Source organism: Mirounga angustirostris, unplaced genomic scaffold (assembly GCF_029215605.1).
Source record: "Mirounga angustirostris isolate CCGP_5_RB_7025 unplaced genomic scaffold, mMirAng1.0.hap1 SCAF_12, whole genome shotgun sequence".
NCBI classification, from domain to species: domain Eukaryota; kingdom Metazoa; phylum Chordata; class Mammalia; order Carnivora; family Phocidae; genus Mirounga; species Mirounga angustirostris.
The window spans coordinates 91,642,886-92,219,601 of NW_026991720.1; the positions used below are offsets into that span (position 1 = coordinate 91,642,886).

At 42.2% G+C, this 576,716-nt stretch overlaps 1 protein-coding gene and 1 pseudogene across 1 annotated transcript; one reads left to right on the forward strand and one right to left on the reverse strand.

Annotated features, from left to right (window-relative positions):
• Window positions 1-8,015: 8,015 nt before the first annotated feature.
• On the forward strand, window positions 8,016-486,909 carry POU6F2 (POU class 6 homeobox 2). The gene is made up of 10 exons (XM_064575615.1): window positions 8,016-8,120; window positions 115,593-115,764; window positions 228,855-228,946; window positions 232,559-232,787; window positions 367,958-368,313; window positions 433,735-433,872; window positions 460,962-461,168; window positions 473,801-473,969; window positions 482,734-482,902; window positions 486,304-486,909. The coding sequence occupies exons 1-10, from the start codon at window positions 8,016-8,018 to the stop codon at window positions 486,806-486,808; spliced, it is 2,142 nt and encodes a 713-aa protein (XP_064431685.1). The 3' UTR covers window positions 486,809-486,909.
• LOC123835845 (small ribosomal subunit protein eS8-like) lies at window positions 382,913-383,555 on the reverse strand (annotated as a pseudogene).
• Window positions 486,910-576,716: the final 89,807 nt, after the last annotated feature.

Below are 576,716 nucleotides of genomic sequence, written 5' to 3' on the forward strand. Positions count from 1 at the left end.
GGCAGATACAAAATGTTGTAACTGGAAAGGGTATTAAAAGCCCAACACCTTTGTTCAGGAACAATGCAGTAAAGGCGCGAGTGGTAGAGATGGTAGAGGAACCAGACAGTTCTGTTCCTTTGGGCTCGACTTTGAGGCATGTGACAGTCACTAGGGACACTCCTGAATTACTGAACAAACGGTTGATACTGATCACACATTTGATTCAGCATAAAACTTTTAAAGACTCTACTTTAATGATTTTTACAACACTCCCGTCCAGGAGGTATTGCATATCTCAGTTCACCCATATATAAAATTATTGTTTTGGGTGGGTTCATCTCTAAGAAACTTTGCATCCATAAAAGTCAAAATACTGCAATCAGTGTCCTCATTTGTAAAATCAAGATAAAAAAAAAATCTGCCTTCTAGGGCCGATGTAAGGATGAAATGTGTTTATATGTATATGTATATGTGTGTGTGTGTGTGTGTGTGTGTGTGTGTGTACGGAGTGCTTAGGAGAGTATGTGGCATATAGTCAATACTCTAGTATGTCTGTAGTTCTCAAACGTTTTGGTCTTAGGATCTCTTTACACTATAATGAAATTATTTAGCACCCGAAAATGCTTCTGTGTTGTGGGTTAAATTTATCAATATTTACTACATTAGAAATCAAAACCAAGAAGCCTTTAATAATATTTATGAAGTCATTTAAAGTAATTATATAATAACATAATTTTTACATGAAAAATAACCATATTTTTCCCCAAACAAAATAATTAGTTAGAAAGTGACACTGTTCTATATTTTTGCAAATCTTGGTAATGTCTGACTTACTAGAAGATACTTGGAACCATACCTGCTTCTGCATTCAATCTGCTCTGAGATCACGCGTCAGGAACTTTGGGAAAGTCCGTTACACTCTCCTCAGAAACCGACAGTGGAAAGAAAAATCTCATTTTGACATTATTTTGAACAAGTTCTGACCTCATGGACCCCCTAAAGGGGTCTCAGGAACCCTCAGGAGTCCTCAAATTAAACTGTACCTTGAGAACCACTCCTGTATTTCCTGTTATTATTGTTACGATTACTGGTGCTAATGATGATGACAGAAAAAAAAAAAAAACAGGCTAGAAATTAATGTTCCAAAGTTAGAGCTGTGAATTGTGAAGTTCTCTTCATTAAGAACACTTGGTTCCATGTAGACACTCATTTAGAAACGCTTGTCTTTAAAAGACAGGAACGCGTTTAGGTCGAAGTGCTGTCAACCTATTGATATGAGGAATAAAAAGACAGTGGTGTTTAGCTTTTTCAGGCATGTGGAGCTATAGCCGTGAAATAAAGAGGAAAAAGTCTCCCCGGCAAACTGTAAGGAGACAGAGCTGTGTCTGTACCGCCGTGGAGAATTTTCAGGAGAAGTTATGTGTTAGCGTTTGGGCTCAGGCTCCAACAGCACGGATGGTACAGTGAGACCCAGGAGCCTTCCAAAGCCTTTTTCCGAGGATGTGCAGGCCGAAGAAATATATTCTGGAAGAACAAAATGCCGTACCGTAACCACAGCACTTCATGAAAGGGGCAAATGGAAATTAAGGGACAATTGGCTACTTGTGCCGGCTTTTTCTGTTTGCGGTCAGGATAGGGTCTCCTGGTAGAAAAGATGACGAAGTCTGAGGTGTGATCGTGCATTAGTATGTTCACAGGCCCAGAGTCAACAGGCTCTTGGACTCTCAGCTAGTCATGTGAAAGGTAAAATCTTGTCACTGTCTCTCGGGGGAAAAGCAGTACTCCCAGTTCACGTGGTAGATGAAAACTACATAACAGGTCCTCAAGGTCAATAGCACCTGGCTCAGCATTGCCAAGCCACTCCCAAATCTGCAGTCCTGGGTCATGGTGTGCTAGCGTGTCCCTCCTCCCACTCTTCTCTTTTAAAAATAATCATTCTGCTTTGGGTCCTTTTCTTGTGCTCCATTTCCCTAGAAATGTGAAAGTGACAACAAACGATCCCAGGGTGCAGATTAGTTATAACTGTTCAGGGGACTGTGGAAGTAAAATCTGGCTCATGTTGCTTAAGGAAACTAACTGATGGCAATTGAAAAGACCATTCCAGAGAAACGATCTACAAAACTTGGAAGCATAGGCAAAAATGTGGTATTGAGGGGGTATTGCGAAGGGAGACAGCAATGGATCATTCCAGAAACTAATGGTGCCCAGTGAAATCCCAGAAAAAAACAGACCACGAAGAAAGAGGGCAGGAGACATGTCCAACAGTTGCGAAGTGAAGACTGTAAGGAGCTTTGACTATATTCTATGCCCCCTGTCAAGCCGAGAAGCCTTGACTATATTCTATGCCCCCCATACTGTCTCCTGTCCACGTGTTATCTAGTTCCAACATCAGCCTTGAAGTCATGTGACCACAGCATGGTGGGCATACTCTAGGGAATGCTCTGCCATGATTCATATTTTAGGTAGAAGGCCGAAGTCATGAGGACACATAAAAAGAATGGGGGGGGTGAGAGATCTGGGGGAAAATATAAACAAATGAGCTGGAGGGAGGGTGAGATTCATCTTTTCGAGACCAGCAAGCAGAAGAATGAAAAGCAAAGAGTAGTAAAGAAATGAGAAAATGAAACTGGAACAAAGGAATGAACAATACACATGAGAAAGAACAGATTTTAACAGAGAAAAAGAACAGGAATATAGAATTGAAGTAACCCCACGTGTTGTGATAGCATGAGTGGAAATGTACTAAGTCCAATCGGAGTTGATTCCTCTTGGTGACTTTTGTTGAAACTTTTGTTCTTTTGGATCTTGGTGCCATGATGTGGTGCTCAGTGACATCATCTCTTCTCACCTTAAACATTGCCAAGGATTTCTTCAATGACAGAGATGACCAACACCTCCACTGTCTCTTGGTCCCCTGTGTAGCATTGGTCTCTCAGTATCCTTTGTGGTTTGAGAATTAAGAAATTAAGGGCATCCTATGCTGAGAAGCTGGGGACTTGGTCTGATTTGTGGTGATCAGTTGCTTCTTATATTCAAGATCATCAGCTGTTGAGAAAGGGCACGTATGTCTAAGCTGTGAGGCAAGGAGAGAGCCTTGAAGGGTTGGGAAAAGCACCATATTTGGTGATGGGAAGGACGAATATTTCACTTAATCAATTTTCCTTGCTAAATTCTATTATGGAAGTAGGAGTGAAAATTAGTAGAGATACTTCTTGCCCTTCTCCATTGGTTTTTCATTGCTCTAACCTTCAAAGTGGCGGCCACCCACACTGATGGAGGAACAGGAGCTTTTGTGATGCTTTTCCCTTTGCCCTAAATAGAAGATTCCTTCTGTTTATATCACAGTCAAAATCCTTCCACCCATCTTCCTCCGTTCCCCAGCAGAATTCATCTTTCCTGCCCCTCTAGAGTCCTCCCATATGGGAAAACAATTAACATTTCCCGGGTACCTTACAAAGTATAACTCAATAGTTCTTACAAAATATATCTCCCCAAATTCTGACAGTACCATTGAGGGGTTAGAAGATGAGAAACTTGGGGTGCCTGGGTGGCTCAGTTGGTTAAATGTCTGACTTTCAGCTCAGGTCATGATCTCAGGGTCCTGGGATCGAGCCCCACATTGGGCTCCCTGCTCTGGGGACTCTGCTTCTCCCTCTCCCTGCTCTTGTGCTCTCGCTTGCTCTCTCTCTCTTCCTCTCAAATAAATAAAATCTTAAAAAAAAGAAAAAAAGAAGATGAGAAATTCAGGACACAGAGAAGTTGCCAGTTTCCTGAGGCCATGTCTAGTCAGAGGTATGGGAAAGAGCAGATCCTAACCCAAGTCTGTATATCATGGTACCTAAAAATATAAGCATCTTTCACCAGAGAAAATAGAACAATCCTCTCAGATAAATCTTTTATGCATTCAGTTTATTTTTTTTTAAAAGCAATCTATGCTGAATTTAAGTCATTTTTATGTGTCTGTGTTTCCCACTAGATTATAAACCTTTAAATGTCAGGAAGTAGGTCTTAATCAAGTCTCTGTTGTACCCAGAAAACCTATCAGGAGATCCTAACTCACAATAAATATGTAAGTTGTTAGTTGGATAATTCAAAACTACCTCTGTGTTGGGTGCCTGGGTGGCTCAGTTGGTTAAGCGACTGCCTTCAGCTCAGGTCATGATCCTGGAGTCCCTGGATCGAGTCCCACATCGGGCTCCCTGCTCAGCAAGGAGTCTGCTTCTCCCTCTGACCCTCCTCCCTCTCATGCTCTCTGTCTCTCATTGTCTCTCTCACAAATAAATAAAATCTTAAAAAAAAAAAAAAATAAAAACAAAACAAAACAAAAAACTACCTCTGTGTTTTTACCGGTACATCCTTCTTGCCATTGCCATGCTAGACGTAGAAACCAGTCCCTCCCATTTTATTTGGGCAGGGGCTTAGGGTCCCAACCAAACTTTCATGCCAAAGGAGATGCCTTAATTCATGCCATCTAAAGACTCTTCATTATGAGGACTGGTTCTTAAGAGAATGGTTCTGATCATCAATTTTACCTTGGTTTCCTGGTAGGAAGATTTTAGTCAACTGAATAATCCCAGAACCACAAACTCATTTCAAATCAGTCTAATGCAAGGGTCAAGAACATTGATTTTCTTTCAGAGGACCCTTCCCTGCTACTCTCTGGTCATGGGCAAGTTGTTGTCTTATCTCTTAGACTCCTAGATTTTTCATCCAAAAAAGGGGGGAGGTCATCATTCTTACCCTGAGGATTGTAGTGAAAATAAGTCTCAAACCAAAATGATGATCCCTACTGCCCTTCCTCAACCTGGTCTTCCTCTTGCTCCCCTTGCTTGGCCCCTTGCTTGGTGAGTGACCTCACTAGCTGCATGTTTGTGCAAACCAGAAAGACACCTCCCTCTCCTTCAAGTTCCCCTGTCAACCAGCCACCAGGTTCTATGAATGGTATGTCTTGTCTTGAAATCATCCCCTGCACCACCAGCACCAGCCCCCCCCATAGCTAAATGGGCTCACCAAATCCACTTTTTTACCCACCTCTTCAACACACACTCCTAACTTTTCACCATATAACCAGAGACATCGTTCAAAAATTTAAGTGTGAGGGGCGCCTGAGTGGCTCAGTGGGTTAAGCATTTGCCTTTGGCTCAGGTCATGATCCCAGAGTCCTGGGATGGAGCCCCCATCACCCGCCCCCAAAAGGCTCCCCGCTCTGCCCCTCCCCCTGCTCATACTCTCTCCCTCTCTCACTCTCTTTCAAAGAAATAAATAAAATCTTCTAAAAAATTTTAAGTGTGAGACTACATGCTTATTCTGAGAGCTCCTAGCTAAGGTAAAGAATCTTTGATACAATCTAAGAGACCAGGTGCGCTCTGGTTTTTGCCTCCAGCCTTGAGGTCTGTGCTTTCTTTGAGCTCCTCCAATTAGCCATACACCTCCCCACCTTTTGCACATTTCTGTTGTGGAGAATGTTTATCCCCATAACCCCTTTCCCCTTTTCTCCTACCATTTTCCAATTCTAGTTGATTTCAAGTCAATTGCTCGGGGAAGTTTTGCTAATTTACCTTTGCTCACGTACACGTGTACCCAAGACTAGGTCAATTCCTTTGATATAGGTTCTCATATTACTCTTTTCCTTTCCTCTATAGCTTTAAGAATGGTTTAACATTTTACATTTCTATGATTATTCCACAAATATCTGGCCAAACTACTCCAATATAAGACCCCTGAGGAACTATGTCAGTATTGCTGTACCTCCAGTGCTTAATACAGTACCTAGCACGTAGTACAGTCTCCATAAATACTTGTTGAATGAGTCTGTACTTTGTATATGGTAGCCATTACTCTGAATGTTACCAGACTCCCGAGTTTCTGACGAAGAGCTCCATCTTCAGATCCAGAGCAAGTTCAAACCATGGCCCTGTTCATCTCGAGCAGCTATCCTTTTCGTGTGTCTCGTCTGTACATGGGAATACGTGTACCTGCCTTACCGAGTTGTCAGGAGGATTTAGTGAGCTAATGTAGTGTCAAGTGCCTCACACCGTGCTTGGCAGGGGGCTCCAGCCGTATGGACTAGTAATGACTGTCATTAATACAGGCCAGATGGTCATGTAAATAACCCGAGCGCAGGCCTACAGTTGTCCCTTTGCCGACCCTGACCACTCCAATTCGCAGGGTGGGGCTTCCCGGGGGTCTGCGGCCTCACCCGGCAACCTGCCCCCTCCACGCCCCTCCGGGGGATCTCTGCGGGAGGCGGCGCCTGCGGCCCACACCCGACCGGCGCTCCGAGGCAGCCGGGCGGCGGCGCAACCCCAAGCTGGGCTCCCGCGGGGGCGCGGGGGCGCGGGCGGCAGGTGCCGGCCGCTCGGCGCGCCCCTCCTCCCAACTTTCCCTGGTCGCGCCACTCTCCGCGGCTCTCCGGGGCGCGCCCGCGCGGGGTCCGGGAGGCCACACCGCCAGCGATCGCGTCGTCCCCCCTCCCACCTTACCGCCCCCCCCCGCGAGCCCGCAGGCCTCGTGCAAGGTTGGCCCGGCCCTTGCCGCTGCCCACCGCTTCCAGGGGCACGGACCGCCCCGGTTTCCGCGGGAGTAGGGAGCTGTGCATTTTAATCATGTTAGGAGGACCTTTCCAGTCGTCAGTTCCCAGGAGGGCTCTCCCGTTGGCGCACGGTTTCATTCTGTTTGGGGATCCGACTTGAGAGAGAGAGAGAGAGAGAGAGAGAGAGAGTGTGTTTATCTTTACTTTGTGGGGCAACTCTTAATGAGAAGTCTATGAGACCTTAACCCTGCACTCTTTTCCTGCTAAAGCTGTCTTTAGAAATGTTGGGAAAAAACGTTTTTTCTTACTTGAAGTCCCTTTTAATTAATTTGTGAGCGATGATATAATACAATGCTACAGTATACGTAATGGTATATAGTCTGTATTAAACATTCCTCAAAACCTTTCTACCTCTCAAGCTTGATGCTCGTTTTGAACCTTGAAAATACCACGAAGTTTTCCTGCCCAATTTTTTTTTGACAAGTCAGAGTATGCCAACCGACGAACTTGAGTTTCAATAGCGGACACATGTAAACGTTAACGACTTCACAAAGGCACCAAACTAATAGTTACTCTGTGTGGCTTTGGATTCCAAAGGGCAACTGGGCAATGTCTGTCAGGTTGTGTAGGAAATCAGGTTGTGATCTCAATCCTGAAAGGGTTAAAAAAGCTCATAGTTATGAGCACCCTTACAATAGCTGACCCATAATCCATTAACAATCTATCCTCAAGTGTGTGGGATCAAATAGCTTAAATTAAATGAAAAAAAGTTGAAGTCTTTGTCAGCACCTTACATCAGTTTAGATGAGCTGCAAGTAAATAATTTCCTAACCTTTTAGAAATGAAAAGTTTAGTGACTACTATTTACACGCTTTGAATATTTTATATTTGAGTGGTCATCACAGTTTACACAAATGATTGTATATATCCACTTCCAATCAACAAATATCAGGGTATCTGTGTTCTGCGACGGTTAGCATTTCAAGCTTTTCTGTAAAGGTGATGTTATATAAAACTGCAAAGATGACTGCGTCTTGTCCAAAGGTCATTTAGAGAATCTGAAAATAAAATTATTAGGGACAGCTTCGCAGAAGTAGGGTGATGACTTATAATTGAAAAGAATTTATGCGGTGGTGTAGAAATCAAAGCCTCAATGATCACATGAAATAGTTAATTTTGTTTTGGTTTTTGTTTTAAACACTGGTTTCTAGAGCATTAAAAAAAAAATCCTCAGAGGTTTGTTAAACCTTTAGCGGAAGATTACAGCCAATGTTTTGTCTTTGGTGAAGAGCTGTTTGTCTCACTTTATTTACTTGGTATTGGATATTTGTCAATGTCATTTCATATCTACAGAAAATTCTTACGCTCTATGGAGGTAGTGAATGTGTGTGTGCGTGTCTGCCGGAGGTCACATGACAGTTTCATCCTATTTGGTGGAGCAGCTTGACTTTTTTTCCCCTTGCTTTTGGTGATGGTTGTGAGTGCAGAAGTTGATTGACAGATGCATGCCAGAAACCCCCATTCTCCTTTTCAAAGACAACATAGGATGGATTGCGATCTCTCAGCTCAGCAGGATACGGGGACCATGCAAGCTGTAATTGGTCAGGTATGGAGTCAGCCATTTCTCAACTCCCCCCTTTTTTTTTTCCACAAGGGTCTCACCATATGATTCACATAATTCATATTTACAGTACCATCTTTCTGTCTGTATCTCCAGCGACCTGCCAGGGTAGTGCTGAAAGTGCGGGAGGCAAAAGGCACCCAGTAAATCTAGCCAGGGAACCTCAGCCTCAAACTTCCACGCGAGGCTTCACAACAAAAATTAAAACAACAACAGAGGAAAAAAAAAAAAAAAATCCAAGGGCAGATCTAATTTAGAATTTGGCCTGGATGTTTAAAAAAAAAAAAAATCTATGTCTCAGGATTTATTTTCTGTCGAGATGGTGAGCTCTGGAAGAAAGTGTGAGGAGAGAATAAAGTGCTATGTTTCCTAGGTAGTAGTTAAAATTGTTCTGTTCCATATTTTCATTTGGGCTGTATTCTCTCTGCCTGTCTCCCTCTCTGTGTGGAAAATGGAAATAGAGCAATACACGTGCCTTTACTTCTAACCCAGATAATGTGTGATTGAGCCTGGTAAATGTAGTAGTGGTCTTGGACGCTGCAGAGGGGCAGGCAGCAAATTAAACACCGCCACACTCTGAAGGGTCCAGGTGGTCTGCTCGGCTTCCTAATGCAATCCAGCACCAGAGCCATAATAAACAGCTCTATTTAGTGCCTCCTCCCTGGATTCAGGGAGGTGAACTGGTCTGGGGTTGCTGTGATGAAATGCCAGAAGAATCTCTCTCTGAGGCCTCACAAGCTGATTTTTAGAGCTTCGCTGTTCTGTCGTCTTTGTCTTCCAAATGGGTCAGTGAGTCTTGATCTTTCCCGTTCGGGCGCTTTCTGTGAAATCGGGACTTCATGTTTGTGTGTAAATGTTTTGCGTCGGAAGCTCAATCAGGAGAGGAAGGGGATCGTTGTATTTTCATTTGCCTTCCATAACTGAATGGTAGTGCCCTGCTGCAAGGGAAGGGTGATTTTTCTATGCTGGGGGTGGGGTGAGGAAAATGAGAACATATGTGGCTTCTTTCTTTTCTCCTTCTGGTAATGTATTTTTGATCCAGTTTTTTTCTAAGTTATCCAGCCTTACTTATGAACTGTTACCTCATCAGTCTGAATGTGGTTACGAATATTGATGAACTCCTGAAAGTTTTTTTTTGTTTTTTTTTTGCACACTTTCCAATCAAGACAAGCTGTCAAGGGGATGATGTGAAATTTGTTTGCTGTATGTTAATAGCATGGTGGAAAATATACCAATTTACTCTGTTTTCAACCAAATTATAGCAAAGCACTTTTGGGTTCTGAAGGCACATGGTTTATTAATACCAGCATGCTTCATAATGTATTTTTAGATGGGAAATGTCAGATACATAATACCATGTGTCCACAGGCTCACACTATTTTAAAAGCAGTAGATACCTGCTTCGGTGGAACAATATTTTTTAAAAACTTCCAAGTTGGTTTTTGTTATACAGACAGATAAAAAGTGAAGTCTCTGGGCATACATTTGGCAGGAGAAAATATGTAAAGACTGATTTTATATACTGTTAATACCCACTTAAGTGTAGGTGTTCACTGATGAGCAAGTAAGTATATCAAATTTAACTAAAATAATCGTGGCATATAGGATTAAATAAATAACCTGTTAAAGATGACCTTTTCGTAGATAAATAAAACTTGATCGCCCGCCTGATAACAGTTTTGTCCTGTTTAATAAAACTTTTCTCAGGTTGCAAACACGTTCTGTCACCCATATGTCATGGTATGGTCATAATCCTGTGCAAAATTACTGTATTTCAGTCCCAGAAAAGAAATAAGATTTCCTTTCATGTATATTTCCCTTAGTTGGGAAAAGAAACTTGGTTTAAAAAAGACAAGAGAGATATTTCTAATTCATTAATCAATACTGCTTATTGGAAATAATTGCAAAGGTATATACTTTTAAAAGGTTCAACTATGTTCTTTAAAAAAGGAAACTGGGATACATTTTACAGATATCAGATTTAAGCTGCTAGTTTTTCAGGAGTTAAAATTGGTTGTTATTATTACATAACCTGGTATTTGGTACGTACTCTAATTTTTAGAGACTCAGTATGTCCAGCAATTATACATGTTAATGACTTGTCACAAATACTTTCTAAATCGTTGCATCAAAGTAGCCACATGTTTTCTGAAGATTTCATTTCTCATACATTATTTGCTTAAAAAAACCTCAGATACTTTTGTCAAGCTGGGAAATTATAAAAATAGTTGTTCTGAAGGTTACACAAATTGTCTGTATTAAAAATGTACAAGCTACAATGCTTACTTCTTCTGAAACTGAAACACTAGTATGCAAAAGGAAAGAAAAATGGCATACTGCCCCATCTGCCTATCATAAAAGTCAGAAAACCTAAATTGAGCCCCTATCTGTAGATAAAAAAGGAAGATGGCATAAGTATTTGAAATGATTTCCTTTTAATTGTTATAGCACAGGTAAAAATATTTACCCAAATGACTACTTCTAACGATGAGCATGTGACAATAATCTTTGCTGCTTTTCAGTCAATCAGAATAAAAAATGTTTTTGTTTTTTCAGCTGTTGATTTCAGTATCGTGTTATACCTACTCAGCAGGTGTGAACAGTCCCATCTGATCATGCAAATGTTAGTTTGCGTTCCTCCTCAAATACATATTGGAATAATAATTATTTCCGTCCTTTTTTTTTTTTTTCCCCTGTTCTTAGTTCTGTTCCTAAGTGGATTTGGGTTAGAGGAGCAGATAACCCATTTTCAATGATATTTTCCATTCAGAATACTGAAGGATTCCCATGAAATACGATCTTTTAGGTTTTTCATTCATCTCTAGGATCAAATATCCAGTTGCTTCCACTGGAGGGGAAGAGTGGACTTCTCTGTGTTGCTGGCCATGATCCAGCTCGGGAGAGTATCCTGGTTCCATGGAGCAGATATTGCTCATAAATGTCTTTCCCCCAGGATTTTCTCTCCCCCGAGCAAGCAATCAAGCAGTCTAGTACTTAAGAACAAACTCCCTCCCTAAGATATCGAGATCAAGAAACTTGGTTCATTCATATAGTTCTTGGAAATCAACTGGGTTTTTGATAGTTAACTGTAGCATGCTTCCTAACCCTTTGAACTCTAGGGTGGATTGTTGCCTTCTGATGATTTTTCAAATCGACCCCAACTATAAACAGTTAAGCAGTTCTGAGCCATGGGTTTGAATACCCTTTAAAAATGAAGACTCTCGCATTTCCACCTCTCATGGTCATTAAATGTTTACTGCATTTTTTCTTTTTTGCAGACCTGAGCTTGTGAGTGACAGATTAGTTCATCAGTATTACAGACCTCCTGGTTGCTTTTTTTTTTTTTTTTCCCCTCATCTCATGCAGACGGGTCACCGTGTCCAATCCTCCTTCTGGCACTGCTGTCCCCAGAGGACCCTTGGCCAGCCTGCCATCTTGATGTGCAGGCCTGAGGGTCTGGGCTGGCTGCACGCTTCCTTCTACTGGCTTCTGCAGATATTACAGAGTAGAGGATATTAAATTAGTTGTTAATAAAAACAACAGATGAGGTAAATTAGATAAAAATATTTATCAAGCATATCTAAGAGTTTGCTAGGAATGGGAGAGACACAGCTGGGTAAAAGTGCTCATGGGTCCACGTCCAGTGGACATGGCTAAGTGATCGTGGAAGAGTGGAGAAACCAGGCTTAGTAGGATAGGACGTGCATTCAAAAGCTTTTGCAATTTTCCTTATCAGTAAAATGGGTCTTCGTTTTTTTGTTTTTTTTTTTTTCCAAGGTAAATGTAGACAACTGAGAGTGTTTGAAAGTGGAATGTTATTTGAGACAGGGCTCGAGTGTGTGTGCTGATGGCTTGGAGGCCAAGTGCCATTAACTTGGTGCGTTTGGCTCAATAGGATCTCAGTGCGTGTTTTCTCGTATGAAGATTGTAAAACACAAAAATACTTCATTGTTCTGGTAGTAAAACAATTGTGTATGTGGGTTTATGTATACCCTTACTGTTCCCAAAAGTATTTAGCATGGCTCTAAGGACAGTGTGTTTAACCAGTACATACCCAGGCTGACGTGAAATGGAGGTGGTCCAGGGAAAGGGGACCCCGCTGGTGTGTAGGAAACACAGTTGCCTATTGTCCTCAGTCCATTTTGACTGATTTTCATGCCCTTTATATAAAAATTAAACTTGAGGGCTAACCTAACCCTGTTTTACCCATGCCAAGCATAATTCGCATGTGTTCTGAAAACTCATTTTTGGAAGTGTGAATGCCCTTTCCTTACGAAACCAACATATCACTTCAATGAATTTATATACTTGAGGGCTGTGAAATTGTTGTTTGGATTTAATAGAGAATACTTCTTTTCAGTGTATTATAAGTGAAGAGTATACTAGAAAAATACAAATTAATTAAGGATTATTCTTTCTGAATACAAAATGGTGCTAGTATCCCTTTTGTAAGGAATCGAATCGGTACCGTGTATTTCCAATTGAGTCAATACTCCACTTAGAGGAGAGTTGGCGTTAGCTTTTTATAGTCTTTGGACGGACTCAATTTTTATTACCTTTAAAATACTTGAAAATTGAAGTTCAGGGTGTCACCTCAGTCGTATTTAAATTGTAAAGCCAATTTTGTCCATTAAACGAACAATGTCTCAATATAGTAATGATACTATACAATAATGTCGATAATAATACTCACCCCGCACAGGAAAGCTGGTCTTGAAATCACGCTTTCTTTTCTATTTCTAAGATCACTGAATGAGACTCTCTCTATCCAAGTATAGATTTCTGTGGTTAAGAATCTAAAGCTTTTGGATTCATGTCTCTAGAATATGGAGAGAGGTTGCTGGAACACAGAAATAGAATACTTATGAAAGAAAGTTTGAATGTAATATGTTTCCTGTGTATCAAATCTTTAGTACTTGCTGGGGAGGTGAGTGAAAGAAGGCATCCTTCCGTTCACAGTCACTTTGCCATGTAAACTGCATTTTCCCCACCAGGTGAAAGCATCTTTCTGTTTTCATCTTCATGGTTTGCCAAAATTAGAACTTAATGATACGTCTGCAAATATTGAGAAGCTCCACCTTCCTTTGCATTGTGATATCATGTAAGCTGTTCCTTTTTTCTACCACTTGATTGAGTAAAAAGTAAGGTTGTGAAATACAGTGCAAATACCAAAGGATCAGACCTGAAGACAAAGAGGCAACAAGGTAAATACAAGGCCATCATTTTGAGCACTAACAGAAAATTTAAATGATATGACGTTGAAAATCATTTGTATTTTGGGGCCAGACTTTTACCTGGGACATAGTTAGTAGCTGTGCTCATTATGATGTCACACCTTCATTTATGTTCTTCCTTTTCTTCCCCCCTTCCTTTTTTGGGAGGACTGGGGGTGCTGAAACATATGCCCAAGAAAGTAAACTACCAGGTCAAACCTCGTTCTGGGATTACATGTCAGTACTCAGTTGAGCCTTGTTGTCTTGAGCTGGTCCAAAATTATAATCAAAATTTGTACCAGTGGTGCTTTTTTACACATTCTTCTGAAACTTAGGATGAAGAAGGAGCTCTGAGAAGCTGTCATTCCATTTCACCATAATTCATTTTTTCTTTTCTAATATTTTCTTGCTCTTCCCAATTCTTCAGTGGGAGCCAGTGATGGTGAAAACTGCCTAATTTTTATCTGATGAATTCCTTCCTGGTTTGCCCTCTGTTTGTGTTATTTTCTTTACTCTACCTATAAAGCTATAAATGACCATATTATTATTTCAGGCCTACCACTTCTAAATATAAAACCATTGCATGTAAAGAGGAGCAAAATAATTGAAAACATTTCTGATTATACTAAAGGCAAGTCTCGAGGGTTTAAAACAGGTGTTTTTCAAGTTGGTTGGTTTCAGAAAATAGCTTTTTGTTTTATCACTAGCCTTAAAACCCCCATGATAGGAAGGACTCTTTCTTTAAAAGACGGAGATTAGCTGTTGATACTAGGTACTGATTCCGGGTGAACTGCAACTGTATTCCCTTCAGCCACATTTTTTCTAACCAGAAGCACAAGGAAAAAAAAATTGAAGATCCACAGAATATTCTAAATTTCACCTATTTTTGGTGTCCCCCACCCCCACCCCCGCCCAGGGGCTGGATTATTTCAGTGGGAAGAGACACCCATACAATTTCCAGCTCTCACATCCTAAGGTCAGAGATGCAAATAAATGTGTCCATGCCTCGAGTGAAGGAAAAGGAAATAGTAACTCAAACGCATTGCTCTGGTATTTTGCTCTCTTCTTCACTGTCATTTCTGCCCTCAGCCTTTTCTCTCTTCCCCACTGTAATCCAGAGTCAGTGTGATGAGTAATAAGTGAAAAGTGAATCCTTGTGGGCTGCCCAGGCAGCAAAGGGCATGAGAGAGAGAGAGAGAGAGAGAGAGGCAAGACCCAAAGCAAAACAAAGCAGGAGCGTAGCAGGAAACTCACCAACACGCCTGATTCCATAGTTAGTATTTGTGTGAAGTTACTTTGTAAGCTGATTTCATCTCACCTAGCGATTTCAGATCACAGAACTAAGCAGCGAGATAATTACTTTAGGACAAGACAAATACAATTTTAAAACAAAGCCAAGGGGGCGAGGGGAGAAAAAGAAAGAAGAGCTTCCCAGTCCTTATGCCATGGAACAGGAATTTTGAAATTAAGGAACACTCGATCTTGGGAGCTTTCTGTGAGAGTTGAACCGGTGTTTGGGTGCGGGGGGAATAGCAGCCTTATGCAAATAGGTGTTTTGTGTGGTTAATAAGATGTTGACTCTGCATAGTTGACAACTTGGATTTTTCAGGACTAATGAGGAAATAGTTGAAGAAGAAAACATCTGTGTCTAACACCTAAACCCTTACAGAAACAGATCTACTTTACAAAGATTAAATACTTGTTAAATGGTGTTTTTTCACATTGATCAGAACTCAGACAAACTCCTCTTACAAAGAACAAAGTGCACCATTTATAGAGAGGTTGGCTTTCTGTGCAGAATTCATGCACGGTTTTTTTTTTTTTTTCTTAAGTAGAGGCAAATCACCAACAGAGAAGCATGGATATCAGAAACCCTAATTGGTATGGAAGGTATGTGGGGGGGGAAAAAGTAGATATTTCTTAGATTGTCAGTTGTATTCTTTCAAAATTGGATGCCAGCGTGGGCGAGAACGGGGCCAGGTACACAGTCCTGGGCTCCGGCAATCCAAACCTGCTTCAGATAGAGCCAGTTAATTTGGTAAGCCTTAAATAATACTAGAAAACAAGGCTCTCTCAACCTTTTGGAGAAAGGTTGAGAGTTGGGACAAATGTAAAACCCTGCTTAACGTGCGCGAATAAAGCCAAGAACATCAAGCTCATTTCACTTAGTGTCAGCCCTGATGATTCATCATTATGGTCAGAGCAAACTGTGGTCTCTGGGCTGAAACAATTTTATCCATTTTTTTTTTAAACAGAATGTTCCAGCTTGGATCTTATATCCTTAGGGTTACAATATTGAATTCTGAATCGGGAAACTTAATCTTGCAGCCAGATTTGACAAGATGCTGGTTGAATGGGAGGCAGAAGCGATTGTAGGATGAAATGCCCCAGGTCAGAATTTGGGAAAAGAGGAGATTTTGTGGAAATTTGGCTGTGTTGTAAGAACCCCAAATTTGAAAATTTCTCACTGCTCATATCAGCAGATGGTGTTCAAGGGTCTGAAAAGCACATCACTGGCTGTATTCATTTTCTCTGTTTCAAAGCTCTCTTTAACAGAGTTAATTTTTACACATTCTGAGGTGTATTTCTCAGTGTGTTACTAATGTTGCTAATGTAAAGACATTTGTAAGACTATTCAAAAGGTTTCTGGAAGCAAAGATGAACATTATTGCTCAAATCCAAGGCAGTTACACTGTGTTTCTTGGCGAAATGCTAATACCCGATTCAGGAACTAAAGTTTTTCTTTTTTGAAAACTTTTTCCATTTGTAAACAAACTTATGTGTAGATTTCCAGGGACTAAAGAATTTGGAGTAAAAATGAAAATGAGGCAGCCTGATTAGTGAAAACACACACACACACACACACACCCTGTAGACATTTTAGGAATACTTGCTTATTTAACCTCCAATAATATAAAAATATTTTAACTGTTTTCAATTTTAATACATGAAAAAATTATGGTAGGTGTTTATTTAAAATATTCTTCCTTTCACCTAAGTTGTTCAAGAGAATGGAAAAATACTTTGCAACTTCTAGAAATCAGGATTATTGTTGAGTACATAGTTGATCACTATACTGTAAAAGGATGATTATTATGGTACTGGAATTACTATTACATGGGATGGTAATTGCCTTCCAAAAACAGGGGTGCTTTGTTTTACAATGTACTTCCATTTTATAGCTACTTTCTATAAATGCTGAAACATACCAACCGGATTGTTTTCTCTCTTTCTGCAATTATCTGTCAAATAGAAGTTAAATAGTTCAGGCAAGGAGTGGACCATCTGAGTGAAACCTACAGAACATGAACACAATGTTATATGCAGATGATTGAGGCAAGTTACATAGTAGAATCCTAAGAGTCTTTTTAAATTTTTTATTAAACAAATTATAAGAGCAATGTGTGCTTATGACAATTTCAACAACACAGGAGACTATAAAGTGAAAAGTAAAGTACCCCATCATTCCACCCCACAAATAACCATCATCAATAATTCATTATATCTTTCCAGAAATTGTCTATGCATGTGTAGGCACAGAAAATCTTCAGACAACTCAAGTAGATTCATACTATATACAGAGTTCTACAACTTCCACAGTTTAAAAACATACGTTGAGCATCTCATATTACTACGAATAGATTTCCACCTTTCTCCATCATATTCCCTCATTGGATAGACACTGACCTGTTTAACCAGTTCCTTTCTTTATTGAGATGTAACTGATACAACAGCATTATGTTAGTTTCAGGTGTATAATACAGTGATTCAATATCTGCGTGTATTGCAAAATGATCATCCCAATACATGACCACTTCTCTCCTGATGAGCATCTACTTTTCAGAAGTAAGTTAGTCTGCAATAAGACTAACACATAGAGATGTTTCATTTCTCTTAGCATAAACAAATCCCAGAATCTTCTAACTGGGGTTTGCTTTACCAAAGGAATTCCTAAGTAGTGTCTCCTAAGAGAAGATGATGAGTAATGTTAGAGGTGAAGGTTAGCTTTATGCCACAAGAACACGTATTTATCATTTCTGTATTGAATCCTCAAGCCAATGAAAATCCCAGTAAAGATCACAACATTGTGTTTAGTGATAAAGAAGAAAGACTAAGGATAATGACATAATGACATAAGGAGCCAGTTCTCAATCAGATGCACTATGACTCAAAAACTCTGTTTGTTTCAAGCCACCAGTTAAGCTGAACAAAATGCATAACTTATTTTCTCACATGGGTCTCAGGGCTATTTATTAAGGTAATTGACAGAGATCTATGTTTCCAATGCATGATTCAGTTAGTATACCTAGATTAGTGAAAAAGAGACCAGAAGAAATTCATGGTAATGAATGTCAGTTAAATTCCTGTTTTCTATATTTCCTCTTGTCAGACTAATCCTTCAACCATGATTCATAGGTTAAATAATGCAGTCAGGAGAAGGGCCGGATCAAAACTAATCAAACATAGCCCTTGGATTCAGTTAATTTAGAGTTTTGGGGAAGGTGGACAAAACATAGGCTCCTTAAATATTTAAGAGAATGTGAAGAGTTATGTTTTACATTTCTTTTAGGATAGGTCTCTGTTCATTCATCTTAACCACATCACTTCCCATATACTAAGAAAATGAAGTGGGTAGTAATGATATCTTTATTTGTATAAGAGATGGGAGTGTGAGCTAACTGTGACCTCTTTCACTGTCCAGATTCCCAGCACTGAGTTCATGGAGCTGCTGGTTGGGTGGGTCCATGCGTCCTCCTTCTCTCTTCTTCCCCACAGAGGGTGAGACAAGTAACCTGGATAGGAATCGATCATGCTTCATTTATGAGTTTAAAAGTAGCTGGCTCCCTCACGTGGAGCTCAAAACTGGCTCCCAAGAACAAATTGCAGAGCAAAGCTTGGGTCTTATTTCTCTCATCTAAAACCCACAGCTCTGAGAAGTTAGGTGCAAATCATCATTCCCATTTTATGGACATGGAAACTGGCTCAGAGAGGTTAGAGGTCTTCTTCGCAGCCTATTGCCAGTGAAGAAAAGAAGTGAGCTTCAAACCTAGAAATCCTTTCTAAGGGTTCGCTGTTTTCCTCTATGTCACTTCTTAACCCTGGTTGCCTTTTAGAACCACCTGGAGCAACCTTTGGAAAATCTATTGGTATGCAGGATCCATCCCCAGAAATCATTTTTTTTTAAGATTTATTTTATTTCTTTTTTGGGGGGAGGGGCAGAGGGAAGGGGAGAGAGAGAGAGAATCTCAAGCAGACTCCTGGCTGAGTGTGGAACCCGATGTGGGGCTTGATCCCAGGACACTGAGATCATGACCTGAGACAAAATCAAGAGTTGGATGCTTATCCAACTGAGCTGCCCAGGTGCCCCATCCCCAGAAATTCTGATTCAATTTATCTGGGTAGGGCCTGGATATTGGTATTTTGAAGAAGCTTTACAGGTAATTTTAATGCACTCTATCACAGTGCCTCTTAAATTGAATGAATGCTATTTTAAATAATAAAATGAGATAATGAAGATTAAACCCTGTTACCCCCTCCTCCCATGCATGCACACACACAATCATAAATCCATAGCAAAAGAATGGAGGGAGTTTAGTCTGGTATTCATTGTGTGTGTGTGTGTGTGTGTGTGTGTTTCAGTGGGAATCTTGAATCTTGTAAGCTGTGTTGAATATCTATCTAAGTTAATGTTTAATAACATTTTTTATCCAGAAAAGAGCTAGATATTTAGTCATCTTAAAAATAACAATACTGATAATAATCTACCAATTAGTAAGCACTTACCAGGTGTTGGGAACATTATAAGCATACTTTATCCCTCACGATATCTTTGTGAGGTAATTACTGTTATTATTTCTAGTTTACCAACTAGGTGACTGAGGAAGTGACACAAGGTCCCATGGACAGCAAGTGGCCAAACTGGAATTTGAACTAAGGGTGTTGGAAGCCTTTCATCATACACAAAATCACAGAAATGAAACATGGCCCTACGCATTACCTGTGGGAAGTATGATTCTTAGAATCATCTCTGGATGAAGGCAGATTTTATGACAGAAATGTCTCGTGTTTCTCCCCTCTCTCCACTGTCTCCCCTGCTCCTTCCTTTCTCCCTCCCTTTCTGTTTTCTCTTCCTCCTCCTCCTTTTCCTAAGAATCCATGTCTTAGTTGTTTTCTATACGTGAGTTTTACTGTTGTTATCATTACCTGTTGTAATTGGGCTGTACCTGGTGGTCTTTTATAATATAGACAACAACAGAATAAATGGAAGGGTGGAAGGGTAAGTCGGTGCTCTCTGGACGGCTTCCATTGAAACAGTTGCTGCTACTAAACAAGGGGTCACCCTGGCCTCCATTTTTTCTTGCTCTGGGAGATGTGCCTTCAGACACAACAGACCTTAAACCGAGTGACCAGTGGGTGCTGTTCTGTGTGTATGAGGAACAAAATTCCCATAGACGGTTTCAGGGAGGACTTGAAGGTTTTCAAAACAAATTGATATGATGACACTATATTATATTATGTCATAAGTAAAATGTTATAATATATAAATATGTAAATAGAAAACAAGTTCACATTTTTTAATAGTCCTCACTATTTGAGATTGTCTGAGAAACTCTTGTTTTTATCTTTCAGCTGATTAATATTCTATCTGTCTATCATCTATCTATCTATCTCTTTTTTAACTGATTAACATTCTTGCTTGCATTTGAAAGCGAGTTAAATTTATAAGATGACCTTGCTTTCTCTATTCATTCTTCATAAAAACTCAATTCTAGGGTGGCTCAGTTGGTTAAGCGTCTAACTTCTTTTTTTTTAATAAAGATTTTATTCATTTATTTGAGAGAGAGAAAGTGAGAGAGAGCACAAGATGGGGAGAGGTCAGAGGGAGAAGCAGACTCCCTGCTGAGCAGGGAGCCCGATGCGGGACTCGATCCTGGGACTCCAGGATCATAACCTGAGCCGAAGGCAGCCGCTTAACCGACTGAGCCACCCAGGCACCCCAAGCGTCTAACTTCTGATTTCTGCTCAGGTCATGATCTCAGGGTCGTGAGATGAGGCCCGAGTTGGGCTCTGTGCTAAGGGTGGAGTCGGCTTAAGATTCTTTCCTTCCCTCTCCCTCTGCCCTTCCCCCTGCTTGCTCTCTCTCTCTCTCTCACAAAAAACAAGAACAAAAACAAAAACAAAAAAACAAAACCAAGAAAAACCCAACTCAACTAAATTCTAGCCAAATGTGCATTGGCACTTCTGAACTAATTTTTATAAACTAATTATAGTGCTGTAATTAAGATTATGGTGGTGGGAGATCAGTGATTCTCCCAAGGAGATGTTTCTTAACTCAAATTTTGGAAAACTTTTAATAATATTGTGGCATTTCTCCTATATCAATTACTTTTTTTTTTTTTTGAAATTGAGGTAAATAAAGGGTATCTTCTAACCTGCTTAACTATTTTCAATTAAATTTCTTCCTGTCAAGTGGCATTTTCGACATTTGTTGCCCTGGAGGCAGTCATGGGGCTGGAAAGGAGAAATCTTTCCCTACCCAATAAAACATTAATTTTGTTTGCATTTGTGTGTTACGGATGCAGGACCAAGTAGAGTTTACTTTAAAATATCTCTTTAACCTTTACACGTAATGCAGTCAGGTTAGAACTCACGGATATATGGTTAGTAGACAATAGGATGGTTTGGTGAAATGAATCACCATGATCTTCAACAAAGTACTCACTGCTTTGGAACACCAGAAGTGAACGGAACACTTGGTAAAGACAGCGCTTTTGCCTGGAGCTTGTAATCCCCTGTGGTATAATCCATCTTATATCCTGGCCTACCACCTCTTCCAGACCTACACCCCTTCTCTCCCATGACCACTCTGCATCATGGGAAGGAGATATGGTCGTCGTTCTGACAGATAAGCTGAGTCTTGAGGCACCTCCGGCAGGGGCCCAGCCCTGGGAGACACTGGTAGTAGAAGTGAGGTGTATGCCCAGCAGCAGAGTCTGTAAGGTGCTCTTGGCTCACTTTCTATCCAAGCCTCATTTTAATGCCACATAGAGGGGAGCATCATGTTTAATAAAAACTTCACTTCTTTGTCCAGTTCTTACACTGTAGATCACCCTTGGCTCTGTTAGTTAAATACAGGGACTTGTAGTGCTGCCTGAAAAGCAGCAACAAGAAGTTGGTCCAGGGTGATGTTTCCTCTTCTGTGCCAAATTCAGAGCACACCAGCCTGGTGGTTTGGCAGTCACCATGATATTGGTGACAAATGACCTTTTCTGCCTACCTAAGTTAGGCTAACCAAATCTGTCAGAGTTCTGAATGTCAAGATGGTGACGCTGCCAGGACATTTCCCTTCCTTGGACAGTGTCAGATAGAAGCCCTATTAATAATTCTCTTTTTTTAACCCACAGATGCTGCTTCTCTTTGGCTCTCACTTTCTCTCCTATTTTTACCCCAGTGAACCTAGTTGCACATTCATCTGGCTTGGTAGGTTGATGGCCATGATTACAAATAAATACAAGGCAAATCAAATCTGACAGTGGGACACACACAAAAAAGTGAAGGGTATGCTAGAATTCAAGAAGGTAGACGAGGATATGAGCTGAAAAGTTTGGATGGTTTCTCACCTATTCACACCTCTTGTCCTTCAATGTTTCTTGAAAGGTTTTTTTTTCCCTCTTTTCAGTTGGACCAAATTTTTATTAGAGAGTTCTAAAGGAAACCTCAAAGGCAAGGGACCATGCTACCTCCTGGTTATTTGGTTAAAATCAGCTGGAAAAGTTGATACCACATCACAGCACAGGGGCTCAACTTACGTTTCTGAGCAAATGAATAGAAGACTATATCTGTGACCCACTAGCCATTATTTAAGGTTGGGAAAAATTATGATTATATATTAATATAAAATAAATAGGTGCCTCATGTGCTCATTTCTTTTATTGGGGTTTTATTTTATTTTATTTATTTATTTATTAAAGATTATTTATTTGAGAGAGCGAGAATGAGAGAGAAAGAGAGAGAGTACATGAGAGGGGAGAGGGTTAGAGGGAGAAGCAGGCTCCTCGCCGAGCAGGGAGCCCGATGCGGGACTCGATCCAGGGACTCCAGGATCATGACCTGAGCCGAGGGCAATTGCTCAACCAACTGAGCCACCCAGGCATCCCTTTTATTGGGGTTTTAATGGGCAGTAAATAAGATCCTTTCTTTAATTCTCAAGTTTATTTTCCCTTTATTACTTACAGAGCTCATTGAAAAATGTGGCTTTGTATCGGCAGCTAGATGGGCCTGCTAATTACTTACAACCCTATATTTTGATCTTGGGACAGCCCCTCAAAAGAGAGTTTGGGTCTGACGAAAAGACCCATTTCCGCAGGATTTCTGCCTCCTAAGGGGAGTGGTGTCAAGAGGGAAACAATCAAATTCTTCATGGATGTGGAGGACCATGAGTATCACACTCTTGTCACCCACCAACGTGATACAGAATTTCTCCTCTGCAGGGGTGAGAAGTCCATTCACGTGAAAACACGAGGCCAAGGGATCAGCGTCCCCCCACCGCAACCTTTTTCTGGGCAATTCTATGTGGTCTGTTTTTGCAGGAAGTGGGTGATACTGGTATTTTATTGGAGTCCTTGTCAGACTGAGAATCCAAACAGAGGGGTTTAGATTAAATAAGGTCCTGGGATTTCTGTATTCTCACTTTAGATGGGTGCAGAAATGCCTCCTTATCTTTCCTCTGCTGCCCCTCCATCCCTATCACTTTCTCTTTCTCCTTTTCTCCCTCTCTCCATTCCTCCCTCCCCCCTCCTTTCCTCCCTTCCTTCCATCTTTCTTTCTGTGAAATTGGCCCACAGTCACATTAGATGAATTGAAGGAGTTGCTAGAGATGCTGTAGGTTCGTCCTCTTTATAGTCACCATCTTACCCTCCCCTGCCTTCCACTTCCACAACTCTTAACTCTTTCTGGAGGCAGCTGCTGGTATGTCTGGGCACTCGGTACCTGCTGTGGGACGCTTCCTACGCCACGGCTGTCTCTCTTCTTTCTAGAAGTAGAATGCGCTTCTCAAGCGGTTTTGAAGTCTTGAAGTCTTGAGTTGCCTTTGCTGTTTAGTTCCTTCCCAAAATTCCTTGCCTGGGAATTTGTGTGTGTGTGTTGCGCTACTAGTTTCATTTTAGAATATGGAAATGGACTTGAAAATTATTATTTTCCATTTTCATATTGTTGTCTCAAGGGAAAGTGGCTTCTTCACCCGCGATTTCTTTCTTTTTTTTCTTAAAATTTTTTTTAATTTTTTTTTTAAGATTTTATTTATTTATTTGACAGAGAGAGACAACGAGAGAGGGAACACAGCAGGGGGAATGGGAGAGGGAGAAGCAGGCTTTCCGCTGAGCAGGGAGCCCGATGTGGGGCTCGATCACAGGACGCTGGGATCATGACCTGAGCTGAAGGCAGACGCTTAATGACTGAGCCACCCAGGTGCCCCTTTTATTAAAAATTTAAAATAGATTTATTTATTTGACAGAGGTAGAGAGATAGTGATAGTGGGAGCACAAGCAGGGGGAGGGGCAGAGGGAGAGAGACAAGCAGGCTCCCTTCTGAGCAAGGAACCCAATGTGGGACTTCATCCCAGGACCCCAGGATCATGACCTGAGCCGAAGGCAGGCGCTTAACGAACTGAGCGACCCAGGCGCCCCATAACCCACAATTTCTTATTCTTATTTCATATTGCGTTTAACTTAATCCCCATGAAATCCAGTGGATGCTTATTTTTGGCACATCTTAATGTTGAATCTTAAAAAATGAAGGAGGGATACAAGGTTTTACTTAGCAGACTTAAAAGACAAAGAGAGGGAGACAAACCATAAGAGATTCTTTTTTATTTTTTATTATTTTTTTTATTCTTATGTTAATCCCCATACATTACATCATTAGTTTTAGATGTAGTGTTCCATGATTCATTGTTTGTGCATAACACCCAGTGCTCCATGCAGAATGTGCCCTCCTCAATACCCACCATCGGGCTAACCCATCTTCCTACCCCCCTCCCCTCTAGAACCCTCAGTTTGTTTTTCAGAGTCCATCGTCTCTCATGGTTCGTCTACCCCTCCGATTTCCCCCACTTCATTCTTCCCCTCCTGCTACCTTCTTCTTCTTCTTTTTCTTTTTTTTTTTCTTAACATATATTGCATTATTTGTTTCAGAGGTACAGATCTGAGAGTCAACAGTCTTGCACAATTCACACCGCTCACCAGAGCACATACCCTCCCCAGTGTCTATCACCAGTCACCCCATCCCTCCCACCCCACCCCCCACTCCAGCAACCCTCAGTTTATTTCCTGAGATTAAGAATTCCTCATATCAGTGAGATCATATGATACATGTCTTTCTCTATTTGACTTATTTCGCTCAACATAATACCCTCCAGTTCCATCAACGTCATTGCAAATGGCAAGATCTCATTCCTTTTGATGGCTGCATAATATTCCATTGTATATAAATACCACTTCTTCTTTATCCAGTCATCTGTCGATGGACATCTTGGCTCTTTCCACAGTTTGGCTATTGTGGACATTGCTGCTATAAACATCGGGGTGCACGTACCCTTTCGGATCCCTACTTTTGTATGTTTGGGGTAAATACCCAGTAGTGCAATTGCTGGATCATATGGTAGCTCTATTTTCAACTTTTTGAGCAACCTCCATACTGTTTTCCAGAGTGGCTGCACCAGCTTGCATTCCCACCAACAGTGTAGGAGGGTTCCCCTTTCTCCACATCCCCGCCAACATCTGCCGTTTCCTGACTTGTTAATTTTAGCCATTCTGACTGGTGTGAGGTGGTATCTCATAGAGGTTTTGATTTGGATTTCCCTGAAGCCGAGCGATATTGAGCTCTTTCTCATGTGTTTGTTGGCCATTTGGATGTCTTCTTTGGGAAAATGTCTGTTCATGTCTTCTGCCCATTTCTTGATTAGATTCTTTGTTCTTTGGGTGCTGAGTTTGATGAGTTCTTTATAGATTTTGGATACTAGCCCTTTATCTGATATGTCATTTGCAAATATCGTCTCCCATTCTGTGGGTTGTCTTTTGGATTTGTTGACTGTTTCCTTTGCTTTGCAAAAGCTTTTTATCTTGATGAAGTCCCAATAGTTCATTTTTCCCTTGCTTCCCTTGCCTTTGGCGATGTTTCTAGGAAGAAGTTGCTTCGGCTGAGGTCAAAGAGGTTGCTGCCTGTGTTCTCCTTTAGGATTTGGATGGACTCCTGTCTCACATTGAGGTCTTTCAACCATTTGGAGTCTATTTTCGTGTGTGGTGTAAGGAAATGGTCCAGTTTCATTCTTCTGCACGTGGCTATCCAATTTGCCCAACAGCATTTGTTGAAGAGACTGTCTTTGTTCCATTGGACATTCTTTCCTGCTTTGTCAAAGATGAGTTGACCATAGAGTTGAGGGTCCATTTCTGGGCTCTCTATTCTGTTCCATTGATCTATGTGTCTGTTTTTGTGCCAGTACCATGCTGTCTTGATGATGACAGCTTTGTAATAGAGCTGGAAGTCCGGAATTGTGATGCCGCCAGCTTTGCTTTTCTTTTTCAACATTCCTCTGGCTATGCGGGGTCTTTTCTGGTTCCATACAAATTTTAGGATTATTTGTTCCATTTCTTTGAAAAAAGTGGATGGTATTTTGATGGGGATTGCATTGAATGTGTAGATTGCTCTAGGTAGCATTGACATCTTCACAATATTTGTTCTTCCAATCCATGAGCATGGAACGTTTTTCCATTTCTTTATGTCGTCCTCAATTTCTTTCATGAGTATTTTATAGTTTTCTGAGTACAGATCCTTTGTCTCTTTGGTTAGATTTATTCCTAGGTATTTTATGGTTTTGGGTGCAATTGTAAATGGGATCGACTCCTTAATTTCTCTTTGTTCTGTCTTGTTGTTGGTGTATAGGAATGCCACTGATTTCTGTGCATTGATTTTATATCCTGCCACTTGACTGAATTCCTGTATGAGTTCTAGCAGTTTTGGGGTGGAGTCTTTGGGGTTTTCCACATAAAGTATCATATCATCTGCAAAGAGTGAGAGTTTGACTTCTTCTTTGCCAATTTGGATGCCTTTGATTTCTTTTTGTTGTCTGATTGCTGTGGCTAGGACTTCCAATACTATGTTGAATAGCAGTGGTGAGAGTGGACATCCCTGCCGCGTTCCTGACCTTAGGGGGAAAGCTCTCAGTTTTTCCCCATTGAGAATGATATTCGCTGTAGGTTTTTCATAGATGGCTTTTATGATATTGAGGTATGTACCCTCGATCCCTATACTCTGAAGAGTTTTGATCAAGAAAGGATGCTGTACTTTGTCAAAAGCTTTTTCTGCATCTATTGAGAGGATCATATGATTCTTGTTCTTTCTTTTGTTAATGTATTGTATCACATTGATTGATTTGCGGATGTTGAACCAACCTTGCAGCCCAGGGATAAATCCCACTTGGTCGTGGTGAATAATCCTTTGAATGGACTGTTGGATCCTATTGGCCAGTATTGTGGTGTGAATTTTTGCATCCATGTTCATCAAGGATATTGGTCTGTCATTCTCCTTTTTGGGGTCTTTGGTTTGGGGATCAAGGTAATGCTGGCCGCATAAAATGAGTTTGGAAGTTTTCCTTCCATTTCTATTTTTTGGAACAGTTTCAGAAGAATAGGTATTAATTCTTCTTGAAATGTTTGGTAGAATTCCCCTGGGAAGCCATCTGGCCCTGGGCTTTTGTTTTTTGGGAGATTTTTGATGACTGCTTCAATTTCCTTAGTGGTGATAGGTCTGTTCAGGTTTTCTATTTCATCCTGGTTCAGTTTTGGTAGTTGATACATCTCTAGGAATGCCTCCATTTCTTCCAGGTTATCTAATTTGCTGGCATAGAGTTGCTCATCATATGTTCTTATAATTGTTTGTATTTCTTTGGTGTTGGTTGTGATGTCTCCTCTTTCATTCATGATTTTGTTGATTTGGGTCCTTTCTCTTCTCTTTTTGATAAGTCTGGCCAGGGGTTTATCAATCTTGTTCATTCTTTCAAAGAACCAGTTCCTAGTTTCGTTGATCTGTTCTACTGTTCTTTTAGTTTCTATTTCATTGATTTCTGCTCTGATCTTTATGATTTCTCTTCTCCTGCTGGGTTTAGGCTTTATTTGCTGTTCTTTCTCCAGCTCCTTTAGGTGTAGGCTTAGGTTGTGTACTTGAGACCTTTCTTGTTTCTTGAGAAAGGCTTGTATTGCTATATACTTTCCTCTTAGGACTGCCTTTGCTGCATCCCAAAGATTTTGAAAAGCTGTGTTTTCATTTTCATTGGTTTCCATGTATTTTTTAAATTCTTCTTTAATTTCCTGGTTGACCCATTCATTCTTCAGTAGGATGCTCTTTAGCCTCCATGTATTTGAGTTCTTTCCGACTTTCCTCTTGTGATTGAGTTCTAGTTTCAAAGCATTGTGGTCTGAAAATAGGCAGGGAATGATCCCAGTCTTTTGGTACCGGTTGAGACCTGATTTATGACCTAGGATGTGATCTATTCTGGAGAATGTTCCATGGGCACTAGAGAAGAATGTGTATTCCATTGCTTTGGGGTGGAATGTTCTGAATAGGTCTGTGAAGTCCATTTGGTCCAGTGTGTCATTTAAAGTCTTTATTTCCTTGTTGATCTTTTGCTTAGGCGATCTGTCCATTTCAGTGAGGGGTTGTTAAAGTCCCCCACTATTATTGTATTGTTGTCGATGTGTTTCTTTGCTTTTGTTATTAATTGCCTTATATAATTGGCTGCTCCCATGTTAGGGGCATAGATATTTACAATTGTTAGATCTTCTTGTTGGATAGATCCTTTAAGTAGGATATAATGTCCTTCCTCATCTCTTATTATAGTCTTTGGTTTAAAATCTAATTTGTCTGATATAAGGATTGCCACCCCAGCTTTCTTTTGGTGTCCATTAGCATGGTAAATGGTTTTCCACCCCCTCACTTTCAATCTGGGGGTGTCTTTGGTTCTAAAATGAGTCTCTTGCAGACAGCATATCGATGGGTCTTGTTTTTTAATCCAGTCTGATAGCCTGTGTCTTTTGATTGGGGCATTGAGCCCATTTACATTCAGGGTAACTATTGAAAGATAGGAATTTAGTGCCATTGTATTGCCTGTAAGGTGACTGTTACCGTATATTGTCTGTGTTCCTTTCTGGTCTATGTTGCTTTTAGGCTCTCTCTTTGCTTAGAGGACCCCTTTCAAGATTTCCTGTAGGGCTGGTTTTGTGTTTGCAAATTCCTTTAGTTTTTGTTTGTCCTGGAAGCTTTTTAATCTCTCCTTCAATTTTCAATGAAGCCTAGCTGGATATAGTATTCTTGGCTGCATATTTTTCTCATTTAGTGCTCTGAATTTATCCTGCCAGTCCTTTCTGGCCTGCCAGGTCTCTGTGGATAGGTCTGTTGCCAATCTAATGTTTCTATCCTTGTAGGTTACATATCTCTTCTCCCGAGCTGCTTTCAGGATTTTCTCTTTGTCTATGAGACTCGTAAGTTTTACTATTAGATGTCGGGGTGTTGACCTATTTTTATTGATTTTGAGAGGGGTTTTCTGTGTTTCCTGGATTTTCATGCCTGTTTCCTTCCCCAAATTAGGGAAGTTCTCTGCTATAATTTGCTCCATTATACCTTCTGCCCCTCTCTCTCTTTCTTCTTCTTCTGGGATCCCAATTATTCTAATGTTGTTTCGTCTTATGGTATCGCTTATCTCTCGAATTCTGCCCTTGTGATCCAGTAGTTGTTTATCTCTCTTTTTCTCAGCTTCTTTATTTTCCATCATTTCATCTTCTATATTACTGATTCTCTCTTCTGCCTCATTTATTCTAGCAGTTAGCGCCCCCATTTTTGATTGCACCTCATTAATAGCCTTTTTGATTTCTACTTGGTTAGATTTTAGTTCTTTTACTTCTTCAGGAAGTGTTTCTCTAATAACTTCCATATTTTTTTCAAGCCTAGCTAGTATCTTTAAAGTGATGATTCTGAACTCTAGATCTGACATCGTACTAATGTCCGTATTGAGTAGGTCCCTGGCCGTCGGTACTACCTCTTGTTCTTTTTGTTGAGGTGATTTTTTCCGTCTTGTCATTTTGTGCAGAGGAGAATAGATTAATGAGAGAACAAAATGCTAGCAGAGTAACAACGTCCCCAGAAAATATACTCTAAACAAATCGGAAAAGACCTGAAGCAGTGGAAAAAGAAATGGAAAGAGAGAAAAAAGAAAAACAAAAAGATAAAAACAAAAACAAAACAAAACAAAACAACAACAAAAACCAGGATGTGATCAAATATGATCAGGCTGGTATATAGATCAGTGCCACACACTAGATTTGGGGTGTATTTTGGTCTTTTAGAAGAAAGTGCCTCCTGAAATTTTAAAGTAAGAAAAACTTATATATGTACAAAAATAAGGGTTGATATGATGAAGGGATGGAATATGACTATAAAGATGGAAAGTATAAAAAAATTTTATAAAAGGAATTGATAAGAAGTTGTTTGAAAAAAGAAAGAAGAGGATTTAAAAAAAGAAAAAAGAAAAAGAAAGGGAGAGAATGTGATCAGGCAGGGGAGTAGAGAACACCATATACTAGAGATTTAGGGTATGTTTTAATCTGTTAGAAGAAACTATCTCAAAATTTTAAAAAGAGAACAACTTATATATATATGCCAAAAATATGGGTAATTTGACTCTAAAAATGAAAAATAAAAATGTTTTTTTTAAAAAAAGGGATTGATAAGATGTTGGTTGTAAAAGGGAAAAAGAAAAATTCAAAAAGAAAAAAAAAGAAAAAAAGACAGTTAAAAAAAATTAACTTTGAAAGACTCAGGAATCATGGTAAAAAAGCCATGAATTCTATGTGCAGTAGTCCCCTAGCGCTGGAGCTCTGCCGTTCTCATTGATCGGTAAACTTGGTCTTGGCTGGCTGTTCTCGCTGATCTTCTGGGGAGGGGCCTGTTGCCGTGGTTTCCAAATGTCTCTGCCGGAGGCGGAAGTGCCCCGCCCTTGCCCCCTCCCGGCTAAGTCATCTGCTCGGGTTTGCTCTCGGGAGCTTTTGTTCCCTGCAAGCTTTCCATGCAGCTTTGGAGGTGGAGAGTGAAAATGGCGGCCTCCCAATCTCCGCTCCGGAGGAGCCGAGAACTCGGGGCCCCGCTCCTCAGTGAGCCCCCAGAGAAAAGCCATCAGTTACTCCCGTCTCCCCGGTCTCCGGCCGCACTCCGTGCTCATCCGGCCTGTGACCGCGCGTTTCTATCTCTGGCACCCGACCCCGGGTGGGGTCTCCAAACCCAGCAGATCCCTGCGGTGCGCTCCCGTGCTGTTCCTCCTGGGAGGGAAGGTGAGTCTCCCCGGATCTGCCGCTTGTTGGGTCCCTGCTGGAGGAGCAGGGGCCCGACGGTGCCGCGGATAACGGTTTATGGCCACCCCGAGCTGAGAGCCCGCGCCTGGGCTCCGCCTCTGCAGCCGGCTTCCCTGCTCCGTTACCTGGGAGCTCTGCCACACTCAGGCACCCCCGGTCTTTCTGTGACCCCGAGGGTCCTGAGACCACACTGTCCCGGAGGGTTCCACCCCCCGTTTAGCCACCAGAGTGACCTCCCTCGGCGGAGCGGACTTTTAAAAGTTCCGATTTTGTGCTCCGCAGCTCTATCACTTGCCAGAAGCAGCGGACAGAGGCCCCTCCCCCGCCGTCTATCCTCCCGAATATCGCCTCGGATTCACTTCTCCGCACGTCCTACCTTCCAGAAAGTGGTCGCTTTTCTGTTCAGAGAGTTGTTGCTATTCTTTTCTTCGCTCTCCTGTTGAGTTCGTAGGTGTTCAGAATGGTTTGATCCCTATCCAGCTGAATTCCTGAGAGGAGACGAAATCCAGGTCTCCTACTCCTCCGCCATCTTGCTCCGCCCCCCACCATAAGAGATTCTTTTTTTTTTTTTTTAAAGATTTTATTTATTTATTTGAGAGAGCGAATGAGAGAGAGAGAGCATGAGAGGGAGGAGGGTCAGAGGGAGAAGCAGACTCCCTGCTGAGCCGGGAGCCCGATGTGGGACTCGATCCTGGGACTCCAGGATCATGACCTGAGCCGAAGGCAGTCGCCTAACCGACTGAGCCACCCAGGCGCCCAAGAGATTCCTAATCATAGGAAACAAACTGAGGGTTTCTGGGGGTGGGGTGGATGGGGGGATGGGGTAACTGGGTGATGGACATTAAGGAAGGCACGTGATGTGATGAGCACTGGGTGTTCTATGCAACTGATGAATCACGGAACTCTACCTCTGAAATTAATAATACACTGTTATGTTAATTAAAAAAAAGACAAAGAGGAATGAGGAAATGAGGGCATAGAATTTGTGTTTCAGAAGTTTATATTGACTGGCTGTTAAGTTGTATGTGGACCAAATAAATAAGACATGACCAGAACAACACAACTAAGGGACAGCTCATAAATCTGATATCATTTTCAGAGGTTCCGTGAAAATACTCTTCTATTTGTTTAGTGGTAAAAACAAATTTGTCCTAACACTTTGCCATCTTTAAACATGTTCCTTTGAATATTACTCCGGGTGGAAAGCTTATATTACTCCTCACTTTAGCAGTGTTTTATGCAACACAAATCAATTGACTGTGAATAATTTCCATCTTTCCACAGTCTAGGATATGGATTATTCAAATCATGTTTTAAAACTTTTAGTACAAAAAACCACAGATGGTCCTGTTAAGTTGGCAACTACATGTGTACTTAGAAATTGAAAAAGTTAATGTATAAGGAATGTAATGAATGAAGAGATTATTTTGGTACTTAGAAAACAAAAGCATGAATTTAGACTACTCTAGTTGATTCTTGAATAAAATTTTCTCAACATAATACACGTACAGTTATGTTGATGAACTATTTTATAAATTATATTTCTGTGGGATGAGCAAATAGCAATATCTGAACATTTGACATTTAATTTTTTCTTGGTTTTCTGCTGAATTTTAAACCTAATAATGAAGAGAATATATATATGTATATATGTGTGTCTATGTATTCTTATTTTAATGAAAAAAGTATTGCTATTCTGCATATAAATTGAGGGAAAAGAAATATAGGCCTACTTAGGGGGAAAAAAAGGAGTTTTGCTGATCATTAAAATAGTGTTGTTTGGATGAGTATCCTGCAGAAACAGTTACGAGTTTCGAGCTTCAAATTAGAATTCTGTAATGTTATAAAATATGAATGGTATCTAAAAAGAAAAACCATGAAAATGTCAGGAATAATGTCTAAGGGCAAAATGGGGACTTTTCAGGGGTTGCGGGTTTAGGCTTATAGTTCCGAAAACAAGCGAAAGGAAAGTCCGTCTAGCATCTCAAGTGAGACTGAAAAACACGGATATCTGAATTTCAGGATTTTACACACACACACACACACACACACACGTATTCACATATAAATCCATGGTCTTTCCATATAGAAAACTTACTTTGTTTTTCTCACAAGAGGTCAAAGCTTGTGAAACCTTCAGGTTTGATCTGTCAACGTGGAATTACATGGAACAGGTTGAATCGGGTGCTTGAGTTCATGTTTCAGAGCATCTGGCCTCATAATACACAAGAGAAGCTAAATGCCCTCAGGGGCTTGAGCACCCCCTCCCCACCTTGGGTTGGGGGGCGCAAAATTTAACTCCATTCATTCCTTGGTACCGTTTACTGCCCTTGGTAATATGCATCTTTTTTGTCTCTGCTAAAATAATGTGTCAGTATACTGGGCTGAACAAACGTTTTGTTTACCTGGAATTCAAAGTATCTGAGGCTAATAAAAGGGCAAACCCATCGATTATGTTAGTGCCAACTCTTCTTTGTTAGTCTCAGTTTTCCTTTCTTAGTTGAGATGTGGATAAATATGTCATCTCTGCCAAAAAGAATGGGAGCCCCGAGTTGCAGGAGCGCCCCCTGGAGGAGGGCAGGGAAGCAACAACCCAGAAACGGGAAAGGCCCGCTGGGAGAAACGGAGGGTCTGCCAGGAGGTGTGTGCTGGCCTGGGGGCGGAAGGACCGGCAGCTGGCGGGTTCCAGGGGAGGGGAGGGGGCAATGCAGAGGAGAATGAATTCTACACGACCCAGAGGACAAAGGGAAGGGAGTTTAAGCCAGGAGATGCAGTCCCCGGGACCAGGGTGCAAAGGGAGCATTTGGGCACAGAAAGGAGATGGCGGTCTGATTATGAAGCTCAGGCTCGGGGACAGAGCAGGACTAGAAGGCTGACCTACAGGAGAGCTCTCTAGTGCCCATGACAGGGGTGGTTAAAGCCTCGGGGCAGGCCTGAGCGCAAGGCGCTGGTCAGTGGCTCTCTGGATAAGGAAGTGTGGTGAGGTCAGAGAAGCAGGCTGGCCTTGTCTTGTTTTCCCCTTTGCGCCATTTCCTCCCCTCTTTCTGTTTCCCATGCTGGCTCAGCCCCTCCTCAGTTCAGGCCTCCACTCTGCTCCCTGTTCCTTCAGTTCCTGGCCCAGTTCAACCCCCGGATAAGTGCTCACAACGTGCCATTTTGATCTCACCACTCCTCTGGTCAGGCTCCCCTCCCCACCACAGCCTCTGGCTACTGTGGCCAGATTTATACCTTCCGCCTCGGACCCCAGCGTATTTTCCTGACTTCCAGCAGCCCCTGCCCCAGGCCAGTCTCCTCAGATCTCCTTATGGAACCTTCCAAAGGGATTCCCCACAGGAAATACTTGGAAAGGAGCAAACTAGCACATATGTTACTCATAGAATCCAAAGCCTAATGTTTGAATTACCTTCCCTATAGCTCATTGGGTAGCATCTTGATACCTTTGTGCCTCAATTATTTCTATTTAAAAGGCATAGAAATTATGGAGTTGCTTCCCAGAGATTCCTTGGCATTTCACGACTGTGAATTTGTTCTGTGTCTTGAGGTATTACTAGAATTATACAGACCAGGACAATTTCATTAGAAAATTGAAACATTGGGCCCCAAGCGATTTTTTTTCATACTCAAAAATACTAAAATATTATGGAAGAAGCTGACTTCCAAGAATGTCTCCTCTGGAACTCGTCTCTTTCAGTGGGGTATCTGTGTAGGATTTGTTTCTCCCACATCCTCAAGACCATGTTGACAAGTGGTTAGGAGAGAGGGTTGGGATATGGGAATGCAAGCCTTGGAATACCAGCCCCATTAGCCTTTACACCTTGGACAACTTACTAGGCCTCTCTGGGCTTCAATTTCTCAAACAGTGAGGTGGGGGTGATGAAAAGGCCACCCCAGAGAGTCACTTGGAGGATTTAACAGGATTATTCATATGAATGAAGCGCAGTGCCTGGTGCGCAGGAAAAACTACTGTGCCTTCCACGTTTTAACGATTGTCATCCATTGACTTCTTCCTGTCCGTTCCCTCTCTACTGGAACTTTACTTGTAGGAGAAATGGAAGTGGCCCTCCGCCTTTGCCTTTTGTGTGTGATATCGCTGACACACTTCCTGAAGCTCTTTAGCGACTTCACTTCCTTGACCCTAACGTAATACTCCTAGTTTTCTTACTCCTCTTCTATTTAACTTGCTGCTCACTTTGTCTCCTCTCCAAAAACAGGCATCCCTCAAGGTTGAATCCTGGGTTCTCTTCTGTTTTCTTCTATAGTCCCATCGCCTTCAGTAACTTCGACTAGCATTTCTCTGCATATCTATTCTTGAATCCACTTCCAGCCCTGACCACCTTTGTGACTGTATTGACCTGGATACTGGGTTTCCCCCTAACCAGCATCATGTTGGAACCTAAACCCATCTTTCCAACAAAACCATTCCACCTACAAGAATTAATGATGAGCACTTACTAAACTCCTACTGTGTGCCAGACAATGTTCTTAACTTTACATTTATATCCGGCTCAGCAGAAGCAAATGGCAGAGTTGGGATTCAAACTCCAGTGGTCTGACTATGTTTGTACCTCTTGACCTGCTCATTTCTGCAGAGGACATCACAGCCTTCTCTTCACCTCGGTTCCTCCCTCTCCCTTACCTCCCACATTTAATGAATGGACAGAGCTCACAGGATCTACCTGGGTTGGAAATCTCTGCCTATTCTTGCTTCCACCCTCTCTTTCAGACTTTTGTTCTTCTCACCTGGACTACTGAACTAACAACCGCCTTCCAGTCTCTCTATTCCACATCAGTGGCCTTCAAACATTTCTGCTTTCAAATAAATTTTACACGAAAGCCCTAAATGTAGAGCAAAGGTAGTGGAGCTCTGGCAGAAGTTGGGGGAGGAATCCCCACCTGCTCTGTGTTGACTTTGTCCCCCACGGTGGCTCCTGGTGCCTCAGTGGAAACTTCGGGGTATAAAATCCACTATTGAGCCAGCGATTGGATCATTTTTTGATGACACAGCTCTGAGTATACTCTTCCCCATCTGGAACATTCGATGTGCCAAAGACACTGTGATGGGATCATGGTAGCCCCACCCTGTTTTCCAGTTGTTTTTGTTCATTCACTGCTCCCACCCGGGCTCTAAACTCTAGTCTAGAGGAACTAGACTATTCCCTTTCCTCAAACATCTTTCTTCCATATTTTCACTTTCCAACACAATTTCTGTTTATTGAAATGCTGACCATTTTTCTGAAACAACAGCTCCTTCGGGAAGCCTTTACCCATTGGCCTAACCATCCGAACCCTGAGAGCATGCTGTGCCTCCTTTTGGCCTCCACTTTCTGTTTTATACTGGGATTACTGTAAATATGTGTTTGATTTCCCCTTTGATGATAACCTCACAGGGTTTGTCCACTCTGTATCCCTTCGGTGCCAGAACTAAATATACAGCCTTAAACCTAGACCCACTGACCACAAATGTATTGCGTATAGTGAAAACAATTTAGCCATCCAATAAGTGTTTTGGGATATTAGTTAGGCAAGTTTTTAGGCCCTGGGGATACAAGTTTCCAGTTATCATGGCACTGACAACAGGTATGGATGCATGTGAGCAGAAATGATAAGGTCTTCCTCTACAGAAGTATACATTTCATTTGGTTATAGAAGTTGTAGAGGAAAGAGGTCATCGAGCCCAACTGACCCAAGCCCCTTGTTTTGCTCAAAGACATGAAATGATTGGACCAACGCCAGTGGTCAGACCTGGGTGAGAAAGACCCCATTCTCTAGGCATCATGTCACAGCTTTTAGGCCACCTCTGATTGCTCCCTAAGTTTAATATCTTCTTGGTTTAGAAAAATGTGCAAAACAAAGATTGTTCTTTGCAAAATTACCTTTATAACCTATTTTCTCTGTCCATTTTTTTTGAAGATTTTATTTATTTATTTATTTATTTATTTTTTTAAGATTTTATTTATTTATTTGAGAGACAGAATGAGATAGAGAGAGCATGAGAGGGGGGAGGGTCAGAGGGAGAAGCAGACTCCCTGCCGAGCAGGGAGCCCGATGCGGGACTCGATCCCGGGACTCCAGGATCATGACCTGAGCCGAAGGCAGTCGCTTAACCAACTGAGCCACCCAGGCGCCTCGAAGATTTTATTTATTTATTTCACAGAGAGAGACACAGCGAGAGAGGGAACACAAGCAGGTGGGGTGGGAGAGGGAGAAGCAGGCTTCCCGCTGAGCAGGGAGCCCAATGTGGGGCTCGATCCCAGACCCTGGGATCATGACCTGAGCCGAAGGCAGAGGCTTGACGACTGAGCAACCCAGGTGCCCCCTCTGCCCATTTTTATAATGATGACGTCTTTTCTCTTTCCCTCCTCCCTCTCCCTCTTCACCCCTGCCAGCTCCCCGCCCCCACCCCCAAACAATCACGTGAACAATGTATGTAGTTATGTATTGCTCTACCCCTCATCCCAGTTAATAAATTACCTGTGACATTGCCTAGACCCTGAAACTTCCTGAGGTTAGGAGTCAGGGAAGGAATCTTCTCCCATATTCTTCATCAGGTACATTCTAGCCTGAGCTGTCATAAGTGATTAAGGTGTGCTAGAGTGAATTTTAACAACTCAGGAAGATGGGGTTGCAGCCAACTCCCAAAGACAGAGGGAGCTTACATGATATATAATATGTCTCATCCTTAAAAAGCATACCTATATCTAGACATAGGTACATTTTGATATTTATTGAGCTTTCCTGGAATACATAGACATACATTAGAAGATTTGAACATGTATAATAAACATTGACATGCTCTGTAGAGTACTTTTAATGCAAGGGGGATGCGAGAAAAATTTGGGCAGCAGACGTGTTTTGATGTTAATTGTGTTAGTTGCTTAAGGGTGAGTTAGAAGGGAGCAAGGGAAGACGGGTAGACCATTAAGCTTAAAGACCCAACAGTGGAAAGCCCAGTAATGGGCATTAGAGGGTTAGCTATAGGAGACTTAGCTAGAGTTGAAGTAGTGGGCATTTAGCGGTTGATTCTAATAACATTTCCACTTTACAGAGTTCTCCACATGACATTTGAAGAATATTGTGGCACGTTTCTGCTGTCTAACCAGAGGAAGGAATTCCCCGTTCTTTGTAGAACTGTATGGTCCCAGTGGATATATTTCCTTATAAGCTATTTGAGGCAGGGGCCATATTTTCCCACAGCCTCTAACACAATGCTTTACACATAGTAGGCACTCAATAAAGCTGTGTCAAGCGTATGAATGCATAGGGTTTCCATAAAAGGCATGATCCAAGGCTGTTCAAGTGGTTCTTACTCCTTTTTTATTGCCATTCTGAACTTACAGCTCCCCTAGCAACTATAACTTGTACCCCTGGAGCTTATGTAGTATTTAGTATTTCTGTATGTGGTGTCAACTTTCATGTCATAATATACTATATATGGAACTGGTTAAGTTACAGTTGTTTTGGGAACCACAGGCTTTTTCCCACCTAAAATAAGCCCTTGCTAGCCATCCTGGTCTATGAAGAGGTAACATTCACTGGATGACCTTTTCATGCCTACCTCCCTCCCCCTGACCTTGACCACCGATTTGGTAGACACATCCAGTTACAAGCATAGGTGCTGAATATAATGACAATTCGGTGCTTAATAGCTTTCGCGTTAGCCGCACTATGCCATTACTATTTCTCACGGCCACATTGATACTGTTGTTTTATCAGGGGGCGCTTTTATATTATACCTACCTTTTGAAAAGAGGGATCGATTCAAGAGTGGGTCTGGTTATGTGAGATGTTCCGATGGACAGTGACATAGAACAAATATGTTTCCTTCTCCTGCCTCGTGCAACCAGAACTGAAAAGCAATGGCTGTGTTTTCCTGAAGTAGATATTCTAACTTTTCCTCTTACGTTCAACATCACAACATTTTAAAAGGGTGTTTCTCGAAGCCTAGAGAAATAACTGAGCCTCATCTTAGTTCTTCTTGTAATTCAGCTTTGCGAACAGAAAGCCAAGGGAAGGGGGCAGCGTGCCGGTGAGGGGGCACTTGAGGGAAGTCTAGTGGGGTCGAACATTCTCTTTTCTATGTGCTGGTGGACATGGGAGCATGCTGTCAAAGTGGATTGGCCTTGAACCAGCAGATATTTCCGTTTGTGTTCCTTGAAGCTCAGTGAGCGATCTTTTGTACTCTCAAGGGAAAACGTCAATGTATCTATGTTTTTCTAAATTGAGAGTACCTTATTGTTTTTTTTTTTTAAAGATTTATTTATTTATTTATTTGAGAGAGCGAGAATGAGAGAGTACATGTGGGGGGAGGGGCAGAGGGAGAAGCAGACTCCCCGCCAAGCAGGGAGCCCGACGCGGGACTCGATCCCGGGACTCCAGGATCATGACCTGAGCCGAAGGCAGTCGCTTAACCAACTGAGCCACCCAGGTGCCCCGAGAGTACCTTATTGTTTAAGACTGATTTACTTATAAGGCTTTTACCCTCCTGGTGATGACTTAAACAGTTAGTAAAAACAAGTATGATTCTTTACCAATGCGTATTACACATCAGCAACTAGCGTCAGACTCCTCTTCACTGTGATTCTTCTGCTAAATGTTCTCTTAGGCCCTTCCATGTCTCCCGCCCTCTCTGTCTCTCAACAAGCACGCGCGCACACAGGCAGGCCCACCGCCCTCCCCAAATGACAGTTAGATATTAATCTCTCTCTGTTACATTTGAGCCCTGGCCTCGAGACTGAGTGCTTACGACCTTTGTTTCTCTTTCATAAGTCATAAGTGGGTACACTCAAACATATTTGTTGAAATGGAATAAAAATGCTCTGAAATTTTACTTATAGAAAAGGCTGGGCTTAAAGGAGGCATCTTGTGCCCACTCTTGTCCATTGGTGGCCCCTTCTTTGTGGCCCCCATGCACAAGGTCTGGTGCAGTGTCTGTCCATCCTTCTCAACAACATGACCTTTCCTTTTCCTTGTATCTTCTGATACCTCACCTCCTCGCAAGTTAAAAATGACCCATCCTGTGTTCTTTGTTCAAATAGACTGATAAATGAATTTATACCTAAGTGTTCATATGTGAACTACCACATGTTATTTATAGTTTAAAAGGAGCTTCATGGCATTACAGTATATTGACTTTCAATATTAATGTAATGATGGAGATTTCACATTGGGCAGGTGAGACAGATGTTTCTGGGTGAATAGTTCACTCACCCTCTCAACCCATACCTCTTACAAGGCCACCTCCTCTGCCCTTAGGCAATGCTGACACTTGATTGTGCCTATAGAGTTTGCAGACAGTTTAAAAATGACCACTTACGGGTCTGGTATCACTCATCTCCCATGCTGAGACAAAATATGCTAGAAAGATCATTTTGTATCACAGCCCATTTTGATTTTTTTTCTTTTCCTTTTCCTTGTGTCTTTCTTTCTTTCTTTCTTTCTTTCTTTTTTTTTTTTTTTTGCATTAGGTTAGAGTTCACAATCAGAGTTGAGGACAAGTCAATGATGATTGATTAATTAATTCATGTGATTTTTATTGAGTACTGGCTCTGGGCCAGGCACTACATAATGCAGGGGGGATAGAATGATAACCAAGATAATTGTGGTCATTGTCCTTACCTAGATTGCAGTGTAGAAGGGAAGAAATGAAAAACCAGTAAAAAAATACAGAAAAAAAAATAAACTGTGATAAGTACCAGGAAGGAGATAAAAAATTTTGCTAAGATGGTGCATTATGATTGAAGGTGTAAAACCTACTTTAGATGGGGATATAGGGGAAGGCCATGTTTAAGCTAAATCCTTAAGGTTGAATGGTAAGCTTGTGGAGAATGGGGCTGGTGATGGGGTGGGAGGGATGGGGATGATGATGATGGTAGAAATGATGATGGAGTTGGTGGTGGTGATGTGATGATGATGATGGTGATAGAGGTGGTGGTGGTGATTGTAATTATGAGCCATAATGAGGATTAAAACTACTCTATGATAAAAACAGCAGAGTTACATCAAATGTTACTCTTTGACATTTTATCCAAGAAGACCCAGGAATACTAACAATTAGAATGATATTGAATAACTTATTTATTCTTACTTTGCCTGGGAACAATTTACCCTTGAAACTATTCTTAGTAGCAAAAGAGCAAGAAATACTTCCATAACTTTTGTATTTTCTTTTGTCGATAATGAATCCTAGAAAAATACAAGGTGACTGCTATGATTCTGTTCTTCTTTAAGCAAAATCCAGGAGTTTTGAAAGCAGTTTCTTAATATAGTACTAGTTTTGCCTAGAGGTCAATGATTTACAAGTATTAGGGAGAAAAATAACATTTTGCGGCAGTAAGCTGATTACCAACGTGCTGTTTTGGTAATTTATTGATTTGATCAGTTTCTTCAAAGGACTAAGTTTATTTTTCTCTTCAGGGAGAATTTCTGACTATTTCCTGATAGTTATCTCCTCCTTCCCTGCCATGCTCTTCCCTCTTTTCCTTTTTCTCCCATTCCTGCCAAAACATCCTTAGCATAGAAATGTGAGGATTTCATTAAGGACCAGGTATTAATGTTAAGTGACAATACAGAGATAATGTTTTAAAATTTGCTGAGTTGCTATTAATTATATTCAGTCTTTCCCATTATTTATGGCCAGGCACTGGTGGAAAACCAGCGCATTTTATTTATCTTTTGTTTTTGAATTTGAGATTTAAGGACATGGAAAGAATTTGCTAATTGAAAAAGCAAGTTATAAAACATTATGTACTAAATGCTTCAATTTTATAAATAATATGAAAACATAAAACATCAAGATTATAATAAGATGTTAATCTCTTACTAGTGGGATATTTTGAAAAAAAGTTCTGTTTTTTCTTTTTCTAAATTCTAAAATTTCAGCGATAAAAGGGATACTTCCGAAATAAACTACAAACAAAACATTGGCTTGTTTGGGCCTTTGACCTGGTTATTCTGGTCACTTAGAAAATAATCAGAGATTTGGGTGAACAAGCTCTGTCCCTTTTGTCACTTACATTAGCACTCACACACAAAAAGGAACCATCTGGTGTCTTAAAAGAGGGGAGCGGTTAAATATATGAAGGTAAATCCATAGATCATGTGACATTAAAATTATGGCTTCCAAGAAGTTGAATGACCATTATAATATGTAATGTTAAGTAAAAAAAAGTTAGTTTATGTAGTAAGATACTAATTACGTAAAAATGAAAATATATGGGTGTAGGAGAAAAGACCATAAATAAACAAGTACACTTTTTTGGCTATGGTAATTTCTAGGTATGGGGAATCCTGTTTATTCATTTTTCAATGAATAAGCATCACCTTTAAAACGAGATATCTATCTATCGATACATAGATATAGATATACCTATATAGATAGATAAAAATCTTTTTTAAAGAGCAGAACAAGATGACCCAGACAGGAATCATTCAGATGTCTTGGTGAAAATAATTAACCCTGGAACATCTTACTTTTCTCTGTGTTCATCCAGTGGCTCAAGTAAACAATAGCAAATAATAGCCTTGAATTTCTCAGACACTGTCGAAACTCTAGAGAAATTCAAAGAAATCCCAAGCTTCAGGGCTGGACTATTGGATTGTCTAACCACTTACAGCTTGGACATATTGTTGTTCATATGATTATTAGACACGTTACCAACTCTGTGCAATTGATAGGAGAGTTCAGGCACATCGGGAAGCCACAGGAGATTTTCCTAAAGGCTGTCTTGCATACAGGACATAGGGAATAAGAACTGGCTGTATTAACCTCAGTGCCCCTGTTAAGCTACAGGACAAACCCATTGTATGAACTGACCAATTGCTTAGGCATCCTTGGACCTCTGGCTTAGGGGACAAAGACTGTGGACTAGCAGCGCCCCGTACAGAGGAGGTCCTCAATAATTAGGTGACTGGTCAGGGGCGCCTAAAGCACATTTGATCCTGACCATCTCCCATCCCACGGTTTTGACTGGAGAGTAGGCACTTTATGTATGCTATTTACATGAATGGTCCCTGTCTGGGCTATAGGAGGAGTAATTGTATTAACACTAATAAAAAGATACTGAAAATTCCGGCTGCCAATTACTGTGCACCTGCAGCATGCCAGGCCCTGCAAGAGAGGCTGGCTTTTGTCTTCCCGTCTACCAGTGCCGCCCACCCCGGAGCTGCTGTAGGACTCGCCTTTTCCTGATGGTTATAACCTGTAAAGAAACACAATGGCCAGGCTCTCGGCATCCATGATGCCTAATGCCCTTCACCCCCAACCCCTGCCCACCGTTCCTTCTTGGTCTGCACCCTGATGGTGTTCCATCTCTGTCCGAGGCAGATGAGATTCAAGGTGAGAGAAAGAACAAATCCTGTAAGGTAATTCTGCCACTCACCTCATCTTCATAATCTTCCCTGAGCTTCCTCTGCGGCTCACCCTGGTATTGATCGAGTCCCAGGCTATAGCCGACCAAGGCAGGGGGCTGAAAACCTTTCCGCGCCCCCCGCGCCACTGTGCCTGTTTCAGCTCCAAGAAGAAAAGCCTGCTGTGAAAACAATCAGTGCATTTGCTTTAGATCTAAGTGATTCCAACTAGGTCGATGCTTCATGCTGATGTGTTGAAAACATTTAAAAAATTTCTCAGAGTTTGATTTCCACTGGAACATTGTGGCATGTGTCTGAGTGTCTGCGGTTGTTTTTTTCCCTAACGCCACAGCACACAAAAGCAGTAGGCAAACGGAGGCTTTTGTCTGCGTGGAGATTTCCTGCAAATGCTTTTTGGGGAAAGGGAGGAACGTGCGCACAGGTCTGGTTGATAGTCGCATATGATCTTGACCGACGGTGGTAGGGGTTTCTGTTTTTGTTTGTTTTGCCCCCGAAATGAAAATGATCCAATGTTGACTGAGTATAAATGGGAGCAAATGGACAACTCTCTGGTTTGGTTTTGAGTTTTGAGATGTTCTCAGTTTTGGCACAGACTTGTAGAAGGCCAGTCATTTATAATAACGCCAAGAGTGGCTTTCTCTTCCAAATGGTCCATCAGATCTCTGCAAGTTTATGTTTACATTCAGAAATAATTGGAGCTCTTCATCACATCTTGGCATCGTGTGGTAAAAGAAGCATTACAGAAAGGAGCGATCCTCACCCAAATTAGTATTTATTCAATCCCCGGGGGGCGGGGATTGGGACTCAGGACAATATTTAATGATAGAGGCACAGTAGCACATTTTCCAACTGAAGAATAATCCCCGGAGGATGGGAACCCTGTACCAGCATTTCTGTGGTGTCAGGGGACACGATAAGGGGTGAGAAGTACACTTTACAAGTGTGGGGGTCAGGGGCATTCATACACTGGTTAAACCTGGTCACATTTCCAAATTCCTCATTCCGGTTATTAATAGCAGAGCCCAGATTTGTTAAGAGCAAACCCAAACCCAAAACTAATCTACCGGCCACACCTTCCAAATTACTTTTCCTTCATTTGGAGATGAGGTCGGAGGACTGACATGTGGGCTTTAGGGTTTTTGTTGTTGTTGTTGTTGTCGTTTTCCATAGAGTTCCCTGGGAGATCTGTGGCCACGTCGGAGTTAGAACTCAGTGGCTCAGTGTGCAGTCTGCCAAGTCCTGTAAAAACTGTGTCACTTCAGCTGAGTTTTCTTTGCAGTGCCATCATTTGAATCAAATGTTGGGGTTTTCTTCTAGGCATGAACTCTCTGGGGTTGTGTTACCCTGTTTGTTGTTTACTGTCAAGACACTGAGAGAATGTTCTTATAATGATCCAAGAGGAAGTGGCAAATGAATGCTCTTCTTTAGGTATTTTGTTGATTTTTCAGACTGCCTACCAATAGGAACATTTCCACAAAACCATAACCTGTGAGTTTACCTGGGAGAAAGCATTGTCATGTTCCCTTTAGTGAAATGAATGCAATCCCCTTTCTGCCCTGATCTGCTGTTTCTCTCAAAGGTTAGAATTCTTTTTTTTTGGCCAGAGTTATTCCTTAATTCATTGCCTGGTCTCACCTCTGGTTAGTTCTGTATCCATGAGTGATATTGTGGTTTATTTTGCTGAACACCTACATCGAGAACATGTTGTTTATACACTCGACTATTAGAGCTTAGATTCTGAATACAAACTGCATATAGATGGGCCCCTGTGGAATTTTTATTTGCTACTTTTATATCTCATTTAAAAGGATAAGATAAAGGGGGTGTGGCTTTCATGGGGAAAGATGCTATAGATCTTTGTGTATTACTTTACACTTGTATTTTGATAGATCTTTCTATCTGGAAAGCCCAAAATGTGTTCAGGGCATTAGGTCAGTGAAACTCATAGCTTCCTTATGAAGAAGGTGTGACAAAAATTTCAGTTGAATGTACTCTTTGAGGGCACAAAAGACTCGTGTTTAAGGGGGACCTAGGTCAGTGCTCATGGGTCTGGGAACAGGACTTGTCTGCAGCTTTCCAGTTTTCTTTATATTAGATGTTTGCGTCTCTAAAATGGGACAACTCTTCAGAATGTCTTGGTCTATAGAGTTCTAGACCCTGGAGATAATATAATCAACAGAGTTAGCCGTGATAATGCTATTTCTCAGTGCTCCCTCGTTTGAAGAAGGCAGCATTTATGTAAAACAGTGTCCTTTCTTTCCAATAACAGTGTTTGGCTAAAAACAGTAGAAACATTTAGCTGCTGCAAGTCAGCAAGTGGGGGCAGTAATTCTGAAATGTCATCTCTCCAGCACCGTTTCATTCATTTAAAAAACAAACTCCTTGGGTGTGCTGCAGAACTAGTATTTGTACTTTAAATGTACTATCAAGAGCCCTATTTGTAAAGAATTTATGCGCTTAATTTATGTACTCAGCTCATCAAGTTACTTTGTTCCTGGATTTTTCCCCCCTGAGCAATGGGGAGAGTCCACATTGAGCTGCAAAGAGAAAAACTATAGGCTTATAATAAGCTTATACTGGCTCATGCGTGAAGCTTAGGCTACTATAGATTTTCCAGAAAATCAAATATGGATGTTGTGGAAATATCTTTTCTTGCCAGAAGAAGCGACTCATTATGAGACTGTTAACTGTAAATCTGTTGGGAGTGTCTTTAAGAGGTTATTTAAAAGCCAGTGTTTCCCGGCAGAACTTTCAGAGAAGCAGAACCCAATGCTGGCAGTTCTGCAAAGCTGCTTTAGATGAACATTTCCCCACAGGAGATTATTTCAGATGAGCCTGTGGAAATGGCAGGTGGCATGGAGTTGTCTTTCAGCTAATTTTGGAAAAGTATGTTTTCACGACAGTAGACGCTTTGCGTATAAAAATGAAGGTACTGTAAAATAAATGGATAAAATTCGTTTTCCAGAAATAGTAAGATTTTAGGTGTTGTCCTAATACTAAGACAACTTTTAATGTTAAAAAAAAATCCTTCTGCACCTTGATATGAAGGGTAATATGAAGACAACGTTATTGAGTACTTGCATAGGGCAAGTCTTAATCCATCTAATGAATCCCATTAAATATTGTGTGTGGAATCTCATGGATTCGGAGGAAGCTGAACTGTAGACTTTTCATACCGTGTCATTTTATTTTTTATTCTTTTGCAACCCTCTAATTGTCAGTATGGCTCAGTCCTGGAAAGAAAACTGCAAACTTCTGTTTTTGTGTTTTGTTTGCTGGGCTTCCTCTGAACTTTGAGGATCATGTGGAATGCCATCTCACACAGGCTGGAGAGCTCTTTTTCACAGAAGGCAATAAAAATATATCCCTGGTTTAATAAATGGTGGGTCCTCCCTCATTCTTAGTTTCCTTTTGGCAGAAGCTGAATTATTTCCATAAACCTATTGCTTCCTTCTTTCTAGTGCTATTGACCCTTTTTTGTTTCTATTAGTGGGGTTCAAGAGCCTTTTGGCAGAAGTATGACATATGGGGATAAATTATTGTCTTCCTCCTTGTGGTTCCCATTCAGGTGACCACTGAGAATATTTAGCTTTTTTTTTTTTAATTTTTTAAAAATTTTATTTTATTATGTTAGTCACCATACACTACATCATTAGTTTTTGATGTAGTGTTCCATGATTCATTGTTTGCATATAACACCCAGTGCTCCATGCAGAACGTGCCCTCTTTAATATCCATCACCAGGCTAACCCATCCCCCCACCCTAGCTTTTTTTTTTACTTACGGATATTAAAAAAAACCCACTGAATTTAAACAATTGTATTAGTAACGTTGTCAGAATGTTCTATTTCGTTGACAAGCAGAATTTTTTGTTGTTGTTAAAGATTTTATTTATTTATTTGAGAGAGAGAATGAGAGAGAGAGAGAGCATGGGAGGGGGGAGGGTCAGAGGGAGAAGCAGACTCCCCGCTGAGCAGGGAGCCCGATGCGGGACTCGATCCCGGGACTCCAGGATCATGACCTGAGCCGAAGGCAGTTGCTTAACCAACTGAGCCACCCAGGCGCCCGACAAGCAGAATTTTAAAAATATTTGGATGCTTACTAATTTCTTGTTCTTCAAATCTGTTTTCTCCTTTTGTTAAAAAAAAAAATCATGAAGACTATTAATCATACCTATAGCTCTAATTATATCTCTTTTCTCATGACATAAAGTAGAAAGATATTTAATTTGGGGGTTGAAGTTGGTTTTAGGAAACAGATTAATTTGCTTATTCATTTGTTTATTCATTCATTCATTTGCTTCATTCATTTATTCACTCACTAATTAATCAACAGTTATTTGTTCAGCTTTGTCACATGGTAGGCATTTTGTTGAATGCTGAAGACAAAAGTAAAAACACATGTTTTTTGCCTTCCAGGAGCTTATGGTTTATTGAAAAAAAAAATCTACACATAATTAAAATGTAATGATATTTGCCTTAATTCATCCAATGAACAAATATTTATTGAGTCCCTACTATGAGCTGAGCACAGTCTTAGGAATTGGGGTTTGAGGAGTAAGGTCTCTGTCTTCTTATAGTCCAGGGACCTCATCTGCCACATACCCCCGGTCCACTCTGGTGTGGTTACATTGGGCATAGATCTGACCTCTTTCAGTTGCAAATGGCAGAAACCCAAATCAAGCTGTTACACAAGAGAGGGTAATTCCTGGGCTCACCTAATTGATGAATCCAGGGATAGGATTGTCTTCAGACAGAGGTGCACTCTGAGGTTCAAATAATGCTATCGGAGCTATGTCTCTGTCTCCATGGCTCACCAGTATTTTCCTTTCTTTCTCCCATTACTTTCTCCTGCAGTAGGAAATATGCAATGGTTCTGATTGCTCGTTCAATTTCTGTCTCATTTGGCAGGAGTAACCATGCTTGAGGCAATGACCTGAACTTCTGTGGTCACAAAACCTCACCTGAAGTGGTATGTTCAGATCATTCAGATCATTTACATATTTTTTTTTCTGTAGAAATGTTAATTAGTGCGATGTTCCTGAATGTGCTGGACTGTGACTTAATATATATTCCAAGCATAGTATTATGCTTGTAAAATCTCTCAAATTCTGAGTTCTGATTCATATCTTGCTCCAGTGGAATCATATAGGGGATTGTGAGCTGTATAATTAAATTTTTTTATATTTATTCATAAATTGAATCTAAAAATGGGAAAAAAATTCCTGTATTTGAAATATTCACTATAAAACAAAATAAAGTGTTTTTTGTTCTAAAACAACAAAAAAGGGGCACCTGGGTGGCTCAGTCAGTTAAGCATCTGCCTTCTGCTCAGGTTATGATGCCAGGGTCCTGGGATCCAGCCCCACATCGGGCTCCCTGCTCAGCAGGGAGTCTGCTTCTCCCTCTCCCTCTGCCACTCCCCCTGCTTGTGCGCACGCACTCTCTCTAATAAATAAATAAAATCTTTAAAAAATAAATAAAACACCAAAAAAATGTATATGTTAAGACATACAATCTTATGTCTTCAAAGCAGTGTCACTGAAAGTAGAAATAGAAAGTTGGAAGTGGGGAGGGAAATGGAGCAGGATATTTTTACTCTTGAATATTTTAATACGCTTGTGCCTTTTAATGAAGAAGATTCACTTCCTCCACCAAGAAATTCATTACTTAGAATTCATTTGTTTTTGGAAACACGTCTTTCAGAGTTCCGTGGCTCCAGGGTCTGTTGCAGCCAGGCTTTCTAGATCCACTACATGGCTAGCTTCTAGAATTTCCTTTCATTTTGCTGCCTCATTTGGTCCAGGGTTTCTTAAATCTCATATTTTTCTCACTCTTGAATTCCATTGTTTGTTGTTTTTATTCTTGGAGTACATTTTCAAGTAATTCTTTTTTTTTTGAAAGATTTTATTTATTTATTTGACAGAGATAGAGAGAGAGGGAGAAACACTCCCTGCTGAGCAGGGAGCCTGATGTGGGACTAGATCCCAGGACCCTGGGATTATGACGTGAGCTGAAGGCAGACACTTAACCGACTGAGCCACCCAGGCATCCCTTTTCAAGTAATTCTTTAAGAACAAATCTGTAGACGGTAAATTTTGGGAGTCCCTGCATGTCTGAAAATGACTTTATTTTGTCATTACTCTTGATGGATAGTTAGAATTTAGACTCAAAATAATTTTCACTCAGAACTTATGAAGGCATTGCTCTACTGTTTTGGACATACAGCACTGCTTAAGAAATGTCCAAAACCAATTTGGTCTTTCTTTGTTTGAAGGTAAATGTAATCTCTTTGGGAGTTTTTAGAATTTTCTTTAGAATCCTAATGTTCTTGAAATTTTATAATGTGTTCAGATTTTCTCCCCCATTCTTTCTGCTCAACACCAGATAGAATCTTCCGAAATGAAGACATATTCTTTTTGTTGGTTTGTTTAATCTTTGGGCAATTTCATTCTTTTATAACTTTGATAAATTGCTCACATCCCTTTGCTTCGCTACCTCTTTCTGGAACCACTAGTAGACAGATGTGAGTCTTCCTGGATTGAGTGTGCTGAACTCCTTCACATTTTCTGCTTATTTGTCATTTTTTTCTAGATTCTGGAAAGTTTCCTTGACTTTTCCATTTAGTATTCTATCAGGCTTTCAAATGTCAAGAATTACAGTATGCATTTTCATAAACCCTCCTCCTTTTATCACTGCAAACTGTTCTTGTTTTATGAATGAAATAATTTGTCAAGTCTCCTTCATAAAACCAATTAAAAGTATTTTAAGATTCCCTGCTCTTCCTTGAATTATTTCCGTTTCCTCCAGCAATAATGGATATTGCTCTTCATTTGGATTTTTTTGGTTTATTTTTTGCTATGGTTTTCCTCAAGTATCTGACAATAGTTAATTGTCCATTTGTATTTATGAATGAAGAACAGAATAAGTATTACATGTTGCTTTCAAGGCTTTCCTTTGCTGCTTACCTATGTCAGACCTCACCTCATGTTGTGTGGAACTACGAGTTGAACAGGTTGGGTGTGTCCTCTCAGACCCCAAAAGAAAGTTGGCCCCCACTCTGGGGTCCCATCCTTCACTCTGGAAGCCAGTGCCTCCATTTTGAAAAATGTTGACAAGGATCAGAGGGGACTGCCTCATTCAGGCCCTGATTTTATAATGAAGTCTTTTTATCAGGCTGCGAGATGAAATATTCAGAATGGTAAGAGATGATTTATATAAGAATAGCATTCCAGGAAAGTAGTTCATTTTGCTAAATATTTCTAGAAATCTTACTGCATTCCTTAGTGTTAGTTTGGAGATCTTTGTGAGAAAATATTTTAACTTACCTGTAAAGAATTGAGGAGATAAAGACAATGTATATATTCGTGTGAATATATGTATATACTGTCATTTTTGAAGAATGGCCTGCCTGTAACTTTGGCATATTCTTCCTGTTTTTTTTTTCATGATATTAGGTGATAGTGACTGTAGAGGATGATATTTTAAGTATTTTACTTGTGCAATAAAATTTGGCAACCATTTAAAGATTTTTTTATATTGGTTTCTAAAATCCAATTCTGGCAACCCATAGTTCTAGCATTTTTTTCTATACATATTCATGATTTTATCTTTATCCTTGGAATTCAGAAATTTGTCAGGATATGTCAGGAGATGGGCCCTTAAGAAATAATCCTGCCTTGCTCCTAGAAGACCTTTGTATATAAAGACTTGTGACTTTCTTCAACTCAGGAAAAATGTCTTTATTATATCTCTGAGTAATGCTTTTCTTTCATTTTCTCTGTTCTTTTATGATATCTTGTATTTGCTATTTTCTGCATTCTTTTCTCTGGCCTTCCAGTTTATTTGTTTTTTCCCCCCATTTGCCAATTGCTTGTTTTTCATGCCTGGAGGCTCCCTGTCCTTTATTTTTTGGATAAAATGTTTTCTCAAAATCCACTGAAATGGCTTGAATATATGTCTACTTAATGTTGTCCAGGTTCCTGCATTGATATTTCTATAGGAGTTATTAATTCTGATTGTATAGCCTGATTACCTTCTCACCCCTCATTTTTTATAAGAAAACACACAGATGTGCATTTCAATCAGTTCTGACACATGTGTGTGCCTGTGTTACCACCCTTCGACCCCCCATGACATAGAACATGCCCAGGGACCTGAAAGCTCCTTAGTGCCTCAGAGGCATTTGTTATTTTAATTTTGTCATTATAGTTTATGTTTTTCTTGTTCTAGAGCTTCATATAGATAGAATCACACTGTGTGTTCTCTTTTATGACTTGCTTCTTTCCCTCAGCATAATGTCTACGAGATGAATATTTTTCGTTCTTTCCTTTCCTCTCCTCTCCTCTCCTCCGCGTTCCCCCATCCTTTTTCCCTTGAGGAGTATTCCATTGGGAGATAAACTTTGAGGAGTATACCATTGGCAGATAAGCCTTGTTCATCCATTCATCTCTTAAATACTTGGGTAGTTTGAAGTTCTGAGCTTCTGTGAATAAACTGCTATGAACATTCTTGTACAAGTCTTTGTAGAGACATATGCTTTCATTTCTTTTGGGTAAATACCGAGGAGCAGAATTGCTAAGTCATAGGGTAGGTGTATGTCTCACTTGGTAAGAAACTGACAGCTTTCCAAATGGTTGACCCATTTTACATATTGGACAGCAGTGTATGAGCATCTAGCTGCTCTATATCCTAACCAGCACTTGGTCTGGTTGGGTCTACCTTCAGCCATTCTAATAGGTGTGGAGTGGTGTTTCATTGTGGTTATTTTTTTAAAGATTTATTTATTTATTTATTTATTTATTTATTTATTTATTTATTTATTTGAGAGAGAGAGAGAGTGCGTATGTGCATGAGTGGGGGGAAGGGCAGAGGGAGAGAGGGAGAATCTCAAGCCAACTCCCTGCTGAGCGCTGAGCCTCAAGGCTTGATGCCACAACCCTGAGATCATGACCTGAGCTGAAATCAAGAGTCTGGTGCTTAACTGACTGAGCCACCCAGGCGCCCCTCATTGTGGTTTAATGTTGCATTTCCCTGAAGAATAATTATGTTGGGCATCTTTTCATATACTTATTGACCATTTTTTTAAAAGATTTTATTTATTTATTTGAGAGAGAGAGAGAGAGATAGAGAACATGAGAGGAGAGAGGGTCAGAGGGAGAAGCAGACTCCCCGCTGAGCGGGAAGCCAGATGTGGGACTTCATCCAGGGACTCCAGGATTATGACCTGAGCCAAAGGCAGTCGCTTAACCAACTGAACCACCCAGGTGCCCCCTTATTGACCATTTGTAATATTTGCCTTTTTAATTAATTAATTAATTAATTAATTAATTTATTTATTTAAAAAATTTTTTAAAGATTTTATTTATTTGCAGAGAGAGACACAGTGAGAGAGGGAACACGAGCAAGGGGAGTGGGAGAGGGAGAAGCAGGCTTCCTGCGGAGCAGGGAGCCTGATGCAGGGCTCGATCCCAGGACCCTGGGATCATGACCTGAGCCGAAGGCAAACGCCTAACGATGAGCCACCCAGGCGCCCCAGTATATCTGCCTTTTTAAAGTATTTGTTCAAGTCTTTTGCCTGGCTTTTAAAATTCATTTTTAAAATTTATTTATTTATTTATTTTTAAGACTTACTCATTTATATTAGAGAGAGGGAGGGAAGGGTGAGGGAGAGAGAAACTTAAGCAAACTCCACACTAAGTGCAGAGCCCTGTGTGGGGCTCCATCCCACAACTCTGAGATCTCGACCTGAGCCAAAACCAAGAGTTGGATGCTTAACTGACTGCACCACCCAGGTGCCCCAAAATTCATTTTTTAAAAAATAATTGTTTTGCTGGAGTTTTAAAGCTAGCCCTTAATGGATATCTATATCTATATCTCTATATATGTACATATATATATATATATATATATATATATACACACACACATACATAGAGAGAGAGGATTTTTTAATCAATTTCTAGCTTGCATTTTTATTTCTTTTTCTTAAAGATTTTATTTATTTATTTGAGAGAGAGATACAGAGACAGAGAGTGGAGCGCACAAGTGGGGAGGGGAAGAGGGAGAAGCAGACTCCCCCCTGTGCTGGGAGCCTGATGTGGGGCTCGATCCCAGGACCCTTGGGACCATGACCTGAGCCGAAGGCAGGGGCGCCTGGGTGGCTCAGTTGGTTAAAGTCTGCCTTATTTTTTATTTTTATTTCTAAACAAAAGTTTTTCAGAGCAAAAATTTTAGATTTTGATAAAGCCCAGTTTGCTATGTTTTCCTTTTGCGGTTGGTGCTTTTCCTATCTTATCTAGGATGCCTTGTCCCCCAGTGGCCACTTGGCAATATCTGCAATGTCTAGAGACATTTTTGTTTGTCACAACTCAGGTATGTGGGGAGCTCTAGCACCTACTGGGTAGAGGTCAGGGATACTGCTGAGCATCCTGCAGTGGACAGGACAGTTTCCTCACAACCTAGAATCATCCAGCCCCAAATGTCAATAGTGTCAAAAAGTTGAGAAATCTGGTTTAAAGGGACACACACGTCCGACTTTCCACTTTTCTTTTTGGAGGTGTCTTATTAGGAAGGGTTTTCCATTTAATTTATTCATTTATAAGGTCTTAAAGTCTGTATTATACCATAGCTACCATTTATTGAGCACTTACTATGATGCAGGCTCCATCCTATATACTCAACGTCTGACAAGTAGGTGTTCTCCCCACTTTACAGATAGAGAAACTGAAGCCAGGAAAGAAAAATCCCTAGAGGTCAAAATGCCAAGATGTCTCTTTAGATCAGTATGATAGTTTCCTATAAGGCTCAAAGTGTTCTTTGTTTTTATTTTCATATGAAATTTAAATTATCACTTAAATTACTGATTGTACTTTAATATTATAATAATACTGATACTCAAAAAGAGGTGTGCTATGTTTGCATTATGATGATAGAACACTTCAGGTTGAAACATAGGGCAGGAAGGAGATAGATATTTTCATTTCCACTTTAGAGATTGCCCAGCTATGAAACAGAGTTCAAGTTCCTCATCTGATACCCAGGAATAAATTTAGGCAATTGACTGTTCTTCCCTCTATTTTTGTTTTTGTTTTCCGTTTGACTGTCCAACTTTCTGATGATTGAAAGTAGTATAGAGTAGGTTTTGCTTAGGATTAATAAAAGACATAAGCAATTTTTCCTGACAGCCCAGAAAACAATGTAAATAAACTACTTATGAAAATTGTAGTTTACTTCCAGAGTACTTTGAGCAATTTGAATAATAGGAAATATATTTGTGTGCGGAGACCTTTGAGGCTTCTTTCAAAAATATTGTGTACCTCTGATATTACAACCGGAGATCTTTCCAGAAATCCTACCCATTACCGCACATTGAGCAGGTGTTCTCCAAATCACTCATTAGGCTTTCTGCCATCATCCGATCCCATTGACGTTCTATGCCTCTGTGATGTAAATGAAGATTGTGGTCCCGCAGAATTCAAAACCCCATTGCCCACAAGACTGTTTTCAACCTGTGCCCAAGCTGAGGAGTACAATGCTGTGTCCTCACGGACCCCCAAGGAGAGCAAAGGTGGGGGACTGTGCCTGCCAGGACCAAGATCCTCCAAATTCATTTAGAGCAGCTCTGCTATTGTGATTTTTTTCATTTCCAAAGTTTGATTTCAAGGAGTTTTATGACTAAAACTGCTTGAAAATTTTTGATAGGCGGGACAAAGCACAAACATTTAACACTGAAAAAATGGCGGGCCGTGAGTTGCCTCTTTGCCAATGTTGCTTATTACTTCTCCTCTCCTGCATAAACATGCAACTTGAGCTCCATCCATAGAAAGTTCATGCAGTTCTTTGGAATTATCTGAAGGTGTCTTATTATTTCATACTTCCATCTATTAGTGCATACTGGATTTTGTTTTGTTTTGTTTTGTTTTATATTCTTTAACATTCCGTTCTACTTGGGGTATGAGAATGTTTAAATTTAAAAGATAACGCCAATTTGTCATTCAAATGGATATACCAATTTATATTCTTCCAAAGCATATTTAAGATTATCCATCGACCATGTGCTCTCCAATACTTGGTGTAATCAAATTTATTAATTATTTCCAATCTAAGGAGAGTAAAATTGTATCTCATTGTTTTCTAATTGCATTTCCCTGAGTATAAATGAGGTTAAGCATCTTTTGATACATTTATTTGCCCTTTCTTTTTTATCTTCTGTGAAAAGTCTATTTTTTTGTTTTGCTCACACTTTCTATTGTTTTTCCCATATTACATATTCAATATGTATTCAGAATACCAATATTTTGTCTGTAATGTTCATTCTAAAAATAGTGTCCTTATTTTTGCCTTATTTTCTTTATGGTGCATTTTGATGGGCAGAAGTTTTGAATTTTGATACAGATAAAATGAATGTTAAAACTATTTTATGTTTGTTGCTTTTAGTGTTGTGCTTCAGAAATCTTGACCCACCTCCATGTTTTAAAGATATTCTTTTATATTTTTTAAACATTTAAGACTTCTGCTGTTCACATTTAAGTCTTCAGTCCACCTGGAATTATTATTTCTTTTTTTTTAAAGATTTTATTTATTTATTTATTTGAGAGAGAGAGAGAGAGAGCACAAGCAGGGGGGAGGGCAGAGGGAGAGGGAGAAGCAGGCTCCCCACTGAGCAGGGAGCCTGATGTGGGGCTCGATCCCAGGATCCTGGGATCATGACCTGAACAGAAGGCAGACATTTAACCAACTGAGCCACCCAGGTGCCCCTTATTATTTCTTTTTGTTTGCTGTGTACAGGGATCACATTTCATCTCTTCTTTTCTATATGGATAAGCCAATGTCTCTGGCATTATTTAATACTCAATCTTTTACCCAGATATCTGCTGTGTTACCTCTGTCATAGATTAAAATTTTATTTATGTGAGTGTCTGTTTCTTGGCTTTTAATTCTGTCATTAACATTCTGTCTTAATTAACTCTGCTTCATAAAGGTCTTGATATCTGTTAGAGCAAGTGCCTAAAACCTTGTTCTGATTTTGACGTGAATGTCTTTTTTAAAGAATTGGGGAGAATTAACATCTTGATGCCACTGAGGTTTCCAATCAATGATCATGGTATACCTCCTTAAATAATAGGGTATCATTAATATCTTTCTGTAATAATTTATACATATTCATAAAAGAATTGTACAGTTCTTTTGGTAAGATTGTGAATATCCTTTTAGACTTATTCCTAGGTATCTTGTGATTTTGCTGCTTTTCTTTTTAACAGAACTTTTTCAATTATTTGTACCCATTTAAGTTAGCTTTTCTAATTATTGTTGTTGATGTATAGATCATAAAATCTTGTCTCTATTCCTAATATTTTGTCTTACTGTTTTTGGGTTTTCTATGTGGACAATTATATGATCTTAAACTTACTTTTTGGTTTCTTTCCTTCCTATCTTTTATGCCTTTGATTTTGTATCCTGTGACAGCAGTTAAGATCTTGACTCCAATGTTTAATAAAAATAGTGATAGAATGTTTGACTTATTCCTCATCTTAAAGATACCTGCCATTTTTCATGATCAAGAATGATGTTTCCCATCAGTTTGTTATAGAAGTCCTTTAGAATGGTAAGGACATCCTTTTATTTCTAGTTTGCCAAAATTTTTATCATATTTTATATTTATAGTGGAATTTTAATCAAATGCTTTTTCTGAATATGTTAAAATGATCATATATTGGGGCGCCTGAGTGGCTCAGTCATTAAGCGTCTGCCTTTGGCTCAGGTCATGATCTCAGGGTCCTGGGATCGAGCCCCGCATCGGGCTCCCTGCTTGGCGGGAAGCCTGCTTCTCCCTTTCACACTCCCCCTGCTTGTGTTCCCTCTCTCGCTGTGTCTCTCTCTGTCAAATAAAGAAAATCTTTAAAAAAAAAAGTCATATAATCATTTAATATATTGAGTGTCTTACAATTTATAGTTTTAAAAATATTAAATCATCCTTGCATTCTGTGATGTGACTTGATCATGATCTGTTCTTTTTATACACCACTAGCTTCTGCTTGCTAATATTTTATAGATTTTTGTATCTTTGTTCATGAATGGGATTAGTCTGTAAATATATTTTGTCCTATATCCCAGTCTAGTTTTGGTATTAAAATTTTACTGACTTCACAGATTGAGAAGTATTCCCCTCTTTTTATTCTTTGAAGGAATATTTACAGACCAGAATGACTTTTTAAAAGTTTTATCTGTAGAATCATCTGATCCAACTTGTGTGTATGTGTATATATATATACACAATATATATATTTGAAATTAAGGATTCAGTTTTATAATAATGATGGGAGATGTTCATGCTTTCCATCTATTCCCGAGTCTCTTGCGAGATTTTGTTTCCTGAAAAATTGTCCATTTGACCAGGAACTGATATTTACTGGCAAACATTTTTCATTGAATTCTCATTATCTTTTCATATATATTTTAACTATCTTTTTATATTTAAGTTTGATAATATGATTTAACTTAGAAGCTGCTTACAATATGTTTTATTTGTAGTTATATTTCCATTGTTACTGGTTCACTTGCACATTCTCTCTCTTTTTTTGTCTAGATCATTCTTACTTGAGATGAGTGTTTTGGTTTTTTTTAAGATTTTATTTATTTACTGGACAGAGAGAGAGCCAGAGAGAGAGCACAAGCAGGGGGAGCGGCAGAGGGAGAGGGAGAAGCAGGCCCCCCACTGAGCAGGAAGCCCCTTGTAGGGCTCAATCCCAGGACCCTGGGATCATAACCTGAGCCGAAGGCAGATGCTTAAGTGACTGAGCCACCCAGGTGCCTTGTGATCTGAGTGTTTATTAGCTTTTCCAAAGGAGTATTTTTTGCTGATCTCTATTGAATCATTTTTTTAAAGTTAACTGAACTTTCTCATCTGTATTGGTTATTTGCTTCTACAGTCTTTGAGTTCATTCCATTGTTTCTTCATTAACTATTGAGATGAATGTTTAGGTCTTTAATTTGCTCTTTCTTGTTTTCCAATGTGTGACACATTTAGGTCTGTAACTTTCCCTAGAAAAACTACTTTCTCTGTACCCAACAAGTATTATTATATGGTATATTCATCATTATTCAGGTCTAAGTATTTTAAATTTCTGTTATGATTTCTTCTTTGACCCATGAGTTACTTACTAGATTTTCTAATCACTACCAAATATATGGAGATTCTGAAAATCTATATTTTGATATTGACTTTTTTTAGTATTTATTTATTTGAGAGAGAGGCCGTGGGCATAAGCAGTGGGGAGGAGAGGGAGAGGGAGAGAGAGAAGCAGACTCTCCACTGAGCAGGGAGCCCGATGCCAGACTCGATCCCAGGACCCCGGGATCATGACCTGAGTCGAAGGCAGACGCTTAACGACTGAGCCACCCAGACACATCTTGATATTGACTTCCAAATTAGTCATATTTCGGTCAGACAATGTGGTATACTTGATTTTTTGAAATTTGAGATTTGCTTTATGACCTAGTTTACATAACTATTCCATGTTTTTGAGAATATTAATTTTATTATTACTAGATACAGAATTCTGTACAGATCCTTTATCTCAAGTTTGTTACTTGTCTTATTCACGTTGTCTGTATTTTATCAACTTTTATATGTTTGTCCTGGCGAAATAGAGATACATGAAAATCTCCCACTCTGGTGGTAAATTTAAAAAACATCTCTACAGGTCTATTATTTCTTTATAGATTTTTAGGTTGTTTTGGTTAGATGCATAAAAGTTTACTATTGTTTTAGCTTCCAGATGAACAAATATTTTATCCCTAGCTAGAGATTATCTCTAACAGTAAGTTTTGTCTTAAAGATTATTTGTCTGAATTAATGTAGTTTGCCTTCAGTTCTTTTGATTAGTACATGTCTGGTATATGTTTCTCCTAACTTTCATATCAACCTTCCTACATTTTATGTTCTTATGTTTTATATATGTCTCTTGTAAACAACATAGAACTGATTTTAATAATGTTTGGCAATGTCTTTATAAAATAGTGATTTAAAACTGTTTACATTTATGATGCTGTGTATAAAATTGGGCTTATTTCATTCAGTTTCCTTTTTTTTTTTTAAAGATTTTATTTTTAAGTAATCTCTATACCTAACATAGGGCTCGAACTCACAACCCTGAGATCAAGAGTCTCACGTTCCACCAACAGAGTCAGCAAGGCGCCCCCCAGGTTCCTTTTAATTTACAATCTGCAACTGTTTCTCACTCAAGCTTGCTTTTTTTTTTTATCCTTGTTGAGACGTTTGAGTTTTTGAAGTGTCTCCTTTATTTCTCATATCAGCTTCTTGTCTCTCTACTGTTTTTGCACTCTTAACACTGTTTCGATTAAGTGGTTACATTTGGTATTTCTATCAGGCATATTTAACTTTTACAAAGGCCTGAAGCTAAACACTTTTAACTTCCTTTAGAAATAATAAAGGGATATTTTTAAAAATCAAATTCCATGTAATTCCTTCTCTAGTTATATGTTATATGGCGCCTGGGTGTTCCATAATTTAGTTCTTTATGAATACTCTACATGTTAGTCATCATTGTTTTACATAGATGTGTTTGCTTGGATTTATCTGTGTGTTAGCATTTTTTTTTTTTTTAAGAGAGGGAGAGAAAGAAAGGGCCTGAGGGGGACAGAGACAGAATCTTAAAACAGGCTCACGCCTGACATGGGGCTCGATGTCACAACCCTGAGATCATGACCTGAGCCGAAAATCAAGAATTGGACACTTTACTGACTGAGCCACCGAGGTGCCCTGTGTTTAGTGTTTTAAATGATTGCTGTAGTATCTGTCATTTCATTTCATTCTTCTCTCTAAACTACACTTTTTTTCTCAAAGTCCCAATAGTGAAAATCTGTTGATGGTAAATTTTCTGTTTTTACTTAACTAAAATGTCTCTTTTTCACCCTTGTTTTGAAAGGTAATCTCTGTAGATACATAACTCTGTTTGTCTTTGGTGTTCTGCAGTTTCACTACAATAACCTCCGGGTTCACACTTCTTTTTATTTATTTGTTTTGGGAAACGTTACATTTCCTAAGTTTGTGGATTTACACTTTCATCGTTACTGGAAAATTTTGATTAGTCATCTCTTCAAATATTGCCTTCCCTGAATTCTCTTTATTTTCTCCTTCTGAGACTCTATTAAAGATATGTTGGACTTTATGGTATCCACTATGTTTCTTAACTTCACTTTCTTATTTTCCTTCTGCTACTTTCTCTCTACCGCATTCCAGAACATTTCTTTGGCTATATCTTTCAGTATTTCAATTCTGACTTCGGTTATGCTTAATTTGCTTTTAAATTAACCTAACCAAGGGGCGCCTGGGTGGCTCTGTTGATTAAGTGTCTGCCTTAGGCTGAGGTCATGATCTCAGGGTCCTGGGAGTAAGACCCATGTTGGGCTCCCTGCTCAGCGGGAAGCCTGCCTCTCCCTCTGCCCCTGCCCCCGCTCGTGCACTCTCTCTAATAAATAAATAAATAAATAAATAAATAAATAAATAAATAAATAAAATCTTAGAAAAAATAAAGTAATTAACCTATCTCACAAAGTGCTATTGAAGCAGAGATAGGAAGGCAGTTTGGCTCTTTAAAGGAGAAGCATCTAGGCAGAGAGGCAGCAGGTGCCGAGACTCGGAGATGAGAGTATGCTGGGGGGGTTAGAAGAATTATAGAGAGGCCCGGGCAGCCAGCAGCAGAGGGAACAGGGAAGGGAGGGGGCGCTGGGGTGCAGGGCTGGCGGGCCACATCCTGCATGGCTTGTAGGCCATTATAAGGACTCTGGTTTTTCCTCTGAGTGTGCTGAGAGGCCATCAGAGGATTTTATTCAGCGTGACATGACACGAACAAGGGATCCTTGTTGACGGCCGACTGGCAAGGGTTGACTGGCAGGGAGATCAGTGAGGAAGCCATTGAAATAATCCCAGGGGTGTTGTGGCGTTGGCCAGGGCGGAGGTGCCAGAGTCAGTCACAAGTGTTTGGATCCTGGGCATATTTTGATGTCTTGTTGGATTGGTTGCGGGATGTGAGAAAAAAGAGACACATGACCCAAAGGCTTTGACCTGAACTGCTGGAGGGATGAAATTGCCATTTGCTGAGCTGGGGAAGCCTGTAGGAGGAGCGGGTTTTGCAGGGTGAAAAGTGGTCATTCAGTTTTTGACAAGTAAAGCTTAAGATGTTATTAGATACTCAAGTGGAAATATATTGAGCGAGTAGTTGAATTTTTGAGACCAGCACTTAGAAACCAGCTCTAGGCTGGAATTAAGTATTTGGGGATGTCAGCACATGGGTGGGCTTTCAAGCCAGGAGGCTGGAGAGTGTCTCCAAAGGGGAGAGGGTGGATAGAGCAGTCAGGGGACTGGAGTCAAGGGCACTCTAGTGCTCAGAGGATGGGCCATGAGGAGGAACCGGAAGGGGACAGCGGAGGGCTGGGAGGACAGGGGACACCTGACAATGCAGCATCCTGGAAGCCAAGAGGGTTTTCAGGAAAAGGGAGTGATTGATTGTGTCAAAGGTTGTGAAAAGGTCGCGTCATATGAGAGCCGAGAATTGACTATTGGATTTAGAAATGTGGCCCATCTGGTGACCTTTAACAGAGCAATCTGCAGGCAACAGTACCTCCCTCCTTGCGTTGTTGCCAGAGAGCCGTGTCCAGCCCCGGGCACCGGGCAAGCAAGCGCCCACTCACTGGTGGCATCCCCATTAATCCCCCTGCTGGAGCTCAGCTTCCACCTGGCTTTGGAGGAAACAGCTGCTACAGAGGACGTGCGGTGTGTCCACCCAGCCACGTGCTGCCACCTCAGAGACGCGTGGGCAGACGGAGGCCGCCGCCCCTGCTCTCCCAGCCAGGGAATGCCCTGGAACTATGGGCCACTAGGACAGCGGCCACTCGCTTCCCTCCGCATCGGCACAGCAGTGCCACGCCAGGCAGACGACAGCCAGACCCTGGTATTCAGTCGGGGGTTGTCTACTTCAGCTCAGGTCGTGATCCTGGGATCGAGCCCCACATTGGGCTCCCTGCTTGTCAGGAAGCCTGCTTCGCCCTCTCCCACTCCCCCTGCTTGTGTTCTCTAATAAATAAATAAAACCTTAATTTTTTTTAAAAGCTCTCGCAGCAGTATTAAAATCTTGATTAGATGAAAAATAGTATTAACCCTGCCCCCTTCCAATAACTGGTGTGGACAGAGGATGGAGTGAGTTCTCCAAGTGCAGAAAAGATGATGCCAGGATAGAAGCTAAGGGAACAGATGATACAAGCTCATGACTGATAGTCCTCAAGAAAACCCTAGAATGCTTAAGAATAGCAAAGGTGATTGAGAAGGAGAGGCCAGGGGAGTAGGAGGAGAGCGTGGCCAGGGCAGCACTCAAGTGCAGAGAATCTCCTTCCTGTGCTGAAGAGAAGTCCGAGTTAGTAGACCATTCGGCTCTCCAAGAGCCATTATTTGATAGATTATCTCTTAAAAAAACGTTAGCACTTCAGCTCACATTGTACACCCAAATTCCAGATGAATTTAATAACTAAATAGAAAAGGAAATTATATTAAAAAGGTTGAATGAAAACAAAATAGAATTATTTACGTGCTCCTGGTTCAGAAAGAAATTTCCCCAGGTATAAAGAAGCCCAGAAAAAGAGGCAGAAGTGAAAAGCTAAGAGATTTGGCTAAATAAAAACGTGAAATGTCTATAGGCCAAACATGCTATAAACAAAATTTAAAAGAAACTGGAAACTCAAAACTATATGCATGAATATGACAAAGGTTGGCATCATTCTTGTAAACAAGTCCTACAATTGATTACTGAAATAATACTCCAGGGTAGAAAATGTGCAAAGAAACGATAAACACATAAAATAAAAAATACGTGAAACGTCTAGACACACCCACAAATTAAAGGAAGAAAGTTAAATGTATGAGATGCTATTCTACATCTGAGAAGGTTCCAAAAATGAGGACAATTGATAATATGTAAAATGTTCAAGGAAGAGCGTGTTGAAATGCTCTTCTTAGGGGTCTAGCAGGCGCCTTTCCTAAAAAGGTCTAGGTACTTAGACCTTTTTTGGAAAACAATTTGACATTACTCGTTTTAGTCAAAACAATCTGACTAAAATCCTTAAGATTATTTATAACTTTGGGTGAGGAAATTTTTCATATTAGGAACCATTATGTGATTATAGTGATTCAGGCAAAATATGTTGAACAAAATAGACCTCATATTCTCTTTAAATATTAAAGGGTGGCTCAGTTGGTTGAGTGTCTGACTCTCCATTCAGCTCAGGTCATGATTTCAGGGTCGTGAGATGGGGCCCCGAGTCGGACTCTGCGCACAGTAAGCAGCCTGCTTGGGATTATCTCTCCCTGTCCCTCTGCCCCTCCCCCCAATCTCTCTGCCTCTCTCTCTCTCTCCCACTCTCTCTCTCAATAAATTTTTAAAAATCTTAAAATATATATATATAAATAAATAAATATTAAAATATTGTAAATAGCTTTAAGTATCCAACCATACACAGTGGTTACCTTAAATATTACACAGCCATGATGGTGAGATTGTTGAGGAATACTGAGTTGGAAAAATGGTAACAATATACTCTTAAGTGAATGAAATAGGATAATAAATAAGCTATATGATACCAAATTTGCATATGTATGAATGTATTAAAGAAAATGTATCAAGTAGTGTGACTGTGGGTGATACACCTTTTATATTTCATGTATATATAAAAATAATATAAATATATATTTTTCCTGGGCGCCTGGGTGGCTCAGTGGTTAAGCGACTGCCTTCGGCCCAGGTCATGATCCCGGAGTCCTGGGATCGAGTCCCACATCGGGCTCCCGGCTCAGCAGGGAGCCTGCTTCTCCCTCTGACCCTATCCCCTCTCATGCTGTTTCTCTCTCTCTCTGTCAAATAAATAAATAAATCTTAAAAAATATATATATATATTTTTTTCCAAATTATCTTCAAAAAACTTGTGCTTCTTTAAATATTATTATTTAGTAATATTATATGAATTCTTATATTATTATTAATACTTATAATAGTAAGTATTATTTTAATAGAAAGAGGCCAAGAGAAAGAAGAGAAAAAATAAAACCAAGGAGTGAATCTACCAAGGACTGTAGAGTTGATCCAGGGCCCTTTAGGCGGTAAAGGGGCATTTTCTAAAGCTAATACTTTTTCCATTTTTCACAACTGTCTCCAGAGAGCTGACAGAGTTGATTCTTCCCAAGTCTTGAGGAAGTTGGTCCAGAGACACAAATGGGATGATTTACATTTTGCCTAAGATAATCAGTTGGACCACTGAAATCATTTTCTTGCACAAAGCAAATGTTTCAAAGCATAAACAAAAGGGGACAAGAAGAACTGTTCCACTTACCAAAACCTTGATGCGGCAGCTCTGGGCCAGAGCATGGGCGAAATGGGCCCATTTGTGTGGTTGGCACCCTGTGCATCAGGGTCACCTCATGATGTTGCCCAAGAGGTGATGCCTTTGGCCAGAACCTACTGTAATACTGATTTTTAGAAAAATTATCTGTAAGCCATCATATTAGAAACTTAGTAAAGGACAATTACTAGAATTGGCAAAATAAATTTGTGATACTAAGAATACTTTTCTGGTGTATAATACAGATTGAAACAATATCAAAGAAAACATGTCATTTGAGGGTTCCCATGTGAATATGAGCATGCAACAAAACACTGACTCCAGACCTCTATCTACTAGTGTTTTATTTATTAAATGGCCCTGATTTCTCCTTTGATAATAAATAGGAGCTGAATTTCCTCCCTCTTATCATTAAGCTTTCTTTTTTTAAAAAATATTTTATTTATTTATTTGAGAGAGAGAGCGCAAAAGAGAGTGCACAAGCAGGGGGAGGGGCAGAGGGAGAGGGAGAATCAGACTCCCCACTGAGCAGGGAGCCCAATGTGGGGCTCAATCTCGTGACCCTGAGATCCCGACCTGGGCCGAAGGCAGACACTTAACCAACTGAGCCCCCCAGGTGCCCCTCATCTAGCTTTCTTAGAACTCTTCTCATCTGATAGATAGGACTCAGGACTCCATGCTTTCACAAACTCTGACTTGAGGATTTGTGTTTTCATATTTCAGTAGTGTGGATCTGACTTGCGAATCAAAAAGGATGCTACTCATTTTTTTTTAGATCAATGTTGTGTTTGGGATGCTTGAAAGAAGACACATTTCCCTAAAATGTTTAGAGATACCATGAGCTGGTTCTTTTGCCACCACCACAGACCTTCCTGTGGGCATGGATGTTGGACTCGATGTAGAAACTTTAACTCTTAGAATTCTTCCACCCTCCTGTCAGAACATATCACAAAGGCCGGATTGTGGGAGAGTTTATAATTGTAGTGAGTCCTTCTACCTGCTAAAAAAAATGGTAGTCCCTCTCTATTGTACCTGAATGAGCATCAATATAGCATTATTCAATTAAAAAAAATGGGAAAAGGCATTTAATTAAAACTTGGGCACAGCCCCACCCCTGGAAACATACCAGTGGGTGGAATTCCTCTAATGTGCTGGAACTTCAGTAGGCTAGTCGGTTGAATGAGATTTTCATACACTCATCATACCCGTGTGCTAGGGTTTGACATGCCAATCCTCGTGAGCCAGGATGCTGTACATGCAACGTGGTACATTGCACGGCAGACGCCGTATTCCCCGAGGAGCTCTCCTGATGTGAATTCTGGCATAAACTTGCACAGAGGACAGGGAAATTCACAGGATCCTGCCGTGCTGAAAGTTTGCTTTGTTTTCCCCGGGTAGTCCAGGACACAGGCTATTCAGCATGCTCTGAAGCCCCCGAAACATTTCATTACCACACAGGCCATATTTTTTAATAACCACTTGAACACAGTGCAGGGGACGTGTCCACTCAGAAAGCTAAAACCAGGGAGCCTCCTGGGAGCAGTCGGTCCACTCCTAGGCTTGTTTTCTCATGACACACATCTTCTGTCTAAATTCTTTAGCAAGGCTTCTTGGGCCTCCGCGTGGTAAAGAGCAAGGACACCCCGATCGTGAACGAGATGGCCAAGGTGTTAGTAGAGCAGGGCCGGGGGCTACACCAGTTCATGTCATCAGGTGTGTGTGTGACAAAACCCAGGCATGAGGCTTCCTTGGTCTTTGCCTAGGGAGAGAAAAATATTCCTGGAAGGACTAGTAACATCCGGTGATTCTGAGCATATCACACCTCGGGTATTTTTAGGCACTGAGGGAACATACGCCACAGGCTGATGAACAGGTACCTAAAAACAACACAGGCATATTTGGCTGAGAAGCATACCATGCGGCTACCCGGGAGGACTGATGTAGTTAGAAACATATATGTGTGTAGGGCTATAACCACATTTCCCTGTATCATATCTATCAGGTTACAAGCAGCTTATAATTTTCTTTTTCTAGGCACAGCCAAACATTATAATGGCACACACCATAAATCAACATCCACATGGAACATTGCTGAGCAGATATAAATGTATGTGCATTGCAGAATGATCTGAGATTACAAAAATATATCAGAAGTCAAAAGTAGCTGGTGGAGAAACGCTATGTCTTTAGTTTATTGAGATTGTTTGGAGGATCCTAATGTACTGTCACTGAAAGAATAATTTTTCCTTTACAATCTACTTAGCAAAGATTTATTGATCCGTTCCCCCTTCATAGAGAATTACTGATCCATTTTAGAAAATCAGATTTTCACACCTTTCAGGAGAATGTGCCCAGCGCTGTTCTCAGGGGACTGCCCGGGAAGTTGACTTTGACACGCAGTCCCTTGGAACGCACACACGGCAGCCCAGAGTCCCATCACTGATTTGTTGCACCAGGCAGTAAAATACTTTCATACATTTATAGAGAAATGATTGTACTGCAAGGACTTATTTTTCCATGCTAGTGGATGTGTTCAGGGTCCTGTTATTTGTGTAAACAGCATTTTTCAGATGTGGTGCTTTTTCTTTTTCTTTTTTTCCCCCTGTCTTCTCGGCTGTGATGTTATGAACAGTGAGGTAAGATAAAAGTTGTTGAGATTCATGCTGTAAAGCCGTGGGACACTGTGGAATTTCTCCGTGTGTGTGTAAATAACTTTCTTGGAGTGTACATTTCTGCTCTCCCCTCATTACTGGAGTATCCGAGGTAGCAAAACAGCCTGCATGTTATATTGAAGAATGCATCATAATGAAGGTGATTTATTATAATTAAAACAGTATGGAGGGGAGCTTTGTATTAGATGTATTGTTTCACAGACGAGCTTAATAAAGAGCGTTATTATTAGTTATGGATTTGGGTGAAGGATGTTGTGTCCTGGGAGTTACACGAGTATTAGTCAAAGTCTGAAGTTGCTCTTTTGAGTCGCTCTGTATCAGGAGGGAAAGAAACATTCAGTAAATGAAGAATTTTAATAGCAGCAGGAGGCTAGTGTGTATGTGTTTGCGTGCAAATAGGAGGTGTGGAGGGGAGAAAGAGAAGAAGATGACGTGCACCTGAATTGTTGTCGGCAGGAGCAGTTCTAGAATACTTTATTACATATCTATGGAGACAATGGCATGGACTGTAAGTAGCTCCTGTCTCTTGATATAATAATGCACATAAAGTTGGGGTCAGAGCGGGTTCGCTCTGGGCTTTGATGCTGCGGAAGGTCACTAGGGGAATCGATGGACCAAAATGAGCCCTGAGTTTCATGCAATCAATGTGATTTTTCTATTTAAAGTGGACACTGCTGGGTGGGAGTCTCAAGCTTCAAATGTGGTTTGGCTCAGCTTTTCAGATCAAGAGTAGATTGCAATGCAAAAGGGTTGTTGATTATCATAATTGAGGTGGGATGTTACAGTGCATGCAGAACAGGAGAGGTAGTCTGCAAACGCTTCTTTCAAGTTTGGCGCCCTGTTATTTGAGCAACCAAATTAGCAGCCACTTGACTGGTGGGGGATACCTGTTTCTCTGCTTACGTTGCTAATTTTAATGAATTGAAAAAATAAGTGAACACTTCAAAATGAAAAATAAATTGTTACCAAAACCAAGATATTTCTGCATCTTTTCTAGATTCTGTCGTTCCACCTATCTATCCAGCCATCTACCTATCCATCATCAGGGTTTGCTGATTAGAAGAAAGGTTCTTTAATATAAATTTTGTCCATGACTATCACTTATCAATATCATAGCAATATTGTGTCAATAACATTTGTTTATTAGTATCGTTCCTCTACAATTAAAATTTTTAAAGTTTGGTCTGGTCAGAATGCGGAAGGAAGATTTTTGGTTGTCCCCGAAGCTAGAAGAGTTCTGATTTTGCACGGATTCTTCGGGCTCCCTCCCAGCTTCCTATTTAAAAGAACAAATTATAAATGCAGTTTTCCCAGCAGAATGAAAGTTCTGGAGCTGCTGAAGGATCTTTCATGCGTTTCTCTCCATCATGTCACATCACCACTGAGAGAGGCTGCGTGTCATTTAGGGAAACAGATTGCAGAAGGAAGGCACTGTCGCTTTCTGTTGGGGGGAGAAGGCAAGTGAGGAAGGACCAGGATATAAAAATGTTCTATGTAAGTCTCTGAAGGACACCGATGCTCTCTCCCCCAGGAGGACTGGCAGGAACACAGACGAGAGTAACTGGCAGATTCTTCATTTTACTTTGGGTAATACTTTACCTCTGCCTGCAAATCAGGGTTCTTCTAATCCACTGAGAAAAATAAGCAGAAGACTCTCAGTTATTAAAAGGGCCAAAAGCTGGAGAAATTAAGGAACATTAATCTTCCATTAAATTGAAAGACATTTACCACTGAATTGCTACTTGATGTTTTCTCTTCCACTCTAAAAGATAATACAGCTACCTAGCTTTTAATTTAAACTTAATTTGATTTGAACTTTCAGGGTTTTAATTTAGTAAAAGAAGGTGAGATCACTGTTGACCCAGGGCAGAAAGCCAAGTTCATGCTCCCTCACACGGGCCTACAGCCTTGCTCATTTATTTATTTTTTTATTTTCTTATTTATTTATTTATTTATTATTATTTTTTAAAGATTTTATTTATTTATTTGAGAGAGAGAGAGAGAGAAACAACATGAGAGGGGATAGGGTCAGAGGGAGAAGCAGGCTCCCCGCTGAGCCAGGAGCCCGACGTGGGACTCGATCCCAGGACTCCGGAATCATGACCTGAGCTGAAGGCAGTCGCTTAACCAACTGAGCCACCCAGGTGCCCCGAGCCTTGCTCATTTAAATAAACTTTTTTTTTTTTTTTTTTTTTTTTACCAAGAACTAATTGAATATAGTATATGTAATAGTACAGGTCAAGTACAAAGAGGTCTAAATTTATTTGCTGAAGCTGGAAAGATGCCCCCAGAGAATAGGAGGTGACAAGATTGTGGGATGGAGAAGTGTTGGAGAGCAGGTGAAGAATTTCGCCTATGGGATGTTGGTTACCTGGGCATCTGTAACCTGGACAGGAGTCTTTATGCCCGCAATTATGGGTCTTCTGATTCTAAGGTCCAGTTGCAGTATTTGGGTTTATCCCTCAAAAGTCTTCTTTTAATGATCTCTAGAGATTTTTTGCAGTAGGAATGATTAGAATTTTTGATCCAACCATTTTGAGTTCATGTATTGAATTATTACAATCTCCAAACAACTCAGAAATAAGCTACAGAAAATGGCATTTTAGAGTGTGTTTCCATGGGGTAGAACCTTAAGTCTAAGGAACTTGAAATACTATATAAAGATCTGGTGTGGAAAGCATGATTTAATTATAATTAATTGTCATCAGTGATGCACTATTGTTTGATTCTAGTCACTAAGCGACTTTCTTAAGTGAGTCCTCAACGTTTATTCTACATAATACTAAATACAAAATTCACTTATGGGCAGAATGATTTTTTTTTCTTTGTTTTGCCAGTGGTTTTATAAGACATGTGCCCTTTAAAAATGAGAGGAAGGGGAAACATTGAAATTTGCAGTTGTGATTCTTAATTTCCAGATTAACTTTGTGAAAATAATAGGATGCTTAAGTTTTCCCCAACATAGATTTCTTTTGAACCATATGTTTTATTTTTTTAAAGGTTTTATTTATTTATTTGACAGAGAGAGAGAGAGAGCATGCAAAAGCAGGGGGAGAGACCGAGGGAGAGGGAGAAATAGGTTCCCTGTTGAGCAAGGAGCCTGATGCGGGGCTTGATCTCAGGACCCTGAGATCATGACCTGAGCCAAAGGCAGACACTTAGCCGAGTGAGCCACTCAGGTGCCCCTGAACCATATGTTTTATATTCCAAGAAGGAATACCTGGTAAATAGAAAAGAGGAAATGTACTTTGCATGTGTATTTACAACATATGCCATTTTGTATTTTGCAATATATTATATGATATTTATTTGCATTTTTATGCTGTAGTTATCATTCCATTTATACTTACTATTCCTCATATTTATTATCTTACTTTTATACTTATTATTATATTTATTGTTCCATTTAACTCTTAGTGTCCTAGTATTTTAACTTGGGAAAGTGAAAAGGTACCCTCTCACTAATTATGATTTTGAAATCTTTCTTACATAGCCTTCATTTGAAAAATGGATTTCAGAGACTCAGTCCGTTTAGAGGCCCAGAGGCCTTTTGGAGAGGGTGAATGGGTGAATTAAGTCTGCTCCTGAGATGCTTCTTCCTACAAAATCACCTCCCTTCAGATGAGGATACTGGGGTAATGGGAAAACTCTTAATCTCAAAAGCATCCCTTGAATGTGTCACCCTGAAAATTAACCTCATTCATCCCCTTCCCCCACCTTCATTTTTTTTTTCTTTTTTGAGATCTCAGGAAAGTTGAGGGTATAAATTAAAGTGTCCCTTTAGCTGCCCTACCTTATGCGACCAGCACTTACTGAACAGAACTCCAGGCTCAGTGACCTTGAAATCGCACAGAGGTCATATTTTTACCCAGATGAACTGCTCATGAGCAATCTATTCAATGTCTTAGACCCAAAGAGGCCTTTTCTTGATTTCAGAGATGAAGGCTGCCTTCTTTTTTGTCTTCATTTTTTTTTTGAAAAGATGTTTACTGGGGCTCTTTCTGGGAAACTCCCAGCTTCCTGTCATGTTTTCTTTCTGTGGTGCTTCTCCAGCAATATAGCAGGTGAATAAAGGAGTACAGAACCTTATTCTACACTTTTATGCTTTTGTTTTCATTTGGACGCAACCCTTCCATGTTGCCAGTACCACAGACCAACAAGTCATGTTTATTGATTTTTCTCAAAAATTGGTCTAGTCCTAAGGAAAGGGTTGGATCGATTATGCTCTCTGGAGAGATCCTTTTTGGTCCTGGTTGGTCAGAAATACCGTCAGTAGAGGTTAGGATATCTTGCCAGTGTTCTGGAATAAATAAAATATCTCCTCACCACTTATCACCCCAGATTAGATTAGGCAAAGAGGAAATGTGTAATTAGCAGTTTCCCATAAATCTCCCCTTAATTCAAATCTGTTGATGGTCTAGAGCAAGAGGCCCTCGCTGGAAACTTTTACTCTCTTGGGTAGTCTACTGAAGGGACCGGTTGAATGGAAGTGTGTCACCCACAGATCTGTGCTGATCGAAGCTGCAGCTAACTGAGCATTCAAAGATTAAGGAAGAAAGTGGCTTCTCTCCCTTGAGTCCCCCTCGTTTGCAGCATAGGATTGTTCTTTTCCACTGAGAGAAACCATCTGTGGGACACCCTATCCCACCAGGATGTAGGTGCAGCTCACTCATTTCTGCCATGTTTCTTTCATTCTTGTGTCATACTTTCCCACTGTTTAGGTTATCCAGTCCCTCTGGACCTTAAAATCTGGGCGGACATTAAGCTACTTCTAAGGAACTTGAATACTCCTATAAATATTTGCAGGCCTTTATTTATCACAGAAAATGGTAGCTTCGTTTTGCCAAGAGGAAATGTATGTGAACCCCAGAAGGTTTACGTGTAAAAGAAGATAACCAGTAGCAAGGATCCCCACAAAAAGTTTCTATCCCTAAAACTTAGCCTTAGGGTGATTTGCATCTTGGAGAAAAGTCTTCTCACTTCTCAAGATGGCTCGACTTTATTATAACCTTGGAATTCAGTGCAGTGTTTATTCTTTCTTGTAGATCCCTTTAAAAAACCTCTTTAGTAATGCTGCTAAATTCCTGAACACTTTGCCTCCTTACCTATACTCACTTGAGTTTTTCCTGTTCCTTTGATTAAATCGTTCAGTCCCTCTAGTTAAATCCTAACTCATGTAGAGTGTGCCCCAGGATTCCTGGGCTGATGTTAGTTGTACCTTCTTGATTTCTCTTGGGCAAATGAGAGAGCTTCCTCTTACCCCAGCTTCCTCTTCTCTTCTGCTGATGGAGAATCTTACGTCACCACAGAGACACCAGGGGGAAGATGAAGGTGCTTAATAAGGGCTGAAGACCAAACTGCTTACAAAATGCTTTTAGTTCCTTGGGAAGAGGTGATATATAAATACATGGATTAAGGGCCTACATTCAAGACAGTCTGAATTCACATAACTTTTGTTGGACAATTGTATCACAATATTGACTCAAGTCCAGATTAGGGCCTCTGGGGTGTCCCTTTCTCTACTGATTTGCAGTTTATTGGTTCTGCGATTCCATTACTCTCTATCTGATTTTCTCAACATTTCCCTTGCTATTTTACTGTGGTCAAAATTTCTGTTTGGGAATGACAGATACAAGAGGGTACTTGTGTTCCGAATGCCGGTATCACATTTAATTTCCTTGATTCTGGGACTCTCACTTTGTTTTCTACAGTTTATTAAAAGAAGAAGAAGAATCAATAGTTGAGAAGCCATATTAGTTAATTTCCATTGAAATCTGACTTTTTTTGGTCATCTATATCTTCTGATGGCGACATTTTAATTTTGCAAAGTATCGATGAGCCCCTTTATGGAAGCATCAGCTAATTGCATTGGCTTAAAGAAAAAAGGAAGAGACTATTTTTTTTTTCTTCACTCACTCACTATAGGCATTCACCCTAATTGCAAAAAGAAAAGTACAATAGCATGGAGCACCTGGGTGGCTCAGTCGTTGAGCGTCTGCCTTCGGCTCAGGTCATGGTCCCAGGGTCCTGGGATCGAGCCCCGCATCGGGCTCCCTGCTCAGCGGGAAGCCTGCTTCTCCCTCTGACCCTCCCCCTGCTTGTGTCCCCTCTCTCGCTGTATCTCTCTCTGTCAAATAAATAAAATCTTTAAAAAAAAAAAAGAAAAGAAAAGTACAATAGCTCTCCCAAGTAATCTTAATTAGTTCAATGGATATTTGAGCTCTATCAATTACTTAAACAACTTAGGGAGTGGGGGTATGTGGGGTGAAGAACCATCAGCATGTGGGTTGGTTGTCCCAAGTAAAACAATTGGCTTGCAACGTAGGTAATGTCCTGCACTCTGGTCTCGAGATACCTCGAGATACCTCTGAGTGTAGTACCCGATGAAAGACATGGTTGAAAAATTTGCATTTCCAGTTTTTGAGCCATGGGTAAAAGCAGGGTGAGGAATGCATTTGGAAATTAGACTGTGGAGAAAAAAAAAAAAAAGTTTGACTGGGGCACGACTTGGTGAGCTCTTGGCTTCGGCACAGAGCTCCATGGGATGACTTCAAATCCCTAGTGACTGCAGGTGTCTGGAATCCGGGGCTTTAGCGCTTGTACTGAATTCCCTCACCTGCCTTTTATCAGCAGCTGTATTGACAAGATTTTCATTACTTCCTAAATGTCTGCGCTGGCTTGTTTTATTTTTCTTGTTAAAGTTTGATATTTATATATATATATATAAAAGCCATTGGTAGCTCTACTATTTTAGTCACCACCAATTTCATCATCCTTCCCATTTATTAATGGCCCTGCTTCCTCTCTAATACCTCTTTTCTTCCTGACATATCTGTGAACCCATCTTCTTCCCCTTAAACTCCTTTATCTGGAATTAACCCAGTCAACTCCGCTGTCTTTTGTTTCTGCTGCGAGCATCACAGAGCCAACAGTTTTCTTCATGTAAGATGATGTGTGTGTAGTAAAATATATAACAAATCTCTTAGTAGCCTTTCTTCTTCTCTACTGCCATCAACACCTACCTATACCTTTTTAGTAAATTGAAGAAACACAATTTGGTGACATAGTATTAGCCTGAATTGCATTGAATAAAATGTAGCATCCTCTCTTTGAGATCTATTTTGTAATCTCACCTTTCATCAAGAACTAATACCACTCCTAAGGTAATAAACAACATTATTTCCTAAGGAAATAATCAGAAATGGAGGCAGAATTTATGTACGGGTAACAAATTACTCATAAAATGTAAACCTGTTTGAAAAAACCCAAAGCTGGGTGTGCCTGGGAAATACTCCAAATATTAACAGTGAAGTAGAAATAGAAGAATTATGGATAATTTATATTTTCCTTTTATCATTTTTAATATTTTGTAATTTTTCTATAGTCATATTACTTTTGTAATAAAATTCTTAAATTCTAATTTAACTACTGAAGCAATACATGTTCAGTGGAACAAATTCAAACAATACCAAAGTATGAAAAGTACAAAATGCTACTTTGCCTTTTGTCCCACTATGGTTCTGCTCCTCTTTCTGTTCACCCTTTTTGATATTTTTTTCTGCACCTTTATGCTCACATGCAAATACATGTGCACATATTTACATACTCACGTGAACTTTTCTTTTTAAAAAAAAAGAGATTTTATTTATTGGGGCGCCTGGGTGGCTCAATCAGTTAAGCATCTGCCTTCGGCTCAGATCATGGTCCCAGGGTCCTGGGATTGAGCCCCGCATCGGGTTCTGTGCTCAGTGGGAAGCCTGCTTCTCCCTCTCCCGCTCCCCCTGCTTGTGCTCTCTCACTCTCTCTGTCAAATAAATAAATAAAATCTTAAAAAAAAAAGATCTTGTTTATTTATTCCAGAGAGAGGGGGTGGAAAGGAGCAGAGGGAGAGAGAGAAGCAGACTCCCCGCTGATCACAGAGTCTGACACAGGGCTTAATCCCAGGACCCTGAGATCATGACCTGAGCTGAAACCAGGAGTCCGATGCTTAACCAACTGAGCCAACCAGGCACCGCCCCCCACATAAAAATAAAAATAGTCCCATATAATGGCCTGCAGAATTTTGCGAGCCAGTTATTAAACTGTTAGTGGCTTGAATGCAGCCATGGTGAGAGGCTTTACCTCATGAATATTGGCAATTGTAATCAAAGCTTCCTCTTTAAATGAGAACTGGTTTCTCAGCATCCCACTGACCCAAGTATATATTTTATTCTATAATTTGCTTTTTGCTTAGCAATGCAAACTATGTTCCATGTCAGTACTTACAGCTCTTATCTGAGTCTTTTTCTCGTTGCATGATCTTTTTTTAAAAAAATTTTTTATTGTAATGTTAATCACCATACATTACATCATTAGTTTTTGATGTAGTGTTCCATGATTCATTGTTTGTGCATAACACCCAGTGCTCCATGCAGTACATGCCCTCTTTAATACCCATCACCAGGCCAACCCATCCTCCCACCCCCCTCCCCTCTAGAACCCTCAGTTTGGTTTTCAGAGTCCATCGTCTCTCATGGTTCATCTCCCCCTCCGATTTCCCCCCCTTCATTCTTCCCCTCCTGCTATCTTCTTTTTTTTTTTTTCTTAACATATATTGCATTATTTGTTTCAGAGGTACAGATCTGTGATTCAACAGTCTTGCACAATTGACAGCACTCACCATAGCACATACCCTCCCCAGGGTCTATCACCCAGCCACCCCATCCCTCCCACCCCCACCACTCCAGCAACCCTCAGTTTGTTTTCTGAGATTAAGAATTCCTCATATCAGTGAGGTCATATGATACATGTCTTTCTCTGATTGACTTATTTCGCTCAGCATAACACCCTCCAGTTCCATCTACATCATTGCAAATGGCAAGATCTCATTCCTTTTGATGGCTGCATAATATTCCATTGTATATATATACCACATCTTCTTTATCCATTCATCTGTTGATGGACATCTTGGCTCTTTCCATAGTTTGACTATTGTGGATATTGCTGCTGTAGACACTGGGGTGCACATACCCCTTTGGATCCCTACATTTGTATGTTTGGGGTAAATACCCAGTAGTGCAATTGCTGGATCATATCGTTGCATGATCTTCTATTGCATGGATGTAATGATCTATTGATAAACTTTTGTGCTTTTTCCAATTCTTGATATCACAAAAAATACTGTAAGAAGTATCATGCTTATATCCTTTGATGTATTTGTGCAAGTCATTCCGTAGGACACATTCTTGGAAGTGGATGTTCTTTGGTCGTAAAACATACAAATTTCAAGTTTGACTACTACTGGCAAATTGCTCTCTAAAATCAGTGTTCTAGTTTGTACATCAACCAATTTTCTATCCTCTAATCACTACTGGATATTATCCATCTTTTAAAATTTTCTAATTTATAGGCAAAATAATTGGTACTTTGTTTAATTATCATAAGCTAATCATATTTTATAAGTTTATTGTTCATATACATTTCTTCTTAGTCTTTTGTTATTGATTTGTAGGCGCTCTTTATATATTATGGATACTATATTTCTGTTACATGTGTAGTAAATATTTTTTTCCATTATATTATTGTTCTTTTATTTAAAGCTTCTTTTGCCTTATGAGAGTTAAAATTTTGTTTTATGACATCAAGTTTTCATGTCAGAATTATAAAACTTTCTCTAATTAAGGCTATAAAATTGTTAGGTGATGTCCTTAGACTTCTTCCGTATGTTTTCGTGGAAAAGGGTCCTTCAATTCCTACCCAAAAACCCAAACAGTGCTGGAATGATCTCCTCTCTGCTTATTTACTTGCCCCCATGAGAGGAGAAACTGCTAATTTGATTGGTGAGAATTATGAGTGTTTTGAGGCCAGATTTACAAATGTGTGGCCTGTGTATTAAAAGTCATAGTTTGCTATGGCACAGACTCTTGGCTCCTGGGACATATACGCTAAAGCATGGAGAGAGGGTGGGCAGAAGAGGATGTGGCGAGAACTGTTGGTCTTCTATCATACAGTCTTATAGAAGGGCAATGCTTGTTAAAACTATGAAAATAAGACATTTGAAGAAGCAAAAACAAAACAAAACGAAACAAAACAAACCCAGGCAATTAAAATGTGAGTGGTCAAGATGTGAGATACATAGAAAGTAAAATGAGGGGCGCCTGGGTGGCTCAGTCGGTTGAGTGGCTGCCTTCGGCTCAGGTCATGATCCCAGGGTCCTGGGATCGAGCCCCGTGTTGGGCTCCCTGCTTAGTGGAGAGTCTGCTTCTCCTTCTCTCTCTGCTTACTTGTGCTCTCTCTCCATCTCTCTGCCAAATAAATAAATAAAATCTTAAAAAAAAAAAAGAAAGTAAAATGAATGGCGATTTTATTTATTTATTTATTTATTTATTTACTTACTTACTTACTTACTTACTTACTTACTTACTTACTTATTTAAATAGGTTCCACACCCAGTGTGGAACCCAACTCGGGGCTTGAACTCATGACCCTGAGATCAAGACCTGAGCTGAGATCTAGAGTCAGACGCTTAACCATCTGAGCCACCCAGACAGCCCATAAATGGTGATTTTAAAATGCTACCCCCAATATAGCCCAAATCCCTAGCGTTAATTTGCTGGTTCATGGAAGGATTGCGCTCATTTGTGCCTTCAAAGTTAGGGAGAACCATTTGACAGCTCTGACCAGTGGATTGTGGGGAGAAGTGATGTGTGTTACTGCACGGCCTGAACGTTCAACTTGAGGCCGTGAGACCTTCAGCGGCAGTGGTCATGGAAGCACATGTTGAGAAGGAGCCTCTGTGAGCATGGTCTCCGAGTGACTGTGATGAGCAGAGACTCCTGCCAACCCAAAGCATGTATCATGAGCAAGAAAACAGCTCTGTTTTAAAGTCCACTGAGATTTTGAAGTCGTTTATTACTGCAACCTAACGCAGCCTCTGTTGGCTGTCCCATTTGCCTGCAAATGGTGTCAGCCCCACCCTCAGCTCATGCCTTTTAATGTCAGCCTCCTGAGTGGGGCTTGCCTTGTGCCACCTGTCTCCAAGTGGTAAATGGATCTTATCTGAGCCTGCTGGAGACCCAGGGAGATGCCTGCTCCTCTCCTGTTTCAGCTTTTCATTTCCATGTGGATGGGTGAAGTCATGCACACTTGACCTGTTTTTAATTGGGGCAGAGTGAATAGAAATCTTTTTATCTCGGGCTCTCTCCTCTGCTACCTCCAATCAGAAGGCCTGGCTTTGCCGGGGGGTGGGGGGTAGGGGGGGTGGGGTCGGGAACACCTGCCAGGACATGAATAAAACTGACACTTTGATCCCATTGGGCGGGTGATTCTTGAATGTGTATATGTTCTCAGTAGGTTGGAACCCAGAGGGAATAATGGAGCGTACTGGACTTTTTAATATCCAACAGAAGATATTCTCCTTCATTTTATTCTTGTAGGAATTTTATATTTGGATCATAGGAGTGAAGTTTTAACAAGTTATATTTTGCACATTATTGTGTTTAACGTGACACATTTAATTCAGGAATCCAGTCCTCAACTCCACAACCTTTCTGTATAAAAATGGCAAGGAACTCCATTAGAGAAAAAATATGTAACTCTTGGCAATTTTACTCTCTCGCTGAGGAATGGACACCAGCCTTGCAAAGTAGCAAGGACTGTTTGTGAGAGCCATTTGTGTGACATTATTCTGCTGTCCATAAATATGTCCTAGATGCAAGAAGACCACGGAGGGGGAACTCCCCTGTAATGCTCACTTAGTGAAGAGAAGGACTGCTTTCCAAACCAAGGACTGCTTTCCAAACCCTGCAGTAATGGGGCATCAAACAGGCAAAATTGTATGTGTTGTCAATGGCTACAATGTAATTTCATTGATTTACAATGTTGAAAGTGAAGACATGATTTCTAGCTTCTATAAGGTGTCACATTGGAGTAATTGCATCCCAACTGGATTTTATGACCAGAAAAGAACATGGTAATACCCTACCCACACAGAGTCCTCAGGCTGCCTTGCCTTTATGGCTGATCCATAATCAGGGAGTTATTATTAGCAATTGTCGTGCTTGAATACTCATCTAAGGCACAGATGTTATGCGGCTTGGATTTGGTTTTAGTTTCCATATTTGAATCATCCAAAGAAAATCATCTTCCTGTTGCTTTCTTGGTTTAGTTTAGACTCCTTCTGTCCTTTTGGTCTCCAATGGTCCAGATTTTCACCAACATTCTGTGTTATACACTTTAACATACCTCACGCTCTCCAGTACAAAAACTTTGGGAAATACTGGGGCACCTGGGTGGCTTAGTCATTAAGCGTCTGCCTTTGGCTCAGGTCATGATCCCAGGGTTCTGGGATCGAGCCCCACATCGGGCTCCCTGCTCTGCGGGAGGCCTGCTTCTCCCTCTTCCATTCCCCTTGTTTGTGTTCCCTCTCTCGCTGTCTCTCTCTCTCTCTGTCAAATCAATCAATCAATCAATCAATCAATCAATCTTAAAAAAAAAAACAACAACTTTGGGAAATACTGCTCTCTTTATTAAGCAGAGCACCTAAGTCTGCAGCAACAGCCAAGTTGTGATTCTCATGTCACTTGCGTTGGAGGTACTGAAGGAGAATCTCAAGGGAGTGGGGTCTTGAAAAGTGCATTTTGAACAAACACCCTAGTGGATTCTTAGGCCCAGCGGAGTCTGGGTACTTGGAAGTGAGGAAAGACGAACGTAAACAATGACTCAAATGAAAATGTTAAAGAATGTATAAGTTTTACTTTCATTATCGTCTTGTTTTACATTTGTGTTGTGCCTTTGTTCAGAGAAACTAGGAAATCCAAGTTTATATCAGCTTTCCAAATAATTTTTATACTGCTTTAAGACACATCACCTTCAAAGATTTGTTGTGCATAAGAATATATGCATAAGAATAGATCTTATGGGGTGCCTGGGTGGCTCAGTCATTAAGCGTCTGCCTTCGGCTCAGATCATGATCCCAGGGTCCTGGGATCGAGCCCCGCATCGGGCTCCCTGCTCGGCGGGAAGCCTGCTTCTCCCTCTCCCCTCCCGCTGCTTGTGTTCCCTCTCTCGCTGTGTCTCTCTCTGTCAAATAAATAAAAATCTTAAAAAAAAAAAAAGAATAGATCTTATATATGTATATTTTATGTAAAGACCTGATTTGGAGTTCACCTGTGCCATTTTCGACACTGAAATGCTTCAAGATATTTTGAGAGAATTGTATCTAATGAAGGAGCAGACTGTAGCATTTATATTTGAAATTAAAACATGTTAGTTTTTCTGAGACCGATCCAAGTTTATAAAGTGATCTTAAAAATATTGCCACTTCTGTCGTGAAATAATAAATATTTTCTGAGACTGACCACTACTGTGATATGATTAAATTAGAAATCCATTTTCTGTTCTTAGAAGTTGTTGTGGTCAACACGAGATGTTATTTCTCACAGGCTAAAAATTGCTGACCAAGCCATGAATAAGTTGATAAATATGAGCATTTTTTCTGCAGGAAAAAAAATGTGCTCAAGTTAGCATTCAAAATAAGAAAAGATGTCTTTTCATATGATGCTTTATAAGAAGGGTGTGATTTATTTATTTTTATTTTTTTGCAATTGTGATTGGTTTAGCTGGGATACATATGAAGCAGTAATTATCACCAGCTCTCCTTGAAGGTGCAAAGGGTGGGTTCCTATCTGTGATCAATTCCGGGGATGTGGGTTCACCCATTTCTGAGCCCTTACCAAATGCGAATCTTACCTAATTTACTTTGGAGCATGTGTGTGAAGTCAGGCTGGTGCAAGGGTTATATGGCCTTCTAGTTAGTGACTTCTCTATGTATGCATGCACCACCCACACGCCTTGTAATGCCTTTCCTTGGAACTCTTTAAGATTGATAACCCTATGGTTATGACTCTAGTACACCCCCTCTATCAGTTTCAATTCCTCACAGCTCTGAGATCATGAATTCATACCCTATACCCACATCTTGAGTTGAAAATTTGTCAGCACCTTGGTCAGCTACAGGTCCCGCAGGTGGAGGCCAGAGGAGGGGGCCTGGAATTCCCACCTCCGAATGCTCCAGAGCACTGGGGCTTCCTAAACACAAACTGGTGGCAACCCCAGCCCTTATGTATCCCAGGAGGTGGAAGGAGGAGTTTCCAGGCTAGGCTATAGCTCTTTTTACTCTCCTTGCCAAGATTCTCGGCACACTGCAATTAGACTTGATGGTATTTTGCAATATTTATTTGCCTTAAACTTTGCTCTCTTCTGACTTCTCTTCCATCATTACCTGCATTCTCACACTGAGACTAGATTCTTTGGAGTGATGGCCAACTTTGATTTAAAAAAAAGAATCTTCATTGAGGTATAATTTACATACCATTCATTTGCTCATTGTAAATGTACACTTTGATGATTTCTAGTAAATTTGCAGAGTTGCACAACCATCCCCACAGACCAGTTTTAGAACATTTCCATCATTCCAGTGTTTCCTCATGCCCACTGGCAACCAGTCTCCACTCCCATCTCCAGCCATTCCCTCCCAACCCCTGACCTGCTTTCTGTCACTACAAATTTGCCCTTTTCAAATGTTTTATTTATCTAGTTTTATTTTAATTTCCACCACATTTTCTTTATCCATTCACAGTTGATGGACACTTGGATTGTTTCCAGTCTTTTGCTATTATAAGTCATGTAGCTCTGACCATTCACATACAAGTCTTTGGATGGACATGTGTTTTCATTTCTCTTAGGTAGATTCCTTAGGGTGGAATTTCTGGGTCATATTGATATAGTTAATGTTTCACTTTTTAGGATTGGGTCTGGAGTTTTGTCAAATGTCTTTTCTTTTCTCTATCTATTGAAGTGGTCACGTAAGATGATTTTCAGATGTTAAATCAAACTTGTATTCCTAGGATAAATCTCACTTGGTAATGCTATAAAATATTTTTTATCTGCGGATTAGGGTTGTTTGCGAATTTTTAAAAAGATTTTCACTTCTATAGTCATGAAGAATCTTGTCGTACAATTGAATTTTATTATGTTTTTGGCTGGCTTTGTTAAAAGAGTAATACTGGCCTTGTAGCCTGATTTGGAGATTCATTCCTCTCTGCCTGTTTTCTGAAAGATTGGTTTGAATGGATGATAGAATTCATTAGTGAGGTGATCTAGAATTGGGGTTTTCTTTGTGGGAAGAGTTTTAAATTATTAATTCAATTTCTTCACTAGTTAAAGATCCATACAGATTTCATATTCCTTCTTGAGTCAGTTTTGAAAATTTCTCTTTCTAGAAATGTGTCCATATCATCTAATTTGTCAAATTTGTTGTTAATATCTACTTATAATCTTTTCAATTTCTGTATGGTGTTCTCTCTTTTGTTCTTCATCTTGGCAGTTTGTGCCTTTTTTCTTTTTTTCTTAATTTAGTTAAAGATAGGTGCATTTTGTTGATCTTTTCAAAGATTCACCCTTTGGTTTCTTTATTTTCTCTAATTTTTTATATTTCTTTGATTTCCATGTGAACCTTGTTATTTCTTTCTCTGTTTAGGTTTCAGTTTGCTCTTATTTACCTAGTTTTTTAAATAGAAGTTTAGGTTACTGATTTGAGAACTTTTTTCTTTTGTGATACAGCTATCAATTTCCCTATATGCTTTATCAATATATCAATTTCCCTATATGCTTTAGCTGCATGCCATACATTTTGATATTTCATGGTTTTGTTTTGATTCAGTTCCCAATATTTTGTAATTCTCTTTGACCATAACCTTTAAGAAGTGTGTTCTTTAATTTCCAAATATTTGGGGATTTATCAGATTTCTTTCTTTTGTTGATTTATTTAATTCTGTTGTAGTCGTAGAACATATTATATGATTTCAATCCTTTGAACTTACTGAGATTTGTTGTATAGTCAAGTACAGAGATCAGGAAACAATGGCTTGTGGTTATACCTCTTAACTTACTACACTTTGCTTCACCATAATACTAACTGAATTCTGCTGTGTCATATCTGCCACTGAGCCCCTGCAGTGAAATTTTTAGTTCAGTTCCTGTATTTTTTACTTCCAGAATTTCCATTTGGTTTTTAAAATAGTTTCTATATTTTTATTGAGGTCCTTTATTTTTGGTCATTGTTGTGGTACTTTAATTCCTTTTTTTTTTTTAGATTTTATTTATTTATTTGAGAGAGAGAGCATGCACGCAAGCAGGGGAGGGGAGGGGCAGAGGGAGAAGCAGACCCTCAGCTGAGCAAGGAGCCCAATGGGGGGCTAGATCTCAGGACCCCAGTACCCCAGAATCCTGACCTGAGCCGAACGCAGACACTTAACTGACTGATCCACTCAGGTGCCCGTTCTTTAATTCTTAAATGTAATTTCCTTTAATTCTTTGAACATACTTTTGTACGGAGTTTATGTATTTATCAGCTCCATCTGACATCTGAGGACATTGAGCAATTTCTATTAACTGCCCTTTCCCCCTCCTCAGCTCTGGGTACCACTTTCCTGGTTCCTTACATGGCTTTTTGTTGAATATGGAACATTTTTGGAAATCATATGATAGCAACTCTGGATTCTGATTTTTCCCTCCCAGAAGGTTATTATCATTGCTGCTTTTTAAAAAAAAAATTTTTTTTTAAAGATTTTATTTATTGAGAGAGAGAATGAGATAGAGAGAGCATGAAGGGGGGAGGGTCAGAGGGAGAAGGAGACTCCCTGCCGAGCAGGGAGTCCGATGCGGGACTCGATCCTGGGACTCCAGGATCATGACCTGAGCCGAAGGCAGCTGCCCAACCAACTGAGCCACCCAGGCGCCCTCATTGCTGCTTTAAAAAAATTGCTTATATCTTTATTTAATAAGTTCTTTAGACTAAATTTTTGAAATTCATATCCTCTACAGGATGTGGCCACTGATCTCTCTGCTCACTTCTCCCCTCCAACCTTGCTCCTGTTTTTAAGCCCGACTTTTAGGAGTTCTTCTCTTTCTACATGGCCTAGTGGTGAGCCAATGATTGGTCAGAGATTGGGCATAAGTATCCTAACGCCGGTAAATCTCCTCCTCTTGGTTGGTGGGTCTGTATGTGGGTTCTGGAACACATTCGAAGTGTAAGCAGTTTTCAGATCTTTTCCTTCTCTTCCTTCCCTCCAGACACTCTAATGTCTTCTGTGTCAATGCAGGGAGGCTCCTGGTACAGCACAGGTATGTGAATGGAGGTGGGCCTCCATTCTTCCCCATGTGTGCACTTCCATCTGCTTCCATCAGTCAAGAATATGGTGTCTCTCTGACTGTCTCATTTCCCTGATCTGTTCAATTTCTGGCTGGCCCATCAGGGTCCCTACTGGGTTTGCAACCTCAGGCTATCGGATCTGCTGGCTGCCCCAATTCATTTGTCATAGAGATTGTCACCACCGATGAATCTGGTAGGCATGGAATTTTTCAATACTACTCCAAATCAAGTCCCTTTCCTCCTACAGTTAAGCTGATGGAATCCCACTGTTTTGACCCCCAATTTAGTAGTTTTTCATTAATCTGTGCTTATTAGTTTGTCTGAGCATTTGGTCTGTTTCTAGGGTAACAAAATTCTTGTTTTAGAAACATTTGTCCAGCTTTATAATGACTGTTTGGTGACCTCCTCACTCCACCAGTCCACTCACCATGCTTTTTGTGTCCCCACAAACTGCAGCTTTTCGGATTATTTCCTGAGAACCTGCACATCCCAAGCTTAGCCCAGGTTATAGGACACATCCTTTAGCCCAGTCTAGTACTCTAATGATGGGGTTCAGGCCTCCTGGAGAAGACAGAATTTAATATGTTTTTAGTCTTGTATTTTCATGGTGGTGAGCCTCAGGTCATTACTTAGAGTGAGTTTCTGACAGGCAAGAGTTCTACAAGCAAAGGAAGACACCAAGGAGAGAAAGAGCACCAGTCACGTTGTACTGAACACAGACAACTCACTTTCTGTTTTTGCTAAACCTCAAACTGTAGAGCTGGTGAGTTTTCATGTTGTTCTGTATCCTAGAGTATATGTTTGAAAGGGTTTGGTTAGAAAATGCCCATGAAGCCTGTGCGCAATAGTCTACTTGTTAATTTATATGCACATAATATTCAGAGTGCTGAGGTGTCTGCTGGAAACCATCAGAACATTTGAGGAATTTTCACATTTTTGTACCCATGCTTTTCAGAGATACTCTGCAGAAATATCGATCTTGAAAAAGCATGTCAAACCTCATGGTGTATGAATTGAACAATGTTTGAGTAAGGCATTAAGTAATGATCTTTGAGACTTTTATGGAGAGAAATTTTTTTTTCACCAGGGTTTAGCTATTCCTTTCATGTTGATTGCCATCCTGTCTGGGAAAAGGAAGTATGTTCCATTGAAACACATGTTATTAAGGCATATTCTCAGAAGCAACATGGATCTAGTGGGTGGGCAAGGGGCCAGGAAGCTCCTGACAAAGGGTTTGAATCTATCTCTTCCCTCGAATTCAGTGTATCCATGCGTGTTTTACTTCTCTCTAGTTCATTTAGTCTCTGATTGATGAAGCTAAAGGTGTTCTTGTGATGCACAATAGTGTGTTGAGAGTCGCATAAATCAACTATATATATAAATACATATATAGTATATTTGCCATTTGAGTGGCTATTCACCTCTCACATACTCATGGCCAGGCTCTTTCCTTCCAGCAACTGTGGCAGGTGATGGGAGGGTGACCACTGATCATTTAAGCGTCAGAGGATCCAGCCCTGAAGCACAGGTGGGCCTACCAAGTAGCACACGCAACTTTCAGGAGTCTTGGGATAACAGCAGAAGGCAAGCAGATAGCGTCTTTGCAATGTTTCAGGTGCTGTACGAGACTGGTTTAATGTTCATTATTCTGAATCTTCAGAACTCCATAAAATAGATATTATGACTCCAGTGTAAACTTGAGAAAAATTTAAGCCTGGAGAAATTAAATAATAATCGAATGTGACAAAGCCAGTCAGTGGGAAAGCAAGATTTGAAATTTCATGTATCTGCCAAGTCTGTGCTCTTAGTCATTTTAATATACTGCTTCCTTGGGCCATTCATAGAAGCTTAGCAAAAAAACAAATGTCACTCATTTGTTTAGCCATTCATTTATTTGTATATTGAGTATTTATAGGGTGCCCAAAGGGTGCCAGAACCTGCTAGTTTTTGGCTTTGTCCATTCTCTTGGCTCTTTTGAATGACTACTTCTAAGTTCTTCTGTCCTTGCCTCTGGGCTTTTGGGGCTCCTGATCCTGGAGATCAGGATGCCCAGACCAGCAGCATGAGCATCATCTGGTAACTTATTAAAAGGACAAATTCTTGGGTCTGCCCCCGACCTACGGATTCCAAAACTCTAGGAATATATTGAAGAGGCAGGATCTCTCACCCTCTTTGAAAGGCCACGGCAGGGCTAATCTATGATGGAACAGTCCCTTCAGGACAATGGGAGAAGAAAGGCTTGGTTCTTTCTCAGATGTAACTCCCAAAGTAAAGAAGGAAAATTCAAGAGACCACATCACAAGTCTATCATATGGGCCTTTTATGTTTATTCCAGAAAGTAGTTGTTCACGGGGGGGTAGTTTACAGTGTATTAACCATATCAAACTTTCTTTCCTACCTTTAATTCCTGGTAACTTTCTGTTCATTACAGTACTCTGTGGTAGAGAATGCTAATCATTAGCATGATTCTTTTTTCTTTTCCTCCTTTTTCCTTTCTTCCCTGTCCCTCTGTCCCTTTCTCCCTATTTCTCTCCTTCTACCTCAGATATATTAAATATATATACACATCTGACAATACTACTACCATCCTTTTTCCTCTCAGAAGTTCCCTGGGGTGAGGATGGAATACTTAATATATAAAATGTTCTTTTTCTAAACACATGAAATGGTCACATGTGCATTGGATGATATGTAAGCATATGTTATAGGTATTTGCCAGTTTTTTCTGCCCCTTACCATTAGTTTTACCATTCTTTGGAGGATATTAGAAACTGTCCTCAGGCTGAAATGCTGTATAAATAATTTTGAACCATTCCATGTCTCCGACCTAAAAGAAATCAGCACTCGCAAATGAAACAACAAAATGAAATTTGAAAAAATACGCCCTTAGGGGCACCTGGGTGGCTCAGTCAGTTGAGCATCCTACTCTTGATCTCAGCTCAGGTCTTGGTCTCAGGATTGTGAGTTCAAGCCCCATGTTGGACTCCATTAGAATAAAAAGTTCTTAAACATTTTTAAAGTTTGTATTTCTTCCTCTTATAATCAAAACTACTACAAGGCAATTTTCTACATCTTATATTCAGATGTATAGTCAAATAATGCCTTTTGTGAACAATAATGATTATTTTCTTAATTATTATTACACAATCCTTTATAAGAAGTTACAAAAGTCATTATCTGCTCTTGCCATCATAGCAGTCAGCGAAGGTATAATTGTTCCTATTTTATAGATAAGACTAATAAGCCACAGGAAGCTTAAGCAACCTACTCAAACCTACAATATGGTAATGACATTGAATAATGGAGTGAATGGAAATCTAAAAGGGGTGGGTTCATTTTGGATCTCTGATACCTTCAAAATAACCATGTTTTATTTAGTTTTCTGGGATTGAGAGGTAGAGCATAATTATGAATTAATATATGTGATGGTTCTCCAAAATATGGGTATAGAGTTAGAGGAGACAAATTATTGAGAGGAGAAGGGGAACAATGGCTCAGGAAAGGCTGCCCTGAGGAAGGATGTTGATACTGAGACAAAAGTTGAGTGGGAGACAGCTGTGAGCTCTGGTGGGGGTTGAGGAAGAGGAGGATGGAGAGAAATGCTCCTCGCAGAGCATAGGAAAAGATTAGAGCTTTTGAAGGAATTGAAAGAACAGCTGTGTAAGCACATGGAAAAAAAAAATTGTAGAAGTTGAGGATGAGAGGTGGGTGAGGGCACATCGTGTAAGGATTATTCGTTATCCTCCAGATCATAGAAAGTCCTGAAGACGGGGCGCCTGGGTGGCTCAGTTGGTTGAGCGACTGCCTTCAGCTCAGGTCATGGTCCCAGGGTCCTGGGATTGAGCCCCACATCGGGCTCCCTGCTCCGCAGGAAGCCTGCTTCTCCCTCTCCCACTCCCCCTGCTTGTGTTCCCTCTCTCGCTGTGTCTCTCTCTGTCAAATAAATAAATAAAATCTTTAAAAAAAAAAAAAAAAAAAAAAGAAAGTCCTGAAGAATCTTAAAGGGGGTTAGAGTCTGTTGGTGGGGTAAGATGACATGGTCACATTTGCCACTTAAAATGATCACTGGGTACAGAGAGGAGAGTAAGTTGAATGGGGGCAAGATTACTGGAAAGTGACTTGGGCTAGAAATGGTGGCCCGTGGGGACAAAGTAGAAGACACAGTGAAAAGACATCAGGAGAATAAACTGATTGGATTTGGGGATTAAGTGTGGGTGGTGAGCAAGGGGAAATGGTATTTGAATGTGTGGCTCTTAGAATGTTTTTGATTGTTTCTTTAAGCCATTAATAAATTTCTAAGAGAGCTGTGTGGTGCTATGATTTATATGTTGTTTGCAGCTTTCTCTTTGGATATGAGAAAAGATGTAATGGCAGGCTTTCTTCCTCTAAAACAAGAGATGATTCATCATTGTATTCCAGAAGTCACCAAGCTCAGAACACTGCCAGACTTGAATCTTATTTTTGACAGCAAATCCTGCTTTTCTGAACACTAATAGACATATTCATAATTTTAAAAAATTCAGGCCTCATGAGTGAGAATATTAAATAAATAATGTTATTGAGGTTGCTCTGCCTGTTAAAGATGTTTATTCTTAAGCCCTTCAATTAGAAGCAAATGGAAATTTTTTTCTTCCTTCAAACCATGACTTCTTTCTACCTCTTTCCTTTCTTTGGTAAGTCCTGTTTCTTTCATTTCGTGGTTAGATTCTATATGTTTGGCCAAAAACAAACATATAAAACAGACAAATAATATTCTAGGCAATGATAGAAAAAAATACTCCTAAAACTGAAAATAGTAGATCGCTTCTAGATCCACACAAACACAACACACAGTTTTCTTTTTTGTATCTAATGATATTACCATATCTTGGTGTTGACTGTTCTGTCAATTTTTCCTGAGGCATGGTGGACCTTTCAAACTTTAGAGTCAAGTCTTCTTTTATTTCTAAAATGTTATTAAAGTATGCTTTATTTTTTCCCCAGTATTTTGGTTCTCTTCTTCTGGTATTCAGTTTGAATATTTTTTGTCTGGATTCCTCACCTACCAATAGCTCTCTAACCTTAAAAAATACAACTTTTGTTCTGTTGAATTTAATTTTGCTTGGTTTTCAGTCCATTCTGCTATATTTTTAGCAATAACTATTCTCCCAGGTGTGGCTTCAGTTTTGTCTTTATTTTTGTGATTTTGTTTTTCTACTTTTCTCCTGAGCTCTGCCAACTCATGTTTTATCTCTGTGGTCTTCTCATGTCTTCCCTGAGTTATTGAATCCCTGCTTTGTATTCTTGTTTTATATAGGTTATTGTTCCATAAGGTTTAAAAATGTATAACAACATATTTTGACATGTTCTTTAAACTGTCTCATGACAGAAGCTTTCTGGTGTCTCTTCCTTGCCTAGTGTTTTTGTTTTTTTTTTTTTATTGCTGGTATCCCATCATTTTTATAGTTTTATTTTTATATGGATAAAGTTTTGGTTCCTCTTTTGTTATTACTGTAGGAACTCAGGACTTTCTAGAACTCCGGACTAGAGCGAAATTGAAGCTATGTGTGTGTGTTGGAGGAGGGGGGTGGTGATGGCAGAGGTTGACAATGTTGTGTTCTGTGCCAGCAGAAATTTTTTTAGTGACAGGATTGTGCATGGGGGCAGGGGGGAGCTGTTTTAGACCTTACTTCTCCCCAGTCAACTGAGAACTGAAACAAGCACTGCAGGGTTGCTCACAAGCTGACAACACAAAATTTTTCCTTACTCTGTCTTACCAGTAGAATGCTTTTTGAAAATATGACTTGTCTGTGTGATTTTTTTTTTCTCTTCCTTTTGAAATCAAACAAGATTCAGAAAAGCTTTATTTCTCTGTCAGCTCCTGTTTCCCAGTTCCATTGTTAAAAAGTAATGATTGTTGGTTTTGACCTCAGAATGTGCCCTTCATCTTGGAGAAGTGTGCTTGGCAGCATTTTCTGAGCTCTGCAGGTGTGGCTGTCCTCGCAAAGTATTTCCTTACCCCACTGTACTTTCACTTCTTTATGGTTAAAGGATTTAGTCTCCTTATTTTGTTGAAGGTGGAGTTTGTGCTTCTATTTCTCATTATCCTTATTACTTTACATGCCTTTAAAAAGGTAATTGGGGAAGCTTCACATTGACACCACCATTTTAAAACCAAAAATATAATTAATTTTTTTTAATTGGAAAAAATAGTAGATTGTGGTTTTAGTTTATTCAATTTGAAGTTATCAGTCCCAGGTTGCCATTTGCTTCTTAATTGTTTTATAGGTTTTTTGGCACAAAGAAGTTCAGTAGTTCTGTGTAAATTGATATTGTGATTTTTAATTTATTTTTTCACTGCTCTATGATTAGAAAATTGTTCCCTATTCTAAGACCTGTTAATTTTCACATTTTTATTCTATTTTATTGCAGTTTTCTCTTTTGTGTTTAGCCTTTTATTCTCTTTGAATTTATTTTAGGCTTAATGTGAGATGAGACTTCCAGTTGAGAGTTCCCCAAGTAGTCATTTTTCCAAAATCGTTCACTGAAACTCTTTTCCTTTCCCAATGATTTGTGATGTTTTTTATGGTGTTTTCTCACATAGTCTATTCCTCACATAGCGAGGCTCACACTAGATGTTGGTTTATTACTCTGGATGGTGATCGGTATTGTCTCCAGCAGTCTTCCTGTCCACCCAGCTCCTGGCTGACCAGCAAGGTTAATGAATTGAATCTGTCCGCCTCTGATGCCCAGCAGATCCTCAGACTATAAAGTCTGGAAGACTCAATTTAATGTCTCTCCTCTTCCAACTTTTGGACTTTCTCATCATTCTGTAAAGCCAGTAGTGGTATCTATTTGCTCTTTGTTTAAATGTACATAAAACACAGCATTCTCCAGCATGTATGCTCTTCTCCAAACCACCTGCACTTCCTTTATGTGACTTGGTCTTCCAGAGGGCAATACCCCAGCATCTTAGTGAACTCTGTGCTAGGAGTCAACCAAAGTCTCTGGATGAATTGGGAGAGTGAGAGGAGCTATTGATGGGGCGGGAGGTGGGATTAGAAGAGAAAAAGGGTAAGATTCTCAGTGGTGAGTCCTTATGTATCCAGAGTAGGTCAGACACAGGCATAAGCCCCCCAGTCTTCTGCACACCTCAGAGTGCCTACATTGGGGGAGTGTATTTCTGCAGTGATATCAGTTCATCACCAATCACAGGCACTGCAGTTGCTGTGCATCTATCCCTGGAACTTGGGAAATCATCTTTTTTCATCAATCTGCCTTCTTGTTTCTGGAATTTAGTCTTTTTCAGGCTGTCAAGGACTAGAATTTGGAGATGAGTGAATCTATCACCATGGAAACCTGAAATTACAAGGAACAGATTTAGATGATCCTAATATTTGCAAAGTCTTAGGGAAATTAAATATTTTTATATAATTAGATACGTATAGGGGTTAACTTACTTATCTGTTTGGCATTGCAAATAGTCATTAACATTTTCATGTAATTTGAATGATGAAGGGAACATCTATGAAAATTCAAATTGTGGGTAATTTATACTTGGGGAAGGAGTTTTGTTATTTTGGGTATTCGTGGGTCCTGACTCCAAACCAACACTCAGAATCTTCATTTTATTTTTTATATTTATTTTTATGAAAGTCAAGTGTTTAATTTCCTGAGAGGGTAAAAAATAGTCTCAAAGACGTGGGAAAATAAAAATGTAAACATACACACCATTCAGAAAGATGCTGTCACAGCAAACAAAGGTTTTTGGAATGTTTTTGTGTGGTATGTTTTTGGTGAGCTGACAAAACAGTATGGAAATAATTAAACAGCATAATCATTTTCATGACTTCGCAGAGAATGAGCCATATCATCCTCAAGTATTCACATAGGAACTCAAATTGTAAGTGCCAAGAAGAATTTTGGAAAGTTTTTAATTTAAGGCAATGTTTTTAATTAAGAAAGAAGGCAATGCTGAGATCTTTGAGACTAAGTTCTCAGACAAATGCTCATGTAGTTCTAGGAGACTCAGGAGAACAAAGAAAAGAAGCATGGGGAATAGATTGGAAAACTTCACAGACCTGCATGTAAAAGTTTAAACGGGTGGCCAGATCTCATTCATAGCTGTAATGATGAAAACATGCTCAATTTCTCAGAACTACGATGAGATACCACTAGGATGTCTATGGTTAAAAAAACGAAGTGGAAAATCACAAGTGTTAGAAAAGATGTGGAGAAATTGGAACCCGTATACATTGTTGAAAAGATGTGGAGAAATTGGAACCCATATACATTGTTGGTGGGAGAATAAAATGGTGTAGATACTATGGAAAACAGTAGCAGCTCCTCCAAAGTGAAACGTATAATTACCATATGATCCTATAATTATACTCCTAAGTATATTTCCAAGAGATTTAACAACATACGTATATAAAAACTTGTACACAAATGTCTATAGCAACATTATACATGATAGCCAAAAAAGTGGAAACAACCCAGATACCCATCAGTTGATAATCCATACAATGGAATAGTATTCAGCCTTAAGAAGAAATGAAATACTAACACATGCTATAAGTTGGATAAACTTTGCCAATACTGGGCTAAGTTAAGGAAGCCAGGCACAAAAAGTCTCAGGGGGAATGACTCCATCTATAGAAGATGACTATAACAGTTAATCCATAGAGGCAGAAAGACTATTGGTGGATTTTTAGGGCTGAGGGAATGAGAAGACAAGGGAGTATAGCTCAAGAATGTCTTATTTTGAGGTATTGAAATGTTCTAAAATTTACTGTGGTGATGGTTGTAAAACTCTGTGAATATACTAAAACCCACTGAATTTGACACTTGAAAATGGTGAGTTTTATGGCATGTAAATTACATCTCAAGTTAAAAAAAAAAAGGAAGAAGTTATCAACTTTCCACTAAAATATATAAGGGAATGGAAAATATGAAAATGTATGGAATCCCAACCAGAACTAATAGCCACCTATTTATTACCCAAATCTAAGGGTCATTTTTACTAACTTCAAGGTAGGTGAAATTTGAATGAAAATGCAGTTGCTGGTCCAAAAACGCTCTAGAGCCAAAAACAGAAAGTTGTCCCATTCTAGCTGCACAAAATAGAGTGGAGGTTCTCAAACTTTTTGATTTTAGGACTTCATTACACTCTTACAAATTAATGAGAGCTGCAAAGAGCTTTCATTTATTATGAGGGTAACACCTATTGATATTTATCAAATTAGAAATAGAAGTTGAGGAAATTTTGAAAAATACATATGAACGCATTATTTTTTATATAAATGCATTTTAAATAATAAAGTTAGGTGTCAGCATAAATGTTTTTATTAAAAACTGTATTTTTCAAATACAATAATTTAGAAGAGTGATAGTTTTACATTTTGATAATTTTCTTTAATAAAAATTTCATAGAAGACACTTACTTCTAGGGCACCTGGGTGGCTCAGTCATTAAGCGTCTGCCTTCGGCTCAGGTCATGATCCCAGAGTCCTGGGATCGAGTCCCGCATCGGGCTCCCTGCTCCAAGGGAAGCCTGCTTCTCCCTCTCCCACTCCCCCTGCTTGTGTTCCTGCTCTCGCTGTCTCTGTCTGTTAAATAAATAAATAAATAAAATCTTTAAAAAAAAAAAAAGACACTTACTTCTATATTTATTCTCTTGTGCTATGTTCCTTTGGTGGAGCTTTATGAAGAAATTGAGTGTCACACATATGTGATAGGAAAGGAAAGGAGTGTTTTAATTGCCTTTTAGGAGAATTGTGGTTATTCTTTGATACACCAGAATCTGACAAGTAGCAGTTTCATAAACCTTCATTGCAATGTAGCACTGAAAGCCATTTTTGTACTCATTAATGCTAAAATCCATTAATCTGTCTTGTACTTGGAAAGGATCTTTTACCAATGCATAACATTGCAGCATCATGCATTGGTCATTTGGAAAATACTGATTCAGTGTGTTAGGCAGCTTTTCCAAACGTTGGCACATTTCATCGCACAATATAAAAAAAACCCCATGTTTAATATCACTACTTATTTTACCAGAAACTTTAAGTATTGGGCAGTTCTCAAACTTTTGGTGGCAGATGTAAGTTTTCTTAAATTCTAATTCTCTCTTTAGTGCTTGAATTTTCTCATTGGAAACACATACCTTCAGTGGTTTTCTTTGAAGTGACAGGCTCATTGCACTCATTTCCCCCCAAAATGTCTCCTTGCTGAATACCTGAGGCTGAAAAACCATAGTTTTTGTTTATTGCCGCAAGTGCTTTTCTTTGAAGCAATCATTATATTTTGGTATGCAGCCAACATGCTTCATGTGTACTTAAAAAAAAATGTGTTCAAGGGTTGCAGTTTAATGATATTAATATTTTTTGCTACTCCATCAAGGACATTTTTAAGTAAAACTAGCTTCTTTTTTTAAAGATTTTATTTATTTATTTGATAGAGAGAGAGAGGGAGAGAGGGAGCACAGGCAGCGGGAGAGGCAGGACCTTCCCAGCAGGGGGCCTGATGCGGGGCTCGATCCCAAGACCCTGGGATCATGACCTTAGCTGAAGGCTGACGTTTAACCGACTGAGCCACCCAGGCGTCCCCCCTTTTTTCTTAATTTTAGTGTGAGTTCATGGAGACTACAAGTGTAGTTTCGTGCCATTGTTATGATTTATGCCAAGACACCAGCAATTTTGTCCACCGTGGCTCTTGCGTCATGAATATAAATGTCAACGCAGTGAAAAGGCAAGTGTCTAACGTTATCACGAAATATTTAGCGTTGCAACATTACAGCATTACTCTGAAGATAATTTTGACCCTGCAGCTACCCTGAAAGATACTCAGGGACCCTAGGGATATGCCGACCCCACTTTGAGAACTGCTCAACGAAAGGCCTTCCTTTTCTCATGGAGGATCGCATTTTGAGGCAGTTTGAACACGAATCAAACTGTGAAGCTTCCTCCACTCTTTCCCCCCTTTTATATACAGTCAGAATGTATTATTGCTGAAAGTAACTGCATAGAAAGTAGAGGGGAGGAGGCGACCGCGCGTTCTATCCCGAGGTAGGAAGTTTGCCCACGAAGGCAGCGAGCACGGCAGGCAGAAGCAGAAGCCCACGAATACTGCACTTTCTCCCGCGTGGTATCAGAGGGGCAGGCAATCGGAAGATCCAGTATCAGTCGGACTCCAGAAAGCTGGAATAGGTAGAGAGCCTTTAGTGTGAGAATGGTCATGGGAGGGAAACAACCAGAGTAGTGGCCAGGAAGAAAAATTGTAAGACACTGCAAATGAGCCAGGAGTTCTATGTAAGCAAGCTCCTGGTTACTGTAATCTCGAGAAAGAGATTCGGTGATCCACTTACGTGGGCTTTGAAAATGGGGCCAAAGTCACCTTTTGGCTTAGCAAATAATAGTCTGGAGAGCTTTCTTTTGAGGTACAGATAAATAGGGGGGAAAAAAAGAATAATACTGGATTTATATAAAGATGCTAGAGAACAAGGACATTATTATGAGCACTCAAAGAAGCAAGCTTCTAAATATGATTTACGGTAAGAATCAGAAGAAGGCTTTAGAAAATCCATTAGCATTAATTTGTTATCAAAATTAACAAAATTAGAGGATCAACATGTAGGCTTTCCATTGGCAAATTGAGTGTATAGGGAGAGACTCACAAAACTCTTGCAAAACAGAACTAGAGTCAGAGGAGCTTAAAATGGTGAGAGACAATAGTTTATAAAGGACAGAAAATGGACAACAATCTAAGACTTCCTGAAGACTAGATGAAAAGAATTTAAAATAAAACAATGGCTGTTGCCATAATGAAGGAAAACTTGAAACTGAATGGTGGAGTAATCCCTAGGAAATGAAGATTGAGAGGATTCTTTCAGTTCTAAGAAAATCAATAAAGAGACTCACCCCAGAGATGTCTTGGACTTTTTTTTTTAAATAACAAAGAGAAACAATAATTTTAAAGCATGTGGCAACAAACAAAAATAAAGTTATTTGCAAAGGAACCAAAACTGGGTTGGTCTCAAACATTCCCAGTTAGAAGCAAATTTCAGTGGACATTTGAATAATCTCCGTAGAGTTTTGAGTAGCAGTATAAAAAATTTACTCAGTCAAGATATCTTCAGTGTGGGGAGGCCATGGGAAAGCATTACCAGATAAAGAAGGACTTGGACAATATACCACACGCATAATCTTCTTTTAGAAATTAGTAAAAGGCAAATGAAAGATGAATCAAAAGGGGAGTCAGTGGGCTGCTATTGAACTTGAAACCCAATTAATATAGAGTGGACTAAATATTATATATTTAATAGTTAAGAAATTGAATACAAAGACAAAATAATATTGAAAGAAAAAATTGCAGAATATAAAACACTTTTATAATAATAGTAAATTTGGTGTAAAATGCTAAAGACTTGAGGAGTGGTTGTATACAGCTCTATGAAGCCATTCTTTTAAAAAAAAAATCTTAGAGGTGGTGCTTTTTTGGTATCATTATATTCTCAATTACGATAGTTAAAAGCTAAAACCTAATATATATATTTTTTAAATAGTAGTAACCACTTAAAGAACTAAAGGCAGGATAGAAAACTTTTAAATTTCTAGCAAAGATCAGTACAAACACACACAAATGAAACAAAAACCGGAAAGACAAAAAAGGAGGCAGAGTAACTGAAAAAAATTAAAATGGAAAATAATAATAATTAAATATAATAAAAATAAAAATAATAAAATATAATAAAACTATAAATAACTGAAAACAAATGGTGAGGTAACTAAAATAAGACCAAATGTACTGATTATGACAATGAACATAAATGTTTTAAATTTCTCCATAAGAGGACGCCTGGGTGGCTCAGTTGGTTAAGCGACTGCCTTCAGCTCAGGTCATGATCCTGGAGTCCTGGGATCAAGTCCCGCATCGGGCTCCCTACTCAGCGGGGAGTCTGCTTCTCCTTCTCACCCTCCCCCCTCTCACGCTCTCTTTCTCTATCTCATTCTCTCTCAAATAAATAAATAAAATCTTAAAAAAAAATTTCTCCATAAGATACAAACTGTTAAGTTTACATTAAAAAAATCCAGACATAGGGGTGCCTGGGTGGTTCAGTTCAGGGTCTGCCTTCGGCTCAGGGCATGATTCCAGAGTCCTGGGATTGAGTGGTGCATTGGGCTCCCTGCTCAGCGGGAAGTCTGTTTCTACTCTCCTTCTCTGTCAAATAAATAAATAAAATATTTTAAAAAAATAAAATAAAAAAATAAAAAATCCAGACTTCTTAGTAACAGAAAGCACAACTAAAATAAAATGTTATAAAAATGGTAATAGCAAAGAAAAAGCAAATGTTTATTAGTAAAATTTAAACAAACAAAACGTAGAATTCAAGACAAGAAATACTAAGGGATAAAAATAAGATAGAATCAACTGCAGACTCCTTAGGTTTTCTATATAACTCCTATAACTTCTATATAACTCCTTAGGTTTTCTCTATCTCTATAGGAAATTCAATGAGGAAAATACTTAGACCCCCAACAGAAAGACATGCAAAGGATGTGAGTAATTTATGAAAGAAGAAACTTAATTAGCTAATAAACTTGAAAAATTTAACCTTGCTAATGAGATGCAAATTAAAACATTAATAAAATGCCAGTTTCCATCTAATAAATTAGAAAAAAATTAAAAAATATATATAATATGAAAGAGAAGCTTCCTCATACACTGGGAACATAAATTTTCCACCAACTGACCTTGAAAGCAATTTGGCAATGGGCCATACTCTTTTACCTGTAATTTCACTCCTGAGAATATATTTAAAACTGTCAAAATTTTATTTTTGTGTGAATAATTGGACACATCTTAAATCAAGGGACTCCAAGGTTTTGTGATAACTCAGCTTTATAGATGAAAATAATTTTTACCATATACTCTGAATGTATGTAAGTTTATTTATTTATTGGTTTTTGTGCCATTCATTTTTACCACTAAAAAAATACCCCAAATAGAATTGAAAAAATTGAAATAAAAATAGAAATTTTAATACTTTCTTCTTGCACCTTACTGCATTGTCTTGCATGTCTCCTAGTGTGCACAGACCCTATTTCAAAGACCACAGCCCAGAATGTTCTGCAGTTAGAAAAGAATTAAATAAATCAGGGCACATCCATCAGAGTAAATTTTTTTTTTCCTAATTTTTCTTTTTCCTTTTTTTTATTGTTATGTTAATCACCATACATTGCATCATTAGTTTTGATGTAGTGTTCCATGATTCATTGTTTGTGCATAACACCCAGTGCCCCATGCAGAATGGGCCCTCTTTAATACCCATCACCAGGCTAACCCATCCTCCCACCCCCTCCCCTCTAGAACCCTCAGTTTGGTTTTCAGAGTCCATCGTCTCTCATGGTTCATCTCCCCCTCTGATATCCCCCCCTTCATTCTTCCCCTCCTACTGTCTTCTTCTTTTTTTTTTTCTTAACATATATTGCATTATTTGTTTCAGAGGTATAGATCTGTGATTCAACAGTCTTGCACAATTCACAGTGCTCACCATAGCAACATACCCTCCTTGATGTCTATCACCCAGCCACCCCATCCCTCCCACCCCACCCCCCACTCCAGCAACCCTCAGTTTGTTTCCTGAGATTAAGAATTCCTCATATCAGTGAGGTCATATGATACATGTCTTTCTCTGATTGACTTATTTCGCTCAGCATAACACCCTCCAGTTCCATCCACGTCGTTGCAAATGGCAAGATCTCATTCCTTTTGATGGCTGCATAATATTCCATTGTGTATATATACCACATCTTCTTTATCCATTCATCTGTCGATGGACATCTTGGCTCTTTCCACAGTTTGGCTATTGTGGACATTGCTGCTCTAAACATCAGGGTGCACATACACCTTCGGATCCCTACTTTTGTATCTTTGGGGTAAATACCCAGTAGTGCAATTGCTGGGTCATATGGTAGCTCTATCTTCAACTTTTTGAGGAACCTCCATACTGTTTTCCAGAGTGGCTGCACCAGCTTGCATTCCCACCAACAGTGTAGGACGGTTCCCCTTTCTCCGCATCCCCGCCAACATCTGTTGTTTCCTGACTTGTCAATTTTAGCCATTCTGACTGGTGTGAGGTGGTATCTCATTGAGGTTTTGATTTGGATTTCTCTATCAAAGTAAATATTATTTAGCTATTAGAGATCACAATTTTGGATAATGTTGAATTGTGAGAACATGGTTACTATATAATAATAATGTCTATGAGGGCGAATATAGTGCCCAGCTGACTCACTGTTTGTTAGCTAGTAGCACATGTTAGGTCTTCAATAACTATTTATTGAATGAAAAAGTGAATTATAAAAGCAGGACACTAACTTATATATGCAATATGGATCTAAAAGCATGAACAAAGAGGACGAAAATTGTGTACAGACATACTATATATGTGTGTGCATATATACACATATATGCATGCGTAAGTATATATATAATTTTCAAAAACTTATACAATGTGTTACATAATTGCAAACTAAAATTCAAGGTAGATATGAATGAAAAAATAGAGCTCAAAACTGTCGAAACGAAAGACAATTTTCAAAGGATAAAAGATAAAATCTGAAATATCGAGAATATGAAATAAATAGTTGAAGACCTCAAATTGTATGACTCAGAGGACAGAATAAGAGGCATTTATAGAGGGGTTTCTCTTATGTCAGAGTTATTATGAATCTGGGTAGTGCTATGGCATGCTCCTTCTGAAATGTTGGGGAAACTTGGTGACGCTTTCCATCTGGGTCCTTAGGATATCTCCTTAAGGTGGGAGTTCTCACATATCAACGTGGGCAAGAGTTTCCTGAGGAACTTGTTAAAAGTGTAGATTCCTGAGCCCCTCCCTCTGCAATTCTGATTGGTCGGGTGTGAGGATGGGTCCAGGAATCTAACCCTTTGGCCCGCCGCCAGGTGGGACCCATCCCGAGGACCTGACACTCACAGTTGGGGGTTGTGGAGAGCAGGACCAAGCCCTTACCCTGAATCACACAGAACCTCAGTGACACGTCCCATCCCAGAGTGAATGGCAACAGACAGATGGTGTAGACTGCAGAGGAGACTAGAAAGGCACTAGCTTCTTGCAAGTGCCACCACGGAACCCAAAGCTGTCTTAAGAAGAGGACTTAAGGAGCAGAAATCTCCAAACTGAAGTCCGTGCAAGCTATTAACAGTGGAAAAGGGTGCTTTTTATCATGTAGGAGTAGATCAGAGAATGCAAATGACCAGTGTGTTAGAGGAACTTGCTTCAAGAGGTAGAACTTGCTTCCAAAATCATGCCCAGGCTTGGGAGGGGCATTAATGCCGGCAGAGTCCTGTAGGTGATGGTCTTTTTCCATGTATCCTCCTTAAGCCCCATTGGGAAGTGACCAATACTATTTTGGCTGAAAGAGCTACTCAGAGAGGTTAAAGTGACTTTTCTAAGACTGCATTGGGCTCTATCTAGTCAAGTGTTCACAAGGACGGACTCAGTGATGTTGGGGACCCCTGCCTTCCTCCCCTGCCCGCACCTGCCCAGGGGCACTTTGGTAATAATCCCGTCAGGCCTGACAGGTGAGCAAGCAGACAGCTAGTGCAGGTTCTAAAAGCAGGTAAAGCAGAGAGACGGTTCATTTGATTAATTTTTCAAAAGAAATTAAGTTGAGCTAGGTCGCAGAGAGTTTGGGCGGCGGCGTACCAGACTGAGCAGCCACTTCTCGGTGATGATCACACAGTTTGGAAAGAAGAGCATGAACATTTTGTGGCCAGCCAGCTACTTTGGACACAAGAGATTAAGTTTTAAACTGTTTTTTAGTATATGTGTATTTTGCAAGATGGCAAATCCAGTTTAGAAGCAACTTCTTGAAACTATAGGATCGAAAGATCCTGAAAATTTCTTATCAAATATGAACCAAGTAACAGAAATATTAAAGTTCCCAGTTTACTAATTTTAGTGTAGGAAATGTTTAAAATGAATAAAATGTTTCTCATTAAAAAAAAGAAATTAAGTTGATAGAAAGGCTATGCGATAGGGTAGTGAGAAAAAAAATGTGGCTTAAATTTGGGTTTTCGTAAGATTTGAGTGTATGCCTTCCGCAATCCTTTATTTTTAGTTAAAACTTTGTCAGGAAAAGGGGCCACAAGGAAACTTTTGGAGGTGATGGATGGGTTTATTACCTATATTGTGGTAGTGGGTTTTTACGTGTATGCATATGGTCAAACTCACAAATTATATACACTGAATATGTGCAGTTTTAAAAATATCAATTATAGCTCAATGAAGCTGTTAGAATTTTTTTTTAATCTGGTACCCAAACCACAAGGTCTTTCCCTCCATGCTTCCCTCCTGTCTCCCCCACAAAGCAGTCTTTTGAAAGATGAGCCAGATCCTGTCACCTCTTGCTCAAAACCCTCAAATGGTTTCCCCTCATGCTTGGAATTAAACCCCAGGTCCCCACGTAGCCCAGAAGACCCCACCCGATCTAGCCCTTGGCTCCTTCTCTGGCACCTGCTTCTCTGGTCTGACCTCCAACCACGCCCAGCCACCTGCCCTCAGCCACCTTGAACTCCTGGTCTGTGGAGGCCACTGAGTAGGCTCCCAGGCCACGGCCGTTTCCTCACCATCCGCTTATGATGTTTCATGGCCTCCCCTTGCTCCCTAGTTGTGCAACCGCTCTCCTCTTACGTGAGTTACACACCCACACTCCTCTGCACACTTGACCCTGCTTTATCTCCGCTCATAGCACTAGCCACTCCCCAGCATCATGGTATCTCCTCAACTGTGTGTTTGTCCATCTCCCAGGCTCATTTCAGCTGCACGAGGGCCTGCATTGACCTGCCTTGTTCCGTGATGTGTTCCTATCACCTTGGAGAGTGAATGGCATGACAGGCAATACTCACTCGATACATATTTGTCGAATAAATGAATAACTGGCATTGAAACACATTCCCACATCAAAGTTAAGTGGGGAGGGAAAAAATCTCCCATAATCCTCATGCAACAACAAAGCAAACTGTTTTCCACTGGATTCAAAAAACGTATTCAATTTTTAAAAACTGGTTGTAATTGACTCTGTTTTTGTACCGAAAAAACTTGGGAATTGGTTTCCTGGTTTATTTCAGTGCTAATTTGAATTTACTTCTCTGCTTGTTTTTAACCAATAAGATGATTTCCTACTGGTTTTTTTAAGGGAGTACTCTGCAGGTTTGATTAGAGTTTTGTTTGACATACTAAGGAAATGGGCACCCACAAGCGGCCCCCTCACGATCGGAAAGGCAAGGGCGAGCCTTGCATTCAGAGCCCAGAACTTACAGGGCTGCCCAGCGGGAAAGTAGAGACATGGGTCCCTAGTTGGAGTTAATGAGGAAGTAAGAGACCCCAGCAACAATCCATTTCTCATTTATTTTGTGCAGAAAACAGAAAACTTTTCAGGCCAAAGGTGTGGGCATATGGAGAAAGAATACAGAAGCTCAGTGGAGCAGAAGGAAAAAGGATTGTGTAAGGACGTTACCTTCCAGCCATGGATGAATGAGCCTTCTTGGGGCCCTGGTACATGGATGTCACTGGAGTAGACCCACTTACCAATCCGATTTGGGATGAGTCAGCCAGCACTGAGTTGAAATTGTCTATTTTCAATCTGTCGAGGATTTGTCTAAGCAAATTAATGGTAGTGGGTTAAGAATAGGGAAAATGAAGGCTTCCAAAGCCACTGAAAGGAGCCAATTGCTTATAAAGACCGTAGCCCATCTATATTATATTATCTATATTATATATATAACATCTATCTATCTATCTATCTATCTATCTATCTATCTATCTATCTGTCTATCTATCATCTATCTATTTTGTGAGTGTGCCTTACTGATTTGTTAAAATGGGTCTGTTTTCCTCTGACAACATACTACCTATTCTTGTTACTGTAGGTGCTTGAGGATACTAGGGAAGCGATTCTTTAAAAAATAGTGACAAACAGTAGTAACTCCGATGCTTATCTGCACCATCCGGGCAGGCCCTCATTGTCAGTGATCCTGTGGTTGGCTGTGTTGATACCCTATTCATTTGTGTGGGAGTCATCAGTTGCAGATTAGCTCTCTAAAATAAGGAATGAAGTCCAGAAAAGGCCAGTTGAAACTCCCTGGGTGGAGCAGCATGTTTATTCATTAGCATCCTTAATGATGGGAAAGCAGGGCCTCAAAGAAAGGATGTTGTGTTCAGGCGAGGTCCACATGCTGAGTATACACTGGCATTTTACAGAAAGGGAACATAAGGATTCCAAGAAAATGTCATGTCTGTGAAAAAAAGTATACTAGGCTCATAGAAGATGCTGAATACCGTTACTCTCCTTTACTGGTGTCTACTAGATGGTGGAATTTTCGATGGTAGCAAATGTTTCTTGATCCTTACATTCCCCATAGTCCCGGCCCAACACTTTGTACATGATGAACTGTCAATAAAATATTTCTTGAGCTGCATCAGTTTTGTCTTAGTAGACCCTGATTCAGAACCATCCCCCAATCACACAAACTGAAGAGGACATAAATAAATATTAATAAAAGCCAGCCTTCTTTTAAAGTCGCCCTCGATTTCGAAGACTGGAGATTTAAAGAAATACTTAGCTAAGTCTCTTTTTATAGTTTGGGTTGGAAACAAAATATTTTTAATAGTGGTTAATAAGATAACTGATGGGTGTGAGAGCCCAAATCCCCAGGAACGAGAACATTTAGCTAATCTTTCCAATCACATTCTCCTCCCTCCCCATCCCCCTCTCCTTGGAATTATGTTATCTCTGCTCCTTTTAAAAGCTCAGAAGCCTTTTGAATTGGAGCGGCATTCAAAGGACAGTCAAGGGTCACCCTTGGAATATTAAAGGCGAGTGGGTTATAGGAGAGGGGAGGGGAAGGGAGCAGCTGGGCTAGGCGGAGCCCTGTGCAGACCCAGGGCAGAAAATGGGAGGAAAACTCCAGAGGAGCTGGTGTTGGCTGAGAGAGCTGCCCGGATTGCTCCAAAGGACCCAAGGTAGCAGCAAACCTCACAACCCCCATTATTAGTGTCTGGCTGCTGGTGGCTGTAGTCTGGGAGGAAAGAAAAGCAAAACACGTATTAGTGAGATCAATTAGGCAATGGCCTTTTGAACAGAAATAGAAGGGTTCCTTTAGAGACCGCGGCTACAGGAACCTTGAACCTTGAAAAATTAAAAGCCGGGGACTGTTTTAATTCAAGGATCCAATTCTATAGGATTTACAGCCGGCTGACCGATACTTCTTTCTTAAAATAACAAGCGCTTAGGATTTATAAATTCCTTCTCAAAAGATGTCAAAGTAATTTAGTTTTCAAAAATCTGTGTTTTGACCTTTCTTTCATCATTTATAGGTATTGATTCTTGTTTTTGTTTTTTTTTTAAATAAAATCAATGAATATTTAGTGGGGGCTTATTATGTGCCAAGCACTGCCCTAAAATTTGGAGTGGGAGGATGCAGAGAGCAGGCCCCTACTCCTTAGCTGTGGTTCCCCACTGATTTTTTGGGGGGAAGGTGGGGAGGATGGGGAGACAGATCACGAATCCCTTTGAAAATGTGGTGAAGGCTAGGAGCTTCTCCATAATAAAATGCACACGCACTCATCCTTTGTCAGGACAGTTGCTAGACAGAGAATAGTATATACATCTTTTATTATAACTATGCAGTGGGGTCTACGATAAGCACTGTTTGTGGATTATTTATTTAGACGCAAACCTATCTCACAAGGCATGTATTTTTGCTCCCATTTCCTCTCAGGGAAACTGAGGTGCAGAGAAATGCGCTAAGATCCTTGCCCCAGGTTCCTTGGTGAGTAGGAATTGACCCCAGGCCCCAGCACAGGCTCTTTGCCCCACCCGGCAGTGCTGGCCTGGGGACTTGGAAGGTTCCGGTGAGGCTGATCTCCACTGCCCATTGTGGGCCAAAGGGAGGGCATCTGTGCAGAGTAGACCAGAAGTCACCGGATATTTTATCATCACCTGCCGGAAAATCATCCTGGTATGTTTACTATCATTAGAAAAATGTGACTGGCGCATTCTCTGGCTGTGTACTGCCTATCCACAAGCCACCACCAGAGAAAAGCTGTACCCGGGCTGAGCGTGGAGGCTCTGGGACATTAAGCAGGACTTTGGACCCAACTCTGAAGGTACTGTGCCACGGTCAGGTTTCAGAGCTGGATTTTTAGGAATGTTAGTCTGTCAGCAGGGGGCAGAATGGATTTTTCTATTTATTTATGGAAATTTGAAACTATAGGGAACTGGAATATTTTTTGAATCAAAAGTTTTTCGCCCTAACTGTATGTCCTTTGCCATTCAGGATGGAAGAATAGTATTTATTAATGTAGTACTCATTTAAATGAGTATTTACCTCTGAGAAAAATGATAGAGTTAAAGCACTTGTAACAAAATCCTATTTCTAATATGCTGTGAGGGTTTGATGAGACTAGCCCTGAGTGACATGAGAGCCAATTGTGTAGGAGCAGTGTTAGGCTCCCCTTGGTGAGCTGGGGATTCTTGCGGGATTCTTGCAGGATTCTTGCGGGGTGAACCAAGGGCATGACAGAGCTAGGAGGCCCAGGCTTTGGGCGGGAGGAGCCTGGGCTCATCTGGGGCCACCCCAAGATCCAGCACTGATGCCTTGCTTGGGAGAGCTTACCCTCCTCCCCCAGTGCCCCCCCCCACCCCCTGCCACCATTGGTAGCTTTTCTCCTGTTCAAACTCAGTCCTAGGGGGGTGAAAAACTTTTCTTTTTCCTTTTCAGTGTCCGTATTAAATTTTTCCATTTTGTCCTGTGGTAAAACAAAGTAACACAAGCACACGAAACCAAACTCACATTTCTGGAAGCAGGATACAGGTCAGTGTGTATGTGTGTGCAATGCCAGACGGGTCCGATAGCCAGGTGAGGCCTTAGTTTCCACATTGTGCAATGTCAGACATGACTACCTGTATTTTGAAATATTAAAAATATCAACCAAAGACAATCCTTGCCTTCCCCTTCCCTTCCTTCCTGTCTGCCTTCCTCACAATTATTAATCAGTCATCAATCAATCAATCAATCAATCCAAACACATTTATTAAGAGCCTGTTTTATATCCGACACAATAGCGAGAACTCTGAGACCTGTTACCTACAAAAAACTCAAGCATCTCAGCTTGAGGCAAAGGCTTAACTATTTTAGAAAAGGAAGTGATTAACCAATGGGAAAACTGTCATGATTTTATTGCATCTGTAATGCATCACAAATAGGTAGGATGAGCAGAACTATGAGACCCTTTCTCCAAGTATATTGAAAACTCCACCTAAAATGGTTGAGAGGAGCCAATATGGTGGTTATAGGCTTGGAGTGGACACTTTGGTCCTTCCTTGTCTCCTTTGGAGGTCCTCGAGGTTCCCCCCTGAAAACCTTAGGGCTTCTCAGTTCAGTGCTCAGTCTGAAAACTCCGAAACTAGAGGCAAGGTTTTTTCATTCTGTGAACTTACCATGTCATCCACTTCTGCAAAAGGTTGCAAATATTGAGATTATATGTAGTAAGTACCTCCAGAAAGAAAGCATTTTTAGGACAGAGATTGGTTGTTCTCTCTTTGTACATTCAAACCACTAAATGCAAGTTCACTTTGATCTGAGTTGTATTCTGATTCAATGTTGAGACCTACGTGGAGCCATCAGATTATGAAGAATGTATGGATGGAGGGTATGTGTATGCAGTGTCAATACCACTCTGTAACCCCATTACCAGAAGACCGGATCTCGATGAGCCTGAATTGAACTTTTATTGATGCTTTTTCACAAAGGCAGCAGAAATTGAATTGATGGTGCTCTTATGTTATCAATAACAGGGTCTCCCTTTTTTCCCAGATAAGTATACATGAAGCATCATCCACACAGTGATTTTAACCTCTTGGGGCCAAAAGAGCTAAGAGCTATAGAGGTTCAAGGTGACGATCTAGATTTGTGTCTGAGTGCACACTTGAAGTCCAGAACTCGCTGACTCCCATTTGATTGATTGCTATGTTGTTATTCCAACTTCTAGATTGGTACTGATGAGCTGTTTTGTTTATTTGCTTGTTTCTGTTTAGATGCAGCTGTGTCTAATGCTGTCATCTTTAATTGGAGTCATCAATAAATGTGTTGATAATTAACGCTGGTCAACAAAGGTATAAGTATAGTGAAGAGGAGGTGGGGCTAGGAGAGAAACAGCATCCCTAGGTAGTGATTGACAGGGGAGGAGGAGGTTGCTTATCTGAGGTTCAACAAAAAGACAAGAGACTCTTTGACTATGCCCACATGTATATTTAAAGGAAATACCATCTTCTGACAGCCAGGCAAATCAGATGTTTTGAGTCTTATTTTTCCTTTCAACATGATTGTGGCCATTCACCTTGACTAAATAGCCCCCAGAGAGAATGTTGGGGATTGGTGGGGCAGCAAAGAGTGTAATTTGCCCAGACGGTCTTCTGAAGAGGGAACCGTATTTCACTCTGTAATGACTTGCCTACCCCTACGACAACATTCATCTAATTGTGGGTCAACATCCACTATGGTGGCTTGTGTTGTACATTTCTTACACACAGCTATTCTGGTGGGTTCTTTCTGGTGGATAACGGTAGTCAGTCATGGTTAGAGATGGGTGAGGGCTTGCTATGTTCCCAAAGCCTTGCCACCTGCTTAGAATGAAAACAAGCTCTGAGGCCGGACGTTGCCATACATGCAGACATTTATTGAGCACACTTTTATTAGTAGCTAATCCCCAAATTGTTCGTTCAACCTCTCTGAAAGCTTGATGAAGTCATAATTCTCTGTCATGTTAGGTGAACCTAGCACAGCGTGCATCTGTTCAGGCAGATAAGGCAAGATTTTAGAAGCAAGGTGTTTCTCTCATACCATCAGGCAGCTAGAACTCTCCAAACCGAAGACTGGATGTGGGACAGTTTAGGCTTCTAGCCTGAAACCCAGAGGCAACAGGACTTGCTAGATTCTTAATATCCTCTGATTCCACTCAAGGGAGGGGAATGTCTCTAAAATATTTTAGCCAGTGCATGTATCTTGAATGCGACCTAACTGAATGAAAACCCATTTCCAGCCTCTGCTAAGGCTGGTCAGTAAGTTCCTAAACCCACTCAAACTAATACAAATTATACGAATCAGCAAAACACAGGGTGAAGGAGTGGTGGACGGTGAATGGAGGTAGCTGACTTTGGGTGGTACCCGAGCCTGAGGTAGGGCCTTTCTGAGGAGATGGTAGCGCCCCCCCCCGCCCCCCCCCCAGCAGGAATGTTGATTAGGCAACTGACTGAACCTAGGGCCGGGCTCAGGGGTCGAAAACCTTTTCTGTCAGGAGACAGAGAATAAGTATTTTCAGCTTTGCAGGCCACGCAGCAAAATGGAGGCTGCCTCCTGAGGAAGGGATATGACCTTGGAGAGTCAGCTGCCTTCAGGCATCTCGGCCAACACTCGTGGCAGCTGGGAAATGAGTGGTTGGTGGTGAAGGGGGTTCTGGGAGGCACACCACAACATCCACCGCGGTGTAGACTTCTTTTCCAGCTGGACCCACGGTCAGTTGGATGCCTCACTGGGGGAAGTGGTGTGGTGGAAGGTGGTCTTTCTGTGCAATCCGTCTATCCTTCTAACCATATTCATGTATGTTTTCTGTGCATCACCTCACTCAAGTCTCACAGCGTGAGAAATAGAAAGCCGTGTTGGTATTGATGTAGACATAGTGACTCACTCATGGTCATGCAGGTGCTTGATGCTAAAACAGGGAGCGTCCACGAGTTCTTGGGAAGCCTCCTTAGTGCTTCTCTCTCGAAACCCAGCCTTCCTTTTGAAGTTTGAATGCCTGCTTGATATGCACAGAATACTCAGCTTGTTTATTTTGGGGCAGGGTCCAATAAGATCTCAGCCACACTAACTGGGAAGTGGAGAGATGGGGTAGATAGATAACAGTTGGGAATCTTGGGTTGAGGAAGGAAACTCAGGTTGGTATCAACATTTCGCTGTGAAAATCTATTGTGAGATGAACGAGGGTGCATTTGTGTAAGCTGTGTAATTAAGTTCATTATAATGTAAATTTCCATCTATTGAGTATTTGCCAAAAATGTGGGTTTTTCTGCTTTTCTCAAAACAATTTTTATTTGCAGTTTAGGAAGTGGCATTTAAAATGAAATAAGCGGCAGTGGGGGCGGTGGGTGAATTTATGGTATTTTTAGTGTTTGATCTTCATTAATTTTCAGGATTTTCAACAATAAATATATACTTACAACAATAGAAAACATTATAAAAATAAATTATGGTCTTATTTCTAAAAGTCAAATAGAATGTCTTTACAAATTATTGGCAGAAAGAGGAAATATTGCATGGTAAAAAAGTAGAAATGCCTTGTAACTTTCGAGGGAACTGGTTCTCATTAAGTATTATAATGAGAACCAACTGACTTAATAATATTTGGTAATTGGCAAAAGAAAGATAAAGATTGTTTTACTTCATGACCAAGGTAACAAAATTCACACTTGAAGTTTTCTTTCCCCAGGCCCATGAAAGTCTGGTTTTATCCTCTTAATTATCTGTGAATTATCTCCCTCTTCTCAGTGGGAGAAATTAAATACAAAATACGGTGCTGTCTTTGCATCTTAAATGGGCTGTAGGTAATTTGCCTACAGGTAATTTTCCTAAACTGAAATGTGGCCTACTAAGGGGGCGTGTGGGGAGCAGCCCAATACATTTTTTTTTCTTTATAATGGATATAATTTTTCTATTGAATTCTAGAAATAGATCTGTTGAGCCATACTTTGGCACTTCGCAAACAAATTAATTGTTTCCTTGGAGTTGTGAAGCCTGCCAGTCTTATTTACATTTCCCTCAAAGCCTTCTGATTGCCTGCTTCATAGTTGGTTTGTATGTACATAAAAATATGCTGGCCCCAGTTCAAGCTCGGTTTAGACGGGGGTGGCTATTTCCATCATGTGGCTGCCACTGGACACCGATGCTTTGCTGAGTTAATCATCTCGCTATCTTTAGTTTCTCTGACTATCAAATGAGAATGATTCTGCTTACAAAAACTCTGTTGGTTAAATCATCACAGGCCTTTAGCTGAATTATCTCTTTGTTTATCGAGGATTATTGTTGACAGCTGAGTGAAAGCCCAAGCTGAATTCTCTTCCTTCATACAGTGCCCTATATCTGCTCTTCAGATAAAGGGGGGTTACAGCAGAAATACACAGAGATACCTTTTTTTTAAATTAAAAGATTGTTTATATTATGGGAGAGAGAGAGAGAACAAGCGGTGGGAGGGGCAGAGGGAGAAGGAGAATCTCAAGCAGACCCCATGCTAAGCACAGAGCTGGATGTGGGGCTCGGTCTCAGGACCCCGAATCACGACCTGAGCTGCACGGGGACATCTGTATTTAAAAATTATATTAAAAGACATCAGGAACTAGTATACAGTGAGAATATACACAGTTAGTATATGCTAAGTTGTATGTAACCATATAGAAATAAACTGTAAGGAATATTAGTTAGGAAAAAGTTACTGAAGTGTGGGAAGCACTGGGCAGATGTGTACTTGCTGAAGCTTCCGGGTAATTTTTGCAGCATCATTGATAGTTAGAGCTGTAATTTACATTAGCAGTAATGTAAATGTAAATTTAGAATAAATTGTAAAGTGAGTTTCAAGAGGCACCAGATCCATTGGATAATGCAACAGAGATTACAAGGAGAAGTCCTTCCGCGGTCAGATGATTTGGGGAAATGCGGGGTTGAGCAGAGCTGACTCGGTTTCTTTCCTGGTAGACTCTTCTGTTGCATTTTCCATGTGGGTATGATTGCAAAACTCTTTTAAGTAGAGTATCTTTGGGGACAAGTGTTCTGTGGAATGCACTTTGGGAATGCTGTTTTATTCCAACCTTTTCATTTTCTAGATGAGAGAATTGAGGGTATCGGTGGTCAAATGATTTGCTAAGTTTCTGTAGACCATGAACCTGAATGCAAGCCTGGATGTTTGACACTGTCTGATGTCTTGTCTCTTACACTGTATTGTCCCATAGATTTCACACGAGCAGTGTTGGACAGACAAGGTTTTTGTTCCTAGAGTCTGCAAGGAGGAAGATACTACACACATGCTTTGGGAATCAGTTATCCAGAGTTTAACACCCTTCAGGGCCTGTAATTCAAGTTCTGGGACACCCCATGAGTTACTAAATTTATGAGACTTGGTTTTTTATCCAGTGCCTACTGGGCGGTATAAAAGGGTGAATCTACTGAAGCTCAAAATACAGCATCACCACACACGAGCTGTGTGGCTCTGGGATGAGTCACTTGGCTTCTCTGAGTCTCAGACTTGTGTCCCTCCAAGAGGGATTAATGCCTTGCATAGTTTGGGTGACATTACATATATCTGAAGCGCCTCTCTTCATTCCCTAGATGGGCCTGATTTCTGTTCCTTGACAATGCTCGAATGAGATTTCAGTCATCGTTGGGTAGTTCTGTCGCCATTGATCATAGTCCTTTCATTGGAGGACATGGCAAAATTCCTTGTTCAGATTTTGCTCATGGAAACCACCTCTCCTGCTTCTTCTTTTCTTGGCGTCTGGCTCTTGGGTCTCTGATGAGCCATGTGAGTCGTCATGGACTGACCTCTGCTGGCACCCGCCATGTCCTATTCCTGCACCTGCTCGCCACTCCTCCGTATTGAATCAGTCATTTTTCCTCTATCAGGGCTGATACAAGAATTGCAGAGAGGTCCCAGCTTCTTTGCCTGCAGTTGTGACAGTTTCCGATTTTTAAGTAAGAAGTCTTTGCTGCTTCTGTGTTTTGCCTCTCCTAGCTATTTCTGTTCCCATGTGCTGCTGCAGAGATCCTTGTGCAGGGTGCAATTGCCACTTTCTTGCATTCCCGCAAGCGCCTAGGTTGGTGCCTGTCGGAAAATCCTTTCTTCGCTCTGGCAGAAAGGATTTTTACAGACTGCCATCCCTTTTGGCAGGGGGAGAATGACTTCTGAACCGAGTGCTGCTTGAAAGGGGCACTCCCTCATCACTTATGACTGTACTCAGTGGTTACAGCTTGTGACACATTTTCAAATGGACCCCCCAGTGGTTGCAGCTGTGATTAAAAGCTGTCTGCTCTCTGCCTCACTGGGGGTTTGCTGTTTAACCATGTCATGCACATATAGATGTGGGCTACAGCTGCATCACGGAAAACGTAAAGTGTTTTGTAAGATGAAAAATCAAATGAGTACCTGGATGACAAACTCCTGAATTTCCTAAGCTCGAGTCACTGGGAGGCACTACTTGGGAACCTAGCCATGTATGAGGTACATAAAAGTAATTGAAGGAAGAAGAGCTAATGATCAGTGAATATATACCATCTGCCCATACATGCTTTGCACACATCAGCCAGACTGAGCATCTTGAAGATTTAAGTGCACTTGAACTTAGCAGCTACATTTCGGCCCCTCTGCGTGCTTCAGGATTCAGTTCGACCATTCACAGATAAAACAAGAAGAAAATAGTCTTTGTTTTGGGGAAGACTACCCAGATATTCTCCGATACCATGTTTGGTTGATCCTGGGTTTTGAATGCCATTCTAAACATGAGTTTGCCATGAACGCTGTCTTAAAAAAATGCTCAAATGAGCCGTGCAGCCTCAGAGATAGGGTGTGTCAAAGGCACGGGCCACAACCCTTCCTCTAGATTAGGGAGACTGAGTAGTCAACCTTTGGTAAGGTAAAAATGTACTAGAATTTAAACCTGGGCTCTTTACTTCACGTGAGGGGTACACTTACCAAAAGCGTGAGGCAAAACAGGGTTCCCTTCCCTCCCCACCCTGCTCCACTAACTGACTCAGAAGAATCCAAACGCGCATTTTCTTAGACGCCTAGGAAAGAAATTGGGGGAAAATCTGAGAATTTCATGTCTCCTTTCCCCTGGGCCTGCTTCCCCCACCCCCAAAAGTCAAGCGCTCCCAACCTCAGTGACCAAACACAGTCAATGAAATGCTAATCTATCACCAGCAAATTTAGGCTGACAATACCATGAATCGACCACATTGATGACATTGATTATATTTCAAATATTTACAATATGGTGAGACAAGCCTAATTTATTTTCTAAAGAGTTCAAGGTAGGTATCATGGATCCAGAGGGGGGAAACAATGGAGAAATGTTTGTGGTTGCTATCTGCGATAATCTGATGCTGACAGAGAGTAGTATTTTATTTAGTAATTAACAGTGTGAAGGGGAAAGGAGCTGTCATGTTGGTTCTTAAGCTGGGGAATGTGATGAAAGATGATATCTACGATCTCATCCTTTCCACTTGTTTAGGATTGTCAGGATGAGAAATGTCAGCATTATGAAAGCCCGGCTCTGCTCTTGATATGATAAAACCCTTCAAAAGCCAGTCTTTCTCTCCCTCATCCCCCTCCTTTCCCACTCTCTCTCTCTCTCTGCACTTGCTTTTTTATTTATCCTGTTTTGTTAGATGGCAGAAATATAATTCTTTTCTTTCTTCCTATTATAAGCCACCATTTTTGTTTTATTATATGTTTCACAACCTCTAATGCCCCACTGAAAATTACCTTGTTACATGACAGTGTTTCGAAGCCATGAATCCTTTCCACCATTCCCTCAGAGGTTTGAAACAGTCAACAGACTGTAAAGAATAAATAATAAAAAAGTATTGATTATTTTGATGACTGTGAGATTCAATTAAGTATTAATTTTGCCCTCCAGTGGACCTATCAAGGTATTCAAAAGGGAGGATTCGGCTCAGCTAAATGCGTGCTGAGTGCTTCAGCCTTAAATAGGGAGAAAATGTGTTTACCTACAGTATTTGAAGAAGAAGTGCACTGATGCACAGAGTCCAATATTTAAGTGCTGTGCACATTAAGCCCTGGTGACAGTGACATTGTTTTCAGTGGTATGAGTATTGACTAAAGAAGTGCATTTGATGACAGCTTAAACTATTTGTATTGATTAACATTTTCATAGATTATCATGTGTCATATCAAATTCACTTTTCAGGCATGAATACATTAAAAAAAAAAATAACCACAGGCATACCGCAACCAATGTAACGATGGGACAAGAGAGCATGCCGCCCCACCTGCTCTTGTGCTGGTCACCTGTTTCCTGCTCAGAAACCACTTAGGCATGAACTTGGCAATAAATAGCTCCCAGATAACGCAAAAGGGGCGCTTCTTGCTTTCCTTCTCCTTCTGCAGCCGGTGTTTGTGCCAAAACAATATCATGCATCTGAGTTTGCAAATGGAATAGCAGGCTCTCCTTGGGAAATATTTCTGATCCTAAGACGCCCTCCTAATGAGCTGAAGATAAAGCAGATTCAAATTATTGGGAAGGGGGGGAAGTTTGCCCTTTTTGGAGGTGATTTTTTGCTTTCTTTTTCTCTCATGCTCTGGGCGTATGATGCTCTGGTTATCGGAATTATTGAACACAGTTTGTAAGTATTTTTCCAATTCCTTAAAAAAATTTTTTTTGAACCAATTTTCATCTATTTTGCTGTGTATTGTTTGCTTTAACACATTCATTGGCTTTGGGGTCAGGCGCAGTCCCAAATCTGAGAGCACCGAAGTCAACTTCTAAGGGTGCTGATGGAATTTACATGAGAAATCTCTTTTATTCCATTGAAAGCCTTTCGAGGACTCTTTTCTCCCTATCTCTTTTCTCTGCTCTGGGGATAGGGTTTAATTGCTTCTCCCCCAGGGAGAGTGCTTCTTAAAATAGCCCGTGGTTCCTCCATAGGGTGCTCCTTCCTTTTTAGTGTGTTGCCGAAGTACAAACCCAGCACTTTCTTTTTTCTTACTGCATTAAAGACCGAACAAGGTGTAAAAACATTCGCACAAAAAAGCACATCCCACAATTAAAGCTGTGTTGGTTAGGTGGCTTTCAAAGAAGTTTTTTCGCCCCCCCCCCTTCTTCCCTCCGAAGCTTCCTGAATCTCTCACATGCTAGTTGAGCTTTAATAGGGTGGGGAGTAATGGAGAACTCCTCGGATCTGTAATAGCTCTTCACTTGACTGCAGCCAGCAATAACAGCGGGAGCAGATAAGAGAGAGAGGAGAGAGGGAGAGTGTGTGTGTGGAAGAGAGAGAGAGAGAGGAGAGAGGGAGAGGGAGAGAGGACACGCACACTAAAGCTGCCACTTTTTTTTTCCTCCCCTTCACTCTTTTCCCCCATCCCAGGATCCAATGATAGCTGGACAAGTCAGTAAGCCCTTGCTGTCAGCGCGGAGTGAAATGAATGCGGAGTTGAGAGGTGAGGACAAGGCTGCTACTTCAGACAGCGAGCTGAATGAGCCCCTGCTTGAGCCTGTGGAATCAAATGACAGCGAGGACACTCCCAGCAAGCTCTTCGGTAAGTCTGTCTAGGTATTTCATTTCAGCCCTACCATGTTGTCCGGAAGAGCAATCCACAACCCCCCCCGCCACCCTTTCCCTGTCGTTCATTCAATTTTCTTGTAAGTGCTAAAGAGGAGCTTCGCATCTTGGAGGGGCCCCACCGGAGCCCATTCCAGCTGGCTAGCAGGATGTCCTCCAAACTTTTCCCAGCAAGGAACTTCCTCGCTGCTCCTTGGGGCTTGTCTGATATTGTCAGAGTCCCCAGGGCTAGAAATTATTAAAAAAAAAAAAAAAAAAAAAAAGGAAGAAGAAGAAAAAGAAGAAGAAGATGGTAATAATAATCAGGAAATCATTTCCATTGTGAGAATTGGTTAACATTTATTGAATAAATATCGACTTGGTTTCGGGTTGCTTTGCAGCCTTTTGTTAAGGGGAAGGAGAGTAAAGAGTTATTATCTGTAGTCAAAAGACGGAAGAGGGAACTGAGAAATATCAATACGAGTCTCTCTGTGCCAGGTAAACAAAGGTGGCTACGGGGATTGCTCAGAGAAATGACATTTTTGTAATCACAATTAGAGTGGGCATCTCTCCTTCTAACAGGGGGACGGGGAAAGAAAAGAGGTCCTTTGCGTCCCTCCCCTACCCCTCTTCCCTTGACCAGATGTTTATAGGCTCTTCCTAAATGTGGAGGCAGCCCAGGACCTTTCAGGAATCTTTGTTCCATAAACAAAACAAGAGCGAGCAGAGTGCCACTCCAGCAGAGACATCTGTCATTCAAGCAGATGACACTCTGTAAGCCAACTCAAGCAACTGTGATCTCTAATCAGAAAGGGGAGCGGGTTGTTGAGGCGCGTGACTGACTGATGGATGGTGATAGATGTCTGTGCTGGAGAAGCACTTTATGGGATAGAGTGACATTAGGTTTTCAGAACACTTGCTCCCGAAACACTTGCTTTTAATTATTTTCCAGTGTTTATATACTTACAACACTGAATATATGTATGTACATACTAACCTGTTTATACCTATATATACTAACCTGATATATACACGTGATTTTATATGCATATATCAGGCAGAACACTGCTGGGTCGCAGGTTAAAAACACAGCCGTGTGCCTGAATGTCAAAGAAACACCACACCACCGCATAGACTGCTTTGTCAAGAAAGTCATTAATTCAGCTAAAAAAAAAATAAGCTTAATTTTTTTTTTAGCCTCCAGGAAGAAAGCAGCTTCGATAGTTTGGCAACTCTAGGTCAGCTTCAACAGAGGAAGCTTTCCTCTGATTTGAAATGTTCACTCAGTCAAACACTGAGGGGTGTTGCTGAGAAACTTTCTGTTTCAGATCTTCTGTTGGTAAAATACACCTTTACAGTTAAGAGTATAATAGATCCCAGTTTCAAGAAATTCTGTCATATTATGCTTTTTTCAAAAAGCAGCAATTCTACCTGGCACATAGATTTTTCTTTTCTTTTCTTTTCTTTTTTATACCTAGGCATTAAGGTTTTAGCATTTGGACTCTAAAGGAATATTTTGTTGCAGTTTCAGTTTTTATGTGTGTAGGGAGAGTCATGTCCTAGAACACTCATTTCCTTTCAGGGGGTTAGTGAGAGAAGTCAGATAAAATTATAAATTACAGAAAGGCAAAACCATGCTCCAGTCTCTCTGATGTTGGGGATGCATTAATACAAAGCATTTTGACTTTTAAAAAGTAATCAACTGTGAATTCAACAGAATCGCGGATAATGGATTACTTGCTCCTAAACTTTGCATGCAATTTAAAAAAGTAAATGCATTTTGTAGACTTTCACTTATAACCCCAACTTGGTTTTTTTTTCCTTTCTTCAAGTAAACCAATAGAGGGGTGATTAGTTTGGCTTCTCAACATTTGTTTAGATTTCCCACTGTTGAAAATTGTTATAGAATCTATTATGTCACTCTTACTGATTTGCATGCACAGAGACATAAGCTTTAAAAAAACAAAACCCAAGAGGGTCAGAGAGGTTTGAATTACAAGTTCATTGAAAATATATCTGAAGTGGAATATTTATGGGGTAAACTAAGGAATCAGAGTTTAGTGTAGAAATCGCAGTGGGTGTTAGAAGGTGCTCATCTTCACTTGAAAATTCTCAACTTCTGAATTTGTGAGAGGACACTGGGCAAAATCTCCATCTTACATCTGATATTCCTTATGTATTCGCTTAATTTTATTTGGCCTCTAGAGTGCTTTTTGAACACAGTGTGAATATTTTCCAGTTTCTGATTAGGTGAAGAAGCAACCAGGAGATGAGCAGTTTCGAAAACTTGAGGCAAAAGGGGGAGACAATAGGAGGCAGAGGGACTGGAATGTCCATCAAAAGAAGCACCCAATGTTCTTTGAGGCTTCTTTAGCTATTGGGTCTATTGTGCTCTATCCTGTTAATATCACCGGGACTTAGCCTTAGAAATCCCAGTTTGCATAACTGACTAAAACTTTTTAGAATAATTCCCTCCCGGGATTTTTAGCAACTTTGGCCACACCTAATGGGTGACAGTTTAATGGACCATCATTTTATTTGACATGAATACGCTCAAGTGTTTTTGTTCTTATACGTGGTTTTCATTACACTCTTTGCCTGACAATGAAGAATTACCTTTTTCCAGAATAACTGAGAGCATCCAGGTTTATCTGTCAACCATGATTTCCTAACACACTCTCTCTGACCATCATCCTCATGACATGCGCATTGCATTCTTGAAAACTGCTTTCCTAATGAAAGGAGCAGATTAAGACAATTGTGTGCATCTTGATGTGTTTACTTTTGTGGAGAGACATTTAGCAACAACAGGAGGCAAGAAGAGCTCAGTTTGTTTTTATTTTTTTGCTGCACCTGAGATTTCAGTACTGATGGATTTCTTTGGAGATTATTCCCCCTTCTGTATCTTGTTGAAATTAGCAGTCCAGAGCACAGGTCTGTTTCTGTCACAGTGTGGGCACCTTCAGCCCAAAACTGCAGGAGAAAGGCTAATACTGATGCCCTCTATGGATAAACAAAGGAAATTCCAGGAACCGTTGGGTCTTTTATGCCTCTCCTGAAATTGCACCTCTGCTCTTTTTTTTTTTTTTTTTTTAAAGATTTTATTTATTTGAAGAGAGAGACACAGCAAGAGAGGGAACACAAGCAGGGGGAGTGGCAGAGGGAGAAGCAGGCTCCCTGCCAAGCAGGGAGCCCGACATGGGGCTCGATCCCAGGACACTGGGATCATGACCTGAGCCGAAGGCAGACGCTTAACAACTGAGCCACCCAGGCGCCTCTGCTCTTAACAGCATCCAAAGGGAAACATACTGTCCAGAATGTTTCAGTGCTCCGTGCAGCTCAGAGTATCAGAAGGAGCAAACCAGGAGCCATATACCAGCCTCAGTAGAAAGTTCAGGAAAGGGCCCTTGTGTTTTATAAAGTAATTACATCTGAGGTAACATTTTGCTTAACTTGAACAGCTAGGGAAACTCAAGTACACTCAGGAAAGATGAATCCACATTTCATTGAGAAACGTGTGGTGAGGTAGTTCTCTGTGATATCATTAAGTGGTGCATTATTTATTCTTGGAAAGCCTGTAGAATGACTGTCTCTTTTCGGTCTGTGACTGTATTTTGCTAAGCTCTGAGCTGTGGGAAACAGTATGGAGGAGAACAGACTTGCGTGTCGGGAGGTATTATCAGAGAATTTGGCTCTGCGTCTCCCTGGGTTTTGGGTGCAGGATTAAATGAGCGATGCCACACGGGGCCAGCCATTTAATATGTGACTAGTGATGTACATATCCGAAACCATTCTCAAAACTGGCCTTTGGCAAACAATCTCAAAAGGAAGAGGTTGCTGTGTTTCTCGGGTGACATTTATTACACCCATGTCAATGTGGTGCTTCATTTTTAGTTATGCTCGTCAAGAATTCAGTGGTCCCCATTCCGTCAAGTTGGATGCTAAAATTCAAATGGTAGAGCATCAACAACTTGGTTGGGAAGATGGCCACAGGAAGGATAAAAGTAATATATATCCCCAGAAAAATATCTGTACTAAAGTTTTCCCATGCAGTCTCGGCTGAAGAAGTGAGAGCGCATAAAACGGGCCCTAAATATTTTCTCCCAGATATATTTGAAATTTGAAAGATGATTTATTAACCGTGTTCCTCCTGGGAGTATTTTTATTGTTTCAAGATAAACCTCATGATTGCTTTTCTTAAAGTCCCAACGACCTCGGGTGGCTGGGCTCCTCTGTGGCTCAGCTGCTCGATTGTACCCCACTGTATGTGAGTTGGGCACACAGCCTCAGAGCCCTGAGCTGGGATGTAAACAAAAAACCATTTATACACATGGGACCCGACGTAAAGAGTGCTGGCTGGTTTTCTGTCATGCTACTGTGTTTTTCTGGGTTAAAAGAAATTGCATATCATGATACTTGTAAGCGTGGGTGTTTTCAATATCATTTATCTGTGAACTTTCGGAAAAGGGTTGAAAGTTGGGTCAGTGATTCTTCCTTGCTGGAAAAGGTACCATCTGTAGGGTGTTTTCTTTTTCCTTCCCTTCCTGTTATCTTTCTCACAGAAACATGCATTCTAAGATTTTTTTTTTTTTTTTAAATCGCCATCCAGTTTGACTTGATGAGAATTTATGGCGGTGGAGTCGTTTTCAATGACAAAAGGATAAAGGATTAAATTGTCACCCCTTGAGACAGTGGTCTCTGTAGGTAGGGCATGGAGGTCATTGGTAGGGCATTATGGGGCCTGCACCTTGTGGTCAGGCTGCCTGTAAACGAGCGGAGGCCTTCATTATGGCATCACTGTATGACTTTATTGAAACCTCTTTCTCAAGGTTCCAATGCCTCAGATATTTATAATATTCTGATGAAATATGCTGGGGCCAGTAATCAGGATGTTGGGCTTAAGCCCAAGAAGGATTTAACTGGCAGGTGATGAGGAATATTCCCTAGAGAAATATATTTATTTACAATATCCATCATGCTTCTATATTTTTATGAGTTTTGATAGTCTATTAATGGAAAATGTAGACTATTTTCCACTGAAGAAAGAGTGTTTTGCTGGGGAACTATCAAAGGAGTATATTTCTAACTAAATAATTTGGATAACAGATTCTATGCCAAAGTAGTTATTTAAAAGAAACCAATAGAAACCTGTATTTGTGTAAGTCAATGAGATGCATGATAAGGTATTTGTCAAGCATCAGTTATGGTTTAATCGGCAAACAAATGCTTGTGGTGTTCTTCTCTGACTCCTGAGGGAGAAATGCACATTTAGATACATTTCTGAACATTTAGGACAACCTAATGCACCTAGGTATTTCTTTAAAAAAAAATCCAGTGTGTGTGTGTCTAGACAGATTCAGTTTTAGTGTTTCTCCCCCGCCACCCCCAGAAGACCATTGTGATACTGCCTAGATTAAGTAAATCCACTTTATTTTTATTTTTTTAAAGATTTTATTTATTTATTTGAGAGAGAGAATGAGAGAGAGAGAGAGAGCATTTGAAGGGGGAGGGTCAGAGGGAGAAACAGACTCCCTGCCGAGCAGGGAGCCCGATGCGGGACTCAATCCCGGGACTCCAGGATCATGACCTGAGCCGAAGGCAGTGGCTTAACCAACTGAGCCACCCAGGCGCCCAAGTAAATCCACTTTAAATAGCGTTAATGTGTAAGTTTTGAAATACAGATAAATCCATAGGCAATACACGGATGTTCAAACTTTTCACCATATTCGTTGGTTGAGTTACGCTCATTTCTAAGTGACACTTTAATGGAGGACAGTGCACAGTATGTGACATGAGATGCAGTGGGGACTCTCTTAGTGGCTCCCTTTTCTGTTTCTGCCGAGCCTGGGGTGCTCAGGTCAGACATCTGTTTAAAGAAGAAAGTTCAATATTGCAGTGTCTGAAGATGCTGTCCATGCTAACACATGAGCAAACCAAAATGCTGGTATGGTTTCACATTTTTCTTCTACCTTGATGGCTACGATTCTTATATTTTGTTGTCAATGTTGTTAAATGGTCCTATATAGGATTGGCCATAAGATAAAGTATTAGGAATTACATTAATCTGCACCATCACCCTTTTAAATGCTCTCCTTTTTGTCTTTTTCGCATCTTGGATGTTTCTGACTTAAAGGTTACAGGGCAATAGACTGGGTTTTGTAGTTCACCCAGCCCAGTTTGTGTCATAATTAATAAATAGAGGTGCATTCTCGATTCAAGCTCCCAAGGCTCGGCCCTTAAGTAGATTGCCTTCTTTCTCAATTACCCGATTTAATTATAGAGTTAGCATTCTTCTTGTAAGAATTGACCAAATAAAAATTTCCCCCACTTGAGAAATGAGGCTTAAGTGACTATTTCAAGTGGACCTTGCTTGCTATTAGACAGTAAACAAATGATTTGTGAGAGAACTGGTGCTTCCCTTTGATTGGCGATCTTGCTGGCTTATGTTTGGGGATTAATAATACATCAGACATCCACACATTAAAAAGAAAGTCGACGTGAAGGAGGAAGGGTGAAGGGTGCCGCTCTGCTATTGGGCTCCTGATTATTCTCAGGCCTTCCCTGGGTGCCGAGACGGGCCGAGGAGCAGGCACGTTTGCCCAAATATGCACCTGTCTCCACTTAACATGTTTCTTGATTTTCTTATGCTAAAGAAAAAGATAGCAAAGTGTTTATACCAGACTGGCACCCTGTTAGGGGGGCAATCTGTGTAAAGTTTCCTGCTGTCAGGTTAATAAATTTTTAAAAAATATCCAAAGGCAGAGGTAGCTAGAGAGAGTTCCTAGTAACAGTTGCCATTCTCCAGCGGATGGGTTTCTCTTTAATATCCAGCGTGGCTCTGGAATTTTCTTGTTTGTTGTCTTCCGAGGGACTATACTTTGCTGGTGTTTTTGTTCAGCTTTCCTTTTATTAATGACATTTCGGTCTTACTTTTAAAATGTTTATCCTTTAAAATTTCAAACGTCTTTTTTTTTTTTTTTTTAGAGGGAAGTAAGTGAGCGTAATTTGTTGCAATCTGGTATTTACAGTGGGGCATGTCCTTTCATGCTATGAGCCTGGACGAGGTTCTGAGTCTGTTAACATTGGACTTCTCTTTGGGAAGATCTTGGTAATAGTTTAAATTTCGTTATATATATAATACTATATATAAACTATTATATATATAATAGTTAAAATTCGTTCAGAAGGAGTATTTGGGCTTTGGCATTATGGGGGCTTCTGAGGATGCCTGTTTATTACGCATGTAGACCTGACTCAGCCTTTTCCATGTGAACTCCCACCTTCTGATTCTCAAAGTCAGATTTTATAAAAATATGAAACAAGTGCAGACTAGTTGGGTAACATCTCTTCCTCTGCATTGTGACACTACTTTGAGCTATCAAAAATGGACTCGGACATTTCAATGCAAACACAGAGGTCAGCGTGAATAACACTGACTCTCTTTGGGTTGAAGAAAGTCTTTCATTCTCAGAGAAATGGAAAAAAAAAGTTAAGTATTCAAAGACCATTATTAAAAACCACCTAATAAAGACGCATAGCTCTTGACATCTCTTTGTAACAGTTAGCTGCTACTTTTTGAACATCCTGGTATGTTATAGGAATGTCTTTATTTTATTTGAGATTTAAAATAAAATCCAGGCCTAAATTTCTCTTACAGTCTTTCCTTCGAAAGTGCTACATGTGGCGAGAATATACTGGTTTTTATTTTCATTAAAAAATTGGCCACCTGGAACAACATAACAGTCTAAGTCACTTTTATTAGAGGACTGCACTGCCCTTAAAACTAATTGAAAATATAGGGGAAAATGATCACCTTACAATGAGAGAAACTAAGTGATAGCATTACACAGAAACTAAATGCTTAAGACGTCTGTTATCCTGAAGACCATTTGAAAGTGGGATTCTATAATGAAGCGTGCATTCATTAAGATGGTTAAAAAATGTTCTTGGTAAAGAACTAAAGCAAAACCTGTTCATTTAGCCTGAGGACGAGGTAGACTATTAAGACATTTTTAGGACACTCAGAATGTACCAACGGTAGCCACCATGAAAAGATTTAACAATCTCGCAAATGTGTTCGTCCTGCTCTATGCTATTTGGCATGGGCAGTTTTCTCAGTGTTACTTCTTTTTTTGAACTAATCAATGTTTTGCACTTTCCAAATCTCTTGTGTTACTTTGATTTCTTCCTATTAATGAGGAGAAATGGTGACAAAAGTTTGTGAAAGCCAAGACACTCTTATTTAAAGACTAATATTAGCCTAGTGTTTTAAAATAACAATTGCACATTTTCCGTTTTCTTATCACTTCCATACTTTGTTTCCCTGTGTTTTCTGTCTTTAGCACTGTGAATGCACAGTGAATAAATGCAGTGCTATCCATGTAAAACGTGTGTGTGTCAAACACGTGTTGTGTCTATGGTGTGTTCTCCATATTTTCTCCTGTGTTCATATGATACTTCGGATTTGTCTTACTCACTTTGTCGTTTGTATGTCTTTTCTTTATCATAAAATTAATAAAGCCTAATTTATAATAATAAGCTTTTTTTTTTTTTAGTTCATGCTATCTGTATGTCACTTAAATGTCCTTCTGTACCTATGAATACTTAAAGACATAGTTTCCAGGTAAAATTATCAAAATGAATAGTTTACCAATAAAGGACAACTAATCATATTATATAGTATTGCTTCAGGCATAGTTGGGCTATTATCCAAGTTCCAGTGTCTTGTTTGAAGCTGCTCTTTACTGAGCAGAGGAGACAACAGGATTTCTCAGGATTTGTGCAGTTAATGCATAAAGAGATTTGGGGCTTTCTGTACAGTTTGATTTATAGGGAATATATACATTTAAAGCATACAAAGCTTGCTCAGATGTGGGAAGATGCTTGGAATCTAAATATTAGGAACCTAAATATTATCTACTTGTGGGCATACATTTCAAACATTTATCTTTTTCTCTTTTAAGTAAAAAGCATTTGTTCTCTAGCTTGAAAGCACAATTTTTGCCTGGAAGGATTTCATGGACCTAAATATACATTTACCTGTACACACATCAAGATAGAACGGGTGTTTGATGCACAATAAAGAAATCACATTTTAAACATTTGCTATTAAAATAGCATAGTGTACTTAATCTCCTTTGCAGTTCTTGATGGCCACATATGTGGTCATTTGTCTTTGAATAGCAATATGGCAAGATTTACTTTTATGAATGAATGGTTTGGGGTGACTTTTTGCATGAGAGAATCACCACCGTCAAAGTAGAAAGGCTGAGGGATTAATTTGATTTAAAAATGCAAACATTTGAAGCTGTTTATAAAGCATGAAAAATTATTACTGCAGAGTGAATTTTTGCCAACATCAACCAAGGGTAGAAGAGAATAAAAAATCAAATGGAAAAACACATTTTCCCGTATTTAGAAATATGTAGTGGTATGGGGGGGGGTGAAATGCCCTTTTCTAAACCTGCATTTTCTCTTTGATAGATCTGCTTTCATGTAGCAAAATATTGCAAAATAGAAATGTGTCAAAAAGGAAGCCCACTGTTTTCAAAAGGAGAAGCAGGAAAGAAACGTGAAGAAAGTGAACATGCTATCCATTAATCCCACTGTAATCTCTGCATGAATAGTCAGAAAAGGGATCATCTGGATTATGTGGGAAAACTTTCCTAAACTTTTAGAAAGAATCCTACGTCACTATTTTAGATGTTGACTGGCTCATCTCTTTCTGATGCCTAAGATTAAGGCAGGTTTTACTCTCAAGAGTCACTAAGAAATTAGTCAGATTCTCAGGGGTGCTGGTCTATTTCTTTGCTGTAGTTTAGAATCTTTCCTTCTGCCGTTGGATTCCATGTTTATCGTAATTTGTGAACAATCAGAATCTGCAGGCAATCAGAAAAGTGTCAAAAATTAGGCACCATGCTTTAAAGGGGATTAATGTCTATAGCTGCTTGCTTAAAACGATCAAACACGCACACACACACGAAAAAACCAAACAAACCCAGAACTGGCCGGATTGGACATCACTGATGGCATGGGGATGGTTGTAGGAGCTTAGGATGGTGGCCGCCTGTCTTGTCATCTGCAGTGTATCAATATGTTTTTATAATGATACAATAACCTGAACCCTGTAACAGTTTATGGTCCTTCTGAGAATTCTTATGGATTCTTAAAGTGAGGGAGGTCTGAGAAAAGATCTTGAAAGCTTTCACAAAATCTGGCTGGGTGACAGAAAAGTAGCATGCCTGTGATTTAGCTTCTATGGAATCCTATTGACTGGAAACATCATTAAACTTTTAAGTTAAAACAAACCCCACAAAACAAATAGTAGACGCGAAGGGTGCGGGGCGCCCAGAAGGACAGCTGAGATTAGGAAGCACTAAAGGCTCTGAGGGGAGTGGACAAATTCATTCAGCATGGTGTTGAACTTGAGATCCTTCCAAGGAATGGGCTTCTGTTTATGCACTGTTGCGAATATTGCCCTGGCATCCGCGTTAGGTAGGGCCTTTCCTTCATGGACTCTTTCAGGCTTGGAGGTTGCGTGTGCATTTTCCCCGGGCTATTTTGAGCCCATGATAAATAAAGAGCTGGAAGTTTGAATCCCGCACCAGTGAGGAAACAAGCCCAGAACCAGCAGGAAATAACCACGATGCCTGCCGCATCGGTATATGCACGGAGACCTCCGTCCTCTGAAGGTTTGTAACACTGCTAATTTCTCCGGACTTTTAAAAAATCCACTTCCACATGAGCTCTCAAAACCCATAAAAGTGTGGCATGTAAAGTAAATTGTTTGTCACTTGCTGATGACCTGCCATATTTATTGTCAGGAGAAATGGACATTAGTTGGAGAAGCAGTTGTTAAAGGCCAAACAATTTTTAAAGATGGCAAAGATGCGCCGCGGCTTTTCCTTTTTCTAACAATGAGCCGCCCCTTCAGACATCAAAAGACAAGATAATAAGACACTTCAAGCACAATTCAAGATTATACTCAACATCTAAAGGCTCATCTCTTGTCAGTTTGCATTTACTCTCCCAAGGATGTGATGCTTCTATCATCTTTCTGTCAAGGGGAGTCTCGCAGAAGAGACCAGGGCTCTTATTTCACACACTTAGGGTTTTTTATCAAATAGCCCACACTCGTTCTGATTCTACCAAAATGGGGGGATAATTTGAAGAAGGTCAGGCACAGGCACAAAAATCTCATATTGATTTGTGTGATTAGAAGGCATTAAAATTGCACGTTTATGTTAGTTGCTGAGATGTTGTGTCAGTTTATTTGGTAATACACTTTTGTAGCCTGGGAAGACAAAAAAAATAAAGATGACTTAAAATTTAAAACAGACAGCTGAAAGCCGAAATTGGTTCCTTTAATGTGGCCGTATTTGACCATTTAACAAGTGAACATAAAAATAAGGGAATGGCTTAGTTTAACAATATTTGAAATTAGCTTATCTAACGAAATGCTTCGTTCAGCACCAAAGCCAAACAGCACAGTTGTGCCTATCGGAGGAAAGAAATATATAGGTGAGATTATTTTTTAAATACTTGAAACATTGATTTCATATATTTAATATATAGGTAAAAGGGGATGACATTTTCAATATAAATGTAATTATGAGGCTGTTTTATACTGGTCATCAAATTTTTAACATTTGGCGCTCTTTGAAATTACAACATCATTATATGTGTCATTTTATGCCATTCTTAGTATATGTGCCCTTTTCCAGAGAGGATACTAAAGAATGAATAAAGGAGTTTTAAAATTATTATTATTATTATTCTCTGTCAAAATTTATCACATTTCTTCCTTTGCTCTCTGACAGTCACGAAGCTGTACCAGATAACATTCTTTTTTTTTTTTTTTGGTGGAAAGAGCACATCTATAGAAGTTAGAAGAACCCGCTTTTCCTCTCAAAATAAAGCAATTGATGAAAATAAGACCATGATATCCTGGGATCATTTCTATATTGAATCTTTGAAATTACTTTTCCTAGGAATTTTCATCAATCCTCTGTGTCTGCGTTTCTTATATTTCTCTTTTATGCTGCGAAGTGTTTTGAAACTGACTTTCATACTTTTGTGCTACGTTTCACGTATCAAGACAAAGGAGATGTGCATATGCACAGTGTAGGGACAGCATGGTGTCATAGAAACCCATAATTGGTTCTGTTTCTTATATCAGCCTTTTCCATGCTGTGCAGTTTGTGTATTCCACATTCAACAGTTAATTCATCCACTCAACAAGTTGAGTGCCTGTTCTTTAGTAGGAGCGGTGATGCGCTCTGTGGGCTCAGCAGAGAATACACTGGAAGGAATCAACCGCCCAGTCCTGCTCACCCGCTACACTGGATGCTGAGGATGCAAGCATGAAGCAGACAGGGTCGCTCCACCCTCAAATAGCCCACAACCAATATGGTATTTTGACATTCTGCATTTCCTGTGACTCTTCAGGAAATCTTCACCTTCAAAACCATGCATGTCAGAAGTAGTTCATTGGTCAAAAGCCTAAACAGTTGAGAAAAACGATTATCCCCAAAGAAGTGAGGAAGAAGAAAGGCTTCTTAAGTGACTCAGGACACACTGCATTCATGATGTTTTCATCACAGGGTTTGATGCTTATGCTCTAAAACACAATTGCAATTCTTCGGCCATTGTTTCTCAGTCTTGTCCGAAGGTAGAATGAACTGGATTTATCTTTTCCTCCCCGTCTCTCCTGCCTCCTTTCTCCTCCCAAAATTCTTGTTTGTTTATCGTGTAACATGATGTAGGGGGTCCAGGCTCTGGAGTCAGGCTGTTTTTGTTGGCTGGGTGGGCGAGGTACAGAACGTGTGTAGGCCTCGACTTCCCCATCCCTGCATGGAACCATTGATGGTACTTACCTTATGGGGCAGCTTGACATTGAAATGAGGTGACGCGGGCTGAGCCCAGCATTCAACGATACCAGCCATCCCACACTTTGTTAAGAGCTGAAACTTCACTTGCCGTTGTTAGAAGGAATTTGATTCAATCCTAGCAGCAGATATCAGAAAAACCCAACAGGAAATTTCTGAGGCCTTCAGAATGAGCCACACTCCTCCCTGAGGAAGTGTCAGCCCCCAGGGCTCTCTTGGTCAAAGTAAAGTTCTGGGGATCTTTTTCTCCTGATGACAACACCCCTTCCTTCTTCAGTACATTGGGCACCGCTTTCCTCCAGAGTCCGTTTAGAAAAGGATTCAGGCTTGTAAATAGATGACAAGCAGAGGAGGCAATAATTCACTATTTTCATCTTGAGGAGTATGTGGGCAGAGTGATGGGCAAGGATGGAAGTGGGCAGTTACATATCTTACTCTTCTCTAAATTTAAAATATTGGAGTGTGTGTGATTCTTTCAAATCATAGAAATTTTAAAAATAATTTTGGCACTGAGAAGTGATATGAAACCAGATGTCCGTGGGCGACAGCAAATGCTTCTCTAACATGTGGTTATGTCGCTACCCTGATGGCCGCCTGCCTCTCGGTGCTTTCCCTCCAAGGCGTGTTCCTTGTCTCTCCAAGGGCGTTTGCCAGCTCTCAGGCCAAGCCCTTATTTCTTTCCTCCTGGACCACATTGTTGCCAAAATTGGGAGCATAACATTTGCCTCCAATTCAATGCTCAGAGATCTTGCTGAAGATGTTCACCACAGCAAGGTGAACTCCACAACATTTCAGAGAGAGAAACATTCCACTGAACTCCCAGGAAGATGGGGGGAGAATGGCTAGGCAGAAGGATTGTAACCATGGTTCAAATCACTGCTCTTGACCTACGCAGAGGGGTATGATTTCTTGTACCCCCATTTCCTCTTTATAGCATGAGAAGTCGGATCACATCTGACAAGGTGTTGAAGATTATGTACAGGAAGGCAATTGAGGTGCCTGCACGTGGGGAGGGGGTGTTTCAGAAATGTGAGGTTCTTTCCCCCTCCTCTTAGACCAATAGGTGTTCTCTTTCTCAGGTCTGAGAAATGACCCCATAGGGAGCGTGGATCAGACATTAATGGTCAGATGAGGTAGGTGTTTTGAACACTAAGGTCGGCTTTCCTAATCTAACTTTCTCCGTAAAAGCCAGGACTGGAGCTAGGTATACAGAGAATCATCTCTGCTCCAGAAGTAAAGAGGATTGAATTAGCTTGTGGGTCTTCTGTGTCCCAGTGGGGAGCTCTCTTCTGCCTCCACAGTAATGCTCTCCTCTAAGAGCGTTACTTATGTGTTAAGTATTGGAATTGAGCTGCAAGTAGAAATCCATGGTGTCTTCATTCCTTTGGGGATTTTTATAGCCAGTGTTTAATTAGGACTTTCTTATCTTCCAGAATGAACCCTTTATACATTTTTTTAAATGAATAAACCAAAAATAAAATGACAGCCTCAAAAAAGTCTTTCAAAAAGCCACATTTCTAAGAACTGAACATGCTGTGAAATTTAAGTAGGTTAAATTGACATTTGAGGCCATATTTAGGGGGAAATGTGTTATGACATTTATTAAGGATATTTAGAGATTTTGGTTGATGTTGCTAAAACCTACTTCCTTTTATAGACACCACCAAAGAAGTCAGGATCACTAGGGGAGCATCTTTCCATTGTGGTTACCATGACAACCCCACACATTTTTAATTAATATTTATCCATGCCGCCTGTGCATTTGTCAGAAATTATTGGCACTTCTGAGGTGCCTGGGTGGCTCAGTCGGTTGAGCGTCTGCCTTAGGCTCAGGTCAAGATCCCAGGGTCCTAGGATCAAGCCCTGCTTCGGGCTCCCTGTTCAGTGGGGAGCCTGCTTCTCCCCTCCCCCTTGTACTCTCTCTCGCTCTCTCTCTCTCTCAAATAAATAAATAAACTCTTTAAAAAATACTAAGTGGAAGAGACAAACTTTCCTTGAAGCCAGTGATAGTGACCATCTCCTTCATATAATGTGTCTCTTTGACAGTTTTGACTTTCTTCATTGAGTGTATGTACAGGATGTTTTGTCTCTTACTGGTCCCAGCTTTTATTGCCCTCTGTGATCTTGTCGTTGGGTAGCCACACAGATCGGTCTCCACTTGGCTGTGCCACTGGGTAGTATCAGCCTGGAAAGGATGATGTTGGGAAATCTAACACAAAGTTGGGGTCTATGAAGGGTTTATATTGTAGAGAGAGAAGAAAACTCACCTCTTCAGACTGTGCTGTAGATTGGGTACAGATTTTTTTTAATATATATAATTTTTAGAAGATTTTATTTATTTATTTGACAGAGAGAGACATAGTGAGAGAGGGAACACAAGTAGGAGGAGAGGGAGAAGCAGGCTTCCCGCGGAGCAGGGAGCCCGATGCGGGGCTCCACCCCAGGACCCTGGGATCATGACCTGAGCTGAAGGCAGACGCCTAACAACTGAGCCATCTAGGTGCCCCTGGGTACAGATTTTATTTACTGAGCCTCTCCTCCAGCTCTGATGTGCCTTTCCCATACCCGTGCCTTCTAGCCACCACCTAGAAGATACTTTCTTCGAACACTGCATTCAACAGCTGAATTGTCCAATTTTTCATATTTTTATAAAAGTTAAGTTGCTGGGCACCTGGGTGGCTCAGTGGGTTAGGCATCTGCCTTCGGCTCAGGTCATGATCCCAGGGTCCTGGGATGGAGCCCCCCCTCCCCCGCCCCCAACAGGCTCCCTGCTCGGGGGAGCCTACTTCTCCCTCTCCCTCTGTTGCTCCCCCTGCTTGTGCTCTCTCTTTCTCTCTCTGACAAATAAATAAATAAAATCTTAAAAAAAAAAAAAAAAAGGAGTTAAGTTGCTTTTTTAATCAGTCCTAAAAGTCAGCACTTAGGAGAATTGCTTCTTCCAGGTTAAGATTTTTTTTTTTACTGATTTCTCTACTTTTATGTCTCATGGTGGCTCAAAAATCTTCCTTCCTCAAAATCTTCAAGACTATAACAGTCTTAGACACCCCTAGGAATTTGTAACTGACCTTCTTCATTTAAATATTAAAGTGGGCTTGTATTAGAGCCTTTTAAAAGTCATTTGCCTCATGAAAATGGCAATACTTTTACACTACCTTTTGGAAGGACCCTTTGGTTCTTGGTCTTCTGATTCCTCAGAGAGGCATTTTTCCTATTAGGTATCAGTCTGTTAGAGAAAAATCTATAGAATCTATATAGCCATATACCATTGGCTACTATCACTTCATTTCAATTAGGTGAAAGGGGCCAGGTGCAAATAACCTTTTAATATCTTGATGTGTTCTCCAAGCTGCTTATAATGAACTTATTGAGAGGTTAATTTATTTAGATCCACTCACGAAATGCATCACAGTCTGCTGCCCCTTCCCCTTTCTGTGGTCAAAATATTTGGGCCAAGCTTCTTGATTTCATACATTCTGATGAATCTTGCCTTCCCTTGCTTTCCAGCTATTCCCTCATTTTTTTAAACCTCTTTTGCAGCCATTTCCAGTGTTTGCCTAGTATTATAATGACTTGTGCATTTGTCTGTCTCCCTTGCTGAGTAGCAAGCCCCTAGAGGACAGATAATAGATCTTGCATATATTAAGTGCCAGATAAATGTTTTTTGAATTGAACTGCTTCTGAATTGGATGTTTCTGGACATCATCCACTCTTGGTAAATACTTACTGAATATTAAGGGGAAATAGACTCTACCCACAGGAATCTACTCTTCAACTAAAGGAAGATTGTGTGTGTGTGTGTGTGTGTGTGCAAAAATGAATTACAAAACAAAGGTAAAGAAGTGTTTTTTCACATATCCAACAAATATTTATTGAGCACCTTTGCACTAAGCATTGTACTGGGGCCTGAGAATGTAATAATGAATTCGACTTTGTCCCTGTTTTCATGGAGTTTACAGATGGTAACGGTAAGAAGTGCTTTCCAAGAGAAGTACTGGATGATAGAGAAATGAATAACCGAGGGGCAGGACTTAGTTTGAAGGATCAGATGTTGTGGTGGACATTGAGTGAACAATGTGTGGATATGACTTTGGCAAAGTACTCCTTTCCAATTAAAGATAGTAATGGTGGAACTCTCAAACAAGATGTTCCATCTTCTCCTGGACAAAGAGATTGAATGTGCCCCAAAATAGATAATTAGTTTGCTCCCTCCTGGGAAGATAACTCTTGAACTGAGTGATCCAAGGACTGAAAAATAGCTGGCATGTGTCCACATGGTGGTGATCCTAGAAACTGCCCATAGTTTTTTTTTTTTTTTCTTAAAGATTTATTTATTTCAGAGAGCGAGAATGAGAGAGAGAGAGAGTACATGAGAGGGGGGAGGGTTAGAGGGAGAAGCAGGCTCCTCGCCGAGCAGGGAGCCCGATGCGGGACTCGATCCAGGGACTCCAGGATTGTGACCTGAGCCGAAGGCAGTCGCTCAACCAACTGAGCCACCCAGGCGCCCCGAAACTGCCCATAGTTTTTACCACCTTGATTTCCTGGAAGAGTCTTGAGTAATATCTTTTCAGAGATCTAGATGTTTAGCTTTTTCGTTTGATTCCATGGGTTACCCCATACCCTTACAACAAAGTCTTCTCCCCTCCCCTTTCTCGCTTTTTTCTTAAGTAGGCCAGACTAGGGTCATGTTACTTGCAACTGAATAACCCTTGTATTGGTATGTTTGTGATCTCCAGAGCTACATTTAGATAAGCTATTTTTCTAAAATTGATTATCTCTAAGTTAGAACAGAGAAGCCATTCCATGAGCAAAGGAATGGAGTGAGAAAGTTGTGTTCAGCTATAACTTTCTCTGATAGGAGGTAAGAAATGAGAAGAATTCTAATTCATCCTGGTAGAAAGAGGGGGAGGGCCAGGTGAAGTGTTAATTACAAATACTGAAATCGGCCTTCTGAATTAGCTAAGCTGGAAAGCTTAGGAGAAGAAAGGATATAGGCGAAAAATCTAAAGGTTCCTCCCATCCATCCTGCCTAGCCTCAGACCCATCCAGAGCACCTACCACCAGCACTAAGTGCCTTCTACTAAGTGCTTCTTAATGTACAAATACTGTCATTACAGTTATATGGTTGATCACCTTATCTATGGCTGCATCATTACCCAGCCCAGAACTGAGTGGCTTAAACAATGACAACATTTATTTTGCTCAAAGATCTTCCATTTGGGGATCGGTTGATAGAGTCCATGTATTTCTCTTACACTCGATTTCAACGGAGGCTGTTCAAAGACTGGGGGTTGCAATCGTCTGAAGGCTTGTTTTTTCACATGTCTGGTGGTTGATGCCGACTGTTGGCTAGGACCTTTTCTGGGGTTGTTGACTGGAATACCTACATATTCTCCATGTGACCTGGGCTTCCTCTCAATATGGTGGCTGGGTTCTAAGGGCAAGGGGAGACAAGAGAGAAGAGAATCTGGCTTTTATAAACTAGACCTCTCTACCTTGTCCTTGGAAGTCAACAGCATCGCTTCCACCACTTTCTGTTCAGTAGAATCATGAGTCTTTAAGCCTCCCTCATATTCAAAAAGACGGGAAGTAACCTTTCCTTTTTTGATGAGGAGACTGGCAACAAATTCGTGGAAAGTTACAAAACCACCACAAAGGCACTATTATTTCTACGCATCTACTCCTTTTCTCTCTGATAAAGTAAGTAAATGCCTTTTTTTGGCGGGGGGTAGTATCCTCTTATTAGTGAATAGGTATTCCTAAGGAAATCAGAAGACCTTGTTTGAGGCAAGGTTAAGCGGAGGATAGCTTCTACACCATTTAATGAGCATACGTCAATATCTTCTAGATATTTGTGTGTCTAGTTCTCCTGAAAGTTACCTTCTTTATCACTTTCATTTTTCTTAGAGATGAAGAGGTTTAGTTTAGGTTTTGGAAACTGGTTTTTTATAAACACAAGAAAAATAAAGGAAGTCTCATCTTAGGGTGTCAGGGGCAGATGGAGGATAGAATCTGAAAGCCCACTATGTCCACGCTTATGACAGACCATTGGTTATAGCAAATGAAAACAGATTTCCCAAACCTAACATATTAAGTTCAATACATTTCTCTTTGGTAATAACAGACAGAAATTTCAGTTATAATAAACCATTTCTGAGCCTTTATGTCTACCACTAGACATTCTAAAGAAGGATGAGCTGGTAAAAGAAAGTTGGTACGTTTGAAGGCATTTCATGTAATTATTGTTGTTTGTAAGAAAATCATCTGCACCACAGTTTTCTAAAAATCTTTTTAAATTAAATGAATTCTACATTTTTTTTTCTGGCTATATCTAAAATATTCTCTCTTTAAACATCTTGAATTCTTAATTGAGTCCACATTTTCTAATGTATGAGATTTCTATAAAGAAGGATCATCAGAAGCAAGAATGTATATTCTTGGTGTTTTACACAGACAGATAAGTGAAATATAGGGTTCTTTCTGGTTCTGTTGAGAAAAGTGAAATGTAGGGTTCTTTCTGGTTCTGTTGAGAAAAGATCCCACGAAAACTCAGAGTTATCTGTGGTTATTTTAAGTATGGACTCAGCAAATTAAAATTTGCTGCTATGGGTTGTTCAAGTAGTGGCCCGACTAAGCAGTTTTTATTAACTGAAAAAGTCATGAACTGAATTCTGAGGTTTTTTTCACAATGATAAAAATTCTAGCTCAGAATCTTACTTTCCTTGGACCAATACCCTCCAGCCCTCCTTTTCCCCAGGAGACACATGAGAAGATGGGATAGAACTTCCTTCAGTTCCAGCCTTCACACACAGTGAGGTCAGCAAATGAGCCCACATGGGAAGAGGAGCCCCTGGGAACAATGTCCAGTTTGTTGCTTGTAACCATTCTCTGTAGGTCAGGGCATATGCCACAAATATACAGTACGAAATGCCAGTCTACAGAACCCTTCACAAAAGGATTTCCTTTAAACCCAATGAGAAGAACTTCATAATAAAGTAGATTTCCAAGGGTGTCTACAAGCTAAACTTTTTTTTTTTAAGATTTTATTTATTTATTTGACAGTGAGAGAGAGAGAGAGAGAGAGCACAAGCCAGGGAGAGAGGCAGGGGGAGAGGGAGAAGCAGACTCCCTGCTGAGCAGGGAGCCCGACGTGGGGCTCGATCCCAGGACCCCGGGATCATGACCTGAGCCGAAGTCAGATGCTTAATCAACTGAGCCACCCAGCCTCCCCCAAGCTAAATTTCTATTACTTCTAGACTTTTGTTAATGATGATAATGACGATGATTGCATAGATTAGCATTTTCAAAGTATTTTTACTCGAAGAAACTCCATGAGGTAGATGTTTGGCTGTTGGATTTGGATGTTAAATTTCAGGTAACAGAATTTATAGACTTGTGAGCATTATTTTTCTCCACTACTTAAAGCCTTACAGTGGCTTCCTATTGATCTCAGAATAAATTTCAAACTCCATAAAGTGGTTCCTGTGGTCCAGATGATGTGCCCCTTGCTTACCTATAGGTAATCTATAACTCTACTATAATAAAATGCTTTTGTAGCTTATCTTTTCCTTATTTATCTTGTTTGTATGGAAACTATATATGATAAACATTTTTCTAAACAAACATTTTTATAGCAACAGCTTAAATGACTATGAAGTATTTTATCATATGGATGTGTCTATTTATCCATTGGCTTTGTAGCAAGATCGTTTTCTTCAATTTAAATTTCTTATTAAAGAATAACTAATATAGGGGCACCTGAGTGGCTCAATTGATTATGGGTCTGCCTTTGGCTCAGGTTGTGATCTCAGGGTCCTGGGATCGAGCGCATCAGGCTCCCTGCTCAGCAGGGAGTCTGCTTGTCCCTCTCCCTCTGCCTCTCCCTCCGCTCGTGCTCTCTCTCTCTCTCAAATAAATAAAATCTTAAAGATAAGAATAGCTGAGATACAATATTGTATTAGTTTCAGGTGTACAATATAGTGATTCAGTATTTATATACATTACAAAATGGTCACCACATTAATCTAGTTACCATCTGTCACAGTACAAAGTTGTTACAATATTATTAACTATATTCCCTATACTGTACATTATATCCTTGTGTCTTATTTATTTTATAACTGGAAGATTGTGCTTCTTAGTCTTCTTCACCTGTTTCACCTAAATCCTGTACCCTTTTCCCTCTGGTAACAACTAGTTTGTTTTCTGTATCTATGAGTCTCTGTTTGTTTTGTTTGTTCAGTTGTTTTGTTTTTTAGATTCCATATGTCAGTGAAATCACACTGTATTTGTCCTTGTCTGATTTGTTTCACTTAGCATAATACCCTCTATGTCCGTCCATGTTGTTGCAAATGGCAAGATTTTATTCTTTGCCATGGCTGAGTAGTATTCCACTGTGTATATATACCACGTATTCTTTATCCATTCCTCTATAAATGGGCATTTAGGTTGTTCCATATCATGGCTATTGTAAATAATGCTGTGAAGAACATAGGGTGCATATCATCATTTATTTAATTAATCCCCTGTAGTTGGACAGTTAGATTGCTTCTAATTTTAAATTTTAATTTAAACTTTGTTTATGTCCTTAATCATTCTCTTAGGATTAATTAACTAATTAATTAATTAAGCAGAATTACTAGAGTAACAGGTATGCACATTTTGAAGCCCTCCAGAAAAGATAAGCAAATTTATATATTTGAGACTAAGCATTTTCTGACTCTTTCACTAAACCTGATTTTTTAAAAATTATTTTTGGTCTTAGAAATTTGTTAGGTAAGAAGTGGGATTTCTTTTACTTTGCATTTCTTCAGTTACTAATCAGGCTTAGTTTTTTTGTGATTTTTGGCTATTGGTAATTCTTCTGTGAATTGCCTGTTCTTGACTTCTTCTATTGGGGAAATCCATCTTTTTTTCTTGTGCTTTATGTAAGCTTTTTTTTTTTTTTAATTTTATTTATTTATTCATGAGAGACAGAGAGAGAGAGAGAGGCAGAGGGAGAAGCAGGCTCCCAAGGAGCAGGGAGCCCGATGCGGGACTCGATCCCAGGACCCTGAGACCATGACCTGAGCCGAAGGCAGACGCTTAACCATCTGAGCCACCCAGGCGCCCTGTGTAAGCTTTTTATATAAAAAGACACCAGTATTAATTTTCCCATACTTATAAACTTCCCTAGACTTTGCTATATAGGAACAAATGAAACATAAACAAAAATATGATAGGAAAACATTTTCTTCTGAATTAGTATCTAAAGACCAACAACTTTTATACATGGCAGAATATTACAGTAGTTGTTTTAGTCAGGATCCTGGCAAGAAAGAGAAGGCACACTCAAATTAGTTAGATTGAGTCTACTAATGGTACTATTCACAAAAGTTTAGGTAGAATGTAGGGAAATACAAGGAAGAGCGGAAACCTCCTCCCCACAGACTAGTAACACAGTGTCCTTATCAGCCGTGGACCCTTAGACCCCATCATCCTTGGACCCGTGCTTTCTCCCTTTACCTGAAGGGTAACGTTATCTGGAAAGGGTGAAAGAGTGGGCAGGTACCAAAACCCAGAAGGAGTGTCATTTGGATAAGACCACCACTGTTGGACGATACAGCCATTCCTAGACCCCATAGGAGGAGAAGCAAGGGAATAAATGTCCCAATTTTGTTTTCTTCCTTCCATTGACAAAACTCAGCTGGAAACCAGAGAGGAAAAAAAAGGTTTTGATGTAACCTGTATAGGTCAAGCTCCTGGGACACTGAACAAGAAGGAAAAGAGGAGTAGTAATCTGGAGGGACACATGGTTTCCATGCAGTAGAATATAACTGTGATTCTGGAATTGGTCTCAAGAAGGTTCAAGTCCCCAGCCTTGCCACTTCACTGTTATATAACATCTATGACCTTCACCTGTCATGTGAGGATGACCATAGTACCCTTGTCATGCGGTTATTGTGATAGTTGGAGTTAAAACACTTGATATCTTGACATACAGTGTATATAGTATATACACAGTTGTGGGTCTAAGGGAGCTGGGATGTTTTCTTTCTCTTTCTCTTTTCCACTCTCCTTTAATAATCCCTGTTTCTGTCCTAGCCTGGTTGCTGGTTGAGATTTTGTTGGGCACCCAGAGTGTAAATCACCAGAGGCCAACCTGTTCCTTTCCTCAGAACTCAGCTAGAGAGTTTGTGGCAGTGGCTCCCACCCAGCATCCAGACAGACCTATGCATCTCCCTGTGGACCCTCTGACCACTGACCCAAGGGAGGCTCTGGGCTGCCCTGTGTCATGTCCCCAGATATATTTTTTAAAGATTTTATTTATTTATTTGAGAGAGAGACAGAGAGAGCACAAGCAGGGCGAGTGGGAGAGGGAGAAGCTGACTCCCCGCTGAGCAGGGAGCCCAATGCGGGACTCGATCCCAGGACCCTGGGATCATGACCTGAGACGAAGGCAGACGCTTAACAACTGAGCCACCCAGGCGCCCCTGTCCCCAGATATTTTATCATAATCCTCCAGCCTAGGTACTCTCCAGCTGTGGCACACACAGTCGGGTACTCTTTCCCAGAGATGCTTTCAACTTGCTCAGAGAAACTATGAAATAAAATAAATGTACTCCTTACAAGTTAGTTTTTTCTTGTTCTCACAATAACCATATGAGTTGGGTCTCTAAAAGCTATCTACAGATTTTTGTTTCAATGTTAGTTTTCTGGATAAAAAAAATAAAATCATCAGACCAACAAAATAAGTATGTGGAGAGGTGTATTGAGTATGCATTAATGCATATATAGTTACATGTACTCTAGATTTTCTAGGTAATAATTTGCAACAAAAAGTATATCTCCTTTGTAGCATTAGTAGATGAATTTCCTGATCAAAACCAGAAGACAATTTCAAGCATTACAGTTATGACCAAAAATTACTTTGGTTGTGTGTTGGGTTACCTAACTTTACTGTTGATTATTAATTTCTGAATGAAGTAAGGATAATTCTATATACAATTATTGTTTTAATACTCACTAATAGGTATGAAATTGCCACATTGTGTTTGTTGGTATGAATTCAAGGTACTGATATCCAACCTGAGTTGGTATTTGGGAAGCAGTAAATTCTGCCTGATAAGTATGAGCAAAAGGTGAGATATTCCCTCCACTAGTTTGATGGGGAGTTTAGATTATTCTAAGAAGCAACTTTAGTTCTTGTGTATGAGCTTACAATGTTTTTATAGCATTGGTGAAAAGAATTGTTTGGTTTCATAGAGTAATTTATGTCATATCTAAATGACTTAGAATAAATATTAGAGATGGTGTTCTGGTACATTTATTTACAGAGTAGGGAGTGTAAGTCATATGAGTGACATAGCTGATGAAGTTATTTTGGATTTAAATTTTGAGGAATAGTTCCAGTACGAATCAATGATTCCAAAGCTCAGGGAGGAGTCTAGTCGACCTAGATAGATTTTGAAAAATTGAATCTCTCTCCAAGTCTGTCACCAGTGATATGCTGGAGCCAGCTCATGCTGGCCTGTGAGAGATGATTGTAACATTCAGGAATTTTGTGAGCCAGTTGTTAAAGTCACTACTAAGAATTAAATTATATAATCCTATAATTATATAAATTACATTTTAAACAAAGATAAAAATACTCAAAACTCATCATTTCCTAAATATTTTTCTATACTTTATTATTTATGGTCTTATGTATTTATTGTATTTGCGTGGTGGGAATCCTACATAATGATATTCTGTATCTTTCCCAACCCTACATTCAGTGAGGTCACATTGGTACCTTGAAATCAGCCGTGGAGAGAGTGTTATACCGTGGAAATTTGCAAATGCTAAAAATCAGGACTTCAATTGATTATCTTCTTGATTATCTGGACTTGAGAAAGTGACAGAAAAAATCCTAATAATGGAAATTAAACTTTAAAGGCTGCTGTCTCAATAGGTATTAGATTGTGAAAAGCATAAGGAAATGAATAAATATTCTTCTAGTATTCAAAAAATACAATATGATTCTACAAGGAGATCACTTACGTCATTGATGAGTGAGTGAAGTTCCAACATGAGTCTTCAGTATTTCACTTTCCTCTTGCTAACATAAATGAAAATATCAACCAGTATTCAGTCAGGATGTTTGTCAATGGCGTGAGTAGCTTTTTGCTGAATCAGATAGTAATCAAACATTTATTTGTAGTCTTAATTCTGTAACGCTGTTGTTGACGATAGAAACTTTCAGTAGATTTTGTAGGAAACAGTAAAAGAGCAGAATTATAGGTATATAGATTTTAAATAAATAGTTTTGTATATTTTGTTATTATTTATAAACTGTGTTACCGTTCTTTATATCAGTTTATAATAAGTGCATGTACACATCTCTATGCATACTTTTTCTCCCCCCAGAATGCTGGCTGTTAAGCACATAGCCGACTGGATGTTATTAGTTCTATAACAAGTCTGGGAAACTCTGCATCTTAGTCTCAACATACCAGCTTTAGGTTTACTAAGAAATGTTTGACCCCAGAAACATCATGAAGACTTTCGGAAGAATTTTTATAGTAGCATTTTGCCTTTAATATTAATGCATTTTTTGTTTTCCTAAAAGATGAAACTGTTTATGAATGATTCTTAATATTTAGATTTCTGTGGATAGTAAAATTAAAGTGAAAATCTAGAAAATTTAGATGAATATAGCCTTTCTGCCCCTTAGTTTTTGTGGTTCATGTTTCTCTGCATAAGAAATTGAAGGAAGGGGCGCCTGGGAGGCTCAGTCGTTAAGCGTCTGCCTTCAGCTCAGGTCATGATCCCAGGGTCCTGGGATCGAGCCCCACATCGGGCTCCCTGTTCGGCAGGAAGGAAGCCTGCTTCTCTGTCTCCCACTCCCCCTGCTTGTGTTCCCTCTCTCACTGTGTCTCTCTCTGTCAAATAAATAAAATCTTAAAAAAAAAAAAAAAGAAATTGAAGGAAAAAAAGGGACTTGAAGGAACATTAAAATCATGGATGTTAGCGATTTTATTCCATAGCTGTATTATAAGCATATATACTTACATAGATTAGACAGAGGCACAGATATAAATATAGATGGATGTACCTAAGCTAAAATGACACAATTGCTCTAAAAAGTGGAGAACAGTTAGCTCTAGACACTGCTCTGTTTAGAAAGAAATGCTGCATATTCAAATGAGAGCGCCCTGGAAAAACCAAAGGATTCACAGCCATGGCACAGAAGGACTGAACAGTGAAACAAAACATTCGATCTGCAGTCATGAGAACCTAGAAGGACAAGAGAGAGGGCTGCAAATATTCGAAAGTTTCATTAAAATGTTGGAGAAAGACTAGGTTTATTCTAGGTGGTTTCAGAGGGCCTAACAAAGCCCAATGGATGGAATTGTGTGTGTGTGGCGGGGGGGGGGCGAAGGGGGGGAGGCGTAGATTTGGTACAATATAGGAAGAATTATCTAGTAACTAGAACTGTCCAAATTAAAATGTGCCTCCTAAATAGGCAGTGATTTCTTCATCATTTGAAGTCCTCAGGAGGAGCTGAGAGTTGTTATAGATGGGATTCAGATGACCTTTGTCGTCACCTTTCCAATTCTGTAATTCTGAATCACTTGATTTCTCACTTGTATATTAACCCAGAGCAGGAGCTAGCCCTTGTAAATGTGTCTGCTTATCTGAAATTTGCTGAACACGGTGGTTTAGAAAGTTAAGAGTTGAAATTAGTCTTTCAGATGCGGTAACTGAAATATAGACATGATCATATAGTACTTCTAATGAATGAACTCAAGTAAAATCCCATTGGAATAAATCCCTCTACAAAGAAGTGTTCTCTGTAACAGAAATATTTCTGAATATTGAAGGTAGCACATAGAACATATTGTGATCTATTAGCAGTAGATGATAGACGATGCTTATACTATTGGTACTCTGCTTGATTACAAACTCCCTCTTTGCCCACTCATTTTTTGGGGGGTACAGTTATTTTATAACTAATGAAAAGAATAAAGGGCAGGGCAGAGATGAAACATTCAAAAATGCTTTTTAAAATGAGCTGCCACTGGCAAACTATTTCAATAAGTATTCCTATAGAATTGCTTAAAGCATAAGAATTGGGTGGGTTTTTTTCTTCTACTTTTAAAATACAGTATACTCTCTAGGGGCCAATTATAGCCCACAAATCAGTGTTTTACTTGAAAAAGTTCATAGATCAAATGAACAAAAATGAATCTTGACTGGCATTCTGGAATATTAATTAGCCTTGGCATGTAGCTATATAATAACTGTGTACTGAAAGGATCTGTGTTGATTAGCAATGCTAATCAGATTTCTAAAGTTTCTGTTCCCCAGAGAAAAGATACTGCCATCTTAAGCTATTATGGATTAGATGTTTATATTTTTAACCTTCTAATTAACTATTCTTGAATTTTACAAGGCAGTTGAAATTTTTAAATTGTAATTTTACTCTTAAAGGAAAAAAAAAATTATTTCCAGAGATCAGAAAACTCATATGAATATCCTGGTCTTATTCTTGAGCCAGTTTGGAATATAAATTACAAAGAAACACAAGATATAAAAAGAAACATGGGAAAGACTTTTGAAGTATATCATTGTCTTGACTTTAAAATCAGAAAAATGCCTCTTGGTGCCCACTTGATGAAAATACATCGCCATTGCTTGTAAAACAATGAAAGGAGGGAGAAGAAAGTGCTCTTAGTTTAGTTTTACCTTAATCTGACTTCATTTAATTTAATTTTTTTAAAGATCTTATTTATTTATTTGAGAGAGAGAGTGAGTGAGAGAGAGCAGAGCACAAGCCGGGGGAGGGGCCGAGGGAGAGGGAGAAGCTGACTCCCCGCTAAGCAGGGAGCCCGATGGGGGGCTCGATCCCAGGACCCCGGGATCATGACCTGAGCTGAAGGCAGACGCTTACCCGACTGAGCCACCCAGGGGCCCTGTTTAATTTAATTTTTTAAGCATCAGAAAGAGAAGAGAAACACTCTAAGTCCAATGGGTAGCATTTGCTAGATTTTTAATACCACAGGACCAAACCATCTTTTCCTGGGGCAAGTGGTGAGGTCTCAGAGGTTCACCGCTGCTGTAGTCTGGGCTATTGCTTGGGGTAGCTCACTAAGGGAAAAACGTACCTCCGCTTTCTCCTCAAGTCAGAATACAAAGGGAAGAAAACATACAAGGAAAGAAAACAGCTAACGGAACAGAACATCTTCCCTAAAGTTATATAGAGGAAACAAGGGCTGAAGTGAGCCAGCGTGAAATCAGGGGTCCTGAAGACCTGGCAACCAACCCAGTCAACTCACAAATGAGGCAGAAATTTGAAGGAGAACTGGGTGCGATATCACTGTACCTCCCATCCTAGATGTGTTTCTTTTCATTGCAAATTGGCTGTTGAGAACCTGGGCCTCCAAAATAGCTCATCTCTTGTTTCTGGGAGCTCGGAGAGTGCCTCATTTCAATGAAATCCATCCTAGATCAATGTCCTCTGAGAACCATCCTTACAAGGGAGATTCACCGGAACACGTTTGCTTCCCACATGGTGTATCGCTGAGTCATGCCACAGGCTGCCTGAAGGTGAGAGAGCGTGGAGAATGGAGCAGCCAGTATGAGGAAGGAAATTCGAGGAAAACGCCAGGTCCAGAGCACACTTTAAATATGCAGGGGTCAGCAGGTTGTATCTTTTCAGAAATACTTAATTGAATGCTCATTCAGGGCCCACCAGGAAGCTAGACGACAGGGTTCACAAAGGATGTGCGAATGCGTCAGTATATAGGTAAACATAGATTGAATATGGACATCGGAGTCCATAGAGAAGTGCGGAGATCACACACACACAAATAAACATTACAAAGGAAGTCATTGGGGGAAGCCAAATTTCTTTGTCATTCTTGTCATTGTTAACAACCAAGTGATAGTGATGGCCCTGGTCATGATTATCACCTTTCATCTGACAGTAAAAATCTTATCCATCGTAGGGTAATTTAAATAAGAGGCAAGCTCATTCATCTATTCTGAAGGGTTAGAATGAATATTTGACTGTAGGAATGTAGCATTTACCCTTCATGGGTCAATGGTTAGGTGAGTCTTAAAACCTCTTTAGGTGGAGATTATTCTAATAGAAACTTCCTCCAGCCCCTGCCTTTCAAAGGCCCAAAGCAATATTCCATATTTCTTAGAAGAAATAAGGTCAAATGTGGGGAAAGTGCAGATAAACAATATCATTCACATGGAAATCATCACCTCAAGTTAATGAAAAGGTGATTTTTCTGGAAAAAAAAAAAGAGATGGAACTGATTTTTGATAGTATTAAACGCAAGGAATTTTATTTAAAAAATTGTTGCTGGCAAGGTGCCGAATTACGGTTTTTCTACCATAAAAATAAAGTTGTTAACTCTTACACCAAAGGAAAATTGTCTTTTAATGCTTAATTGTAATAATAAATATTTCTGTTGTAAACACCACACTTGCTGCCAACTGGAGAGATTACAAATGTAGCTTTGCTAAAGAGGAATTTTAAATTTTATAAAAGATGCATAACAAAGTAATTGTGCACATACTTATGTGAGTACATAAGCAGATAGGTAGGAAGGTAGATATGTGTGTAGCCGTGTATTTGTGTTACCTACTTGTATTCCTTTGATTTATACGGGTATATGTTATAGTGATTTTAAGTAGCTAAAATACATACTAGCTGTTAAAATATATATAATTAGAAGTTTATGTTCCCAGTTGTGGAAGAGAAGAGAGACACCCCAAATACCAGGCAGGCATGGAAAACAAACCTTTATGATGACTGGCTTACTCTTCATGCCACAGACAAGGAGTGTGAGATCTAGATTGGAGCCTCTGACCCCCGAGGCACCCAGTAAGATCTCTTTTTAATAAAAACACCTTCGGGGCGCCTGGGGGGCTCGGTCATTAAGCATCTGCCTTCGGCTCAGGTCATGATCCCTGGGTCGTGGGATCGAGCCCCGCATCGGGCTCCCTGCTCAGCGAGGAGCCTACTTCTCCCTCTCCTCCTGGCTCATGCTCTCTTTCTCTCTCTCAAATAAATACATAAAATCTTAAAAAAAAAGACACCTTCTCTTTGTATAATGTAGGTACCTAACTCTGGCAGTGGCTCCTCTTAACCTGGATTATGGAAGAATTTATTTGATATTGCACCAAATTCCACTTTGAGTGCTTGTTCTCGTTTGCAGAAAGTAAGAGATCCTTCTGAGACTAAGTAACCCGTTCACTGCCTTGCAGTAAATTTGGGCAAATCGACCCAGCAGACCTGCACCTCCATGTGGGCATCTTTGGGCAGCTCTGGTGAAAACTGTGAAGCTAGTTATCACCGTCATTATCACTACCATTCGTAGTTACTGGTTATCAAGCATTTACAGGTGCCGGGCACTTGGCTAAGCATTTGACATATACAACCCCATTTATCTTCATGACTCTTTGAAATAGGTATTATCTCTGTTTTGCAGATGAGAAAACACAGAGAGGGGCTGTTTAACCTTATATAGTCAATAATGATGGAAGTGGGATTTGAACTCAGGTCTCTCTGGCCCCCAGAGGCCTCCTCTTAGCCACTACTCTGCTGATCTGCATAACGTGGACGTGTGGTGCCTTCCCCTCACCATCCACCCTATGCCCTTCTTTTTTCTAGAACATCTTTCTCATTTCCTTCCAACATCAGGTCCTTGATAATCTCCCTCCCTCTGAGTAAAAATCTTCATATTTTTTATTTATACCAAGATTTCTGTGTGTTAACACCTCCCAAGAGTACTTGTGCATCAAGGAGGGAAAATCTTGGGGACAAAAAAAAGTTTAAACTAAAAATAGAATTTTAGGCAGTAAGTCAGACAGCAATTGTGGGGGTTGGGAGTGGATTAGAATCCTATCCTGATTTCTCTAAAATGCTGTTCCATAGTGGGTACCTTCTTATTTGTATATTGAGCCTGAGAAAGCTCCTTTTTCGAGGTGAATTCCAGCCCAGAGGCCATGTATTCAGGTGCATATCAATGTTGTGTATTTTGAAAGAAAGGCATGTTTCAAGAGAATTCAGTAGTGTGTACCCAGAAAATTACTTAAAAAATATTTTATTTATTTATTTGACAGAGAGACAGAGAGCAAGCACAAACAGGGGGAGTGGTGGAGGGACCCGGGGATCATGACCTGAGCTGAAGGCAGACGCCTAACCGACCCAGCCACCCAGGCGCCCCCAGAAGATTACTTAATAGCAAGTGAATTATTGCTTCACTTGTTGTATAATTAATCATTATGATGATAAGTCTGTGTGGTTGCTGACAGCTTGGGTGTAGGGGTATAACAGCAGCAGAGAGGTAAACGCAAATGCTCACAAACACAGACACACTTGAATTACCAAATTACCTCCCCTGGGAAACCAAGTCCCACTTTGGTCCCAGCAGGGGATAGACCAAACAAACAAGCAAACAAAACCAAAAACACTACAATGGACTTTTAGTTAAACATGGGAGACTGAACCCAGGCATTTCTCTCCACTCGTACTGAAACACAATAAACATACCCAAAAAGGAATTTTAAAAGTTGTACAACTATTAAGGATGAAGAGGAGCAGGGAGGAGATGAGCATGAAGGGGACATGTCAACGAGCTGTCAGATGAGGGGAAATGGATGAGTAAAAACTAATGTAACTGAGGAGAGAAAGGTGAGCCCTTCCGGCCTGTAGGAGGAAAAGCCAGCAAGAGGGGAGCCAATCCACACGCCGGAGCTCATGTCCTCTTTGGACCTGGGGATGCCTAGGACCTCTGCACAGGTCATGTCGGGGTATAGCTGCAAGCAGGACAATGCGTCTGAAGTCTCATAAAGAGCAGTTAGAGCTTCAAGACCTTTCCTGCTTCCCCCTTAGAAGGTGAGAGATTCTTTGCCACCCAGCAGAGATGGGAGTCTTACTCTTTGGGGAAAATGAAACAGAGAGATTCCAGTCCCAGGAACAACCACACCAGCAAGGAGGAAACACACACAAGACTGAAAGCAAAGGCGATGAGGAAGAGTTGGATATACGGAAGTCGGACCCTCAATTCCTTTCCCCTGCTCACCTTCTAGAATGCCAGTAGTTGGTCTTACATCTTTATGCCACCACCATGCCCCCTCTTAGCAGAAGATTAGAGGAATCTTCTTAGGAGAAATGGTATGGTCCAGTAGAAAATCTCCACAAGCTTGATGTTGGGTGTTCGCCAAAAAATGACCGGATCTCACGCTAACAAGTCTTAAGTCGATAAAACTCATCTATGCATAGAGGGACCAATCAGCCTTTTATTATCCTACTTTTAAATAACTACTAATGGCCAAGGATGAACTGATATTTGAGGAAAACTTTCAATAGGAAGGACAGATAATAAAGAAATAGGATTTGAAGAAGGAACTCTGAAAAAAAATAAAACAATGGATACAGCAAAATAAAACTTGGAGAAAAGAATAATCCCCTCAGCAACTTAAGACACTACTGTAATGAAATAAGAAAAGGATGCTATAGAAAGGGACATTCAGAGATCGAGAAAGAGCTCTTGGAATAAAAAGATGATTGCAGAAATAAAAAATTCAACCAAAGGTTTAAAATGCCTAATTGAAATCTACCAGTTGTTTTCATAACATAAATAGGATAGAAAAGATTGAAGAGAAAATTAGACAATAGAACCCGGAAATTCACTGTTTGGTTAACAGGAGGAGCAGAAGAATGAGAGGAACTTACCAAAGAAATGACACAAAACATTCCTCATAAATGAAGGACAGGTGCTTCCAGATCAAGAGGGTCCACCAAGTACCCTGCATACAATGAATGACAGAAGATCACACATTGTGACATTTTAGAAGGTTCTACACATTTTCAGAAACAACAGGGCACATGTCTGGAATTGAGATGGTGGCTGATTCCTCAATAGTAACTCCACAAGTGAGAGGACAGCGGAACAATGCTTAGGATTCGAAGTGCAGCCAGTGTATGGCAGCAAGCAATAATGTCCACGCACTCGTGCAGGGTCCTGGGATTGAGCCCCACATCGGGCTCTCTGCTCATCTGGGAGCCTGCTTCTCCGTCTCCCTCTGCCCCTCCCTGTGCTTGTGCTCTTTCTCTCTCTCTTTCTGTCAAATGAATAAATAAAATCTTTTTTAAAAAAAGAATATATGTCATAAATGGTTCAGATGCAGGGCAATGTGTTGAAACCAAGGGCTTGTGATTCACGAAAGAGGGAGGTGTCTATGACAAATTGAGGTTCTCCGAGTAGGGAAGTGCCAGGCCCCTATTTGATGCCCTGATTTGACATGGCATGAAATAAAATAGAGGCCATGTGAAGGTGCTGCGTGGTAGGAAGAAATTGTAAACTGGCTCTTCTCTAGGAGAGCTTGGCAAACTTCACACCAGACATTTACTTACCAGAAGCCCCTTCATTTCATGGATAGGACAATATTTATCAAACAAATTCAGTACTATATTAAACTTCATATATCTGATTATATGCCCTGTATACTTAAACAATTACTTATAACATAGGAATAAGATACCAATGAAGGCAATGGACTATTACCGCTGTCTTTCATGAAAATTCATACTTTGAATAAAAAACAACATAATATCATATGTAATATATTTCTGAGGATTATGTCAACCTGTTGAGCAATGGAATATGTTGCTTACTCATAGCTATTCCATGATAGAAATAGCTGAAGGGAAAACCCGAATTTTCTAATTTATTGACTCAACAGGTGATTTTTTTTTAAGATTTTATTTATTTATTTAAGAGAGAGAGAGAGCGAGCGAGCAAGAGAGAACACTAGTGGGGTGAGGGGCAGAGGGAGAAGCAGACTCCCTGCTGAGCAGGGAGCCCAATGCGGGGCTCAATCCCGGGACTCTGGGATCATGACCTGAGCTGAAGGCAGATGCTTAACTGACTGAGCCACCCCCAAAATGATCTTTATGTTGGGGAAAAAAAAAAAAACCATATATATATGTTTTATGGTCCAGTAGAAAATCTCCACAAGCTTGATGTTGGGTGTTTGCCAAAAAATGACCGGATCTCACACTAACAAGTCTTAAGTCGATAAAACTCATCTATGCATAGAGGGACCAATCAGCCTTTTATTATCCTACTTTTAAATAACTACTAATAGCCAAGGATGAACTGATATTTGAGGAAAACTTTCAATAGGAAGGACAGATAATAAAGAAATAGGATTTGAAGATGTATATATTATGTATAGATTATGTATATATAAGCATATATATATATATATCCATCCCAGAGTCCTGGGTTCAAACCCCACGTCAGGCTCCTGGCTTGTGCGCACTCTCTCTCTCTCTCCCAAATAGATAAATAAAAAATCTTAAAAAAAAAAATCACATAAACCAGAGAAATCTGGGGCACCTGACAGACTTTCCAGTCAACTTGCAAGATTCTGCTGCTAGGCCACTTAACTATCTTTTCAATCCCTTAAAAATGTTTTAAGTGACATGGGTGAAATAGGTGAAGGTGGTCAAAAAGTACAAACCTTCAGCTTTAATATGAGTAAGTCCTGGGGATGGTATTGTAGAGCATGGTGACTTTAATTTTTTTTTTTTTTTGACCATGACCCATAATGAAAAAATGGAAGTTACTGTTCTATAAAACTTTGTTTCAGTGAGATCTTGTCTATTATTATTATATAAATAACTCGGGCAAGTTACTTACCCTTTTTGAACCTCCCTTTCCTCATCTGGCAAGTGGGAATGTTAGTATAGTCCTCACATGATTCTTCCTGGGATTAAATGTAATAATCCCTGTTACAACTCTTTTCCCAGTTCAGGGCAGTAGACGCCGGTTTTCATTATCGGATGTTTCCTCCCACCCAGACTTGTGTCTTACCAGAATTCTTTGTGAAGGAGCATAGTTAAGACTGGAAATTTATGAATGATTTTTTCCCAATTAGGTAGAAAAGACTGGTCAGTATTTCTCTGTCAAAACATGGGCTTCTCATTATTCTCCTTCATCCATTACCCTACAATAGGCACATAATCTGTTTGCTGTTTTCTTATTTAATTTATGCATTTGAAAAAAATAATTTATTCATTTGGCCAGCATATCGTTGTTAGTAAGTTTGTATGTCCATCCAGGAGGAAAAGGTTCATGTGCATTAACTTAGTTTAGATGGTGCCATATGCAGACAAATACTTGATCATCAGGTTTAGGTAAGGGTGATGATCACTGATAATATACCAAGGGTAAGAGATCTGATTCCATCCCCATTTTCATACCGAATTTGTAAGGCAATCTTAAGCCTATCATTTGAATCTTTGGACGAGTATCTGTTTTATGAAATGTGTATATGGGTATATTTTTTGCAGAAGGATTCTACGCTTCCTGAAAGTTGTATTGCAACAAACCTTGAAGTCATGAACTTCCCTTGTGCATTCAAAACATGACTAGTTTATAAAATTCAAATGATTCACATGGGCTGGAATTTGGGTGCAGCCAAAGAACAGCATGACCTAGTGGAAAGAGCATAGGCTATGATTACAGCCAGACTACCACTCAAAAGCTCCTCCACTGCCTCCCATGGGACCTTCTGCATGTTAACTGCTAAAGAGACTCAGTTTCCCCTTCAGTTGAATGGGCAGGTTCAGAGACCACTGTGTGAAATAAAGATTGTAAAGTATTTAGCTCGGGGCCTCATGCAGTATAAGCAGTCCAAATGTCTTTTTAAAAAGAGCATGAAGAAAAAAAAAAAGAGAGCATGAAGGATGCAAATAAAAATAGTAGGTCCTTAACAAGTGCTAAAATTATGCAAATGAGATATCTCGGCGATAAAAGCCATTGTTTTGTTGTGTCCTATGTAGTGTGACTTTTGCTCTTTCTCAGCATGCCTTCCTATGGCACAGATACACACATTGCTCATCCCCCGGAGACAACAGGAAGATCGGTTCCTTTGTCAGAGAAAATATGAAAATTCCAAACACAAATCTAAGTTAATAATCATGAAATCAAGTGTTCAGAAAGTTGGTAGGAAATAGAGCCCTTGTTTGATTAGATACTTGTGAAAAAAAATCTTGTATTTTCTTTCCCTGATTGAACAGACCCACTCCTAACATGTAGTTCCTTACAGTTAAAACACGATTTTCTCAAATAGTAGAGATTGTGAATTTGGGGGCGTTTGTGAATTTGGGGGCGTTTTCAACATTTGTGTGGAGCTTTCTCTTGCTGTCCCTTTTGGCCTGGCCAGGATTTAAAAGACAATAACATTTCTATTATCTCTTGCTCATTTTCAAGATGTCTTGGGCATTTTTAAGGCATCTATTTGATTGTGTTGGCTTATAGCAATGACTCCTCAATTTCCGAGAGGAAGTATTAGCTTCCCTTGATCTGGCCTTTATTCTATTTTTTATTCTTTTTTAAATTACAGGATATATACTGACGTTTTGACCAGTTCACATATGTCAGGAAGAAAAAAATCATCAAGTAACTAGTTTTGAAATCTGTAAATTACTAAGAAGTGTGTGTATACATATGTAGGATGTAGAGTAAATTGCATCCATGCGTACCCACATGACGGTACACGACTAAGAAACCAAAAATGTTCGTCAAGTCCCTGCGTGACCTTGTGCTACCTTCATTTTCCCATCTGTAGAGTGGGCTTTTCCTGACTTAGGTGCGCGCAGATTCGCACAGATGAAAGTGTTCACATCTATGGAATGTTTCATCTGAACACTTTGGGAAACAGGTCGGTAGAAAAGAACACTTCAATTCTTGGTTAGTTTGCTACAAAATTCAGTTTGCTACTACATTTCCACTGATGTGGAAATACTGTTTCTCTTTGACCTAGTGGAAAGAGCACTATGATACAGCCAGACTACCATTCAAAAGCTAGATCTGCTGCCTCCCGTGGGACCTTGTGCACGCTAATTGCTAAAGAGACTCAGTTTCCCTTTATCATTTTCAGAAATGAAATCGCACATGCAAGTGTAGCATTTGGTGGATCTCCAACTATACTTCTCATGAAATGGCCCGCTGTATTTTGAAATAAATAAGAAAAGCTTTCCCAGACAGCGTGAAGGGTCCTGCTGTTGTCATCATAGCTATCGTCATTCTGGTGACAACAAGAGTGGCTTCTGAGACATCCTGGAGAATGTAATTCCTTAGTGTCCTCTTGTACCCCAGTAAGGGGTTAGTTTCATAGAAGCGGGTTAAAATGACTTGTGCAAGACTGTTGAATCACAGATCTGTACCTCTGAAACAAATAATGCAATATATGTTAAGAAAAAAAAAAAGAAGATAGTAGGAGGGGAAGAATGAAGCGGGGGAGATCGGAGGGGGAGACGAACCATGAGAGACGATGGACTCTGAAAAACAAACTGAGGGTTCTAGAGGGGAGGGGGGTGGGAGGATGGGTTAGCCTGGTGATGGGTATTAAAGAGGGCACGTTCTGCATGGAGCACTGGGTGTTATGCACAAACAATGAATCATGGAACACTACATCAAAAACTAATGATGTAATGTATGGTGATTAACATAACAATAAAAAGTGGGGAAAAAAAAAAAGTAAATTGTAGCAGCAAGTACAACCACCGGAAGCCCATTGGTGAAGACTGAGTCTTGTAGCAAAACCAACACAAACATTCCGTGGATACAAATCATATGGCTCAGAGTAACTTAATAGTGGCAGAGGTTCATCTAATAGGTTTTCCTATCCCTGTAAAGCCATATAGTTTCAGAAGTTGAAGTTACCTACATTTTCGTTGGAATGATGGACTTTATGTTTTCTTTGCATGGATGTTTGTATATAGAGGAAGGCAAAATCCATATTGCCCATAGATACACTGATACATTTGCCAAGACAATCCAAGTGTGTGTCAGGTCCCTAATGTTAAACATCTATTAAAATGTCTATGTATTATATAATTTACATAATGTATAAAACTATAGATCCGGAGTGCTTGCTTGAAAATACTTGCTACAGTGCTCTTTGTTTTTCCTTTGTTTCTTTTTATTTGCACTTAAACTTCCATGGAAAATACTATTACTCACTTGACAAATGAAAAAAAGACCATGCAGTTAGACTTGAAATCATATATTAGTCCAGTACTTACCTTGAAACTTGGGGACCATGTATAGAGGAGGCAGGCACTTATGTATCCGTGGCAGAACTCTAGCAGAAAGATTCCCATACAGTTGGAGTTCAATGTTAGATGGTATTTTTAAAGCTGAAATTAGATTCTCCACTTTGATTATTTCATTGTGGGTCCCCAGTTCTATTTGAGTGTCCTTCACCCTTTCCTCCTTTATTATTTATAACCCGTACTCTTTGAGCAATGACCAGTACTAATCTGTAACCTTCTGTCCTTCTGCCTGATTCGCTGCCTTTTTTGAAACTCCAAGATTGAAGCATATATTCTGAGACTTTCTGTTAAAAAATATATTACATTTTTTTTCATATTTCTGAGCCTGAAATAAGAGTCAGTCGTGGGTTTGCTTGTCTCATTCATTTTCAGCAGGTCAGCTTCAAAAAAACCCACCAAACAACCCATGGGAGAGAGAGAAGGGGAGGGAGGGTGGGAGAGAGAGAAAAAGTATAAAGAAGTCACATTTTTATATTCATTATAATATCTGTCACATAAACACACAAATACACTTTTGCATATCCATTTGTAAAAAAAAAAAATTGTTTTGTTACCTTGATTGCTAGATTAAAGAATTGGGTCTTTCTTGCTTTCCTTGTATTTTTCCCCCCTCCATCTACAGTAGCTGGACCAAAATAATAAAAACAAAGAATAGCAATTCATTTGTACTTGGTGTGCATTAAAAAGAAGTGGAGCATAAAGCAACATTAGTGGCAAATTCCCTTGAGGACCAAAGACTCCCACTGGGTCGGGTCTCCTGAATGGTGCCCATGCCTCCCACGCAGCTAATGACTGAAATGGGATCCATTGCCACTGGGAGCTTTTAATTTCTTTACATTGTTCAGGTTGCTTGGATGCAATGCAAAGTGACAGCTTCCATTTCAGTCTGGCTCATTATCAGCTCTTACACCAGACGGCAAGGTCACACAGCTTTATCTGCAACCCTGGCTGCCATGAGAACCGAATTTGGCCATGGCTAAGGTTTAAGGTATAAAATAATGTAGGCATGCGGGCAAAACAGGTCGCATTCAGAGAGGTCGAGAACAAGGAGAGGAATGTGGAGGCAATGCCTGGGTGCCCTCAGGATTCATAAGCTGAAAAACTTCTGTTTGGCTGAAATCCCTCTTCTGAGGAAGGTCCAGCCATGAGAAGGGGAAGGCAGATTTAAGGTGTGGATCTGGAAATGGGTCCAGGGCTCTTTGGTTCTCTGTGATGGCTTCCGGTGACCATCAGTCAGCCAGGAGCGCTCAGTCGTTGAGCAAAGATTGAGTCAGTCCATGCCCGTTAAGTATGTGGGATCCATTTCTTTTTCTTCTAGCAATGGCCTCATGAACTGTGCTGTGGTTCATGGATTTCTGCCATGCTCAGTCTTCATTTAGAAATGGAAGTTATCAAATCTGGCCTGAGCTTTTCCTAAGCAGGCCTCAGCCAACCATTGAGATTCTCAGTATTTTGGTGATCGAGTTCCTGGAAGCTAACGCTCTCTAACCCTGCATGAGAGAAAGCTGAAACCAATTGTGTGTTTCATTTTTTAAACATACACAGACATACACAGATATCACAGTCTATGCCAGGATCTCCTTATCTGCAAGGGGCTTATTGGTCCTGAGTATTGAGTATAGATTGGATAAGTTAGATCTGTGGGCTAAAAAAATAGATGAAGGACCTAACAAGTGGGTAAAATATGCGTTAGATATGCTTTACCCGCCCTGCCCAGTAGAAATTAAATGTGAGCCTCCTATGTCAGCTTAGATTTTCTAGTAACCACACTTAAAAAGTAAAAAGGAACAGGTGAAGTCAGTTTTAGTAACTTTTCTTTAAGATAATGTATACGAATGCTGTCATTCCGATATGCAAACTAAATGTATTTATGAGCTAAAAATTATTGAGATACTTTACACTATTCTTTTTTGTATTTAGTCTTTGAAATACATTACAGTATGTTGTGTGCGCTTATAGCACATTTCACTTGTTCGTGGCACATTTTAAGTAGCCACGTGTGGCTCGTGGCTGCTGTAACAGCTTTATACATAGTGACTCAGAAGGAGCTCTGTCTGATGCCTTACCGAAGTGTGGCCATTTAAAAAATAATGAAGAGGGATTGTCTCAGTCGGTTCAGGCTGCTGTAACAAAATACCACAGATTGGGAGCCTTAAGAAAAATAGAAATTTGTTTCTCCCAGTTCTCAGTGGTCCAAGATCAGGGTGCCAGTGTGGTTGGGTTCTCATAAAAGCCTTCTAAATCCGGAAGTCTCACTCTGTCCTCACATGGTGGAAGGCGCACGGGATCTCTGTGGAGTCTCTGTTATAAGAACATTGATCTCATTAAGGAGCACTCCACCTGCACGACCTAAGCACCTCCCAGATTTCTTACCTCCTAATACCATCACATTGGCCATTAGGATTCCAAAACTAGAATTCTGCGTGTGGGGTGGGGGGAGGGTTGGAGGGTGGAAGGGGCAGGGAGACTAACATTCAGACCATAGCAGCGATCTTGATTGTATCTCAGCTTAGGCAAGAAACATTCGATCAGTTATTTATTTGTTCAGCCAGGATCCAGGGCCCATCATGTACCAGCCATGTACTTCCATGATACATGCAAGACACGTATCATGGATGGAATGGGGACAGTGTGTAGAAGTGAAAGAGACAAACAAGGTCTCTTCTGCCAGGGAGCTGACATTCCAGTGGGGGATAGAGGGACAGATGAATATGGAACCCATCAGGTGGAGACAAGGGCTATAAAAAAGAATAAAACAGGGAGAGAATTAGAGAGTGACAGGGTACCATGCTAGATTGCAGGGGGCTACAAAGGTGGGGGGACATTTGAGCAGAAGCCTAAAGGAAGGCAGACATTGAGTCCTGAGGATATCCAGAGAAAGATTGTTGCAGGGAGCAGCTGCAAAGGCCCTGAAGCTGGAAGGCCCTGCCTCATATGGTCCCGTAGGCCACTTTCAGGACTCTGACTTTAAAGTTCTGGGTCAAGAAATGATAAGATCTATCTGGATTCTCCATGAAAATAGACAGTTTGGGGATTCTGTGTAGAGAGTCCAGTATCATTTTGATGTACATGCATGTATATGTTTATTTCTTTGTATTAGTCCATTTCCCTTTGAAACATATCATCTCTCCAAGATTAAATTCAATATGAGGCAAAATGACATTCCTGCATTCTACTCAAACAATGCCATTATCAACTAAGCAACTAATGGTGAGATTTCCCTCTCAAATAGAGAGGAGCTGAGTCCCAGACAGACCTTGCATGTTCGGGCTGGTGCGGAGATTAGGCAGCTCATCTGAACATTAGCAAAAATTGGCATGTGCAGATTATTACCAAAAAAATGGGTTACGTTAGATGTGTCTCTTAATTTGCCAGTTATTAGTGGGAAATATTCGTGCACAGAGACTCCGTGTACGGACTTTTTGGTGTATAAATGTAGAATTTTAGTCTACTGTCAGTCTTCACACAAAATTCCGATTATCATCAGTAATGAATGCGCACAGGGTGAAATTGGCAGTATTTTATTCTCATTCAACATGTGGATTGCTAAGAAACAAGAAAGAAAACCAAAGGTTTCCAGTTACTTGGATCTCTGATTGCAGCCCAGTCTTATCTCCTATTAGAATCACACGTTATTCCTGCTCTCTGATTTAAGTTTTCTGCAGAGTGAGGAAAGTACATTTCCCTCCGAAAAGGAATTCAACTGAAATTCTGTGGGAGTATATTGGACTCTAAGAACAAATCTCTTGCCGGCATCCTTATTTAGTAAAAGACTCTCTAAATACGGTTAGGATGAAATCCAAGATTAGGATAAGAGTGGATATTGCTTCTGGAATATCATGGTGAAAATAAACATATCTGAAAAGACATGGAGCCTCTCAGGAGTTCAGACTGAATAAAAGGCCGCCGAAGGATTCAAAGGGGACCCTCTTTATCTCGGTAATTGGCCATTTCTTAGCGAGAGGAAATTTGACCTGAATTGACTTAAATATAAAATATCCTTTAGAAAGCCTTCAAAATTACATCTGCTTCCCCAATCCCCATCCTCACTTTAATTGACTGTGGACTCATATATGTAATTTGACTATGAAGTAAGGGACAGTTCTTGGCATTTAACCTTCAAGTGGGTTTCACAATTGTAGTATCATAATATCATCCTCAACCCAGTAACATGGCCATGATAGATGATAGATGATAGATAGATAGATAGATAGATAGATAGATAGATAGATAGATAGATAGATGATGGATAGATGATGGATAGATAGTCAAACTTCTAGCTCCTTACTCATTATTTTTCACACAATTTGAAGGCTTTATTTTTCCATCAGGTAACAGCTCAAACTTGAGCATAATTACAATTATTCAAAAATTTTTTCATAGCATAGACTCAAGCAAAATATCATTAAAAGAACTAAAGAAAGGCCTGTATGTGTATCTTCTTTATTAACTGGGAAAAATGGTATTTCTTATGAGACAGAACAAAACCAACGGAGGTAATTAAAGTAACTTCCCACTATCTGAAAGGTAGAGAAACACCACCTACCTATAGATTAGGAGACTCACATTTTTTCTTAAGAATTTTACTCTTTAGGGCACCTGGGTGGCTCAGTCGTTAAGCATCTGCCTTCGGCTCAGGTCATGATCCCAGGGTCCTGGGATCGAGCCCCGCATCGGGCTCCCTGCTCAGCGGGAAGCCTGCTTCTCCCTCTCCCACTCCCCCTGCTTGTGTTCCTGCTCCCGCTGTGTCTCTCTCTCTGTCAAATAAATAAATACAATCTTTAAAAAAAAACAAAAACGAATTTTACTCTTTAAAAATAGGATTCCCGATTTAGACACACGGAGGCCGTCCTATTTGGCTTTGTTGACAGAGTATACAACTGCATCATAGCTTTCAAAAATTCACTGGAGAGAAGTTACATAGGTACAACCAGCTTGCCGAGCTCGGCGACTGTGGCTCGGAATTTCCTGATTTAGAGCGTTCCCTTATGTCCCCACACAAAAGTAAAATGAAATTACACACAGCAAATTAGGGAATCTTTCAGGTTTTTAGAAAGAAGTTTTATAATTGTATGTGGGTAAAGCACTGGATCCCCATGAACTTTATTACTCAGAAGAATAACCAAAAAAAGTCCCACATTTTTTTCCTAAGAGGAAGAAAGTAATTTGCTTAAGAACAATCTTTTCTGGATCATGTCCTAAAACAGTTCTGAGTTTTTAGATGCTCAGCAGGGCTTGGGTGGGACCGTCAGTCACCCAGAATGAGCGAGTGCTGCCTTACGAGAGACGGTCTGATTCAAGAGGGCTCACGTGGGCTTTGGGGTTTGGTTTCCGGGCATCTGCGAGGAACCGGGACCTTCCGCGCTCGCACCTGCTGCCCGCGCGCTGGGAGGCTTGTCGCCGTGGCGCCCGGATGCAGGTGAACCCAGCAGCGAACCACTTTCACAGTCCAGAAAGCATGGCATTCCCTGTTACCAGTGGGAGGAAAGGCTAATTGAGAAGTGTGTATAAAGGCTGTAATGAGTAGCATTTACATGTATTGATTAGAAGTAGGGCCACCGTTTCTCATTTATCACCACCAGCAGCTGTGAAATTTTCCCCACGTCGATTGGCACGGCTCACATTCCCGCTCCTCTAGTTCTTTATTGCCTTCTCCCCCCTTCCCCTCCGGAACCGGAGTGCTGATCCACCGGCTGGAATGGCCTGGTAATTACTCCTGCTCCTCCACCAGCTGCCGCAATCGCCAAACCGCTGGAGTGAAAAATTCCATCCCGCATTTCCGACTTTTTACATTACCATTGCATAATCATATTTGACGAATAATTAACCTGGGTTAATACTTCAGGGAGCCATCTGCAAGTAAATTGATAAGCTGAGGGCTGTAATGGCGCGCGAGGGCTGAGGACCCTGGCGGTGGCACGGGGAGGGGGTCCGGAGGCGCTCGGGGCGCTCAGCATGCCCCGCCCACCCATGACCTTGGCGGCCACTTTGAAAAAGAGCCCTGGACGTGGCTCAGTTGGGTCAGAAGACCAAACACTCGAAACCTCAGGTCTCCTTGAATGACTGGGCTCTCCTCTTTCTCATTTCATTTCATTTCATTTATTTTTTTATTATTATCTTCAATTAGCCAACATACAGTACATCATTAGTTTTTGATGTAGTGTTCAAGTATTCATAAGTTGCATGTAACACCCAGTGCTCATCGGATGCCCATCGTTTTAATCACTGCCCTTGTTGGTCTTCCCTCCTGGATGAGCAAAGAGTGACCTCTTTCCTCTCCTGGCCACGGAGACACCACACCACAGAGGGATGGGGGGAAGCTTCTGGTGCCCACAGTTTGGAAACTCTGTTCCTGCCCCCAGGCACTGGGTGCCTCTGGGAGCCCGGAGCCTCTTCCAGGAAGTCGAGCCCTGCATCACCCAGAGCCTCCCTTGGCTGGGATGTCACCACCTCCCTGAGGCTGGCTGTAATCTGCTTGTACCCCGCCTCCATGTGTATCAGAGCCCCCTCCCGAGTTCCTTCTAGTCCGTCTTTGGATCTCTTCTTTCTTCAAGGACAATCCTCATTGCCCACATCCTGCATGTGGAATGGGTAGTTTAAGTGCCATACTGAGCCCATTTTGAGAAGTGGGTGGGTGTTGAGGAAATTACTAACTTCATTTTGCCTTATCTTCTGATCTCTTACCTAAACGGAAAGGCTCCTTTGAGCCCCCACCCCTCCCCCAGAGCCATACACTCACCTTCCTATGAGTGGCAACCCATTTTGAAAGTAAAGGAGAGATGGACTGATAACGTCCAGGACCATGTGTGAATGTGTGACGGAGAGAACTGGTGGGAGTCGGGAACAACAACCATATTTCCAAATCAAAAATCACTTGGCTGGCCATATTGGAAAACTGTTGATAAGGGTGAAGTAATAGAAGAGCTTCAAAATCTACCCATCTGAATTCAAAGTTGCTCACGACCCTATTTTTTGTGACCAACTGGGATATTGAATTTTTTCTTTCAGTTGCTTAATTCTGATACCTCTTGATTTCTTTTCTTTTGCACTTGTTCATCTTGGGCCATGCTCTCTTTCAAGGCTAATCAAGGGGGCAAGTGATGACCCTGTGATTTCAGAAATAATATTTGTATCATGTGGTCAGGCTTTGATATGTGAGCTGACTATTCTTTAGGTGGCCTCGGTATGTACAAGCCCGACAGAAAGTCAGCCCTGAGCATTTGTCACTGTGTGAGTCATTGCAAGGAAAAGCAGTTCCTTTCAGACTCAACTGTAGCACCAAGTAAAATCAATGGCCAAACAATCAAACACAATTGGTCACATATTGATAGAATTAAACACTGCTGTTAACGTGACTTGTCATCGATCTGACAAAAATGGAGTTCAGGGTAAAAGTAGCCTGAAGCCTTTAAACTCTGTGTTTATGGGGAAGGGGAGAGAGGATTGAGAATTGTTTTGCTCTGTCTACTTACATGGTTTTTGTTTTCTCTAGTCACTGTCCATCACCGTGGAATGCACTTTCAGGATCTTGACTCTTTTTCCGTTGGTGGCATAGAGGAAGGAACTAGAGGTAGCTCACTCTAAGAGTTTAGAGATGGTATTACACTCAAGGAACATCTTCTTGCTGGTGAGCGAGATTACCTCCTTGACAGAAGTCCTACTGATTCCTGTGGACAATGAAACAAGTCAACCCAATTCATAAAACATCACATTCTACTATATACCTATGAGCAGGGATCCTGCTTGTCCTATATAATTTCTGGAAGTATTTCCGTCATATGCATGCAGTCAAAGAATATTGTAAACTCCTGTGGCCGGGAGAGACAAGCCATATCATTCCTCATGGTGCTTCTGAACATTGTACTCAGCTGTTCCTGGGGTTTCCTCTGCCTCAAGTATCCTTAAGCATACGGCTAGTAAGAGAATGTCCCCATCAGAGAGACAGCTGCTGTGTGGAGCCTGAGTGTGTGTTTTGAGTCGAGAGTACCCACATCAATTGATTGCTATGATTTCTCAAGTGCTACAGAAGAGGGAGCAGGGCTGTGTCAGTGTCTCATCTCTGCAGTGAATGAGGTCAAGAGAAGCAACATGGTGGAAAGGGGGGGTTTCTTTCCTTACTTTGTTTCAAAATGACTGTAGGTTCATTGGTGAATATACTCGGGGATTTGAATATGAAATAGTTGTCTCTATTCGGTAGTCTGTGTAGTTTCTTCAAAGCCCTCTCAGAATTTATATTTATCTTAGGCATTTGATTGCTCACCAGGTTCATGTGTGTCTCCCCCAGGAGACAGTAACATTGTCTGTCTTATTCTCCGTAGCAGCACCCTAACGCAATAGCCTGTGGTTTGGTAGATTGTCCTGTGCACTGCACTACTTCAGGGGGTGCCATTCATATAGATTATAACATGCCATCTGCATAAGTTCTACATGGCAGTCCCTTGGAGCTAGAGCAGAGTAGATACAAATATCTTGGAAATGAATGCATGCGTTTTTTCTTAGGTTACTGTGGACAGATAAAATACCCTTCTTTTATTGCTGAACAAAGAGTAACTCTAAGGCAGTGGTTCTTCGGCATGCATGAGAATCATCTAGAAGGCCTTTAAAAACAAATTGCTGAGCCTCCCCTTCAGGGTCTCTAAGAGAGTAGATCTGGAGCGGGACTCAAGAGTTTACATTTTAACCCTTTCCCCAATGATGCTAATGCTGTTGGTCCAGAACCACAGTTCAAGAAGCACTGCTGTAAGGCCCACAGGTAATGATGATGATTACGATGATGAGAGCAGATGACAATGACAGTTCGTCTTTCTCCTCTTCATTCTTTCACATTGGAACTCTAGTGTTCATATCCCAAAGTACTGATCTAATTGAAACTTGAACCCTGCTACAAACTTTTGATCACCCCTTGTATCTGTAGCACAAGGTCCAAAGCCTTTCACCTAGTGCTCAGAGCCAATAACCATCATTGAGGGACACCAGCCATCCTCTTTATTCCAGCTCGGACCCTGTGTGTGAACTCCAGGCACAATAGAACCACTTATCTCCTCTCTGGCTCTGTGTCAGAATCACCCATACAGCTCTCAAAAGATACGGATGCCTGGACCCTCTTCCAATGGGTCTGGTTCCAAAGGTCCCAGGTGAGCCCTGCCTTTTAAAAAAGCTTCCCAAAGAGTTCTGATGTACCACTGCCCTAAACTACCAATTTACAAGATGTGGGCAAGGTCATAGTCAAAAGCAAGTTCATAACTTCATAATCTTCCATAATAAAAAAATGAATAAAAATAAAAAAAGAGGCAACGATCTTACGCAGTTAGGAAGAGAATAAAAGAAAATGTGTAGATTGACGTGAAAAGGAAGACAAGAGAAATCAGTAAATTAGAAAACAAACAACAAACAGGGGTGCCTGGGTGGCTCAGTCGGTTAAGCGTCTGACTCTTGGTTTTGGCTCAGGTCATGATCTCAGGGTCCTGGGAGGGAGCCGGGCATCGGGCTCCAAAGTCAGCAGGGAGTCTGCTTGAGGATTCTCTACCCCCCCGCCCTGTGTACTCTCTCTCTCTCAAATAAATAAATCTTTAAAGAAAAAGAAAAAGAAAACAACAAATAGAAAGAAAAAAGAAATCTAGGCCATGGATCTTGAAGAAACTGGTAAGGCACAAGCCTCTGATAAATACATGAACAAATATATACCAAGAAATTTGAAAAAGATGAAATAAAAAATGTTACGAGAAAGCAATTATGAACATGGGCTCAAGAACTTGAAAAAAATACCAATTACAGTCTATTAATTCAACAAATAATTATCATTACTGTGCACCAGGCACTGTCCTAAGCAGAGGAATGTGAACAAAACAAAACAAAACAAAACAAAATCCCAGCCTTTGTGGAGTTTACTTTTTATGAATTCAAGTGTCAAACTCTAATAACCCACACACAGAGGGCAATAGAGCAATCATATATAAAGAGGGGAAAATGTAAGTAAAAGACCAGGAAGTTACCTACATTCAACAGTACATTAAAAGGACACTCATCCATACTCAGTCCAGGGTTATGATAGTTTAATATTAGGAAATGCATTAATATAGTGCTTCAAATCAATAAGTCCACTAATTTTAAGAATGTTGATCTCCGTAGATGCAGAAAAGGTATTCAATAAAATTAAATATTTATTATATCTTGAAACAGTAAGAAGAGGAGGAGAGTTCCTTAACCTAAGGGATATCTGAAACCAAGAACCAATGTCATACTTCATGGTGAGACAGTGGAGGAATTTCCATTTAAACCAGAAACCAGAGATGAATTCTTAGTGTCACTGTTGTTATTTAGCATTGTCTGAAAGTTCAGGCAAATACAATAAGCCAGGAAAATAAGAAGAATAACTATAGAAAGCAGAGATAAAATTATGGTTATATGATGACAGTATGATTAGACAAATCTAGGAAATCCAGGGCAACAGCTAAATAATGTTTGGAATTAATAAGCAAGTTCATCAAAAGTGAATGGCTGCAGGATAAATAGGCAAGAACCAGTGACATTTCTATATAACAGCAATAAACACATTAGAAGATATAATGGCAACTCAAACCATGAATTATCAAGGAATGTGTGACACCTAGGTGAAGCAAACCACACAATTTTACTGAGCAATAGAAAAGGAGATTTGAATAAGTGGAAGTGCATATTGTGTTCTTAGATGGAAATACTGTAAAATCAAATGATCTTACTTTCCCCCTAACTAACAGTTCTGATATAATTCCCATCGAAATCTATATGGGATTATCTGGTTGGCTGGACAAAGCCTAAATGTAAAAGAATAAAAAATATAAAAATGCCAAGGAAATTTTGAAAAGTAAGTGATGGAGTAAGAGGAATAGGATTTGCCTAGATATGAAATATTAAAATGTGTTATAATGGTAGAAACACTGAAACAGCAAGTTGGTGTACTGAGATTTAAAGGTCAAATCAAAGAACAGTCACAGGTACTTCTGAGACAGATCCTAGGATATGTGAATGTTCCAGGAAATGTGAATGGAAGAGCATGTGCCAAAGTCCTGGGGGAGAAAGGGATCAACATGTTGCAGAACTGAAGCCTAATGTCCCTGGGGTGTAAATAAGTTTAGTACACATCGAAACCAACTTTTTTTTTTTTTGAAGTATAGTTGACACACAATATTACATTAATTTCAAGTGTGCAACATAGTGATTCCACAAGTCTAGGTTATGCCCTGCTCACCCCAAGTGTAGCTGCCATCTGTCACTATCCAAAGCTATTACAGTACCACTGACTATATTCCCTGCACTGTACCTTTTATCCCCATGATGTAGTCATTTCATAACTGGAAGCCCGTGTTTCCCACCCCCCTTCACCCATTTTGCCCATCCCTAAGCCTTTCCCTCTGGCAACCATCAGTTTATTCTCTGTGTTTACAGGTCTGAATCTGCTATTTGTTTGTTTATTTGTGTTTTGTTTTTTAGATTCCACATATAAGTGAAATCATATGGTATTTGTCTTTCTCTGTCTGACTTATTTCACTTAGTATAATACCCTCTAAGTCCACCCACAGCAAAATCTCACTTTTTTATAGCTAAGTAATATTCCAGTGTGTGTGTGTGTGTGTGTACATGTGTCTGTACCACAGCTTCTTTATCCACTTGCCTATTGATGGACACTTGGGTTACTTCTGTATCTTGGCTATTGTAAATAATGCTATAATGAAGATAGGGTGCATATATCTTTTCAAACTAGTGTTTTTGTTTTCTTTGGGTAAATACCCAATAGTGGAATTGCTGGATTATATGGTATTTCTATTTTTGCTTTTTTGTGGAACCGTCATACTGTTTTCCACAGTGGTTGCACCAATTGATATTCCTACCAGCAGTGTCCAAGTGTTCCTTTTTTTCCATATCCTTGCTAACACTTGCAAAACAAACTTTAAAAAATTTTTTTTGAGCGAGAGAGAGTGTGAATGGGGGTTGGGGGGGGCAGAAGGAGAGAGAGAGGATCTTAAGCAGGCTCCACAGTTAGCATGGAGCCTGACACAGGGTTTGATCTCAGGACCGTGAGATTACAACCTGAGCCAAAATCAAGAGTTGGACACTTTATCCACTGAGCCAACCAGGTGCCTCATAGAACACACTTTTTTTTTTTAAGATTTTAGAGAGAGAGAAAGAGAAAAAGAGAGAGAGAGCATGAGCAGGGGGAGGGGTAGAGGGAGAGGGAGAAACAGGCTCCCCAATAAGCAGGGAGCCCGATGTGGGGCTGCATCCCAGGACTCTGGGATCATGACCTGAACCGAAGGCAGACACTTAACCAGCTGAGCCCCCCAGGTGCCCCGGAAGAAACTTTTTAAGAAAGCAATTTTCATATGCTTCTAAAATATGCAATTTTAAATATAAGGATAAAGAGTCTTTGACCCAATGATTCTTCCTCAAAGAATCCTAGAAAGGAGTAGTTAGAGGTACAGATCAGTTGAGACTAGAGGTTTTCCTTGAAACACTGTCAGTAGTCACTTTGAAACTCAAAACAACATAAATGACCTGCCAAATGTCAATAAATTATGGCCCTTCCATAAAACGAATTCTTTGAAACTATTAAAAAATGTGATTTGACCGAGCCAAATATGTTAAGTGAAAAACCAGGATTCAAAACCAAAATCACTGTACAATCCCACCTTCAATCAATGTGCACACATGCAAAATATCATAGAGAGAAATGTAGCTAATTGTTAATAGTGATTACTTCTTAGATGATGGGCTTATAGATTTTTATAGGTGTAAAAGCTTTTAATTTTTCAACTTTTCTAATTAATTACCACAAAAATAGACATTAATAAACATAACATAAACATTAATAACTCATGTCCTTTCATGCCCTGCTCAACTATCACCTCTTCCATGAATTATTCAGATTTCCCAATCAGAATTAGTCTCCCCTCTTCCAAGCCCCCATAAACTGCCCATGTCTCTTTGGAACTCTCTATATAACACTCTTGGCTGAGGTGCAGTTAAATGTATGCATGTTATCTTAATTTAATTAAACCATTTGATTCTAGGCTTCTCAGGATTGCATGCCCTAACTAAGGACTTACCGTGATGTACATTATGAGATTCCAGAGAGATGTCCGCAAGTACAGGGTCCTGTAAAGAAATACTTCAGCTTGGAGATTGAATGGCATGAGTGCAAGGCAAAGTCTGTCTTAGCAAGTGGGTGTTTTCTTGTGTATTACAGAGGGTGGGGCTCTGTAATATTTTGCTATTAATGTAGGTGGTGGTGTTTCTCGAGACACTCATTGAATGTAAGGCAACAGTATAAAGTAGTCATTAGGAATGAGACATTTAGGCACTAGACCCAGGAAAATTAGCAGTTTCCTTATGTATAAAATGGGGAGAGCACTATTACCCACCCGTGGATAGTGGTGAGATTTAAAAAAGATGATACAAGTTTGCAGGGAAAATGCCTGGCCAACAACGAGCCTATTATATAAGAAATATGCCACCAGAAGAACTCTATTAGTTACAACAGTCTGACTGGAACATCCCCGTCTTATCTTTGACATCATGAAGTCATAGCTAGAGAAACTCCCTCTACCACCTCCTCTTGCTTCGACACAGTAAACCATCGTTTATCACCCGTCTGGAGAGGGAGTGGTCGTGTTTTTGCAGGGTCAGCTGCATGAGCTTGAGACCCGTGCATCACACAGGGCCGAGGCAGAGAAGGGTTCACGCTTTGTTTCCTGCTCTACTGTCACCATCATGACGTTTTTACTAATTTCGAACCAGGGGCTCTGCATTTTCATTTTACCCTGGGCGATGCCAGTGACGTAGCCCGCCCAGTAAGCTCTCCAGTGGGCAGGTTATGCTCACCGGTGGACTGGTAGTTCCTAGATTCCCAACGCATTAGGGGCATATGACTTGTCTACCTTCCCTCATATGTAATAACAGCCTTTGCCCTAAAGGGGCAGCATCTGGGAGGTGGCCGATAAGTTGGTGTTTTGTTGCTCATCTTATGAGTCTGGGTTTAGATCTCCTCTCTTCTGCTTGTGCTGTGTGCTACCTGATTTCTTCCTAAGAGTGGCCGCGATTCTTTTGCCATGGACACTAACTGTTGTTTGTTTTGCTTATTTTTTTTATACATTACGAAAAGCCATGTTGCTCCTGCCGCTGGTCGCATTTGTGCTTTCTAATCCTGATGCTCTGGACAACGTTCCACTGTCATTGCACTTAGATCTTGCTTCTCCTGCGAGGACTGTTTCAGAAGCTAGGCTGGGAAGGGCTTTCGAGGGAGTGCCCTCATGTGCAAACACAAGAGGGTCTCTTTGCATCGGGGCAGCTTGCTGAGTTGTTTTTCATTGCTTCTGAACACGGGGAGAGTGGACAGGAGGATGCGGCTGGCCCATATTCCTGGCTTGCTCTGTGACTTGTCAGTTCTTGATTTACAGATTGATCTGGGCTGTCCCTCCTGGAAAGAAATCTGACTCCGCCTGGTGCTTAATGGCTGTCCTACATCTAGGAAAGTCTCAAGAGCAACTAGTAGCTAGACGACTTGAACTTGGGTTGGAAATCAGATGCTGGTGCTCTTTTTATTGGACACTGAACATTCTTAGTAGATTTGGACCAGAAAAAGCACTGCAGACAGAGTCAAGAGCCTAATGTTGTCATTGACCAGCTGCTGGGAGATTATCTCTGGAACCTCAATTTTCTTACGTGGAAAGGATGGTATTATTTTCTTCCCTTTCCCGATGTCGTAGGGCCATTGTGAGGATCAAATGGGATGGGGACAAGCCCTCCATAACCTGCAGAGCACTGCGAATGTGTAAGATCTGCACCCCATAACTCCTATTTTACGAATCGAGGCAGAGAATCAAAGTTTATTTCTATTTTCCATTCAGCATCCCTCCACCTCCTGATTTCGAGTGGACAGGAGTCTCTCGGCAGAGGGAATAGACTATGCTAAGGGCTAGAGGTGAAATGGAACTGTTTGTCGGGGCAACTACAAATCCTTTCGGAAGGCTAGGGTAGAGAAGAAGTGGAAGCGGAGAGTCTGTATTCGTTTCCTGAGGCTGCTCTAACAAACTACCACCAGCCAGGTGGCTGAAAACAACAGAAGGTTATTCTCTCACGGTCCTAGAGGCCGGAAGTCCGAAACCACAGTGTTGGCTGGCCGGGCTCCCTTTGCGGGCTCCAGGGGAGAATCTGTTCCTGCCTCTTCCCAGCTTCTGGGGGTTGCTGGCATTCCTTGGCTTGGGGCCACATCCCTCCAGTCTCTGCCTCTGTGAACATCTTTCCTCCTCCTCTGTGTGGTCGAATCGCCTTCTGCCCCTCTTCTTTTAAGGACACTTGTGATTGCATTTAGGGGTCCCCTAGATAATCTGGGTCTCCCCATCTCAAGATCCTTGACTCTATCACACCTGCAAAGACCCCTTTTTACTATATAAGGTAGCATCCACAGGTTCCAGAGATTGGGAAGCGGATACCTTTGAGGGGCCACCATGGTGCTTACCATCGGAGGTGGAGATGGAAGGATCTTGATCTGAGCCTTGCTCTGGAGTTTGGACTTTATCCTGAGTGCAATGGGGAGGCACTGGAGGCTTGTAAGGGCCTGAGGAGATGGGCTGAAGGATCCAGAATAGAGGTAGGAAGCCTTGTTGGAGAACTGCTCCAGTCCGTGTGTGCATGCCTGGGCATTGGTGGGGGGAGGGGGGCTCCCCCTCCTCGGACTACTCTGGAGAGTGTGTTTCTGTTGGCCAATCTTAAAGTCACACGTTATTCGAGGGCCTCCTTGGCCTCTGGGTCCTCTGACCTCATCCACACCAGAGCCTTTGAACCTGAGGTCAAACATCCAAGGGACTGTGTTCTTCCATGGGGCACACCTGTTCTCATGTTCTCTTTCTTTCACTTGGAGAGAGATGAGAGCCCATGCAAGCTGGACCGACCAATGCTGCAACATCTCACCCTGTCTCTGGAATATTTTTAATTTAATGAGCAACAATGTCTTAATAAAGCAACTTTGTTGGGATTTCAGTTATCAGGAAGCAACTGGGAGAGGGTTGGGGAAAATGGACTTTCCTTCCCACAGTGGGCAAAGTTCCAGATCCCAATTTACACCCAGACATCTGGGGCTCCCTTATGGTTGGGATGTAGGGTGAGGAAAGGCAGGGAGGCCCAAGCCTGAAGTTCTCTGATTTATTTAGTCTTCAAGTTTACCAGTAGCCTCATTTAATAGAGTCTTATCATATTCTTTATATGTATTAAACATAATTCCGGAGATCTTTGGTATTATGTGGTTTTATCTTTAGGGTTTATCCCACCGTCCCAAAGCATATATCCTAATACTGCAAGTAAAAATGAAATATTGTGCTCTTAAATTTCTGGTCTCAGCCACACAATGTATTATCAGTAATAATCGTAGTGAATATTTGTATCATTGAAAAATATGTTTACACATGGAACTTTGCGAATGCCGTGAAAAAAGTATTACACATATTGTCACACAGAATAACAAAATATGAAGGTGTCCTGTAATGTAGGGCTCAGCTCTTTACCCAGTTCTGTGAAGGCATAAGGTACGAGGGCTGCCCTTGTGGCCGGCAGCTTGAACTCTGCCTTTGCAGAGAGCTGGCGGTCTGCTTGTGCCCTCAGAACATTATACCGATGAGCCAGGAGAAGAGAGTGTTCTTATTATTGTCTTGCTACCGTCGTTGTACCTTCCATCGGGCAGATAGTTGCGTAATGAGCGGCTGAAAATTGTTCACATGCTTGTAGACGTCCTTTTGCATTTGGCTGCAAGTCGGTTTCAGAGGAAGAGAGGGAGTCACTCTGGTAACTAATGAAAAAAAGAAAAGACAAGGACTGCTTTTTAGACCCAGATAAAAATATGACTTAATAAAGTTCACAGGATGAAATTAGATTTTCGCAAAACTTCATCTACCCTTGATTTTGTTTCTTTATTGATGTTTGGCTGTTGAATCGTAAAACTCTTGGCTATCAGAAATACATGGAGTCACCTAGTCCTAGCCCTGGAAGAACTCTGCATTTTTAGCTAAAGTCCTCTACTTGGTTGTCTTGTTCTCCTTGTATCAGAGAAAGAAAAAATATAGCCACCCCACCTCCTTCCCTTTAAATCAGCCCCTGAGCTAACGGATGTGATCAGTTGTGCATGCAATTTTCCATATGTCATATGCCTTCCTAACCATTTAAAAACATATATAAATATATTTAGATTTACAAAAGCACATATTTATTTATTTAACATATATTTACTTAATAATTAGTTAAACAGATTTTCATTGAATTGTTATGTGTATCCGGCACTGTTCTAGGTGCTGGGGATATAACATTGAACAAAACAAATAAAAACCCCTGTCCTCACTTACATTCTAGTGGAATTGTTATTGGAGTTTTTTTTGAAGAAAGTCTCAAGATCTGGAATAACTTTGGTTTAGGGGAATACATGAGATGAAGGTGTGATCTATCCACTTTGGGGGGCTCACCTACCTTGGGTGGTCTTCGAGTTGGTCTTCCCTATGACAGTTTTGAGTCGGGAGGAAGCTGCCAGAAGGAACATAGGGCCAAAGGGAAGGAAGAGCTCAGTGCCTTGAACACTATCCTCTTTGCGAGGAGTGGGAAGATAAGGATATGAACTCCCCAGCAAAGGATTTGGTCTAATTGAGGCAATGAAATGTTTATGCACAGCTTCCAGAGGACTGCTGACAGGGCATGCAGAGAGGATGGGTTGAAGTTAGATTGGGTTCATCAATGAAGGATTCTGCAAGGCTCTGTTTGTTACAAACTTTGAAGAAGTTGAAGAAATTTAAAAGTAGCAAAAAGAAAGAACGTTGTGTGCAAAAGAAATAGCAGTATTTACCCAAGTGTGTTTGCTTTATAAGCAAGGTGCCTTGACTAGCAGAGGTGAGCGTTTGGGGAGTAAGAGCAAATGAAGGGGTGGGGCATCTGCTGGACAGAGGGTTTTGTGTTGGCCCCTGAATCCCCCAGCTCTAACTTGGGTTTTGGCACATCATAGGTACTCAGATCATTGTTAAAAGAAAGAAAAGTGGGCTGGGAGTGGGGGTGAAGGGAGGAGCCTTACCGAGGGTCTGGACTATTGGATTCAAGAGTTTGAACTTGAATTAACCCATTCTAGGTGGCAGGATTATTGAACTATGACATCTATGGTGGCCTTCTTTTTTTTTTTTTTAAGATTTTATTTATTTATTTGACAGAGAGAGAGATAGCAAGAGCAGGAACACAAGCAGGGGGAGTGGGAGAGAGAGAAGTATGCTTCCCGCCGAGCAGGGAGCCTTGCCCAGGACCCTGGGATCATGACCTGCGCCGAAGGCAGATGCTTAATGACTGAGCCACCCAGGCGCCCTGTGTGGCCTGCTGAACTCCTGAGAAATCTTCAAAAGTTTTCAAAAGTTGAATTGAGGACTTTGGACAAGCAGGCAAAAGGAGTGGACGTATTTAGGAAGTCTAAAATACCAGGGTTACCACCACAAGCCAAACAGCTCGGTAACATCAAAACAGTCCTTCCTTCCTATTCTTCCTTCTTCAAATATTTATTAAGTAGTTACCACCAGGTGCCAAGCATGGGGAAAACAAAATGAAACACATCTTGGCCTCTGCCTTTGAAGAATTTGGCTTCTTAAGAAAACTGCTATACTCTCCTTGCTTCTGAATGACGTTGTAGGGTAAATACATGAAAAAGCTAATTTTTAATAAGGAGTATCTACATCTGACCATCATATATCAGAAATAAGTGTTGATCTGAAAGAAAAAGCTTCTTCTACTGCATAATTGATTATTTCTGAAAAACTGTGGTCAAATGCATAATCTTGAAATGAGTCATGTTTCCCTTGACATGCATTAGAACTTTGTCAGAGCTCTATTAATTAATCAGTTAAGGGACACCTGGCTGGCTCAGTTGGTTGAGCATCCGGTTCTTGATTTTGGCTAAGGTCATGATCTCAGGGTCCTAGGACTGAGCCTCCTGTCGGGCTCTGTATTCACCGAGGAGTCTGCTTGGGATTCTCTTTCTCCCTCTCCCCCTCTCCCTGCTCACACGCTCTCTCTCTCTAATAAATAAATCTTTAAAAAAATTAATCAGTTGATTGCCCATGGCCTTTGAGTCCGTTTCTTCCAGCTTTATTCTATCATCTTGTTCACCCTCTCTCTAGCCCTAATTGACACTCCAAGTAAATAACTAGATTATTTGGGAAGTTGCTATTTAAAGAAATATCTATAAGGTGAAGTGGCATTTGGAGTGTGAGTAGTTACCCCATAATTTATCTGTGGTCAGGCAGCCCCTTTGTGTTTCTCTAGTGGTTTCGATGGTCTCTCTTGCTCTCGTATACCTCGTGGAAATGACCAACTCTATTTCTCAAAATGCCTACTTTTTACATGGAAGATCTCAGGCAAAACTTTCATTTAGAGCAATTGTTAGAACAAAGCTCCTTAGAGTTGCCTGAGGCTATAATTCTTCTTCTAAGGTGCTAGACACATTGCAGGTGCACAATTCTGAAGATTCGGAGGGTTCTTCTTGCTTCTCCTGGCGGCATCCTTGGCCTATCATTGCCTTCTTTCTCCAGTGGAGGCTGGGGGTCTAAGCCATTATTCACTCGAAGACATGGATGGCTTTATCTAAAGAAGGCCTTGCTTCTCTTAACATTGCAACATGCTCAGTCCCTTACAGTGACTTTCCAGGCCAGTTTCCCAGCTGCACCTTCTTCAGACTTCTCTCTCCACTTAAATCTGATAATTCAGGGGAAAAGAAAAAGTAAGCCAAATTTTATGACTCTCTAATGTCCTTAAACATTTACTAAATATCAAAACAAACAAATTATTCCCTCCATAAATTGACGATCAACGTGCTCGTTAAGAAATCTGCAGCCAGGGCGCCTGGGTGGCTCAGTCGTTAAGCGTCTGCCTTCGGCTCAGGTCATGATCCCAGGGTCCTGGGATCGAGCCCCACATCGGGCTCCCTGCTCTGTGGGAAGCCTGCTTCTCCCTCTCCCACTCCCCCTGCTTGTGTTCCTACTCTCTCTATGTCTCTCTCTGTCAAATAAATAAATAAAATCCTTAAAAAAAAAAAAAGAAATCTGCAGCAAGACCAGGTAGTATATAAAAATAGACTCTGAAAACAGTTGTATTGCCATTTTAGAACATACTTGGAATTGGTGGGCGTATGCATTGGTGGGCAGAGAAGGAGCCACATTACACCATTTTGACCAGCCTATGTCATTTATTGGAAGCATCCAAATACAACCCGCCCAAGCAGAGATAAATAACTTTGGTGCATGTGTTGGGCCTGTTTGCCAATGTGTAGAGTGGACATACCTGAATCCTGACTTTCCTGGTTCTATCTGGCAATGGGCCTCTCCGCCCCTTCTTCGGGAGCTGCTGTGTATATTTTTAAGAAGGTAGGATTGTGGATGATTCTTACTTTATTTTTTATGTCTTCTTCAAGAAAGAGAAAGAATAACATAATCCACCCCACATTTGTTTTTATTTATTTCCTTTTCTCTGCCTGGATACGAAAAGGTCGTGAGAAAGCTTACCTTAACAGAATTTAAGGGGAAATGAAATTTAAAATACAGTTAGCTCTTGAACAATGCAAGAGTTAGAGGTACTGACCCCCCAGCCTAAAATCCACGTATAACTTTTGACCCCCCAAAACTTAATAGCCTACTGTGGACCAATAACATGAGCAGTTGATTAACACATATTTTGTATGTTATATGTAATATATACTGTATTCTTACAATAAAATGAGCTAGAGAAAAGAAAATGGTATTTAAAAAATCATAAGAGGGATGCCTGGGTGGCTCAGTCGTTAAGCGTCTGCCTTCGGCTCAGGTCATGATCTCAGGGTCCTGGGATCGAGCCCTCCATCGGGCTCCCTGCTTGGTGGGGAGCCTGCTTCTCCCTCTCCTTCAACTGCCCCCCCTGCTTGTGCTCTCTCACTCTTTCTGTAAAATAAATAAATAAATAAAATCTTTTTTAAAAAAAGAAAATCATAAGAGAAAATATATCTACAGTACTGTACTGTACTTATCGAAAAAAATTCACTTATCAGTGGACCCATGTAGTTCAAATCTGTATTGTTCAAGGGTCAACTTCATTTGAAGAAAGAAACAGGCAAAGATAAAATTCATTCATATTTTTCACAAATATTTATTGAGTGTCTACTGTGTGCCAGAATTGGGCTAGGCAGCAGGAATGTGGTAATGAAGCACACAGTTCTGCTTGCATGGGACTTAGAGTCTAAAGAGGAAGACAGGTATCTATCAAATGACCACACACACACACACGCATTCGCACACTAAGATAAATGTTATGGGAGCAGAAGCACAAGAAATTGTGATCTAATTAACTCAAGGGAAGGAGGATGGATAGTATTAGATTTCCCTGAAGCCTAAATAAAGACGAGCTGCTTCTGCTGAATATGGCGGCCACAAGCGGGGGAACAGTGGATGCCGAGGCCCCTAGGCCTCAGGACTTGATGCCTTTCAGGAGCTAGAAAGTACTGGAGGATAGGAAGGCAAATGAGCACAGAGGCTGGTTGGTGGTGGGGGGTGCGGGCGGCACATCAGGCAGGAGCTTTGGAAGACCAATTATGCAATTATTGAGGGGTATCATCCGGAGAGTGATGTCTTAGATTTGTTTTTTGTTTTTCTTTTTTTTAGATTTTATTTATTTATTTGAGAGAGAGAGAGATCACAAACAGGGGGAGTGGCAGAAGGAGAGGGAGAAACAGGCTCCCACCTGAGCAGGGAACCCAAGGTGGGGCTCGATCCCAGGACCCTGGGATCATGATGTGAGCTGAAGGCAGACGCTTAACCGACTGAGCCACCCAGGCGTCCTAGATTTGTTTTTACAATGACAGCAGAAGAGAGGTAAAATGAGGTTGGGCTACAGTGAGTAAGGTTTCATATGTTTGATAACATGGTCACAACTTAGAGAGAGAAGAGAAGAAATGAGCCCAGCATTGTGCAGGGAGATTACAGCAGAGCCTGGGGAAGGAAGCTTCCCCCAGTGCTCCTGAGAGGCCAGGGATGGCTGGGAATTCAAGTCAGGAATTTCCTCAATGGAGGTGACGGTGGTGGGTCGGTGACATTATTTTCTCAATCAAAGCACAGGAAACCAGGATTCACACAGCATGTTAGTGGCCAAGCAGACCACCCCCAGGCAAGAGATATTTTCACCAGGCTGCTTTTTATGCTTAAAATGATCAGTTCACATCATTTAAAATAGTCTTATAAAGGATTTAATAGCATGAATATTTTTCAAATATGTAACATCGTATGAAAAATTAAGTTACATAGCACTAGATACAAATAAGAGGTTGTGTTCCCTCTCTCGCTGTCTCTCTCTCTCTGTGTCAAATAAATAAATAAATAAATAAAATCTTTAAAAAAAACCAAACAAATAAGAGGTTATGTAACTACATCTCCATATACTTCTGTGTGTGTTTGCATAATACACACAGAAAAACACATGGAGGAGTATATATTAGAATATTCTTTTATCTGACTAGTGGGATTATGGATAGATTTTATTAACTTCTTTACAGTCATTGATATTTTCCAAATTTTCTACAAAAAGTATATTATTTTTTACATTATTAAAAATGATTTTAGGTTTTAAGTATTTTCCTGTCGGAAAAATTTTTCAGGAAATCTAAATATAGCCTAATCAAGTAAATCCTACAGCAAGGGCAGCACACACGTATATGCATTTTATTGTAGGAAACGCTGTTGAAACCTGAGCGTAGAGGACACAAACATCCTGGCAAAATACAATTTTAACCTGTAATTGAGCTGAAGTTGCTTATACACGAAGAAAGGACAAAGAAGCAAGTTTTCATTGGTAAAGATGGATTTCGGAACTGTGCCTTGACGGGAGTGGGAAAGAACCCCAGACCAGGGTAGATGTGTCTGCAGCCATTCAGTTCTCTCCCCTGCCCTCCCCCCTGCCCTCCCCCCACGGAAAAAATGCTCCGGTGCTTGTACATTTCTGTTTTCCTTCCCATCCTACACATAGCAACTGAGACAGAAGGGAAGGGCTGGGTTACTGGGAGAACCTAGGATGCCCTGGAAATTATAGGGGGAAATCATTTTGAAACTAGAGAACAAACAGGTAACCTTGGGCTACAGCTTGTCTATAATCACCTAATTTCTACCCCGTACTTCATTTCAGAAGACATCCTTATTACACGAGGCCCATGTACCTAGAAGAGATGAAAATCTGCACCCACTTTCACGTTATGCAGTAAATCACTCACACACACATACACACACACACACACCCCAAATCCTCAAAAAACCGTTTTTAAATATTTCAGATGTTTTCCACAGGAGGCAACGCTCCTTCCCAGCCCCAGGCACTGCTCCCAACCATATCCTTTTTAATCACTTTCACCACACCATGAACTTGGCAGGAGCTCTCCTGGGGACTTAAAAAAGGCTTTCACAACTGGGATGGGTCCCTCTGCCCATTGACAGAAGGGTTGACGCAGAACAGAGGAGTTTCCATCTTGACTAGGGTATGATAGGCCTCTTGCCAAGGGGCACTCCCCTCTAGACAGGTGGCTCAAAGGTCGGGTTGGATCTCCTTGAGAGCTGACAGGATGAGGCCCGGGGCCAGGCCTGGGCATTTAGATTCAGAAGCTAGTTTACCTCCTGACTATGTTCTGATCTCTGGCTGCCCCTTACTTCCCACTCACTGGGTTTGGGGTTCTACATTTCTACTCTCAATTTTGTTACCTCTGGCACAATCATTTCCTTGTCTTAGTTTCAATTCCTTTTGTTAACACTGGTCTTGAATACCCTCCCCACTTAAGTGTTAAGTTTGATAATGATGATGATGATGATCACTTTTTATTTTTAATTTATTTATTTGAGAGAGAGCAAGCTAGAGAGAGAGAGAGAGAGCATGAGTGGGAAAGAACCCCAGACCAGGGTAGATGGCACTTCTTGAGTGCTTTCTATGGACACATCATTAACCCTATTAGGGAATACAATTGTTATCCCATTCGTGTACAGAAGAGAAACAGATAAAGAGGTTAAGTAACTTGCTTACTTTAACACAGCTAGCACAATGCAGACCTAGTGTTCCAGCCAAGCATCTGACCCCAAGGATGTTGCTTTGTCAAAATGGTTCTTGGTAGCCCTGAATGGGGTGGGCAGGGTGTGCATGAGCAGGGATGGGAGTTAATGTGGAGACTGAGAAGTTAACAGCTAAGAATTTTGTCAGTGAGAGTAGAAAGAGTAGGAGGAATTACGTGGGAAGGATGGAGGGCTTGCTTTTTGATAGTAGAACCTCGAGCCTGTCTATTTGCAGAGGGGAGAGCCCTAGTAGAGAAGAAGGTGAGGATCCGGACAGGGGTATTGATGAAGGGAGCCATGAGCAAGCAGGGGAGAAGGAATTTAGGAGGAATCCGACTCTTGCTGAAGCTTCTTGAGTTGGTGTTCTGTAGCTTGTGATGCATTTGCTTTGTTCCATCCGGGAATGTTTCCCTTGGTCCCTCAGGCAGAGAAGCCCGTCACATCTCTGGCCAAGATGTGGGCTTGCCATCTCTTAATGATTATGGAGCATCCATTAATGAGCCCATATAAAAGTGCAGTCTATATCCAGCCATATACTTGCAGGAAATTTTCTGGTAAAATCTCATCGGAATGCCTTTTGAAAAAATATATGAGGTAATTTATTGAATTGAGGGAAGATTCCTCATTCAGGAAAATAAAAGCTTTTCCTGGTAATACAACTTATTCCTGGGGCATTATGTGGGATTGGTTCTTCCCAGCCCTTATTCCCATGGAAATCTCTCGTCGTATGGGAAGTGGGGAGCTCTGCCCTCTGAGGTCCCATGATCTCAAATACAATGCTGAAGTGGCATGGCTGTCTTTGCTGTTAACCATGGGTTTTTTGCCCCTTCTGGAAGGTTCTTTTCCTGCTGGAGGTCAGCAAGCTGCAAAGTCTAGCAATGATTGATCCCAGCCCTGTGTGGCATTTTACAAAGCTGAGTAACAACAGTCTGAGCCCCTGCACAGTAAAAGTGGTTTTATGTTTCCGATGCTTGTCCTAAAGTAGCTTTAGAGGTCAGCATTAATCAATAAATCATTCTGATCATATGTATCCTCTCCGGGGTCCCATTAGCCAGTGGTGATGACTTAGTTGTCTCACCATCAGCTTCCTTAGACCAGAAGTCCTTGGGACCGCGAGTTCAAATCCCTGTTGAGCTGGGGTAGCTCTTGGCTCTTCTGAGGTAGATAAATTGAGCTTTGCAGAGTTTGCTGTACAGAGATTTCTACAAAGCTCATCTGCTAGCCAGTGGCAGAATGGTATCTATGGCCCTTTTCTTTAAAAGGGAGACAATGCCTGATCCTCTCCTTGTACCTTTTCTTTTCATCCCACTGTCAAATAAGGCAGATCTACGGCTTCTGGGATGGCTGGCCTCATTTGATTCTTTAAAAAAGAATGTCATGCCAATGAGGGCTTTTGTCAATAATCCCACGCCCTTCACTGTGTGCAGACGCTGTGAAGGCTCAGGACGACGGTGGTTACAAATCCAGTGATCCCCAAACTGCAGAAGATGATCGCACTCAGGACTTAATAAAGAATGGGCCTGTTGTAAGCCCCCTTGAAAGACAGGAACAGGCTTTCTACCACATTCTGCCATGTGTCGTCCCAGGGCAGGGCTGTAAATGAAGGTGTCAAGGTCCTGCCACCCAGACGCTTCCTATCAGGTGCTAACAGAGATTCCCGCTATTTTTTTTTCTCCGTGTGGCTTGTGACGGGTGAGATTATCAGGATGAGAGTAACATTTGTGCCTTATTGTCCTTCTGTCGCCTGGAAGGCACACGATAGAGAAAGAGAGACCTGCAGGCCCAGGGACCTTGCTCACACTGCGTATTTATACACACACACATTCGTGCAATGTTAGAAAATGCAGCTGACTATGAGTTTTAGTTGGGTACGGTTACAACTAAAATTGGAGTCCAAAAGTATCAGAAATACTCCCCTAATTGAGACTCTCAGCATCCTTTAAAAAAAAGCCCTAAACAGTACGTGATTAATCCTCTTCTGAGAATCCCTGGGAAGTCAACCAAGGGTCAATATTATCTTCTGGGCTTGTGCATGGAGAAGGAGCCCCCGGATGGTCGTTAGGAACTGACCATGGTAATCGTTTATGTCACTGGGCTGGAAATGGCATGAGAACTATTTGATCCCCGAAGCCCTTGCCTGTCATCCTGGCTGCTGGAGAGGGACGTGAGCAAAGTGTGGGGCCGCAGTTCTGTTCGGGAGCCCAAGCCTCTCTCCCCTTGTCCTTGTACTGAGGAGTCTCTCGATCCTGTTGTCAGAGCCCCCCGGGGAGGTGGTGGGTGAGCGGGCAGTGAGAGATCCAAGCTCGGGAGATCTAGCTTCTCCGTGGCTGGGCTGCCTGAGGTTCCCAAGGTCACTCGGTGAGATGCTGCCCATGTGGCAGTCGGTTCCTAGGTCCCCTGACTCCGCGTCCTCTCTATCCATTAGACCATGCAGCCTCTCCCCGCCAAGGAGACATACTCAGGACACTTTAATTTCAGAGTTTGATTCGATGTCCATTTTTTAGCTATTTGCTACAACATTCTAGGAAAGTAAGGCTTGAATTTCCTACAATCCAAATCATTTTCTAGTTTACTTCTAAGTGATTCTGAAACAGTTGGCCCTGGAAAGCTGACAACTTGATAAAATGTATCTTTCAAATCAACCCAGTGCTGCCTTTATATATAGTTAAATCATCCAAATCCAGGGTGCCGAGTTAAGAAACGGAGATCTTCTGTTCTCAGGCTGCCTGTCACTTTGGGTAAGGAAACACACAGAGTTATGCTCACTTATGCTTACTCAAGTGTGGTCTCGTGGGAAAGAAATAAGCACTGGCTTTTGGCAGGTTTATCTGCTTTTAGCCAATAAGAAATGGTTTCTGCAGTGATGTGCATTGGACAAAGGTGGTTTGGGGAGATTTAGTGTCAAAAGCAGCAGCTGATATAATGTTGATGGAGAAAAAGGTTTTACTTATTTATTTATTTATTTATTTATTTATTTATTTATTTATTTATTTATTTATTTATTTATTTATTATTAAGGTTACAGGTGGAAGAACAATCCTGAGCTTTCAACACCAATGATGGCAGTTTCTATTGCTTTTAAAAAATAAATTGATCTATACTTGAACTGATATGACATCTATTCATGACACCAAGCGGAGACTGATGTGAGATACCTCGCACTATCCCAGCACCAACCAAGGTGCCCAGACACGGCGGCTTCTCTCATTTTGCTACAACATGATTGCATCCCATCATTTGGGACAAAGGGGGCCAAGAGCGTGAAAAAATGAAGAGTCATTTCAAAACATTCCAGATTTCAACAGAAGGGTTGTGATGCATTTCTATTTCAAGGTGAATCAGGGAAATGAAATCAGTCTTCATACCACCCCCGTACTTGAGAATTAATTTAAACATTAATTTAAAAAGGGTACAGGTAGGGCGCCTGGGTGGCTCAGTTGGTTAAGCGACAGCCTTCGGCTCAGGTCATGATCCTGGAGTCCCGGGATCGAGTCCCGCATCGGGCTCCCTGCTCAGCGGGGGGTCTGCTTCTCCCTCTGACCCTCCCCCCTCTCATGCTCTCTCTCTCTCATTCTCTCTGTCTCAAATAAATAAATAAAATCTTAAAAAAAAATAATAATAGGGGCGCCTGGGTGGCTCAGTCGGTTAAGCAACTGCCTTCAGCTCAGGTCATGATCCTGGAGTCCCGGGATCGAGTCCCGCATCGGGCTCCCTGCTCGGCAGGGAGTCTGCTTCTCCCTCTGACCCTCCCCCCTCTCATGTGCTCTCTCTCATTCTCTCTCTCTCAAATAAATAAATAAATCTTTAAAAAAAAAAACATTTAAAAACGGTACAGGTAAAGTGTAGTGATTCAGCTGATGGTCTTTAGATTTCAATAGCCCGAGTAAAAGCGTGGTGCTACTTGCTCAGTTTTCTTCCTTCATTTTTGTATGGAGCTTGTTTTTCTAATGAGTAAGAATGTTAACAGTCTGTAGCCAAGTGCCTGAGCGTCGTGGCAAGGGGCTGCAGTACCACGATTGGCCGCTGGGGCAAAGAGGCGGCATTTGACAAATGCATTCAGCCAGGTTGCCGGGAGGGCAGGGACCAGATGGGTATCCTTGCTCCGGATGGTAAGGAGAAGTGAAAGCTAATTTAATATTCTCTGCCACATATAATGTCAGAGCCTGGGCTTCTGAGAAGGGTAGGCCTGGGTTTGCCTCCTGCTTCTACAGTCCCTTACAACCTTGGTCTATAAGCTCTCTTGGCCCCAGAATAATAACGCCCCCGTGGGCCTCTTGTACAGTTAAACGAGCTAAGATAGATACAGTTCTTTGCTTACTTACTGGCATAATAAGTGCCCACCAAACAGCGCCTGTTACTGTTATGTGCTTTTTTATGTGTCTGATCATTATGTCTCTGTTCATGAACACGTAAGGTCCTTAAGGGCAAGGCTTAGGTCATGGTCTCTTCTAAAGAACTTTGATACATTTGAGAACAGGCAATACACTTTTTAATTATTTGGATTCAAAATTGCCCCTGTGGGTAGAGCCACTTCCAAGTGTTGACAGACCCTGAGTGCAATGCGAATTCCTATCCTTCTTTGGTGTAGAGGTTCTGTGGGTGAGGTTGAGGCCCCTGGCTAAGTTGAAATGGAGATAGCATTTGAGGAGGAGAATAATACCTCCACAGCAAGGGATGTGCTGCTAAGTGTCCTGTTTCAAGGCACGGTGATCATACTCATCTGTTTGCTGCTAATCTAGCAAGAACCAGAACACTGGAGAGGCCAGCTGTGTTTCTATAGCGATCCCAGGGCACAGAAATAGGACAATATTTCAACACGCCTCATCTAACCGATGCTGTGTGCTGATTCACGCTTCCAGGTTGTAGGAAAATTGGATTTGTGTAAAGGAGGTGGACCTGTTGGATAAAATGACTCCAGTACATGGGTCCAAAAAAACAAAACAAAACAACCCATACCTGAAGGATCCTCTTCATAAAGTCAGGTTTAGCAGTGACTCTCCCAGATGACCGATGCAATGCAGAGAGTAATAAAGCAACCTCATCCCCAAAGCAGATGAAGCAAGATCAGACTGAAGATAAAGCATTTGGGGGTTTGAAGGGAACTGAGGAACTTTAGAAAGGAATGATAATTTTAAACCAATATTTCTCTTGCATTTATTGATTTTTTTTTTTGAGGAGTTCAGTACTAGAGGTTTCCTCTTTTTTTTTTTTTCCTTCTTTTCCCCCTTTTCTTTTGTGAGCTAGAGTAAATTTTGTGGTAGGAAGGAGCAGAAGGGGAGGTTTGGAAAGAACATCAAGTATCTTTTTCACTATAGCTGGAATGTCTTGCTTTCCAAAGGTCTAAAAAAGTGACAAAAAGTGGTTTTCATGTTGGGGAAGAGAAGGAAGAGAATAGGAGGGTGATTTATTTTGAAGGCATTCCTGAAAGAGTATAATATTCACTCAGAAGAACTCAACTTGCAAATAGTAAGCTCTAATATGGCAAATACCTTCAAAAAACTTTGCTAGCAGATTTAAATCAAGAGTATTCTGTAATATTTATCTTAAACTGGTTTCATGCTTACTGTTACATTTTAAATTTGAGGTCACTCCATGTTGTGTCAGAGAATAAATAAAGGACAAACACCCAGTTGTATAATTCACATTATAATTCAATGCTCTTAATCTTTGTCCCCTAAGCTTTCTGAAAGGAAGACAGGCTTGAGAGAACACAGTTCATTTTAAAGGTTAACCTATTATTTAATTTTTACCCTGAAAATTTAATTTATATATTTAAGATAAAATATGTAAATAACAATATGGCAAACACCAGGCTACCAACCACTCGGATTAAACAATACAACACTGCCTACAGTTGATGCCCCTGAGTACCCTAACTTGAACAAACTCCCTTCTCTCCTAAAATGTAACACCTAAGGGTGCCTGGATGGCTCAGTCATTTAAGTGTCCAACTCCTGGTTTTGGCTCAGGTCCTGATCTCGGGGTCATGAGATCGAGCCCCGGGTCATGCTCTGCACTCTGCATGGAGTCTGCTCTGGATTCTCTCTCCTTCTTCCTCTGCCTCTCTCCCCCCCAACTCATGCTCTCTCTCGCTTTCAAATAAATAAATAAATAAATAAATAAATAAAATCTTTTTTAAAAAAGAAAAATAAAAGATGACACCTATCTTGCATCTGGTAGGTCATATTATTTTTCATATCAAATAACTATTCAACATTTTTCCAAAAAATGCATATCAAGTATCCATTTGGGCTGATAGGGACACAGTGACCTAAGGAAATGTCTGTATCTCGTCTAAATCACCAAGTCAAATCCCGATTGTGAGTTTCTTGCCTAGTGCGGCACATAGCACAAATAACGGCATGTTTTATAGGCTGTGGCCGAGATTCCTGGATTATGGTATGATAGCTAGACACGCATTTTGCAAAAGGCCAGCTTAACCACAGAGTCCCATCTTTTAGTTAGCTGAATGATCATGAAAGAATTGGCGAGTGTTCATCGACTTTTGAGGCTTTTCTATTATTCACTACTTATTTTGCAGTTTCCTGTGATTCTGCCCTCCTAGCCCTGTCACTAGTCTTCCATAGCCGCCGATGCCCAGGACTGTGCTTGTGATGAACTGGGATAATAAATTAAAAGGGTTTGCAAAACTGTACAGCACAAGACAAATGTCGTTGTAATTGCTCTGTTACTGAGAAAGAAGCCAGAGGTTCCGGAGGTGCCAGTTAAAGGAAAAAAGAACAAAATCTTAGAGTGGGCTTTGCAAACTATAGTTATTACACATGAAGGACTTAGTCTTAGATTTTTAGAGCTTTATAGCTGGAAGGAATCTTCAAGACAGTCCAGTTCATCCCATTCATTTAAAGATGAGAATCTCAATAGAGAAGTTATATAAGCTGTTCCAAACATTCAGGATCCTTCAAGAAGATTCAGGATGGAAACCAGCCCTCCCCACGCTTCCTCCAAGGCTCTTCTCTCTTCCCTGCTTTCCTCTGGGAAGGGATATCTAGCTGGGGAGGGATATCTAGAATTTAACCATGGGCCACGTAGGTACAAACACCTTGACCTGATTTCAAAATAATGCTTCTGTGTCCCCTGGCTAGGCGGCCCTAAACAGAACGGCTTTCTTCCTCATCAGACCTTGTAAATACATCACATTTTCCAGGTAGGGTTTTTCTTTGTTTCTACTTCAGAGAATGTGGTCTCTCTCATCCTAGTCACCACCAGGTATGTCCTTAGAACTTCTTTGAATTTATTGTAATCTGTGAATATTGTGTTTTACAGCTTGTAAATTAAATATAGAATTGGATACCAAGGCAGAGCACAGAGTGTTAAAAATGTTCAATTCCAGTGGGGGAACCAGCAAGCGGTTAAGGCCTGCTGCATATAATGTTAATATTACATTAAGTACTATGTTATTGCACGAGATGCTTATTGTTAATGTCTGTAGGGAGGACCCGTTCCAAAGATTTCAATTTCAATAAACAGATTATGCAGTTCCACCATATACAATTAGGGAGGTGGTAATGAAATGGTTATAAAGTCCCTGGTGGGCCTGTCATCTTTTTTTTAATTTTGTAAATAACATCAGAAGCACTAGAGGGAAGTGCTTATGCATTTATTTATTATTGATTTTTTAAAAATACATTTAACATTACTAGTTATTGTAAATCCAGTCTCCGTGAGTTGAAGATAAGCTGTTTCTACATTATTAAATGTTACATATAGGGAATTGTGAAGTGGTATCCTTCATATAAATATATTAAATATTAATGAACAATGATTGCAAGAAATTAATTTGAAGCTACATTTACTCGGCAAATAAGACCTTTTCAAGGTTTTACCCTATTGTTGCACAAAATGCACATTGTAAACATCCCTTTGGTGAATGGTTTATGTGATGGCAAGTGATTTTATCCTGCAGCCGGATCCTGAACGGCCGCAAAAAATCGAGTTGGATTAAACATGCACTGTTTTAACGGGCAGCAAATTGTTGGAGGGGTGACTTCAGTAAGCTCCCAAACTTTGAGGTATCCCTAAATAGTTAACTGCTCTTCCTTCTCGGGACTGTAATAAAGCAGGAAAAATGAATGCTGGATGGTTAGCAGCCAATTTTTCTCCTTGGAGTAAGATGCTTAATACAGTAGATAAACATTCAGGATGCCAGCCATTCACGCTGAGGGGCAGGGGTTGGAAGCAAGCTGCCTGGATTCCATTTTTCCAACTTCAGCCAGTTGCGTAACTTCTCTGAACTTCTGTATCTTCATCTGTAGGATGAGAGTAATGATAATATATTCCTCCGGGGGTGGTAGGGAGATGAAAGGACCAGCACCCAGTAAGCACTAAACAAAGTACACTGCTCATGGTGCTCAATAATTGTTAGCTCTTTTTAAAAGTGTTTTTCATTCACTCCAGGGTATTAGGAAGTAATAATAAAAATTAATAAAATAAAAATTTTAATAATAAAAATTAAATTAAGTCATAGTAAGGAATTATTAAATATGCCATCTGGCAGGACTGAGGATACAGTGATAAATACTAGTCCTCAAGTTTCATGGATTGTGCTGAGGGAGTTTAGATGCCCTCTGCCACTGCTTTTATGGGGTTATTATGTTCTTGTAGGCTTCCTCTTATCTTTCTTATTTTATTTTATTTTATTTATTTGTTTGTTTATTTGAAGTACAGTGACACACAATGTTACATTAGTTTCAGGTGTCCAACGCAGTGATTCAACACCTCTGTACATCATGCTGTGTGACCATCAGCCACCATGCAACACTATTATGGTACCACTGACCATATTCCCAAAGCCACGCCTTTTGTCCCCAGGTTGGCTCCCATCCTTCACTGGCACTTTATAATTACTCAAGGATGTAACAGCCGCTTTTCTTTCTCTTTTTCTCCCCCAAGCTGGTCTTCAGTGCTCTTCCAAAGAGTGCTATTGGACAGAAAGCCGCCCCCCCCCAAAGCCTCAGCTCTGTAGAGGACCTGAATATAATTAAGCCACTCAGAATGTATTGTCCAGAGACTCACTCTTTTATAGCCTTGCCTATCATTTTTAATTTCTATATAGTCTTCTTTGAAGGTTGAAGTTGTATGTGCTTTTCTATTGGGTAAACACAGAAGCATAGAGCTCCATCTGAATAATTCTTGCAGACCTACTCTGTGCATGGTACTTCAAGAAAAAAATGCATAGAACATGTATTGAAATGGGTGTTATATTAGGCACTGCAGCAGGAAGAGGTAACAAAAGAAAGGTGGTAGATGAGAAATAGATAAAATAGGAGGAAGGGAAGGAAGGAAGGGAAGGACAGACAGAGGGAGAAAATAAGGCAAATGTACTGTTATGCAGAGTTGAATTCGGGAATTTGGTAATGAGAAAAATGAGAGAGAGGGGTTGGGGAGGGGAGGAAAGGAGAGAGGAAGGGAAGGGAGAAGAGGGGAGGGGAGGGGAGAGGAGGAAAGAGAAAAGAAAAGAATCTATTTAAACTTGTCAAAAATTAGAGAGGACCAGTGGTTCCCAACCAGAAGGACATGCCTTCTCGGAATCTTAGGATGACATGCACAGTTTAAACAAGCCAACTCCCCACCTGAGATTCTTACATAACATGAGAGGGCTGCCATCCTGACTGAGTGTCTCTGAAGGTGTGGACAGGAGTGGAATCAGTAAGGGACACTGGGGAATAGGAGTTGGGGAGCTATCAGGAGACCCTGGAGAGGACAATGTCCCAAAAGTTGAGAGAGTGTTTCTAAAAGAGGATGGGGCTACTGTAGAGTATGTGTTATAGCTCTAACACACGGTAAACACTTAATAAATGCTAGTTATTAAAATCACTCATAAATCCTGTATGGAACATCCAGTAAGGTGAACAGTAAGAAGAGGCAAGTGGATTTTATGATTTCCATAAACTGGTGGTGGAAGGCTTATTCTAGAGCTTAGGGAACAGGCTAAGAGAAAAGGCACTCCATCCCTCCTTCATGACTCTTCTGATTCCTTCCACTTTAGCATCTCCAACTGGTCTCTTGGCTTGTAGTCTCTGCTCTAAGCCATAGCTCAGAATCCTTCAGTGTCCCTGTTCCCTGTCCCCACTACTCCATGACCCACTCCTCAGTCATCTACAAGAGGGAGCCGATCTGTGTTCTGCTAATGGGACACTGCTTTTTTGAACCCGATATTTATCTCAAACTGGGCTTATGTCTTCTCACTTCTGGATCCCTGCTCAAGCCCATTCTCCTCTCTGTTCATTGAAATCCTGCCCATAAGCTCTATGTAAACATCAGCATCCTTCATGAAGACTGTGCTAAGTGATTCTTTGGAACTGGGTTCTTCATACAAGTTAGAATATTATACATGTTCTGAAAGCATATATAATATTCTAACTTGTATGATAGTTGTGGAATTGGAAATGTTTCCTTGCCAGAGGTAAGCCCCTCGGAAGGGCTGGCCACTGGAGTGTTGTAAGTTCCCAGAGAATAACCCTAATGAGAGAATTGTTGAGAAAGAACATTCCCCCTTTTTGTGCCTCCTTGAGTACCCAACACACTGTCTTGCATGTGACAGTTACTTGTTAAATGGATATTGAATTGAACTCACGGTGATCACGGACATCTTCCATTAATCCTTAGGTCTTCACACTTTGTGCGCAAAGTGGAAATAAATTATGTTGAAAATTCTGGGTCAGACTATTGGAGCTGCAAGGGCTTGGCGGAGGAACAAACGTTAAAGAGGGGATTCTGCCACATCCTGGTTATCTGTTCTTGTCTGCCACATATTCTGGTCACCATCTTTTCCTAAGCACAGTCTCTTTGACTCTTTTCCTCGTTTTCCTCTTTCTTTCCTATGCTGAGATTTATCGTCACAAATCTCTTGATAGGGAGATGGCTTAATACCTTACACTTCATGAAGTCCTTTATCTTTTCAAAAGCATATCACCTGCATCTCATTGAAATGGATACGCTACTTGAGTCATCTCCATCTGCCTTGAGTATATTTCTTTGTGCTCACTGGTCTCATTTCTGCAAAGGTCAGTAGAATTGTAGTACTAAAATTTAGTATTTCCCCAGTTTTCAATCTGCCAAAGACAGCCGTATGACAGATATGTTGGCAGAGGTATTAACCCTGCCAGACAGATCCATATCGGTATCTTTGTTTTATAGGTGAAACAAAGGAGCCCAGAGAGGTCAAGTGATTTTCTCAAGGTAGCTGGCTGCAGAATGGCCCGTGTAAACTGATGAGGTGTCCTTCAAGGCCTGAGAGCAAAGCCATGTAGGTGTCACTTGGTTCCTGGTCCCATTGGTCAGGGACAGTGCCTCATCGCCCCCCAACTTCATGATATAAAAGCACAACCATGGACGTTAGGGACTATCAGGGAAAAAGTTGTGAAGAAGAGGGGAAAAGGTAAATGGATCACGCATGAGAGGAAATAGACTGCCCTGACCCAACATAAGTCCATTTTGCTGTGGTATTTGGGATAAGAATTTGGTGTCTTTTTATGCATCAGTATCCCATGTGGTGTGCTGGTCATCTTCCCCAATGTTCATTTAACCTGCATGGGGTAGTAATGCTGTCCTTTAATCAGAAAACATGCACCTGATCCACCATTCATCATGATAGAGGCTTTGGGTAGTTTTTTTCTGTTTGTGGGGATTCCTTTCCGCTGATCCACCTATACCCTCTCATGGAGTTTCCATGGCGACCAGGATACATTATTATAAGACACAAGGTTAGGGGCTATGGGTAGAGTCTGTGGCTGTAGAACATGAAAAAGCTAAGTGTGTGTAGCAAGAGAAACTTGGTTAAGTGCAACCACGTAATATTATGGAAATGGCACAGGGAGGGGGAGACGTGAGGACTTAGTGCAAGTAAGACTTAGTGAGGAGCATTTAAAGTAATTAGGGCACTTTCTTTTCTTTTCCTTCCTTTCCTTCCTTCCTTCCTTCCCTTTTTCTTTTCTTTCTTTCTTTTTTTTTAAATTTTTGTTTCTTAAAATGGATGCTCTACAGAAGAGTGGTACATGTCCACTAACCAGGCCTGATTGCATGCCAACCTGACAGTGTTTTATTTCTGGTAGTCCTAATTTCCCCCCAGACTCAGATAGTCTCCATTTAGCAATTCAGATAAATCCCCATGATGCAAGCTGCTCTCAGTCCTGTAGTGCTGTGTTTCTCAAAGTGTGTTCCATGGAGTACCACTTCAGCAGAATTTTCACAGGTATAAAGCAAAACTATAGTTCTGGGGTCAGAGGAGTTTAGTAGACACTAAATTAAGCAGTCTGGCCTTCTCAGAGCCAGTATGTCATCCTGCTGGTAAATTTCTAAGGTGGGGGAGGGGTAGTATTCAGTGTTTCCTAGCCTTCTCAGTAAATAAGACACTCCTCCCTAGAACATACATTATGATCTTTCGAGAGGCGAAGACAGGGTGTAAATACTGTTTTGCAGGCACCACCTGTGACATCGTTCATTGTATCAGCCCAGGAAAGGTAGGACCTAGTAACTGCGTGTCTCTCCTGCTTCCCCACATGCCCTGGAGGGGCTGTATGCCAGCACCTTGGTCGGCTTTCAGAGAGCTGGCTTGTGACACTTTGCCAGTATGGCTTTAACTCTTACGTTCCCTTCGGAGACCATTATAAAGGCAGCATGTCAGAGAGGGTGGGGTCAAATAAATGCTGACTGAGGCGAAATGAGTATCAAGCCCGGGTCCATTAGAGGATTTCTGAGAAGCTCCCAAGAAGCATGTCTAAACCCTCAGTATCGATTGAAAGGAGCCACTTTGATCCCCCTGCTTGGTTCTCTAGCAGACACAGCAGGCTACCCCCTGGAGCTGACGAGTGTCTTGGAGAAGTTTCTAGAGCACGCGGTGGTGGAAGAGACAGCACAGAGAACCAGGCATGGCGCTCAAGCGCTGTATGGAGTGGGAGGGGTTGCGGAGGGAGATGCGGGGTCTAGTCCTTGCGTTGATGCCTTCCGTACCAGGTGACTTTAAACAAGTCCCCTAAAGCCTCTCTTGGCCTCAGTTTCCTCTTTCACATACGACTGTGTGCTGGTTAGGGTTGATGGGAGATAAGTTAATGGAACTTAGGGCCCGAGGAGACCTTCGAGATCATGTTTGTTCCCTGTTCTATGCCGGTTCGTATGAGAGAATGCAGAGACTGACTTGCCAAAGTAGAGGTGAGTTGATAATGCAGCCATTTCTAAGCCTTGGCAAAATGCTGAGCTCCGTCTAAGTGCTTTACATATTATTGAGCTTAATTTTCTCTAACATTGCCAGGAGGGAATTGGTAGCCTTACCTTGCAAATGAGAAAGTTGAGGGTCACAGAACTTGGGTCACTTGTCCAAGTCCATAAGGCGGCACCGTCAGTGATAGATTTGACTGAACCCCTTCTGTTGGGCCCAGAGCATATTCTCCCTCACTTCCCTGCTCTCCATTTCCTTACCTCCCCGCCTCCCTGGCCCCACCGCATTGCCTATAACTGTGGTACTTGCCTTTTGTTTTTTCTATGTTCTTGCCCCATATTATTGGACTAGAGTTTTTAGTGGTTCTGCAATTGAAAAATGCAATTCCCATTAAAAAAAAAAAAGAGAGAACAAACCAAAACTAAAAGAAAACAACCCGCCTACAATGATCACTCTATCTCCCTGGCAGATTGTATTGCCCTCTTGCAAGTGCTGCCCTGTGCCCAAATGACGCTCTCTCTTCTGGATGTGTATCGTTCTAGCACATTCTGTTAGATAGGAATTCTGTTTTTAAGTTTTATCTGCTGCCTCTTACTTGCAACTATCCCATTCTATTTTATATCTTTGAACTTCTCTGCTCCCAGTTCTGTCTAATGGACATCATACTAAATATCTCTTCAGCTGTAGGACAAGTAAATGATATACATTCATCAAAATTTCGTGGCCCACCCTGCTAGGGTTTGCAGCTCACCCATAGACTGGTATAGATTAAAGGCCAAGTTCCTGAACCCTGGTTGGGCACTCTTCGTATCATACCTGCGCTGGAATCTACATACCTTATTCGTTTCTCCTCTGCACCAGAAAGATTATTTTCTTCGTGTATCTCTAGCACTAATATCGTGCTCCTGTATTATTTATGAATTTTAAAAAGACTTTTTAATAATAGCAATTATTATAATAATATTTAATAATAATATATATCTGGACCGTGGGACTCCCATCTGTCTGACTGTCCCCAGACTATCTCCCCCTGGATACTCCAAAGACACCTCAAACTCAATATGCCTGTGATTTTTCTGCTCCACTTCCTTTGCCTTCTGTTGATTTTGTGCACCATATACCTGGTACCGCAATCTTGGAGGACGATTAATCTGATCCATCATTTTACATCTCCTACCTACTTTGTTAACTCCTCCCCTGTGGTAACCTCAAACATGTGGAGAGATGAAGCATATTCCCCAGCCCCAATTCAACCACAAGCAGAAGCTTCTCTAACTTAGTTGCTTCTAATTTTTCATATTAAAATGAGGTGAGAGGGAGTTATTACTCAATTCTCCTGAGCATCTCCCATGTGTACAGAAAGTATGCATATTATTAAATGTGTTTGTTTTTCTCCTGTTAAAAAAATAATAATAACAGGACGTGAGAGCCAGGCAGATGATTGGTGTCAAATTGAGACCTCAGGAATGAGAAACAGTCATGTCCGTGTTTCCCAGCCCAGAATGGAGGATGTTGGAGGGGATTCTGTGTAAATGATTCATAAACTGCCCCATGCCTAGCAGAGGCGCTTCCCAGAACCTTGTGCTTGAATTTTACCACTTAGAAATACTGAGTTCACTGAAGAAAAAAAAAAAAACCCTGCTAAGTCAGAAAATAATGGTAGTCCTGAGAAATACATACAACTTGCAGGCCATTGCCTTTTCACATCATGCAAAGAATTCCTGGTATTAGCGATTATGCAGTATGAAAATTTTGTTCAGGATCTTTAAAAAAAATTCAGGAACCCCCCCACCATCGCACAAAATATATAATTGGGTACAGAGAGGGCTAGAAAATCAATTACTTGAAGGTTCCCTTGTACTAGAAATATGTTCAACTCCCAAACTTCCTTACTCTTTGCCCTCAGCCGCAACTGAAGACTATACCAGGGAATGTATTTCCACTAAAATATGGAAGATTAAAGTTAGATCAGTTATAAAATCAATTGCCTAAAACATTTTACTTGAGTCCCTGGATCCCTAGAGACTCTGAAGCAATAGTGGCAGGTCATTAACCATTTTTATTGTTTCAAAAACCAAATAAGAATTTGCAGATTTACTCATAGTAAGCACCTAGAAAATCAGATTTCTTTTATTAGGCCAAAATTATATTACCTTTGTAGAAATATGCTAATCTGTAACTCTAAAGGACAGTCATGTGTGTGTGTGTGTGTGTGTGTGTGTGTGTGTGTTTAGAAAGAGAGAAAGAGAGAGAGTGCTCGGGGGTGGGGAGGGACAGAGGGAGATGGAGAGAGAGAATCTCAAGCAGGCACCACACCCAGGTGGAGCACCACACGGGGCTCGAGCTCACAACCCTGAGATCATTACCTGAGCCGAAATCCAGAGTTGGACGCCTAACTGATTGAGCCACCCAGGTGCCCCTCATATGTATTTTGTAAATCAAAATGAGATGAAGATATTACTATGGTTAAGTAAGTGCAGTTTATTTGGCGTAAAAGTTTTCTAAGACCTGGATGCCTTTGAGAAAAAGTCAAGCTCTTGATGGTGGAAAAACCTGAGAACCTAAGAGAAAGAAGAGGGAGAAAAAATGGAGTTCTTCAAATAGGGGATCTAGGTGAATAAAAATCCAAAGGCAAAAAAAAAAAAAGTAATAATTAGCCAATAAATATAATGAAAATCAGGAACTGATCAACCTCAAGGAGTAAAACTTTTCTCAATCCCAGCTCACAAGTGTTGCAGATCCGAGGTGAGATGTCGTGGTTTGTGATTAGTAACCATAGTCCCAAAGAACATCTCCCCATCCATTCCCCACCCCTTCAGGATTGCTCGTGTCAACTCTCTGTTCCTGATATATCTCTGTCATATCTCTGTCATTGCACCTAACCACAAATATCTCTTTGTGTTTCTCTCATCCACCAGACTGTGTCATATCTCTTGGCATTTTCAGTACCCAGCATAGTGTCAGAGACAAATGAGGTATTTCATGCATGTTGGTAGAATTAATTAAAAAATGAATGAGCCTTGCTGCCAAAACCTAGGATATTTTATAATTTTAGGTCCCATTTTTCCAAACTAGTATTCTACAGACAGTGGTTTGGTTTGTTGGTTCCACAATTAAAAGTAACTTTGTAGAATGCTATATACCATCATCCCTTATAGATGTTCATTTTACATATTAGAAGTAGCTGGACATTCTCACCAAGATAAACTTGACTTGACTTGGTATTTCCCAAACTCATTTGATCATGGAAACTTTATTTTCCCACTAAATTATAGTTCCCTGAGAATTAATGTTCTGCAAGACACTAAGAACCAGTTTTTTGGAGAAGGAAGATGTATTTAGGAAGAGATACAGTAGACTTTCATTTTTGTCAGAGCCCAAGGTCAGTCTATCACCTGTGAAAGCTGGATCATATCTCTAGTGATGGGAAAAATCACACCCAAGGGAACTGGGACCTTGTCCCTGCCTGCTCCCATTCCTGGGCTCTTTGGAGCTTTTTCCTTCCCCTAGGATCCTTGTTTACCCTAATTGATCTTTGTTCATGGCTGATGAACTACTAAACCTACCTGTGGAATGCAAGGTTGGATTGTTCAACTTGGAAAGAGACTTTCTGGAGGATAAAAGAGACATTTCTCTGACCAGTAGGGTCCCAACTTTGAGGGGGTTTCCTTACAGACTAACGTTAGCTCAGTGAGTTTTATATATGGATACAAAGAACCAAGATCTTGGGAAATTTTTGTGGCCTTTTCTGCTCACTTATAAGACATGCTCTTGGTAGCGTAGTCAAACGTTATAGGCTTCTTCCCTCCTTCCTCATATTCCATTCTCCAGTAAACATTTCGAATATTTTGGTTTAAATTCTTCAAGACTTTGTGTATATTCAGACAAACTTGATTTTTTTAAAGTTTTATTTATTTATTTGAAAGAGAGAGACAGAGATAGTGAGAGAGAGAGAGAGCACGAGCAGGGGGGAGGGGTTAAGGGAGAGGGAGAAGCAGGCTCCCCGCTGAGCAGGGAGCCTGATGTGGGGCTCCATCCCAGGACCCCGAGATCATGACCTGACCTGAAGGCTGATGCTTAATGGACTGAACCACCCAGGTGCCCCCAAACTAATATATATATATATATCATATATATATATGAAAGTAAATAGATAGTTAATATATAGGTCTATTAAAAAATACTTTTGTTTTGTTACAAAGTAGGCTCATTCTAGGAATATCATTTAGAACTTTTGTTTTTACCCAACAAAAAATCATCCACATCTTTCTATGGCTTACTTTCTAATATCTACATAGTATCCTAGTATCCCATGTTATGGATGATTCATAATTTATTTAAGGAGTCTCCTATTGATTGGTTTATCTTTGAGTCATTTGTAAAATATTTACCTGTAAAGATAATGTCTCCATGAATATGCTTCTGTAACCATCTTTGTGTTAGTATGACTCTTACTACAGAAAGGACATCTAGAAATGAAATTTCTGTGTCCCATGTATGAACGTCTTTCACTTTCAGAGATACTACAGACTTTCCCTTCAAAAGGACTGTACCATTGTATAACTTCTCCAATTCCTAGTGCTGTTAAGCACATTTTCTCGTGTTTGTTAGCTATTTATATTTCCTTTATGAATTGTTTATTCATGTCTTTTGCTATTTCCTATTAGATTATTTATCTTTTTATTGTTGATTTATAGGCAGTGTTATATTTTATGAATGTTAGTGCTCTATTATATATGTGGAAAAATTGTGTACTGATTCTTTTTTTTTTTAAGATTTTATTTATTTATTTGACAGAGAGAGACACAGCGAGAGAGGGAACACAAGCAGGGGGAGAGGGAGAGGGAGAAGCAGGCTTTCCGCGGAGCAGGGAGCCCGATGCGGGGCTCGACCCCAGGACCCTGGGACCATGACCTGAGCTGAAGGCAGACGCTTAACGACTGAGCCACCCAGGCGCCCCTGTACACCAATTCTTTATGGTCTTCCAAATTCATTTGTGCCCCAGAGAAGTTATACATTTTATATAGTCACCCATGTTACACTTTTTCTTTTGCCTTTTAAGTTTATATTATGCTAGTAAGGCTCTTTCTAACTCAGGCCTATGAAACTATGGCTATATTTTCATTTGGCACTTTCTCAAATTTATTAATTTTTTTACAAACAGATATTTAATCTATATAGAATTTATTTTTGTGGATGGCATGCGGTAGGAGTTTTCAAGTTGGGAAAGATATTACAGAAAACTTATCTACAATGGTTAATACTATTACATCTTACAAAAGAATTTTTAAAGTCTTCGAAAAAATAAAATTAGATATTTTGGTCAAGTATTGGTTAGAATCTATGTTTATTTTCTTAAGAGTCATAATATGACAAAAATGCTTCGTATTTGTTTAGATCCTTAAAATTGTCCGAACATTTTTACATCTGGATTCTCTTTTTCAGCATCATGGCGACCTTACGGGGTAGACAGAGCAGGTGCTATTATCTGTCTCGAATGACTTGTCTAAGGTCTCCAAGATAATTAATGGTTGTATTGATGCTAGAAATCAGCTCTCTTTATTTTTTAAAAAAAAATTTTAAAGATTTTATTTATTTGACAGAGAGAGAGAGAGAGCACAAGTAGGCAGAGTGACAGGCAGATGGAGAGGGAGAAACAGACTCTCCGCTGAGCAGGGAGCCAGATGCGGGGCTCGATCCCAAGACCCCAGGATCATGACCTGAGCTGAAGGCAGCCGCTTAACGGACTGAGCCACCCAGGCGCCCCGAAAACAGCTCTCTTTAAATCCAGTACTCTTTCTACTATTCCAGCAGTTATAACCTGCACCCCAGGTAGCAGAGTCAAACAATATAGATGTCTTTCCTCGTCTGCATTAGACGTCTTCCCTCCTTTCTGCATTAGAAAAAAACTCCCAAGGCAGAAAGTCTTTACTATAATAAAAGTGAAAGACTTAGGTTAAGCAATATAGATTTGTTAAAACCATTGGTCATGAGGCCTTTCTGCCCATCTCTGGCCTAACATAAATGGCTGTGACTGAGTTACAAACTTGCTGGAAATGGGACGAGGCTGGGTGCAGGTGCACGCTTACCTGGAGAGGCACAAATTGTGCCCGTGTAATTCCTAATACAAGCCAGGAGAAAATTGCTAGCACAATTGAGAGTTGTTAACACAATAGAAAGGACTCTGGAGGAAAACCTGATGTGTGTCTCCTGCATCTTTTTGTCCCCACTGACATTTTCTGAGGGGATAAAATGAGATGACATTGGGAAGAAAAGTACCACACCAGAGCCGGCTGTGATTGCTGCTTTGAATGCCGCGCAGCTGCGCTGGGGTGGCCAGATTGATCTATTTCAAAGCAATGGTCATTATATTGCATTTTACTCTGAAAATGCAGTGCCTTTCTGTTTCCCAACTTGTCTGTTGTGATGGATGGCGTGATGCTCTACCTCAGTACATTATTTTATGTTTAACAATCCCGCATCGTGGAATTAGCGGAGGTATACATTTCAATAGCACCCCCCCCCGCCCCCCCCCCCCCACAAAGAAAGTCTGCACCATGAAGAGAATACAGATCAGGGGAGAGGAAGTTTGAACAGCAGAAAAGAGTTTTATTTTGTTCGGACAACTGTTCTTAAGATCTGATTACAACCAGCATCTAAGTTTTACACCATTATCTTAATACATTCTGATTTTTATTCTCAGAGAAAATTCCTGTTCTTAAAAGAAATGAGAAATTAAAGGATTTCTCTCCTTTATTACTTAATTTTTAAAAGTTACTATGCTTTGAGAATGAAAGTTTTGGACAGAATTGTTATGCGTATACTATGTACAATGCAATCTGTGTACTATGGATGAGTTCATATGGCCAAGAGAGCTGAAAATTTCCAATTTCCTGGCTTTGAACAGCATAACCATGCAATTTCAATGTTGCAAAATCCTTATATGTATTTAATCGTAAACTAGGAATAATAGAGACAGAAGACATATTAAGACCTACCTAATCTTCATTTAACCCAAGAACCTACATATCTCCTTAGAATGATTAGCCATTTTAAATTACTTTTTAGCAAATATGGAATAAATGTTGAATACCATCAGAATTAAAATGGAGCTCATGTATATCTTAGATGTATTTCATAGTATATATTCATCCTATAAGTTCTGCGATATAATACTGCCATGAGTTCTGCTATAAAATTATTAGCTAGAAATTAAATAATTTTCTTTAGTCAAAATGTTTTAGTAGCTATATTTAAAGACAGAACACCTGACTTTTAAGTATCAGGGCACATTTTAATTTGGAAAACAAATAATCTGTAAGTTATAATATTTCCATTACTTAGATTTAGATTTTTCTTAGACAGTTTTAGCAAGCATCTTTCAGTGCTGTCTATGTTATAAAAAAATTGAATCAGAAAGAAAGAAGGAGGAGGCTGTCGGATTAAAAAAAAAGATGTTCAACTAGAAAACAAAAATAATCCTTCAATTGGTTAATGGCCATCCTTAGTAGACTCCAGCAAGAAATCCAAATTCCAAGTACTTAGCCCTAGGACACCCACCATTGTTTCTTTCCATGTGGTCTCAGATAGGAAGACATGGTAGCCTGTCCTTGGCCCTGTCTTCGGCAGCACCACATCTACTCAATCTCCTCTTTGAAAATCACTTCAGCCTTTAACATGTCCAAGTGTTAACAATTTTTAAAGTCAGGAAAGACATCCTTTTACAGGCGTACCTCAGAGACATTGTGGGTTCAGTTCCAGACCATACAATAAAGTGAATTGTGCAATAAAGCCAGTCAAATGAATTTTTTGATCTCCCGGTTTCCTTAAAAGTTATGTTTACATTACACTGGAGTCTATTAAGTGTGCAATAGCATTACATCTTAAAAAATCATTCATACCTTAATTAAAAAATACTTTATTGGCAAAAAATGCTATCATCTGTGTTTTCAGTGAGTTGTAATCTTATTGCTGGTGGAGGGTCTTGTCTCGAAGTTGATGGTTGCTGGCTGATCAGGGTGGGGGTTGCTGAAGTTTGGGCTGGCTGTGGCAATTTCTTAAAATAAGATAACAATGAAGTTTGCTGCTTCCTCGAACAATTTCTCTGTAACATGAGATGCTGTTTGATTGCATTTTACCCATAGTAAGGCTTTTTCAAAATTGGAGTCAGTCTTCTCAAATCCTGCTCTACGTTATCAACTAAGTTTAGGTAATATTCTAACTCCTTTGTGGTCATTTCAATAATCTTCACAGCGTCTGCATTAGGAGTAGATTCCTTCTCAAGGAAACACTTTCTTTGTTCATCCATCAGAAGCAACTCTTCATTTGTTCAAGTTTTATTGTGAAATTGCAGCAATTCAGCCACATCTTCAGGCTCTACTTCTGATTCTAGTAACTTCCTCCACTGTAGTCTTGAACCTCTCAAAGTCATCCATGAGGGTTGGAATCAGCTTCGCCCAAATTCCTGTTAATTTTGGTATTTTGAGCTCTTCCCACGAATCGTGAATGTTCTTAACGGCATCTAGAATGGTGAATCCCTTCTAGAAAACATTCAATTTATTTTGCTCAGATCTATCAGATAAATCACTATCAATGGCGGCAATAGGCTTATGAAATGTATTTCTTCAGTAATATGACATAAGAGTTGAAATTACTCCTTGATCCGTGAGCAGTAGAACGGATATTGCGTTAACAGGCATGAAAGCAACAATAATCTTATTGTCCATCTCCATCAGAGCTCTTGGGTGAGCAGGTACATTGCCAATGAACAGTCATATTTTGAAAGGAATTTTTTTTTTCTGAGCAGTAGGTCTAACAGTGGGCTTAAAATATTCAGTAAACCATGTTTGAAACAGATGTGCTGTCATCCAGGCTTTATTGTTCCACTGAGAGAGCACAGGCAGAGTAGATTTAGCAAATTCTTAAGGGCCCTTGGGTTTTCAGAATGGCAAATGAGCATTGGATTCTACATAAAGTCAGCAGCTGCATTAGCCTCCAGGAGAGTCAGCCTGTCCTTTGAAACCTTGAAGCCAGGCATTGACTTCTCCTCTCTAGCTATGGAAGTCCTAAACGGCATCATCTTCTGATAGAAGCCTGTCCCATCTGCAGTGAAAATCTGTTGTTTAGTGTAGCCACCATCACTTAGTATCTCAGCTAGATCTTCTGGAGAACTTGCTGCAGCTTCTACATCAGGATCTGCTGTGTCACCTTGTACTTTTATATCATGGAGATGGCTTCTTTCCTTAAACCTCACGAATCAACCTCTGCTAGCTTCAAACTTTTTTTCTAAAGCTTCCTCATCTCTCTCAGCCTTCATAGAATTGAAGAGAGTTAGGGCCTCGTTCTGGATCAGGCTTTGGCTTAAGGGAATGTTGTGGCTGGTTTGATCTTCTATCCAGACAACTCATACTTTCTCCATATCAGCAATAAGCCTGTTCTGATTTCTTATCATTCATGTGTTCACTGGAGTAGCACTTTTAATTTCCTTCAAGAACTTTTCCTTTGTATTCACATCTTGGTTTTTTGGCTTGACAGGCCTAGCTTTTGTCCTGTCTCAGCTTTCAACATGCTTCCTCACTAGACTTAATCATTTCTAGTTTTTTATGTAAAGTGAGAGACGTGCGACTCTTTTCACTTGAACACTTAGAGGCCACTATTAATTGACCAAATTTTAGTACTGTTGTGTCTCAGAGAACAAGGAAGCCCAAGGAGGGGGAGGGAGATGGGGAAATGGCCTATTGGTAGAGTGGTCAGACACACCAACATTTATCATTAAGTTTGTCATCTTATGTTTGTCATGCCCCAAAACAATTACAGTAGTAACACCAATGATCACTGATCACAGATCACCATAAATAGTAATAATAATGAAAAAGTTTGAAATATGGCAAGAATGACCAAAATGGGACCTAGAGACATAGAGTGAGCAAATGCTGTTGGGAAAATGGCACCAATGGACTTGCTTGAAACCAGGTTGCCACAAACCTTCCATCTGTAAAAAAATGCAACATCTGTGAAGCACAATAAAACGAGACAGGACTTTATTTAACTTAACTTCCTTCATGCTCCACCGTTTTGTGATTGTTGAAGAGTTAAAGATTACCACAGACAATTTTTGCAATTGTTTTTTCTTTGTTTATTGTTTTTTTTTTTTTTTTTTTATGGCAGTGGGGAAGGAGAGCAGAGTCTGGAAAAGGAAAGGTTGTTGGCTTTGCTAAAGCGTCACTTCTTGAAAAGAAACATTTGCTCCTGGTATAGAAATCAGAAAAATCAGAAAGGTATAAAGAGATTAGTTTTCTTAGAAAAATCTCCCCAAACCTCGTTCTTCCCAAGAGAAGGTTACTGTTAACATTTCAGTGCATGATTTTCTATTTTGTCTTTGTACGTATGTTTCCATAGTTAAGATAATACTATACTTTTAACATTAGATCACAAACATTTCCCAGTATTGTAAAATCTTAGAAGCATCATGTTTAATATTTTATTTAACATTTCACCTTGCATCTATTCCATAATTTCCATAACCATTCTATACTGTTGGACACATAGACTGTTACCGATTGTTCATGAAATTTTTTTTTAATTTAAATTCAATTAAATTAACATATAATGTATTATTGATTTCAGAGGTAGAGGTCAGTGATTCATCAGTCTCAGATAACACCCAGTGTTCATTACATCACATGCCCTCCTTAATGTCCATCATCTAGTTACCCCATCCCCCCACCTCCTTCCCCTCTAGCAACCCTCAGTTTGTTTCCTATGATTAAGAGCCTCTTATGGTTTGTCTCCCTCTCTGATTTCATCTTGTTTTATTTATGAAATGTTGTTTCAGACTGAACTCCTACATCAGTTTAGTTCCTTGCTTGCATAGCCGTAAACAGCTTACTCTACAGAATTTAGGATTACTTTATAGAACTTAATACATGGAAGGTGATTCTTAACTAGAATGTTATTATTTTCAAGGCATGTGTAACCCAGGAAGCATGGGAAAATACTTGAGAATCAGTTACTTCATATTTCTCCCCCATGTTTCAGAAAATTGAAGATGAGACTTGCCAAAGGTTTACCCCTTCAGATCCCTCTTCAAAACTATAGAGATACTGTCCCAAAGAAATATGACATGAGCCACAAATGCAAGCCACAGATGTCATTTTAAATTTTCTAGTAGCCACATTGAAAAAGTAGAAACAGAGGAAATTAATTTAATTTACTCAGTCCCAGAAAACCCAATATATTATCATTTCAAATGCAATCAGCCTAAAATCTTAAGAATGGGATATTTTATAAATATTTTTCATACTAAGTGTTAGAAATCTGCTGTGTATTTTATCCTAACAGCACATCTCTATTTAGTCTAGCTACATTTCAGGAGCTCAGTATTTATGTGTAGCTGGTGGTTACCATACTGGAGAGCACAGCTGTAGAGAGAGAAAGGATGGGCAATCGATAAAAAGGTGGATTCCATTTGGAGTTTGAGCTAGTTCTGTCACTGATTAGCTAACCTCAGGCAAATTACTTAACTTTCTTTATGAGTTTTATGTATCTGTTAAATTGGAACAATAACAGTAACTACTGTGTAGAGTTGATGTAGGGATTCATGAGACAATCCATGAAGTACTCCATGAACGTTTTATATAGGAAATCCCGAAAAAGTGTAGCTAGTGACCTGACTCTAATTTAACCAATTAGTTTCAGTGTCCATGAGCTTCCCCCCTAATCTAGTCACTATTTTCCCTATGAATGAATTATTTAGAAGATGATCACTGCTCTCATGCTATGGCCTCTCGTGGAGGCCATTGCCTAGACAACCAAAGCAACATGGAATCATGTATCTCCTTGTTATTTTTATAAATCGATGATGGTCCTTTTCTGTGCCCCATGTCGGGCCTCTTCTAGCAAAGGTCTGCACTATTTCCCTGTGGCCTGTTGGATAATATGTTCCAAAGGTAGTAGAGGGAATCACAGGTTCTTAGCATAGCTGCCTTCTCTGCCTGCTGGCTGCCATGATAGTTTGCATGGGTCATATAGGAAAGACTTAAGCCTATTCTGCCTCTCTTCTCAATTTCCAATATTCCAGCCTGAAACAGAGACAACTGAAGAGTTTGGCAGAAATTTTGGAGCCACAGGGCTTGGTTCTCCTGCTGGTTCAAGTGTGGGCACATCAGTGCTTCTGCCAGATGAAGGGAGAGACCCACTGGGAGAGCCCATGTAGGGGATCTGAATGAAGAAGGCTCCCTTGGGTTGACCCTGGAGGTGGACTGGATACCTCAAAGCAGAAGGACCCTGGCTGCACACATAGCCTTTGCTCTTAGAGAATGTGCCGGAGGCTGATGGAAATGCTGTATTAAAGGCAAGCACTCTTGCTGACCAACAGACATCTCCAGACAGACTGCACTTAAAAGGCATAACTTGGCACCCATTGTTGAATTCAGAGGTCACAATAAAGTATGAATTCCTAATGGTTGCCACTTCTCTCTATCAGCTCTGGAGTGTTGAAAATTGGGTGTTAGCCCCCAATATTTTTATATCATGTATGTAAAGAGTCCTATTTTTTTTAAGGTTTTATTTATTTATTTGACAGAGAGAGACACAGCGAGAGGGGGAACACAAGCAGTGGGAGTGGGAGAGGGAGAAGCAGGCTTCCCGCCAAGCAGGGAGCCCGATGCCGGGCTCAATCCCAGGACCCTGGGACCATGACCTGAGCCGAAGGCAGACACTTAACTGACTGAGCCACCCAGGCACTCCTAAAGAGTCCTATTTTTAAGGGTAATTGAAATTAGAAAATCATGACCAGCACTATCTGATTTTCATTGCATTCATATATTACTGTGATCTCTTTATTGTCATTGTACTTGGTGCTGAAAACACCTATAAACTTATCTGCAGTCACACCTGTCCTTTGTTCATGTAGAAAAGGTGGTCCTGTTCTGGTCACATCTCCTCAGGTGATTGCTCCTCTCTCCTCAGTCTTCAATGCTGATCGCTCTCGACTGGCTCCTTCATATCTATTGTTTTATCTACTCAAGTCCTTCTCATCTTAAGAAAGACAAAGTCTTGCTGGACCCCACATCCTCTCCAGTTATCGCCTGATCTTTGTCTTCCCTATCAAGGCCCAGACACTTGAGGAACCGGCATTACTGGCTGTGTCCCTCCGCGCCCCCCCCCCCCAAGCGCTGCTCGTCACTGTCTTCTGGACCCCCTCCAACCACTGCAGTTACATTTCTCTCACCCAAGTGGCAACGTGCTCCTTGTAGCCGAAGCCAGAAATACTTGACCCCCCCCTTCTCACGTGACCTCTCTTCAGTGTTTCATGCTGTTTTCTCTTCCATCCGCCATCAAATTATTTCTCCCTGGGTTTGCGACACCACACTGTTTTGTGGAGTTTTCTCCTCTTACCTCTTTTTTTTTTTCATTAGTCCTTCTTTTGTCTCTCCCTGGAATGTGCTTTCCTGGGGTGCTGCTTTCCTCCTCTGTTTTTCTCATACATTCAGTCCCATGGCTTTAATGGAATTTAAATACCAATAGCTCACACCCTCTATTTCGACTCCAAGTCTTTCTTCTAACTTCCAATCGTACCTTCCAATCGGATGTCCCAATAGGCACCTCAAACTAAGCATGTCCAAAACATAGGGCGTCCCTGTAAGGTGACTGTATGTTTGCCTGTCCAAACTAGGTCACTTTTGGATGTGAAAATAGCACAGCACTAACAGTGAAGCTACGGTAACAGACATAAACCAAAACTGTTCCAGGTAAGTCAGGACACGTGTCTAGGGCTGACAGGTGAAGGGACACAACAGGTGAAGCCCAGTGACCATGATACTTGTATCATGACGATCTTTTAATTTCAGCTGTGTTTAATATCAGAAGAAAAACAAACATAATAAAGGTATTTGCAACTTCCACATATAACATATAATAATAATAATAATAAACAACACATACACTAATAAATATAATAATAAATCCAGCCCAGATTATATCTGTCTTTATACCAAGGCAATCTTAAAATATAATTTTGATTTTTTTTTTTTTTAATGATGGAAGAAGCTCCAAAATCTAAGGGGCACAAAAATCATTGCTTCCTTTGCTGGTTTCTTCATCTTGCAGACTGGCATCCGCATCATCCACTCCAAAGACCCCAAACTGGACACCTGGGTTTCACCCTTGCCTGCCCTCTACCTCTATCCTTTCTGTCCCCATAGAACTTACCAGAAGGATCCCTGTGACTTAGCAATTCTGTCCCACGGGTGTCTTTTATCCGAGGTCATTTAGCAAGTCAAAGAGCGTACTTTTGCCAAACTTGTTCCCATTTTTCTTGATCTTTCCTCCCCTCCCTCCTTCACAGCTGTCAGCATCCTTCTCTTGGCCAGCAGCAACATGCTTAACTCTGCCACTGACCTGCAGCCCCCTCCCCATGCAGGACCCCACCTCATCTCTCCCATAGGAAGTGAGGGAGGAGCGTCTCCCACCTCAAGATCCATGCGATGATGTTTGGGTCTGGAGGGCTCCTCCCTCAGCCTATAAATTCTTTGTCAGAGAGAACAAGTATGGCTTAATCACCAAAGCAGCCTCACATTTTTCTAGATTATTCCTTATGTTTGATTTTGAGAGAAATTGCAGCTGTAGGGAATGTTGATTTTTATCTTTAATGGGATGGATAACGAGAATGAGAATTCTCTAGAGTGCTGGGTGTTGCCTGCCCGGAGGGTTACTCAACACCACCGCTGAGCCCCCCTGTTGTCATGTTTTATCTGGTGACTTAGCATCTGCTCCATAGATTGGACCCATGAGGCAAGACTAGGGGAGGCAGGAAAGCTTTCCCTTCCTAAAACATGCTCTACGGATGTCTAACTGATAATAACCGTGTCTGGGGGAGGGGCATTCTGAGTAGAATGTCATTAGGGGAGCGAAAGCTACCTTTTTCTAATTAAATTGCCTCATAGTCAGCTCTGAAGGTCTTCTGGAAGCCCGAGTTTCCAGAGTTCTGGCCTCCAGATAACTGGAGAGACAGTTTCATTATGATAATGTGATTGTATTCCACTTTATTATAGGATTATTGGTCAGTGAAGAAAACCTACGTCACCACTACTATGTTGAGACTGGTGTCTTAAGTGCTGTGGAACAGTCCCCAAAGACTAGGGAGGGCACACATTTCTTGCCCTAGGAGGCGGAATAGCATTATGCTCGAAAACATGCATGCCAATGCCACACCACGTGGGTTCAAGTCCCAATTCTGTCACTTTTACTTGGGTCGGGCAAAGTCACTTAACCTGCCCATGCCTTGCGTTGGCTGTTTGTAAAAGGGAGATCACAGCGGCGCCCTCTCCTTCTCCAGCTGGGGCTGGCATGGGGAGTAACTGAATTCGTATAGATTATGTGTAAACCCAACGTGAGGCTTTGCTATTGGTATTGTTGTTCGTGGGACTCAGAGAGACCCCCCCCCCCCACACACACACACATGATCTGCAGCAGTGGATCTCAGTCCTTGAAACGACCTGGGGATCTTTTTTCCCCTTGGTTATATTGAGGTATAATTGGCACATATACAGCCCTATATAAGTTTAAGGTGTACGACATCAAGATTTACCTTACATGTACGTGAAATGATTACCACAATAAGTTTATCATTTCATATCGATAGAGAGAAAAAAAAATTTTTTTTCTGTGATGAGGATTCTTAGGATCCACTCTCTTAGCAACTTGCAAATGTACCATACAGCAGTGTGAATTGTAGTCATCACATCATCCTTACATCCCCAGTACTTATTTCTCCGGTGACTGGCAGTTTGTATCTTTCATCTACCTTCCTCCAATTTCCCCTCCTACCACCCTCCGCTTCTGATGACCACAAATCAGATCGCTTTTCCTATGAGTTTAGGGTTTTTTTTTTTCTTTTTTTGGATTTCCCCATATAAGTGAGCTCATATAGTATATGTCTTTCTCTGACTTATTACACTTCCTGCAACACCTTCGAGGTCCATCCATGTTGTCGCAAATACCTGGGGATCTTAAATCTGGGGACGACAGATTATGATCCAGTAGGTCCAGGGTGATCTGAGATTCTGCAGTCGCTGCCTGCCCATGGACCACCTGGAGCAAATGAAGAACAGTGTTTACAGCAAATACAAAGACTGGAAAATTAACGTGGCCCCCGTTACAATCGCTCCCCATCCACTGGCAGGTTCCCCGCGCTGGCGGGGAGCAGGGAGGATCCAGTTCTGGCCCGACACCGCCATGGACCAGCTGCATGTCACATCACTCAGGGCCTGCCACTTAAGTGCATCGTATTTCATTTTCCCCGTCTTCCAAATGGGGATAATAATACTTGCTCTATCTACTTCACGGGATTGTTGTAAGGGTCAAATGAGAAAATGTATGTGAAAGCTCTTTGAAAAATTAAAAGTGCTGCCCAATTGTAAAAAGGATCAATAGTAGCAGAAGGAGGGGCTGTCTGAGTGATGTTTGGCTGGTAATGGAGAGCTCCCCAGAAGAGTAAATTCTGAGCTGGTGTTGGAAGGCGGCGGCAAGAGAGGCCGATTCACTGTTATTACAACTGAGAAGTAACTACTGATGCAGAAAACGGCACAAAGACAGTAGCATTGAAGTCCAGCTGCATGTGCCCAGGCACACAGGAGGACGGCAACAAGCTCACGGGGTCCTCCGTGGAGGGTCCGTCCTGAGGAATTAATGAGCCAGTAGGTTTTTTAAAAAGTAGTCAGAGTTGGGGCACCTGGGTGGCTCAGTCAGTTCAGCGCCTGCCTTCAGCTCCAGTCATGATCCCAGAGTCCTGGGATCAAGCCCCACCTCAGGCTCCCTGCTCCGTGGGAAGCCTGCTTCTCCTTTTCCCCCTGCTTGTGTTCCCTCTCTCACTGTCTCTCTCTGTCAAATAAATAAAATCTTTAAAATAAAATAAAAAGTAGTCAAAGGATAAAAGCATAAAAGGGAAGGTATAGAATGCTGCATCTGAAATCTCCATTTAAACCTTTTGAGTTGATGCAAAGACAAAAGGAGGAGTTATGGGACCAAGCACTTTCCATGTTGCTCATTTAGCAGACAGGGCCCTCCATGCACCTGCCCACTGATGACTGGCTCTGTTAGGCCCCCGTGCTGCTAACGATTAGCTCGTGCCTGCATCAAAGGATGGATCCCAGAATTGTACGAGAAACTCCCGCCTTATGTCTTTGCCGTCTTGGTCATGTGCCTTCTACTTGGGACAAGGCCAGCCGCACACATATGTGGTCTGGGCCGCTGCACAAGGTCCCACCCTCAGAAGAGTTCACATCCCCACTGCTTTCAGGGGTTGTCCAGAACATCACCAGTCACCCCAGAAATCAAGCCATTCCTACCTCTCTCACAGCAGATGAGCTGATGTCCTCCTTCACTTAGAAAATTGAAGTAATCAGGGCGCCTGGGTGGCTCAGTCGTTAAGCGTCTGCCTTCGGCTCAGGTCATGATCCCAGGGTCCTGGGATCAAGTCCCACATTGGGCTCCCTGCTCGGCAAGAAGCCTGCTTCTCCCTCTCCCATTTCCCCCTGCTTGTGTTACTGCTCTCGCTATCTCTCTCTCTGTCAAATAAATAAATAAAATCTTTAAAAAAAAAAAAAAAGAAAATTGAAGTAATCAGGTTGCTTCTCTACCTGTTTCATCCAAACACAATCATTCTCTTTCCTTCTGGTCCCAAGAGTGATTTTTCCTTCCTCTTGTTCAAAGCCAGCACCTGGTGTGAAGCTCTGAGGCCATCCCTCCCACTTCTTTGAGGTCCTTATTCCATGAGGAGCACCAACTTTTGTACTAATTTTTTTTAACCTTTCCTTCTTAACTATCTCCTTCTACTCAGATTATTTATTTATTTGTTTGTTTGTTTGTTTGTTTGTTTGTTTGTTTGACAGAGAGAGACAGCGAGAGAGGGAACACAAGCAGGGGGAGTGGGAGAGTGCCAAGCAGGGAGCCCAATGCGGGCCTCCATCCCAGGATCCTGGGATCGTGACCTGAGCCGAAGGCAGACGCTTTAATGACTGAGCCACTCAGCTGCCCCTTCTACTCAGATTGTAACAGGCTTTAGTTTTTACCTTCTTTAAACAAAAAAAACACTTTACTCCAAACTATCTTTTTTGCTTTTTAATCCAGAAGATTTCAAACTTTTTAACTTCGATTTACAGTACCAAACACATTTCATATTGGGACTTTGTGTACACATAAATGTAACTGAAACTAAAATTTCTTAAAATTATACTTGCCCTTAATATATGCCAAACATTTTATTTCTATCGTATTCTACTATATTCTATTATATTCTTTACTATTATTTTTTTTTAATGCTGGTTACAACTCACTAAATTTATTTCACACCCCGCTAAAGACTATACCCCACATTTTGAAACTCACTGATTTAACCTGTCCTGTCTGTTTAAACACACAGTCTATACTTCACTTCTTGTGCATCCCTCCACTCACTGAAATGCGGCCTTAAGTCTCCATTATTCCAATGAAAGTGCTCACGTTAGGGGCGCCTGGGTGGCTCAGTTGGTTAAGCGACTGCCTTCAGCTCAGGTCATGATCCTGGAGTCCCGGGATCGAGTCCCGCATCGGGCTCCCTGCTCAGCGGGGGGTCTGCTTCTCCCTCTGCCCTCTGCCCTCTTCCCTCTCGTGCTCTCTGTCTCTCATTCTCTCTCTCTCAAATAAATAAATAAATAAATAATCTTTAAAAAAAAAGAAAAAAAAAAAGAAAGTGCTCACGTTAGCCTTCATCCCTCTAAATAATATTTTAAGTAGCTGGTATGTGTTAACGTATTTACAAAAAAAAAAAACCCACCATATTTACGAGTCTAGTAGATGTCTTTCTCTTCTCCTACTTGACCCCTCAAAGCATTTGGGATGACCAATGGTACCATCCTCTGGCTGAATCTTTCCTTCCTTGGCCACTGAACGACTTTGAACCCTGAATTCTCCCCTCCGTGAACTCCTGGGCTCCTCTTTCCTGCTGCAATCACAAACTGTTGCTGTTCCCCCAAAATTCATCTTTAAGTCATTGCTCTTCTAACATACTTGTCGTGGGGGTTATCCACTCTGTGGTTTTATGTACCACCTGTTTGTTGATGGCTCCCGAGTCCATGTCAGCACTTAGCCCCTCTTCCTTGAGCATCTGGCAGTATCAACATGTCCATGGGCATTTTAGATGCATTATACTCAAACCTGAACTTTTTATTCTGGGAGAAATGCAGTGAGGAAAATCATGGGGTCTGTAACCTGGTTTGGCAGCAACTGAGAGTATTCTCTAGACCGATAATTCCTCATTTCCTTAGCCCCGATGATGCCAAGAGTTCTGTAGACTACCTTCTATAACTACCTTCTCCTACCTTGCCAAAGAATAAGTTTAAAACTTGGCATTGCTAGTCATGATCCACCATGATGAAGGTAATTCTTTATTATTATAATACAGAATACACTATACAAATCTGAATTAGTATTTCATGCTCCAAGCCCAAGTATGAACACTACCATGTTCTCAATATAAAACCACTAAGAATCTAGGATTCCACCCAGCCTGATTAAAGGCTGCATAAGTCCAGGATGATACCTGCATTCCCCATTCCCCCCGTCTTATAAATGCCAGGGGCCTCTTTTCCCCAGAGTCCCAGTCCTGTCCTGATAGATAATAACGAGGGACAATTTCATGTATCTCTCTAGTCCATGGGAGAGGACAAACTGGTCCATGCAAATGAACCATTAAATCATGGACTTATTTGCACAGTGACAGAATCTTCATGAAGATTAGAGTGACCCCCCCATCCATTAATTTTTCTCTTTCTCTCTTTTGGTTATCTTTCCCCCCTCAGGTGCAGAAAATTTGGATCAATGCCAATTTGTTTAATTGGATTTTTAAAAATAAGCACATAAAAAATACCAGGCCGCCCTTCTAAGCTCTTTCAGTGAGCTCAACAAGGGCCAAATCAATTAAGCAAATTGCTTTAAAAAATAACCTATCCACTCCAAATAACCTCTTCCCTACTTCAGAGATAGTACCTGCTAAGGTTTATGCAGAACAGATTTTTCCAGCTGAATACCAACTTCTCAAACCTGGGGATTTACAAGGGAAATGCTGACAGGAACTTCAGCCCTGGTTGCAAAAGAGTGCAGCTCTGATTTCACAGCATTGTTCTGACAGCACTTAGGGGACAAAGCAATACCAGTCTGGATGCCTGGATGCTCACCTAGCCTGTGACCCTGTGCCCCGAGGTAGGGCACTCCTAGTAGAACTATCTGCACTCTTTAGTTTCCTTAAATAAATAGACATGAAACTTGAAACACCGCCCAGGTAGAAGGTTCCACGGTTTTCTTTTTCCCTTTGTCTGCTGCCTCCCCCCTCACCTACTGTGTAATAAGCACAGCACAGAGCTGTATTTTCTTGCGAGCAGTAATATGTAACCCAGAATAAACAGAGGACAAAAGAAAGGTGGAGAAAAGTTAGATATATAAGCAAGAAAAAGTGAGTTATTGATTTTATTGACTGGTCTGTTAACTTCTGACATTGCAATAAAGTCTTATTTATTTATATACAGAAGACTCAATTACATAGATACATATCATTTTAACAACTGGGTTATTTACAGGAGAATTGCTGCTTCATAAATAATATAGACCTGGGATTTCTAGAGCTGATGTTTATCCATTGTTACCTAAGGAAGTTGCAGATGGGCACGCATACACCTGCCTGTGGTCATTAGACCAGCATTACAATAGGCTACGGAGAAGAAAGGATTGCAGGCAAAGGAGCAAGAGTGGACTAAGGAGGGGGTCTTGGCGCAACTAAGATACACAGTAAATAATCTTGGGGGTAATCAGATGGCACACAGAGCCGTGGAACTGTTACTCCTTTGGCCAGCATGGGAAAACTGTCATTGGAGATGGTTGGCTTAAAGGATCCAAGTCTTTAAACTTCCTTTTCAGTCGTACAAGCCATTCGATTATATTCCAGGTTTTGTGTTTTTTTTTCTTCCAGGCTTTAGATTTTTAAACATGAAGGGTATGTCTCAAAGGAAGTCTGATAGGAATAGGATCAAGGATTCCCAAATATCTTCTCTTGATGAGGCAACTAGTGGAAATGGAGAGGAATATCCTGGGGGCTGTTCCCGATTGCCTACAGTTCCCTGGAGCCTTGTACAGGGGGGTCTCCTGAAATAATTATGTTTCACTGTTAGTCTAATGCATAGCTTCCCTGCTAGCTGGAAGGCCCCAAAGGCCCAGGGATCATGCGTGGTCATCATTCAGTAAATATTTGTTGGGAATGAGTGGATTAATTAACTAACGAGGAGAAGTGGGACCACACAGTATTGTTTTTATGTGTCCCTAGCATCTTGCAAAATACCCCCCACCTAATATTGTGAACAATGAATGATCCAAGGGTTGTTTAGCATCACCATTTCACGGATGAGGTGGTTAACATTCAGAGTTGGTTGTGATCCTGGAACTCGGACACAGGTCTTGGGCTGCCCCAGAGAGCAAGAACCAGAGAACAAGTATAGATCAAGGGCACCTGCAAGACAATGCGAGTATATCTTGGCTATTGTGAAGGATAGCCCAGTCAACATAAGACAAGTCTCTTTGAGATCCTGATTTCAGTTCTTTCTTACATATACCCAGAATTGAGATTGTTGGATCAGATGGCAGTTCTATTTTTAATTTGGGGGGGAGGAATTTTTTTACTGTTTTCCCAGAAGCTATACCATTTTACATTCACACCAGTAGCGTACAAGGGTTCCAGTTTCTCCACATCCCCTCCAACAATTTTTTTAACTTTTTGGGGAAGGGTTAATAGCTATCCTAACAGGTGTCAGATGATAGTTCATTGTCCACCATAGCCAAGGTATGGAAACAACCGAAGTGTCCAGCCATGGATGAATGGATAAAGAAAATGTGGTAGATCCATAAAATGGAATACTTTTCAGCCTTGAAAAAGAAGGAAATCCTGCCATATGCAACATGGATGAACCTGAAGGACATTATGCTAAGTGAAATAATCCAGTCCCAGAAAAACAAATACTGCACGATTCCACTTATATGAAGTACCTAAAATAGTCAAACTCATAGAAACAGACAGTAGAATGGTAGTTGCCAGGAGCTGGAGGGGTAGGGGGTGGGAGGGAGAAGAGGGGAGTTGCTGTTGGATGGGTATAATGTTCTAGTTACATAAGATGAATAAATTTTCGAAGCACAGCACTGTGCCCATAGTTAACAATACTATATTGCACACTTAAAATTTTGTTAAGAGTATAGATCTCACGTTAAGTGTTCTTACCCCGATAAAATCAAGTAATTAAATAAAGTAGAAAATGCAAACAATCCAGGCTGGGCTCTAAGCAATCATCTGCCACTTGCTTACCCATGCGGGCTGGCACCACCTCCTTTGTGGCTTGGTCTGGCTTGGTCTACCTGGTCCTTATGTATTCGTTTGGTCTTTAATTTCCTGAGTCCACCTTTACACACATCTATGCTTCTATGCCTACCGTGGAGCCAAGTTCTGTTTTGGACTCACATGCAGACAGCAGCCCAGCCTATGTATGGATTCCTAGGCACAATGGAGCCGTTTTTGGCCAAAGCCATCCCTGGCAGATGTTGCCCTGAAAATCATACCTCCCGCTCCAGGAGTATAATGTCCTTCCTTCTTTTGCACAACAGGTCCCACGTGACCACAGGTACTTCTGTCCTGAGTTCTGTCTCCCTTGGTGTCTGCGCGGTGAGTGGTGCCTGTCATCCTGGTACCCAGGGAGCCTTTGCAAACCGCTTGGGGAGGTTGCTGTCCTGTGCGGCTCCTTCCTGCCTCTGTGTTCTTTTCCTGACACACCTGTGGGCTCTGCCCTGCCCTGGAGGCATTGACATCGTGGGAGGCGAACACTCAGCCTGTTGTCAAAGTCCAACAGCTGTGACCGGGTTTCCCAGGCGTTGCCTGGAGTGTTGCCTGCTCTGTGTTCTGTGTTCGGGAGCCCCAGGCTGCAATGTGCGCCCCAGGCTGAGCTTCTCTCTCCCCCCAACCCTAATGGTGATGATGAGCGAGCTCACATTTACTGAGTGTTTACTAGATGTCAGAATGTGTGATGATGCAACTTACTTGTGTGGATTAGTGTACTTAATCCTCACTTTCTGAAGAAGGTGCCTTTCTTATTTCAATTTTACAGATGATGAAACTGAGCTGGGCGAGATTAAGCAACTTGCTTGAGGTCCCACGTCTTGTAAGTGGTCAAGACTGAGCAACCTGATTTCAGAGTCTGTGCTCCTCATCGAAAGACTCTCCTGGTCTCGTTGGATCCCTCCCCGGGGCTGACCAGGCAAAGGGAATTTAGAGATTTGTTTTTGGAGCATGTGCGATTAGAAGGGCAAACATGAGTGGAAATCGTGCAGTTAGGAGGCATTAGAGCTTTTGAGAGAGGAGATGCTGAGTTTTTTTGGACCTGTGGGAGGTGTGCTGTTGAGAAATACTAGACAGGCTCTCAGAGGAGTTTTTAGATGTAACCGTTTAGATTTAGAAAGGGTCCTCATTCTCCAGTCTTCCTGCACTGTCTTCCCCTTCCTGAATTCATTCTTGGACATTGGCTGCATGTGTCTGATTTTACATGCTCCTCTGAAGTGTCCCCTCACTACAGGGTGTCTTCTGTAGCCACCCGTTTTCCTTTCCTTCTTTCTCTAGATCCTTTGCAACAATACTCCAATCATCATTGATCACGACAGCCAACACCGTTGAGCATTTATTATGTGCCGGGCACAGTGCTGGGCTCTTTCTATTCAATGTTCTGTTTCACCTTCACAACTATAAGGCAACTGCTACAACTACCTCTGTTTTACAGTTGGGGAAACTTAAGATCAGAGAGGTCGAGTAACTTATCCAAAGTCACACAGATGGCAACTGTGAAGCAAGCTAAAAGCACAAGTCATTCTGACACCACACCATGTTGTCAGAATATTATTTTTAAAGTCTCCTGTTTGCTTCTTTTTATGAGTTCTTTTTGTGGGCTCACAAAGATGATTTTCTTGCATTTTTCAGAATCTGACTTTCTACACATCTGATTCTGCTCCACATTTCTGTTCTTGACAAATAAACCGTCTAGCAATACAGTCATATTATCCCAAGGATCCTGTTACTTCAGCGTGGCCCTGTTGCTGGGAATTAAGTCTAGACTAAGAATACCGCTTCCTGCTTGCTAAGCCTCCCGGGAGATGAAACTGTCAGACAGGCCAACCGGAAACTTATCAGATGTTCCACTTTTAGCAGACACTTCCAGGAGAAACCCTTCATCACCAAATACTTCTCCCAAACAAAAATTTTATAATTTGCATTAGATAGCATCATCCACATCCTCCATCTGATTTGGGATCCATCAGATACCCTCAAAATGGAAGTGATACTTTTTAACTGGGGAAGGGAAAAGCAGTCCCCAACATCCAGGAGCTGGCCTGGCCCTCACCTCCTGACCACAAACAATCTTACAGAACATCAACATCAAACAGGACCACTCTGCCTGTGATGGGTCGGGACAAAACTGAGTTCACTCCATAATCATGTCCGAAGACAGACAAACACAAGAACATTGTCCAGACTACAAAATGGCCAAATATTCACCCATCCTGGCTACAGTGAGTGAATACTGTCTCTCACCAATGACAGCTTTAGTTTCACTTGGCCTTTCCCATCTTCTTCACGAGACTTGTTAAAACAAACTGCTGCCACTTCCAATCTGGAGCAAAGTCCCACTTCCCTGAACCTCCCCAAATCACCTGACCTAAGCCCAAACCCTCTGAGCCATTCCTTCCAACACCTTCCTACCACGATGCCTCTTGGCTTCCGTGGTGAGCATTCTCCCTCCTTCCAATGAGTCTATAAATCAAAATTAGTTCAACTACATGGTGGTCCTTGCTGAAGCACTGACCTACCTAGACACTCCTCATTATACACATTCTTAGATTAGCGTATAATCAAAGATTTGCTTACAGTGCAGGATGGGGTCGAAAGAACACAAGAACTTGACCGGAGATGAGTTTGAATCCCAGCTTCTCCTCCTCCTCCTCCTCCTCCTTCTTCTTCTTCTTTTTTTTAATAAGCTGTGAATTTGGATCAGTTACTTAAATTTTCAGAGCCTGAATTCTAATGTCATGGGGTGGGTATGAGGACTGAAGGAGGTGACCTATGTAGAATATTCTAGTACATTGCCAGACTCTTGCCTGAAGCTCTGTGACTGTTATCTTTCTCTGGGGTCTTTCTGGGATCCCTTCTTGATTGGATTGGTTCATTCTAAATAAGGAATTTTATCCAACCACCATATTCCACTCATAAATTCTAACCCACCAAATTTGAGGATATTTAAAGACTGTATGTAAAATTTCCAGTTTATTCTATTGGATGTTTTCTGTGCCCAGATATAATAAAGACAATGAGTACTAATGTATTTTATTCATTGTGAGAAAAACAGCTTCTCCCCCGTATTTTAATGTGATATCTTAAAAGGAACATCTAGGGATAAAAATTGGGATGTGTACTATAATCAGCAACATGTCATGATTTAATCAGGAGCCTTTTTTCTTTCTTAGTGAAACATAAAATATTCATGAGTTATGTATATCAATGGCATCCGAGATTTGAAGAAATCCATATATATTTTTAAATGATGGCATATGTTTTCTTTCACTATCTCACCTTTTCACAATTGTAGTTAATGGTTTGCTCTCTTTCTTATTTCAGTTCCGACCTTACCGTTCTCAAGTCAAATGTAAACTCAACAAGTAGATCTTAAAAGTGTTTGGACTTAAAACCTTGCAGTTATCATCTGAGTCCAAGTCATGTTTGAGAGGCACATTTTTACATTATGGGCTCTGACACAGATCCAAAAATAAGTTAATATAACAAATAGAAATTGCGACACATTTGATATTGTCATGTAATGGAGTGAAAATAATGATGAAAAACAATACGAACAAGTTCTGCAAAGCTTTTGTTCTATTTGACTTTAAGTGGAACAAAGCCTTAAGAACAAGAGGACAACAAAATAATGCTTTGCTAAAAGGATAAAAGAATATGACCTAAGTCTATTAGTGATAGAACACTCTATGAATGCACTCAAGTTAATAGCATCTTTTAGCAATAGATACTTTTTCAATTACAGGAATGCCAAGAGATAAATAGACTGAGAGAAAAATGGTCACAGACACAGAAATCCGACTAGATGTTTGGCTGGTTTTTTATAACCAACTGTCAGGGGAAAAAAAAACATCTAACCAACGATCTGCAGACGGGACATGAATTTGCATTTTCTATTCTGGGATCCACTTAATCACTTAATCGTATTACAGTTGCAACATATTACAGTTGCAATGTGTTGTTACCACTTCTCCGAAGAAGGTTTGGTGGCACTTGGTAACTTGTTCCCGGGGCGCTGTTCAGCATCCTTCCGCCTCTTCCCACACAGTTTTGTTACAGAGGCTCCGTGACCATAAGGGGTTGCTAACTAGGGGTGACGCTGCAATCCCATGTGACAGGGTTCCTCTGGGAGGTTTTCCTTCCTGTCCTTTGCCGGGTTCTGCATGACCCCTCTTCCACCAATCTTGAGTTGCACACAAGAGTGATCGCAAATGCTACCCTTTCGGAGGATCTGTAGAAATGCGGTTTTATCTCAGCTTTAAGAGACTTAAAATGTTTATTCCCCTTTTTTAAAGTGGTGCTCTGGCTACTTTTGCAAAGAATGTGCTGTTCTGAGAGCAAATAACTGAAATGGATAGGCCAGACTCTTATCTTCACGGATCCTCACAAATGGAAAAGCGAAGATGTGGATACAGAAAGAGAAAGTGTCAGGAAAATTGCCATAAATCACAGAGCAAGAATATGGGGCTGCACATCAGTTTTGTTGTGTTTTAAAAAGGATAAATATGCTTCCCTTTAAGAATGTAGGACCTGCTCTCCCTGCTGTGAACCTCTTTGCTGGGAGTCCTCCCACAGGTTGCGGGGGGTGAGGAGTTGTCGAGGGTTATTACTGTGACAGAGTATTCCTCTTGAATGTGTTCTCCTGCATTTCCACGCACCCCTGCCCTGACTTCTGTGAGACAGGATACAACAGTCTCCTGTGAGTGTGATCAAAGTTAGGGGTTTCCGGTATATTTGTGCTTAAATGCCACCCAAGCAAAGGGAGGAAGGAAGAATGGAAGGAAGGAAGGGAGGAAGAAGGGAAGGAAGGGAGGAAAGAGAAGGGAAACAAGGAAGGGATGAGGGGAGGAGAAAGGAAGAAGAAAAGAAGGAAGGGGGTGGGCGGGAAGGAAGGACTTACTTATAAACTCAGTACTTCTCACACTTTACTGTGGGTGTGAATTACCTTGCGATTTTGTCACAATGCGGGTTTTGATTCAGTGGATCTCACACCTGGATGGGCCGGGACCTGCAGGTGTGCCTTTCTAACAAGGTCCCTGGTGATGCTGTCACTGCTGGCCCAGAGATCACGCCTTGGGAATGGAGACCCTAAGAATGCAGCTGTTTTGTAGCTAGTGCATTGTGAACATTATTTTAAGGAAGATGGGGGCGTTTATTTCTTAGGAATTTGTCAGAGTCTGGGAAAAAAATGGGGCACAGAAAAAGCTTATGCCTGGTGGGACCTGCCCTTCACCCTCTTCCCATTGTGTGTGCCCCATTTCCACTCCTCCATCACCCACTTTCCTAGACCTGGAACCTAGAGGTCTCTGGAGCCAAGTTCCACTAGGAAAATACCTGAAAAACATCATTTCTATCATGGCATTGGGGGTTTATTTGTTCTGTCTCCCTAAAACATTGGCGTTTGATGTATGAGGTAGTATAGCCTTGGAGTTTAATAGAACTGGGTTCAAATCCTGATGCTGTCACTCAGTATGTGACCATAGGTGAGTTATTTAACCTGTCTAAACCTTAGCTTACACATCTGTAAAATGGGAATGATAATCCTGATAACACGGGGATTCTATGGAGATTAAATGAGAAAATGTACACAAAATACTGAGCAAAGTGTCTGGCTCTCAGTAAGTATTCAGTAAGTGGTAGCTATTATAAGATATTTGAGCAGTAGATAGTCTAACTGATAAAGACATGGGCCTTCCATTGATCAGATGGATGAGGTCTCCTTTCTGTCACTTACTTACTGTCACTTACTTGTTACGTGAGTGAGTTAACCTCTATAAAGTTTAGTTTCCTGTATAAGTGGACATAATAATCATAAACTTACATTACAGGGGTATTGTGAGGGTTGATGAAATAATATATATAAAGAAATCAATGTATTACTTAACACATAGAACTTTATATAAAGAAAATATATCACTATCTCTAAAAATAAAGATTGAAGGAAAAGAGGGATTAGTTATTTCAGGAAGAAACATTTTCAGAGTGTTTGTCAGACATATTTTGTTTCTGGAGGAGGATAGGGAGAGGCATACCAATTCCTTAAATCCTACCATGCCCACGAGAAGCTCCCCAGTGCTCTGTGACACACCAGAGTCCCCTAACGCTAAACAGACACTGTTCAAACGGAAAATGAAAAAAAAAAAAAAGTCCAATGTCACGAGTTTTTCGTTAGCTTAAATTTTTTTCTATTTAAAGGATTATCTTAAACACACCCATGGGGCGTCTGGGTGGCTCAGTCGGTTAAGCGTCTGCCTTTGGCTCAGGTCATGATCCCAGGGTCCTGGGATCGAGTCCCACATCGGGTTCCCTGCTCAGTGGGGAGTCTGCTTCTCCCTCTCCCTCTGCCTTTCCCCTCTGCTCATGCTCTCTCCCTCAAATAAATAAATGAAATCTTTAAAAAAATAAAAATAAATAAATGTAAACATACGTTTTGGGGTAAGAGAGGGGCATTAAAATGCCTTTATTGTCTGATAATGACAGTTCCTGGCAGTTTTTAAAGATATTTTTGCTTGGCAAAATTAAATGCTAAGATCTTCTTATTCACATGATTATTAGCGTGCTGCTTTAATCTGACTGCTCTGTGACATCCCAGAGTCTGGGAAAGTCCGTGGTCTGTGATGATCCAACCACCTGATCTTTGTGTCAGAAATGCAACCACTGCAGATGGAGGACCTCAAGTTTCTGCACCGGGGTGGGGAGTGGTCTCTGAGACCTTGTACTCTGTGTATTTTATCAGAAATGACTGTACCCCGAGGCCATCATTTCCAATTGAAATAATGATTTATTCTGTTGTCGCTCATGGTTAAATCATGTTCAGGACATCAGATCAGCAGCCTCCTTGCAGCTGAAGGGTGGTGCCAAGTTCAGGCCTCCGGAAGGCATCTAGGGTCCCGGAGGAGCAGAGGGCGATGATCCACCACTGTGGTTTCCATGACACTTTGGTCCGAGCCAGGATTTGGGGCTCACATTACCATGACATAGCAATTCTGTTTGACATCCCCCTCTCCCTTTCAGGCTTGGGTTTCCGGGTATCTACATTGGGCTGCTCAACTAAGAGCCTCGATACACCGAAACAGTCTAACGTCTCCTGATGAGACTTTTGATGGGGTAGCCCTCTTGGTCTGTAGGGCCACAAAGACAGGCTTGCTGATACGCGAAAACAAACCTGAATGTTCCTAGAAGAGGCTGGAGGATGGAATATTAGAAGGACTGCAACGACCTCTACCTCCTACCATTTGAAGGCCACAGCACAAGCATGGGTGTTAGGTGGGAAAACGCGGACTAGCTTCCCTGGCTTTGGCCTCGTCTTCCCACTCCAAAACACACATGCACGCATGCGCGCACACACACGCATGCATTTTCACCTAAGCTCTTAAAGCAGATTATTTAACCGCTCTGACCCTTTTTTAAACACATTCAAGGTCAGTTTTCAGTCATTCTTGCACGTTGTACCGTGGGTACAACTGGGAGAACTTTAACAGTAGGCCAATTATATTGCCCTGGAGTATTTAGATCATGTCCCCCTGTCGGCAAGCTTGGTGATGGTCCAGTAACCACCTGGTCAGAAGAGAAAGGTTGTGGGGGTTTTTTAGTGAAAGCACACTGTTCAAAAGTTAGGTCTACAACTGAGGAAAGATATGTGACATGTTCTATATGATTTCCCTTTTGAGGGATGCATGCCCTGGCTTCCCAGTTTAGGCATAGGTAACTGAGAAGTCATAGGAAACAAAGCAATGTTTTATCTTTTCTACCAAATGATGTCTTTATGTGGTCATTGGTAGTGATGTCTAATAAATGCGCTGATGATTTGTAAGTTCAATTTCTTGCTGGGGAAAAAGACCGTATCTAAGTTCCTCTGTGGACACAAACATTATTTTCAAAATTTGTATTGATTTGGAAAAATGGCTTCCCAATATAGGTTTAGGTGTAACTTTCAAAATTTGACGACCCTTTATAAGGGAGTCCCTTGGCAGAAAACTAGTGACCCCAAATCGTCAATGGGAGCCGACAGTGAGCCAAGGGCAGGGCCCACTTCATGGGCCTGGCAGCCTCTGAAGGCACACGGGACTCCCCACCCAGCTGCCCCCCCGCCCCCGCCGATGTGTGGGGACTAGTGCTCTGAAGCCATTGCCTTGCAATTCTTAATAATTTACCTTTGAAGTAGTATCTTGTAAGTAAAGTCTGATGGGACAGCAAAAGCATGCGAGTGAGTGAGCGGGTGAGGGCTTGGCACCTCTGGCAGTCCAACCGCTGTCTCCTCACCTCCCCAGGACCTGCTCCCTGCCCCTGGTGCCCCAGGACCCCTGGGAGCCTGGCTATGGCTGTGGCTCTCCCCGTTCTGCCTCCCCTGGGGGCCTGGGTCCGGTGCAGAGAAGGTCATCTGCTCAGCATACAACTCAGCAGACGCTTCCCACCTACCAGGTGTTTAGCTCATCCCAGCAGGGAGGTTGCAGTCCCGCGGGTCCACCCATGAGCCATGGTTTGAAACAGCAGCCTCGGAAAAGAGGAGACTGACTTCCCAGTCTCATACCAGGGACCTGCATTTTTATTTTGCACTGAGCCTGCAAATTATGTTAGCAGACCCTGGTGCAGGGTGAAGTATGGATGAAGCATGAAAGGAGGAGGCTCCACAGATAGGCATAAAAGCACAGGGTGTACTCAACCTTCTCCATGGGCTGGGCTGAGAGCAAAGACTCCATCCCTGGGTTGGAAACATCCCTGGGTTGATTTAAAAAGGCCTTGTAAAAATTAGACAAGCCATTGTGTCCAAATGGTTTCAGTTCACTTTGATACATATCTCCATTGTTTTAAGAATACCAATTCATGGGGCACCTGGGTGGCTCCATCAGTTAAGCATCTGCCTTCCCCTTGGGTCATGAGCCCAGGATCCTGGGATCAAGTCCTGCATCAGGCTCCCTGCTCAGCGGGGAGTCTGTTTCTCCCTCTGCCTGCAGCTGCCTCTGCTTGTGCTCTCTCTCTCTCTGTCAAATAAAATCTTTAAAAAGATACCAACTCACTACAGCATACATAAACACCAACATGCATGCATATCTTCACATCCACACATAAATGTTTACATATGGTCGTACATATGTACACACTAAAGAGCTGGCCTGCAGGAGATGCAAAGGTGAGTTAGAGTCTTTGCCCTGGAAGAACTTACGTTCTTGTGGAGATAGCAGTACTCAAGGAATAATCCATACCCCAAAGATCCCTATATGCCAATAGTATGTCGTGGAATTTTGCTTAAGTATGTTTGATGACTCTCTCTTTTTTCATCTCTTTTCTGAGAGGAAGCATTTACCGAAGTGGAGACCTTTACTGGCCTAGATATCACAGGAGTTCAGCTCTGCTTTTATTAGATGGATGTGAAAACAAATGATAAAAAATTGTTGCAGGGAGACTGGAGAGAGATTTAGTAAATTCTGAGAAAGGAAAAAAAAAAGTCTTTATGCTCCAGCACGCATAGACTAAGTCTGCTGGTAGAACAGAGCGACTTTGGAATAATTCTGGTAGATATTACAAAAAAGTCTGCAGATTATCAAGTCCAAAAAGGGACTTGTAGGATTTCTTGTTATACTTTGTCGAGATATCTCAAATCTCCCCTTGACTTCTCATGCATATGTGCAGCCTTTAAATAAATATCAGCCTTGAGGACCACTGAGCGCCTAGACCAGCCCTCAGAGAAAACTGGATTTCCCTCCACTAAAGGCTGGGGAATTCACCTGCCAGAAGAACCAAGAAGTTCATTTTTCACACGAATGTCATTAGACCTCTGTTCTCCAGGCTTCGATGAGTGAAGTTATAAGTACTTGTCAACAGGACTTGCAAAAACACACAAACCCTTACGTGAATGAATGAACGTTGAATTTCCAAGTGCAGCTTATTACTCTAAAGTCTCCAATTCCACCAGGGGTCTGGGTAGTGTTCTGAGTGGCAAATGGTGGCAGTGGCTCTAAAGAGATTTTTATAGACACACCCACTCCCTCTTTGGCATTTTGTAATCTTGAAGAAATTGGAAGAAAGGGAAGTGTAATTGAGAGGGGCCTCTGCCCTGCTTAGCTGGGTTCACATCCCAACATGAAATAATAATGCCTTCAACTGTCCATCTTATAATAAGAAACCTTGGCATCACCTCTTTGGCCGGTGAAAACCACAAACAGTGGGGAAGCAAAGTCCAAATACCAGAAAAAGCTGAGCGATCCCTGTGACCTTCATGTGATTATATCCGTGCTAACGCATAGAGGAAAGAAACCCAAACTCTCTCTCTCTCTCTCTCTGAAGAAACCAGTTTGTTAAAAATGTATCGGTCGCTAACAAGGGAATCTTAGGTACTGAACCTGGGAGGGATGCCCAGCACCGGGGAGAAAGTGAAACTGGTTTATTCTGGATGAGCAATTTGTATTTGCAATTCTGGTTCCTTCTCAAAGGAACAGGATAAGGCTCCAGAAAAGAGTATAACCTCTCAGGATTAAAGATGTGATATTTGCTTCTTAAAATTACTTATTTGGAAAAGTCAACTCCCAAAACGCCAAAACGGCTGGGGGGGTAGTGGCGGGGAGCATTTAATACTCTACTAAATTGTATACCTTTGTTACTTGTAGAGTAACTGGGAGGTGCCAAGCCTGGGTTTGCCTTAGTTAATGAAAACACATTGTATGAAGAAGAAGAAGCAGAAGAAGAGGAAGAAGGGGGGAGGGGAGGAAGAGGAAGGAGAAGAAGAAGAAGAAGAGGAATTTGCAAAAGAAAACGAACCTGATATAAGGAACACAGTGAGGTCATTCAGGAGCTCCCACCTTGAGCTGGGTGGGAGGGTAGAACTTTCCAGGCTACTTGAGGAAGGCACTGAAGGGAGAAGAACAGAGTCTGCAGAGTCTCTCATTTCTGCAGACAGTCCTATCTCTCTGGAGCAGAGAGATCTGCAGGCAGCTTGGCAGGTTTCAGATATGAGATCAACACCGGAAAGATGGTGTGGAATGACCCCATGCTCTGACAAGCAGGCATCTTAACAATTAAAAATAAGTTTTTGGTTTTTTTTAATGTTTTCTTTATTTATTCATGAGAGTCAGAGAGAGAGAGAGAGAGTGGCAGAGGCAGAGGGAGAAGCAGGCTCTCCACCTAGCAGGGAGCCCGATGCGGGACTCGATCCCAGGACCCTGGGATCATGACCTGAGCCAAAGGCAGACACTTAACCATCTGAGCCACCCAGGTGCCCCCAAAATAAGTTTTATCTGGGCATAACTCCTACTCAGTCTTTCAGTGTCTCACCACTTAGGGACCCATCCTTTCCGTAACAGACTTACACTAGGGGTCCCAGTATCTCCTAAGAATTGACTCCTATTATATAGCTATTGAAATTTTTATATTATAACCCCTTTAAAATCCATTTTCACAACCCTTGAATTACCTGGGAACAAATCCTAATTACAAAATTGACGTATTTGAGATGGTTCTTCCCCTTGCGAAGCTGGAAGTCAACCAAGATAAGACGGAAGAACACTCTAGGGTGCAGGCACTTGGCAGACCAGCTCGTGCCCCACCTGCTATTCATGGAACTACTCATGCGTGGTTCCTCAGCACAAAGGAAATCCGGATTTGTGGGGGCAGCTTCTACACCACTTGTCCCCTCTGTGGTCCTCAATCACTGCGGGTTTTAGAAAACATGCATGTGAGCCACCGCCATCCCTATGCGGTCCCATCAGTAGCCTCATGAGTGATGAGAACCTCTGTGTTCAAGAGGCTCCCTGAGCGATTCTGATTCTCCATCCTGAGTAGGAACTACGTGGTCCAAGCCCTGGTCTGTGAGAATTGGAAACTGTTTGCCGGTATCATTTTGTCGTATTTCCTGATCACGTTACCATGGACTAAAGGAAGCCTTCTGTGTAAACCTCTAGCTTTGTGGACTCTTACAGTTCAGTTTCATACATTCATCAAATGATACGGAATACAGTTAGGGTAGCATGGGAGGGAACATGGACTGCACACATAGGGACGGGAGTATATATTAAGTTGACTTGGGGCAGGTGAATGTCATGGGCAAACTAAATAATATTGGGGCAACTGCATGGCTCAGTCAGTTAAGCCTCTGCCTTCGGCTTGGGTCCTGATCTCAGGGTCCTGGGATCGAGCCCCGCTTCAGGTCTGTGCTCGGTGGGGAGTCTGCTTCTCCCTCTCACTCTCCCTCTGTTCTCTCTCTCTCAAATAAATAAATCTTTTAAAAATTAAATAATATTAAATACATTAAAAACAAATAAAATCTTGTAAAAGTAGTCAACAGAATTAGCACAAACCTGTACTGTCCCATGAAATCTGCAAATCTCTGGGCTCATTTAATCCTTACAAACAGCAACCCTATGAGGGAGGCACTGTTATCATCCTGGACTTCTAGAGGAGGAAGCTGATGCATAAAGAAGTTGGAAAACAAGTCCAAGTTCACATACCTAGTTAAGTGGCATAAACTGAGACCCAAGCAGAGCTTAAAGTTTAATCTTTTAAACACCCAGACACCAAAGTGCCTTTTGTCTCTAAATTGGAATCGAGGTAGAATTTGCCAATAAGCTAATAATTTAAAGATATTTCCAAAGCTTATACTAAACAAGAGTAAAGAGTCAAGTGGATGGCAATACCTGTCTTCTGTGAATTCTACTGCCCCCAGATTAAAAGCCAGACCTCTCTTTTCATTGAATGAAGATTTCAATAGGTGCAAATGCCCTGCTTGCATTGGGGCGTGGGTGTGGAGAGCGGAGACCGTCCTGCTCTATGAAAGCTCAAAGGCGCGCCTGAAAAGTGCAGCCTATTACATTCACAACAGGCCACAGAGAACTCTCTGGACATCCCTGATCTCAGAGAGGTAACGTGTTTCCTAGGATCCTGATCAGGAGGAACCTGCCCAGCCTGTTTAAGTTCATGTTTTCACGTCTGTGGTCGTGGAAATAGGTGACCTCAGAGTCTGCTAACGCACAGCTACGTGCTGCTTTGAATCTCTCAGCAACCCTTAGCCAATGTCATTTATTCATTCTGACTACTGGCTTCCCCTCTCTGGCTCTGAGAAGGCCCCTGACTTGGGAGCTGCCTTCCGACCAGACAGATTATTATATGGTCCTACAAGGTTAAGCATGATACATGTGTTTGGGGGAATTGGAGATGTGCATTAAGAAGAAACATTACTTTTTGATCCAGGCAGGAGAGCATACATAATCTCCTCTAAAGCCTGTGAAAGACTTCATTTTACACATGAAATTGTGTGAACTTGCCCCGTACTGCACTGAACATGGTTTTTGAGAATCACCAGCCTCAAGACAAGCTGCCCTGTGTGGGGAGGGCCTCCGGCAACAAAGAATAAATTGTAAGCAAATGTAATCTGTGTAAAGTTAGGGGCAGCCAACAACTTCTCATTGATACAGATCCTGAACCTTACAATGGTATATCCTTAAGGACAAGGTCCAAAAGTGGGCCTGGTGCACATGAAAAAAATTTGAGGCCGGAGGGCCTGGCACAGTATAGAAGTGTTTTGAAATTAAGACATATATGTGTTTTAATGGTGCAGAAGGGGTTTCCCTCTGTAAAACTCACTTTTTGCAGTCCAGTGTCAAAATCCATGCCCAGTGGGGATGGGGCAGCCACCCCAAATTTTAAATTGTCTACAAAAACTAAACCAAAGTGGGTTTTTAGCTATTTCAGAATATATCTAAGTGACCAAAAGCATCCCTTGGGGACCTGGATTTGCTCTATAAAAGTGCACAAAGCTCTAATGAGAATTTTAAGGCAAAATTGGACTTGATTATACAAGAGCAGAAAATACGACATTCACCCAGCAAAGCGCACCATTTAAAGTGCCCTACTACTCAAGCATAATGAGTACATCACATATAAAAAATTTAGAAGACAGGTCTCGTGCACATTATGAGGAAATTGTTGGCATCTCATGATGGGTCATCTTACCCTTGTTATTAAATGACAGCAAGCATTAAAATGCCAAACATATTTTGACAGAATTCACTTTATAAAATGTCAGCAAGTCTGTGTTTTTATTAGTTTGTTCCAAATCAATTTAGAAATTTCAATAGAATGCTTGTAAGTATTCCCCAAGCAATGTCCATTCCTGACTCTCTGCACAAAAAAATATTACAAATTAATAAGATTTCCAGATTTCTGCATAATGGCTTTGCACATTTATTGCTTAATCTTATTATAAAATGCTGTTATGATTGACACATCGCAGTGGAGATAGAAGCCAATTGAATAATATGTAGCAGTCAATTTTATTTGTAGCTTAATGTGCTGAAATATTTTTTTCCACATTTCCATTATTTATAAGTCTGTCCCTTTGGAGAACATATAGAAGAATTTGTTTTAAATGAGCCAATAATACCTTCTTTAAAATTTATAAGCATGACAGGATCATATCTTTTTTTCTTGGCCGTCCACGGCATGCCAGTAAACAGGGTTTGAATTGTCACCCACTTGCTATTCATAGGACAAACATCAGGAAAGAGGATCTCGTTAAGGGTGGCTTGGAATTGGATTTCAACCACCAAGAAAACAAAAGCTACTGAGTCAAACCCCTCAAAAATTGCAGCCGGGTCTATTTAGTTATTTTTTGTTTGCCTATTCATCTGTTTATGGTTCCTGCCACTATCCTACCTGCTCCAGTCTGTCCTGAAACAAAGCACACGAACGCACACAGAGAAACTACACTGTTTTAAGAAGATGTGAAAGACTTGCTGTTTTGGTGGGATTTCATTTCTCGTGCTTTGGCATCCAACAGGATTCCGGCACAGGAAGGAAGCTGCGTTCCCCCTGCATAGCACAGCGGGGCTCCCTGGAGTTAGTGTGCTATTCCTACCATTTCCGTTAGCACCCAGGAAACTTGCTTCGGGAGATCCCTGTGCTGTCCAGGGTATCCCCTAAGGTGACATTGAAAAAAGCTGTCTCTAGGAAAACACATTCATACGAGTTGGTGTCTGCAGTGGGTATGGAGAAAAGGCTTAAGGGTCTACAACCATATTAAGGGATAATATAGATGTACTTGGTCATGTCTGAGATCATGCGTTCTCTGGCTTTGGGAAATTAGATTAGCTGTTGCCCGCCTGTGCATAAAGGATGCGGCTTCCCACCCGCGCAACACATTGGCATACGCCGTGCAAACTGATGGATCATGCAAGCCTATTAGCGCGACTGATGATGGTGTCACTTTCCCCCGTCACAGCCTTCTCCCTCCCGGAATGACTGGCCATCCTGAATATCTGTTAGCATAATTTATGCAGTTGACAAGTGATTTGAGCACTGCAGCTATTGATAAACCACTCTGGCATGTCATCTGTACCTTAATGTTATGTGACATCACAGGAAAATGGGGTCATGGGCAGTTCCCAGGCTGGATCTTCTATTAAAGGGAGCACTTCTCTTTTGAATTCCAGGGGCCAGAGGAAACCCGGCTCTGTCAGACCCAGGCACTCCTGACCAACACCAGGCCAGTCAGACCCACTCCCCTTTCCCGGTTGGGCCGCAGGTCAGTATCTCTCAACTGCTTTTCCATTAGGCTGCATTTAGGATGGTTTAACCATATAAATAACCGAATAAATAGTAATGAGTTAAATCCAATCAACTCCAACAGAGCAAACACGGTGATAAATTTTTGTGTGGGAAACTGCATGACTGTATTATTTATTAAATGCCATCAAGGAAAAAGAAAGTGTTTGCAGAACTCCTCTCTTTTTAAAGGCAATGTTGGTTTTAATCATTAGGAAACTTTTTTTTTCCCTTCTTAAAACCCACTTACCATTGTGCCGTTGGCTACCATGCAGTTTTCTAGAAAGTAAAACTTTAATGACTGGAGTGTGAAGAAAATTAAGTTATTTCAACCTTACTGTAGCCATTTTTGAAATACAGGATGTGATTTAATATAAAAAAGTTAATGCAATTTTAATGCAAGTTCAGCTTATTGGGTTTGACAATACTGTACATCACATACAGCTCTTGCATTAATAAAGAAATACATTCATTATTTTTTAAAGTCCAATATTTGTTTTTTGCAGCCTGGTGTGGTTATACGGAGGTGTAGAACACAATTATAAGAGCTGGGCTCTTGGCTGCGGTTGTTTTAGCTCTGGCATTTAGTGGGACGCTTTCGGAGTTCACCTGCTTTTCTGGGAGAAGAGGTGACTATGGGAGACCGTCTCTCCCCTTTGCGGTCATTGTTCCTGCAAATTAATCACTTTCAGCACTTTGAGGGCGCACCAATTCAAGACTTGGAAACCCAAGTGTAGGGCTTGGGTTGGTCCTCACTTTTGTTCCAGCAGCCACCAAGTCTCCCTGTGGTCTCAGGTCCTTGGTGCTCAAGGACAGAAAGCCTGGGGAGGTGTCTGCTCATTTATGGAAGCCCAGAGAGGGTTCTACTGGGAATCTCAGAAGCCGGAATCTCCCAGCTATGCCTTTTCTAAAACTTTCATGCTGGTGACATTGTGTGTGTGTGTGTGTGTGCACGCGTGCGCTTGAGTGCATGCATGTGCGTGCGTGCATGTGTGTGTGTGTGTGAACATACCAGGAGTGACAAACTCATGCCTCTGGGTCAAGTCAGTGCGGGACAGACCCAGACAGTGAGACGTGGTGGGCACCTTGACAAGCTGGAGAATGCATGCCCTGCTTCAACCCCAAGAATTCAATTAAAAAAAATACTACATGCCATAAAAAAAATACTACATGCCAAACCCCCCAAATCTCTGACCTGCGTAGTCTGAGAACCAGCCATTTGCTTCCCCCTTATCATGATATTACTGTGGGCAGTGATATAACATCAGTGATCTGAGGACCAGTTTATCATTTTGTACTTGCTCTTAAAAAATATGTTTGTTTTGTGCTTTACAGTGGCTTTCTTATTTTTTTTTTTAAAGAGAGGCAGTTACTTCATGTGAATTTAGTAGACTCTAACAAACAAATTAGGAGTGAAGCCCATGGAATCTGGAGTAGTCTAGAACCAGGCTGCATCTGTTGTCCCAGGGCTTCTGCAAGGCCTCCCCAGCAGGAGCTGTGATGGGAGGCTGTAGGCAGCGGCCAGAGAGCGGGGTCAGCCCTCCTCCCCTCATTCTGCAAATACAGCAGCCCCACTTCTCTGAATCAGTTCGTGCATGAGAGGGCATGGCCAGAAAGGGGTGAGCCATGGGCTCTGGAGCAGCCTGCCTTGACATGATCCGCCCATGCCCACCAGATATGGGGCTTTGGGCAACTTACTAATCCTTCTGTATCTCGTTGGTAGGACAATTGCATTCATATGCCCATGGCAATATTAGAATGGTGCCTGCCTATAATTTACTGGGTTTTGCACTCTGCCTCTATTTGCTTACCTTTTGTTTTATAGAATCATGCTGCATCAAAAACAAAAAAGTTGAAACCCCTCCATGAAGAAGAAAAATGGACATGGCATTATGTGTCACACGGTTCCCAAACGGGTGCAATGAAGGCATTGCATCGAGGTCTGTAAGACCCATGACCCTTCTGGTCACGGGGCCTGGCCAGCGCAGGAATCCTTCCTAAGTCATCCTGGTGAAGAGCTCACATCTGGGCTCAAATCCGCCTACTGCCCAAAGCGCACACCGATGAGGCTGCCTGTCCACATCAAACAATGGCTAATGGATAAACAGTGGACACAAACCCTTGTTTCTAATCTTGTATGAACTGAGCAAAGAATGTTAGAGTAATAGCAAAAGACATCTTTAAAAGATTGGCCAACTTACCCACCTCAAATGTCTTTGTTTTCCTATACTTTTTTCAGAACTCTTAATGTACACACACAATTTTACAATTTTAATGATTTCATTGTCATTGCTTAATGATTATCCAGTTTATTTTAGGGATTCTCGTATGATAAACATTTTCTATTTTTCTGAAAGAGGCGCCATAATGATCCACTTTAAAGACTGTGTAATACCTTGTTGAGTTTAGTACTATAACAAAATATTATTCAACATTTATATATTTTTAAATGTAATGCATGTTTTCATGCATTTATCTTTTGTCTTTTTGAATGGTATCTTCAGGCTCTATCCCAGGAGTATATTCTGAGTTAAAAGGGGTTGAGTATTTCTGCAGCTCTTGATATAGATTTCCAAATTGCTTTCCAAAAGGCTTATGATTGTGCATATGTCCTAAATCCACATAATGGTGTCACTAAAGACCTACCAGCGTGCTGTAACTCTTTTACATTATTTTTGCTGCTAATAAATAAAAATAGTATTTTATTGCTACTTTTGAGCCAAAACAAAACAAAACAAAAAACCCCAAAAACAACAACAAAAAAACACCTCTGATGCCAATGAGTTCTTTCTGGAACAACAGAGAACAAATTAGCAAAGAATTTCAAATATGTAAGGTTAAGATCAAATGGAAATTCATTGGAAGAATAATATGTGAGTGTAAGGTATTACTTTTAAAGGTATTTGAGTTCCTCAAAAGAAATCCAAACCCAATGAAATTTTCCAAAGAAATAAATGAAATGTGATTTCAATTTTTTTCCCCTACTGGTTCATTCTGGAACAGAGCATGTGTGTTTGCTCCTTGTTCAGGAAATTTCTTTTTTTTTTTTTTTTTAAAACAAACTTTTTTTTTTTTTTTAAGATTTTATTTATTTGAGAGAGAGAGAATGAGAGACGGAGAGCATGAGAGGGAAGAGGGTCAGAGGGAGAAGCAGACTCCCCGCCGAGCAGGGAGCCCGATGCGGGACTCGATCCCGGGACTCCAGGATCATGACCTGAGCCGAAGGCAGTCGCTTAACCAACTGAGCCACCCAGGCGCCCAATGAAACTTTATTTATTTATTATTTTTTTATAAAGATTTTATTTATTTATTTGAGAGACTGAGAATGAAAGAGAGTACATGAGAGGGAGGAGGGTCAGAGGGAGAAGCAGACTCCCCGCCGAGCAGGGAGCCCGATGCGGGACTCGATCCCGGGACTCCAGGATCATGACCTGAGCCGAAGGCAGTCGCTTAACCAACTGAGCCACCCAGGCGCCCTGTTCAGGAAATTTCTGACCCTGCTAGAAGAACTAGACCGCTAGAAGAAAATGCTCTGAAAGGCCATGTCTTGGTTCCACTGGAAAGTGAGCTAGGATTATCTGTTTCCTTGCAGCCTCTTCTGACAGCACAACAGTTAGCCTCGGCTGTCGCTGGCGTCATGCCGGGAGGCACGCCGGCCCTCAACCAGCCCATCCTCATCCCCTTCAACATGGCCGGACAGCTAGGAGGACAACAAGGACTGGTCCTCACTCTGCCTACCGCGAATCTCACCAACATCCAAGGGCTGGTAGCAGCTGCTGCAGCCGGAGGCATTATGACTCTGCCATTGCAAAATCTACAAGGTAACCCATTGTTTCTGTGTGCCATATAGGGCTCTATCCGTGGCCGGTGTTCTCTGCATTGCTCCCATGCCCCCGATGGTGAATGTGGTTCAGAGCTGCTCCCGCTAGCAAGGGAGATAGAAGGCTTGCGTAGGAAGCCAGGTTCCACGCTGTGTGTGAATCCCAACCTTGCTCAAGCCATGGGCTTTATCAGTCCTTGTGTCCTCGCATTGATTTGCAACCTTTCAGGTCTTCTAGAGGCACCCGTGAGCACTCATTGTGCAACACATCGAAAACTTAGATGTAAAATTATTGTGTTGTTATTTGAGGACCTGGGTTATGATCTCATGACTTCTTCAGTGTAGCCATCTGCAAAGAAAGGTTATACATGATTTGTTTGTGTGGCAAGTGGTTGGAACATCTCCAGTACAAGGTAGACTTTGGAAGTCTTAATTTAATTATTGTTTTCTTGCTAAGTATTTTTAGTTATAATTATTAAACAGAAAGTATATTATTTGGGATCATACTTCATAATGAGAAAAACAGACTTGTAGATTGAGCCTTTATATTACATGGGCATTTAACAAGAGCTGGATTCATTTAACTCTGGAAGGGTAGTTCTTCTGGTTCTACAAAGATTTTCACTTTTCTGGGAAAGATTTGCTAACACTGATTGATAGACTGATTCACAAAAGACTCTGTTAAAGGAAGAATTTTATGGTGAAAAATGGCCTGAATATGATACGATTAGGATGCCTAACAAAGAGAAAACAAATTTGTTTTGGGCTGCTCAAAGGTGTTTGTTTTCCCCATTGATATGAATGTTAGCAATTAGAAAGAAAAATTTTTTTTTTTTTTTTTTTTTTTGCAGAGTGAGAGTTTGATGGGGTAAGTTATCAGAGTAACAATTTAAAGTACTTTCTGTAGTTGGTCAGATGTCAGAGCTCCTTACGGTCAGAGCATCAGACCAAAGATTAAGAAATAAACCACGTAAAAACTGGTTAACTCTTGACCCAAACATTTTACAAACCGTATGTTCTAATATCCCACCTATTGTTGCCACTTCTTGACTTTCCCTTTAATGTTTAAAACGAAGTCTCTCTCATACCATTAAATTGTGCCAAGAAACCTGCCATTCATAAATCATGCATGCCCAGGACACACTAATGCACAAACTTTACTTGTTTCAAATTTGAGAGTGCCTGGTAGCCAGGATCTCAAGATTAAGCAAATAAGGCAGGAATAAACAAGGTGAAAGCAGAAGCAACAAAGTGTGGGGAGAGGCTTTCTAATGTAGGTGGATGATGAAATCTTAATGAAGAAATGGGCATTATCAAAATGCAACATTCCATTTGCAACATTTTGTGCTTATGGGAGTATTGACTATTATAAATAAACATAAGCTCACAGAGCTCCTAGGTCATGAATTAATCTTGCTTCGTTAAAATAGATGCCAAAGTTAGAGTCCAAAAAATCAGGCTTGTTGTATCTTATTATGGTTTGGTATTCTTAGGATTTTAGTACCTGGTTATTCTAAGGGCTCAAAGTTAGCAACTGTGGACTAATGTGGAATGTGGACTTCCATCAAGATTTTCTCTTTTCTTTAAAGATCAAATTTTGGATTAATTTATAGTTTGGAATTTTGTTCTTTTTGGCACCTTTGGTTTCAGAAAAGAAATCCTAAGATTTGTGTCCTGAGTAACTCGGTTCAGTAAGAGTGCTAACTCTTTTTACCCCTTGGTGCTCCTTTTTTTTTTTTTATGTTATGTTAATCACCATACATTACATCATTAGTTTTTGATGTAGTATTCCATGATTCATTGTTTGAGTATAACACCCAGGGCCCTATGCAGTACGTGCCCTCTTTAATACCCATCACCAGGTTAACCCATTCCCCCACTCCCCTCCCCTCTAGAACCCTCAGTTTGTTTCTCAGAGTCTGTAGTCTCTCATGGTTCATCTCCCCCTCTGATCCCCCCCCTTCATTCTTCCCTTCCTGCTATCTTCTTCTTCTTCTTCTTCTTTTTTTTTTTTTTTAACATATTATGTATTATTTGTTTCAGAGGTACAGGTCTGTGATTCAACAGTCTTACACAATTCACAGTGCTCACCATAGCACATACCCTTCCCAATGTCTATCACCCAGCCACCCCATCCCTCCTCCCCCACCACTCCAGCAACCCTCAGTTTGTTTCCTGAGATTAAGAATTCCTCATATCTGTGAGGTCATATGATACGTGTCTTTCTCTGATTGACTTATTTCTCAGGATAACACCCTCCAGTTCCATCCACGTCATTGCAAATGGCAAGATCTCATTCCTTTTGATGGCTGCATAATATTCCATTGTATATATATACCACTTCTTCTTTATCCATTCATCTGTTGATGGACATCTAGGCTCTTTCCATAGGTTGGCTATTATGGACATTGCTGCTATAAACATCGGGGTGCACGTACCCCTTTGGATCCCTACATTTGTATCTTGGGGTAAATACCCAGTAGTGCAATTGCTGGATCGTACGGTAGCTCTATTTTCAACTTTTTGAGGATCCTCCATACTGTTTTCCGGAGTGGTCGCACCAGCTTGCATTCCCACCAACAGTGTAGGAGGGTTCCCCTTTCTCCACATCCCCACCAACATCTGTCATTTCCTGACTTGTCAATTTTAGCCATTCTGACTGGTGTGAGGTGGTATCTCATTGAGGTTTTGATTTGGATTTCCCTGATGCCGACTGATGTTGAGCACTTTTTCATGTGTCTATTGAACATTTGGATGTCTTCTTTGGAAAAAAGTCTGTTCATGTGTTCTGCCCATTTCTTGATTGGATCATTTGTTCTTTGGGTGTTGAGTTTAAGAAGTTCTTTATAGATTTTGGATACTAGCCCTTTATCTGATATATCATTTACAAATGTCTTCTCCCATTCTGTCGGTTGTCTGTTGGTTTTGTTGACTATTTCTTTGCTGTGCAAGAGCTTTTTATCTTGATGAAGTCCCAATAGTTCATTTTTATCCTTGCTTCCCTTGCCTTTGGCAAGGTTTCTAGGAAGAAGTTGCTGCGGCTGAGGTCAAAGAAGCTGCTGCCTATGTTCTCCTTTAGGATTTTGATGGACTCCTGTCTCACATTTAGATCTTTCAACCATTTCGAGTCTATTTTTGTGTGTGGTGTAAGGAAATGGTCCAGTTTCATTCTTCTGCATGTGGCTGTCCAATTTTCCCAACACCCATTTGTTGAAGACACTGTCTTTTTTCCATTGGACATTCTTTCCTGCTTTGTTGAAGATTAGTTGACCATAGAATTGAGGGGCCATTTGTGGGCTCTCTATTCTGTTCCATTGATCTATATGTCTGTTTTTGTGCCAGTACAATACTGTCTTGATGATGACAGCTTTGTAATAGAGCTTGAAGTCCAGAATTGTGACGCCACCAGCTTTGCTTTTCTTTTTCAACATTCCTCTGGCTATTTGGGGTCTTTTCTGGTTCCATACAAATTTTAGGATTATTTGCTCCATTTCTTTGAAAAAAGTGGATGGTATTTTGATAGGGATTGCATTACATGTGTAGATTGCTCTAGGCAGCACTGACATCTTCACAATATTTGTTCTTCCAATCCATGAGCATGGAACGTTTTTCTATTTCTTTGCGTCTTCGTCAATTTCTTTCATGAATATTTTATAGTTTTCGGAGTACAGATTCTTTGCCTCTTTGGTTAGATTTATTCCTAGGTATCTTATGGTTTTGGGTGCAATTGTAAATGGGATGGACTCCTTAATTTCTCTTTCTTCAGTCTTGTTGTTGGTGTATAGGAATGCCACTGACTTCTGTGCATTGATTTTATATCCTGCCACTTTACTGAATGCCTGTATGAGTTCTAGCAGTTTTGGGGTGGAGTCTTTTGGGTTTTCCACATAAAGTATCATATCATCTGCAAAGAGTGAGAGTTTGACTTCTTCTTTGCCAATTCGGATGCCTTTGATTTCTTTTTGTTGTCTGATTGCTGTGGCAAGGACTTCTAATACTATGTTGAATAGCAGTGGTGATAGTGGACATCCCTGCCACGTTCCTGACCTTAGGGGGAAAGCTCTCAGTTTTTCCCCATTGAGATTGATATTCACTGTGGGTTTTTCATAGATGGCTTTTATGATATTGAGGTATGTACCCTCTATCCCTATACTCTGAAGAGTTTAAAGGATGCTGTACTTTGTCAAATGTTTTCTCTGCATCTATTGAGAGGATCATATGGTTCTTGTTCTTTCTTTTATTAATGTATTGTATCATATTGATTGATTTGCAGATGTCAAACCAAACTTGCAGCACAGGGATAAATCCCGCTTGGTCGTGGTGAATAATCCTTTTAGTGTACTGTTGGATCCTATTGGCTAGTATTTTGGTGAGAATTTTTGCATCCATGTTCATCAAGGATATTGGTCTGTAATTCTCCTTTTTGATGGGGTCTTTGTCTGGTTGGGGATCAAGGTAATGGTGGGCTCATAAAACGAGTTTGGAAGTTTTCCTTCCATTTCTATTTTTTGGAACAGTTTCAGAAGAATAGGTATTAATTCTTCTTGAAATGTTTGGTAGAATTCCCCTCGTAGCCATCTGGCCTTGGGCTTTTGTTTGTTGGGAGATTTTTGATGACTGCTTCAGTTTCCTTAGTGGTTATAGGTCTGGTCAGGTTTTCTATTTCTTCCTGGTTCAGTTTTGGTAGTTGATACATCTCTAGGAATGCATCCATTTCTTCCAGATTATCTAATTTGCTGGCATAGAGTTGCTCATAATATGTTCTTATAATTGTTTGTATTACTTTGGTGTTGGTTGTGATCTCTCCTCTTTCATTCATGATTTTGTTGTTTTGGGTCCTTTCTCTTTTCTTTTTGATAAGTCTGACCAGGGGTTTATCAATCTTGTTAATTCTTTCAAAGAACCAGCTCCTAGTTTCATTGATCTGTTCTGTTCTTTTGGTTTCTATTTCATTGAGTTCTGCTCTGATCTTTATTATTTCTATTCTCCTGATGGGTTTAGGCTTTATTTGCTGTTCTTTCTCCAGCTTCTTTAGGTGTAGGGTTAGGTTGTGTATTTGAGACCTTTCTTGTTTCTTGAGAAAGGCTTGTATTGCTATATACTTTCCTCTTAGGACAGCCTTTGCTGCATCCCAAAGATTTTGAACAGTTGTGTTTTCATTTTCATTGGTTTCCATGAATTTTTAAATTCTTCTTTAATTTCCTGGTTGATCCATTCATTCTTTCTTTTTTTTTTTTTTAAAGATTTTATTTATTTATTTGATAGAGAGAGAGACAGTGAGAGAGGGAACACAAGCAGGGGGAGTGGGAGAGGGAGAAACAGGCCTCCTGCCGAGCAGGGAGCCCGATGCGGGGCTCGATCCCAGGACTCTGGGATCATGACCCGAGCCGAAGGCAGACGCTTAACGACTGAGCCACCCAGGTGCCACTGATCCATTCATTCTTTAGTAGGATGCTCTTTAGCCTCCATGTATTTGAGTTCTTTCCAACTTTCTTCTTGTGATTGAGTTCTAGTTTCAAAGCATTGTGGTCTGAAAATAGGCAGGGAATGATCCCAATCTTTTGCTACTAGTTGAGACCTGATTTATGACCTAGGATGTGATCTATTCTGGAGAATGTTCCATGGGCACTAGAGAAGAATGTGTATGCTGTTGGTTTGGGATGGAATGTTCTGAATATATCTGTGAAGTCCATTTGGTCCAGTATGTCATTTAAAGTCTTTATTTCCTTGTTGATCTTTTGCTTAGATGATCTGTCCATTTCAGTGAGGGGGGTGTTAAAGTCCCCCACTATTATTGTATTGTTGTCAATGTGTTTCTTTGCTTTTGTTATTAATTGCCTTATATAATTGGCTGCTCCCATGTTAGGGGCATAGATATTTACAACTGTTAGATCTCCTTGTTGGATAGACCCTTTAAGTAGGATATAGTGTCCTTCCTCGTCTCTTATTACAGGCTTTGGTTTAAAATCTAATTTGTCTGATATAAGGATTGCCACCCCAGCTTTCTTTTGGTGTCCATGAGCATGGTAAATGGTTTTCCACCCCCTCACTTTCAATCTGGGAGTGTCTTTGGGTCTAAAATGAGTCTCTTGCAGGCAGCATATTGATGGGTCTTGTTTTTTAATCCAATCTGATAGCCTGTGTCTTTTGATTGGGGCATTTACATTTATGGTAACTATTGAAAGATAGGAATTTAGTGCCATTGTACTGCCTGTAAGGTGACTGTTACTGTATATTGTCTGTGTTCCTTTCTGGTCTATGTTGCTTTTAGGCTCTCTCTTTGCTTAGAGGACCCCTTTCAATATTTCTTGTAGGGCTGGTTTCATGTTTGCAAATTCCTTTAGTTTTTGTTTGTCCTGGAAGCTCTTTTTCTCTCCTTCAATTTTCAATGACAGCCTAGCTGGATATAGTATTCTTGGCTGCCTATTTTTCTCATTTAGTGCTCTGAATATATCCTGCCAGTCCTTTCTGGCCTGCCAGGTCTCTGTGGATAGGTCTGTTGCCAATCTAATGTTTCTACCATTGTAGGTTACAGATTTCTTCTCCTGAGCTGCTTTCAGGATTTTCCTTTTATCTGAGACTCGTAAGTTTTACTATTAGATGTCAGGGTGTTGACCTATTTTTATTGATTTTGAGGGGGGGGTTCTCTGTGCCTCCTGGATTTTGATGCCTGTTTCCATCCCCAGATTAGGGAAGTTCTCTGCTATAATTTGCTCCAATATACCTTCTGCCCTTCTCTCTCTTTCTTCTTCTGGGATCCGAATTATTCTAATATTGTTTTGTCTTATGGTATCACTTATCTCTAGAATTCTGCCCTTGTGATCCAGTAGTTGTTTATCTCTCTTTTTCTCAGCTTCTTTATTTTCCATCATTTGGTCTTCTATATCCCTAATTCTCTCTTCTGCCTCATTTATCCTAGCAGTGGGAGCCTCCATTTTTTATTGCACCTCATTAATAGTCTTTTTGATTTCGACTTGGTTAGATTTTTAGTTCCAGAAAGGGTTTCTCTAATATCTTCCATGTTTTTTTCAAGCCCAGCTAGTATCTTTAAAATCATCATTCTGAATTCTATTTCCGACATCTTACTAATGTCCATATTGATTAGGTCCCTGGCAGTCGGTACTGCCTCTTGTTCTCTTTTTTGAGGTGATTTTTTCCATCTTGTCACTTTGTCCAGAGGAGAGTAGATGAATGAGAGAACAAAATGCTAACAGGGTAACAACGTCCCCAGAAAATATACACTAAACAAATCAGAAGAGACCTAAAACCGGGGGAAAAGAAAGGGAAAGAAAGAAAAAAGAAAAAAAGAAAGGAAAGGAAAAAGATAAAAACAAAAACCAAAACCAAAAAAACAAAACAGAATATGATCAAAGATGATCAGGATGGTGCATAGATCAGTGCCACACACTAGATTTTGGGCGTATTTTGGTCTGTTAGAAGAAAGTGCCTCCCAAAATTTTAAAGAAAGAAAAACTTATATATGGAGAAAAATAAGGGTTAATACGATGAAGGGATGGAATATGACTGTAAAGATGAAAATTATAAAAGATTTTATAAAAGGAATTGATAAGAAGTTGGTTGAAAAAAGAAAGAAGAGGATTTAAAAAAAAAAGGAGAGAATGTGATCAGGCAGGAGACTTGAACAAAGCCATACACTAGAGATTTAGGGTATATTTTGGTCTATTAGAAGAAACTGTATCCCAAAATTTTAAAGAGAGAACAACTTATATATATATACCAAAAATAAGGTTAACTACTACAAAGGTATAGAATATGACTCTAAAAATGAAAAATAAAAAAGATTTTTTAAGAAAGGGTTGATAAGATGTTGGTTGACAATGGGAAAAAGAAAAATTACAAAAAAAGAAAAAAAGAAAGTTAAAAAAAATTAACTTTGAAAGACTAAAGAATCATGGTAAAAAAGCCATGATTTCTATGTGCTGTATTTCCCTAATGCTGGAGTTCTGCCGTTCTCATTGATCAGTAAACTTGGTCTTGGCTGGCTGTTGTTGCTGATCTTCTGGGGGAGGGGCCTGTTGCCGTGGTTCCCAAATGTCTTTGCTGGAGGTGGAATTGCCCCGCCCTTGCTGGTCCAGGCTAAGTAATCTGCTCGGGTTTGCTCTTGGGAGCTTTTGTTCCCTGCAAGCTTTCCCTACAGCTTTGGAGGACGACAGTTAAAATGGCGGCCTCCCAATCTCCACCCTGGAGGAGCCGAGAACTCGGGGCATCACTCCTCAGTGAGCCCCCAGAGAAAAGCCGTCAGTCACTCCCGGCTCCCTGGTCTCCGGCCGCACTCCGTGCTCACCCAGCCTGTGACCACGCGTTTCTATCTCTGGCATCCAACCCCACGTGGAGTCTCCAAAGCCAGCAGATCCCTGCGGTGCACTCCCGCGCAGCTCCTCCCGGGGGAGGAAGGGGAGTCTCCCCAGATCTGCTGCTTGTTGGGTCCCTGCTGGAGGAGCAGGGGCCCGACTGTGCCACGGATCACGGTTTATGGCAACCCCGAGCTGAGAGCCTGCTCCTCGGCTCTGTCTCTGCAGCCGGCTTCCCCACTGTGATACCTGGGAGCTCTGCCACACTCCGGCACCCCCGGTCTTTCTGTGACCCCGAGGGTCCTGAGACCACACTGTCCCACAAGGGTTCCACCCCCCACTAAGCCACTGGAGCAACATCCCTCAGCGGAGCTGACTTCTAAAAGTTCCAATTTTGTGCTCCGCAGCTCTATCACTTGCCAGAAGCGGCCGATGGAGTCCCCCTCCCCCACCTACTATCCTCCCGAAAATTGCCTTGGATTCACTTCTCCGCACATCCTACCTTCCAGAAAGTGGTCGCTTTTCTGTTCAGAGAGTTGCTGCTATTCTTCTCTTCGGTTTCCTGTTGAGTTCGTAGGTGTTCAGAATGGTTTGATCCCTATCTAGCTGAATTCCTGGGACCAGACGAAATTTAGCTCTCCTACTCCACCACCATCTTGCTCCTCCTACCCCTTGGGGCTTCTTACACCATTTTCTTAACAGCCTAATCTTCAGAATGTATTGATCAGAGTTGATGGTCAAGCGCTTGTCTACTGCACAAACCCAAGGAACCCTGTCTCCCTTTGTCATCTCAGTTAAGTTGGAGGGCAGGTGGTGAGGTCATTAAAATAAAACACCTCCCAGTTGCAAGTCAGCCTGTCATAGGGAAACCTTCCTCACCAGTCTTAACACTCACACCCCTCCTCCAACACTTTGTTCTCTAATAACTTTGTGAACGAATCCCAGTTCCTAAGTCACTGTTAGGATCCAGAGAAGTTCCCTTGGGCTTTTCTCTTCCTTTCATATCTTCCCATGTGATTTCTTGACCACCCAGACCTCACTAGTTTGAGAAGTAACCAACCATCCCAGTTTGCTTGTGACTGGGGGTTTTCTGGGGATGTGTGACTTTCACTCTTGGAACCAGGATAGTCCCGGGCAAACAAGGAGTTGGTCATCTGCCAGAAGTCCAGGGGCAATAGCAATGAGAATCAGGTAAATGTCTTGAATCTCCATGGTGCCCAAGATGAGTGTTTACCACCAGAAGGGCAGTGCCAGTTGGTCACCTTGTCAGCCAGCATCTGACCCAAGGGTGATCTCATCCCTTTTAGGGGGCCTACTGCAGCCCTCGACAATCCGTAGGCAGTGTCTATGGCTTGTGTGGTTTTCCAGGTTATATGACAGAAGGTGGTGAGACTCCGGAGGTCGTGGGTGGCTAGCTGGCAGTCCATCTGCAGGGGTCCTGGTCGACTTTGAGACTGAGCCAATCCTAGACATAATCCAGTCTCATCCTCTTTTGAGGATGACAATTTGGCTCATGGGCTACGATACCCCAGAAGAAGTCTTACACACATTTGTGCGGTCAACAGGGTAGAATGATCCACCCCTCCCTATGGTCCACCCTAGACAAGGAGCACAGTAGCTTCCAAGGCTCTTAAGAATCTTGAAACCACCAGTACGTCTGCCCAGCACTTCTTGGATAGTTTTATAAAACAGGTGTGATCCGTCAGCGTGAGGGGGAGGGATTTAAGTGTTAAACGCCTAGTGAAATGGAACCTGTTTCCATATGATGCACTTAGCTCTGGATGGTTCCCCCTTTCCTCATTGTGAACCGTTAAGGTTTATTCATGAAATAAGCCTCCCAGCTGGCATTATCTCTGACTCTCCTCCAGCCTTCCTGTCCGGCCCTTCAGCCTGTCCATCCTCATAGCTCAAAAGCTACAAATTTGCTAAGAAAGAAAAATACTGACATCGGTTTCTTACTGGTTTGGAATTCAGGGATAAGTTTTCAAGTATCTTCTTTACTGAAGGGATTGGTAGCTGGTTCCTTTACGTTCACTATCAAGTAACACGGAATTGCTTTCAGACCCTCAGAGGCCATGATTCATGCATGTATTTTAATGAGTGCTAATGACATGATGTTACACTAAGCGGCTTTTCTCCGCTCAGGCAGCAGGGGTCCTATCACTGTCTCCTCCTCTGAGCCTCATTCCCAGACCAGCTTGGGGGGCTTGTTAGAAATGCAGGCTCTCGGCCCCCCCCAGAATCTGCATTTTAAAAGATTTCCAGGAGATTCCTATAGTACACTAAAATTTAAGGAAGCCTGGTCTAGGGAGCTTTTCCAAAATCCATTTGGCCACTCCTCTACTATCTCCAGCAGCCTCCCCAGATCCTGAGCATCCTAGGGTGATGGGGAGCCATGTGACTGTGAGAGTCCCCTTGTTAACTTTCCTGCTCCAACTCACCAAACCAGGCCTCTAATGAGGATAAGGACTGAAAGGAGTAACTTATTTAGGAATTAACTTACTGCTTCCTTTAGGACATTCACATCCCCAAGAACAAGAGGTGTGTTCTCTTACACAATGAAAGCATGATTAAAGCCCTTGCTCTGAGATTTTATCCAGCAGAAGCTTTGCATTGCTGAAAAAGAGACCATGTGGCCCTGCAGAAAACCCATTCGCACAGCCTGGGGATTGTTTTCCCTTTCTCCTCAGGTCCTTCCATGCAGGAAAGAGAGAACTCCTATGCCATCAAGGAAGGGGTCTTCTTGAAAGGAAACAGCTGGGAATTAAGAGTTAGAAATCTTGCAGAATCCCAGGAACACCAGCCTCAGGGGCCCTGGACATGAGGTTTGGGGATCAGAGAATCCAGTGAGATTAGAGATTAGACAATGGGGATTAGAGTTTGGGGATTGGAGATTCCAGTGAACCACCAAGCTGCGGGCTGTCTTGTTCCATCTGTGGAGACAGGCCTGTGTCCCACTTCTAACCTGTCTCCTGTCTTCCCCTGTTCCTCCTCGTGATTCTTCTCTACTGTGTTGGTTGACTTTTGACTAGCCCCTAATTTTAGCTCACTCTGTCTCTTGGAGTCTGTGCATCTTCCCAACCCATGTACCTCTTAGGAATGCTCCATTGCTCTCTCTACCATCTCTATTTTTATCCCCATCTCCATGCCTATCAAAAACTCAACCTTCCCAACATTTCCAATTCCTGATGGGCTGAGACTTTGCATTCTAGGCTAACTTGTAGGTTGCTGGCCAGACTAGAGATGGACTGCCCCGTGTGGAAGTATGCATCCCTGTCCAGTCAGCTGTAATGTGGGTGGAAGGGGGAGCCGGGATGACAAGGAACGGAGCATGAGCAACATGCTTGAGAGACATGCTAGGGCTTCCCTCCTCTGTAGAAGGGGTGCCAAACGAGCAGGCTGGGTATTGGCCTGTCTACTGGGATTGCCATACAGACCAGGAGGCCCTCCTATGGGCAGAGATGGAGACCAACTCTGAACTCAGAGATGCCATGGGTGGGGTCTAGGTTCTGAATATTTTAGGGGACGCCTATGGAAGTTCTGGCTGGGATTCAAGCCCAGAAGTGCTCTAAACTCAGATGAGATCTAGGAATGATCTACTCCTTAACACTCTATATTCCTACATGAAGTAGATAACAGTTTTGCATTCTCCCTTCTCTCTCCTTTGAGAGCACTGCCCCCTGCCAAGCACCTCCCACCATCACTACTCTTGGTCCTTCCATTCCTGTGTCCTTTGTTTGTCCCTTGCTTACAGGGATTTGGTCTCAGGTGACTGTCAGCGAACCCACACCCTGTGAGAGGAGACTCACGATGACCATGAAGCTTAAAGAAGGAAAATGACTCAGGGTGCTCTGTCACATACTTTACAAACTCCTTTAAAAGTCAGTCTTCCATTTACTTACTATTTTGAAACACCAGTAGCTGTGCCCAAAATATAATTTGCATTTGTCCTAGTGTGGGAACTAGATTATTATTTGACGTGGCAGAATAAAGTCCCCATTATGGAACTCGTGCAAATGGGTTGTGTTTTCTGCTTTTTTTTTTAGACTGAGGCAGAAAATGTAGACAAATAGAACCCCGAAACAAGTGACAACAAGCAGCAAAGGGGTTAATGGGACAGCAGAGGTGGGCCTACGTCTAGGACAGATGATTCAAGTTAGTGACTTGTTCTCATTGCACAGGCTGAGAGATAACCCCCTAATCACTGTGGGTCACATAAATGGAGAATATAAATGTGCTACATAGGAGATTTATATCAAAGTGTGAACATTCCAGTTCAGTCAAGCATAACATTTAAATTAATGACCAAAAATACATTAGAGAGTGCTGCTTAACCTGAACATGGAAAAGCAATTAGGTTCAAGGCAAGTTGAAAAATCAAGGCCAAGGGTGGTTTTGCTGCCTTTCATGCTGGCAGGAAACCTGTCCTGGTTTTCTCTCATTCTCCAAATTAAAGTCTGTACAGGGTAAAGTATGTGAGAATGCCTTAGGTTTTAGGGATTTCTTGTGTGAGCCACATCACATTTCCTTTTTGTTTGTTTTGTTGGTATTTGTTGTTTGAATTGAGGCATCATTTACATACAGTAAAATGCATGGATCTTAGGGGCGCAGCTCAATGGGTCTTGATAATTGTGTATACTCATGCGACCTTCGTCCACCACAGTCAATACAGAAAATATTTCATTTTCCCCAAAAGTTTCGCTTGTGTCCCTTTGCGGTCAGTCCCGTCCCTCCAACCAGGCAGCCCTGATCTGCTTTCTGTCACTATTGATTGGTTCTATTTGTTGTAGAACTTCATATAAATGGATTTCTACAGTATGTATGATTTCATGTCTGGCTTTTTTCACTAAGCATCATGTTTTTGAGATTCATCCATGTCATTGTGTATGTCAGGGGATCCTTTCTTTTCATTTCTGAGCAGTGTTCTAGTGTAATATGCCACAGTTGGTTTATCCATAGCCAGTCCGATGTCTTAGCAGGCAGACATGGTGAAGATCCCTCCCCTGGGGGTAGGGAGAGGTTCCTCCATTGGACATCCCTTGGGAAGCACCCTTGGCCACAGTTCTCCTTGACCCTTCGCTCTAGCCCTGGAAGATTCTTCCCTGTCCATTATCTTTCTTGGCTACATCTGAAGAGAAAGTTGAGAAATATGCCTTTATTTGAGCACTTCCTGAGTCCATGTATGGCTTATGGAAGCTCTGGGGGCCAAAGGGTTGCTTGACATTTCCATCAGTTAAAGATTTGTAGCTTCCTTGGAAATGTGGTTCTCTCAGAAACCGAGAATGCTTCTGATCTTTTTGCTTTCAGTCATTTCCAGGTGCCACAGTTTTTTCCGAGGCATATATCTTCAGTCTAATTTATTTTGGCATTGTCACTCCCACTCTTGTCTCTTTCAACTCAATCGGCCTCAGGGTGCGGGCCCTCTGACCTCCTACCCAAGGGCCTTTGCACAGGGCATTTCCTCTGCCTGAAGGACTTTTTCCCCGGAAAGCATCAGCCTACTTCCCCCGCGATGGCTCTCCAACACTGCTGTTCCCCCCACCTCCTTTCCTTTATTTCCTTTGTCCATAACACTTATACCTTCTACAGAGCCTTAAAATCTCAGAAATGTCTGAGACTTTTTTTGTTCTTTCTCTATAAGCACTTTGGGTCATGCTTCCTGCAGCCACATTGGGCAGTGGTGGCGACATTGTGATGCTTGGCCCTGATGGTCCAGGGGACGATATCTGTGTACAGCGTGTTTATAATACGTAGTGTTTTTCTGGTCCTGCCCTCAGAATGTAAGCCCTACAATAGGCATCTTTGCTTGGTTCAGTGATATGGCCCAAGAACTGGCTCATAATAAGTGCTCAAGGATGGATGGATGGATGGATGGTTGGATGGATTTTAAAGAAGGAGTCAGTCAAGTGAAAAGAAGTAAAGAGAACATTCAGTGTAGGGAAGGCATGAGGAGCATGGAATCTAGAGTCCTCTGAACAATTTTGGCTGTTGTTCAAGTGAAGGCTAGGAGTCAGAGGTGGCAAGAAATAAGACCAGAGGAACAGGAAGGGGTGATACTGGAGGGCCTTGTACACCTTGCCTATGCATGCGGAGTGGCCATTGTAGGGCCAATGTGTTAGAAATGAACAAACTTAAAGACGATGCAATTATGCTATGATATTCTCATGTATATATGTTTGCATTTATATGTTATGCCTGTGTAATTCCAAGGACTCAAAGCAGCTTGTAATATAAGAAGCATGAAAGGCCAAACACTGTTATTAGAAAAAGAAGAAACCTAGATGGAGATTTGGAACAATGGGACAAGTCAAAGGGGAGACACATCACATTCCATACTTTTAATTATCTGACAGTAAATGGAAAATACCAGCTTAACAAGAAACAGCCTTATTTATTTTTGTTTTCGCTTTTCACTAATTTTATTTATTTACTCAACACATACTTACTGAGCTTTCATAGCATATTAGGTCATGATACCAGCTCGAGGTATAGCAGTAAACAGAATAAAGAGAATCTCGGCACTTCTGTGCTCGTATAGGGCGTAAAGGAGACGGACAGGATGAAGGGTGGCAGGGATGGGGACATGGACAGAGACCAAAGGACATGAGCGACAAAGCCATACAATACCTAGAGGAAGAGTGTCCCAGGTTGAAGTTGGAGGTGCTAAGAAAAGTTAATCACACAGATTCCCAATGAAGAAACATGGAACCACCTGATGGACAGGACACTGGTTCTCTTTGACCTTTCATTAGGTTATACTATAGTAACAGACAAGCACAAAATCTCAGTGAGGTACAACCAAGGTTTATGTCTTTGTTTATTTCATAATATGTGTTGGCTACAGTCAACAGTGACCATGCTGTACACATTCATTCTAGGATCAGGCTAAAGAAGCCTCCTGGGATAGGCCTTTCTCTTCACAGAGGGAAGAAAGAACAGCAGAATAGAACAGCAATGGCTTTCAAAGCTTTGGCTCGGAAGTGGCCCACGTCACTTGCCCTCAGGTCCTGCGCAAGCCTCCTGCCGATGGGAATGAGGATACTCGTAAGGGGAGGGTGTTTCTCCAGCACATAATCAGAAACTGTATTACAAGGTGCTACATTGTTCAACTGAAGTTACACGGCTGAATATTTGACTTAGGTCCCCTTGAAGATTCCTTCCAACACTGAGACTCTACAATTCCATTAGGTGAACCCATGAGGTAGCATGGGCTATCCATGTGGTTCCTTTGAACACAACATATGAACAATTTCTTAAAGTAGTGGCATTCAAATGATAAATATAAAAATAGGTTACAAATAGATGGAACAATTAGGGGCTTTTAAAAATAGCACGTGAACCCATGTAAAAGCATGACTCCATTTACGTAACATTCAGGAAAAGGCAAAATTATAGGGACAGAAAGAGATCAGTGGTGACCAGGGATGGGGGCTGGGGGAAGGAGTTGACTATAAGGCAGTGCAGGGGAATTTGGGGGGCTGATGCGACCGTTCTCTTGTCTTGATCATGGTGGTGGTTACGTGACTCTGTGTGTTTGTCAAACTTGTAAAACTGGATGCTGGAAAGGGTAAATTTTACTTTATGTAAAATGTACCTCAATTAAAAAAAAAAGGGAAGCAGGTGGTGTGGTGCTTATAAAATACCAATAAAATACCAACTTATGTTAAAACATAAAAAAGAATATGCAAGTACAAAACTGTTAATGAAATGAAAGCAGGGGAAAGCTTCATGGAGATGAGAGACTCAGGTTCTCCCATTAAACTGTTAATGGCTCTATTTCTCAGATGCACAAATGAACCCCAAAATAGTAAAGATTTCACCGGCACACAATTTGATCCCAGTTGTTTGAAAGAAACCCAAATACATGCATACCCCACAGAGAGAGGAAAAGAAAAATACTACGTATGACAAAGGGTTACTGGTAGACTCTAGACAGTAAGAAATTATGGGTGAATGCTTTCCTTCTTAAAATTTCTTCATTAATAAGTATTATTCCAAAATCAGAATACTTTGTATTCATTCAGGTTAGAAGTTATATCCAAAGTGTCATTATTAGCATTGACGAGGTTAGGTCTATATAGGTCTGCCATCTTGACCTTCTAACCACCTTTTTAAAAAAGCATCCCTCAACTCAAAGTGGATTAATTCTCAAATTAACAATACAACCACAAAGCAACTCTATGCATTCATTATGTATGAGCAATCTTTAATACCAGTAAAATTGCCTTTAAATGTGCCTGATTTTATTGATCAAAAGAGGATTTATTGTCAGGGAGTGGGTGAGGGGCAGAAGCGTGTGCTGCGCATTCTGGTAGCGTTCTTGAAGAAGAAAACAGTAGGTGGCCATGTGCGCCGCTTTTCCTAATGATTTACTTTGTGCTATTCGAGTGATGCCCCCACTCAGAAAGTTGCATCCCCAGGGGCATCGTGAACATGAGAGTGGGGGTCTAATACCACCCACAGAAAGGGCAGTGCAGCCCCTGCCACAGAAACAAGAAGAATGGACCCTGGCTTTTAGTATGCAATGATTTCTCAGCCTCTGATAGGTGGCTTGCTGTCACAAAGTCCAATATTAAAAATATCTAGTGCATAAATTCATATTTGCAGTGTTATTCAGAAGAGACCCACATGACACACTGTATAATAATACCCAATCCACCATAAAGAAGTTATGAAAGTTGTTGCATGTGTCTTAACTTGGGCAGTTTTCAAACCTCTGTATCTCCAAGGCTTCAGACTTTTTATTTAAAATACCTGGAGAGCCCGTTCTGCAGTACATTATCCTTGAAGCAGGCATCACTGAGGCACTGGGGTATGGATTAAACTGGAAGCACATGAATGAGGAGTACGACTAGTGTACTGTGTATTTAAGAGATACTGTCAATGGAATAAAGCATTGTCAAAGGATAATGGTTTCCAGCTGCCACATAAATGTCAAAGCAAAGCCAAAGCATTTATTTTCAAAGCAAAAGGCAGGGAAGTAATGTGATCCCCAGTTTGTACATAATAAGGCTGTAAATCCATCAGGGCTCTTGATGGTATGCAGCGATGTGTCTACACTAGGATGTGCAAACTGGATTAGATTCCAAGGCAGCCATCAGAGCTCTGTTCCAAGATGGCTGCTGCTAGAATGGCACTGAACACAAACAAAGGAAAAGACTGTGCTCGAAATGCTTCTCAGTCTCACTCCGTTACCAAGGATGAGAGGGAACCAGGATGATGTATTCAAATTTCCTCTGGAACCAAAATAAAGAAGTCTTCTGTATCTGAGGGAAGTGAGGAAGGGGCAGGTAGGGAGGAGGGAGGTATTGAGAATAAGGAGATGGGAACTGGTCCCCTGTTCCCCTCTGCCCACCGTTCAGAGAATGAAGAGGTAAGGTTCGCCAAGCAAGTCCTGTCTTCTCTTATGTGTGTGATTCTTGCAGGGCAGATTTCCAGTGAGAGGTCACAGATATTATTTCTCAGCCCCGCCAGGGCAAAGCTAAACCTCATTTCCTGTCCTGAGCTGTGCACAAAGATTGATTGATCGATTTCACAAATACTCACTAAGCATCTGCTCTTTGCCAGGCACTTTGGTAAGGACTCCAGTCTAGTTAGGAAAGAGGCTACGGTAGCAATCCAGGAGAGAAAAGGTCCTGGTGACAGTGAGGAAGAACAGAGGACTGATTTAGGCGACATTAACGAGGTGCATTTGGTAAGACTTGGTGATGGATTAAATGTAGAGGGGTAAGAGGGAAGAGAGGGAGACGAGTAGTTTAGTTGGACATGTAAGTTCATTTCCTGTGGACATTTTAAATGGAGAGACCAGGAGCTAGTTGGAAATATATGGATCTAAAACTCAGAATGGGATTGGCACTGGAGACCCTGATGTAGAGACCGTCAACGTATGTGACTGAAGTCAGGGAGGGAAGAAATTTGTGGGGAAGAAGAGGTTAGGGAATGAACACAGTTCAAGCCATTGGAAGAGGAAGATGCAGGCGCAGAAACAGACCCAGGAGAGAGGTCCCAACGCGTAAGATTGTTCTGCACCAGCTCTGCGATTCTTCGTGTTTGGACTCTTTCATTGGACATAATCTACACATTCACATTGGAGCTTTTGGTTGTCACTTACCCCTTTTATAGCCAGAGTGCCACAAGAAGGAGCCAACAAATTGTATCTGTCAGTCTGCTCTTTATCTTCTGAAGACACGCCAAGTTTCCATGTATAAAGAAGCTATTTTGAGAGCGTGTACATAAAAGCTTCAACAGTGTTGCTTTTTTGCTGAAAAGTAACTCCATTGATTTAAATCTATTATTTAAAAACATCGTTGTAGTCTTAAAATCTCAAAATGAAAATGTTTCTCCCCTGCCATTCTTCTTTTTGGGTCATGTCCATTGTAGCCACTCAGGGCGGAGGAAGGAACAAGTTGGGCTTAGCTCTAGGGTGCTGGGTTTGGATAGAAGAGGATATCTGTGCCTGGGAAAAACTGCAGTTTAGATAATGTAATTTTAATTTTTGGAAATTATTTCTCTTGGGAAATTATGTCTTGTTGCTAGCAAAATTACTCTCTGAACATCCTTTGGTTCCACGTTAACCTTTCCTTTGATATTAGTGTCATCATTACCCCAATTATATTAATCAACCATGCTCACCAAGTTTCTGGCCAAAACTCTCCAAAAAAAAAAAAAAAAACCCTGAAAAACTTAGTCCATTTGCCATTTGTCACCGGATTAGGATTAGCACAAATTTGCAGGTCCATTAAAACATTCTTATGCATCCCCATTCCCCTGTGTGCCATTATTTTAGAAATTCTTAGCAGAACACATATATATTCAACACTTGACATAAGATAATTTGCGTTTGCTGTGTTTGGAAAATAACTCACATGGGAGAAAGTTGCATTAAATAAATAATAGAGATAAAATTTATAAATCTGTATATTTCAAAGCTAATGTTGCTAACTTACAATAGAATGGTAACATGAAGACACGGTGCTATAATTTGATTGATTTGTTTTGACAACAGCCAAATAATTGAGAGTGAAAGGTGTCAGCACAGATGAAATATTGTCTAAGCCACGTTCAAAAGGCAACCCTAGCAGCAGCTGCAACTAGAGTTTTATTTCTTTTGATTCCATACTGATACTCACCTCCACTTTATTATGAAACCATGAAAGGTGCACGACTTCCCCAGCTAGGGAGACTTTTATGGAGAGGCTAGAAATAGAAGTTTGTCAAATAGTTGAACAACGAATATAGACAAAAGGATGGGAAATGGCTGGAGCATCCCGAGTTGAATGCTATCTGCCTGTCCCTTGCTTTTGCAAGTTGCAGCTCTCCTGCGTTTTGGCTCATTTTGAAGAGATTCTGAGTCAGGGCAAATATTAGATCCCATTTTTCCACCCCTTGTGATGAGATGGGCAAAAAAGAGGGGTGTCCTTGGCACCATTTCTGGGCCCAGCAGATGGGGGAGGGAGGTGACCCAACTGAAAACCTTCGTGCCTGGTGGACAACAAGATTTGAGTGAATATAGAAGCTAAATGGCCAAGGGAGGCTTGATCAGGAGAAAGTCTCTGCCCTTAGGCAACTGTTGAGCGCAGTGGCAACAAGCTTGCTCGTGGCGTGACCTGGGCAGGGTACTGTGATCTTGGAGACCTACTATCCTCGGATATTTTATAGAGTTGTTTAATGATTCAGTGCGATACTGTATGGCTCATGTCTCGCATAGTGCCCGACACTTAGTAAATGCAACATGAATGACAGACTCAGTGGCCTCCGTTATACACGGGGAGTATGTTCCAAGCCCCTCACTGCATGCCTGAAACCATGGATGGTACTGAATGCTATATATTCAGTGCTTTTTCCTATATATACTTAGCTATGGTAAAGTTTAATATATAAATTAGGCACAGTAAGGGATTAACAATAGTATTATAAAATAGAACAATTATAACAATATACTGTAATAAAAATTGTGTGAATGTGGACTCTCTCTCAAAATATCTTATTGTACTGTACTGTCTTTATCTACTGTATCTACTTATTGAAGGACTTGTCCTTGTGCTGATAGGAGATGTTAAAATACTGTGTGATGAGATGAAGTGAGGTGAACGACGTAGACACTGTGACGTAGGCACTGACGTAGGATTAGACCACTTTTGACCTTGTGATGACATGTCAGAAGGAGGGTCATCTGCTTCCAGACCACAGTTGACCGTGGGTAACAGAAACTGTGGAAAGCAAAACTGCAAATAAAAGGGGATTACCATACTTTTATTACTTAGAGTCGCAAAGTCCAAAATGATACCCAAGAGCCACACGTGGCTATCAGGCCTTAGAAATGTGGCTAGTGCAGGGATGCCTGGGTGGCTCAGTCAGTTAAGCATCTGCCTTCGGCTCAGGCCATGATCCCGGGGTCCTGGGATCGAGCCCCACATCGAGCTCCCTGCTCAGTGGGGAACCTGCTTCTTCCTCTCCCTCTGCCTGCCGCTCCTCCTGCTTGTGCTTTCTCTCAATCTCTGTCAAATAAAGAAATAAAAATGGAAGGAAGGAAGGAAGGGAGGGAGGGAGGGAGGGAGGGAGGGAGGGAGGAAGGAAGGAAGGAAGATGGCTAGTCCAAATTGACATATGCTATAGATATAAAATCCACATGGTTGCAAATACCTCATTAATATTTTTATCTTGATACCATGTTGAAAAGATGTTTTGGACCTATTAGGTCAAATAGAATATATTGTCAAAATTAATTTCACCTGTTCCTTTTTATGTTTTTAAATATAGATACTAGAAAATTTTAAATTATGTGGTTCACATTTGGGGCTCCCATTATGTTTCTATTGGATGGCAATGGCCTGGTCTGGAGGATCTCCCTAAATCCCATATACATGTGGCACTAATTAAAAGTTGTGTTCATTAAAAATGAAAATAATTAGCATCATTTAAATTTGGGACCCTCAAGCAGAAAAATCACAAAGAATCTGCTTTGGTGACAAAAATTAGAATAAATTTTGTAGGTTCTCTGCTGTAATTTAGGGACTGTTTGGATTTTTATCTTTATCTATCTATCAAGGATATAATTTTTATTAATAACTTCCAGTGATTAGAATCTAAAGTTCTCTTTCCTTTTTAAAAATTATTATACTTTGTACTTTGAACTATAGAGAATATATATATATACATAATAAAATGATCTAGAATTAACAACTATTAACATTTTCCCACCTTTGCCTGAGATCTTTTATCTTAAAAAATATGAAACATCATAAATAATGCTAAAATCCTCCTCTACCTCTCTCCAGTCATTCCACAGTATTCCCCGCTCCTAGAAGTAACCACTACCCCTCCAGTGCATGTGTTTATAAATTTACTAAATATATATGGTTGTGTATATATATATATATATATATATATATATATATATACACATATATACACATGACCTATACAGTATATAGTATATTGTAAATATATGGTATTATTTTGGATGTATTAAAATTTTACATGACAGTAGCACACTCTAGATATATTTTTATATCTTGCATTTTGCTTTTGAGGTTTGTCCATGTTGATACATGTAGATAGAAATTATTAGAATTTATTTTTATCATCTTATTTTGTGGGTTTTTTTCATCATGCTTTTTCTGACCTTTTTCTCCTTTCTTGCATTCTAATGGATTTGTTGAGTTTTCTTTTTTTCCACCTACTGGATTGGAAGTTAAACATCTATTTTTATTCTTTTAGTTGTTATCCATATATTTGGAAATGTGTTTCAAGGTGTCACATCAGTATTTTCATCTTTCCTCCCAAATAACATTGCAACTTTTTGATCACCTCCTCTCATCTTCTATACTATTACTCTCCAGCATTAGTTATTCTTCATACTGTTGTGTTTACAATCTCTCTTAGCTTTCATTAAATTTGCAAAATTCTTTACCCTTCATTATGTCTTATATCCCATTTCTTCCTTTCAAAGCTTTCTGATTCTGAGGTGCTTGGTGAATATAGAAGTTTACTATCTTTGAATGATAAACTGAGTTTCATTTGTTTAAAATGCTCCTTCTGGGGGCGCCTGGGTGGCTCAGTCTTTTAAGCTCTGCCTTCGGCTCAGGTCATGATCCCAGGGTCCTGGGATTGAGTCCCGTGTCAGGCTCCCTGCTCAGTGGGGAATCTGCTTCTCCTTCTCCCTCTACCCCTCCCCCCTGCTTGTGTGTGCTCTCTCTCTCTCTCAAATAAATAAATAAAATCTTTTAAAAAATGCTCCTTCTGTCCTTATTTTCTATTATTTAGCTGGATTTAGAATTCCGGGTTAATAGTTAATATTTTCAGCAGATGAAGAAATTATCTTCTGGGCTCTATTTTTTGCTGATAATAAATATATTGTCAGTTTAATTGTCATTCCTTCACAGATAAAATGCCTTTTTAAATCATGGCTGATGTTTGTCTTTGGGATTCACCAATTGTACTGTGAAAGACTTTGGTATGGATTTATTCTTATTTATCCTGCTTGGCACTTAGGATTCCTCACATTTCAATCATTCTTCTCTCCCAGTCTCTCACTTCTTTCCTCCAGGAACTCCTATTACATGTACACTGTCTTCCATGTCTTTGAGCCTTTCATACTTTCTCTCTCATTATATTTTGTGCTGCATTTTTTTTGTGATTTCCTTAGATCGATCATTCAGTTTTCTAATTCTCTCTGTAGTTATGTTTAATATTATGTTTCACTTTAAATTTTTCATTTTAAAGACTGTATTTTTCACTACTAGAAGTTATATATTTTTTCCTTTATGGTTTCTGTTTTTTTCTAGATTCTTTTTAATCACTTTAAATATGCTGGTTTTATAATCTTCTTCAGACTGCCTTTTAGCTTAAGTACTTGAGGAGCTAATTAAAGATTGCTGTCTCTCCCTTATTCAAAGTGGAATATGTCAATATGTGGTAAGAAATTTTTTATTTTGAACTCACTTTAAACAGAGATAGTTTTTCTATGAAGTCCTTTAAACTTTGGGTTGCATAAGTATTGCTAAATATTTATTTGCTTGTGCCAGATGCCCAACAAATTTCATAAATGATCTCTGTTTGGAGATATCTGCACCATATACATAGCATACATTTGGACTACATTATGAAGTAGTCTCACATACAGTTTTCCCTACCCAAGGCCTTTAACAGAAACAAACATCTCTGTTAATTCCCTGGGCTAGTGAATGGGATTCATCTCATCTCTTTTCACTGTTGGGGCAGCCCTTTCAGGGTTCTGGATTTTTAGAAGGGGATCAGTTCAAACAGCTCTTCTCACACGGGCCCAAGTCCCCAGATCCCATCCCTATGTTGGTGGCCAAACATCAGCCTCATGCTAGCCAGGTCTAACTCATGTCTGTCCTCAGAGGGCAAAGGTGTCAGTTAGTGTTCTTGCTGTTCTTGATTTCTGATGCCTGAGGGTTTCCCTTTCTGCCTGTGTATCCAAATTTTTGACATATTTTAGGCATAACTTCTACATATTGGAAGCAGAAAAATTGTCCATGCTAGGTCAAATATTTTTCCATGAAAAGTCTCTTCCTCTCCCTTTTGTCAATTTCTCTAGGTGGGTCAAGTCTGGATAACTAATCCTTAGCAGATACATAATTCCTAAACATTTCAAGCATTCTATTAAACTTGGTAGTAATTTAAATTGAATTTTTTCTGGAACTTCCAGAAATTTGTAAATATTCTTTGTGGAATTATTGGAAACTTTGAGAAAGAAAGCAACAAGACCATTACAAATATTAATATTGCAATCCTCTGGGATATTCTTGAGTGATAGATCTATCTGTGGTTCTTATTAAATAAAACAAATTCTGTGTGGATTCCCAAGATTATTCAGCTAAACTTTGGTCTCAAAATAAGTAACCAGCAGGGATCACAAATAAGTTAAGAAATTTCTCAGTTTCAGAAAAACATAAAAGATATTCTTTAGTTTTTATTTTTAGGATATTTCTAAATTTTTATTTTGATTTTAAAATAAATTTTAATTTATTAATTGAATTAATTTTGTATCTATTAAGGATGTAGAAATTAATTCTGAATTGATTCTGCATTTTAAAAATCCCTAATATTTTTATTCTGAAATATTCAAACCATAACAGAGGAATACAGTGAATACCTATGTGCCTACCCAGTGTTATATGAAATTCTAACATTTTTCCCTTCTTGCTTCATATTGCTTCTTTAAAATATTACAAATACAGTTGAAGTAGTCTTTGTAACACTCCCAGATCCCATGTTCCTCCATCATTTTTGTTTTTTGTGGGTTGTTTTTTTTTCTTTTTTTATTATGGTTAAAATATACATAACATAAAATTTACCACTTTAACCACTATTCAGGGGCACTAAATAACATTCACATTATCATGCAATCATCATCACCATCATCTCTAGAACTTTTTCATCTTTAGCAATTGAAACTCTGTCCCCATTAAACAATAACTCCATTACTCCCTGCCCCTGGCAACCACCCTACTATTTTCTGGCTCTATGAATTTGAGTACTCTGAATATTTCATTAATTGGAATCAGACAGCATTTGTCCTTTTGTGACTGGCTTATTTCACTTAACATAATGTCTTCAAGATTCATCCATGTTGTAACACGTGTCAGAATTTCCTTCCTAAGACTGAATAAGGTTCCATTGTAAGTATATGCAACATTTTATTTATTCACTCATCTGTCAATAGATACTTGGGTTGCTTTCACCTTTGGACTACAGCGAATAATGCTGCCATTAATGTGGGTGTACAAATAATCTGTTTGTCCCTGCTTTCAGTGCTTTGGGGTACATACCCAGAAGTAGAGCTGCTGGATCATATGGTAATTCTGTGCTTAAGCTGCTTGAGGAGTCGCCATACCATGTTTCTTAGCAACTGCACCATTTTACATTCCCACCAATGACGTGCAGCGTTACAATTTTCCACATCTTCTCTAATACCTGTTAAATTCTGGGGTTTTTTTTTTCTTGTATTGTTTTGATAGTAGCTCTACTAACAGGGATGAAGAGGTATCTCGTTGAAGGAGACTTTTTGAGACCATAATTAATTACCTACTGACTTCTCCTGATACTGCTTAATCACATTTGGGTATATTCCAAATAACCTAATAACCTAAGGAGAAAATAACTCTAAGGAGAGAATGTACACTTTAGAAGTTGCCTTATTTCTGCTTCATGGCCTGCAAACGGTAAATATTATAGGTACAGTCATAGGTATAATTACAGTTGGATTCACATTTTCAAGTACATATACATGTATTTCATATGCAGGTGAACACTAGCAACATTTGTCATGAAAGAAATTCTTTCAGTGCAGATGTTCTTTGCCTATTGCCTTCCATTACAATTAAATAAAAAAATGTATTTACCTATAGATAGAATGAAAACTTTCCTTGAAGATTTTCAGGCAGTGGCTCACTCACTGGGATGCTGACTGCTGGAATCCAATGGAAGGACTCTATGAAGAGATTCAGGACCTAGACAATAGTTCTCTTTTCCTTTGTGGCATTTTTTTCAATCTTGAACTGTTCCCTACCTTGGAGAGCTCTCTAAGCACCTTTCTGAATCCTAAGAATCTCTTCCATGCCAGGGCATTGCTTTATTTTCTGTTTTGAATGCCACAAATGTTTCTACGGTGTTCATGCTTTGGCCTGGTAGAAACCATTCTCAAATCCTTTGGAGGATGATGTTTATTTTTCTAGTAAATGCTGTGCTCTAGTTCTTGTTTTATTCTAGCCTAAATTTTTATCATTGAAGGCTTCAAGTTCTATTTTAAGAAGTAAGCTTGTTCCCCACTTTACCATTTCTGTCCAGTCTTATATGCCTAATATATTCCTGAGACATTTCTGGTGCCTCTTCATGTGCAATAAATGGCATTGTTTGTCAAGTGTGATCTACACTTGGGGCATCTGGGTGGCTCTGTTGGTGAAGCGTCTGCTTTTGCCTCAGATCATGGTCTCTGGGTCCGGATCAAGTCCCACTTCAGGCTCCCAGCTCAGCAGGGAGTCTGCTTTTCCCTCTGCCTCTCCCCCTGCTTGTGCTCTCTCTCCCAAATGAATAAATAAAAAATCTTTTTAAAAAGGTGTGAACTACACTTAGCAGAGCTACACTTCACCAGCAAGTTTTGTTCTGTTTATCATTTTCATAATCTACACAGTCTGCCTTCTACTCTGGCAGAGAACAGAGTACAGGAATAAGGTAGGCAGCTCGCCTCAAAGAAAAGCGCAGGTGTACCAAAGCCCCTCAAAATCATCAAGTCACTGGTGCTCATAAAACTGTATTGCACGCTTTTTCAGGAGATTAATGAGTGGGTCATAAAATAGCATTAATTTTTTGGCCAAATTCCAGTCAGAAAGTTGCGGGTTTCCTAGGTAGTGCTTTTCCAACTGCCAGAGGCTTGCTCTGAGACTATTTGCAGTTGAAAACACTAATGCTATTGCATTTTTCCACTTGAAAAAGAAATAAAAATACGAAAAGTAGCTGTGGAAATCATCAAGCTATCCAGTGTTCCTGGCCAGGTGTGTGCTCAGGTGTGTCTTCAGCTAAAGTACCCCCTTCATGGGGAGGAAGATGAGGATGCTAGAGGAGAATGCTAACAAGAGTCCCCAGCACACATATCTTAGACCCACAGATACATGCCTTACTGTATCTGTCCCCAGATCAGTCCCCAGATTCTGTCATGGAGTACATACTTCTACTCACATGGTACAGAAAAAGGACGGGCTCACCCACCATCACAGCTTTTCAGAAATTCTGGGTGTCCCTCAGTAAATGTGACTGTGTCTATAAGTGCAGTTTTCTCTGTGAGACTTGGGACAGCCTTCCATGTTGGTTCTTGCCTCCTGAATGTTCCAGAATATTATGTGACCTTGTGAATTTACTTATTTACAGTCATCTGTCAACTGTATTTTAAAAAATAAGAACTTGAAGTACTTTTCACCTGAAATATTTCAATACTGTCTTCACATAGAAATACCATTTATGGATTTAAATGAAAAAACAACAACTTTATCTCACTGATATGAGGAATTCTTAATCTCAGGAATCAAACTGAGGGTTGTTGGAGTGGGGGGTGGGGTGGGAGGGATGGGGTGACTGGGTGATAGACACTGGGGAGGGTAAGCGCTGTGAATTGTGCAGGACTGTTGAATCTCAGATCTGTACCTCTGAAACAAATAATGCAATATATGTTAAGAAAAAAAAATAAAAAAAAAAAAGAAGAAGAAGAAGAAGGTAGCGGGAGGGGAAGAATGAAGCGGGGGAAATCGGAGGGGTAGCCGAACCATGAGAGATGATGGACTCTGAAAAACAAACAGGGTTCTAGAGGGGAGGGGGGTGGGAGGATGGGTTAGCCTGGTGGTGGGTATTGAGGAGGGCACATTCTGCATGGAGCACTGGGTGTTGTGCACAAACAATGAATCATGGAACACTTCATCTAAAACTAATGATGTAATGTATGGGGATTAACATAAGAATAAAAAATTAAAAAAAAAAAACAACAACTTTAAAGCACTTTGACTTTCACAGGCTCTTGGGAGAAATTAGGAATATTACCAAATGTAAAAAAATCTCTTCAATTCAGAATACCATTAAAGTAATAAACATTTAATTAAGGAACTAAAACTTGAAAAGAGGCCTGTTTCATAATGATGTTTTTGTCCATAACTGCCCAACTCCCCCCCACATTATTGTCGTAATCAAGCTATTTTATATTCTCATAACAAAAGTGTATGGTGGCCTGTTTGGTCTGAATATTTCTGAGAAAATCTCAGTGCACTGAGTTTCAACTCCTTCTTCTCCATTAATGAGAAACCCAGATTCCAAAGCATGTTCCCATCCAGGCAAAATTTCCACATCCAAACATTCGTGGAATTATCAGGGTATGAAAGATACAAAGACTTTATCGAAAATTTGATCTATAATTTTATTTTATATTTTAAAGATTTTATTTTTTATTATTTATTTATTTGAGAGAGAGTGAGTAAGAGAGAGAGAGAGCACAAGCAGGGGAAGGGGCAGGCAGAGGGAGACCGAGAAGCAGACTCCCCACTGAGCAGGGAGCCCGATGCAGGGCTCGATCCCAGGACTCCGAGATCATGACCTGAGCCGAAGGCAGATCCTTCACCGACTGAGCCACCTAGGTGTCCCTATAATTGTATTTTTAAAAACTAGACTATCTAGCCACTGCCTCTGTATGTAATACATATGTGTGTACATGTGTGTTCCTTAGCAAATGTGCTGTATTTTTTGCCGGTGTAAAATGTTCCCATATGTGCCAATTTTGTCATGACAAATATTTGACCACATGCGATTTCATGCCTTAGAAATACATATGCAGATGCATTTTAGGAGGAAAATAGGATGCCTCAGGTCTCTTGCCAGATTTTAATGTAAAATTAATTCTTTTTAAAAAAGACTTTTAAAAACACAACATTTTTCTAATGTACATTAAGGATGTTGGAGAAGTTCACTAAAGCATATGCTCTGAGCTTTCAGGAGCAATCTGTAGTCAGGCATTTTAAATGAAAATTGATTTGTGATTTACATGGTCAGTGGAAAGAAAATTAACTTATGGAAGGTTGTAATGAAATATTAGACAAGTAAAAAAGTAGATGGTGATCTAGTGGAACTAAAAGTCCCATCTGGAAGAATTCTGTGACATTTTTACATTTATCTGTGTTCTGCATGAGTTGTAATGTTAGTGGTAATTTTATGGGACTGAACTGAAATGAAAAGGGTGTTATCACAGATTGCCTACAATATAGGATTGTGTTCAGTGGAGAGTCCTGTATCCTTTTCTCCATTTTCCTATAATATGACTCATTGCACTTTTTTCAGCTACTGTTGTTGAATGCATTCAGCCTTTTACTTGAGGTTATTAAAGAAGAACATCAAACGCTCACAAATACAATCTAACCACACATTTCAAAGCAGCCTTGCAACTTCCGCTTAGTTCTGCATTGTCTAGGTCATGTCCAGGAAAGAACCTCCAAGATGTACACAAAAGAAGCAAGGACACTGAATGTGAAGCTTTCACCTTCACTGGGTATTTGCGGGGGGGGGGGGGGGAGGTGTGAGGGGCAGATTCAAAACTCCAATTAACACCTCACCAAAACCGAGAGCTTGTTAGCAGAATGGGAAATTCATACCTTCCTAGAAATGAATCATTCAGAAATTGTCCATTTCCTCCTTTTCTCTTCCAATTTTGTAAAAACAATCCCTGTTGTTTCTGTGGTCAGAGAAGTATGTTCTGGTACAAAAAGGTGAAGACTCTTTTCTTTTTCTGTTGGATAGGAAACATCCATCAGATTTCAGTATTAATTAGTGGATATAAATTTTAAAAGGGAGAATACCTAGTGGGTTTAAGTCCATATGCTAATCTTTTTTTGTCCTTGCATTTACTCTATTTGACAGATGGCCATAACTTTTTGAAAGTATACAGTTTCTGGATTACTGTAACTTAAACATTTGATATCATTTAAATACGTTGACCCTGTACTAAAGCATAAGCCATGAAATTATTTGCCTTAGAATTTCAAAATCCAATTTCTTTCCTTTCATCTCTTGCTCCAGGAACCACAGCTGAATGTAGGTAGAACTTCTACAAATTCTAAAGATTAAGGTCTTTGGCTAAATTGGTGCCTATTTTTACTGTATTTAAATAAATCCATTACATGTGGGGAATCTTACTTTTAGGATTGGCAGTTTGGATTGTCCTCTGTTATTTTAAATTATTTTCATCCAGTATTTTTCATTTGTGAAGTTTCTCACTTTTTCCCTCACTGTTTTCTCAATAAGAAAACAGCTAGTTATTTCAGTAGATTAAACTGGACCATCCTCATTTCAACCAGAGTGGCAACCTTCTATCCCTGTAACTAGAGTGGTGGCACTCACGCAGGGTTGCCACTTGGAATTACCCAGAAGCCTTGCAGAAAATGTCAATGTCTAGGTCCCATTGAAAGGTTCTGATTTAGTGGGTCCAGGGTCAGTGATGACATTGGTACCTTTTAAAAACTCCCTAGCAGAGCTTAATGCACAGCCAGCATTCAGCCTACAGTCTGTAATAACAGGCCCTAGGGAAACTCCTTGTGAGGTTACTCTATTACAGGTGTGGGGCAAAAGGAGGGAGCTGGATTCCCTTGCTTTACCCAGGGACACAGCTCCACCTCTTCCCTCTGCATGCAGTTCTTATGGTCCAGGAATCATTATGTGACCCACAATATTTGGATTGTACATTTTGACCTAAATATACATACAGTCAGATTCTAAGAGACCTCTGCATTATTTATTTATTTATTTATTTATTTTAAACTTTTTTTTTTTTTAAGATTTTATTTATTTATTTGAGACAGAGAGAATGAGAGACAGAGAGCATGAGAGGGAGGAGGGTCAGAGGGAGAAGCAGAATCCCTGCCGAGCAGGGAGCCCGATGCGGGACTCGATCCCGGGACTCTAGGATGATGACCTCAGCCGGAGGCAGTCGCTTAACCAACTGAGCCACCCAGGCGCCCCTGCATTATTTATTTAATTGCATTTTCAATCGTATGCTCAAAATACACTTTGAATCTGGTCTTGTTTTGTTTTTTTGATGACTTAAATGGAAATTTCTGTTCTGATTGAAAATAAAAGAGTAAAAAACTTATGACTTCCTCCTGAGAGCTAGCTTGAAGTGTCTGTTTTGCAGAGCATGGCCCATAGTTTCCATTCTTCTTGCTTGGTTTTTAGTTGTTTCCTTCAAGTGGAAAGCAAACAGCCCCCCCCTCCGAAATGTCCTCCAACGTCAGAATCCAAGACCGTAGCTGTGGGTGCTGACGTAGCATTTAAACAGCCATTTGACATTCGTCCCTCCTGTCATTTCTACAGCACATTTGGTTCATAACATTTCTAGGGGAAAGGCCACAGATCTGTCACCAGCAGTGTTTGTGGCACTCAGAAAATAAAATGGGGTGGTTAACGATAGCTGGGGCAGCCCGAGTAATCACAGGATGCTGCCGAGGTCAATATTCCGTATCGGCTTTCCATCCGTCCATCCGAAACAATATACTGGAGTAAATGCAATCAGTAAGTGGTTGCAAATGAATCTTTTAGGGACATCAGCATTACAGAAACAAGAGATTCAAGAGGAGATGCTAAGTGGGTCTTTGGGTTTGTAATTGCAGCCCTGGGAATCATTACCCTAATTAATAGCTGTTAAACCCGGGACCCTGGCTGCTGGGCACATGCATGAGTTTGCCATTGCGGTCCTGGGAGGGTCTTTGGGCTCTGCCAAAAGTGTCAGTGAGGTAAACAGACCCTGGGGAAGGCCTCCTGGCCCCCATCTTTTCCTAACCACAAGAACATCCCTGGTGATCAGATAGCTCTCTTATCGCAGACCACAAAGTGGTGAGTGGTGGCCGCAGAATAGGGTGAGGCGATCCATTTGGGCCCTCAGTTCCTGTTTGGGAAAGAGAGACTTGGATGTTCGCTGATTCTGGGGGATTGGTCGCTCTGGAGGGAAGACAGCAACCCTCTTGACATTTGCCTGTAAACCTATAAAGAACTCGAAAGACAGAACACAGGAGGGCTTTTGTTTGGGACCCCCGAGGCCTACTTCAGTGCACCATCTTTAAGAGATGAAAACCAACTCTTGTCTAGGCCAAACTGTGAACCAGGCCAAGTTTGTTTCTGCGCCCTCCATTTTCCTTTGCTCTCTTCAGTGATGCTCATTTTTTTTTCTCCCCTCCTCACCCTCCTCCTACTGTCCAGGCTGGTAGGTGCTTCTGCCTTCTCTTCTGGGCCAAACCAAACCTCCTCTTGGAAAAGGTTCCAATGAACTTGCACGTTTGAGGTATAATTTCCCAATAATGCTTCCAGAAATACTTAGAAGACAGCAAAATCACAAGCCAGGCATCAGTCACCTGGGTTTGGGAATTATTTTGGAAGAGGGAAAAAAAAACCCAACTTCGCCTTATATCCTCATCCTGTGGCCTGATTGACTTCACTAAGGAGATATTAGATATTGAGGACCTGCTATAATCATTGATTTATTGAATTACTCACTGTGTAAGCTGATATACATAAGACATATGAAGACCTGCTGCTGATCAAAGTTTTCTCCACAACAATCCAAATACTATCTACACAAAAGATGTCATCCTCATCCACACTTTCCAAGTGTATGTGTTAGGGAAGCAGGTGGGTGTTATTCTAAGAGCTGTGTTCTGTCTCTATTTACCTTGCAATCTTTGCCCTAAGCAGCCCGTGTGATCCTGGACATGGTGAGGGAAGGGGGGAGTTAATGCAAACATCGTGAGGATGTTAATGACGGTGTTCTGATTCAGATCCGATTCACATTTACTGAGCATATGCTAAATGCTAAGTGTTGTCAAAACTCATCTCGCTTCCCTCCCACAGACACTCTGTGAATGAGCATGATTCTCCTCACTGTGCACAGTAGTTAACTGAGGAACAGATATGCTTCAGGGATTTTCCCACAACAATACAACTAGGAAGCAGCCCCATCTAAGTTTGAACTTGAAGTCTCTGACCACTCCTCCCTTGCTTCTTCCACTGTAATGCTACTATGACTTGGGGAGTCTTTACCTGCCATTGGTTTGGAAGATTTAAAATGGCTCCCACAAGCTCTATAAAAAGTTCAAGATGGCATGGTTGGATTGCATAATCCCAGTATGCTGAGCTAGCAGTAGGTGCTCAGTAAAACAATGAATTGAATTGATTAACTGGAGCAACCTCATACCTCTTAATACAGCATTTCTTCTTCCCACAGCAATGGAAGAATTTCTAAGTCAATCCAGAAAGGGAGGAAATTCTTAGGGGTCCAACAGAAGTATCTGAACTGATTCAAATAATTTCTGCCATTCTGAAAATAAATAAGCAAAAGAAGAATGTCAGTCAGTACTGGTCAGTATTCTTAATGTGGCTTTTTGTGCGTATCTGATGAATATTATTGCTAAATTTTTATTTTATTTATTTTATTTTATTTATTTTTAAAGATTTTATTTATTTATTTGACAGAGAGAGACAGTGAGAGCAGGAACACAAGCAGGGGGAGTGGGAGAGGGAGAAGCAGGCTTCCTGCTGAGCAGGGAGCCCAATGTGGGGCTTGATCCCAGGACCCTGGGATCATGACCTGAGCCAAAGGCAGATGCTTAACAACTGAGCCACCCAGGTGCCCTAATGCTGAAATTTTAGAATGAGAATTCAAACCTCCCCACAATAGGTCAGTGTGCTAATAGAGTAGGAAGATGCTAAATGAAGGATTAAAGCAACGGTCCTCTACTGAGAGAGATCCCCTAACCCCTAGCAGGAGACATTTGGCAATTTCTGGAACCAGTTTTGTTATCACTGAGGGTGGGGCATCCGGAGGGTAGAGACCAAGGATGTTGCTCAACATCCTATAATGCCCAGAACAGCCCCCACAAGGAAGAATTATCGGACCCAAAATATCAATTGTGCTAAGATTGAGAAACACTGAGTTAGAGAATTAATTTTAGAGGGGAAAAAAAAAATGACAAAGGGTAAAGAAACGTGATTGAATTTATGATCTCAAAGTGAAAGTGTGTTCTGGCTAGAATTTGAGATAAGAAGAGTCTTAATATTGTTAGTTTGATTGAAAAATTATTTCAGTATCTATCATAGTTTAATGGGATTAGCCTCGTAAGAAATTTCAATCAGCCATGGAGTCAAATTCCTGGAAAACAGACATGATAAGAAGTAGTATGTTTTGACCACCTGCCATATGCCAGGCATTTACTTCATGCTTTACAAACATCTTATTGAACACTCACAACTCTATGAAATGTGTAGAATTTTACCCTTTTATATATGATGAAATTTTGGCTTGTGAGAGAGTGGTATAGCAGAGATATTTAGTCCTGTGTCCACCAAACCTTCTTTCCTTTTCCTCCTGGACCATATTTGCCACCCTTTCTTGCACTTAGGAGGGCTCTGTGACTGATCCTGGCAAAAGGAATGGGTGAAGTGAGATAGCTTCCAGGACTGGCTCCTAAAAATCTCTCCCATGTAATCCCTTGCGTGATCTCTCTTCCCTCAGCTGCTGGCCAGATACAGAATCCGTAGAAGACTCCAGGAGTCCTGGGGAATGGCCTGGATCCTGAATGACTGTGTGGAGCAGAGCTCCCCCTCCCCCTCAGGGGACCTTAATGTGACAGAGAAAAAAACTTCTATTGCATGTAGCCATTAAGAAACTGGGATTGTTTCTTGAAGCAATTGATGTGCCCTGATTAATACAAGTAGCTATTAAGTAAGCTGGAATTTGAACCTGTGTTTTTCAGTTCCCAAAGCCCCCATTCATGTCTACTACATTATGCCACAAATAAATGATTATTAACCTTTTCAAGACAAGTACAGATTATTTTCAAGCAACAGATAAAGATGTCTATAATTTTCTCTGTGCTTCTTCTGTATAGAAAAGTCAAAGTATATAGCTATCATTGCAATTTTCTCATTATGACATTTTCATAAATTGATACAAATATAGCCATGGAGTGTATAAATATTCAACAATTTTAGAAGCAGATAAAAATGTATGATTTTATGATTACCATATGAATAAACACTGTTAACATGTTCCTCAGATGTTAACTAGATGCCTACAAGTTCCACTTTCCAAGCACAAAATGCAGGTAAATAGGTTACAAAGATTTCAGAAAAAAACATGGAGAGAAGAGAAAAAAGGTTTCTAGACTAGAAGAACCAAGTGCTGCTTACCAGTTCCTATTCCAAATCAAATTAAAATGCTGAGACTCTTGATGAATGGTAGAGGCCATCAGGTAGGAAGACAAACCCTGCATTTCCAAACTGAGGAACCAAGAAGAGAGTCTCTAAGACTCTGACCATGGTCGCCAGGTTGAGAACTCCTAAACAGAAAAGATGCAATTTCATAAGAATATGTATAGCTTCCTCCAGCATATAGGAGGTACTCAAATACCTATCAAATGAATCTGAATAGTAGTCTATTATTATAATTCTAAGATCTAAACACAATAAACCCATACTGATTTTGTTGGTAGGTTTCCTTTCACTTCTTTCTACCAATGATTTCACTGAACTCAACATATTGAGCAAATACTGTTGCAGCAGCGATCATTTTATGTTGCCATGATATGCTAAAATCAGAAGCAGGTACAGTTCATGCCATTTGCCTGAAATGAAATATGTGCTAAAAATTAGGGAGGAAACTTCTAGTGTGGCATCAATTTCCATGGCATTAATCTGAGGACTCGCCCAGGAAATGAAGTTTTGTGCTCTTTCGGGAACAGCTACGAATTTTCTTGACTCTTGCGTGTAAATATTTTCATTCTTTGGGGGACGATTTTTTGGTCTTTAAGCTTTGAAGCTTATTGGCAACAATATTTTAGCTTATTGTGGATCACACTGTACCTCACTGTACGTTTAAGATGTTTTCTTACAAATGATTTGCTGTTGATTCATTCATTCATTTATGTATCCCAACATTTTATTAACTACCCCATGCTGTGCTCAGGAGATACCAGTTACCCAGCACCTCACCCAATTTTCACTGTTGTGATATTCTAACACAAATAAGACAGAGCTCGTAGTTTAGTGGGAAAAGTAGACATATAAGCAAGCAATTTACAAAATAATTTAATAGAATATGGAGATAGGGACACCTGGGTGACTCAGTTGGTTAAGCCTCCGACTCTTGATTTAGGCTCAGGTCATGCTCTCAGGGTTGAGGGGTTGGGCCCTGCATTGGGCTCCTTGCCGAGCGTGGAGCCTGCTCAAGATTCTCTCTCTCCCTCTCCCTCTGCCCCCCCAAAACTCATGGGCATGTGCGCATGCACGCACATGTTCTCTCTTTCTCTCTCTCTCTCTCTCAAAACAAACAAACAAACAAAATAGACTATGGAGACAAAATGAGAACTAAATAAATGGTGGTCTCCTCTGTCTTACCCAAAATGTATTCATGTTAAGCGGTATCCAATCTCAATTAGTATTCAGTTTTTCTCAAAATTATCATTAACGCTCTTCCTCAGTTGCCAATATTGTCAGCAATGTAATAATTATTTTTAGAAATCTGTGACTGCAAAGCTTCTCATGCTATTTGTTCTCATTCTCGGGGGTTGTAGGGAGGGTCTGTCCCAAGGATGATCCTTGCCCTTCCCTGATTACATGGAGACAAAAGCGTGTCCAGGGGTTGGATGATGAGCTGGGTTATAGGCTGAGGACCTGGGGCTCTTTGTTCCTTGCTGCGCCCCCTCCATGTGACCGCACTATGAAAGCCAGTGGCCAGGGTTCTGCAAACATGAGTCAATCCCCCAGAAGAAAGAGGACAAGTGAGTATCACCCCACACAATATGGTCACATTACTGAACCTCCTGATGACTCATTTTCTCCTTCATAGCTGGGTCTTGAAAAAACACATAAAACCAGATAACTTTAATTATATCAATCCATCTGCTCAGTTGTCCCCCTCTTGTGTTTTCCTGGCTCCCAGTTGTGAAATCAGGGCATGTGGGTATTTCCTCGGAGACTTTTCATTAAATGGTATTCAGCACAGAGAAAGGCAGTGTTGAATCTTTAATGTTCCACTATCCATATAATGTGGGCCTCCTGTCCTGCTTGTTTGGGTATAAATTTTATGGAAACTGCATCTTTCAGGTATGCTAAGCATACAGCGCCATGGGAGCTCCACCCTGTGGAAAGTAATCCAAGGATGTTGAAATTTCTGTTGGACAAAACGCATGCCTCCCTCTTAATGATGAAATTGGTTCGCTCAAATATCAAATAGCATGGTACTCTCAGGATTCCTCATGATTAAAAGTAAATTATTGAGGGAGGAAAGAGTCTGGGAATAATTTTGTGGGCCTCTCATCAGTGAGCACCATGCTCACTGTGTTCCAATGAAGGCCCCTCATCTCGTAGAACACAGTGTAAATGGCACCCCCTGCTGTTGTGCAATGCTATAGCCCAGGTCCTCCGAAGCCTTTGCCTCTAGGAGTTTTGATGTGCAGAAGATTCATTTCCATCAGTTATTGGATTTAGTGATATTTTCAGGTGAACACAAAATGCAGCAACGTTGCTGTGTGTTCATCTCTGGGAAGGAAGCCAACAGTAAAGGAATGAGATCACAGTGGGAGGCTTTGGAGACTCTTTTCTTTGTGTTCTGGCTTGTCTATTGGCTGCCTCATACACAATCTCTCTCTCGATGCAAAACCTCTTTGGTTGCAATCCACTCACCGCTTTTTCGCATGAGCAAAACTACTACTTAATTGAGACTTATCAAGAAATTTGTTCTCTACTAATGTCAATTTTCTTGCCAACACATTGCATTTTCTATGCATCATTAATGCCATTGGGCCCATCTATTTCTGTTACACAGCATTTTTTTCCAGAGTTAAAACTATCCAGATAAGACATCAGCCAACAAAATAACTTTTTTTTTTTTTTGCCAGACTGCTAAGTGAATATAAGCTGTCTTGCGCATTACTCCCTGGGCTTGGCTTTCTTGCTGTGTTCAGAAACCTATCCTTTCATGCTAATCCAACAAAAACATCTATCTTCCTTTTTTTAGTTCCTGCATTTCTGATGCCTTGTAGATCCCTACTCTGCTTTCTTTTTGATGTTACACTCTATACCACCAAGGTGGTGATTCTGGTTCAACCTCTCACATTCTATGATTGCTACCCTTACCTTCCTAATTAATATTATACCACCTTTCCCTTTCCTCACTGTATACATACCTACTGCTCACATGCTCACCTCTCTTAGCAGCCTACCTTTATCCAACCTGGATCTATAGCCACTCGTTTTTATAAAAGATAAAGGTAGCGACAAAAGCAGTGTAATAGATGTATCTAAGCAGATCGGTAATAAAAATAGCTCCCAAGTATCAGGTACTATGCGCACGACTTTCCACCTATTATCTCATTTATACACATCATGATTTGCGAGGTAGTTATTGTCATCTTAGTTGTTCAAGGTCACACAGTAAGTGGTGGTGCTGAGATTCAAAACCAAGGTCTCGGGGCGCCTGGCTGGCTCAGTTGATAGAGCATGCAACTCTTGATCTCGGGGTCGTGAGTTTGAGCTCCATGTTGGGCACAGACGTTACTTAAACACACACACACACACACACACACAACAAAGACTCCCTGCCTTAACCACTCTGCCGCACTGCCCTTCCTCCTTCCAGTTCTCTGGGTTTTCTCCCCCAGGAGTCAACGTTTCAGCCTGTCTCCTCTCGGAGGTCTTCGGTGTTGACAAGACCTCAGTCTAGATCAGATTAGTTTTAGCCCTTTATTCCCCTTGCATTGTCTCCACTGAGCTTTTTAACATACAGGGAGCCCTTTCTTAGAATAGCTGTCACCTGGGTCTATTGTAATTTATACCTATTGACACTACGCTGCAGGTAATTCACCCTTGCAAACTGTCACTTTGCACTGTCACCAGAAGTAGCTAGCAAAGGGAAATTGTATGCATGGTGCCTATCAACAGAGGGCCTTGGTATCCCCTGATGCAGCCGACCTTACGTGGGGAAAGATGAGCCTGTACCTCTTGGATCACCAATAAGAGCATCCTTTGATGACTTGGGAGCCAGAAGAGGGGATTAACTCCTGAGATATGATCACTATTGAAATGAAATACTGGACAGGAGCATCTGCATTTTCTGGAACTTCCCTCAATAGATCTTTTACCCAGGCAAATGCGGTGACTGTACTGACCATTTCCTTTTGCGCGCTCAAAGATCTTATCCGATGCTTCATCGGAGAACCACAGAGCTTTTGTTAAGTGGGAGAGACTTTAGAAATTACTTGTCCCCACCTTCTGTTTAGCAAGTTAAGAAATCGAGGTGCAGAAAGACTAAGGGATTCGCTCAAGGTTAAACATGGTGAAGACTCCTCAAATATAACTAAAGTGTCTCTCTCTCCCTCAAATTAATACCATGGCAGTCACATACATTTCCATACTCCTTACTTTTCTCTGCTTCAGTGGTGCCTATGATAAAAAAATTCATAAATTCAGTAATAGTGGAAACTTATTTCCACCTTCAGATGGCATTTGCATTTTCCCCCTCATTCCTGTGGTTTGAAACAATTAAAGCATCAGCCCTGACCAATATGCAGCTGAATTTGAAATTTACTGTATGATGCTTCTGCTTTTCATTTTTTACCATTTCACACCTTGTCCGCATCTTGAGCAAGCTTGTAAGTTTCCAGCGCATCTATTTCTTGTGATGATATATTGTCCTGGTGGAAAATTTCATTTACTGGCTGTGCCCTTTGCTGAACCTGTTGCTAGTCAGGGAACATGATAAGCGTATAAGTAGCATGCTACTTCATTTATCATACATCGTTTTAGACACTCAAATATCTCATATACAATTCTGCATTCTGCACCCAGGGGAAGTACCCAACTCACAGGGGAAAAAAAAAAAAGATCTTCAAATAAATTGTCGGTTTATGATGTATAAATGTATCCTCTTAATAAAAATTAATCTTAGTTTATACTAAATCTGTAAGTACCCTTTATTTATTTTTTTATAACCCTGCTAACCACATGCTATCAAACACTCATAGAAAGGATCTGGCTTTTGTGATTTGGTCTATAAGAAAAAGTTGGAAGATATAAAAATGCTATTTTCAATAATTGAATTACACTGTGAAATAAATCGGGATGTCGGGAATCTCCACAGTGCTTTAAGGGTTCTGGGGAGCAGCCCTTCTCACCAGGGGAAGTGTTACAATATTTTCCTTTTGTTACCTTACTGTGAATGCTGCCATAAGTCAGAACCAACATGTTGAGAAGTTTGAATTAAGCTGGAGAAAGAAGGTAGGCATCTGTGAAGGGAGAGCAAGAAAAACAAATCAGAGAGGGAGACAAACCATAAGAGATTCTTAACTATAGAAAACAAACTGAGGGTTGCTGGAGGGGAGATGCGTGGGGGGATGGGGTAACTGGGGGATGGGCATAAGAAGGGCACATGATATAATGAGCACTGGGTGTTATATGCAACTGATGAATCACCGAACTCTACCTCTGAAACTAGTAACACACAGTATATTAATTAATGAATTTAAATACAATACAATAAAAAACAACAAAAGGAAAACAACAACAACAACAAAAAAAACCCAAAGCTCAAGCGTCTCCCTTTGAGAGTCTTTTTTTTAAAGGATGATTTTCTGAGGCGGCTCCAGGAGGTCAGGCCTACCTAATTTCAGTGACTTTTCATATATTGATTTCTGCTCTTCCCCGCCTGTCATTACCGTGTTTTACTAGCACTCGTGTTTTACGCGGAGCATAAAAAAATCTACATTCTGTCAGAATGGGGCCCTTGGAATTTTGAAAGTGAAACTTGATTTACATTAAACACGGCTTAGACTAATTAGGGCCTTTCTCAAAGGAATTGTGGCCATGAAATACAGCTCACAATTACACACTTGCTTGTCTCCCTGTTCTTTAGTCTAGGAACGAGCTTGGCTGAATGGAACCCAGGCGGACAGATGAGGGTTACAGGCGCTTATTTAAAGATGTAAAAATCTACTCTGGAAAAAAAAAATTATGAAAAGTATGCAATAGTTTAGGAAGATAGAGGATTTTCCTAGAGTTTTAGAAGTGCTCGAATAAAAACAGTTGGAAGCAAAAGAAAAAATAATAATAAAAATAAAGATGTAAATATAGACAGAGGCCCCAGCATTCTTATTTACGTAGGACCACTGTTCTTCAGTGGGTTTCAACCCGACACTCTTATTTGCATCTAAATACGGCTCAGCCCAGTCTGCCTGGCAGGAGGGGCTCACATAAAAGGGGAGATGCCTCTCCACTGAAAACTCACTTATTGTTTTATATATATAAAAAAAAACAACGTCCCTGTCTGGAACATAGAATTAGGACACAGAATTTAAATGGAACATCCCTTCTGGCCACTGAGAAAACACCTTGACTAGATAGAAGGCAACAAGCCACTTGGTTTTCTCCCTTCCTTGTGTTAACAAAACTGTCCCTAGTCCTTGTTTCTTCCTGCTCTTTGGATCGCAAAGTCTTTGAGATGCTAACGAAAGCTATGGATCTTCTCCATAGAAAAATGCACGCGCCGGGGACACGCAGAGGTCTGCATATAATACAGAGGCTCTGAGCTTCAGCTGAGGATCCCTGAATGCAGGGGGAGGAGCACTGCATTCAGATCACTAGCCACAGACTGGGACAGGTGATTTGGCCTCTCAGAACTCAGTTTGGGCATCTGTGAAATGGGCACGGAGGTGGTATTCGCCTGAGTGGGTTGTTGTGGAGAGGAAACAAGACACTATGTGTACAAGGACAGGCTCCACCTGGCACGTGGTACTGTTCCACCTGTGCCTGTTCGCTCGCCTTCCTTAACCGGGAAGCAGAGTCGGCCAGCGCAGAGCAGGGCGGGGCCCGCTGATCCCTGGCCCGCGCTTCTAAATAAAGCTTTATTGGCACGCAAGCACGCCTATTTGTTTACAGATTGTGGCTGCTTTCGGGTATAATGTCAGGGCTGAGGGGTTGTAATAAAGATTACCTGGCTCGCAAAACCGGAAGTATCTACTCTTTGGGCTCTTTACAGAAAAAGTTCTCTGGAGTTATTAGATGCTCTGGATGTTGGCAGTTGGCGGCAGGAAGGTCCGATAGTTAAGACTCTGGCTCCAAACTGGAACGGACTGAGATGTGCATCGAGAGGGAAATGGAGGAGTACATCATGAGACACTGGTACAGAGACATGCACACAGCAATGAAAAGGATGAACTAGTGCTGCACACAGAGACATGGGTCCGGCAGAGGGGGCTAGGTGTAAAGGAGCACATTCAGTTCTGCGACCTTTCATAAAGTTCTAGAACGTGCAAAACTAATTCATGGTGATACAAGTCAGAGTCATGGAGGAAAGGGAGGTCCCTGGAAAGGGGTGCAAGGGAAACCTTCTGCTAAATACCTTGATCACGTAGCTCAGGACGGTAGTGGGTAGTGACGTAGGCAAGGCTTTGTTGAGCTGTATGTTAGAGTTAGTGCACTTCCCGTACTTGGTATGTTGTATCTGAATGCAATGAGACGAAAGAGGCAGGCGACCGGAGAGCGATAAAGCAGACAGGGGAGAATGCTCTGAGTGGAGGCTGTCGGGTCCGAATCCTGACCGACCCCCGCCCCCAGTTATGGAACTTGAGGCAACCTCAATTTCCTCTACTGTGAAATGGCCAAATAGTTGTATAGCCCTAAATATCCTCATCTGCAATTCCAAAATCCCAAACATCTCTGAAAAGCAAAAGTGTTTTCATAATTCACGTAGCAGCAAAACTGAGCTGAACTAGTATCAGGATATTTGGAGTTCTTACAATCCTGCTTAGTATGAAGAGTAAACAGGTTTTGTTACAGAAACATTGATGTGTTTGATTATGGAATCCTGCCCTAGATCATATGAGGCTGTTAAGTGATGTATAGTGCGTCTTTTCCATGATAACTTTTTAAACTATAAAAAATTCTGAATTCTAAAACATCTGCCACAAGGGTTTCATGTAAGGGATTGTGGGCTTATAGCTGCTTCATGGAGTTTAGGAGAATGAAATAAAGTAACACCTAAGGAGCACCATGCAAACACCCAACAAAAAATAATAATATTAGTTGTGGCCTCTGCTCCCATTCCAGGAAAGCTTGTAACTGTTGTTTTCCATAGAGCTAGTTGATACCAGCTGTGAAAACCATCATGATCCCAATCTCCAGTGCCCATAGCCTATAAACTTTCCTTGGAGCAAGCTTGATGGGAGAGAGGTAGAAAGCTCATAGAGGGGCAAAGCCCTGAATTATCACCAGGGAAACTTCACAAATGGGACTCTCTTAAGAGAGGCTGTTTTCCACCACATCTGAAAGTGGCGACTTCTTCCACTAAGACAGAAATTCCTAAGTGTCCTTGAACAGCGTAGGAGGGTTTCTCTGAAGGACTAGGCAAGGGGTTTTATCTAGTGCTGATTCCGCCTGAGTTTTAACACCACACCATTTCCAGCACTCCTGCTGTGCTGTGTGTATTTGAAGCCTTCCACTGAAAGGGCTCCACGGTCCCTGACATCTCTGCTTGCTCGGGGAGTGAGCTGGGAAATTCCCCCAGTCAGAACAAGGGAAAGAAAAGTTCCCCAGAGAAGCAAATTGCAGAAATGATCCCGCACAAAGATTGTCAGGACGTACCTAGAAGTAATCAAAAGAAGAGGCCCCTGCTTTAGCGGAAAGGGTACTGAAGTATTTGGCTCTGGGGACCAAATCCCGCTCTGGCTTCTAACACTACCAGCTGGGCAGCATTGGACAAGCCACTTAAACTCTTTGTGCCCCAGCTTCCTCACTTGTGAATCGAAGGGATCTTGTAGATTGAAATGAATTTCTCACATTTTCCCAGTTCTGTGAATTTCCGATGGTCTCAATTTTGGAAGGCCAGAAACCAGTTCCTACCAATCACTTCAAAATCCTACATATGACATGACTTAAGGATCGACAGATGTGAGGAAGCTTGCAAAACAGTTGTTTGAAAACATGACTTTGCTTTGTGTACTGTGGCATCCCCAGTATCTAAAACAGTGTGTGGCACAAAATAGGTGCTCAAAAAGTATTGTTGAATGAATGAATGAACGGTTATTTTCATGCTAGATCTGTATTGAGGCGGCAATAGTTTCTTTGATAGAGACTAATGACGTTTATGTTATTTCATGACTCTTGTAAATAACGGGTAAGATACTTCCAGCCATATGGAAGATTACATGTAGTAAGAATTAGAGAGGTAGATAGCATCTGTATTGGCTCAGTCAGGGCTCAAGAGGCTCACCAAAGACCCAGTGTTCTTCCACGTTGTACTCCATTGTCTTTGGCATATTAGATTTCTCGCAGCTGACTCACCTGTTGTTGCAAAATAGTTGTAGCGTTTCCAGGTGTCCCCATTGCCAGAAGATTCCAGCCGACTTTGTCTCATTTCTTATTGAGCAGAATTAGGTCACATGCCCACCCTTAATCCATCACTGGCAAGAGGTCTGGGACCCCTGCTATCTTAGATAATTTAGGAGGGATGGTTATCCTCCTGAAACAAAAACAGGATGGTCTTACACAGAAGGAAGCAAAGGAATTGGTTTACATAGGAAAAGATTGATCATAGTGGTCAACCAATAGTGATCACCCTTGTATTAAATACCTGTTTAATAAATATCTGATCAATAAATAAAATAATAAATGAACAAAAGGGAAACCAATGGCATCAAGATAAAAAACAAACAAACAAAAAACCAAATGAGTGATCCAAAGAATAAATGCCAAATGAATTTTCTGGAGATGTCACTGGGGGTTGGTGTGAGCAGGAAGAGACCGCTGAGATCATAGCATATAGCCTGAACTTGGATGGTTTGGTATGGCTCAAGGGCTGGTGAAGTCGTTTTATTTGTCGGGACCATTTGATCCAATGTAGGGAAGTAGAAACACTTAAAACATGTTATGACAAGGAGGACAGACTGAAGAGAGGAAGATTCAGGTGGGGGACAATAACTAAGGATCAATCTGGAAGAGTAGATTTTAACCCTCGGCCTATTGGAATAGCCTTTATTCTATTGGTAATGGGAAAGAACTGGTTTTTGGTCAAGTTTATTGAGCTATACTTTACGTAAAGTAAAATTCACCCTTTCTAGTATATATTCCACAAATTTTGACAAATGCATCCAGCCAGTGTAACTACTACCACAATCAAGGTAGAGAATAGTTTCCAGAACTTTCCTTCATGTCCATTTGTAATTAACTCCTCCCTGGCCCCCAGCCCCTGGCAACTACTGCTCTGTTTTCTGTCCCAATAAATTTGACGTTTTCTGCATGTCATATGTGGTCTTTTGAGTGTGGCTCCTTCCACTTAGTACATGCCTCTGAGATTCATCCATGCTGTGTATAGCAGTGGTTCCTTTTTATTTGAATGGGATTTTCTTATATGGATATACCACAGTTTGGGTACCCATTTACCAGTTGAAAGGTATTTTGGATGGTTTCTCATTTCCTGGCAATTATAAATAAAGCCACTACATTTGCATACAAGTTTTTCTAGGAACATAAGTGTTCATTTCTCTTCGGTAAATATTTAGGAATGAGACCACTGGGTCATATGGCAAGTATATATTTCACTGTATAAGAAACTACTAAATTATCTTCTAAAGTGGCTTTACCATTTTATAATCCCCATCAGCATTGTGTGAGGGACCCAATTACTCCACATCTTTATAGCATTTGGAATGGTCAATTTGGGTTTATTTATTTTTTTCTTTTTTCTTTTTTCAGTTTAGCTATTGATGGGTGTCTAGTGAGGTCTTACTGTGGCCTTAATTTTCATTTCTCTAAAGGCTAGGAATATTGAGCACATTTTCATGTGCTTCTTCGCCTTCCATTTATTTTCCTTGGTAAAGTGTCTAATGAGACGGTTTTAATTTGTTTTTCTTTTTGTATCATGACATGATAAAAGCAAAGCTTTAGAAAGTTGAGTCTGGGTCTGGAACAAGGGTATTTGGTGAGGCAAAGATCGGATAGAGGCTACGACACAAGCCAGGTAGGAGGCGATGAGATGGGCAGTATATCTCTAGCTGGTATATTTGTCCTAACAGACATGAACATGAAAGCACCTGGCACTGGGCCTGCCAGCATAGTGAAAACAATGATTTCTACCATTTTATGATGCCCCAGACACATGTAGGCACACATACACCCTTTATAGGTATGAACTTATTTAGTCTTCACATCACACTGTGGGGTTTTAGTTCTCTCTCCTGTTTTGTATCTGGGGAAACTGAGGTACGGAGAGCAAAATCACTCACTTAGGGTCATATAGCTAGTAAGTGGCTGCTGGGGGATTTGAATGCTGGTAATCTCTCTCTGCCCACCACACAATACTGCCCTCCTAGAAGCACCTCCATTAATAGTTGGTGAATTAACCAAATTAATAAACGATAGGAAATCATCAGTCATCCCTACTGAGAATCAACACTGGTCTGACAAAGACATCAAATGTAACTCTTCTCGACAATGTACAGCACATACACCATATGATTTGGACAATAATAATGATGATGTTCTTTCTTATTTCTCCAACTGGATCAAGACAGGGGTCCCCAAACTTGGCAGACTGTAGGGTTCTTTATCGATTTTTGGTGATTGTGTCTCAAATTCCTTCTTCTGCTGACAGAAAGGAGACATACCTGCCCCGCTTCATCCCCTCCTCACTTAGCCAGTGCATATTTGAGCTGTTTCCTCACTCTCTCCACGCCACATTTCCATGGAAGACCAGCATCACTCTTTGGACCACTTATGCCCTTCAAGGGCATGGCAGCACCCATCTCTGAAACCACTTCTATGGAGCCGGAAGGATAAGGGAAAACAAACAAAAAAACACAACAAAAAGCCCTTTTATCCTTTCTCATTTCTTGGCTCAGCTATAGGAGAGTTATTTCGCTGAGTTCCCCAAGAGGAGATAAGAGGTGCTAATTTTAGTATCAATAATTTAGTCTAGGGACCTGGGCAGTTTGTGCTACTAGATCAAAATGGATACATTTTTAGAGATTGTATATTGCAAGAGTGTGAAAAGCCCAGCTTTGTCAGGATAGTACATTAATCCCCAGAAATGAAGTCCCTGGAATCTATCTGATTTGTCTCTCAGTCAGTCAGGAAATTGAGAATTTGCTTTTTTTTTTTTTAACTGGGAAACTTCTTTGAAACAGGTACATGATACTGTGCTCTAGCAAAGATTGCTCTGTGGACAGCGAAGGGGTAGGAGGTTGTGTGGGAGTGTCAGACCTATTTGGGGGGCCAGAAAGTTTTCAGGCCATTGACAATTCAAGACTAACAATGCTGGTCTTCAATTTCTTAAAACAAGATGCTTGTTGAGAAAGGAAATTTTTTAATCAAAATGTTAACAACATTTGATAGATTTCCATTAATTGACTTAACCTTTCCTAAGTAAGATTTCCAGAGGAAGTAGAAAAACAAAACCCTCTAAAACCTAAATAAAAACAATTTTGTGGTGAGATTTTATAATAAATCTTGACTGCTATCTTTAAATTGTGCTGTGTCTTTTTTTTCTTTTCTTTTTTTTATTCTTATGTTAATCCCCATACATTACATCATTAGTTTTAGATGTAGTGTTCCATGATTCATTGTTTGTGCATAACACCCAGTGCTCCATGCAGAATGTGCCCTCCTCAATACCCACCACCAGGCTAACCCATCCTCCCACCCCCCTCCCCTCTAGAACCCTCAGTTTGTTTTTCAGAGTCCATCGTCTCTCATGGTTCGTCTACCCCTCCGATTTCCCCCGCTTCATTCTTCCCCTCCTGCTACCTTCTTCTTCTTCTTTTTTTTTTTCTTAACATATATTGCATTATTTGTTTCAGAGGTACAGATCTGTGATTCAACAGTCTTGCACAATTCACAGCGCTCACCATAGCACATACCCTCCCCAATGTCTCTCACCCAGCCACCCCATCCCTCCCACCCCACCCCCCACTCCAGCAACCCTCAGTTTGTTTCCTGCGATTAAGAATTCCTCATATCAGTGAGATCATATGATACACGTCTTTCTCTGTTTGACTTATTTTGCTCAACATAATACCCTCCAGTTCCATCCACGTCGTTGCAAATGGCAAGATCTCATTCCTTTTGAATGCTGCATAATATTCCATTGTATATATATACCACTTCTTCTTTATCCATTCATCTGTCGATGGACATCTTGGCTTTTTCCACAGTTTGGCTATTGTGGACATTGCTGCTATAAACATCGGGGTGCATGTACCCTTTCGGATCCCTACTTTTGTATCTTTGGGGTAAATACCCAGTAGTGCAATTGCTGGATCATAGGGTAGCTCTATTTTCAACTTTTTGAGGAACCTCCATACAGTTTTCCAGAGTGGCTGCACCAGCTTGCATTCCCACCAACAGTGTAGGAGGGTTCCCCTTTCTCCGCATCCCCGCCAACATCTGTTGTTTCCTGACTTGTTAATTTTAGCCATTCTGACTGGTGTGAGGTGGTATCTCATTGAGGTTTTGATTTGGATTTCCCTGATGCCAAGCGATATTGAGCACTTTTTCATGTGTCTGTTGGCCATTTGGATGTCTTCTTTGGGAAAATGTCTGTTCATGTCTTCTGCCCATTTCTTGATTGGATTCTTTGTTCTTTGGGTGCTGAGTTTGATGAGTTCTTTATAGATTTTGGATACTAGCCCTTTATCTGATATGTCATTTGCAAATATCGTCTCCCATTCTGTCGGTTATCTTTTGGTTTTGTTGACTATTTCCTTTGCTTTGCAAAAGCTTTTTATCCTGATGAAGTCCCAATAGTTCATTTTTGCCCTTGCTTCCCTTGCCTTTGGCAATGTTTCTAGGAAGAAGTTGTGTCGGCTGAGGTCAAAGAGGTTGCTGCCTGTGTTCTCCTTTAGGATTTGGATGGACTCCTGTCTCACATTGAGGTCTTTCAACCATTTGGAGTCTATTTTTGTGTGTGGTGTAAGGAAATGGTCCAGTTTCATTCTTCTGCATGTGGCTATCCAATTTTCCCAACACCATTTGTTGAAGAGACTGTCTTTTTTCCATTGGACATTCTTTCCCGCTTTGTCAAAGATGAGTTGACCATAGAGTTGAGGGTCCATTTGTGGGCTCTCTATTCTGTTCCATTGATCTATGTGTCTGTTTTTGTGCCAGTACCATGCTGTCTTGATGATGACAGCTTTGTAATAGAGCTGGAAGTCTGGAATTGTGATGCCGCCAGCTTTGCTTTTCTTTTTCAACATTCCTCTGGCTATACGGGGTCTTTTCTGGTTCCATACAAATTTTAGGATGATTTGTTCCATTTCTTTGAAAAAAGTGGATGGTATTTTGATGGGGATTGCATTGAATGTGTAGATTGCTCTAGGTAGCATTGACCTCTTCACAATATTTGTTCTTCCAATCCATGAGCATGGAACGTTTTTCCATTTCTTTGTGTCTTCCTCAATTTCTTTCATGAGTATTTTATAGTTTTCTGAGTACAGATCCTTTGCCTCTTTGGTTAGATTTATTCCTAGGTATCTTATGGTTTTGGGTGCAATTGTAAATGGGATCGACTCCTTAATTTCTCTTTCTTCTGTCTTGTTGTTGGTGTATAGGAATGCCACTGATTTCTGCGCATTGATTTTATATCCTGCCACTTGACTGAATTCCTGTATGAGTTCTAGCAGTTTTGGGGTGGAGTCTTTTGGGTTTTCCACATAAAGTATCATATCATCTGCAAAGAGTGAGAGTTTGACTTCTTCTTTGCTGATTTGGATGCCTTTTATTTCTTTTTGTTGTCTGATTGCTGTGGCTAGAACTTCCAATACTATGTTGAATAGCAGTGGTGATAGTGGACATCCCTGCCGCGTTCCTGACCTTAGGGGGAAAGCTCTCAGTTTTTCCCCATTGAGAATGATATTCGCTGTAGGTTTTTCGTAGATGGCTTTTATGATATTGAGGTATGTACCCTCTATGCCTATACTCTGAAGAGTTTTGATCAAGAAAGGATGCTGTACTTTGTCAAAAGCTTTTTCTGCATCTATTGAGAGGATCATATGATTTTGTTCTTTCTTTTGTTAATGTATTGTATCACATTGATTGATTTGCGGAAATTGTGCTGTGTCTTTCTAAGGCATAGTCATATTTAAAATTGCTTCTAAAGGGAAGACAGAAAACAATATCTTACCCCTCAGTATATGCCCGTACTATGAAAAATCCCACACATACACATTTGGTTAACTGTGGGAAGTCTGATTTAGGGGCAAGAACTGGGTTTTGGTACTACCCCACTTACTGCCTATTAGCCATGATGAATTTCCTTCTCTGAGACCAAATTTCTTCATCAGTAAAGTAACATAAGAATATTTATACTTGGGCGCCTGGGTGGCTCAGTTGGTTAAGTGACTGCCTTCGGCTCAGGTCATGATCCTGGAGTCCCGGGATCGAGTCCCACATCAGGCTCCCTGCTCAGCAGGGAGTCTGCTTCTCCCTCTGACCCTCTTCCTTCTCATGCTCTCTGTCTCTCATTCTCTCTGTCTCAAATAAATAAATAAAATCTTTAAAAAAAAAAGAATATTTATACTTAGGGTTGTTGTGAGGATTAATTACATTAGTGTGTGTGAACCTTGAACACAGTAGTCACTGATTTACTCATAATGACTTACTCATGGTTTATTTTTCCTAAAATTTTAATATTATGAAATCCCAAAGAATCCCATAAACACTAATCATCCATTCTGTACGCACACACACACATACATTTCAGATAAGCTGTATAGGGTTAATATAAGAAAGATCATAGCCTAAGATTATCTATTATGTGAAGACCCCAAATCCAAGCCAGGTTTTTTTTTTTTTTTTAAGGTTTTATTTATTTGAGAGAGAGAGAAAGAGCATGAGCAGGGGGAGAGGGAGAGGGAGAAGCAGACACCCCGCTGAGCAGGGAGCCCGATGCAGGGCTCGATCCCAGGACCCTGAGATCATGACCTGAGCTGAAGGCAGATGCTTAACCGACTGAACCACCCAGGCACCCCCAAACCAGGTGTTTAAAATCATGATTCCCATTTATACTTACCATGAACAGAATCACCATCTCCAGCTCAGAGGATTGATATCTGCCATCAGTTCTTCCTCAGTATTACCTTATAGCTGTCCTCGCACAGAAATGATTCTTCCTTTGTAGACAATTTGGTTATCAAAATGCTTTAATGAGCCAGGAGTCAGTAGCAGCCACAAAAACTCCAAATAGCCTTTAATATTGCCAAAGAAATATTGGGAATCTCTGAACTTCATAGCAGCTCATGAGGAAAAAAAAAAAAAAGGTGTCCTGAAGATGTCCAATTTCTATAACCTTGCAGGTATTTCATAGAAATAATGTGGGGCTTAGATAATGAATTACTGAAATTAGAATTTTGTTGAGTGAATTACTATCAAGCAAAGCTAAAGTCTACTTTGGTTCTATAAATCATGGAAATAAATATCTTTAAAGGGTAAGCTTGCTTGGGGGAAAATATCTGACCCTCCTTTAAGATCTTGAGCTGAAGATAATATCAAAATTAATTTATTCAAAAGCAAGCAGACAGCTTCATAAAACTTGATCCATGTAGAATTTTCATGAGGACTGCCCAGTTCTCCTCTAGTTTTAGATTCTGAAAGGTGTAAATGATGTGTGATTCTCTACCCCTCCACTTCTGCACCAAGTCATCAAGGTCTCCCCATTCTGTTTGTTATTCAGACCCACTGGGAAAATATTAGCAAAGTCATGAGCCCCATATAATGCCTCAGGAGCAGTATCTACCAATTTGAAAGAAAATTTTTCTTTATCACTTGGTTTTTGATCAACTTTTCACCTCTCCCTTAAACCTATTAGCAAGAGACTGCTGTCTCTGCCACAAGTCTGGCAGTCTCTTAACTCTACATGCTGAGTCAGATTGAACATGAATGCAAGCCTCTATCTAAGGAAGAGCTTAGTTTTTGCAGGAAATCATGTTGTCAATACCAGTAAAAATCCTCAGTTGTCTCCAATGTAACATAAGGGACTGTCCGTGGCACCAGCTAGATTTTCAGTACAGGGCACTGATGGGGAAAGAATCCTTACAAACCAGGAGGAAGACCAAACGATTTGACCCAGCTTGCCTGATGGTCTTTGTTGCTCCCTTCACCACCATTTCCAACCTTTTTCTACCAACATGGTGAAGGGGACAAAGATGGCATTTGGAGATAAGAGGTGGGGATACAGAGGAGGAACTTCAATATGATGCCTGTTTCAGCTTCTTCCCTTTCCCCCCTGATGTTTCAGGGAACCGCGTATTCCTGAGTCTTGGGTAACTGCTAAGAGAGAAAGAAACAAGATTTTGACATGATTGAAACTGAACCCAAGGCTTTTTTTGCCACTTGATATCACCACCCTTCAAAAATTGTCTCATTGGATGGCTGTTGGTCAACCTTTAGAAACACAATCAATGAAATCATGTTTTCCTTCCATCAGAGAATATGTACTGAGTCCCTTCTATGTCCAGACATGAGGTAGACACTGACACCATAATAGGGGACCCAAAAAAGACTGGTGCCCCAGGGACCTTCTACTAAAGGGCAGTCATTTAGCCAAAGAAGTGAATGGTCAGCGTAGTACCTATCGGTAGTATGAAGAGGGAAAACACTCAGGATAGAGAAAACGGGGGGTGTGTAATTTAGATGAAAACAGTTCAGGTTTACCACCTCCTGAAAGTGACATGTAGGGAACATTCGGCATTGTGATGGAGTGGTTAAGCCAGGCTGGCTGGTATTGGGTCTTAATTCCAGTCCTAGTTATTTGACCTTGGGTAAGTTACTTAACCTATCTGACCCTTGGTTCCTTCACATAAAATTGGGATGGCAAAATAACCTATTTATCTGATGAAATTGCTGGGATGATTCTCTGAGAAAGGCTAATTTTTATAAGTGGTTTAATAAATATCAGCTATCATCATCATCATCATTGGTGTTTTTGCCAGTAGTAATAGTAGTCGCAAGCTGAGACCCGGAGAATCTCATGCATCAGGACAGTCTTTGTCACTCAGTTTTTCTATAGCCATTTGTTCCATGGATGTTTCTAGCCAGAAAGAGAGAGATTGAAAGTGGTTTTTCTGTTCAGTTTTGAGACACATTCCAGCTCACCCCAGATCCAGAATGGCTTCTTTTTTTTTTTTTTTTTTTTTTTTGAGCCAGGAGTCACTTTGATTGAGGCACAAGTTAAAGAACAAACATTTCTTCACTGCCTGCTAGTTGTCCACGTTCTGTGTCAGGCACCCCCTCATTGAGCATTAGGATTTCATTCATAGCCATTGTTGAACAGGGGTTATTATTTCTTCTGTACAGATGGAGAAATGGAAGCTCACAGAAGCTCAAGATGCTTGCTTACTGTCACACAGCTAATAAATGACTGAGAGGGGTTTAGACTGAGGCTATCCGACCTCAAGTCCAATGCCCTGTCTTCTCTCATGTGGTCATGCACGCATCGGTCTGTTCCTGACATACCAGGTACTCATTAACACCTACTTAATGACCAGCCTCATTCCCAGAAGAGACCATGAAGGTATTTCAGAAATCACCCACTTCCCTGGGCTACCACTGGCTTCAACCAAAATCAAGAGGTTCCAGACTTTCAGGTTAAAGGTCACTTCTGACACAACATTCCAGGGCATCTAGTAGGTGGTTTCCCTGTCAGAGCATGGAAGTCCTCTGCAATTTTCTGAGCATCCCTAGATCTTTTTATTTTCCACTGCTATTTCTGGGTAGAGGTCAGATATTTCCTCAAAGTCTGAGATAGATCGTTTTCCTAAGAGATTATAAACTACATATAATCCCTTAGCATGTGTCACAGGTGGAAGCCTCAGAATATACTAAAAATTAAAGGTAAGATGTGGTGTGCTGATTCTGATAGATCTCACAGTAAGTGTGCTCTTTCTGAGGACAAAAGGCACAGTGGCATTACCACTCCGGGGGAAGTGGCCATATTGACTTACTAAGATACTGTCGACATTTCAAGTGCCAGCAAGATGTTTAACAGGATATGGGATGAAATAGTTCTGGCCAATGAACTCACTTTGGGACTAAGCTTCGGCAAAGGGAAATGGGATCTTCCCGGTTAAAAATAAAAGAGTCCTGAGGAAACAATCCTTACCAGGGAGCCAATAGAAACGTATTTCAAAACGGCGACATGCGTTCAGGAAAACTCACAGGATGAAAGATCATCCATGCTGCTTCTCTTGGCTTTCCTGTCCTCGGCCAATCACAGACCTCCAGCGAGAGGATGCTCCCAGGCCTGCCAGGGGTCTGTGCCTCCCTGCTGCTACATGGCGGCCCAGGGATCATGGAAATCCTTCCCGAACTGACTGTTTTAAGCCCCAAAGAGCCTCCTCCATGCGCGTGTGGGTAAAATTTTTGGTTTTTGGTGGATCAATTTTGTGAAATGCATTCAGAGTGTATGTTGCATCCACATTTTTAATCCTTATCATCAGAATAACCCGTGTGCTTCCACCTGTTTTCAGCAATGCTGTTGTTTATTTTTTGGAAGGCAGACATAAAGCAGCCTTCATACCTCCCGTTCATTTAGAGGCTGAACTCACTTGCCTTAGCAGCCGCAGTGAGTCATGGGTCACATGGTGAAAGAGACAGGCGAGCTTCGTCAGTCACCACGCAGGGGGCTCTCCTGTCCCGCACTGAGCGGACTGTCCAGCTTGCTGGAGGGTTTTCAGAGATGGGAAACAATAGCCTTTCCCACCCTCCCCTGGGACAAGAACGCATAAGCATGGTTTTTCATGGCTCACCAACAAGGAGCTCCCTTCTGCCACAGTTTAACCTCCAGATCCTTGTTACCATGACTCACTGTGGTCCATGATTTTTCTACCTGGGTCTCCGGGTGCTGGTCACTGCACCTCCCCGCGCCCACCCTTCTGACACGGGGTGGGGTGGGGTGGGCTCCCGTGTAGCTGTAAAAACTTCATCACAAAAGGGCTTGGAGAATAGAAAAATCTCATTCGTGTCGTTGCTGGCTCCTGAATGTTCTGTCACATGGCTTTGAGGTCCTTTCTGACTGAATTAATTTCAAGGATTGTTTTTTGGCTTCATCATTAAATTCCAACTTGTAAGCGACCCTCCCCCCAACCTACCCTTAACAGATGCTATTAGCATTTTCCACCCAGGTCCGGATGGGGTGTCTCTCTTTAGCTTCAGTGGCACCCCCGGAGCGTGCGTCTAATGTGTCTCTTTCAAAATATGCGGCACCCACTTTGTTTCTGCTCTCTCTAAAATCACATCTGGGGAAACTGAGAAGCTCCTTTTGAAGGATTACATTACGGCTTTGATTTTTATTTATAAAACATAAAGGACTAATATATATCAGTTAGGACATTTTGCTTCCAAACTGCATTGTAGCAAAATAATTGGAAGGCAGTTGCGGTGTGAAATATATGACAGCTTTAGAGGACATAAAAAGCGGCTTTTTCTTTGTAATAGTGTAATTGCCTTAAACCCCACAATCATAATTGTTATCAAAAAATAATCCCAAGGAAAGGCTAATATAAGGTGAGCAGACTATTAGAAGAGCTCTAATACACTCGATTCCTTGGACAGCAAATGCAGCTCTCAATCTCCCGGTGCTTTTAGTGTCAGTCAGAGAGCACTCAGTCATTTCTGTGCATCAAGCCTGCACTATTGATTTTTCCACTGACTGAAACAGCCATATAAGCATAAATTTTGCATGAGCCTTTCACTTTGTAGACTCTCCTTTGGTCAGATGACACATGATGTGAACATGAAGACTGTATAATAACAATGCATGGTCAACCTGCAGGCATTAAAGCGGGAGCTCTCGCGGCTCTGAAGGACAAAAGCTGGCTGGGGTGGGGGCTGCCCGGCCAGGGGGGCTGCGCCAGGGAAAACAAATTCCATCTCCATCTTGGCAGCCCGCGTGCCATTTTATTTTCTCCTTCCCTTCCTGCCTTTTCACAGATCTCCTTTTCTGCAAGCGTCCCCCTCGGCCCCCCCCAACAAGCACACACGCGCACACTCACTCACATGGGTCTGGCAGTCTCCACCCATGGGGGGGGGGGGCGGGAAACACTAGGCTTTATGGAGAGAGCACCCCTGCGAGAGCCACCCAACCCGCTTGCCGCACCTCCCTCCGGTTTTCTCCACGTTGCTGGGTGGCGATCCGACCTTGATGTCATTTCTTTTGTGTCGGCCCCGGAGACTAAACAGTGTGTAACAACATTTGATAAGATCTGGTATCGGGCTGAAAAAAACCTTATCGAAAGATGTGGCTCACTGATAGGCAGGTACAAGAAAAAACCAACCTCCTTAATAGCCACATTCCATTTAACCTGCCGGGGCCCTCTTGGAGTGCTCCTTATTCATTAATAGTTCTCTATCTTGTGTCCTTATGATTTAAAACGTTCCGTGTGAAGTGCAGTCATTCTGTTAGGGGATTGTGCCAGTGGAAGCAAGAAGCGAGTATAATCTCCCCCCCCCCCCAAGGGTCTGATGCCCCCTCATCCCAGCGGCCCCTTAGCCCAGAGTAGTCCCAGCTACCCCGCCCCCTCCCACGAACTTCAGTGATTTGATGTAATTAACTTCTATCATGGGAAGAATTCTCAAGTTGAATTGGCCTGGGAAGGGAAATTATCTGTTAAAAGAAAAAAAAAACTCCCTGTTGGGGCCAGATAGAGTCAACCAGGAGAACATCATTTTATGTTAAATAAAAATTCCGGTGCAAAACAGAGAATTGCTCTAATGAATAATTGCAAATGCATTCGCTTTTTCCTTTTGTGTAACCATTTGGAATAGCAATAATAACATTCATCTTGAAGCTTGCTAACCTGGGGGAAGAGAGGAGCTAAAGCTGGAAGCAAGCACTTCAAACTCCAGTATCTTATAAAGGCTGCCAACTTCACACATAGGAGGCATTAGCTTATGGTGAACGTAAGCACAGTCTGATTTTTTTTTTTTTTTTTAAAGAGAACTGGACCTGCGTTCATCTGGAATTTGTCCATTGCTCAGAAAGGGGACACAGACTCCACCATTCTTAATTCTTTTACTACCCGCCTGCCCGTGGCAGCTACCTGCTTTCTGTGATCGGCTTCATCAGCGCTGCTGGTTGTTTGAAAAGAGTTTTGAAAATTATTCTTTTTATTTCCAGTTGATGGCATCGCAGGAGATATTTCTACTTAAAAGCAAAGTTATTATAGCGAGCAGTGTTCTCTGAAATGAGTTTTGGCTGAGGAGAATGAGCAAAATGACACTGGTGAGCCAAGCTTGGAGAAGAGTTTGTTCTCAGGCTGGAGAGTGAGGGGGAAGGAAGGCCAGGCTTGTCTCTTCTTTATAGGCAACTAGAAATCCGTGCAGAATATCCTAAACTTTCTTGCTAATGCTTTATTTGATGGCCTCCTACCCTGAAAATTGGCTCAAGTACCTGGTGGTCAAAATGAGGCTGTTTTAACGTTAAAAGGAAATAAAGAGGAAAAGATGGTTCCTGGGCCCAGCCGAGCTCCCGCTCTGAGGGGCGTCTCTTGGGGAGGAAATTTAGAAAATGCAGTCTCATCTCTGGATCCTGGGAGATATGTCCCAAAGGCCTGGGGGCCAGGACAGAGGCTAGGACTGTGCCCCCCTAGAAACCAGAATCTGCTTCCCAGATCACCAGCCTGGGGAGGAAGAAGTCTCCTTCCTCTTGTCTTTTTCTTTCTTGTCTTCTTTCCCATCTCTCTCTTTTCCCCCTCCTTTCACTGTTCCCCCCTCTCCCCCCCCCCCACAGAGAAATTGATTATAACCAAGGGAAAAAAATAAGCATGCTCAGAGACATCAAAGGTCTGGTAGCCAAATCTACAGTGGTTCCCTTCAGCGCCTGTTGCCTCGAATCCATGCCTGCGTCTAAAAATCGTTCCCCTCTGTTCAGTGGCCTATCTGAAATGTGATGGCCAGCCCTACATCCTTCTGAGCGCCTGGCTGTCCTTGTGCCCCTCTCATTCTCCTTGAGTCTCTGTAGAGAGATCAGCACCTAATAGGGAAGGAAACGAAATGACCCAGTGGCTAGAGTCTGTCCCACGAGCCCCTCCCTCCGCGGTTTCTCAGTACTTCTCGTCCCAGGGCAAATACGCCAATGGGCTTCCCTTACCTGTTACCTGAAAGCAGGCCCAGCCCCACTGAGCCGAAGATGGGGGGGCTGGGATTCTCCTATAGGCCAGTTGTAAAGTTTGCATCCATAGATTTTATAGGCTCTCCACAGTCACCAGGAACACACACACACACACACACACACACTTTTGAGCAGCCCTAGAACTTTTCTTGCTTTTATGGGTATTTAGGAATGAGCATTATGGGCTGCTGCCAAAACAGCTTCCCAGAGCCTCTTTTGATCTCAGATCCAACCAGATGTGGGGTGTGTGTGTTAGGAGAGAAAGAAAAAGAGAGAGAGACAAAGGGGTGGGGTGGGGGGGACTACTGTTTATTGAGTGCCAACAGGAAGCTAGATATTTACAAATGCTAACACTGCTGTTGGGAAAAACATAAAATCTATGCTTTTGTTTGCATGTGCTCAGAGTCTTTGTGTTTGCTATTCCCTTCCCTTGGAATGCTTTTCCCTCCAATGTCCACATGACTCTCTTACTCACTGCCTCCAGGAATATGCTGATGACATCTTTTCAGTGAGGCCTTTTTTTTTTTTTTAAGATTTTATTTATTTATTTGGCAGAGAGAGAGAGACAGCGAGAGAGGGAATACAGCAGGGGGAGTGGGAGAGGGAGAAGCAGGCCTCCCACCGAGCAGGGAGCCTGATGCAGGGCTCGATCCCAGGACCCTGGGATCATGACCCAAGCCGAAGGCAGGCGCTTAATGACTGAGCCACCCAGTGAGGCCTTCTTGAGCCACCCTATAGAATAGAGCACCCTCCAACCCCACGGGCACGCCTGATGCCCTCTCCATGGTTTATTCTTAGACATAGCTCTAACACCATGTGATGGGCCGTATATTTCCCTGAGTATTTGTCCATTTTCTGCCTCCCCCATGACACGTAAGCTCCAGCAGGTCCGTGACCGTGTGTGCTCTCTTCTGGTCTCCTGGTTTCAGATAGGGTGCCCTCTATGAGCATTCCATCAATAGCCGTGCACCAAAAGGAGACTCAGTCTCCCTGCGTCTCTTTATCCAACGGAGGAAAGACCCATTTATGAACAGAAATGTCCCTTCAGTCCCTAGGATGCTGTTCTGGGGTGTTTGAGCTCAGCAGAAAGACCCCATGGAGACACTGCTTGGCACGGAGGTTTGGAGGCTGCAGAATTTCCTAGAAGGTGCGAGACTCTAGACGTGTCTGCCGCCCCCTTGGCCTCTTGAGAGAGCGTCAGATAAAGAGGGCCTGTGTACAGACAGAGGCAGGAAGCAGGGTAGGAGCAAAGTTGGCTGACTGAGGTGCCAGGGAGTGCCTGGTTAACAGAGCCTCTATTCTATAAAGGTACACAGTGGCTTGTGATAGACAAGCTTTATAAAATAACAGCAATAATAGCCTTTATTTAATTTCAGTATTTCTATAGTTTTTGTTCATGGCCTTTGGGCAGTGTGCAGCTTTAATAAATAAACACACACCTTCTAATGAGGGAATGAAATTACAGAATTGCTACCCAGCCCAGAACAACAGCCCATCACTACTGCCAGCCACCCGAGTGAGAAGCATGTAATGTAGGTCTCAGGATTGGGAAGCCCGGGCCCCCAGTCTCATGCAAAGTGGTGGAGCCGGTAGAGGGAGGCTCAGAGCAGGGAGGAGAGGAGGCACAGAGATGCCTAGAGCAACCTTGGAAAATGGGACACTAGGAAGCAACCCGCACTTCCTTTCCCTTCTAAGTGGAGGATGAAGTTAACTGTTTCCTACTATGCTTCTCCACTGAGGTCCCCAAACCATAGTTTTCTTCTCCCAGTGTTTACTCGTTATCAGAATTCTGCCTCTTTATATCTGGGTTCATCCCCACTGCTTTGCTAACATTGATCTTGCCTGGAATGCACTTGTAAGTACCTGACAGTGAACCACAAGGAGTTACCGTGAGCCCATTGCAAAGGCAGGACATACTTTAGGGTCAGTGGAAAATCGGCACAAGGGAAGTGTTCATGAATCTAGGCTTCCCTTTATCGTTGCACGTGCTGCTTTGGGTCATAATTTCCTCACTGTGCAATCTCCCCAACTCCTTCCCAGAGGCTGGACATCTCCAGGGTGGGCACTGGCTCATTCCTCTCTGGATCTGTGACCCCTGACACAGACCCTTGCAAAAATATTTGCAGAAAAGTTGAAACACTGAGGAATGAAGCCAATGACAACGACATTTGCTTTCCTTTTTTTGGCTAAGATATTTCCAACAGCCTAATATCCACCATGCTATAATCTTCTTTGTGCCATTCCTTCCAAAAAGAGGGCAGCTCTTGCATACCAAATGTTGTCAAATGGGAGAATCAAGATACTTAAAATGAAAGAGCTTGAATAGGTCCACCCCTGACTTCCATGCTAGTGTGAGAAGCAGAGGCTCACTCAAATTGCTTCAAGTAAGAGGGACTGTATTATCAATATGAATGAGGATCTCTTGCAAATCTAGGCATGACACAGCAGAACAGTTGAATCGCTGGGAACCAACTTTGAGAAGTCATCTGGAGCCCATGGTGTGCTTCCGATGGCCTCTATGTTCTTTCTCACAGCGTTCTGGCTTCTCTCCATGCTGCCTTTGCCGTCCCTCTCCAAACTGTAGAACTCCAGTGATTTATAATTCCCCTATACCTTCAGCTTCTGGGGCCGTGTAGATCACCCTCAGTCTGCTTTCTGACTCCTTTTGGTAACTTCAGCTTCAGTGCCCATCACTAAAGCTCTTTCAGTTCCTAATGTCAAATTTCAGAGAGAAATATGGTTGCTCCTGCTGATTCATTTGAGCCACAACACAGGCATCTTCTAAGAGAGATTTAATTGTGAGCTGGGATACTGTGGAGGCTTCATGGGACCAGTTCATGGCTCCAGCAGAGGGATAAGCTCTAGACATTTCAAAATCTAGAATGTTTCAAAATCCTGTTGTAATTCTACCTGACCCATCCAGGTCACTTTGCAGCCCAAGAACAACTGCACAGATTGATCTATGGAGCAATTCAATACTATCGTAGATTTATAAAACATCTAGACAAATGTTGAGGGTGTGAATGCATCCTTTGATTAATAGTTGAGCATACAAATTAGAAAAGATAGTTTGAAACCCTTTAAGAAATGAGACTTTGGTTTTAAAGAAATTATTACAACTTTTGACAATGAATAGTAGTTTTTAAGAAAGTACAAGTGGCCTTCTCACTTAATTATAAACATTTACTATTGTTAAAATTTATTTTCATTGGGAATCAGAAAGTCACAACTATTAGATTAGAAGAAAGTCTTACAAAGCCTAGATAGAAAAGCTAAATTATAAAAGTATATCTTCACCAAGTGGATGAGAACACAGTGCACTAAATTAACAGACATGCCTAATGGAAAGAAAACACTTTATTCTCTGTGTTACAACTCAGGACAAAGAAGCAAGCCTTTTTCAACTTTGTGTGTCTGGTGTGAAGCTCAGAATCTGACACTTATTTGGTGGTCAATAAATGTTTGGGAAATTAATAATAAATGACTCTGGTCTTAATATTTTGGGAAATGGAGCAGAATGTAAACTACTTAGGGAAGTAAAAAGGTTTTAGCTCAAGTTATTTAAAAATTAAACCAGCTAAATGCCTGGTTTGGATTCACCAATCACCAGACAAATCATTGTTAGTCTGGAACCTGTCTAGCTTTAGAAGTGACAGTATCTTCCTGGGCAAAGAGTGACATTTCAGGCCGGTGTCCATCTAAAGTTGGGGGCACTCGGGGAGACTCCAGATGACTTCATTTGAAGAAGGTGGTGTGTGTTTATCTGTCTCCTCCTCTTCTTCCCCTTTCAAAACAGTCCCTCCCTGCCCTCCCAATTTTTGGACTGTGAGCTCCTTCGGGGGAGCAAGTATATCCTTCTGCTTTTCTGCCTTGTAGCGCAGTGCCTAGTACATGTTTGCTGAATGAATGGATTGCCCCATACATGGACAAGATCAGAAATCACCTAGGAATATGAAATAGGGTTTCAATGGGTTGAGGGATTCAAGAGGGCTACAAGTATAAGAAAGATTTCTGCACTTCCCAACTAGGTCTCTCAAGTCCCCTTTGATGCTTCTTCAGTCCACGCTGAGATCATCTGCTGTACTCCTCTTTCCTGGTCTCTGTCATTTTCCTCTTTCATAACTTTCATCACTATCAGCTTATTGTCTACTTCTGTTTCATAAAGCACATGGCCTTGCACACAGTAGGCCCTCAACAAGTACCTAGTATCAAGTACCAAGAGTACCTAGTACCAAAGTACTAGGTACATAGTAACAAGGAGCAAAAAGGATGGAATCTGATGGAGCCAAAGAACAATGTGCTCAAAGGCCAGAGAGCAAAGGAAGACCTGGGTATTGAAATCCCCAAGAGAGGGAGCACCTGGCTGGCTCAGTCAGTACAGCATGCAACTCTTGACCTCAGCGTTGTGAGTTTGAGCCCCATGTTGGGTGTAGAGATTACTCAAAAATAAAATCTTAAAAGAAAAGAAAAGAAATCCCCCAGAGAGGATGGCATATGACTAGGGAAAAAAAAGAGAGAGGTTACTAATTCTTTAGGGGAAAGAGATGAGCTGGAAAGACCAGAATCAAATGTATTCCACATTATGTCTCCATGTAATAGGCAGAAGAATGCCTCCTGCCCTGCAAAGATGTGTATGTCCTAGTCCCTGGAACCTGTGAATATGTTATGTTACATGGCAAAGAGGAATTAAGGTTGTAGATGGAATCAAGGTTGTTAATCTGCTGACTTTAAGACAGCAGATTACTGGATTACTGGGTGGACCCAATCAAGAGGACCCTCAAAAGCAGAAAAGGAAGGTGGAAGCAGAGCCAGAGTTAAAGAAGGGAGTGTGATCAGAGATGACTTGCCGCACCGCTGCTGGCTTTGAAGCTGGAGGAAGGGGACTGTGAGCCAAGGAATGTTGGGCTTCCCTGGAAGCTGGAAAAAGGCTAATAAGCAGATACTCCCCTCGAGCCTCCAGAAAGAATGCAGTTCTGCCAACACCACGATTCTAGCGCAGTAAAACCCACTTCGGATTTTTGACCTCTAGAAATCTAAGATAACAAAATTCATGTTGTTTCTACTGCTAAGTTTGCATCATCTGTTATAGCAGCTAATGCGAAACTTACACATGCCTGGGAGTCTATCACAAAATGGCACATATGCACATAAAAGGTCAGCAGCTCTCTCATGAAGAACTCCCATCAGATCCCCTCAAACGCAGGCGGTCACATCTGGTGGTTTCCAAGCCAGAGCTAAGCTCAGCAACCACATATATTTATATTTTGGGAAACATTGCCTAGATAACAAAGACGAGTGGGTTCTCGAGGGAAGGTACAGGTGCAGATTTTCCACTTCCTCATATCCTGATGGACATCCCTCCTAATGCTTTAGGGCAAACGCATATGCCGGAGTCAGGAGGAACTTGAGTTCTAAAAGACCTAGATAATATCAGCCACTGGTAAGCCTAGTTAGACTTTCAAATAATTTAATACACGTGGATAGAATTTTCAATTTTTGAAGGGGAGACGACATCTTACTAACTCAGTGAAATTCTAAATTACTGTTTGGATTGGCTTTCCTCTCCCCGCTGCCCATCTGAAAATCATTACGCGTTATCCAGTAACAAAAACCATCATCAACCTTCCTGAAACTGCCTACCCAGTTTATCCACATGACAGGCACCACCAGGCCAGCCGCGGGTGGGTGTGAAAGGCACGCCCTTGGACTCCGTGTATACCTAGCGAGTTTCGAGAAGACGCCTCCTGGGAAATAAAGAGCAAAATTAAGAAGGCCGCAGAAATGGGCTTAAAAGAGAACCTGAAACTGCAAGCCCAAGCCTTAAACACCTCAAATAAAAAGATAATGTTTATGCATTGGAATAAAAATCACATGCAGCATCACACATTCCACTCAGAAAATACGCATTCCTGAACCTTTGTGTGCCTAGGAGGCAGAATGAGAACAGGGGAAATGTCTATGTGCCCCACACCCCCACGCTGATTCTGTTTTTGTTCTCTTCCAGACATGTTTTCACGCATATAACAGCATTCAGACATGTAAAGGCAACAAAAAAATTCTGAAAGGAAAATATCGGTGCCGAATACTATTTTCATGCACAATTTTGAAACTAAATTACTGGGTCCACCGGTGTACCCCCTCTGCCCCCCTCTAGTTTGGTACCAGTGCCAGATTTGCTGTGGAAAGGAAACTTAAATGGAGACTGCACAGAGGTGAAGATATCAAAGATTCTCCCTGCTCCTGTCCTTGGGTGGCGGAATTCACTTCCAAAGGATTCCGCATGGACAACTTGGTTATGACGGTAACTCACAGAAACAATAGTTACATATTTTTTTGTTTTCATTTGTTTGCCTCCCCAAACAGAAACAAACATGCAGAGGCAAAAGCAGACGCTGATTTGCCTTCTACTTTTTGAAAACATTTCCCAGGTGTAGAGGAGAAAAATGCAAAGGAATATTAACAATACCTTTATTCTGGAGCTTTGGATTTTCATCAGATTTCCATATGGGTTTTACACTGGGCTTCCCATCTTTCTATTCTCTCTTCGCTAGCTGGCGTGAGCCCCAAGTTCCACATTTTAAGAATCTTATGCCTAAACCTTGCATATAATGAACCAATCAACCCATCCTTCTTCTGTTCGTTTCAATCCATAGAGACTCGTCTAGGACAATCTGTAGTGTGGTAACACAATTGTTGCTTGCTAATTTCTTACTGAGCTCAATTATGTTTAACAGCTTTTTGACATCTCAAGTATAAAAATCACCCAGAGCCACAAATTGTTTTCTGCCTGCTTTGTGTATATTTACTCTAGAGGGTAAAAAGCAGGGGGGGGGGGGGCTAGGGTGGTTGGAGGGTCAGGAACGGGGCAGAATTTGTGATGTTCTAAAGGGGTCCAGGTAGGCACAAAATGCCAGTGGCAGCTATAAACTACCTCGCTCTTTTCATATGACAAAGAATGTAAAACATAAATGGAAAGAAGGGAAGCTGAAAAGAAAGCAAGCTAATTGTAGGCCATTTGTAACTGCTAAGAATGGGTAAACATATTATCCTTCTCCCAACATAACATCGTTCAGGTGAATTGCACCTAATTTTTTTCTTATTATGCCATTTGAAGGCCAAACTCATTCTTCACAGAAATTGCTTCGGGGCCTGAGGGTTCATGTAACTTGTTTAATCATGATTGTTATTTGATAGCATTACCTGGTAATCACTCCATCAAAAGTTGGATGATTATCTAGAAGCCATGTTAAGCAGAGACCTTTAAAGACCACAGATGGATTAAAAAGAAAAAAAAAATCCGGCCAACTATGCCTTCATAACAGTATAGTCTATGAACTTCGGAGCAGCTGATTTTGGTTTTCCAGTCTCAATATTGTCCTGTAATGAGTAAAAAATCTAAATTAACAGTGGACAGTTTTTAAAGCCAATTAACTATTTCTTTGGATGTAATCTTAGATGAGTTCTTTAGCCTGACTCTGTTGAGAAGTTTCCTGGCCCTTGAAAATAGACCATCCTAACTTGCCCTTGAGGAGAAAGACAGTGGCCTATCTGGCCCTTGTAGGGAGGGAGGTGTCAGGGCTGTTCAGATTGTGGGCAAGGTCAAAGGCAAGAAGCAAGCCTGGACATGGCCCAGTGGTGTGCAACAAGCTTGGGGGACGGGACGTGCCCAGCCCTGACCATGTTGGGGCCAAATTCGGCCTTGAGGACTCCCAAGGGCAAAGTTGCTCCTTTGAAGTCACTGATGATCAGGTGGTGTGGCAAGTGCATTCCCAATTTTCCCAGGCCCTGAGAGCAGAAGTGTGAGACCTGGAAAAGCCCATCTCAGCACCACCCGAGTTCCTCTGCTTGCCCAGGGTTTCTCTGAATAAAGATTTTCTCCTCCCCAACCACTACATCCCCATCTCTCCACCTCAACGCTGACCCCCTCTGGCATTTCCCTGCCAAGCGCATACTTGTGCATGTACTAAAACTTTCTGCCCTTCACCAGACTGTTCAGATTCTCGCTCTTTATTTGTCTCCTTGTATTCTCTAACAGCCTCCCCTGCTCCTTAGGGAAATTTGTGGAGAACTCATATCAGCCGTGTGCCCACCCCCAGCTCCCAGTTTTGTTATAACTTGTGCAGAGCTTGGATGCCCAGGGCTTCCCCAGCCTATGAGCATAACTACAGCCTCAGGCCCGGTGGGATGCCAGTGGGGTTGGGAGCCTGGTGCATGCATGTGCACATGAATGCATGCACACTCATGCGCCTGCGCACACACACACACACATTATCTTCTTCATTCAGCCAGGCATCTCCAAAATGTCAAATTCTTCCCCAGCACCTCTGCTAACTCCTTATGTCGCTTTTTGAAGTAGATAAATATTAATGATTACCTTCTAGTACTTTTCCAAGCCATGATATGTATTTCTCTATTTGCTTGGCACCAACTTCCGATTTCTGGCTAGCTTGAGAAATGAGCTTGTCTGGAACCCACTTGTAGAAGGCATTGGTCTCATCAGTTTGCTTGATGTGATTTGCTCAGGTGGGAACTTTTGTTCCCGATGAGAACACGGAGGCTCAGAACTTTAATTTGTTCAAGACCGCTCAACTGGCAAGTGGCAGAGGCAGAATTTGAACTTGGACCTGACCACATTCCCCTCTGCTGCCATGTCTCCACTAAGAAATGGCAAAATGAGCTAGCGATCCCCAAGGTCCTGTTCATCTGTATAGTTCTGTGATGTTTCCATACTATGCCAGTCAAGTAAATAAGTTTTTATTTTTGTCATATTTATGCAGATTGGCTTAACCAGAAAATACACTAGTACTTACGTCTTTAAGAAGACATAGTAAATGTAAAGGAAATGAGCCAGTAAATTTAAAACACAGTCAATATTTTCTCTTGTCTTGATTTTGGGCCCCATGGGAATTGGTGTGAGAGGGAGACCTCAAAATGTGTTTTCTGAGTTGACTGCTGCAGATAGCAATGCAGAAGTGTGGAGTAACCATGGAAGGGGGGTCTGGTACACAAAGAAAGTGCTGCTCAACAGCATCAGTTTAGGGAACCTCTCGAGGTTCAAAATCTTTCACCTTAAATACATTTAAAGCCAAAGATGAGCTTCATACATGACAGAACTGAGTTGAAAATGATGGCTCAAAAGATTCCTGTTTGTCTTAGAAAAATAAGGTTGTTTTTAGGCCTCAGTAGGACACCAAGAGGAAGAGACTCGACTACCAACTGTCAGATTTGGAGAAGGCACAGCTTAGCAGGACAGGAACGAGGGGCCTCTGAACCACCCCCATGCACTTGTGCCCAGGGTCACGTTGGCTGGAGACAATGGGCTCAAGTCCTATCACGTGCTTGTTTAGACTCAGCTTTAGACCCCAATTCCTTTTCTCAGTGTGCACGGATATTAATAAGAGGTCATTAATGGAATCCATGTCGGATCATTGTTCAACTATTTAATCTACAAATGCCAAACCCACCTTTTTGTGGGAGCAACTTGTGCTCCTTTTCATAAATAACTAGGACTTTTTTTAATACTTAAGAAAAGCATCATATTATACTGATCAACATCACACTGGGAAAACTTTAAAGTTATCAGCTCAGAAAGGTATAGAATTCTCAGATCAGAACATATAAACTTCTTGACTTTTAAGTCTTATAGTATGCATTTTATTTATAGTGGAGTTGTCGTTTTTTTTTCCCCAACCTCCATGAATCATGAAGTCAGACTTTTTTTTTTAATATAAAATGCATTGGCACCTATAACATGTACTTAACAAAATTACCCAGTGCATTTTCTGTGAATAGCACCCAACTCCTTTTACCTTCTCTTCTGACAACAAGAATGCTATTGCTCAGAAAATCACCATTTCCCTTCACTTTTATTTGACTGAAAACAGCCGAGTTTCTATGGGTTTCCTAAGGTACGGTGTTCAGCTCATCTGATATGAGATCACGTTAAAGATGATTGTGGCAATTTGTTTCTTCTTGTTGTGAAACCACATGCTGTCCCCAGAAATTCAATCACATTTTTAGAGACCTCTTTTGTGTGCTTTTCATCATTATAAAGACATAGATGCACAATTTGAAAATTCAAAAAATGCAGAAAAATATTAAAAAAGAAACTCAAATCACCCCTAACTTGTCATGAGATTAAGGAAGATTTTATTTCCTTCTTTCTCTTTCCAGTATTATTAAAATAAAAAATTTGTTTTAAAATCACTCAGAGTCGGGCGCCTGGGTGGCTCAGTTGGTTAAGCGACTGCCTTCGGCTCAGGTCATGATCCTGGAGTCCCGGGATCGAGTCCCACATCGGGCTCCCTGCTCGGCAGGGGGTCTGCTTCTCCCTCTGCCCTCTTCCCTCTCATGCTCTCTGTCTCTCATTCTCTCTCTCTCAAATAAATAAATAAAATCTTTAAAAAATAAAATAAAATAAATAAAATAAAATAAAATCACTCAGAGTCTTAGAATTCAGTTAACTACTAGTAATGTTTTGATGTTTTTCCTTCCGCTGTTTTATCTCATCACACCTATATAGTGTATGTCTTAAAATTTTTAAATCCCACTCTCTATAGGAGCCAGGGTTTTTTCATTTAGCATGATATTTTATTTTTTTTTTTTTTTTTTTTTTTTTTTTTTTTTTTTTTTTTTTTTAAAGATTTTATTTATTTATTCATGAGAGACAGAGAGAGAGGCAGAGGGAGAAGCAGGCTCCCAAGGAGCAGGGAGCCCGATGCGGGACTCGATCCCAGGACCCTGGGATCATGACCTGAGCCGAAGGCAGACGCTTAACCATCTGAGCCACCCAGGCGCCCCATAGCATGATATTTTAAATGTATTCTTCAAGCTGTGCCTTTAGCTTTGAACTTAAGTGGACCTGTATAGATCAGAGGATTGATATATTTGTTTCATTAAAATAACCATGGTTGTATAATGTGGCTACCTCTTGGCTATAGTATACTGGATAAAGAAAAATAGAGCCAAAAGCAGAAATTCTGATATAATGTATATTTGTCTTTTTTTTTTAAGGATTTATTTATTTATTTTGGAGAGAGTGCACATGAGCGGGGGGAGGGGCAGAGAGAGAGAGAGGGAGACAAGCAGAGTCCCCACCGAGTGGGGAGCCCGATGAGGGGCTCGATCCTAGGACCCTGAGATCATGACCGGAGCTGAAACCAAGAGTCAGACGCTTAATGGACTGAGCCACCCAGGTGCCCCTATATTGGTTTTTGAGTTGTGAAACCTGCTAACTATGCCCATGATCACACACACACACACACACACACACACACGTATGCTGGTGACTTCGTACTCATTATTCCCCCACCTGGAAGTTTCTTCCCATGCATATTCTCATGGCTCCTGCCTTAGTTTCTTCAGGTCAAGCGTCACCTCCTCAGAAAGGCCTTGTCCTCCATTCCTAAACCACATGTCACCTGCCCTGCTGCCCATTTCCTATTTGCCCTTAGTACAACTTGACAGGATGCCGAATACCACTGTTTACAGCTCCCCTCCTGCCCTCTATTGCCACCACCTCCCCGCCACGAAGGTAACCTACATGAAGGCAGGGGCCTTGTTTCCTTCCCTCTCGTATCTCCAGATCCTAGAACAGTGCCTGGCACATAGTAAGTCCTCAACAAGTGCTTGTGGTATACAGACAGGGTCCCTTCCTGCCCTGCATTCCACCCCTCGGTCTGGGATCTGGGGCCAATTCGCTGATTTTCTGCCCACTAGCAGAAGGGCTGACAGTGGCAGATACGGCTCGATAGTCCCAAGGTCTCTAGGAGATCGAAACCAGAACTGAAGTGCGGGCCACTCTGTGTCAGGGTCAGGAGCTCGGGCCCCGGACCTGACTTCCCCGGTCCTACCTGTGCGGCCTCTCAGCCGCCAGGCCCATTCAGTGATTTAATATCCGTAAGACTCTTAGAATAAGGGCTGGCAGGTAGTAAGGGTTCCATTAGCATCAGCTGTTATTACAGGAAATCAGGAAGTTAGGAAGTAAGAGGTGGATACGCTTTTCCCATGGGCTTGGACACCCAACCATGACTGGTCCCGGCTTTTGTCCTCACCTCCACTCCCTGTGTAACCTGTCTCTTCTGGGAAAATGTCATTGGACTAGAAAGGCAAACGGGAGTGTGCGTCCCCTGGAGAGTAAGCAACAAATGGGACATTGAGGCCTGGACATGGGAAACTGGGCAATTTTCAAAGAAAGTAAATTGCCTGGTTAGAAAATTCAATCCCTGCATTATAATGAAGATTGAAGGGTGCCTCTCTGACTCCAAAAGTGGGCTTGTGGCCCATAAGATTATTCCCAGAGTGTGTTGTTTCGGATGTGGTGGGAGTCCCAGTTTGTGCCTAAATGCTGCACACCCTTTGGTTCTGCCTCGCCTGGCCACGCGGGGCTCATGCAGGGGCCGGCCATAAGGTCATCCATCGCTTACCCATCTGCTCCCCACCCCGTGTTGTAAGTCTGCATCCCTGGTACCTAGCTAGTGCCCCCCACCGATTTAGTATTCAATATATGTGGAATGAATGAGTGAATAAGTAAATAATACGTTCAATAAATTGTCTCAATGTTCAGAGTATGGGTGTATATGTACGTATATGTATGTGTGTCTATGTACAGATATGTGTATGTGGATACACATACATACATATACATACATTCTCTCTATACCGCGCAGAATGGTTCTAAAGAGTAAGTCCAAGAGGGTCTTCCAAAATTGACTGGAAAAACTACAAATGTCTAGACAACAACAACGAAAAAGCATTGGCTCATATTGTCAGGTGTGGCCAGAGAAGTGTTATGAGAGTGGTCATTAGGCCTGGAGGTGAGCTTTGAAGGAAAGGTAAAGGTCGGCCAAGCAGAGAAAAGCTGGCCCAGTGAAATACATGAAAAAGGTCAGAATGTGTACCTCAGGCAGTTTGTGATTTACTGTTTCATCGAAAAATTAAAGATACCCCCTCAGCAGCCTCGTGGAAACACTGGGACCCTCTGGCTCTGAGCATTCGGGATGGGAAATCCAGGCCCATGGGGTATGCTCCAGGATTGGGGTCAGGGTGCTTGGACCCCCAGAGCCAGCCAGGCCTGTTGGGTGATGTGGGTGCGTGGCTGGCTTCAGGGAGGGTTTAACGGGGTGTTACTGCCATTCCACCCCGACTTCCTTCAGGGAGAAAACCAGAGTCCCACAGAATCTCAGACCCATAAAATCTAACCCATGTTGTTATCACTTACGTTTAGTCTGTTTGAAAGTTTAGTCCAAGGCAAGTATATACATTTACATGTGCATTTCAAGAGGCGCACGCAGTTTTAAATAACTTATTCATATTGTTGCAGTTGAAGTACTCCCTATTTTAAAACCTATTATCCAGGTTAAAATAATAATTTATTTTAATCAGCAGTGATTTTTATTTCGCTTGGGGCTCCCAGAGCCGGGCTTTATGTAGTAAGGCAGCATCTCAGGCTGGCAGGCGACATTTCCATCTCACTTTGACTCCATTAAAGTAAGCTTCTATAAACAGACATCAATTACAACCAGTTTTAAGGGTTTTAAAATGTAATCCAGCAGTGCTGCTTAACTAAATGAATCCTAGGAAGTCATCTCCAGTGAATTAATAGAGCAGTGTGCAGACGACTCACTATGGGTCTGAGTTAATGACTGAAGAAGATCAAATTAATTACAAGTGTCTCCAAGGAGTTTCCAGGAAGAATTCTCCCTTATCAGATGAAGTCTGTTTAACCCTTCCTGTTCAAAGTCCGTATATTTTCTAATTGTTAAAATATCAGGTAATAATGGGGAGAGAAAAGCTGGTCTGCCTTGTCCTTCCAAGTGTGGGTTTTCTCACCTCCCTGGGAAGGAAGAGCTCCCTTGAAGACACTGGAATTCTTCAGCCCTTTTCATGGACTGAAATCTGCCTAGGTTTGTGTTGGACCCACTAGTTGAGTTCCCTTGGCAAAGATCCACGGAGACTTTAATGACGTTTTAATAGTTCAAAAGGGTCCAAAAGACAACTTTAATTGGGGGCAGGCAGGGGGAATCCATGTGAGCATGGGCAGATAAAAGCCCGTGTTGACCAGGAAGAAGGGTTCAAGGTCATCAGACATGATTTTGCCCCAGATCGCCAAGATGTAATAGGTTTTCAGCAAATTGCTCCTGGGCGAGCTGATTTCCCCAGGAAATCACAGAGGGACACCATTCAGGCCCTGCTCATCCACACTGTTCATCTGGCTTTTAGGAATTGCCCTCAACCCAGTTCTTGGTTTTGGCCCTTGCATTTCGTGTAGTCAGTTTGAGGTGAAAGAGTCCATCTTTTGAACGCAAGCTGCCTTGTGGTTTATTATTATCATGACCAAGAATTATCCTGGTGGGTGCAGGGGGTGGTGTGCTTGCTTGAATAGCATAACCAGAGAGTAAAATGGCAGAAGTATAGAAAACTAAGGAAGTAGGCCAAAAATGAGAGGTGGGTAACAGTGTATAAAGAGGATGGAAATAAGAAAGAGAAAAAAATTGTACTGGAAGCAACCAAGATGTCCTTCGGCAAGTGAATGGATAAACCGTGGTCTATCCAGACAATGGAATGTTATTCAGGGCTAAAAAGAAATGAGCTACCAAGCCATGAAAATACATCAAAGAAACTACACACATATTACTAAGTGAAACAAGCCAATCTTGGGGCGCCTGGGTGGCTCACTTGGTTAAGCATCTGCCTTCGGCTCAGGTCGTGAACCTGGTGTCCTGGGATCAAGCCCCGCATCAGGCTCCCTGCTCCATGGGGAGCCTGCTTCTCCCTCTGCCTCTGCCTCTCTCTCTCTCATGAATAAATAAATAAAATCTTAAAAAAGAAAGAAGCCAATCTGAAAAGACTATATGCTATATGATTCCAATTACATGACATTCTGGAAAAGGCAAAACTGGGGAGACAGGAAAGACATCAATAGTTGTCAGGGGTTAGGAAGAAGCAAGAGATGAATACAGAGGATTTTTAGGGGCAGCAGAAGTACTCTGTATGATACTCTAATGGTGGATATATGTCATTGTAAATCTGTCCGAATCCTTAGAATGTACAACATCAAGACCAAACCCTAAAAAATAGAGTGAACCCTAAGGTAAACTATGAACAATGATAATGCTGTGTTAGTGTAGGTTCATCAGTTGCAGCAAACATACCATTCTGGTGGAGGAGGATGATAATGGCGTGGGGTCTCTGCATGAATCGGGGCAGGAGGTATATGGGAAATCTGTGTACCTTCTGCATGAACCAAAACCTCCTCTGAAAAAATAAAGTCTATTTTGAAAATTTTTATTGTAGAAAAACCCAGTTGGGCTCCTGGATTCTCTGTTCTTCAAATACACAAGTGTCATTTTCTGTAGTGTCCATACCCCTTTGAGTGCCCCAATTGACTCATTTATGTGTTGAATATGCCACGGAGCGCCTCTTCTGAGCAAGACATTAGCCAGGCCCTGGGGCGGCAGCAAGGAGCCCCACATAGTTTCCTGTCACTGAGTATCCTGTGAAAGTCCAATTTGTGATCAGTCTGACACAGGAAGAATCCCAGGAACTTTCTGTCATTTGCAGGATTTCCCCCATAAAATAATATTCCCAACTGATAAAAAGACTATCTGTGACTTTGCATGCAATTTATAAAGTTTAATTAAGCACATACTATTAACCATCTAGCCATCTGATAACACTCCAATTCCTCTTGTCAGATTTTTTTTCATTATTTAATTTAGTCCTAATAAGGGGTTTATTCTGCCTACGCCCTTTGTCCAACTGTCAGGTCTTCAAACAAAGTGATTAACATAGGGCTCGCTGGTGAGTAGAGTTTGAATAGAAGGGGTTACTGACGTCGATCCTTCAGGTGTATCCTATAGCGATGCTGGGCTTCTCTTTAAAGTATACTAATTCCAGAGAAGCATGAGCTCTTGGTGACTTTCTCAATTTCAGCCTCTGAGATAATATGCCGTGTTTTTATGTGTTGTGTGCATAGGGAGATGTGGCAACAGAGTGTGAAAGTCACAGACTCATGTGCCAGATGGACTGTGATTTTGTCATCGCCGTAGAGTCCATCAAAGATAATGGAAAGAAGATAAAATAAAATCACATGCCCGTTCTACACCCACCCGAGCTGGAATTTCAGGGCTGGGACACTAATTGGTGCCAGTTTTGATCTGCCTGATGTTCTCTTTATAAGCATTCGTACCTGTGGGATGATCGTAGGAAACACGCCGGGGCTATGGCTCATCCTGACGAGGGAGGGAAGTACATAAAACACCGAGGCACAAGGAGCGGGGTGACTTTTAGTGGGTGTTTTTAAGCAAAGAGATAGAACCGTTTTGAAGTTGCTCAAGCAGAAATATCTATGGGGCACTCCAAATGGCCGTGTTTAGAAAGAACTCCTTCGTATTCCATAGAATAACAGGGGAGGGACAGAGAAGCTGAAGTCCTCCAACACGGGGGCCAGCCTTGCACAACGAAGACTGCTCTGATTCAGCTGGAGTCTCCAATGTCCCGCCAGGCAACCACATTCAGGTAAACCCTTTTTATAATGATCTGAACAGATAAACTGAAAGCCAATCAATCCAAATAATTTTTTTTGTACAGAATTAATACACACTGAGTTTTCCAGGATGTGAAAACTCAATGTTAACATCAAGGGAGGACTGAGCTTTGGTTTGTTCAGATCTGCCACCAGATTTGCCAAGAGTTTTCACGGCTTTGAGAAAGCCTCCTATCCAAATGCTGCTGGGGATGTTTACCTCACTCATCTCATGCTCCTGGATCATGCTGCTAATAGCGTAATCTCTGTGGGATTCAGATTCTACCTGTAGGTACGAAAATCAGACCGCTTTCTAGTCTTTTAGAATAGTCATGCTCGGGCATTTCCAGGTGGAAATAAGTGGGTTTTTTCTTATCCATTATCTTCCTTTTATTTCTCCTTGGTGATATAATTGAGAGATTATACTGATTATTTCTTAAGAAATTATGTGCAAAGGAAGGTTATACTGCTTCATTTCAGGCCAGTAAGGGGGAGGGGGTTTTAAAAATATCTGTTACAGAGAAGTGGTGGGGGGTCCGACGTGATAGATGACTACTGACCCAGTGCAAGGGACAGAAGCAGCCTTCCCAAGGAGCCAGGCATGGTGCCGGCCACCCCAGCACATATGAGTTATCTCATTTCCGGGTGGTATTGACTTCACCTGGATGACTCTTCCTAATATGGAAACTTGCTTCTTTTAGGGATCAGGAGGGACACCTTGACCTTCCCAAGGCTCCCCATGGGACACACTTGAGCCCTGAGACAGAGCCTTCCTGGCCAGTGCAGACAGTCTGCCCAGCCCGACCTCGACAAGCCAGCCAACCAGGGGCAAACTGTTCCTTTAATTCCTCCTGGCTCTCCTTTCTTCATTAGCTTCTTTTAACTCAGACCACAGGATCTGCCTCCCAGGACATCTCATCGTCGAGGGTCTGAGGCAGGACGTGGCTGCCTGGCACCTCTTCTCCCCGGGAGGCCCCCCTGAGCTTGTTGGAGTGCCACCTGCTTGGGCTTTTTGTTCAGCTCTTGGTGTGAACAATGGACTTGCCGTGGGCTCTTTGTGTATTGTTTGTGTGGAGATGAGGCATCAGAGGGTGAGAGTCATATAATCACGGGCCACTCCTGCTGTATTTTGTTGCCATGATATATAGCCCATCAGAAATAAAGGGAGGTAGATAAAATGGAATCACAGCGTCCAAAGCTGGACTCTCAATGCCAGGACAGAGTCCAAGAAGGGCTCTCCACCTTTTATCAAACACAGGAAGTAGCCTTGTCGGTATCGTTGCTAAAACAGTAATCATTAAGAGAGGAGCCATGACAGAGCACAGGAGAGCAGAGGGGGTATTATTCCACGGCGTCCCTCTGCATCTCTCCCTGTCTTTCCCTTCTGAAGACACAGGGCAACATCACGTGAAGAGAATGCACAGACCGGGCTTCAGTTCCCATGGAAGGGAACTGTCCCTAGCCTTGGTGTCCTTACATGTGACACGTGACTTTAAGAGTCATTCCGAGGAGGATGGAGAGAGCACAGACCTACAGTGTGCCAAGTACTAGCTTAAGCACCTTACGGTAGGAACTCATGATGTGCGGAGAGGATAAAGAACTCGCCAGGGTCCCAGCAGGGAGCATGTGGTAGGAACGGCATGTGAATCCAGGCAGTTTGACTTTGGAGATCATGCTTTTAACATCTATGCTATATTGCCTCTAGGAAATGTATTTAGTAAATGGTAGCTATTATTACTATTATTGCTATTTTTCTTCCCTTCCCCTGTGGGGTGGAGGCAAGTGAAGGGGCCCAAGCCTTTGCAGCGTCCGTGGGGCTTTTGATTTCATAGCTTATACTGCCAAATCCTGAGTCTTGTCACAGTCATAAATGAGGCTATGATGCACATTCATCCTGTTGGTCACTGTGACGCATGGAGGGTGACAGCGCCACTCAAATGTTATTTTCCTATCAATTATCTTTCATTCTCAAAAATGTGGATTAGTAGGAAAACTCCTCGATTAGAGAGTCAGAACACCAGTATTCTGGTGCCAACTACTCACCTAAGCACAGATCAGCCAGTCAACCTCTCCCAGACTCCCTCTGTTCATCCGTAAAACCAGGCTGTTTTATTTCAATGTACCCCAAGCCCCCTTCCCTCTTGAGGATTCTAGGATTGCCTTTCAGAGTCCTCGGTCACATACCATCACACAGCCCACAGAACACAGAGCAGCTCCTGTGCTGGATGGAGGCCAGGGTTGCTCGGAGACCAGCTGGGTGATGCATCCTTGTATTCCTCTAAATCAAGGGCCGGCCAACCCCAGCCCACCTCTACTTTTGTACACCACGAGCTAAGAATGGTGTGTACATTTTTTAATAGTTGAAAAAAATTAAAAAGTGAACAATCTTTTCTGACACGTGAAAATTACATGAAATCGAAGTTTTAGTGTCCACAAATAAAGTTTTATTGGCGCTCAGCCTTGCTCGTTCCTTTACGTATTGCGTCTGGCTGTTTTTGTTGGCAATGACAGGTGAGTAGCTGTAATCGAGATTATGTAGCCACAAAGCCTAAAACCTTTTCTGTCTGGCACTTTACAGAAAGTTTACCGCCCCTGGTTTTCCATGAACAGCAAGAAGAAAATTTTCCAGGTTGGCTTTGTTTTGCCCTTTTTTTTTTTAATAAAGGAAATCCAGGTCCTGTCCTGTGCTCAGTCCATGAAACAAATAATCCTTGTGAGCGGAGAGCAGTCCCCATGGTCGAGAAATCACAGACAGCCTGGGCGCTGGCTGCGGGCCAGCAGAAGCGGCTGTGTCAGCTGCGTGAGCCATAGGGAGCCACAGATTATCGCAGCCTCGGGAGGTTCTCGAAATGCCCCTCTCTCGTGGCTGAGGAAACCTGCTTGATGTGCCACAACTTTCCATCAGGAACATGCCTAAACGCTCATTTTCAAACATTATCTCCACCAGGAGGGATAATTTGCTATAATGTAGGGGTGAGAAATCAGGGGGGAGTTCAACTGGTCATTCGATTTATTTTACTCTTCTCTTAAAAGAAAAAAAAAACAACCCTAAAAATCCTGGAAATGGAAAACGTTTTCAGGAAAACCAATTTGCTGTGGAAGAAAAAAAAAAAAAAAAACCCAGAGATTTGATTATTTCTGACCAAGTAGGAGGCTGGATCCATAAGGTTAGGAAGAGGATGAGGAATTGGTATTTGTGAGTATGTGTGTGTGGTTTTTGTTAGATCAAATCTCACAAAACCTGGTGCTTCCGAAACACATGTCGGTGGTAGACGTGGAGAGAAATTTAAGTATATGATGCCTACATTAGACGGTTGGGGGGAGGTCCAGAGATAGCCAGGGCTGTAGGACAGAAACTCTTCTGTTGTTGTTAAGAAAACACAGCATTTAGCAGTTGGGTGGATAGAGAAGAGTTGTAAATACCCAATGGAAATGCTCTAACTCGTCAGTTCATCATCCTTCCAGCTACCACAGAGAGATACAGCCAGCTGCTGGATTCCTCCAGCCAGCCCCGTCCTGCCCCATCCCCCAGGGCTGGGGGACCCTCTCCGAGGCTCCCACAACACCCAGGACACCCTCCGTCCTTTCCACCCTTGCCAGATAGCGTTGAATGTCTCCGTTGATGGGTCTTCCTTCCCTACCAACCTGGAAGCCCGGGGGCTCAGGGTCATGTTTTATTCTTCACGGAATCCAAGGACTGCCCTCGGGCCAGAGTCATAAGAGGCACCCAGTAAGCAAAATGTTTGGTGAACAAAACCAAATACCCAGTTAGTTCAGCTTTGGGGAGGGGGTAGGAAGGAGGAACTTCTTATTGAGTTTGGATCTCTCTGAAAACAAATAGGCTATAAGGATTACAGCACTAAACATTTTTTAAACCTAAATTTCAAGATCTACTTCCTCAAATATTGGTTAGGCCCACATCAGCAAAAAATGTGAGTCAATTTGCTGTTTTACTTTTAGATTCATAATTATTTGTTTTTAGAAAGATCTACTTTAAAAAAAAAAAAGACCAATCCTTAAATAAAAGTGATTATTTCGTGACCAAATATGTCTCTTTCCCCTAAAATCTTCCCTTCTAAAACAAGTAGGAAAAGAATCAGTGAATATTTAGATTACGTGACTGAAACAAGCTGTTCACTCCACACTGATGCAGCGGCCAGCAATGAGGAAGTTAGGGCCACTGACTTCCTTCGGGAATCCCTTGATAATGGGGATGGAAGATGACTTTAAACAAACTATAAACATTTTAGGGAAATTTTTAGGGGAAATTATGGGAATATGAGAATTCACAGGATGTTAACCAAGAAGCCTAGAATATCAACCTGGCAAGTAACAGCCTCAAATCTTCCTTAAAGAAGAATTCCAAATACCATATATAGATGTGCCCCACCTCTCGGGATGTGGAGCTTAATTCTGCCCTTTTCCTTCCTTTATCCTGGTAGATTATAACATGTCATCTAGTTTCTCAATATAACAATTTTACTGCTTCAGAAAAGTTAAAGAAGATTCCATTTTATAAAAGTGTATGTTGAGACGAATAAGGGTCTGAGGATATAATGTAAAAACATGGTGACCATGGTTGATAAAATTGCATTGTATAATTGAAATTTGCTGAGAACATAGAACTTAAATGTTCTCACCAGAAGAAAAAAAAAGGCAATAATTGTGAGGTGATGGATGTGTTAATTAACTAGATGGGAGGAATCCTTTTACAATGTATCAAAAAAAAAAAGAAGTCTATGTTGACAACAAAATTCTAGTAATAATGAAAAAAATGTAAATGAGTAAAAGATTATATAGTGATATCACTTTTTGGAAATTCATCTACAAAATGTAAAGGTAAGGAGAAAAATAATGAAATATATGGATAGTATTCATATGGATATGACAACTTTGCATGCTTACTCCCAACAAATTTAATTTGCTTAACATAAATAGCAACTGTATTCAAGAGTTTGATGACCCCTTCACTTCACCTTCAAATTACTCACCAAAATATTTATTGTTGCCCACTAGCATTTAATTTGAACGGACCATATATACAGTTCTCTTTCAAAACCTAGCTAGCAGCATTGTGCTTCTGGGCAAACTGTGTCTCTCAATTGGAAAAACAATAACTAAGATTTAAGAAACAGTACAAGTTCAAGTAAACAAAGGTAGATAGGAAGATCTCTGTTTTTCAAATCCCCTAGCTAATAGATTGACATAATCAGAAAAACATAGTGAGTCTCTGGGCCCCAGTGCCCTGATTTCCACCCTGGGGGGAGTAGGGAGTGTTAGGAAAGCAGAACTTTTGTCATTATCAACCGAGCTGGATAAGCCCAGGGAAAAGGAGAGGATTGATTCCCAAGTTAACGGGAATCAATCAATCAAGCAATCTTCAAACACGTTCATGGGGGCCAATATGGTGGAAGGGAAGCCGTCCTGGGGAAGCTGCCTATAGAGCAGGATGGGGAGGACCGCAGGTGAGGAGCAGGTCCTCCAGGCCCACATGCAAAAGGAACTCAGGGCAAAGGCAGAGAAGGGCATTTCAGAAAAGTGCCTGAGATCTGAGCCTCTGGACACATCAGCATTTGAGTGTGGTTACACACCAAAAGTCAGCTCCACCTCTGGATCTAGGAAGCACAAGCCAACGGCGATGAGTATGTTTATGGCTCATACCTTCAGTGTCGTATTGGGGCCAAGGGAGGCCTGCTCACCCTGTGTTACTCCTTCTCCACAGAGATCAGCGTCCACATGGCCCAGGTAGTGATATTCTTTAGCTCTGTGTTTCATGAAAAGAAATAAGTAGAGTGGCTGAGCCCATACTCTCTAATGCAAGTGCTCTACAACTTACCAGATACAGGGGCGTGCAGTAAACCAAGGATGTTCACTGGATTCCAATGCTGATTTCTAGATCTTTTTCATTAGTGGATATACCCTCGCACTTGTCCCACTCTGTCCCTGGTGGTAAGATCCCTGTGACTGCTTTAGGGCCCTTCTTTCTCACCACTGATAATCCTTTGCTTGTTCACTCAGGAAAGCCCCCTCTCTGAGGGGCTCTATGCTCATGCCCCTTGTTCACACCAGTATTCAGGCATGAACAATGAGACATGTGCCTGTCACTGAGTCAAGCACGTGACTTGGCTGAGATGTAAGAAATTTGTGCATTTCTTCCCATGTATTACCTTTCTCAGTCAAGGCATCAGCATCCAGAGTCCCAAAGACTGGAGAACTGTGTCTCAAACATCCTTCTCCCTCATCACCTACCACATCCAACCCCACGAACCCCACATTCTAGGTTCTGTCTCTGAAATGGCACCTGAATTCACTTCCTGCTCCTTATCCCCACTCTCATGGTCTTAAGCCCAACCCTCACCGGTTCTAGCTGGGGTTAGGAGCTGCCCAGCCTGCCCTCCACTCCCCGTTGGCTCGAATCTCTCCAACCTGCCTGGCACCACACAGATGGCCATTCAGAATTGGGCTCCAACCACGCTTTCCCATCTCACCCCGTGCCCCTCCGTGCTGCACATTCTGTATTCAGGTCATCCAGAACTTCCCTTCATGCCAGGCAACCTCTTCCCTCACATCCCCTGGGGAATGCAGTCCTGTTTCCACCAAGCAAACTTTGCGCCTGCCACGAGCCCACCTCAGATACCACCAGCCAGTCTTCGCAGACACCCTAGGCAGCTCCAGCTACTCAAGGTGTCTTTTATTCCAGTCCTTCCCTTTCTGAGCTTCAGTTCCACATCTGTGAAATGGGAGAGAAAAAATAACACCTGTCCCGTGGGGTGGCGGAGGAAATGAAATAATGCATCGGTTTCTTATGGCTGCCGTAGCGATGAATCACAAACAGGAAGTTCATTGTCTCACAGTTCTGGAAGCCAGGAGTCTAAAACCAAGGGACTGACAGGACCTTGCTCCCTCTGAACACTAGGGGAATCCTTCTTTGCCTCTTCCTAGCTTTTTGTGGTTTGCCAGCACTATCTGACATTCCTTGCTTATAGATAACGTCCCTCCCATCCTCCACCTTCCCATGGCCGTCTTCCCTCTATGTGTGTCTGTGTCTGTGTCCAAATTTCCCCTTTTATTAGGACACCAGCCTTGTTGGATGAGGGCCCCCTGATGACCTCATTGTAACTTGATTCCATCTAGAAAGGCATTATTCCCAAGTAAGGTCACTTTCTGAAGTATTGATGGTTGGGACTTCAACATATCTTTGGGGGGAACTTAAGTCAACCCAAGAGAAATAATAAATAGCAGGTTGGGGTATGTGCTAAGCCTGTGCTCTCCCATTGTGTGTTTGGATGCCTTGCCCCCCCCCCAATGTCAGGGACAACCCCCCACACACACCCCGGTGCAGAACAGGTGACTCAACATGTGTGTTTGATAAAGGAAGAACAGTTGGTGCTGCTTTCTTCTTCTGCCTTCCCCCACACATTCACAGCTGACCTTTGGGGACCCCAGAATCCACAACTACATCACTGAGATATAATACAAACCCAAAGATAAAGATTCAAATGGACCATGTCTCTGGAACTTACCCTCCTTTCAACTGCTTCAGAAAATTGCTAAAGAGGCAATTACAGTTGCATGTTGGTAATGGAAATAATTATGACTACTTTCTGAAATTATGTATTTGAGACATTTCTCATAGGTAATTTAAGGGGGCAGTGAAGTGGGATAGGTGGGTTCTTTCCCTGAAAGCTCACACTAGATAATTGAACAACATAATGGAGGAAGAAAAGCCACGTAAGTGAGCATAAGATAATGCAACCAAAGTTAACATGCTGATTGCTTTGGGATTTCACTAGAATCTCACAACTGAAGCACTGGGGAGGATCTGTGAGTAAAAAGATCTTCTACTACAAAGTGATCATCAAATACCATTCTAGGTGCCGAAGATGTAGCGACCCAATTGGCAGAAACCAGTGAATTCCCACACATTCACGATCTTGCTAGAATCCAGGGCACCCTGATGCAAAATGTCTTAGGGTTATACCAAAGGACACTTTGAAAGATGAATGCATCTTCAAGTTTTAGTATTTACTAATGAAAAATACCGGGAAAATTAATAGAAATGCAAAACACAAAAGCAGATTCCCTTACCAATGAGGTCCGAGCCTTTTCCCTACACCACCATCCAAACCCTCCTCACCTTACTGGGATTCTACAGCCTCACAGAGCCAGGAGATTCCTTTGTAAAAGATACTTGGTAGTCAGATCCATTTTCCCTGCTTGCATATGATTAAGATAGATCCTTCTTATGTCTTTTGGAGATCTGGTTGACTTTAGTACATCCCAGGCAGGACTGGTGCAACTCTGTATGGGTAAAGGAATATTTGTAACCCAAAGTCTTCACAGTAGGGAGCAAATGGACAAGGCAGGGATAAAACAAAGCCTTGTGAGCTCCAGGTTTTCAGTGAGGTTTGCAGCTGTGGTGGTCTCTGTTCACAAGATAAAGGGATTTGGTGGAGTTTGAAAAGGCCGCCAAGCTTACCCATATTTTCCCCAATGATTGTGCTGTAGGAAATTTCTCCTGACAGGCTATTATGACTACTTTAATGTACATATGACCAGCTGTCTGGAAAGCAGTCCAAATTATAACTTGTTCATAAATATCCTGACTTACTTGGTGACAGCACATTGCAGTGTTGAACATTTAATTTGATCTCTGTTCTGTAAAAGGGTGATACTGCCTTCTGAGTGGGAGTAGGAAGCTATATATCCGTTGGAGAAAGACGCATCTCTTTTTCTGTGTGCTTCCAAATACCTCTGTTTGGGAAGTGCTCAACATTAAAATCATAACGGGATCGGGTTTTTCCATGTACTCAAGGAGTAAGAAATGGTTTTTTTTCCCCCCCAAGTTAAATTGAGTCAAGGTTGGCAAGAATGTGGTATTAGCCCTCTCTGGGGCTGTCTCCTCCTCCTGTCCCCGTGTGAGACTGCTAGGTGGGTGTATGTATACCCCAACACCTGATGGCCCGGCTCCTCAGTAGGGGGTGTTCTCAGAGGCTATTGCTTCTCAGCTAGGCCTGTGGGGTCCACACAAAGTGAAGTCGGAAGGCTTCAGTCCCTGTGTGCCCAGTTCATCCATGGGCATCTCCATGTAGCTCTCGAGCCCACAGTGCATGCTGTGGGGCCCTCACAGGGGATGACGTCCCATCCTATAGACAAGGAACCCCAGCCGTTTCAGTGGCCTGCCTTGGTTATGCCAAATGTGGCAAAGCCTGGATTTCACTCCCAGGCCTTCCAATCCCAAAACGACAGTTCTTTCTACTTTGCCACAGCTTTATTTGCTGGAATTTTCCTCCTCCCCCTTTGACCCTCTGTGATATACCCCCTCACTCTGGATATCATATACCCCACTAAAAATTCTGAGGCCACGGTTGGTTATGTGTATTATGCAAAGACTGGAAATGAGGACGGGATTTTTTTGAGACCGCCTCGGGAAACCTAGGATGTACGGCGACTGCATCCATTGTGTACCTGACGTGCTATAGTTTTTTGACCAACTGACCAACTAGCCAAAAAGGCCTTTTGAACATGAGGTTTATGTCCATAGTCAGAAGCAAAGGTTCAGGAATTCCTACTTGGGAATATAGGCAGACTTACCAACTGAGTTTTTAAAAAATGATTATTTGGGCAGGACCCAATTGCCATGCATTATTTCAGAAACCTGGATGTCAAATGTATGGATTGTCACACTTATGCAAAACTAAAACACTGCCTTATTAAGAAACGAAAACCTTTTTCTTTTATCATGTGAGTTAGATTTTGAAAAAATATATATTTTAGCCATAGAGTAAAGAAATCTAAAATTAGAGGGGCGCCTGGGTGGCTCAGTCGGTTAAGCATCTGCCTTCAACTCAGGTCATAATCCCAGGGTCCTAGGATCGAGTCCCGTGTCAGTGGGGAGTCTGCTTCTCCCTCTCCCTCTGCTTCTCCCCCTGCTCATGTTCTCGCTCACTCTACTCTCTCTCAAATAAATAAATAAATAAATCTTTAAGAAATCTGAAATTATATAAAATTCCCCAATAAGACTGGCCCTTGGTTCCTATAGGAGATACAGAAATTTCTCAATACCATCTCAGGAACTCCATGTTCTCTTTGTGTGGCTCCTCCGAACCCTTCTTCTGCCCAGAGCCCTCCTCCCCATCCTCCTGTCTAAACCTGTGTTCAGGAAGGCATCTGTTTCCAGGCGGAAGGGAGCACGTGCCTCTGTATTCCCAATGCGGGGCATAGGTTGATGCTCATAGATGCTGATTGATGGCATGAGTTAGTGAATGAATGAATGAATGGGTGACTCAGAGTCAGTGAGTTCCTTCTGTCACCATCGTTTGTACTGGAAGCCTCATCTCTACTTATTAACCTTACAGCTTCTCCCTTGGTAACGGAACTTTAACCTCCAGAGTGTCCCTGAGTGAGTTTGCTGTGAAGTGAGGGGTGAAGTAAGGACCTCTGAAGTCATGGTTTATATGGGCACACATCTGTCCTACTTACCTACAAGGTGGGTCTCTGTGCCACGTCACATAAATTGGAAGATGCTAGAGCTGTTACCCAGGCTGAGGATTGCAAAAGTATTACTAGAAGAGGATGCCTTGGGCATATATTGGTCATAAGTAGAAAATGTCTTGACTCAACAGTGAATCTAAAAGATTTTAATTATTCAGTCTTTTTATGACATTAGTTCCTAATGTGATGGTTTGAGTACTATAGTATGGTTTAATCTTACCATCAAATTATAGGACAAAATCAACAAGACCACCTGAAACACAGATGGTATTATAACCAACCACGTGTTCCATAAAATGGTATGTCTTTCCAGACATGGCGAACCTTCTCTCCAAGGCCTCTTCTAGCCTCTTCTTGAACACTCCTGGTGATGGGGAGTTTATTACTTTGGACAGGCCACAGAGTTGGAAAGTTTCTATGACTCTGAAATCTGCTTCCCTGAAATTTTCACTCACTGGCCCTGACTCATCCGTGGACAGGAACATTTTCCAAAGTGTGACCTGAGGAAACTAGTTCAGAAGTATTATTTAAAAAAAAAAAAAAAAAAAAGTAAAGAGGGAGTTGTGGTCAAATACGAATGAAAATCCTAACTTAAAAGGGTAGCTTGCCCGGGGACTTCTCAGAGCCTTCACTAGACTCCTGGATGCTGTGAATCCCCGTGAGGAGTGGGTGGGCACAAGGCATTCTCATGACCACGGCATCTCTTATTCTACAGAGCATCCCTGAAGATTCACTCAGCAAGCAATATTTGCAAACAGTTATCCAAATAAACATCAAGCAAATCTACTTGTCCTTCCACCTACAGCTCTCCAAATACTATCTGAAAAAAATCATAAGGAACGTAAGTTTAAAATCCAGGCTAGGGGTGCCTGGCGGGCTCCGTCAGTGGAGCATGTTTCTCTTAATCTCAGGGTCATGAGTTCAAGCCCCATGCTGGGTGTGGAGCCTAGTTAAAATAAAAAAATTTTAAAATTCAGGCTAAATATCCTAGTTCCCTAAAGAACTGTGCCTGTGATAAGGTTTATAGGCCTCCTCTGCCTCCTGGACCCTCTCCCCTAGATCCTTCTCTTGATACGTTATACCCCTTCTAACACAACAACATGTTAAAGCAGAACTCCAAATTTGTAGTTGCTGCTGGATGTATTGTTCATCCCCTCTGGCTTTAATTTCCTCATCTACAAGTGTGGAAAGTCAAAGTCTACCAACCTCACTGAGTCATTTTGAAGATTAAGTATGTTAATGTATGTAAAGCACCACGTACACGTTAGCTGTGTGCTGGTTTTCCATCTTCTCTACTATTTAGGGCCTAGTTCCTCTTACACGTGTTTTAGTCTTAACCTTTCACATTCAGATTCCAGAAGATACACACAGAGAAAATATTGGGTCAATCATGTAATGATCTAAATCTTACCTGTCTATGGTCATTATTTGGTTCCCAAGAGCCTTGCTAATCCAAAATCACCTGGGAGCTGGTTAGAAATGGAGACTCTCAGAACCCAGCCCAGATTACTGAATCAGAACCTGCATTTTCTTGAGATCTCCAGGTGATTCATGGACACATGGATTGAGAAGCAGTAGTCTAGACGGTGCATGCAGCACTGAGCCTCTCTATTCTCCGTGGCACCCAGCGCAGGGCTCTGCACACAGCAGGGAGCAAATGGGGCTTTCTAGCAGCCATGTTTATTAACTGAAGCTGTATGAAACTTGTTAGTAGGGGGCATAGATAACTGGAAAATTCTGGAGCCAAAGGCATGCATAGGGTAAACAGGAAGGGGCTTGCCTCACAGCAATTACTACAATTTGTCTACCTAGATCAAAGAGCAGATATAGTTTTAAACACTAAAAAAAAAAAAAAAAAAAAAAAAAAAACCTAGCTTTTGAATTATCTTTTCATTTTACTTGTTTTTTCATTGCTTAATCTTATTTTGATTATAATCAAATTCTAAATTGTGAGTGATGATGCTGACAGTTCAGTGGACTATATCCTTTGAGGCAATAAGATGTAATGTCAAGACTATGGTCTTTGCATTAAGATAGACCTGAGTTCAAAGCTTAGCTCTACCTCTTACCAGCTCTGTGACACCAGGAAAATCACCTTGCCTCTTGGAACTGCAGCGTCCTCATCTGTAACGGGGGCATAATAATGTCTATGTAATGGGGGCAAAGAAGGATAAACTAATATAATACATATAGAGCTTCCAGCATAGTGACTCACATGTAACACAGCAACTCCCTTTTCAGCACATACCAACTTTCTCTTCACCAAAGCCATTATTGTTTGTAGTTTGGGACAATCCTCATGGGATTTATTACATCATGTCTGGCCCCTGTTCCTCCTAGTCACTCCCAGCAGAGTGAACAGTGTTGCTGCTAAGGCATCTTAGCCTAACAACATGGCCTTGGGCCTTCATACTGACCCCTGGGTAGTCCTGGTGAAACTTACAAAGAATAAGAATCATAACAACAAAATGTAAAGCCATTTGTTTTTATTAGAAATTATCAGATTAAATACCATCCAAAGTTAGGGGAAAAAAGATGACTTGAGGATAAGTATATGTTTTTTAACATAACATTTTATCACGTTTATTTTTGATCCTTTCTTGTATATGTGGATTTTGAAGTTGTTTTTCAAACATTTCAGATTTTGGGCTGTCAGCTTCCCCTTTCATACTAGTCTGTCTCCTTATTGGAGAATGGACTGAATTGCTTTTCACGGCTCCTGCCCCCGGGACCGCCCACCCCATATTTCAGAATACAAATCTCACTCCCAGGATCCTTGTCTCTGCAGCCAGTCAGCTTTCCCCTTAAGCCTCTCCCTAGGGCAAGGTTAAAACCTTCAGGTTGGCTGGGCAAGACTCTCTAGCAAGCCACTCCCATAGAGAATTGTTTTTTCTCTGAGCTTTTGGCTCTTATAGTCCAGATTCTAAACATGGCGGGGCCATCTTCCTTTTAATCAACTTCTTCAAGCTGAACCTAGTGGATGGCTTTGCGAGGGCCATTTTTCAAGGACCAAGCATACTGCTACAAAATCAATAGACGCTATATTCAAAGTTAATTATCATCTCTGGTAAATTGAAATTAGCCTAGAATTTCACTGAGGGTTTTTGTTTGTTGTCATTATTTTTCCTCCCTAAGGAGACCATTTGTTGATCTTACGCCGATCCAGCCATGCCCTCTCTTTCCAGCCTCCTGAGATACTTGGCAGGACTTTCTGTGGTGACTACAGGCCTGTGATCGGGAAATAGAAACAAAGCGAAACTCACTGGCCCATGTAAGACTTTGGTCACACCATACAGTTGCCAACCAATAGGAATGAGCCGAGCTAATGGAAATCACTAACGCTTGTGGAGAAGACTAGATGATTGGTCCAAATAATGTCACTGTTATAAAGAAGACTCTAACTTAGATTTATCAATCCACTTTGGTCCAGGTCTCTATTTAGAGGCAAAGAGGATAGAAAACAAAACAGCACAGGCTTACAAAATGAGGAACTCGTCGTGATTATTTAAAGGTGAAACTCTACGCTGTTAGTTAGTGTGGATATAAATTTGTGTTTCAAGAGTTACCCCCTCAGCTGATTAACTTACAGCATTTGGCACATCTACGCTTAAAACTTCACAAATGAGTCCCCATCTAACTAATCATCATTCTCTTTCACTTCAGGAAGTGTAAACATGAGCTAATTAAGTGAATCTTTTGGAGGAGGAATTATTTGATAGTGTTAACCTACATTTGACCCGCTGTGGATGCCATGTCAGGCTCCCAGAGAAATCAATGTGTTCTTTTAGGTTTTACATTATGTTGTTGTGACCAGCTGTAATTACAAGGGGAAAATTTTTTTTCTTTAGACACGACACATAATTTGAGATGGCTTCCAGATCACACGGCTCGTTTTATTTTCCTATTTATGAGATGCAAAAATATTGCCACCATCCGATTACATTGGGTCACGAGCTTTACACCTGCTGTGATTTAATTACATTTTTGTTAATTCAAACACTTATACCCCACCTGTGTTCACAAATCATCCTCACTCTAGTGGCAATTCCCCAACATGGCTGTGGGAGAAAATGGCCTTTGAAATGGTGCTTTCTCTGTAGTGCTTAAGAAAGGAAGGCAGGACGTGAAGAAGAACCTCAGAAGATGAGGGCCAGGCTTGACACACGGTTTCATTAATACTGGATGGCAGAAAAGGAGCCAAGTCCCAGATAATGAGGAAGGAGTTGCAATTTTTTTAAAGCTATCTGGTGACAGGGAAAACAAAAATGACATTCAGCTGACGAATGAGCGGAGTTTGACCTAGCCTTTTGACCCTTGACAATCAATCTTACCTGCTACTTCATAAAGAATTATAGGTCTGCCACTCACATTTGACTCTGGATTTTTACTATTCCCTTTACCTTTTTTTTTTTTTTGAATACATGGTCCAAGAAGATAAATGTTTATGTTGTATACAGCAGAGAGGAGGAAATATGGGATCCTCAGAAGGGGGAGAAAGAGAGGAGAGAGCAACAAGACCAACAGCCAAAAAATGGTTTATACATGCAATTCAGAATTGTCAGGGATATTTTTTATGGGGCTGACCAAAATAGCAACTGGAAATAACTGATGACCCCACACACTTGGTCTAGAGGAGGCACCCAGAAGAGTCGGGTGAGCTCCCAGCCCGCCTGCTGGCCCAGCCCACCTCTGCTCCCCACCTAAACCAGCCCCCAAAGGCGTCAGATGAATTTTGATGAATCCATCGTCTGTGTGCGGGCTCTGATTATGGTGTGTGCGGGAAGGGTTTTGGTGCCAACCATTACAGGAAAGAAAGGGCCCTGGGTCCAGGCCACCGAGCTGTTTTCACTGTGCATTGAAGGCACCCAGGCAAGCACTAAAGCGTGTGCTCCATCCCCCCTTGGGTCTGCCGAGGGAGCATAAATCAGCAGGAGTAAAAAGTATTTCGCTGGGGCGGGAGAGGAGACACCTTATGAATGAGCCACAAGGTCCTCTTGGGCCTTCGAGGTGCTTTGTTTTTAGATATAATTTGACGCCAGGTGTCTCAAGGCGCTCAAACCCAGGCTCGTCAGCAAAAGCAACTTTATGGAGCTCGCCCGGTGCATAAGCTGGCCGCGGGGACTTCTCCTTGCCTTTACAGAGTCGAGATTTCCTTTTCAGGGCCGGACTGGACACTTCACACAAACTTAGACTCTTAGAAGCGGAATGCAATTTTTGACCCTTTTTTTTTTTTTTTAGATTTTATTTATTTATTTGACACGGAGAGAGAGAGCCAAAGCAAGAACACAAGCAGGGGGAGTGGGAGAGGGAGAAGCAGGCTTCCCGCTGAGCAGGGAGCCCGATGTGGGGCTCGATCCCAGGACCCCGGGATCATGACCTGAGCCGAAGACAGACGCTTAACGACTGAGCCACCCAGGCGCCCCAATTTTTGACCATTTAATCCATGCTGGATCACTGGGAACTCAAAGCTGTTTTCCCCATCTAGCCTGAGATAAGAGAACCAGGTTGGACGCTGGGGAGACGGATGGAGCCTTCCAGTAGCTCTCAAAAACAAAAAATGAAATACCAGAGGGGGTGTTAACACAAATGGGCTCTTTCAGGAGCACGCTGCTGAGACTGCCTCTGTCTTCCTGGAGAGAGACAGCTCCCAAGCAAATAAAAAGAAGCCTAGTGATTGTGTGGAAGGCCACCAATCTGTCGCTGACACCTTTCTGGGTAAATGGGATTACACTTTGTCTCCAGCCCCTTCCCAACCCCAGTCGTGTGCCGGCCCCTCCCCGGCCGTGACTGGGCCAGGCACATCTGTGCGGCCTGTTCTGCTGTTGGTCAGCTGGTCTCCCACCCGCCACCCTTCCCCTCCTTGGCATGGAGTTCATTACCTCCAGAATCACAAGGCTGACAAGCTGTTTATGAGGTGTTTCTGGGCTGTGTGCTCTTAAAGAATCTCCCCTCAAAATGGGGTGAGCTCGTTAATGGAGGAAGTGAGGTCAGTACTCTGACAGTGCTAACAAGATGATAGAATTTATGAACCGCTGTGGTAGAAAGATGGAGTTATCTGTAGTCTATTCGTATAATAAGGCCACTGGGGGCCGGTCGTTCCTCCCCTTGAATTTGCTTTTCTTCCTTCATTCCTTTTTGTTGACCGGCCCTCGCTTGGCCTACCTTTCTGATCCACATAGAACATGATTACTCCGGACCCCAGCGTCGCTGAGGTAAACGGCACGCTTCCTCCTAAGGCCTGGTGGGCCTGCTCTCCAGGCTACTGGGAACTGTGGGAGAGTCTCGTGGGCCAGGCCCTTGGTCAAGTTTTATGTAAAATCTAAACATCGTGTCAAATTGGCAGCATCTCAAGACCAAGTTAAAATGTTGAGCTTAACATAAGAAACTGTGGCAGTTTCTTTTTAAAGTCTGATGTCCTTTTAATTCCAATGAATGGGGACATACTTGTTTTTCATAACTCTGTGAAGTGGAGGTAAATCGTCTTGTTCCTGGAGTAAAATCACCATGACCTGAATAATCAGGGAAGACTCCATACAGATGTACGACTTGGATGAAATAACAGAGCAAAAGATTTGAAAAGTGAAGGGGAAGACGGAAAAAAACGAGAAAATAAGCAAAACCATTTCTGGCATGAAAATGAGGAGCCAGTTTCCTAATAGAATTTATTAGTTGGAAAAACTAGTCACAGGCAGGGTCAACTAGTAACAGGGAATAAACTATTACCTGTTTTTACATTTTGAGAATTCATTCTAATGAGATCATTTCACTGTGGGAGAATCAAATGTCTGTTCAGAAACCCGCCACCATGATGGAGGCCGCTGTCTTGGGTTTTACTTTGACTCAATACGACTTGTCAACCGAAAGTATTAAAAGTAAGCATCCCCAGCCAAATTATTAACTAGATGCATTGTGTATGATTTTTTTCTACTAACAGCACTTCACCATTAATTGGGGACAAAGAAAAGTAAAGAGTTAGATAGGAAAAACAAATAAAAGCACACTACTCTTTTCTCTGCCTATCTGGACACAGAGAACTATGAAGTAGCAAGTGGTCCAAGTCTGTCTGACTCCAGAACAAAGTTTATGTCAACTTGATTCAAAGAAAGAAACAACAACAACAAACATTCATCTTACTCTTGAATCTTAAGGTCTAAAAACGTTAGTTGTTTGCCTAGTTGCTGTCCCACTGGGGTCCACCAGACACATCCTGATGCACTCCAGAGCTCAAGAAAGAGATTGGCTGGGTCGTGGTAAAGCCAGATCACCAAGACCGCAGGACTAGATCTAGTCTGCTTCACATGGGTAACTGCTACTTATGCAGCCTGATCAGCATGTGAGGGCTGTGTCACTGGACCTCCTCCTCCCTTGAGGCTGACTCGTATTTGACCTCAGGAAAGACCTCTGGTGGGACACTTGCTGGATTGAGCCCAGGACATGAGAATATTCCAGAGTCAGATCTGGGAGTTGGCATCAGTGAATGCTCTGCAGTGGGATCAGGGATGGATTCAGGAACCCCCCCCCCCCCAGCATGGATTCGGAGAAAGAATTGTTAACATATTCTCATCTGTGAGTCATGCTGCTAATTACCCTAGAGCTAAAAGACCCCATTTACGGGTTTGAATTCTTGTCGTCCTAAGCAACCTTATCTTAAGTGCTTTCATTTTATTCCCCAAAATATTTAGTCCGAATCGTCTTTTGCACAGTGCAACGTATAGCTGCCAGATTCCTGACTCGTAAACCTGGAGTACTGTGCATTTAATTCTGTGAGCAATGCAGGAAAATCTGTTTCACGCCTTCTTGGGCTTGATGGGGGAGCCGGGAAGTGACAACAGGAAATTGGATACGGGAAAGAAAAGGGGGAGCTCTGGGCATGGTTGTCTTGATCACTATCAGGAAGACCATATTACTGAAAATGATCTCCATGATCTTTATGCCAAATGGTCTTAAAATTCATCCCTTAGAAATTTCTTCCTTTATATTATTGTACACGTTATTTCAAAACACAAGCCATGTGGGACAAGTGACCTAGTTTCATTCCATATGAATAACTCTATACTGGACAGCAAACCAGACTTGAGGATATAAAGAGGGGGACGCTGGTCCCTGCCTTCACAGAGCTGCATCTCACTGTTATCAGCCCTTCACACTTTAATGTGAATGAATTTATCACATAAATGTCTTCTGTGAGGGCTTGACAAGAACAAAGTCACATCATAGATTTAAGGAAATGGAAACCTAGAGATAGTAGCTTTTACCATTTTCTATTTAGTGATTTTAGAGTGAGCCCGGTTTTCCCACATAAACTCCTGCTGAGAAGTCTCTGGATTTTTATCTTTCACGGAAATACGAGAAAACAGAAGAGTTATTTGATGCTTATTAATGATAAGAACTCTAAAGTTAATCATTTCCCCTCTATCTTCCCTACCAAACAAATTTTAAATCTTAATTTTTGTCTCCTCTGCTAAAGCACCCTAGGGGGCAAGATACTATGTCTTAGTCGTAAATGCACTTAAATAAGCCACTGTCCTCTCTCCTCTCCCCTCCACAAATCCCATCTGTTCCCCACATTGCAACCAACGGATCTTTTCAAAATGCAAACCTTAGCATCCCCTGCAGGCCTGGGAATCAAATCTCAAATCCCTAAACACGGCCCCAAGGCCCCCATCTCCAGTCCCATCTCCAGTTACGCCCACTCCCTCTGCCTGGAAGCTGACTTACTGGGGACCCTGATGCAAGACTCAATCCTGAGACTCTGGGATCATAACCTGAGCTGAAGGCAGATGCTTAACTGACTGAACCACCCAGGCTCCTGTGCTTAATATTTTAATAGAGTTTTTTATACACACACACACACACACACACACATTATCTAGTACACACAACATTCTTTCCTTGGACCACATTAAGCATGGACGACTGGATATTTGCACCAGGACACCCTAGCCATCGCCAGCTTCCTGTTGGCATTTTACCTTCACTAAAAGACAGAAAACCACTTGAAACACGTTTAACAAGTGACGCCGTGAGCCACCTGGTCATCATAAAACAAAAAGTTGCTTAAGTATGTAGTTTTGCCTCATACCAGTCTCTTATCTGACTATTCCTAGAACCACAAAGTAGGGGGACTGAAAATCCATCACTTTCACACATACCATCGTCGTGTGAATTCATCTGGGAGACCCTTGTGACATCCATTTCTCCCTTTTCATTCCAGTCTTCAGTAGAAGTGGGTGTCCTGCCGGATATTCCTACAGAACAGCTGCGAGGCTGGAGCGGTCCTGCTTCCGCAGTGTCCCTGCGTGCGGGCTGGGGGCTGGGACCCGGCGCAGTCAGATTAAGCTTCCCCTCGCCTGCCTCCCGTGTCTGGCCTGTCAGATATGGGCAGTTTTATTTTTCATCACTTGCTTCTCGTGTTTTCTTTTCATCCCTTTGGAATAAGCAGTCTTCTCTGTCGACCCGTGTGGCTACTGCTGTGTATTTCATCCCTCTCCTAGAGACCTGCTTAGAGGTCCACTTAGAGAGGGAACTCAAATAATTAATAAGCCCCACTGCCTGAATTGTGCCCCCAGCACTGATGCGTCTGAAAGGCACCGAAAACGAGCGAAACCGAACCGTCTAGAAGTGTGTCAACTTCGCAGCAGGCCCTAAAACGACCCTCCCTGCCCCGCAGGAACCTGCTACTGGTAATGAGGGACTGGAATTGTTTCAGATCTGCTCTGAGCTTCATTCGTAATTGAACGTAAAAATTCAGAAATTGCTAGAATTAAATACACCGGGTTTAAGGAGCCTTGGCTTACAACCTAAACAACGCGGGGAGTCTCTCCACCTCACCAGCCTTTGCTCAGGGATTGGTCTCCCCGCGTGGGTCCTCGTTCAACTCCAAAAGGGCCTTTGCTGATGTCACGGTCCCTCGGGCAGGAAAGGCTCGGGAGAATTCTCCCGTGAGGGAAGCAGTGGTGAGCTTCAGCCTGATTAATGGAGGACCAAGCACTTGCCCTTGGCGGCTTCCGTGAGGCCACACTGTTTGCTGCCCAAGAGCTACTGTTCTTTCATTTCCCCCACCAGCCGGCAGGCACAGACTCCACATCCTGCCTGCCTTTTCCAGCCAGCCCGAAGAGGCCTCCCTGACTTCTGACTGAGGAGCCAAAGTGCCTGGTTCCCTCCCCAAGGCAAGCCTGACCGGGAAGACCCGTGAGCTGGGACATTGCCCAAATTGGAGGGTCTTCAGTCAGTAATGAAACCCTCAAGCCCAAGTGCAGAAAAGTGATGTCCTTTTCTCAAAAAGGTTGTAAGGAAAAAGATGAATAAATTTGACTTTGTACAAGTTTAAAACTTCTACACGACTCCACTAAGCATTGTAATAAATAACCAGAAATAAAGTGGTCACAATTCAGTCAGGTGTGGAATGGAGATGTCCCAAGTGATAGGGGACATGCCCAGATTCCCTGAAGCCCAGGGACTGGAAAGCTGGTGGAGGAGTGACAGTGACCTTAGGAACCCACCTCAAGTACTGGGGCCAGCCACACGGGGAATGGAAAGTGCAGGGGAGGAGCTCGTGACTCTCAGACCCATCCACCCATGGCCAGGGACAAATGCTGGCGCCAGAGGACAGCCACCACCTTCAGCCCTCACTGAAGTTCTGTATCAGTCAGCTCAGGCTGTGTAACGAAGTACCACAGACCTGGTGGCTGAAACAACAGAAATTTATTTTCTCACAGTTCTGGGGGCTGGAGTTCCAAGATCAAGGTGTCAACACCGTTGTTTCCTTCTGAAAGCGTGAGGGAAGGATCTGTTCCGACGGCTCTCCTTGGGCTGTAGACGGCTGTCTTCTCCCTGTGTCTGTATCCAAATTTCCTCTTCTTTTAAGGACACCAGTCCTAATGGATTAGGGTCCATTCTAATGACTTCATTCTAACTTAATGGACTCCTTAAAGACCCGATCTGGCAAATACAGTCCCATTTGAGGTATTAAGGATGAGAGCTTCAACACAGGAATTTTAGGGGAGACACAATGCAGCCCATAAAATCTCCTACTAAAAACTTTACCACTCAGTCTTTTGAAAAGTCATGTTCCTTGGAATGCAGTCTTTAATTTTATAGAGAAAATTGTACCTCATTTGTATTTTGATGAAATGCTGTAGAGTAATTTTGCCTTTTTTATTCTCAGGATTATTACATTTCAGTCCTCTATGATGGAAAAAGACTATCTAGAAGTTCAAAGTGTTTTCCAGTGTCTTTTAAGAGCATTTCAACTCCACTTCTTGGCCATCCTGTGAAATTAGAATTGGCACATTTCCAGAAGTTTCTGTTTTGTTTACTTTAGGGTCTTCCAGCAGCATCAAGAAAAGATGGCATTCTTCTCAGTGCCTCTTATAAATCATGGCGTCCAGAACTGAACACTGTATCCCCCAGTAGGACCTGCCAGCTTTGCATGCAGGGGCGCTTTGTAGTCTTTTTTCCACGCTCCGTTGTTCTTTCGATCACATCAGCTTTGGGCCACCATATCAATCTGTTGAATGTTCCTGCTCATTGTCATCCAGAACCTGCAAGGCTTTTTCGTGTGTGCCACTGTCACTCCTGGGCCCCCATTCTAGCACCTTCTGCAGAGGCACGTGTGTGTACATGTGCATGTACGCCTCAGTGTGTGAGCATGAGTGCATGAACACACCAGTGTTGGTGCGTGTATCTTAAACCACCACACGGATTGTTGAGTCTGTCTTCATCATAGGTTATTTTGTCACCTTCGTTTTGCCATCCAACCTCTCGTGAACTTCTCAGACCCTCATTCTGTTGGTCATCGCCTGGGCAGTCACACCCTCCATGCCTGTACTTGGGTCAGTAATGAACATGCTAAATAGGAAAGAGTCAAGGGCAGATCTCTGAGAGGCAGCACGTCAGAGGGCTCTGTCTGGCTTGACACAGCCCATTAAAGAGTCCTCTGGGTTTGCTTGCTCAGCCATTTAGGAACCTGATGAAGCCCCCAGTAGCCTGCCCTTTCCCAGGGTATTCACACAGACATTTGAGAGGCTATTTGACTATTCTATCTAAACCCAAATAATAATAGTAATTTGTTTACAGCTTCCCCCAAATCGACAAAACTAACACGTTTTGCGGTGGGGGAGGGGAAGTGAAGAATTCTTCCTTTTAATTTGTTCATTGTTAATATATGCCAGCTCTCAGTTGTCAAAGGTGACCCTTTTACGCAGTTGCAGACCACTTATTTAATACATATGCAGCAAATTTTGTAGGAGAGCAAAGTCAATTTCTCCAGTCTAGAGTTGTCAAAGACCACCTTCTTCCCTCTTTTGAAAATTTTTACATTTTCTCAATTTCACACCCATTCTCCTAGGCACACTCAGAAACTATAAGGCAAGTGTTGTTCAAATCAGCTTTGAACTATTGTCACCTAAGAACTCCCCAAAAGGGGGATAAAGGACTTCAGGAGAAATCTGCCCCACCCCAGGAATAAAGATGAAACAGACAGACCCTGTACCAAACTGCAAGCTTTTAGCGGTGATACTTACTTCCCTCACATGCCACGTTCTTGAGAATTTTCTGCCAAAGCCAGAATGTTTGAGTAAAACAGTCATTTGACAAGAGAGAGGAAAGGAGAAACTCTAAGTACTTCAGGGTTGCACCACTGAATTGAGTACTTAACCCACACCATATCGTGGCACTCTTTCTTTCCTGCGTGTTTGATTTGGCCAGATGAAAGTCTAAGTTCCTCGAGGGTGGGGGTCATAGCAGATCTTTCCTTCGGAGCCTCCACCGTGACTAGCAAAGCACGAGACTTACAGATGTTCGATATATACTAGTGTGTCTGGACTGGAAAGGAACAATCACTGAGAGCCAAGAAGAAACTGGGGTAAAATCAAAATTACGTTTTTCCTAAGTGAGATGTATCTTAGGAACCTGTATCTTTTCTTTCTTTGCAGCTTGGGCATCATCATGGAGGTGGTCACAGGCAGAGCAGAACCCATGCTTGCAGAACAAACACAAGTGTAGACATTCATGTTTGTTGAGTGATGAGTGGCTGTCAGAGATCTAAATCTGAGGTCGAAGTTGCATCAGAGTCCCCTGGGCTTGTGAAGACACAGATTGCTGGGCCCCGCCCAGAGTTTTCAATCATTGGCCTATGATGGGGCCCAAGAGTCCGACTTCCACCAGGTCCATGGGTGATGCTGATGCTGTCGGATGGGGGACACCGCTCTTGCTCATGTGCTGTTATAACAGAGACACCGCCTTTACTATTAACACTGCTTTATGTCTCAGTTCCTCTGCTTGGATATTTTATATGGATGTGTAGAAACACCTCACATTCTCTGATTATAATTGTTTTTATCCTTCGTCTTTTCCCAATATTCTCATCCCTGCGGCTTTTGGAAGGTGCAAATGAGTTGATTTTGTGGACCGAGTTGATTGGGTGGATGGTGCTCTGGACATCAGACTGACTTCCATTCCTTCAGCAAATGTGGGAGCCAAAGGTTGCTATCAGCTAAGTCTGATGTGGCGATGTGCGTGGCACACCCAGCCAAGGCCCAGCCCTCCAAGCTGCAGCCTTAGGAATATCCATGGGGATGCCGTGCCTGGGTGACTCAGTTAGTTAAGCGTCTGCCTTCAGCTCAGGTCATGGTCCCGGGGTCCTGGGATTGAGCCCCACATCAGGCTCCCTGCTCAGAGGGGAACCTGCTTCTCCCTCTTCTCCCACCCCTGCTCATGCTGTCTCTCAAATAAATAAATGAAATCATAAAAAAAAAAAAAAGGAATACCCATGTGGCCTGTCTATTCACAGAAAAGAAAAAGAGGGAGGGAGAGAAGACTGTACATAGATCCTAAGAAATAGTCTCATCGATTCTTCTCAGAGGAAAAAAGTACTTAGGAACTCTAATTTATGAAAGACCACCAAATCAGAACTTTATGATCTCCTACATGCAGCACTTCCCACCTCCCACTTCAATACACTTCATCCCAAATGAGGTATCAGACGAGTTCACCAAGCCACAGTCTTGATAATGTCACCCTCTTGCACCAACAGCTTTCAGGGATACTAATCTCATCTCAAATGGGATTAAGCATTTCTAAAACTAAAAGCAAAGAAAAAGCTTCATTAAGGGAAATCTTCAAAAATTTGATATACAAAAATGTAAAAGATTTTATATTAAAAACAAAAATGAAAAAAATTAACAGAAAAAAGAATTGAGACATATATGATGGAAGTACCTTTAATATATAAAGATTTTACAAATCAATAATGAGAGGATGACTGTATTACAGGGAAAAAATGGGCAAGGACACAAAAGAAAAATGTACAAACCACAAAAAGTTTTTTAATTAAAAAATTTTTATTTTTTTATTCACGTATAGTTGCACACAATGCTACATTAGTTTCAGGAGTACAACATACTGTGTCAGTAGTATATATACACAATGGAATATTAGTCAGCCATAAAAAAGAATGAAATCTTGCCATTCACAACACCATGGATGGACCTAGAGGGTATAATAATGTTAAGTGAAGCAAGTCAGAGAAAGATAAATACCAATTATTTCATTTGTATGTGGAATCTGTAAAACAATACACATGAATAAACAGAAATAGTCTTGAGAGACCTTTTTAGAATTCAAATCAGTATTTCTTGAGCCAACATCTGGTAGGTCTCTTGGAATGCTGAACAATCCAATCACCTCACAAGTCTCTGTGTTAAACATATGTGTATCACAGGATCTCTCCAAAATTCTGATCCCAAATCAGAGCCAAGAGATTTAGTAAAACAAAGCCAAGTGAAAAAGGGAGCAAAGAAATCAAGGCATAATCGTAATCTCAATCCTGAGCGAAACAACCTGTAGATAGGGTCCCCTGACACCAGAAATGAAAACCATCCCCTCAGATGTAGACAGAAGTCCCCCTCCAAAGGTGAACATAAAAATGATGCTCCCTACAAGCTGAAAACCGACACAAATGTATGCTTTTCTATTTGGAAAAGAAGTCCCTTGGTTTGGGGTATTCTGCAGAAAATTCTCAATTCCTGGACAGTTTCACTAGAATTCAATCAGATACTTAGATTAGGTAGTGACTCCCAGATGAAGCCTAGGGCTAAAATTCCTGAGACAGGGATTACTATGGATGCCAGAATTCATTCTAGAAAGTGGAATTATACAGACTATCATTTAGCTCAGAGGGTTTCAGTTCAGTAAAGTATGTTTAAAAAAAAAAAAAAGGCAAGTTCACAGCCTAAATTTTTTTTAAAAGAAACCTTTTCTTCGACCATGTATAATATACCAATTCACAAGTTAGCATGTTTGACTCCAAAAATCAATAGAAATCTTACAGGCCAAAATAATAATTACCATTGTTGAGTGTTCAGTGCTAAGATAACTCCATAGACACATGATTTCCTCTGTAACTTTATTAAGAAGGTATTCCTCCCCCATGTTACTCTTGATGAAGCTAATACTTAATGAGATCAAGTAACTTGTCCAAGGCCATACCATTAGCAATAATAATGTCACTAATTTTGTATTTCTTACTCTATAATCAAAGACAACTCTTATCTAGTTGTTTTTCAGAATGCGTTTAACTCAAAAGTGCCTTTCTTACAACTCGTAATGGGTAACAAAAATCAGAATGGCACTCTAACGTTATATTGAGTTTATTAACATGGGACCGGTATGAATGGCGTTGGTCACCAGTGGTCATGCCATAGTCAGAATGTCTACACAGGTGTGCAGGAAGTATTTGTGGCTTTTATTAGTAGTTATCGTCATCAACACAGGTATGTGGGGATTTTCAGACATCATAGTTACATGTGGGAACTTCTCTAGAAGTTTTTTCCCTGCTATGCAATTCCAATGAGAATATACAAGTACAGCCTGAAGGGGGAAAGCTGGCTTAGATTAGCAATATTGTACCTCTCAGAAAATGTCAGATGGTAAACAGGTCTTAGCTAATGTTCTCCACTGTGCTAAGAACATCCCGAAGTATGATTCCTTAAATTGTCATCTATGTGACTTTCACCAAATATTTATAAAAGAAAAGAGAAATGAGCCAAATTTACTCCTAGAAAGATTCAGTGGATAGTTTCCTTTGTTGGAGCAGAATGGTAAATTCTTGAACCATTCTGGAATAGGACTCAATTTCCTTTCCTTTAAGAGTAACGCTCATTACTGCTTCTTTCTCTTTTCTCTCTCTCTTTCTTTTTTTTTTTTTCTCTTTTATCTGTAGTTACTTACCAGTAGGGACAGGCACTATCTTTGCAAATTCAGTCCATGAAATCTTATATACGTCAACAATCTTGAAAATTTCTGGGCATCTAACAAATAGAAACCAGGTTCACAAATCAAGACAGCCCAACCCATTAGATCAACCAGAACAGCCAGCCAGTCAGTAGCCCATACATTAGCATTGTTGAAAATAGAGTCACCCTTGCTCATAAAAGCAGCTTTTATTGATGAGCTTGAGACTTTGACCTTCGAACAGCAGTGGTGGCATAAGACCACAAAGGAATAATAGCTCTCATTTGTTGAGGACCTACTGGTATCCAGACACTTGCCCACAGCACTGGATTTACTCTTGTTAACATCCTTGCAGGTAGGTATCATTAAGCTGGTTTTATGGATAAGGAAACCGAGGTTCAGAGACATCAAGTAACATAACCAGGATCACTTCGTAAGTGTTAGAGACTTAAACCCAGGTCTCCAAAATCCATGGTCCCCCCACACCACTGCCCTACCACTATTATATCACTACAGAGATGCCTGCTGAGACTCTTCTGTGTGATTCTACTTTCTAGAATGTGTTATTACATTCTGGCATCTGGTGTAATCATTGCCTCAGGGTTTTTAACTCCAGGCTCATTTTGGGGGCATCACCTAAACTTAATAGTTAGCTAAACTCAGAAAAACTAGCCAGGATTTTAGAGATTTCTACAGAACACCGAAAGCCTGAGGGCTGTCATCCCAAAGAGAAAGGAATGCTATTTGTGTATATTCTCAGAGTACATGGAGCATCATTTGTTCATGTCAATCCTTGGATTGGGGACTACTGTCCAAACCAACTTCTGTTGGTTTCTAATTCCTGTGTCAGAGGGCTCTGTTTATTGGTTGCTTCTGTCAGTATTGGGATTTAGATTGTCTCTGGATTTCTTTGCTCCTGTTTTTAATTGGCTATGACATCACAAACTTTCACCTCTGAATTGAGGTCAGGACTTTGGAGGATCCATTGGAAGGGGTGTAGAAGGAGTCATTCATGAAGGAGGTGTTCAAGGGCATTTCATTATTCAGATGTCCAAGAGAACCACCAAATGTTGGCTTAAGAGATGTTGATTTGAATTCTAAAAAGCTCTCAAGGGACTGTTTTTGCAGTTACTATTATACAGTTTAAATAATTTACAACCAACCACCACTTTAAAAAGCAGACATCTTTTCGCTAGGTCAGTATTTAACAAATCAGAATATTCTTTCTTCAGAGGCAGGTCTAGGGTTGTAGAGCCTGAAGCTTATATAATTTGGGGAAGCCTTCCTTAAGAAAAAGAATGTATAATTAAGAATACAGAGTTATGTATTAGAGTTCATAGTTTTTTAGAATGGGGAAAGAAATCACAAGTGTAAAAGTTGGAACAGGCCACAAATATCACAAAACCCACAAGTGTAATCTATCATACTCTATAATATCACCTACATTTTTTGGTTAATATCTTTTGATCACCTCTTCAAATGACAGAAATTTTGTAATATCAGTTTCTGTGGTGATTATTAAAAGATAATTCAGGGTTTCCTCAGTCTTGAGTAATCTTTAAAAAAAATGATTGAGGGGCACCTGGGTAGCTCAGTCATTAAGCATCTGCCTTTGGCTCAGGTCATGGTCCCAGGGTCCTGGGATCGAGCCCTGCATCGGGCTCCCTGCTTGGCAGGAAGCCTGCTTCTCCCTCTCCCACTCCCCCTGCTTGTGTTACCTTTCTCACTGTGTCTCTCTCTGTCAAATAAATAAAATCTTTAAAAAAATGATTGATACTTCAGAAAGATAACTTAGACCTTCATTTGTTATTGGTAATGTGAAGTTTTAGGATTGTTGTCAAATTTGAGAAAAATCTCTATGGAGTCACTTTCACTATGAGAGTTGTGACATTTAGAAGAATTTTTCACAGACTAACTTCTGCCTTTGCAGATTGCATTCGTTGCCTCCAATGTCCGCAGACCTCCAGTGCCAGGCGCCATTGGACAAGTTCCTACATCATGCATATCACAAGGCAGGTGTTAGGAATATCGCTCAAAGCACTTCCTACTCCAAGACATCCAGCAGTAGCTTAACTATTCGTAGAAGGGAACTGCAGACCACATAGAGACATCCCATTAAGCCAATACTAAGAATAGTCCCAATTCAACTTCCCCACAAATGCCCACAACCACCCTAAGGTGGGGGATGGGACAGGGATCCAGTGGAAAGACTCAGCAGATGTTGCCAGTTATAAAGTATCTCAGTAAAGCATGTCCTCAGGTGAACATTCCCCAGGGGCTTTGAAGGTTCTAGCGAAAGGCCTGGGGCTTAGGCTTCAGTAGTTTCACAGGAAGAGTGAGATTTTTGGGGTGTCCCTACAAGCTTTTGATTCAGAACCTGCCCCAAGTAGAGTCTGGATTGTAGACATGAATGAGAAGGTAGCCCATGTTTCTCTGTAAAAATAACCTGATAGTTCCAAATGGCCTATCAGAACACTTTCCTCAGAAACAGTAAGACTTTGGATTCCTTTGCTCCCCCCACCAGGCAGAAGCAGAACGTCATCTGGCCCCAAACTACTATGGTAGTGCCTAAGGGGAGCACTTCTGGCTCTGCCAAACCAGGACTAAGGACTGAGGGAGGACGTACCACAGGCCCGAGTACCCCAGCGCATCCCAGAAAACAGTCTGGCTGCCCATCACCTACTCATTTCCTTCTCCTGTGGGCCCCAGGAGCTGACACCCCATTTCCCTACTGCCCCTCATTATGTCAGCACAGGGCTGTGATGGCTGTTTTGGAAGCTGTCCCATAGCTTCTGCCCTTGTGTCCTGTGACTAAACCCCCCCCACACACACACACATACACACACACGTTACCTTTATGAGGTTTTCCTAATAGGACATTACTGCAGGCAAATAGCCACTGAAAGGCCCCTTCCATATTTCCCATCTTCCTATTTGTTTTCCGCTAGGTAGATAAAAATGAGGCATGCCTGGTTATAGATAACGAAGCAGAGGGCCCAGAATAGAGACAGAACTGGAAAAAGAGTCCGCTGCATTTCAGGAAAATCAGGACCTGGAGAAGATCTAAGGAATATTCTCTCAACAACAACCCAGGGCCCTCCATGAGTGAGACCGAGGTACAAAGGATCCTGCCTCCCTGTGTCCACGCTGGGGAAGACCGAGGTGGAGGGAGCAATCTTCGCTCTCTGCCCCACACTCTTCCTCCCCCAGCCCTCTATCCCTGCCTAGCAAGGGAGGCAGAAGAGGGTGAGAAAGTTCTGGGGAGAAACAATGGAATGAAGATGGTGCAGGGAACCCCAACAGAGCCATGGCCGCTGGCTGGGACAGCCCATCCCCGTGGCTATCGGTGAAGAGAACACAGGTAAAAAAGGAGATTACCTAGCTATAGATATGCCACACTTTTTAAAAAAAATTTTCCTCCGGTTTGCAAACTGAAGGACGTTTAAAGAAAACTGAAGGGCTAGTATAATGTCAAGGTTAACATTTTAATTGCATAAAACACCAAGAAAGCCTATGCTTGTCATTTTTACAGGATTACCTTTCCTGTACAATGGAGGCTTTTATCCACCAACTATATGCGAGTTGGTGCCATGACACAGAACGTGACTTACATAAGTGGAAGAGTTCACACTCTTTTTCTCCATATAGCTCCTCCAGAAGGTGCCGTCAAGTAGCTAAAGTAGCTAAATTGTGGCCTTTTAAACCTTTCCTCACAGATAAGAAATGCACATATGTGTGTCATTTTGTAGTTTTGAATGCACGGGGCCTAATTCTCCTGTAGTATGTCTGGCCCCTCCGTGCCCAGAGCCCCATCAGCTTCAAAGAGGGGCTTGCAGGTGGAATGGTAGATAAGCCGTGGAGAATATAGCTCTTTGGGATGATGTGATCACATAACAAAAGGCTTCTGTAACCCTGCAAGAAGCCAAAGTTAAGGTTACTGTTGGAGCCTTAACTCTGAATTCCCTGAATCTAGGGCAGTCCAGAGGATATAGCCCCACCATGCAATCCTTCACAGTGTTTTACAATGAGCGGCAGAAGAAAAGGAAAAAAAAAAAAATCTTGTAAAGGATGGGAAGCCTTTCAGATCTGTGCATTGGATCTAATTTTTTTTTTGAAAAGTAACTCTGCGAGGTGGAAAAGTAGCTGAAGTAAGTTTCAACACATTAGGAAAATGACACTTAGGAAATTACAGCTTTATGTATAAGGTACAGGAAGGATAAGGGTCCTTATTGGTTTATACACAGATGTCTGTTTACGTTTTCATCTCTTAAGACTCAGGAAGACACAGGCTGTTGTCATCCATGAGCACGGACTTATTTATAAAAGACCCTCATTCCTATAACCAGACTTGAGACAGAAATCCAAATCCTCAAGGGTTGATGAAAAACACCTGTCATCGCCTTAACTATCAACATAAAGACGTGGCCCCCTTAAACCAAGACGGATTCTTTTTACAATGAAGTTTATACTTTGTGGCTTGTACTTTGTGATGCTGAAGGACGGTTTTCAATTCCTCGTGGACAGCACACCAGTTTTGTTCGCCCAACCAGGAGGAAGGCAGCACTACTCTCGTCACCCAGAGCTGAAATCATGGGCTTGGCTGAATGAAGACAAGAGCGAAAACACACGAGCCAAGAGCCACCAACAAGAGAGCCCTGGTGGAAATCCACCTCCCCCTGCCTCGGCCACGGGCCCCCACCATCCTCTGCCTTTTCCACCTTCTGTTCAAGAGCGGAGCAAGGATTGCTGCCTGGGAAGAGAGAGTGGAGACAGGAAGCAGAGAGATGGACACCTGCAGTGGACCCGCTTGGTTTCCAGTGGAAGGGCCCTCCATCTGAACTAGGGAACGATCAGGAGGATCAACCTCCAGGGAAGCAGGCTGCATCTGTGTTTGGAGAGAGCCATTGTGGTGTGTGGTTTTTAATGAGATCTCAGGAAAAGAGAGTAGGGAGTGGATTATCACCCAGGGTCTGCCCAAGGTTCCCGTTGACCTCTTTCCCCTCCCTGAAACAATGAAGAGCCTCAGCCCTCAACGGCAGCTCTTTGCTGAAGAGAAGAATCAAGCAGAGAATCCACTCCTACTAAGCAGGAGAAAAGAGTGGCCAGATGGGGTGCATGCTATAAATGTAAAAAGCAGCTTGGGTACTTATTTTTAAAAATACATAAAATCAAATCAGTCTTCTGCTCAAAACCTTCTAATGGTTAACCATGTCACTCCTAGTCGCCTTATCTTGCTTCGGATTTTTTCTATAACACCACCTTTTCACACATATGAAATGTACCTACTTATTATGCTTGGTAACCTTCTGTTCCTCTCCCCTAGAATGTAAGCTCCCCAAGGGCAGAGATTCTTGTCTGGTTTTATTCCTGATTTTTCTTTAGTACCTAAACTAGTAGCTAGCACTTGCTGGGTGCTCAATAAATATTGTTGAACTCATTAATTAGTTATCCATGGATAACATTACAGCATTAAACAACACAGAAGTAATTCAGTGATGCAGCTATGTGGGTGTAGGTATAAAAATATAGAGGGAAGTGGCTATGGTGGTAGAAAAAGCCACATGTAAAGGCAGCTAGATAGAGATACGTAGGGCCACCTGGGTGGCTCCATCAGTTAAGCATCTGCCTTTGGCTCAGGTCATGATCCCAGGGTCCTGGGATCAAACCCCGCATCAGGCTCCCCGCTCAGTGGGGATCCTGCTTCTCCTTCTCCCACTGCCCTCCTTCTCATACTCTCTCTCTCACTCTCTCTCTATCTCAAATAAATAAATAAATAAAATCTTTAAAAAAGAGAGAGAGAGATACATATGGGTAGATGTAAGTAAAGGAGCACGGTATGCAAAAGCTAGATGAAGAATTTATCCTGGAAGAACTAAAATTTTTTAAAAACAGAAAAAAAGTCCTCTCTAAAGGAAATGAAAGAGAACATGAAATTAATGAAGCAAGACCTCAAAGAGGTGATGGTGACATTGAATTAAATTTATAAGGAATTTAGGAGCTACCCAAACATGAAATGAATCAGAATAACACCACTTAAAAATAGATGAATAGACCAGAGACATCAATGAACAGAATACACAAAGAGCTGGTGGTAACACTGAAAGAAATTTATAAAGAAAGAATAGAGGAGCTACCAAAATACAACATGAATTATCAGAAACATCAATGAACAGAATATACGTAGCTGGAAAATGGAATAGCACTGTATCTTTATGCAGTGAAAAGAAAAGAATCATAGATTAAATCGACCAGAGGGGGAAAAAGATATGGAGAATAGACAATGATGATCCAACATAATATAATTGATTTTCCAAAGAAAAAGAAAGATGTAATAGAAAAAATATCTGGACATGAAGGAAGGACGGAATCAGCATGAAAAACATGTTTGGGGGAAATCAATTAATGCAGAACACTTGCTATAAGGCATATTTTTGATACCACTACTGAACTTAAAGGTTAATTATTCAAACACATAGGCATCAAAAGGAACTTATCTAGAAAGGGTAACTAGTAAGCTGGTCTCCAGCTTCTCTGTGGGAATTGAGTATTTCAGAAGATGAGGGGGCCAAGTCAATCAAGCTTTGAGAGAAAAATGGCCTAAGCATTTTATCCCAAGCCAAGCAATCACCCAGCATTAAAATCACTACTGTGTAAGAACCCAAGGAAGATGGCTCTAGTGAACACCAACTCAGCAAGGAGGTAGATAGAGAACCCCCCGGCTCATAGTAAAAACCAAAGTTCTTACAATAGTTTACGAGTTCCCACACCTCCTGCTTTCTTTAATGTTTCTAACTTTGTTCCCCACTCCCTTCCTTCTTGCCCCATGTACCCCAGCCTCACTCACCTGCTGGCCGATCCCTAAACACATCAGCCATCCTGCTGGCCTTGCACCGTGGTCCTCTGCTGGAGGGTTTTCACCACATATGTTGGAATGTCTTGTTCTCTCACCTGTCTTGTGCCCCACTTGTTATCCTCTCTAAAATTTCACAGATACCCTCTTTTTCTCCTCTCTGCTTGATTTTTCTCCTTAGCTATTCACTACCTAACAGACTCTACTTTTATGTATCTTGTTTCTTATCTCTCTCCGCCCCACTAGAATAGAAGTTCCCTAAGGACACAGATTTCTATCTGTTTTATCTATCTCTTTATCCCTCGAACAGTCTGAAGCATAGTGGTAATGCAGGTATTTATTGAATGAAGGAATAAATCCCCTTCCCAGCCATCCCCTTACAATTCTGAAACCAGAATGAACCCAGAAGGTGACGAGTCTGAGGAGTCTGAAACCCATGTCTTATTAGGACAATCTAATGAATACTTAGCCTTTGTGTTAATTGAGCCTAAATGTATCAGAAGAAACATCAAAAAAGTCTTGTTTCACTTCTTTGGGACTGTTGTAAAAATAGTTTGAACATTTACAGAGAGGTAGATCTTCAGTTTTCCAAGAAAATCACCTTACGGTCAGAGCTGATGATAGAATTGGCCTCCCTGTCAATGAAGACTTAAAACAGAGGTTGGATGTTTCCTGAAAGGGACCCTGGGCAAGAAATTCCCACCATGAAAAGGAGTTCAGTCCAGCTCCTTTAGAGAGCCCCCAAGGTTTTCTCCTGCTCTGAGATTCTGTGACGCACGCGTGGTTCCGTTATAGGTAATGGTGTTTTGCAGATGTTTACGTTTGGGGACTGGAACTGTACTCTCGACTGCAGGTGGCTGGGTGCTTCACCTGTTCCTACTGGCTGCCCATTGAATCACAGCACCTCCAGCGGGTAGAAGCCCCGCAGAGTTGGTTGCCTGGTCTTTCCTGAAGAGATTTACAATTCAGCAGTAATTCCAACAGGAGAAATCCATCTCCTGTAATGGAGTAAACAGGTCACCTCCAGCTTCTTTTTGAAAATTGTAACTACATTAATATGACCTCCAGGCAATTCTTCCAAGCTAGACGTGGGCCCTGGCTGAAGCAAGATCCTACATTTCCTTGCAGTGATGATAAAAGACTTAGGAGAATGTGCTAAAGCTTCTAAACAGAGTTGAGCTGGTACCAGGCATTTCAGCGAGAGGGCACATTCGCGCTGGGTGTCATAAGGAAGAGCATGGAACGAATGTTTTCGTTTGTCTGCATTTCAGTTTTGTTGTGCTCATTTTTCTAATAATTATACTGTGTGTGGCTAATGCTGTTTCTGAGTTGAATTGACAGGATGCAGCCTTCACGTTCATCGCAACAGTGAAAATTTTAAACTCGTATTGCTATATAAAAAAAAACTTATTTGTACTGGAAAGTTGGAAGCTAAATTAATCATACTTTTATTTTATGGGATACATGAACTTAACTGTAGCAAAGACCGAGAGATTTGAAGCTCTGGGGGGAAAAAAAAGAGAAGAATTATTCCCGATAGCTCTTTAGAAGTCCACCTCCTTAAGCCCCAGTGACGCCTTGAAGTAGGCAACTTTGCAAAAGTCTCTTGGCCATGGAACCATGACAGTGATAACCTTCATGGAGGTGGTTTGGATGAAGCTTCAGGTGATCAAAATTAAAACATAACAAAACTCCGAACTTCTGTGGTCTTAAGTACAACACTTCACTGTGTTTCGCAGCATTTCCATGACTGAGATTTATGGTACTGCCTATTTTAGTATCCTGCTTTTGGTCATAGAAAGAAAGGTTTGTGTTTCCAATTCATCGATGGGGGAGGAGGGGAGAAAAGCTATGTATAGGTTAGGACTTTTTTTAAAAAAAAAAAGATTTTATTTATTTATTTGACAGAGAGAGGCACAGCGAGAGAGGGAATACAGCAGGGGGAGTGGGAGAGGGAGAAGCAGGCTTCCCGCCGAGCAGGGAGCCCGATGCAGGGCTCGATCCCAGCACCCTGGGATCATGACCTGAGCCGAAGGCAGATGCTTAACGACTGAGCCACCCAGGTGCCCCTAGGTTAGGACTTTTGGGGGAAGTTCGCTGTTCTAATTTTGTAAACCATCTGAGAGAACCTCTTTCTTTTGTAAATGTTTCCTTAGCAATTTACAATGCTACTTTTTCCAGGGAAGCATATGGACTCTAGTGTCCCAGCAAGAAGGATTTTCCTGGCCTGACTTGAGCCAGTTAAACACCAGGGGTTTTAATAAGAGTCATAGAAGATTGAGTGTGGCACATAATAAGTACTCAGTGAATGATCAGAAAACTTTCTGGCTGTGTTAGTTGGTGTTTTCAGGTTGATAACTCTGCACTGTTAGAAAAATTAAGTCCACTAGTTTAGGGACAATTTCCGTTCTCTGTGTTCTGGCAGGCAGCCTTTCTGTACCAATGGCCCCTTATCATAGCTTCTGGAACAGTGTGGCCCTGCTCTTCTGGGGGACTACCTTCCCTTCTTCACCCTGTCTCCCCTTCAAACAACCCCCCCCCCCCCCCCGCACACACTTATCTCACAGACCTCCTACTTCAGTCCCATTTGGAGTCTCCAGCAGCAGGAACAGCAGGATAGCTCTGAGCTGGGGGCTTTACGTGTGTGGTATCATTTTTGCTTTCAGTCACTAATTTTCCTAAGACCTAAGATTCAGTAAGCCATTTGCCCAAAATTAATTACCCCATCCTTTTGATATACTTGTCTTATGGGGAAATCCTGCCAGTTAAGGTGGGAGATGTTGGTTGAGAGCAGACTAAAGTCCTCCTTGAATTCAAGTTCTATGTAACAGTAATAATGGTGACAATGAGAGTAACAGCAATGAGAGTAGAAATAGCAGTAATGGTAACAATAGTAGTAACAGTAGTAATGACGGTAGTAGAAACCTCAGAAGGATTACGCCTCCTCCTCCTAACTATTGACAGGGTTCAGTATTCAACTTGCCATCTCTTCAGTGTTCCTGTTTTAAATGCTCACATAGTACCATTCAGGTCCCCAAGTCAGTGGATTTGAATTTATGTCATTGCCAAGGACCCCCTGAACACTAAAAAGGACATAGTTTTTGATTTCCATTTTTAACTAGAACACTAACAAAGCAATTGTGATCTTGTGCAGAGCTGCATTTGACATTCATCCCCACCAGATCCAGAGACTCAAATGAAAAGGTTTGACAGCAAAGTGTTTGGATCTCCAGTAATGAGGCTGAGGAAGACCTAAGAATAGAGCTTGCCCTGAGGCCCCTTTGAGCTCCTGGCCAGAGCCCAGTGGTTGTGTGTCAGGGAAGTGCAGGCAAATCAGGGCTGGGAGACCAGCGGTGGGAGAGAGGGGGCGTCACCAACAGTTCCTATATATGAGAAGTTCTTTGTGTCCTATATGACTTGGGAGCACCTCAGTTGCTCTAGCACATGGTGCTCTGGGTACAGTATCATCTGAAAGACTCGCTTTCTTAATCATCTTCCTGAGTTTGCATCTGCATACTTTTGAAGTAGAAGTTTCTAAGACAAGGCAGCAGGTTCCTCTCTCCTCTGGCCCCACTTTGCTGTGGCTGGAGGAAGATGAAATGCCATGGCAATTATGAATTCCAGGAAAGAAATTTATCATATTAACTGCCTAATAATTAAAAAAAAGAAAAAAAAAAACTTCACTAATGTGGATCTGAGTCTTTTCAAATATCTAATCTCTGCTTAAATACTTTCACTTGAAAAGCGAGGGACAGGGCGCCTGGGTGGCTCAGTTGGTTAAGCGACTGCCTTCGGCTCAGGTCATGATCCTGGAGTCCCGGGATCGAGTCCCGCATCGGGCTCCCTACTCGGCGGGGAGTCTGCTTCTCCCTCTGACCCTCCTCCCTCTCATGCTCTCTGTCTCTCATTCTCTCTCTCAAATAAATAAATAAAATCTTTTAAAAAAAAAAAAAAAAAAAAAAAAAAAAAAAAAAAGAAAAGCGAGGGACAAAACCAAAGAGGACCTGTCCAACCACAGCCCGAGATGGCAGAAGCTTCCCGGTGATGTGGGCTTGTCTCAGTCTGAGAGAGGGAAGAATCGAGAGCTCCCCTTCCTGCAAGGATAAGCAAGTCACTCTATTCCAGAGCAGGACTTTCTCTTTCTTTAATCCTTCTCCCTCTGCAGAAAGCCATCGTATAGGCTAAAAGGGAATAGGTCTCACTGAGATGTTTTCCCTGACCTTCAATGTGTGGGAGGGGTGTTATTTCCTGGAGGACCCCCTAATTCAGGCGCAGGTAAAACTGACTCCCAGCTGGACTTAGAAATACGCGCCCACACAACTGGCACTCACTGATGGTTTACAAAAGCCAGCACACACCCAGAGAGAGCTGCGGGTCCTTCTAACGTGAACACCTCCTTCACTCACATTCCAGATCACTTGGGAGCTATCCTAGTGCCTGGAACACAGAAGGCTCTCGGAAAATATGTGTTGTCTGAACAAATGAAGATGTATACACAATTCAGTTTCTGTGCCAATGATATTTTTCAAGTTTAATAATTTATGGTCAAAAGCTAAGCGATAATAAATTACCGTGGGGATTTTTTTTTTCACGTACTTGCATTATCTGAGATGAAGTAGTTCTTTAAGAAGACACTTTTGGAGGCCTTTCTAATTAGTTCACTCATTCAACCATGTGTTTGCCGGGATATTACCCACTAGACTTGAACTGCCCCTAGAATTCTAAGCAAATAAAAGTCTACCCTGGGTATAAGCAGTTATTGGTTCAAAATATATCCAAAGTATACAGATATACAAGTCTTCCTTTTCTTCTGTGTGCACTTGGGTCAATCATATGAGGTCTCTGGGTCTCATTTTCCTTATTTCTCAAGGGTGAGGTTGGGTGTGATGAGTTCCAAGGACGCTGCGAGCTCTGATTCTCATACATTTGGCAGAATCCTGGCAGAGGAATCTTCAAATTAGAAGTCACTCTTTCTCTGTGGCTGACCTCTTAAAGACTTTGCCCTCTACTTCCCTCTCTTGCAACCAGGATCATGACCTGACCTGAAGGCAGATGCTTAACCCACTGAGCCACATAGGTGCCCCCAGTCTGTTAGAATTTGTAGGGTAAGAAACATCCCTGGGTATCTGAGCCTTCACAGGCACCCAGTGCTGTGCCTAGAACCTAGTGGAGGCCAGTGCTGCTCAAGGATGGACCACTTACTTCCTGTATCACAAGCGTCTAGTTCCTCAGCCCACTGGAGATCTACCTAACCAAAATCTGGGGAGCCTGGAATCAGCATTTTTACAAGCATCCTAGGTGATCCCTCTGCATCCCGAAAATTGACAGCTTCGGTCATAACACAGTCAATAAATATGCGTCCAATGCTGAATGCATGTTCCAAAGGAAGGGAAACTTACCCTTTCTCCCCAACAAAGGTCTTAGCCTCGCAAGGGCAACACCAGGGAGAAAAAGCACAGAAAAAGTACTAAGCACTCAAACCAGCAGTTAGTAAGTGTCTGCGGCAAAGGAACCTATCTGCCCTCCCAGGAAAAAACAAACCAAGGTTGAAAACAAACCATAGGTTGAATGAGCAGGACTCGCTCAACGTCATGTTGACCCCTGCTGTCACTTCAAATTCATTGACTAGGACTGGTTCTTCCCCTGCCTCCAGATGACAACTCAGGGAGGTCCCACAGCTTCTCTGGCCACTCCTGAGTAATGTAAACACGACTTCACCTTATTTGCTTATTTATTTGTTTATTTATTTATTAATTTATTGAGAGAATGGGAGTGTGCGAGAGAGCACGTGCGGAGGGGAAGGGGCAGGGGGAGAGGGAAAGAGAGAATCCGAAGCAGGCTCCCCACTGAGCAGGGGCCCTAGGCAGGACCCTGAGATCATGACCTGAGCCAAAACCAAGAGTCGGCTGCTTAACCTACTGAGCCACCCGCCCCCCACACCCCAACACCACTTCACTTTAATAAGAACATATGTACAGATGCAGTAGAGTCAACATTCTAGCTGTTCCCCACCTCAGGTTTTAGCTCCTCCACCCCTGACCACCCACAGGTTCTGAGCCCTGCAGAGGTGAGGAAAGCAGGGACACCTCCGTCAGCCAGCTTCATGCTCACTGGACTTGAGATACTTACAGTGGACTCTTTCTCTGAGGGGTGGTTTGTGGCTTTGGGACAACCTCCCAGTCCTGGCCTCTCGACTATAGATACTTTGATGAGGGTGATGCCCTACCTCTAAATGCTCCATGCTGAGATCTGTTTCACCCCTCCACAGAACTCTTTCAGACAGGATCTAAGATGGTCTACACCAGCGCTCCCTCAGGCACTTGGCCCACATCTGGCCCCTCGGAAATCTTTCCACAAACCTGAGGAGCCACCCCCTAGAGCCACCATCTTTCCTTTGCTTCCCCATCAGAGCAGCCAGTCAGCCTGTCTTCCACCTTTTGCATCTTCTGAGCTAAAGCCCTACACAAGTCCAATGTGTCTCCCCAGTGCCAAGATAAAAATAAGCCCTCCGCGTCATTCCAGGAAGCCCCTCTTTCTTGACCTGAGGTGAAGGGTAAAGAGTCCCTGCTCCCTACTCACAGAACACCAATACTTCTTTCCAAAAGTACTGTTTAAAATTACGTTCCTTTATGATGTAGATGAAGAGTTAAGAGACGTCCATCTCATCCTCGGACAGCCTTTTTAAAAATCTGCACCTTGGTCCAGGAATGTACTGTAGTGTCTGATATCTGCCATTATAGGATCACGTTAAGCTCCCCTAACAGAATGAGACTGCACTGGAATATTTTATCATGCCTTTAGTAAAAGCTCAAAGAGTAACCTGCCATCAGATAGTCTTTGAGTTCACTCAGAATCAATCTCCATGTGGCAGAGAGACCTTTAACTCTTCCCACCTGGGAGGTCCAGAGCACAAGCAAGGACTGTCAAGACCGGACCCAAGAGAATAAAACCATCAAAGGGGCTGGAATTCCCTCTACCACCTGCTGCTCACCTTCCAAACTCCCAGTCTCTGTATGAAGACCTACCTCTCTGCATCAGTGGGCACCATCGGGGGCCCCATGTTTCAGAGAAAGCCAGTGCCCTTCACCCTGATCTGTAGCCTGATTCCCCAGTAGTTCTTAGCCTTGGGTAGACATCTATGGGTGGGCTTCAGAGGCATCTGAAATCTCCTGAAAAGTTACATTAAATATAAACACGTCTATTAGGGAAGGGTATATATTTTTAACAGATTCTCAAGAGGGTTCATGATCCAGGCTTAGCGCAGCCTCGGAGTGTCAACATGGCCTCAACAAGGACAACAATGTTCTAATACAATACAGTCTGCCTGATAGCTATAGAGAACGTGCACACATCCCATAACCAGGATGGCATTGCAGCGCACCTACTAAGCGCCAAGTGGGAGAAGAGGCTGCCCAGGAAGATGAGCTGAGTTTTGAAATAAGTATAGGGTCATGTCAGAGAGAAATGAGGGAAAAGACTGTTCCAGAAAGCGGAACGAGCATGGGCAAAAGCCCAGACACAGGAGCCAAGTGTGTGTGGGAAGAGATACGCAAGCAGTTCAGTTGGACTGGAGGTCTCACGTAGGAGAATGGTGAGAACTAACACCAGAAAATGGGGCTGAGGCTAAGCGTGGGTGGTTTTAATGCAAAGGCTGAAGACTTATACTCATTTTGGAGGAGAAAGGAAGAGGTGAAAATGGTTAAGCAAGGAGTATTAACCTATCACATTGTGTTGTGATTGACCATTTGCATGTCTTTTTTACAAGGGTGGAATGTGAATGAACTGTGGGAAATCAGAGTCTCATTCATGTTTATACTTCCCTCGCACATGGTAGATGCTTAGTAACTTGTTAGAGTCAAGAGGGAAGATAGGGCAAAAGGAAGGAAGGAGGAAAGTGGGGGGAAAGAAGGAAGAAAGCAGAGGGAGAAGAAGAAGAAAGGAGGAACTGTACTTTCAAAATATATTTTTTATTATATATATTTTGTAGATGGTAGCTACACTTGTGGCCAGCATAGCATAAAGTGTAGAGGTGTCGAATCACTATGTTGTACACCTGAAACTAATGTAACACTGGATGTCAGTTTAAAAAGAAAAGGAGTGGGCGCCTGGGTAACTCAGTGGGTTAAGCATCTGCCTTAGGCTCAGGTCATAATCCCGGGGTTCCGGGATCAAGCCCCACATCAGCTCCCTGCTCAGTGGGGAGCCTGCTTCTCCTTTTTCCCTTGCTCCTCACCCTGCTCATGCTCTCTCTCTCTGTCAAATAAATAAATAAAATCTTTTTTAAAAAGGCAGGGGGCACCTGGGTGGCTCAGTTGGTTAAGCATCTGCCTTCAGCTCAGGTCATGATCCCAAGGTCCTGGGATCGAGTCCCGCATCGGGCTCCCTGCTCAGTGGGGAGCGTGCTTCTCCCTCTCCCTCTACGTGCTGCTCCCCCTGCTTGTGTGCTCTCTTTCTCTCTCTCTCTCTCTCTGTTAAATAAATAAATAAATAAATAAATAAATCTTTTTTGAAAAAGAAAAGGAGCACTTACAATGTATAAACAATTGCTATGAAGGTGAAAAAAAAATATATATATATATGCATACACACACATACATATATAATAGAAAACAGAAGACCATTACATTGGTCCAGGCAAGCAACCATGAGAGTAACTTACATTTATGAGATGCTGTATTGCCATAAATTTCAAATTCTCATCTTCCTCTAAACAGCTTATCTATAACATGTTCAAGATTTGTATTTAATGTCTTAAGTCATTATAAGTAGAAAGGATCTGTAAGTGTTGTTTTACCAGTCTTGTTAGTGAATTTATGCTCATCAATCCCATACTTTTGCCCAGTTTCCCTGATGAACAGAACATGTATTTGCTGATGGTGAGGAGTAGAGCGTGGACATGGAGAGAGGAGACAGCAACTGACCCACAGGGCCCCCACATCTACTACATCTGTCCCTGCCCTTCTGCCACCCACTCCCTACTTAACCGGCCAATGCCATTGTTATGCCTGGCTGACTTGCACACATCCTGCTAGCTGGGACATACTAAAAACCTGACCTTCAACTCAAACCCTCTAATCCATATGCTCTTGATGTTTCTGCTCAGATTTGGTGGAATTTGTGTCAGTCCTGGGTTCTGATGACATTTTTCGCTCTTCTAAGATTATGATTTAATCTGTCCGTGGCAGACCCACCTGAAGCCCTTTACTGTTTTTCCAGATAACCTTTCAGAGCATTCTAAGCTTGTCACTTCCTCTTTGACCACATTTTATATATATATTTCATGTTGGATTTCTGTAGCACACCTTCAAATCTTGAATCCTTAAATGTTCTTTCACTTCCTTTATGAACATTTTAGTTCATAAACAAAATTATTCCGCAGAATTTTTAGGATGTGGCTCCAGATGCATCAGGATGGCTACCTTTGCCTGTATGGTTACCAAAAAAGAACACAGGCATCAATACCCGTCAACAAAGTTGATTGTAGATCCTAGTCTTTTAGAAACCTCAACAATGAATCTCTTTAACCTCAAGAATTCTCCCATGGCATCTCTTTTCTTGTGAGCCAAGCCAGAGCAAGCACATGAAACAAGGTAAAAATAACAAGACAGGGGTGCCTGGGTGGCTCAGTCGGTTAAGCGTCTGCCTGCTCAGGTCATGATCTCAGGGTCCTGGGACTGAGCCCTGCATTGGGCTCCCTGCTTAGCGTGGAGTCTGCTTCTCCCTCTCCCTCTGCCTCTTTCCCCTACTTGTGCTCTCTCTCTCAAGTAAATAAATAAAATCTTAAAAAAAAAGAACAAGATAAAGTGAACAAGTGGTAAATCAAGTTACACTCCCCACAATGATCATTTCTCAATTATTTAGTGAATATCTACTATATGCAAGTTGCTGAGAGGAAGCAGGAAGACTGAGAGGGAAAAAAAGACTTGACTGAAACATGGTTACCTTCTATAGGAAGATATTTGGCAAAAGAGGCAACTGGGTGCCCATTATTCATTATAGTGAGAGGCACCACATGACTGTCCCCTTCCGGGAGTGTGGAGAAGAGCAATTCCTTCTGGTTGCAGCAGGGACCAGCACTGGCTAGCAGGACAGGTGTTACTTAGTTCCAGGTCCCACGCAGGAACAAGAGTCATGCTTTAAGATCTTCTGGATTTTTTTTTTCCAAGAAAAATGGCCAGTGCATATCTTATTCAGGCTCTCTTGCTTTTTTAATCTCGTGAACCAATTCAAACTTTTTTAAAGCCCTGTTTCCATACATGGTGCTGAGCTCTGTACCACCACCTTCTCCCTCTGACCTAGACGTGAGTGTTCTCAGAAGGGGTTAAAATGAGTCTGGAAAGGAGGGCTGGAGCAAATGCAGTCCTTCTCGAATATGGATAGAGCACTCTGGTTTCATTCTCTGGACCGTGGTAACTATCATGCAGTCTTTTTTTTCTATTAGCAATATAATCCTATCTGTGTTTTAGAAAGATAATTCTGGTGGCAGATGGGTGCTTGACACATGACTTGATAACATTTGTTGAATTAATGAATGAGACAGAGAACAGAGAAGGTAAGCCATTAGAGGCCAGTTAATTAGGCCCTTTCAATGATCCAGACAATAATGAGGGTAAGTTTAGGAAAACAAACATGGAAAGAAAGTAATAAACACAGTTACTATCTGAGAGGCAGACTGATGCCTTCGTGGAGGTCATTAGTTATCCTCACCAAATTTGTCTGGCTTTCCTCCTTGCTGGTAGTTGATGGGATGGCACTTCTGGTCTTGTGTTTTATTTAGCACTGCCACACGTTGTGATGGCCAATGAGTTGCAATAGAAAGTGATGAAGTGACTTCCAAACCGGAGTGTTTAATTCCCAGCCCCAAAACTCTCTTTCCTTCTGGCATCCTCTTGGCCGTGTTCAAGATAGTGACTGTTCCATCAGCTTGGACACCGAAGTGACTGTGATGAGCTAAGAGCCCCTGCCAACTGACGATGACATGAAAAGAAATAAACTTTGTTGAGCCAACCCAGTGGAATTTTAGGGCTGTCTATTACCACACTATAACCTGATCTATCCTCCCTGATCACGTTTGTGTTTGCCTTTTGTGTCCATACTGCATTAACAAAGTAAAAATAATGCTGCTTTACTTCTCATAAACAAGATCAATTAGCCTGGCAGAAATCCACGAAATTTATTTGCAAAAACACCGGCGCCCTCATAGGTGATATGACCATCTTCCATTCCAACCTCATTAGTTTTCCAGCATCTATTGCTTTTTATGAATTTTCCAAAGATTCTTCTTTTAATGGCTCTTTTCTTCCAGTAGGGTTATCATTAATATAATTATTTCACTGAAACTATTAGTTTTCCTCTTTTTAACTTATTACATATGAAAGCTTAAAATGAACTATGCGAATTGAATGGCTAATTTGCACATCAATGCAACCTAACCAAATTAGCCATGAGGTGTAATAATTATTCTACTAAAGAATTTTGATGCGGAGCGGAAAAAAGAAAATAAAAATGAGAATTACAAGAATATGATGATGTAATAGGAGTAACTTTTTGCCACACAATTAAAGTCATTTTGTAACAGGTTTCTTTTCAATGAATCTGGAATGGAATTGCAAATCTAGCAAAGGCATATTGTTAATTCCTATGTTTCAAAAGATAAAAATAGGTGTAGCTTAAGGAGAATATTATCACTTATTTTGCGAGCCAAGCAAAGCTAGAATATGCGCGGTCCTAGAATCATGTCTGAGTTTAGATTTCTTCATCTGTAAAGTAAGAGGAAATATATGCTATCTCCTTTTCTCAAGAAATAAGCAAGAACCCATGAGGTAAGCACTATGTTGTGTGGGAACAACATAGCATTACCTGCTTAAGGAGTTTGAAGTTCAGTCTCCATAAGGAAGGCTTGTAGTGATATAGGAGGAAGTGAAAAAGAGGAGAACACAGTCAGATTCTTAAAAAGAACTCTCTTGCTATACATTCTAGCATCCACAGCCTTCTTAAGGAATCAGCCACTGCATCTTTGTCACTTAACTTTTTTTAATCGGAACTGACAGATCACTGGAGAATAACTGTAGGGAATAATCCCCACAGTGGCAGAGGGGATGGATTAAATCAACCATGAAAATAAGCACTGGCCTATGTGTCTATAGCCTAAAAGAAATTTGAGTGAACATAGTGCTGTGTTTAAACCAGGCAACACATACTTTGAATCGCCTGTAATATTTTTTCCTGCAAATGTTCATTGGAAGGGAAAGGCAAAGAAAGGGTGCCGTTTTGAAGGCCAGTGTACATTTTGCTTTGTCTGGTAAGTGTAGAGAATTATGTTATTATTTTCTTAGCATAGGAATATCAGATGGACATACTTCTTCTCTTTCCCCCATACCCATAGCTTCCTTTTTAGTGAATAGGGCTTTACTTCTACTCAAACGATTTAAAATTTTCCCTGGAAACACTACACTCCATAAATGTTAGCTATAATTTTAAACCTTTTAACCTTCACTTAAAAGGTGGACTGGCCTTTTGAGAAGAGGTCACCAAGGAAGTTAATAACTATTTCTCACATTTATGGAGGAAAAATAATGGAATCGAATGTTACGCGAATGCTTCTTTGAGCTGCTTCTTATTCTACCCAAATGTATTTTCTGTCATTTAACTCATATGGTATTAAGCAGAGAAGGTGTCATAGTCAGTGATGTACTCAGACCCTCAAGCCTCTCAGAACAAAACAAAAAAACACCCCTGATTATTCCTGTGTTGGAGAATGAGCAGAGCCTAGAGGACAGTCATCTGGGGGTGTCTCATTGCTTTCAACCGTATTCTTCGCTGAACCTCTGGCGAACTCCAGAAGAGAAGGAAACCAGTTATTATGGGAGGGTTAGGATTTGCTGATGAATAGATTTGGTCTCATCTGTCGAACAGATAGATTTCAAATCAAGAATTAATGTTGCCATAGTCTATGACTCCCTGCAGGTTATGGAAAAATCAATCAAGCAAAATCAAAGAACATGTAGAATCTATCCATGGGAATTTAGTCGAAATGCACATTCAAATCCTAGGCATTTTCATTTGATATGCTATTAACACCTTTGTGTTTTTTTCTAGACTCCCTGAAAGGCTTTGCCTTCAAGAAAACTGTGTTTGTTAAGAAATTCATATGCATTTACCCCTCTTAACACCTATTTACATTTTTAATCAATCAAAGATGTTTACCACACTCACTTAAAGCTTCTCTTCAGCATGAATTAACTAGGTTTCACCACACTGGATAAATTTGATCACATGTTAATCCAGGCAGCCTTATTAGAGTGTCCACTGACAGATAAATGGATAAAGAAAATGTGGTACATATGTATACCATGGAATATTCTTCAGCCATGAGAAAAAAGGAAATCCTGTTTACAACAGGATGCTGTTTACAACAACATGGATGGATCTTGAGGGCATTAAAATAAGCCAGATGGAAAGACAAATACTGTATGATTTTACTTATATGTGGAATCTTTAAAAAAACAAACCTGAACTTATAGATTCAGAGACCGGATAGGTGGTTGCCAGAGGAGTGGGATTTGGAGTGGATGAAATGGGGGAAGGGGCTCAAAACGTACCAACTTCCAGTTATAAGAGATGTAAGTTCTGGGGATGTAATGTACAGCATAGTGAATACAGTTCATGATACAATATCGTGTATTTGAAAATTGCTAAGAGAGAAGATCTTACAAGTTCTCACCTCACAAGGAAAGAACAATTGTAACTCTGTGTGATGATGGATGTGAACTGAAATTTTTGGTGATAATCATCTTGCAATATACACATATATCAATCATAATGTTGTACACCTAAAACTAATAAATTATATGTCAATTATATCTCAAAAAGAAAACAATTTTATTAAGCTTATTTTATATTGAAAATCATTCATTATTTCCTCCAGAGATCCTGATATATAAATATATACCTAGTTATATATGCAAGTATGTATGGGCATATACATTGTATATAAGTGCATTGCATGTATATGTACATTGTATATACAGATTGTGTATGTATAAATACATTGTATACATATGTATATGTATTGTATATATGCATATTATGTATATCTACATTATATATACTGTATATATGTGTATATATTTGCACATAGTGTGTATATATTGTATATATGTACATTGTGTATGTATACATTATATGCATGTACATTTTTTTTAAAGATTTTATTTATTTATTTGACAGATAGAAACACAGTGAGAGAGGGAACCCAAGCAGGGAGAGTGGGAGAGGGAGAAGCAGGCTTCCCATGGAGCAGGGAGCCCGATAAGAGGCTCGATCCCAGGGCCCTGGGATCCTGACCTGAGCTGAAGGCAGACGCTTAACGACTGAGCCACCCAGGCGCCCCTGCATATACATTTTTTGTTTACATATAGGTATATAATTTCTTCATTTATAAAGCGGTCATGTTTGACTACAACAGACAGAAACATCTTTAGTTACTCCTAAATGGGCCACTCACAGTATTAGTTCTACATATACATGCGTAAGTTTGAGTCAGAAAAAGCAAGATGATGGCGTTCCAAGGTCAAGTGAGTTTGGTGAGTGTTGGATGAAATATGTTAATCAGGTTTCTTTAATGCTGAGATTCCAAGTTATTGATATTCTAATGTTCACTGTGGGTTTCCAAAAATAGAATACAACATGCAGTGTCTCTCAAATTATTTGACCACAGAAGGCTCTTTTTTCATGGTGGTACCATGTTTGGGAATGTGTCTGACTGTGAGGAACTAATGTCTATGGTGGACTTTTCAACAGAAGGTTTATGCCACAGTTGGTATCATCGTTGGATCACAAGGCAAATTCTGTTCCATCCAGCCCAGGGAGCTCAAGGAGCTCACTCTAATTAGTGGCCCAGAATGGATCCAAATATCACTATACTCACTCACACCCAAGAGACAGGTTTATAGAACCAGAATGTCTTTTTTAATTTACAAAGAGAAATATAATTGTCGAGGGAACCTGACATGATCGTCCTTTGGCCAACAATTTCCCTGCTTATAGAAGGACAAACCAGGAAAATCCTAATCTTGGCAGATGTCCAGATGACTGTGAATATGAAATTAGGCATGTCAATTATTCAAAGATAATATGGCCATGAGGGGGTATATCTACCACCTGGACCAGGTAGGTCATGGCCTCAGAACACCATCCTACCCCCACAACTGGTTTCCGTAATGTGTCTCTTTCTGTGCTTCCGATAATAACTAACCTCTGTCTGATGGGTAGTCACTTTCTATTGCTGTGTTAAAACTTTCATCAGTTCAAGACTTTCCATGGAACTGAACTGTTTTGTTCAACCCTCTATCACCAGCACTCTCTTCAGTAATTAATTGGCCAAAGTTTTGGAGCCTGGGGACCACATGTCTCTCTAACTTGGCTTGGTGTAGATATAGATATAAATATAGATAGATATACAGATGATATACATTATATCAGTAGGTATGGGATTATATATAGACATGGTGGTATAAGTGTAGATATAGGTGGATACTGTATAAATAGATATGTATGTGGTGGTGTATTTATAGATATAAATAGATATATCCTTGTCTATACAGAGAGATAGTCAAGAGGACCTGATATGACTGTGTTGTGACCAAACTGTTATAGGCGAGTTCCATGGAAATTGATATCCTGTCACTCTGAGGGCATTTCTGAGTACCTTCCTGGGCCTGCTACACAGTATCATCACCTCTGATGGTAATTACTAGATACTATACTATGGTTCCTAGGAAGTTCTTTGATTCTTGGGCGCTGAAGTCACTTCCACCATTTGAGAATAAGAAGCTTCTGGAGTTTACGCCCCAGACCCACCTGGAGCTGATGACTGCCTGGTGCAGGAGGAGGAGAAGATGAGCTTCAAGACAGGACAGACTCCCGAGTGCAGGTCATGCCTCAGAGCCCCTGAGGAGAGGATGAGACAGGGCGAGGGGTGGGGGGTTCACCTGAAATCTCACCCCTGCTTTGCTTCTTGCCCTTCCCTATCCTGTTTTCCTTTACTCCCTTCCTGGTTTCTTCTGGAAGCGCTTCTTAGTAAATCACTGGCACTTGAGGCCTTGGCTCAGGGTCTGCAGCTGGGAAAAGTCCAATCTATGAGACTGACTTTATAAGATTGTTGGGAGGATGGATGAGAAATATGAGGGCCTAGAACCATGCCTGGCCCCAGAGAATTAGCTATTGTCCTACAGTATGCAGCCCAAATGTTGAAACTGACTTTCTAAAAAAAACCTTTGTCGATGTTATGCATGCATGTGGTTGAAAGTCATTTCAGTAAGAGGGTTTGTGAAGAAACTACCTTCAGGATTACTCCCTACCCTCAGGATTACTCCTCCAAGTCAATCACACTGAACCATTCCCAGCTTCATTCGGGTCTTACTGGTTTATCTCTGTGTTTATGAATACTTTCCATTTCTATCTGTCTCTTGATTTATTAGCTGGATGTCTCATCTGCTCATCTTCTGCTATGGCGTATGGGAGTTTAGCTCAGTTACAACGTCTACTTCCTTCTCTTCCCTTCTAAGGGAAGTGTAGTGCTGGTTTTAGTTACGTTTGTAACTGCAAATAGCACCTTTAAATCCCCATTTTTTCGGTCCCCTATGGAGGGGTCTCTTGATTCCCCACTTAGTGCTCTGCTTCTCACTTCCCCTCCTCCCTCCCAGCAAACTTTCACTTCCATGTTGTCAAGGTGTTTAGTAGCATTTCTGTTCTCATTAAATCTTGTGTGCCTTATTTACAGGCTGTTTCAAAACTTGAAAGCCAGTAGACACTCTTAGCCTTAATATGGCTACCTTCGTATTTCCTGCAGAGCCAAGAAGTGTGTTGTGACCACATGCCCTTCCAGTCTGGATTTTAGTGCCACTCAAAGAAAATATTCAAAGAGACTCTCCTTTCGTCTTTCACCAAGTGCTCAAAATCATGCCACATCTCACTGCACAACTGGGTCATGTTGTCTGTTTCTTTTGTTGTTTCTTATAAAACCATACCTTGTCCTTATATTGTTTGTTTGTCTTGCCTGAAGTATCTTATTACCCACCTTTTTTTATTGTGAGAAGAAATGTATACTTTCTTTAGGAAGTGGCTACCATCTTCCAGCTTCTTATTTTTCTACAGCATTGACTCCATTCCACCTTTCTTCTTGGAGCTCAGTGACTTCTGGTTCTGATTTGGAACAATCCCTTCATTTCTTGATCGTGGCTTTCCCAGACAGCTTTTGTTTTTGCTAAAGTTTCTAGCTTCCTTTCTTTTTTTCCGTATTTTCAAATTCTTCCAAGATCTCAAATATTCTGTTGCTTCTATGGAATCTTCCTTTTTTTTTCTGGAGAGAGTTTACCTAAGCCTTGTCTTTATGCTGCAATCTAGACTCGGTGCTTTCTAGAACTTCCAGATACAGTTGTAGTGGGGCTCGCTGGTATTGCTGGTCTGTGTGTCACACACTGCTCCCTGGGTCCTAAATATTCCTCTTTCTTGGCTTACCACATTATTTTGCTGAGGTACCTTTCAATCTCCTAAGAAAAAGGGTGTAGAGATAGGATATGTAAGTTTTGGCAAGTTCCAAAATGGGCCTTACTCTGCTCTTGCTGTTGACAGAAAGTTGAGCCAGCAATGGAACTCTTGGCTGGGAATCATCTTCTTTCAGAACTTTGAAGGCTCTGCTCCACTGATCTTAGCCATACACTTTTGCTAATGGGAGGTCTGATGCCAGTTTGACTTATGTTGCTTTGTAGATTGCCTCTTTCTTGTCTCTCTGAAATCCTCTTAAGTTTTTCAAAAATCGTTATCTTTGGTATTCTGCAATTCCATGGGGGGAAGGATCAGGATGTGGGCCTCTCTTCTTTCAACTTGGTTGGAACACAGGTGGAAGCTGGAATGACTTCCTAAGGGCTTGGAAGAGTATTGAGAGCTCAGTGTATTGGGGTGAGATTGAGAACTGACTGGCTCCTTTAGGGTACATAAAAAGAGGACTTTACTTTGATGTGCCCACATCCACATTGGAAACCCTAATTCTTTCCCAGACATGCTTTTCAATTTCTTTAGGGGAGAGCCTTCCCATGATTTTTCCTGAGAGTTTAGGTTGGCCTAGCTGTGGTGATAGTAGGAGATCAGTTGTCACCAAAGGGTCCCCTGGCAAATCCTCCTGGGAGTTCCAGCGGGCCCGGCCACCTCTGAGTCCCTACCCTCCCTGATGCATCCTGGGAAGGTGCAGCTGCCTTTGGGATGGCTCATGACACAACTTCTTCCTTTTGCTTTGCTACGGGCACTCCTTTGCTTTTCATCTTCCTTGTTTAACAGGGCAACTAAAAGCAAACATTATGTCTCACACTTAAATATTTGTTAAAATACTCCAACAAGAGTACTCCCAAAAATGTCCACAAAGGCAGTAATGGGTGGCAAATTGTCCTCATATCTAAAAGAATGTGCTAAAGATACTGAAAGATTCCTAGGTGTCTGTTTTCCCTTTTTTTCCAGTGATTTTGTTTCTGTATTTCTTTGCTAGTGGAAGAACAGATTCATTTTTTGGAAGAACATTTATGGAGAAATGGCAAAGCAAGATGCTCTTGTTGAAGAACCAAAGGAAGAGCCACCCCCTCCGGTCTGGGCTACTGGGAGCCCCAAGGGCAAGGGCTCTGGATCCCCTGGGTGGTTCTTTAGAGTGCAGATTTTGGCCTACTGTCTGGAATCCGCTTTTCTAACAAGCTCCCCAGGTGATTCTGTCCACAATTTGAGATAGGCTACTAGAGTTGGCCAAAACAACCCACATAAGAAAGAAGCTTGCGTGGTTCAGCATCAGCCGGTAAATTGTAGGGATTTTTAATTGGAAGAATTTTTTTCTTTGTTTTCTCTTGATATCGCAGCAGATACTGAGATCCCTGCCTTAAATGCAAAAGAAACAAACAACAGATTAAAAACACTGTTTTTCCCATCCACTTAACGAAGCTTCTGTCCACCGGTGCCGGCTGGAAATGCCCTTAATGAGGGAACCAAAGTGTTCCTGACCTGTGCACTTGCTTCCGCCATCTTGGATGTGATTTTCTGGAGCGCTGGGGGAGAGCAGATATCCAACTTTACCAACTCAAGTTCCTCTGGTTGGGTTGTTCTAGATTCCATTCTTTTTGCTTCCCTTAGGGATTTTAGTGGGCAACAGAATCGAACAATAAATACAGCATTAGGGAAGAAAAGGCTATACCAGGAAGCATGAGTTTTCTTTTTGGTGGCCCGTAAGTCCCTTGATTTGTAAGACTGAACGGATCTAGGAGTCGAGTCGCTGTTCCTGATGAAGAACAAATCCATCTGGAGAACTCTTCGCTGCCACCAACAATGCCCTAAAGACAGCAATGTCACAGAGTTCTATGGGCAACATAAGGTGATACCCTGCTTGGTTACTTTCCTTAAAATGTCAAGAAGCTGAGCCCAGTGAGGCTGCTGCCTGATGTCTAAGTGGAGACGAGACATTCTCTTACCATGAAGGCAAACTTGTAACACAAATCAGTTGTACCATGGCCCTTCCCCACCCCCATTCTGCTCAGACCTCTCACCTCCCTTCCAGCAAACTCCATGTCTCTGTTCCTTATAACGACTCATGTCTCACACTCAAATTGGCATCTTTATCTTCAAAGACACATTTGCACTTTGTATCAGCAGGCTTTCCAAAATGTTTCGCCTGCAGCGAGACAGAGGTACAACTGTACATGCTTTCCCAGGAGCTGAACGATTCATCACTGAGCAGACACTTCCAAATTAGCCTCTGTTGTCAGGTGCCTTCTCAAGAGCAAAGCGTCAGAGGGCACCCCTGTATGAATGAGGAGTCAGAAGGAAACAGGCTGGCCCATCCATACAACTGATTCTGTTACATTCAGGGCTTGGAAGGGGCACCTAAGATTGAGTCATCCGTAGTACTCGCTAGCAACATAAACTCGGGAAGGTCAAGCTGTGTGAACTTCCGAGACCAAGGTCAATATGTATAACATGGCAATGGTATTGTCTATCCATGCGGTTATCTGGGAAAGCTAATTCATCCATATTAAATGAAAGTACAGTGGGCACTGCGTTTTCCTCCCTTTGTCGCCTGGCGTCTTGCCGCCGGGCATCCAGCGGCCCCACCTGTGTCCCTCCCTCTGCTCCACCTTGCTGGTGCCTCCTTGAGCCTCCGAACTGCAAAGCTGTGCAGAGTGCAGAAGGATTGTCCTCTTCCCTGGTGGCATCCCAAGACAGGATAATTTGGTCCCCAGTGTGTGGATATAGAGAAACAGCTTTTATTATTTAGTAAATAATTGTAGTAAAATATACATGGCATAAAATTTGCCATTTTAACCATTTTAAGGTGTACATTCCGTGGCATTAAGTACCTTTGCGATGTCCAACCACCACTACCTACTTCTAGAGCTTTTCATCATCCTCTCCAGAAACCTCATACCTGTCAGCAGTGACTCCCCATTCTCTACCCCCAGGCCCTGGTGACCACTAATGTGCTTTCTGTGTCTATGGATTCGCCTATTCTGCACATTTCTTATATATGGAATTATACAGTATATGACCTTTGGCATCTGGCTTCTTGCACTTAGCATCACACGTTGCCTTTTCTGTTTGTACTTGGTGCCCTCTGTCTCCCTAGGACCAGGCTTGCACCAGGGGACGGGGCTAAGGACGAATTTGAATAGCCATTACCATGCTGCTCTTTTCAGGATTCCAGGCACTTTAATGCCTTTCCAGGCACTTTCAGTGAGAAGCCCTCTCCCGGTTCCTTCTCCTTGTCATGTGTGCTCAACCTTCTGTAAATGTATTTCTAGGAGGCTCCTCCAGTTGCCAGACACGCCCAGAGGTGTGTAAGCATCGGCAGTTGAGTAATAGCTTGTACTCCTTCCCCGTCTGCTGTCAAACCCAAACCACCAGTTTGCCAGCCGTGCCCACATTTGTCTGAGCCCCAGAAAGTCCAAGGAATTGCTGAAGTTGAGATCCCAGCTGGAGTGATTACATTAGTGCGATGTTATACTTTGTGTTACCAAAAGTGAACGCTTCCTGTAGTACTTGAGTGCCATTTTGTTTTCTGTGATCCTAAGATGTTTCAAATAGCTTGGAGGTATAAAACACATCTGTATATCTCCAGAATCTTTTGTGGACTTGCCCTTCAGATGCACATATGCATACTGCTTTCCCTTTTTCCATTCCCCAGCCTTGGAAATAGTCTCATGTAGATCCCAGCCAGTGTAATTCTGATACTTCTGGTGGTGTGGGCTCTATTATGTGTGAGATTTCCTGAGGAAACCCTTCACAAAGATTCAAAAGAAGAAATTTTTTCTAATTTACAGTTGATATATATAAAACTGAATAAATGGGGCACCTGGGTGGCTCAGTTGGTTAAGCGACTGCCTTCGGCTCAGGTCATGATCCTGGAGTCCCGGGATCGAGTCCCGCATCGGGCTCCCTGCTCGGCAGGGAGTCTGCTTCCCCCGCTGACCCTCCTCCCTCTCATGCTCTCTGTCTCTCGTTCTCTCTGTCTCAAATAAATAAATAAAATCTTTAAAAATAAATAAATAAAACTGAATAAATGGAGAAATGGAGATTCTTGGTTACTCCTTTGTCATATTAAATTATTTATTTGGGAGGTTTTGAGCCACAGGTTTTGCCATGGTGTTCTCTCTAGGAAATTCAGAGTTTGCTGGAATTTTGTTTTGTGTTTCTTTTTTAAAATTTGTAAGTTCAAAAAAAATGTTAAATGCCCTAATGTAACTTTCTATGCATCTCTTTTTCTTTCATAGCTACTGGTATTGTAGTTACATTTTACATTTACCATTGGTCTATATAGTGTATAGTAACCAGACAGAGAGGAAACAATCATAAAGGAATATAATTACCAAGGAAGAAAGTAAAAGTCTTTAATCATAGGGCACCTGGGTGGCTCAGTCGGTTGAGCATCTGCTTTCAGCTCAGGTCATGATCCCGGGGTCCTGGGATTGAGCCCCGCATCCAGCTCCCTGCTCAGCGGGAAGCCTGCTTCTCCCTCTCCCACTCCCCCTGCTTGTGTTCCTGCTCTTGCTGTCTCTCTCTGTGTCAAATAAATAAAAAATTAAATTACATAAATAAATAAATAAAATCTTTAAAAAAATCTTTAATTTTCCATACATAGGGTCAGGGTTTCACCCCTAAAAATCTTCATTTTATTCACATTCTCTATAGTTAAATATCTTTGGAACCTTCCTACCTTTGTGTCTGTATCTCAGTATGCTTTATACAATGAGGTCTTTAGACACTCCACTTTACCACTTTTTTTTTTACTTTTGTTTACATATTGTTATGTACATGGCTTTGGTGTTCTTTAGACCAAAGTTACATTCTTGTATCACTCCCTCTTGCTTTTCTTTGCACCCAGTTCATACCTGGACATATTTTATCACCACCCTTTTTTGCTTGCAGATGCCAAATTAGCGTATGTAACTCAAAGAGGTTTCATTTAGGTTAATTTAATGCCTTTCCAGGCAAGCTTCAGATTATGGGAAAGAAATAGCCAAACAATGTGAACGCACCAACATAAAGGAACGAAGACATATTTGGAACCGTGTCTCATTAGTAGGTTAGGGTCTGCTGCACCTACCCATCTGCCAATATCTGTCTGCCAATATTCCCCAGTCTATTCCTGTTTCTAAATGCCGATTTAGATAAATGCTTTTCTAAGCAAAATGAAACAGTATGGTATTTAAGTCAACCATGAAAATAAGCACTGACAGCTGTGCTCCCCACCTGAAAGGAAGCAGGACAGGCTTGATTTGAATCAGGCAGGAGGCCAGATGCAATCAGATTCCCCAAATCTGTAAACTCCACCAAAAGGAGAGATCAAACCCCATTCCCCCAGGACCCTCCAGATTGCGGGAGATCCTGGGAGGTCAGAATTGAGCAGGGCTCCCAAATCATCAATAAAATGTGATTTTGTACAATAGGAATGGACGGGTGACAAAACCAGGCCATTCTCTTAAGGTTCCAATACATGGGATGACTGGGTACTTTTTCTAGAAAGACTTAATTTCTTAGAGCATTTTTAGGTTTGCAGCAGAATGGAGCAGAAGCTTCAGAGAGTTTCCATTGACTGGGTATTTTTGCGGCCCTGTCTCATACACACTACCTCTACCTCTGGAGTCCCAGAGCACCCTGGACTTCCATGTAAGGCAGGACACACACTGCACCGAGTACTTGAATAGACCTAGAGTAATTCACCAACCCAGTGAGCACTTGCCGTCCCAACCTGTACAACATGGAAGCTCTTCAAGGGACCTGAGAGCACAGTTTGGTATTTGGTGCCCCTGGGAGCTGTCAAGCTACCATTTCACCAATACAAGTGTGCCTGGCTTTGAACAAACCCAATTAAAAAAATAATAATAATAAACAAACCCGATTATAAATTTAAAATCTGACTTAACACCAGAGGCTAATTGGGAGTGATCTTCGCACCACTTTCAAAACATAGGCTCTCCACCTTCTCTAAGTTCGAAAATCATTCAAACTTCCCAGACCCCCTGTTGCAGGCAGTCCATTCTCCACGTTGTCCTTCAGCAATATCACCTGAGCCATGCTGTGTCATCTGGACGTTTCTCACATTCCAAATCGTAATATCCTCTCTTCCTTCCTTTCGAGGAATGACCCTCCCTCTCTCGAACCCTCTCTGCTCTCATTCCACAACCTCCACGGACACTGCCTTGGCCTCTCTGACCCAACAGAAAACCCCTGTCTTGATTCCCTGGGTCCTTCTGGTCTACCATCAGCAGAACTCTTTAACAGTTACCCCCAGAATCGATTTTTTTTTATTCTTATGTTAATCCCTATACATTACATCATTAGTTTTAGATGTAGCGTTCCATGATTCATTGTTTGTGCATAACACCCTCTGTTCCATGCAGAACATGCCCTCCTCAATACCCATCACCAGGCTAACCCATCCTCCCACCCCCCTCCCCTCTAGAACCCTCAGTTTGTTTTTCAGAGTCCATCATCTCTCATGGTTCGTCTACCCCTCGGATTTCCCCCCCTTCATTCTTCCCCTCCTGCTACCTTCTTCTTCTTCTTTTTTTTTTTCCCTTAACATATATTGCATTATTTGTTTCAGAGGTACAGATCTGAGATTCAATAGTCTTGCACAATTCACAGTGCTTACCAGAGCACATACCCTCCCCAGTGTCTATCACCCAGTCACCCCATCCCTCCCACCCCATCCCCCACTCCAGCAACCCTCAGTTTGTTTCCTGCGATTAAGAATTCCTCATATCAGTGAGGTCATATGATACATGTCTTTCTCTGTTTGACTTATTTCGCTCAACATAATACCCTCCAGTTCCATCAACGTCATTGCAAATGGCAAGATCTCATTCCTTTTGATGGCTGCATAATATTCCATTGTATATATATACCACTTCTTCTTTATCCATTCATCTGTCGATGGACATCTTGGCTCTTTCCACAGTTTGGCTATTGTAGACATTGCTGCTATAAACATCGGGGTGCCCGTACCCTTTCGGATCCCTACTTTTGTATCTTTGGGGTAAATACGCAGTAGTGCAATTGCTGGGTCATATGGTAGCTCTATTTTCAACTTTTTGAGGAACCTCCATACTGTTTTCCAGAGTGGCTGCACCAGCTTGCATTCCCACCAACAGTGTAGGAGGGTTCCCCTTTCTCCGCATCCCCGCCAACATCTGTCGTTTCCTGACTTGTTAATTTTAGCCATTCTGACTGGTGTGAGGTGGTATCTCATTGAGGTTTTGATTTGGATTTCCCTGATGCCGAGCGATGTTGAGCACTTTTTCATGTGTCTGTTGGCCATTTGGATGTCTTCTTTGGGAAAATGTCTGTTCATGTCTTCTGCCCATTTCTTGATTGGATTCTTTGTTCTTTGGGTGTTGAGTTTGATGAGTTCTTTATAGATTTTGGATACTAGCCCTTTATCTGATATGTCATTTGCAAATATCTTCTCCCATTCTGTCGGTTGTCTTTTGGTTTTGTTGACTGTTTCCTTTGCTTTGCAAAAGCTTTTTATCTTGATGAAGTCCCAATAGTTCATTTTTGCCCTTGCTTCCCTTGCCTTTGGCGATGTTTCTAGGAAGAAGTTGCTTCGGCTGAGGTCGAAGAGGTTGCTGCCTGTGTTCTCCTTTAGGATTTGGATGGACTCCTGTCTCACATTAAGGTCTTTCAACCATTTGGAGTCTATTTTTGTGTGTGGTGTAAGGAAATGGTCCAGTTTCATTCTTCTGCATGTGGCTATCCAATTTCCCCAACACGATTTGTTGAAGAGACTGTCTTTTTTCCATTGGACATTCTTTCCTGCTTTGTCAAAGATGAGTTGACCATAGAGTTGAGGGTCCATTTGTGGGCTCTCTATTCTGTTCCATTGATCTATGTGTCTGTTTTTGTGCCAGTACCACAGAATCGATTGTTTTTTATGAGTTAATCTTAACTCCAGAAATAGACTATGAACTCCTTGAAGGCAGGATTATCTCCTTAAATCCTATATATCCCTAGGCACAGTACTAGTGCATTGCTGATGTTCAATAAATTTAACAAAACGATTCTTAAATTTACAGAGTCACTGCTTGATTTTCTTACCAAGTTCTCTGGGTGTCCTCAATATACATTTCAATGTGCACATGCTTCTCAAGAACCTATTTGTTGTGTGAAGGCAGGTAATGCAATATTCCACTTTACAGAACCAGTAGATGTTTTCTAAAGGAGCATTTTTTAAAAGATTTTATTTATTTATTTGACACAGAGAGAGATCATACAAGCAGGGGGAGTAGAAGGCAGAAGGAGAAGCAGGCTCCCACCGAGCAAGGAGCCTGATGCAGGACTCGATCCCAGGATTCTGGGATCATGACCTGAGCCAAAAGCAGACACTTGACTGACTGAGCCACCCAGGCATCCTTAAAGGAGCATTTAAAAAAAAAAAAATAGGAACTAGTTTAATGTTACAAACATTACTGTTGAAAATGTTGACTAATTCTAGGTAAGGGAGAAGCAGGAAAACATTTCAGCCAAGGCCTACAGGTTCAACACTGATCCTTATATTAGTTGGTAAGTTTGTTGGAAAGCTTTTAGACTGAGAGTTGGGAGAAGAAGGAAGTGAACTTGTAACAGTAATTTTCTCTACATCCTTCTTTGGCCCAACTAACAGTCTTCCTGCTGCAGAAATTGTCCAATAGTAGATGGGCATATGAGAACAAATTTAGCGTGTTCAGTGTTAAGAAGCTGGTCTTACTTTTCAACTAACAAGGAAATCTTACAAAGATCATTTCATTCTCTCAGTTCCTGGCCTGTTTTTGAGGTGCTAACATGTCTAGTTACCACTGTAGGGTTCACAGTAGCCTACTTGTACCCTTCCAGTTTGGAGGTGGAGGGTGAGGGGGCCCTGTCTCTTTGATCAGCAGGCAAAATATTCAGACTCAGACTTTTGTCTCTGCAAAACCGAGAAGCATGTACCATGTTTAAGGAGAAAAAAAAAACCCACCAAAAGTGTAGAAACTCGAAACTAACATGTCTAAGCAAATTGGCGCGGTCTGAAGTAGCAGGTGGCGGAGACGCCACTGATGGGACTCTTGAGCAAAAGCAGATTGCAAACAATTTAGTTTCTGTTCTTAACTCCAGTTGGGCATGTGCCAAAAGAATTAAAGGGCTTGAACTTTTACACTCGAGAGGCAATCTTGAAAGCCTCAGTGACTTTCCCAAGCCAGTGCGGGACGGGAGAGAGACAGAGAGAGAGAAAGCAGGTAAACGTTACTCCGTTCCTGGCACAGCGCTGCCTGCCATCGCTCCATACCCTTGAAAGCCACGCCTGATGGGGGCCAGGCTGGGCCTCTCCAAATTTTAAAATCTCCCCCACGAAGCGCCTCTTTTCTCCCAGCGCCCCCACCGCCCCCCGCAACCTCAGCACCGAAGAGATGAGGGCGGGAGAGCAAACTCTTTCTGCTCGCACAGAGCAAGCTGTCAGAGACCCCGCCAGATGTGGTCGTGTGTGTTTCAACTGCACGTTCCCTTTCTCTCCTTGTAGCTACCTCATCCCTGAACTCCCAGCTCCAGCAGCTCCAGCAGCTCCAGCAGCTCCAGCCGCCGCCGCCGCCGCCGCCGCCGCCGCCGCCCAGGCCGCAGGCGCCCCCGCAGCCCCCGCAGCCGCAGCCCCAGCCCGCCCCGCCCCAGCAGCCGCCGCCTCCCGCCTCCCAGCAGCCGCCGGCTCCGCCAGCTCAGCCCCCGCAGCCGCAGCCCCACCCCCACCCCCAGAGCCAGAGCCAGAACCAGAACCAGAACCAACCGTCTCCAACTCAGCAGAGTGCAAGCCCCCCTCAGAAACCCAGCCAGTCTCCGGGACATGGCCTTCCGTCGCCGCTCACGCCACCCAATCCTCTGCAGGTATGCTCCCCGCCCCGCCCCGCGAGCCCCGGGGACCTGCCCTCGGGGCTGGCGCCGTCCCCCCACCATTCCCCTGCCATCCCCCCCCGCCCCCGCACCGAGGCCCAGGGCCCGCAAAACTTAGCAGCCCCGGCTGCAGCACCTCATTCAAACTGATCTCTCAGACCCAGGGAGGAGGAAGCGAATAGCAGGCAGCTGGGGATGCATGTAAACGAAACAAATAGAAGCCCATTGATGTTGCCCTCCAATGGATAAATGTTTTCTGTTTCCTCCTGTGAGAGGCCAGCCCTGGAAGTGCACTTGTAGCCTGTAATAATTCCATTTTATGATACTTTCTGAAGGCAGCAAAGATAGCATCCAATTAAAATTATTACTAGCACAGTTTTGTAGCCCCGTGGAGAACTGCATCTCCTGTCCATGAGGCATGGTGGTTATTTCTCTATATTATGAATACAACAGTGTCTTACCTTAAGTACTTTGTGCTCTTTTGTTTCTATTTTTCTAAAGACTCTCTGGGGTTAGGAGGGTAAAGAAATTCAGCCCCAGTCTGTGTCCCAGATTCCAACCATTCCAACCATGGACCAACAAGCACTCTAAAACGATGCACAGAGCCACAACAAATCCGCATCTTTATAAAATAATAAAGCTTCCGTACATTTCCTTTATTACCTTGAGGCTGAGGGAATCAAAAAAAATAGATCTTCAGGCTAATTATGAAAGCTGATCTTTACTCTCCCCTCACTCAGGAATACATAACTTTGAAGTTCAGAGAGCTCTTCCTAACTTAGATGCCTTTAAAATAAATTAGCTTCAAAACATAATGACCGCCATGTCAACACCTCAGATCCAGAAATGAATAGCTCAGGTTTTGCCTTACATAAGGCTGGGTTCCCCAGTGAGATGACAGATGATTTAGTACAAAGTGAGCAGCCTAGGCACTCATTTCAAATGCCAACTCAGCCCCCTCCTTGATCCTCGCTGGGGCACGCACAGCCCTCCCCTACCTGAGGGGAACAGTCGTAATGCATCCTTAGGTCTTCAACAGCAAAGTATGCAAGGTCACGCTGGAATGACACATGGACAGAAAGGCAAATGGATTAGAGACTTAGTATTTTAGAACTCACTTTGTTTGTTGTCCCTAAACTTTGTTCCTGTGAACTTGAATTCTCAATGGTGGCCCAAAGTTTTCTTGGAAATGAAAGCATTTGAGTGAGATGAGTAATTGCGTTTTCCCTGGCACTTGGGTCATGGCTACTTTCAACGTGAACGTTCTCTTGAGTCGGGTTTGAAGATGTATTTTTAAAAATCTTACCAGTGTGAGACAGCATAATACCTTTGACCGGGACTGACATGAACACATGCTATAAAAATCTTCAGTGGGCATTGACATCTACAGAGAAAATAGGTACGATCAAACTTACAAGATGCAGGATTGTAGCCATCCTAATGTTTTTAGCATTCAGAATTCAACTCTATTATTCCAAAGAATGAGTTTAATACTTTTTAGGAGCGGTTAAATTAGACGGACCTATACACCATCCTGTTAAACACTTCCTCTACCTGAGCCACCCAAACGGGTGAAATAAGAAAAAACTTGTCCTGCTCTGAGGGATGAGGTTACTTAGCTCGGTCCTCAGTTGTCTTATAGAGTCCGGTGTTTCTTACAGTGGAGTGAGACTTTGAGCTCTGTGGATATCAGTCTTTTCTGAACACTGTCAACATCTTATAAATCTCTGTTGGCCAGTGAAAGCCAGGTATAGACAACCCATTTGAATGGCTCTTGACAGGACTTGTGGATGAGGTGATCAGTCTGCCCCATGGAAATAAATTCTATTAGGAGAATTTCCAAAAGTTGTCCTAATGGTTTCCTATGAAAGTCCAGGGGATACGTTTTGTGTGGTATTATTTTTGCAAGAAATGAAGGCTCGGAGCCACATTTCATTCCTTATAACCTTGAGAGAATAATTCTAATTTTTTGTTTTTGGGGTTTTAACTTAATACTCTAACTTCTTTGGATCTAATGGATGACCACTGAAAGAATGATTCAGTAGAGCTTTTAAAAATGTTACCGAGTAGCTAGAGAACTAATTTTGAATAAATATATATCAGTAGGAATAAAGGGATTTTTTTTTCCTTTCACGATAGACGTGTAAAATAAATGGAGAATTCCATGGTTTTGAAATACTGTTTGTTTTTTTTTTCCTACACTAGTTGAAAGGTTTTTGAGTTTGTGGAACATGAAATGTTTGAACTTTTTAAAAAGAAAACTTTAAAAGGACCTGCAAAGATATTTAACTCTCAAAGGTAATGATCTTTATGAACCAGAATAAGGTGTTTTGTTTGAAGATTATTAAAGGAAACAAAGATCAACTAAATTCATATATGACAGTTTACATTCTATTTTACGATTCTTTATTTTCACGTGGGCTTTGTCCTTCCACATGTTTCAAACTCTGCTTGAGAGAGTTAAGAACAATGCAACTTAGGTTGTCAGGGAAAACCAGTAATTCGGAAGGTTTAAAACAAACAAACAAACAAACAACTTTGAAGGATAATAATTACTTCTACAGTGTGCAGAAGCTGCCATAGCTTCAGAAAAATAAGTAAATAAATAGAAGTGGCTTGTGTGGGTCTCACTGGGTGAGGTCATTTCTCGAGATGAAAAAAAAGATGAAGACCACCGGCAGGCCGTATCACTCTAGACTGAAATTCTCCAAATGGTTCTTGTCCGGTTTTTCTCTAAGACTGCAATATAAGTTCTTCACCCTTTTACTCAAGTCCATGAAATTGACTTCCTTTACAAAACCCGGTTGGTGCTTCAAGACAGACGGGGGAGTCTCGAGGATGATCACTCCAGAGAACTAATTTTGATGGCGCAGGGTTATAGGTGAGCGGTTGTCCAGCAGGAGCACCAGAAGCTGGCCCCGGAGGGCTGTCTTTAGAATCTTCACTGAGACTCAAGAGCTACCCACCCACAAACTCATTCTCAGGAGGGATGAGGAGAGAATTTATACTTCTCAGTATAAATAAGAAAAATAGACTTGGATTTACAAAACACATTGGCGGGTTGAATTTAATTCGCAGATTCCAGGATAAATATCAATCCATACTTCATGCTTTTGCTCTAACCCACTGGCCACGGGCTGTGCCAGAATCTAAAACTAGAAATACAGAATGTGTTGGGTAGGAGCAGATCAGAAACATAAACAGAAGCAACTTTGGGGGGAGAAAACATAGGGTCTCATTCCTAGTTAGAAAAAACAATGTTCCTCTGAAAAACAAACAGGGTTCTAGAGGGGAAGGGGGTGGGAGGATGGGTTAGCCTGGTGGTGGGTATTGAGGAGGGCACATTCTGCACGGAGCACTGGGTGTTATGCACAAACAATGAATCATGGAACCCTTCATCTAAAACTAATGATGTAATGTATGGGGATTAACATAACAATAAAAAAATTTAAAAAAAAAAGAAAAAACAATGTTCAATTCTAATTTGAATATACAATTTTGATCCAGATAAAGACCCTAAAGAATATTGAAATAACTCCTTTCCCTGACTTTTGAGATGGCTTTTCTTGAGCCCATCCTTGGGAGTTTTTATTTGCCCTAGGGAAATTATAAACATTGTATAAAAGCCCTGGGGCGTGCACGTTCCTTCATCAGTGATCTGGGGATGAGCCAGACGTGGTTGGAGACTAGTCACGGTGCCACAGGGCTTTGAGGTCTCATTCTCGTTCTGACTCTTCTTCCAACTAACTAGCTGACCACTCTGGACAAGTCACTTTAGCGCTTTGGACTTCATTTTCTCGTCTGTTAAATCTGTGGTCTAGATAATTTTTAAGATCCCTTTCAGGCCCACGAGTCTATGTAAATGTTGGTAGGCCTCTGTATTGGCCACTGAAAACTCGATGGTCCTCAAGATTCTCTGGGTATTCTTCAAGGTCAGGTTAATTTCTTCCCACTCAGCTGGGTGGCAAAGTGGAAAGAGAGTGGGGACAAACATAAGTGGGATAATGATAGCAGAAGCAGATTTTATCTTAGCCAGAGAGTCCAAATTAAAGTCAAGTTTTTATCCTCAGAGAGTCACTGCTGTAAACTCCGGTCCCAGATTGCTTTTCCACACCTATGCATTAGAGAAGCTTAAGAAACCAAATGCTGCATTTAACCTTGGCCTTCCGCATGCCGTCTTGCATGGCAGGAGGCAGGATAATCTTTTCCTTTTCTTGTTGTATTGCACATTTTAATAAGTAACAGAGGGAGAGAGAGATCAGTGGAAGCAGTTAGGGGAGGGAAAGTTATCTGGGCTTGGATGAGGAATGAGGGGCACAGTCACCTCCTCAGAGGTGAAGTTGCTCGAAAGATAGTGTAAAATTGTTCTCGACCGTGTGCGTTTGCCAAGGTAAAGGTCTTGTTACCACTCAGGCATCCGGCAGTAAAACCGCGTCCAAATTCCACCTCTGCTATGCAGTGGACCCAGCCTCCTGATCTTCTTGTAAGTTCCAAAGTGTCTTGAGTGATAGAGAGGATGGTACATCATCCCATTTTAAGACAAAGAGCCCAACCCTTTGGGAAGCAGTTAGACAAACATGACTTTCATCTTTTTTAAAGCAAATGGTCTCCAACGGGGGACTTCTTCCTATAGAAAGGCTCAGAATAACGCTCTATGTTAACTAACTGGAATTAAAATAAAAACTTAAAAAAAAAAGAAAAGAAAAGCTCAGTGCCCTGGGCCACCCTCCTTTTTCTCTAGCAGTTAGTCTTAATTTAGCATGGAATTAGTCAAAACTTTGTGGGTCTAAGTTTTTTCATCTCTAAGGAGGGGGGGTAAAATTAAACACTTTCTCGAGCTCCATCTTCCACTTTATTTGCAGCTTTATATTAAAACCTCTGAAACTGGGCGCCTGGGTGGCTCAGTTGGTTAAGCGACTGCCTTCAGCTCAGGTCATGATCCTGGAGTCCCGGGATCGAGTCCCACATTGGGCTCCCTGCTCGGCAGGGAGTCTGCTTCTCCCTCTGACCCTCCTCCCTCTCATGCTCTCTGTCTCTCATTCTCTCTGTCTCAAATAAATAAATAAAATCTTTAAAAAAAAAAAAAAAACACCTCTGAAACTGTGTTGGGTGACCCATGCAGGTGCAGGGCAAAAATAGTCTTTTTTCTCTCCTTATCCCAGGTTCTCAGGCTGGGGCCCATAAATTAGACTAACAAAAGACAGACTAACAGGAGGAAAACAAATAGGAGTTTATTAACTTGGGCATCACACATGGGAGCACTCAGTGATGAGTAACTCAAAGGGGGTGCGTTTACATAGCATTTTAACAAAAGAACAATACATCGGTAGAGAAGTGACAAAGGAGAAGGACTTGGAGCTTCTAGGCGTGGCAAATTGTGGGAAGGCAAATATGGGGAATTTATTTATTTTTTAAGATTTATCTATGTTAGAGAAAAAGAAAACGTGAGTGTGTGCACATGATGGGGAGGGACAGAAGGAGAGGGAGAGAGATTCTTAAGCAGACTCTGCACTGAGCATGGCCCGGAGCCCAAAGCTGGACATGGGGCTCCATCTCATGACCCTGAGATCATGACCTGAGTGGAAACCAAGAGTCGGGTGCTTCACCGAATATGCCACCCAGATGCCCCGATACTGGGAATTTCATAGGAAGTAAAGGCTAATTTCGGCAAGATCTGTTATCGATTCCTCTCATGCCGAAAAGGGTTTCGAGTTGTTCCCAGTCACCAACTGCTGTCCTTCTTGGTAGAAAGGGGAGGGAGGGACATTTTAGCACATCTATGTCCTGCTTTTGGTAAATAAGGGAATGTCAGAGAGCTTTTCTTATATCTACTTTTCGATTGTCTTCAACTCAAAATAATCCTCATGCTGAAGTGACACCTTGTGGGGTGGCATATTCTGCTACCCTTGTAGTTATAGTCATATAACCCCTTTCTGGCCTTGGTGATTCTAAGAGAGCTCAGACATCTCCTTGCCCACATGAGGCTAAATCACAGTGTAGAATTCTCTAGCCTGGACCGAGACTAAGGTGAGGCAAGGGATGCACTCAGATGGAAAACTCAAGGTGCCCCCCAAAGTGCAATTGTCAAGATAGATAATAGTTTTTTAAAGATTTTAAAAATTTTATTTATTTGAGAGAGAGAGAAAAAGTAGAGCAAGCAAGAGAGAACATGAGTGGGAGGGGAGGGGCAGAGGGAAAGGGAGAAGCAGGCTTCCCGCTGAGCAGGGAGCCAGATGTGGGGCTCGATCCCAGGACCCTGAGATCATGATCTGAGCCAAAGGCAGACGCTTAACCGACTGAGCCACTCAGGCGCCCTAATGATAATATTTTAATGCAGTATTTTTAAAAATCAAAATGAATGCCAAAATCCATGATGCACTGAATATCAAATTTTTGGATATAGGATCAATAACAACCTTGAGTCATACTGGAGTCTGAGACAAGAGGAAAAGCCAGCAATACTGATTTTGTTGATCATGAATTTTTTGCATTCATTTTGATTTTTTAAAATATCACATTAGATGTTGTTCATCTTGATGACTGTGTTTTGGGGCAAACAAATTTTGTGCCTGAGATGACTGCCTCACTTCCCTCACCCTCAACCCCCACCATTGGGGTACCAGCTGCGTAAATGATTTAGTTGGCAAATATCCTCCAAGGTCAGTGACATCGTGTCCACTGTAAATTCCATCCAGGTCTTGGATCCCACTTTCCAGTTGAACTTGACAGTTGCACCAAATTTTGCACAGTAGAAAGGCAAGTGTGTGTTGGAGAGTGCATCAGAGCAGAGGGGTGTGGTGGAAATCCATCCTCACTAAACTGTGTATGCGAGGGTCTAATAAACCAATCATTGATTGAATTGAAATGTTTTTAATTTGGTTGACATTTTTCACTGAACTGATTTATGGTTTTATGAAAACAAGTAAGTTTGGTGACAATGGACAAAGTATCACTGTGCAGGCACCATTCTCCCAGAGCGATTCAGGCTGTGAGGAGCTTTCAAAACCGGGAAGAGTCCATGCAGTGTGAGTAAGGCTTCCTCTTGGGCTAAAGAACCAAAAGAAAATTCATTACTCTGGAGGAGAAAAATCCACCCAAACCCAGAGAATTATCATGGAGATTAAATATAACATACTGGGCACCTGGGTGGCTCAGTCGGTTAAGCGACTGCCTTCGGGTCAGGTCATGATCCCAGGGTCCTGGGATCGAGTCCCGCATCGGGCTCCCTGCTCTGCGGAGAGCCTGCTTCTCCCTCTCCCACTCCCCCTGCTTGTGTTCCCTCTCTCGCTGTGTCTCTCTCTGTCAAATAAATAAATAAAATCTTTTAAATAAATAAATAAATAAATATAACATACTGATGGAAATGCGTTATAGGCTATAAATACGTAAAGCAAATGTTGACTATACTACAGATAAGAAAGAGCATGAGTTTATTTCTGTTTATACTACTGTCCAACAAGTTGAGGGTTTCATTCATCAATCACTCTTTCAGGAAGAGGTTGGGTGGGAAACAGGAGTCCCTTTACCCAACCGTACTCAGCACTGAATAAAATAAACAAAGCATGTTTATCCACATTCTCTGCAAGGGACAATTTTTCCTTTTATGAAAGAAAGAAAATCTCCTTAAAAAAAAAAAAACAACAACAACCCTCAGTTCAACATTACTGACATTTCAAAGAATTTATTACAAGCATTTGAGATCCAGGAGGAACAACAAAGTTTATATTGCTTTGAAAGTGGCAGGGGGAAAATTAGTTTACCAAGAATATACTTATATAGTGCGGTGCTTCTTTGTCATTGTCTAGATTTACCATTTCTGGGTAGTGCTGTGTAGATTAGTCAAATCATGTAGAAAAGGGTTTAACAAAGCAGACAGCATGTTCACTGACTATGGAAGCTCATGTCAAGTAGAGATAGACAGCAAGGGTGCCAGACTCAAAGGGGGTGGAGAGATTATTGTTGCATTTGAACATGGCAAGTTATAACTTCCCCCAGAAAGCAGCCCGCTCTGAGCATGACAATGGGCAGATCCGTGGCTTGTCTGCAGTGAGCTCAGCAATGAGACTAGAGCCACACACGACGTCCAGTTCCATCCCCGTCTGTCGGATGGGGCTGATAAGCGAATCTCCAAGTCTAGTTCAGAATATTTCTGAAACCGTTTTGCCTCCGTGTGCATAGATGCAGGTTTTAGTGGAAATTTGAGGCACCCCAAATGTGCTGGCTGGCACTTCGCTCTGAATGAGCAAAATACAGCCAGTCTTTATGCTGGGGTTTGCATGATCAAGCATTATTCCTCGTATTTGAGCCTCAATTCGTTTCCCACAGGTTTGGGATACATTTTCCACAGGCTTTTAAATCGACTTCCACAGTATGGACTTGCAAGTGAATTTTCTCCAGGTTGTAGAGAAAGCACTTCTATCATGATCTGCAAACATTTGTCGAGCGCCTGTGGTGTGTACGGTGGCCCCAGGGAAGGTTTGCAGAACAGACAATGTGGTACCATAGAGAACATGGTTTTTGGAAGCAGATAGACTTGAACTTGAATGAATGCTGGCTCTGCTGGGCCCTTGGGGTCAGCCCATCCTTGGCCTCGATTTCCTCCTTGGCCGAAGGGATGATGTGAGGAGTAAGTGAGATGACTTATGTGAGAGTTTCTGATAGATAGCTGGTACTGAAAAAATACCAGTATCCTGCCTGCCTTCTTTCCTTTCTTGACTACCGATACCATCATCTGAGGGGGACAGGAGACAAAAAGACCCCTCAAAGTTGAACAAAAAGCAAATATTCATGGGAATATAAAAATGCATGTGTCCACAATAAAACCATGCACTGCACACCGCAGCAAAACCCATCTAAGCTAACATGAGGCTAATAATCACACACAAGTTTTGCAGAGTCCAGTTGGAGAGGTGAGGAGGCTTTCTGAGGAGGGGAACATGGCAGAGGGAGGCTGAGGCACACACAGCAAGGGCAAGCCTGCACAAAGGCCTTGGAGAAGCTGGGGAGCAGGAAGAAAGAGAATTGTAACCATGTGCTCCTGTAATCTTAAAGAATTCTCACTCAACCCACGGAACGTCAGATTCTCCACCAATGTTATTAAGATCCAAAAATTATTTTTTTCCTTCTAACTTCCCAAAGTTGTGGGTTTTAGTATGTGGGTGAACAGGAAGAATCTTGGTGATCCCGATTCTGCCACTGTGTGACCTTGGGCAAGTCGCCTAATCTCAGGGCCTCTGTTGTGTCACTTAGTATATGAAAAGTTTGTATTAGATGATCTTACAGCCCTTTGCAGCTCCACATTCTATTTATGAAATAATACAAATAAGGTGGTTTGAATTCCATGGAAAGAAAGAACAATGTATGTACCACACCATAACCCACAACAAGTATGCAATACTCAAGAAAGACTCCTGATACTATGTGGCCAATATTTGCGGTGTGTTTTAAAATTTACAAAGTGCATTTTACAGACAGTATTTCATGCATTGGTCTCCTGGAATAACCATTATCATTTATCGACTCTATCTATGTCTCTTATACTTTCTGAGTACTTTGGCCTCTCATTTCCTCCTCATAAGAGCCTAGAAGAGGCAAAAATTAACTTCGGTTCAGATCCAGGGAAGCAGACTGTCAGAAAGCTGAAGGAACTTCCTCAACGTTACTGTCAGACTTCAGAGCATCTCCATTTATATTTTACTGCCTCTGCAGTTGTTCATTTGGGTTGTTGGTGAGTTATATATTCTTATTCCCCTATTTGGCTGCCAGCATTTTCTAAGGCAAAATTTCCCGAAGTGTCTTCCACAAAACACCCAGGCCAAAGAAATTGCATTGAAAACAGCTTTTATGGTAGGTAGGTCGATGACAGATGGATGGATGGATGGATAGATGGATAGATTTGATGGATGGATAGATTGGATGGATGTGAATGGACAAAGAGATAGATGATGGATGGATGGATGGATAGATAGATGATAGATAGATGATAGGATGGATGGATAGATAGATAAGATGGATGGGTGGTTAGGTGGATGAATGGATAGAGAGAGAGAGAGGCAGATACCACACACTGCATGCCACTCCTAGATATTTCTCAATGAATAGTAAGACACCGAAAGACACCAATGAATAGTAAGACACATCCTGCAGTAGAGATGTCTAGTCAACATTATTTAACCAAGAAATTCTCAAACTTATGTAACCACTGAACCTTTTTTTTCCCACATAACACTAATTAATATCCCATGGAAAATCCCTCAGCAACGACTCTAAGGCTTCCTTCTCTAAATTATCGCAGCATCCACACAACTAAAATAATCATGCATTTTCTTACCTAGAACATCATGCAAAAATCCACAGACCAAATCGTATGGACTGGACAGTAAAGAAAACAAAGTATAAAAAAGTGGGGAAAGAAGGAAGAAAAAACTCAAAACCAAAGCAAGAGCAGGGAAAGCTGAAACCAAGGATGGTCCTTACAGTTGGCAATGAGAAAAACCAGTGGGTCAAAAAATTAAGGGAGGGTCTGCCTGAGCTGCCCCTCAAGGCAGCTGAGGTCTTGGAGAGCTTCTCCTTCAGCTGGGCTTCCCCCCTTCCTTTTCTTCCCTGCCCATTATTGCTCCTGTTTACACAGCACTGTACCTGGAGTCGTGGCTCCCCATGCCAGGGCATGGAGAAGTGACAGCAGGGTACCCCTGGGCCCCATGACCCCTGGCAGCCCACAGAATCAACAGGACAGAGAGGGCATGCTCCCTCCTCACCACACCCCCATCCTCCTGCCTTTTGACTTAGGCGTTTCCAGTGGTTAGGACATTTCCCCAATACCGTGACAACCGCCTTCTCAACCCATGGGTGTTAAGAGTGGTTGGAATCCAAACAACAGGTCAAGTCAGTCTGAAATCTGTATGGCAAGCCGGGTGTCAGGCCTCTAGAGTACCAGATGTCAAAACTCTCTGTCTGTGGGGCACTCTCTCTCAGTGGTAATGCTTCCATCCTGACTCTTTCCTTGTTTCCTATTTTAAAAAGAGAGAGGTAGTGCCTCGGAGACACTGGTGTTTTCCTTCTCTTTCATCCTCCTCTGTGGAGAACTAAATTGGGCATTCTGGCTTCAGTACAGAGATAAGACAGAGAAAGGCGCCATGTTGAGAACGGCAGTTGCAGAGTTCCTTCTTACATGTGTAAGAGGAATCCACATGGCAAAGGTTCGGGTGCTCTTTAGAGTGGCCGTCCACAGGAAGGGCACTTCCCAGTCCTTGGCCACTCAGTGGGGATACCTGTGAGGACACAGACTAACGCAGTGGTGGGGGGAGCGCCCTGCATGTAGATGCTGACGGCTCTCTTCTGGAAACTAGTGGCTCTCATCTGAAAGCCCAGTTGGGCTCTGATCAGTGCAACTTTCCAGCCCGACACATTTTGTCTGAACTGTTGTTTGACTGGGATCAGCCATCACTTAGTTTTCTACACCAGAAGAAATGGAACTGTCATAAAAGAGAAGCCAAGTCAGGGAGCTCCTTCTTTTCTCAGCTGGGCTTCCTATCCTCCCCGAGGCTGGCCGCTCTTTCCAGAGTTGAGCTCTCTGTCGCTGCATTGTGGGGTTATGAATGTGGCATTTAGAGAACAAAGCAATGTTGAAGGGGTTCAGAGAGGAGAAGATTTCAGAGAAACCCTCTCACTTCCCCCCAAAGAAGCTCTCTTGAGTCCGGTTGTCTTGGAAACTTGTATGTTGTAAATCAAAGGGAAGGTCATCTTGTGCCTCTGTCTGAGGTTCTAAAAATTAACATTCCTTAGAGTAATAACCACCTCCAGTATTCTGCACCCCATGGAAGGAATTTGACCAATCCAGAGCTTAAAAGCCCAACAGGCCTTGGAACCAACTTGGACAAGGCAGAAAGTTATTAAAGGCAGAAACCAAAAATGGGGTATTTTCCAAGCTCCCCCAGTGTAAATATCACTGTGAATACATTTTAAGCATCTTCAAGGCACAACTTGCATACCATTTTCATTGCTACTGAACTTCCTTAAGTGATAAAGGAGGTATCTTCATACCAGAAAGGCAGACCTCCATGTAATCAAATATTTTCTGGGCCATGGGGCCCATTATCTCACTGCCTTGTCTGACCTCCCTCCTTCTTCTTGGCTCACCCAAGCCATGTCATCTCCAAACAGCTGTGGCCATGCCCACACTGTATTTTGTTCATTTCTTTGTATTATGTTCAACTCTTTGCTTTCTTCTTTAAGAGAAAATTTACAGACTCAGTGGCAGTGGTTCTCAGCATTAGCTGCATGTTGGGATCCCCTGTGGAGTTTTTTTCTTCAATACCAACAACTTGGTGAACCCAAGTGGGGCAAAGCATGGGCATCAGCATTTTTAAAGAAGCCCAGGTGATTCCAACTTGGAACCAGGGTTAAGGACAGCTACCTAGTGTCTTGTAAATAGGCTCCCAATTATTCATTTGTAAAAAAGCAAATTCTTACCTCTTATTTATACAAAATACTTTTTACATGACGTGTCAGTTGCAGGAGTTGGTGCTAACTTTACTTCTATGATATAATAAAACTAGGTCGGGTGCCTGGGTGGCTCAGATGGTTAAGCATCTGCCTTGGGCTCAGGTCATGATCCCAGGGTCCTGGGATCGAGTCCCGCATTGGGCTCCCTGCTCAGCGGGGAGCCTGCTTCTCCCTCTGCCTCTCTCTCTCTCTGTCTCTTATGAGTAAATAAATAAAATCTTTAAAATAATAACAATAATAAAACTAGGTCTTCATTTCTAAGAAGACTGAGCCAGTGTTACTTCGACCCTCCCCCTCCCCCAGATTCACAGCCCATCAGGAAATGAAAACAGCCATAAATGTACTTTGTTATCCACTGGAGCCTCTCCCAGACTCTGAAGTTGGGTTATTAGCCAATATTTGCAGAAAAACCTCACACCTTGTGATTCACCTCTGAAACGCAGAATAGGAGAAATAAATAATCTTTTAACACCCTCTTGTTCCAAACAAGAACAACTATCTGCTACTGGTTGAGAGTTTATTAGATGCCCAGACTGCTGCTAGTTGGTGTCTCATCCAATCTGTACCTGGGCTTCTCAGGCTTTTCTTTGCGTATGAATTCCCCTAGGACCTTGATAAATGTAGACTTGGATTCAGTAGCTCTGGGGTAGAGGGCTCACCCCAGATTCTGCATTTCTAACCAGCTCAGGTAAGGTTGATGCGCCTGGCCCTCTGCCTACATCTTGAGTAGCAAAGCTCAATGAACCTTAGATGTCCCATTAGCTCACTTCACAGGCAAGGAAGTTAGGAGTAAGGACCTCTAAGAGGCAAGATTCAAACCAAGGTCTCTGACATAAAACCTTGTCTACTGTGCTCATCTGCCTCTTTTTAGTCTTTTTTTTTTTTTTTCATTGTGGGATTTCCATCTGTTTAAAGAGATCTCATTTAAATCACATAATGATTTCTAACTTGCAGATGAAGCTGAAGGTAATTGCACAGTTAGAAGAGAGACTTCACTGTCCCCTCTCTGTTCTTTCTTGTAGTTCCGGATCTCAATTTCAATCTTATCATTGCTCATGAACCAGAAACTCTGAAGTTAGGGGTGAGGGTGCAGCCACACATTCTTCCCTTTATTTGGTAAATCTACTAGTTTTGTTGGAACCATTTCTACCCACTTCTGTGACCACTGAGAAATCAGAGCTGAAAAGTCAGTGGGTCTCATTCCAATTTTTAGGCCCTAGATCACCTGGCTATATGACTATGAAGATCACCCCTTCCTACATCCTCACCATCTGTTGTACAGCCACGGAATTGCACGTGAGACTGCTTCAGTGAGGGGTGAGGGAGTATTCTCCTACACCAGCATTTCAATACACTTTTTCAAGAGCAAAAGCCCCAGATCAATGTAAAATGGGAACAAAATCATCCTCCAAATGTAGAGGCCATGCAGAGTCAGAACATAGTTCTTTTTCCCTGATGAAAGATCCGATAGTGTGGTTTGTGAAAGCTCTTTCCCCTCTTCATCAGGAGTGTGGGAGCTGGGTACAAAATGACATTCACATTAAACAGCTTCTCTCTAGTCACGTCTAAAAAGTGGCCATTTCTGCTAGAATGGAGAATTTGCTGTGTGACCATTGGGAGTGGTGCCATCATGGTGAAGCAATGTATTCTTCATAAAGTGCAAGAGAAGTCTTCAAGAACATCTACACCTTCTAGGTTCTTGGCATGTCATTTTGGACATCCTGTAAGTGGGCATGTAGACCCAGTAACCCAGGCAAATCCTCAACACTTGCCCAATGTCTGCCTCTACCAGGTTGGATAGGCAGGTCTTACTGATTTGATGGCTTTAGGAAAAAATAATCTCATTAACATCTTCATCTTCAAAGAAGAGAAGAAACCTAACAGAACTTGTACAAATATCAGTCACTAGCCTCAGGATACACAAATGAATGCATGGATTGACCTAAAAGAAAACAAATTGGGGAAATAAGTTGGTAACTCCTGCCAACCCAAGTCCGATATGTGGACGGACGTGTATTTGCACCAAAGGGTTAGACTGTATGTGTATTACGTAGACTTTATTTTTTTTTTTTAACAGTAAACACCTTTTTTACATGACCAAAGATAGGAGGGAGGAAGATTTATTTGTCTTTCTGGCTCTGATTTTCCTCAGCTAGAACTCTAGCTCCTTGCCCTCGAGCACGGAGCCATCTGCTCTTGAAGAGATGCACACGAGAAGCTTGCCCTGCTGGGAACACTCCTCCAGAAGACTGCTGATTTGGCCATTCTTTTTCCTTTCATCATTTCTTCTGAATTTTGTTTGATTGGTTTTTTTGTTTGTTTGTTTCTTTGATTGTTTTTTGTTTTGTTTCTTTGTTTTCCTAGGCAGTCAGTTTGGCCCCCTTCTTGCAGCCCAGGGACAGTGCATAGTGGGGCTCCTACCACGGTCGGTGCGGGACGCTGCCAGTAAGCACGGAACAGTTCTTCACTGGTGCAGACCAGTTCGTTGTTGGAAGCGTTGTAGACAACATTGGTAACCCTTGTTTTGTACTTACAACCCTCAGAGTCCAGGGCAGGTCCCCCATGTTCAGCCTCAAGGCATGGGACTTCTTCTGGGCTCCCTGAGAAAGCAGACTGTGTGTATTTGAGTGGGGACCAATCTTTGTGTTGGCAGTGAGGCTTCCCAGCTCAAACTTCCATTTCTCATGGTAGGGCTTTCTCTCATCCCCGGTCTTGTCCGGAGAGATGCCCATCGCTCTCTGCGCTGGCTGCAAAAGAGCTATTACGTAGCCTTTCGATCTCCCTAATTACATGTATGTGTGTTCCGTATTCGTGTGTATATATAGTTGCGTTTATTTGATATGTACATAGGCACATATTTATTTAAATTTTTTTAGGAACACCAACTCAGGGATCCTGTGAAGTGTCCACTTACAAGGTTATCCACGTAATCTGGGCAGATCAGCGGAGTGTGAGCACAAGGGGAGAAATGACATTGTCTGGGGTCTTCCATTCTTTCCTTTTCTGCCTGGGACGTTTTGGGGAGAGTGACTAAGCAGTGCCGGAGATTATGAATTTGCTTAAGTGTGAACGGCTGATTGCCGCGTGCGGCGCCGGCCCTCCCCGAAGGTGATTGACTAGGGCTGCAGGTCTTCACACCCGATGCCTGGATTTGACTCGGAAAGTCTGCCAAGTCTTTTACTCGGAAATTTATCTTAATTAGATCTGAAAGACCTGCCACAGCAGAATAGTCACACCGATTAAAATGAAAAACAGGAGAAATTACTGATCAAATTAATCATAATGTCGGGTTACAGCTGTAGGTCTGATGTAATTTGCCACTCCAGTGAGTTACATCGGCCCGGCCCGGGAAAGGGAGCTGGCTTTACGCTGATCCGTAACACCCGCCCGCTCCAGGCGTCCCGGCAGGAGGCTGCTTCCATTCATTTTCCTGGCTGGCTCTGACCTCCCTGCTGCAACGAGAAACAAATCAGGCACCAAACAAATGGAAGGGGGGGCGGCGGTGAGTGGGGAGGCAAAGGAGGAACATTTTCTTATCCAAGTGATTGTACTGTTTCAAAATGGTGAGCTTTTAAAAGTTGGCTGGACAGGCTTGGGGCTTTGTAGCTTGTTGGGGGTTTTGCTTTATCCACTTAACCTCATTTGAGTTTTACTTGTGGTGACCTGACATTGACTAGATGCAGAGCGAGAATCAAAAGGTCAGAGGACAAAATCTTTGGCTCTAAGCAATGAGAAAAAAAAAAACCTTTAGAAAAATCTCCTTGCCAACATGGCCCTAGAACTGGGGCATGGATTGAACTAATCTGAAGTGTCACAACAGAAGGGGAAGAAACCTCAGTTGTTAATGCTGACTGTCCCCCATGAGGGTATGGTCCTGGAACTCTAATTTTTAAATAAACACCGCTTGATACCATACCTAATGTGTTAGGGCCGTGGGGGGGTGCGGGGGAGAGAAGTAGGTGAGTAGGTGGAGTGTACTAATTTTTTTAGGAAAACAATTCAGGGTCCAGATTCTTTTCAACACAGAGCCTTGATTCATTTTGTGTTTACAAAACACATCGCCCTATTAGCAATGCAAAGAAGGCGCCCTAAAGCACACCCCGGTCTAGGCTTCCCACTGGCAGTCCTCAGAAGTTAGATTTTAGGAGCAATGTAGGACTTCTCTCCAACCAGTTCTGCTTTATCGGGGAGCTATAGACACCTCACTTGGAGAGAACCCTTTTAAAACAGAGGTGACAGGAAAGTACAGAGAAAGGAAGCTTCCTTCCCAATCAGTGATGATCAGATGTCTCTGGAGCGGCAAGTTCTTCCTCTTCGACCATATGATGGTGGCCCAAATCCCATCTGGTCATCCCTAGACCAGATGCTCATACCTTTTCATTCCCAGTGTGACAAGGCCCCCATCCTCTCTTCATCCCACCAGGAATAAGTTGGGTACATTTTGTAAACGAGGGAGCTAGGCAGTCACAGGAGATAAGATGGCCTTGGCACTCAAGAGACTCTGCCTTCTGGACCTTTCTTTGGATTTGTATGAAATAGGTGGGGGGCGCCTGGGTGGCTCAGTCATTAAGCGTCTGCCTTCGGCTTAGGTCATGATCCCAGGGTCCTGGGATCGAGCCCCGCATTGGGCTCCTTGCTCCGCGGAAAGCCTGCTTCTCCCTCTCCCACTCCCCCTGCTTGTGTTCCCTCTCTCGCTGTGTCTCTCTCTGTCAAATAAATAAAATCTTTTTAAAAAAGGGAAAATATAGGTGAGACAACGTGCCCAGATTGGGGAAGGTTATAATAACCACATTTTGCGTCGTCATTATATGGGCTTTGTATCTGGTTCATAACCAGAATTTTTAAAAGGAAATAATAAAAGAGAATAGAATATACCAGGGCATCATGTCACAGGTAGTAAAGCTATATGTTTTTTCTTGAAGCTTCTGTTTAAATTATATAGATAAAGATAGATATAGTTGCATATAGAGAGACATATATATAGAGAGAGAGAGAGATTTGTCCATATATGTGTGTGTGTATTTTGTATGTATGTATGTATGTGTTGGGTTGAGTTGTCAAGTGTATTTCTTACCATGGAACAAGGTCAGAAGAATTTGAAGAACCCTACCCTAAAAAATCTAGCTCTTCAGGGAGGCCAAAGTGGGAATTCTTAAACATAGAATAGCTCAGGAAGTAGGCTTATTGGTGTCCCAACATATTCAGTGTGACAATGGGCTCCTCAACACTGAACACCATCCCCAACAGTCAAAAAGGACCTAAACAGTTCTGCCACTCACCCCCCACCCTACCACATACACAGCATTGCAGGGAACTTCAACTTTACACCGCTGCCCCTGTGGTGGAAAACTCACATAAAATTCATATTTTAACAAACCTACTAAATGAGAAATGAAGTAACATATTAAAAACGGACAAAGCAGCCCCAGGGAAAGTGAAGAGGTCATTGGGTTCCTGGAGCATTTATCAAGGGGAAAACCTGTCCCAAGAGCTACAAGGTGGGAGCTGGGTCTACAGGCTCGGGCCAGAAAACTCGTGGGCTGGAGAGCGCCACATCCAGAGTACCCAGAACCTCTCTTCGGTTCTCCTACCTGGTCTGACCCCGGGCAGAGATGGCATCGTCCTCCCTGACCTGGTCTTCCTACTTCTGTTTTCTCCCTGATCCGATCCACTCTGTAAACCACGGCCAAACTAAGCTGCCTCAAAGAACATTTTGTTCCATCACCCTCATGCTTAAGAAAAGCCCTCTTTGGGCCTTCTTAGCCTGGGCACTCTGGCCTTCCCCTCCACCGGGTCTCCCACTGACCCCCCCACCCCAGGTGCCCTGTGCAGTCCTCCTCCCTGGCTCTCCTGGGAGGAGGCATGCCTGCTTTCCTCACCACTGCTCTGTACTCCCTGCCTGGTTGTTGAGCCCTCACTGAGTGCTGTCCTCTCTGACTCACACTTTCGGCACTTAGCACATACCCTCCGAGTCTTTTTTTTTCACCTGTGAACAATTGTTGTCTTACTTGAATTAAAAGCCCCTTAAGAACAAACACTATGTCTCACACCTCTGTACATCCCAGGACTGTCAATAATTGTGATGATTTCTCACATCACAACTATTCATTGCACAAATACGTAAGTGCCGATTACCTGACTACCTTAAATTTACTTGCAGAATTACTCAATGAAGATAACAATTACCAATGAAAGAAATGTTACCCATTACTTTTATATTTAGAACAATGCCTGGCACATAATAAGGACTATAAAACCTTAGATCTTTGTTTTGATTGTGATTTCTTTTTTTTTAAGTTCATTTATTTATTTATTTATTTAGTAATCTCTATACCCACATGGGGCTCGAACTCACAACCCCAAGATCAAGAGTCACATGCTCTTCTGACTGAGCCAGCCAGGCACCCCTATGATTATTTCTTTGGAATGGTTTTAACACCGTTGTTATTTGCATTATCTTATCAGTGGGCTTTGGAAAATGCAGAACTTCATTTAGACTGTTTCAAATCCGCTTCTTTCCTTTGGCAGGAAATGTTCATCAAGCAAGGACCACCATTTCTTATTTCATCTTCTGTATCCTTCCCCCTCTTCCCAACGACCCATGGTGGTTCTTGATATTCAGAATATAATAGAAAGAGGAGCAGACCTTCTTAATATTTTATAGATCTGATTGATCTGTGAGGTAAATCGTATTTTCCAAAGCATAAAAGTATTATAAAACAGATAGACCCAAGGAGGATGAAAGGGAATCTCCCACCAAGGGTATACCTCAGGCCCCCACCATTGGATACCAGAGACTCTCACGTAACACGCTCTGCTACCCCAAACCCCACTGGCACAGAATCTCCCAGTAGAAAAATGATGATCCAGTTTAAACAGTGAAAACACCATTGAGCTTTTCATGCCAGGAACTGTGCTAGGTGTTTTGTATATGTTTTCCTACTTATGTCTTGCAATCACTCATAGTAGTAAGAAAACCACGACTTGGAGAAGCCAGTAATTCACCAAACGTCCACAGCATCTTAGACGTGGGGCTGGGATTTGAATCCAGAGTGTCTGGCTCCAACGTGGAGGACGTCACATGCTCTTTTAAATGGGATGGTCTCTGTGTATGCCTCTTGTCCAGCATAATTGCTAATAGCACCCGTTTCACACTCGGAACTATCATGGTTTGGACAATAAATCATTCGGGCCCCTTCTCCCAAGCTATGCTCACTATACCATCTCCAGCATTTATCCAAACTGCCTCCACCTGTTTTCACCTCATGGGTGAAATGGTTTAGCCATAAAAACTAAGGCATTTGGATGTCTTCTTAATTTAGTGAAAAGATGGAATTAGTCATTTTTAGAAATATGTTGTGTTCTTTCTACTTGGCAACTTAGCTAATAATTTTTCAAGATATGATCCTATTTGAGACAAGAGAATCCTTGGATGAGGATCCATAGGAGATACCTTCTTTTCCCAAATGATTTGGAAAAACCTAAGTAGGATGGTTCTTGGCTCCTGGCTGAGGTGACCAACACAATGCTAGCAGATTTGTAATTTAGAACAGAGAGCTTTACCAACCCCCCCAAAAGATGATGTTCAGTGATGATAAGTGATGGATTAAGATGGTGTTCAACATATATTATAAGGAGAGGAAAAGAACTCAAACACACATACATACACGCACACATGAAAATAGAACTAATGATTTTTTTTAAAGACTTTATTTATTTAGAGAGAGAGAGCTTGCACACACACATGGGGCAAAAGGCAGAAGGAGAGGGACAGAAAGAGCCTCAAGCAACCTCCATGCTGAGCGTGGAGCCCAACTCGGGGCTCAATCTCACGACCCTGAGGTCATGACCTGAGCTGAAATCAAGAGTCAGACACTTAACTGACTGAGCCACTTAGGCACCCCAGAACTAATGATTTTTAAAGTCAAGGTGAATGAGAGCCAGAAATGCAATGTTATTAAAAGGTTTGCAGGTAACATGGAGGGGAAGGGGTACAAGGTTTCCTTAACAAGAGTGGGGGCTCCAGAGTACTGATTGCTCCAGCCTTTCTCCTTGTAGGTGGGCCCTGAGGGTGCTTCAGAGAAGTCATGATTCCCAGATTGGCCACACATCAAAACCACATGGGGAGGTTTCTGCAGCAAGTAAATCATAAGAAAGAGAGAGAGATTGAGATGAAGGGCTAGGGGGTTGGACATGTAGATCAAAAGACACAGTAAAGAAGTTCATGATGTGGACTTTATTTAGATTATAGTTCAAGCAAATGTAAAAAGGAAAAGGAACGACATTTATGAGACAGCTGGAAATACAACTGCTGCCGGGATGTCTGATGATGTTCAGGGATTATTTCTAATATCTGTAGGTGTGATGTGGTATATAGTTTTATTTTTAAGAGTGTTTTCTGAAGATACATACTGAAATACAAATGAAATGGTAGGATGCCTGGATTTTCCTCAGATGATGTGGAAGGGAAGAAAATAATATTGGTGGAGGTTGTTGGGTAAAAGATGGATAAAAGAAGATTGGCCATGAGCTGATAAGTATTGAAGCTGGGTGATAGGTCCATGGGAGTTCATGATAGCATTGTGTCTTCTATTATATGTGTTTAAATTTTTCCATAAGAAAAAATAAAAAAAGAAGTTTAAATGACTTGGAGATTCTTTAATAATATAGATTTATATTATTTAATATTTTAATATTAATAGTTAATATTATAGATTTAATAATATAGATTCCCCTAACCCAACCCAAGAACTATAAAATCAGATTCTCTGGGGTGAAGCCAGTGATTTTGATGATCAAGGAGGTTGAAAAACTTCTGCCCTATAGAACTGTAAACAATTTCTTAGATCAGGACAGGTTAGCCAAGGCTCAATGCAATATACATATGAAAAATGATTGATGGGTTGAGAGACAGCATCTTAAGAAACTGAGGTTTTTCTCAAGTTAAAGACTGAAAAAGTGAAGACGGTTGTTAATAACTGATGAAATGTAAAGAATAGAAAGAGTACTAGGAAACTAAAAATAGAAAAGATCTTTCCAATTCTCAAAAAGAAAAAAAAATGGGAGCGCTTCCTCTTCAGTGGGGTAGATTAAATATGTACATTTATTTCTATACACCCTCTGGGAATCCCACTAAAATGATACTAAAGGAAAATTTTTTTAATCATATAAATCCAAAAGGGCAAAGAGAAGTGGAGAAAAGACAACAGTGGACAAGCAATGTCAACCAAATTCTGGAGATGCAGGTGGAGGAGATAACCAGGCTGAGAAAGCTAAACACCAAGGTCCTGAGAGGGACACAGTGAGAAGCAAAGCAACCCTGGAGCCCCCAAAAGCTTTGGGGATTGCAGATGTCAGGTGCCATGGAAGATGGGGATGGCAGGGCATGTTGTTGAAAATAGGGGCAATGGTTAATGACTGTATAATGAACAGTTAGACCCTCAGCTGCCTCCCCAGTCCAAGCAGACAGGCAACTATCTCCCTAGCAGCTTTATGCAAGAGAAATTGAAATGAGAGACCCTCTAGACCTGGAGACGTAGGTCTGGCTGGTTGTGTACTGGAGAGAGCTCCTTACTGCTGACCAGGACATCGAGGGAAAGTCTTATCCTGAATGATAAAACCTAGCCTCACTGGGCCACTTACATCATACACAGGTGCTCAAGTATGCAGGCATCTCACTACCTCCCCACCTCAACCACCCCAGGTAATTGGTGGATTCTTCTCTGGAGAAACCTAACTACTAATCAGAGAGAAAAGACTCCGTTGTCAATATTTGCAATCTCCAACATCGCCAGGTCCCTGCTTTATTTTTATAGTGGAAAGACAACAAAAAATGACTAAATATTTGAGAAATGCCTTTGTCTGAGATCAGAAACTAAAACAAATGGCAGGGGGGAGACATTTGTTGAAAATAGAAGCAATAAAAGAAGGAGAACAATTTTATAAACATTTTAAAATTAATATAGGATATCCAAAGAGATCATGCATCCACAAGACATGTAATAGGTACAATACACAAGGACACTTAAAAAGTAATTCAGGGCGGGGCACCTGGGTAGCTCAGTCGTTAGGCGTCTGCCTTTGGCTCACGTCATGATCCCAGGGTCCTAGGATCGAGCCCCGCGTCGGGCTCCCTGCTCAGTGGGGAGACTGCTTCTCCCTCTCTCACTCCCTCTCGCTATGTTCCCTCTCTCGCTGTGTCTCTCTGTCAAATAAATACATAAAATCTTAAAAATAATAATAATAATAATAATTCAGGATGTAGATAATAGTTAAAATAGTTATAGCAGAAATAAAAATTCAATAGAAAGTTTAGAAAATAAAATCTCTCAGAATGTAGACCAAAAAGACAAAAAAGATAACAAATTAGTAAAACAGGGAGAAAATACCAGATCAATCCAGGAGATCCAACTTCTAACTAACAGAATTACAGAATCCAAAGGAAAAAAAAAAAGAGCAAGAGAGAGATAAAATTACCAAAGAAATAATTGAAGAAAATTTCCCAGACTTGAAGGATGTTATCTCATTGAAAGTCTCACTGAATAAATAACCTAATGAAAACAAAACAAACCAGCTGAAGCATATCATTCTGAACATTTTCTGGAGGAGAATAGGTAAAATACAAGAAATCAAGAATAAGAATAACACTGGGTTTCCATAGCAATACTTGAAGCTGGAAGACAATGGAGCAAAGCCTTCAAAATTCTGAGGGAAAATGGTTTTCAACTTGTATTTAATATACTGCCAAGCAATCTATCAAATATAAGAGTAAACTAAAGATTCAGATGCAGAGTCTCTGGAAAAATTTTGTCTCAAATTGATCTGCCATGCATTCTTCATCAACTTTACTGGAAGTGTTCCACCAAGACAAGAGAGTAAACTGAAGAACAGGAAGATTGGAGCTTTACCATCAAAAGGGACAAAAAAGAACCCCTAGGCTGATAGTTACATAGCGGGCTTAGAAAGCAACCAGTTTCCACTGGGCCAGAACACTGAGGACTCTAGAAAGGCTGTCCCTGGGCAAGAGGCAGGGGAGGGGGAGGGAAGAGAGCAGAAGAGAAACCCAGAGAATATCTGGTATGGTTAACTAAAGGAAAAGAGTGTTCATCATTCTTGAGATGAATTTGGAAAGAATTATGAATAGAAAGAAAGAAAACTAAGCAAACAGAAAAGCAATGACTAACTTTGGTAAGAGCAAAAACTTTTACAAGGAAGGAAGGAAGTATACTAATAGGGTCAGAGGCAAACAGAACTTTCGTAGTCCCAAAAAGAAATTCTGATTAAATCGCTAACTCTATTGTCAGAATGAAGGGATGCAGGAGGAAGGGAAATAGGGAGTGGGTTCAAGAGTGTTCAATCCTCATCTTCCACAGTGGAAGTCAGTCGATAATGCCCCAACTTAGCAAATCAAGAAAAATAATTTAAGCTATTATTTAGAAATAGGAGGGGCAAATACCAAAAGGAACATCTAAAAGATTTTGGAGAACATGGAGAGTTTGGTTTAGGGGTAACGAGGCTTGAGTTATACAAGTTCAGTGTATTTCAATGTTTGACTTTCTACACCAAGACCTCGTGTACTTATTGATCCCTCTGCCTAGACACTTTTCCCTTAGATATCCAGCTTGCTCCCTCACTTTATTCAGGTCTTGCCTTAAATTTTGCCTCATCAAGGAGTCCTTCCCTCACCATCTTATATAAAATTGCACACATGGCACCTCTGTTCCTTCATCGCTCTTTGGAGGTCTTATTGCTACCTGACATGTTGTATATTTATTTTATGATTTGCTTGTCTTTTTTCTTCTTCCAACTAGAATGGAAATTTCATAATCACAGGGATTTTGTCCTGTTCACTGCTACAGTCCAGCAAGAGTTAAGTGCCCACACTGGTAGAACTAGGACCATAGGTGTAAACTCTAGAAAACAGAGCTTCCTAGGAGATGTACACACAGATGGGTGTGCTGTTGGGCGAGCCAGCGAGACATCCCTCCCAGAGAAGGGGTAGCTACTTCAGTGGTTCTTTTATCGAGACATTGGACCAGAAGAGCCTGATGGTCCCATCCAGTTCTGAGATTCTGTGACCAGCACTGAGGACAGAACAAAAGAGAATGTTGTACTTCTGCATAAAAGCTGGGTATGAGAGGATGATGCTTTTATCACCAGCCAAACTAAACTTTGGGATGGGCAATGGAGGAAAGTTAAAGTAGCTTCCTGGCAGTGCTTTAAACACAGGCAAAGGTCTTACTGCGTGGGCTTGCTTTAATGCACCTGTGTGTCTTATTTGCCTCTGTGTCCTGCAAGCCTCATTCGGAACCTAGAACCTGGGGCATCTTTCATGTGACTAGCTGAGTGCCGTGAAGTTCTCAGATTAGTTGCTCCTTGAGAGGACTCTCATAAGGAAATGGATGTAGTTTTTTCTGGGTTTAGTATGAGAGGATTGAGAAGGAAACTAAAGTAAATATCCAAATGCATGTCAGGCGGTTATTAAGGATTTCCCGTTTGGTTTTAGAACGGGAGGCACCTTTTCATTGCTGTTTGGCTTCTCATTGGCCCCAAGTATTAAGCATGGCGTGTGGAGAGAAACACCATCCAACTCAACAAGATGCTCCTATATTTTTAAGCATTCTGTGGATTTCTTATAGAAAAATCTTTGATTAGAAAAGGTTACAGTTTGTAGATTTTCCAACTCAAACTATAAACAGCCTTTGTGTTAAAATATCTTTTATATGAAACATCTGCTGTCAGCCCTAATTTGTGCAAATAGGAAAATTGATGTATTCAGGTCTTCAGTGCATAAATGATCACATTCCTAGACCAGAGAGACAGGGAGGGAGAAATTGGGAAAAAGCTGGGGGAATGAAATCTTGTTTTATTTTTGGACACCCGGTGCTTTCTGTAGCAGCCGATCAGGGTGCTGTGTCAAAGGCACTGATGAGAGGTTTCCCCAAAGTTAATTTTTCTCATAATACAATAACCAAATTTGTTTTAACACTTGAAAAGGCCCATCTATACTAAAAAGAATCAGTTGCTTAATCCTAAAATTAAAGGTTATTGCATGCAAGAGAAAATAATTACATGCTCAAAGTATGGAAAAAGAAAACTTTTTTTAATATGTAGGTATTTGTATAATTAAAGACTAATCAAGCATGAAGGGCTGCTGACTAAACCAGAAAATGAGATTGTTGGCAAGCAATATTGTAATGTAAATGCCATTTTTGTTTAACTACTAAGAAGCTGGAGAAATGATATCCTGAACAGATTAAAAGCAAACAGCATTGATAATAAATATTTATCAGATTTCAAATGCAACACAGAGGATTTTTATATTTCACTTGCAAGATTGGCTCATGGGGAAGTTTCCAGGTAGTTTTCAAGGGACTAGTTAACGTCCTTATTTAGAATTGCATTTCCCCATAGGACCTTCCTCTGTGAGAGTACCTGTGAAATATGAGCCAAGGCCAAGTGTCCCTTTTGAGATCTACTGCCCTCAATGCCATGGTTTACTAATTAAGATTTTGTTAATTAGGGGTGCCTGGGTGGCTCAGACAGTTAAGCGTCTACCTTCAGCTCAGGTCATGATCTCAGGGTCCTGGGATCGAGCCCCGCATTGGGCTCCCTGCTCAGCGGGGAGCCTGTTCCTCCTGCTTGTGCTCTCTCATGCTCTCTCTCTCTCTCTATCAAATAAGTAAAAATTTAAAAAAAAAGATTTTGTTTATTAGTATTAGTTACTTAGTATTAGCCAAAGACTTTCTCATGAATACACTGGATGTATTCTTAGAGATGAGAGACAAGCCACGCACAGATGTTAACAAACATCTGTTAACAAACCTGTAAACTCCAGGTACCTAATCTTTGAAGTCACATAGAAACGTTTTGAGACTTTCTACAGCTGTGAAATGTTACATGGCACGCTCGTTTGTCACGAGGATCAAATAAATAAAGGTGTAAAGGCGCCTTTCAGGAAGTAGGACGTAATAGTCAACGAATCTGAGTTTTGCTCCCTCTCTCCCTCTCCTCTGCTGACTCAGTTCAACCTAACCATCCCCACCGTCTGTTCTCACGAAGACTGTGTTCCTTTGGAGATACTGCCAAAACATCCGATTCTGCATTCTGAGTATGCACCCAAGAGCCTGACCAAATCTGTCCCTTCAGCATTCCTGAGATGCAAGAGTAGTCTGAAGGGTGGGGAGTCGGGGTTCTTCTCTTGGCCTGAAGGAATGCAGAAATGCAACAGGAAAGAGCATACCACAAAGAGGTCAAAGATTTTAATCTAATGAAGCCCTCACTGGAAAACTTGCTTTTCCCCATTTGTACGTGGTGATTTCCCTGTGTTCAACTGGGCCTGGCCTGATTTGTCTCATAAATCAAGACTTGCTGCATAAATGTAGAGGTGCACTCTGAAGAGCAGACTTCTTGACCTCCTGATAGAAATATAAATTAATTAATCAAAAGCAGCTTTTAAAAACTAAAGTGTTGTGCGCAGCAAGTAGGCTGGTTTCCTTGCACCATAAAGCATCATTATAGATAAGTTTTCAGGAGAAGAGGCACGACTGTCATCTTTTACCTTCAAAAACAGTAGAAAATTCACTTTTCAGTTTCTAAATTAGAATCTGTCAGTTTGACTGCCTCTGTTTCTTTTGGGTGTGCTGCATATGGTATGTGATCCAGAAAGTTGAAAGCTTGCAGACCTACTAAAATGCATTTGGGGATTTTCAAAAACAGATTATTGAGTGACAGTATGATAGCCTTCAGGCTTGCTGCTAGAAATTTTTATTTAACTTATTTTCTCCCTAATGTGGTAGTAACATGTACCTATTTTCTGAAGATTGCAGAACACATCATCAAATGACGGTTCAAAAAAACATTTTAAAGTTTATTCTCTCCCTTTTTATGTAACTTACTTGAGAGCCAGGAACAGCATGAAAAGATGTGTTTCTCTCACCACTTCTCCCCGCTCACACAGTTTGAAAGGGTCACCGTGAAATTGCCAGTTCTTGAGTCTGAAGAAAGAACATCCACAAATGTTTGAGCTCGGGTTTTAGAGAGGACCTGAGGTTATTTGCAGAAACGAGTGGGTCAGGCAGTGGGGAGGAGCCCACAGAAAGTGTCTCTGTCACAGAGACAGCGTGTCCTTCACCAGCTGCCGGTGGACAAAGCACCCGGCCACGCAGGACAGTTCTAAACTCCCTTTGGGTACCATCATCCCCTGGTGGCAGTGTCTGAGAACGTGTTCGTCCACTCATTCTACATTTCTACAGCAGTCTTTGCCCCCCTTGTCTGCAAATGTGAGCTTCTGTTTCGGGGACCCCAAACAAAATTATAATCTAGGCTTCATTGCTCAGAAAGTACCCTCGACTAAAATACATCTTGAAGCTTCCAGTCCTGCCCCAAATTCAGAGAGCATACATTTAGCCAATGGCTTTTTTATTTTATTTTATTTTATTTTATTTATTTGAGAGAGAAAGAGCACGAGCAGGGGAAGGTCCGAGGGAGAGGGAGAAGCAGGCTCCCCGTGGGGCTCGATCCCAGGACCCTGGGATCATGACCCGAGCCAAAGGCAGTCGCTTAACCAACTAAGCCATCCAGGCACCCCTAGTCAATGCCTTTTTATTTCCTATTGAAATCTATCAACTTCCAGGAGAAAAAAGGAAGAGAGGAGAGGAGGAAATGAAAATGTTTATTGCAACACATGTAAGGGTTGAGTAGCCCAAGAAAGAACCTGCTGGAGTCTCCTTGGGAAGCCCCTCCTTTCTGAGCATGCCTTCTTAGAAGGAGAGCAAAACCAGAAGGATTCGTGGGGTACCAAGATTCACAGGGGGTTCTGTGGCAAGCTGACCCAGACCTTTCCCTTTTTTGAGTTTCCTTGTTAGATTTCTGATGCCATTCGAGTCTTTTGAGTCATGCATTCATTTATTCAACAACTATGCCTTGAGCCTCTACAGATGTCAAGCGCTATTCTTGGAGCTAGAGTAGGGATCCGGGGTGAGTACAAATTTAAAAAAAAAATCAAACAAACACTTAAATATATAGTATATTAAACATTGTTAGCTGCTATGAGGGAGTAATAAATGAGGTCAAAAGAAAGAAAGTGCTTAGAGAGAGGGTTACTAACTGACATAGGGTGACCAGAAAAGGCATCTCTATTGGAGCAGAGATCTGTTGGGAGAGAACCTGCCAACATATGGAGAGAATGGGCTCCAGGGGAGGGACCAGTGCAGAGCCCTGAGGTAGGTAGGGTGCTGGGCAGATTCCAGAAAGAGCAGAAAGGGCAGCAAGACTGCAGTCTTGAGTGAAGGGGAGTGGCCGCAGATGGGGCCATAAAAGAAACAAGGACCAGAGGATCTTGGATCCTGTAGGCCACTGCCAGGACTTCAGCAATCACCTTGAATGAAGCAGGAAGCCCCACAGACCCTATAAGGGGAACAGATTGTGGGGGCTCAAGAGCAAAAATGGGGAGTCCAGTTAGGAGGCTACTGCACTGATTTCAACAGGGTGACAAGAGCTTGTACTAGGTTGGATGAGGTAGAGATGGTGAGAGGTAATCAGTCCGCATGTAGTTTGAAGAAGAGCTGACAGGATTCACTAATGGACTGGGTTTGCTGTGTAGGAAAAAGACAGGAGGTCAAGGTTGTCTCCAGTGACTTTGACCTATGCAGCTGGAGGCATGAGGCTTCCACTTGGGGAAGACTACGGCATGAACAGGTTTGGGGACATGTTTGGTTTTTGGCATGTCAGTCTTGGGCAGGTTATGTTCAAGAGACTGCTAAATGTCTTGGAGGAAAGTTCAAGAAAGCAGGTGGATCTCAAGTTCTGGAAAAAGGTCCATGTTGGAGATAAATTTGGAAGTTCATCGGTGTTCCACCAGTGTTTAAAGCTATAACCCTGAACCAGATCACCCAAAGAGTGGGCCCAGATAAAGAAGAGGTTCAAGCATTCCTGAACCAGGGCACCTGGGTGGCTCAGTCAGTTAAGTGTCTGCCTTCAGCTCAGGTCATGATCTCAGGGTCCTGGGATCGAGCCCCACATCGGGCTCCCTGATCAGTGGGGAGTCTGCCTCTCCCTCTGCCTCTGCCCCCGACTCCTGCTCGCTTGCTCGCTCTCTCTCAAATAAATCAATCAATCTTAAAAAAAAAAAAAAGCATTCTTGAAGCACCTAACACCAATAATTCCTGCAGAGGAAAAGAAATCAGCCAAAGAGACTAAGAAGAGGTCAGGGAGGAAGGAAGGGAGATGCACACAGAAACTGATGTAAATCAGTGCTTCGAGGAAGGAGTGATCAAGAATGCCAACTAGTTTTGGCAGATCAAGTAAGAGGGGAGCCGAGAATGACCATTGGAAGCAGTGCCCTTCACAAGAGCTTCAGAGGAGTGGTGGTGAGGGATTGCAGGGATTCAAGTGGATTCAAAAAAAGAACAGAAGGAGAAGAATGGGCGACATCAAGAATAGACAACTCTTCACAGGCACCTGCTCTGAAAGGAAGCTGACAGGCGCACTAACTGGACGGAAGGGGGGGGGGGGTCAAGATAGGTCTGTTACTTAAAGATGGAAGTTGAAACATCTGCTTATAGGCAGATGGTAGTGATCCAGTGGGGGGGGGGGGGCGGGCGGGGATTTGATGAAACAAATCCGTTGCACTTAGAACATCAGGATAGCACAGGAAAATGTTGGCCATTCATCACCCCCAAAGAAATAACTTCCTCTTGATAGCTGAGTTTTCCCAGAAGAGCTAAGGGTTAAACCTTTTAGTGCCAGAACTATAAAACTTGGAAAATGTAAATCACTTAAAAGCCATTTTACTCCCATCGCCTGCCTTCTTAAACAAAGTATCACTGTAATAAAAATCTTCTATTTGTATCATGCCTCGTAGTTTACAAAGTACCTTCACAAACATTATCTCCTATTACCCACCAACATCCCAGCAAAGTGGGCATTTCAGAGATTTGACAGATTGATGAGATGGACAGTCACAGGGGTGTGATTTGCCTGGTGTGGATGAAAGGGAACGTAAGTGCAAATTCCTGATGATGTTGGATCATTATTGACAGTAAAGATTATATACATTCTGGGAAGGCAAGACTCTTGTGCACTAAAGAGAACATCAAGAAGGATCAGACTGGGTGGACAGACAGCAAGTGCTCTCAGAGACCCAGAAAGGAGCCGGCTGAAGAGTGGAATGTCTGAGAGAACTTCCTGGAGGTGGTGGAACTTGAGCAGGGCTCCAGAGTTCTAGTAGATTTTAGAAGGGCATGAAAGGCCAGAGGAAGACATAGTAAGTAAGCATGCTTCTGGATGTTTGCACTGGTAGTAGTTATTCATTTGGATGGTCTCTACTTTGCGGCAGATAGGTACCGCTGCCTTGGTCAATGTGCCCTCTGTACTGGACTGGGCCATGGTGCCCAGATATGTGGTCAAACGTTATTGTGTATGCTTCCATGAGAGTGTTTTTGGATGAAATGTACATTTAAATCAGTAGGCTTTTAGTGAAGCAGAGTTCCTTCCACACTGTGAGTGGGCCACATCCAATCAGTTGAAGGCCTGAAGAGAACAAAAGACTGACCTCCCCTGAGCAAGAGGGAATTCTGCAGCAGACAGCCTTCGGAATTGAATTTCAACATCAGCTCTTCCCTGGGTCTCCAGCTTGCCAGCCCACCATGCAGATTTTGGACTCATCAGCCTATTTCCATGAACCAATTCTGTAAAACAAATCTCTGTCTCTCTCTATAGATAGATAGATAGATAGATAGATAGATAGATAGATAGATAGATAGATAGATAGATAGAAGATACACACACACAGACACACACACATTCTTTTGGTTCTGTTTTTCTGGAGAACCTGACCAATCCTGTCCCTTTCTCATGGATTATATGAAGATAGAAGGGGTACAGTTCTCCTCCGCAGAATACAGACCTGTGGGAGAATGGAAGAAGGCTTTCCCATAAAGTCAATAGGATCACAGACATTGCTGTATTTATCAGGACAAAAGAAGTCAAAGTCTGGCAAGTGGTTCTCATAGTGCAGTCTGGGAGTAGCCCAGATCCAGAGTGTTGGAAACCCCATCTTTCACCCCTCGCTGCTCTACTCAGATGCAGTGCGTCTGTTATCTTTTTTCCCCTGTGGTTACCCTCTGTCATTTGACTCTACTGATAATTCCGCCCAGCACTCAAGCTAGGTGGATGATTGGTCAAACTAACCAGCTAGTTCAGATTCAACCCAAGGCTCATTGCTATAGTGTGGGAGTTGGGAACATTTTATGTAAAGGGCCAAATAGTAAATACTTTAGGCTTTGTGTGTTGAGAAAAAAATTAAGATATTCTTTATATGCTTATATAATAACAGAAGTAAACAAATTTCCACAAATTTCTGATTGGTGAAATCCAAAATATAATAATAGTAACTTAAGTAGAATTTTTTAATACAGGCTCTTAATGAGAATAGAAATCTAGGGGATTTTTTGAGGGAGGGTATATTAGAGCTCTCCAGAGAAACAGAACCGATAAGCTATAGGTTCCTATATATGTATATATGACTTATTAAAATGAATCAATTCATGTGATTATGGAGGCTGGCAAATCCAAAATTTGCAGAGTGATGTCCCAGCTTGAGTCCAAAGGCCAACAGGCAAGAGAATTCCCTCTTACTCAGAGGAAGGTCAGCCTTTTGTTGTATTCAGGCCTTCAACTGATTGGAAGAGGCCCACCACATTATGAGGGAAGTCTGCTTGATTCAAAGTCCACTGATTTAAATGTAAATCATCTAAAAACACCCTCACAGAAATATCTAGAATAATGTCTGACCAACTATCTGGGCACCCTGTGGCCTAATCAAATTGGCACATAAAGTTAGCCATCACAGGGGGATAATGTTTCATTAATTGGAGTTCAAAATTAATGTTCCTCCTTGTCAAGACAATGGTAAGTATTCATCTGTAAAAACCATTCTTAGCTCATGGGCCGAATTCAGCCTAATTCAGTCTGTGAGCAGGGTTTGCCAACACTTGCTATCGAAAACTGGTTGACTTCTGAGTCTGGCCAACCGAATGTGGCAAGCCAAACAGACTTCCGCTGGAATTCCAAACATCGAGAGTCTGGTCTTGTGTTCTAGTCCACTCAGCAAGATTATGAGTGTTTCTTTTGCTCTGGAGACACTACAACGCAGGAGGAGTATGGGCTGGGGGAAAATTGGAGGAGGGGGAGGGAGAAAGTTGACACTTATGCTCAGAACCCAGCACACAGGAGATGGAGACCTGCCTACCTAGTAGTCTTAGCGAACTGTGAATTTACTGGAGAAGCAATAACTTTACAAAGAGGTTGGGAATTGGTGTCCTTATTGAGTAAAGAATAAGTTCCAGATTTACATTCATTGATTTCCTATCCAGTTTCTATGTATGTTCATCACACTGAATTTCTTCTTAGTATCCAAAATGAAGCCACGGGAAAAGCAAATATATCTATATGTCTGAGCCCCTAGAATGCCACACCTTTGTAACGCAGCCAACTTTTTCTAGATCTTAACCCTTAATTGTACTCATTCCAAAGAAAATTTAAAAAGAGAGAGAGAGAAAGAATAGATTTTGAAAAACAAAAAGATCTAGCCTTATTGCTTTGATGAAGATTTGCCACCCGTGACTCTTTAAATATTGAACCTGGACTATAAAAATATCACTTGTTATTGATCACATGGTTATTAAAGTCAGTCAAATGCTGAATTTATATGTCAAACACTTGTATTATTTCCTGTAAATATTAGGGCAAAGGGAAAAGATGATCATGCCACAGTGAAGAGTCACACCAGATTTGTTCAACTTTACATAACTGAGAAATAATAAAAGTGTCATCAAGAATTTCATTATATATGCCAAGCATTTGTCGAAACCTGCTGCACATCGTTTATGCATATGTACGTGCTGGTGGATGAGCCCAGAAGGCGTGCACACCATGTCCTCTGGAGGAGAATGGACGGGGGAGCCATCTGTTTGCCTGTCCACCTACGCTGGGCCCATGCAGCACAGTGCCTGATAGCTGCTAGGATTTTGCAGCAGGCCCTGCACACAGACGTGTGGGTTCGCGTTCCTTGCACTTCCCAGTCTGCCATGGAGGCTGACCAGCTCTCTGGGTCTAGAGGAAAGCCTTAGAACTCAAGTCAACGAATACTAATCACGGGTTTAAAGCTTATTCTTAAATCCCCTCCGATTCTTGAAGTTCCACCTCATGATATTCAAGAATGCTTCTGGGGAGAGGTCCGCCTTGGTGATCCTGAGATCTCCTGTTTTTCCCCAAGACAACTTTCCATATAAGCAAATGCTTTCGCACAGGTGATGGGGAGGAACCATTAGTCAACCACGGGGGTCTTCCCTGGGGGCCTTCGATTGGAGGCCGAGGGCAGGCCCATGAACGGAGCAGCGTGTAGGCATTTCTAATGGCATTTTGATGTACATGCACAAAATTGATGTCGGAAGGATCATTGTAAAGTCCCAAACAGTGGAATATTGAGGACATTTTCAGGTGGCAGTCAGATTCTGGCTGGGTGAGCCCAGTATATTTTCTCATGTCACAGTTGATTAGGTTCACAGGGAAGTGGAAAGAGTAAAAAATTCTCTTATTACTGCAGCAATGCCGTCTCAACCTCTTTTCCCTTTGAATGCAACATTAGTTTTGTCCAGAAGTCTAACTGCTTTCTACAGTTTGGGGAATTGTAAAGCAGAAACAATTTTCCCAGCCAGGCTGACCTTCACAGTAATGAGAAATGACTGGAATTTCTCTCTATTTCTCTAACATTTGGGGAGGTTTTGGAAGGGGGGGCAGAAAGAATATGCTTGTTTTACCTGATATTATGTTGTGGGCGTCCATTTGGTACTTTGAGCCTAATTTTTTTCCATTCAGGGGATTACATGGGCTGTTGCACCATATGACCCGGCAGCCAGACCACAAGTGTATTGAGAAACGACAGTAATGCACTTCAAATCTTTTGTCATCACAACAGAGATGGTACTCTGTTTCAGCCATTAAATGACTAAATATGTTTCTCCTGGGGATGGCTGTTTTCATTTACTCTCCAGCCCTTACTCAGGTGATGAGCACTAGGGCTGGCAAATTCAACCTTCATTTGGGCTGTGCCCCTGAGTCTCTGGTGCCCTTGGAGTCCCCCCAGCCTCTGGACCTTCCAGGGGGCCTTCCCCGCTGAGCCAGCTGAGCGGCGCTCCTTTCTGGTGACTTCTTCCTGGTCTCTTGCGCACCACTGCCCTTGTCCTTTGCTGGGATGGCAGAATCAGTGAGCTCTCTGGCTTAGGCTGATGCTTCCTCCTTGATTTTTAAAAAAAAATACTTAATTTTCCCATTTACCTGAGGAAGTATGAAAACTCCGTGGAAGGGAAGGCAGAAGGTAAAATTTAACACAGCCCCCCACCACCACCCCCCACCCCCCAGGAGAAGTGGTTAACCCTAAAGGAAGTCCCAAGAGACATACCCTGAGCCGTCCTTTGTCTAAGTGTTCAGATCAGCATTCATGCCCCGGCGACACTTTGACAGAGTCGTTCATTGGGAAGGAGTTTGTTCTGTCGCTCCTGTCCCTCCACCTCAAGCTCTATCCCAGCCCCTTTTCAGGTAGGCAGTAGATCCTGTCTGAATTTGTTCCAATCCTGCTCTGCCGCTCACTAGCTGTGTGACCCTGGGCAAGCTACTTAAACTCTCTGAACCTGTTTCCTCATCTGTAAATTGGGGCTATCATAGTAGCTACCTGTCCAGGCATTTTTGCTTGAAAGGGAAAAAAGAAATGACTCAGCATGACACCTGCTGTGTGCCCTCAATAAACTACAGATTGTATTATGGCTAACTCCAATAAATTTGCAAGTATATTGCAAATTGGAGATTAATTTGCCTTATGGTATCAGAGGAGACTCCACTATTAATCCATTCAGTGGTAGGTGCTACCGGGTGCCCACCTCAGGAGGCAAACAAAGAGATACGTGGTTTGAGCCTGACACTTACTTGCTTTTTTTCTGGACTGCAGTACTGCCTGAACCTTGCATGAGCTCTAACGGCGAGGGCTAAAACTCTGAGTCAAAGTAAACAGACGAACTAAGTGTTGGCAGAGCGGCTGGCGGAGGGGGGACCCCCACAGGAGGGGAGCAAAGCCTGGAGCATCGGGGCCAGCGAGCAGTGGGTGGTGGAGGCTGCCTGATCTCGCGGGGTCCACATGAGCATTGAAAATGTTTGCTCTGCCACCAACTCGGTCTTGAGCTTTCTGCTGAAGGGGATTTGGTCTCTCCTGGGTCCTTTGCCTGAGTGCCACTCTCATACACGCTCATTTCACAGATTAGGAAAAGTAAGACCCAGAGCATTTAAGAAACCTAAGGGCCACATATGCACAATAAGTAAATCATGTCTAAGGACTCCTCCACCTCTGAATTTATGATCCACTTTACTATTTTTTGTTTAAAATAACCACAATCGGGCGCCTGGGTGGCTCAGTTGGTTAAGCGACTGCCTTCGGCTCAGGTCATGATCCTGGAGTCCCGGGATCGAGTCCCGCATCGGGCTCCCTGCCCAGAGGGGAGTCTGCTTCTCCCTCTGACCCTCCCCCCTCTCATGTGCTCTCTGTCTCTCTCATTCTCCCTCTTTCAAACAAATAAATAAATCTTTAAAAAAAATAAAAATAAAAAAATAAAATAACCACAATCACATGACTATAGCCTCCAGCTCCTAGCATAGATGCACACAACTTAAATGGACACTTAAAACGTGATAATCCATAGTGGACATAACTTTATCATTTATTTTTAGCATTCTTTCAAATTTTATGTTAATAGTATTTTAGTATATTTTAGTATTAGTATCACTTAATATTCATTTAATATATTTATATGTACAAATACTAGTATATTTAATATTTATTTAATACATTACATATACATGTATACTTAATTATATATACATATAAATATATGTATTTAATATATATATAAATGTGTATATAAATAAAATATATAATTTTATTAACAAATTAAAATATTTGCCATACTTAGACTAATTCAAGGATTCCCTTCCTTGGCCCACATCTCTAAGACTCACTGAGTCACGTATGCATTGCCGGCTTTGTGGGAGGGGGTCTCTAAAATTTCATTTACTGGCTCTAATTTGTGGTTCAAATGTCAGTAACCAGCTCCCTGCCCCTGCCTCGCTGCATCAGGCTTGAGGCAAAAGGATTCAAATATACTTGTGTTGCCAAGTAGGCCCACAGCTTCAAGACCTGAAAAATATGGGTGTGATCCCAGTAATTCCCAAAGAGCCAGAGGTAGACTTGGGAGGAGGGCTTGGTAGAAAGGTGGAGACTTGTAAAAAAGCAAGCAAAGACACAAAAACCTTATTAGCGTATAACATGGGTTTAATAACCTGCATTAAAGCCACGAAAGGTAAGAGCCTTTAAGAAGAGATGGTTTAGCATTAGGGACTTTGCCTTCTCCTCACACTTTTCCTCCTCTCTCTTTGCTTGGAGCCAAATCTTTTGGCCAAGTTTCTGCCAGCAATACATCCCTCAAGGAATCTGTGTCCCTCAAGATATTTTGTGCCACTAATTGGTCCACTGATACAAGTGAGCCCATGTAGCCCACCACTGACCTAGGCTTGCTGGCATCTCGCCACTACCCTGGACAACAATCCACCTCTCATAATGATGAGGATGTGCTGGGGTGCTTGGGTGGCTCAGTCGGTTAAGCGTCTGCCTTCGGCTTAGGTCAGGATCTCAAGGTCCTGGGATGGAGCCCCGCGTCAGGCTCTCTGCTCAGCGGGGAGCCTACTTCTCGCTCTCCCTCTGCCCCTCCCCTCAGCTTGTGTGCACTCTCTCTTTCAAATAAATAAAATCTTAAAAAAAAAAAAAAAAAGATGAGAAAGTGTTTGGAGAGACAGTCTCTGTCCCAGAGCTTATGCAAGCAAAAGCAGGGGTTTATGGGTACAGAACTGTGTTCTCTTTCTCAAATTCATCCTCTTTTCTCCATCCCCACTGCCACCATCCTGGTACCTGTCACCCACTTCCGGCCAGCCTCATTGCAGCTCCTTTCCTCAAGTTCCAATCCTCCTGACGTAGCGGTCGAGGAACATATGTTTATAGTTTCTTGTCTCCCTTTTGCATGACCCACCACTCAATGCTCTTCAGGAAAAATTCTACCCACAATCTCTAATCCTGCAGTGGAGCCAGACAACTCACAAGCTCTGCTGCTTCCCACCATGCTTATTAGTGTTCTCCATTTAAAAAAAAAAAAAATTATTTAAACAAAAAGAAATCCAGGGCCAGTTTCCCTCCTGGTTCTCCCAACCTGCCTCCCCTCCATATCAACCAACACCAGCTCCCCTGGTTTTCAGAGGGAACTGTTCACTTGGGTCAGTGTGTGTGAGGATATTCCTTCTCAAAATGAAAGCCCTTGTCATTTTGAGGTAAAATGCCCTTCCAGACAGAGCTGTATGAATTTCTGAAAGAGGGTATTTATAGAACCTCAAATAGATGAATCGTTTTCTTTCAAGCAGGGAAATGTATTTTACTCTTCTTGCTTCAACTGGGATTGAGCCCATTCATTTTACTTTTTTATGCGCTCCTGTTTTATTTAGAAATGATCTATTCATCCCAACCCAATTGAAGAAATATAGATAACAGGGGAAAAAATTGTCATATTATTCACATGAGGAGTATAGATGTTCCCACTGAATATGTTCATAGCTCCATTTAATTTGGGCTGTATAAACCTGGCCTACAAAATTCTCTTTTATTTGTAGCACTCGAAGAAGGCAGCCTAATCCCCGGAGGGAGTGAGACCCAGATTCTTTTTTTTTTTTTTTTAAGATTTTTATTTATTTGACAGAGACACAGCAAGAGAGGGAACACAAGCAGGGGGAGTGGGAGAGGGAGAAGCAGGTTTCCCACTGAGCAGGGAGCCCAATGCAAAACTTGAACCCAGGACCCTGGGATCATGACCTGAGCCAAAGGCAGATGCTTAATAACTGAGCCACCCAGGTGCCCTGAGACCCAGATTCTAATTGCAGCTGCTCCCATAATCCTTGGACAAGTTATTGAGCTTCAAGGATAATAGAATCTATTTTTCCAGGTATCGAGAGAGTCAATGAGATGTTAAGCATCTAACACATACGATTGTGATGTAAATATTATCACATATATAAAGCCATATTTTGCACAGGTCTTTTTTGCAGCTCTAGAACCATCCACGTATGCCGATCTGCTCACCTAAAGGAGAGGACACCATTTCACACCTTTGTTCTCAATCCAGCACCTCTTGTATTGCAAATTGCAGGAGACTTAGACTATCATAAAATAAGAACATTGTCAGTGTGAGCATGCTCGATGCTGACAAAAAAAGAATCGCTTTGTATAAATCGAGTTCTTTTTTATGTCACTATTTTTATCCTCCTCTGAGCATTTACCTGCTTCCATGATCACTCTGTGTATAGAGGCAAAGCCATGAAAAGTTGCCCAAGGCGCAGACTCCTGCCCTTTTGCTCCTAGAAGTACTCCTTTCTTGGGCTCCTTTCACTGGGATATTTAGTAAATGCCTTTGGAAAGACAGATTTCACAACAGACTCCAAGATCCTGCTTCTTGGCGCATCATGTCTACCAGAAATTCTGCTCCTCCCCAGACCACTGGTTTTGGCAGGGGTCTCTGGTAGAAGCACCACCCAACATTCAAGGGGAGGGTAGGCTCAGGGCTCTTCAGTTACCTCATCCCCCAGATGAGGTAGAGACTGACCCATGGGGGAGCCCATGGCAAGTGCGTCATGTATCACAGACGTGTCGGCACTCCTGCCTCCTGTGTCTTCCCATTTTTACAGCCTTGGCAGGCTCTTTCTCTTCCTGAGACAGAAGTTTAACCTTGAGCCACCTCTCACCGGGCCATCCAAAGCTACTCCCAGAAGCCCAGGAAAGTCTTTTGTTATGGGTTGTAACAGACTGATTTGTATGTAGTCAATGTTTCCCTCCCTCGGGATATTTGCATGATGTGGGGGACCATGCCCCTGTTCCAATTTAAACAGAAAAGCGACCTAATTATGAAACGGATTCTCATAATAAGTTGATTAGATTCTTGATTTCTACTTCTTAACCCAGCCTGTGTCTTTCGTAAAGTTATACAAACTCTCTTAGAACCTGTTTATATCTTTAGAAATCTCTTGAGCTAATAGCTATGCCAACCCAGATGGAGTGTAAGAAAAACCAGTTTTTCAGGGTAACACCTCTTTTATTGGAAATTCCTCTATCCAACAACTTGACTCTTTGAAACAGTTGAGAACCAAGAAACAAGCAGAAAATAATAATAATATAAAAATTGTGAGCTCTCTGTCAGAATATCCATGCACGTCATTTAGAGGAGAGAAGACAAGCTCTCACCCAGACCCAGCCACATGGCCTTTCTGGTTGCCAAAGCCACAGCAGGTTATAAAACAACATATAAGAAGGGGTAGAGTTGGGGCGCCTGGGTTACTCAGTCGTTAAGCATCTGCCTTCGGCTCAGGTCATGATCTCAGGGTCCTAGGATCGAGCCCTGCATTGGGCTCCCTGCTCAGCAGGAAGCCAGCTTCTCCCTCTCCCCCGGCCTCTATTCCTCCCCCCGTTCATGCTCTCTCTCTCTCGCTCTCTCAAATAAATAAATAAAATCTTAAAAAAAAAAAAAAGAAAAGAAGGGGTAGACTTACTTTTAGAAAGAGGCCCAGTGATAGCTGAGAAAAACAGCACAATTGGGACAGGAAGATCCAGAAACATACAACTCAGAAAGAACAGCCCTTTGGGCCTGTGTGGGATGGAAGCCCAGCTACAGATCCCAGGCAGAGGACACACAGCACTGCACCTAGGAATTCCCCAGACACATGGACATACAGCCCCTAAGGGACTGAGACAAAAGTTCAGGACCAAGTTGTGTTCCCTTGGGAGGCTGGGAAGAGCAGAGCAGTGCCCGGTCTGGAAGAACAGCACCTTGCAGATCTCAGGGGAAGAACTGAAGCCAGAGAGAACGTGATCATGACCCTGTTAGCAGAGCTTGGAGTCGGGCATGAAATCGGAGTGGCTCTAAGTATACAGTTGTCCTTCGAGCGTGGAGTTTGCCAAACCGAGAGCCTTAAGCTCCCAGAGAGGACGGGACCGGGGGCAGACAACCAGGCAGGGCACACTACACTAACTGATTTTCAGAATGATGCCCTGGAGTCATCAGAAAAGAGAAATTCCATTAAGCTTAGCAAGGCACAAAAAATTTATTGGTATGACAAAGTATGGATTATATATGATGCAGTAAAAAAAAGTGAAGAAAAGATTACCTTCCCCCCCAGAAGTACCCATATTATGCTCTTATTATTGTTAATATGTGCATCACCAGAGAGATGTACAGGACAGACTTCCAAATGTTGGCATTGTTATCTCTGAGATTGGGGTAGTTTTAATTTAGGTCTTATTTGCTGGTCTCTATTTCACAATTTTCTATGACAAACAGGTGCCTGGAGCATAATAAAGATGATAAAGGGTAAAAAGAAGGTAGAGACATTGGCAATGCATTTTTTAATATTTCCATGTACAAGATTAAAACGGTTTTTAAAAACCTTCAGTCTAAAATCCTGGTGATGGGGCACCTGGGTGGCTCAGTTGGTTAAGGGACTACCTTCAGCTCAGGTCATGATCCCAGGGTCCCGGGATCAAACCCCACATCAGGCTCCCTGCTCAGTGGGGAGTCTGTTTCTCCCTCTCCCTCTGCCCCTGCTCCCCACTTGTGCGCACGATCGCTTGCTCTCTCTCTCTCTCTCTCCCTCCCTCAAATAAATAAATAAAATCTTTTTAAAAATAAATAAATAAATAATAATAAAATAAATAAATTAATTAATTAATTAAATTAAAAAATAAACTCCTGGTGATCTGCCATAATTCACGCCTCTGCGAACCTCAGACAGCTGGGATTTTCTTCCATCTATGAAATGAGAACCTCAGTCTACACCACTGCCAACAAAATCTTCCTGTACCACAATCTCTTGCAATATTTTAGCTTATTATTACAATGAAGATGTTAAATTTCCTTTGATCAGAGCCAAGACTTCTAATTAGGTCAATCCAACGGTGCAAACCCTTTAGCATCAAGATCTATTTCTTTGACATCTTCTGTTTCCACCAGAAGAGTACTGAAATCAGCACGGAGTCTGTAGAAGTCACTCAGAGGTGTTGATCCTTTGACCAAAACCAAAAAGGGTTACAAGAAGGTGTCTGCAGTCACAAAACGCACCAGTGATAACGGTGCTAGAACCCAAGCCTCTGAAGACCAATTGCCATTTCTACCTGCCAAAGCCACAGCGATTCCCAAACGTGCTGGGAAAGCTGCACGTGTTTTAAGTAGTTGGGGCTGTCTGCACCTGTAAGCATCTTCGAGATGTCTCTGAGTTCCGATTTCTTCACTTGTCCATTGCGCACCTCTCAGCAACCCTGCTGTATGAGATGCCACACAAATGCATCTTCATTGTTTCTCTCGCCCGTTTCTGCAAGAGCCGAACGGTTTCATTCTATCACCTTCTCCTTAAATGCTTGATTTGAATGTGATCAATGCCCCCTGCCCCCAATAGGGGTCTTGCCATATGTGGTAAATGACAAACCATTCAAACATAAGGAACTCAAAGATTTCTGATCCAGAGGCTGATTCAATAATTGAAAGCACGGTCAGGGAATAGGGGATAAATCCAAAGTAGCCCCAGCGGTTCTCATTTGTTCCACTAACATCTGGAGAGAGGAATTTTAGTGGTTGTGGCTCATAAAATAATAGAGACTCCATCTCTAGGAATACTTGCAGTTAGTTCAGATCAAATGCTCCAGGGCTTGGGCTAGCCACCGTGGCTGGGCTGTTTCCTTCTGCAATACCAGTGACAGATGGCCATGGTGAAAACCTTATCAAGTTTTTAAAAAGTTTTAACAAAGCACGCTGCAACCCAAAGCACGCTCACACTGTGGGCTGAGTCTGAAGTCTATGGAAATGGAAGACTCATTTGGGATTTTTTGTGATTCTTTACCAAGGTAAAAAATTTTGCCTGGGCACCTCTTGACTCTTGATTTCAGCTCAGGTCATGACCTCAGGGTTGTGCGATCGAGCCCCGCATTCGGCTCTGCCCTGAGTGTGGAGCCTACTTAAGATTCTCTCTCCGAAAAAACTAAAAAATTAAAATTGCCATATGTGCTGGCTATAAATTAAAATAATATCCAAATAATTATGCATGTTTTCAAGCCTGGGGTTTGTAAACAACCTTGCTTGTTTCTGCCTCTGAGCCTTTGCACTTGCTGTCCCTCACGTGCATAGTTCTGTGTGCAGACATTTACATGGCTGGCTTCCTCTCCTTCTAAACTCTCACCTCAAATCCCACTTTCTTTCCCAACTTCTCTATCAAAAGAATGTGTTCCCTCTTCCCCCACCAGTCCCTCTATCACATTTTCCTGTTTTGATTTCTCCTTAGCACTTTCCACTACCTAAAATCTTGTCTGTTGCTTACCCATTTATGCCTGTCTCCCCCCAACTAGACTGCAGGCACCTTGTCCCCCATGTCCATCTTGCTCCTTATTGCAACCCCCATACCTAGAACAATGCCAAGCAGTCAGTAAATATATGCTGAATGGGTGATTACCCTTTGTTTTAGCATTTGTTTCTGCCATGTGGACAATATTTTGGCAAGATCCCTACCATATCTTAGCTATGGCCCCGTAAATATCGAATGGGAGCAAATCATATTGGGACAAGGTGATTCAGAACACATTTGAAGTGGAGGGATGAATTTCATCAGATAGTACAATCCAAGGGGATTGAAGGCCAGAATTGAGCAGACGTTGCTATTTGCATATATGTAATTGATAACCTGCCTGCTTCCAAAAGTGATCTGAGAGCGTGTATGATCGAAAACATAAAATACTCATAAGCAAAGTCAGTAAAACAAACACCAAATCCATGCAGAATAAAAGGAACATAAGATGCTAAATGCCAAGGCTAATATCATTTCGACAATTGCTCATTAAACTTAACCCAGGACCTCCTTTGGGCAAAGATGTAAAAGGAAACAATGGTTTCTGTAAATCTTAAATCCTTGCAGGAGGGAGTTGAGTGTGTCACAAATGACCGTCCTCTCTTTCATGTATTCATTCAGCAAACCACACATTGCTCGCCTGACGAGTCTATGTGCTCAGTGCCAAAAGTATAGGGAGGAGATAAGAGGAGAAAGACACGTCTCTACCCTTGAGTTGCTCATGGTCCTGGGGGAAGGGGAGGGGATCAGACACGGCTATAATTAATTATAATAAGATAAATATTATATTAAAATCACATACCAAATGCAATGGGAATAATAGGCTAGGCAGCAATTCATTCTGCCTGGGTATAGGCCTTGGAAGGGAGATCGTGTCAGCTCTGGGTTGGGAAGGAGCTCACCAGTGATAGGGAAGTCTTCCAGTCAGAGGCTTGAAGATGTGAGAGCCATGCTGGGTTCCAGAAGCAGCAGGTTATTCAGAGTGGCTGGGGTATGAATGGCCAGGTCATCATTGGATAAGAGCAAATGCTTTTCTGAGCATTTACTGTGTACCTGGGTGTTGAGCTTCTTACAGATGCCACAAGATGATGTTTCCTTACTTCCTGTTGACACTGGAGGAGACTGGGGCTTAGTGAGGCTAGGTGTGATAGACCCTGGGATGGCCCCCAGGCCCCCCGCCAAAGGAAGGGGTGTTGAGGGCCTATCACCCTAGCTGTCTGGGAGTGCTCTTGTCACACAGCCGTCAGCTCCCAGCAGCCTCTCCGGCATGGCCTCAGTTGCAAAGAAAGCTCTTCAAAGCCTTGCCCAAGGCCATGGCCCTTCCAGGATGGCCCACATCCAGGGACCTATCTGAGTGGGAGTACAAAGGCCCAACTCTGGCCATTCTTATGGACCCTTCTAGCTCCAAAGCTTCCTCGTGCGCTTGGCAGAGACATCAGGCCTGTGTCCCAGCTGGACTTCTCCTCTGCTCACTCCTGCTTCCACCCCGCCCTCCCTCAAAGGTCAGTCCCAAAGGCAGTCAGTCCTTGTCCTTGATCAATAGCCTTAGAGTTGGCTTCCTGTCCAACCCACCTGTGACTCAGTCAAGGTGCTGGGGTGTTGGAACCTTGTTTAAAACCCAGACAATAGACTCCAATGCTCAGCCATTTTAGTCTAGCCCCCTGATACCTGGTGCAGAGTAGAGAATGAAGACAGAATTATAAATTTGGGCCAGGCTGTGAATGCCCTTTCGTGTCATCCCAAAGAGGTGAGATGTTATTCCATGTCCAAGGGAGAACCAACAAGGATTTTAAATGGGAGAGTGATATCAGCAAATGTTTTAAGACGGTTTCTATGGCAACAGCACAGCGACTGGACAATAAGGGAAAAGGTCACCCTATCTCCATAATGGTTGTGGTTGAGTCTCACCTTATTTACAATCCCTTCTTTAACTTTCTGATAAAAAAATGCAAAAGAGGACAGACATAAATGGGATTCGTGGAAGGATACATAGGAGCACACTTATCCTATGTATAATCCTCAGACAGATGGTTGACTTCTGGTTTATCTTCAACACAAAAAGGCCTTTGAAAGCATGGCCCACAGGGCTGTTAGGAGATGATTGGAATAGTCATTGCTGTGCTTCCCCTGCTTCTCTCCTTTTATTGGGCTCATGACATCAGTCTTGAAAGTGGAGTAGAGGGGCGCCTGGGTGGCTCAGTCAGTTGAGCAGCTGCCTTCAGCTCAGGTCATGATCCCAAGGTCCTGGGATCAAGCCCCACGTCGGGCTCCCTGCTCAGTGGAGAGCCTGCTTCTCCTTTTCCCTCTGCTGCTCCCCCTGCTTGTGCTCACTCTCTCTCTCTCTGTGTGTCAAATAAATAAATAAATAAAATCTTAAAAAATAAAAAAGAAAGTGGAGTAGAAACAGCCTAAGCTTGAGCATTGATTGTTCAGAGGAGTTGTGGATCAGCTGGGAGCACAAGCTGCCTGGGACCAGCTGTATCAAGAGACCCTTTTGAGCCCACATGGAGCACCTGCCGCTGAGGGAATGGGAAGCCATTGGACCCAACTCAACCCCAGGAACCTGGGGTCACCCACTGCTTTTCTCTCCATGTTGGGTTGTCTCCATGAGAAGGCACTCACAATCTTGACGTTATTGTTTATCTTCCCACCTTTGAACATTGACCACAATAGCAGAACTCAGAGAAACCTGGCATGCTTTTCATAGTTTATGTAGCTGATAGTATGTACTACCTACAATCCCATTATGGCTCCAACAAGTACATTATTATTCCCCTTTAAAGAAGAGGGGATTGCATTGGAATGCTGGCCTAAGGTTGCTATGTTGGGGACATATTTTATATCCAAATGAACCTCCACAATGTTGAAGGTTCCTGCCTCTAAACAACAGAACTGATGATCTGGGTACAGTTACTTAGCTTTGTCCATTTGGATACAAAAAATTTCTGCCAAAAGCAGTTGTCTCTGTTTGATTCAGTTGGTCTTAAGCTGCTGTCTTGATAGTGGAGAATCATGCTGTAATCAAACATTGATAGGGTCCTTTGAATGTCAGGCACTGAGCTACCTGTAGAAGTCACAGAATGGATGCAGAATCCAGCCCCTGCCCCCAATGCGCACGTCTGACATGTCCATCTGATTCCTGAGGCTGCTCCTAGTTCACAGGAGGAAAGCAGGCCTTCTGCCTCAAGAGCAACCAATCTTGCCCATCTAAAAACCACTTCGTATCATTTACTCAGAACATGAAAATAAAGGGACCGCCCCCAAAGCACTTATTTCTAGGAAATCGTAATATCCCAGTTTATGACCCCTCCAGGAAGGAGGAGAGTACATGTTTTTCCAACCTTTATATGGAAGGGAGTGAAGAGGCATTTGGGCGAAAGCAAGAACTGACCACAGAACTGCTTTCTGTGTGAGGGATTCCCCTGCCTTGTGCAGCGTTCACGTGGAAAACCTAACTACCCCAGGACCAGAGGGGGCAACTCTACAGACCGCCCCCCCAATCAATAAAAATCACCTCCTTCTGTTTGAATGTCCTGTTAGTATCCTTGTTTGATTGTCAAAATGATTTTTAAACCAAGGAGAGTTGGCTGTGGAAGACTATCTTAATGGTGAATTGAATTCCCTGAACTCCATCTTCCAAGAAAAACAAAAACCAGAAAGCGGGGGCAGAGACCTGATTTTTCTGCCAAGTTCATGCTCAATCTGCTCTGTGAAATTAATGGCTGGTACATTAACTCCCTTTTATATTCAAAATCATTTTTACTTGAAATAACCTATTTTATAATGTATTCCATGATTATTATTTGAATACTAGGTGACAAAGTTCACGAGAGGGAAATGCACTAAAAAATGTTTAGAAAATTATAGGATTGTTTCAAAAATTTTCTGAAATGGAATGCAATATTCAGGACATTTCCTGGGTTTACTTACTGTAGTTTTACTGTTTTACTTTGGGCAATTCGCAGACATTTATAGCCATCAGTTTACTGACTCTCCCCCTGCCCCCCACCCCCCGGTGAAGATGTTTGTCCCCAAGAACTACATCCGCAGTGGTCCTAGCAGGAGTAACAATGGCTATGGGAAGGAAAACTAGTGTTATTCGTTTTTAGAAATATAGAAGTCACTGTATCATATTACTTTTCTAAACACGCAAGAGAAAATTAAGGAAAAGACAGTAACACATGGTTCTCTCACATTTTGAATAAAATTATTTCCCAGAGTGGGGTGCCTGGGTGGCTCAGTCATTAAGCGTCTGCCTTCAGCTCACGTCATGATCCCAGGGTCCTGGGATCGAGCCCCGCATCGGGCTCCCTGCTCAGTGGGAAGCCTGCTTCTCCCTCTCCCACTCCCCCTGCTTGTGTTCCCTCTCTCGCTGTGTCTCTCTCTGTCAAATAAATAAATAAAATCTTTAAAAAAAAAAATTATTTCCCAGAGCAATAATTCCACATGCTTTGCTTTTCTTCTGAAATGCTTCAGAACAATCCGGGCAATGACAAGCTCTCAAACAAAATGGGTGGGACGCCTGGGTGACTCGGTCGGTTGAGCCACCAACTCTTGATTTTGGCTCAGGTCATGATCTCAGGGTTGTGAGATCAAGCCTGCTTAAGATTCCCTCTCTCCCTCTCTCTCTCTCTGCTCTTCCCCCCTTCTCTAAAATAATAATAGTAATAATATATTTTATTATTATTATTATAGTAATAATAATAAAATATAAAATGGAGTTATTTTAGAGCCAGGCATTTTAATTGTGAGATTTAATTACAATTTACAATGATTATATTTTGTGTTAAGGAAACTTTTTTTTTCCAGGACTTTGGATATAGCCAAACCAACACCTTGTAATTGTGAGATAAAGCAACCCATCTAGAGATGCAAATACATTTAGCTGCCAATATTCCTAAGATTAAAAAAAAAAAAAAAAAAACAACTGTGGTGACAGAAACTAAGGAAAAAAGAAGACCAAATGTGAATGGTAAATTTGCTTCCTAATGCCAAAAATTTTTTTTTCTTAACTATATAATGTCCTGGACATATGAAAATGTGTTTTTCTTGTTTTGTTACCATGGAGGTTTTAAAAACAAAACAAAAGCTTTGCTGGCCATTTCCCCCTTCTGTTTAGCAATTACCTACTAGGGCACACACAACAGAAAATAATAGAGGGGTGCCAGTTTGTTAAGCATCTGCCTTCAACTCAGCTCATGTCCCAGGGTCCTGGGATCAAGTCCCACATCGGGCTCCCTGCTCAGTGGGGAGTCTGCTTCTCCCTCTGCCTTCCGCTCCCTCTGCTTGTGCTCTCTCTCTCTCTCTCTCTGACAAATAAAAAAAGCTTAAAAGAAAATAATATTTATTTTCAAGCTAGAATTAGGCAAGTGAGCCACAGATCAAGTTCAAAACGCATAGCCTTCAAAGTAGACACACATGGACACACACAGCGCTAGGGACAAGTTTAGAGAATCACCTTCCAGTGCTCCCTTCTGAAGGGTTTCTTCTCTAACACACGGGCTTGCTTCTCCTGCCCTCCATTTGCCGACCTCTCCTTTCTGGGATAGAAAAGGTGCCACTTAGCTGAACATGATTAAAAAAAAAAAAAGGAAAAGGTGCCACAGCTGATGATAATAGTGAGGACACCATCGTGCTCACTTAACAGTGATATTTCACCTAATGGTAATTCAAAAATAATACCATCCTGCTCACTTAATGGTAATGCAGATGTGTCTGTGAATTCTCAAAGCGCGCGCGCGCGGTCTTCAGAATTCTTTTCCAATCAGTGAATCTTATCTTAACCAATCTGCATGAACATTAACAAAAGCACCAGAGGGAATTTTGTTCAGACTAGATGGTTTGGGGAGCATCCGGGTTTGGAATATAAAGTCCTTCCTTTAGATATAGTTGACGAGACTAGCCAACATGGATTGCAAGCTTATTCCATTAGCCCATTTGATAAATCTGTGGGTAACGAAGTAACGACATCACCCAACTTTTCTCAGACTGCACACCATAGAGCACAACTTCTAGAAATATTAGTGGTATTACATGCAAGGGGACACTATGATCAAATACTGGGAAACACAGATCAATAAGTTGAACAAGTTTCTTTACCTGTGGGCAATTTCCAGAACCTTTAACATACCAAGATACACTGTCCATCACCAAGAGGTAGATGCTTCGTGCAATGTTTCCCAAGCCTATTTGACTCCCAAACCTTTTATTCCAGAGCAAATCCCAGGACTAGAGTTCCATTAACACACTTTGAGAATTGCAGGAATTCTCGAGGGTTCTACCAAAATATCATTGCTTCTAGCACATAGAGCTACAAGCTGAAAGTACATTGCTCTGAGGAAAGACATCATGGGGGTGCCTAGATGGCTCTGTCAGTTAAGTGTCTGCCTGCTCAGCGGGGAGTCTGTTTCTCCCTCTCCCTCTACCCCTCCCCCCTGCTTGTGCTCTCTCTGGCACATGCTCTCTCTCTCAAAGAAATAAAAAAATAAATAAAATAAAAAAACCCATCATGGACTTCCACATTATTTTGATAAATCCTTAGAAATTACATTTCCCCTTATCACTTCATGGTTCTTTTCTTAAAAAAAAAAAAAAAAGACTATCTTACTTAATGTGTCCCAAGTTCTTGAAACCAAAATTTTGGGAAAATAAACCTGTTTATTTAATGTGCTTTTTTTCCATCTTCTTTTTCTGTTTTTTTTATTTTAAGTGATACTTTCTATAAAATGATTATGTAATCACCTCTAAATTTTGATGTTTTCCCTTCTTTGTTTTTTACTCTTGGCCATTTTGCTTTATTTTTCCTCCATGTACTGTGATATAGAAGCATAAGCATATCAAGAACAATAAAATGTGCTCTTATGTTTCTTAAAGTCACACCAAACAAGCAGTGAACAGCATACATGCTAATCTGAAAACTCAAACAAAGCATGAGGAAAACTTTCTACCATCCCAGGAATATATGCCCACAAACCTAAAGAATTGGAGTTTTGTACGGAAGTGACTCTGACGCTAATCCCCAGCAGGTGTATCTGCCCAGGTTTCCTGGTGATGACCAGCCCTCCTTCCTCCCTTCAGCCGGGGTTTTCTTCTGTATTCGGGCAGAACTGGAATACGCCAGTTCTTAGTCTTTGTTCTTGTCCTTGAAAGCTTTTGCTTGGTTGACTTGCAGTAATTTATCTTTTAAAACCAGGTAATTAGGGTTTTTTTTTTAAGATTTAATTTATTTATTTGAGAGAGAGAGAGAGCACAAGTGGGGTGGGGCGAGAGGCAGAGGGAGAAGCAGGCTCCCCGCTGAGCAGGGAGCCCCATGCGGGACTCTATCCCAGGACCCAGAGATCATTACCTGAGCTGAAGGCAGATGCTTAACCAACTGAGCCACCCAGGCGCCCCGCCCCCAGGTAATTAGTTTTTTATTAAAACTCTATCACAGATTGAAAATTCTGCTGATCCCTATGATAGAATATTGGGATTGCTCTGATCATGTTGGAAAGACCCGTAGCCCCCACCTCAACCATGTACTATGTGAGCACTTACTCCCCAATGCTGCCCCGTGGCTCATGCAAGTCAGTGAACGGCGAGGTCATTTTGGAAACATGTTTTAAGCCCTGACCTAAACACTTATTTCCAGCCCTATGTCCCTACTTGCTAGGGCAGATTTAGAAAACATTTTGTTTAACATATTTATTTAGTACCTCTTACAGGAAAAGAACTGAAAAAAGTATAGCGTTTTTCCAAATTTTATTCCATCATTTTAGCATCACCATAGAATTTTACTGTTTGAAGGAATCTTGGAGATCACCTCGTTCAGGGTTCCCAGGCCTTAGTGTGCCTCAGCGTCCTCTGGGGAGCTGTTAAAACCCAGATGATTGCCACCCCCACCTTAAAGATTCTGATTCAGCAGGTCTGAGATGAAGCCAAGAATTCGCATTTTTAGCAGTTCCCAGGTGATACCGAATCATAGTGCTAGTCCCAAGACCCCGCACTGCGAACCCCTGTCCTAGAAAGCCCTTCTTCCAGTCTACTCCGGAGACTCTGAACATTCTCGGAGCTGGCTTGAAACCCAATCCCGGCAGAGCTATCAGGGGAGGGAGGAAATCATGATTTCTCCAAGCCTGGTGGCAGCTCAAGGGATGATGGATGGGTGGGCCTCAGTGTTTATCAGGGGTATTCATCAGGGAAGGCTTAACTCCATAACACACGTCCCCAAACTGCTGTGGCTTAGCTGCCCTTCGGGGACCATTTTTGAGAACCACCAACCTAGTGGATCTAGTTCAACCTTCTCATTTCACAGACCAGCAAATGGAGCTTGGGCAGGGCAAGGAGGCCCACACAGACCCAGTCACCTGCTGACTCAATGCCCTGACTTACCGCCATTTCAATGCATTCCCTCCTCCCTTCTTGGCTGCCTAGTTTCTGCCTATAAACGCAGGGCCTGTCATGTCTCAGTAGTTACCACTATTGGCAAGGCGTTTTTAAACAGATTTTTCTCCTTGCTGATTGGGCATATTGCTTTTCTCCAGTGCCTTTCTGCTCTCTTCTCCCACCACGTGGAAAATTCTGACCCAGCTTTGCTTTTGCTCTCCGTGAGATTAAGCTTTATGTTTTTTTAACCTATGTTCAGTTTTATTAATGGAAACTTCCCGAACGATCTATACAACAACTTTTTATATCTTCTTGGCTTACGGCTCCTACAGGTAGTGGCTCTTACTGTTAGCTTAATGTTTTTGGAACAACCTATAACCAATATATTTTGTGAGCGCAGAAGGATTTTATTTACCTCTGAGCATTCTGGCCATGTTTTTTGCTTTCTCTTTCATGTACTTATCTTCCTCTTTCTACAGAATCATATTTCCTCTAATAATTTGGACCATTCGTTTTTCCTAATGGCAAAGTTCTCTTGTGGGCGCAGGTCTGACATGGCGGCTCTTAGGATGGGCAGATGTGCCATCTGCCAAACATCTCTCTCTACTCTTTACGATGAAGGCAGGAACTCTCAGAGGTGTTAGCCCCCCTCTGCAGAAGGACACCCACTTAAAGACGGGGGCGACCTGACCAAAAACGGCATTTTCTTCATCTTATAGTTTAAATGGTCCATCTGACCCTTATTGTGAATTCAAGCAAGTAGATGTTCTAAAGGGTCAACTGCAGACCAACAGTAAATGGGTTGATTTCTGCTGATTTTCTGTCCTTGGGGAAAAGTAAACGCATGCATGACCCAACCGTAGTATTGTTTTGTGGGAAGAATAGCGTTTCTTCTGCCTAGCTTTCGCATACAACAGCTGTTCAGTGAATATATTTTATGAGGCAAGCAAGACATTATGCATAATAATAAAATTCCGGAACAGTTTAAACAGGCTCTCCACTTGCCAGTGGGTGGATCAAACCAAGATATAATGTGTAACATTTGTTACAAGCACATTTTCATACCCAGTGTGGTTATGAGGATGAGAGGAAGAAGAAGCATATGTTTTGTCCCTCATAAGTGATAAGTTTCACTGGTTTGGACTTAATAAAAAGTTTCTTGAGTTTCAGTAGTAAAATTACTATCTATCCATACAAAATATACTTCTGCAGGAATAAAATAGCTCCAAAGTAAATAAAGACTTGCGTCTTCTCTGGGCAGAATGTCAGAGACCTGAAATCTTATAAACTAATGCAACCCGTATAATTAATTTAAAAATGATAATTTCTAAAATCACAGTTCAATCTTCACACAGGGACCCAGTCGTGGATACCAAGGTAGATACACAATGTATCACTTATCATCCATCTTTGTAATTTTTCATAATAGAGAAACTCTGTGTTTTAAAAGATGATGACTTTGTTATTAATCAAAATTCAGGGGTGCCTGGGTGGCTCAGTCAGTTAAGCGTCTGCCTTCGGCTCAGGTCATGATTCCGGGGTCCTGGGATGGAGCCCCGCTTTGGGCTCCCTGCTCTGTGGGAAGCCTGCTTCTCCCTCTCCCACTCCTCCTGCTTTTGTTCCCTTTCTCGCTGTGTCTCTCTCTGTCAAATAAATAAATAAAATCTTTAAAAAAAATTCAATGGTTAATTTTTGGCCAGTCAGCAGTTTAGGTTTCCCTTTGTATAAAATACATGAAAGGATTTTATGGCTCAATGACTATCAAGTAGTGTTGTTTCCTGTGCTGCAAGGCTGTTAAAACTACCTCCATCATATGGATGTGAATATTTAGATACTTTCGTAGCAACAGCTTGCAGGGAAATCACTCGGGAAATGTTCTGTACTGTAGAAACACAGGCATGCCATTCATACAAGTGCTTCCTAATTTATATCTTCCCACCTTCCTTCTCTGCCTTCAGAACCCCACCCAGAATTTTCCTAACCCCATTTCCTGCCCTAACTGTGCTCTGGCCATTCAGAACACACCAGGCATTCTGATGTTTCCATAACTTTGTACTTACTCTTCTATTCTACCTGCCCTTCTTCTTCTGTCCGCTCAGTTGATCTGCCATTTAGTCAGGGCTGAGCTCCTATCAATTATTTCGGGAAGCTTCCCCAACGCCGTTCTTCCCCCACTGAACTAGCCAGTTCCCCAACGTTCCCACAGCTAACTGAGCACACCCCTAGCCTGGCTCCTACCCATTGGTTCTTTTTTAAAATTGATGTATAATTGACATCTAACATCATATTGTTTCAGGTGTATAACATAATGATTTGATATTTGCATGTATTACAAAATGATCACTATCATCAGTCTAGTTAACATCCATCACCACACATAGTCACAAAATTCTTTTTTTCCTGTGATGAGAACTTGAAGATTTACTCGCTTAACGATTTTCAACTATGCAGCACAGTATTATTAACTAGAGTCGCCATGCCATTATATCACTTGACTTCTTTATTTTGTAACTGGAAGTTTGTACCTTTTGGCCCCCTTTACCCATTTCGCCCCACCCATCCCGACCTCTGGCAACCATTGATCTGTTCTGTGTACCTGTGAGCTGGTTTTTTTGTTGCTGGTTTTGTCGTTCCACATAGAAGTGAGATCATACAGTATTAGTCTTTGTCTGACTTATTTTACTTTGCATGATACAACTTGAGGTCCATGCATGTTGTTGCACATGGCAAGATTTCATTATTTTTTATGGCTAAATAATATTCCATTATATATATACACATATGTGTGTGTGTGTGTGTGTGTGTGTATATATATACATACACACAGAATCACCATGGACACTTAGGTTGTTTCCATATCTTGGCTATTGTATGTATCTTTTTGAGTTAGTGAGTGCTTTTGTATTCTTTGGATAGATATCCAGAAATGGAATTGCTGGATCACATAGTAATCCTATTTTTAACTTTTTAAGGAACCTCCATACTGTTTTCCACAGTGGCTGCACCAGCTTGCATTCCCACCAGGAGGGCACGAGGGGTCCCTTTTCTCCTTATCCTCTCCAACACCTGTTATCACTTGTCTTCTGGATGACAGCCATTCTAACAGGTGTGAGGTGATAGCTCACTGTGGTTTTGATTTGCAACACTGCCACTTGATTTATCTGTCTATGTATCCGCCTCCCCATACCTTGAAAGCTCTTTAGGGGGGAAAGACCATATCACGGTACCTGACTTATAGTTGGCGCTCAGTGTTTGCTGAATCGGTGAACCGTGAACCAGACTTCATTCCATGTGCAGATACCCGCCTTCCCCAGTGCAGGGCAGCCCTCTGCCCCTGTCCTGGCCCCAGCAGACTCCTGTTCTCCTCTGCCTTCAATGTGACCCACTCCTACCCAGTTCAACTCAGTCTCCAAAGTAGTAACCATTCTAAACTTCAGATCGGAACACACCTCTCCATCCTTGCCTATAGAATAAAGGACCAGCCCTTTAAAGTGGCAAAGTCATTCCTCCATAATCCCATGCTTTACCTCGTCTCTGCCACTTCCCTTTCTCCACTTCGTCTTCCCAAAAGATCCAAGTGCCAATTTAGTGGCTTCACATCCACCAAAACACCACCCCCTGCCTCCATGCTGCAATCCCACTATTGCCGGTGATCGAAAAGAGTTTTCTCGCCCCTTCCCACCTTTTTTGCAGACAACTCCTCATCGTCCTTTAAAATTCAGTTTCCAAGTGGTCTGGTTGCCTAAGGCCTCTTGAGGGCTCCTCACCTGGGCTCAGGGTACCCCTTTCTTACAGGACCACAGCAACATAGGGTGGAAAGCCACAGTTCTGGATTAGACTGGAAACACCTAGGGCCAGAGGCTCTTGCCTTGTGTCTGTACCCCTGGGGTCCGGCTTAGAGCCCATACCATGTCATTGGGAAATATCTCATGAGCAAAATTGTCCGGAGGCTCCACAGGGCAGACTATGCCTTGTCCTTCTTTGACTTGGGAAGTACCGTAAGTAAATTAGGCACGGGCAGGGATGGAGTGAACTGTACATTCCCATAGCTAGAAGCCAGAATAATGCCAACTACTTTACTGTGTCAGCTATTTATTCTTAAAAAAGTATAGCCTTTTTCTTTCATCCCAGGAGTGCTCCTGATCACTTGTTTAAACTGGGTGATAGAATAAAAAATACAGAAAGAGTAATTTTGAAATATCAACAAATTCATCTAACTAATGTGCCATGACAATAGGCAATTGGTAAGAGTATCGCTATTGTATGTAAGAAAATTGCATGAAACTCAATAAAAAGATAGATTTTCAGGTTATTAAATGGAGGACTGGACAGAAAAGGAAATGAGATGTGTAAGCTTGTGGTAACACAGTATTGGGCTCCATATAACTTGGATAAGATCTGATTTAGAGTTGGTATGCTTCCATAATGCTGACCTCTCTGCTTCAAAATCAGATGTAGTGGGTTGAGTTAAAAGCTAGTGTTTTGTTTTGTTTTGTTGTTTCCCCCTCAACTCTGAGCTTGACTGTTTTATCAGTAAATTTAAAAATAAAAAAGAAATGGGGCGCCTGGGTGGCTCAGTCGTTAAGCGTCTGCCTCAGCTCAGGTCATGGTCCCAGAGTCCTGGGATCGAGCCCCGCATCGGGCTCCCTGCTCCACGGGAGGCCTGCTTCTCCCTCTCCCACTCCCCCTGCTTGTGTTCCCTTTCTTGCTGTGTCTCTCTCTGTCAAATAAATAAATAAAATCTTTAAAAAAAGAAAAAAAGAAAAAAAAGAAAAATAATAAAAAAGAAATGCATCCTTTCGAAGAGCTTTGCAGTAGTTTGTCCCTAAACCACAGTGTACTGGCCACACTTGTTTATTTCCTTCCCTTCCTCAAGTGTCCTCACTCCCTCCTTACAGATCTGTTGATCATCCTGCATTACCTGGACCCAGACCCCCTGCAGGATCCACCTCTCTCGAGGGTACTTCTAGAATACTCTCTAGGGCATCCACGTGTGCTTATAGAGTCCCCTCTGTCCACCCACAATGATGTCCAAAATTTGTGAAGCCATCTGAGTAAAGTCTCACTTCTGCCTCTGCGTCCAGGATCCCCAGGAGCCACAAACCATCTAAATGCCCAAGTGACCCAACACCTCATAGGTCCTACCCCAGAGGGGCCCCATGAAGGGAGAACTTATCTCTCCTTAACGGATCTACACCCTATCACCTGTCCTCAAAGCAGCATGGCTCATGCCCAGTGACAGATAGGTCCATCCTTATCTGGGGAAGCAGCCCCTTCAGTTCCCACCCATGCTGCTATCTACATGGGCTTTGCTCTATCTAGCCCAGGAGGGAGACTGGGCCGGGGAGGGAGACTCCCAACACCCGGCTCCATTTCCACCACCACAGCCCAAGGATAAAAATATAAAAGCTTCCTTCCCTGCCTCCTTATCCTGTAGCTCCCAGATAACATCAAACCTAAAGATGAGGCCTTCTACCCAGCCCTACCCACACCCAATTCCAGACATGCAATTTCTAAGGATGTCTGGGGCTTTGAGTCCAAGGTGTCCAGGGAATCCCTAGGTCTTCATCTTTAGAGGCTGCCATTATTGAGTTTTATATCCTGGAGGATCCTGGGATTCCTGGCAGGAATCTGCCTGAGCCACTGAGAGGAGGCTTGTAAGTGCTGAATCACAGGAGAGAGAGAGAGACACATCAGGGATGATTCAAGAACCTCAGGATTGCATCACCATGTTCGAGGCTCTGGCCAGTCCAGCCAGCAGAGTGTGAGAGACTGTAAAATAGGGTGCTGTATTTAAAAAAAGAAGAGTTTAGACAAATTTGCCTCCCAAATGTTTACTCTTTTCTGTAAATATTAAAGGGCCAAACTCCCACCGAGGTCCTGGTCAGACCTACATGTCCTTGACTCATTCCTTCCTATGTTCATTCAATCAACGTTGGTTGAGGGCCCCCTCGGTGCCTGGCACTGTTGAAGGAGCTGAAGACCAAGCAGTGAGCCAAAATCTACATTCTAGAGAGGGGGATGAGGGGAATAAACAAATGAGAATATTAGACTCTCTGAGTGCTATGAGGTAAGCAAGCGAGAAGACTAGATGCAGAGTGAATAGGAGTTTTCAAAAACTTTCTTGCGGCAAATTGCAAGTGTAAACAAAAGGAGAACAAATAGTCTAACAAACTGTATATGTCTACTACCCAGCTTCCACGTGCTCAACCCAAGACCCCCTCGTCTATCCCACCGTTCTCCCCGCCCCACCACGGATTATGTAGAAGCAAATCCCCGGCATCGTATGGTTTCCTTATACATGTCTTGGCGTAAATCTCGGAAAGAAAGGGCATGCCCACTCAGATAGGGTGGTCAAGGCAGGTGTCTCGAAGGGGTGACCTGGGAAAAGAGATGTGTGGACAGCGAAGAGAGTGACAGACATGGAGCCAGCAAATGCGAACATCCTGACATAGTTGAGGATCTGCGAAAGGGCCAGTGTGTCCACCCTGCCATTATTGAGTTTTATATCCTGGAGGATCCTGGGATTCCTGGCAGGAATCTGCCTGAGCCACTGAGAGGAGGCTTGTAAGTGCTGAATCACAGGAGAGAGAGAGACACATCAGGGATGATTCAAGAACCTCAGGATTGCATCACCATGTTCGAGGCTCTGGCCAGTCCAGCCAGCAGGGTGTGAGAGACTGTAAAATAGGGTGCCGTATTTAAAAAATGGAGGGAGTGAGGGCCAGAGGAGACCCAATCCTACAATAGCCTGAAGTTCCTAGAAAGAGGGAAAATTCTTACAACAAAACATATATCATGCTTACCACGTGCCAGAAATTCCTATGCTAACTCGTGTTATTTTTCCCACTAACCCCGTTAAGTCATGACCACCATTAATATCCCCTTTTACTAAAACTGAAGAAGCCTGGGTGCAGAAAGCATGTCAGTCCGTTTGGGTGGCTTATAAACAACGGAAATTTCTTTCTCACAGCTCTGGCGGCTAGGAAGTCCATGAGCAAGGGACCAGCATGGCCAGGCTCTGGTGAGAGCCCTCTTCCTGGTTCACAGCACCTTCTCACCGTGCCCTCACATGGTGGAAGGGGCTGAGGATGTCTACAGGGCCTCCATTTTGAGGCACTAATCCTGTTCATGAGGGCTCCACCCTCGTGATTTAAGCGCCTCCCCAAAACCCAGCCCCCTAATTCCATCTTCTTTGGGGGTTAAGATGTCAATATATGAAGCAGGAGGAGAGGGGCACGAACATCTGGACTGTAGCAGAGAGGTGCTGCTAGTCACCAGTAGTTACTAGCAGCCTCAGAATTAGAACCTAAGCAATCTGGGTCCAGAATTCCACCTCTTAATCCTTTCAGGTAGAACGGCTCATCTCTTGTCAGGCACATTTCTGTGCAACTCGGTGGAAGTAAAGGTGCAAAGACTCAGAGCTGCCCCTTCCAGGTCTCTTTGGACCCACCACCCCTCTCAGGGCCCCCCACCCCAGACCACCGCCCTCTCCAGGTCTGGATACTGCTCCTTAGTGAGCTCATCTTTCCTGCTTCCCTTCCCTCTCCACCGAAGTCTCTTCCCTGTTTAAGCCCCATGAGGGTAGGGAGCAGGTCAGTCAATCATCACACTGTTTCCCCTCATACTGTGCCCACAACACAGTGGGTACTGAATCAATGTTTGTGGGCTGAAGACATTAATGAGTGGAAGGAAGTGATGTTTGCACTGTAGCAGGTAATGATAATGTCCCACCTAAGTCCCCTGGAATTGCTCTTTTCTGTGAGTTGCCTTTACCCCTTTGGGGGGCTTTCAACAACCAGCACCTGCAGTTCTTCTTCCATCCTTCAGGCCCCCAGTATACACTTTACCCCAAGAGCAAAGAGCCAACAGTGCCAGGATTTGATTTCCAACCCTTCCTTGACCCTAGGAGCTGTCTGTCAACCGGGAGCATCAAGTGCCAAGGGAGAGCATTCAACTTCCTTGCCTTGGGGTGGGACAGCTCTGAAGGCTCAGTCACACTCCACAGCCCTTACAAGATCAGAATCCTTCCCCTCCCCACCCTGATTCTGGGGAACCAAACCTCCGACATTAGATCATTTAAAAAATTTCTCTGTTAGGGGCACCTGGGTGGCTCAGTCAGTGAAGTGGCTGCCTTCAGCTCAGGTCATGATCCCAGGGTGATCCCAGGTTCCCAGGTTCCGCATCGGGCTCACTGTTCAGTGGGGAGCCTGCTTCTCCCACTCCCTCTGCTGCTCTTCCTGCTTGTGCTCTCTCTCATATAAATAAATAAAATCTTAAAAAAATAAAATAAAATAAAATAAAAATTTCTCTGTTAGTGAATATGGTTGGATAGTAGAGCATTATTAGGAAGTTACTATACTTACAGTTCTGTCAAAAAATAAAATCAAGTTTATTCTAAAGCTATAGGGAATCGATGTGATTTGACATTGATGAACCAAAGATATTTTAGGATGTGGTAGTGCCTGTGTCACCCCGGAAACCTCAGGCACTCCAACCGGAAACTTCTGATGGGCAGAGCGTTGGATGGTCAGCATCTAACACTTCACCATCTCTGCAGGGAAGTGGGCAGACAGTGAGCGACAGAGCTGGGCTTGATATTGAAACTCACAAAACTGATTTCTAACTGTTACGTTTGTATCACAGAACAATCATGAGACCTAGGGGGAATGCCTAGTAGAACAAAACCCACATCAGATAGGCTGCTGAGATAAACATGGCCAACCTTCCAACACGTGTCTAGGGTATTTTCTTGACCTTTTAAGAGAAGACTTGAGGGTAATAGATGCAAGCACTGATTTGGTTAAAAGAATCCAAAGGGACCAAGAGACACATGTGTCACATCTACAGTATAAGAAAAGCAAGGACCTAATGCATGTAAATGAACTCGGACAGCCTTATTTGCCATCGTGTGTCCAGACAGTCACTCGGACCTTCCATGGGAGTGAACTGTGACGCATGCATTTATCAACGTCCTCATTTAAAAACAAATGGCACCACAGTTTCGGGGTTCTAAACTGAGAAGTTAGTAGCAAAAAGAGCTGCTCCGAAGTCCATACTCTACGAAATCCACATAGCTCATGAGGAGAACGATCAAACTATAGACCAGGGGCAATTGCGCTCCAAAGAAAGGTTTTGAGCCTGCTGCATCCTCAAGTCCCTCTTGGGATAAAGGCATAAGCAGACTAGAACACCACAGGTCAGTTGCTTAATCATGCTGCCGTATTTTCATAAATAAGACTCATAAAAACAGAATGCTGTAATCCGCAATGTCTCATGAAAAGTGTTATGACTGCTAATGCTTAGATTCAAGAAACCCGAATTCTTTACCAGGCTATAGGCTGTGAGTGTTTCAGAGAAAGAGAAGATGGGGCAAGACTTGGAGAAAGATAGCCCTCCATCATGACGTGATATAATTTATGGTGACATTTATATGGTGGCATACATATGATGTCATCTAGTGCTCCTGGAAGAGACTCTATCAGAGTTTTTCTTCTCATCACCCTTTAGTGTTCTCAGATAAGAAAGATGCACACAAAGCTCTGTAGAGCTGGGAATATGAATCTTTTCTCATTATGAGATGAACACCCAATATCCATGTTGATATGCTCATGTAGAAAGAAACCATTGCAAATCCTAAGGAAAAGTTTTTACAAATCTTCCTGCATGCCTTCACTCTCAAATCAGCAAGCATGGGATAGATTCATTCACAATATTTTGACACGAGGCAGGAATTAAACTCCAAAATGGTGTCCTTATGGAAACCCAACAAATGCTGTTAACAAAGTATGAGGATAACATGCTAGAAAGGTCTCCTTCCGCTGGTCTGTCATGACCAACTCTGGGCTCCGAGTCAAAACACTGCCTTCCCCTTAAATTTTTCTCTAAATAACCAACTATGAGAAGCCCAAGACAAACAGGTAAAGTCAGGTTTTCAGTACTTCTTTTTGAGGTCTTCCAGTCTGAAATATTTTCAAGTGACATATTTGTCTTTTAAGTCATGAAACTCGCCTCACCTAATAATCATAGCTTCCTTCAAGCTACTCTTTAAAAATAAATCAAATAAGGGCGACTGGGTGGCTCAGTCCGTCAAGCGGCTGTCTTCGGCTCAGGTCATGATTCCAGGTTCCTGAGATCGAGCCCCACATCAGGCTCCCTGCTCAGCAGAGAACCTGCTTCTCCCTTTCCCTCTGCCTGCCGTTCTGCCTACTTGTGCTCTCTCTCTATCTCTCTTCAAATAAATAAAATCTTAAAAAAATAAGTCAAATAAAATCAGAGAATACGGTTAAAATATCAAAATAGAGAATACAGTTGCCTGCATCCACACTTATTTCCAAAGGGAGAAGATATTTGTAAAGGTGAGTCCTAATTCTGATATACTGATGAGTTCAAAATCCTCATGCACAATATGAACTGTGAGAATGATAGCTAGCATGTATTAAGAACATGATATATGCCAAGTATTGTTCTAAAACTCTTGTACGTATTAGCTCATTTCATCCTCATCATAACTCTGTGGATGGTACCATCTTTACACCCTTTTTACCTATGAAACAATGCGACCTGATTTACTTAAAGTCTCAAGTCAAGACAGTCTGGTTTGAGAGCTGATGCCCTCCCCCGGTAAAAAACTGTTTTAAAAAAATTATTCTGTTATGCTATTCTTAACACTGTGGGAAGGCAGGGGACTATCTTGAGAAATTCGTTTTTCCATGAGAAGGGTTTTAGATTATCTGTGAATTCTAGAACTATAGCTCGATTCCATTTGGAGGTAACTCGAGCGCTCTGCACACGCTTGCTTTGGGAGCGTCCACGTTTATAAACAAGCCCGCACTGGAATTCAGCCTGACTTTTGAGTTGGTCCATGGAAAATGCAAGTATGTAATACAATCAGACTTCATTTGGGCCATCCTTTAGCTGCTTAGGTACACTGGCAATGAAAGAGCTGAAGCCATAAACTTGGCAGCGACTTCAAAATATCCAGTTGGTCCTGGAATGTCAACATGCTCATTTATGTACATTTATTGCTCCTCACTGTCCAAATCTACCCTGAGTCTCCAATCAAGAAGAAGGACTGATAGGTACACTGCTAATATGACGTGACTGGGGACAATACAGAGTGACATGACCCGAGGTGATGAAGGGAACACTTATGTATGGTTCCCCGACCATCCCCTCCCCATCCCTGCCACACATCCCGATGCATATCACATCCTTGCCTTGGCAGTCACAGACAGAAAAGCCCAAAGATATTTACGAAGCTGCATCTGTCAACAACACCAATGGTCCACCCGAAATGCTGTCAGCATGCAGACTGACTCATCCCTGCTGTCCATATGTACTACGTCCCCTTGCCTTCGGTTCTAGCTGTGCTTCGCGGGGCCAGTGGGGCATGGCCCCAGAGCCACCACGCCTTTCCCAAAGACCTAGGGATGTGGGGCTGGAAAGAAGAGAGTCATCGAGTTCACATTTGTCCCATTAAGAGGGAAAGGCAGCAAGGGAGGAATCTAGGACCAGGACAGAGAGGAAGAAAACATTAAAAATCAACAAAATCTGTACATTTGTGGTTGCTTCGGCAACCTTCCAGAACAGTGCAAGGATACCCGTTCCTGGCCCCATAACACGAAGGCTAAAGTAGCTACTTTGTTTCATATTCAGAACCATAGTTTATCCTTCATATATGCCTGAATTTACAGCAAATACATGGGACTATAGCTGAACAATACGCTCATGTCCTAAGTGTACGGAATTCTCCAATACACCACTGTCTCCAGAGAGTAATTCCATAATTTCCTATTTGAATTTTTGATTGACCTAGATGCTAGGGAAATGTCTTACAACTTCTGAAAATATTTTCTCTCCATTAAAGAGGAATCACTGTCTCTCTTCTTCAGAAAACATTCTGCACATACCGATTTAAATCTTGCACCCAAAACTCATGGGCCAAAATGGCATATTCAACACGAACACCAAACGGCACATGATTTCATTTTTCTTTGAGATTGAGAAGCTTATTTTGAGATCTCTCTGAACCTGGGGCATTTCATTGTGATTTTAACTTGTATGGCATAAAAGAAGGGTAAACATAGCAGCTGGTACATGAGCTGAGATGGTGTGCCAGTAGGCAGGGTCTGTCCGGGCAGTTTGGGGAAGGTATTCCCAAAGATCTTCTCACTTCAGGAGTGGGGGGGGGGGGGGGGGGAAGGTACACAGTACAAACTCTTTCACCTAAGGTAGTCAACCCCCAAACAGGGAGAGTTTTCACTTACCATCCACCACTATTTGCCTCATCTACACTAAAAAAAAAAATAGAAAACCAAGAACATGGCCAACCTGAATTTTAAATCCCATGGTGGTAATCTGGGATAAGACAAGGTTTCTTTGAGGCTGATGAATGAGAATTGTTTTTTCTCCTTAAAAAAGAAAATCATTCCTGTCTTTTAGGAGAGAGATAAAGGCAAAAGACACATAAAGTAATGAGCTTAAAATGGATTGTCACTTCTTAAAAAAAAATGCGCTAGGTCAGTGGGTTTTTTCTGTAGAACTAGTTACGTGAAATTCGGTTATAGGTGAATAAAGAAACCAGAGAGATAAGGATGTCACATTAATGAAAAAAGAATTCTTAAATTCCTGCCCCTTTTGATGTTTCCCTTGACAATTAGTATTCCCGTCCTCACCAGATGATAAAAAACTCTAGGCAAATTTCCAAAGGAAGTAAGCAATAAGATATGTTTTGAGGGAAAGAAAGAGTGAAGGAGGAAAAAAAAGAAGAGAGACTACGGGAATTGAGAAAGTAAAGAAGAAAGTAGAAGAAGAGCTTCTGGGACCTGAAATAAGTATGGCATTAATTTTTTTCCCACCAAGTCTTAGTCTTGGCAGGCTTCTGCTAAAATGCAGGAATTTCATGGATGTGGGAACTGGTGATGGAAAATGCATTATTATACACAACAATCGTTGTACTTGAGAGGAACTATATGGGAAAAAATAACACCCTAGAATAAATACAAATGAAATTCATGTATCAAAACCAATACTGTGAAAATAGTTTAAATGTTTCTTGAATTTATATCTAGTCATTAACCTAAATGCAGATTTTAGTTCGAGCTACACTTCTGCCTCATGGTCAGAAGGCCTGAAAACCCGTGGTGTGGAAAATTGGCAGGATAAAGAATATTGAATTGGTCTCCATGGAAAAACAGGTTTTGGCAGCTATAACCTCCTCCTTGAATGGGTCCCCCCACCCAAGTCAAATTCTCCTCCCTATTTCACTCTGGTCCCAGGAAAGAGACCAAGGGAAGACCACATATTAGTTTAGCAGCAAGCAGATAGGTGTCAACTTGGCCAGTCACCAGAGGACCTTCCTCATTGGCCTTGAATCCCATGGTTGGCGTGAGCCGCCCCTCCCCCCAAGTCCCAAACCTAGACTCCCCCTCTGAGATCACAGAGGCTGGAGGTTTCCATTTCTACTGACTTTGGTTTCCTTCTTCCTTGGAGAAGAAAGTGGGGTGAGGCACCTGCCTTATGCCATGACCTTGCCTTACGCCATGACGCAATTCACAAATGAAACTGATCAATTCATTCGCAGAAATCCTTAACATTTTCTGCCCCCCTCCACTCCTACTCCCAACCTATTTGCATCCACATTCGGTCTGCTCACCTCAGGGAAAGGAGACATTTCCCCAGAGTTTTATTTAGGCTAGAGGACAGAATCAGGGATTATCCAAAATCGTTCATCCACCTGGTAAGACCCTAACGGCCCCACCCAACCCGGGGGCCCACCTCACTCTCTCCTGGGGCTCCACCAAGCAGCCCAGGGTTAGTGGAGCCTATTTTCTTCCCAGCCTCATGTCCAGCCTCCCCGAGAGCCCACGGCTTGCTCAGCAGGCTCCCTCCAGTGGGTTCGGGGCCCTTTGCATGAGCCAGTTGGAGGGAGCACGTCCTTCCCTCACGTGAATGTTGTATCGGTGTGGTCTGCCTGTGCCTCTCTTGGTGGTTTCACCCTGATCTTTTCTCTCTTTGCAGCTGGTTAATAATCCACTAGCAAGTCAGGCTGCCGCAACAGGAGTCATGGGCTCCGTAGCAAGCTCACAGGCCTTTGGCAATGCTCTCTCCAGTCTTCAGGGGGTCACGGGTCAACTAGTTACTAATGCACAAGGACAGGTGAGTGGGAGACGGGAACAAGAGTGAATTTTTATGGCAGATTGAACTCGGAAAGGAAATGAATTTCTTTTGCATGACAGTGATATGTAACCGCATCCATTCGAGGCAAATAAATAATGTTTACTAGAAATGTCAAGAATAGGAGAAGGGTTGGGAGGTGTTTCTCTCTTTTAGAAGCAAGATTTTTTTTTCCTTCCCCTGGAATGGCTAAGTTTTATTTTGTTTTTATTTCTGTACAATGGCTCATGTTCTGACCTTAACTGAAGGAAATACTTTTCACAACGGGCATTCTTTTTCTTTTTTCTTTTTTTTTTTTAAAAAAAGGTTAATTTTAAAAGTAAGATTTCAGTTCTGCTCTTTGATTTATTCATTCTTTATAAACTTGGACAATGGGGGAAACTGGGAAGTTTCCTTCCCTAGTTGCTCTAAGATTTCTACAGTAGCCCTAAGCAAGCCAATTTCTTAATGTGTGGGGACTTGATGGGAGAGACCAGGGCAGTCTTGAGAGAGCAGAAAAGGGAGGGGTGAGGGCCTCTTGCTGATTCTCCTGGAAGCTCGGCTGGTTCTGGTATGTCTGCAGGTTTACTTCAGTCAGCCGGGGCCAGCAAACCTTCCTCATGTCATGGGCAGCGTGCCTGTTCCCTTACACCCCTCAGGTGCCCGCGTCACGGCCCCCAGGACACTGACAGAGCCTCAGATGAGGGGGGCTCCCCCTTTAAGACCCTAGTAAACCTAAAAGCTGCATGAAAAGCAAACCAGAGTTAAAGCTGAGGGTATCAGAAGTGCCCTCCATTCAAAGGCTTGACACTGTTCCTCAGTGGCTAGGGCACCTCGACCGCAAGTATGGCCATTTCTGAGGATGAAGCACAAGGCAGAAGGAGCTTGCACCCTCTCCAGGATTTTCCCTCCCAGGCTTACTTACTCAGCAGTGAGTTTACGGATCCCTGCTTGGCCTGCTCTGTGGAGAACAGGAATTGCGACGTCTTGAACCCTGTTTTTATTTTACATAAAGAGTAAACAGAGATGCATTATAAGCTAAACCGTCTCAATCTACGTCCCAGGGAAAAAAAGCTGACCTTGTTATATTTCCTGGGCGGGTGCAGGATTGTCCCATCAGAACCCCGAGGGCTGAACGATGGAGCTTGTCAAAGAGCAGCCCCAGGTAATGAATCATCTTATCACAGGTGCACACTACACATATTAAAGGAGGGTTGTATGAACACTGTGCCCTCCACAGTCACCTCTCAATGTCGGCTTTAACCCTTGTTCCAATCCCTTTTCATCAAAGGATCATTTTATGCAGCCAGCTCTAAATGGAGGCTCTCAAAAGCCTATTAAGATTTCTGGAGCGACGGGGTTTTGGCATGGAGGAAAAGTTGGTTATAATATCTATAACTCATACTCAGATCGAGTCGGTCCTAGAAGCTCCCTCCCAGAGTTCTGCCCAAAATAGAACAACCCGATTCATTCCTGCCGGCAGCTGGCCCTTGAGATGTAAATTTTAAGAGTTCAAGATAGAAAGCATATCCGCTGATGTGTATTTCCCCCTGATTTTTCTGGTTCCAGTGTCCAAGGAAAATGTACCACTCTGCCCCACCACTTAAGAGTTTGTGATGGAGAAAATGCTTTATCGCTGAGAAGGAATTATTAGGAGTTTATTCTTCCGGTGATTTAATGGCAGATCATCTTGCCAGTTACAAATCCATCTCCTTCTCAGGGGCTAGAGTTAAGCCTTTATGCTGTTTGGCCTTTGCCAGCCCCACCCCCAGGGATAGCTCTCCCGGCCCATGAGTACCCCACAGGAAAATGAGCTTCCGATTAAAAGCTTGATTGACGCTCTGCATATATTGAATAAGAGTTGATTTTAATTTTAAAATTCTTTTGTTTTAGAAACTGTGCTATGATAGTTGATTTGATAAGGTACACAAACCTCCTAAAGTGAAAAAAAAAATTATATCACAGAGGAATCGATATTGCCCACTCGTGAAGTCTTGTCTGAGAGTTCTAGAAACATGCCCAATGGCATCAGGTACTCCTCCTAGTGCTGGGGAAGACTGAGGTACTAATGTTTCCAAGGTCGATGAACTGGCCACATTCCTGTAGCATTGTGTGTTGGGGGGGGGGATGTTTTAAATCTTTGTAACATAAACACAATCATCTTCCCAGAAAAAAGTGCATGCCTTGTACCTCTTGGCACAAAGATACTTGTGTGAACGTTATGAAGTGGCCAGATTACACCAAAAAGAAGGGCAAAAATTATTTGGGGTGTGTGTGTATGTGTGTGTGTGTGTGTGTTCCTTAGGCTTGTATTAATGTGGTACAAAAAATAAGCCTACATTGGAATCAGGTTAATATAATTAGCCTTGCTCAAAAACCCGTGTAAAATTACTTTATCCAGCCCATTTTCAATTCCTTAAAAAATCTCCAGAGCTTTCCCAGAAAAGGTACAAAGAGAAAACTCTTAATATATTTATAGATCCTTCCATTTGAGTTCTTGACATCAACTATTTTTTTACATTTGAAAGTCTGCCCAGAAGTCATAACATTAAAATCTACACCTAGGTTTGGAAAGCATGTTTTACTCCGCTGATACTTTGGGGAAGTCGGGCTGCAGAGGAGGCACTGGTGGGGGTCCCCTGATTCTTGCTCCCCACTGCTAAGATTCTCTCTCTTGCCTACTTGGAAACCAAGATGGGTTTACCCAGGAAAAGAGCTCTGACTAAATTCAGACCTGCCTGGGATAGGGTTCAAGCTCGACATATTTCTAATTTTGTTTTGTTTTTGTTTTTTAAAGAGTTTATTTATTCATTTGACACAGAGAGAGAGAGAGAGAGAGCACAAGTGGGGGGGGCAGGGAGAGGGAGAAGCAGGCTTCCTGCTGAGCAGGGAGCCCAATGCGGGGCTCGACCCCAGGACCCCGGGATCATGACCTGAGCTGAAGGCAGATGCTTAACGACTGAGCTACCCAGGCGCCCCTCTAATTTTAGACCTTGGGGCAATCAATGACTTAATCTTCCTAAACCAGAGCCTCATCCTCGAAAGTTTAAGGTAACCTCTGTGAGGAGGCCCTGGCCAGTGGCTCATGGTCTCCAGGCAAGGGGCTCTAGGTCTTCCTACACAATGAGACAGATGCCCACCCCACATGGGGAGGGAGTCATGCCCCAACCTCAACAGGAAGAAAGTCCCCCCTGATCTGGGACTTGCAGTTTTGTTTCCTTGTCTTGGAATCTGATTGTTTCCATTTGCTGGATTTCAGTAAATTTAAAGGGATGGGAAATCTCCATATATTTAAGGCTTTTTTTTCTGTTCTTTTTTTTTCCTAACCAGTTCAGTCATTCTTTTACCTTTCTACATCTGCCATTCATTTGTGGTTAATTCAAAAGCCAAACACTATTCCGAAGAGTGATGTGTTTTCATAGAAATACTATATTCTAAAGTCACAAAGCACATATCTTACCCCGGGACTGTTAAAGTTTTTAAAAATGATATCATACCCAACTTCACTCTGAGGTGGCAAGGTAGCAAGTGTCCTCTTGGTAATTTGTGATCATGAAATTTATAATGATTATCACAGTGCTGAGAAAAACATTCTAATTCCCCTTGCTTACCAAATCAGGAACATGATCGTAGGAGTGCAGAAGCCAGACAAAGGAATAAGCACTAGCTAGACATGTGTTTGAATCCCAGCTAGCTCTGTGACCTCAAGCAAATGACTTGAGCTCTCTGAGTTTTGGTTTCACTATGAAATAAGGATAATAAAATCTAAGTCCCTAGATTATGAAGATTAAGTGAGGTAAGGTGTGTAAAAAGCCCACCATCGTGCTTGAGTGTATAGTTAGAGACTCAGTAGTAATAAGCAGCTGCAAAAATCATCATCGTCGTCGTCGTCGTCATCATCATCATCGTGGTTTAGAGTTTGGTCTGGCATTTCTGGAAACCTGTCTTTGGTTTGGATGTATAGCAAGAGGCAGTAGAGCGTACAGGCAAAAAGAATGGGCTCTGGAACCAGGCAGCCATTCATCAGCTGTGAGAACTCTGGCAATTGACTTCCCTCTCGCATGCCTTAATTTCCTCATCTGAAAAATGGGGATAAGGGCGGCCCGCGTGGCTACATCGGTTAAATGTCTACCTTCGTCTCAGGTCATGATCCTAGGGTCCTGGGATGGAGTCCATGCCAGGCTCCTTGCTCAGCGAGGAGTCTGCTTCTCCCTCTGCTCCTGCCCCAACTCATGCCCTCTCTCTCTCTCTCTGTCTCTCAAATAAATAAATGAAGAATCCTAAAAAAGAAAAATAGGGATAAAAAGGGAACCAGCTTCTAGGATTAAAGAGCTCAGCATGGAGTCAGGCACATAGTCATCGTTCAATAATGCTAGCATTCCGTATATGCTGTTATTACTAATTAAGGTGCTATGTGTTTCCAGTTCACACTGTGCACACAAACCCACTATGTGTGTGAGGAGTTGGAGAATGTGAGAATCTTAGCAGTAGAACACTAAGTTATTTTAGGGAAATCCTATCCTTACCCCGGATAGTGCAGTAGGGGTGTGTGTGTGTGTGTGTGTTCTTAACACTCCTTCAGTGGGTATGCTCAGGGTTTGGCAAGTAGATTTACCATCGATTTGTTCAGCTATAGAACTGGATTCCCTATTGCTCCTGGCAATATCTCCTTATTGGCATTATTGCAGAAAAGTAAAAGCAAATGAAATTTCATTTTATCCTGGGGCTAAGGAAAGCATTTTACATTTTAACTGAAGCTCACAATGTTTCCTGATGAAATTAGTTCTCCACCGCTGTGAAATTTTCTTAAGTGGCAACAAGTCAAACCAAAGTCCTTCCCTCCCATCCTTAAAGAGCTAGTCAAATAAAAAAAAAAAAAATCAACTGAACATTACTTTTTTTTTTTTTTTAAGATTTTTATTTATTTATTTGAGAGAGAGAGAACATAAGCAGGGAGAGTCGGAGAAGGAGAAGCGGGCTTCCCGCCCAGCAGGGAGCCCGATGCGGGGCTCCATCCCAGGGCCCTGGGATCATGACCTGAGCCGAAGGCAGACGCTTAACCAACTGAGCCACCAATGCACCCCTACGTTTTTTAATGTATAAAAAGCAGAAAAAAATAAAAAGACTTATTCAACTCATTACTCAAGAATACACACAGCACTGTATGAATAAACAGTGGCTAAGCAGAGCTGCTTTGGCAAGACAGAAGGATTTGCAGTAGGTAGGAGGTACCTTCTAAAAGGACCACGGGCCACGATCAAAGAAAAGCAATCCGCTGATACTAATAGTAGCCTGTGCATTGTAGCTTAGAAAGGACACCCTCGACTGTGCAAAACCGCGGACGGTGAGTCGCCTCTATTCATAGCAACCCTGGGCTGGAGAAGGGCAGGTGCCAAGGCAGGAACACCACCAGCCCCACGTTTGTACACACCACTGGAAGACCATCCTAATACCGTAACTTTTGAATATGTGAAAAATACATGTCTTAGAATTGAAGAAACACGATGCTTACATTGGGGCATTCCTATGAATTAGAACAATCAAAAGCTAAATAGCATTTCTAGAAAGCAGTAGAGCTGCTTAGATCGTGGGCTTTGAAGGAAACAGGTCTGTTTGGCACACATTTCTAGCTATGTGGCATTGGAGAAGTTACAGAACTTTTCTGGGCCCCTGTTTCCTCATCAGTAAAGATGGGAGTGGTAAGACATCTCACATACTTTGTGGTGGGGTTAAACATGAGAGTAGCAGACAATTTGCTCAGCACAGTGCCCGACATGTCTTAAGTATTTAATAAATTATATTAATTTATCAATAAATTCATGTTATAGCTATTCTTTTTTAAATGAAAAGCCAGCAATTGACCCTGAACTATGGGTTGCTAAAGTAATTCAACACATAATTTAAATAGAAAGATGAGAATCTTTTAGAGAAAATCACTGCAAGATGAACGAAGATGAAGTTATAATAAATGCAAATCTCAGCCAGAGAATTGAGATATAATACATTTATTCAGTAAGTATCCATTGAACCTCTCTGTGGGTTTTATTAGATCTGCATAGGAGAACAAATAAAGCCATAGCTGCCCACATTGCAAAACTAATTTCAAACCCTGTGCAAAGGAGGTAAAGTGTGTAACTCCAACAGTGTGACTAGAGCAAATGAGGTGCATTAGACACACCCAGCTAAATCAGTGGATCAGGAATTTAGGCAGGTTCACACATACTATTTTATTTTTTAAAATTATTTATTTATTTATTTATTTGCGAGAGAGTGAGCAAGCACCGGGGTAGGGGAGGTAGGGGCAGAGGAAGAGGAGAGGCAGACTCTCCGCTGAGCAGGGAGCCCGAGGCGGGGCTCAATCCTAGGACCCCAAGATCATGACCTGAGCCGGAGGCAGACGCTTAACCGACCGAAGCACCCAAGCCCCTCTTATTTTACTTTTTATAAGGAAACACATTAAATGTATAAAAAAGTAAATATAATTTTTTACAGGGGTGCCTGGGTGGCTCAGTCAGTTAAGCATCTGACTCTTTAATTTTGGCTCAGGTCTTGATCTCAAGGTCTTGAGTTCAAGCCCCAAGTTGAGCTGCGTGTTGGGCATGGAGCCTACTTAAATAAAATAATAATATAAGCTTCAGTTCTCTTGCTCATTTTTAAAAGAAATAAAACATTACTGATACATCTGAGGCCTTGACACCTTCTCCCCTTAGCCCCCTCACCCTCAAGGTGATAGATACTATGTAACACTGGTAATTCCTTTCATGCAAATTTTGCATCTTTACTAAAAAATGGTATCTTTTTAAAAAGCTACAAAATCATATGTACAGAATACCATTTTTAATACAAAAATAGAGCATATTTGCTTAGACATGTTGCATAACTAAGAATCAAACATGTTTTGTTGAAAATTCAGAGTAGATATCTAAAAATTCAGAGTTGGTGTCTGTATATTTTTCCCTAAATATGAACAGAACAATCTATTTAGATAATGGTTTGGGCCATGTTTTCTAAACCAAAACTCAAAGCAGTCTGACAAAAGATTTTCTTTTCTCATTTGCAAATATTATATGAAGTCTTAAAAAGGTGTAAAAATTCAATCACATGCAGTAGAATACATATCAAATATGCATTTTGTTAATCGCATCTTTTTTTTTTTTTTTTTTTTTTTTTTTTTTTTTTTTTGAGAGGGTGAGAGAGCACGCACGAGCGAGGTCAGGGGCGGAGGGAGAGAGAGAATCCCAAGCAGGCTCCACACCCAGGGCAAGCCGGTCAGGGGGCTCTAGCTCAGGACCCTGAGATCCTGACCCGAGCCTAAACCAAGAGTCGGAGGCTCAACAGACTGAGGCAGCAGGCGCCCCTTAATCGCATTTTTTAACACTTAAAATCAGCTCTTTCCAGAGACTGGGAAATAAATGTTCATGGGGTTAGTAATATTATAAGAATTTTACCCTGGCTTCATCTGAGTAATAAAGATGAGACAATAACAACAATAAACAACCTCAATCTTTCTACTAACATATCAAATTTCCCCTTTGAGCCCGATTGAGAGCTTTATTTCCTCATTTCAGGAGAGGCCATTGCATTAAAGCCCCGTTTCCCTACGTGTGCGCCTTGGAAATGAACGAGCCCCTCGGGGCGGTGCGCAAACGAGGGTTCCCGGGCGGGAGGCGGGGAGGCGCTGGCTTCGCGGCAGATGAGCTCCGACCGGAGCGGGGCGGCTGGGCCCTGACGCGCCACAGACCCCCTTTAACTTTTCTGACCCCGCTTTCGCCAAAACTTCCTGTCCACCCCACATTTCGCAGAATCGACCTCGGCAGAGCACGCTTTGGGAAATGCTGCGGGGAGTCGTTCGCGATCGTTCCTATCCACGTTTTCGATTGCGAGATAATGATTTCAGTCCCAAAGGAGCCCCCTCCCGGGATTTGCGCGCTGTGATTTTGAGGGCGCGCACATCTGGGAGCACGTTTGCAGGGAGCGCAGCTCCGAGCTCGGGGCTGCACCTCGAGCGCGCAGGGCCAACCCCAAGCCCAGCTGGGACGCGCTGCCCCGAGCCCCTGGTCAGGGCCGGAGTGGAGGGGAGCCTGCTGGTGGAGTAACCCCGGGCCTGGCCCTCGGGTCCTGGGTCCTCGCCCTTCTGAGGAGTGGGGCGCCCTTGATGGTAAACGGCGCTAATGAGCCCTGATGGCCCTGGGCTCCGCAGTGATTTCGCGGGAGATGGATTTGATCGGAGGCCTTGCCTCTGCAGAGGCTCAGCTGCTGACACGCGGGACGTAATGGGGTCTCTGAGCCGGTCAACGCCAGCAGCAGAAGCACGCCCTGTCCCTCATCCTGACAGCCAACGGTTCAGCCCACACCTTGGCCGCCCGGCCAGAGGTCGCCCCTCCCTCCCCGCCCCGTGGCTCCTCCTTACCTCCACCATTTCGGAAATGAGAGGGTTAATCCCATTAATGCCAACAGCCCAAAGAGCTGGCCAACTTGAGCTAGAAATAAAGCACCCTCTGAAATCTTTCTTCCTACGCTCCACCCCTCAGTGCAACCTGTCGTGCGCGATTAAAGGAGTGGCCAGAAATACACAATTAAAAAAAAAAAAATCTCGTTTTAGGGGATTTACCCTGTAGATCGAGCCAGAGAGAACCAAGGTCTCTCCTATCTAAAGCAGAACTTTGGATTGCGGTGCTGTTACACTTTTTTTTAAATCTCTGACCACTGCAATTATTTTTTTTTTCTTTTAATTCTTCATCCATGAGTATTTCGTTTTCCTGGGAATAGGGAAATGTGTTCTTGTGTAGGCTCCTGCATGGAGACTGGGCACATCCTTTCTGGGTAAATAGGAAAGGGGCCAATTAACTAATGAAGCAACCTAATTAACAGCTGTAATTCCAAACAGGAAATAAGTTACAAGGCACTATTCACAGACAGCTCCCTCAGAACTGATCCGACTTCTCACATCTTTGTTTGACTAGCAGAGTTCACATTCCAGTTAGTGCACGCTGACTGCAAAATAGTATCACTAGCCCATGTTTGTGTAGCTCATTTCAGTGGCAAAGTTCTAGAACCATGTTCTTAGAAAAGCACTAGGTTCAGGCGAAGTGATTTCTACAAAAGAATAATGGAATTAATGCTACCTCCCAGGCAGTGAGCCTTCACCATGGGGCTGGTATCATCTGTGATCCTCCCAGAGGACTTGACCGTAGTTTGATTACCCCAGCTGTGCACAAGAGCAGACTCTTGGGATGACACCTTTAGGGACTGGCAGAACTGAGATCTGAGTGCAAAGTCCACACGCATCCTCCCATACCACCTTCACTTTCTTGGGTTTAAAGACCTAGGTTCATTTTCTGGATGCTCCATTAGACAGGTCACAGACTCTGGAAACTTTCTCACTCCATCTGCAAATGGGAACTGTAATTCTTGCCCTATCAACCTCAAAGACTTCTCTTGAAGATATATAAATGCACACACTTGAAAACTATAAAAGACTGTAAACCTTGCCAAAATAAATGTTATTTTTTTCATTTTTATTGTTATGTTAATCACCATACATTACATCATTAGTTTTAGATGAAGTGTTCCATGATTCACTGTTTGTGCATAACACCCAGTGCTCCATGCAGAACGTGCCTTTTTTAATACCCACCACCAGGCTAACCCATCCTCCCACCCCCCCTCCCCCCCAGAACCCTCAGTTTGTTTTTCAGAGTCCATCGTCTCTCATGGTTATTTTAATCAATATTCTCACCATTTTTATTTTTGCTGATCAAAGGAACCAGAGAAGAAGATTCAGGGAAATCTCTAAAGAAATGAGATAATCTTGAAAAAAATGACCTCAGATCTCCACTTTATCTTGCCGGGAAAAATCAGACTCAGGGCATCAGGGTCTGGGGGACTGTGGGTCCCCTGCCTTCCAGCCAGGCATCCTAGCCAGGCGGGAAGAGTATGTGGTGTGTGCTTGATATGAGCGCTCACCAAAGTGAGCCTTTCAGAGTTAATAGGAAACTCCATCTCAGTGAATCTTGGGTTGGGGCTTTTTGTAGTATCACACAGCAAAATGATTTTGGAATTGAGGAAGCTCCCAGAATGGCAAAGTACTATACATTTCTATATCCTTCCCTTTGGAAGCTGCCCCTCTAAGGAAGTAAGCCCTTCCAAAGAAAAAGAGAAATATCTAATACTGTATTCTGAGTCTAAGAAACCACTGATAATAAGTTTTACCATCAATTTAAGAACAGCTTTTTTCAGAATGGAAGAAAATACTACCACATTAAACAGATAAATCAACTGTTAGGGCAACCTGATTTCACAAGTATTAAAAATAGAAAAAATGTGGGAGTCTTATGATTGAGGAAGTGTGTTATTTATTTGATAAACAGCCTTAACCAAATCCAGTACCCAAAAGACCGTACTCTGGGCTGTTGACGATGACTCTCTTTTCAGTAATTAGGTTTTAGTAAAAACTCAAGGATGGAAGCGGAAGCTACTTATGTCTCAGTTTTCCCAACTTGATTTGGGTCTGAAGGCGTGGAAAGAGAGGAAGTACTGAATTCTGACTTAGCATCCCTAGATCAACACCAGTTTTTTCAGCAAACAATTTTTTAAAATTTTATTTTATTATGTTATGTTTGTCACCATACAGTACATCATTAATTTTTGATGTAGTGTTCCATGATTCATTGTTTGCATATAACACCCAGTGCTCCATGCAGTACGTGCCATCTTTAATACCCATCACCAGGCTAACCCATCCTCCCACCCCCCCCCCTCTAGAACCCTCAGTTTGTTTCTGAGTCCATCATCTCTTATGGTTCGTCTCTCCCTCTGAATGCCCCCCCCTTCATTTTTCCCTTCCTTCTCCTAATGTCCTCCATGCTATTCTTTATGTTCCACAAATAAGTGAAACCATATGATAATTGACTTTCTCTGCTTGACTTATTTCACTTAGCATAATCTCCTCCAGTTCCATCCATGTTGATGTAAAAGTTGGGTAATCATCCTTTCTGATGGCTGAGTAATATTGCATTGTATATATGGACCACATCTTCTTTATCCATTCATCTGTTGAAGGGTATCTCGGCTCTTTCCACAGTTTGGCTATTGCGGACATTGCCGCTATGAACGTTGGGGTGCATATGGCCCTTCTTTTCACTACATCTGTGTCTTTAGGGTACATACCCATTAGTGCAATTTCAGCGAACAATTTTTATAGTTAAGCAGAACATTCCTAAAGAGGGGAAAACATGAAACTCACACATGAGATGCATTCAAACTCCAAATAAATGTTCACTGGGCCTTTTACTGCACCATATGCCCAATGACGCACCCAACTTCTTTGTTGGCCCATCAGTTGTTGACATGACGCATTCTTAAAGACATGGGCAACATGTCCTCAACTCACAGGCCAATAAGAGAGAAATGAGAACTAGATCGGAAATAGGTAGGAATGGAAAAGTCACAACTCAAAACAGCAGGAGGAGCCAGGTTCAAGTTCAAACGTAAGAACTACTTGGCACGATCCAATTGAATTTAATGCATTCACATAGAACATTGCTCCAAATTACGAATCATCTCATCAGCTAACCTTTTCCATCTTGCAAAAGTAATAATATAAAGTAGATCCTGAGATGTCATAAGGTGGGGGCGTTCAGGGCAACAGCAAAGTGGAGATGTGATACAGCTTTCTACTTTGAAGTGACTGGCATCAATCACGCAGCACCCTGATGCACGAAGAAAACACATTACACACTCCCTAGCTCTGATGCTTATTGATAGATATTCACGAGAACACGGTGTCTCAGAGTTACAGAGGCAGACAGTACCAAGGTCCACGTGGTCCCATGGAAGGCGCCCCCGGTCAGGAGCACAGGCCCCCGAGTTAGACACCATCCCCAGGCAGCTCTGCGACCCCAGGCAAGGCAGCTAGTCTAACTCAGCCGCAGTCTTCTCTCCTGCGCACTGACGACAGTCTCTTCCTCTCTGGGTTGTTAGAGGGAATAGTACTAACAGTAATAAAATTCCTAAATTCCTGCCATCTATTGAGCAATTTCTTTTCTTTTTTTTTTTTAAAAAAAAGACTTTATTATTTATTTGAGAGAGAGAGAGTGAAAGAGCACAAGCAGCGGGGCAGTAGATGGGAAAGGAGAAGCAGGCTCCTCGCCGAGCAGGGAGCCTCACGCAGGGCTCGATCCCAGGACCCCGGGATCATGACCTGAGCCAAAGGCAGACACTCAACCGACTGAGCCACCCAGGTGCCACTATTGAGCACTTTCTACATACCAAAGAGTGCTTAACATTCAATAGATTCTATTATTTCATTTCATCTTTATCACAATCATGGAATATGGCTTATCCCTATTGTACGGATTAACAAACTGCCAAGATCACCCAGCTGGAAACGGCAGAATCCAAACTCAGTCTTGTCCTCTGTCAGAGATGGCTCTTAATCGCTGTGCTCTGATAAGAATTTAAAACTTTTTGTCTTATTCACTGATGTATCCCAAGAGGCTAGAATGACATCTGGCCCACAGTAAGCATAAACACAGTAATAAAATCTGTGGAGTGAATAAATAGAGCATTCATATAAGCTAATCTGCTATTTGATAAGCATTTTACATAAATTCATCATTTCATTTCATTCTTACATTGCTCTTGCCCTAATATCTCTAATTTACAGCTAAGCACACATGGGTTCAGAAAAGTGAACCAGCTTCCCAGGGCCACACAGCTGGTAAGGGAAAGAGTCTGGATTTGAGGGCAGATCTGTTTTCTTTGAAGCTCAGCTTTCCTCTGAGTGAAACTGCTTTCAGTGCCTCGGGAATGAGTGCCTAATACGCAGCCTGCCATACGACAGCCTTTCCTTGAATATCTCGAGCTCCTCACCTGCATATATTTTAATCCACTTAGGGTGGCTGATCTAAAGTAGAGTCTGTTAAATATATTGAGGTTTTACGGGGAAATGCTTTTAAGCATCGAGCATTACTGTACCTGATGAAAATGGCATTATCCATTTACTTAACTTTCTTCAGTTTTTTAAACTACTAACGTTTCGGGGCTGCTGTAAGGAGTAAAAGGGAGAAAGGATGTTAAATGCTTGCCCCAGCCCTGGCACTTAGTGCATAGCAAGCAAACCCCACCCCTGCCATCTTGTTCCCTTGACCATGTGCGTCTTGGAAGCCACGGTCACTCCAGCACGTGGAGGACTAGGCAGAGGATTTTGAGTCCACTGCCCACACCGTTATTAACAGGTTAAGCTGACTGCCTCATTTTCTCTCGATTGTCAGCAACAGAAGGCTAGGCGATGTGTAGTTTGCCTCTCTAACATGACTATGTGGTTGCTGGACTTGATTTAATCAAAAGGCAGGGGCACAGGAATATTACTTGCTAGGTTCATTTAACTACTGCTGGTTTCCCTGATGCTCTGGAATAGAAAACATATCCATCTACCTTCAGTAAACCTCTAGGTGCTGTTAGCAAGCTCTCCCAGGCAACCAAAAGGAAGAGATTTAGTGATATGGATAGCTAGAAAAACAAAGCTCTGTTTTAAACTCACACGGAATTTGAGGATTTCATTGCAAGTTATGGATGGATTTTAATGTAGGATCTTCTCAGTGTCATTGAATTATAAAGCAACTATTTATGGTTTTTAATATAAAAGGTGACACCCTTGGGGAACCTGGGTGGCTCAGTCCGTTAAGCAGCTGCCTTCAGTTCAGGTCATGATCCCAGGGTCCTGGGATCGAGTCCTACATCAAGTCCCACATCAGGCTCCCTGCTCAGCAGGGCGTCTGCTTCTCCCTCTCCCTCTGCCCCTCCCCTGGCTGGTGCTCTCTCTAGCTCATGCTCTCTCTCAAATAAATAAATACAATCTTAAAAAAAACAAAACATATTCCTGATAAGGCTATACTTCAAAAATAGCTTTTGAAATTAAAAATTCCAAAATTCATACCATTGGTATAAATTCTAAATTATTGAGCTTAGAACGGGACAGTTGAAAAATCATTACAGTGGTGGCTTATTCGTTATGATAAATTACATTTTTTCAGGACCACATTTGAAGTACCAGAGTCAATACACACACAGAGAGACATTTAAAATAGGAAGCACGAAACTATGAGAAACCACGCTAGGACGAGTGCAGTGGCCCTCTTCAATCACATCCATCGACACCTGCCCGGTGGTTAGGGGTAAGGGTGCAGATTGGTCACCTCTGAAAATGAGGATGCACTTTTATGAGAAAAACTCATCAGCATAATTCTAATGAGTTACGGTCTTTGTTGTGAGAAATGAGAACCTCCGTGGTCTCACCCTAAAGAACATTAAAAAAACATTACTAAGAGGAAATTGAAAAAGTAATATATGTTGGAGTGATGAAGCAACTTTTTTCTGATTGACCAGATAGATAAATATGGCAAGCAAGTATCAAAATACATTTAATTTTGCCACAACAATGGATATTCTCTTGACAAAAAGCATACGAATCACCTTGGACTCATGAAACTGGGTGGTGATAAATAGATACATCTTTAATGATGCTTGGAGTGGTTTCATTCCCCACCCTTCTTTTTTTTTTTAGACGCTTGTTTTGCTGTTTATATTAATTTAAATTTGGCTTTGTAGGCTGGATGCCCTCAGAGCACTAGGTAATGCTAAATATGTGCAGCACTTTCCTTGAGCAATTGCCAAACATTTCCTTCACTGGGACCAAAGGACCTAGAATGTTGGAGCTCACCGGTCCCTGATTTGGGGTGGTTTTTTGTTTTTTTTGTTTTGTTTGAGGTCATTGCTATCGTTTTTTTTTTTTTCTTCCATCTGGGAAAAAATATAAAATATACAGTTCCTAGGTCCAGAGCTTCATCTAGGGATGTTTACTAAAGCTTCTAAGGACCAAGGCTGAGTCAAACTAAAAGGTGTTCTCCCAAGCAATAAATAACATTAATCTGATTTAGTCACTTAATCTGGCATCAGCAGGCAGAAGCAGAAATACTTCCCCACATTCTAGGTATTTTTTGCTGGTATTAAAACTTAAAGTCTTAGGCAAAGCCATATAAAATCTTACAAAGTTGGTCTTTCTGCAAAATGATGGCTTCACTACAGTTATGATCCTCTTTGGAAGGGAAAAATAATGTTTTCGGAATTCCACAGTGTTAGCAGCTGCAAAGAAAATAAATAGTACTCAGAGTTTAATTTGTAGTCATTGGGGAGGAAGGGAAAGATGGTGAATAACGAATGTTGCCAGTTCATCCTTAAGAATTTGTCTTTGCTATCTGGTACGTGGAACATCCTACTGGACAAATATAACTACTATTAAAACGAAAATGTAAAGCCTCTGCAGAGAATTGGAAATTGGAGCATTAGATCATATTTACAAACATTTTCATTCCCTACCACTGAAAATCAAGTGAGAAGCCAGAAATTGAAACCCCGGGCCACAATGGCTTGAAGGAATTTGCTTTTGTACGAGATGTCCCCACTTGCCCTTGTTATGAATTAACCACGGGCTAAAATATGCATTCTTTAAATTCCAATTCAGGTTCTCTATAGGAAAGTTATAATACCTTCATAGATGAAGAGGGGTGAGCTGTGTGAGAGCACGGTGGGGCTGAGCCCTTGTTTACTACAAAATGAATTCATATAGGTCCTTGTAGTGGAATCAAGAAGACAGAGGTCTTATGACAGCCATGTGGTCGCTGAGGAGGAACATGGTTCTGTGCAAACTGAAGGGAATTCCCCACCATACGCCTGTCCTTCCTCTCTCTAGTGGGAAACCAGCAGTTTCTGTTTATGTTCTTGGGGACCAGAGGTCCCAATGGATCTACCTCTACCTACCTCCCTGATGGTTGCCTGATTGCCACCTGACTTCTCCAGGCATCAAAACCATTTCTTCTTTTTTCTTTTTTTTACAATCAAAGTGATTTTAAAACAAAAGTGAGAGTCATCAGATATTTCTCAGACTCCCAAAATCTAGAACGGTGCCTAGCACCTAGTGGCCTTCTTCAAAGATTAAACAAAAAAAAAACCTGCTACTTTTCAAGAGAAAATAAGAATCTATTTCAATGAAGGGTGAATTCAGCTATCCAGGTACGCATGTGAGTGGGCAGTCAGTCCTCAAAAGGAGGGACCGCGGGAGATCACCTCAAGCCACTGACAAATGCAGCAGTTTCCCAGAAGGAGAAAAGAGCCTGCAGGAACTCGTCAAGAGAAGGGGCTGTAGCGTTATGTAATTGCTGCCATCTTGACCATCCTGCTTACTGGAAACCTAGGATTTCTTCTTCATTGGCCGGTTGCTGGTTCCATAGACAGCAAGATTTACAGAATGCTCTTGTTAATCCAAAAGAAAGGATTTTCATGAATTCAGATGGCTGGGCAATTTCCCGGTCTTCTACAGTAAGAATGAGAGCAGGTGGTAGGGCTGGGTGCACAGCAGAGCCCCGAAAGGATTTGCTGAGTGAGTGAGTAAGTGAGTGAATATATAAGGGATTAATTTGTGCATGAAGCAAATGTATGAATAAAACAACACTCTTTGGGGCACCTGGGTGGCTCAGATGCTTAAGCGTCTGCCTTCGGTCAGATCATGATCTCCAGGTCCTGGGATCGAGACCCACATCAGGCTCCCAGCTCAGCGGGGAGTCTGTTTCTCCCTCCCTCTGCCTCTCCCCCTGCTGGTGCTCTCTCTGCCTTTCTCTCTCTCTAATGAATAAATAAAAAACAAAAACAAAAACAAAAAAAACCCACCCACTCTTAATGTTGAAGCCATTCAGAATAAAGCAAAGATGTTCAATTACTGGCTTTTCCAGATAAGGTTGAAGAGATTTTTATCCCTTTGTTAGAATCATCTAGTCACTCCAATCCCCTACTCTTTCTGACAGTGAAAGAGTTGCTAATATGTCTGTATTATCTCTTCATATAAAAATACTTTTAATATGTAAATATTAATATTCATATAAACAACCAAACAAACCAATTGCTAACCATAAGTGATAAATTTCCAAGGGAAAGTTGGGCATGGAACAAAGTGGCAATTTCTCCTTCCATTTCCAGAAGAATCTCTCCAAATTCCACTTCCCTTGCCCAAAGAAAATTGCATTTAGTGCTGAGAGTCTTGTTTATTTATGCTTTGCTGGGAGAACCTTTTCTGTATCACTGGGTATTTCTGTCGAGTCCCAGATGAAGCCAGTCAACTTTGGATTCCACATCAGGCCCAATCAAACCTTGAGCTAATATTTTGCAAAATTCACTCTCCCTCCTCCATCTTCCTCATCCCACTTTCTAGTTAAGTAAAAGCAGAGTGGTAGAGGGAAAATAGCACCATAGAGAAATAAAGAACTCCTAAATAATCCAGAGCTTACCAATATGCCTTTCAGTAGAGTAGATTTATAATTCAGATACAATTTTAAAACTTGTGTTGAGGAGTGGCTCAGTGGTTAAAGTGTCTGCCTTCAGCTCAGGTCATGATCCCAGGGTCCTGGGATCGAGCCCTGCATCGGGCTCCCTGCTCGGCGGGAAGCCTGCTTCTCTCCCTCTCCCACTCCCCCTGCTTGTGTTCCCCCTCTCGCTGTGTCTCTCTCTGTCAAATAAATAAATAAAATGTTTTAAAAAAAAAACTCGTGTTGATGGTAGGCACCTCTACTGTGTTCAGGAAAAGGATTTGTGTCCTGGACACTGATGCCTGCCCACCAGTCACTCCACGAATAAGCCAGGCAGGCAATTACAATGACTCCCCACTTAACTCCTATCTCAACATAGGATCATCTTGTGTACATTTAATTTAATCTTTAGACTATACTCTGGATCAAAACTTTTCCTCTGCCAATGTTTCCTAATGCTTGAGTGGGAACCCAAATAAAAGAGAGGATAGAAAAATCTCACATTTACAGTATAATATGTAAGAACAGATACTGCGATGCATCTTAAAATTTAAAAATTAAGGAAAAAACCAAAAACACCTGCATGCAGTGTTGAGTGTGCCCGATTCAGCTGTAGTGTTATTATAATAGGAACTGTCAACAGTTCAGACTGTGGTCGCAGCTGCTAACTTCATTTTGCCAAGGGACTCAAGAAAGATTCAGGTCCAATAAGAATGATCATTGTATCAGTTGGGTTGACTCTTATCTGGGAGACCTGTCAGTTCCCTGATACATGGCGTTTCTTCCACAATGTTTGCTGCTAATGGGCCGCGGAACCCGGGTTCAGGCCATGCTTTATAAGCAAATCATTTCTATCAAACACCTGTGGAACTGACATGACTTATCCTATCTTAGATCATGAAGATCGAGTGGGATCCCTTTTCCGCTGCCTCATCATTTGGAATTGGAAAACAAACACATGTACATTAGACTTCTTCTTTCTCAACAATTAAACAAATAAAAGACCGTGTTTGAGAGAGCATTTGGGAGTTTGGGGTAGTCTTGTGCTCTTTAATCATATGTCTGATTAAAGATAAGACAAGAAGTGAAGACCCATATGCACATCTTTACTGTACTTTATAAATAGTGCTGTTGTTGATAAGAACAGTCTTGCTAAGATAACTGCCAAATGACCAGGTCAAAATTCCTCTTGACTCCTCTGACCTTCCCTTGGGTATTGTCACTGTTTTCTCCTTTGGCGGGCACTGGCTTTCCCTGGTGCAACGTTCAGGTTTTCAAGAGCTTCAGTAGCATTTCAGGAACGAAAGCATTGCCACAGTATCCATTTTTAAGTCGGCTGACATTTTTTTCTTTTTTCTTTTTTTAATTTAAATTCAAGTAGCCAACATAGAGTACCTCATGAGTTTCAGATGTAGGGTTCAGTAATTCACCGGTTGACATGCCCACAATCAGCGTGAGAAATAGCAGCCACCAGCTCTCAGAACTAAACCAAGTTCATAGTCTATGGGAAGGTATATATTGTGCTCACAGGTTTAAATGCTTCCTCTGGTAACTCGTCAAATTCTCTCTTCTCTTCTGAGTCTCCTTTCTTTCTTTCTTTCTTATTTATTTATTTGTTTATTTATTTATTTATCTATCTATCTATCAGACAGAGTGAGAGCGAGAAAGAGAGAGAGCACAAGCAGGGGGAGCGGCAGGCAGAGGGAGAAGCAGGCTCCCCGCCAAGTAGGGAGCCCGATGCAGAACTTGATCCCAGGACCCTGGGATCATGACCTGAGCTGAAGGCAGGTGCTTAACTGACTGAGCCACCCAAGCGTCCCCCAAGTCTCCTTTTGCATTCATTTCTCCTCTACTTTGCAAGTGTTCTCGGTGAACAAAGTCCCATGACCCACAGGTACTCCTTTTTTAGTATTATTGACCTTATGATTGAGATAAAGGCAGTCCCTATCTTTACCTGTTTTTAAAATTACAGATGGGAATGGCTTAGAAAATACTCGCAAATATTCACGATTAAGTCATGTTTAATTTATAAAAAACCCACTGAACTATGGGCCCAAAATGCTAACATTCTAAGAAAAACATAAAGAGATGGTACCTTTGGCTCACACTTGCCCCCCTCCACACGCAGTGATGAGAGACAGTCGGGAGAGAATGACAAGCTTAAATCTCTTGGTCACATAATTGACAGTTATCAAGCCCCGAAAGTGGGGAAACAGGACAGAAGTGTTACCCAGCAGGGTATAATCCTCAGAGCCTCTCACTATCCCTGCCAACCTGCTCGGGGGCCACAGGCCCTCCCCTCCCCTTGGATTAAAGCTCAGGCTCTTGCCCCACGACTTCTCGTAGGCACTCAGGGAAACTCAGTCTTCTAGAGTGACCTTAAGGTGCCAACAAGATGCCCTGTTCCCTGACAATAATCAACACTTAGAACCTAACTTAAACTTCCCACAGCCCCCAGCAGCGTCCCCAGGCGGGCCTCCTTCCGGCTGCTGCTGTGGGAAAGGGTAGTCTTCCCCTGGTGGAATGATTCTCCTTTCTTCACCTTGCTAACTCCGTTCCTGACAGGGCAGGCTGAGGTGGGGGGAGGATAGATGGGCATAAAAGTGGCCCTCTGTTGAACTGCTAAGAGACGGCCTCCGCCCTCTGGGCCAGCAGATGGCTCAAGCCAGCTCTCTCATGAGGTTGTCTGAGGCCCAGCTGGGACTTTCCAAGGGCACAGTGCTATGGTCAAGGGGCAATGCGATATAGCCCTCTCTCTCTGTCTCTCTTTCTGTCTCTCATCCCTCTCCTTTCTCTTCCTTTTCTTTGCTCTTCTGGCTTTTTCTCTCCTCCCTCCTCAGCTCAAAAACCACAGCCTCTCACCTTTAGCTTCCTTAGGTGTATGTTCCCCAAATTGGAGGAGACGATACTTGCCCCACCACCTTTACTACCTGGAGGTGAGGAGAAACTCCCCATGCCCCATCCCTGGGAGTGAGGAAGACACACAGAATTTCAAAATTTTTCTGTGTCTGCCCTCTGAGTTCTGAATTGTCTTACTGGTTTTCAGCAGCATAGTCTAGTCCCTCCCTTGGAATGCAACATCTACTGAATCTTGGCGCTTCAAAGGAAACTTCCAGCTTAGCATTCTGTTACAAGACAGGGAGGATTTAATTATTTTTCACGGTGAACTACTGTTTTCTGTTCTTCATGGTAAACTATTTTCATGGTGACATCATAATACTCAGAATAACACAAAGGAGCTTTTACAAATTAGTACAAATGCCAGGAGTTACCACACAGGCACGTAAGCAAAATTACGTTATGAACGAACATTCACTGAACACCTGTTTGGTTGGTGAAGCAGTGTTCGGTGCTTTGTGTACATTATCTTATTTCGTCCTCACAATATCCTTATGAAGTGGGCGTCGTTATTCCCATTTTACAGATGAATACCCTGAGGTTCTAGAAGTGAAGTAATTTGCCAACGATCTCCCACGGGTTAGTGGCAAAGCCTGGGCTTGAACCTGGCCAGTGGAGAATTTTATTTATTCCTCTATAGACCTATCCTAAATTCTATTAGGGAGAATGATCCTTAATGGCTCTTAAGAAGATTTCAGAGAAGAGGATTGTTTCTATTGATGTTATTGCTGTCTTTACAACATCTGGCTTTCATGCAAATTATCCTTCTCCTAATGTGACCACAAGTGACACTGTGAAGATCCTGGCACCTCTAATTCTTTACTCTTGTCTGTGAGTGTGTTTCCAAAGTTGAAAACCAATAGCGGAGCATCCAACGGGGATCCTAATTCTAACTGACAGCGGGAAACATTGAGTAGGTAGATATTCCCAGGGGTAGAGCACCTCTCAATACCCATAACACAAGCGTCAAAACGTACACCTTAAGACATTCTGTTTCACAGTTGCTCATTAAAGAGCTACGTGTCGTCCATTTCTTGCAAATTGGTCTAAGATAATTTGTCTCATCTCCTGGGCTTCGGTGATGCCATTTTTAGGCCCTGCCATTCCCGATGCCCATACCCAAGCCAGGCATTGTTAATCACTCGTGGTGCTGTATTTTTCCCAAACCCTGAGACCTCCAGAGTTCAGGGAAGCCACGCCCAACTGATTGGCATTGCCTCCAAGATTAAATGCAAGGGTCCTTAGTTGAGCATCTCTCTCTTTTGAGCTCCGTCATCTGCTTATCTTCATGCTTTTACTCTTCTCTGGCTCAGATTCTCTGCTAAAGCCCCTCTCAACATCCACGCCTCTCTTTTTCCCCATCTTGGACAGAGCCAAATGCAAGAAGGCACGACTGCATCTTGGAAAAATAAATTTTGTTTGGGGAATAATTGTATTCTCCTACCTTTCCTGGAATCAACATCCTAACCAGAGCTGCCAAAATAATTCTAAGTGGGTTTAACCTTACAACTGGAGGCAAGTGAGATCACTGAATGTGTTATATAAAGAAGACAAAATCCGGGTGCCTGGGTGGCTCAGTTGGTTAAGCAACTGCCTTCGGCTCAGGTCGTGATCCTGGAGTCCCGGGATCGAGTCCCGCATCGGGCTCCCTGCTCGGCAGGGAGCCTGCTTCTGCCTCTGACCCTCCCCCCTCTCATGTGCTCTCTCATTCTCTGTCAAATAAATAAATAAAATCTTAAAAAAAAAAAAAAAAAGAAGACAAAATCCTCCCTCGGAGAAAGAGAGAGAATGGCTGTTGCCAAACCACAGAGGAAGGGGAAGGTGATGGGCTGCTTCCATCCTGGGGATCGCTCACACCCGCTCCCTGGCTCTCTGGTGCTCTTTGTTCGATGCTAGTGTTAACAAAAGCCTCTTGACCAAAAAATGCTGAGGTTACACAAATATTTGACAAAGAATTGTCTCTGCTGATGGATTGAACATGCTGAGAAAGTATGGACGGATTTCCTTTTCTTAAAGATATGTGCAACAAAATTACTTGTCATTCTGACATCTGCAAACACATTCTCCGAGGCAGAGTTTAACAGCATGTCATAGACAATTACGACATGTGGCCCATCAGATGACTTGTCTGGGTGCCCTGGGCTTTAGTGATGGCAGCATCCGCTGCTGCTGAGGACACCACATGTGGGCAGTGAATAAATTCAGTGCACGTTATCCTCATTCGGTCCTAATTCGTCCCTACTGAGCACCTCAACTAGCCCGAAGTCCGTAAGGGCACAGTGATGATAACCCGGTGACCCCAAATTGCTGAGATTTGCTACAGTCCCAAGATAATCTTTATGATGGCTAAAGTCCTAATTGCCACTAAATGAACAACAGTCACTTTTATGTGTAAGTCACCCAAACTTTTACAGAAACAGGGATACATGTGCTAATGAACATTAGTAGTCATTTTAACTATATTTTTTAGTTGCTCTTGCGACACGGACTTCATTTTCGGTTGTGGTTTATGCTCGTAACTCCTCTAAGGAAAAAGACAGGTGGACGCGAGCAACAACAACCAAGGAAGTCCCCTGTCGGAGAGGCCAGAACTCTTTTAGGTCACAAGTTATTACAATACGAGTAAGGGCCCAGGCCTGGTTAAAGCATTCATCAGAAGATGAGTCATCACTGTTAGGGCCAAGGCAAAGACATCTAGGATCATTGCAAATGATGCCTGAGCTATTTGCTGTGGGATTGATGGGGCAATAACTTCACCCAAAAATTTCTAATGTTGCAACCAAGGCATAAAGTAGGCCATGCGATTTGAATTGCAGTGGAAGTCAACGAATCCAGCAACCCCTCTGTCAAGGATTCCTGGAGGCACTTTGCTTCACCCCTGGCCAACTACAATAGCATCCTGGCAACTGAGCTCCTGTCCAGAGTCTCTCACCGCTTCAGTCTCTTCTATCCACACCTTTGTCTTCATCCCAGAAATAGCTCCATTTCAGTGCTCCTTTCCACCCCCTCAAAAACCATCCTTGAATCCCCTTGCCTGGATGGGATTTGACACCTTCCACGCTGACCTGTCCCTGCTCCACTGTCTCAACCCTCTTGCTTGAAAACTAGTCAATGCACCATCCCCCGTGTTTCTCATGTCCAGCTAGTCTCTTGTTTGGAATGATTTCTCTGCCCTGCTGAATCCCACCCAATGCTTGAGACTCTGCTCTGCCCCCATTTCTTCCGTCAAGTCTCCCTTAACCACCCTCATCGTTCTTCCTCTGCTAGCACTCATTCATTCCCAGTATGCCTTGGAGCACTCATCACATGGATATAGAGATTCTTATCAGGTAGTGCTTGCCACTTGTTTGGTACATATCATTTCTCTGTTGAACTGACAGAATCTTGGCATGCAATGTGCCTGTCTCGTTGCCCCCTCCTCTGCCCCCAGTTGCATCTTCTTGGTCTTCTCCATGGCGTGTGATGCCACACTCCCCGCAGAGAAGAGCCCGCAGGCAGCAGGCTGCTCTGCCAAAGTCAGTTCTCTCGTGCAGTTAATGCCTTGACCAGGAGTCACAGCCTACTGGCTGGCCTTGTTCGCTCAGCAACACGTCTTTCCATCAGGACTCTCCTAGCAGCAAATCCTGAGCTCTGGGAGCCAGAAACGCAAACTCCAAAGGCTAGTCTTTGGGCTACAGATGTCTCAGAAGCATCCTCTCTCTCTTTGCCCTCCAGTCAGAGTTCTCCCAACATCAAAGGTCAGTTTTAACTTCCTGATTTCCTTGGAATATGTGTAGATGTACATACTTCCCTTGAATATCAAAAGGCCTCTAATTTCAAATACAATTTCCACAAGTAAAACTGCCAACTTTACGCAAGTGCCAAGAGCCTCACATCATGGCTGCCCCGCATCTCTGGCTTCCTTGTTGAGATCTCTCTGGCATCAGGATCCGAGGAAGCGTTTTGGTGAGGTCTGTGGAAGTGTTGAGAGGAGTCGGGGCCAACCGAAGCAAAACAGGCACATCTGGGAATTTGTAGACAACACAGTGTGTGATCATCTCTACCCTCGATGAATGGGAGCACGCTGGGGGATGTTAGGAAACCCCCATAGTGCACTGCCAAGTTCATGATGTGCCCAGAGGGTCATCCCAACTCCCCTGCAAAGGGGAACAAGAATGAGAAATGCACAGCTTCACAGAAGGCTTCCAGACCTTGGAACTGTCCGACCCCACCCCCCAACTGGCAGAAAAACCCTCCTTGTTAAAGGGTCCCTCCAGCCGTGTAGTCCCAGATCCCTCTGGCTCCGACAAGAGTGCTGACCTGCCCTCCGCAAGTGATGCTGGGACCCCCAAAAGACGAGAGGAGCTAGTGGGGAAGGAGACGTAAGTGGCCCCATGTTTTAGTAATGTCAAGCACAGTATTTGGAGCGAGGATGCACTTAAGGGAAAGGCTGGTGAGTCGTTTGCATTTGCCTTTCCTCTTTCCAGCGGGAAAGAAGGCCAAGCATCTCATTACTGCGAGGGGAGCAGAGACTCGTGTCAATCTTCTCGGAGCAGAATGCCTCCCAGCATCACAGTGAGCTCTGTAGCTGTCAGCGCTGTGCCTCAGCGGAGGCCTTCTCCCAGCTTACTTACTCACAGGGGCTCCTAAACACGCTGACATGCTGCCTAAAATAGAACCCACAACCCTGCCACCTAAACGAATCCGGCCTCTCTCGGCTTTCAACTCAGGCCAATCCAATGGAGTGGGGCTTCTCAGGCCGAAGACACGGGGAGGCCAGAGTGGACCGGTCAGTGTGGGTATGGGACGAGGCCCCTGCTCTCCAGGCCTCTCCACACTGCCAGTGGGGTCAGAGGAAGAGCCTTTGAAGCCTGAGCTGTTTCCTGCAAGGCCACTCATCAATGCAGTACTTACGTGCTCTCATCTATCGATGTGGACTCCTCCTGATCTTGCTGGCTGGCCCTGCTGGGACAGGCTCACTGCTGATGCTGCGGGCCGGACCCTGCAGGCTTGCTCAGGGAGACCCGCAGAGCTACGGACTCCCTAAGGGCCTGCTGACCGCTCTCGCAGTCATTACGTGACCTTCATCAGCATCCACGGACAACTGCCCCCGATACTTAGCATGCACACGGCTCTTCCAGCAGCGCCATCCCACGGGGGCTTCTGCGGTGGAAGCAACGGCCTAATGAGGAGGGGGCGCTCCCTCCGTCGCGATCCTCCGCACCGAACAGTGTGCTCTTGGGGTTCTCCTGCAGTTCTTGTTGCTTCTGGAATCCCAGTGATAGCGGAGTCTAGAAACCATTCGTCCAAAAGACATGTGTGGAGAACCTGTGATAAAGCCCCCTCTGGAGTGCTGCGGGGGCAGAAAACAGAAGCATTTATAAACTCAGACTGCAAGCAGCGTGTTGTCTGGAGGGAAATTGCAAACGGGAGGCAGTGCCCTCCCTAAGAGTGGGTCCTCGCCTATGTCCTCCATGCGGTGGGAACCAGAGGACATGATGGAAGAGCCACCATCTGGGGCTCAGCGGACCTGGACTCCAGCTCTGTCACTCACCAACGCCTCCATCAAGTGACAGCTGAGCCTACGCGGTCTTACCCACTTAAAGGGGGCGGGACTAATGCGCACTTGTTAGCGGACCTAAGATCGTGGAAAGAAATGAAACCGTGGACGTAAAAGCACTTCCGGAGACAGTGTTAGGAATAGGTCTTGGTGGCCCCGAGGCCGCGTTACCACAGATCGCATCTGGGAGGGGACCCTGGAAGGTGACTCAAAGAGCAGCGCTGCTGAACCATGCCGTGCTGTGCGGAGGGGGAAGCATCCAACCGCCAGCTCTGTGACTCCCCTAGAAGAGTCCATAACTTTGGAAGACACATCATCTTTTCATTCTGTACTAGCAACATACGAATGTGATCTATGTTTCCGGGTCTCGGAGACACCCTGACCATTTGCTGTCCTGCCCGTGCTCCCTTCCTCCTTAGCACCGTGACTGGGTCCAGCCAGGCCCCTCCTGCAACACTCCGCCTGATCCCTTCACTGAAGCCAGAAGCTACTAGATGCAAGCAGAAACCTTATCTGCCACCTGCCACAGAAGCCCTGAACTTCTAACCCGTAAGACCCAGTTTCAAAAAAAAAAAAAAAGACCCAGTTTCAAACACATTGTCTAAAAGGCACATTTTCAAAATTTCCATCTTCGGTTGCCATTCCAACTCTATTTTAGTTTCAAGCATTTGTTTGTGATCCCAATTCTCTCAAGCCTTCAGAAAGCTGAGACTCCTAGAGCTGGTAGGTGGCAGAGCTGGGAATGGAATCCCGTCTCCCTGATGCCAGAACCAGGGTGGTGAGGCGCACTCCTGCTGGGGTGACAAGGACCTTGAGGGAGGAGTAGGATGAAAGGTGAAAGGATGCAGGGATGGAGAGAGTAGAGGAGAACAAGGCAGGGGGAAGGATGTGAGGGAGCACGCTGGGTCTGAGGGGCTCCTCTGGGGAAGGGATATGGCTCTCCTGCTAGACGAGGGTCTTGGGTGCCATGAGAAGTCCATCTTCTAGCTGGTTCTGAGACAACAAAGCAGATGTCTGTGAAATCCCAGGTTTGTGTCCTCACTGAGGCTTGATTTTACTTTCAAGTAAGATGCTTTCCCCTGCCTTTCCATGCACCCCATTCATGTGTGCTTATCTCTCCTGCAGATGCTCATGCCCTGCCACTGTCTTCCACACCCACATCTCCAGATCTGGTCACCATGGTCTCTCAATGGGCTCTTGGGAGGCTCCTGCACAGAGCAAGGCATGAGTGGTCTTCAGTTGCATGTGCAGACCCAGAGCAGAGCCCAGCACCTCACCTTTGGGCCCGTCTCTTGCAGATTATTGGGACCATTCCTCTGATGCCGAATCCGGGGCCATCAAGCCAAGCGGCGAGTGGCACTCAGGGCCTTCAAGTGCAGCCCATCACCCCCCAGCTCCTGACCAACGCCCAGGGCCAGATCATTGCCACGGTCATCGGGAACCAGATTCTCCCAGTGATCAACACCCAGGGCATCACACTCTCACCCATCAAGCCCGGCCAGCAGGTAATGGCCCCAGGTAGCCGTGGCTACCTGGACCCCCCTCCTTACCGCTCATCTTCTGTTTGGTCTCAGTCAATGAAGAGTAATTTTTAAATCACAAAATATTCCAACCTGAATCCTAACATATCAAAAATTTCAAAAGGCAAGTAGTTCTTTTTTCATTCTTAGAGAATACGGGTAAGAACTATGTCTCTAATCCAAAAATATGAGTATATTAAGTTATAAACAAATAATAGCCTACAATTCAATAGGGATGTGTCCTTACTTTGACACTGATGATACTTAATTTTCAGACAATTTTAAAAGGGTTCAAGAAGAAACTAAGACCATTTATGCCTTAACTGTAAATGAGAAAAAAAATTACTCCATTGCACAATAAAGCAGGGAATATCCCGTAAGAGGGCAGGTGTGTACAAAGTTTAATATCATCACAGAGTGGGAGTGGCCAACTTTGTCTGAAGAATTTTGAGTTCTCACAGATAAAATGGTTTGGGGACTGAGTCTTGATGGATGAAGATGGAGCAATGATGGGATCACAGTATGCCAGGCCACGGGAACAGCAGGTGCAAAGCCAGGGGAATATGAAGGAGGATGGAGTGTTGTGAAACAGAAGAAAGGCTCATGTGATTGGAGTGCAGGGGGAGGCTGAGGACAGTCATGGAAAGGGCTCTATAATCAAGCTGGAAAGGATGGACTTCGTCTTTGTGTGATCTTGAATGAATCATGCATCATCTCTATGCCCGTGTCCTCATCTGTAAAATGGGGATAACCAGTACCTGACTCAGAGTGGTTGTGAGGATTCAATGAGTCAATCTATATGAAGTGGTTAGTGCCTGGCACACAGTAAGCCCTTACATAGGCATGATGATGGTGATACCGTCTACTCTGCAGCCTTGGGAATCTGTGAGAGGTATTCCGAGGGAGGAATGACATGCTCAGCTTCATTTTTCAAGAAAACAACTCTAACTCGGGGAGCAGATGGAGGCTGAGCTGAAGTGGTGAAACATCTATTGTAAACAAACCATTTAGGAGACTATAGCAAAACACAAAGAGGAATTTATGAAAGCATGCGCTGGATAACTGAAACCAAGGGTCTGGAATTGTAGTAGCATCCAGGACAGGATCTGAGAGTCAACAAGTGCATATGGTGTAGCTGAGAACAAATCCAACATCCAGAAAAAATCAGCAGGAGCGAGAAAAGGAAGGAAGATGAAGGAGTCACTTGGGGAAACATTAGCTTTTAAGGAATGGAAGAGGAAGGGAGAGACGGAAGAAGTGGCCGGTTCAGGAGGAGAGGAATCCAGAGGGTCACAATCTAGCATCCAAGAGTTTTTTAAAAGTAGGAAGTGGACACAGTGTCAAATGCTACAGAGATGAAATCGGGTAAAGCAATGGAGAAACATCAATTCCTCTCTTTCTTTGTTGTAACTCTTTAAAGTCTGGAGCTGCTCTGTTTGAAACATTTTGAAACCAGCAGCTGGGTGAGTCAAGAAGCAAAAGTTGGAAGGGCTAAGACCCAGATTTGCAGCTAGAGGGTGCACTAACAGGAAAGGTGGTGGGAGGAGAAGACAAATATTAACAGTGAGTACGTGACTGAGTAGATGGCCTCACGGGTTGTTGGAAAACTATAATGTAAAGCATCTAGCAAGGAAGTAAAATACGAAGGAAAGAGGAAGAAGAAAGCACTGCTCAGTTCTTCATCATTCGTCTGTAACAAAGTAGAAGTGTCTTCCCAGAGATCTCAGCCATTTGGCTTCTGATGCAACCATGCATACAGCCCACTCTTGGTGGCACCCAAAGACTATGCTTGCAAAATCCAATCGCTTGTTCAATAAATATTTTTAAAAATCTGTTTAGTATATATATTTATTGACCACCTACTATTTGTCAGGCACTGTACATGGCAGCTAGGCTGGTAGACATGACAGATACCATGAGCCCTTCCTTCATGGAGTTCACGGTCTAGCGAGGAAGATGGACATTCATCAAAGACTTGCACAAATATGTACCTGAGATCTATAGTAAATGTCATGAGGGAGCAGTGAGGGGATCTATGAGTGGGTCAAGCAAGGATACCTCTTCCACTGAGGGGTGAACACTAGGAAAAACCAGGTCAGATCTGAACACACTTCCCAGAGATGGAGACTCTGGTCTTATGCCCTTTGGTTCTCCCTCCAAATCTAAACCACTGCCTGGAGAGCCAAGGCTCCCAGCACCCCTCTTCTTCCTCAGCTTAATCATACCCAGTGGCTCACTCCCTGCCAGATATATCACTGAGGACTTCCCTCCCCTCTCCTCACCCCTATCTCTCAGCTAGATTATTTCTTTTACTATTTACAAGATGCCATTGGACTCTCTGCATTCTAAATGGTTCCCTAAATAAGGCAAGAGCCTCTATCTTTTATTGGCTTTTTAAGACCTATTTCTATCTGTTCAAACTTATGCTAAAATTATCTCTAGGGGGAAAAATGAGATCAGCCTCTTTTCATTCAATCTGCTAAAAACTATTTCTGTCAGCAAAGCCAAGTTGTAAATTGCCACAAAGGTGATGAATTAATTAGAAATCATCAACATTTAATACAAAACAGCTCTCATTCTCGCCTTGGATTTCAGAGGAGGGCGTGTAGGTGAGAGACAATTCCAGTTACATAAAATTACAGCTCTAGATTTGAGGTAGGATGGTTTTAATCCAGGAGAAGGACCTAGCCAAGAAATGGCAAAAAAAAAAAAAAGGCAGATATGGTGCCATTCCTCCACTCTTTGTCCAAATTAAACATCATTGATCCATTTCCGCCACTCTGGGAACACCTGGTCCTCTGCTGCTCTGACGACCATGACTGTCTTCTTCACAGTAGAACTGGAGAGCTAGCAACTGGTAAGAAACAGCCAGCCCCTTGGGGGTGTGCCTTGCAAGTCCACTTCGTGTCAGTTATGACCAGCATCCCAGAGAGCAGGACTGTCCTGGACGGTGTACGTGCGTGCTGAGAGGACACATGAACACAGCTGGAGAAGAGTGGCATACGAACCTTCCTGAATGTCCAAGTCACAGCAAGTGCCCCCGGGCCTGTCCTTCTTGTTCCAGCCATGTGCACATGGTCTATTCTAGTCCCGAAAGATCGAGGGAACGAATGGGGAACCTGGTTAGAAATACCAGGAAACCGGGGGCGCCTGGGTGGCTCAGTCATTAAGCGTCTGCCTTCGGCTCAGGTCATGATTCCAGGTCCTGGGATCGAGCCCCGCATCGGGCTCCCTGCTCCGCGGGAAGCCTGCTTCTCCCTCTCCCACTCCCCCTGCTTGTACTCCCTCTCTTGCTGTGTCTCTCTCTGTCAAATAAATAAATAAAATCTTTTTTTTAAAAAAAAAGAAATATCAGGAAACGGTGGAAAGAAATGAATGGCTATTGCTATTTCTTGGCACCAGCTCTGAAACACCTTGAAACACCCCGGAACATATAGTAGAGTTAACAAGTTGGGTGAATTGACAGGAGATGCGCAAGTCTGAGTCCTGGATATAAAAGCTGGGATCCTGAGATCATAAAATGCCCAAGAGTCCAAAAGTAAAAAGCCCAGAGCTGGAGGTATAAGGATAGTAGTCTTCAATTTTTTTCTTTAAATATTACCCTTTACATTGAAGAAATATAATACAGACAACCACTAAAAAATAAAGGATTTCTATCATACAGTAGAGAAGTTTCTCAATTTATTTTTTCATGTGATTTATGACAAATGCCTGATCTCACAAGAGCATAGTTCCAACAGTAAAATACATCATAAATTACAGGAGCAGAAAGTTCCCTAACTCACACTCAGAAGGGAGTTCACTTTCATGGATTACCTTGGACCAGATTACCCGGGGTGACTTGTTTTAATTTAATGAAAACAATTACATCTTTAACTTCATTTTTACATCTGCCTAGCATTAATTAAAGGAATCTGAATAAAATCTAAGAGTGGACCCTCAACTACTCTTGATGATGATTTATTCCAATGATAAAAGATTGAGAACCTGCGAAGTTATCATCTGGAATGCAAGCAATATATTTTTAAAATACATATCAAGACTCAATGGCACTAGATCTAGCCTTCACAGTATCACATCAGAGATTCTTGGTAAGCAATGCAAGAGAATAAAAGTCAGAAAAAGACTAGATTAAAAAAAAAGAAACAGAGAAAGATAGAAGTATCTTTCTGGGCATGAAAAAAAAAAGCTACCTAATACAAAAATATTTGGTGGATTTTGAAAGTAAGCTTCTGTTCCCTCCATGAGACTCTGCAGCTACTGTGGATTATGGAGAATTCCTCACCAAAGTGAGAGGGCCTCACATCCCCTAGTTTGCCCTTACAACCCCGTGACCGTGAATTAATGATTTCTCCGTAGCAGCATAGACATCATTTTTGTGTATATTTTTTCTCCCTTTGACTAAATTCCAACAAAAGCTAGCGGGAGTTTGTAGCACCATTAAGAGGGTGGAGACACTTGAAAGGGAAAGTGTTGCAATTTGTAAAATCAAAGCAGTGAAATTTTTCAGAAACTAAAGGCTGTAGCTCTAATCCTTGAAGACTGCCCTCTATGAAGGCACGCAACTTCTCTTCAAAGAGTAATCTTGGCCTTTATAGGAAACCAAAGGAAGGTAGTTCATTTAAATCGGCTCCTCAAAATGCCATCTGATTATCCAAATCCATTCATTTGTTTTTCAAGTAAATACAAAATGTACTCCCTTACCTGTTTTTGAAAATCAACTGCCTTTCCCAGCCCCTGCCTGCCTATCACAGTGGTTCCCCATCTCTTTCTTAGAGCCACCCACAATGAGACATAAATGAGGCATTTCCACCCACAAGGGATCTGAAATAGCATAGGAGTTTTCCTAGATGGATGCAACGTGTATCAGCAACTCCAACACAAAATAGCCCTTTGACCTTGCAGCCAGCCGCACAACTGGGCATCTCGCCCTTCTGGTCTCCCCTTGTTCCTCCCTGCCGAGCCCGGCCGACAGTGCCCTGGCCTGGAATGCCTTTCCCACCGTCTCTGTCTGGCAAACTGGCCACCGTCCCTCTGTCCAGGATCCCTCCTTCTAGAAGCTTCCCTATAAGCTCCCTCCTCTCTGCTTTCCCCCCTGCTCCATTCCTTTTCATCACCTGGGCTGTCACTGGGTATCTACACCCAAAAGACAGGGAGCTGGCCGACTCAGCCTGGTTCAGGACCCCGCCCACGGTGGGGGCTCAGTCAATGGTGTTCGGTTGAATCACTGCCCAGTTACGGGCACCAGCATCCCAGAGCCGTGCTTCCAGAGCAGCCCAGCCCAGGCCTTCCTGTGCCTTTCCAATTCTGTGCCTTCTGTCAGTTTGCAGTATGTTCCCAAGTTAGGGCCCGCAGCTTGAGAAGGGCTCCCACACAGATGCCTTCTCTGTTCATCTCATTTGTGAATGTTAACCCGTTCCTCTCGCCCACCGCACTCTCCCACCTTACTTCCTCAACTGCATGTAATCCCTGGTTTTCTGCCCTGCTCTGTCCCATCATTCTGTGTTCCCAGCGCTTTTTAGGACTGCCACTGGCCTTGCCTGCCCGTGTGCGGCGTCTTCCCTAATCCTGCCCCCACGCTGCTTCTCCTCACTTCCCCCCAGCCTCGAGTGCCTGGTGTGACTGCACTCTTTCTTGAGCCCACTGGCATTTCTGCTTCCAGGGCTTCATTCCCCTGCAGACAGGAAGTGTCTGAGGGAGTCTTACAGCTGGGGCTCTTCTTCCTGCCCGGGTTAAAGAGCCATTTCCCAGTCATGGAGAGAACTAGAAGGAAAATCCAGGGAGTCGGGGAGCCTGGGTGGTCTCGTCATTAAGCGTCTGCCTTCGGCTCAGGTCATGGTCCCAGGGTCCTGGGATTGAGCCCCGCATCAGGCTCCCTGCTCAGTGGGGAACCTGCTTCTCCCTCTCCCACTCCCCCTGCTTGTGTTCCCTCTCTCGCTGTGTCTCTCTCTGTCAAATAAATAAAATCTTTAAAAAAAAAAAAAGAAAGAAAGAAAATCCAGAGAGTCTCCTGGACCCTGCCAAAAGGACAGCTCCCTCCTTGCTTTTTTCAAGCCTTACAAAAGATAATTCAAATCTCCACTAAATGTCATGTTTCAGGTCCTCAAAATTTTTCAAGCTAGCTTGTCCTGATATAAACCCTAAATCTTAGCAAATCTAAGATCTGGGCTCCTGTCCTACCCACAGTAGAACGAGCAGCTCAGTAACTCTCAGGCAGTCATTATATCCTCCTCATTCTTGAAGGTTCTTATTAAATCTGGGCTATGGCTTCTCTCATCTGGACATAATAAATCCTCTTCCTTTACCCTTTTTTGAAGAGAAGCTCCTTCAAAACCCTTGTGTGGGCCCCCAACCAACAGCATCACGTAGGAACTCGTTAGAAATGCAAATTTTTGAGCCCCATCCCAGATGCATCAGACCCCCCAGGGCAAGGGTGGGGGGTATGATCTGTGTTTTAACAGCCCTGATGAAAGCTAAATCTTGAGACCCACTGACTTCATTTCTCTTCGAGCTATTATAAGGTACACAGTAGGTACTCAGAAAAATGTCAGCCAGTGCAGGGACGGAGAATCACGATGTCCTCCTGTATGCTCTTGCTCCTGCTAGAACTCTTGCGGTCATGTTCACGTTCTCATTGCACCACCTGGGGATTCAGTCTGCAGTTCATTATGGCTCCCTGACATACTTGTAAAAGGCCAGACCTCCTCCATTTTGCCTTGGCATAATTGGAGAGTTTTTCCTTCCCCAAATTAATCTCTCTATATTTAATTCCATTTGAATTATACTGTTTATATGCATTCATTTTTCCAACTTGTCTAGCACATTCTGCATTTTATCCCACTTTCCAAGACACTTGTCACCTCCACTTATTTTTGTAGCAATTATGGATTCAATTGGAAGATGCTTTATTCCAGAAACTAAAACATTATTAAAGATATACTGTGTTACACATGGAAGTTATACAAGGAGCCAGGGCATAGAAAATCAAGAACGTCTGTAAAGCGTGCTTGTACTTGAATTTACTTTTGTTGAATATATTAAACACCCAGCAATTCCAACCAACACAAACAAACCAACGCAGCCAGTCTCTCACAGGCCACAGGAAGGGAGAAGATTTTCAGACCCTGAATCCTGTCCTTCCCTGTTTGTCATTTCCTGGAAGAGATGGACATTCCTCCCTCCTTCCCTGGGTAATGCAAAGCCCCAGGCTAACATGAACTGCCTCTTCCCTCTCTTGTTTTGTTGGCTCCATGCTCTCAGCCTGTATGAGTCTGCTTGGGGCTGACAGAGTGCCATAGATAGGGTGAAGTTTATTGTCTCACAGTTCTGGAAGCTAGAAGTCCAAGATCACTGTGTCAGGCAGGGATGCCTTCCCCTGAGGCCCCTCTCCTGGGTTTGCAGGTGGTCACCTCCTTCCTGTGTCCTCATGTGGTCTCCCCCTCTACCAGTCTGTGTGCTCATCTCTTCTTTGAAAGACATCAGTCATACTGGATGAAGCCCTGCCCTAAGGACCTCGTTTTAACTTCATTACCTCTTTGAAAACCCAATCTCCAATTATAGTCCCATTCTGAGATACTGGAGGTTAGAACTTTATCATATGAATTTGGGGTGGGACACATTTCAGCCCATAACACAGCCTATTTACATCTGACTTACAGCTCAATAAAAGGCAAGAAAGTGATTCCCCGAACTTAGATGGAAACAAATTCCAGCTCCTTTAGGCAGTGCAGTGGGGGTATAGTGAATAAATAGAAAATATGATCATATAAACAGGATACTGAGAAAAGTAAATTTGAGGTATAACAAATAACTGGGGCTCATTACATTAAGCAAAGGACAATCTATAGGCGACTCCATCCAAGATGTGTCCCAGATGACACCAAAATCATAGTGCTCTGGCCATCTCTGACTACCATGTTTTCCTAAAAAATCTGACATTTTTAAATACTTCAGGACCTATAGAAAATAATCCTAAACTAGAAAAATACTTAAATTGTCATATTTAGTGAAACAGATGAGATATGTTCAAAATGATAGACCATGATCTACGCTTGCGCTGATCAACTCTAGTGTGTAGCTCACCGTGACCAATTTGAACACATCTCATGTGTTCCCACACCATCCAGCTAGAGCTTCCTGCCGTCTTCCTGACTCATACCTGTCTCCAGGGGTAGACAGGAGTGGGGCAGTGGTGTGCCTGCTGGAAGGAGCGCTGGCTCCTGAGTCAGACTCCCCTGGCCTCAAAACTCAGTTATATCAGCTGTGTGACCCCAGATAAGCCATCTTAAGTCTGTTTCCTCTTCTGTAAGGACAACACCAATACCAACCAAGAGGGCTAATACCAAGATTTAAAAGTCTACATAAAGACCCGTGGGAAGCATCTCATCAATGGTATCCATACAGTTGGCCTCTCAAGATCAAGCCAATGTAATAAAACATCTGCCTTCATAGAAGCTTCTAAGTCCCCCTTTCTCTCCAGGAAGGAAAAGGAAAGAAGCTTTTCGTTCAGGCTTCTCCTTATTCCCTAATACCCTGCACTATCTTTTGGTGAACTATGCCACTTTTTATGGCCAGTTATGTATGAGGCATTTACACACCTATTTCTTTTGCCAGTAATTACACAGTATAAGTAATACAGGATTTTCAGATTTAAGTCAGGGTCTGAAAAACAACAGAATTAAATCTAATTCTAATGTTGCTTATTTAAAGTCTTTGAAATTTCTATATTGAAACCCAAAGTTCTTTCATGAAGTAGCTTAAATCTCTGCTTTCCCTTTCTTTATTTGATACATATATATATTTTTAAATTTTATTATGTTATGTTAGTCACCACACATTACATCATTAGTTTTTGATGTAGTGTTCCACGATTCATTGTTTGCATGTAACACCCAGTGCTCCATTCAATACATGCCCTCTTTAATACCCATCACCAGGCTAACCCATCCTCCCACTGCCCTCCCTTCTAGAACCCTCAGTTTGTTTCTCAGAGTCCATAGTCTCTCATGGTTCGTCTCCCCCTCCGATTTCCCCCCCTTCATTTTTCCGATGATACATATATTTTTAAGCATATTTCTCATTAAACTAAGAACATCACAGATAAGGCTATTTTTTTTTTTTTGTCATTTACCTGAAAGAATTATAGTGCTAGGGATGGGAAGTAAGAGAAGTATTACTCTAACATCCTCTTTTTCTGAGGGAAGAAGTGATAAAAGAGGGTCAGTCTCTGGGCTCGTTTTGATATGTACAAAAGGCTATTCCATCTGATTCTAGAATTAACAGATACATGTCTATACATTCCCTACATTGGAATGAGACATACGGGCTCCAATGAGGAAGCTACTGCTTATATAATCTCGATTCTTGACAAGTAAAAACTTTTCAGAATTTTTCTTGGTTATTCCATATTGTCTGGTTAAACTCTGGAGGGAAAGCAGAACCCCAATGTCCTAAAAAAATGCGTATTTACTTTGGAAGAAATGTATCTTTCTTAGATACTTAGGTATCTTAGAGTCATCTCATTCTCTCACTGTGTGGACACAGGACAAGCTCTTAAAAGAACTATTTTACTTTCCTCTTGAATTTCTTTCTGCTGCATAGCTTAAGGCATAAGCCCTAGTTTGCTTTTTTGTGTCCTTAGTGAGACTGCAGCCCATTAATTTGTTTCTCTACTGAGTTGTATCTGAGGAAGAAAAATTTCAATTGATTATTGTCTTACCCAGTTCCTTGATGGTACTTTACCACACCCAGGGCCAATAAAATATTGATGGAATGGTAAAACGGAAGGCTATCTCATGATTCAGTGACTCAAAACTGTGAAAAGCTTTTGTCAAGTAACAGTATTTAGAAGGACAACTCAATAAGTTAGAAGGGGTAGACTGACATGCAAATATCCATCACCTTTTATTAAGTAAATTAAAAATAGATTTAATCTTTAATATGTGTCCCTACAGAATAAAATTTACTGGATTCAATTGTTGATTATGTGCTCGGCAGATTGGCTAATTACTTTGGGGCAGATGCTTGATGCATATTAATTTGGGTTCCGTGTCAATTATCACTATCTTTTATTCACAATATAGCCTCCACTTAGCACAGTTTGGTAACTATAAGGATGTGCACTTGAAAGGTAACTTCAAGCAATTCTGAAGGGGGACAAAATGGCATCCCGGAAGGAGCCCTGAGCTATGAATCAGAGCCCGGATTCTAATGTGCTCCGAACCACATGATCTTGGGCCAGTCATTTACTCCTCATAATCATGCTAGGTGTATATCTGCTGCATAGGGATGTCATGTGAACCCGGGGGAGCAAAAGCTTTACCACGAGGGACCAGAAGGAGAGAGAGCTCCTTATGCATTTCCAAAGTAGCATTTTACTAACAGTTGTTTGCAGGTAAAATGTTAATTGATGGTTAAAACACATTAGGGAATTTAAAGGACTGACAAATCCCAAGCATTGGTAAGGACAGAGAGCAACTGGAATTTTCATACATTTCTTGTGGGAATATGAAATGCTACAGCCACAGTGGAAATCAGTCTGGTAGTTTCTTAAAAAAGTTCAACGTGCATTTATAGTAGGATGAAGGAATTCCACAATTCCACTCCCAGGTGTTTACAGAAGAGCAATGAAAGCACAGGTATACACAAGCACTTGTACGTAAGTGTTTATGACTGCTCTATTCATAATGGTCCCAGGCTGGAAAGGACCCAAGTGTCCATCAACAGATGAATGGATAAACAACCTGCGGCATAGATACCTATGTAAGCATAGAGATGTACGCTACAAATACATACTGTACGTACTACTCAGCAATAAAAAGGGATGATGCTGCTGACGCATGCAACAAAACGAATCTTAAAACCAGTATCCCAGCAGAAAAAGCCAGATAAAAGAAGAGCACATACTGTACGGTTCCATTTTTAGAATCGTGCCAAATGAGGCCATTGTGACAGAAGGTCCATTGTGGCTGTCTGGGGCTGGGCCTTGGGGGTAAATTGATTGCGAAGGGGATGAGGGAACTTTACAGAATGATGGGAAGGAAGGTCCTATGTCTTGATGACAATGCTCGTTTCACAGATGTATCTATTTGACAAAACTCATCAAATTGCATGCTTGAAATGGGTGTATTTTATTATGTATAAATGATCTCTCGATAAAGTTGAATGAAAAAATGAACACACACACACACACAGGGAAGGCAGTGACAAATGTGAAGTTGACATGTCCCAGGCTGACCATCAGATCACGAGCAAGTGGTCAGAGATCAGGTCAGGCCGTGAACTTTGGTGGGAAAGCCCACCAAAGTTCAGGGCCTGACCTGATTCTACTCCCGGGCTGACTTCCTTTTATACAGACTCTGCTATACCTGTGTAAATGTGACAATGGCCACGAAAGCAGTTTGTAAACCAAGGAGGGCTATCTCCAATCATAAAGGGCGCAATGGCTAAGGCTGATCGTGCACCTGTCCAGGGTCTTGAGCTGCCCCCTTTGTGTCAGCTTCCGGGCATGGGGGGGGCAAGCACAGATTGAGAAGGATCCCTCCTGGGCCTCCAAGGGGACCTGGTACTTGCAATCACTTCCCTTTCCTCCAACCTTCCTCTCCTGTGCTGGGCTTCCCTCACCACCCAGAACAACAGGCCTTTGAGAACCTCTAAAGGAGTCATGAATAAATGGACATAAAGACAACCTTTCTCGAGGCACACTGAATTTTGAAAATTAGGTTAATTCTTGCTTCTGGCATGGTGATTAAGAGCTCGAGCCTCCAGGTCAGACTCCACGTGTCCAGACACCAGCCCCCCTACACCTACCGGATGAACCCACAAAACCCTTTAACTTCTCAGAGCTTCCACTTCTTTGTCTGCAAAAGAGAGGTTAAAATAGCACCCACTTCACAGGCCAATATAAGAAATGAGCAAGGGCATCAAAGTCCTTAACACAGGGTGGCACGGAGTAAGAAAGCGACAACTGAAAGCTACAAATACTACTGGATATTTTTGTCCCGGCTGCCCCAGCTTCCCTCTCCGTTTCCTGTAGGACATCAGAGAACGTTCTTCCCCACTTTACAGTAATCCAGCCAGACTCTTTGATGGGGGGGCAAGGGGGGAGGGGAGAGCAGAAAGTTCCCAAACTCAATTCACACTCAGCCTAAATGGGAACTTTCCTAAAAATACCAGTTACAGAAGCCAAATTGGTCGGGCGCAGCCACACCCATGAGCTTGAGTTGCACACTCCGAGGTGACGGCAAGCGCTGTATTTTATCTGTACCTCTTGGGCCGCCGGTCACGTGCGCTGTAATTGCGTGAACAGGCAGAAAAGAGTGCAGCCACATGCTGTGCTCGAGAAAGGTAGAAAATTGGGTGCTCCCGCAAGCCAAGTAGGGAATTAATAATATATTTAGGATTACTAATAAAATGCCTGTCAAGCAAGCTGCAACATATTATATACTAAAAAAAAAAAAAAAATCCCGCCAGTTGTGTATAGAGTTTGCATTGTTCCTGAGCAGTATAATGTTCTTGGAAATACAATGCTTCAACCCCAGATGAAACTTCTATCCCCTGGCATTTCCACCCTCCGATTTCTCACTCGTGTGTATTTTTTACATCCCCCTTCCATGTAGCTCCACCAAGCCTCGCAGACGTCAGTGGGTCAAGCAGCCTCCCAAAGCAGCCTTCTGCACCTGGCTCACAGCCAAGCATCCATGTCTCAAAGCCCCATCCGGCAGGCTTCCTCTTCTTCCTCCTCATCCTCCTCTTCTTCAGCTTTGAGCGTGGGCCAGTTAGTCAGCAGTAAGTATCCTTTCTGGCTCGGTGAAATCACGGTGGTCTTCTTGTTGCCTATCTGCAATGCCTTCCCTCCCCTCTCTCTCTCTCCCCTCCCTTTCTCTCTCCCCACCATCCCTCCGTCCTTCTTTCTCTCGTTCTTTCAACATCAAAGAGGAATTTCCCGGCCTTTCTAGGCCACTACCGGAATAAGGTCTCTGCCCAGGGCCAGATGGTTCCTTAGGGAAACAGGCCCCCGAAGCACGCCCCCTTCATGGGTGCGCGCAGGGGCGGGTCTCTATCTCAAGAGCTTTCTGCCATGCTGAGTCAGTCCTGCGGCTTTCAGGAGGGAGAAGCTGATCAGCTTGCAGGCCATAAGCCACAGAGCTCAGAACTGAAATCGCCAACAACAGGTACTCAGCCAGCAGGTCAAGCTGCTTTTCCGTGCGTTTGAAGTCCCCTGCCTTCTATTTGTAGGTGTCAGAGGAAATAAAAGAGACCGTGCCCGTGGGCGGGTGGGTGTGTGTGCACAATGAGCCGCCTCCAGGGGCACGTGGGGAAAGCTGCACGGGCTGGAACAGGATGGGAAATCTCTGAACCACCATTCATAAACTAAAATAAGCCTGCGGGTCTGCTTCCCTGAGTGGGCCACATATATATGTAACGTTTAGAAACGGTATGTGGCCCCACGTAAAGACAGCGTGTGTATCACATGCAAATCAGAACATGTGGAGATGAATGGGACAATGGTCTGATTTCAGGTTAGTCGTTCACCTTTGGGTGCAATTTTTACCCATAAATAAAATCACAGAATGCGCACTTCGATTATAATTCTCCAGGAACCGAAAATCCAGTAATTACAGGTTTAAAGGGCTAAAGCACTGCATAGATATCTGTGCCATAAAATAAAGACACATCTGAGTATCTGTGTTTGATCGAGTGTCATGAATAACTTGTTATAACAGGAACAGCAGGGATCCTCATGTATCATCTGTAATGAGAAGCAAAATGGAGCGTTGCCATGCCCTCCCCATGCAAGCAACCCCCCCCCAAAAAAAGAATATATATGTGTATGCATACCTACATATAAGTTCAATTATATGGATTATTCAGGCAAGAAGGATTTGGAATGGAGAAGAGAATGAGGACTTATGGGAAGATATGAAAATGCCCAACTATCTCAACTAGCCTGGAGGCTCCTGACCCCAAAGATGGGTCAGCACCAAACAGAGTTTCAGGGTACATATTGGAGTTTGTCATCAACCAGTTATTATAGGTTGTTTAGATATACAACTCCTCTCGTTTGGGCTAGAAACTCTAGTTTTACTAGAATAAAATCATAAATAAAGTTAATTTAATTATAGCCAGATTTTCCCCAAGAAAGACAGTCCTCATAGGGGTGTTAGGAAAGATTTCAACATCATTCCAATTCGATATTCTGCATAAGTTTCCACAAAATACTCTAGTTATAAATAGCAGCACAGTCATAAATTTAGGATAGGCTTTAAGCTTTGGTCCTATAAGAAAAGGAACTGAGATCAAATATCTTATAGAGAAGAAATAAGGTAAATACGAAATAAAGTACAAACCATCCCACAAATACAGTATTTTACACAATGTAACCAGTCCATGTTGGAGATGAATGAGTGGCTGAACACACAGACAGACGGATGGATGATACCGGGTTCCTTCTAGTCACTTGTCTCGAACTGGTCAGGAAAGGAGCAGCCTTTTTCAGAAATCCATCACAGAGCTACTTAATGGGACAGATTGAATTTCAACTGCACGGTTGCCAATGGGGCATCTAAGTTCCGGGTGTATAATGAGTGAACCATATTACATATCCTGATATGAAATATAAAGAATGGGGACAGAGACTCCTTTACCCATATGCACTTGAGGCAGGAAACTCCAAACTTATATGCAGAGCCTGAATGAGGAGCCTTCTCCAGCAGATATAGGGGAGGCGCAAGCAGTCCCCCTGGGGGTCAGACTTTATACAAACCCACTCCTGGGCTTAAAATTGTTACCGATTTTGAGCATGTTGTTTAATTGATTTCCTTCTGTCTCAAAACCCAACTACACAATGAATGATACACAGAGCATTTCTCTGATGCTGACTCTCCCAACCAATCTCTGTTTAAGACTTGATTTGTAAAGAAGGGTTTTCAGAGCACTTCAATACTGTGCCCATTTTAATACAGGAGGTCATAGAAATCCTCATTTGCAGATCTTGAAACTGACATCGGTCAGATCCTGAAAGTACTACCCATTTTGGCCGTCTTCTGTCAGAGGGACCACATCCCATCTTGGTTGAGAGGCTGTGACACTCTGTGTGACAAATCTAATGGGTGGCAGGACCAGGATGATAACCCAATGGGTCATACACAGGCTACACAGCACAGCAGCCTTCAAAAATCGGATGCTTACCCCTGAATTTTATCCAGTGACATTTGAATGACAGTATATGTCAAATCACCTAAATATTCCTCAAATAATTCTTTAAAAGCCTGCATAGGCCTTACAATTAAAGCACAGGGTTTTCCCTGAGCTAATATAAAGAGAAAAACTAAACATTGTGCATATATTGAAGTCATAGTCAAGCATGAAATATCCATTTAAAATTATTTTTGTCTGAGATGAAACTTCACCAAATCTGCAGATAGGATAATATGGGGAGACCAAACCCCTACTTCAGATGTAGTTGTGATACAGATGAAATTACAGGGGAACAAAAGTGTGGTTTCGTCAGCGGCTGTCAACTTAAAAATAAAAACACAGTGCCATGTATATGCCAAGCACAGGAATAGAAATTAAGAAAGCAAAAATAAGCAAGATGGGCTCCCTGCCCTGGGGGAAGTCATGAACTGGTAACAAAGAAACACAGTTACAATAAAGGGAAATGAACGCTATGATCAACACAAGAATAGGGACTATGGCAATACAGTTGATAGTTAACTTGGTTTTAGAGGTTGAGACAGAACAGAAAGACTTGCTAGAATAAATAATTCTTGAATTGAGTTGGATGGTTAATCAACAAATCCCTCCAAGAAACCAAGGCCAGGTCAACCTGGACTTGAACTTGTGGTCAAGACCTTGGTCAATGAACCCTCCCACATCCATGGTCACATATTGGCACCATAGGGCTGCGCAACTTGCCACCGTTCCAGAGAAAATGGAACCAAAAGTCACCCCAAATCTTCCCCACTCCAGACAAAAGAACACAGAGTTAATGCCTTAGCAATGATAACGGGATCTTCATGCGCAAGGAACACCACATCTGAGCTCAGTGTTACCAAATAAGCACACTCCTTACTCCCAAGAACATCTGCTGTAGGTACCTGTTCGCTGTTCCCACACAGCTTGCCCTGTGTTATACCTTGCTCGGTTGCCACAGTCATCAGAAGTAAATATAGTTTCTATAAGCAAGGGCTTTTGGAAAGTCTAACAGAGTCAAACAAGTGACTTGAGAAATGTCCCAAACTGGCTCAAGATTTACACAGTATTGTTTAAAAACAGGTAGCTTTTGGGGTTTTTAATTCTTTGCTGAGTTTGGTTTTGTTTTGTTTTTCAGTACACACTCTTTAAACCCCTGGCCAGTAAACTTGATTTTTTCAGACAGCAAAGGACCGCTGGCTATTACCAGAAAAAACAAGCCATAAAGTGAACATAAAGATGCATGGTGATAGCTTATGGTACCCCTGATTCCCATGATCACAACTCACACTGTTTTCCACAATGAAGTCACCATATTGCAAGTAAACTGTTCTCCCAAATTACATTGCACATTCTTAAGTGGTTTCTTATTTCTCAGAAATATTTGGTAAATATGCCTATTATTTGCTGTGAGAATAGCATAAAAAAGCAGATGGGTGTTTACATAAGACCGTTAATTCATACTTGGCAGCTTCTTTAAAGTTGCATGTTTTTCATAGAAAAATCCCACAAGCAGAGGTTGTAGAAGGATGATGTTGATGGATGGTGACGGTTCGACCCAGTTAGCAACCCCTTATACTGATGTCCATGTCAACTGGTGGAAGGAGCTAAATTTTAAAAAGTAAACAAAACAAAACATCTGTGCCGGTCCATCCTCAGCGCTCAGTTCGGTATGGACCCAGTGACCACACAACCAGATTCTGCAGAACAGGATTGTTTTCACCCAATTTGCATTTAGTTCCCATAAAAAATCTTTTATTTCTCAGCCCTTGCAGTCCAGATTTGGTTTGGGAGACGTCATGCTTATGAAATCCTGCCAATTTTCAATGCCAGTTGATTCTAAATCTCTGGGCCAGTTAATCTCTATATAGGTTGATCTTCTGGCTTCTCTAGCAAGGGTCAGATTTGGGGCAGATCCTGGCCATCCTTCTTGTGGCTTCCTGAACCTGTACTTAATATATTGGGCTGACTTCATCTGGAGTAAATTTCTCTGAAAGGTGTCACTTCCTGCTCAATGCAGAGAAATCCCAGACCGGGTTGCCCTCGTGCTGGATCGACCCAGTAGGGGATCTGAGAGATCCCTCTGAGGTCCCCGTCCCCATCAAGGTGGCCTCAGAATCCTCCTTGAAATTAACCCAACCTCCCTGAGCCAGGAGACTGGATAAGGGAAAACCAGACTGAGCTATCCCAGGATGGAATGTCAACCTCTGAGCCAGACTGAGAGCTGAAGTCACAACCCAGGGAAGAGGCTCCCATTTCGTTTCCCCTCCTCAGATAGAAAAGCATATATCCCTTAAGGAAGGGCTATTGTTCCAACAGTGGGAGGGGCGGAATCCTCAAGAGTTTAAGACAGAAACTTTAGGATCAAAAAAAAAAAAAAGCATAAATTTTTTTTATCAATTCAAAAACACCTTACGGACACCACCTCATGAATTCTCCCAAAGTGTGAAAACAAGTCCCACATGCTGTAATCAGGGTGAAACTGATTTTTGTTCATGGGTGGGCCCCTTCTTTGCATGGGGCTGGGGGCCTTTGTAGTCTTGGGACTCATGGAGAAAACTGTAGTAAGACATTTTACCACCTGATTTTATGGGTAAAATATAAGGAAAACCAGGAAGCTCATCTCCAGCAGTTAACAAATTGTGCAGAGAAGGAGATACCGATTTCCCTTCCCTGGGCCTTTATCCAGCAGATCATCAACCTGTTTAAATTTCACAGAATTCCTATCTCATCAGCTCTCTAAGTAGAACGAGGGAAAAGACAAGAAGGGAAACGTGTGAGAAGAGGAAGAAGGAACTCAGCTTCCTGGTGTGACGAGTGTTTGTCTGGAGCCCCACGGAAGACCCTGGGCTCAGTGGGGCAGGGAGCCACCTCTCTGAGCTTTAGAGTGAAAGCTTCGACAGTCAGTCAGTGCAGGGAGTAAGAGTCCACAGCTTTCAGTTCAACTCTGGTTATTGTCAGTAATCTGGCACAAGCAAGATTTAGTTGCTAGTCTCGGGGAACCAGGAAGACGACATAAGCATTAAAGGCAGCAGGGGAAGGGAAGAAGTAAGATAGAACGGATTTACATAAAATTGCCACCCAAGTCAGAAACCTGCACAGGCCACAGGGCTGAAGCAGAACACAGTATTCTTCGAGATCAAAGACCCGCCCCACACGTGCTGCGTAACTCAGTTGATTCCTGTTGATCTAGAGATGGAGCTAATAGAAGGCAACAAATTTACTTCCCACAAGGGCTACTTAGCTTTGCTCAGAGAAAAACTCTCCCCCTAGCTCCAGACTATACTGGCAACCCCAGCCCGCTGACACCCAGGCATTTGCCACTTGCCATAAATGGTGGAGTTGGGGTTGGGGAAGGGTATGGGATGGGGTGCCTGCCCAGGGGTCCCCCCTCACAGTGCCTCTTTGGCTCATCACTCTTACACAGGTGGTACAGCAACTTTTCTGTGTAGTGGAACCTGGTGAATAAGGACGGTAAAGAGTGGAGAGAAGACAGCAGTTTGCAGAGGGGGCCATGCCTAGACTCGGGCAGGCCAGAAACATAGAGAAGGCCCCTGTCTGTGGGGTCAAGGGATCCCCTGCTTCAGAATCACCTGGGGCACTTGTTCAAAATGCATGTCCTGGGCCCCATCAGGTGACTTTTAGTCCTGCCAAAGGAAGAAAAGCACCATCCTAAAAGCCATATCGTTATAAGGAAAGTCTCCAGTTTCCAATTTTTCACCCTGGGTTTTGCATCTCCCCTGCCCAGCCTGGAAAGGCTCTCAGCCTTCTCTCCCGGCAGGAGGCCAGGCCTCCCCGTGTCCGTCTGTACCAAGTGGCCAGCTCTGTTCCAAACCAGAGCTTCTCGACTACTATTTTATCATCACCTCCTTCCTCCACAAGAAGCCCTTTTGTGCTTTTTTAAATCCCTGTTACCCTCCTTCCCCCGTGAAACGTTAATATCACAGATCTACTGCACATCTGTACTGTTTATGTGCCGCAGTCCTCTGCGGGGGGGCGGGGGGGCGGGGGGGAGGGGGGTCCAGAACCACCCCGTTGGGAATGCACACTCTGAACGCAGAGTCCCCAAAACAGGCTGAGCCAGGCAGCAGGTCTCAGGAGGGCTGCCGATGAGGAGCTGAACAGGCAGCCAGAACCAGTTCTAGCTGACTGATCGTTCCCAAGTAAGTGCCAACGGAGGCCTGGTGCAGCCAAACCTTCTAAACATTTCAAAAGAACCTAAAAAAAAAAAAGGAAATGTTTTTCTTGAGAAACCTCCCAATGTTTAAATGTTGGCAATTCCAAAAACTTGTAAGCTCTAGGAAAGCTGAGTTGAATGTGTAAGCTGCTCATTTGCAACTTCTGCTCTAGGGATGTTTGAAGGAAGAAATGAGAGAAGAGGCTCCAGGCTGCCGTGTGCGTGGACGTGACTTCCCAGAATCCTTAGCAAACCCTTCAAGTTTCTTCCAGGCTGCTGCACGGGGGGGACTTAAGATCCAGAGGGCAGCCTCTCCCAAGGACAACCCAAACAAGTCTTTCTTTAACCAGGGTTGCCAGCCCTCTGGGGGGAATTTGGAGGGGGGAAAAAGCAAGATTGTAATTAATCTTAATCAGTTTTGTAGTCACACTCTGCCCGTGCACACGGACACAGATTCTCGATGTCCTACACTGAAATATCCTCCACTCCTAGCACAAGCTACCCAGTCCAGCCTGCTAAACAGCTTGCGGGCACCCCCACAGTGCTTTGCTCCTGCCTATGTGCATGCTGCTCCCACAGGCCAGATGTGGCCCCTCCATTCTGCGACAGCTGCCCATTGGGCAGGACCCACTGTCACCTCTCCCTTCTCTGTAAATTCTGCTGTGGGGGTTGGACACCGTTAGTTCTTCATTATGCTCAGCCTGGTATTTTTCAGGAATTGATTCTCATTCATAATATTGAGCCCCAAGCCCCTATAGACTGTAAACTCCATAAAGGCTGGAACTCCCCCCCACCCAGTTCTCTTGCTCCCCCTTAACACTCAGTAGGACGCCCAGGAGTCACTTAAGAAATACTCACAGGGTCCCAGTGGTTGTACCACTTTTCAATCTTTCCTTGACAAACTTACAACGAATGACATGCAAAAATTCTACAGGACATTTTTTAAGGTGAAGATAAAGAAGGTACCGTGCATAAGTGTATTGCAGATCCTACTGACAGAGTCCATTTCCCCTGTAATGAGAAGACCTGGACTGGAAGCTCCAAGCCCCCCACAGATACTAACATGTTTATTCAAAAGTCTTTGAACAATTGGCCCTTGAAATGCAAATGTTTATTTCTCTTCCGACAACAGGAGTTTCTGTAGCCCTGAGCCCGGAAGACGAATCTAGTCCACCAGAGTCCCTAGACAAGCACTTGAATTTACTGAAATTGATGGATTATTGTGCAGAAAGAGGAAGCGAAAAACTTTTCACCGAAGTCCGAGGAATGAGGTGGAGAACAATAGAGTCAGCTCGCAGGGAGAAGGGCTTCGCTCCAGGCAGGAGCGAGCAGCACTTTGAAATCTTCCCCTATCCCCAACCCATGCTGTCTCCAGCTTGGTTTATGCTTTCATTTATCATTTATCCGGGGATCAGTAGCGGGAAGGGGGGGGGGTTCCTTCTCCAGCTGTTTTGTCATTTCCCTTGATAAGTCCTAAATTGACCGTGTTATCCGGGACCAAAGGAGCCTTCCTGCAGTAGGCATTTTTTATTATGTGCCCTTTTAGGGGACAAAGGCATCGTGTCAGTAAACTGCTATGGGCGGGGGCGGGGGGGGGGGCGGGGATACAGTATTATTCTCACAGCTTCATAAGCATGCTCTTCCGAGGGGCTAACAGGAACGTAAGAAATTAGACAACATTACCATCTGTTAGCCTGCCTGCCTCAGTGATCTGGTGAAGGACAAAACAAAATCCTCTTTTTCTCAAGGGCAATTTTTAGCCCTAAAGAACCCAATTAAGACATTTCAAATTGAAACCTTACCCTATTTATGTTTTTGCACAATATTTGAGCCTATCAATGGGCAAAATGGAGTCGCATCCCCTGGCTCACGCCTCCCTGCCCTGGTTGTGACGGGTTAAGCCCAGGGGAACACGCTCTTGTATCTTGGAAGTGGCCGTGTGAACTCCCTGTGGTTTTATCTGGGATAGAAACATCCCCAGGGGTGATTTGTGGAGGTGTAACGCCTTGAGGATGGGGCCCTGGGTGCCTCACTCGGGAGACAAAGAGAACATTCTACAATGTCAGTTTTCCCACCATCTGCTGTTAAAGAGAGCCACTTTCTTAGAAGCCGTAATAAACAGATATTGCTTGGGTGTGTGTTGACGTATTGATCCTATTTTTAAAAACATCTCCACAGATCCTCAAACGGCAGCGGGTGAGGTGGATGGGGTTAATCTGGAGGAGATCCGAGAATTTGCCAAAGCTTTTAAAATCCGGCGCCTGTCCCTTGGCCTGACCCAGACTCAGGTGGGACAGGCTCTCAGTGCTACAGAGGGCCCCGCGTACAGCCAGTCGGCCATCTGCAGGTAACCCGTGCCCACATGCTGTCACCTCTCCTGGCCGGCCTGGGCCTCGTTTGTCCTCATGGCTCAGCTTTTCTTCTTCGGGTGGGCAGAGCTGGAGGGGTAGAGTATGGGAACTAAGTTTGGGGGGGGTTGGGGGGACTTATACGTTGGAATCGGTGACATGGACAGAAACGAAGGTGCTAAAGCAGATGCGGGGGCCTGGCTTGATAACTCCTGTCAACTCACAAAGAAGGCAGTGTCATTGGAAATCCCCCACCGTGGGCCAGAAGTTTCCTTCTGGACCCCTCCTCCTACGCAGCTGAGACCCCCCCCCCCCCCGCCCCTTCTCCTGTCTGCAGACAGGTATCCTGAGCAAAAGCCATAAAGCTGCCTGTCCCAACGGGTGTTAACACTCCCCCCATTTCGGCCCAGGGACGGCTATCGGGATTTTTCCAAGGAAATACACCTTAAAAAGAAAATTAACCATCTCGTGACCGCAAAGGAATGCTTTAACACTGCCTTCCCAGACACAACGCTAAAGGCCCTCCCCTTTTTTTTTTTCAAAGAAGCAGCTGCTTTACATGGCTCAGAAAGGGGTAGTGAGAATCTGGCTTACCCTGTCTCCACCCCTCCAAAAAAAAAAAAAAAACTAAAATACATAAATGACAGAATCCAGCCTTGGTTGTGTTCAAGTTGATCTGGGTCAAGCCGCCAGCAGCAGATCCTGTGCATGTGTGTATGTGTGTGTGTGTGTTCACTAATCCCATGTTTATGCATGAGGTAACAAAGGCACTTCTGTAAGAGCTTTTTCCTCTTGGGCAATGCCTTATGAGTCCTCCTCCATCAGGAAAAGCCAAGAAACCAACTCTAAACTCATTTAAGTGGATTTTGTTCTTGGTGATCCATGAAATGCTGTCTTTTTATCTGCTCTTTATACTTTTAATGTATTCCCCAAAGGACGGAAGTGTACTTTTCCTGCAGTTTAAGACTAAGGTTATAAATAACATCAATATGGGGTAGTAGCTTGCAGCTCACATTTTGCTCAATGATTTTCCATAAAACCCATTGATTGTTGTTAAATACAAAAAGCACCATAGGATCCTCTCACTTCTATGGTCTCCCCTACTGTTTTTTCTTATAAGATACCTCCCTGTAGAAAATAACCTTTATTCAGTCTATACAAGGATACTACTGCTGGGAAATTTGTTTCAAGGCTTGTATATGTTATTCCCAACAACACCGACAGAACATCAACACTAACAAGCAGCATCAATGATATGAATACTGTTGCTCCCTGTTGGGAAACATTAATTTTGTTTCATCTTGACAGCCTTGTGATGAAGGCAGCCACAGGTTTTTTTAAGTTGTCCATTTGTTATTTTTGCTAATGTCCTCTCTGACTTATTTTTAGTCCTAAAATGTGATTTCCTTTTATTGGCTTAAGTGCCATCTGATGTTTTCACCAACACCCATAGAGTGTCTAAGGCATTCCCAATCAAATATGTAGATTTCTAAAGTCTCCCCCAGGGGAAGCCAAGAAAGCTATGGCTGAAATGGAGAGAGAGAGACCCTGGGAATTCACTGTATGCCAGAATGTGCCAGAAGCCTTGACTTTACAGCCTTTCTCTAGCTGCTAGGGTCTGGGTGAGCTAGTTTTAGGACCTAACGACCAAGAGAAAAAAAATGAAAGTCTTGAAAGAGATGGAGATCTGACGTTAGAACGATTCACGTTTATTGAAGGGGAGGGAAGGAATCTGCATTTGAGCCTGCACACCCAGGTGTCACTTATGAGCGATGGTGACTTCCAGGCACGGCTCCGACAAGTGCCTCCTTAACAGAGACGCAGAGAAGGAAACACCACCAACACGCTGACCATCCCTATTGCAAGCTTTGTCCGTCACACCGAGGCACTGTGAAGCCTGTTGTCACACTATCCAGAGTTTAAGCTCTGTAGCTTTTATGGTAAAATGTGGTAGGTAGCAAATTACCACCACAGTTAGAGCTTTGTGGCAAGCTCATTAAATGAAATTAGACGATTAGTTCATTTTCTATTGAAAGCGAAATGTACTTCTTCCCCCTTTGATCAGTAGTGGAAGTTGGGTTTTATAAAAAAATAAACAAATAACCCCTTGAACTCTACACGGAAGGCAATGCTATGGAAATCACATTAAAACTTGATACTGTTTGCACTGCTTATCGCAATATCTAAAATGCTGTGTCAAAGATAAGATTATGGCCCATAAAGGAAGCCTATCCTTTTGTGTCCTTCTGCAAGCGTCCTTACAAAGCATATTCTGGCGAGAGCAGGTTCATTTTAGCTCAATAAGATGCACTCTGCAGTCAGACGGTTGTCTTCCGATACACTGAACACTTAAAAAGAGCATATCCAAAGAGGAGATCTGTGTATCCGAAGTCATCATACCGGAGGGCCGTGAATTTGGATTTAGGATAAACAAATGAAGGAATAAAAGCAACTGGCACTTCTGTGTATTTCATTGAGCGTGAGGCTGAATTGGATACCAGGATGACCTCTTAAAACACTCCATGTAATTTTGTCCCGAGATGCTTCATATTTTTTAAAATCAGTGTAGCAAAGAATTGCTGATGGCGATTGATACATAGAAGACCTCATTTACAGAAAATAATATCATGGGAGTACTGTTTGCAGATATCACACATTAAACACAGCTTGATGCCCTGGTGCCAAAGTACCCCATTACGCTGGACAGCGTTTGAAAGGCATGAGGTAGCCTTCGCACATCCGGGGAGGGGGTTATTCGTAGCAATTACAAGGTGTCCAGCTGCTGAGTCCCCCCAGTAAAGTAGCAACAGGCCGTGTTTTACCTGGAAAGCCGGCAAGTTGTTAACTGACATATGGTGCAAATTGTTTGTTACCAGAGAGAGAGCAGGGGTGGGGGGGAGAGACAGACAGACGGAGAAAGAGAGAGGGAGGGAGGGATTAAAATGAGACACTAAACAGAGATGAAAAGAACCGCGACCCAGCGTCATCCCTGACTCGACTGGTAACTTACAACATTTTCATAATGGAGTCCATGGGAGGGGTTTCGGGAAAACCAAACGGAAGCCATACAACAGAGTCGTTTTAAATGAAAGAACGTGACAGCTGCTGTCTCCGACGCCCCTTGGGCGGGTCGTTTCTGTTTCCATCGTGGTGGCTTGCGGGTCCTGCCGTCTGCACCCTTCCCCACCCCCATCCGTGTGGCTGTGCGGGCTGCATGCGGGGCATGAACATGCATGGGGGCGGGGGGCGCTGGCTTGAGCGGGGGGGACGGCTGCCTTGCAGCTGGCTGCTCATCCGGAGTGAATTCGCTCTGCCAGGCGGTCAGGCAGGCAGGCAGGCAGGAGGCCCACCCTGGCAGAGGACTCAGTGTAAGACTGTTCTTTCTCAATTCTCCCCCCAGACACACCATCCTGAGAAGCCACTTTTTCCTACCACAGGAAGCCCAAGAGAACACTATAGCTAGCAGTCTGACAGCCAAACTGAACCCTGGCCTTTTGTATCCTGCCAGGTTTGAAAAGCTGGACATCACCCCTAAAAGTGCCCAGAAGATCAAGCCGGTGCTTGAGCGGTGGATGGCTGAGGCTGAGGCCCGCCATCGAGCAGGTATGCAGAACCTGACCGAGTTTATCGGGAGTGAGCCATCCAAAAAGCGCAAGCGGCGCACCTCCTTCACACCCCAGGCCCTTGAGATCCTCAATGCCCACTTTGAGAAGAACACACACCCCTCTGGGCAGGAAATGACCGAGATTGCCGAGAAGCTGAACTATGACCGGGAAGTAGTTAGAGTTTGGTTCTGCAATAAGAGGCAAGCCCTGAAGAACACAATTAAGCGCTTAAAACAGCACGAGCCGGCCACAGCAGTCCCCCTGGAGCCCTTGACAGACTCTCTGGAAGAAAACTCCTAAAGAGACACCCAGCCTGCAAGCAGAAGCAAAACCCACAGAAACTTAAACTCCGCCCTCGGACGCCACAAATCAGAATTCATGACAAGAAGAAGAAGAAGAAGAAAAAGACTACATTGAAAACAAAGTCAAAAGAGAGCCCCAGTCGTCACCCTTGTAAGTAAAGAGACTAAGAAAACTACCAAGTGGACAGAATGGTTTATACGTGTCCTTTGGTTTTCCAAAAATGAAAAAAAAAAAAAAACATTTTTGAAAATTTTTAAACAAGGCACACACCGCACCTGCAGGTGTGTGTGGTAGGATAGTCCCCTGGTCCGCCCGTCTCCCCGAAGCCAATTTTCTAATGGACTTAAAGCAAACCAAATAACCACATACTTTTTTCTGTATATTATGAAAATGTGAACACATTTTAAGGAAAAAGAAAAACAACTAAACCAAAAAAACAAACAAAAAAGGAAGAAAGAAAGAAAGAAAAAAATAATAAACCCAACAACAAAACAAAAAACTTGCATCTGTTCCAAGCGAATACAAGCCTGCCACCTGGAGGAGGAACTGCATTCTTTCAGGTTCTAAGTGCTGATTCACTCTGAAACCCTATTAACCAAAGTCAGAAACATGGCATTGCAAACGCGATCGTTGGTCTACTCTTCTCTGCGTGTAAAGTTGTGTTACGAATTTTTACATTTGTATGTAAAAGAAACTTACGAAGCCTGATTTCTCCTGTCTTACCCATCTCTGTTCTCATCTGTGAGGTGGGTGTCATTGCTGAAGCCATCCTCTGAGGCTTACTGTTGGTTTTCATTTGGGGTGGGGGGTTCTTTTCTCTTTGTCTTGGTTTTGTTTTTTTTGGGGGGGGAGGGGGCATCCTGGATCGTGTGCCAAAGCATCCATTGCTTTCTTCTCACTATGACTTGTGGGTTTGAGAAAAGAAAATGGAGCTCGCATTTCTCATTCTTCCTCCATTTCTCCATCTCCCTCGGGTGCAGCCTCCAGGGTCTACAGGGGGGCCACCGAGTGGGAACGGTGTCTTTTCCACTCAGATCCCAGCGAAATGCAGGAGAGACTCCAAAATATCTAGGGCTTTGCTCGATGAACTGTCAACACTGGCAGAAGCTGTAATTGTACTCACTGTCCACACCAGAGCTTGGGATTTTTCTCAGTCTGCTGGCCACGTACATGGAGAGCTGACCAAAACTAATTTTGTAATATAAACATAAACTGCACATTTGGTTCAATACTTACATCTATGTTATGCTTCTGTGCAAAGCAATTTCTCTCAGAAGTCTGATAGCCAAAGAAATGTCTCAAGATTTCAGTCAGAACACACACATAGCACGCACACACCCACATGCACGCACACAAAGACAACAGGCCAAAAAGAAAGGGGTGGTAACTGGATCCTTAGAGGCCATTATGTATCCTGTAAGTCCCATCTTTTCTCCTACTCTTTTCATTCCAGTAGGGATGGCAGACTTTTTTCAGGGCAGGGGGAGCCATTGTTCTTGGGATATACATTTACAAATGGAGCAGAAAGTTGGAAGATGAATTTAAATGATTGGGATTGGGGGCTGGGTTCTTGAGGGGAACAGAAGTTGTAACAGTGAAGTACCTCCACCGAAAGGAAAATTCTAGAAGCGGCTTATCTAACACGTCAGAGTAGCCTTCACCACTAGAACGAGGGGATTAGTTCTGTTTTCAAAATAACTTACTCGAAAGGTACTTGGGCCAGAATCACCTGATGAGCCAGAAGGAAAAGGTGAGACATGAGGATGGCCGGGCAGGTGGCCAAGCGGTTCCCCCAGAGCCAGGCACGATGCGTTTGGTCTAAGGAGCCGGCAAAGGGAACCACCGATCTGCCGGCTGTCTCAATGCAAATATTCTCGAGTCACTAGTTACAAATCACGCTCATGTCCTCTCTAGAAGTAAATTGTGAAAGAAAGAAAAAAACTAAACGCTCAAGTTGCCCAGCTGAATAGAAATGTCATCTTCCTCCCCTAATGCTCTCCCTCCCCCCGGGAGTGTGTGTTTCTTCTTCTGTGGGGCCCTTTGCAGGTGTCAGTGCAATGGCAGGACTGTCCCCACCCACCCACCTGCCCCCCCCCCCCCCAGCCGAACAGTTCCTGCGCCAATCAGGAGACCACCGGCAAGGAAACTCAAAAGGAAATGCTGCGGGTGGAATTATTTGCTTATAAAGGCATTTCCAATCCACCAGTCTGAGGCTAACTGGACCACAGCTAACTTGATCTTCAATGCCAATGACATCATGGTACACATTTCACCACCTCCAAAACTGCACACAAAGACCAACAACCCGGAAATCCAAAAATGTATCGATTAGACAGATTTTGTATTCCCCTCGGACCTGCTCTAAATTCCATCAAGAGAGGCTCCCCAGGAAGAGAAGTTAACCAGAGGACATATGATGGATGCTAAATGTTTAAACATAAGCCAGCAACAGTTACATAAGGCCTGCTCCGTTCGGAGATCTATAATTGGGAGGGTATAACTAGGACAGTGAAAATATAAAAGAAAAGTAATCTTCCAGAGTGGAATAAAATAGAAATATATTCATCCCACAGTCATAAAACCATTCATGTGCAGTGATTTTTTTTATAGTTTTATAATTTTGTATTGTTTTATAAATTATTTATAAGGTGTTGTAATGCTTCTTATATTAATTTTTTACAGATAAATTTTTTGCTACAAGGCATAAAAAGGTGCCTGAACAAATTCTTAGGAATATAAATTATACTGTGTGACTTGTAAGTCTTCGGGACCTCACCTACTGCTTAATTTTATTATGACATTTCTTATTTCCACTTGTAAACAACTTCGTATATGCCAGTAACTCTTAAGTGTCTTTTATGTTTCCGTGAACTGAAGGATAAAGTTGCCACTAACAAAAAATAAAAGCCACTTCGGGCATATGTGATTGTATTTCAAGCTTCAATATTTTTCTTACGTAGTCTTAAATTATGGTCATGTTCATTTCCTTCATTGTCTGATAAAAAAGTGAAAGGACTGATGTTCTGTTTCACCCTTGTTTGTAGGCTTTTTTTCAACCAAAAACCATATTTAACAACTGAGGGTTTTAGTTGTATTGCAAGGTTTTGGTTTCTATATGTTGTAATCACCCAACACTACCACGCATACACACGCATACACACACATAACACACACACACACAAACACACGCACACACACCCCACAAGAGAGAGAACAAAAAAGCAAAAGGAGCTAGGAAAAAAGAAAACCAAGTAGAGGCGTATCAAAGAACTCAAGCTATAACCAAAAAGAAATTGTAAAATGCCTTTGCTCATCTTCTCTACGCTGGACCAAAGCTCAATATTTGTAGGTATATGCACATTGTATAGATATGGCTTAAATGTTGCTGACAATCTCGCAATACTAAACTGTTCCTATTTTAAGAAAAAAAAAAAGAAACACAAACTGTTCATCAATGTTTTACCTCAGCACTCTACTTGTACCCAGTTAATGACCAAGCTTAAAAAAATGGAGAAAAAGGAAATTGATTTTCATTTCAATGTTTGAGTGTAAAATCTGTTTGGATAACATTTTGTAATGAGCTTTCGTCATGTGGTTTGCTTGTCTTCAACTTGAAATTATGTGAGGCACATTTGTTTTATTTGTTGTTAAGAAAGTGATTTTTTTTTCTTTTTGTCCTACGTGCTGTGATCTAGACTGGTCACCAGGGTCACTGATGAGGCCCCACAGAGAGCTGCCTGCTCCCCGCATGGGGGAGACAGCAGGAAGGAGGGCAGGAAAACCTATTGGGTTGTTTTGAAAAAAAAATCATCATGATGAGAAGTTGACATGATGGACTTGTGACCGAGAAGCCAAACTGGATATTTAAAAGCTCCTTACTTGCTCTGACATTGAAACCAAAGCTGATTTATCTGCACAGGTTGCTTAACGTTTAAAAAAAAAAAAAAAAAAACTGACAAAACTGTACTTAATCTAGAGCAATATCTGTATGGTCAGTAAAGCTGCACTTTGTGTATTTCTTAACAGCTTCAGATCTGTCACTTTTAATTTGTACCGTAAAAAATAAAGAATTGTTTGACATGAGCTTCTAGGCTAAGTGTGTCTTGAACTCAGATATGTCATTGAAATTGTAAGCATGTAAATGAGCGTGTGTTATAACCCCGGATGTTAAGAAAAGGAAAGGGTTCCAGGCAGACTGGTTAATATCATGATTATTTCAACTTTTCAAATAAAATACTAGATAAATTAGGACTCCATTGGTTGCAGGTTACAGAAATCCAACTTAAACTTGTGGAGACAAAAAAAGCCAATGGTATTTGACCTGACGCAGAAGTCCTGCTGGGGACCTCAAGCACCGCTGGATACGATGGTTCCAAGGACGTCACCAGCCTGCCCCTGCTCCGCTTCCTTCCAAGACGGAGACCCCAGATGTGGAGTCTTGCACCTGTCTCTAAATGAGGCGCCATGTTGGGGGATGATGTTCTGGAATCGGCCACTAAGGGTCACAGACCCACCCTGTCTGTGGTCAGGGGATGGGGCCTCATGATGACAACCCCGTGGGGCCCCCAAGGATGAAAGAGGAAGTCTCCACAAGAACCTGAAGACGGAAGATGGCAAGCCATAGCAGGCAGACAGAAGAACCCACAGCCTCCCGAGTCTCCTACGAACACCCAGCCGTGTGCCAGGTACTGCAGAGGATTCTGCTGGGAAAGAGCTTTTGCTGCTCCTAAGCAACGCCTATCATTGCATGTTCTGGAACATTTAGGCATTTAGCATATGCTCCTGACGAAGTGTAATGGAAGAACGAGAGGTGAGTTAACGTTGTTTTATAATTTACTTGATCAAAAGGAAGATGGGAATATCTTGCTAAAATGCCAGTAAAAGGTTTTTTTAATTAGAATCACAATCTGCATACTTTTAGTATGCATTTCTTAGGCTACATGGAGGTCCATATATCAACTTCATGTTGTGATTGATAAGAAGTGCTTTAGGACAAGCAACAGAACCAAAAATTGGAGGGCCCATACATTATAAATAGGCAACGAAAGTGGCCAGGAAGCTCCGGGATGGATTTTTAAGAAGAGCAAAAGGATGCTGATGCTTCTGCCCTCATGGGTAGAGAAAGATAAAATACAGTCCTTGTCAAGCTCTCTTTCCACGTAAAGTCATCTAAAAATACTCTGGGCAAAGGCCATGCCCATCATTAAACCTATTATTATAAAATATGTTGGATAACATATCTTTAAAAAGGTAGCCATCTCAACTATACTCAAATTAAAAATAAAATAAGTATCTCAAAGAGATATTTGGATTTCCATCTTCATTACGGCACCATTCACAGTAGCCAAGATATTAAAAATAAACTGTGTTGTCCTTTGTTCATTATAAGAATGCTTAATATCCTAAAGAGACACAGTTTGGGCACCAGGGTGGCTCATTCAGTTAAGTGGCTGCCTTCCACTCAGGTCATGATCCCAGGGTCCTGGGATCGAGCCCCACATCGGGCTCCCTGCTCAGTGGAGAGTCTGCTTCTCCCTCTGCCTCTGACCCTCCTCCCTGCTTGTGCTCTCTTTCTCTCTGTCTCAAATAAATAAATAAAATCTTTAAAATAAATAAATAAATAATTTGTTATTTATAAAGGACACAGTTATTTCAACTGTCAAAATAAAAATCTAATAGTTTCCACCACCCAACCTCTGCACCTTCATCAAAGCTGGGTTCTACTGTCATGCTAGACCGAAGAGAAATACCAGCATAATAGCAACTCAGGGTCATAATTGCCTCCATTCTTTTTTTTTTTTTTTAAAGATTTTATTTATTTGACAGAGAGAGACACAGTGAAAGAGGGAACACAAGCAGGGGGAGTGGGAGAGGGAAAAGCAGGCTTCCCGTGGAGCAGGGAGCCCGATGCGGAGCTCAATCCCAGGACCCTGGGATCATGACCTGAGCCAAAGGCAGATGCTTAACGACTGAGCCACCCAGGTGCCCCAATTGTCTCCATTCTTAATAAGGACATAATAATACAATATTTGGGCAACAACCACTGATATAAGTATAATTACATTGTAACTATATATCTGAATCATTGTACCAATAAACTTTACCCATTAGAAGTCATATGACAGGGTACCTGTGTGGTTCAGTCGGTCAGGCATCCGACTCTTGATTTCAGCTCAGGTCATGATCTCAGTCGTGAGATCGAGCCCCACATCTGGCTCTGCACTCAGTGGGGAATCTGCTTGAGATTCTCTCTCCCCCTCCTTTTGCCCCTACCCCCATCCTCTCTCTCTCAAATAAATAAATGAATCTTTTAAAAAAAGAATTTATGTAACAAAATATAATAAAAGAGACAACAAAATAATTTAAAAGAAAAGAAAAAATAAAGATACCGTCACTTAAATTCAATCATTCCATATTCCACAAATACGTACTAAACACTTCATATGTGCTAGAAACTTTTTGTTGCAAAAACTCAGAAATGAACAAAATGAATCCTTGCTTTCAAGAAACTCATATTTATCATGCAAAAACCAGTAATACTTCTCCAGAAACCAGAATCATCCCATGTTTCTTGTATTATAATATTTCACAAATAAAATAAATTTCAGAATTAAAATGATGAAACACAGTTCTGAGGCTGCCTTTGAAACAGTAAATGAATGGGTAGACCATGCCTCTGTTACAAGACAATCACCAGTATCTGTTTTAAACAATTCCAAAAGCTATTGCAATAAAATTTTCCACTAAGCCAAACATATGCACATAATCTATTCAGTGGCAACTGTAGCAGGACTATGGCTGATGAATGTAATCAAAAATCCATGGTTGGAAAGAGTTCAGAAGGAGGCTGTCACAAAGTAGATGAAACCATCTCCTCACTAACACACACAGGTCTGGGCTCCTTATTTATTCTTCGGCCCCTTGAAAGGAGTCTGAGCAGACAGCCCTTGAGAACCATTCAGCTTATCTACAATACCATGAGGAAAGTCATGGTCAAAGGAAGAAGACACCTATGGAGGGTTTTTGGATGTTAGGTGAACAGATGAAATATTGCTGTGTTTTCTTAAAGCAGATGGTGGACATAATTTACGCTCTTCTTTATGGACGCTCTCCATCTATTTGCTTTATCCTTATTAATGGTTTCATCCATCAGCCATCCAAAGCAGAGGTCTGGAATTTACCCTGACCCCTGTACACACCCACATACACACCCCCAAGTCACCGAAAATGCTGGCAATTGCACCTCAAGAATCCCTTTTGACTCTGTTAACCCGAAAATGAAGAGCTATAAGAAGCAAATGAGCACTTATTTGTTGTCAGAGAATTGCAATTCGGGGAACATAGATTCAGATAGAAACCCAGATGGTGTCCCGCTTTTAGGATGAAGCCAAGGGGTTATTACGAGGGATGGGGGCAATTACATGAGTGGAGGGGGATCAAAAAAGGTTTTCTATAGGTGTTAACAAGCTAAGCTGCTTGGGTTAAACATTCTATCTTCAGAAAATCCACAACCACCGGTCTTGTGATCAGGATGTCCATTCTTCCACTGACTTCTCAAGCAATTGCTTCAACAATTGCCATTTCGCCCAGGCCAAACAAAGACAGGTAAGGCAGTTTCTCTGCAGCGGCCACTTCCGGTCTATTTAAAAATGGCTCCAGTCATGTCAATTCTTCACGACTCTGTCTCCTGCTCTCATGCCCCACTGCCACTACGTAGCTCACACCTGCCCACCTCTCACCCGGACCACCATGATATGCTGCTCCTACCCATCATACGTGTGCCACCAAAGAAATCATTCTACAAGGCCAATATGAACATATTTCTCTTTTATTTAAAATCTTCCCAGGACACCTGGGTGGCTCAGATGGTTAAGTGTCTGCCTTCGGCTCAGGTCATGATCCTGGGATCCTGCGATCGAGCCCCGCATCAGGCTCCCTGCTCAGCAAAGAGCCTGCTTCTCCCTCTGCCTCTGCCTCTCTCTCTCTTTTTCTGTCTCTCATGAACAAATAAATAAAATCTTAAAAAGTAAATAGATAAATAATAAAATAAAATCTTCCCAATGTTTGCCATTGCCTTCAGAGTGGACAAGGAAATCTAGCCCAGCATACAAGGCCTTTCAGGACCTGGCCCCCTTGTTTACCTCTTTGGTCTCATCTCTCATCAACTCTCAAACCAATTTCTCCAATACCCAAGGAACATTTTGTGCTTCTGCTTGGCATATGTCCATCCCCTGCATCGTCAGCCTATCCAACTTCTACTCACTCTTTAAGACTCAATTCTATTCAATTCCACAAATAGTTATTCTACTGTATGCTGGGCATTGTGCTGCCTTCATCAGAGCATGCCCTGAGTCTGCGTATTTATCAGTCACCACTTACATGCTACAGAATCACTGACAGGGACCTCTAAATGCCTACAGATTTGGCTGATCTATGGACTTATAGTTTGGCAATATATTCTTTTAGCCAGCTGTCATTTGTATGTGACAGATCTTCCTGTCTGATAAGAGTAACAATAATTTTATATTTGTATAATTTTCAAAGTTCCTTCATGTACACCAGTCCCCCCTTATCCGCAGGGGAGATGGTCCAAGACACCCCCCCTTGGATGCCTGAAACTGTGGAGAGTACTGAATCTTATATATATACTATGTTTTTTCCTATACATACATAGCTATAATAAAGCTTAATTTACAAACTAGACATGGTAAGAGATTAGTAACAATAACAATAAGGTACAACAATTAGAGCAATATACTGTAATAAAAGTTATATGAATGGGTCTCTCTCAAAATACCTTATTGTTTGGTAGTCACCCTTCTTCTTGTGATGATGACAGATGATAGAATGCCTACGTGACGTAGCATTGAGCTACTCCTGACCTTCTGAAGACACGTCAGAAGGAGGCTCATCTGCTTCCAGACCATGGTTGACCACGGGCAACAGAAACCACAAAAAGAAAAACCGTGGAGAAGAGGAGACTACTGTATGTTTTTTTTCATTTGCTCCTAACATAAGCCATTGAAAGTGTAGTAATTCCTATTTTATAGGTGAGAACTAAGAATCATAAAAGTTAATGGGCTTGACCAAGACCCCAGACTTCATGAGCAGAGCTAGCATTTAAATGTATTGGGAATTGGAGTATTCACCAAGGTGGGTACACACTGAACCCCAATGAAACAGCATCTGACACGACCATGTCCCTAACCCACCAGTGTCCAGTGTCTGATCTCTGGTATAGCTCAGGAAAGGCTGTGTTGAAAATAAATTCCAAAGATCTCATTACCAAGTCCACTATGATTCAGGTGAATATAGCCTGAATGATTACTGCTGCTTGGCAGACACAGTAAGATACATAAAGGGAAATTAGAAATGCCTCTATATGTCGTGCCGTTCCATTATCACGGAGAGTCAGGGGCTCCAGGTAAGAATACAGAATTCTAATTGTTCCAAAGGCAAAGGTGTTGAAACCAATTGAAAAGTGAAAGAGAAAGTTTCTAAATCCCGCACGTTGTTTAACTAATCCCATCAGCAAGTGAAGAACGTGGAATAAGTGTAGAATCAGGAAGCTGGCCTCGGACCTAGGGCAGGGAGTCCACTCCAGAATTTTCTTTGATACCCCCGTTGTTACCCTTAAGAATTCTGGTTGTACTCCCAGCTGTTAAGTGCTTCTAACTTCCCCAGACGTGCTGATTGGTCCTTCAGGAACAAGTCACACTCTGCTTTATTTGTATTACTACAGTCTGGCATCTGTGTGGCAGCCTTTGTATGTGTTAATGGGCTTCATTATCAGGGGCATGATCTCTGAAATTGGCGATGTGTCTAGGATGTTGGGCCATTTGCACATATACCATGGTAGGGAGGCCAATATAATCACACGGATCCAGAAGGGAAGTAGTTCCAAAAATTGAACTTTAGTGCAAGAGTAAGACACCCCCCGAATGCCACGACAACAGTATGGTGAGCTGTACTTCACAGGTGTGATGTCCTTCACAGATGTTCTTACTAAGATGCTGGATATAAGCAGAAAAGAGACAGCATTTCTTAGACTCCTACCATATAAGTATGCACTCTTATCTGAGATTCGCAGTCTTGCTTAGACTTAGTTATGCTACCAATAAACATTCTCGTAGAGGAAGATCTATCAAGACTTACTTACATCCAGACTGACTAAATTGGTTTTTTTTTAAGATTTTATTTATTTATTTATTTATCTATTTATTTATTTATTTATTTATTTGACAGAGAGAGACACAGTGAGAGAGGGAACACAAGCAAGGAGAGTGAGAGAGGGAGAAGCAGGCTTCCCACCGAGCAGGGAGCCCAATGCAGGGCTCGATCCCAGAACCCTGAGATCATGACCTGAGCCGAAGGCAGACGCCCAACAATGGAGCCACCCAGGTGCCCCCTGACTAAACTCTTTAATGCATCATCAAAGTGGATCACTGGGCCTCAGACAAGTTGACTTTGGATCCAGTGGTTCTGGTCACCACATCATGACTACAGATGAAGGACAAGATGCCAATTGGGAAACATTTTTGTTGGTTTTGCTTCCAGTTTTTCTTGTTGTTGATATCTTATATTTTGTAAGTTAATCCGTTTGTTGGAGGAAAATCAGAAAATCCCAAGAAACAAAGATACTTCCATTGTCGACATATTATAGGTCAACTGATTATCTTTATATTGCTCTATTTTCACATGTATGAGCTTCTTTACATGATTGTCTTGAACTACAGAGACAGAGGGCAAATTAGGAAATCAAAAATAGAACTCATGTATCTTAAAATCCCATCTCTGTGTTAAACACTGCAGCTGTATGAGTTGTCCAAACTTAGTCATTCTTCACCCAGAATTTTAACTAGACCTATCACACAGCTCATCTGGGAGGAAAACACAACAGCCCCTGGTTGTCTGGGAGATGTGATACCTGAGGCCATCTCCGAGCAGGCTTTACTAACCAGTCAAGTGGTGGTCGTGAAGAAAAGCAGGTGTCCCCAGGTATTGGCAGGACTGTAGTAGCTAACATCATGAATTCCTTCATAGGATGAGACCCTCTGCCTTATATTTAAAAAAAAAAAAAAAGGGTTTTATCTTCAAACAAGTCCAAACCATATCAACACTTTGGAAGACCATATCATGCACCCCATGGGGAGCCAGTCTAAGCTGTAACAGCATAGAAAGACAACTTAAACCCACCAAACCCATTCCCTGACATCTAATTTAACAACACGCACCCCAACACACACACATCAAATATTTTTAATTGTTTCTTTCCAATGACACAAGCTTCATGCTTACCTTCCAACTCCCACTATGCCATCAATGCTCAGCTCCTACTTCTGCTTTAAATGGAGGGAGAAATTCTGCCCAGGCTCCTGGCCCTCCTTCTGGAAGGTGAGAGTACAACTTGTCTTCCCAAAAACGAATGTGGCTCAAGCACTTGCCATGTATGATTGTATGTATTCTTTATGCCTGCTTCTAGAGCTATCAGACCTCTCGGGAGGAACCAAAAGAGGAAAATGAAGCCTCCAAGAAGACAAGAACGGAAAATGTCTGTTTCACAGGAAACACTAACCTCTGAGAGCACGATTTATATTTCCTGCGAAGAACAAAAAGCTGGGGACACCCCAAAGCCACCCGCCCTGCCCTTGGAGGAGCAGCCAACTGACCCCACTTCTTCTAGCACTTTGTTTTCTGCCACTCTTTTTAAAACTTACTTTTCCTTGTTTTCCCCAAAACCGAAGGGGTAAGAAGCATCATCAATTTCGCCAGACGAGACCATTCACTGTTCCTTGCACACACTTCCTCAACTTTCTTAGCCAGGGTACCCTCCTTACATTTTGTGTCCTCTTGTCTTCTTGCTCCTTCCCTATTCTCACACCCAAAGCCTGATCAGCATCCGAAGTCCAGATGAGAAGCCTAGGATATGAAAAGATAATAATCATGTAATTGAATATTTGGGACAGAGGTCAAGAGGAGAATCTGCTATGGGTGCTGGCAAAAGTTTTCCATAAAGGGTCAGAGACAACAAATACTTTAGGCTTTGAGGGCCATACTCTGCTGTTTCAGCACAATAACAGTCATCAGTAGGGTGTAAGCAAAATGGGAATAATTTTTCAATAAAACTTTATTAACAAAAATAGGCAGCGACTGGATTTCGCCTATAGACTGAAGGTTGCCCACCCTGGTCTATTAGATTAAATTGGTTTTAGGGATAACAGAGTCTCCATAAGTCTTCCATGGACTCAGATGTGGGCCTACCTTCTGCTCCACCCAGACCCCCTAGGATTCTTTTACCTGTCTTCTATGCATCCTTCCACCTGCTTCAAAAACCTTTGCCCTCAAAATTATGTACCAGTGACTCTTCTTCGGGAAAACTCCCTCAAACTATTGGAGTCACTTTTGCCTGCAGGAGCACAGAGCCCCAAGTGCCTGGGAGTGTATGGCCCCAAGCCCCCAGCCCAGGGCAGCCCTTAATCTCTGACTGATGGATGCAGGAGGATGTCTGCCAAGCTCCTTCCCTCTGGTCTGAACATCTGTGAGGCTCCTGCACATTCCAGGTCCATCCAGATTGAGGGATCCAGCTGCAGCTGTCCTCCCCAGGGATCTGCCTGAAATCGCTCCCCTGCTTGTCCCACTTCTCCACTCCCTTGCCAGGTTTTTCCTGGAAGATCTTCCTTGGTAAATCACTTACACCCAAATCCTCATCTCTGGGGAACCTGACCTCAGGCACCATCTGAGAATGTTCTAGGAACTTCCTGCCTCCATGAAATGTTTACTGACTCTGGAGCAGATGTTCAGACACATCCCACATTTGCATATGGGCGCCTGGGTGGCTCAGTCGGTTAAGCATCTGCCTTTGGGTCTAGGAGCCTTAGGGAAAAGACCTTAAGCCCATCCCACAATTGAGGTTCAAATACAGACAGAACACCTGAGACACTAGGGTCCCCCTAGGACCCAGATGAGAGGGAGAGAGAGCGGGGTCCTTGAGAGGAGATGGAGGTGAGCGTGGAAGGACCCAGCAGAGAGGACCAGCCTGAACTTCAGCAGAACAAGAGCACAGGTTCCCAGTAGGGGTGAAGTGGGGATTCTGGGGGTGTGGGAAGGGAGGAGGCTTTGGGGCTCAAGAACTCCCCACCTCTAGAAGCAGAGCCAGGACTAGAGTGACACAGGTGAGGTCCCTAGGTCACCGATTTTCAAGAAGCGCCTGGGACAAGCCCCTGAGAACAAGCATCTCCTGAAATGTCACATCCTGGCTCCTCATTGGCCTTGTCAGGGCCTTTCTAGGGGGAGCTGGTCCAGGGAGCGGAAGGAGAGTTCCTGCTGATCTAAGAAGAGCTTCAGAGGGCAGTTTCTGGGCAGACATTGGCAGCTTAGAGTTCTGGCTCAAGCTCTGTGGTTGAGCTTTCCATGGGGTACAAGGAACTCAGTCTCCTTGCTTTTCCTGGAATGTGCTGGGCACCCACCCTGGCTCAGCAGCTTTTCCAACCGTGTGCACTCTCAGAAAGCTCCTAGCCCCTCACCTTCTTCCAGTGTTTGCTCAGATCTCAACTTTTAAGTGGCCTCCAGGGACCACCTTAAAGAATGTCACAGCCTGCACCACCGCCTCCCAGCACTCCCTGAACCCTAACTCACTCCACCTTTTTTTCCTTATAGCACTTATAATCCTCTCCTATTCTACATAGTTTAATTATTTAATACCTGCTGTTCGTTACCTATCTCTTCCTGCTCGAGTGTAACCTCCTCACAATCAGCAATCTTGTTTGATTTACTTTCCGTCAGCAAGAACAGTGCCCAGCCTCTAATAGGTGCTCAATAAACATGTGTTGCCTGAATGAATGAGGTTTGGGAGCATACTTGCTTAGAGCCACCTGATTTAGCAAATAAACATACAAAACACCCAGTTACATTTGAATTTCAGATAAACAACAACATTTTTTAGTGTAAGTATGTCCCAAATATTGCCTGGGACATCTTTATACATTTATACGTGTATAGGCAGTCTATCCTAAATCCAAATGTAACTGGGTGCCGGGCGGTCTGTATTTTTCCTACATGGGTTACAGCTGCAACAACGGTAATTACCATTTGTTGACTGAGCAATTGCCACACGCCAGGCACGGTGTTGTGTTTCTACATCTAAATTTTACAACAACCCTAGAAGATACTACTAGTTTCTTCCTTTTGCAGAAAAGAAAACTAAAGCAGAGAGAGGTTGTCTCTAGCCCTAAGTCCCACAGCTAGTGAGTGGGACAATGAAGATAAGAGACTAGGTCTGTCTGGACTCTGGACTTGAAGGCCTAGTTGCCAGGTCAAGGCCATACTGACATACCCTCCATGCCCACCAACAAAATGCAGGTCCTCCCTAACCCAGATGCCCATGGAATGCATGAGCATACCTTCTGTGGCACTTCCTTTCTGTTTCTTCCCAGCATGACTTTCTCTCCCAACACCTGCCACCAAGCCTATTCACCCTCCCAGTATAATTGTGACAGGACAAAGCGTGATCACCCACATTGCTGGTAGAAAACCTGGAGCTGAGCCTGGGCTTTGTTCAGCTCCAGATGCTCACCACCCAGATCCCACCCCAGACCTCTCAGACAGAGGAGGCACATGGCCAGCTTGAGAGATGATGAATATCTTAAATAGCAACAAATGTAGGACTTTTTCAGCCAAATTCTGATAAATCATACCAAAGTGGCCCAGCCTTCCTCTTCAGACCTGAGCAGAGAGATGGAAAGGATGCTTCCTTGTCTGTGATGTGGAAGCCTGCTGATGATAAATGTCTGCTTTGGCTACACATCATGGGGGCGCTGGGGAGGGAATGCTGCTAAGGACAACAGGCGTAAACAGACTTCCCTTCAATATTGGTGATTAAATAAAATACTCATTTGGTTCTCATCTATATGTGGCTTTTCATGAGAATTAAAGCTGTAATAGAGGTCATAAACCCAAATGCTTACAGGGCTGGGGGATAATGTTTGACTTAGATGAACCCAGGAGAACAGTATAAACACAAGGATAAAAAGGAACTGATATGGGCGCCTGGGTGGCTCAGTCGGTTAAGCATCTGCCTTTGGCTCAGATCACGATCCCAGGGTCCTGGGATTGAGTCCCACATCGGGCTCCCTGCTCAGCGGGGAGCCTGCTTCTCCCTCTGCCTGCCGCTCCCCCTGCTTGTGTGTGCCCTCTCTCTTGCTCTCTCTCTCTTTCTTACAAATAAATAAAACCTTAAAAAAAAAAAGGAACTGACACCTGGCCTCCATGTCAGGGACAATAGCGTGTGGCATAGAGTGTGACCCGCAGGACAACCTGTGCCTTATCTAAAGGATAGGGCCTCAGCTCTGGCCTCTTGTCACTGTGTGAGAAGGGGGGGCCAGTGGCATCAGATCTTCTAGTTTTTCCAGAAAGGCTGAAATCCCTTATTTTTATATGAATTATCCTCATTTATAAATATTGGCCACAATTCTTTAAAATGTAACTATAAGCAGACCAAACAAAATCTATCTAAACACTATTGGGTTTTGGCCTCTGAATATAAAAACTGGAAAACTGGATTTGTGAAATCCAGCGACTCACTGCTCTTTATTTAAGTGATTTTTTTTATATGTCCACCTGCCAAACACTGTGATTGCAGGAACAGTGCCTTGTTCATTTTTGAGTGTCCAGGACCTATGCTGAGTATACACCAAGTGGTCAACAAACACTGACTGAGTTCAAATACAGTATCACTACCAGGTTGATCCTTCAGTGGCTGTGGCTCTTGGGACCCCCCAGGTTACACGGGCAACACAGAAAGGCCTGAACTGCAGATATATGGGAAAATCTATTGACCTGATGTCCCCCAACACCCCGAGAGTAGCTCGAGTGACATCTTCAAGCCCAGCTCAATGTCTTCCCGAATGCTCTTCCAAGTCAGTCTCCTTCCCCAACTTCTAATACCAATGCCATCAATGTTTATAAATATATATATTATATATATATAATATATATTATTATTATAACAAAGTTTTATCACATTATTATAATAAAGTCTTTATTAAGAAAAGGAGAAGAGAGGATCTGGACATTGACAGATTTGTGTATTTAGACCATTCACATTTAAAGGAATTATTGATGCAGTCAGATTAGTATTTACCATATTTGTAATAGTTTCCTTTTTTTAAGATTTATTTATTTATTTGAGGCAGGGAAGGGGCAGAGGGAGAGAATCCTAAAGCAGACTCCCCACTGAGTGCGGAGCCCAACAGGGTGCTTGATCCCACAACCCCTGAGATCATGACCTGAGCTGAAACCAAGAGTCGGACACTCAACCATCTGAGCCACCCACGTGCCCCCATAATGGCTCCTATTCATTACCCTTGTTCCTTATTTATTTTTTTGTCTTCTTTTCTTTTTCTTTCTCTGGTTTTCATTGAGCATCTTATATGATTCCATTTCTCTCCTGTCTCAGCATATCAATTATACTTCTTTGTTTAATATTTTTTAGTGGGTGCACTAGAGTTTGCAGTATATATTGACAAAAAACCCAAGTCCACTTTCAAGTAATAGCATACTACCTCCCAGGGCAGTCCAAGTATGCTCGAGCAGAGTACTCCCCATCCTTCCCTGCCCTTCTGTATACCATTGCTGTTATTCACTCACATGTAAGCTATAGTGACTGAATACATTGTCATCATTATTATTTTGAACAAACTATTATCTATTAGATCAATGAAGAATAAGAAAAACAAAATGTTTCATTTTACCATCATGTGTTCCTTCTCTAATGCTCTTGCTTTATGTAGACCTGTGTTTTTGACCTATATTAAATTCCTTCTCCCTGAAGAATTATTTCTACATTTCTTTCAGGGCAGGTCTATTGACAACAAACTCCCTCCACTTTTGTTTGTCTGAGAAAGCCTGTGTTTCTTCTTCACTTTCGAAGGATCATTTCATTGGATACAGAATTCTAGGTCGGTGGTTTCTTTCTTTCAACGTGTTAAATATTTCACTTAACTTGCTTCTTGCTTGCATCATTTCTAAAGAGAAGTCTGATAGACAAATGGGGAGTTTTCTTCCCTATTTGTAATGCTTTTTGTGATATCTCTTTCATTTCGAAAAAGAAGGTATACACAATAGTATTAAATAATCTTAAGGGATTTAAACAGTTCTTCTTTCAAAAAAAATTTTTTTTAATTTTACACAGATTATTAGAGCTAGAATAATCATAATAGAAGGGGACATAGTTGATTGAACTTTTTAAAAATTAATTTGGGTTCACAAGGCAAAAATACACAGAACCAAATATAAGTCACTTAAGGCCACCTTCTCGTCCCTGGGGATGACAGTCATGTCACCTCAGGGAATACTGACATTGAACTTTAGGTCGCAATAGAACCACAGAACACTGTCATATAAAATACTACTAAATCAAATTTCCACCTCATGAAAATATTTATGTTTTCAATCCAAATGCATAATTTTGCATGCATACTTGCTTAATTTCATCTCATTGGTTTGGGCCCACATCCCAGCCCACCAAGGTGTTTCTCACCATAATTCTGTCATTTAGCAAAAACATTTGCTTCTCTCCAAGTCTGAGGTCAACTTTTTCAAATTTCTAAATGGATGCCTTCAGCCAATAGTTGTATAGAAATCATCTCTGCTTTCTTAGATCAGAAAAAGGGATTTACGGAGAGGGGATTAAGGCCTCAGAGAACCGACATGTGCCTGGGTGACCCGGCAAGATGTACAGGAACTGTCTCATGAGGACTAAGAAACACAAAGCACAATTATCCCTTGGTAGCACTGGCCTAAAATACTTCCTCCACCACCATCAGATGCCATTGTCATCACCCAGGACTCTGATGCTGCCTCCATCTTGAATGAACACTAAAATACCTTTGCCTTGTTTGGATGCTCAAGAGAGTATCGAATGGGTCAAGACTCTGCCACAGGCCCGGGAAGCCAGCAGGAGGGGAGAGGAAAGCCTTGGGCCTTTTTCCATCAGGAGCGAGAGGCCAAGGCACCATCCACTACATCAAGAAGACCACACGTAATGGGGATTCCCTCAACTGAGCACTTAGGATTGGACATTGTAAAGTCAAAAAAATGTCAAAGTTCACCATAAATAGGGTATTTTTATTTCAAAAAATGTTTTGGAATAGCATAGAGCAGAGTTGATATTCAGACGATATATACCACTGTTGGTCATAATCCGCATCTGTTCTGAATGACCTGCGTTGTCAAATACTTTGATGATCATCCTGATGTCATCCTGTAAATAAAGCTTTATGAGGCAAATTGAACTAAATAAGATGGGTGACAATGTTAGGTAATGTAATTTTAGGTCAAATAGAAAGATGTGACTAATAAGCAATGAGACCACTTTTCTGGTGTGGTTTATAAATAAGTTCCACAGGCAATTCCCAAAGAGGAGTCCAGAGCTTTTTTATTTTTGGCAATAGCGGTAGAATAAGGAGGCTACGGAGAGGGATAGTCTGGTTTTTGTTGGTTTTGTTTTTTGTATATAAATGCTGGTGTATTTGATCAGGTATCCATCTTTTTACCTCATGGTCCCAGGATAAACGTAGCCATATTTTTTTTTTTTTTCAAATCCTTTCTGCACAAAGACAATATGAACGACCAACTGTTCTTAGTCATGAACTTTGCAAAGAATGGCAATAAGCAACATGGGCTAAGAAAGTGAGTAAAAGAAAAATTTCTTTCAAGGGTAGTTCCTGTGTTCAAATTGCCTAGCATCCACCCCAGCAAGAGACAGTTGCAAGGAAAGGCATCAGAATGAGAAAGATGGGTAGGCATTCAGCAGACCATAAGGATCAACATGAAGAGGAAAGTAAACTGGACTCACAAGATAAAATTTTTAAAACAGACAACCACAGGCACAGGAGGGCAGGGGAGAGAAGAAACGAAGGATTCAAAGTGAGTCAACACAAAATCTACAAAGAAAAACCAGATTCTAGATCTTAGGGATGAAAAAACAAACCACTGGGGCCACAGAAAGCCCCTGGTAGAGGCAATACTGTTTGCTATACTAAACCCTTTCGATTTTCATCTGCTTGCCTCTGAACACCCAGAAAGGGGCCTCTGTCCACAGACCTCTCCCCACTCCTTAGCATTAGAAGTTGGATCCATCATAACTGAAAAGTTATCCTCATTCCGGTGAGGCCCATTATTCTTTGCTGTCCTTTTAACGACAGTCAATAACTTGTCCTTTTTCCTTCCGTTATTCTTCCTCAGTATTTATAGATGCTTCAGTGGTTTCTTTCCTTCAAAATGTGCATATTCAATTCCCTCGAGCCCAGCTGACTTCAAAATGCATGATTTTGAAATGAGTAGGAAGGAGAGAGAGAAACGAGGTTCACCTTTATGATCCTTTGCCTATCCCCAGTTTATCAATGTCTCAATAATGATAAAGCCCAAGCTGGACCAGGTGTTTTGTGCTTTAAATGGGCACATCTACCAACCCTCCCTACATATTGATCAGTTGATTGATTTTTAAGATTTATAGAAATGCACTCACTGCCAAGGTCTCTGGGCACCTCTAGGACAGTAATATTAAGCAACATAAATAGGTAGATGCTCCATGTCCCAAAGACTTCCTCTTGCCACGCAAGAGATTTTTTTTTTTCTAATGCACATTAAAGGACAGACTTTATGCCATGCATGGAAGGTCATCCAAACAAGGTTTGCTCAGAGATCAAAAGGAAAGTTTCCTCCACCCTGGGCCGTGGCTGCTCATCACTAGCTCTTTTTGGTTTTGGTCCCATAGTCCTTCCTGGATATCCTAGATGTCCTAATGGACAGGCCTCAGGACTACCCCACATGAATAATCACTGCTTCCTTACCAGTGACAACCTTAACCCCACTTTGTGCCTCTCAGCCCCTAGATAAAAAGTAGTGAGATTTTCAATCACTGAACTGCCCCCAGTTCCTGAAAGCCCCCAATCTAAAATGAGCCCTCACTTCCTTAAACCCTCCCTGCCATCAGCCTGCACAAACCCAAGTCCTACAGCAAGTCTCTCCTGACTCGTCTTCCCCAAACAACCCCCCCCCCCACTCGGTGCCCCTACTTGCAATGAAGTGAATTTTGTTTGACTATAAGAGTATTTCTGGTGGCTTTTGATGGATAGGCTTCAACAGTACCTAGAAGTCAGGTGCCACCATAACAAATACTTAAAATATGGTCCATTGGCTAATAAGTATTTAGTGCATTGGGGAACCAGTTATTGGAGGCTGGGAAGATGATACACAGCATGAAGTGGTGAAAAATGGGTATAACTGTCACCTCAGATTACTTGGAATCATGTACTTCATGAACTCACAGCTCTAGAGAGATGATTGGAAAACAGAATTAGTAGACATGTTGACTTTGTTGGCTGCTGTTGACAAGGCAGCACAAGAGAAGGACGAGTTCAGAAAAGTGTTGGCAGGTATGCAAGTACGAATGAGACAGAAAAGAGAGTCTGGAAATTCAGGGACTTGTAGGCTGAAAGAAGAAAGCCACTCAAGACCAACTGGGAAAAGATAAAGCTGAGAAGGCCTCTGAGCAATAAGGGCCCAGCCTTATCTCATAAGGGTCAAATCAAGACCACGGCTGTGAACCATTGTTAAAACCTTTGAATGGGGGTGCCTGGGTGGCTCAGTTGGTTAAGCGACTGCCTTCAGCTCAGGTCATGATCCTGGAGTCCCAGGATCAAGTCCCACATCGGGTTCCCTGCTTAGCAGGGAGTCTGCTTCTCCCTCTGACACTCCCCCCTCCTGTGCTCTCTATTTCTCTCTCTCTCATTCTCTCTCTCAAATAAATTAAAAAAACAAACAAACAAACAAACCTTTGAATGGTTTAAAGCATCTCAGAGAAAGGTTCAACCAAGGGTGTTGGGCCTGGAAAATCCTTTCTGTTGGAAAGAACATCTCAGTCAACAGAGACAAAGTGTGGATCTTCCATCCACACCCTGACAAGCTCAAGGGACTGAACAATTAGGATGAGAGAAAGAAAGAACTGGAGTGGGGATGAGAATGCAAAGAATTACAAAAAATCCAAGAAGTGCGTCTAGAAAAGACTTGTAGGCATGGCTCATGGAACTTAGAGGAATCAACTAGATCAAGGGTCAGCACTCTTCTATAAAGGGACATACAGGAAATGGATTAGGTCTTGCAGGCCATACTGTCTCTGTTACAACTATGCGACTCCACTGTTGTAGGGTCAAAGCAGCTGTAGACAACATGTGAATGAATGGATGTCTCTGTTCCAATAAAACTTTATTTACAAAAATAAGTGGTGGCCTGGCCATAGTTTGCTGACCCCTGAACTCAGTAAACTTTGAAGTCACTTGTACAGCCAAGGAAACCACAGGCTCAATTAGAAAAGTCTGTGACTATTTGAAACCTAAAACAACTCTACCCTTATTGCTGTACCCCTATTGAGTTCTGCCTGGAGCCCATTCCTCTCATTTTATATTCTGTCCCTGGTGAGCCTGGTCCAAAGCTCCTTTGGTTGCAAGGAAGTTGCACACTTGAGCTAGACTGGGTTCAAAAAGGGGGGTATTAATTACACAGACACAGCTTTGTTATTTATTACAACCTCTTGGAAAACCTGGAAGCTACCTGTTCAATAAATGTCTCCCCTTCCTCTCTCTCTCAGCATCTCTCTCTCTCTCTCTCTCTCCCTCAACCAGCTTTCTATGCTCCTCAGTGAATATGCTGGACAATGATCCTGGGTGGAAGCCCAGTCTGCATCACAGAGTTGGATCTGGACTCTCCCCTCGATGGCAAGGCAGTTTAGTGGGGGTCAAGGTGATTGGGAAGGGACCAGGCTGTGTAGGTAGCCCTGCGAGCATCCTATGAGCCACATGACCTTCTGGATGCAGCTCCCTGCTACCTCTCAACCTCATCTGTCACGACTCCTCTGCAGTCCTTATGCCCCAGCCATCCTTCTCTGATCTTGTCATCCTCTTTCCCCCTTACCTTCTAACCTTCACCCAGCTGGTCCATCTGCCTGGGAGCATATTTCCCTCTCTCTGGCTAACTTCTTCTTCCCTACCTGGTCTCCGTGGAGGTAGCATTTCCTTGAACCAAGCTTCCAAAATAAAGTTCAGTGCTCCTCCCCTGTACTCCTAATAACTTCTGGATTGTCATAGCGGGGAGAACACTCTACTATATACTGATCTACCTCTCCAACTACCCCGTAAACTTGCCAAGGGCAGTTTTCCCAGAACTTGTGCCTGTACCTGGCTGGCACATCATCAGTAATCAATAAATGCTTGCTGAACGAATGACTCTACCAGCTCCCCAGATTCCCCTTCCTCCTTGGCTCCACAGCTGAGCTTCCCAATCTATCATCCCAACAATGATTTTACAAACTTTCTCAGTCCCCTCACGCTCTGGATCACCACGCTTTACCAGCCCTGCTCATCCTCAACCCTGATTCAATTCAAACCTCTCTTTTCTTCCTGGGCTGCCCAGCACCTCTGGAAAAATTACAGACAGATGCTGGATGCTGCCATTTCAATCGAAGGTCTCTAGTCTCTGTGGAGAAATGAGTAGAATTTTGTAACTTTCAGCAGTTTTGTAATTTTCCTTAGTCTGGTACATTTTCCAGCCTCTAGGCAGCTGTCCTAAAACTTCCTTGGCATGGATTTTAAGCTAAGCCTTAGTTTACTGCTCTCACGTCTGGGCTGCATGGACAGGCTGGGGAGCTATGGAGAGAGGATTCTCTGAGGTTTGCTGACACGGTGACTCAGGTTGTATCCATACGGGATTCAAGACCATTTAATGGGGCGAGGTGGGAGATGATGGGATCTGCATGCCTTCAAGTTGGAATTCATTTCCAGCACAGTGATGTTAACCGAGTAAGAGAGCCTTAGTCCATGAAGCATACTAGGGATTTTGAGAACAGCAAGGTGGCTGTCATTCAGATGTATGCTTAAGCCAGCCCTTGAGTACTTGTCTGTATCCAAGAGAGAAAATTAAAATGGAAAGAGCTATTTCTTTTCATATTAGAGCCCATGAAGCCCTAAGTAACACAGCTTTGGAGGACGCTAACAGAGAGCGCTCAGAGGGGCCACACCTGGAATAACCAAGGCAGAAGAAGCAATGGGCAGGACCAGAGCCCAGAGGAGCCACGAAGGGTCAAAGGGGGGGCCACTGTACCTGACTTTCCTGCAGCAGCTGCCCGCTGGGGCCATCGGTGGAAATCCACAGTGCCCAGGGGCATTATGGAAACCCTCACACCATGGAATGAACGTGTCCCTGAGCCTATAAAAGATGCTCTGGTAACCCCTGAAATACTTGTGGGGCTTTTTGAGGGGCTGCTGGATCTAATGAAAAAGGAGATGTGGAGCTAGAGTGACCCCAGTAACACCTGGTTGACTACTGTCCTTAATTTTTACCCTGCCTCTGGGCACTGCAATTGCCTCCTACTGCACAGAGAACATAAAGGCCCTGAGATGCAGCCTTGCACAATTTCTTACCTCATCTCCAAATACTGGACCTGCATTCCTGCAACAGGAATGACAGAAATGAGAGAGAGAGAGGGAGAACAGGCTAGAGCACCCATCAGGGGTTGAGGGGAGTGTTGATGAGAAAGAACAAAAGTTGAGCGAGCAGGTGTGAGTCTAGGGTGCCTCAACCCTGGGTCCGAGCTCAGGGAAACTGTGAAAGAAAATCCAGCCTCAGTCTAAAGCACCATGGTCTTCCTTTAACAATGGCTCCTTCTCAATAATCTTTGTACTTCCAGGGACAGATGCAAGTGCCTGGCCCCTAATAAAAACAAGATGAATAAATGAATGAACAAGTAGATGAATTAATGACTCCCCTAACTATGGAGACTTAATGTTCCCTGGAGAAAAGAGATTTAAGAATGACAGACTTAATAGTTAAACGAGTATTAGCCCAGGGACTTCATTCAGATCCATGAATATGGAGACCACAGATGTACGGAGGCTCAGGCTCTGGGGAAGGAGGAAAGCTCACTCAAATTCAAGCCATGTCCACATGACTGCGTGACCATATTTCAATCGCAGGGCCCTCCTGGAGAAGCCGGAGCTGCCGTGGCCCTCCAGCACGAGGGTGAGGGCTGAGAGAAGGTGGCCTGCAGCCAGGGCAGACTAGGCTAAGACATTCGCAAAGGGAGCAAAGTGAGTAGAAGCCAGGAAACCAGAAGAAACAGCACACTCCACAAACATGAAACCAAGCCACGGTCGCCATTTTGGTTTGGAAGGGACAGATGCCTTCATCTGAGCTGAGGTCCAACTCAGGAAGGGAGAGGGAGTCCCCTTGCTGTGATCTTGTCTGAATCCCTTTATGAGGGAACTGTTGGATCAAAATGTCTTCCCTGGGAGCACCTGGGTGGCTCAGTCGGTTAAGCGTCTGCCTTCCGCTCAGGTCATGATCCCAGGGTCCTGGGATCGAGTCCCACACGTCGGGCTCCCTGCTCAGCAGGGAGCCTGTTTCTCCCTCTCCCCCTATGCTCTCTCTCTTTTTCTCTCGCTCAAGTAAATAAATTAAGAAAACAAAAAGTCTTCCCCGGGCCTAGATGTAAAATGGGCTAGGGTTCTTCTTCTTAAGCCATAGCAAAAACAAAACAAAACAAAAAACTTGACCTGGTATGGAAATGCAATAAACTTAAAAGCAGTGGGCCCGTTATTTTTTCTCTCAAGATTGACATTTATCAATAAATATCCATTTATACAGGCCTAGACATGTGATATTTAGCCTACATGTCACATTTGCAGTGAGAAAGTTCACTGACCAAAACATAAAATAAAATAAAAAATAAAGCAAATCCTTTAAATTAAATATTTTCTTTATTAGATTTCATTTTCCAGCTGTTTTAACTTAATAGAATTTTTTTCCTTAATTTCAGACTATATCATGCCTTTTGGCTGAACAATGATTATCTTTCCAGCCCAACGGCCTTTCTCTGTCAATGGCAATTAAATCCACAAAGACAATTTGCTTTCTAACTGTTTGAGGTTCTTGTTCTCCCATTGCACGTCAGAAATTTTGCTCAAGTCAACCAAATTTTGTTAGGAAAATTTTATTTGATAAGACAGGATCCAAAATCCCCAAATTAAAACGCAAACATCTTAGGGGCATGCCACCTACAAGGTGTTTTATTGTGTAATTACTATGGGACTCTTTGTACATATTGAAAAGCTGAAAACCAGATCTTTTGGTCTGTTCTGTTTTGTTTTCTTAAAGTGTATTTTCTGGGCTCCTGTCTCTCTTTGTTCCGATGTAAACCTCCACAAAATTTTCTTAATGTTTGGCACTATTGTATGACTACATTTTTTTTTTTAAAGATTTTATTTTATTTATTTGACAGAGAGAGACACAGTGAGAGAGGGAACACAAGCAGGGGGAGTGGGAGAGGGAGAAGCAGACTTCCCGCGGAGCAGGGAGCCCGATGCGGGGCTCGATCCCAGGACTCTGGGATCATGACCTGAGCCGAAGGCAGATGCTTAACGACTGAGCCACCCAGGCGCCCCACTACATATGTTTTGTATGGGATTTTAAATCTTATTATTTCAAAGGATCATTAACTACCACTTAGTGAGCATAGGTGAATCTTTTAAAGGGAACAGACCCTGAGGCTATCTTTAAAATCTGCATTTTAAAGTTCTTTTCAAACAAAAATAAACAGCCAAATCAGAATAAAATACTAAGCTTTGATGCTTCCTTTTTCTCACTTTTTCTAAATTATGTAAATCAACTCTATGTATTGATGTACTTTAAATGGCTTTTAAGATCTTGAAACCCAAATTTAAACCCTTCACGCATTCTTCTGCCAATGAGATTATACTCATTGAAAGCACATACAATCCAATTGATCCCAAACTTTAATGCAGAATGTCCTGTTTTTTTCCTACCTGGTTTTATCCAGCCCTCAAAATGCAACAGGATTCTACCAATGACCCATGAGGAGTACTTGATGCAGATGTCCAGAGTCATGTCTCTGTCCTCAATGCCTAGACAGGAAAGACACACAGTCATGCCTACAGAAGGAACTGGCCAACTGAAACTGAAATGTAGTTTTTCTTCATCTCACTTTAACAGATGACCAGATCTTAGGCGATCATATCTCTCTGTTTGGATTTTTGTATTTTATCTGATTATAATGCCTCCTTTAAAAAAAAAAAATTTAGAGAGAGAGAGAGAGAAAGCTCAAGAGGTGGGCGTGGGGGGGGGCAGAGTGAGAGGGAGAGAAAGAATCTTAAGCAGGCTCCATGCCCAGCATGGGGCTCGATCTCACAACCCTGAGATCATGACCTGAACCAAAATCAAGAGTCAGACACTTAACCTACTGAGCCACCCAGGCATCCCTATAATACCACAACAGAGGTTTTAGCAAAGCTAATTAGCTTTAATAAGAATAATAACTGTTACAAATTAACTTCCTGCCAGGAACTGAACTAAGTACTTCACTGAAAAATTCTGTGTGTGTGTGTGCATACATGTGTGTGCATATGCACATGCATGGGCGTGTGGGTATTTAATTTCATGACAACTTAAGAGGCTTTATTACCTCCATTATAAAGATGAGAAAAATAAAGTTTAGGAAATTTAAATTACCCAAGAAAGTGTCCACAGTAGAAACTAAACCCATGCCTGTCTGACTAATAGTCCATGCCTTGAATCTCTCCCCAAGAGTCCCATATCATATTGTTGTATACTCCTCATTTTTAAAGTGCGTCTCATTCAAGAACATGGGCCTCCAGCCCCAGAATCATCTGTAGAAGGTCTCCATCCATTCTACTGGAAGCACAGAGCAAAACTTCCCCAACTTTCCGAGGCTTCTAGAATTTCTCAACATGGAGGTCTACATGGCCAATGAAGATTACATGTCATATGTGTTCTCTAACAGTCACTCAGACCTGGAAGTCAGGGGAAAAGAAATAAAATAATAATAACCAGTGAGTACAGCCCTGCAAATGACTCCCACCTTGCAGGCTCAGAGGAATAATTAGCTGTTCTCGCTGCTATGGCGACTGATTCTAAAACACCGCTCAAACCCCAAATATAAAATGTTGCCATCTTTCAAGAATCAAAAAGTGGTCTCACGCAAATCTAAATATCTTTATTGCAGTAGAATCACTGATATGTTTTTAAAAGGGAGAAAGTTCGGAATTTACACTTATGAAAAGTGCCGTTTGTCTCCATGTGGCACTTGGGTATAATAGAGCACTTTGGGATCATGCACAGCGAAGGTCGTTAAAGCACTTCACTAACGTACAGACACACTTTGATTAAAAAAAAAAAAAAGTTAAAAGGAAGACAAAAGTGGCATTCTTTCAACTGAGCAGAAGTTTCCTTTAATTTGTGGGCAGGAAAAAAGAGTTCTTCCTTAAAACAACATCTGTGTAAAGCTGTTGAATTGTGCTGTTTCAATCACTGTTTCAAACACAAGGGATTTTATATGACCATTTGTTACAACCCATAGTTTAACCTCCTCAAAACTCATTCTGTCCTGTTGCCTTGTTCAAATAACATTTGATCTATTCTTTTTTAATTGAACTATTGTGTTGCTAAAGTGAAACAAAAAAGGCATGGTAACTGTAGCTTTCTCCCGTAATAGGTCAAGGCAGAGGTGAAAGAAATGGACTGTCTCCCACAGGCACCAAGACAGGAAGATAGAATTTCCAAGAATTTCCAAAATAATAATTGATGTATCTTGCCCATTTTTGAAAACAGGGAATTTTCAAAAAATTATTAAACATGAATTAGTATGTTGGGATGCCTGGGTGGCTCAGTCAGTTGAGCAACTGCCTTCAGCTCGGGTCATGATCCCAGGGTCCTGGGATCAAGTTCCGCATCGGGCTCTCTGCTCAGTGGGGAGCCTGCTTCTCCCTCTCCTTCTGTGCTTTCTTTCCCTCTCTCTCTCTCTCAAATAAATAAATAAATCTTTAAAAAACAAACAAAAGCAAAACAAAAATATGAATTAGTATGTTTATTTCTCATTTGTGGAACACATGGAAACAGCTTCATTGGTGATAATAAGAAAGGAAAAAGCAGGGGGGAAAATGAATGCTAAAAGCCATAAATATTAGTCATAGCTTTGTTCTCAACAGTTTGGAAATGTGGATTTCTAGTAGGCATGTAAGCATGACCTGCAATAGTTTTAGGACAAAGTCCATTTTCATTTTTTATCATCAACCAAAAGAGTTTTCTAGAGGATCACAAATGCATTCTGATTTAAGGATGAAAACAATAGATGAGCAATAATAATGTTACCAATTATTAAGAATCTATCCTAAGCCATTACCTTCCTAAATGCTTTATATAAATCATTTAATTTAATTCTCCCTTTACATGTGCAGAAACTAACGCTCACGAGGGTCACAGCACCAGGAAGCAGTACAACGTGGTGGTAAGGCCATCCTCTTACCTGTGGCAGGCCATCATGCAGGTAAGATGCGTAGTTGGCCCTAATGGAGTAATTTTATGGCTGTCACAAGCAATAACACCCAATGGCGAGAAAGAAAGAAGGCTCAAATCTAATAGGCAGGATGGCCACTCTTCAAAGTGTAGCATGGTCATGGCCAACTATGTGTCACATTTCATGAGATCGCCAGGTCAGTGAGAAACAACAGATATTGGGGGAAAGTTGGGAAGGGAGAATTTCCCACAATTCCCTTCTTTAGATCCCCTCCTTCTTCTTTGATTAGAGCACTTGGGATTGCTTTCCCACAAACTCTCCATGATTTCCAGGCCATTCAGTCCTTCACTCACTCCAGTGGGACTAATTGCTCACCTTCTTTCCACCAATCTATAACCTACTTCCTCCAGGACCCAGCTCTCAGATTCCAGAAAGCCTTCTCTGACCTGCTCTTCCGCGTGCTGAGCACTCTTCACTTCCTTTCATCACAGTGCTTGGAATCTTGCTTCACAACCAGACTACGTTCTTCAAGGGCCAAAATTCTATTTCTGTTTCTTCTGTCACTCTGGATACTTGTTAAATTAATGCACTAATGATAATTTTATTCTCATTCAGGTTGAAGATGTTGAATGCGGGCGATATGATTTCCAAACCACCCTAATCTATTAGGATACCCATGACTCAGGGCTCACTAATACTGCTTAATGCATTATTCAGTTTATTGATTATATTTTCCATCTGTAATAAATGTGTCCTCTTTCAAAAAAAATTACTCAGTAAGAATCAGGTAATTTAACTTCACTTAAAACCTGCCACTGTTTCCCATGAGCTACTTAAGCACTTACTTTTTATGAGCTTGGAGCAGGAGTCCATCAAAATTCTTATCCATAAATGAACCTTCTTAATTACATCACTCTGGATTTTGACATCATTTCTCACTAAGTAATCCTTCCTTCTCATCTGTGTTAGTTTGGCTAACTCATGCTGTGAAATCAAATAAACCCTGATTTCTTGGTGGCTGATAATGTAAGTTTAGGTTTTGCTCATACAAGTCCTTGTTTTGGAGAGCAAGGTCATCCTCTATCGAGTCACTGTGGGTGGGGAAGGGACCAGATGGGGGAGGGGCAACTTCCCCTCGAAAAAGTGACTCCTGTCTCTGCCACTCATAGTCCATTGGTCAGAACTGGTCACATGATCCCAATCCACTTGCAAGGGAAACTGGGAAATGATGGGACGCACCTAGACACTTAGGAAACATTTATTAACAGTCTATGACACACCATCCTTCAAGGCCCAACTCAAATGTCTTCTCTTCCACAATGTTCTTTCCAAACTTCCTCAAATTCCCCACATCCCATGGGCCCACATCCATGTCTTTCATCATTTATAGTCTCTGTCATAGGTGGAGTGCGCTTGTTTATGCACACTTTCCAAATCCTAAGCTCCTTGAAGTAGAGAGCTATGTCACATTCAGCTCCGTAAGGCCCCTTTTCAAACCTAGCACAGCTCAAGAATCTTTGCTGAGTTCACAAGAATCAAATAGGAACCAAGCAGGATAGGAATCCGAAAGCACCTTTGAGAAAACAGAGGGGAAAAAAAGAACAGCCAACTTTATTGAAATTCAGAAGCAAAAGCCCCTCTTCGGAAAATCCTTCCTCATTTTCTCATGTTTAGTGGGCACAGCAAGATGGCATCATTTGAAAACATTGGCCATGACTGAACGATATATTAAAGATTTCTTTTATATTGGCAGTTTAAAAAAAAAATGTTCCTTTGAACTGTCTCAGCAAGGTAAAGATCTCTCTCCCAGCACTTCTTTAAAAGTTAGAAGGCAGGTCTCTGCCCATTCCAAATAGCCAGAAGTAAAGTATCAAGTCATAAATGCCCCCCAGTGACTGACTGGTTTAGCTGGCGTGGGTTTTGTCCCTTCTACTTTGCAGAAAGAAAAGACAGTAAAAGTTCCTTCAGTGAGCTGCCAAGGTGCTCCCAGGCCATTGTGCAGAATCATTGTCAGGTTAAATTAGGGAGTACAGACTCCATGAGTGTAAAAAAATCAATACTGGATGGAAGATTGCTCCCCGGAAAATCTGTTTTGATTCCAGGATTAATTCACAACCAAAGGCTTCTGCAAAATGACATGCCATTAGTCATAAAATGAACACATTCTATCCTTGAAATTGGATGGAAATATGTCAGCTGATTGACCCATTCATTCTCCTCACTCTCTGGGCAGAAAGAGTGGGTGTGGTAGCTATGTGAATTAGTGCCCCAAACCTGGTCCATTTTCAAAACAGGGTAAAAAATATATATTTTTTTTTAAGTCCAATGTGAATTGGGAGTAGTCTCCAGGCCATTGTTGGAAAGCTATTGCAAATGTGTTTCGTCAAGGCAAATGCATTTGTCTGGAATGCCTGACTCTCCTGAGTTTTCTAAGCCTCAGAATAAACCCTACTAAGAATCTTAAAATAAAACAAAGATTTTCCCCCAAAAGCAGTGACCTGAAATATTAATGACAATGTAATGTCTTTGTCACATGTAAAGTAACACTCCTCCCTCTCCTGTCTGTTAGGTTTCTTCAACTAAAAACTTTCACAAGAGGCAAGTTCCAACTCTTCGTTTGTGCTCACATCACTGGCCTTCGGGGCCTCTCCCAATTTGCGCAGTTAATACGTGGCAGGGAGGAATTTCATTCCACAGACTCTACTGCATGTAAATACTCCTCGCTTTGTTTCCTTCCAATCAAATTAAGTCTGATTCTGAGGCCATCATCATTAGAATTGTCTCTCCATTCGCAGGCTGACGAAAAGGCTTCCAAGAGCTTTGACAGAGCAAATGTTCAGGAGCACCCTTCTGTTCTGCTGGCCATACTGGTCACCACAGAGAGTCCTCAAAAGCAGTTGGTTCTGTTTCACTCAGAGACAGAAAACCTTGCCAACCTTGGAGTTCCAGGGCCAAGGATCAGGATTCCCAAACCTCTCAGCTTTCTGCCATCTTCCCAAAGAGACACGCACCTCTCTCCTCCCCCTTGAGTCTCCTCAATAAGATCATCATTGCAAAAAACAATACAGAGACCAGGGGCTGTTTTCAAACCACCAAGCTTTCCATTCTGCTTGGCAAGACAGCACAGATTCCTGGTGAGCTTTCTGGAATGGGAGAGGAAAATTAAAAAGAAGCTGGACCCCACTGAGTATGTCAATGATGCATGTGCCTTCCCAGGGCTGCTTCCGCAGCATCTCCACCGAACCTTCCGGCCCCTGGCCTGTGCCCACCAAGACACGAGCTCATCTCCCAGGGCAAAAGGACATTTTAATCTACTTGCTGATGGACTCTGGGCCCACGTTGAGGCTGCTAACAGTGTCAAACATGCTGAATGTGTGGAACAGGAAGGGAGGGGTCATGACACGAGATGTTTGTATTCGTTTTGCAGGGAGAGGAATCGCCAAGGTGAAGCTCACCTCCTTCTCTGAGCGCCTTTCCCTGCAGGAGAGGACCGCTGGGCTCAGCCCCATCACCCATGGTGACTTCATTAGAATCCTTTTCCTCGGGATAAATAGAGATGGCAGGAGACTGTCTTGAAACCTGCATTTAAAAAAGAAAAGCTTCGAAATTGCTGTGTAGGCTCTAGTGCTCCAGATGCTCCCGAGAGCACCTTGTTATGCCAGCCCAATAGCTCACTCTCCAGACTATGGCTCATCTTGACGATATTCATTGTTCAGAAGGGGGAAAAAGGACCTTTGAGAAGAAAACAGAAGCTAGCGCCCAACAGATGGCCTGCCAGCCCACAGTCCCACAGAAAGCATCTCATTTCCATATTTCAATTTGATAGAGCAGCCTGAGCCCCCAGGCACCCAAATTAATGACCCCAGGGTACAATTATGATAGCATGAATCTTCACTCTTCAAAAAAGTGTGGATTATTCTAAGACTGAATACATAAACTAGATGACTCAACAAAGTTACGTGAGAATGTTTCCTCTCCCCTGCTTGCAATTGGTTGCAGATCTGGTAGGCCTATCACAAAACAAGTACAAGATTTCTGAACAAGTGGAAAGAGAGCTATCAAAATCTAGCCCCTCGAGACATGAAAGAACAGTTGCAACTGAAATTAAGACCACAGTCTCTGACATCTTTCCCCAAGCAAATGAAGACTGAAGAAGTTGGCATGATAATTGATTACACCAAAATAGTTTCGCTTTCATAGAGGATCCTAAACATTAGGGCTCGGAAAGTCTCTCAACTTATTTCTACTTTAGAACATCACCCTCCCACATACTAGAAACTTATCGAGCCCTATCACAGCAAAATGTAAGGACTAGAGCACTGAAAAAGGAATCTGAAAACTTAGATTCTTTGGCCGGCTTGTCTACTGGTTCCAGAATTCTAAGGTCTTCTACAATATACGGGACTTCTCTAATGACAGATGATTGGGAAGATTTTTAGATCATGTTCTCAGAACTCCCAGTATTCCCTTTTACAAACACTGAAGAAGAGGTGTTTTCCACACACAAACACAATGATGATGTGGTATTTATATATGCGTTGATAGAGAAGTATTTGAAGTAAGTCCTGTGGGGTCTCCAAATGTGATCAATCTTGAAAAGTAAATGGTTGCCTAAAACAATGATTTGATCCCCTCTGACTTTGTCAGCTCTAAGGTAACTTGATGCCAAAATTCTCAGCTGACTAGTAATGTTTGCTGACAGCCCAAATAACAGTGCCTGTGCATATCCTTGGTTTCTCTTAAACCAAACCAGTCTTGAAACAATGTTGAAAGGGAAAGAAAATATTCAAAATATATCTGCGACTAATTCAAAAGAGTCTCCTTCCTTAATCATCCTAAAAGGAATGAATTCTTGGTTATTCTTCCCAAACCATGTAGTGAGAATGTGAAAATCTTAGGACTAGCAAGGTGAACAGATACTTCTTAAGAAAGCCCTTGCCTCCTCTTAAGTAAAGTCCCTATATGAAAAAGTCATCGATGTATTTGAATCACGTTTTCTGGTCTGGAACGTTTCATCTTAAGCATTGTTGTATAATGGGTTACAAAGGTGTAACCCCTAAAAGGGGAGCGCTGGCAGAATAGCAGAAAGCCCAAAACTCCATGAAGAGAACCCATCCACCTGCCCACCTTTCCTTGGTCTGGCCCACACTCAGATGGCTGGGGGTCCTGGAGGCCACCAGAGAGCCCACTGTAGGTACACCTGGCACAGTGTGCACAAGCAGGCATGCGTGGACACGCACACGCACACACACACCATGCTAGATGCTTTCTCAGCTATGGAAACCGGGCACGCCACTGATGTCAGAACTGAATTCCATGTTGTCCCACTCCTGGCACATCTTTCTAACCTCTGTTTTGGCTCAGGTTGTTCCACCTTCTCTAACGAACTCAGCTCACAGTGTCCTTTTCCTTCCTTCCATCAGGCACACTGACATACATTGTTCCCTGAAAATATTTTGTGGAGGTCTTTGCTGTAGGTGGAAGCATGAAGCACTAGGGAGGCATGACATTTGGAATCAAACTGAACTGGGATCAAGAGCTGATGAAGGGGACCCTTGGAAAAATTACTTAAGCTTGCTTAGCCTAACTTCCTGACCCATTAGCCATCTGAGAGGTCTTGATTCGAAAGAATGGACTTGAACACTAGTTCATGGCAGATGCTCAATACATCCTAACCCCTCCTGCCCCCATACTTTGAGCCCTTCGCCACACCTTTCCAACTATACCGTGAGCTTCTCAAATGAAGTGACCACTTCCCTCCTTAGGCACTTCTAAGGTAGCATGGTGTGAGTTGAGGGTAAAGATAATGGGTTCAAATCCAAGCTCCCCCACCCATCCACCATTCCTTTCCCTACCTATGAAAGTTTGAACAAGTTATTGGGTCTCCTGAAGTCCCAACTTCCTCAGCAAGTGAGGCTAAAATAATAATCATCTCACAGGGTTGATGTGAAAACCGGTGACATAAGTTCCTAACACATTATAGGCACTTAGTAGGTGTTCCATAAAAGAATCACCTTTTTCCTAAATAAATCACATTTTTCCTTTTTCCTAAAGAAAGCTTCTTTAATTTTGGTAGGCTGTGTCTAGATAATGCTTCTGCCTGCCCCACAATACAAAAAGGGATGGAATTCAGTCTTTCAGTCTTCCAGTCTTGGGTCAAAAATTCTCCCAAAATATCCTATCTCCTCACTCATTGAACACTGAAGGTTCCTGACCCAGAAGAGAGCAACTTGACAATGCATACAGCAGTCCAAACCAAACTGCTGAAGCAATTCATTGAGTCAAGAGACAGTTAATTTCAGGATTTAGCGTTAATCTCAATGTTTCTTTTTCTCTTCTCCCCAGACTCATCCTCCCTAGAGGATGCAACAAGGAAGGCAAACTTAGGAGAAACTTTCCAGAAAGATCATTCATCTATTCACCATGCTAGATGTTGTTCCCAGGTTATAGAGGTTGATTCAAAAGGCAAAGAAGGCTGGATTATGAAATCCCATAAAGAAAAACTTGAATAAGATCTTACCACCTAACTAAATTTCCCTGAAGAAGCCAGGACAGTGAAACTTTGAACAATAATCAGATTTCAGTTTTGAGGTTCATTTAGGCATTTCTTAAAAGAATTAGTTTGTGGGCTTTTCCACTTTGTCTGATAAAGGACAATGAACTTTATGTGTGACTTTCCATCAGACTTTGCAGATGTCGTTCACAGGACTTAATGACTTTTTTTTCTCTTCAATTTCACTTAGCAAGATAAAACAGAGCTGTGCTAGAATTTTCCTATGGCAGGGTAACTGGTCAATACCTCGCTACTTGCTCTGTCAGTGCCATCAAAACATTGTTTAATAATTTAGAAACAACATGTAATTTTCTTCCCTAGCAAGGCCGAATTAGGCACTTACTAAATAATTGACAAAAAATACTTAATTCTAGGGATGTCTTGAGGATTTGCGGTTATTCAAAAAAAATTTAGAATAAAAGTTTCCTTCAACTATTCAACATGTTACTTTACTTTTCATGTTATTTTCATGCCTGGTCATGAAACTATATCAGAGTTTGTCCCCACCCCCTAGACACACACAAGCCCTGATTTCTTTACTCAAAAGTGGTCTACAAGTGTCCATGTTGGGTGTGTATGTGCCGCCCATAGTCAAGTTTACTGGAAAAAGTGGGCTGGGGTTTGAAGGGGTCAGACGAAGCCCCTCTTCTTTAGGCCTGTTCCAGCCAGGAACACCAATGGGGGGTACCAAGAACTTTTGATCCTTAGAGTTTTAACCTCAGCTGTTATCAAGGACACTTGGAACCCCCTTTCCCTGGCCATCTGCCAAAGCAGGAGCTCTCTCATCATCAGGCTGTCAGGCTAAGGTCTACCTATGCAGTCGAGCTCTCTCTTAAATATCCCATTTGCAGGACTTGGAGGCATCTTACTTAACACTAAACTACTGAAATGCCCTGGGTAGTCCCACAACTCATATGATAACGTACTAACCTGTAACTTTACAAGTTAAAAGAGTAGGGAAAGAGTAGTACCAGGTCTTCTGTTCCTATCTCAGTGAACTTTCACTTTCTAGAACGTTCTGTTCTCAGTGTATTCTCCCAAAAGTGTAAGTCCAAGAATAATGCTTTAAATTATTCAAACAAGAGGATTCTCCTTCCTTCCCCCTGCCCATTTTCTCTCTCCAGTATTTCCCCTTTGACCTAATATCAAGGGAATGGAGGAGAGCATCAACCCACCTCTCTGACACCACCCTCTCCCCCCTGGCCCATGAACACCACAGCTTCCCCAGGAGCTGACATTTCTTCAGTGCCCATCATGGGCTGAGTGCTGTTCTGACCCAATTAGCTGCTTGAGTGAGGGGTTGTTCAGAATCCTCAAACCCTGGCTCAGTTCTAGAGACCCAAAAGTTATCCTGGGTTATTCTAGGCACTACCTTTATGGAGGGTGATACACACAATCAGAATCTCAGCAGAAAATGATGTTCTACCAATGTCTAGCTCTTGGGTTGGGCAATCCAGGCTGCTTTTCCTATAGGGTGTCATGATCAAATACACACATTACAGCAACTGACGTAACTATAGAGTAGTTAAACCTTTTCTTGAATCTCTCAAGGAAGATTAACACTCAATATCACTTCTTTAAAAGTCCTGTTCTTTTTCCCTCTTATTTCCACACATCTCATGGCCCTTGAAAAATGCTCACTCCTTACACCTCCTTCTCTCAACTCCAAGGTCTTCTTGGGACCCGCCCCCATGCATTCAGGCTTTGCTTTGGCTTTTGCTCCCTTCCCATTTCCTTGCACCCCCAGTCTGAACTTTTTCTACCCCATCATAAAAGCCTGTGGGGTTGGCTGGCAAAAACAGCATTGGGCAACGAATATGAAGCTTACATTCTAGTGAGGAAATACAGACAATAAATAAATGAGCAGTAAACAAAAACTATCCCCTGGGGTGTGTTTTCTGATTAACACAGTGCCACAAAGAAAAGAGGAGACGGTAAAGTGCAAAGGAGAGCTTCTGGGGAAGAGGACCAGGGTCACGTGGATTAGGAAGCCAGGAAAGACATTTCTGAGGAGATGACATCTAAGCAACAAGAGAAACCTGGTCTTGCAAACACCTGAGAGAAATGTCTTCCCAGAAGAGGCAACAGCTAGAGCAACATCCCTAAAGTGAAAATAGGTCTGGCATGATTATACTGGTGTAGCAGAGGCAGGGAGGGATGCCTGGAACTAATTTCTGGAACAGCCTCCTATTACCTCCTCCTTTCAAGGCCAGGAAGCCTGAACACAGCTAAGGTGGAGCCCCTGGAAAAGGGGACCTGATTATTCCGTACCAACATTCTCTTTCCCACCCTGCAGAGGGACTGTTCTACCCACCCCATTGAACTCATGGGGTCATGTGACTTGTTTGAGCCAATGACGTGTGACATGTGTCACTCCCAGGCAAAAGCTTTTAGGGTCAAATTGCACTTCATCGAGTCCTTTCTCTTTCCCGCCTGCTAGGGCCCCATCAGTGTTCCAGGAAATGAGGGCCCTATTAGACTGGGTTCTGGAATAAGGAAGGCAATGATGCAGAACAAAGCCTTTGGCCAACCCACTGTTGAAGTAATAGAAGCAAGAAATACACCTTTGTTGTTTGAACCACTGTATTGGAGGGGGTTATGTTACTACATCTATTTTGCCCAACCTGACTAATATAGAGTCCTTGAAAAATGCCCTAAAATTACACCAGTTCTAAATAGAACTAAGTTATGCAACTGGCCTCCCAGAACACCCCCAATACCCAGTCACAACCACCCCTGAGAATTCCCAGGGGCTACTACAAGTGGCTCATGGAGGAGCCTATCATGAGTTAGTTTCCTTTTCTCTCACTCTCTCTCATTTCCCCTCACCCCATTCCAGGCTCCCTCTGTTGTTCTGACAGCACCCCTCTATCTGGGGGATGCCATCCCCGCCTGAGCACCTCTGCAGCTCCCTATTTCTACTATCACTTCCCACCAGAGCCTGCAAATGGGCTATTGTTTGAGACACAGACAAGAAGAATACCTCTTCTCGTTCTTTGTGTGTTACTCTATTAGAAGACTATGAGAACAGCGCTACTTGTGTCTTTCGGAAATTTTAGTGGAGTCGGCTCTTTTGGTTGGTATTTGTAGCTTCCCAGCCTCCTGGCCCCTCATGGGACTGGGCAAGGAGGCCAAGCCAAGAACCAGGCAGGAGGCCCTACTCAGAACTTCTCCCACATCACAAGGGAAGCTTCATCCATTCCTCTAGGATGACTTCTCCACAAGGCTTGTTAGTCCTTCCTACAAATAGTCTTCTAGCAAGCCTGCTCCACTAGAGGAGAACCCCCTACAGGGGAAGAGAACTCAGGCTCCCAAACTCACGCACTGTGGGAGCATATGGACCCAAGGACCCAGCTGCTGTGCTCTGGAATCCATCATGTTGTCTGCCAAGGCCACACTTCCCTTGGGTGCTCCAGCCACCAAATGAGCACAGCAGGACTCCCAAGGCAGGCCTCTCCTGGGAGATGCAGGGCCCCTCTAAAGAAAAACCTTGGCTCAAGGACGCCCATATAGCTGAGCCTAATTTGTCTTAGGCTCATTTGCATCCAACCTTGCCTCCTCCTCTTCCTCTCACGGGATCAGACTTGCTCTGTGGTCTGATGGCTCTCCATTCCTCACACAGCTCCTTTCCTGTCTTCTCTCACACAGATGTTTCCCCTAGTAAGCCATTCTACTTTTACTCCGTCTTGACATCTGCTTCTCGTCAGAACTCAGACAAACACATCCTGCTATACTACTAAATATTTAGTGACAGAAGTGGAATATTTGTCAGGTAGGGGAAACATCATGATGTCATAACTTTGAACCTCTCAAACTAATAAAAAAATAATAATAATAAACACCAGCAATCATTGTTCTGGAGAAACAGATACTGCAAAGAAGTATCTGACCAGATCCTGAAAGAAGACCTTTAGTAATAGAATAAATGTAGATTAAAACAAGAACAAAGTACCCTTGTCCCCTTTCAAATCGGCAGAAATGAAAAATACATATATGATTCTGCTGTGGATCCAGGTGACTCCCCAGGGCCACTGTCCTCGACACAGAGACTCCGAGATCCAGGCATCATCGTCTGGAACCAAAAGCTTCAAAAAAACAGAGTAGAGAAGAAGAGAGAGTTGGAGGTTTTCACACCAGCACTTAAATGCTTCAGCTGGGAAATTACACAAGTCACTTCTACTCATAATGCCTTAACCATTATTTGTCCTGTGGACCCGCCTACCTATAGGGAGGGAAAGATCCATCTGCATGTCCTAAAAGAAGAGAACTACACCTAAGCAAGCATTAGACATCCCTATGACAGATAGGGAATATTTAGATTGTATTTTATGTAACAGGTTAGAGAAATTGCTTACTTCCCCAACTAAAATATTCTTCCTCGATGTATACAATGATCTTTATAATTTCTTACTGATGCTCTTACTCAGCATCTTATAATAACATTTTATAAAGCAAAGATCCAGGTTCCCAGGATTTTGGACTATCTATCTACTCATCTTCTGAATTGATGCAGCCTAAAGAGATTTGTAAAAATTTAAGTCATTGTAAGCGTGGAAGGGTAAAGAGAGAACAGTGACTGTCACTGTTAATATATGCTTTAGGTATTTTGGCTCTTTTAAAAATGGACATTAGCCCTCACTCCAGTGCTCCCCAAAATCATCTACAGACAACCAGAGGAAAACCACAGGATTAAAAAGCTGGACCAGGAAGGGCTGGGTCACCCGTAGAACATCTATAGGTCTTCTTGCTATACAACTAAGAGCTAAAGACATTTTCATGGTCAGGTAAGTGTGGTAAGCGGTCAATTAAACAAAGTGATTAGGTTTCTTTTCTCATAATTTTGACTAGAATCTTCAGTAAACCAATACGTATTATGAATTTCATAATAAGAACATTCTATGGAGTGTTTGTCACACTCGCTGGATCTTGGAAAAGTCTTGACATCTTGAGAAACCCTAATGTTTGGCATAACACAGCTGAGGAAATTTGGCCCTGAGGAGAGGACCATGAGATACTGGCTCTCCTCCACAGTCTCCCCAACACAGTCTCGGGGGGCATCATCAGCAACATTACAGGCTACAAGCTAAAAGCCCATGCTGGTTTCATGAAGTGAAATTGCCCTCCTCATTGTAGTTCTTCCTGGGTACCAAGTACTTCTCTCCCCTTAGTTCCCAGCTGGCTCGCCCAGGCTGGACCACATCCATGTCCAAATAGGAATCACTGAGCTGATTCATCCTACTCCACACCACTCATTCTGAAGGAGCTGACAAAGGCTAGATTGTGCATGCCTCTGGGCTGAATCCCAGCCACATCGATGACAGTGTCCTCAAAGCAAAGCTCTCAAAGCTGTTCTCGGATAAATGTTCCAAGGTCACTGAACACCAGGCTTAAGGTTAAAAGTAAGATGGGCACATGGATAAATGGGCCATTTATGAGATCAGTTAACAAAGAGATTCAAACTTCCAATCCACACCCAAAGCCAACTCACTCTTCAGATATCCTGTCATCCTTGGCCAGCTGATAATCTAGCCCATGGCAACAGTTGGAGCAGGGCTGGCAAGAAGCCATTGCCAGATAAGTGACTCCTACAGACAACACGTCCACGAGAGAGCTGGACTTAGCAGAACCTGAAACTTCTCAGCATAGTTTATAATCTCTCTTAATCACCGCCTATGGGTCTCACACTTCTTGCCTTTAAATTACCATCGTTAAACAAATAAATCTGTTCGGGCACAATATATATTTTTAAACTTAAATATAGACTTTCTAGAGAAATTTCACTGTCAAACAGCATGATTTTTTTTTTTTTTAAGCAGGTTCCATGCCCAGCGTGGAGCCCAACATGGGACTTGAACTCACGACCCTAAGATCAAGACCTGACCTCAGATCAAGTGTCCGACACTCAACTGACTGAGCCACCCAGGCGCCCCTCAGACAGCATGATTACTAAGGACCCATAACGGCTCCAGAATAGAAATGGGATTCAGCTTCCCAGCTTTGAGATTTCTGAAGCCACAAATACCAAGCTGTGTCTTTCATCTGTATTTCTATTTGGGTGGTGATCTTGTCCCAAGAGGCTGCGTGTGTGCAGACTGGCAGTGTGGACCAGAGTCCTCATCATTAACTTGGGAAGCTGAGCACCCCTCTGCACCCCCATTTCCTACTCTACAAAACAGAGGCCATCACAGCATTCCGACCGCCTTACCAGGTTTCACACATTTGGATGTGATTCCCCAGCCCCCAGGAGTCGTCCCAAACACAACTTTTTATTTGTTTATAAAGCTTTCCTAGTGAGGGAAGACAATGCAAGTTAAAATAGAAGGAAGATATATAATGTTTCTTTCATCTACCTCTTATCTTACCCAGAAAAAAATATATATATTAAATTAGTAGCTGAACCCAGAGACGAAAGCACGTGGCCCCGAAAGGCTGCTGACGCATGTAAAGTCATTTCTTAATGACACAGAATCTAGCAGAGGGGGCCACAGCAGGGTGAAAGCCTGGAGACGCTTACCTTCTGGCTGGTGTCTGAGCTGCAGAAAAGACCGAAAGAGAAAAAAAGGTTATAAAAATAAAGTTACCATTTCAAGGGGGCTGAACAAAATATCTTAGTAAGGAAACCTGCCTTTGGGTCTGGATAACAGGTATATATCCGAGAAGAATAGCTAACTCCACAATGCTGTGCAGGGCTTCTCTGGAACACCCAGGACTGCCATTACCCACCCCGCCCACCACACACACACACTCACTTATGCTCACGCTCACATTCATCTGCACCCACATATACACACATACTCATGCTCACATTCATACATGTGCGTGTTCATATTCACACACGAATGCATGCTCATTCATATACCCACACTCACTTGTGCTCACACTCATACACATGCTTGCTCACACTCACGTTCACTTACCCTCACACACACACACACTTGCTTGTGCTCACACTCATAGTTGCTCATGCTCGCTCGTACTCACACACTCATGCTCGTACACACACTCGTACACACACTGATACACACATTCACACTCCGACTTCTAACAGACTTGGGCAGGACAGTCATCACACCAAGCAACATTCAAAATAGTTTCAAAATCAAGTTTCGGACTTTTCCCTCAGAGCCCCTTGGCACGGCCATATAAAACATCTTGTGCTATGGAAATGCCTAGAGAGAGCAGAGCCTTCACGTTTGGGTGATAGGTACAGTGTTAAATAAAACAACAACAATCCAGATGGTTCACTAATAGAGTCCCAGCAGTAAGCCTATATTATACCAGGAGGCACTGAGATTACAAGAAGTAAACTGCCTCAGGATTAAGCAAGGCTCTAGCTGTTTCCTACTAGGAAAACCTCAATGGAGCTGACTGTTCTTAACTTCAAAAATTGCTCAACAAAAACAAGGGAAGGCAAGGAGAGAGACAGAGGTGGGGAGGGGGAGAAGTTGGTCACAGAAAGGGTTAGAAAGTAATGGAAGACAGTGACAGAGGGAGCGACAGGGAATCCATTTATCTGCCTACTAAGGAAGCACTACCAATTACCCACACAGACCCAGAAATGCCAGAGAATTTGTCAGTATTTTCAAGAATTACAAAAGTGTGCACCATCTTTCATACTTTCTATTGTGGTGGAAATTGGAAAATTTGTGTGATGTTAGAAATCTTCACTTACATTTTAGGGGCACTTGGGTGGCTAGGTCGGTTCAGCGCCCGACTCTTGATTTCAACTCAGGTCATGATCTCGGGGTCATGAGATTGAACCCTGGACTGGGCTCTGTGCTGGGCGTGGAACCTGGTTAAGATTCTCCCTCTCCCTCTGCCCCTCCTTCCCGCTTCACAGTTGCACATGCACGCATTCTCTCTTTAAATTAAAAAAAAACTTCACTTACTTTTTTTTTAAGATTTTATTTATTTATGGGGTGCTTGGGTGGCTCAGTTGGTTAAGCGACTGCCTTCGGCTCAGGTCATGATCCTGGAGTCCTGGGATCGAGTCCCGCATCGGGCTCCCTGATCGGCGAGGAGCCTGCTTCTCCCTCTAACCCTCCCCCCTCTCATGTACTCTCTCTCTCTCATTCTCGCTCTCTCAAATAAATAAATAAATCTTTAAAAAAAAAATTTATTTATTTATTTGACAGAGAGAGACACAGAGAAAGAGGGAACATAAGCAGGGGGAGTGGGAGAGGGTGAAGCAGGGGCCCCACTGAGCAGGGAGCCCGATACAAGGCTCGATCCCAGGACACTGGGATCATGACCTGAGCCAAAGGCAGACACTTAAAGACTGAGCCACCCAGGCGCCCCTTCACTTACTTTTTAATTGAGGTATAGTCATAACATGATGTTTGTTCACAAGTAGTATGGATGGGGCATGATTCTCAAAAAGAGAAACGGGAATCAATAGTTAAGCCTCTCTTGCCACATAGGCGTGAACTAACAGTGATGTGTGCATTTTGCATGCCAGCCTCATGCCTCGCTTTACATTATTTTTCCTACCCTCATTTCCTAAGCCCTGATCCTAATGGCTTTTCTAATATTGTATTTTGTATTAATTATTGTTGGCCATATTTAAATTATTTTTAAAGGCTTGAACCATATTGCTTATATTTATTTGCAGCTTAAAATACACTGCTGAATCCCTTCTGGTTTACCTTGGTTATATTCCAGAAGGGTACAGAGAGTGTCCGTTCATCACACTGTGAAGAAAACCCACCACCAGAGGAAGTTGAAGTATAACCGTGGTTCTGAAAGAGCAGCTCCTGGACCAGCAGCCCAGGCTTCACCTGAGAACTTATTACAGAGGCAAATTCTCAACTGCCACCCACCAGACGCATTTTTTTAGTTTTCTCTCTCTGCACAACCAATCAGCACAAATTAAGCCATTTAAAACAACACACGCGTGTTATCTCACAGTTTTCGTGGGTTAAGACATAGGGACTGGTTTAGCTGGGTCCCCTGTTCAGGGTCTCACCAGGCTAAAATTAAGGCATTATCAGCGGCTGTGATCTCATCTGAAGGTGGAGTCCTCTTCCAAGGTCACTGGTTGTTGGAAAAAATCAGTTCATTGCCTCTGCAGGGCTGGGCTTGCCTTCTTGCTGGCGGTCAGCTGGGGGCCATTTCAGTTCCTAGAGGCTGTCCGCTGTTCCCTGCCAGGCAGCCTCTTCCTCACTGTGGCAGTTTGCTTCCTCGAGGCAGCAGGAGATCTCTCGAGCTTTGAATCTCTCCAGTCTGTTGGGACGAAGCCACAGATAACGTACTGTCATGATGAGTGTCTCACCACCTTTGCCATATACATAACCTCATTAGGGAGTGACATCCCATCATACTCACAGGCCCTGCCCACATTCAAGGGGAAGGGATGACACCTGTGGTGGGGTCTTGAGGGCCATCCCAGAATTCTACCTGCCACACCTGTTGAATCAGAGTCACCAGTCTGAGATCCCAGATGCCTTCCTCATGCCTCCCAACTCTTCAGCATAAACTGAGAAACTTAAGGAGACAGGATAATTTAAGGATTTTGTCGAATAAATGCCCACTTAGTCCTCCAAAAGAAACTCCCCTGCAAAAATATTCAGCTACCTTGAGCTTCTCGGGTCCATCCCGCTCTACACGGGAAATCAGACTCTTCACCCCGACAGCTGAAAGACCAGATCAATCAAGGGGTTAATTATACAGATCATTTTCCTGGCTCCCATATTTATGCAGCCATTGTTAAAAATTCAACCGCGATGTTTATTGCAATGAACTCCTTTGACTATGTGTTCAACAAATGCACTAAGGGACTATATAAAACATTATCCCTGTTAGTTCAAAATTTTCTGACTCCTTAAAAGCTTCCAGTGACGGAAGAAAAAATGCATCTGTAATATGCCCCCTGCCATTACAAATATGTGCATTAAAATACAAACAAAGTGACAATAAGTGAGCATGAAGCACACGCATGCATGCACACGTGCACACACACACGCACGCACATGCTAATGCCCCCACATGGAGTAGATTGAATGTGGAGATTTTTTCATAGCACATTATGCTTAAGACTTTACAGTTATTAACAGACCTAGATGATATATATGAACTATCAAAATGCCCTTTTAAATTGTAATCAATGTCTTTTTTTTTTTTTTAAGATTTTTATTTATTTGACAGAGAGAGACACAGTGAGAGAGGGAACACAAGCGGGGGAGTGGGAGAGGGAGAAGCAGGCTTCCTGCTGAGCAGGGAGCCCGATGCGGGGCTCGATCCCAGGACCCTGGGACCATGACCTGAGCCAAAGGCAGGCGCTTAATGACTGAGCCACCCAGGCACCCCGAATATCTTAAGTGTTTTCTAAATACCTTCTAATCCTAAATGCAGTGCTGCCTGGTACTATCCATTGAGAGTGGCTGGGGTTCCCGCTCTGTTGGATTCTGAGGGACATAAAGGAGGCTGATGTTCCTGGGGGTGGTTGGTATGTCCCTGCCCTATTTCCAGCCCCAAATCTCCTTCCAGACAGAGGTGGTCTCATAAGTACAATACTAATTAGTATTGGTATCATACTAATTCACATTGGATCCACATCTTCCCCACAACCTACTCAGGGAGAAGTCCCCGCAAAGCATCAAGACTTTGTCTGAGTTCACTGACACAGAAGGAAGTCACCTTTGAAAAGGGGAATAAAAAACATTCTTTTCAACACTGTCTGCGGTGGCTTTGCCCAGATACCACACAAGTCTGCGTAACATTGCCTTTCCCGGCAGACAGGGTGGTGTGCCCATGCCCACACCTCAGTTGTCGAGCCACATGCACTTAGAGAAGGTGACCGGTCCTAACGGCCTCTGGATAACACACACACTGTGCTTTTTCTGCCCTGCCACCCAGAATAATGGTGTCTCTTTGTAATCACCGGATAGTAAGTTGTATCAACAGAAGCCATTGTGCAAAAGCCTGAAAGGACTCACTTTGCTCAAAATAACAGCCTGAGGTAGCATAGCTACCATGAGAGACGCGGCTTTGCCTATTGTTAGGACAGGTAAGAAAGGACAGTCCTCTATGGGTTCAGGCCTCCCTCGTCCTCCTGTTTGTCCTCGCTGTAGGGCCTGGGGAAACGGGACTGTTTTGGGGAGCTGAAGTGCTGAACAACACCAGCCCCAGGGAGCTGGGGTAACATGAACCCGAGAGTGGCCCATCTTCCTGTTGTATTAGAAAGGCAAGATCTCAGGACAGGGATGTAAGTGGGAGGGACCTGTCCTTCCCAGTATCAGCGAGGGAAAGGGCACCTCCCTTGAATGACACTCATTTTGCCCACGAGACATTGACACGTGCAGAGATTACACCACAGCAAATCATTCTTGCCAAGAATCGTACTCTGGTTTCCAAATACTGAGTTCATTTTCCTGTGTGATTTTCCCATCTTAAACCTTATCATATTAACTAAACTTAGTGCGGTGATCACTTTGCAACCCATGAATATATCAGATCATTATGGTGTACACCTTAAGCTAATACAATGTTATCTGTCAGTTAAACTGGGGGGAGAAACTATCTTAATATTTCAGCCCACAGGAGCACATGTTTATAGAATCCTTTTGAGGCCTTAAATGAAAAATTTCATAGTGTAGAGGAATATCTCTTTTCCTGTGGAATCACTGCTGTCTTTAGGAAGAGAAGTTTATCTTAATCTTATTTCTAACCCTAGAATCAACTCTTGAAAAAGCTAATAACATGCCTTCTCTGGTCCTACTGCTTCCGGAGGCTGAATGAATTTCAATTAGCAGCAAAATGCCTAAATTGTGGTTCCAGAGGAGAATGTTGAGATAAATGGAACAAGCACAGAAGACCTAGGAGAAAACGTTGTTCTTTGTTGGGCAAGGAATGACCTGCTGTCCAGGTGATACCAAGCAAAATGACTAAAACTAAGTTGAAGATGCCGAGACGGTGCTCCCTCCCGCCACCTTCTCCTTTCCCTCGTCTCGCAGAGGACCTTGAAACAAGGAGGAATTAGAGTGAGGAGAGAGGAATAAATCATTTCATTTCAAGCCAGCACCCCTGGAGCCCCTGTACGTAGGGTTCACCCCCACTCAGGGGGGTTCTGGGTTCAACCTCCCTTCTGACAGCAAGAGAGTAGCCCAAACAGAAAATGATAGCGAGCACACACGTGATGTGGACCCAGGCAGGATGGGGTTAGACAAGATGGTGAATCACTGATAGAGGGTGAATTACTTGGTTCAAAAGTTGTGTCAAAAATGTCCCTTGGTGACACACACCTTCCTCTAAAGGAGTGCCCATAACCACTCTGCAAGGATTCATGTAAATCAGGCAATCCGCAAGATGCTTCACTCTGGGCTGCTCTTTCCATGGACTTGACTTCAGAACAAAGAGAGCTGGTGGTGGACACTTCAGATTTCCCTCCTTCTCCATCCCACCCCCAAAGTCCTTTCCCACAGATCCACCGGTACCTCCTAGGACAGCCTTCGGTGTGCCTGACTCCTTCCAAGAGCGTTTGTCATTCTTTAACCTGGCAGCCTCCCTGTGTCAGGCTCCTCCATCCACATTTCCTTGCAGCACAGCTTTTTACCTCCTGCTCTTCTTTCTGGCTCCTCAGAAGCCCACTGGAAGTTTATTCTCATTTTTTAAATCCACTGTCTCTGTTTTGAGATTTGATTTTCCTTTTAACAGCCCTAGACAAAAACACTTATGAGCACGTTGGAGACTTCTAGGAAAGGGGGGTTGCATTAAGTAATAAAGCCTAAGCTGGTGGGAATTCTGATCCCAGGCACCCTACACTCTACTTCTGGGAGAAGGAGTTTCAGGGGAACTTATCTTCTTCTCTTGCTACTCTCGTCCAGTCTACATTCCTGGGCACCTACAACGGTGAAGGCAGGACTGAATCCACTCCAAAAAGCAATTTCATGTGAGATTTGTTTTCATTTTCCTTTGGAAAAACGGTGAATATTTTTTGTCACCTGAGACCTCAGGAAAGCTACTGTGTGCTTTAGGGAGTGTCAACTTTCCAGAGAAAGGACCTAGAGAAGTTGACGGGGGCAATCCTTAACGTGGGCGGGTAACAGGGCACAGTAAAAGCAATGTTTCCCCTTTTCCTTTAACCCGCCGGTTAAATAAAGAGCATCGCCCCGCCTCGGTCCCAGGTAAGAGCGCCGAGTATTTCCAAGTTCAGTCCTTTAGCGCCACCTGGCGTTAACTTCTCTAATCGCTCTTTATCCAATAGAATGAAAAATACCTTTATAAATTTCTTTTTTTAAAAGTGCTAACTACACGAGTCTGATGAACACAGTGCTAAGTTCACATATGCAGGTAATGTTCAAATTAAAGGACAATGTTAGCATCGCCATTCACTTGGTGAATCACAGGGCATAGAACACTATACACATTAGAGCATTTTTACTGTCATGGTTGTTATTACCAAAAGAACTCAAAGGAAGGAGGCTCAAGAGAACTTGTAGTGTCAATTATATAGTAGCTTTTGCAAATTATCAATGAATTGCCTTTTATGAGGCACGAATAATAGTTACTTGAAAATCTAACAAATACAGTTTGGAGGCACCTGGGTGGCTCAACTGGTTAAGCATCTGGCTCTTGATTTCGACTCAGATCATGACCTCAGGGTGGTGAAATCAAGCCCCGCATTGGGCTCCATGCTGGGTGTGGAACATGCTTGAGATTTCTCTCTCCTTCTGCTCTTCCTTCCCTCTCTCTCTCCCTCTCAAAAAAAAAAATGCAGTTTTATTATTAAAGAGATAATACCTTGAGTAATTAAAATCCTAAAGGCAAGTTTTCCCTAATCAAATTTTATCCATAAAAAAGGTTAACAAAAATATCAAGTTTGTTTCTTTCCACTGTTTAGAATGTCCTTGTAAAACAGGGATGTCAGCACCCATCCCTCCCTGAGAAAATATAAGAAATAATAGAAGCTCTGATTGTTCCAGAATTACCTCAGGGCTTTGAAGTTATCATTCTGAAAATAAAGTGTACACACAGAAGGCAAACACCTACTTAGAACTCTGTGTACCTTAAAGCTGACATATGTGTTTTATCATTATTCTTTTCCCTAAAACTGAGCACAGCAAAACATTAAAGCCAGATTATATACACATGAATACACTTTATAAGTGAATACGTATTTGCAAACTCTTACATTTAACCTGCCCCAAGGACTCGAGGCCCGAAAGAAATTAATGAGGGCTCTGAACTACCTAATAATAAGAAATACATCATCCGAAAAGGAGTTCTCCGGTGGTGTATTGTTCTCCTATATTGGAGTGGGAAACCTCAGAAGGAATTGGGTAAACAAATATGGACATAATCAAAACAACTAATTTTTTTTAATTTTTTTATTCTTATGTTAATCCCCATACATTACATCATTAGTTTTAGATGTAGTGTTCCATGATTCATTGTTTGTGCATAACACCCAGTGCTCCATGCAGAATGTGCCCTCCTCAATACCCATCACCAGGCTAACCCATCCTCCCACCCCCCTCCCCTCTAGAACCCTCAGTTTGTTTTTCAGAGTCCATCATCTCTCATGGTTCGTCTACCCCTCCGATTTCCCCCCCTTCATTCTTCCCCTCCTGCTACCTTCTTCTTCTTTTTTTTTCTTAACATATATTGCATTAGGGCGCCTGGGTGGCTCAGTTGGTTAAGCAACTGCCTTCGGCTCAGGTCATGATCCTGGAGTCCCGGGATCGAGTCCCGCATCAGGCTCCCTGCTCAGCAGGGAGTCTGCTTCTCCTTCTGACCCTCCTCCCTCTTGTGCTCTCTCTCATTCTCTCTCTCGCAAATTAAAAAAAAAACAAAAAAACATATATTGCGTTATTCAAAACAAGTAATTTTTGAGCACTTACTTCCCGCCAGCACTATTCTTGGTGCTGAACACGTGTCATCTGATGTAATCTTCACAACCACCTCATGAGATGGATTCTCACGATGCTTTGTCACACATTAGCTCATACGCGATGGCAAATAGTGATATTTGTAACACATCATGCTAGCCCACGCCTGATTCCTCCCCACACGTGAATGTTGCAAAGTCATCAGAGATGGGCGTCCTCACAATGAAAGAGGAAACTAAGCAGTAAATAGAGACTTCGAGAAAAAAGGGGGGGATAAAGTATCAAGGTGCCATTCTTTTTACTGCAAGTGAAGCCTGGTTTCAAGGCTTCAGACCGCTCGGCTTTCCACCATGTTGAACCATTTGGAGAAAACACACGCACTCATGAAAAAGGTGTGAAAATTATCTTCCTTATTAAAATAATACATTCGTGAAGATGAGAAACAATGCAGGACCCACAATTTGAGGGAGGAAGGACGAGCCCAAATGTAAAGGCTGCTGAGCACTGACTGACTGAGATTCCAGGTGCTGGTCCCTGCGGAGAACCACAGTTGTACTTTTATTATGATTGGGACTCTTCCATTAGCACCCTGATTACAGAGCCCCACAGGTTTTATTTGGTACGCCCCAACCCTATCGTTCCCATTGGCCCTGTTACATTTAGCGCATGATTTTGCAGAACGTGTGCTTTTTAGGAATGCGTGGAAGGCATATGATAGGCAGAAATACATATCATCATCATTGCCATTTTACAGCCAAGAAAACTTGAGGCATCAAGAATGAAGCACTCTTGGGCCCGGACCAAGATGGTGGAGGAGTAGGAGACCTGGATTTCGTCTCCTCTCAGGAATTCAGCTGGAAAGGGATCAAACCATTCTGAACACCTACGAACCCAACAGGAGATCGAAGAAAAGAAGAGCAACAACTCTCTCATCAGAAAAGCGACCACTTTCTGGAAGGTAGGACGAGCGGAGAAGTGAATCCGAGGCGATATTCGGGAGGATAGACGGCGGGGGAGGGGCCTCCGTCCGCCGCTTCTGGCAAGTGATAGAGCCGCGGAGCACAAAATCGGAACTTTTAAAAGTCAGCTCCGCCGAGGGACGTCACTCTGGTGGCTAAGCGGGGGGTGGAACCCTCCGGGACAGTGGGGTCTCAGGACCCTCGGGGTCACAGAAAGACCGGGGGTGCCTGAGTGCGGCAGAGCTCCCAGGTAACGGAGCAGGGAAGCCGGCTGCAGAGGCGGAGCCCAGGCGCGGGGTCTCAGCTCGGGGTTGCCATAAACCATGATCCGCAGCACAGTTGGGCCCCTGCTCCTCCAGCAGGGACCCAACAAGCGGCAGATCCAGGGAGACTCACCTTCCTCCCCCGGGAGGAGCCGCGCGGGAGTGCACCGCAGGGATCTGCTGGGTTTGGAGACTCCACCCGGGGTCGGGTGCCGGAGACAGAGGCGCGCGGTCACAGGCCGGGTGAGCACGGAGTGCAGCCGAAGACCGGGGAGAGGGGAGCGACTGACGGCATTTCTCTGGGGGCTCACTGAGGAACGGGGCCCCGAGGTCTCGGCTCCTCCGGGGCGAAGATTGCGAGGCCGCCATGTTCACTCTCCGCCTCCAAAGCTGTCCAGAAAGCTCGCAGGGAACAAAAGCCCCAGAGAGCAAACCCGAGCAGATGACTAAGCCGGGAGGGGGCAAAGGCGGGGCAATTCCGCCTCCGGCAGAGACATTTGGAAACCACGGCAACAGGCCCCTCCCCAGAAGATCAGCGAGAACAGCCAGCCAAGACCAAGTTTACCGATCAATGAGAACGGCAGAACTCCAGCGCTAGGGGACTACTGCACATAGAATTCATGGCTTTTTTACCATGATTCTTTAGTCTTTCAAAGTTAATTTTTTTTAACTGTCTTTTTTTCTTTTTTTTTTTAATTTTTCTTTTTCCCTTTTCAACCAACATCTTATCAATCCCTTTTTTAAAAAAACATTTTTATTTTTTCATTTTTAGAGTCATATTCTATCCCTTCATAGTAGTTACCCGTATTTTTGGCATATATATATGTTATTCTCTCTTTAAAATTTTGAGATAGTTTCTTCTAACAGATCAAAATATACCCTAAATCTCTAGTATATCGTTTTTTTTCTACTCCCCTGCCTGATCACATTCTCTCCCTTTTTTTTCTTTTTTCTTTTTTTAAATCCTCTTCTTTCTTTTTTCAAACAACTTCTTATCAATTCCTTTTATAAAATTTTTTATAATTTTCATCTTTACAGTCATATTCCATCCCTTCATCATATCAACCCTTATTTTTGTACATATATAAATTTTTCTTTCTTTAAAATTTTGGGAGGCACTTTCTTCTAACAGACCAAAATACACCCCAAATCTAGTGTGTGGCATTGATCTATATACCAGCCTGATCATATTTGATCACATTCTGGTTTTTTGTTGTTGTTGTTTTGTTTTGTTCTGTTTTTGTTTGTTTTTATCTTTTTCTTTTTCTTTTTCTTTTTTTTTCTTTTTCTTTTTTCTCTCTTTCCCTTTCTTTTCCCACTGCTTCAGGTCTTTTCTGATTTGTTTAGAGTATATTTTCTGGGGACGTTGTTACTCTGCTAGCATTTTGTTCTCTCATTAATCTATTCTCCTCTGCACAAAATGACAAGATGGAAAAAATCACCTCAACAAAAAGAACAAGAGGTAGTACCGACTGCCAGGGACCTACTCAATATGGACATTAGTACGATGTCAGATCTAGAGTGCAGAATCATCATTTTAAAGATACTAGCTGGGCTTGAGAAAAACATGGAAGTTATTAGAGAAACCCTTTCTGGAGAAGTAAAAGAATTAAAATCTAACCAAGTTGAAATCAAAAAGGCTATTAATGAGGTGCAATCAAATATGGGGGCACTAACTGCTAGGATAAATGAGGCAGATGAGAGAATCAGTGATATAGAATACCAAATGATGGAAAATAAAGAAGCTGAGAAAAAGAGAGATAAACAACTACTGGATCACGAGGGCAGAATTCGAGAGATAAGCAATACCATAAGACGAAACAACATTAGAATAATTGGGATCCCAGAAGAAGAAGAAAGAGAGAGAGGGGCAGAAGGTATAATGGAGCAAATTATAGCGGAGAACTTCCCTAATTTGGGGAAGGAAACAGGCATCAAAATCCAGGAAGCACAGAGAACCCCTCTCAAAATCAATAAAAATAGGTCAACACCCCGACATCTAATAGTAAAACTTACGAGTCTCAGAGACAAAGAGAAAATCCTGAAAGCACCTCGGGAGAAGAGATATGTAACCTACAAGGGTAGAAACATTAGATTGGCAACAGACCTATCCACAGAGACCTGGCAGGCCAGAAAGGACTGGCAGGATATATTCAGAGCACTAAATGAGAAAAATATGCAGCCAAGAATACTTTATCCAGCTAGGCTGTCATTGAAAATTGAAGGAGAGATAAAAACCTTCCAGGACAAACAAAAACTAAAGGAATTTGCAAACACGAAACCAGCCCTACAAAAAATCTTGAAAGGGGTCCTCTAAGCAAAGAGAGACCCTAAAAGCAACATAGACCAGAAAGGAACACAGACAATATACAGTAACAGTCACCTTACAGGCAATACAGTGGCACTAAATTCCTATCTTTCAATAGTTACCCTGAATGTAAATGGGCTCAATGCCCCAATCAAAAGTCACAGTCTATCAGACTGGATTAAAAAACAAGACCCATCGATATGCTGTCTGCAAGAGACTCATTTTAGACCCAAAGGCACCCCCAGTTTGAAAGTGAGGGGGTGGAAAACCATTTACCATGCTAATGGACACCAAAAGAAAGCTGGGGTGGCAATCCTTATATCAGACAAATTAGATTTTAAACCAAAGATTGTAATAAGAGATGAGGAAGGACACTATATCTTACTTAAAGGGTCTATCCAACAAGAAGATCTAACAATTGTAAATATCTATGCCCCTAACATGGGAGCAGCCAATTATATATATAAGGCAATTAATAACAAAAGCAAAGAAACACATCGACAACAATACAATAATAGTGGGGGACTTTAACACCCCCCTCACTGAAATGGACAGATCGTCTAAGCAAAAGATCAACAAGGAAATAAAGACTTTAAATGACACACTGGACCAAATGGACTTCACAGACATATTCAGAACATTGCATCCCAAAGCAACGGAATACACATTCTTCTCTAGTGCCCATGGAACATTCTCCAGAATAGATCATATCCTAGGTCATAAATCAGGTCTCAACCGGTACCAAAAGATTGGGATCATTCCCTGCCTATTTTCAGACCACAATGCTTTGAAACTAGAACTCAATCACAAGAGGAAAGTCGGAAAGAATTCCATACATGGAGGCTAAAGAGCATCCTACTAAAGAATGAATGGGTCAACCAGGAAATTAAAGAAGAATTTAAAAAATTCATGGAAACCAATGAAAATGAAAACACAACTGTTCAAAATCTTTGGGATGCAGCAAAGGCAGTCCTAAGAGGAAAGTATATAGCAATACAAGCCTTTCTCAAGAAACAAGAAAGTTCTCAAGTACACAACCTAACCCTACACCTAAAGGAGCTGGAGAAAAAACAGCAAATAAAGCCTAGACCCAGCAGGAGAAGAGAAATAATAAAGATCAGAGCAGAAATCAATGAAATAGAAACTAAAAGAACAGTAGAACAGATCAACGAAACTAGGAGCTGGTTCTTTGAAAGAATTAACAAGATTGATAAACCCCTGGCCAGACTTATCAAAAAGAAAAGAGAAAGGACCCAAATCAACAAAATCATGAATGAAAGAGGAGAGATCACAACCAACACCAAAGAAATACAAACAATTATAAGAACATATTATGAGCAACTCTATGCCAGCAAATTAGATAATCTGGAAGAAATGGATGCATTCCTAGAGATGTATCAACTACCAAAACTGAACCAGGAAGGAATAGAAAACCTGAACAGACCTATAACCACTAAGGAAATTGAAGCAGTCATCAAAAATCTCCCAACAAACAAAAGCCCAGGGCCAGATGGCTTCCCAGGGGAATTCTACCAAACATTTCAATACCTATTCTTCTGAAACTGTTCCAGAAAATAGAAATGGAAGGAAAACTTCCAAACTCATTTTATGAGGCCAGCATTACCTTGATCCCAAAACCAGACAAAGACCCCATCAAAAAGGAGAATGACAGACCAATATCCCTGATGAACATGGATGCAAAAATTCTCACCAAAATACTAGCCAATAGGATCCAACAGTACATTAAAAGGATTATTCACCACGACCAAGTGGGATTTATCCCTGGGCTGCAAGGTTGGTTCAACATCTGCAAATCAATCAATGTGATATAATACATTAACAAAAGAAAGAACAAGAATCATATGATCCTCTCAATAGATGCAGAAAAAGCATTTGACAAAGTACAGCATCCTTTCTTGATCAAAACTCTTCAGAGTATAGGCATAGAGGGTACATACCTCAATATCATAAAAGCCATCTATGAAAAACCTACAGCGAATATCATTCTCAATGGGGAAAAACTGAGAGCTTTCCCCCTAAGGTCAGGAACGCGGCAGGGATGTCCACTATCACCACTGCTATTCAACATAGTATTGGAAGTCCTAGCCACAGCAATCAGACAACAAAAAGAAATCAAAGGCATCTGAATTGGCAAAGAAGAAGTCAAACTCTCACTCTTTGCAGATGATATGATACTTTATGTGGAAAACCCAAAAGACTCCACCCCAAAACTGCTAGAACTCATACAGGCATTCAGTAAAGTGGCAGGATATAAAATCAATGCACAGAAATCACTGGCATTCCTATACACCAACAACAAGACAGAAGAAAGAGAAATTAAGGAGTCGATCCCATTTACAATTGCACCCAAGACCATAAGATACCTAGGAATAAATCTAACCAAAGAGGCAAAGGATCTGTACTCAGAAAACTATAAAATACTCATGAAAGAAATTGAGGAAGACACAAAGAAATGGAAAAACGTTCCATGCTCACAGATTGGAAGAACAAATATTGTGAAGATGTCAATGCTACCTAGAGCAATCTACACATTCAATGCAATCCCCATCAAAATACCACCCACTTTTTTCAAAGAAATAGAACAAATCATCCTAAAATTTGTATGGAACCAGAAAAGACCCCGCATAGCCGGAGGAATGTTGAAAAAGAAAAGCAAAGCTGGCGGCATCACAATTCCGGACTTCCAGCTCTATTACAAAGCTGTCATCATCAAGACAGCATGGTACTGGCACAAAAACAGGCACATAGATCAATGGAACAGAATAGAGAGCCCACAAATGGACCCTCAACTCTATGGTCAACTCATCTTTGACAAAGCAGGAAAGAATGTCCAATGGAACAAAGACAGTCTCTTCAACAAATGGTGTTGGGAAAATTGGATAGCCACGTGCAGAAGAATGAAACTGGACCATTTCCTTACACCACACACAAAAATAGACTCCAAATGGTTGAAAGACCTCAATGTGAGACAGGAGTCCATCAAAATCCTAAAGGAGAACACAGGCAGCAACCTCTTCGACCTCAGCTGCAGCAACTTCTTCCTAGAAACATTGCCAAAGGCAAGGGAAGCAAGGGCAAAAATGAACTATTGGGACTTCATCAGGATAAAAAGCTTTTGCAAAGCAAAGGAAACAGTCAATAAAACCAAAAGACAACCGACAGAATGGGAGAAGATATTTGCAAATGACATATCAGATAAAGGACTGGTATCCAAAATCTATAAAGAACTCATCAAACTCAATACCCAAAGAACAAAGAATCCAATCAAGAAATGGGCAGAAGACATGAACAGACATTTTCCCAAAGAAGACATCCAAATGGCCAACAGACACATGAAAAAGTGCTCAACATCGCTCGGGATCAGGGAAATCCAAATCAAAACCTCAATGAGATACCACCTCACACCAGTCAGAATGGCTAAAATTAACAAGTCAGGAAACGACAGATGTTGGCGGGGATGCAGAGAAAGGGGAACCCTCCTACACTGTTGGTGGGAATGCAAGCTGGTGCAGCCACTCTGGAAAACAGTATGGAGGTTCCTCAAAAAGTTGAAAATAGAGCTACCATATGATCCAGCAATTGCACTACTGTGTATTTACCCCAAAGATACAAAAGTAGGGATCCGAAAGGATACATGCACCCCGCTGTTTATAGCAGCAATGTCTACAATAGCCAAACTGTGGAAAAAGCCAAGATGTCCATCGACAGATGAATGGATAAAGAAGAAGTGGTATATATATATATACAATGGAAACTATGCAGCCATCAAAAAGAATGAGATCTTGTGCAACGACGTGGATGGAACTGGAGGGTATTATGTTGAGCAAAATAAGTCAAACAGAGAAAGACATGTATCATATGACCTCACTGATATGAGGAATTCTTAATCTCAGGAAACAAACTGAGGGTTGCTGGAGTGGGGGGTGGGGTGGGAGAGATGGGGTGACTGGGTGATAGACACTGGGGAGGGTATGTGCTCTGGTAAGTGCTGTGAATTGTGCAAGACTGTTGAATCACAGATCTGTACCTCTGAAACAAATAATGCAATATATGTTAAGAAAAAAAGAAGAAGAAGGTAGCAGGAGGAGAAGAATGAAGGGGGGGAAATCGGAGGGGTAGACAAACCATGAGAGACGATGGACTCTGAAAAACAAACTGAGGGTTCTAGAGGGGAGGGGGGTGGGAGGATGGGTTAGCCTGGTGATGGGTATTGAGGAGGGCACATTCTGCATGGAGCACTGGGTGTTATGCACAAACAATGAATCATGGAACACTACATCTAAAGCTAATGATGTAATGTATGGGGATTAACATAAGAATAAAAAAATTAAAAAAAAAAAAAAAGAATGAAGCACTCTTTCCAGGATCACACAACAATGACGTGACGAAGCCACCATTGAAACCAACTTGGCTATAGATTCTTATTTTGTAACTACTAAATATGACATTTTAAATGAATATTAATATATGTGTTCGTTTTTAAATATATCTACAAATTCTTTTATTTTCCTCCCTTCAAAGGGTAGAACGTGGACCCCACTACTCCCTTGAGTGTGGGCCGGACTTAACTCATTCTACCCAATAGAATATGGCAGGGGGTGGTCTATGGCCACCTAGAAGTCAATGTGGTTTGGACAACATCAAAGTGCAACCTCTTCTTGCTGCAAACAACACTATCAAGAATGTGACTAGGATAAAATATTTGCAACTCATGTATCTGATATGGAACTTGTCTCCAGTGTATGTAAAAAAACTCATACAGGGGCGCCTGGGTGGCTCAGTCTTTAAGCGTCTGCCTTCGGCTCAGGTCATGATCCCAGGGTCCTGGGATCGAGCCCTGCATCGGGCTCCCTGCTCAGCAGGAAGCCTGCTTCTCCCTCTCCCACTCCCCCTGCTTGTGTTCCCTCTCTTGCTGTATCTCTTTCTGTCAAATAAATAAATAAAATCTTTTTAAAAAACTATTAAAAAAAACTCATACAACTTAATAATAAAAAGAACAACCCAGTTTTATAAATGGGTGAAGAATCTGAGTAAACATTTCTCAAGAGAAATGGCCGATAAGCACATTACAAGTTGTTCAGCGCCATTAATCATGAGGGAAATGCAAATCAAAACCACTGCTTCATACCCACCAGGATGGCTACACTGAAAACCCCAGTTCACAAGTGTCGGCCAAGATGTGGAAAACTCGGAACCCTCGTACACTGCTGATGGGAATGTAAAATGGTGCAGCCAGTTTGGAAAACAGGCAGTTCCCCAAATGTTAAACATAGAGTTACCATATGACTCAGCAGTTCCTCTCCCATCTATACCCAAGAGAAAAGAAAATAAGTGTCCACACAAAAACACGTACATGAATGTTCATAGCGGCATATTCACGTTAGCCAAAAAGTGCCAACAACCCAATGTCCGTCATCTGATGAATGGATAAACCAAATGTTATGCATAGAATGAATAGTATTCAGCAGTAAAAAGGAGATACTGCTGGAGGCAGGACTAAATGAGGGAAAATGTTTGCAAAACCCAGGGGAAGAAGGTTCTAGTTACATCCAGCTTTGTACCTGCCCAAGCAGACCGAGGCTTCTTTGTTGCTGGCTTTGCAGTGGATCACTCCATAAAGTCAACTCACTGGGAGTCAGATGAAGTCTAAGACAAAGAACTCACTTCATTCTCGCAGACCTGGGAATCTCTGAGCCCTCCCCAGACCCACGCAACTGCTGTTCTGACATGGGGATCCCACAGCAGAGCTATTCTCCAAGCACAGGGGCTGATGCTGATGCAGAGGGAGGGATGTCTCCAGAACATGCCATCAGACTGGAGGGGGTGGGAATCTCCATGCAGTTCCAGCCTGTCCAGTCATGAGAACTCAGCCCTTCCCCTGACTGATCCTGACAAGGAAAATATGTCAAGGGATGAGAACAGTAGGCCTGTTTCTTAAATACCTTTTCATGTTCTGGGTCCTGCACAATGTGGGATTTGGGATGTTTTTGTTTTTTAATAAAGAGGCATATAAAACCAAAAAAGAGAGAGAGAGAATACTGATAAATGCTAGAACAGGGATGACCCTTGAAAACATTATGCTAAGTGAAAGAGCCCAGACACAAAAGGCCACATGTTATGTGATTCCATTATACAAAATGTCCAGAATAGGCAAGTTTATACAGGCAGAAGATAGACAGTGGTTACCAGGGAGGTGAGAAGAGGAGGGAGTGGGCAGTAACTGCATTCTGTTTGGAGTACTGGAAAGTTCCTGACCGAGGTCATGGTGACATTGGCACAACCCTATGAATATACTGAAACATTGACTCATATACTTTGAATGGGTGAATTGTGTGGTAGATGAACAATATCTCAAAAAGCTATCTTAAAAAAAAAAAAAAAAAAGACAGTGTGGTTTCTGCCTTGTTCCTGCTCTCTCCTGGGTGGGGAAAGCCTGCCGCCATGTTGGTAAAAATCCACCTGGCGAGGAACCCAGGCCTCCAGGAAATAGCCGAGCGAGTGAGTCATCTTGAAGGCACATCTTTCCATCCCAGCCAAGCCTTCGAGTGACTGAAGCCCTGGTTGAGATCTTGGCTGGAATCTTATGAGAGTCCCTGAGCCTGAACCACCGGCTGAGCCATTCTAGGGGCTCCTGACCCTCACACCACTCGAGATGATAAGTTTGTTGCTCCAAGCTGCTGAGTTTTGGGGTAATTTGTTAAACAGCAGTAGACATACAGACATACCCCATTTTATTGCACTTGGCTTTATTGTGCTTCACAGATACCGTGTTTTTTACAGATTGAAGATTTGTGACAACCCTACATCAACCAAGTCTGTCAGCGCCATTTTTCCAACAGTGTTTGCTCGCTTTGTCTCCATGTCACATTTTGGTAATTCTGGCAATATTTCAGACTTTTTCATTATTATTATTATGTTTGTGATGGTGATCACATTACAATTCCCTGAAAGCTCAGATGCTGGTTGGCATTTTTTAGCAGAAAAAATATTTTTTTAATTAAGGTATATACATTGACGAACCATGAGAGACTAAGGACTCCAAGAAACAAACTGAGGGTTTTAGAGGGGAGGGGGGTGGGGGGCTGGGTTAGCCCGGTGATGGGTATTGAGGAGGGCATGTATTGCATGGAGCACTGGGTGTTATATGCAAACAATGAATCATGGAACATTACATCAAAAACTAATGACATACTGTATGGTGACTAACATAACATAATAAAATTAAGTTAAATTTTAAAAAAGGAATATACATTGGATTTTTTAAGACATACTGCTATCGCACACTTAAGTGACTACAGTGAACATAACTTTGATATGCACTGGGAAACCAAAAAATTAATTCGACTTGCTTTATTGTAATAATCACTTTATTGTGTTGGTCCTGAATTGAACCCACGATATCTCCAAAGTATGCCTGTGTTCTTAAGTGGAAGAGCAAGTAGTGCAATATTACGCACACTACGGTTCCTTTTTGTTTTGTTTTGTTTAAAATATATCTACAAGGGTTGCTGGAGGGGAGGTGGGGGGATGGGGTAACTGGGTGATGGGCATTAAAGAGGGCACGTGATGTAATGAGCACTGGGTGTTATATGCAACTGATGAATCACTGACCTCTACCTCTGAAACCAATAATACATTATATGTTAATTAATTGAATTTAAATTAAAAAAAGGAAAAAAATATATCTATGCATGTGTAGAAAAAAATCACAGATATCGTTATCTCTAAGTGGAGAGATTATTTGCATTTTTCCTTTTAACTTCTCTTTATTCTCCTACCTTTCTGTAATGAATCTTTTATAATAAAAGGCAATTGAAGTTACTTTGAATTTTTTATAGATTACATGTAAGCCAGGGTGGGGAAAGACTTTTTTACTGAAGTATAGTTGACACACGATGTTACATTAGTTTCAGGTGTGCAACGGTGATTCAACTAGTCTCAACATGATGCTGTGCTCACCACAAGCATAGCCACCATCTGTCACCACCCAACACTATTACATTACCAGTGACTATATTCCCTGTGCCGTCCCTTTTGTCCCCAGGACTCATTCATTCCAGACCTGGAAGCCCGTTCCTCCCACTCCCCTTCACTCATTTTGCCCATCCCCTCCCCCCCAAACCACCACCAGTTTGTTCTCTGTATCTATGGGTCTGTTTCTTCTTTTTTTGTTTGTTTTGTTCATTTTTGTTTTTCCGATTCCACATGCTATTTGTCTTTCTCCCTCTGACTTATTTCACTCAGTGCAGTGCCCCCTAGGCCTGTCCATGTTGTCACAAATGGCAAGATCTCATTCTTTTGATGGCCCAACGATATTCCATCATGGGGAAAGACTTTGACGATAACTCAGGCAAGAGATGAGGGCTTAGGCCAAAGCAAGACCTGTGAGCAAAAGAAAACACAAGCGATGTTTTGAAAGAGGAGGAAGAGACGGGACTTAATGAATGACCCCATTCAGGAGATGATGGTGAGGGGAGTCAGGTCTACACAGATCTGGTCACCCTGTTTTGTGATTTCCAAGCCTGGCTGCGTGTCCCCTACGCCTCTGGCCAGTCTCCACCACTGGGCTGTTTACCCAACCCTCTCCAGGGACACCGGGAACCTCTTCATCCACCAGCACAGACCTCAGAGAAAGTTCTCTCATTTCTCAAGAAGGAGGAAAGAGCCCAATCTTCACTCGTGTTACCATCGGCCCGGGCTGGAGGTAGGCTTTGAATATACTCCATCTATTGCACAGCTACTGTTTATGAAACATTTTCTAGGGGCCAGCAGTGAGCTTCATGCACAAGCAGAAGTCTCACTTCTTCTTCACAACTTCTCCTCTACATATGCTTTCTGCGTTTGAGAGTGGAGGAGAAAACTGGTGTTGAGAGAGATAAAGTTACTTGTTCAGAGTGTCACAGCTCGTTACCAGCAGAGTGTGGCCTGAACCCACTTCTGGTGAAAGCAAGCAGAAGAGCCCGCTAGCCTCTCCCAGGAAAGAGCTGTGTGGAAGGCTCCATGATGCTCCTCCCTGCCCCGGAAAGTCTGGGGAACTGGAGGGAGCCAGCCATGGGTTCATCCGCTAACAGGGCCCCTGCCTTCTGGAAAGGCCTTTGTCTGGATGCCTGTAACTCTCACAGCAACAATAATTCAAAGCCACAGACACTGAGAGGCTGCCAATAATTTTAAAAGTATAGTCTATGTCCATCCTTATTACTGGGAACCAGTTGGACTCTAATTCCTCTTCTATGGATTAAAATGGAGACACATGGGGCGCCTGGGTGGCTCAGTTGGTTAAGCGGCTGCCTTCAGCTCAGGTCATGATCCTGGAGTCCCAGGATCGAGTCCCGCATCGGGCTCCCTGCTCGGCGGGGAGTCTGCTTCTCCCTCTGACCCTCCCCCCTCTCGTGCTCGCTCTCCCATTCTCTCTCTCAAATGAATAAATAAAATCTTTAAAAATAAAAAATAAATAAATAAAAATAAATAAAAATAAAAAATAAAATGGAGACACGTGTTTCAGTAAAGACAATGACTAACAAGAATAGAAAGAATAGCTTGGGTAAATAATTTTTTTTAAGTTTTAAAGCCACTCTCGCACTGTGACCCTGGAGGTTCGAGCCCCAAGGGAGGGTTTGGGTTTGGTACGGTTTGCCATACCAGCATTTCCCCCCACTTGTGCTCACGCGAAGAAAGTGGCAATTGTTTGGTGGTAGAAAAGAAGGCAATGACAGCGCTTCTAAACAGCAAGTTCTGGAATCCTGTGTGCAGGAATATCCCACAGAAGAATAGGATCTTCATTAAGCCAGGGAAACACCTTAAATAAATCATGGTTTCCAGAAACAGGAGACCAAGAAACAGGTGTTTCTCAGACTCTTGGGGATGTTAACAGGAATATGAACAGAAGAGAAACAGAGGGCCTTTCTCCCATGCTTCCCTTCTTCTGGATGAAAAGCAAAGAAGACAAAGAGCGGGAAGAAGAGAAATGAGAAGGATCACGATGAGAAATGAGAAGAATGAGAAGGATCGCCCGGGAGAAGGATGTGCGGGGAGGGACCCGGCTGGGATAGGGGCTGCAGGGAACCAGAACCAACGTGAAGGAGTAAAGTAAAGAAAGGAGAAGGGGGGAGGTGGGGAGGAGAATGAGAGTCCTTGAGCTCTCACCAGGACCCCAGAGAGCCCTTCACACCTGAAGAAAGAGGGCCTTTCTCCAAGAAGATTTTATACTTTCCCCCTTATATCCACATTGCCTGCAAGAGATTTCTGAAAGGGGAAAAAAGCCTCCAGTCTTCAACAAACACCAAAAGTTTGAGGAGGATGCTTTTAATTAGTTTCTTCACCTCCAGAGTGAATGGTGAGTCTTGTGCTCTAGGCAGACTTCTCTCTCTGATCCTACACACACACACACACACACACTTACACACACACTCACACACACTCACACCTCTCCTTTGGGAACTCCCGACCCCTAGCTTTAAGCATCTACAGCGCCGGACTTTGCCCCAAGGTGGACGGACTGCCTGGAGCCTCATCTTCCTCAGGAACGGTGCCCAGTGCCTTGGAATCCCAATACCACTCCCCCCAGAAAATCTGTTTGTCCTGTGTTCTCTCCTAGAAAAAGCAGTTTAAGATTTGACCACTTCCAAATGAAAAATCAAATTGATTATATCACTTTTCAAAAGAAAACTTGAGGAAAGAAAGAAAGAAAAACAGATGAAGGGAAAGAGGGAGAGAAAGATATAGCCCTTGCTAAGAGTCTGCAAGTGCAAATGCTATGCTAAGTGTCTTAATGCATTTGGGCAGCCGTAACTTAAATACCATAGACTAGATAGCTCGTAAACCACAGAAATTTATTTCTTACAGTTTGGGAGGCAGGGAAGGGGAAAGACACTCCTTGGGGCCTCTTCCATAAGGGCACTGATCCCATCCCTGAGGGCTCCACCCTCATGACGTAATCACCTCCCAGGGCCTCACCTGCTCTCACCTTGGGGGTCAGAGTTTCAACACATGAGTTGCACGGGGACACATTCAGGCCACAGCACTAAGTATTCTGCATTTGTCTTCTCATTTATTCCTCAAAACAATATAAGGAGGCGGATTTTATTACCTTCTTTTGAAGATAAGTATACTCAGGTTCAGAAGCCTTAGATCATTTGTCCAAAAGCACACAGTTAACTCAGAACCAGATTTGAATCAGATCTTCCGGGCTCCGAGTATGAACATGAGAAATGCGTGTGATGGGAGAGAGGGTCCTAAACGTGAAGGTTCCTGCGCCCAGTGCTCCCCGAAGGCAGTCTGAGGAGCACCTCTGAAGAAAGCCAAGCTCCCGCCTTCATCTGGGTTTGGCTTCACCTTGTTTGCAGACGCCATATTGTGGCCTATTCCTGTCTGACTTCTTTCTTACGCTTCTATGCTCTCCAGACATATTTCGGGTATTCTTCAAGGCCTTCATAAAGCTCTGCAAAAAATAAATAATTGAAATTTGTTAAAAACTCCTTAAAAAAAAACCATATAAACTCATTACAAAGAAATGTACTGACAATGTAGATTCCAAATTGCCCAGGACAAGGTTGGCCCAATTGCAAGGACAGCTGATGGAAGAATAGTCTGGGTCTGAGCTGCGAGAGGGGCCAAAGCCGGGCTCCATTTCCCCAAATCACACTGGATCTGCCATTGGTTTCCTGAATGATTGGGTCAGATGGTCAGTTGTTACTCAGCAAAGTGTGATAACAGCATTTCCCACAAGGTGTTCTAGAAAGGTTTTGAAGTGCTTGGGTGAAAAGAACCATAATACAATCTTCTGGGGGGGTGGTGAGTGGGGGGGGTGGTCAGTACCTCATCACACCCACTTTTCAGTCCCTTTTAAGAGCAGCTGATGTGCGTCGTGCTCCAGGGCTGCTGACTCGGAAGGAGGAACTGTCACCGAAAGGACTTCAGGGCTTTTTGAAAACAAAGAGCCCCTCCAGGAGCTCACTTCTGGGCCCCAGTGAGGCCCTCCAGGCCCCAGAGCTCCTCTTGCAGGATAGCTCTGCCTCACACCACCCCAGCAGTAAGGGCCTCGGAGCGCAAGCACGCCTGGAGCTGTCGAACAGCCCTGGGTTCAAACGCTGGCTCCACCACTAAGTTGCTGCATGACTGTTGGCACATTATTTCAGTCCTCTGGCCTCTGTTACCTTATCTGTGGAGCGGAAATAATAGCGGCACCCACCTCAAACTTCGTCACTGGGAGCAAACGAGATAACAGATAGAAGGTGCCCAGTCAGTGTGAGTCTCGACTCTCGACGGGATTAGCAGCAGCTGCAGCATCGTCTCTCAGCTCGTGTTCATCTTGTCTCCTCCACGCGCCCTTTCTCAGGCCCCACAGAGGTTTGGGTGGTAGAGGGGATCACTTTGGACCTGGTAGAATGTGTGGGGAACTTCATGTTGTTGACAGAAAACCTCTCCACGTCACCTCCTCCTCTAGCCACTAGCCACTCTAAATCTGACATTATTTTCCTTAAAGCCCCGACCAGTCACCCCCAGGACTTGTGAGGCACCCTCCATCTTCCTGTCTGTAGGATTCAACCAGGCCACTGTCCCACGTGAAAACTGAAGGCAAGACTCCGCACAGCTGCACGCAGGGAAACTATGGCTTCTATGTCAGAGAAGACAGAGGACTTCCTCCTCTGCCTCTGTGTTTCCACTCTTTACAGAATTTGGGTCCTTGTTATGGGATTTAGGAGACAGCAGATTAGGAGGGAAACTGGGGGAGAGATTGATATTTGCACAAGCGTTTGACCAGGGCTGTTCCTAGGGTGTGTGGGGCCCAGGCAAATATATAACAATTACAGATAAACAATTTGAGTCACCAAAATCTGCATACTAGCACATCTGGCAACCCAATTTCAGACGATCTCATGAAAGAAATACCAATCTTGGGGCACCTGGGTGGCTTAGTCGGTTAAGCATCTGCCTTCAGCTCAGGTCATGATCCCAGGGTCCTGGGATCGAGTCCCGCATCGGGCTCCCTGCTCATTGGGAAGCCTCCTTCTCCCTCTGCTTGTGTTCTTTCTCTCTCTCTGACAAATAAATAAATAAAATCTTAAAAAAAAAAAAAGAAAGAAAGAAAGAAAAAGGAATACCAATCAGTCAGCAGGAGCTATCCAATCTCCAGACCACCCTCCTATCTGGGTCCTGGTCCCAGTCCCAGTCTGGGGACAACGTCACAAGCATGAGGCTCAGATCTTCTGGAGCATCTGGTCAACCCTACACGAGTGATGGCCAATGGAAGAAAGCCCTATAGGGGAGAAATCAGCACCAGAGCCCACATAGTCCTAGTTCAGGCCCAAGGAGTACCCCCTGGATGGCACAGCTGACTCCTGCCTGTCTCCAGCATTGGACAGGGAATGAGACAAGTCCAAGGAAGGCACTCCAAAGAGCAGAGTCTCCAGAGGCACAGGGCTGGGCCAGGCCTCAGGACAGGTCTCAGGACAGGACTGCGTTTGACACCAAAGCCTCTGTCAAAGTTTCCCTCTCAGAATCAGCTCGGAAGGAACATTGCTTCTTTCTTCTCAGTGTGTGGACAATGTGGGGCTCTCCTAAATTCTAGGCCAGACAGTCTTTCTCTTTAGGTTACTCCTGTATCCCAAGGACCATAGCTATGGACCTAGTGCTATCACCATGAACCATTTGCCCTATTAGCGACATGGCAGATAGAAATAAAAACAATTAGGATTAGGGGCACCTGGGTGGCTCAGTTGGTTAAGCGACTGCCTTCAGCTCAGGTCATGATCCTGGAGTCCCGGGATCGAGTCCCACATCGGGCTCCCTGCTCGGTGGGGAGTCTGCTTCTCCCTCTGACCCTCCTCCCTCTCATGCTCTCTGTCTCTCATTCTCTCTCTCTCAAATAAATAAATAAAATCTTAAAAAAAAAAAAAACCATTAGGATTGAATCTAGCACAAGGGCAAGCCAGCTCAATTCTATCAGGAACTATTTGCAAATTCATTGTTTCTTCTTGGAAAGTTATAAGCCCAGACTCCCGCACAGGCCTGCCCCTAAACGTTGCAGGCCTAAGGCAATAGTACAAATGGAGACCCCTGACCCACACCCCATTCATTTCTCTCTTCTCTCTTCTGGTTCTACTCGGATCATATGCATATGGACATCCCAGCTCACCCAGCCTATCTCTATCTCCCCCAATCGTGCCACACCACCAGTCCTTGGCCACCTTTGGGTACACAGGTGGTACTGTTAGCTCTTACTCAAAAGGACAGAGCTGGCAAAGACACTCACACAGGCCTTAGCAATTGGGCAAGGAATTCTGGTGTCCCGGGTACCTAGAATATGATTTTGAAGTAGGGGGGCATGGACTCCACATGGACACATCCCTTGGCCTCCTGGACCTCTCATCCCATGGGGAAGGTACAGAAGGAAGAGTGCCAGAGCCAGGCCCATGAAAGCACAGGACCAGTGCAGAGGCCCACCTGCCGGGGTCTAAGGGTAATACACCCCAGCATAGGATTTCCAAACCCATACCCCAATCCCTACTTCATTTTTCAGTTTCTACTTTCTCAACCTCCTTCAGCCCACTCCCCAAAGGCTGCCTTTCGCTCATGCATAAGAATTCCTGCTTCCTATTTTTGAGTCATCCTGAATCTCACCTTGAAGCTGGTGTTATACAAAAAAGAAGATATTATATCTTTTTTAAAAGTCTACATAACCTGAATATTTATGATATGCCACATCAAGATGTCCTGGCAAAGAAATGTAATTCTTGTCACCCACGGCTACTGAAAAATGACTTTCTGGAGACACTAGTGGCACTTTTTATCTTTCATAGCCTGACAGATAATGGGATTGCAAATTTCAAGCAGTAATCTCATCTTATTGTGATTTCAGGGGAGCAGGGGAAGGCAACGTAGCTGAGCTCTACAGAGGACTGAACAGACAAGCAAAATAACATTCTGCAACAAGAGGTTCCCACCCTGGAAGAGATCTGAGGTGCCTTACACTCCTTCGAGAGGAACTGACATTGTTCCATTTCGTGATTGAGGATACCAATGAGGAAGTGAAAGAGTGGCTATGAGATTCACTCCAGAAGTCAAACCCGGGCTGGCAGACTCCAGAATCCAAGTTCTTTTACATTACGTGGTATCACAATATGAAGTCTTAAAAAAAATGGATCTGATCTTTCTTCTCTTCATTTTTTTAAAAGATTTTATTTATTAATAGAGCGAGAGAGAGAGAGCACAAGCAGGGGGAGCGGTGGCAGAGGGAAAAGCACTCTCTCCGCTGAGCAGGGAGCCCGATGCGGGGCTCGATCCCAGGACCCTGGGATCATGACCTGAGCTGCAGGCAGATGCTTAACCAACTGAGCCACCCAGGCATTCATCTTTCTTTTCTTTAAAGTCACACAACACTTTCCATATAATTTCCTTGTGGTGGTTGCAGCATAATAAAAAATAGTTAGCCTTTGTCCCCAGTTTCTGGCACTCGGGTCCTAAAACCCTTGGAATCTCCAAAATGATGAGAGTCTTGTGCATGCTAATGAGATGACTGGCGATTGGGGTCCCCTAGATCGCTTCAGGATGGGGACCAGTCTCCAAAATGACCAAGCCTTGATTAGAAGCTAGTAATTTTCAGCCCCACCCTCCAACCTCCAGGAATGGGAGGGGGGTTGGCAACTGAGTTTAATCACCAATAGCAGATGATTTAATCAATCATGCATATGTACTGAAACCTCCATAAAACCCTTAAACAGCAGAGTTCACAGAGCATCTACGTTGGTGAACATATCCCCATGCTGGTATGGTGGTGCACCCCAACTCTCTGGAACAGAAGCTCCTGTGCTTGAGACCTCTTCAGACCTCATCCTATATACCTCTTCATCTGGCAGTTCATTTGCAACCTTTATAATAAATCAGAAAATGTAAGTAAAGTGTGTTCCTGAGTTCTGTGAGCCAGTCTAGCAAATTAGAGAACCTAAGGGACCCCATTTATAGCTGGTGAGTCAGAATTATGGGAGGCCCCGGACTGGTGACTGGCCTCTGAAGGACGCAGGCAGTCTTGTAGGACTGAGCCCTTGACCTGTGAGGACTGCACTAAAACAAAGTAGTGTCAGAATGAATGGAATCATTGAACACCGAGTTGGTGTCTGGACAATCAGAGAATTGGTTGTTGGTGTGGAAAACACCCCAATGTGATTATCTGGCACTGCCCTGTGTTATGCTCATTTGAGTTGATGTTTTTGGTTTGGGGTTTTTTTTGTTTTTTTTTTTTTTCTCCTATTGGTTCTGTTTTCCCTGAGAGCCCAAACCGGGTCTTATTCATCTTTGTATTTCTTACAACACCTAGCACAGGGCCTGGCCCGCGATGAAAGATGAATAAGCAATGTTGAACACGTTCCAATTTTTTGCGTTGACTTCTCCTCGGATCTTTATGATCATGCGTGTTTAGGAAGGCCGAGCTGGGCCATGCTGGACTTTGGCATGGAGTGACAAGGCACTGAACCACAGCATTCACCAAGGATGTGTCTCCCCAAACTCTTCACACAGAATGATGACTAAGAATGAGAAGGGCTGCAATAAGGGGTAGAGACTGGACCCCACAAGGGGGTCCTGTCACTAGGTAATGACTCAACCACAATGACCTTATAGTTTCGGTGATTCAAGTTCATGCCTCAGCAACATTTTGCATTTTACCTTATAGAATGGACTTCCAAATCACACTCAAGTAACTTAAACATAAATGCTACAACCATCAATGGCCGGAGTCTACTCTGTGGGAAAATTGCTGCGCATCTCAATCAACTGAGAATGTACGGAATATACTGAACTAATAAGGGGGAAACTCCCCAAGAGCTGACTTACAAGTCCTCCTCAGCCTCCCGGCTCACCTCCCGACTCACCTGGACCCCTGACACAGTTCTGTGTCAGCAACTCGTCCCAGCTCCAGCTGCAGACTTTCCCCTGTAGTATTTGTAGATCAATTGCAACTAATCAGGAAAAGAAAGAAAAATGAGCATCTGGCCTTCAACATTTTCACTCTAGAGTCTTACAGCTGAACTTGAATGACAAGTTCAGTCTCTCCTTGGGGAATGAAAACCTTCCTTCTTCTCCTGGCCTCCGCCAAATCATGAACAATAGCTGTAAAAGAGAGAAGACTCAGAACCCCCAGCAGATCTCTGGACAGGCTGGGGCAGAAGCAGGGAGGAGATTTTAACTGCAATTATGCAGGCTTTGCAGGGCTCATCCTCTGGGGGATGGCCAGCAGACCTCAGCAGTTCCCACGTCTCATGTTGACTCTGGTGGACTTCAACCCATATTCTCCACCAAATGCCAAACCACAGTACACTGAGCTGCAGAGAGCAAGCATCCAAAAGACACATCAGAATGACTCAGAGGAATGGTTTCCAAGCCTTTGTGACCCCATATCTTTTCCTTTATTAAGGAGAAGAGAGTAAATAAGGGAGGGGAGGAGAGGAAGGGAGAGCAGAGAAGGGGAGGGCAAAGGAGGGAAGAGGAAGAGAGGGGAGGGAAGGGGTGCGGAGGGGAGGGGGGAACCAGTGCAATGTGTAAGACAGATGCCACGCTGCATTGCCTCTTAGCCATCCCGGCCATGAACATGGGAGCCCACCAAGACACCTATTCTGAGGTACAGTTCTTTAGTTCAGCCTGGGGAAGTTCATATTGGTTGTAGCAAAAGATTCAATAAAGCAAGACCTGCCCAGGCTGCCAGAATCGTAACCACAAAAGACCATTTTGTGGGTTTTGTGGCCATTTTCATTCACTCCCTGGACCAGAGTACATTTGACTCCCTGCAGAATAATCTCCAGTACATCATTCAGCCTACTCTCAAATGCCTCAAGTAGCAGGATTTTCACAACTTCCCTTGGGAAGTTATTCTTAAAGTCGAATGGCCAGGGTGTTTTTCCTTGATATTGAACATCCATCTTTCTTCTTCTTAACTTCATCCCTGTTATCCTGTGGAATAAACTCCTGCCCTCCGCATTGTCTGTTTCCCTTAGTGTTTACCGATGCATTTCCCGAGCATCCTTACTGTACCATTTCAGCCTCTCTGCACTCAAGCCTCAGAGATCAAGAAACGGCTAAGGAATGCAGTGACAAATAAAGGCTCTGCCATTTGGCAAGCATAAACATAAATGAGATGTGAGCCCAAAATCTCAATAAAGAAGGAATCATCATCAATCCACCCTCTACGCAGAGCCCCATGACAACGGGAGAATTACTCGGCAGTGAGCGATGCTCTGCCAGGGGGACCCTCTGTTCTCCCAGTGATTCATTTTCACGACCTAATGAGTTCTCCCTCCCCCAAAATGAGTTTATGAAATGTCAAATTTATCTTATCATATGTATCTTTAATTGCATTCACCACACTTGGTATACTTTTTATCTTATTGTGCTATGCTGCCTGGTGTATAAATTCTCATTGCACAAACTTGGGAGCGTCGAGAGCTTGCCAGCTCCTTGCTGCAAGTAGAGGAGTCAAAGTGGGCTCTGAGAGTGGGCTGCCCAAGAGGACATTAGCCTTGTTACATTAGCCTGACGAATGTGGGGAGACTCAGCTGTTTTCTCCCTACTTTTAGAACCCTTTTTCACAATCCAGAAAAACATCAGTAATTAAAAATGGCTACTCAACCCCCTACTCAGGTCAAGTGAGTCTCCCTTTGTCTCCTGTCCACACCTCACCTCCAGCACACACCCTGTTCAGTCCAATCTCCTTCAGATCTCTTACTATGATGCCTCACCAAAATGTCCTTTTTCTCCAGCGTATGGTTACCGGATTTTATAGCTGCACAGTTCTTTAGTTGAGACTTTTTTTTCTTTCTGACAAGACAGCTAGAGACCTAGAGAAAAGTTGGATCTGATACTCCGTTTGGTGCACTTCTTTTTCCTTCCTTAAGAAAGATGTTCATTGGGGGCGCCTGGGTGGCTCAGTTGGTTAAGCGACTGCCTTCGGCTCAGGTCATGATCCTGGAGTCCCAGGATCGAGCCCTGCATCGGGCTCCCTGCTCAGCAGGGAGTCTGCTTCTCCTTCTGATCCTCCCCCCTCTCTCTATCTCATTCTCTCTCTGAAAGAAAGAAAGAAAGAAAGAAAGAAAGAAAGAAAGAAAGAAAGAAAGAAAGAAAGAAAGAAAGAAAGAAAGATGTTCATTGAACACTTACCATACAGCATGGAGATAAAAGAAATAATCCCTACCCTGAAGGAGCTCTCGAGCTGGTGAAGGCAAAGGACAAGTGAAAAGAAAATTGTGATTGTGATCAATATAATGCTATGCTCAAAGAAGCACCAGGTACTCTATGAATATAGAGGAGGGACCCCAAATTCAGCGAGGGAGGCATCACTCTTTTCCCTCTTGACCTCCCTTCAAGCCATTCTCCAGATTGTAGTCAGAGTGAGCTTTTAAAACATGAACGAAATCAGGTCATTCCACTGCTTAGAAAACGTCAGGGACTTGCTATGCATTCAAACAAAATCCGCACTTCCCGTGTGGGCACACGGTCATGCAAGGTCTGGCCCTGCCCTCCTCTGCACCCCCACCACCTCCTTCACTGCCCATGGCCCACCAAACTCAAGCTCCATTACTAACCTGCTTTCAATTCCGAGAATGCACCTGGTTCTTCTTTCCTTCACAGAGCCTTCCTACATACTCATTCCCCTTTTGTTCCTCCTGTCTGAAATGCTGCCCTGAGTCCTTTCCAATGAGCATCAACTCTCCCTGCAGCATCACCTGGTTTACCTGGCTAGCTCATTGTCATTTTTCAGGTATCGGCTTAACTGTCACCTCCTCAACCTTCTACTTACAGCAGATCCCCATCCCGCCCCCATGTCCCATTCCCACCCCAGTCACTGTCGTTGTTCTCTGGTTTTTCCCTCAAGGCAACTCACACAATTTTTGCTATATATTTATATGTACACTTCCCCGTTTAGTGTTTGTCTTTCCAAACAAATGCTGCTAGCAATTAGTATGCTAAAAGATAAACTGAGGCACATTAAATTTTTGAACAGTTTATCTGAACAACTATTGATTTGACTCAGGCAGTGCCAAACCGAAGGTGAGTAGAGGTGCTCCATTGACAGAAGATAAGGGAAAGACTTTTATAGAGAAGACACAAAAACATAGCAAAAAAATTACTTGATTGGCTATAATTTTAATTGTCTGATTTAGGAAAGCCTAGTTGGTTGTTTGTGATTTATTGTTCTTAAGTTTCAATTTCTTGACCTTGAGGCATTTACATGACTTGACTCTGGCTTGGGTTTCAGTTCGCTTGCGTAGGCTGACAAGACATTAGAGCCCTTTCCGTCCAATGGCTGCCTTGTTCAATTACTTCAAAAACAAAGTAAGATTTTTTAGACAAAAATCTCTATGAAAACAAGGATCTTGTATGTTTTATACACAAAATGCCTAGCTCAGTGCCTTCATGGACTGGCTCAATGTGACAAATACTTGTTGAAAGAATGACTTCTTGGGACGCCTGGGTGGCTCAGTCAGTTAAGCATCTGTCTTGGCTCAGGTCATGATCCCAGGGTCCTGGGATCGAGCCCCACATCAGGCTCCCTGCTCAGTGGGGAGCCTGCATCTCCCTCTCCCTCTGCCTGCTGCTCTGCCTACTTGTGCTCTCTCTGCCTCTCTCTCTAACAAATAAATAAATAAAATGTTTTTTAAAAAGTAGAAGAAAAAAGTGATTTCCTGACCAGGTGACACTTGAGCTGAGTTCTGAAGGACAGGCAAGAGTTGGTTAACAGGGGAATGGCATTGCTGGCACCTGGTGAAGCATATGGGAAGATCTGGAAGCATGACCACATAAGAACCTGATGTTACTAAGTATGGCTTGAACATAACGTGCAAAAGGAGGGATGGTGGGTGATGAGGCTGGAAATGCTGGCCAAGGACTATGGACACTCTCCTGTAGACCAGGGAGAGCCAGTGAGTGGTTTTCAAAGGAGCAGTAATATAGTCAACTTGTATTTTATAAAGGTCACTTTGGAGAAAGGGGAAGACCACAGCCGGGGAGGCTACCATAGACACCCAGGGGTGGATAACAAGGACCTGCAAAGCATGATGCAAGAGAGATTTAGAAAATCAGATGGGATTTAGTGATCAATTAGCTGTTGGGGTGAGGAAGAAAGAAGAATCTGAGATAACACCCAGAGAGATTTCTGGCTGAGGCCACGGCTTGAAGGGTTACCATTAATTTTGAAGCAGGGTCCTAGAAATAACTTGGTTCTACTGTATTTCCTTCAAGGACGAAGTGAAGATTCACATACTTCATCCTACAATGATTTTCTCCTACTCTGAACTCCTCCAGCATTTCTTTTTTTTTTTTTTAATTTTTTTTTTTTAAGATTTTATTTATTTGCGAGAGAGAGAATGAGAGACAGAGAGCATGAGAGGGAGGAGGGTCAGAGGGAGAAGCAGACTCCCTGCCGAGCAGGGAGCCCGATGCGGGACTCGATCCCGGGACTCCAGGATCATGACCTGAGCCGAAGGCAGTTGCTTAACCAACTGAGCCACCCAGGCACCCTCCAGCATTTCTTTTTATAAACTGTACAACCTTCCCAAACAGGATGGATTTACTCATATCCATCAGGTCCCTACTCACAAGGAGTAATTGAGAAGAGTACATTGAATATTTATTTACAAAGATGCGGGGACAGTAAAGGGAGATCAGCGGCAGTGAAGCGCCACCGAGCTAGGAATGGCTCATCAGTTCTCCAACAGGCCCAGCGCATGCCTGCCTCAGGGTCACTACCTTTGTTGCTTTCTCTGCTGGAAATGTTCTTTCCCCAAATATCTCCATGGCTCACTTCTTCACCTTCTTAACTCTTCACTAAGATGTCTCATTGGCCTGGGCTATTTAAAATTGTTCAAAGGCAAAATAAAACAAAACTTCTCCCCCTTTACCTCCTTTATTTGTCTCCTAATCATGTATTGCTACCTATCATACTATATGTGTTACTTATTTACCTTACATAAGATAAAAGTAACTGCTCTAATCCTTGCTGTTTACACACGCATGCACACACACACAATTATACACATATTTGAATTATTATCCAAAATATTTGTGGCCCTTCCCTATGGGCCACAGGAAGGATTGCATTTCCTACCCCGTAGCCCTCAGGCTTGGTCATGTGTCTTTTTTGGCCAAAGGTATGTTCTACTTCCAAACAGAAGCTTTAAGAGCCATCATGTCTTCCACCATCTTCTTTTTCCTTTGCCATGAGAATAGTGATGTCCCTGACAGGGACTACTCCTTCAACCTGGATCCCAGAGTGAAGATGTAAAGCAGAGCTACAGTCAACCCCCAGCCAGCATGTGATGCGGGTAAGCCATTTGCTTTACTATGGAACACCACTGAGATTTGTGGATTGTTTGTTACTGCAGCATATCTTAACCTAAGCTGTCTAATACAATATACAAAAGATGCAGCTGTTTGTGTGTTTTTCAACAATTGTTCAGAACATAAATATTGCTCTTACTTCCTCGTTTCATTGTAACATATCTTGAATCCTAGGTTCTCAACAACTAGGTTAAGCTGCCTCTCCATGTCAGAGGCTTGCCCTGGAAGGAAACAATATAACCAATCTACAGACCATGAAGACATTGCCATTACAGCTTTGTCAGGCTAAGTTAGGGTTGGAGAAAGGAGTTTTGTGGTCTCAGGTTCAGTGTGCATCTTGTAACTTAATACTTATCCAGTGGTTATAGGCAAAGGGCTATCAATAAAGCTGATTATGAGGTTTAGTCAGACACTGAACTTAAAACTATATTTGGCCCTTACAATTTTTCAAGCCAAGATAGAAAGTTCTTTTCTACCATCTGCATGCATCCCCATCCCCTGATTCTATCAAACTGAGGATTTTTTCATTCTTTTGGTTTTCTTTTCAGGAGACCTAAATGAATTTCCAGAATATAGCCTAACAGAAACACCTATGTAGTGTGCCCTAGTTGAAACCAATGCTTTCCAAAAATGTGACAAACTTACTTGACCAGAGAGCCTTATAATAGTCCCAAGTCCCCCTTTTTAGCAAGAACCAACACTCCACTTCTCACTCTCTACTATGAATTAGGCATTGTCTCTAAGGCTCCCATGCAGCACTCATGAACCAATATGTTAACATTAAAGCTCTCTCTTTGAAATCGTCTTCTTTCATTTGAAAATAATGTGCTTGTAATACTAAACCGGGAAAATTATACAAATATTTTTAAGAAGATAAATTAACCATGTTCTCACACCTCAAACATAAGCACTATAAAATGTCGATGCATTTCCTCCCTGTCTTTGCTTTTATGCATATGGTTCTCTTAACTGGGATCATATTTTATACAATTCACTTTGTCCCTTAACGTTATAGCCATAAGTATTTCCCACATGTTTAAAAAAGTCCTGGCATTGTATTCAACTATACAGATATCACAATGTTATCTAGCTATTCCCCTTTACTTGAATATTTTAAATAATGTTGTACTAAATAAATAAATAAGTATAAAAAATAATGTCTAATAAGCACCTTGGTATGTAAATTTTTGTTCACACTCTCTAGTATTCATTCATTATTTATTTAGGGTAGTTTTTTTTTTTAATGGAATCATGTGTTAAAGCCTACATAATTCCTTTGTCCAACCCTAACCTAGCCTAACAAAGATGTAATGGCAGCGTCTTCATAGTTCTAAGGCTTTTGATGTATATTGTACTAACTGCCTCTGAGCCCAGATAACAAGGAATCCTGCCTTAGGACACACATCAGAAGGCCACCGATGTCAAACACACACACACACACACACACACACGCATGCACCACACACACATGCACACTCTACATTTGTTAAAGAACATGTGGGTGCCAGAATCAATCAGTATCCAGGCCCCAGGGACACACAGCTTCACCTCTCTTGCCAGACATCCTTAAAACATAAAGGAACTGCATCTGAATACCTGTAAGATCTATGAGTTATGCCATCAGAGATGGACACTTCTCTGCAGGGGTAGAAAGCACATAGGTAAGAGAGAGATAAGTTAACCTGACAAGCCCTTCCTGTCAACATCAATGCAATAGCTTCTTAGAAAAGAAAGTACCATTTGCTAGTGGTACCGTGTGCCTATTTTCCAACTTCCCTTCTGCTAAATGTACAGCCTGACATAGTCATAAGTTGGTGCTGTCTGCACCTTGAGGAGGAGCACTTTGCAATGTTAACCAATTTATACGGCTCTTAAATTTGAGACCACATGGGTAAGGTATAACATGCACGATGGATGATAACAATTCTTTACTTAAGCAACTTCATGGACATTGACATTGAACAATTTTGAGTAGCTTTATTTTCATAAAAACATTTACTAATATTTAGTTAAATATTTAAAATTAAACTAAAATTTATCTAAGTAAGTCTTATCCGAAAGTCTGATAGTCAAGGGCACCTGGGTGGCTCAGTTGGCTGAGCCCAGCTCTTGGTTTCAGCTCAGATCATGATCTCAGGGTCATGAGATCGAGCCCCACATTGGCTCCGTGCTGAGTGGAGAGACTGCTCTTCCTCTCCCTCTGCCCCTCTCCCTGCTCACACTTGCTCAAGGTCTCGATCTCTCTCTCAAATAAATAAATATTTTTTAAAAATAAAATTCTGATAGTCATTAATTATAACTTTCCTTTTGTCTTTTAATTTTATTTTTTTAAGATTTTATTTATTTATTTGAGAGAGAGAGCATGAGTGGGGAGAGGGGCAGAGGGCCAAACAGACTCCCCGCTGAGCGGGAAGCCCAACACTGGGCTCGATCCCACGACCCTGAGATCATGACCTGAGCCAAAGTCAGACGCTTAACTGACCCACCCAGGCGCCCGCCTTTTAATTTTAAAATAATTCTGAATATTTTAGAAGAAAAACTACTTTTTAAAAATATATATAATACATAACTCTAATTTTCCATTTCTTTAGTTTAATTTACATGTGTAATGGGGATGTTTCCAGATGTATATCCTTTGAATACAATTACGTATTCTAAATATCTAGATAAATGGCATATGAGCTTCCATTTATACTTTCGGCCCAGGCTCCCAAATGTCAGAGATAGGCCTACAGCAAAGGATTGACAGATTGCTCTCTACCCACAATATGTGAGCACACATTTTCCCACACCAAGTTTAAATCTTACTTCCAATAATTCTCAGTGATTAAGTAAAAGTTTTCATTTCTATTGCTTTGATTACTAGCTAAGGTGAACTTTTCAAATATATGTTAACTAGTCACTTATAATTTCTCTTGAGGTAATTTATCTCCTCATACACTTGGCCCATTTTAAATTTAGGGCATTAACATTTTTTCTTATTGATTTGTGTGAACACGTTACATGTTAAAGATATTCACCCTTAGTCATATTTCTTGCAAATGTTCCCCAAATTATCAATTATTTTAAGTTTTTGTTTATATTTTTTTATAAACACAGAATTCTAATTTATCTGTAGTCAAGTCTATCCATCTTTTCTTTTGTGATTTCTCCTACAGATTTTATGCTTAAAATACCATTTCCCACTCAGAGATCAGATAAATATTAATCTTAATTTTTTTATAGTATTTTCACTTTTTAAACACAATTCACTCATGCACCTGGAATTTATCTGGGCATGATATAAGGTCATGACTTGCATTAATTTTTTTCTATGTACCTATTTACATTTCCACGAACTATCAAATACATAGACCAATCTTTCTCAGTGACTTGCAATATTTCCTTTATTGTGTGTTAACTTTTAGAGTTTGCTTCCACAAAAATATATTCCCTTCTACTCATCTGTGAGTCTATTCCTGAGCCACATTAACTAATTATTGCAGAGATACAATATTCTAAATTTCTCACCAGATGAGCCCTTTGCTTTTCATTAATCTTCTTTTCATACTTTCTCCCATTCTCATCTTTCTGTTCTTGCAGGTGAAGTTTGGAATCGGTCCTCAACTTGCTGCCCTTTTGGGCCCTGCCTTAGCAGTAGCTGGGTACCCTTGACTGGAAGTAAAACCAAAGCAGAAGGCCACCTGGCAGAGGTATGGGAGTGGGTAACCACTAAAAATCATTCTAAATCTATTTAGTAGTAGTTGTCTATTTACTCCAAGATTACTTCTAACTCTAAAATCAGTCTCTGGACCCACAACTATTTTGCTATATATTGGAAAGTGCATGGCTTGTGGTCAGATGGACTACCACATTGACCTTAGACAAGTCAAATGAGCTTAGACAACTTACTTAACTTCTCTGAACCTCAGCTTCCTTATCTGTAAATAGAAGTGGGTTAAATCAACCTCACAGAGCTGTTGGGAGAATTAAGAGACCATGTAGGTAAAGCAGCCAGCATGGGTCCCAGCATATGGTGAGTGCTCTGGAAATGTTAGCTTCCTTCTCCCTTTTTAGCATTCCTGCTATGCTACTCCTGGAGCATGCTCCTAGTCCTGCTCTGCATCTTTCAAGGCATTAGGGTGTCTTTGCAAAATAGATTCTGCTATGGTTTAAATGGATACGGCCCCCAAAATTCATATGTTGAAATCCTAATGCCCAATATGATGGTTGGGGGGGGGGGCCTTTGGGTGGTGACTAGGTCATGAGAACAGAGCCCTCATGAATGGAATTCGTGCCTCTAATAAAGAAGTCCCAGAGAGCAGCTTGTCCACCTGCTGCCATGTGAGAACAAAATGAGAAGTTGCCCGTCTGCAGCCCAGAAGAGGGCCTCCATCAGAACCCAACCAGGCTGGCACCCTGATCTTGAACTACCCCCCTCCAGAACTGTGAGAGGTAAATTTCTGTGGTTTATAAGCCAGCCAGTCTGTGTTATTCTGTTATAGCGGCCCGAACAGACTAAGACAGATTCTAAGATTGATTCCTCGGAGCACTCAAGGATGTCACATGGACAAAAACCTTCAGTTTTTGTGGAGTCCTGAGGCACCCTCTTCACTTCCCTGTTAGGACCATTCAGCTAAGTTCTTGCCTGCGAAGATCCTTCTGCCAGTCACAGAGAAGTGTGAATATTTTAAAGGATTCAAGCCAGCTCGTCGACATGTTCCCCACTTCTACATGTATATGTACTCTTTGACTACTAACAAGATGGATCCTCCTCAGCCAGGCAGAGAAAGGAACTACTAGCCTGGATGATTATCCCAGAACTGACACTAACTTGGAACCAGTTTCCTTTTTCCATGAGGGCATTACTCCAACGATGGGAATTATCTTTTAAAAAAGAACAAAATAGAACTGTAAGGTAAAGCCATGTTCTCCCCAAGTTGCCCTAAGTTAGAGCCAGAAATCTCTAGGCAGAGCCAACAGTATCATACACCGTAAACTAGTCTTTAGCAAGGTCTCCTCAACCCTGCCCGGCTTCACCCAACCTTGGCTCAAGCCCTCATCCTGTTTCAGAAAAGCCCCAGCACACTCAGCCTTGATCCAAGCTGTGTTACCTGTTGTCACCTCAGAGCTGAGCTCCACGCTGACCTCCCCCCAGGCCTGCTGTAGGCACTGTCCCCTCGACAAGACTGTGAAGCAAAGGGTTTCTGCCTCTGTGGTATAATAAAAAGTAAATAAATATTTGGTCTTTGTCCCTGATTCCTGGCACAGAGCTCCTAAAATCCATGGAATTTACTGTCTTTTGTGTGCTCGTGAGGTGACTCATACTGGGAGCTGGTCACCAGAAAAGCCAACCACATGACAAGAGGGTTAAAACTTCTACCCCACCCCCACCCCCACCACCAAACTCCAGGGAGGAGAGAAGGGCTGAAGATTAAGTTCAATCATCCATGGCCAATGATTTAATCAATCATGCCTATGTAATGGAACTTCTTCCTTAAAAATTCCTAAATGAGAGGTCAGGGAGCTTCCGGGTTGGTAAACACACCAGTGTACTAGGAGGCTGGTGCATTTGGAGAGGGCATGGAAGCTCTGCAGCCCTTGTCCCATACTTTGCCAGATTCATCTCCATCATTTGGCTCTTCTTGAGTTGCACCCTTTATAATAAACTGGAAAAGTAAAGCACTTTCCTGAGTTCTGTGAGTTATCTGGTGAATTATCAAACTCGGTGGGGGGGTGGTCATGGGAATCCTCAAATATGTAGTTGGCTGGGCAGAAGTGTGGGTCACCTGGGTACCCCACCTGCAGCTGGCATCTGAGGTAGGGGCAGTCTTGTGGAACTGGGTCCTTTAATTTGTGGGATTTGACACTAATTCCAGGTAGATAGTATCCAAATTGAATTGAGTTGGACATCCAATTGGTGTCAGAGTATTGGAGAACTGGTATCAGAAAACATCGCACAGTCCCAGACTCTCTACTCCAACCCCCGCACCCCAAGTACCACCTAACCTTAACCGTGTTCCTTGGAACCCCAGAAGTACTCCAAGAACTCCATGAATCCCAAATCCAAAACGGGCCCTAGGCTATGAAACTGTCCCTTTCCCCTCTCATCTCCCCTGCCCACCCCACAAGAAATGTCTGTATTCTATGTCCTGTGCCTTTCCACGTCTGTGCCTTTGAGCACCTGGAATGTTTGCCTTCTTTTCCTGTAAATTTGAAGTCCATTTCAAATGCCTTCTTAAAGTCTCACCACATCGCTCCACCAAATGTCATCTTTCCCTAATTTGGAACAATTAATCTCTACCTCTCTTTATATGCTTTAATGACATGTCACTTTCTATCTTATATTACGGTTTTCTGATGTTCATCGTTTATTTTCCCTACTAGACTATAAACCCTTTGCTGGCAAGGAACTTGCAGTCAAGTCAGAGAGATATATTGTGATCCTTGGTTGAATTATCTTTGTATTCACAACCTGGCTTTGTATTTGGCTCTTAGTATTCACAGAATAATTTCATAAGTGAGTCAATCAATCTCAAAAGTGCTATATGAGGTAGCAAACCTACCTCAAGAGAATGATCAATGAATTGAACATGTGCAAAATCTGAAGTAAAAGGTCTGTCCCTTTCTACACATGGGGCTTGTGCTAATCAGGGTTCTTCAGAGAAACAGAACCAATAAGATATATATAGAGAGAGAAAGAGATGTAAGAAGAGATTTATTTTAGGAATTGGCTTCCTTGATTATATAGGCCAACATGTCCCGTGACCAGGAGAGTGGGAAATGTAATTCAGTCCAAGTCCAAAGGTCTGAGAATCAGGGGAACAATGGCAGTCTGAGTCCAAAAACCCAAGAGCACCAGTATCTGAAGGAAGGAGAAGATTAACATTTCAGCTCAAGCAGAAAGAGCAAATTCACCCTTCCTCTGCCTTTTTGTTTTATTTAGGCCTTCAATGGTTTGGGTGACGCCCACCCACACCCACCCAAATTGAGGGCAATTTTCATTAATCTGTCTACCAATTCAAATGCTAACCTCATAGACACACCCGAAAATAATGTTTTACCAGCTACATGGGTATCCCTTAGCCCAATCAAGTTGAAACATAAAATTAACCATCACAGGGCTCATGGGGAAACCAAACCTATTTGACTGTGCTTATCATCCAATTTATTTTTTGCCCAGAATCCTGGTTTAGGACCAAAGAAACTGGAATCTGAATGAACCCCCAAAGAATAAAAGAAATCACTGAGGTCTTACCTCTTAGTCAGAGGACTACTGCTTTTCCGTCCTTTGCTCCCAAACCTCGAAAGTTCCAGGCCATGCTGAATTCTAAGAGCAATTATGAAGTGTTTTTTTGAACCTGCAAACCACAAACCAACTTGTGTGGTTAGACAACCTCCAATATCCATCCTCTGATGATTTGGGAAGAAGTGAAAACTGTCTCACCAATATTTGGTGACTTATACTTTCCAAAAGAAGTTACAAATAGAAAATGTGCACACTTGGGGCACCTGGGTGGCTTAGTCGGTTAAGCGTCTGCCTTCGGCTCAGGTCATGATCTCAGGGTCCTGGGACGGAGCCCCGCATTGGGCTCCTTGCTCACCAGGGAGCCTGCTTCTCCCTCTCCCTCTGCCTGCAGCTCCCCCTGCTTGTGCTCTCTCTGTCAAGTAAATAAATAAAATCTTTTTTAAAAAATGTGCACACTTTCAAATAAGGAAATATGGCAAATTCTACCACACCCATCATCCCTGAAGACTGAACAGGATCCCTTGCTCTCTCCCTATGGAGAACTATCACAGCTCCAGGGAAATGTTTTTCCTCTAAACTCAACAGCTGATGAGAAGCTCTGAAGAAGAGAATTAGGAAAGGAACCAAAAGGAAGACCTGAACACTGATCTACATTAAGCTGACTCAACTAAATAAGTGGTGAGACTCATCTGCTATACTTCACTATGCAGAGGGATGCTTCCATTTTATTGCTGTAGTAAATTCAAACCAGAAAGCAACATAATATTGGCATTTCAATCCAGAAGCCTCTGAAAAATACACACAAGCACACACTCTTACATGCGTGCTCCCTGCCCAGGCCCCTCAGCTCTGTGCGTTGAAAGCTTTACGAACGAAAGCCTGCAGGATATCCAGAGACTGCTGACAAGATTCAAAGGGATGGAATTTTACAAATCCTTATAAAAGAACCGGGAGCCCTTGCCAATGGGAATTTGAAATATGTTCCTCTGCTCCTTTGGCTATACAGAAGAAAAAAATCATAAACAACTTGCCAAGAACATACGTTCCTACAGAACATATCACCCTCATGCTAAGTGCTCACCCTCCTCTCTTTTTAAGCACTAGGAATCAGTGACATTACTGGGATAATACAGACCTGCCTGGCACCTTCAATCACTTGGCAAATTATAGAACAGGGCTATGTCACTTTAGCTACTGAAATAAGGAAACAGACTGACATTACCAAATAAGCATGTGCAGTGCAGGCGTATAAGAAATGGGGCAATATTTCAAGTGCTTGGGAAGTGACAAAGTTTATGTTGAGCCACATCCACTGCAGGGCACCACATGATATTTCTTCAAGGTGCAAGCATTGCATGAAGGTAAACTGTGCTGTGCACATTGGTAAAACGTTTATATTCCATCAGTTTTCTTGCCAGAGGAAAGTAATAGTGGTGCTTTGTACATATGCCAGATGAATTTTATTATAGAAGCCACAGCTTATTTCTAAATAAATTATTAAATCATCAGCTTTTAAATGAAATGGAATTGTCTGCACTGATCTCCCAGCTAAAAGATGCTCTTTAGTAGAAAATGACTGTCCCAGAATAGGAGAGTTAATTCAACTACATGCTTCAGAAGATTGTGGAAAGGTAAGAAAACCAGTATTTATTCAGCAAAATGCCAAGCACTGAGTAGACACTTGCTGTGTGACTTAGCTAATACCAATGTACAAGAAAAGAACAATTACTCCCATATCAGAGATGAGAAAATTCCAAGAGGCTGGATCACTTGCCCAGAGACATGATGCTAAGAAGTGGTAGTAATGAGATTTGAAAATCTAGGTCTTACTAAAACCTAAGCTCATTTAAATGCCATATGCTAACTCCCAACCTGGACAAAGTAGGCCTAGCTAATCTTGCCCTGGCTTTTCAAGCCAAAATTAAATATAAGTAAGTCACCTGTAATAAGTCAGTAACCTGTCAACCATTAGGTGCTAATGTCCATGTATTTTGGTAATTGGTGGCAGACACTGTACATTTCATGCATACAGACTTTATGCCCTGATGTAATTGCTGTTAGCAAAACAGAAGGCTTGCTGGTCAAAAAAATGGTCAAAACAAATTTTTTTTAAGATTTTATTTATTTATTCATTTGAGAGAGAGAGACCACACGTGAACATGGGGAGGGTAGAGGGGGAGGGAGAAGAAGGGGCAAAGAATCTCAAGCACAGCCCGCACTGAGAACGGAGCTCAACACGGGGCTCAATCTCATGACCCTGAGATCCTGACCTGAGCTGAAACCAAGAGTCAGACACATAATCAACTGAGCCAACCAGGCACCCTCAAAATTTTTTTTATTTTTTTATTGTTATGTTAATCACCATACATTACATCATTAGTTTTTGATGCAGTGTTCCATGATTCATTGTTTGTGCATAACACCCAATGCTCCATGCAGAACGAGCCCTCTTTAATACCCATCACCAGGCTAACCCATCCTCCCCTCCCCTCTAGAACCCTCAGTTTGTTTTTCAGAGTCCATCATCTCTCATGGTTCGTCTCCCCCTCCGATTTCCCCCCCTTCATTCTTCCCCTCCCGCTATCTTCTTTTTTTTTTCTTCTTAACATATATTGCATTATTTGTTTCAGAGGTACAGATTTGTGATTCAACAGTCTTGCACAATTCACAGTGCTCACCATAACACATACCCTCCCCAGTGTCTATCACCCAGTCACCCCATCCCTCCCACACCCCCCACTCCAGCAACCCTCAGTTTGTTTCCTGAGATTAAGAATTCCTCATATCAGTGAGGTCATATGATGTATGTCTTTCTCTGATTGACTTATTTCGCTCAGCATAACACCCTCCAGTTGCATCCAAGTCGTTGCAAATGGCAAGATCTCATTCCTTTTGATGGCTGCATAATATTCCATTGTATATATATACCACTTCTTCTTTATCCATTCATCTGTCAATGGACATCTTGGCTCTTTCCACAGTTTGGCTATTGTGGACATTGCTGCTATAAACATTGGGGTGCACGTACCCTTTCGGATCCCTACTTTTGTATCTTTGGGGTAAATACCCAGTAGTGCAATTGCTGGATCGTACGATAGCTCTATTTTCAACTTTTTGAGGAACCTCCATACTGTTTTCCAGAGTGGCTGCACCAGCTTGCATTCCCACCAACAGTGGAGGAGGGTTACCCTTTCTCCGCATCCCTGCCAACATCTGTCATTTCCTGACTTGTTAATTTTAGCCATTCTGACTGGTGTGAGGTGGTATCTCATTGAGGTTTTGATTTGGATTTCCCTGATCCCGAGTGATGTTGAGCACTTTTTCATGTGTCTGTTGGCCATTTGGATGTCTTCTTTGGGAAAATGTCTGTTCATGTCTTCTGCCCATTTCTTGATTGGATCATTTGTTCTTTGGGTGTTGAGTTTGATGAGTTCTTTATAGATTTTGGATACTAGCCCCTTTATCTGATATGTCATTTGCAAATATCTTCTCCCATTCTGTCGGTTGTCATTTGGTTTGTTGACTGTTTCTTTTGCTATGCAAAAGCTTTTTATCTTGATGAAGTCCCAATAGTTCATTTTTGCCCCTGCTTCCCTTGCCTTTGGCGATGTTTCTAGGAAGAAGTTGCTGCAGCTGAGGTTGAAGAGGTTGCTGCCTGTGTTCTCCTTTAGGATTTTGATGGACTCCTGTCTCACATTGAGGTCTTTCAACCATTTGGAGTCTATTTTTGTGTGTGGTGTAAGGAAATGGTCCAGTTTCATTCTTCTGCATGTGGCTATCCAATTTTCCCAACACCATTTGTTGAAGAGACTGTCTTTTTTCCATTGGACATTCTTTCCTGCTTTGTCAAAGATGAGTTGACCATAGAGTTGAGGGTCCATTTCTGCGTTCTCTGTTCTGTTCCACTGATCTAGGTGTCTGTTTTTGTGCCAGTACCATACTGTCTTGATGATGACAGCTTTGTAATAGAGCTGGAAGTCTGGAATTGTGATGCTGCCAGCTTTGCTTTTCTTTTTCAACATTCCTCTGGCTATTCGGGGTCTTTTCTGGTTCCATACAAATTTTAGGATGATTTGTTCCATTTCTTTGAAAAAAGTGGATGGTATTTTGATAGGGATTGCCCTGAATGTGTAGATTGCTCTAGGTAGCATTGACATCTTCACAATATTTGTTCTTCCAATCCATGAGCATGGAACGTTTTTCCATTTCTTTGTGCCTTCCTCAGTTTCTTTCATGAGTATTTTATAGTTTTCTGAGTACAGATCCTTTGCCTGTTTGGTTAGATTTATTCCTAGGTATCTGATGGTTTTGGATGCAATTGTAAATGGGATCGACTCCTTAATTTCTCTTTCTTCTGTCTTGTTGTTGGTGTATAGGAATGCCACTGACTTCTGTGCATTGATTTTATATCCTGCCACTTTACTGAATGCCTGTATGAGTTCTAGCAGTTTTGGGGTGGAGTCTTTTGGGTTTTCCACATAAAGTATCATATCATCTGCAAACAGTGAGAGTTTAACTTCTTCTTTGCCAATTTGGATGCCTTTGATTTCTTTTTGTTGTCTGATTGCTGTGGCTAGGACTTCTAATACTATGTTGAACAGCAGTGGTGATAGTGGACATCCCTGCCGCATTCCTGACCTTAGGGGGAAAGCTCTCAGTTTTTCCCCATTGAGAATGATATTTGCTGTGGGTTTTTCATAGATGACTTTTATGATATTGAGGTATGTACCCTCTATCCCTATACTCTGAAGAGTTTTGATCAAGAAAGGCTGCTGTACTTTGTCAAATGCTTTTTCTGCATCTATTGAGAGGATCATATGGTTCTTGTTCTTTTATTAATGTATTGTATCACGTTGATTGATTTGCAGATGTTGAGCCAAACTTGCAGCCCAGGGATAAATCCCACTTGGTCGTGGTGAATAATCCTTTTAATGTACTGTTGGATCCTATTGGCTAGTATTTTCATGAGAATTTTTGCATCCATGTTCATCAGGGATATTCGTCTGTAATTCTCCTTTTTGATGGGGTCTTTGTCTGGTTTTGGGATCAAGGTAATGGTGGCCTCGTAAAACGAGTTTGGAAGTTTTCCTTCCATTTCTATTTTTTGGAACAGTTTCAGAAGAATAGGTATTAAATCTTCTTTAAATGTTTGGTAGAATTCCCCTGGGAAGCCATCTGGCCCTGGGCTTTTGTTTGTTGGGAGATTTTTGATGACTGCTTCAATTTCCTTAGTGGTTATAGGTCTGTTCAGGTTTTCTATTCCTTCCTGGTTCAGTTTTGGTAGTTGATACATCTCTAGGAATGCATCCATTTCTTCCAGATTATCTAATTTGTTGGCATAGAGTTGCTCATAATATGTTCTTATAATTGTTTGTATTTCTTTGGTGTTGGTTGTGATCTCTCCTCTTTCATTCATGATTTTGTTTATGTGGGCCCTTTCTCTTTTCTTTTTGATAAGTCTGGCCAGGGGTTTTTCACTCTTGTTAATTCTTCAAAGAACCAGCTCCTAGTTTCGTTGATCTGTTCTACTGTTCTTTTGGTTTCTATTTCATTGATTTCTGCTCTGATCTTTATTATTTCTCTTCTCCTGCTGGGTAGGCTTTATTTGCTGCCCTTTCTCCAGCTTCTTTAGGTGTAGGGTTAGGTTGTGTACTTGAGAACTTTCTTGTTTCTTGAGAAAGGCTTGCATTGCTATATACTTTCCTCTTAGGACTGCTTTTGCTGCATCCCAAAGATTTTGAACAGTTGTGTTTTCATTTTCATTGGTTTCCATGAATATTTTAAATTCTTCTTTAATTTCCTGGTTGACCCATTCATTCTTTAGCAGGATGCTCTTTAGCCTCCATGTATTTGAGTTCTTTCCTACTTTCCTCTTGTGATTGAGTTCTAGTTTCAAAGCATTGTGGTCTGAAAATAGGCAGGGAATGATCCCAATCTTTTGCTACCAGGTGAGACCTGATTTATGACCTAGGATGTGATCTATTCTGGAGAATGTTCCATGGGCATTAGAGAAGATATTCCGTTGCTCTGGGATGGAATGTTCTGAATATGTCTGTGAAGTCCATTTGGCCCAGTGTGTCATTTAAAGTCTTTATTTCCTTGTTGATCTTTTGCTTAGACGATCTGTCCATTTCAGTGAGGGGGATGTTAAAGTCCCCCACTATTATTGTATTGTTGTCAATGTATTTCTTTGCTTTTTTTATTAATTGTCTTATATAATTGGCTGCTCCCATGTTAGGGGCATAGATATTTACAATTGTTAGATCTTCTTGTTGGATAGACCCTTTAAGTAGGATATAGTGTCCTTCCTCATCTCTTATTACAGTCTTTGGTTTAAAATCTAATTTGTCTGATATAAGGATTGCCACCCCAGCTTTCTTTTGGTGTCCATTAGCATGGACACCCCTTCACTTTCAAACTGGGGGTGCCTTTGGGTCTAAAATGAGTCTCTTGCAGACAGCATATCGATGGGTCTTGTTTTTTAATCCAATCTGATAGCCTGTGTCTTTTGATTGGGGCATTTAGCCCATTTACATTCAGGGTAACTATTGAAAGATAGGAATTTAGTGCCACTGTATTGCCTGTAAGGTGACTGTTACTGTATATTGTCTGCGTTCCTTTCTGGTCTATGTTGCTTTTAGGCTCTCACTTTGCTTAGAGGACCCCTTTCAAGATTTCTTGTAGGGCTGGTTTCGTGTTTGCAAATTCCTTTAGTTTTTGTTTGTCCTGGAAGGTTTTTATCTCTCCTTCTATTTTCAATGACAGCCTAGCTGGATATAGTATGCTTGGCTGCATATTTTTCTCATTTAGTGCTCTGAATAGATCATACCAGTCCTTTCTGGCCTGCCAGGTCTCTGTGGATAGGTCTCTTGCCAATTTAATTTTTCTACCATTGTAGGTTATATATCTCTTCTCCCGAGCTGCTTTCAGGATTTTCTCTTTGTCTCTGAGACTCATAAGTTTTACTATTAGATGTCGGGGTGTTGACCTATTTTTATTGATTTTGAGAGGGGTTCTCTGTGCTTCCTGGATTTTGATGCCTGT

Coding starts and splice junctions, on each gene's coding strand:
- POU6F2 (XM_064575615.1), top strand. CDS start 8,016: ATGCATGCCAGAAACCCCCATTCTCCTTTTCAAAGACAACATAGGATG. Junction 115,765..228,854: donor CACTCCCAGCAAGCTCTTCG/GTAAGTCTGTCT, acceptor TTTGAATTCCAG/GGGCCAGAGGAAACCCGGCT. Junction 368,314..433,734: donor CGCCACCCAATCCTCTGCAG/GTATGCTCCCCG, acceptor CTCTCTTTGCAG/CTGGTTAATAATCCACTAGC.